The 464363-nt window shown below is 49.5% G+C and overlaps 139 protein-coding genes across 139 annotated transcripts; 74 read left to right on the forward strand and 65 right to left on the reverse strand.

Annotated features, from left to right (window-relative positions):
* Positions 1-1525: 1525 nt before the first annotated feature.
* On the forward strand, positions 1526-3916 carry MRS44_009116 (uncharacterized protein; the record flags this gene model as incomplete). The annotated part of the gene is made up of 5 exons (XM_046281241.2): positions 1526-1638; positions 1710-1905; positions 1970-2085; positions 2136-3069; positions 3125-3916. 5 exons carry the CDS (start codon positions 1526-1528, stop codon positions 3914-3916), a joined length of 2151 nt encoding a protein of 716 aa, XP_046132582.2.
* A 480-nt stretch (positions 3917-4396) lies between these two features.
* Positions 4397-5115, reverse strand: MRS44_009117 (uncharacterized protein; the record flags this gene model as incomplete). Its single annotated transcript, XM_046273883.2, has 2 exons — positions 4397-4433; positions 4487-5115. The coding sequence occupies 2 exons, from the start codon at positions 5113-5115 to the stop codon at positions 4397-4399; spliced, it is 666 nt and encodes a 221-aa protein (XP_046132583.2).
* An 859-nt stretch (positions 5116-5974) lies between these two features.
* On the reverse strand, positions 5975-10078 carry MRS44_009118 (uncharacterized protein; the record flags this gene model as incomplete). The annotated part of the gene is made up of 6 exons (XM_065621180.1): positions 5975-8317; positions 8378-8563; positions 8619-9098; positions 9176-9284; positions 9337-9404; positions 9512-10078. 6 exons carry the CDS (start codon positions 10076-10078, stop codon positions 5975-5977), a joined length of 3753 nt encoding a protein of 1250 aa, XP_065477252.1.
* A 3369-nt stretch (positions 10079-13447) lies between these two features.
* MRS44_009119 (uncharacterized protein) lies at positions 13448-17109 on the forward strand (the record flags this gene model as incomplete). Its single annotated transcript, XM_046276417.2, has 3 exons — positions 13448-13599; positions 14038-16994; positions 17051-17109. 3 exons carry the CDS (start codon positions 13448-13450, stop codon positions 17107-17109), a joined length of 3168 nt encoding a protein of 1055 aa, XP_046132586.1.
* Positions 17110-19539: 2430 nt separating this feature from the next.
* On the reverse strand, positions 19540-21360 carry MRS44_009120 (uncharacterized protein; the record flags this gene model as incomplete). Its single annotated transcript, XM_046270969.2, has 2 exons — positions 19540-20704; positions 20867-21360. 2 exons carry the CDS (start codon positions 21358-21360, stop codon positions 19540-19542), a joined length of 1659 nt encoding a protein of 552 aa, XP_046132587.1.
* Positions 21361-27567: 6207 nt separating this feature from the next.
* MRS44_009121 (uncharacterized protein) lies at positions 27568-30639 on the forward strand (the record flags this gene model as incomplete). The annotated part of the gene is made up of 1 exon (XM_065621181.1): positions 27568-30639. One exon carries the CDS (start codon positions 27568-27570, stop codon positions 30637-30639), a length of 3072 nt encoding a protein of 1023 aa, XP_065477253.1.
* Positions 30640-31227: 588 nt separating this feature from the next.
* On the reverse strand, positions 31228-36126 carry MRS44_009122 (uncharacterized protein; the record flags this gene model as incomplete). The annotated part of the gene is made up of 4 exons (XM_046269786.2): positions 31228-31547; positions 31602-35190; positions 35246-35663; positions 36023-36126. 4 exons carry the CDS (start codon positions 36124-36126, stop codon positions 31228-31230), a joined length of 4431 nt encoding a protein of 1476 aa, XP_046132589.2.
* A 2756-nt stretch (positions 36127-38882) lies between these two features.
* Positions 38883-39569, reverse strand: MRS44_009123 (uncharacterized protein; the record flags this gene model as incomplete). The annotated part of the gene is made up of 1 exon (XM_046269788.2): positions 38883-39569. One exon carries the CDS (start codon positions 39567-39569, stop codon positions 38883-38885), a length of 687 nt encoding a protein of 228 aa, XP_046132591.1.
* A 445-nt stretch (positions 39570-40014) lies between these two features.
* On the forward strand, positions 40015-42684 carry MRS44_009124 (uncharacterized protein; the record flags this gene model as incomplete). Its single annotated transcript, XM_065621182.1, has 3 exons — positions 40015-40166; positions 40283-42137; positions 42211-42684. The coding sequence occupies 3 exons, from the start codon at positions 40015-40017 to the stop codon at positions 42682-42684; spliced, it is 2481 nt and encodes an 826-aa protein (XP_065477254.1).
* Positions 42685-42984: 300 nt separating this feature from the next.
* MRS44_009125 (uncharacterized protein) lies at positions 42985-44133 on the reverse strand (the record flags this gene model as incomplete). Its single annotated transcript, XM_046276419.2, has 1 exon — positions 42985-44133. The coding sequence occupies one exon, from the start codon at positions 44131-44133 to the stop codon at positions 42985-42987; it is 1149 nt and encodes a 382-aa protein (XP_046132593.1).
* A 926-nt stretch (positions 44134-45059) lies between these two features.
* On the reverse strand, positions 45060-46911 carry MRS44_009126 (uncharacterized protein; the record flags this gene model as incomplete). The annotated part of the gene is made up of 4 exons (XM_046269789.2): positions 45060-45367; positions 45420-46451; positions 46504-46615; positions 46669-46911. The coding sequence occupies 4 exons, from the start codon at positions 46909-46911 to the stop codon at positions 45060-45062; spliced, it is 1695 nt and encodes a 564-aa protein (XP_046132594.1).
* Positions 46912-49676: 2765 nt separating this feature from the next.
* MRS44_009127 (uncharacterized protein) lies at positions 49677-51291 on the forward strand (the record flags this gene model as incomplete). Its single annotated transcript, XM_065621183.1, has 4 exons — positions 49677-49804; positions 49861-50060; positions 50119-50432; positions 50494-51291. 4 exons carry the CDS (start codon positions 49677-49679, stop codon positions 51289-51291), a joined length of 1440 nt encoding a protein of 479 aa, XP_065477255.1.
* A 1705-nt stretch (positions 51292-52996) lies between these two features.
* Positions 52997-53717, forward strand: MRS44_009128 (uncharacterized protein; the record flags this gene model as incomplete). Its single annotated transcript, XM_046281243.1, has 3 exons — positions 52997-53135; positions 53192-53269; positions 53326-53717. 3 exons carry the CDS (start codon positions 52997-52999, stop codon positions 53715-53717), a joined length of 609 nt encoding a protein of 202 aa, XP_046132596.1.
* Positions 53718-54572: 855 nt separating this feature from the next.
* On the forward strand, positions 54573-55328 carry MRS44_009129 (uncharacterized protein; the record flags this gene model as incomplete). Its single annotated transcript, XM_046269790.2, has 1 exon — positions 54573-55328. One exon carries the CDS (start codon positions 54573-54575, stop codon positions 55326-55328), a length of 756 nt encoding a protein of 251 aa, XP_046132597.2.
* A 320-nt stretch (positions 55329-55648) lies between these two features.
* Positions 55649-57066, reverse strand: MRS44_009130 (uncharacterized protein; the record flags this gene model as incomplete). The annotated part of the gene is made up of 3 exons (XM_046269791.2): positions 55649-56503; positions 56557-56797; positions 56846-57066. 3 exons carry the CDS (start codon positions 57064-57066, stop codon positions 55649-55651), a joined length of 1317 nt encoding a protein of 438 aa, XP_046132598.1.
* A 2118-nt stretch (positions 57067-59184) lies between these two features.
* Positions 59185-61664, forward strand: MRS44_009131 (uncharacterized protein; the record flags this gene model as incomplete). Its single annotated transcript, XM_046278585.2, has 3 exons — positions 59185-59629; positions 59683-61027; positions 61082-61664. The coding sequence occupies 3 exons, from the start codon at positions 59185-59187 to the stop codon at positions 61662-61664; spliced, it is 2373 nt and encodes a 790-aa protein (XP_046132599.2).
* A 216-nt stretch (positions 61665-61880) lies between these two features.
* MRS44_009132 (uncharacterized protein) lies at positions 61881-62899 on the reverse strand (the record flags this gene model as incomplete). Its single annotated transcript, XM_046269792.2, has 2 exons — positions 61881-62639; positions 62780-62899. 2 exons carry the CDS (start codon positions 62897-62899, stop codon positions 61881-61883), a joined length of 879 nt encoding a protein of 292 aa, XP_046132600.1.
* An 846-nt stretch (positions 62900-63745) lies between these two features.
* On the forward strand, positions 63746-64636 carry MRS44_009133 (uncharacterized protein; the record flags this gene model as incomplete). The annotated part of the gene is made up of 1 exon (XM_046276420.2): positions 63746-64636. One exon carries the CDS (start codon positions 63746-63748, stop codon positions 64634-64636), a length of 891 nt encoding a protein of 296 aa, XP_046132601.2.
* A 616-nt stretch (positions 64637-65252) lies between these two features.
* Positions 65253-66648, forward strand: MRS44_009134 (uncharacterized protein; the record flags this gene model as incomplete). The annotated part of the gene is made up of 3 exons (XM_046276421.2): positions 65253-65955; positions 66049-66173; positions 66220-66648. The coding sequence occupies 3 exons, from the start codon at positions 65253-65255 to the stop codon at positions 66646-66648; spliced, it is 1257 nt and encodes a 418-aa protein (XP_046132602.1).
* A 1359-nt stretch (positions 66649-68007) lies between these two features.
* On the reverse strand, positions 68008-68327 carry MRS44_009135 (uncharacterized protein; the record flags this gene model as incomplete). Its single annotated transcript, XM_065621184.1, has 2 exons — positions 68008-68161; positions 68260-68327. 2 exons carry the CDS (start codon positions 68325-68327, stop codon positions 68008-68010), a joined length of 222 nt encoding a protein of 73 aa, XP_065477256.1.
* An 897-nt stretch (positions 68328-69224) lies between these two features.
* On the reverse strand, positions 69225-72090 carry MRS44_009136 (uncharacterized protein; the record flags this gene model as incomplete). The annotated part of the gene is made up of 8 exons (XM_046269793.2): positions 69225-69861; positions 69909-70064; positions 70117-70338; positions 70388-70520; positions 70567-70775; positions 70825-71799; positions 71853-71935; positions 72010-72090. The coding sequence occupies 8 exons, from the start codon at positions 72088-72090 to the stop codon at positions 69225-69227; spliced, it is 2496 nt and encodes an 831-aa protein (XP_046132603.1).
* A 3595-nt stretch (positions 72091-75685) lies between these two features.
* Positions 75686-77358, forward strand: MRS44_009137 (uncharacterized protein; the record flags this gene model as incomplete). The annotated part of the gene is made up of 4 exons (XM_046269794.2): positions 75686-75724; positions 75808-76066; positions 76117-76720; positions 76773-77358. 4 exons carry the CDS (start codon positions 75686-75688, stop codon positions 77356-77358), a joined length of 1488 nt encoding a protein of 495 aa, XP_046132604.1.
* Positions 77359-78210: 852 nt separating this feature from the next.
* On the forward strand, positions 78211-80303 carry MRS44_009138 (uncharacterized protein; the record flags this gene model as incomplete). The annotated part of the gene is made up of 2 exons (XM_065621185.1): positions 78211-78535; positions 78997-80303. The coding sequence occupies 2 exons, from the start codon at positions 78211-78213 to the stop codon at positions 80301-80303; spliced, it is 1632 nt and encodes a 543-aa protein (XP_065477257.1).
* A 903-nt stretch (positions 80304-81206) lies between these two features.
* MRS44_009139 (uncharacterized protein) lies at positions 81207-82421 on the forward strand (the record flags this gene model as incomplete). The annotated part of the gene is made up of 1 exon (XM_046269795.2): positions 81207-82421. The coding sequence occupies one exon, from the start codon at positions 81207-81209 to the stop codon at positions 82419-82421; it is 1215 nt and encodes a 404-aa protein (XP_046132606.1).
* A 3582-nt stretch (positions 82422-86003) lies between these two features.
* MRS44_009140 (uncharacterized protein) lies at positions 86004-86921 on the reverse strand (the record flags this gene model as incomplete). Its single annotated transcript, XM_046269796.2, has 1 exon — positions 86004-86921. One exon carries the CDS (start codon positions 86919-86921, stop codon positions 86004-86006), a length of 918 nt encoding a protein of 305 aa, XP_046132609.1.
* Positions 86922-88220: 1299 nt separating this feature from the next.
* On the forward strand, positions 88221-90697 carry MRS44_009141 (uncharacterized protein; the record flags this gene model as incomplete). Its single annotated transcript, XM_046269797.2, has 2 exons — positions 88221-88334; positions 88388-90697. The coding sequence occupies 2 exons, from the start codon at positions 88221-88223 to the stop codon at positions 90695-90697; spliced, it is 2424 nt and encodes an 807-aa protein (XP_046132610.1).
* Positions 90698-91434: 737 nt separating this feature from the next.
* Positions 91435-92088, reverse strand: MRS44_009142 (uncharacterized protein; the record flags this gene model as incomplete). The annotated part of the gene is made up of 1 exon (XM_065621186.1): positions 91435-92088. One exon carries the CDS (start codon positions 92086-92088, stop codon positions 91435-91437), a length of 654 nt encoding a protein of 217 aa, XP_065477258.1.
* Positions 92089-92137: 49 nt separating this feature from the next.
* MRS44_009143 (uncharacterized protein) lies at positions 92138-93022 on the reverse strand (the record flags this gene model as incomplete). Its single annotated transcript, XM_065621187.1, has 1 exon — positions 92138-93022. One exon carries the CDS (start codon positions 93020-93022, stop codon positions 92138-92140), a length of 885 nt encoding a protein of 294 aa, XP_065477259.1.
* A 7227-nt stretch (positions 93023-100249) lies between these two features.
* Positions 100250-101883, forward strand: MRS44_009144 (uncharacterized protein; the record flags this gene model as incomplete). The annotated part of the gene is made up of 5 exons (XM_046269798.2): positions 100250-100382; positions 100443-100845; positions 100895-100941; positions 100992-101611; positions 101671-101883. 5 exons carry the CDS (start codon positions 100250-100252, stop codon positions 101881-101883), a joined length of 1416 nt encoding a protein of 471 aa, XP_046132612.1.
* Positions 101884-105076: 3193 nt separating this feature from the next.
* Positions 105077-109154, forward strand: MRS44_009145 (uncharacterized protein; the record flags this gene model as incomplete). The annotated part of the gene is made up of 5 exons (XM_065621188.1): positions 105077-105286; positions 105500-106647; positions 107031-107183; positions 107550-108951; positions 109005-109154. 5 exons carry the CDS (start codon positions 105077-105079, stop codon positions 109152-109154), a joined length of 3063 nt encoding a protein of 1020 aa, XP_065477260.1.
* Positions 109155-111728: 2574 nt separating this feature from the next.
* MRS44_009146 (uncharacterized protein) lies at positions 111729-113476 on the forward strand (the record flags this gene model as incomplete). The annotated part of the gene is made up of 4 exons (XM_046269800.2): positions 111729-111908; positions 111967-112179; positions 112285-112440; positions 112493-113476. The coding sequence occupies 4 exons, from the start codon at positions 111729-111731 to the stop codon at positions 113474-113476; spliced, it is 1533 nt and encodes a 510-aa protein (XP_046132614.2).
* A 921-nt stretch (positions 113477-114397) lies between these two features.
* MRS44_009147 (uncharacterized protein) lies at positions 114398-114963 on the forward strand (the record flags this gene model as incomplete). Its single annotated transcript, XM_046276423.2, has 4 exons — positions 114398-114449; positions 114497-114543; positions 114597-114660; positions 114713-114963. The coding sequence occupies 4 exons, from the start codon at positions 114398-114400 to the stop codon at positions 114961-114963; spliced, it is 414 nt and encodes a 137-aa protein (XP_046132615.1).
* Positions 114964-115571: 608 nt separating this feature from the next.
* On the forward strand, positions 115572-117269 carry MRS44_009148 (uncharacterized protein; the record flags this gene model as incomplete). The annotated part of the gene is made up of 1 exon (XM_046278587.2): positions 115572-117269. The coding sequence occupies one exon, from the start codon at positions 115572-115574 to the stop codon at positions 117267-117269; it is 1698 nt and encodes a 565-aa protein (XP_046132616.2).
* A 2309-nt stretch (positions 117270-119578) lies between these two features.
* MRS44_009149 (uncharacterized protein) lies at positions 119579-120628 on the forward strand (the record flags this gene model as incomplete). Its single annotated transcript, XM_065621189.1, has 2 exons — positions 119579-119933; positions 119991-120628. 2 exons carry the CDS (start codon positions 119579-119581, stop codon positions 120626-120628), a joined length of 993 nt encoding a protein of 330 aa, XP_065477261.1.
* Positions 120629-120879: 251 nt separating this feature from the next.
* MRS44_009150 (uncharacterized protein) lies at positions 120880-121667 on the reverse strand (the record flags this gene model as incomplete). The annotated part of the gene is made up of 3 exons (XM_065621190.1): positions 120880-120964; positions 121021-121448; positions 121500-121667. The coding sequence occupies 3 exons, from the start codon at positions 121665-121667 to the stop codon at positions 120880-120882; spliced, it is 681 nt and encodes a 226-aa protein (XP_065477262.1).
* A 686-nt stretch (positions 121668-122353) lies between these two features.
* MRS44_009151 (uncharacterized protein) lies at positions 122354-123823 on the reverse strand (the record flags this gene model as incomplete). Its single annotated transcript, XM_046269801.2, has 2 exons — positions 122354-123741; positions 123790-123823. 2 exons carry the CDS (start codon positions 123821-123823, stop codon positions 122354-122356), a joined length of 1422 nt encoding a protein of 473 aa, XP_046132619.1.
* A 1683-nt stretch (positions 123824-125506) lies between these two features.
* Positions 125507-128245, forward strand: MRS44_009152 (uncharacterized protein; the record flags this gene model as incomplete). Its single annotated transcript, XM_046278589.2, has 4 exons — positions 125507-127366; positions 127420-127660; positions 127716-127849; positions 127922-128245. 4 exons carry the CDS (start codon positions 125507-125509, stop codon positions 128243-128245), a joined length of 2559 nt encoding a protein of 852 aa, XP_046132620.2.
* Positions 128246-128845: 600 nt separating this feature from the next.
* Positions 128846-132182, forward strand: MRS44_009153 (uncharacterized protein; the record flags this gene model as incomplete). The annotated part of the gene is made up of 6 exons (XM_065621191.1): positions 128846-130150; positions 130341-130348; positions 130401-130499; positions 130580-131243; positions 131293-131585; positions 131639-132182. 6 exons carry the CDS (start codon positions 128846-128848, stop codon positions 132180-132182), a joined length of 2913 nt encoding a protein of 970 aa, XP_065477263.1.
* A 539-nt stretch (positions 132183-132721) lies between these two features.
* MRS44_009154 (uncharacterized protein) lies at positions 132722-134644 on the forward strand (the record flags this gene model as incomplete). The annotated part of the gene is made up of 7 exons (XM_065621192.1): positions 132722-132879; positions 133062-133115; positions 133168-133238; positions 133289-133500; positions 133551-133657; positions 133705-133970; positions 134058-134644. 7 exons carry the CDS (start codon positions 132722-132724, stop codon positions 134642-134644), a joined length of 1455 nt encoding a protein of 484 aa, XP_065477264.1.
* A 1484-nt stretch (positions 134645-136128) lies between these two features.
* Positions 136129-137304, forward strand: MRS44_009155 (uncharacterized protein; the record flags this gene model as incomplete). The annotated part of the gene is made up of 1 exon (XM_046278590.1): positions 136129-137304. The coding sequence occupies one exon, from the start codon at positions 136129-136131 to the stop codon at positions 137302-137304; it is 1176 nt and encodes a 391-aa protein (XP_046132624.1).
* A 2442-nt stretch (positions 137305-139746) lies between these two features.
* MRS44_009156 (uncharacterized protein) lies at positions 139747-140517 on the forward strand (the record flags this gene model as incomplete). Its single annotated transcript, XM_046284111.2, has 1 exon — positions 139747-140517. The coding sequence occupies one exon, from the start codon at positions 139747-139749 to the stop codon at positions 140515-140517; it is 771 nt and encodes a 256-aa protein (XP_046132625.1).
* A 241-nt stretch (positions 140518-140758) lies between these two features.
* Positions 140759-141853, forward strand: MRS44_009157 (uncharacterized protein; the record flags this gene model as incomplete). The annotated part of the gene is made up of 2 exons (XM_065621193.1): positions 140759-141273; positions 141334-141853. 2 exons carry the CDS (start codon positions 140759-140761, stop codon positions 141851-141853), a joined length of 1035 nt encoding a protein of 344 aa, XP_065477265.1.
* Positions 141854-141905: 52 nt separating this feature from the next.
* On the reverse strand, positions 141906-143468 carry MRS44_009158 (uncharacterized protein; the record flags this gene model as incomplete). The annotated part of the gene is made up of 1 exon (XM_046269804.2): positions 141906-143468. One exon carries the CDS (start codon positions 143466-143468, stop codon positions 141906-141908), a length of 1563 nt encoding a protein of 520 aa, XP_046132626.2.
* Positions 143469-145431: 1963 nt separating this feature from the next.
* On the forward strand, positions 145432-145881 carry MRS44_009159 (uncharacterized protein; the record flags this gene model as incomplete). The annotated part of the gene is made up of 1 exon (XM_046269803.2): positions 145432-145881. One exon carries the CDS (start codon positions 145432-145434, stop codon positions 145879-145881), a length of 450 nt encoding a protein of 149 aa, XP_046132627.1.
* Positions 145882-146024: 143 nt separating this feature from the next.
* On the reverse strand, positions 146025-147172 carry MRS44_009160 (uncharacterized protein; the record flags this gene model as incomplete). The annotated part of the gene is made up of 2 exons (XM_046281245.1): positions 146025-146381; positions 146432-147172. 2 exons carry the CDS (start codon positions 147170-147172, stop codon positions 146025-146027), a joined length of 1098 nt encoding a protein of 365 aa, XP_046132628.1.
* A 497-nt stretch (positions 147173-147669) lies between these two features.
* MRS44_009161 (uncharacterized protein) lies at positions 147670-148512 on the forward strand (the record flags this gene model as incomplete). Its single annotated transcript, XM_046276426.2, has 1 exon — positions 147670-148512. One exon carries the CDS (start codon positions 147670-147672, stop codon positions 148510-148512), a length of 843 nt encoding a protein of 280 aa, XP_046132629.2.
* A 460-nt stretch (positions 148513-148972) lies between these two features.
* MRS44_009162 (uncharacterized protein) lies at positions 148973-149781 on the reverse strand (the record flags this gene model as incomplete). Its single annotated transcript, XM_065621194.1, has 4 exons — positions 148973-149241; positions 149311-149344; positions 149397-149603; positions 149662-149781. 4 exons carry the CDS (start codon positions 149779-149781, stop codon positions 148973-148975), a joined length of 630 nt encoding a protein of 209 aa, XP_065477266.1.
* Positions 149782-150399: 618 nt separating this feature from the next.
* MRS44_009163 (uncharacterized protein) lies at positions 150400-152997 on the forward strand (the record flags this gene model as incomplete). Its single annotated transcript, XM_065621195.1, has 8 exons — positions 150400-150488; positions 150591-150659; positions 150734-151322; positions 151380-151540; positions 151618-151955; positions 152013-152106; positions 152156-152707; positions 152763-152997. 8 exons carry the CDS (start codon positions 150400-150402, stop codon positions 152995-152997), a joined length of 2127 nt encoding a protein of 708 aa, XP_065477267.1.
* A 1711-nt stretch (positions 152998-154708) lies between these two features.
* MRS44_009164 (uncharacterized protein) lies at positions 154709-157483 on the forward strand (the record flags this gene model as incomplete). The annotated part of the gene is made up of 4 exons (XM_065621196.1): positions 154709-155316; positions 155428-155560; positions 155636-156344; positions 156393-157483. 4 exons carry the CDS (start codon positions 154709-154711, stop codon positions 157481-157483), a joined length of 2541 nt encoding a protein of 846 aa, XP_065477268.1.
* A 3983-nt stretch (positions 157484-161466) lies between these two features.
* On the forward strand, positions 161467-162030 carry MRS44_009165 (uncharacterized protein; the record flags this gene model as incomplete). The annotated part of the gene is made up of 1 exon (XM_046276427.2): positions 161467-162030. The coding sequence occupies one exon, from the start codon at positions 161467-161469 to the stop codon at positions 162028-162030; it is 564 nt and encodes a 187-aa protein (XP_046132635.1).
* Positions 162031-163407: 1377 nt separating this feature from the next.
* MRS44_009166 (uncharacterized protein) lies at positions 163408-164232 on the reverse strand (the record flags this gene model as incomplete). Its single annotated transcript, XM_046281246.2, has 1 exon — positions 163408-164232. One exon carries the CDS (start codon positions 164230-164232, stop codon positions 163408-163410), a length of 825 nt encoding a protein of 274 aa, XP_046132636.2.
* Positions 164233-165668: 1436 nt separating this feature from the next.
* On the reverse strand, positions 165669-167573 carry MRS44_009167 (uncharacterized protein; the record flags this gene model as incomplete). The annotated part of the gene is made up of 9 exons (XM_046276428.2): positions 165669-165872; positions 165922-165994; positions 166045-166426; positions 166478-166492; positions 166543-166842; positions 166891-166934; positions 166983-167008; positions 167065-167185; positions 167383-167573. 9 exons carry the CDS (start codon positions 167571-167573, stop codon positions 165669-165671), a joined length of 1356 nt encoding a protein of 451 aa, XP_046132637.2.
* Positions 167574-169886: 2313 nt separating this feature from the next.
* Positions 169887-170492, reverse strand: MRS44_009168 (uncharacterized protein; the record flags this gene model as incomplete). Its single annotated transcript, XM_065621197.1, has 2 exons — positions 169887-170318; positions 170394-170492. 2 exons carry the CDS (start codon positions 170490-170492, stop codon positions 169887-169889), a joined length of 531 nt encoding a protein of 176 aa, XP_065477269.1.
* Positions 170493-173335: 2843 nt separating this feature from the next.
* Positions 173336-174750, forward strand: MRS44_009169 (uncharacterized protein; the record flags this gene model as incomplete). Its single annotated transcript, XM_046279512.2, has 2 exons — positions 173336-173501; positions 173555-174750. The coding sequence occupies 2 exons, from the start codon at positions 173336-173338 to the stop codon at positions 174748-174750; spliced, it is 1362 nt and encodes a 453-aa protein (XP_046132638.1).
* A 249-nt stretch (positions 174751-174999) lies between these two features.
* MRS44_009170 (uncharacterized protein) lies at positions 175000-175883 on the reverse strand (the record flags this gene model as incomplete). Its single annotated transcript, XM_046281247.2, has 2 exons — positions 175000-175175; positions 175226-175883. 2 exons carry the CDS (start codon positions 175881-175883, stop codon positions 175000-175002), a joined length of 834 nt encoding a protein of 277 aa, XP_046132639.2.
* Positions 175884-177380: 1497 nt separating this feature from the next.
* MRS44_009171 (uncharacterized protein) lies at positions 177381-178966 on the forward strand (the record flags this gene model as incomplete). The annotated part of the gene is made up of 3 exons (XM_046278592.2): positions 177381-177573; positions 177623-177907; positions 177960-178966. The coding sequence occupies 3 exons, from the start codon at positions 177381-177383 to the stop codon at positions 178964-178966; spliced, it is 1485 nt and encodes a 494-aa protein (XP_046132640.2).
* A 574-nt stretch (positions 178967-179540) lies between these two features.
* MRS44_009172 (uncharacterized protein) lies at positions 179541-180710 on the forward strand (the record flags this gene model as incomplete). The annotated part of the gene is made up of 1 exon (XM_065621198.1): positions 179541-180710. The coding sequence occupies one exon, from the start codon at positions 179541-179543 to the stop codon at positions 180708-180710; it is 1170 nt and encodes a 389-aa protein (XP_065477270.1).
* A 244-nt stretch (positions 180711-180954) lies between these two features.
* Positions 180955-187387, reverse strand: MRS44_009173 (uncharacterized protein; the record flags this gene model as incomplete). Its single annotated transcript, XM_046272758.2, has 2 exons — positions 180955-186786; positions 186842-187387. The coding sequence occupies 2 exons, from the start codon at positions 187385-187387 to the stop codon at positions 180955-180957; spliced, it is 6378 nt and encodes a 2125-aa protein (XP_046132642.2).
* A 1789-nt stretch (positions 187388-189176) lies between these two features.
* MRS44_009174 (uncharacterized protein) lies at positions 189177-189787 on the forward strand (the record flags this gene model as incomplete). The annotated part of the gene is made up of 2 exons (XM_065621199.1): positions 189177-189207; positions 189261-189787. The coding sequence occupies 2 exons, from the start codon at positions 189177-189179 to the stop codon at positions 189785-189787; spliced, it is 558 nt and encodes a 185-aa protein (XP_065477271.1).
* Positions 189788-189886: 99 nt separating this feature from the next.
* Positions 189887-191125, reverse strand: MRS44_009175 (uncharacterized protein; the record flags this gene model as incomplete). The annotated part of the gene is made up of 1 exon (XM_046269808.2): positions 189887-191125. One exon carries the CDS (start codon positions 191123-191125, stop codon positions 189887-189889), a length of 1239 nt encoding a protein of 412 aa, XP_046132644.1.
* Positions 191126-192835: 1710 nt separating this feature from the next.
* On the forward strand, positions 192836-195356 carry MRS44_009176 (uncharacterized protein; the record flags this gene model as incomplete). The annotated part of the gene is made up of 3 exons (XM_046273885.2): positions 192836-192919; positions 193004-194690; positions 194740-195356. 3 exons carry the CDS (start codon positions 192836-192838, stop codon positions 195354-195356), a joined length of 2388 nt encoding a protein of 795 aa, XP_046132645.1.
* Positions 195357-196073: 717 nt separating this feature from the next.
* On the reverse strand, positions 196074-198153 carry MRS44_009177 (uncharacterized protein; the record flags this gene model as incomplete). Its single annotated transcript, XM_046276429.2, has 2 exons — positions 196074-197828; positions 197878-198153. 2 exons carry the CDS (start codon positions 198151-198153, stop codon positions 196074-196076), a joined length of 2031 nt encoding a protein of 676 aa, XP_046132646.1.
* Positions 198154-198591: 438 nt separating this feature from the next.
* Positions 198592-199693, forward strand: MRS44_009178 (uncharacterized protein; the record flags this gene model as incomplete). The annotated part of the gene is made up of 3 exons (XM_046269810.2): positions 198592-198828; positions 198963-199444; positions 199498-199693. The coding sequence occupies 3 exons, from the start codon at positions 198592-198594 to the stop codon at positions 199691-199693; spliced, it is 915 nt and encodes a 304-aa protein (XP_046132647.1).
* Positions 199694-200275: 582 nt separating this feature from the next.
* MRS44_009179 (uncharacterized protein) lies at positions 200276-201385 on the reverse strand (the record flags this gene model as incomplete). The annotated part of the gene is made up of 3 exons (XM_046269809.2): positions 200276-200761; positions 200819-201004; positions 201059-201385. The coding sequence occupies 3 exons, from the start codon at positions 201383-201385 to the stop codon at positions 200276-200278; spliced, it is 999 nt and encodes a 332-aa protein (XP_046132648.1).
* Positions 201386-203025: 1640 nt separating this feature from the next.
* MRS44_009180 (uncharacterized protein) lies at positions 203026-206642 on the reverse strand (the record flags this gene model as incomplete). Its single annotated transcript, XM_065621200.1, has 2 exons — positions 203026-204695; positions 204803-206642. 2 exons carry the CDS (start codon positions 206640-206642, stop codon positions 203026-203028), a joined length of 3510 nt encoding a protein of 1169 aa, XP_065477272.1.
* A 1401-nt stretch (positions 206643-208043) lies between these two features.
* MRS44_009181 (uncharacterized protein) lies at positions 208044-209273 on the forward strand (the record flags this gene model as incomplete). The annotated part of the gene is made up of 1 exon (XM_046269811.2): positions 208044-209273. One exon carries the CDS (start codon positions 208044-208046, stop codon positions 209271-209273), a length of 1230 nt encoding a protein of 409 aa, XP_046132650.2.
* A 2500-nt stretch (positions 209274-211773) lies between these two features.
* On the forward strand, positions 211774-212837 carry MRS44_009182 (uncharacterized protein; the record flags this gene model as incomplete). The annotated part of the gene is made up of 2 exons (XM_046269812.2): positions 211774-212461; positions 212512-212837. The coding sequence occupies 2 exons, from the start codon at positions 211774-211776 to the stop codon at positions 212835-212837; spliced, it is 1014 nt and encodes a 337-aa protein (XP_046132651.1).
* A 1076-nt stretch (positions 212838-213913) lies between these two features.
* On the forward strand, positions 213914-214230 carry MRS44_009183 (uncharacterized protein; the record flags this gene model as incomplete). Its single annotated transcript, XM_046269813.2, has 2 exons — positions 213914-214028; positions 214091-214230. 2 exons carry the CDS (start codon positions 213914-213916, stop codon positions 214228-214230), a joined length of 255 nt encoding a protein of 84 aa, XP_046132652.1.
* A 1522-nt stretch (positions 214231-215752) lies between these two features.
* MRS44_009184 (uncharacterized protein) lies at positions 215753-216555 on the forward strand (the record flags this gene model as incomplete). The annotated part of the gene is made up of 2 exons (XM_046269814.2): positions 215753-215973; positions 216096-216555. The coding sequence occupies 2 exons, from the start codon at positions 215753-215755 to the stop codon at positions 216553-216555; spliced, it is 681 nt and encodes a 226-aa protein (XP_046132653.2).
* Positions 216556-217083: 528 nt separating this feature from the next.
* On the reverse strand, positions 217084-217752 carry MRS44_009185 (uncharacterized protein; the record flags this gene model as incomplete). The annotated part of the gene is made up of 1 exon (XM_046273886.2): positions 217084-217752. The coding sequence occupies one exon, from the start codon at positions 217750-217752 to the stop codon at positions 217084-217086; it is 669 nt and encodes a 222-aa protein (XP_046132654.2).
* Positions 217753-218185: 433 nt separating this feature from the next.
* On the forward strand, positions 218186-218757 carry MRS44_009186 (uncharacterized protein; the record flags this gene model as incomplete). Its single annotated transcript, XM_065621201.1, has 2 exons — positions 218186-218233; positions 218392-218757. 2 exons carry the CDS (start codon positions 218186-218188, stop codon positions 218755-218757), a joined length of 414 nt encoding a protein of 137 aa, XP_065477273.1.
* Positions 218758-220387: 1630 nt separating this feature from the next.
* On the reverse strand, positions 220388-222328 carry MRS44_009187 (uncharacterized protein; the record flags this gene model as incomplete). The annotated part of the gene is made up of 3 exons (XM_046278593.2): positions 220388-220505; positions 220561-221424; positions 222252-222328. 3 exons carry the CDS (start codon positions 222326-222328, stop codon positions 220388-220390), a joined length of 1059 nt encoding a protein of 352 aa, XP_046132655.2.
* Positions 222329-222800: 472 nt separating this feature from the next.
* Positions 222801-223853, forward strand: MRS44_009188 (uncharacterized protein; the record flags this gene model as incomplete). Its single annotated transcript, XM_046273887.2, has 4 exons — positions 222801-222966; positions 223013-223350; positions 223401-223728; positions 223780-223853. The coding sequence occupies 4 exons, from the start codon at positions 222801-222803 to the stop codon at positions 223851-223853; spliced, it is 906 nt and encodes a 301-aa protein (XP_046132656.1).
* A 333-nt stretch (positions 223854-224186) lies between these two features.
* Positions 224187-226367, reverse strand: MRS44_009189 (uncharacterized protein; the record flags this gene model as incomplete). Its single annotated transcript, XM_046273888.1, has 4 exons — positions 224187-224776; positions 224826-225885; positions 225939-225994; positions 226091-226367. 4 exons carry the CDS (start codon positions 226365-226367, stop codon positions 224187-224189), a joined length of 1983 nt encoding a protein of 660 aa, XP_046132657.1.
* A 704-nt stretch (positions 226368-227071) lies between these two features.
* MRS44_009190 (uncharacterized protein) lies at positions 227072-227887 on the reverse strand (the record flags this gene model as incomplete). The annotated part of the gene is made up of 1 exon (XM_046269815.2): positions 227072-227887. One exon carries the CDS (start codon positions 227885-227887, stop codon positions 227072-227074), a length of 816 nt encoding a protein of 271 aa, XP_046132658.1.
* Positions 227888-230502: 2615 nt separating this feature from the next.
* On the forward strand, positions 230503-231544 carry MRS44_009191 (uncharacterized protein; the record flags this gene model as incomplete). The annotated part of the gene is made up of 2 exons (XM_046269817.2): positions 230503-231113; positions 231166-231544. 2 exons carry the CDS (start codon positions 230503-230505, stop codon positions 231542-231544), a joined length of 990 nt encoding a protein of 329 aa, XP_046132659.1.
* A 650-nt stretch (positions 231545-232194) lies between these two features.
* MRS44_009192 (uncharacterized protein) lies at positions 232195-233766 on the reverse strand (the record flags this gene model as incomplete). The annotated part of the gene is made up of 1 exon (XM_046276430.2): positions 232195-233766. The coding sequence occupies one exon, from the start codon at positions 233764-233766 to the stop codon at positions 232195-232197; it is 1572 nt and encodes a 523-aa protein (XP_046132660.1).
* Positions 233767-238463: 4697 nt separating this feature from the next.
* On the forward strand, positions 238464-240550 carry MRS44_009193 (uncharacterized protein; the record flags this gene model as incomplete). Its single annotated transcript, XM_046276431.2, has 3 exons — positions 238464-238557; positions 238729-239204; positions 239282-240550. 3 exons carry the CDS (start codon positions 238464-238466, stop codon positions 240548-240550), a joined length of 1839 nt encoding a protein of 612 aa, XP_046132661.1.
* A 1169-nt stretch (positions 240551-241719) lies between these two features.
* Positions 241720-242650, forward strand: MRS44_009194 (uncharacterized protein; the record flags this gene model as incomplete). Its single annotated transcript, XM_046279513.2, has 2 exons — positions 241720-242380; positions 242433-242650. 2 exons carry the CDS (start codon positions 241720-241722, stop codon positions 242648-242650), a joined length of 879 nt encoding a protein of 292 aa, XP_046132662.2.
* An 863-nt stretch (positions 242651-243513) lies between these two features.
* MRS44_009195 (uncharacterized protein) lies at positions 243514-244272 on the forward strand (the record flags this gene model as incomplete). The annotated part of the gene is made up of 1 exon (XM_046283683.2): positions 243514-244272. One exon carries the CDS (start codon positions 243514-243516, stop codon positions 244270-244272), a length of 759 nt encoding a protein of 252 aa, XP_046132663.1.
* Positions 244273-245672: 1400 nt separating this feature from the next.
* Positions 245673-254431, forward strand: MRS44_009196 (uncharacterized protein; the record flags this gene model as incomplete). Its single annotated transcript, XM_065621202.1, has 2 exons — positions 245673-252447; positions 252498-254431. The coding sequence occupies 2 exons, from the start codon at positions 245673-245675 to the stop codon at positions 254429-254431; spliced, it is 8709 nt and encodes a 2902-aa protein (XP_065477274.1).
* Positions 254432-256178: 1747 nt separating this feature from the next.
* MRS44_009197 (uncharacterized protein) lies at positions 256179-256996 on the forward strand (the record flags this gene model as incomplete). The annotated part of the gene is made up of 3 exons (XM_046269821.2): positions 256179-256685; positions 256739-256917; positions 256966-256996. The coding sequence occupies 3 exons, from the start codon at positions 256179-256181 to the stop codon at positions 256994-256996; spliced, it is 717 nt and encodes a 238-aa protein (XP_046132664.1).
* A 493-nt stretch (positions 256997-257489) lies between these two features.
* Positions 257490-259903, reverse strand: MRS44_009198 (uncharacterized protein; the record flags this gene model as incomplete). Its single annotated transcript, XM_046281248.1, has 2 exons — positions 257490-258728; positions 258776-259903. 2 exons carry the CDS (start codon positions 259901-259903, stop codon positions 257490-257492), a joined length of 2367 nt encoding a protein of 788 aa, XP_046132665.1.
* Positions 259904-261802: 1899 nt separating this feature from the next.
* On the forward strand, positions 261803-263358 carry MRS44_009199 (uncharacterized protein; the record flags this gene model as incomplete). Its single annotated transcript, XM_065621203.1, has 4 exons — positions 261803-261940; positions 262053-262410; positions 262460-263265; positions 263317-263358. 4 exons carry the CDS (start codon positions 261803-261805, stop codon positions 263356-263358), a joined length of 1344 nt encoding a protein of 447 aa, XP_065477275.1.
* Positions 263359-263915: 557 nt separating this feature from the next.
* Positions 263916-265413, reverse strand: MRS44_009200 (uncharacterized protein; the record flags this gene model as incomplete). The annotated part of the gene is made up of 4 exons (XM_065621204.1): positions 263916-264083; positions 264186-264943; positions 264997-265098; positions 265146-265413. The coding sequence occupies 4 exons, from the start codon at positions 265411-265413 to the stop codon at positions 263916-263918; spliced, it is 1296 nt and encodes a 431-aa protein (XP_065477276.1).
* Positions 265414-268061: 2648 nt separating this feature from the next.
* On the reverse strand, positions 268062-269151 carry MRS44_009201 (uncharacterized protein; the record flags this gene model as incomplete). Its single annotated transcript, XM_065621205.1, has 2 exons — positions 268062-268708; positions 268764-269151. The coding sequence occupies 2 exons, from the start codon at positions 269149-269151 to the stop codon at positions 268062-268064; spliced, it is 1035 nt and encodes a 344-aa protein (XP_065477277.1).
* A 455-nt stretch (positions 269152-269606) lies between these two features.
* MRS44_009202 (uncharacterized protein) lies at positions 269607-271688 on the reverse strand (the record flags this gene model as incomplete). Its single annotated transcript, XM_046269819.2, has 2 exons — positions 269607-269993; positions 270045-271688. 2 exons carry the CDS (start codon positions 271686-271688, stop codon positions 269607-269609), a joined length of 2031 nt encoding a protein of 676 aa, XP_046132669.2.
* A 4779-nt stretch (positions 271689-276467) lies between these two features.
* On the reverse strand, positions 276468-279029 carry MRS44_009203 (uncharacterized protein; the record flags this gene model as incomplete). Its single annotated transcript, XM_046276432.2, has 4 exons — positions 276468-277187; positions 277256-277769; positions 277824-278450; positions 278506-279029. The coding sequence occupies 4 exons, from the start codon at positions 279027-279029 to the stop codon at positions 276468-276470; spliced, it is 2385 nt and encodes a 794-aa protein (XP_046132670.1).
* A 375-nt stretch (positions 279030-279404) lies between these two features.
* MRS44_009204 (uncharacterized protein) lies at positions 279405-281497 on the reverse strand (the record flags this gene model as incomplete). Its single annotated transcript, XM_065621206.1, has 5 exons — positions 279405-279858; positions 280101-280524; positions 280574-281150; positions 281200-281380; positions 281433-281497. 5 exons carry the CDS (start codon positions 281495-281497, stop codon positions 279405-279407), a joined length of 1701 nt encoding a protein of 566 aa, XP_065477278.1.
* A 1669-nt stretch (positions 281498-283166) lies between these two features.
* On the forward strand, positions 283167-284170 carry MRS44_009205 (uncharacterized protein; the record flags this gene model as incomplete). The annotated part of the gene is made up of 2 exons (XM_046269823.2): positions 283167-283783; positions 283837-284170. The coding sequence occupies 2 exons, from the start codon at positions 283167-283169 to the stop codon at positions 284168-284170; spliced, it is 951 nt and encodes a 316-aa protein (XP_046132672.2).
* Positions 284171-284763: 593 nt separating this feature from the next.
* On the reverse strand, positions 284764-289216 carry MRS44_009206 (uncharacterized protein; the record flags this gene model as incomplete). The annotated part of the gene is made up of 5 exons (XM_065621207.1): positions 284764-287737; positions 287789-287988; positions 288042-288306; positions 288597-288823; positions 289139-289216. The coding sequence occupies 5 exons, from the start codon at positions 289214-289216 to the stop codon at positions 284764-284766; spliced, it is 3744 nt and encodes a 1247-aa protein (XP_065477279.1).
* Positions 289217-294485: 5269 nt separating this feature from the next.
* On the reverse strand, positions 294486-296048 carry MRS44_009207 (uncharacterized protein; the record flags this gene model as incomplete). Its single annotated transcript, XM_065621208.1, has 3 exons — positions 294486-294828; positions 294885-295895; positions 295945-296048. The coding sequence occupies 3 exons, from the start codon at positions 296046-296048 to the stop codon at positions 294486-294488; spliced, it is 1458 nt and encodes a 485-aa protein (XP_065477280.1).
* Positions 296049-296738: 690 nt separating this feature from the next.
* Positions 296739-298027, reverse strand: MRS44_009208 (uncharacterized protein; the record flags this gene model as incomplete). Its single annotated transcript, XM_046269824.2, has 2 exons — positions 296739-297578; positions 297635-298027. 2 exons carry the CDS (start codon positions 298025-298027, stop codon positions 296739-296741), a joined length of 1233 nt encoding a protein of 410 aa, XP_046132675.1.
* A 769-nt stretch (positions 298028-298796) lies between these two features.
* Positions 298797-300607, reverse strand: MRS44_009209 (uncharacterized protein; the record flags this gene model as incomplete). Its single annotated transcript, XM_065621209.1, has 3 exons — positions 298797-299784; positions 299876-300402; positions 300455-300607. 3 exons carry the CDS (start codon positions 300605-300607, stop codon positions 298797-298799), a joined length of 1668 nt encoding a protein of 555 aa, XP_065477281.1.
* A 1254-nt stretch (positions 300608-301861) lies between these two features.
* MRS44_009210 (uncharacterized protein) lies at positions 301862-303206 on the reverse strand (the record flags this gene model as incomplete). The annotated part of the gene is made up of 4 exons (XM_046278596.2): positions 301862-302019; positions 302071-302415; positions 302480-302948; positions 302994-303206. The coding sequence occupies 4 exons, from the start codon at positions 303204-303206 to the stop codon at positions 301862-301864; spliced, it is 1185 nt and encodes a 394-aa protein (XP_046132677.2).
* Positions 303207-303847: 641 nt separating this feature from the next.
* MRS44_009211 (uncharacterized protein) lies at positions 303848-307715 on the forward strand (the record flags this gene model as incomplete). The annotated part of the gene is made up of 8 exons (XM_065621210.1): positions 303848-303931; positions 303981-304115; positions 304170-304773; positions 304834-304946; positions 305005-305033; positions 305636-305721; positions 305766-307652; positions 307702-307715. The coding sequence occupies 8 exons, from the start codon at positions 303848-303850 to the stop codon at positions 307713-307715; spliced, it is 2952 nt and encodes a 983-aa protein (XP_065477282.1).
* Positions 307716-307866: 151 nt separating this feature from the next.
* MRS44_009212 (uncharacterized protein) lies at positions 307867-309972 on the reverse strand (the record flags this gene model as incomplete). The annotated part of the gene is made up of 2 exons (XM_065621211.1): positions 307867-309907; positions 309968-309972. The coding sequence occupies 2 exons, from the start codon at positions 309970-309972 to the stop codon at positions 307867-307869; spliced, it is 2046 nt and encodes a 681-aa protein (XP_065477283.1).
* A 495-nt stretch (positions 309973-310467) lies between these two features.
* On the reverse strand, positions 310468-311249 carry MRS44_009213 (uncharacterized protein; the record flags this gene model as incomplete). Its single annotated transcript, XM_046278597.2, has 2 exons — positions 310468-311082; positions 311163-311249. The coding sequence occupies 2 exons, from the start codon at positions 311247-311249 to the stop codon at positions 310468-310470; spliced, it is 702 nt and encodes a 233-aa protein (XP_046132680.2).
* Positions 311250-312484: 1235 nt separating this feature from the next.
* Positions 312485-313063, forward strand: MRS44_009214 (uncharacterized protein; the record flags this gene model as incomplete). The annotated part of the gene is made up of 1 exon (XM_046279514.2): positions 312485-313063. One exon carries the CDS (start codon positions 312485-312487, stop codon positions 313061-313063), a length of 579 nt encoding a protein of 192 aa, XP_046132681.1.
* Positions 313064-314249: 1186 nt separating this feature from the next.
* Positions 314250-315169, forward strand: MRS44_009215 (uncharacterized protein; the record flags this gene model as incomplete). Its single annotated transcript, XM_046280090.2, has 2 exons — positions 314250-314545; positions 314596-315169. 2 exons carry the CDS (start codon positions 314250-314252, stop codon positions 315167-315169), a joined length of 870 nt encoding a protein of 289 aa, XP_046132682.1.
* Positions 315170-315408: 239 nt separating this feature from the next.
* Positions 315409-316608, reverse strand: MRS44_009216 (uncharacterized protein; the record flags this gene model as incomplete). The annotated part of the gene is made up of 2 exons (XM_046273889.1): positions 315409-316371; positions 316459-316608. The coding sequence occupies 2 exons, from the start codon at positions 316606-316608 to the stop codon at positions 315409-315411; spliced, it is 1113 nt and encodes a 370-aa protein (XP_046132683.1).
* A 734-nt stretch (positions 316609-317342) lies between these two features.
* On the reverse strand, positions 317343-318275 carry MRS44_009217 (uncharacterized protein; the record flags this gene model as incomplete). The annotated part of the gene is made up of 1 exon (XM_046281249.1): positions 317343-318275. The coding sequence occupies one exon, from the start codon at positions 318273-318275 to the stop codon at positions 317343-317345; it is 933 nt and encodes a 310-aa protein (XP_046132684.1).
* Positions 318276-320092: 1817 nt separating this feature from the next.
* MRS44_009218 (uncharacterized protein) lies at positions 320093-320668 on the reverse strand (the record flags this gene model as incomplete). The annotated part of the gene is made up of 3 exons (XM_065621212.1): positions 320093-320128; positions 320181-320485; positions 320533-320668. 3 exons carry the CDS (start codon positions 320666-320668, stop codon positions 320093-320095), a joined length of 477 nt encoding a protein of 158 aa, XP_065477284.1.
* Positions 320669-321757: 1089 nt separating this feature from the next.
* Positions 321758-323352, forward strand: MRS44_009219 (uncharacterized protein; the record flags this gene model as incomplete). Its single annotated transcript, XM_046269825.2, has 4 exons — positions 321758-322171; positions 322222-322886; positions 322934-323189; positions 323242-323352. The coding sequence occupies 4 exons, from the start codon at positions 321758-321760 to the stop codon at positions 323350-323352; spliced, it is 1446 nt and encodes a 481-aa protein (XP_046132686.1).
* A 122-nt stretch (positions 323353-323474) lies between these two features.
* On the reverse strand, positions 323475-324437 carry MRS44_009220 (uncharacterized protein; the record flags this gene model as incomplete). Its single annotated transcript, XM_046269826.2, has 1 exon — positions 323475-324437. One exon carries the CDS (start codon positions 324435-324437, stop codon positions 323475-323477), a length of 963 nt encoding a protein of 320 aa, XP_046132687.1.
* Positions 324438-329143: 4706 nt separating this feature from the next.
* MRS44_009221 (uncharacterized protein) lies at positions 329144-330628 on the forward strand (the record flags this gene model as incomplete). The annotated part of the gene is made up of 2 exons (XM_046273890.2): positions 329144-329644; positions 329696-330628. 2 exons carry the CDS (start codon positions 329144-329146, stop codon positions 330626-330628), a joined length of 1434 nt encoding a protein of 477 aa, XP_046132690.2.
* Positions 330629-330690: 62 nt separating this feature from the next.
* On the reverse strand, positions 330691-332128 carry MRS44_009222 (uncharacterized protein; the record flags this gene model as incomplete). The annotated part of the gene is made up of 4 exons (XM_046276438.2): positions 330691-330854; positions 330911-331756; positions 331809-332014; positions 332064-332128. 4 exons carry the CDS (start codon positions 332126-332128, stop codon positions 330691-330693), a joined length of 1281 nt encoding a protein of 426 aa, XP_046132691.2.
* A 570-nt stretch (positions 332129-332698) lies between these two features.
* On the forward strand, positions 332699-334242 carry MRS44_009223 (uncharacterized protein; the record flags this gene model as incomplete). The annotated part of the gene is made up of 3 exons (XM_065621213.1): positions 332699-333203; positions 333258-333538; positions 333589-334242. 3 exons carry the CDS (start codon positions 332699-332701, stop codon positions 334240-334242), a joined length of 1440 nt encoding a protein of 479 aa, XP_065477285.1.
* Positions 334243-334484: 242 nt separating this feature from the next.
* Positions 334485-335928, reverse strand: MRS44_009224 (uncharacterized protein; the record flags this gene model as incomplete). Its single annotated transcript, XM_046284113.2, has 2 exons — positions 334485-335805; positions 335879-335928. The coding sequence occupies 2 exons, from the start codon at positions 335926-335928 to the stop codon at positions 334485-334487; spliced, it is 1371 nt and encodes a 456-aa protein (XP_046132693.2).
* A 650-nt stretch (positions 335929-336578) lies between these two features.
* MRS44_009225 (uncharacterized protein) lies at positions 336579-336884 on the reverse strand (the record flags this gene model as incomplete). The annotated part of the gene is made up of 1 exon (XM_046283685.2): positions 336579-336884. One exon carries the CDS (start codon positions 336882-336884, stop codon positions 336579-336581), a length of 306 nt encoding a protein of 101 aa, XP_046132694.2.
* Positions 336885-338952: 2068 nt separating this feature from the next.
* On the forward strand, positions 338953-340002 carry MRS44_009226 (uncharacterized protein; the record flags this gene model as incomplete). Its single annotated transcript, XM_046276439.2, has 5 exons — positions 338953-339263; positions 339316-339625; positions 339680-339735; positions 339808-339916; positions 339967-340002. 5 exons carry the CDS (start codon positions 338953-338955, stop codon positions 340000-340002), a joined length of 822 nt encoding a protein of 273 aa, XP_046132695.2.
* Positions 340003-340727: 725 nt separating this feature from the next.
* MRS44_009227 (uncharacterized protein) lies at positions 340728-342441 on the reverse strand (the record flags this gene model as incomplete). The annotated part of the gene is made up of 3 exons (XM_046278598.2): positions 340728-341977; positions 342040-342187; positions 342331-342441. The coding sequence occupies 3 exons, from the start codon at positions 342439-342441 to the stop codon at positions 340728-340730; spliced, it is 1509 nt and encodes a 502-aa protein (XP_046132696.2).
* A 565-nt stretch (positions 342442-343006) lies between these two features.
* On the forward strand, positions 343007-344781 carry MRS44_009228 (uncharacterized protein; the record flags this gene model as incomplete). The annotated part of the gene is made up of 2 exons (XM_046269828.2): positions 343007-343215; positions 343266-344781. The coding sequence occupies 2 exons, from the start codon at positions 343007-343009 to the stop codon at positions 344779-344781; spliced, it is 1725 nt and encodes a 574-aa protein (XP_046132697.2).
* Positions 344782-344980: 199 nt separating this feature from the next.
* MRS44_009229 (uncharacterized protein) lies at positions 344981-348160 on the reverse strand (the record flags this gene model as incomplete). Its single annotated transcript, XM_046270952.2, has 1 exon — positions 344981-348160. One exon carries the CDS (start codon positions 348158-348160, stop codon positions 344981-344983), a length of 3180 nt encoding a protein of 1059 aa, XP_046132698.2.
* Positions 348161-349449: 1289 nt separating this feature from the next.
* On the forward strand, positions 349450-351566 carry MRS44_009230 (uncharacterized protein; the record flags this gene model as incomplete). The annotated part of the gene is made up of 3 exons (XM_046276440.2): positions 349450-350775; positions 350835-351297; positions 351355-351566. The coding sequence occupies 3 exons, from the start codon at positions 349450-349452 to the stop codon at positions 351564-351566; spliced, it is 2001 nt and encodes a 666-aa protein (XP_046132699.1).
* A 230-nt stretch (positions 351567-351796) lies between these two features.
* Positions 351797-352786, reverse strand: MRS44_009231 (uncharacterized protein; the record flags this gene model as incomplete). The annotated part of the gene is made up of 1 exon (XM_046276441.2): positions 351797-352786. One exon carries the CDS (start codon positions 352784-352786, stop codon positions 351797-351799), a length of 990 nt encoding a protein of 329 aa, XP_046132700.2.
* Positions 352787-353259: 473 nt separating this feature from the next.
* On the forward strand, positions 353260-355527 carry MRS44_009232 (uncharacterized protein; the record flags this gene model as incomplete). Its single annotated transcript, XM_046276442.2, has 1 exon — positions 353260-355527. The coding sequence occupies one exon, from the start codon at positions 353260-353262 to the stop codon at positions 355525-355527; it is 2268 nt and encodes a 755-aa protein (XP_046132701.2).
* A 272-nt stretch (positions 355528-355799) lies between these two features.
* On the reverse strand, positions 355800-357709 carry MRS44_009233 (uncharacterized protein; the record flags this gene model as incomplete). Its single annotated transcript, XM_046284114.2, has 5 exons — positions 355800-356161; positions 356217-356923; positions 356973-357141; positions 357190-357485; positions 357543-357709. The coding sequence occupies 5 exons, from the start codon at positions 357707-357709 to the stop codon at positions 355800-355802; spliced, it is 1701 nt and encodes a 566-aa protein (XP_046132702.2).
* Positions 357710-359053: 1344 nt separating this feature from the next.
* Positions 359054-360807, forward strand: MRS44_009234 (uncharacterized protein; the record flags this gene model as incomplete). Its single annotated transcript, XM_046272759.2, has 4 exons — positions 359054-359413; positions 359459-360031; positions 360082-360391; positions 360452-360807. The coding sequence occupies 4 exons, from the start codon at positions 359054-359056 to the stop codon at positions 360805-360807; spliced, it is 1599 nt and encodes a 532-aa protein (XP_046132703.2).
* Positions 360808-361466: 659 nt separating this feature from the next.
* MRS44_009235 (uncharacterized protein) lies at positions 361467-362750 on the reverse strand (the record flags this gene model as incomplete). The annotated part of the gene is made up of 1 exon (XM_046276443.2): positions 361467-362750. One exon carries the CDS (start codon positions 362748-362750, stop codon positions 361467-361469), a length of 1284 nt encoding a protein of 427 aa, XP_046132704.2.
* A 1105-nt stretch (positions 362751-363855) lies between these two features.
* Positions 363856-366750, forward strand: MRS44_009236 (uncharacterized protein; the record flags this gene model as incomplete). Its single annotated transcript, XM_065621214.1, has 1 exon — positions 363856-366750. The coding sequence occupies one exon, from the start codon at positions 363856-363858 to the stop codon at positions 366748-366750; it is 2895 nt and encodes a 964-aa protein (XP_065477286.1).
* Positions 366751-369086: 2336 nt separating this feature from the next.
* Positions 369087-373051, forward strand: MRS44_009237 (uncharacterized protein; the record flags this gene model as incomplete). The annotated part of the gene is made up of 8 exons (XM_046269831.2): positions 369087-369135; positions 369212-369431; positions 369485-369979; positions 370384-370491; positions 370545-370906; positions 370960-371316; positions 371361-371442; positions 372025-373051. The coding sequence occupies 8 exons, from the start codon at positions 369087-369089 to the stop codon at positions 373049-373051; spliced, it is 2700 nt and encodes an 899-aa protein (XP_046132706.2).
* A 1293-nt stretch (positions 373052-374344) lies between these two features.
* On the forward strand, positions 374345-376406 carry MRS44_009238 (uncharacterized protein; the record flags this gene model as incomplete). Its single annotated transcript, XM_065621215.1, has 2 exons — positions 374345-374357; positions 374413-376406. The coding sequence occupies 2 exons, from the start codon at positions 374345-374347 to the stop codon at positions 376404-376406; spliced, it is 2007 nt and encodes a 668-aa protein (XP_065477287.1).
* Positions 376407-376920: 514 nt separating this feature from the next.
* Positions 376921-377517, reverse strand: MRS44_009239 (uncharacterized protein; the record flags this gene model as incomplete). Its single annotated transcript, XM_046276444.2, has 1 exon — positions 376921-377517. One exon carries the CDS (start codon positions 377515-377517, stop codon positions 376921-376923), a length of 597 nt encoding a protein of 198 aa, XP_046132709.1.
* Positions 377518-378344: 827 nt separating this feature from the next.
* Positions 378345-379388, forward strand: MRS44_009240 (uncharacterized protein; the record flags this gene model as incomplete). Its single annotated transcript, XM_046281250.2, has 2 exons — positions 378345-378385; positions 378431-379388. The coding sequence occupies 2 exons, from the start codon at positions 378345-378347 to the stop codon at positions 379386-379388; spliced, it is 999 nt and encodes a 332-aa protein (XP_046132710.2).
* Positions 379389-379582: 194 nt separating this feature from the next.
* Positions 379583-380106, reverse strand: MRS44_009241 (uncharacterized protein; the record flags this gene model as incomplete). Its single annotated transcript, XM_046269833.2, has 2 exons — positions 379583-379688; positions 379766-380106. 2 exons carry the CDS (start codon positions 380104-380106, stop codon positions 379583-379585), a joined length of 447 nt encoding a protein of 148 aa, XP_046132711.1.
* Positions 380107-380427: 321 nt separating this feature from the next.
* Positions 380428-381626, forward strand: MRS44_009242 (uncharacterized protein; the record flags this gene model as incomplete). The annotated part of the gene is made up of 2 exons (XM_065621216.1): positions 380428-380827; positions 380929-381626. The coding sequence occupies 2 exons, from the start codon at positions 380428-380430 to the stop codon at positions 381624-381626; spliced, it is 1098 nt and encodes a 365-aa protein (XP_065477288.1).
* Positions 381627-382039: 413 nt separating this feature from the next.
* Positions 382040-382909, forward strand: MRS44_009243 (uncharacterized protein; the record flags this gene model as incomplete). Its single annotated transcript, XM_046276445.2, has 1 exon — positions 382040-382909. One exon carries the CDS (start codon positions 382040-382042, stop codon positions 382907-382909), a length of 870 nt encoding a protein of 289 aa, XP_046132713.1.
* A 238-nt stretch (positions 382910-383147) lies between these two features.
* On the reverse strand, positions 383148-387902 carry MRS44_009244 (uncharacterized protein; the record flags this gene model as incomplete). Its single annotated transcript, XM_046279515.2, has 3 exons — positions 383148-386363; positions 387008-387726; positions 387785-387902. 3 exons carry the CDS (start codon positions 387900-387902, stop codon positions 383148-383150), a joined length of 4053 nt encoding a protein of 1350 aa, XP_046132715.2.
* A 2283-nt stretch (positions 387903-390185) lies between these two features.
* On the forward strand, positions 390186-392047 carry MRS44_009245 (uncharacterized protein; the record flags this gene model as incomplete). The annotated part of the gene is made up of 5 exons (XM_065621217.1): positions 390186-390262; positions 390353-391047; positions 391105-391424; positions 391482-391577; positions 391637-392047. The coding sequence occupies 5 exons, from the start codon at positions 390186-390188 to the stop codon at positions 392045-392047; spliced, it is 1599 nt and encodes a 532-aa protein (XP_065477289.1).
* A 962-nt stretch (positions 392048-393009) lies between these two features.
* MRS44_009246 (uncharacterized protein) lies at positions 393010-398173 on the forward strand (the record flags this gene model as incomplete). The annotated part of the gene is made up of 9 exons (XM_065621218.1): positions 393010-393442; positions 393510-394604; positions 394790-396015; positions 396064-396353; positions 396404-396746; positions 396795-397183; positions 397235-397341; positions 397400-397782; positions 397838-398173. The coding sequence occupies 9 exons, from the start codon at positions 393010-393012 to the stop codon at positions 398171-398173; spliced, it is 4602 nt and encodes a 1533-aa protein (XP_065477290.1).
* Positions 398174-398747: 574 nt separating this feature from the next.
* Positions 398748-401814, forward strand: MRS44_009247 (uncharacterized protein; the record flags this gene model as incomplete). The annotated part of the gene is made up of 3 exons (XM_065621219.1): positions 398748-399699; positions 399801-399865; positions 399916-401814. 3 exons carry the CDS (start codon positions 398748-398750, stop codon positions 401812-401814), a joined length of 2916 nt encoding a protein of 971 aa, XP_065477291.1.
* A 23-nt stretch (positions 401815-401837) lies between these two features.
* On the reverse strand, positions 401838-403672 carry MRS44_009248 (uncharacterized protein; the record flags this gene model as incomplete). Its single annotated transcript, XM_065621220.1, has 6 exons — positions 401838-402212; positions 402271-402720; positions 402777-403174; positions 403233-403365; positions 403449-403504; positions 403585-403672. 6 exons carry the CDS (start codon positions 403670-403672, stop codon positions 401838-401840), a joined length of 1500 nt encoding a protein of 499 aa, XP_065477292.1.
* Positions 403673-404115: 443 nt separating this feature from the next.
* On the reverse strand, positions 404116-405919 carry MRS44_009249 (uncharacterized protein; the record flags this gene model as incomplete). Its single annotated transcript, XM_065621221.1, has 3 exons — positions 404116-404369; positions 404431-404985; positions 405046-405919. The coding sequence occupies 3 exons, from the start codon at positions 405917-405919 to the stop codon at positions 404116-404118; spliced, it is 1683 nt and encodes a 560-aa protein (XP_065477293.1).
* Positions 405920-407667: 1748 nt separating this feature from the next.
* Positions 407668-408008, forward strand: MRS44_009250 (uncharacterized protein; the record flags this gene model as incomplete). The annotated part of the gene is made up of 2 exons (XM_046269836.2): positions 407668-407797; positions 407863-408008. The coding sequence occupies 2 exons, from the start codon at positions 407668-407670 to the stop codon at positions 408006-408008; spliced, it is 276 nt and encodes a 91-aa protein (XP_046132720.1).
* A 165-nt stretch (positions 408009-408173) lies between these two features.
* On the reverse strand, positions 408174-410767 carry MRS44_009251 (uncharacterized protein; the record flags this gene model as incomplete). The annotated part of the gene is made up of 2 exons (XM_065621222.1): positions 408174-410411; positions 410477-410767. The coding sequence occupies 2 exons, from the start codon at positions 410765-410767 to the stop codon at positions 408174-408176; spliced, it is 2529 nt and encodes an 842-aa protein (XP_065477294.1).
* Positions 410768-411403: 636 nt separating this feature from the next.
* Positions 411404-412477, forward strand: MRS44_009252 (uncharacterized protein; the record flags this gene model as incomplete). Its single annotated transcript, XM_065621223.1, has 6 exons — positions 411404-411418; positions 411474-411586; positions 411648-411658; positions 411731-412105; positions 412158-412276; positions 412316-412477. 6 exons carry the CDS (start codon positions 411404-411406, stop codon positions 412475-412477), a joined length of 795 nt encoding a protein of 264 aa, XP_065477295.1.
* Positions 412478-412661: 184 nt separating this feature from the next.
* MRS44_009253 (uncharacterized protein) lies at positions 412662-413509 on the reverse strand (the record flags this gene model as incomplete). The annotated part of the gene is made up of 3 exons (XM_046276449.2): positions 412662-413053; positions 413111-413424; positions 413484-413509. 3 exons carry the CDS (start codon positions 413507-413509, stop codon positions 412662-412664), a joined length of 732 nt encoding a protein of 243 aa, XP_046132723.1.
* A 1780-nt stretch (positions 413510-415289) lies between these two features.
* MRS44_009254 (uncharacterized protein) lies at positions 415290-420474 on the forward strand (the record flags this gene model as incomplete). The annotated part of the gene is made up of 3 exons (XM_065621224.1): positions 415290-416257; positions 416310-416609; positions 416655-420474. The coding sequence occupies 3 exons, from the start codon at positions 415290-415292 to the stop codon at positions 420472-420474; spliced, it is 5088 nt and encodes a 1695-aa protein (XP_065477296.1).
* Between the last annotated feature and the right edge of the window lie 43889 nt (positions 420475-464363).

Raw genomic sequence — 464363 nt, forward strand, 5'->3', positions numbered from 1 at the left:
CCCCAGAATTCAGAACACACCATGGAATTGACGCCGATGTCGGTGGTTCGTGAAAAGGGTGCCCACAGCTTGGAAGGATCCTTGTAGTTAAGATAAGCTACACAAACATTTGCCGGATAGTAGATGTTACAACCTGGATGAAAACGATACGCTTCAAATTGTCCAAGAGCTTACAGGGTAGCCATCTAATCGAACGAAAGCGAGCAGTACGGGTGCATTCCAGCTAAAGATATTAGGCATGGGTTCGAGAGACTCTCACTGCTGACGTGAGTATTGCAATTGCATCGACATAGTTATTAAAGTTGAGGGAAACCTTAATAATATTCCGCTGGGCTCATCATGAGTTGGATCTTGGTGTCTTGATGACGAAGACGCACTAACGCATCGGATTTGTAATGGGTGGATGGCTGGCCAGCAGGGAACCAACGGACCGGGATACACGCTCCTCCACGCTCGCTTGTCAGAGGTTTAGCGAGCATAGATGCATGGGAGATGGCATTCAGATCCAGTCATTGGATCGTGGATTTTCCAATCTCCAAGATTCTGGAGGAGATGCGTATGCAAAACAAGAAAAAACCTGGTCGAGACCGGGCATAGCCCTCGCTTGCAGGGTAGCAATAACATGCACCCTGGATGATCTTGGGATGGGATGGATGTTAAGAGGTCTTGCTCATTGTTGCACGTATCGAGCTCGGTGGCCAGGGCCCAGGCCAGACAATAAATAATTCGCGGGAGGGCTCGTTTCAGTATCATGATATTCATTAACATGAACTGATTAAATTGCGTGGTTACGCGCCTGAGGACCAGGTCTGAGACCATTTTCCAGCGCACCCCGCGCTGCTGCAAGCGACGCAAACTGCAGCTCATGATAGCAAAAGCACAGACCAACAGGTGGCTGGGGTTGAACCAATCACTAGCCTTGGCGACGTCATCGCTAGCTCGTTAGTCGATCGAGGTAGCTCCTTCCTGTCAACTTGGTTCAGTTGATTCAGGTGGAAAGAACCTTGCTACTTTGAAGGAAGGCGCGGGAGGGGAAGGAACTGGGAACCTAAATCGCTTGGACACGGACCTGCCGAGCTGAAGCTTCTTTTTTTCAGCTGTCGTCCTCCTCATGGCGGCCCAATCTTGACCTCATCATCCTCGTCGTCACCGTCCAGAGGGGCATTGCGATTGACTCTTGCACGCTGCAGCCAGCCGTCAATCGCCATACAAAGATCTATCTGAGACACCATCGGCCCGGTATCATTGCCTCTGACAACGTCTGAGCCATTGTCTCTGGACCTGGATCTTGACCGTGACCCCGGACTCGACTTGGATCTCTTTGCGGCACGCCATCATCGCCTGACTTGGGCGTAACGCGGCAGCTTGCGAGTCCACACTAAACACCAACCCCACTGCGCGCAGCCTCCCGTCGCGAGCTCGTACCATACTTTATTGTCTTCATTCGCCGTTCGAGTGCTGTGGGATTGAGCAAGACGAACGACGCGCTTGAAGCACCATCGAAGCCGCGAGCTAGCCATACATCATGCCTGGCAACTGGAGGCGATTCAAGGGCTTCTTTTCCCTGAACGACACCAACGGCACCAACGGCACCAACAGCCGTCATGCCTGGCTTCACGAGGAGGAGCGAGCGCGCACGTTTCTTCCCATTCTCTTCTTCCTACGGCCATTGAGCTAACACAATGATCGCCAGTCCTTCCTCACCACAGGAACCAGAACATCGAGTCTGCAATTCCGCCCCGAGAGGTCACAAAGGTCTGCCTCCGATTGCGACACCTGATTCGCGAATGCATTCCGTGCGAGCTTGAAGAGAGCCAAATTACTCGTTCCCACAGCACCATCATCACCAACAAGGTCATCCAAGCCGCAAGGGAAGCGGGCGGCGAGCGATACGGATCATGTGTGGTATGTTGGATAGCCACCTGCCGGGCCTGGATTCTTAACTGACGTCTTTCGCTTCTGCCATTAGGTCTACGCTCTGCTGGTCAACATGCGATGGTTCCAGCGGGAGGGGATTGTCGAGCTATGGGATGCTGACCTCCATGATCTTCGTGCCGTTGCTTGTACTGTCATTGCTAAGCAGATGTATGCTCACCGCACTCTCTCACCCATTAGATACTGACTATTGCCTCCAGCATTGAGAACGAGGACGATACCGAGTACCTCCTGCATCACGTTCTGCTTCGACGGTATTCATTCCTCATCAACCAAGAAGCCACTGCCCCGACCAATGTCATTGAGAAGGCAGTTGATCTGCATGCTGTCCGGGTCATTGGCTCATCTGGCTATCAGAAGTGTATCGCCTATCTATGGCGCGGCTGGTTGGTACAGGACGAGAATGATACGTCCAAGTTTGTCGACTACAAGGACAAAGACAACGTCAATTTCATCGTACACATGGATCCCGACCGCATGCGAGCGCCGCGCTACCAGAATGCCGCCCAGCTACTGTTTTCCATCATCTACCTTGGACTCTACACGATCGCCATCAACTCGATCAACGCGACAGGCGTACTGGATGCAGCCGAAATCGTGCTCTACATCTTTACCTTTGCCTACGTTGCTGACGAGCTTGTCAAATACTACAAGGCGGGCTACCATATCCTGGGATTCTGGAATGTCTTCAACTTCATCTTGTATACCTTCTTGACCGTGTCTCTTGTCTTCCGCATCATCGGACTATCGTACTGGAGTGACGACAAACACCATGCGGAGTACAACCGACTGAGCTACTATCTGTTGGCATTTGTTGCGCCTATGTTCTGGGGCCGTCTTCTGCTTTACTGCGACAGCTTCCGCTTCTTTGGCGCCATGCTGGTCGTTCTCAAGGTCATGATGAAAGAATCAGTCATCTTTTTTGCTCTGCTCATCATAATTATCATTGGCTTCCTTCAGGCCTTTATCGGTCTAGATGTTGCTGAAGACAATGTTGCAGGCGACTCGTGGTTCATTATTGAGGCTATGCTCAAGGCCATCATGCAGAGCCCCGAATTCGATGGATTCGAGAATTTCGGACACCCGTATTCGTTTGGGTTGGTTCTGTACTACTGCTTTACGTTTATTGTCATGGTCAGTTGATATATTGACCCGGCGTGTCTCGTGCAAAGCTGACTTGGAACTCTAGATTATTCTCCTCAACATCCTCATTGCCCTTTACAACTCGGCCTATGAGGACATCTATGAGAATGCTGACGATGAGTACCTGGCACTATTCGCTCAGAAGACGATGCAGTTTGTGCGAGCCCCCGACGAGAACGTCTACATTGCGCCTTTCAATCTGGTTGAAATTATCATCTCTGGCCTGTTCGAATGGTGGATGCCCAAGCCGACGTACGAGTTCATCAACGATTGTGTCATGGCCGTTCTCTACTCTCCTCTCCTGTTCGTGGCTGCATGGTTCGAGACACGCACGGCGCATACCATCCGCCACAACCGAGCACGAGGCGAGGAGGACGATGACCAGGTGCATGAGTGGGAGCAGTTCCACGAGGAGATGGACTTTGAGGCAGAGGGCTGGACGAAGACCTGCGATGCGGCCAAGCCAAACGTGGAGGAGGAGCCCGCCGTCATCGAAGTGCGCAAACTGCGGGCTGAAGTTGATGAGCTTAAGCAGATGCTCTCGAATCTTGGCAGTGCCATCAAGGGGAAAGAAGATCAACCGGTCGAAGAAGTGAAGAGCGGAAAGGCGCCAGAGACAGAGGGCGACGAAACTCTGGAGACTTCGGAGGTTCCCGAAACCCCTGATGTGCCTGAGCACCCTGATGAGCCTGAACAGGGTGATTCGGCAGAGGCCCATGACGCCCCTGAGACGTCGGCGGCTTCCGGTGACAACAAGGGTGGGAAAAAGAACAAGAAGAAGCACAAGAAGAAGGGCCCTGGAGGAGCAGGATCCAGCTCTGGTGGACCTAGTTCCTAGGGGAGAAGGCCACTGAGGGGTTGATGAAGGGCGAATGATGTGGAAATATGCTCGTGTGAGCAACTGGTTTGCTGCAATGGTTTGTGTTTGGTTGGCTCTCTGATCTGGTTTATGTATACCTTGCGATGATGGGATTGCTTCATGCCTGATTGAATATGCTACGAGTGTTTGTATGAATCTTGTAATGCACTGAATTGAATGTCGAGAGCGAGATGACTGTCTAATTCATTTGGTGCTGGAAGGGCCTTCAAGGCGAATAATGGTGACGCTGTCTGTGATATGGATACAATCAAGGTTTAAAGCAGGATACAACCATTACTAGAAAAGGTATTCTTGGTTGAATATGTATTCTTGATGACAATTGGATAGAGGAGGTCAACAGCCATAACCAGGCTAATCCATGATACTACGTACTACACCACATGTCCCTCCTGGGCGCAATGTCCATTCTCTTGGTGTCAAACACATCATGTTTTCCCCTTACTGTCCCTCGTTAGCGGTGGGAGGAAAATATCGCCTATTGCTCTAGTTAGCTATGATGCCTCTCCAAACATAGGAACATCAACTTACGGTAGCGCATTGCTGTAGGCATCCACATCCTTGGGCATGAATGTGACAAACACAACTCTGAGGAGATTGTTCCCATCCTCAGTCTCCATAAACTCCCTCACCGTCTTGCAGGCGACATAGGCGGCCCGCTGGCTGGGGAAGCCGTAGATTCCTGTGCTGATGGCGCTGAAGGCCACGGTGCGGAGGCCGTTCTTGACAGCAAGCTTGAGGCTCTCACGGTAGCAGCTGGCGAGGCTCTCTTCCGGGTTCCGGACCTCGCGGTAGATGGGTCCCACGGTGTGGATGACGTGCTGCGCGGGGAGGTTATAGCCCTTTGTGATGACGGCCTCGCCCGTCTCGATGGGTCCGAGTGGCGCGCTCTCGCGGACGAGCTCCGGTCCGGCAGCGGCATTGATGGCGCCGTCGACGCCGCCGCCGCCCTGGAGCAAGCGGTTCGCGGCGTTGACGATGGCGTCGAGGCGCAGCCGGGTGATGTCGCCGCGCATGTAGCCGATGCGGCGGTTAATGTCGTCGTTGGCCGGGAAGGCGGGCTCCTGGGACGACTCGATGGCCGCAATGGAGAGGAGGGATGTGGAGTCAGCGTAGAGCTGGGTGAGGATGGGGATGTCGCCGATAGATTTGGTAGCCATTTTGAGAATTTTGGTTGCGAACATGTAATGGTTGCAGGTTGTTGTGTGAGATGAAAGAGGAGGGAGAGGCTTCTCTTTATGCTCGAGTGAGGAAGAAACCTTGAGGGCCGTTTTCCCAACGGGAAAGACTGATAAACGTCAAGATTTTTTTCCTTTGATGTTTCTTATCCCTTGCTTGGGTAGCTTCGTTCTGTCCAGCCTGATCAGTGATGAGATGCCCAACTCGAGAGAAGCAATGGGGATGCAAACCACACAAAGAAACACACAAGCTGTTGTTACTCCGTTTAACTGATCAAGCAGGAGAGAAGGATGCGGGCAAGGAAACTCGAGTGTGATGGGGTGCTACTATGAGGCAAAGTCACTTCTTTCGACTTTGGATGAATTGTTCCCTCTTCTTTGTTGTCGTGATTCGGAAAACGTGACAATGATGGATGGGAAGCTGTGGTACGGTACGTACCTGTCGATTGACATTCAACCTTCCTCAGCTGCCCCGCGTCGTTCCATATTCGGAAATTCGGTGAGCACGGGCCGCGCGGGGGCTAATCTGTGTGGGTCTCCCGGCCTTCACCGAGATCTGGACGTCCTGGGACAACAATACAAGCCATCACTGTACTGACCCTGTTGACTAGAAGGCCCCTCTTTCCCTTGCACTTATCCATTCACATAGTTAAAGAGAAGAGACCGTTATATTCCGAAGCAGAAACTAGAACTGGGACAATGACACGACTAATCACTAACTCGGAACTGCTAAGAACAAGAGCAACCATCAAGCATACTTCTAAGCCACCCGCCGAACATCCAGATATCTCCAGCTTTATGCCTCTGTCAAATCTTGACCCGAGATATACTGACCAGGGCCTCAGAGTCTCCTCCTCTTCCTCTGGCTTCCCCCTTGAGTCAGCCAGGGCTGCCTCGGATTGGGAACCATCCAAGGGGCCTTGCGCTTAAAACTCTGCCGCAGCTTCAGACTCTGCCGGGTCCTTGATTCAGCACCAGCCTTGAACTCATCTTCGCTCCAAGATTCGACGCTTGTCGAATCACTGCCCTCCCGCTCCGATCTGTCATCGTCATCGCCAGCTGACGAACTCAAGTCGTCGCTGCTGACCTCAATAACAAATGCGCCTGCACGGTTAGCGTCCGCCATCTCTATATCACTGTCCTCGTCCTGGCCTGCCGTCTGACCACCTGTGTTGGACCCAACTTTCTGCTGTTCCCACATCTGGTCCATGTCGCCCAGAGGCCCAGCTCCCTGCCGATACCCCTGAGACGCACCGCCTTGTCGGGGAGCATGTTGAGCAAAAGCGCTGGGATTGTTGTACTTAAAAGTCGTCTGTGCTGTATTGGTGAGATCGCTTGTTACTGTCTCTCGGACAGCATACGGGTGAGGCAGGATGCCATACCCTGAGATAGACGTCCCACGAACACCCCCCAGAGTTTGTGGAGCACCAAGAGGTTTGTTGACTTGCTGTGCTAGGGTGGTCGGGTTGCCTGCTACCCAAGCAGATGGAGCGCCAGGCGTGTGCGAAGGGAAAGCAGAGCCCGCTGATGAAGAATGATAAGAAGCAAACGCACTTTTGGGTGGCAGCTGTAGGTTGCCAAACGGTGCCGTCTGGGCCCCCATCCCCATCTGCTGTATCTTGGGCGGGATGCTGGGTGCCTGCGTAGCCTGAGATGCCGCATCTTGCGAAAGTGTCGGAGACTGGCCACTGGCTTCTGCGCGCTTACGCTTGTCATCTTCGGCCTGTTGAGCCTGTTGCCGAAGACGACGGACTAGATCATCGACCCCTTGGGTGTCGAAGATACCCGTGGAAGGCCTGGCAAGGGGGTTTCCCTGCCCGGTATTGCCATCCTCATCATCAAGTGTGCCAGCCCATCTCTGTGCCAACGCGAGCTCATCCGGGTCATGCTCAGGGAGTATGACCTTGGAACCTCCCAGGTGCAACAGGTTTTCGTACCGATTCTTAAACTCCCGCACTTTGTCGAGAACTTCTCCCTCCATGCTCAGCATCTCCTTCTTCGCCAGAAAGTACCACACCTGATGTCGTTTCTGACTAGTTTTGCGCAACGCAGGCATCGACGGCAACAGGCCGCGCCAGGTCTTCTCATATTTGAGCGGGTTCAAGACCATCAGCCTTGCGACGGTCGTGAATCTCGCCCCAAGCGCAATCAGCCGATTTTCCCACTCTCTGTCCCACGTTGGCATATCGAATTCGGCGAGTCCCATTGCCGTAAGCAGGTCCCCCAGAGCAGACACGATCCTTTTTGCTCGGGTCGCTATCTGTCCGGCTTGATTGGGAGCTCTTCGCCTATAGGCCGTCCAATATGAGAAAGGGAGCTGATAGAATTCGCACACCACATTTTCTAACCACGCGCATTCATCCATCAGACTGCGAGTCAAGTCGATGAGCTTGGGCACCAGACGTCCCTCGTAGCGATCCCTGCTTGTAGCCAGCATCTGGATGCGCCAGAACTCGGGGCCCATGCCTGCGCAGATGGTAGACTCGTCATCGGGACACCTGCCAAGGCGTCGCCTGACCCCATCCCATGCATTATACAGGTCTGTCAGATCAGCAATCTTGTATGGTGGAAGGTTGGATGTCGCGTTCCTCCCAGCGTTGGCCATTATGGTGAAGCCGGCATACTCGTAAATCAGCATCAGTGCTTCCCCTTGAAGTCCTGCCCATTTCGCATCGCGCTCGCTCCATCCTCTGCTTTCTTCTCGCAATCTCCAAAGTAGAGAGCCAAACTCGATGGCGTCCTGGACAAGGGCTGTAAAATATGCATACAAGACAGCTTTGCCCTTCTCATGAAGCCAGTCGAGAAAGTCGTAGAGCACCCAATCCCTGTCTGCATGAGTCCCCAGGTTGGCCATGTTCCACATGCCGCGTGCCAGAGATACTGAGGCCGGGTTGTAGTTGATCTTGTGAGGTCTCTCAGACGGCTCCCTCAAGGCTGCTGCACCATACTTCCTGACAGAGACGTCCCAGAAGCCTTGACTGAAGAAGGGTCGGACATCATCGATGCGAATGAAATGGCTCAGCTGCTCCATACGCATATGGGGAGCAGTTAGATGAGGCGGACAATTGTACACGCCCGTAGGCCACAGACACCTTACTATCATGGGTGCAGAACTCTGGAGCAGTCGAGGCCACACATAGCCCTGATTGGCGTTGATGAACCCCCAATAGGCACCGCCCAGCACCTGTTCCACGGCCACTGTCAGGATCGAGACTCAAGTTTCTGGCCAAGGACAGTCACTTACATGGTGCTCGAAGGCATGGCCAACTTCATTCCATGGGTCGTCGTTATAGTAGGGTTCTTTCGGCCATTTGTCCTCTGGGCAGAGGTCATCCCATAAATCCTCGCAGGCTTGGACCTCAGCAGGATCCGTAATCCCAAAATCCTGAGGGCTGAGCACCCATTTCGCAGCAACGGACACCCATGCATGCTGCGGTGGTTGCTTTGTTAGTGACGTCTCTTGTATCTTCGGGGGCTGTATTCACCATCATCTCATGAACCAGCGCAGCAGCAAACACAAGGCTGGCCATCATCTTCTCGCTTTTGCTATATTTGTCCGACATGACCATCCAAAGCAACTCGGCATCGATCGTGACTTTGATGGGGCCATTCGGCGATGCGACCCCATGCATGAATGTGCGGGCGATGCAGTGATCCTTGTACTTACCGCCGCTCGAGTAAAACGCACTCTGGAGCTTCAGATCCATAACTCTTTCAAGAGCTCGCTGGCTTACGGCTGGGGCCGAAAACCCAGGACAGCTCTGCAGCCGCTGAGCACTCGGGAGGCGTTCCGGGTCGAGGGGTTGCTGGTCTGGTTTGATCTTGAATTTCACTTCGTCGGAATCCTGACCTGTCCGGTTCTTGTAGAGGTGATCGGGAACTCTGTACCTGTTGGTGACATCCTGTAGGCCAACGATGCAGGGGTCATTGGTAAGAAGCATACGAGTAGCAAGTTGAAGAGCCGGCTGCATCGCATTCCATAATCGGTCGTTTGTCTCGAGCTTGTTAGCGCCAAACATGCATCGACTGAGCAGACGCTCACCCTTGGATCCCATTCCTCGCGCACGCCATCGAGGCCATACACATATCGTGGGGTTGCCGGGTCTTTCCCAAAGTCTGTTGTGTCCGCCCACATGTGTCGATCGAACAGGCTTGATAGATCTCAGCAAGTGTGTAGAAGGAAGCAAGCAAGATGTAGCTTACGGGTGGATTGGTCCAGAGAGGCCTTCGAAATATACATCCTGCATTGTGAGATACTCCTCAGCGCGGATCTAAATGCGCCGTTAGACAAGCACAAGGGAGACGGGTAGCACCAGGCACTTGCCTCGTCCATGGTCAGGTTTCCGAAAAGAATGGATTGCCAGTTCTCATCAATAACCAAGTCCTCATACTGTTGCATGCACCGCTGCTCGGTTTCCGTCCCCCGTTGCATATCCGGCCTTGCAGTGGTCATGTACTCATCGATAGTCTTGCCCTTCTGTGCTGCCGAGTAGTCGAGACTATCGAACAAATCTTTCCCTGTCTTGATATCCGCAGTAGCGGGGAATAGCTTCCTGCTGTTGGCTCGAGTTGGCGATGTCCTCGAACGGCCATCAAGTCGACCGGGAAAGATGCTGAACCGCTGGGCGTATTTTGTTGGCTGTTTGTACTGGTCCTTGGGATGAACAGCAGGGCGTATTTTATCAAAGAAATCAACGATCTTGAAGTCGGTCCGATCTCGCTGCTGCCCCTCATCCTGCCAGTCAGGATCCGTCCATGGAGGGACGTATCGGACGTGATCCCAGGCATTCCCAACGGGCTTGGATGGTGTGTAAGGATTCCGGGAGTTGACAGTTGCAGGGCTTGGTAGATGTGCATTGCTATTCCATGTCGTATTTGGAACAGCGGCAGAGGCGGGTAGCGCTCCAGGTGGTGTTGCACCTGAACCAGTAGGGTTTGAAGCCATGGGTTCCTGAGGTGAAATAGATACAGGAGGGAACAGCAGGGCACCGGGCTTGAGCAGATAAACCGTCGAGGGGTTTCAAAAGCGTAGGGAAGCTGATATATTTGTTCTTGTTTGCCTGAGTACTTGGGAAGGCAGCCATATTGGCCTTGAATGCTCAGCCATTCTATCGACACCCCCCAAATAGGAAAATCTCCCCTGTACCCAGGGACATTGACGAGGAGATTTGCTCACCAGACACACCGTCGTAGCAAACTGGGCAGTTCTGATGTTTGGCGTAGCCGTTCTGCTCCACCCTTCCATGGCTGAATGGACGAACAAAGAAACCAGTGGTCATGGGGTCTCATCATAACTTGTTTACTCATGGAGCATTTGTGAGCCCAACCCCAAGTGTAGCGACGCCCTTGTGCAAGGGATAAAAGAGAACAAAGAACTGGGTTTTCTTAGTTGGATGTAGCACGCTGGGCTATCAATCAATTGGAATAGACAGGGGAGAGCGGCAAGTTCAAGAGACAAAGAGGTAGTGAAAGGGGTTGGGCTTTTTTGACAGACTTTCAAAGGACGGTGTTGGTGCAGCTTCCTAGCTGGATAGGCGTCTCACAGCTACTAAAACGGCTGCTCATGGATATGAAGGTGACAACTAGGTTATGATCCTGATCACCGGGGGTATATGCATGCTTGAGGAGAGGGGAACCTCGGAGCCAGCACTTGCTATGAAAATGCATCAATTCACTTCGGCTTGTGTCAAAGCCACGCACTGCTCTACCTAGATATCCCAACGGGAAAAGTGGAAGTACTATACCAGTTACAGCATGCATTGACCATGGCCACTGCTCATGGCTGAAGCATGGGCCAGTAGTAAGACAACTCTGAAAGATTCTATCAGCACAGGCCTGAAGCGGTTTGGTCGAACTTCTCGGCGGAGAATCAGTCGGGACCATCGCTGTTATCTGGGGTTGGTATGTGCGACATGCAACTGTCGGTGAGCTGCCGGGGCATGAACCTGGGGATTCCGGGGCCCCGCGATATGGACTCCTGACATGGAGTGCGTGCTTCAACGTCAGCAGTGAACGAATACAGCCGTGAGCGAGTGTCTAGTTGTTTGTATTCGCTTTGGCTGAGTTCATTTGGCCTGCGCCTCTCTTTGCGCCGCGTCCGAACCTTGACCTTGCAGGACAATCAAGGTGTGTGTGTGTGCAGCATTTCTTTGTGTTGGCTGGCGAGGAGCATCAGCAGCGACTGGGCATCGATATCCATCCATGGCGGACAAGGGACCACTAGAATAGAAGTGCCGTGGCAACGTGGCGGAGGAACGATTGGGAATGGCAGGATGTGGTGGATAAAGCCGGTCCCACCAGCTATCAGCCATCGGCCAGGGGGCGGCTGAAAGGCGCTGAACCATGCGCGGCAGAAAGCCGAAGTGGACGGGGCGGTACGTGCTTGCGCTCGGGGATGCCGCTGTTTGTTGAGAGATTCCTTCAGAAGATGAGGGAACAAAGAGTAGGAATGCAATGGATGGCTTGGGGGCTCCATGGAGAAGTTGAGAGAAGAACCAGCCGGGCTTGAATCGACGGCTCTCGCACCTGGAAGCTCGAGGCCTAAGGCATCTATACCTGCTTTATGCGAACCTCAACACCAGGGTGGGTAGAGAGCAAGAAAAAAACGCGCACCAAGGGTAGGTGACATAATTTTCGATGCATTTTTGCAGTCAGCGGATATTGTGACTGCTTGGCTTATTTTTGATACGACCCTTGAAGTCTTCAAGTGTGCAGCATTTTTCGCGAGCTGCAAGCGCGGGAAAATTGCAGGCAGGGGATGTACACCGTGCCAATGGATCCATGGAGGGAAGAGCCTGGTCGACTGGGCTACGAGTCAACCAACGCCGGGGCAAATCCTGAAATGACGGGAAAGTTCAAGTTGGAAAAAGTAAGGTAGGAGAATCATAGTAGAAGAAGAAATCTGAACCGAATCAACTACCCGAGCAAGCCTCTTCGCCCTGTGCTCGGGGACGATAAAATTTCGCGCCTTGTGTCGTTGAACCGTAATCTGATAACGTGGCGGCCACCCTGACTCGAAGCAATAGTTTCAGAGGCTGACAACTTGTGGCGAGTCAAGCCACCGTCTTCCAGTTTCCCGGAAACCGCCTCCGGGGTCTGGAGTACGAATACGGGGATAGCAAACGGATTTGAAGGCCAGCTGCCAGGACTGAGAGTCCATGCCTGGGCACCTGGCACTAGACGGAACCACAGATGGCAAAGCTGGGCATCGACATTTCAAGGATCTCGAAGCACTCTGCGACAAACGGCTGAACAGGTCGTCATGGAGACGGCGGGAAGTGGATATCTCCCGGACGCAGGTGGGCGAAAAGACTGGAGCGATACTCCGCTGATTTGTAGGGGAGAGCCTTGCCAGCCTTTTCAATGCCAATATCCATCCGACAACATCCGTGGTTGGAAGGAGGGAGAAGCCCAACGCAGTCAGATATGCAGACGCCTAGGCAGTATCAGTGTGGCTCGCACAGCACAAGACTAAGACATGCTGAGGATGCAATCTAGAAGGCAGCATAGGGAAAGATAAGCAAAAATAAAAATCCATGATATGATCTTGATCTCTCTCTCGGCATGGTTCACCAAGATCCTTGGGTTTGCCTCCCAACGACGAAAAAAATGCATCACCGCCTGCAAAGCGCATTACTTGTGCATGGGTCTAGCATCGGAGCTTCCACAGGGGGCTTCTCAAGCCGTTCCAAGGGCGACGTCGTTTGGCCTCAGTGCCGCACAGGGGCCTTTCACCGCCCTCACCCACTTACCTGAAATGGTTTAGCTCTACAGCTGATAAACCCGATAAGCCTGAGTCGAGCACTGAGACGGAGGGAGGGAAGGAGGGGTGGAGGGGTAACCCAGCGCCAGCGCCAGAGGAAAAAAAATTTTGGTGGGCGATCCCCAATGGGATTGGGCCGCGGTCCCTCCTCTGCCCGCCACCCCAGCGAGAAAAAAAAAAAAGTTGTGGACTGGGAGGCGAGCAGTAAGAGGCACATAAAACTTTGTGGCAGAAGCTCCAGATTTTTCCCTCCCTCTCTTCCTTTTTGACTTCTTCCTCCCTCCATCTCCCTCTCTCTCTTTTCTTCCTCCTCCATCTCTCCACGGTCGTCCCCCTCCAGACGAACCTCTTCGACTCCTCTTCCTTTCTTGTCGCGTGCTCGTTTGTTCTTCGGACTCAGCTCCTCTGAACAAACCCCGCCCCCTCCAAGAGGAATTCCCATCGTCACCGCCGCCCATTAGGACAGAGTCGACTCCTCCATCGATTTCTGTTGGCCCCGACGATCCTCTTTCTTAATACCACAGAAAACAAAAAACCGAAAACATCGACAAGATGCCTACCGAGAACCAGCAGTCGATCAAGGTCCTGGACGAGCTTTTCCAGAAGCTCACCGTGTCCAAGGACTCTGCCGACATCAAGGAGTCTTCCAACGAGCTGGCCTCTTTCATCAACGGCCGCATTGGCGACCAGGCCGTCCCCGACAAGTGAGTTTACCCTTGAAAATTTTGATTTCATCCTCCTCGGGCAGCGTTGGGCGAGCACTCCGACGGTGCTTATTTCACATGTCTGCCACGGGGCAACGTTACGCACCCGCGTTGCCTCACTTCCTGCACCAGGGAACCGGCATCGCCTGGCTTTCACTCTGCATTACGATGCGTGGGATGTGTGGGATGCGGCTTAGTGGCATGGTGCATGGGCTTCAGGCCTGTGCCCGCGGCAGTTTTCTCTGCATCTCCCGCCCGTCTACCCCTCCCCCTCCTTCGCCGCTCGCCCAATCTTGCCCCGCCAGATTCTGGTCGAGGCGACCCTTCATGGGCGCTAGCCCCATTTCTGGTCGCCCCTCAAGTGCTGGAGGGGCTCTCCTCTGGCGCCCATTAAAATTTTTTAGCGGGAATTTTAGTGCTAACCACCACTTGTTGCAGAGTCATCGAGGGCCTGAAGAAGCAGCTCGCCAGCAAGAAGGACGCTGCCGCCCGTGAGAAGGCTTGCATTGCCATCGAGGCCATCGCTTCTCACTCCGAGATCTCCGCTGCCGTCGAGCCCTACCTCGTCGTCCTCCTCCCCAACGTCCTTGCCGCCGTTGGCGACAAGATCACCGCTGTCAAGAATGCCGCTCAGGCCGCCGTTCTCGCCATCGCTGGCGCCATCAACGCCAACGCTGTCAAGGCTGCCCTTCCTGCCGTCATGGAGTCTATCCGCAACGCTCAGAAGTGGCCCGAGAAGATGGCTGCCCTCGACTTCATCGATGCTCTCGTCAAGAGCTCTCCCGCTCAGCTCGCCTACCGTGTCCCCGAGCTCATCCCCGTCATCTCCGAGTCCATGTGGGACACCAAGAAGGAGGTCAAGGAGCGTGCCTACAAGGCCATGGAGCAGCTCTGCCAGTTGATCGTCAACAAGGATATCGAGCGCTTCATTCCCGAGCTTATCAAGTGTATCGCCAAGCCCGAGAACGTCCCCGAGACTGTTCACTTGCTCGGTGCTACCACCTTCGTCACTGAGGTCCAGGAGCCCACTCTTGCCCTCATGGTTCCTCTTCTGGACCGTGGTCTGGCTGAGCGTGATACTGGTATCAAGCGAAAGTCGGCTGTCATTGTCGACAACATGTGCAAGCTCGTCGACGACCCCAACATCGTTGCTCCTTTCTTGCCCAAGATGATGCCCGGTCTCCAGAAGAACTACGACAACCTGGCTGACCCTGAGGCCCGTGAGAAGACCAAGCAGGCCCTTGACACCCTCACCCGTGTCGGTGACATCAAGGACGGTGTCATTCCTGAGGCTCGCAACGACGGTGCTATCAACGTCGTCCTCCCCAAGGTCAAGGCTGCCCTCTCCCCCAAGTTCGCCAACCACCTTGAGAAGATGGGCCCCGTTGCTGAGCACATTGCTGCCATTGCTGGTCAGCTCGTCGACGAGAAGGAGACCGAGTCCACCATCTGGGTTGACAACCTCAAGGCCTACGTCGCTGTCATCTCTGGCATCGACAGCGCCGAGGCTCTCGTCGAGTCCATCCGCAAGACCACCCTTCCCGGTGCCGTCGCCGAGGCTGAGGCCGAGGAGGATGAGGAGGAGGGCGAGGATCTCTGCAACTGTACCTTCTCTCTTGCCTACGGTGCCAAGATTCTTCTCAACCAGACTCACCTCCGTCTCAAGCGAGGCCAGCGTTACGGTCTTTGCGGTCCCAACGGTTCCGGCAAGTCCACTCTCATGCGCGCCATCAACAACGAGCAGGTCGAGGGCTTCCCCAAGCAGAGCGAGGTCAAGACTGTCTTCGTCGAGCACGACCTGGACTCTGCCGATACTGAGATGACCACCATTGACTGGACCATGAAGAAGCTTGGTGAGGCCGGTGTCACCACCACTGAGGACGACGTCAAGAAGCAGCTCAGCGACTTCGGCTTCACTGACCAGATGATCACTGGTGAGATCACTGCCCTCTCCGGTGGTTGGAAGATGAAGCTGGCCCTGTGCCGTGCTGTCTTCGAGGCCCCCGATATTCTGCTTCTCGACGAGCCTACCAACCATCTGGATGTGAAGAACGTCAAGTGGCTCGAGGAGTACCTCATCAACTCCCCCTGCACTTCCATCATCGTCTCTCACGACTCTGGCTTCCTTGACAACGTCTGCCAGCACATCGTTCACTACGAGCGCTTCAAGCTCAAGCGCTACAAGGGTAACCTGGCTGCCTTTGTCCAGCGTGTCCCCTCTGCCCGATCTTACTACGAGCTCGGTGCCTCCGAGATCGAGTTCTCCTTCCCCGAGCCCGGTTTCCTCGAGGGTGTCAAGACCAAGGCCAAGGCCATCCTGCGTGCCACCAAGATGTCCTTCCAGTACCCTGGTACCTCCAAGCCTCAGATCACCGACATCTCCTTCCAGTGCTCTCTTGGCTCTCGTATTGCCGTTATCGGTCCCAACGGTGCCGGCAAGTCTACTCTGATCAACGTCCTCACTGGTGAGCTCATCCCCACCGAGGGTGAGATCTACCAGCACGAGAACATCCGTATCGCCTACATCAAGCAGCACGCTTTCGCTCACATTGATAACCACCTGGACAAGACTCCCTCCGAGTACATCCAGTGGCGATTCCAGACTGGTGAGGATCGTGAGACCATGGACCGCGCCAACAAGATCATCACCGAGGCCGACGAGAAGGCCATGGACAAGATCTTCCGTGTTGAGGGCTCTCAGCGACGTGTCATCGGCATCAACAGCCGAAGAAAGTTCAAGAACTCTTACGAGTACGAGTGTTCTTTCGCCCTCGGTGAGAACGTCGGCATGAAGAACGAGCGCTGGGTTCCCATGATGACTGCCGACAACGCCTGGCTTCCCCGTAACGAGCTTCTGGCTTCTCACCAGAAGATGGTTGCTGATGTTGATATGAAGGAGGCCCTCGCCTCTGGTCAGTTCCGCCCTCTGGTCCGAAAGGAGATTGAGGCTCACTGCGCCAACTTCGGTCTTGACGCTGAGCTTGTCTCTCACTCTCGCATGCGTGGTCTGTCTGGTGGTCAGCGTGTCAAGACTGTGCTCGCCGCCTGCTCTTGGCAGCGACCTCATCTTATCGTCCTGGACGAGCCCACCAACTATCTCGACCGTGACTCTCTCGGTGCCCTGTCCAAGGCTCTCAAGAACTTCGAGGGTGGTGTCATCATCATTACCCACTCTGCCGAGTTCACCAAGGACTTGACTGAGGAAGTCTGGGCTGTCATGGACGGCAAGATGACTCCTTCCGGCCACAACTGGGTCCAGGGCCAGGGTTCTGGTCCCCGTCTCAAGGCCGACGAAGGCGATGAGGAGGATAAGTTTGATGCCATGGGTAACAAGATCGTCTCCACCAAGAAGAAGGCTAAGCTCAGCTCTTCCGAGGCCCGAAAGAAGAAGAAGGGTAAGTCATTCTGCATAACCAAACACGTGTCAAAACAGAAGCTAACCAGGCTGCAGAGCGTATGGCCCGCCGAAAGCGTGGTGAGGAGGTGTTCAGCGATGAGGAGGATCTCTAATCGCATCATCCTGCATACCCAACACCTATACTCGACCATGTTGACGACTTGTTTCTGATGACCTCATACCATATTTCCTTTGTCATGCGTTGATCAAAAAAGTTAGGGGTGCGTCTTGGTAATGGATGACTGCACACTTGGGCTCCCGATAGACGGACTGCTCTGTTAGACGACCACCATGGAGGAACGAGGAATGACGCGTGGGATTGGAGGATCCCAACCGTGTTGAGCCCTCGACTTGGTGGCTTTGGAGGCTGGCAATTAGATAGAGCCAAAAAATAGACTTGATTACGATCAATCCAGAATGATGAATGACTGAAGTGTATCAATGTTGAATGTGTATCACCCGCACGGGTACACCAGTGACTTGGAAGACTATGTGGGTAGTTGATGAAGCATTGGTTGAGCTCATGTCTTGTTTAAGATGCCATGCTTGTAACTGTATAGACAAACTCGAATTGATGAGGTACTTGGGCAAGAGCAGAGCTGCCGCCTCGATCTACAGATCAACAGAGAGGAGAACAAGAGAGCTCAGCCTAGCTAGCCCTCTGTGACAAACGAAGAATGTGTTACAGATCTCATACTACGCACATCTGAGTATCTGGATAGGGCTTGAAGAATAACATTGATGAGCAAAAAAACATATGTGTGCGTGCGTGTGTGACTGACAAAAAACAAGAATTGGCAAAAAAGAAATCTTTGATGAGACTGGGACTCGAACCCAGGAGGATTGCTCCATCAGGAATCTTAGGTTGTTAAGGTGACCTTAACCTGACGCCATAACCAACTCGGCCATCTCACCCGATGTTGTTGAAAGTTGCTCGCTTACTGCCCACCAGAAGGGCCTAGCCAGCACCGACGAGAATCTGCCCAACACCAGCAATATCCTCTGTGGTAAACATAATACTTTACTGAACCCGTTTTCAAAGATTGAGAGATAGCGCGCTTCTCAAGTAGTAAAGACGAGAAATACTAGCTGTCTCTTCTTCTGACCATACTTGACTTGGCGCACCCTGTACTCTCCCTTGGACCTCTGAGCTTGGCAACACGCCTCATTCCTGGCTTGGACTTTAAGATGGTGTTCCCCTAACGTCTCGGTGAGAGTGAGGAGAAAAGAGGTCCTTGGCTTGGGAAGGCTTGCAAACTCTCCAAGCTCCAAACCACCAAGCTTTGATCGCTGGCCAAGATTTCTAACCCCAACTCTTGGACCACAGGGACTCGATCTCTCATGGCGATGTGAGTAGCAAGAGATGAACGTGTATTTCTGCTTCATATAATACCTAAATAACATACAATAGTTGCCGACATACACTCCCAGGTCTTCCCCCACTCCTCCGTGAATATTATCGCCGTCCCCGGCGATCCTCCGGCGTCAAACTCCACATTTCCGGCGTCAACAGGCCCCGCATGCTCCGAAAGCCCCGGGCTCGGCGACGGTCAGAGTCTGATACCTCGAACAGTTGTACTACAAGTCAAAGACGTAGATCATGGATGAAATAGGCTGAAAGCAAGTCTCCATCTTTTCAACTAATACCACCACGGAGCCGTGCCTTTGAAGCCGTCGTCGTCAACTAATCGACACCGAGATATCTCCACGATACCACCCCCCTCACGATATGTACAGTGTGGTCATACACCATCGTCTCGACAAGAGATATTGCGAAACCTTATCAACTCTCCACCCCTCCCCTACCCTCGTCTGCCCCACACCCAACCATCAAGAAGCAGTTCCCTTATCAAAGAGAGGCTCTTGGCCTCACACCCTACTTCTTCCTCCGCTTCTAGAAAAACACCAAGCGCAGCCACGCCATGCAGGTAGAGCCTCTTTTAAAAATCTCCTTGGCATGGGGTTTTTCGATCCCCTGCTGGTGCATATGTACACTGCTCACTCCCCCCTTGCAAAGTCAACCCGCGATCTGCATCCCCCGCTTCCAAGCCACAATATTAAACCCTCCAACTTCAACGTCACTGAATATCAATATCACAATAGGAAGGTGCACCGATGCAACGCTTTACATTGCCGATCACGGGATCGGCGTTGTAGGATCACTGGCCGTGTTACTGAACATGCATTATCGGCTGGCAGAAGATGGAGTGCGGACGCCCAACACTGCTGGCTATGATGAGGGACAGCGGGGTATTAGAACCACAAGGGGAGCTCGTCATGATAGACATAGCATGAGGCCACGGCCACTTGCTCGTTAGTTGAGGCAGTAAACAATCACATTACATGGTGGCATTAAACATGATTTGAAATCAGGCAACAGAGCATAATATTCGTATCTCGGGTATAATCTCAACAGCCAACCGCTCTGCATCCAACAATTCGTTGGTTCTATTAACATGTACACATTGCATCCCAAGATGGTATCTCCAGCCCATATTCATGTTTCCACATCTAGAATCATGCCCAATTCAGTTCGAATAGGCTTACTTGTTCCGCCTGATGCCAACCAGCTGGCCCATTTCGGTCCAGAAGCCCACAGGAGGCTCCGTGATGGAGTTTTCGTAGGCGTCGATGATAGGGCGCTCCCAAACGAGATCAACCTCGTGAGGACGGAGCCAGCGGGTGCGCTTGACAACCTTCCAGCCGATGAACAGCAGGGGAGCAATAATCTGCATGGTGTAGTTCTGGAAGAACGCCTTGACGCTCCAGGGCTGGAACGACTTGTAGCCGTAGCAGAGAACGACGAGGACCTGGATAAAGAGAGCCAGGTAGGCACCGTAAGGCTGGAAGCGGCCATAGTAAGGCATCTTTGTTCGGTCGACTCCCTGGGCCTGGCATGCTCGGTAGTAGCTGATGAAGGTGATACCCATGACGAGATAGTTGATGATTCCGCCAGCCGTCATCAGAGTAATGAGCCAGTTGAGCACCTCGGCTGAACCACTGCTGCACGACAGGAATGAAAGCATGGGGAAGATCATGACCACGCAGAAGCACCAAATAGGCACACCCTGTGCGGTGGTCTTGCGCAGGAAACGAGGGGCACGGCCCTCAAGAGCCAGACTGTACAGGGAACGGGTAGCACAGTAAGTGTATGTGTTACCGGCCGAGAAAATCGAGGTGATCATAAGGGCGTTGACGATGTGGGGAAGAACGTTGACGCCCAGAATGTTCATGGCCATGACATAGGGAGAGGCTCCAGCGTCACCACCGCCCTCGGTGAAGTTGATGTAGATGGCCTGGAGCTTGTCGTAGTTCCAGGGCACGACAATGCCGACAGCGAGAGAGCCCGTGACGAAGAAGAAGCAGAATCGGTAATAGACTGTCTTGAAGGCAGCCTTGATGTAAATCGAAGGTCGCTTAGCCTCGGCGGCCACCATCGAGATGTACTCGGGACCGACGATGGTGAAGATGGCGCTCCAGAGGGCACCCAGGAAACCCTCGAAACGACCAAGGGCGTCTGTACCGTACACATCGGTAAAGGCTCCGGGGTTGCTCCAATAGCGGAATCCATACGCGTCGCCTTGGGGGTTTCCTCCCACCATGGTCACGAAGGTGAAGGAAAAGAGCATCAGGATAAGAATGATCTTGCCACCAGACAGCCAGAATTCGGCCTCACCGTAAGCGCGGACAGCCAAGATGTTCAGAGCACTACATTCACACATAGTTTAGCATGCGATATTCATATGCGGGGAAGGCGTGGAGCAAATCTCACTCGACGGCCGGCCAGAAGGCGTCCAGTTTCGGAGCATAGCCACGGCGCGTCAAGTGATAAAGAAAGTCGGAATTGGTCATGGGGGCAAGGGTTCTTACGCATAAAGAATGATGATGGCGATACAAAGACCGGCAGTAGGGCCAGGGTTCACAATATTGGGCGCCCAATATGAAAGCACCAGGTTGATGGCGGTGATTTCGAAGGGAATCAAGAGACCCTCGTATAGGAAGAAGTTCCAACCAGCCATGAAACCAAGGGCATCATCAACCCAATGGCCAGCAAGACGGATGAAACCACCCGAGACGGGCATATATGTGCTCATTTCGGCGATCGAGTTGTTCACGAGGGCGAGGACACCGGAGTACAGAGTATAGGCCAGGAACAGGCCGGCAGGACCGCCCTTGGCGAGACCACCACCGATACTCACGAACAGAGCCGTACCAATGGAACCACCAATGGCAATAAGCTGGATCTGTCGGTTGTTGAGAAGACGGTGGAGGCCATCGACATTATCGGAGGGGTGACCCGTGGCGACGTCGACGCCGTCGGCCGAGTACTTTTCAGGGGAGACATTCTTCTCCTCGTCGGACATCTTGACGGTTGCGCTCTTTGCGAGGCGAGAATCGAAGTAGGATCGTGGGAGTGTGGTCCTTGTTGCGAGATCAAGCCGAGTTCAAGTTAAGAACGAGGCAAGATTCGAGTCCAATTGAGAAAGAGCCTGCGAAGCAATGAAGCAAGCAGACCAAAACCAATCGGAAAATGCCTTGGGTCTCAAGGCAAAGAAGTCCAGAAAAGAGAGAGGACAAGGGCTGAAGGAGGAGGTAGAGAAGACATGACAAGAGGCGGAGGACGTTGGAGATAATAAGTAAAATCTCGCATGGGCGGAGGCAAGAGCAAGCTGACCCTAGTCCGCGTACTGTTGCTCACAATGGATGGATCCATGTTCATCATGGCTCCTTCCCTTCACTGGGGGTGTATAAACCGGCAGGTTTAGAGTGGGAGGCAGACAGACTCGAGTGACGGCGGCGACAGCGGCCATGCCGAACGAGGGTTCGTTGAAGGAGGAGTGGAGTGGGGAGGAGCAGCAGTGCAACTTCACTTCCATTCCACTACTCGGGACTACTACGCGGTGACGAGGTATCCACACCACCAACGGCGCTAGGGATGGTACCTTGAGCCAAAGTAGCTGACTTCCAGTTCTTCTGGTCAACGGGACATGGATCCTCTCACCGGCATGCACACCTCAGAGTCGCCCAACCAATCCTGACTCTCGATCGATTCTGCAGTTTCGATTTCTCTGACTTTTACCCTCCAAAAACTCGCCCTTGTCCGTTCAACGTACACCACAGTCGTCTTTTCCTTCTCCGTGGCACGGCACGTCTGAGATCGTACGGACCAGGGCTTGGCGTTGCGTCGTACTCGGGGACGCTCTGCTGACACCGGGAATTAACTCTCTTGGCCTTGCCCGTCCTCCTGATGGAGGAGGCAATCCCAGAAACTTGGACGCCGAAAAACCCAGAGGAGTGGTTCACCTGGCCGAATTGAGAACTTGTGCCCAGGGTTGGGGAGAACAAAGTTTTGTTTCCATCTGCATTGTCCACGACGTGAGGTTGCATTGCTGGTCAGGTCTCGAGTTGATCAGGTAAAGAAACAGTTGACCAGACAGAGACAATCTCTCAAGTAATTACAGCTCTCCACTGAGTGCCACCGACATCTCTCGATAGTACGAGAGTACTTCTTCTCAGCTCAGCCATCCATCCCACCACCAGGTTGAATCAAGAGGCAATACTCCCGCTCGCCGCGTCGGGTCTTGGCCAGAGACTGGCCTGACTGGACCAGTTTAGCTTGCTAAAAGAAATCAGCTAGTGGAGGCAGAACGTATCCATTCTATCGAGCCGAGTCGTTGCTTTCCATGCCCATGCCCATGTATCTCTCATGGGAGCCATGCTCATGATGCCCCATCCCCACCCCCGTGGAGAGATGCTGCCACGCCCATGGAGAGGGGGGTGGATCTTCATGGATATGGATCCATTGCCAGGATGTCTCCTCTTTCCCTCTCCCCACTCTCATGTACCTCGTACATGCCAGGATGGCTTCCCCGAGACACTCAGCGTGTTTGCTCGGGCTATTGGCCACTCAGCGACTGCTGATGATGAACCCCGGCATCCTGAGAGTTCTTTGAACCCTCCCCATGCGTGTGGATGCTGCTGATCGCTGCACAGCACGCTTCATAATCTCGGTGCCTGCTGGGCACCTGTCGCATCACGAAAAAGGGCTGGAAACCGCGCTATGGATGCGAGCTGAGTGCCGTTGGTTGAATGACGACACTGGTGCTCGCCCGGCGGCAGAGCGGCTGGAGGCCGCTGGAGGGACTCTACTCAGAGGGGCAACCTCCACTGAAAAAGCAGTGTGGAGCTGCCCGAGCGTCCCTTAAGTTGAGAAATCCCTGCCTTCAGAATTCCCCCAAATCTGACCCAGTCTCCTCCACTCAAAGGACTTGAGATGTCGTCGATACGAGCGGCCTTTTCCCTGAACACAACAGCCTATGTTCCGCGCTAAGCAGCAAGTCAGGCTTCTGGCCCACATATAGGACCAATCAAGGAGATGCAGCGAAGGATCTGCACAACTGTAAACGCTCTAGCGCAAGAGGCGTTTGCCCGAGGTTCACCTCAAATCTCAGTACTTTTCGCAACACGAGCAAATGAGAGGCTTGTTCGAAGAGAGAGGGTGATTCATTTTCTTTAGCTAGGCGGTCCTGCGCAAATTGACAAAAATGGACTTTGAGCCATGTCCAGGTGAATCCAGCCGTGGGAGGACATTTTTCGGACATTATTTGTGCGGGATCGTTCCAACAACATACTGACGTCATAATCGAAGCGACACTTGCACCTGCCCAATTTGGGGTTCCGTTGAGCGGAAGTTTTCCTGGTGGGAACTTGAATACTGGACTGCAAATGTATCGGGGCATTCAAACTGACGGCAAAATGCAAGGCTCCCTGACTTGCAGAAGGTACTTCACTGACAAGTACTGGTGAGCTGGATGGACCCTGGGCCCTGCGTTGTGTTGGAAGAGAGATGGGTCGCGTGCGCATCCAACTGACCCAGGTCCACAGCCTGAGGCGTTCCAACCGTCTGGTATTTTTGGAGATTCAATGGATCGATGGATCAGACCCTTTCAGACTCAGTGAATCGCGCTTTCCCCAGATCCATATCGACTCGATACTATACGCAGTAGAGGAGTTGCAGCGCTGATCATCTCGAAGGAAGGTACCAATGCCCGCCCTTCTTTCCATCTTCTATCCTGCTTCTATACTTGTGTTTATCCGACTCCAAGCTTTTTAGAACCCAGACCCAAGCATTCTCCCTCCCCATCAATTTTGCCGCCCTCACACCAACTTCCACTCAGCCAAGCCACGAGAAATCCTACACTGCCTTGGCGACCCTAGCCGACGTCATGAATCAACTTCATCACTCTCCCTACCGGTCTCTTCGCATCTCGACCGGTCACGTGGAGGGCTTACGCCGAGACGGGGAGCGGGATGAGCGACGGCAGCCAAGACTGTAGTTGCTGTATCCGTACAATCTGGGGACGAGCCAGACCGTCAGCCCATCCTCCCGCTTCTCAGGTTCAGCAAGGAGGACTTGGGTCCCGTGAGCTATCACAATGGGCCGTGTCGGGCTGACAGGAGAAGTTGATGCCTCATCTCCGGGATGAACTGGAGAACCCAGCAAGCCGTGGTTTCAATACAAAGATCACGACTGGAACCAGAACACAACCATGAATTTGCATAATCCTCAACTTGGCGCCCAAATATTCAATACCCCCTTCTCCACCAGCTTAAGTTATCAACTTGGTCCCGTTACTCAATATCCAAGGACTGCCCTCGTCCCAACTGCAAGTCGTCCGGGGCACTCCCACGGCCGCAACACCATGTTACATATGCGATGACCACACCCTCCCATCAACACTATTGGGGGAGGCTTGCGACCTGGACAGACCCGACAGCTTGCCTAAACAGTGGCCCTTGCCGCGTGGGGAGGCAGTCACCATGTCCAACAGAGCTGAGTATTGACAGAGACAATGACCTGGGCACCTTGAGACGGCCCGGGCACTGATTCGGCAAACCGAGAGTAAAGGTGAGGTCGGCCTAGCGAGCAGCGCCTGGCGCGCCTGACGCTTCTCAGCTCTTTGCTGAGCCTGCTTTTTATTGCCCCTTCTCAGGTAGGTACCTACAATGTATTGCTGTCCCTCAACGGGGCCCGCTAATGAACTGTGGCCAGGCCAGGGTTTCGATGTCGTCGGACATGGGATGTCCGAGCCGCTCCCATGTCCAGGTTATGTTCCCTGACCAGGCACCCAATAAACCGTCTTGAAACGTACAATAGCCGAGAGCCCAGGATCCAAGACGGGGCCCACTTGACGGATTCCTTCATCTGCGAGCAATCACAACAGTTGGTTCACGGCTGCAGTCGCCAACCCTGGGCACCGTGTTGCCCCAGTCATGAAAAACCCGCGGTGTCTTGGCACCAATCCCCGTCAGTTACGGACTTGGCCGCCTGTTGCGTCGCGCCGCACCAGGTGCCCTGTCAGAATCTCAGTTCAGTCGCCAGCGTAATATTCCTCTTTGGATGTGCCGCGACAATGAGCACGTGAGGTTGAACGACACTACCGATTTGGAGATGCAAGACCAACATTGACGGGGTCTATCCGTAGTGACGGGATGCATAATAGAGGCAACTCGGGCTCGAATGGCAGCTGACTCGCCTGAGCTCAGATTGACGAGGCAACTGCAGGCTGACTGCGATGGCCCTCAGTCTCGATCCACAACAGCAATGACCATTCAACGAGCGTCGAGAGTACATACAATGGACGTTGTTGGGCTGTGGTTGAGTTACGTACAGAGTACAGCGCCCGGCCACAGTGGCGTTGATGGCCATGGCCGCAGGTTCAAGCTTCGAAGCAGCAGCTTGTCAACGGATCGTCGTTTGCTGTAGCGGAGCCGTTGCGCCAAGTTTGAGTGAGAAGAGCCTCTCACAAGCCTCGGCCTTGCACCGAACAGAGTGACTTGATGGCTGTGGCTGCGGTGGCGTCTCTAGTGTTGGTGATCCGGCCACCCATCTCGATGCATGGCATCAATTGCCCCGAAAGCCTTTTCAGGTCTCGACTGACGGTGACGATGCTTGATCGATCGTTGGCGTTTGTCACAAGGCTGTGTCTTCACAATAACTCCGTCGCCCCATTGGTACGTTTCGGATGGTGATGCCCCTGCCCCGAACGTCTTGACTAGTGGACGCCGGTCCATGTCGGGGATCCGTTTTCGTGTCTCTTTCTGTCGACGCACTTGCCGGCCTTGAGAGAGCCTCGTTTCCTTGTCTCCATCACGGGCTGTCGAGGTCGATTTGGTCTAGGCCGAGACTGAAAAGCGGGACAGGCGTGATGAACGGACATGGAGCCTTGTCAGTTTCGCGACGGGTCCCGACGGTTTGTTGGACGGTTGGGCTGAGAAAAGACACGCTTTGCTCTTTGGACAATAGCCGCAATAATTTGTCGCCTGGATATTGGGTCGCCCACGAGAGAGGATCAAGCTAACGTGGTACATGGGACGATTGTTACCGACTGTATCCACAGTCTGGGAAACCTCGCATCAGTTCTCGACGGGTTGACCAATACCCGGCAAGGATTGAGTATGATTTGGAGAAAATTCTTCGTTTGTCGAACAATGGCGGGTGTTTTGGGCTTGAAAGAGCGGCCGGAAGAGTTGACCCTGGACTCGCTGAGCCGGTAGGAAATGATATCTTGGCTCGACTATGCGACCTTTTTGTCCAAAAGACGATGTCAGTATCAAGGTCTAATGGCTGTACGTAAGATGTTTGGGCAATGTTACGCAAGCGATGCCGAAAAGCCGGGACTGAAGGAGGCTCTTTGAGGAACCCTTGTCTCTGCAGGAATAAGGGTCCTCGAGCCAATGCCTCGGGTTCAAGAGAGTTGCAGGTATCTACGGGCTGTCTTTCTGATCTGGGAGCGACTGGTTACACGAAGAGGAGGCGCTTCAACCACACGCGGCGAGGGGCAAACCGTCCCGAGACGGTGATATGGAGATGGCGAGCCGTTATTTTTGACTGATGACCAGTTTCAGGAGACGGAAGTCCAGGGAGCGGGACGGTGAACGGACCAAGGAGAAAAACTCACGAGCGAGGGAGCGAGCGGATCTCACGATATAGATCCACGGTTCCATAGGGCAGGTTTGGCTCGTGAAAGTCATGCAGGCAATTTCGAGTATTACGTACCAGGGAGTGGGATCCTTGGCTGTACTGACTACTTAATAGATGCATCTCACCACACGTCAACGCAAAGATCCGGTCAGGGAGTCTGAATTTTGGGTCCGGGGAGAAGATCCGCAACAGCGAAAGGAAGACGTTACTTGTTGGTGGATATTCCCCGGTGTGTGGTCCTCGGTGAGGGCCAGGTGAGGAGAAAGTAGAGGAAGGTTCTGGTGCGGAGACGGAGAAAAAAAAACTCGGGCTAGATTGGCTGGCAGCCTAACGGCGCACAAGTTGCAGCAACACAACTGACGATACACCAGTGAAGCAAAGAGAGATTTGCGCAACAGGCGAATCCTCTGTTATTGTTTACACTATATCGAATTTTCAGCAGTCTGCAGAAAGAATCACGCCACCAAAAAGAGGGCATACACACGGTGCAAGAGTAGAGTCACGGACGGGGCGAAGACCTAACCCTGTGCCCATATCGCCCAACTCGCACCGAATTTCATCTGGAAAAACAGATACAGCTGCTTTCATGGAGAACGCCTCTGCGCTCGGGAGCGCCTTGCGTTCCGGGCACTATGCCTCCATTCTCCTCTCCTCCGGGTCGTCGGCGGGTGAATCAACTCCGGGCTCGGCCTCCGCATCCTCCGCCCCTGCTCCGGTGGCCGGGGCCTTGATACAAGCCGTTGCCGCCCACTTGGCTGGTGCTGCTGGCTCCAGCCCGACTCCGGATGCCGACGTCGCCCAGGTTCTCTCCGTTGGCGTCGCCGCCTTGAATGCCTTCCTCCAGGTCAACGTCACCGGCCCCATTCTCCCCGAGTCGGATGCCCTCAGCGCCCGGCTCACCAAGGCATGGGCTGACACTCAGTCGGATGGCTCAAAAGGTCGGGATCATCTTCACAAGGCTTGTCTCGGTGACTTGGAAGTTGACGGCGTGTCACCCTACGCTTACATCCCCCACCTGGAACTGTTTGCCCTGGCGAGGTACATCATTACACAATCGCTCAGCCAGGCCAGCAGTGATGTGGTTGAGGTTCCCTCCGACGAGCAACCACTCAAGTACAGCCTCGCGTGGACCAGACTCCGGGTTAATGTATGGCACTACAAGCTCTTGACGCAACCCAGTCTTGGACCAGGCTCCAACTTCACCCGCAGCTCTCAGTGGAGCGACGTGCCAACCCTGGCATCCCAGATTCTTGATGGCATCGATGCCGTGCGATCACAGATCGTTGGTGAGGAGGTATGGGCCTCGGGTGACGCTACCTGGAGCCGCGACGACAAGGTCCAGTTCCTCGTTGAAGCAGCCAACAACTATATCTTGCTTGGCCGGGACGACAAGGCCAGGCAAGTGCTTCAGGAAGCCACCCAGACCAGCGGCTTCGCATATGCGCTCTCCGGTGCCCTTGGAAAGAGAACCAGGTTCCAGGAGAAGAACATCAGCCAGCTCGTCGTGCTGGCAAAGAGTGGTGCTGAACAGCAGACGGATGCCGGTGACGATGAAGCTAAGCCGGAGGCTCTCCAGCTTAACAACGACACTCTGCTAGAGGAAATCCACTTCAGCAAGGAAGAAAATGGAAGTGATAAGAAGGCCACACTCCCTGCTGCCTTGGCAAATCTCGCACCCGATGATCAGCCTCAGCTCTCGCCCCTCGACCAGATCATTCTCCTCACTGAGGCTACTCTCAAGGACGCCTTTTCGCCTGTGGACACTTTGACATCCGCTGAAGTGTTGCCGTACGCCGTGCGTGTGATTTCAGACAAGTCGACCAATTGGCAGATTTATACCCAGGCGTTGCTGGTGCGCTCCCGAATAGAGGTTCACCGTAGCCGAACTCTTGAGCGTGGTGTGCTTCAACTACAGGCTGTATCCGATCAGGTCCTGACTGACACCACGGCCGAAGCTCAGCATAAGGCTGAGGTAAAGGAGGAGGGTGCCGAGACAGATGCTCCAGCTATTCAGGTCACAACCCCTGAGCAAGATACAAGATCGCTTCAGAGCAAGCCTACAACCTTCCTTCCAGCTCCGAAGGCCTCTGAGTCTGCGCCAGCGCACGTGCGTCTTCAGTACATCCATGCCCTCTCCTCTCCCCCACGATGGCACCTAGAGTCTGAACTCGCCTACGCTTGGGTCGGTGTCGGTTCTTTGGCCTCGGCCCTCGAGATCTTCAAGCGCCTGCGTCTCTGGGCTGAAGTCGCTCTGTGTCTCGCCACTGCCGCAGCAACCGAGGATGAGGACGGTCGTGGCAGCGGCGGCGAGGAAAAGGCCAAGGGCATCCTTCGATGGAGGTTGTTCCATCGCACAGGAGACGCCGCGTCTCCATCAGACCCTGACGATGAGGATATGGGCGACGACGTGACACGCCTCAAGGGCTCAGACTTTGAGGGCCCTGAGCGAGATCCTCCACCCCCTAACGCTCCTCGCCTGTTCTGCATCCTCGGTGACACCGAGAACGAACCGGCTCACTACGAACGCGCGTGGGAGATCTCCAAACACCGCTACGCCCGCGCCCAAAAGTCTCTCGGTGAGCACTACCTTCAGAACAAGGAGTGGGAAAAGGCTCGCGACGCCTACAAGAAGGCCACGACCGTCAACCGTCTCAGCCCCGAGATGTGGAGTCGTCTTGGAGACATCAACCTGCGCCTCGCGCAGTTCGGTGATGCTGCCGAGGCCTTCAACCGGTCTATTGCATCCGCGAGTGATACAGCTGGAGGCGAAGATGCCCGAACGTGGAGCAACCTGGGCAGTGCGCTCTGGAGTCTCTACTGCGAAGTCAGCGCCGAACCCAAGGATGAGACTGCGAAAGAGGTTGTTACTCAAGCACCTGCCGAGGACGAAGAAGATGACGTCGTCACCGCCGTATCTTCCAAGCCATCAGACCGCGATCCAGCGACTCTCTTGGCTCAGTCTCTTGCTGCCTACAAGAAGGGTGCCTCCATCGCCCACGACAACTGGCGAATCTGGGACAACGTGCTCACCCTGGGTTCGCGAATGCGGCCTCCTGCGTTGACCGACATGATTCTTGCTCTCAGTCACATCATCCGCATCCGTAAATCCGAGGATGCCATCGATGTTGATGTCATCAGCGCCCTGCTCCAAGATGCCGTCCTCTCTGTCGAGAAGAAGACCAGCTCAGGCGTCTACGATCCCCCTCGCGGTTCCCCCGAGAGATTGGTCATGAGACTTTTCGAGGAAGAGATGGTGCCCCTGATTACGCAGCGCTCAGAACTGTGGACGCTTGTGTCTCGGCTCCGCGCCTGGAGGAGAGACCATGCCGGTGCCATCGAGGCAGCGGAGCGAGCATGGCGTGCAGCTGTGGGAACCGCTGGAAGTGGTCTCTTACCCGGCGCGGCATCTACGACGGCCGACGAGGCGCGGGACTGGACCGTCGACGAGGGGGCGTGGTTGATCGTAGTTACAAGGACCGACGAGCTGGTGTCGATGCTAGAGAACTGGGGTCCCGACGTCGAGACCATTGGCACAAAATGGAAGGGCAAGGCTAGGAGCGCGATAAGGAGCGTCATGGGTAGGGGTCGGGAGAATTGGGAGGGGAGCGAAGGATGGAAGCTGCTGGAGAGCTTGATGGAGGGTTTGAAGACCTCCTGAGGTTCATGACAAACAATGTGAGGGTCAAACATCAAAAAGGGGAAAAGGGATACGAGATATGTGTGAATGACTAGATGGACGGGCTGACAGGTATAGATAAAAAAGTGAATGCAAACCATCTATGACAAGGAGTCTGCCCATGAAAAGGATGACTGCCAACGTGGTGCTTTATGTGATGTATCAAGTCAAAGCATCACGAGCATGGTGGCCATAAACGTCGAATTCCTCAACAACGCTGACATGTTCACTGACACACTACACACTACACAAGACCTCGCATCTAATACAATCGCTCCCTTAAAACATGGCGCTTCCACCACCTGTCCGACAGACTTTTCCGCACACGACCCCCGGCCCTTTTCATCAAGCGTTGTCTCCGTACCGTCGTTGTCCATCATCATCAAAACCATAACGTCTCACACACTCCACCCGCTTAAACTAACCCCAGAGCATCAATACAAACAGCAAGCCTTTCGAGTCTCGAGACATTATCGACGAGACCATCCTGAGCATAACATGTGCGCAATACAAACAAATCCAAGGCCGCGCCGACGAATTGCGTCCTGGACCCCTTCAAGAGCGAGGCTTCTATTTCTTTCCCTTCTTGCGGCCAGGCACCACCTTGAAACCGGCGGCCTGCATGCCGGCATCGTCACGGGGTCCGGCAGCGATACCGGCGGCGTTGTTCGAGCTTCCCTTCTTGGCAACTTCATTCCAGCCACCGCCATTGCCGCCCTTTGAATCGGCAGGCTGCTTCTCAACGACACCACGCTCAGCAAGCTTCTTGCGGCGGATAAACTCCTCGGCGAAGTGGCGACCATCCATGGTTGTAGAGTTGGCGTAGACGGCGTCGGCGATCAAGCCCGAGTCCAGAGGGAGGATGTTGAGGGTAGCCTGGAAGCTGGCAACTGCGATAAAGGTCAGTCACAAAAGCCTCGGATAGGTTATATCAGGTTACTTACTGTCGTTAACACTAGTGATTCCCCGGGACAGCTCCTGGCCGACCCATTTGTTGAACTCGTCCATGGCGGCGTTGCCGGTGTCGGCCTTACCGTTACCAGAAGTCACAGGCTTGGAGACTGGCTTGACGGGCGAAGAGATAGGCTTGATGTTGGCGGCACTGGCCGATCGACCCTGAGAGGACGGACCGGTGGGAATCTTGACCTTGCCACCGGCTCCGACGGTAGCCCATCCGCTTCCAGGGGGCGGGGCGGCGGCGGCAGCGGCAGCGGCAGCAGCGGCCGAAGCAGCATTAGTGAGGATCGGCTGGCCGGTCTTGCCAGCGAGGTTGGCGTAGCTCTTGGATACGCTGGCAGGGGTGCCGGACTGGACGGTAGCCTGGCTGGCCTTTGCCTTGCGGAGCTCCTCCTCACGCTGGATTTCAGCCAGAGTTTTCTTGCTAGAAGATGAACCAGAAGGAGTAGAGCCAGATGTAGTTCCCTTGGAGGGGCCAGGCTTAGACCAAGGGCTAGCAGAAGGTGCAGGAGAGCCGTGACCCCAGGTGCTAGAAGCAGGCAGGCCAGCATTGGCAGCCGCAGCAGACTTCTCTCGCTCACGAAGAGCGGCAGCCTCCTGCTCGAGAATAGCCTTCCTCTGAGCAGCAGCAGCCTCCTCGGCCTTGGCCGCCTTACGAGCCTCAGCTTCCTGGATCTCCTTGAGGCTTGGGCCCTTGTGTCCCTCAGCGCCAGGATCCTTGGCCCATGGAGCCATGGGTGGCGGCTGAGCATTGGCCGAGGCACTAGTGTCGGGGGTTCCAGTCTGCGAGCGGTTGTATTGCTCAGGCAGGTTGGAACGAGCCCGCTGTGCGGTCGGGGCTGGGAGAGGGGTGCCCGTGGAAGCGGGAGGAGGGAAAGGCATCGGCATGTCGGGCTCAGCCGGCTGGGCGGCGGCGGCGGCGGCAGCAGCAGCGGCAGCCTGAGTCTTCTGAACTTGCTGAGTGAGAGACAAGGCGTCCTCAGCTGCCTTCTTCTTGGCCGCGCGGGCAGCCTTGCCGGTTAGAACTGGAACTTCAGCAGGCCGCTCGGCTTCAGGGGCAGTCTCGGGGACAGGAGAGCTCTCTTCAACATTGTCGTCTTCGGGAGTCTCCTCAGCCCTGGCCGCCTGCTCAGCTTCATGCTGAGCTCGTAGATCCTCAAATTCCTGCAGGCGTTCCTTGAATCCCTCAGGGTCTTGCTCGAGCGTTTCGGTCTCAGGGAGGCCAGTACGGAGGTTGGCATCGGGGGCGGGCGCGCCAATTGGCTGAGGGGCACCAGCACCGGAAGTCTGAAGAGAGGCGAGAACCTGGCGCTCAGCGTTGGTGAGGTTGGCTAGGTCATCGTCTCTGAAAGGATCCCCGTTTCCCGAACCCGAGGGTGCAGAGGTTTGAGGGCCAACGGGTCCAGGCCCATCAAAGAACCCCCCCGAAGGCGGCACGGCGCCGATGGGTTGTTGGTGGGGAGGCATTCCAATGGGGTTTGGGGAGGTGATGCTACCAAAGCTGGGCTGGCTCTGGAGGCTGTGAGCGCTCGAGTGATGCTGGAGCATGGGTCCTGGCATCTGGAACTTGGACATGGCTTGCTGGCGCATGACGTACTCCCGCTGCTGGACCATGAGATACTGCTCTTCCTGCTTGCGTCTCTCAAGGTTATTCTGCTCTTCGGCCGTAAGGGTTCGTCCAAAGCTGGGGAATACGCCACTGAGGGGAGGCACAACACCAGTGGTCCCTGTAGGGGAGAAAGGCCCGGCCTGGGTGGGAGGTCCATGAGGGATGCCAATCTGAGGAACCAGGAATGGTTCACGAGAGTTGCCAATTCGTCGGATGAGCTGTCCCAGGGGCTCAAATTCAGGATCTTCAACCTTCTTGACACGGAGGTCGGGAGTAAAGAAGTTGGCCTTGTACCAATCGTTCATCTCAAGACCAGTGAATGGACCTTGGACCTGCCCCTGGGGATCAAGGTACACCCACCTCATCCTGTCAGGCATAACCATCTGGCGAACTTGGGCAGCGGGAGTTTCAGCACCACCTTGGCTACCTCCGAAGGGCAGGCCACCGCCAACGGGGGTGAATGACTGGGGCGCAGTGGCAGTGATGCCGGAATGGCCAGCCTCACCAGTGCTGAAAACACCCTGAGATCGAGCAGCGTCACCCGAAGGGAAGAGGTCCTCAAACACACCGCGGCTAGCTCGCATCGGGCTCTCCGTGTCACGGGAAGGAATACCAAAGTTGCCGCGGCCAATGGCACCGAGAGGGTTGGTCTGCCTAAGGTCGGGCATGGAATCAGACAGGTTGTTGTCGTGCTCATGAGCCTGCATCTGTGCCTGCATCGCGGCGGGGAAAAGAGAGCCCATCTTGCTCCCGCGGCTAATGCTTCCAGACCCGAGACCACCAGCGCTGCCAGGACCAAAGACGTTGTTGAGGTTGGACAATCCGGGTGACTGAAGATCGCCAATAGGGCTGAATAGAGAGCTGCCAAAAGCACTACCCAGGTTAGGTCGCTCGCGGTCCGGAGTACCAATAGTAGGGCCACCAGGAGCGGGCCAGCCAGAGAGAGTGCTCAGAGAGGGATAGCCTTTGGCACCAACACTAGAAGTTTGGCTACGATCGCCTCCATCGTAACCACCAAAACCGCGTCCAATGGAGCCAAAGTTGGAGGGAGCATCTTGAAGGCTGGCACCATGAGACTTCTCATCACCGGTCTCGTCGTCATGACCGTGGCGTTCGGCGGGGGGGCTGCGGTAGGGGTTAGTCTCGGAAGGGCTCACAGGGCCATTGTCATCTCCGTGGCCACCAAGGTTTAAGCCCGCCATGCCAAAATCGCCCGTGGATCCCTTGATCGGGGTGCCTAGAGTGCCTGCTCGGTTGCCCTGTTGTAGCCCAGCGGCGTCAGTATCCTGCGCTCCCCCAAGAACAGCGCTGCCTGAGAGACCATCATCGCCAAATGGATCCGTGTCAGTTCGGGGACGAGATCGCCAGGACTGCTGGTTGAGCGGGTTCGGGCTCTCCACAGCCTTGCCTGCAACGTTTTCCGAGCTATCCTTGGGCATGAGATGGGCCAACCTGCTTCCACCAGGCGCTCCACCCACGCGTTTGTCACCGACGGCGGATGGGGAGGGGAGAGCAAAGTTGCCGAATCCTCCGGCTCCGGGCGTGGTCTGGTTAGATGGTGGCCAAATGGAGCCCATAGGTCCCATTCCACCCGTGTTCGACCTCATGAGAGATGCAAAGGGCGGCAGCTTTCCAGGTGCCTCGCGGGAGGTGGGTTCAGTATCGGACTCGTCCGCCTCGGATTCCTTGAGATCAGTGTTCTTGCGGGGGAACCAGAAGGAGGGGTCGTCGCGAGAGAAGCGCCCCGCGGCCGTGGGTGAGGCCGTGGCGCTTCCTCCAAACGGATTCGATTCAAGGGTCTCTCGCCGGCGAGCCCCCGGTCGTGTGGCAGAAGAGGGGGAGCTAACACCAAAATTGTTGGACGCTCCTTGGGACAGTGAAGCCTTTCGTCCATTCGCGTTAACCTGGTGAGCCTCTTTGTTCTGGGTTGGTGGCTTAAGGGGAGAATTGATTTCTGTCGTAAAGGCCTGTTGGCGGTTAGCAACCAAGCAACGTCAAGCTGCGGCATAAGAACTAGCGCACCTCCTTCTCCTCCAAAGACATATCCTGCAAACCCATTGGAGTGGTATCTCCAGTTTGATCCCAGCAAGCACCAGGCTCCTGTGGGATGTGGTTGTCGTTGCTTTTTCCCCACCCTCTAGCAGCGTGTCCATTAATCTGACCTGGATTCCAGCCGGATGCAAAAAGTCGAGATGCGTCTTCACCCGGTTTTTGCACCTGGAACATGTCTAGAAGGTCCTCCTTTGTATAACGTGCAGGAGGTAGGTCATAGTTCGACGTGGTCGCGGGGACAGGTGTAATAGAGGGCTCGACGGTGGCTGGGGGCTGAACTGCATTGTCGGTCGAGGCAGGTGGCTGTATAGAAGGCTGGCCCAAAGGAGTCGTGGATGACCGTCGGAAGGTGAGAGTGCCATTAGTCGAACGACCATCTCGCCTCGCCCTGTAGGAGTTAGTCAAGGTCCAGAGAGGCTGGTTCAGCGAGGCCAAGATGAGAGGGGCACAGGAAGGGGGCGGATCGTGTGACTGATAGTCGATAGACGGTTGCTAGGACACAGAGGTGGTTCGGGGACGACACAAAGATCGTCAACGAGCGTGTGTTCATGGCGAACAAGATCCAGAGCGTGTCCAAGCATCCGTCGCGACAATCCAAGCCAAGTGATGCGCAGCACACGACATACTGTGCGCCGTACGCGGGGCAACGGGGAGACACAGTACGCAGCACAGCATGCCGCCCATCATTCCCAAGCCCGACGCGATGGGCACGAAAAAAACGACAAAAGGCGAGTGGCAACGACTTACCAGTCTCCAGTAACAGCTCCCCTCCCATCAGCTCTTCCACTTCTAGAGTTGGGGTTTTGGCCAGCGGCAGCCGAGGCAAAGCTCGAAGGAAGATTAGTCGGCATGGTGAGTAAACACTATCGTAAACAGGCTACTGAAGCAGTGTCGGTTGCGTCGTCTCGGATGCGTGATCGAGCGGACGAAGGTTGGTGGTGGAGAGGTGAAGGTGTTTTTCGTCCAGTCCAAGGGCGCAAGCAGTGAAATCGTGCGAGATCAAGCGGCCGGTCGAGGCGTAGGTGATGATACAAGAAGCGGCGGGCAAAAGGATCGCCGGTAGCTGCTATCTAGCTCTGTGCGTTCTTGCTGGTCGGCCTGCTGAGAGCGAAGACGTAGCAACAAGAAGTGTTGGGGCTAGAGGTGCGAGAAGCCGGAGGAGACACAGGCACAAAGGATGCTTGAAAGCGTATTCGTACGTGGACTAGGGTCACCAAGACGAGGGGTGGCGGGCAAAATGATATGCGATATCGTCAAGAGGGTGATACTGGCAATAATCGGCGAGAGAGCGCGACGTGATCGTTGGGGGGTGGTTTTTGTTTTCGGGGGTCCGAGGAGTAGAGGGTTTCGTGTGAGGTTGTGGTGATGTAAACGCTGCGGTTTGGGTTCCTGGTGAACGAGGAAAAAAAAATCAAAAGGATTGGATTTTTGAGCCAGAAGCAAAATTAGATAGAGAGGTACCTCTCGCCTCTCCAGTGCAGTGCCAGCCTCTTTCGGGCTTCCAGTTCGCGGGTGGGCAGGGCACCGTCCAGCGGGAATCAGCACTGTTGGCGCCCGATTTCCAGGTGAGGGGCCCCTGTGGTTTGGGGGCCGTTCCAGTGGCACCCCCGCCGTGGTTTAGTGGGGTTTGCTGGTTCGGACAGCTGGCAGGTGGCCTTTGAGTGGCCAGAGCATGTCAGGTGCCGGTCCACTAAACCTAAAGCGGCAATAAACCGGGCTTTTACCGGCATCGAACTTCGAATTTCCTCTGCAGAATATTCGAGGCTCCATCTTGTACGGTCAGGGCTGAATCCTAAACGAAAATGGAGACGAGACGCAAAAGCCATTCAATTCATTTCTCGTCACCCGTGTCTTGTGTCTGTTTCGAGTGCCCGATCGCCTCCAGCGTCTAGCCATCTTGGCTATTGGCTACCGAATTCCTGGGTCAGGGGGAATTCCACGGTTCGAGCAAGGGCTGGGCTGGCTAGCACCACCAATCTCGTTATTGATCCGTCAATTTGTCGTCGAGTGGTGGCAAAGTACTTCTCCAACATTCACGGTCACGTGCCTGTTCCGTACAACACAGTCTCCATGTCGCGTCGCATCCATGATCCATCTCAGCCTCCGTGAATTGGGTTGAGCTTGGCACAACCACCTTGGAAAACGCAGCCCGCCGCAAAAACTGCAATGCAACACGTTTCAAACTTGAGCGGAAAGTGGCAGATAATCTAATTGCAAGGTGGCAACATGCATCTAGACCAACAAACGCCCTCAACCATTTCCCCCAATAAAGTTTGGGCAAGCAAACAACGCCAGTGTCAGGAGAAGGGAGAGCACAGGAAGGTCAGAAGGTACTATGACCAGCAAGCAGGATAAGATATTAAGGGGCATGCAACTGCCCGGAGGATATGGTCATATTCTCAGCTCCGAGTTAGGGGCCTGAAGACTGGTACTGTGCTGTTGTTTGCTGCACAACGGGAATGAATGACTCAATGACTCGAGTTATTGAGCCTATCCCCTCATCCTTCCCCCTTTTGCCGCCATGCATCACATCTAAGTGCATGGAGAGAGCCAGCCCTGTTTTGACGCCTCGGGTTGCAGCCTCATCGGGGCGGTCGCATAATGTGACTGACTGTATGGACTCCATCTGATGCTTCAGAGATACGGATATTCCAAGAACCTTGCCTTGTGCGTCACCTCTATGCGCAGATGCAAGTTTTTCCATTCAACGCTATTGACCGTCAGCTTGTTCACCCTCCAGTGCTTCTTATCCAGGCGTTCCTAACTTACGCAACGATCAGCGTGAGGATCAGTGTACATGCCACTGAAAGCCATGCTTCAGCAGGCCGAAATGAAACTTCAGGCGGACTACTAGAGCTTGACAGGCCCAAGAATTTGCAGTATTCCAGGTCATCGTGATCGGGCTGTACCGAACAGAACCGACATGAGTATACCGCAATACCCAAGTACGCAGAATTCAGGGCAAGAATACACCAAGACCCGCCCATTACTATTGTAGCAAGCAGATGTGTAGACATGCCATATGTCCGGGAAGTCGCGCAAAGCCATCCGAGCAGACCGATGCTGCATGTTACGATGAGCATCTGTGGAATTTTCGTCCGCGTTAGTAACAACTATCTCAAGGCTCTTCATAGGAGTACGCACCCAGAACATGTTAGCAGCACAGATAAATAGGGAAGCTTCACCGCCGATGCGAAATACGAGGTAGAGCATATTTGTGCTCACCAGAAAGAGCACCATGGTAAAGGCGCGAATACTGGGGCCAAGCATCTTGTCCGGTAACCGCCATTGCCCAACCGATTTGGGCACATGGGGATAGAACAAGGTCCCTGCGAACCGAATCATTGCTAGAGCTCCAGGCAGGCTGCGGCGAGGTGAATGAAGAGCATTGAGAGTACATCAACAAGAGTCCGTGATGGATATCTTGGAAATTGTGAGTTGTCCAGCTGATAGACCGCTTGCAGCATTGGTGTTTGTGCTCTGAGCCTGTTGCCAGAGGACCTTGACAAACCTGGCCTCACAAATGAAGTGAAATGGTGAGACCTGGCCGTTGATGTTCCGAAGTAGCAGACCCTGGAAAACTGGTCTCCAAATGCTAGGAGCTCTTTTAGATGTTGGCCAAAAAGTGTGATTTGAACTTCCTGTTGGCGCGGTCCGGTGCCCTCAACATCATCTGATCTCCCAGTACCTCGAACGCAAATTGCTTGTCGGCCTTATCCTCTCCTCCACTTGCATTTTTCTCGACCGGTACCTCGATACGGAAGATTGTGCCTTCTTTGGGGACCACTTTGAGTCCTCTTTTCTTTGTAATGATCTCCAGGACGAATTTGCGATCGCGAACCACGACACCTTGAATACCAACCCGGCTCGGGCAGTGGCTTCGAGCGACCTGAATAGGAGCACCATGAAACTCTGCACTAGCCAGTTTCACGGCCGCACCAGGACCACCCGTATATAGATCGTTGCCAAGCAGTTCCCGGGCGTAGCCCAGCCAGAGTTGGCTCAGCGGCTCATATATGTGATATTTCTGGCCATCCTTGGGTATGTCTTGAAGACCCAGAGTGCGTCGCTCGCGGGAAGAGAGGGGCTTCGGGCGCTGTTTCTGCTGGGCTTTCTTCTCCTGACGTGCTTTTCTGCGCGCGACACGGGCGTTGACGGTAGACGGGGGTGGAGAGGTCGGTCGGAGAATGAGCGTGCGGTGCTGGATTTTTTCGGAATAGATTCGATTGGCGCTATCTGGCGAATGCGCCCGAGCCAGGAGATCCTGGGTGTACTTTTGCGCGGCGCTGGCCATGATTATCGTTGAGGAAAAGTGGTATTCTTGGCACTGGAAAAGTCGTCTTGAAAGATAAATTGTCAGTTAGGCAAGTCGGCAGTCGGCGAAAAATGTGCCGCCCTCCGGTGTTGCCAATTTCTGGGGAAATAGCTGGTCCAAGCTCCTTCCTTCACATGCCACGAATCGGCTCGGCACAAACGTCGCGATGCCCCACTTGGCTGATCTTTAGCAGACACTCATGTCGCGAACCTCTGGGACACGGCGAGAGGCGGCAACTTATGTTCCTTGTTCCTGACCTTTAACCAACCCCGACTCAGTTCCTGACGTGGCGTCGTAACGACTCTGGCTATGGTGTCGTTGAGAAGAAAGAGCAGCTGATTGTCGACCCATTTGCCGGCGCCCGGACTGAATCTACACGCTTCCATTCGTCCAAAGTGTCAGCAGTCAAAGGACGTCATCAGTCATGTCGCACAACGAAGACGCGGTCGATTCGTCGACCAATTCGGCCCCGGATCTCCAGATTCTGGGCGATGAGGTGACTCTTCAGCCCAGTGGCTATGTTGAGCCGCCTCCAAAGGCGATCCCTGAAGGAAAGGAGGAGGCCTTGATGGACAAGTTTGCCTCGTTCCGCTCTGAACCATTTCAGTGATGTCTCCCTCCTTTTTGCCACTTCAGCTACTCCCCGCATTCGGGGTTTCCAAGGCGTACATACTAACCAGCATTGACCACAGGTTCCTTCGTGAAGTGTCGCTCTACGTGTCTGGCCAGGGATGGCGAGCGTACGATCGCGTCATTGGCCAACCCGTGTTTTACCCCGGATTCTCGGAGAACATCAAGAGCATGGTCCTCTCGGCACCCCTTCTTCAGCAGCGCATCAGTCAGCTTGCTGAGCATCGCGTCGCCGTGGAAGAGCGGGAGGGCATGCTCCCTCGGGATGCCAAAGATTACAGTACCAAACGCTCTCAGCGACTTAATGAGATTGAGTCCGGGTTGCAGGAGCTCGCCGAAAAATGGACCGATGACATGATTTGCAAGATGGAGAGCAAGACATTCATCCGCGGAGCCTATTATCTCGTTACCCAGTTATTAACACGAGCCTATCACCAAGGCATTCATGTCTCCAGCGAGGAAGTCTTGCGGTTACGCAAGGTTGCCGAGATTGCGGCCAAGAAGAAGCAGAGCATCGTCTTCTTACCAAGTCACCGATCCCATGTCGACTACGTCTCTTTGCAGCTCATTTGCTATCGGTTAGGCCTCACATTACCAACCATTGTCGCCGGAGACAACTTGAACATCCCCGTCCTCGGAAGTTTCCTCCAACATGCTGGCGCCATGTGGATTCGAAGGCAGTTCGGAGACGATGTTTTGTATACGACGCTGGTCCAGTCATATATCGATATGCTGCTGCAGGAGGGCTACAACTTTGAATGTTTTATCGAAGGAGGCCGATCTCGCACTGGAAAACTACTACCGCCCAAATTTGGCATCCTCAGCTTTGTCCTTGACAGTATCCTATCAGGCCGTGTCAAGGATGCTATCATCTGTCCTGTCAGCACTCAATACGACAAGGTTATTGAGACTGAGGGTTACGTCACCGAACTGCTCGGCATGCCCAAGAAGAAGGAAAACCTAGCCGACTTTTTGAGTGGCGGCTCTTCGGTTTTGTCTCTCAAGCTGGGTCGTGTGGATGTTCGCTTCCACGAGCCCTGGAGTCTACGAAAGTACCTGGACGAGCAATTGTCTAAACTGCCCAGCATTCCGGCTGGTCTTGACACGGAGCACCAGCGCCCTGAGGTGAGGGCGGTTCGAGAGAAACTCTTGCGTGCTGTCGGCTACCAGGTACTGGGTGACATCAACGCTGTATCTGTGGTTATGCCAACAGCTCTCATCGGGACGGTTCTCCTGACCCTTCGTGGGCGTGGTGTCGGCAGAGAAGAACTGAGACGTCGTGTCTCATGGCTCACGGAACGTGTTCGTGCCAAGGGTGGTCGAGTAGCCCACTTTGGCAACGCGCCTCTATCTGAAATCGTCGATCGCGGCCTCGAGGTGCTTGGCAAAGAACTGGTAGGCGTGATTGAAGGCCTCGCCGAGCCCACTTATTATGCTGTCGACCGCTTCCAGTTGTCGTTCTATCGCAACATGACGATACATCTGTTCATTTACGAGGCCCTGGTCAGTGTGGCCATGTATACCCGCGTGAAGCAGGGAGGCGGACCACAGATGCAGGACATTCCCTTTGATGAGCTCAGGGAACAAGTCTCTTTCCTGTCCTCATTGTTCCGTGGCGAATTCATCTTTTCCGGCGAAGGCCTCGATGTTAATCTGGACAAGACGCTGCGAGGACTAGAGGCAGATAACGTCGTCCGTGTTGACCGCGATGCTGAGGGCAATGTCACCATGGTTGGTCTTACAGACGACGAGAGAAAGGCCGGAAGAGAAAACTACGACTTTTATTGCTTCCTCATCTGGCCTTTTGTTGAGGCAACATGGTTGGCAGCGGTCTCGCTCATGGGGCTTACACCTCCCCTGGGCCAGAATGGAGAGATCTGGATCGAACAGAACAAAGCGTACAACAGTGCTCAACTGGTGAGTGACCATTATCTTCCACGGTCAAAGGGCCTGGTTTTTGGTTCGACAAGATTGCTAACTATTGATGCAGCTCGGCAAGACACTGTTCCACCAGGGTGATCTCTCATATTTCGAGGCCGTTAACAAAGAAACCCTCAAGAACTCATACCTCCGCTTCGAGCAAGATCAACTCCTTCACGTGGTGAAATCCAAAGACCCAAAGATTCCTCCACGAATCCAGCTCGATGCTTCCTGGCGACCATCCCGAGATGCCAAGACCGGTGCTCTTCGTGCCGATGGTAAGCTGTGGGACTTTACGGAGAAGATTGCCAAGTCACGCCGTGAGGGCAAGAACCGTCGCAACGGCGCTACTGTCAGCAGCCGTGTTTTGCGATTGACGGATGAGCTAGGTCGTAAGCTCTGGGAGGAAACGGTGGAGGGCGAGCGGAGTGGAAAGGGCAGAGTGCCCAGTCGGCTCAGCAATGAAGAGAAGGAAGCACTTGGAAAGAGTGTGAGGGAGGCCCAGAAGAAGAGAGAAGAGAGAGGAGCCCGGGCACATCTATAAGAGGAGGAGATATATCATGGAGGCCGTGTATAACACATTTCTGTTGGTAGCGAGTTTTTGTTTCGTAACTATATAATTGAACCAGGTATCACCCCTTTGACTCTCAGGGATCCCTTGTTTTTAGATGCACTTTTATGTGTGCCCGCCAGAACCTTCTCGTGCCGTAGAGCGTTCTACATATATCCAAGTACAGCAGATCCTTCTCCTGTCTATTTTACTTTACTATTTTGTTTGCCAGCTCTTGAACAGCTCCGGTCTGTTCGGGTATTCTCTCATCTTGTTCGTCTTTCTTCTGTCTCTCTATTCCTCCTTGGCCTCTTTGGGCTCGAGGACAAAGTTGTCTATGATGCGCACCATGGGTCCCCCGCTAAATCCCAGATCCTCGCCCTCCTTGGCCTCCTCGACCGGCAACATCCTGATGGCGCCGCTCAGCACGGCTCCGCGTGTGGGGTCCACCTCGTCCACCTCCTGCATCGTCTCCGGGTCCGCGAGGGAGATGTAGTCAACCTCAAACCGCGAGCGCTCTGTGGGAGGGAGGTCATCCTGGACGGCTGACACGGCGGCGATGAAGTTGTGCGCAGCACCGAGGATACTGGCCCTATCGCGCAGGCCGCCCGAAGTGTACACACCGGCGGCGGTTCGGAGGGCTCCGGGAAGGACAATGGCAACTGCTCTCCGCCGGGGACCAAGGTATACGTTTCGCGAGCTGAGGGCCAGGCCGTCGGCGTCACGCTCAGTGGGACAGACAACAGCTTGGGATGGGACAAGGAAGTCTTTGAGCATGCGACGGAGAACGACAGTCTGCTGGATATCCTTCTGGCCAAAGTATGCGCGCTCAGGCTGAATTATGTTGAAGAGCTTCATGCACACTGTCGCAACACCGCGGAAGAAGGTTGGCCTGCTTGCGCCCTCGAGAACCTCGCCAACAGGAGTGATGGTGACGAAGCTGCCCTTGCTGTCAACATCCTGGCCTGGGAAACCGCTCGGGTACATCTCCTTGGTGCTCGGCGCAAAGACAGCAGTGATGCGACCGAGATTACCACCGTCGTCTGCAAGCTCCCTGTCCAGCAGGGCCAGCTTTCTCGCATCCTCGTCCCAGGTGACGGGGTAGGAGTCGAGGTCTTCCTTGACACCGAACTGAGCGGGATTGACATAAATGCTAATGACGACATGGTGGTTCTCCTTCGCAGCGGCGCGAATCAACGCCAGGTGACCCTCGTGCAAAGCGCCCATGGTAGGCACGAGACCAACGGAGCGATGGTTGATGACATGAGGCTGGCGCCAACGGCGGAACGACTCGACGGTGCGTAGGACACGGATGGGAGACTTGGGGAGCGTCTCAACGGACGACGACGACGAGCAGGCAGAGGCCATGGTGCGAACCGAGGTGAAGGAAGCTGTTGAAGGTACCGAGGAGCAGCGATGTCGGAGAAGACGGAGGAGAAGCATTGTGATCGAATTATAAAAAAAGAGCAGATAGGCTCTTTTTTAAAGGCAATGTGAAGAGTGTAAAGAAGAGAAGAGAGGGGAGAGAACTAACCGGGGCAGGGATATCCCATGGCGAAGGGAGAATCCTTCTCGTGATGGTTTCTGCGGCGGAGTTTTGGGGACGGGACGGTTGACGATGGACCGACGGTACCTGCAGCGTTTGGTGGGGTTCGAGTTTTTTTTTTGGAGAATGCAGGGGGTCGGCATGTTTTTTGGAGTTGAGGGGTTTCTTTCATGTGAGAGCTACCCTACAGCTAAACCTCAAAGTGGCATTTTCAACAGCAAGCTTCTATATTCTATTCATGATGCTCAATACACAACTTGGAGTCATGATGATGATGATGATGGAGGAGGATCTACCGGGATAGCTTCCTCTGGCAGGGATATATCCATGGGGGCATGTATGTTGGTCGATCATCGTCAGGTCATGGATGCTACCACCAACAAGGGGTTGCATCACAACCTGAGGATCTTTACGTACAAACTATACACAAAGAGTCTAGGAGATGTGATGCAAGGTTGCACTCGCATTATCACCGTTCGACGGCAAGGGACTATGGAACTTTGTTATCGGTGAAATTATTTGGAACCAAGTAAACGTAGCTACCTAGGTAGTCACATGCATAGGTAGGCAGGTATGTGTATGAGGCAGTCTTGTCAAGAAACAATTATGAAAATCTTGTCTATGTCATTAATGATAAAGTATAGGAGATTATGTCCGTCTAGTACAAGTCCTGAACGCCTGCTTCTATGCCACTGGTTCCTTCGCTCATGCCCAATGTTGTCCGTCATAGTTGGAGACACTGTCTTGCTCCACAATCAACCTCTATGCGATGTCCATTTTGTATTATCCAATTCATAAGCAGATATGCAGCCAGACCGACATCTTAAGCCATGCCACCCTGGATGTTCTCAGGGTTGAGCTTCTTCCACCGGGTAAGAAGAGCAATGATGGTGGTGAGGCCGGTTGCGGCAATGGCCATGGCAAAGGTGACCTTGAGGCCGTGCATGTATCCGTCAATGACGATGGGCTGCTCCTCGGCGGAGAAAGAGTCACGGATGGCAGTGGCTCCGGTAAGGATGAGAGTCTCCTTGCTGATGTGAGGAGCGTGCCCGACCACGTAGGAGATCATCTGGTTGACAAAGGCGGCTTGGCCAGCAGAGACGAGGAATGCACCTCCAAGACCCTGGAAGACTGTGACTTGTTAGCAAAATAGTTATTTATGAGTCAAGAGGTTTAAACTTACACAGGAGGATACCGGTGGCAGAGGCAAGGTCCTTGGGCTTGACACTGCCCTGGACAGCAATCATGGGGATCTGGAAGGCAGCGCCCCAACCAGCGCCAGCAACGATCTGGTAACCAATCCACTTGCCAGTAGAGGTGTCGACGTTGAGGAGGTACAGGAGACCAGCACCAATGGTCGCAACGGCGGAACCACCGATCAGGAGGGGCTGGTAGTAGCCAGTGGCAGAGACCAGAGCGCCGCTCCCGATGGTAGCAAAGGTGACGGCGATGATGAAAGGCAGGTTGCGGACACCACTGCTAGTGGGGCTAGCGTCATGAACAGACTGGAAGTAGATGGGAATGTAGTAGATGGCGAGGAAGAAGGCGCCAGCAAAGACAAAGGCAAAGGCGCTCATGACAGCGACGGTGCGGTCCTTGATGAGGTGACCAGAGATCATAGATCGCTCACCCTGGTACCAGCAGGCAAAGGCCCAGGTGGCCATGATGAGGACGAAGCCGACGAGGAGACCGATGACGACGGAGGAGTCCCAGGCGTGGGCCTGGCCACCGTACTGGACAGCGAGAATGTAGGAGATGGTGGCGCCCATCATGAGGATGATGCCAATGGGGTCCATCTGTCGGATCTTCTCAAGGAGAGGAGCCTTCTCGGGGATGGCAGTGCGGGGAGTCTGGAAGAAGAGGAAGATGATACCGGCAGAGACACCTCCGATGGGAAGGTTGATGTAGAAGCACCATCGCCAAGAGACGTGATCGGTGAAGGCACCGCCCAGGAGAGGACCGATGACACTAGCAACACCATAGGCGGCACCGATGATGCCGGTAAAGGCAGGTCGCTTCTTGGGAGGGGCAGAGAAGGCGATGATGGTGTAGGCACCGGCACCCAGACCAGCGGCGCCGACACCAGCGATGGCACGGCCAGTGATGAGGGCCTCAGCGTTGGGGGCAGCACCGCAGATAACGGAGCCGAGCTCGAAGATGAGGATGGCGATGATGAAGGAAGTCTTGAGAGGGAAGTACTTGTAGATTTTACCCCCTGGGTCGAGTTAGCGACAGGGCTGAGGGGCGTCAGAGGGATCGAGACTTACAAGTTGATTGAAAGGCGCCAACAGTCATGAAGAAGGATGCACCGTACCAGCCGACCTTGTCAAGACCCTTGAACTCTTCAGTGATCTTGGGGATAGCGGTGGCAACGATAGTCTGGCGATAAAGTCAGCATGTTGGGTAGTCAAGGGGTAATGTTAGCAACCCACCAAATCGAGGGAGAAGAGGAAGACACTGAGGACTAGAGCGAGGACGATGAAGAACATCTTGATACCCGATGGGTACTCATCTTCACTGAGCTCATCCGCACCGTCGACAGTGCCATCGGTGATGTCCTCAAGCTCCTCACCCTCCTTCTTCTCCTGAACGTCTTCTCCTCGGAGGGTCGAGGTGGTGGATTCGGGGCGGTCCGGCACATCAGGGACCTCAAGTTTAGTCGGTTCGGCACTCATTGTGGTTGTAGTTGCTGAAAAAGGCCAGGCTCTGGATTTTGGGGTGGAATTTAAGCTTATCTCAAGCCAGAGGTGGATGCCCAGGTGAGTGTTGTCGGCTGAAGCTGTTGATCTGAGATCTGGACCATCACCATCAACGGCGAGACACCATCATCTTTATATCGAATGACAGTCATAGCGCCCGATATTGCCAAATTCGCAATCTGACTGTGCTCAGGAGTTAAGATGCAACCGTATTCCAAAATCCGCTGCCTTAGACCCGACAACAATAACGAGTGGTAGCATGGGCATAACGTCTTGTCCAGCCAGTCAAGGGTTGGCGGAGTAGCGGACTCCACTTGATGTCCGCCGCAGCAGCGTTATCACCTCTGACACTCGTGTCCTCGTCCCAAGAGGGACACATCTCGTAAGCATATTCCGCACAAGTTCGGCAAGCGCTGACGCTAAGTGAACAACCTCCAAACTCGTGCGGATATTGGACGATCCAAAGCGGCTCATGGCATGTATTGGGCCGAGACGGAAGGCTTTTGTGGCTTGCCTTTTGGCGTTGGTTCATGAGCTTTGGTCCGTTGACTCGGACGAAACAAACGGTGGTGGTTGTCAGAACCCTGTTGCTTAATCGCAGAAACTTTCCTCGACAAGCGTATTCCAGAACGGCATGGCTCATGATGACGCGTGTGGCATCATCTCTGCCACGTGTTGGGCTGTTTTTTTTTCATCTTTGGCGAGCGAGATGATCTAACATTCCTTGCCATGAAAAAAAGATCTACCGTATCCAGTTGGATGGCACGGTGGGTACACACTGCAGTCAGATTAGGGAGCCTCAAAGGAAGCGACCCCCCCAGGATAACGCTTGGCATAACTGTAAAAATACTTCAATGTCCGCTGCGGACACATTATCTCGGCAGATGAGGAGGATTGAGTGGAGAGACGAGAACCGTGCCGTGACTCATTTGTGGGAACATTGATACGAATGCTTAATCCGACGCAGCAGACTTGCTCAACACCATGGTTGACTGGAGTTAGCCTGGAGATTGGAGATAGCCAAGGTGAGGTGCAGATCTGGATGGCTGTGTGGTGTAAGATCCGGCGACCATCGGTAGCTCCGGACTTAAGGGTAAGGGTGCATCCCTTGACAAGGCCTTTTGTTTTACGTCCTCATCACAAAGATGTCCGTCCACCTTGTATCTCATCTCACGCGTCAGCAGAATGCTGGCGCATGGTGCTGTAATAGCCCTATGAAAGGCTCTAGAAGGCGAGCATGGGTCTCGCCCTTGTAAGGAGGAAATCTTGGGTCGGGTTATGGCTGCAGATCCCGAACAACCCTGACCAACCCACCCGGTGCTCCCCGGTGTGTCCCAAGCTTGTTTTGACTCTGTTGCAATAGGGATCATTCTTTACGGACGGATTTCGTGCGAAGGCAAGTGGGCAGTGGTGCCAGATGGGTTGCGGATTAATGCGGAGTTTTGTAAGCACCCGACACACCGACGCTGCGGAGCGTTATGTTGAGACAGTTTGGCGGTGCCATGCTGACGAATTTAAGACGTCCGCCAGAGAGTGATTGTTCCGAAGGCCGACACTAGAAATTTTTTGTTTGAAATGGTTGGCTGAAACTTGCTTTGGGCTGGCGCTAGATCTCTCCAGTTTGGAATCTGGGTGTGAGATGATCTGGATCCTTGTTCACCAGCTGCCAGATGCTGGGAAGAGAGTCACGTGAAGAAGATTCTCGTGACCTTCGATAGCTTTTGATCACATGCGCGAGCACGTGAGATGTCAAGCCACTACGTGGAGCAGCCACACTTTCTCCAGCCACAGCGGTTTGCGGGGGCCTGGAGAGGTCTTGGCATCTAAGCTCAAGATGGTGAGTTATGCGGTCCGGCAACGGAGCCGGTCGCATGGCCCGGCGGCAGAAGACGTCTTTACGTCACGGAGCGGGTAAACTGGGGTAGTCGGCTTGACGTGGAGGTCGTGAACGTGGGAATTGGCATGGATCTCGAATATGGAATTGACATAAAGATGAGCTGCTTTACCTCGATATGGCAAAGAACAAGGTCCTCTTGCTCATCTCCAGGTTTCGCGGCTGTTGGCCGAGGTAGGCAAGCGGGATGTCGGTATCGGCGGTTATCGATAAGAGCTTCACGAACAACGCCTCTCCCAAAACGACAAGAAAATCGACAATTCCCTGCGTGGCTTTCAGGTCTGCAATTGAACTTCCTCATAGGCTCAAGCTCAGGCTGGTGCAGGCCATCGGCTCTGGGGAACCCTGGACCTGGGTGACCAGATCAAAAGGCGTAAAGATAGCCGCAGGGCGGGAAGCAATTGCCGACCTGTCTCGCCCGCCGCCGGCCATGGCCACCTTACCGAAAAGAGGCAATAAATGGTAATTTCGCGACGGGCAACCACCCACGCCAGAACATCATTTGTCTAACAGACACGGCTTGACTGTTACGCCTCCCTGTCGATTCCTCCACTCGGGAGCCTTGTACTTGCAGTTTGGGGGACCGCCCCTTGTGGAGATTTGTGGAGGAGGCGGCGATAAGTGAGATTGGGAGCCATCTGCTTCACAAGCTACCCCTCCTCCAACTCGATCTGCCAACAGCTATAAGATGGGCGCTCCCCTTGGCTCTGGGCTCGTGAGGGTCTCACATTCTCGTATCTTTTGCTCCGTGTACCATAAACCTGTGCGACCGTTGATGCTCCTTCGGTGCCGTCCTTCATTAGCCCCTCTGAGCAGATTCACCACGACACATTACAGCTTCAGCACAATGGCCGACTTGTTTGTCAACCTCGAGGCGCCCAACGGCGTCAAGTACAGACAGCCTACTGGACTCTTCATCAACAACGAGTTTGTGCCTGGCTCGTCAAGCCGAAAGATCACCTCAATTGACCCTGCGTGAGTACCTTGGACCCCAATGTCTTGGAGCTGCGCTGATAGGCAATTGCTTGCAGTACCGAGAAGGAGATTGCCACAGTCCACGCCGCCAGCGCCGACGATGTCGACAAGGCTGTCAAAGCCGCCTACGCCGCCTTCCGGGCTCCTTCATGGAAGAAGCTGCCTCCTCCCGAGCGAGGTATCCTGATGAACAAGCTCGCCGATTACATTGAGCAGCGCAAGGAGATCTTTGCTACCTCAGATGCCTGGGACAACGGTATGTGTCAAAGATGGGATTCAAATACATATGAAGTGTACTAACATTTTGCGTGCAGGCAAGACATATGCCGATGCCCTCGGTGGTGACCTCGCTGAGGTCGTCAACACCATCCGGTACTATGCCGGCTGGGCCGATAAGATCCACGGCCAGACCATCACCACGAACCCCCTGAAGCTGGCTTACACTCTCCGCCAGCCTCTCGGTGTCGTCGCCCAGATTATTCCCTGGAACTACCCTCTCGCTATGGCCGCCTGGAAGATCGGCCCCGCTCTCGCTTGCGGAAACACCATCGTCATGAAGGCTGCCGAGCAGACCCCTCTGAGCATCCTGCTCCTCGCCGAAGCCTTCAAGGCTGTTGGCTTCCCCCCGGTGTTTTCAACGCCATCAACGGCTACGGTGCCGAGGCCGGCCCCCTCTGGTCGAGCACAAGCTGGTTGACAAGGTTGCCTTCACTGGCTCCACCGCTACCGGCACCCAGATCATGAAGATGGCCTCCAAGACCCTCAAGAACATCACCCTCGAGACCGGAGGAAAGTCTCCTCTCCTGGTCTTTGCCGACAGCGATATCGAGGAGGCTGTCAAGTGGTCGCATATGGGTATCATGTCTAACCAGGGCCAAATCTGCACCGCCACTTCTCGTATCCTGGTCGAGGATAAGATCTACGACCAGTTCATCAAGCGCTTCCTCGAGACGACAAAGACGGTCAGCAAGGTCGGTGACCAGTGGGACTCTGACACCTACCAGGGCCCCCAGGTCTCAAAGCAGCAGTACGAGCGTATCCTCGATTATATCCAGATCGGAAAGTCAGAGGGCGCCCAGGTCCTTTCTGGCGGAAAGGCCGTCGACGCTACCAAGAAGGGCTTCTTCATCGAGCCCACCGTCTTTGGCGAGGTCAAGGACACCATGCGCATCTTCCGCGAGGAGATTTTCGGTCCCGTGGTTGCCATCGCCCGCTTCAGCTCTGAGGAGGAGGCCCTGAGCCTGGCCAACGACTCTGCTTACGGTCTAGGCGCCGCCGTCTTCACCAAGGACGTCGAGCGGGCGCACCGAGTTGCCGCCGAGATCGAGGCCGGTATGGTGTGGATCAACAGCAGCCAGGACAGCGAGCCCTACATCCCCTTTGGCGGTGTCAAGCAGAGCGGAATCGGACGCGAGCTCGGCGAGGCGGGTCTCGAGGCTTACAGCAACACCAAGGCTGTGCACGTCAACCTGGGAGCTCGTCTGTAAGCTGTGCATGACTTAGGCTGTTGATGACACCCGGTACAAGGAATAGGCGCTCGGCGTAAATAGTATATCATTTGAATACCAAAATTGTTAGATCGTATAACTAGAAGTCCCCTGTTGTATCTGTCTCGCTGGTGCTACGCGTGTCATGACAAGTGACTTGTCATGAGGTCTGGAGAAGCAAGTCTTGGCATCTTACTGGATAAGCTGAGGGATTAAGGTTAAAACGCCCAAGTTATGTCATTGATAAGCAATAGAAACCCAACGGCTTTGTATCTGGGACATGGTTACATGGTGCCATGCACGCAGGATGCTATGTCACTGCCCCAAGATGGGCTCATGACGTCCCCAGGTCGTCTTGATGCTTACGACCATGATCAACCTCATTGGGCACTCTCGACTGATAGTATTTACGACGAGGACATGGCTTGCTTCGATGGGTTTGGGCACCTGTTGCATGTTTCCAGGCAACTTTTGACAGCAAGTCCAACTCCTCGTCACAGCCCATCCAACTCTGCTCTTTTCTGTCGGATATACCTATTCCTAGTAATTTACGCTATTTCTGGTACTGAAGCGTGTACCTTGATGACCTCGTCTGACGAGGGCTTATGATGACCTCAATTCAAGTGCTATGATGTTGTCCAGCCAGCTATATGTGGTTGAACTAGTCAAGTGAGGGGAAGAATGGCCCAGAGCCAGGGGAAACGGAGCTTCGCCATTGTCTTGGAACGTTCAGACTGGATACATCTAAGAAGTATGAGATTTACATCCAATTGAGGGGGAACGGCTGGACTGAGGAATGAGGGCTGGGCCGTTTCAGCCCCAACGTCTTCATACCATCGCGTTTGGGTAGTGGTATGTCCCTGGATTTATTTGCATAGTTTGAGACTAGAGCGATACTAGAGCTAAGAGATGGTCTCATATGGCTGGGGAAGGCTCATGGCGCTGGTCGATGCTCCCGGGTGGTGGTTCCGCCCAAGACACAGCTCTTGTTGATCCTACCAAATCTGACCAGTATTCTGTAATATCAAGCCACGTTCAGGTTGCGGGGTTAGATGTGTGCGATGTTTATTTACCAAGATCGAGGTACTTGCTTCTGGGTTTACTTCATAATAAATCTGGAATACTAATCGTTGCATATGCGGACTGTTGAATCACATTCCATGGAAAATCGTATTTGAACTTTATCATGCTAGCTAGTGATGTTGTAACTTGTAGAGTATGCCAACGCATCGAATCATTTCCAAAATTGGCCACCTACATAGAAGTGGCTAGCAACATTCGTTCTTTCAGATAGGTTGAGCAAATAGAGGGCAATGTGGTATTGAGAGGCTAGCCCCCTCCCCTCCCCAACAGCATCGCTGGCTTAAGTAGTCAAGGCATGATGGCTGGAACCCAAACAACATGGCCGCCCTGTCTTTGCGTGCGAATCTCATCCAAATGAAACTTCCAGGATCGCCCAGCAACTGGAGGCGTGGGCTTCGAAACATGCAAGCCATGCCCGAAGAGCCATTCCATCTTGACGGCGAGGTCAGACCCCTCATCAGTTAGGTACTCGTGAGGATGTTCCTGGGCAGTATAAATACAACCTTCATCGTCTTTCTGTTCACGATCTTGCCTTCATTAACGACGGCAGAAAAGCACAATCTAGTAGCCAACCCAAGTACACCCTATCTTTATCCCCATATCCTCTCAACCATCATTCAAAATGGTCACCAAAACACTCAACATTAGGGTCAACTCTGCCATGATCCGGCAGCTCAACCAGCAGGGTTACAGGCTCTGCTTTGCCACCGGTGTCCAGACCGGCGGAAGAGTCAACTACAACGTGATCGCCTCGACCAACAGTACGGACCCCCAGGATCAATTAAATCATTAGAACTTTCTCACTAGGGATTGATAGGTGTCGCCTCGAACATCACGATTCAGTGGGAGGACTCGTATGCCATCGCTGGCAGCACGACCTCCTTTCAACCAGGAGGTGATTATCAGTCCCAACCTATCCATCATTTGCAGCGTACTTACCAGAATCTTTAGCCCTGGTAGATATGGCCACAAGCACGGTTGGCATCAACTTAGGCCAGAGTTACACCCTACCCAAGGACTTCACCGACGGACCCATCAACGATGACTCCTCGGCTCCCAAGGATGGCATCCGCTTTGTCAACAAGACCAGCGCGGCTGCTGCAGTCCTCTTCAAGAGAATCAACGGTCAGAACGCCCCGATCTACATCAGCGCCATGGCCCCTCTTCCCCCAGGCGTCGAGGACATCACCCCGCTTAGCAGGGTGGCAGTGTGGTTCCAGAACGAAGCCCAGACCTCTATGATGATCTCCAACCTCCCTGGCGGTTCTAGGGAGATGGAAATGAGCTTCTTGACGGAGGCGACCTTGGAGTACACTGGTTCGGGAAGCTGGATCCAGGTTTAAGAAGCTTGTTCTCGACCGAGGATTGAGGTTGGCTTCTCGAGGTCAAGAGAATGGGTTTACAGAGCACAAGGGTGAAAACTACTGGCCGGCTGAAGATAGGCGAAACTATTGGAATAACTATCTTAAAACGGTTTGCCCGAGGGTAGTAGAAGTTTTCTCAAGAGTGTCTTGTTGCCATTGGTGCCTTTTGACTTTGACTGCTCTCACTTTGTAACTTTCGCCGTGTGAGGTCCACAGCCTAGGGCAACGTGAAGATATCGTTAATATGCATTATTCTGTGTGAGTGTTTCATCAGACTGTCTGTTGATTGTTTCTGAACTGGCCATAATGGAGCGGATGAACATCTATGTGATTGGACCAGGGAGTGTTCATCCAGAGTGAGTGATCTGATAAATGTATCACCGCTCTACCAAAGCAGCAAGCGAAGTGGTCAAAGCTTTCTTTCAGCTACAGTGGCTGAGTCGCCGCAGCTCAGCAGCTGGCTGGCTATGGCACAGCAAGCTACGCAATACGCTGGTGGCTTGGGTCTCAATACGCCCGAAGGCTGCATGTAATTTGGCAGTTGTCATGTCGTGAATGAGCTCTCAAAAGAATGCCTTGTCTTTAGCGCAATTATTGATTTGAAACTAGGTATGAGAGATAGCGGACCAATGATGGTTAGAACATCCAAGCGAGCGGGGGTCTTGCAGAGAGCATATATTGTCTTGGGGTGGGAATCCATCCTGCGACGTCATGGTCAGTTGAGTGACTGCAGTACAACACAGCAAAGCTCACGCGACATTTTTTCTCTTGGCGATTTCCCCATTGATTCGGTTATTTACTTCCTTTTATCCATACTTTCTGCGATAATTCACGATGGCAGATCCACCGCCAGACTACCAGGATCAGGATCTCCCCTCCTACGAAACCATCACCAATACCGCGAGTACCGCAGCAGCTCCCCCCGCCCAAAACGTCCTCGGCCCCGCTACCCTCTACATTTCAGGCCGCTTCATCTACTCGACCGACCCCCAAGCGCCGCCGCTGTACGAGTTCTCCCACTCTATCGGCTACTTGCACGAAAACGACCGCAGCGTCAAGGTCGAACGGGTTGATCAAGTTGTCAAGACATCAGCGGGGACACCACAGGTCGTCCTACGGAATAGACACCTCTTCGATCTAAAACATCCGACCGCTGCCGAGTTTCCCAACTTTGCGTACCACGCCGAGGCTGCGACGCGTCGTGTGCTCTGCTCGTTTGGAGCTTCTACCTTTCGAGTTGGTGGGATATTAAGACATGGGAAGGGATATCGCTTCGAGCGTGCAGTGAAGGGTGCCGATCGAAAGCTTGAAGCCCAAGATGGGCTGTTCGAAGTGAACCCTTCGCGGGACAAGGCAGTCGGATACGAGTGGAGGGATGCGCGAGGGGAGCTGATAGCTCGGGAGGTCAAGGATGAGATGGCAAGCATGAGCCTGGTCATCACGGCTGAGATGAACGCCGAGATGCGCGATGCTCTCGTGGCGGCGTGGATCATCAGGATATGGTGGGAGCTGTCGAATGGGGATCAGTCAGCGATGCGTCTGATGATGGTAAGATTCAGGACTGTCAACGCCGTTGGCTATGCTCCATGATGACTGATGGGATACAGGTCAACGCAGCACGGGGTCGAAGGATCGTGAGCGGATCAACCATGAACTCAGCAAGGTGAATGAAGCGAATGAAGCGAATGACGATTGATCATTTGCCTATGTTGCCTTTGCTAACAACTGGCGGTAGGTTTGTGATCTGAGAAACAAGTGATATGCCGCTGACTAGCGTGGTACTTGAGCTCGCACCGTACCCATGCGAGAAGATCAGGCTGTTTTGCAAAGGATTTGAGTAATGACAGAAGCGACATGAATGATTTGATATGATTTGATTTAGTAAGCGATAGCCTGGAGTGATGATAGGTTCAATATATGTCCCATAGGCTGATTTTGCCGTCTTTGGCACCAGCTGCAATCCAATGTGTTTTTCTTGTCGTGGCTATTCGCTGGTCCTTGACACTGAGACCGGTTCGAATGAGAGAACCTGTTCTTCTACTCATGATACTTTGGCTCTGACTTTCCGGCTGATCTGGTTCTTGAGTCTCCTTCTCTTTTGCTTCCTCCGAAATGGTGACATCAGCAAAAGCGACGGCATAGCATCCAACTTGATGCCATTTCAACACGGCCAACTCCTTCATCGTCTTGGCAGAGTATACCCGAACCTTGGAGTCCCAGCCTGCCGTGGCGAATATCTTGCCGTCGGAGCGTATGGAGAGGCTCTGCTGGCCGGAATGTTTGGTGTTGATGGTTTTGAGGGGATCTTTCCAGGGAACACCTTTCCGAGGCGGAGCCGACTTGCTCTGTGAGGGCGAGCCTTTTAGGGCCGCTGATAGAAGAGACTTGGGAGCTTTCGATTCCTCGTCTATTATCTCAACGACGCGCTCAGTGCTGTTTTGTGGTTCGGTGTTCTCGATGGGAAAAAAGAGGTCTGATGGAATGGGGTGCTTGGCGATGATGGAGTCTGCGCTCGAAGTGATGAAGTAGTCTTGGTACACGCTCAAGGATAAAACAGGTTGTGAGTGAGCCTGGGAATGATATGTTGTTGTCCATTGGCCATCAGACTCGAGACGTTGGACGGTGGTGTATCCATTCTCGAACGCGGCGATGAGGGTGAGAGCGTCGTTGTGATGGAGGAGAGCAAGACACATGGCCATGCCCGTCTTGTCCTTAGCCTTGAGGGTATGTACCCGCATTTGCGACGGTAACGTATATATGTCAATCTATTTGCGTATGAGTTTGACACCTGAATGCTGAAAAGATGATGCAGACTTACAGCGTCAGAGGCCAACGTGTTGGGCACGGCGATGAAGATCTCAGAAGCAGCGTCGAAAGAACCGGGCGCGCTGGAAGTTGCAGCAAAAGCGCAAAAGTTGAGGGTATTGACTTCAAGAAGATGAAGCATCCAAGGCTGTGCCCTAGGCTCTGCAACATCCTCCACCGGTAGCGCCTTGCTGAGATGCTCCTCATCCGCCTCACCGAGCTTCCACACAATAAGCTTCATGTCGCGCCCATGACTGTCGCACAATTAGCAACTCCCCCGCTCGAGTAAGTTGGTCATTTACGTGATAATCTTGTCGTCGCCCCAGCCGCGGATGCCTAGAATGGCCTTTTCGTGCGCGCGCCAGACGGCCTTGGGTCGCATGATGGTGAGGTCCCAGACAACAACGAAGCCATCCGCGTCACCCGTCACGAGTCGCTCATTGGATCTGATGAAGACGGCGGCGTGCACCTGCGATTTGTGACCGCGGAGGATCGATTTCGGTGACGGCGCGGAAGACGCCATTTTTTTTCTCTCTGGTTGGTGAAGGTTTTTAGGAATCCGAGATGATCATGGAAGAGTTTGGCGAAGGTGAGGTTGGAAATTTGGTTGGGTGTTTGTGGAACACCAATGCGCTTTGGTCATTATCACGGCAGAACTCAATCGTCAACATCTCCCACATAACAATAGCCACGGAGTTGATAGAGTCCTAATTATAATTATTCATTACAAAGAATGTGCAGATAGTTCTGTGAAATAGAAAACTTCTTCTTCTTCTTTCCCCTTCTCAGTCGCTTCTTTCTTTGCCTCGGGGGGTGGTGATGGCAATGGTTGTGGTCGATTCGGCTCAGCCGCACATAGATGCTCAAAAGTGACATAACACTTGAAGCTCTTCACTGTCAATTCAGACATGTCGACAACCGTGGTCCATGGATGAGAGAGACGTGGGTTAGGTGTAATGCCCTAGGGACGTTGAGCCGGGAAAGTCAACCCTGGGAACCTCCAAAGAACGCCCAAGATTATACAAACACCTGTTTTTGATACCTCTTGTTTGCTGTCCATGGGTAGGCCCTGCGACATGGACGACGTATATGGTAACAACCGTGAGAGAACCTTCTGTATACACTCGTTGTCAGGCTGCGCACTTGCCCTGACAAAGCTTCGGTCTGCTCTCGGTGTTTCACAACACCAGCTGCAAGTCATCTCAAGATGCATGAAGAGTTAAGACTTCCAGGCCTCCAAGTTGAGAGACCATCAGCTCCGAGCCCAAGGACGCACGACAGGGTACCTCCCACCATCGCTTCGACTCTTCAGCTCGACTTGGCAGCAGGCGTGCCACGCAACCACAGACAGCAATTTACACTTTGAGCATTTCGGCGTACCGGTGCGACTCGAAGCCGTGTAGCCCAACACATCGTCTGATGGAGGGTGAGAGAGAAGGAAAGAGAGTCAATGGGGGCGCGCTGCCGCAGGACGAGACACGGTACACACGGGGGAGGGGCCAGAGGGATATTGATAGACGAATCGATTTCAATAAGCGAAAAAGGCCGGCGGATGGAAGGAAGAGGCATGACGATATTGGTCCAAAATGCGCCCAGAGACATTTCTTCCCCTTTCTTACGCCCTGTCAATCCGGCTTCCGGCAGCGACCAAGTCATGATCCTGGGCGCCACATGTGTGATGCATGGGGGAGAGAGAGCCCATGTCCGGCACATGGGTGATATTTCGCTCCGTCTCAGTTTATTTCCCTCTACCGGGAAGGGGAGGCGTATGCTTTCTTTTTCCTTGTCTCTGATATTGACTGATAGCGACGCATGGATTTGTCATGCGAATTGCGGTCGTCGTCGGTCCGATGACCAGAGTTGTAAGAGCCGTCGTCTTAAAATCTCTCACTCTAAAGTCTCTCGAGGACACAGAGAATAGGCAGAGAGAAAGAGAGAGATTGATACACAAAAGCTATGCCCGTGTAATGGTCTCAGCATCTGTCAGCCTGCCTTGCCGAATCACAGCCGAATGCCACTCGTACTCGCACGACAGGCCTGGCTCGACCTCTAGATGGGCTCGCCGGCTGCTCATATAGATGATCCAGCGCCTCGGGTTTCGGCGGGACAGGGTGCCTGCCCCCAGAAGCACTGCTTGATTAGACAAAGGCTCGGTTATCGTTGGGGATCCCAATTGCCGTCTTTTTTGTACTTTGCAGCCCTTCTCCGGTTCATTCTCTTGCATCGTCCCGTTTGCCGGCCCTATCGCGCGCGCTGCCTGGTCCTATCCTACCTCCGACGGTGGGGCGGAGTCAATCCCGAACCTGCGCGGCCTTGTCTCCCGACTCGGGGATTCAGGAACCGACCGGCTGTCGCCCGTGGCCCGTGGATCCTATGATTTCATCGAGTCTCGTGCTGGCCGTCTCGAGGCATTGGCTGTTTTGAACAAGAGATCCCGAGGCTGGACGATATCATAGGTCCTGCCTCTCTTCTCCGTGTCAAGCAACTAACACCAAACACTAACACCAACCACTCCCCTGCAGCTTGGACATAATCACTCACCCTCACCTGGCCTCTTGCCCGGAGAGCCAGGCGGATAACTGTGTCTGCGCACCAAAGCCTCAATGACATCGCCGTGCTTGGTGTTAGCCTCGGTGCGGCGATGCAAAATGACGACTCTGGAAGCAGACAGACCATGCCCTTCTCCCAAGAGTGGCGTGGCCAACCACCGCTCTCCTACACGACCGATAACCCTCCCCAGTTCAATCGTCCTCTCGAATTCCACCACCAGAGCTTCCCAGCTTCCGACGGGACAGGCACCCATCAGACGCCGCCCGCAGTCTCGTCGGTGGAAAACACCAGAGGGATGACGACCCCAAGGACAATTGGAACCTCAGCTTCAGCTTCAACACCGGCGAAAGGGAAACGCGTGCGGACCGGGTGCCTGACGTGCCGGGAGCGTCACCTCAAGTGCGATGAAGCCTCGCCGGACTGCCTCAACTGTCGCAAGCGAGGCCGTGAATGCAAACGAGGAGTACGTCTCAACTTTCTTGAAATTAACCTCCACAGGCCTGCTGCTTCTATGCCACCTCCCGAGGAGTGGGCAGGTACGCAAAGCAACTACCAGTCGATCCCGGAGAAGTTGTGCTGACCGTGTTAGTCGAGTTCCAAGACGAGTCTCGAGATATCGCTTCCGAGTACCAGGGTGGTCTCGGTCGCTATGCCCCATATGATCTGGGGCCTGATAGTGTCAGCGAAAAAGAGGATCCGAAGCCTCTAAAGACGGAGGAGGAGTATCCGGAGCCGGGTCCGACTGATAGGCCGGGCTCGCGGCGGCTCCACGATTATATGGCGCCTGACGATAGCACCCCGAGAGCTTCAGAGACATCTTTGCTGCAGCACCAGGATGACATGGCAAGGGCTGAAGCCAATGATGGTGGAGGAATGATAAGCGACGTTTCCAATATTGCAACTCCCTCTTCGTCAACACATTCCACCACAACCCCGCGGCCAGACTTTAACCATGAACAGCTGGTGGCAGTAAGGAAACGGCCATCCCCGCATCAAGCAAGTATTGAGACCGTCGATTTGGAGATGCCCCAGTTTGACAAATCGTCACGCATGGAGAGAGCACCCGTCGAGCATAGCTTTCACGACAGCCCCATCCAACCATTCCCCAGCGAGATGAGCGAGACTATGGGGCGCGACATTCTAACCTCGGCTGACGAGGTCTACTACATGCAGATCTTTGTCGAAGAGGTTGGTGTATGGATGGACTCGTTCAACAAGGACAAGCACTTTAGTAGAAACATTCCGTACCACGCCCTCAAGTCGACCATGCTTCTCAACGCTCTCCTGGCTTGTGGAGTCAAGCACATCTCTCTCGTCTCACCAGAGAACCACGACAAGGCCTTGTTCTACTACAACACGGCCACGACGCAGCTTCTCCGCAGTCTGCAGAACCCCGACCGGAACACGGCCGAGTGCGCCACCACGGCCATCGTCCTCAACGTGTACGAGATCATGTGTGAGAAGCCTGCCCAGAGGATGAGCCACATCGCTGGTTCACGGGCACTGGTACGAGAGTGCGGGTGGAATGCTAGAAGCACTGGTATCGGGTCAGCGTGTTTCTGGTTGAACATAGGGACCGAGGTTCTCAACTGCTTGGCGGCCAATTGGCAGACGACGTGGAACCCTGATGAATGGGGTGTCGACTTTGAAGTTCCTGGCCAAGGGCCTGAGAGCGAGATTGGGAACGAACAAGCATGGGTGCACCGCATCCTCTACATCGTGGCCAAGGTTGCCAACTTTCGAGCGACAAGGACTAAGCCTGAGGACATGGACCCGAGGGATGAACAGATCTGGTTGGGGAACCGCATGTCCCAGTGGCACGAGCTGAAGAGGCTGTGCGATGACTGGAACAACAGCTGTCCTAGGACGATGCATCCGTTCGGATATGTGAAGCAGTCCAAGTCGACGGCAAAGTCGGCATTCCCTCGTATATGGTAAGCGAACTCCTATTCGGAATGTTAGCAAAGGTCCAAGTTAACCTGAGGTAGGATGATCCAGCGGGAAGCAACGCTGGGCCGTCTGCTTTACCACGCTGCTCACTGCATCCTCTCACAGACACATCCCCTCGAGTCCATCACATCCTCTGAGAGGATGCGATTTCTACAGCTTCACCACGCATACCAAGTCTGCGGCATTGTCGCCCACACCAACGACCGCAGCGTTTCAATTGTGGCTATTCGCTGCCTAGCAATCGCTGGTGCTGTCCTCACCAATCCCAGCGAACAGGCCGAGGTTTTCGACATGCTTGACAGGATCAACACGACGAGCGGCTGGCGCCTGAGTGCTGTAGAGATGGAACTCAAGAAGGTCTGGGGCTGGGAACGAATGAAGCTACCCGTATCGAGTCCAAAGGCAGACTCAAGTCAGAGTCAAGGGATACCATCCGTGCGGAGGGCCTCAATGCCCCTAATGTCAGGGAGGGTGTCGACGCCGCCGGTGATGGCTGCAGTGGGAACAAAGACACCAGTGAACCCACTAAGCTTCGCTGATTTCAAGTTGCCCAACCACCCGTACCAGAACTGGTACGAGCCACCAAACCGGACGGGTTCGTTCAACCCTCCCTCACTCTGAGGTGGGGTTTCACAGTCAACTTGTGCGAGATGCTGAAGGTGTGGGGGCTGAGAGTTGTGAGCTGTCGAAGAAAAAAAAAAGGAGTGTTTCTCAAGTATATGTCGAGGTTGTTTAGACGGCGTTGGAGTTCTTGGCATGTCTATTACTCTCTTCTATGTTCCTGGGACTTGCCGGTTCAACAGAGTAGAAGAAAACTTGCTTTTCGATGCTTCATCCTTAGGATTTCGCGGAGGAGCCCCCGCCGGGCTGGAAATTCATGCTGTAGCCGCCCGTCTTCTCGTCCTTGACCATCTGGAAGTTCTCTGTGCTCAGTCCAAACGGCTTCAGGATGCCGTTACCCAGATCCTTTAGCTTTCCCCACATTTCTCCCATCTCTTTCTCCTGGGCGGCCTTGGTGCGTGGTGGTAGCTGTCGTAGTTGAGTGCGGACGATGCGGAGGTCGGCCGGTGCGAGGCTCTCGGGTTTGGCGGCGAGAGCCTTGTAGTCCTCCTCGGCACCGGCCAAGTTTTGCCATCCGCCGGCCTCGGAGCGAGCACGAGCACGGCGCATGAGCGACTTGCTGCGGATGCGCTGGATGTTGGCCTTGAGAGTCTTGACAGCATCGTCAGTCGAATCAGAAGCCGGAGCGGCTCGCGTGGCGCCAGAGCTGACGATCTCCTCTTCAACATCATCATCCTGCTCTTTCTTCTTCTCCTCCTCTTCCTTCTTCCCATCTGGGTTCAGTAACGCATCCTTTTGCTCGAGCTTCTCCAAAGAACTCAGGGCATCCGAGGCGGCCTTGATGGCATCCTTCCATTGCTCGAGCTTGAGGTGACAGGCAGCGATGTTGCTGTACACGACAGCTCGTGGGAAGTATAGATACTTTGGACAAGAGTTGATTGCATCGTCGTACTTGTCTAGAGCGTTTTGATACTCTTTGGAAGCAAAGAGAGCGTTGGCTTCTTCCTTGGCAGCGGTGGATTCCTCGACAAGGGCCTAGGGATGTTAGATGACTGATACCTGACTGGACGAAGAGAGGAGGTAGAGTTTGAAGAATATGATTTTAATAATGTGGCTGGCATATGACGTGATATATCCATAAAGATGCTTATGCAGGGTAAATAAATCCAACATACTTGTTCCTCTTCTGGTGAGAACCTCAACTCCTCGCCATCAACCCCTTCGGTCTTGTCCTTGTCCGCCTCGACATCCGGCTTCTTTATCGCGTCATCTTTTTTGTTGTCGGTTGAGCTCATTGCTGTTGTGGTCTAGGGGAGTCGTGTCACTATTGACGTGATGCAGACCAGCAGTTGCGAGGTCTGACGAGCTCAGTCGGTGAGGGTGCGTAAGAGTTTTCAAGATATGTGAGCCACACAACTAGCGGTCTGAGAGAAAAGGACTCCTTGAGATGTTCCTAGGAAAGAATGAACCTCGAAATGCCGTGTGGTCGTTTGTGCAGTGGAGACGTGATGTTGTCGTGTCTGGGTTCACTTTAAAGAAGATCGACGGGCTCCTGATCAACCATGAGCCTCACGGCTACAGTGGAGGTTGTTCCCGGCGACGGAACACCCTAGTCCGTATCTGACCTAGCCGCAAACGACATCCACTGAAGCGGTCCCCGCTGCGGGGGACCTCTAGTGAGGGTCTAGTGAGGGGCTCGCCTACAAATGCTTATCGCCCAGCGCCCAAACTCCCCGCCACGTGCCAGTGAATCGCGGCCAGAAGAGTCACTCTCCCGCTATCGCTATCACTGCCCCGCGTCCCCAACCAACACCCTCCAGCTGCTGATAGCCCAGATAAAAAAAAAACCTCGATCGCAATCTCTCTCTCTCTTCTCTTCTCTCCTCAAGCTGAGCTTCTCTCTCTTTTGGCCACGGGTTTTTGGCATTTTGTATCTGCTTTTCTTTGGCCTCGACTGCTTGATACCCATTTGCCTTTTGTTCCCTTAAGCACCCTTTTGTCCGCTTGCTTCCGCCGCAATGGCTCCTCGTACCGAGTATGTTTTGGTCTGCTCCGCTCCGATTGACCTGCGATAAGACCGAGAACGCTGACCATGGCTTCCCAACCACAGCTTCCCGCCCGTTCGGGCCTGTCTGTTCGACATGGACGGCCTCCTGCTCGACACCGAAGACATCTACACCAACTGCGTCAACATGATCCTCGAAAAGTACGGCAAAGGAACCCTGCCCTGGTCCATCAAGGCCAAGCTCCAGGGTCGCCCCGGCCCCCAGGCCAACAAGATCTTCCACGACTGGGCTCAGCTCCCCATCTCCCCCGAGGAGTACCTCGCCGAGAACACGGCCCTGCAGAAGCAGCTGTTCCCTCACACTCAGCCTCTGCCTGGTATTCCCGAGATGCTGGGACACCTCGGCCGCACTCGGTATTGGGACGTCAAGGACGGCGCCGCTGCCGCCGAGGCCAAGGCCAACAACCGCGACGGTGAGCCTCACCGCGTTCACATTGCCCTCGCTACCAGCTCCCACCTGGGCAACTTTCGCGTCAAGACGGATCACCTTCAGGAGCTCTTTGCCGTCTTCCCCTCGCAGCGCCGTGTCCTGGGCGATGACTCTCGTCTGACTCCTGGTCGTGGCAAGCCTCTGCCCGACATTTTCCTCCTCGCTCTCAAGACCATCAACGATTCACTCCCTGCTGGTGAGCGGCCCATCACCCCCGAGGAGTGTCTTGTATTCGAGGACTCAGTCCCCGGCGTTGAGGCAGGTCGTCGTGCCGGTATGCGCGTCATCTGGTGCCCTCACCCGATGCTGAAGAAGGAGTACGCTGGACGTGAGGAGGAGGTCCTTGCTGGCCGCACGGGCGAGGCCGGAGCGGTTGACCTCCACCAGGTCGGAGAGATCAACGACGGCTGGGCCGAGTACATGGCCACCCTGGCCGACTTCCCCTACGACAAGTTTGGCATCGTTGTCCCATCGGTCGAGGTCGAGAAGGAGGACTGCATGAAGGAGTCTCCCGAGGAGGCCGTTGCTGAGGCCTGAGGCAGGTGTCCATGAAACGGACGATCGTTGGTGGTACAGCCGCCCGGCCGTTGGATTTTCGGGCCGCGCATCTCAGGCGCGCATGGGCCTAGATGCGCTCTTTTCGGATCGGACAGACTCGGGGAGAAAGAATCAAGGGGATGGATGGATGGATGAATAGACAAAAAGGGGTTCACGGTTAAATAAAAGGAACTGGAGACCATAGACTGTTCAGTAGACAAATCAGGATTGGATGCTGATACTCATGAATATAATGAATGGAATGCCCAGACACTGTCTCGTCTCAGATATCATATTGGACAGGTCGGACGGACCCCGTACTTCTCCACGTAATAAAATGTCGTCAATCTATCTCGATATCTTAGATCCAGGGTGCGATGCGAGTGTGGGGAGATGGATGAGACCACTTCGGCTGCCAGTAATACCACTACAGTGCCTTACAGTGCCGGCTTCATGTGCTTTGACCAACGTGGCACGGTGCAAGTCGTGCCATTCATCGACATGCAACGTTTATGCCTTCCGAGATTCTCCTATAAACCATGGTCATCTCCTACACGTCTAACGAGACCTGGAGCTGGCTCCTTCATGTCGTCTCCCACACTCTGACAGACACCCAATGGCTTCTATAACGTCTTTGCCGCTACATCTCGTCGCTGACATCCTCCGTCTGCTGGACAATATCCAGCTCCTTCCTCCCGTAGTGCTGAGCCACCGCATCTTCTACTCTGCCCTGCTGGACACTCCATCCCTGCCCCTGGACATCCTGCGCTCCCAGATCCCGGAGAACCTTTTGCCTCTGGCCGTTGCCGCGTACACGTCGCAGAAGTCCGTCAGAGACCTGAACGGCCTTGACGCCGAGGCCTTCTTGACAAAGTGCTACGACTCTCCCCTCCAGAGTATTGATGGTGGTCTGCTGCACTTGTCCCTCGGTCAGGCTATCCAGGTCGGACGTATCGATGATGCCCTGTCGGAGCTGCGTGAGGAGTTTACCCTGTGCTCGCTACGTAGACTCTATGGTGTAAACAGCGATGAGTCCATCTCGGATGACCAAGGTCTCTCTCCAGGAGAAGAGTACCGTATCTCCCGAGCCCTTTACCGCTTCCAGATCTACCGCAACCTCTTTCTAGATAAAGAGGTGCTTGACAAGGAGCAAGACCTCTTCCCGTCCGGATATGGCGACGACGATTACCAAGACGAGGAAGAAGAAGACACAAAGCCAGACAAGAAGCAAAAGAAGCTCTTCTTTGATCGGCATTCACCCTGGGTGAATGAGCAGCTGGCCTGCGTGTATGACTATCTCGAGACGAGACTGACCGGTGGTGCGTCCCTAGACTGGCTCGTTCGTATAAACGGATGACTCCCCTTCTACTCCTCTGTGTGCGACTTGTTTTAACGTATCTTTTTGTAATTAGTTATGCTGACCATCCTGTCGGCGACTCCAGCCTATCGTCAAGTCGTTGTCAATGGCTTTCAATGGGGTGAGAACCTGACAGAGTGGTTGACTGAGAAGACGCAGCTCTTTGAAGAGCAACGATGCGTGAGTGCCCTTTAACACTATAAACCGTGTTGGCTAACATGCGTAGCTATCTCTTGGTCTTCCTCGACTGAGTCAACTACTCAAGGCTTCTACTTATGAAGAGTGGCAATGCTCCCTCGGCGAGGCAAGCAACCTCTGCCAGAGCTGTCTCGAAGAAGATCTAGAAGAATTCAACCGCGGCAAGAGACCCAGCGAGAAACGTGGCGTCTGGCGTGTAGCCGACATGGACCGTCTCGCACAAGAGGTCGACGCCGATGACGACGTTACGGACGACCACCCGCGACAGATGTGGACAAAGGTATACTACGACAGAGTACACGAGAGATTCCGTCTAGGTGACCATGCCTTTGCTCCCATGAGGTTTGTATATGGACTGAGAGGTATTGGGTATGTCATGTGGGATGGTAAGAGGATGGAGGACGAGGTGTGCAAGGTCACTGTGGACAAGGCGTACAGGGGTGATACTGTTTTCTGAGCGTTCTTTGGTTCAGGAGTTGTTGCTTTCATGGGCTGCATTCTTCTTTTCTCTGGCGGATATTGGTTTTCGTTTCATGGGGAGTCTGTATAACTAGGGTCATTTCAACTGCATAAGCATGGCATCAGTGGCATAGGTATGGGTAAATTGCATCACATAGCCACGAGTAACAATAGGAGCATACATTGACATTTTATCTACATGGCTCTCGGTCGAGGCTTAGCGCTGAGAGTTGATCACGTCAAGGGTTATCAGGTGTAAGAAAATTATTTATTTATTTTCATTCCCGCCGTCTTTTCCTTCTCTTGTCTTTACTATCTGGAGCGGTGGTACCATTGGCCTATTTCTTGACCTCGGTCTTGCTCCTCTCTAGACCTTTCCCAGATGCATCTGTCCCATGCCAAGCTCAAAGTTGTGCTTCCCCCTTTCAGATGATTCCTCCAGACGAAATTAGCAAGACAACAACCGTATGAACAAGGCTAGGCTAAGCCACGAAAAGACTTGGATGGACCCAGAACATGGTCCAAGACGACGATGGAGAGAAAACTGTTGCAAGGACCCAGGTTACCGTTTCGTACCGACTCAAGATACGATGCACCCCAGAGAAGCAAACACCAGTGTGATGTTTGCTTCTCTGGGGCCCCAAGAAGGGGTACCATGGAAACCCGTTCCCCTTTCCCACTAGGGGGGGCCATCGAAACTTTTCACTCAGATGCCATCGAAACTTGGAGCCATGCACACTTGCTCCCCCCATAACGACTGAGGCGAGACCGAGCCAACCCCATGAAGTCGGGGACACCTGGATGAAATCTTCCATCCTCCACCCCAAGAAGGGGTACCATGGAGACTCAATCTCTTAGGGTGTCGTTCTTTCCGCCATAGGCTAGTATTAGCCAGCCAACCGAAGCAACTTGTTGATGCTCGTCTCATCAATGACGTCTCCAAAATAGGCCATGCAATGATCAATCACCAGGGCATCTCCAGTGCGTTCCCCCTCGCGCTTGTCTCCTGTCGCGCTGCAGGTGTTTTGCTGCCTCGATAAAGGTGGGGGATGGTGGAAGACCAGACCTTCTGGGTATGGACTTTCAGGGGCCGCCGAGGGTTGAAGCGACCCATCCCCTGGTGGGAATGGACAGAGTGCGACCGCCTTCTTTTCCGATAATATTCTCAGACTTTGTATCCCCAGGGGTTTCCACCTGAATTCACCGTGTTCCATGTAAAGAAAAAAAGGGCGGTCTAACCAAAGCGTGCTTCGAGTACTTTGACTGTCTCTTGTTGAGGCTGACCCCCTTGAATTCCGGGGCCGAAGGGGCCAACCTCATTCGGTGCCGGGGTTGAAGGGGCTGGCCCCATTGAGTTCTAGGGCCGAAGGGGCTTGCCCTCAACGGTAGTGGTAGTGGTGGCCTTGTTGGCAACGTCGTCAGCACCAGCCTGGTCGGTGGCGGCGCCGACGGGGTTAGCAGGGAGAGCCTCATCCTGCTCGACGATGACATCGTGCGTGATGTCAAGGCCACTGTGTTAGCATTGGGATATGATGCTATGATGTGTTGATAATGTGTTCTTTGTTATAGTTGAAGCCCGGCCCTTGATGGGATAACTGAGCCAGAAGACCCGATGGCATCGTGCGTGATGTCGATACGGGGAATAGGTGGAATACCGGGGATTCCAGAAAAGGTCATAGGGTGAGACATCCCCCGTTACGGTATTGGGTTTTGATGCCGTCATGTATTGATAACTTTGTCATTTGTTATTGTGGCCGACGGCCCCTTTCAGAGACGTCATTGATGAAAGGGGAGAGAAAGGGGCCAACCCCAGAGAGTATTCGGGTCGAGGGCCGGCCCCTGAGGAGAGTGTTTGAGGCGAGGGCCGGCCCTTGAGGAAGGGTTCCGGGGCCAAGGGCCGACCCTCAAAGAGTATTGAGGCCTCCGAATCCGGGGTTGGCCCAGGGGCCTGCTGATCGAAGAAAAATATGCAGTGTTGGCCACCGCCCCAGCCGCTTCTTGGTCAAGACATCCGACGAAGCAGCGGCTGGGAATCTGAAGCAAGATGCTCCAAGTCCCTTTTTCGAAAGGGTCAAGCGGACTGATATGATGCAACACAGGAAGACTACTTATAAGCCTCCCAGAGGGTCTTATAGCACTCGTCGAGGTGTTGTAGATGAGCCCTTGAGCCGAATCGTGCCGTAGCTTTGGGCGAGCCTCTGGCGGTAGTAGATGATAAAGAGGTGCGAGGTATGTTCTGGATATTTCGTGGCTGGAGTAGATGCTAACTGGGTTGGTGCAAGCACAGTGCTCAATGGAAGCGCGCATGATACTGGTCGTTGCCGTTGTACTGACCCATGACCAGACACAGGTGTCCTCGTTTGGCGGGAAAAGAATTCCCAGGTCGTGCCTTGTCCGAGCCGCAGAACTGGGCAATCGTCTTCCGTGATCTTGTCTCAATGGTACTGAGCCTCCTCATGGATGGCTGTGACAATGTTGTATGCCATGCAAGAAACACGGCGGTAGACTTGAGTGGCAGAACGAGGCCCCGCTTAGTCTTGAACCCCTTTCGTGATGCTCAAGATATCCTCAACCTCACGGATTCGTCATTGGACCTTGAGGCATGGGATACACATCTCCTGTGAAGATCCAGTCCAGATCAAGCCCCATCTCAATATCAGCCGGGCCCGTTTGCCCCAGCAGCCCCTGTCGAAGCTGAGGCGGCGATACGCGAGGCGGTGATTCGCCGTGAACTTGGCCGTTATCAAGTGAAGTCCGCGTACGCTTTCGAGGAGCAGAGTCTGCCGCTGCGGTTGAAGTTCGTCGTGCTCTTGCCGTCCGCCCGTGAAGTTCCCACTGCCGCTGCAACAGGACGAGAAAGTCTCTGGCCCTCTTGGCGCTCTCCCATGTAGCTCCCAGCTCATCTAGTGCTCTGAAGCAGGCACTCAGATGGAGACCAATCTCATTTTCGCCTTGGCGTTGGTAGTTTGTCACGGAGGCAAAGATGAGCAGCAACGCCGCTGAGCATGCGATGCCAACGCCTTGAATGTTCATGCGGCGGAGTGCATAGCGTATCTCGTAGAGCTGGAGGAGTTTGGCAATGGCGTACGCTGATTCTACACACATCATGCGTGCGTGTGCCGCCCCAGGGCCCTGTGGAGGGAACGGTTGCACGTAAGTTCGTGACATCCATGGGCGGTGAGCGTGTATGATATTCTGGTGATATTGCATGCTGCGCCAATTTTAGTAATGTTTAATATGCATGAACGGTATACTGACTGCAGTAGGATGACGTGTGGGAGGTATGGCGTCTCGCGGTCATCGAGATCGACTTGGAGTACAGTGGGTAAGTCAGCCCGCCAGTTGAGCAGCTCTTCCACCGTCCTAACATTCATTTCTTGCAAAGTAGCAGCTGGGATCTTTCTGCTTCCATATCTATGTCCGGGTCAGTGATGTTGAATCCAGACTACCAGTACGCCGAACTCACAGAGCATATCCGAGGGGAACCATTATGTCGCTAAGGAGGGTCCTTTGTCGATGCAACTCGTCTGTGTAGTCTGGTAGAGGGGTGAGCTCATCAAATGACTTTTTGGAGACATATGGAATCCACTGTCCAGCTCTCTCGGGTCTGACGTCTCCGACAGGCTTGGCAACAGTGACGTCCTCCATGTTGATACGGAACGACCGTCCGAGATAGAATCCCCACATGCTTCAGAGTCCATTAGAGAAGGGTAGCCGAATGTAGAGGAGGTGCTTACTGGTCTACGGTATACGCTGCCCAGAAAATGTCGCGACGCAGATCCGCAGACGCCTGAGTGACGGCTTTCTTCGCCACATACGGACTCAAGTCGACATGGAGAGCCATGTCAAAAGCCAGTCTCATGGCCATCCCTGCAACTAGTTAGTGATGGCTCGTTTTCACCATAGGTTCACTTACCGCTATAGAGCCAACCCCTCGCATCTCGTTTGCAGCCAATGTCGTGGCTGCTGAGGACCACCATCGCCTGCACTGTCGCCAAGCAGGGACAGTCCAGTTCGATTTCAAGAAGTGCCTTGGCCCTGTCGGCAAAGAAGTCGGACAGGGATTTGGGAAATGTGACAAACGTTGGATGATGTCGCGATTCAAAGGCAGCACCCAAGGAACATCTCCACCAGTGTCAGCCACCTGCATCAAATTGCCAAGAAGTAGACTCACATTGAGTTGAGCAACGCCTCTGAATAGTATTGCGTGTCTTCCTTCCTGTCGCGCCAGTTGATCCTCGCTTCCTCAAACATGGCTCGGTTCACAACATGGAAAGCCGCATCTTGCCAAGCAAAGTAGAGGTTGACCAGATGCTCCTCGAGGTCAGCGGGCACAGACTTGCCGATGCCAAGACGGTCGAGATATTCTTGCCCGTTGTTTCGAACAGTGCGATGAATAGTAAGATTGTCGGGCGCGGGCATCTCGACAAGATTGAAGTTAGATGTGGGCCCGTAGTAACGCACCTGTCCCCCAGGTCCTATCTGCAGGGATCCGATGCGATCGGAAAGCTGGTCGACAAGTACCTCGGTGCTTTCTGTGTCACTGATTGCCTCGTCGGATCCCGGGCCGCTAGGCAGTTTGATCGAGTGGTGCTCGCCTGACCCGGGAGTCGGGAACGGAAGCATGCCGCCTATGGTGTCCGAGTCTAGGGCAAACGGGGGCTGAAAGTTGAAGTTTGGGTCTTCAGGATTGCTCCAAGTCCAAGAAGGCGGGTTGACTGCCAGAGAGCCTGAGGCATGGTCATCTGGAGTCGGGCGTCCGATGACGTCCAGGCCATCCAAGTCCCCTATGGCGTGTGGAGGTGCCATCAAATCAGGCTGAGTGACGACGGCAACCTGTGCACTATCATCAACCCTATCCCAGACCGGCAAAGGCGCCGGGGGCGGGGGAAGTGACTCTATCGCTGCATTCGCGTTTGGTTGATTTTGGCCTGGTGATTGGCGAGGAGAGGCGGTGCCATTTGATGGTGCCCTCGCAGCATCTTTGCTGGCAAATGTGTGCGTCAGTTTTAGATGGCCAAGTACCTTGATGAGAGCCTCCTGTTCGTCCTTGGGCATGGGTGGAGGCTCAAGCGAATTTTCGCCGATAAAATTGCACAGCTGCTCGATGCGTCCAGAGAGAAGCTCGATAGCGACGCGAAGAGAGAGTCTGCGCATAGGATGGTGAGCATGAGTGAATGCGACAGCGGGATCATGACTGACTTGCGCTTGTCATCACCTGCTTGGTATCGGCAATCCTTGTTTTTGTTTTTGCAGTTGGAGCAGATGGGGGAGGCTCCATCGCACTGGAGAAGTCAGTTGATTCATGGCCATGAAATATTGCCGTAGAGCTGCCTCTGATATCTGGCCGACGACTCACCTTGACTTTGCTCTCGCGACATGGCACGCAAGCTGTAGTGACGTGCTTGCGCCGTGGCGGACCCTGCGCTGAGGACGGCATGATTCTTCTGTGGTGAAGCTGCGCGATGCTTGACGCGCTCAAGATGAAAACGACTCCAGGATTAAGATCGAGACGGGGACGAGGACGTCTCGAGTGGGTTGAATAGAGGTTCAAGATTGGAGCGCCCAACTCCACCCAAGGTCAAGGTCAAGCAAGCAAGGTTGATTGAGGAGAGGAGAGGAGGAGCAAGGGTCGGCGTTAGTGGGGAATTGTGTGCGGGGGAATCGAGCTTTAGTCAGGCGGGCACGTTGGCCAGCCAAACAGGTTCGCACAATTCAACACCACGACAAGCTGCCTGTCAACCTAGGTAGTCTTGAACAAATTATTATCCAGATCTCCTTGAGATTGTTTCTTCTGTTGCAGGGCAAGGCTTCGCATACGTACCATAAAAGAGTAAGGCAGAATATCATCGGTGGTAAGAATGGTTGGAGGAAGAAGTGCGTGCCACTTGCTGCAGCACCCATGCCATCACCGGGATCACAGCTTGCCAGGACTTGCCCAGGTGCCGAGCACTGACAGTAATCACTTGGACATCGTCGTGAACAGGTCACCGCTAACCTCGGAACGATGTGCTTTATTGCCTGGAAATAACATTGAACCAACTTGTAGAACCTACACCGGCCTGGGAATCCTTTACGTTTTGTCGAGATGCGAACCAGCCTAGTTTGCGACGTCCAACTCGAGGTTGAAGGCGCACCTCAGGTACGGTACTGATAGTTGAGTGATGCCCGGCCTACCCTACATCAGAACATAGGATTCCTGTCTTGGGGCACCCACGTGGCACGGAATCAATGTCTCAATCATGGTAGTCTAGGACCAACTATACGAGGCCAGGGTGTTGCAAAGAAGCAAGGTATTCCGATGAATATGTAAGTAGGAATGTAATATAGCTACGATCTGTTGGGAGGCTTGCGAGCAGAAGCGAAGCTATCACTAACGCTAGGGTTTTACAACAAGACTAGAGTTCACACTTTCTAGGAGGATAGCTAGCAAAGCCCGTCCGAGACATAGCAGAGGGAAAGACAGGTCGTTTTCGGGACCAAATAGCGAAGCTAGACAAACCCTTGGCCATCATAATCAGGACTAGCTCTGAAGTATGAGAAAATTCTCGGCGATCTATCGCAATTTACCTTATGCGAAAAGCCTCTTGGCTATCAAAGAACTGCCGAGGGCAACAAGTTGCGCAAGCTAACGTCTACACATTATTGGTGGCATTTAGAAGGATTCAGTGGTTGCGACCTGCGATCCTCGTACTGGTCCAACTTCGGCTCAAAGTCAACGGGTCCGTCAAGTTGTGAGGAGCGAGCCATCCTCGGGTGCGAGCCAAAGTTGGCCGGGACGGAAGATTACTGACCGCATCTACCACAGATATACCCGGAAGTTGGACTTGAATAAGTAAATCCATCTTTTGGTTGAGTGCATCGGCAGTGGATGGCTCAAAGGTCAAGCTAAGTGGAAGGGCGCTTTAGACCTGATATGACTCGAGTACTCGTGCGAAGTCTCTGGGGCAGGCTGAGTGCGCGTTGCTCGTTGGGTAGTACGCTTGTCCCAATGGTAGCTATTAGTAGACGGTGAGATTGAAAGGTTCCTGGTTCTTTTGGTCCGGCCAAGACAGCGGGCGCAATCGCTTTATGTTTCTCTCAATGTCGTCGAGACATGGCCTGGCTTCTACCGAGTAACCTGAAGTCAAGTCCAACCACCTTTCAGGGTTTGCCCTGAGCATGCGAGTGACAAATTCCCGCCTAGGCCATATTGAAACCGAAGTGCTTCTGGCACTGAGCTCGTCCCTGGCGGCATCAAGGAGAGGGCCAAGGATACCATTTCGAGGGTAGCTGATGTGGTCGTTTTGACTAGCGTTCGCGGTTTCTGACACCTGCGCACATAGCTAGTCCACGGTCAATAAAAAGGACGTCGACATATGCTGGCACAAATGCGTAGAAATCCCTTGGAATGGCGGGTGCTTGTCGTCCGTGGCCTTTGTTTGCTGTTTCGCCTAATCTGGGAAATATCTCGTTCTGCCAAGGCGATGCTCATGTCATCACCATCGCAACGAAGTCGTAGAGGAGATTTCCTAGAACGGACTCGTATCGAGCTCAAGGGTGCGCGTGCTTATGCGTTAACCGGATATATGCTGGTGTTGTTGACGATGTGAATGGTTTGTGATGCAAGGTGCTCTTTCTGTCAATCTGTGATGGCCTTGGCTTCCGACCTTTCCTGAAAATCAAGGCACCAAGCAAACGGCGGCTCCGACGACGGCGTGTTGATATCCCATGATGGGCTGTGGATTCGTTTCAGGGAGAAGCGAGAGAAGAAGAAAGAAGTAAAGAATCTGGCCATGCTTTGTCAGATCGAGATGGGCATCTTGGCCTCCCCATTCAATTCCACCTTTTCAACGGGAGCCAGCGAGCGTGGCATGAGCCGGCCGGGATCCGTCGGAGCTTGGAGAAAAAAAGGCCATCATGGTGGCGGGATGGATGGAGCAGGTGGGTTTAGCTTGGAGCTACGTAACTGCCTGATTGAGACAGCTGCCGAAGGGGACGGAGAATGAATTCTGGCCTAGAATGCGTCTATTGTGCTTCAGAGAATAATCCAGTTTAGGTGTAGAGGCATGTAATATCAAGAATGGTTGTCTGTCTAGAGTAACATCTACCCTCCATGTTCTGTGCAGTATCGCGAAGTCAGCCAGCTTGTACCACATGTTCATGAGACGTCAACACGGCCCGGTCTAGATCCGGACCAGCATCTCCAAAGCATCACTTAAAGGACCTGCCACCCGCTCGCCGTGGATTGGAGCGCAAGGAAGTCGCTAGAAGAGCACCCATTCTTCATGACAAAGCTCAGGTGGGGGTAGAAAAGCATCCATCATGGGAAAGGCGGTTAGAGTCTCTGCTCAGACACGGACAGCACAGCGATCTGAGGGTTATTCTCACCCATGGAAGGGAAAAAGTACTCCACATTTCCCCAGATGCCGCCAGGCCAATACCTCACTCGCTTCCATCCCAGAAACAGCAATTGAACCACATGAACCCCTCGATTCCCGACAGATGCCGGCTGTTGCGTCGCCACTAAAAGCCGGCGGCGGCGTTGGAGACTTGCCAAACTGCCTCCGGAGCCGAGCGAGGTTCCGGCCCGGTTCCGGTTCCGGTCTTCGGGATTCCAGTCCCGCGGGACCTGACCATGATTCTTTCTCTTTCGAGGCTGTCTAGCTGTCTCAGAGGTCACCCTCACGCAGTAGGGTCGCACTGCTTTTCCGCCAGCGGTACCAGCCCCGACCTCGGGCGGCTCAAGGTACACCCCAAAGGTGAGCCGTATGGGGCTATTGATCATCTCCATGGGCGACGGCCTCAATTGACTGGTGCTCCATTGACCTTGACGGCGTAGACGCGCCTTCCTCCGGCGGGGTCGAAATTCTCGCGCGGCCATGTGACGTCTGCCCGTTGGGGTGGAATACCTATCGACGCGGGAGCTGTTGGAGCTTTAGTAGACCCGACCTCTCCAGCTTTTCCTCTTCATTCTTCCTCCACATCTTCTCTTTCTCTCTCTGTCATCTTCTTGTATTTGGCGATTTTTTATTTGCTTCCTCAACACATACACAATGGCTGCTGAAACCTACCACAAGGAGGCCATCGCCGGTGTGAGTTGCCCCTCACTCATGAAGCTTCTGCTTGCTGCCCCTCACCGAGATCTCGATCGCTGACCTGCAATCGCCAACAACAGCTCAAGGACTCTAGCCTGTTCATTCAGGATGCCTTCATCGACGGCGAATGGGTCTCCAAGGAGAACAAGTTTGACGTTTTTGAGCCCTCCACTGCCACCGTCCTCGGCAAGGTCGCCAACTGCGCCCTCGAGGACTTCCAGAAGGCCATCAAGAGCGCCGATGCCGCCCAGACCAAGTTCTTCGAGACCACAACTGGCACCAGCCGAGGTGCCCTTCTGAGGAAGTGGTACGAGCTGGTCCTCGCCAACCAGGAGGATCGTGAGTGATGCTGTCTTTCCAATAAAGGCTCTCAGACTGACAATACCAAGTTGCCAAGATCCTCTCCCTCGAGAACGGCAAGACCCTCCCCGAGGCCCAGGGTGAGGTCATCTACGCCGCCAACTTCATCTCCTGGTTCGCCGAGGAGGCTACCCGCTCCTACGGTGTCACCATCCCCTCGTCCTCCCCTCACACCACCCTCATGACCATCCGCGAGCCCGTCGGTGTCTGCGGCATCATCACTCCCTGGAACTTCCCCGCCGCCATGATCACCCGCAAGATCGCTCCCGCCCTGGCCGCCGGCTGCTCCGTCGTCATCAAGCCCCCCTCCGAGACCCCCTACTCGGCCCTCGCCTTCACCAAGCTCGCCATCCAGGCCGGTCTTCCTCCCGCCACCATCCAGGTCCTCCCCACCCGCGACCGCCAGGCCGCTACCGAGCTGTGCACCAACCCTCTCGTCAAGAAGATCTCCTTCACTGGTTCCACCGGTGTTGGTAAGATGCTTGCCAAGCTTGCTACTGGCACCCTGAAGAAGGTCAGCCTGGAGCTCGGCGGCAACGCCCCCTTCATCGTCTTTGAGGATGCCGACCTTGACCTCGCTGCCGAGGGCGCCATGTTCTGCAAGTTCCGATGCTCTGGTCAGACCTGTGTCTGGTAAGCTTCTCCTTTCACTGTTCTATTTAATGTCAACTAACCTTCTCCCCAGCGCCAACCGACTCTACGTCCAGAAGAGCGTCGCCAAGGAGTTCACCGCCAAGCTCGTCGCCAAGGTCAACGCCCTCAAGATGGGCGGCGGTCTCGACAAGGCCACCACCCAGGGCCCCCTCGTTAACAAGTCCGCTGTCGACAAGGTCAAGGAGCACGTCGCCGACGCCACCTCCAAGGGCGCCAAGATCGAGACTGGCGGCAGCACCCCCGACTCCCCCGGTTTCTTCCACCAGCCCACCGTCCTCTCCGGTGTTACCCAGGAGATGGCCGTCGCCAAGGACGAGACCTTCGGCCCCCTCGCCCCCATCTTCGAGTTCGACACCGAGGAGGACGCCATCCGCCTGGCCAACGACACCGAGTTCGGTCTTGCTGGTTACTTCTTCTCCAAGGACGTCAGCCGCGTCATGCGCGTTGCCCAGAAGATCCAGGTCGGAATGGTCGGTGTCAACACCGGCAAGATCAGCGCCGCCGAAGCTCCCTTCGGTGGTATCAAGGAGAGTGGCTACGGAAAGGAGGGCAGTCTTTACGGTCTGCAGGAGTACCAGAACATCAAGAGCATCACCATTGGTAACCTGAACGGTTAAGAAGGGACAGAGAAAAATGGGGTAGCGAGGATTGCTTATTCAACTATGATAATGACGAGGCGCAAAAGCCCACCAGAATAACGACCGGGATCAGAAGACACTGATCACCAAATACAAATAAGTAAAATCACCTGATGAGTTTCTGCCTGCCTATTGTGATGATGTGGATGAATATCTAATGCCTACTGTGAATACCGCCCCAAGTTGACTCTTAAGCGTATAGCAGGAACGTGGGGATTTACAGTTGGAGTGGCCAATGGGAGAAAAAGCTGCCAGGACTTATTATTCGGTGGCCTATAGTATAGGATTTTGCGTTATATAGGTAAAGTTAGCAACTGCATGGACGTTGTCCATGAGTCTGAGCAAAGGGCCTCTCCTCCCAGTTCCATCTCCTTAGGGCTATCGACAACCACACAAGACTTTGGGTCAATTGCAGATCACATTTGGATCTTAGATACCAGTAAGACATCTGGCCATTGTATTGCTCTAACTGACCCGATACACATGGGGTAAATATGATTGTGGACGCCGATGTATGTCCTAGACAAGGTGTCACATAAAAGCTCACCATCACTAGCCTATCAGCAGCTTCAAGTACACAACTAATTGAAATGCTCAAGAAGGCTAAAGAAATTACCAAATAGTTACCAAAGTTGAACATAATGCTCTGCCAAAGAATCCTAGTTACTCGGCAGCCTTGCATGCCCAGCCAGCCACTGGACAGGCACAGCTCAGCTCCCTGCAGCGGAGACTACCCTTAGTCAGCTGTCGAGTCCATTTTGGGAGGAATGAAGCCTTATTTGAACTTGAATCGCCCTCACTTCTGCATGGCTCAAAACCTAGGTGGCGATCATGCTTTGCCAAGTTTGTGCCTCCATCGATCTGGATGAAGCGAACGCGACCATTAGCTGGGAGGAGTTCCTACGACGACCTCGCAACAAACGCTCAGCCTTTGGATATCGTCATCATGCTTCCTGGAGTGCCCTTGAGAAGGCGGCCGACGAAGGCTGCGAGATGTGTCAAGCATTCAGATCGGTAGCCATAGATGGGGTCCAGCACGAGGCTGAATCGCATCTATGGCTTAGAACTGAAAAGACTCGTCACAGTGTAGGATTGAAACTGTCTAATGAAAGTGTGGCGTCTTTCCTCTCACGACTGGGTGTTTTCACTACTCAAGGTTCGTCTCCCTTATTCGCACTGATATTTTCAATGTCGGCTAATCGCCTTTGAGGATGGCAGAACATTTCATGTTCACTGGGAGAGCTGTTAGCCCACAGGCTGGGCTGCCTGAAGTCTTTGACATGGCAAGATCGTGGCTGGAGACATGTCTCCTCCATCATTCAGGCTGCGGACGCCCAGGAACTGTAAGTCTCCCGACGAGAGTCATCGACGTAGGTCCAAGCGATGGCTCAGAAGAGGCCCGTCTGCATTTGTCCAACGGAGAAATTGGCGAGTGGATATCTCTAAGCCATCGCTGGGGGAGCCAGAATATCCTCACCACCGTCCAATCGAACCTCCAAGCCCACTGCCAACAACTGCCTTGGTCCTCGTTATCAAAAACGTTTCAAGATGCTATTAAAGTAACGCGAGAATTGGGCTTTCGTTATCTCTGGATTGACTCACTTTGTATTCTGCAAGACTCATCTGATGACTGGGTCAAGGAGTCGGCAAAGATGGGGAGTTACTACAAGGATGCGACACTCTCCATCGCAGCAAGTCATCCCAACAGTGCAGAGAAGGGCATTCTAGCAAAACGAGAGTCGGTAATGTTCAATGGCACAGCAGACTTCGCGACCATGGTTCCCTGCAGTTCATCTGAGGGAACGTCCAACATCTACATCAGGAAGCACCTCTTGTCTTTTGAGGACATGCTTGATTCCAAACACTTCAATCCTCTTGAGCTCCGGGGATGGGTATTACAAGAGACGATGCTTGCACCTCGGACTCTATACTTTACACAGGAGCAGCTTATCTGGCACTGCCGAACTTGTGGTCGGGTTGAAGCTGACCGGAATCCGATGTTTTCGGCGTCCCTCCCCTTGAACTGGACAAACCCAAAGGCTTTCATTTCTTTGAATGGGGCATCTATGCCAGCTGCAGTGAGCAGTGAGGACACTGATCAACCCCCGGATGCACATGGAGCGTGGCTTCGTATTGTCATCGACTTCTGTGGCCGCAAGCTCACATACGCCGATGACCTCTTCCCTGCCATTTCGGGTTTGGCCAGAGAAGTGCATAGGATGACCGGGGATACTTACTGCGCCGGCTTATGGCGAGGCGACATTGCTCGAGGACTGATGTGGTATCGACAAGCCCCAGTCAAAGAGACCCCCAAGTATTTGGCCCCATCCTGGAGCTGGGCGTCCAAGGCATCAGCGGTTGACGGGGGCATGGATCCGTACTTTATGATCCAGAATACGCGTATAGTTGAAGGGACGAGTCTCGAGGTGATTGATGTTCAACTGGAACTCGCCACGAGTGATTCGTTTGGAAAGCTGAAAGGAGGGAGAATCCGAGTCAAAGGTTGGATATGGAATGCTTATTTGTTTGATGGTAACTCAGATGCCCAAGGCAAGGCTAGTGAAGCCTGTATGAATCCAGCTCACGGCAAGGATGGGACGACCAAAGGCGACCGAGTCCACGTCAACAAACTTGATGTTCGCGATGACGCCAGGGGACTGATATACAGCCTCGACACAGAGGAAAGTTTAGAGGAATTCCTCAAGGTGGACGGGACGCATTCGCCTTTCCTGGCGCTTGGGGTAGGTGTACTTCAAGACGCATCTGATGTTGCTCGACGGTATGATACCGATATGATGTCTGGACTTCTGCTTCGGAAATCAGCTAAGGTGGCTGGGGCATATGTACGTGTTGGCATCTTTGACGGGGATGTAGAGGGTTGTCGGCGAGATCCGTGGAAGATGGATATTGTCGATATCGTATAGGAGTAATGTATGCTGGTTAATACTGTGGTGGAGGACAGATATGACGATGGCCTAGCTCAAAGACTGGAAACTCTCATTGACGAAGCAACATGGATGCTTGACCCTTGTCAAGCAGTCAACCCACTTTAGCTCCCCCCCCCCCCATCATCGGCCATCATTAACTGTTCCCCTCAAAGTCGGCGTCTTTTCCGACGAGACACTATAACCGAGGCCTTGTGAAGTAGGAAAGCTCGCCTGTGGCAGATTCCATCGCCTAACCGGACCAAACCCACCCGACCTAGGAATATAGGTAGATATCGGCATCTGTTAACTGTCCGTTCGCTCACCTTCTGGCAGAGTGGTGTCAACCTGGAAAGAAGAAAGGGGTATAACAATCGACAGAGGGAGAGAGAGAAAGACGACAAGCTTGATGGTGTGTGTAAGTGCCACTGGTGACTTGGACTGTGCTAGAAGTACAACGCCAACCCCAGGTCGACTCCCATCGTGGCTAGACCGAAAAAGGTCAACAGATATCTAGAAGAGATAGACCTATACACAGCAGTGATACCGCATTGTGAAAAGACTTGGTCTGTATTGGTACACCATTGGTTTCGCTCTGTACGCCAGTGTGGAGACACATCGAGTGAAGCTATAAGAACAACACCATCCTCCCCCAGACTCACCAAACCCATCAACCCATTCCCCCTCTTTCTCGGCGAAAACACCGTCCCAGTTTACCAATTAAACAATATTATTACATATTTTACCCCTCAAAAGCAAGATTTGATCATCATGGCCACTCGTCTCGCTCGGGCAGAATTCCGTCGCTGCCCCGCCGCGGCGAGTATTATAAGAGCCTCGGAATTCCCATCCCGAAGCCAACTCAAACTCTGCACCTTTCATACCACGACCAAACTCTGAAAAATGGCCTCGAACGGAACTCACAAGAACGGTGCTGATGGTATCCTGTCGGAGCAGGGGCAGGCGAGGCTGTTCAAGCTGTCGCCGCCGCCTTCGCTGGATGCCTTCAAGGCCATCTGCTCGCAAAAGACAACCAAGGAGCAATATCCTCTCGCTGCGGATGTCAAGGAGAACATTCCCATCTACAACCTTGCAGATTATTCTACTCTGACTGAGGATCAGAAGCTTGCTCTTCAGGATGAGTGGTACCGTGTTCTCCTCCACGGTCCTGGCGTCCTCGTCACCGCGGGGCTGTACAAAGACCACGGCGTCATCGACAAGGCCACGGCGACATACGCCAGAATCATCCAGAAGGAGAATGAGGGTACCAAGGTTTCCGGCGACCACTTTGCCGGCGCTGGTAAAAACGACCGTATCTGGAACTCGTTCAGCAAGCACGGCCTCGAGGATCCGGCTTCGTTCCTGAGCTACTACTCCAACCCATACCTCGACCTGATCTTTGGCTCTTGGCTCGGTCCTGGATACCGTGTCACTGCGCAGGTCAACAATGTCCGACCTGGTGGACAGCCGCAGGTCTCTCATCGTGACTACCACCTCGGCTTCATGTCCACTGAGCGCTGTGGCGGGTATCCTCGAGCTATGCAGGTTGCCAGCCAGTGCCTGACCCTCCAAGGCGCCGTTGCCCACGTCGATGTCCCCCTTGAGAGTGGCCCAACTCGTCTTCTGCCCTTCAGCCAGGCTTTCTCCGCCGGGTACATGGCCTACCGTCTCCCAGAGTTCAACGAGTTCTTCCTGGAAAAGTACGTCGCCCTCCCGCTGCAAAAGGGCGACGGTCTCTTCTTCAACCCAGCCCTCTTCCACGCCGCAGGCGAGAACAAGTCTTCCGACATCAACCGTCTGGTCAACTTGCTCCAGATCAGCAGCGCCTTTGGCAAGCCGATGGAGACGATTGATGCTCTGCCGCTGGTGGAGAGCACATGGGACGACCTGACGGCCTTGTACAAGGCAAAGGGTCTAAGCGACGAGGTCAAGATGTTTGTGTCAGCTGTTGGTGAAGGATATCCATTCCCGACGAACCTGGACAACAACCCTCCGAAGAACGAGAACATGGCCCCTGATTCGGAACAGGATATTATCCTGGGGGCTCTCGTCAAGGGGAAGAGCAAGGCCGAGGTCTTGGCCGATCTTGAGACTTTCAGGACAAAGATCAAGGCTTGAGTGAACGTTTCCCAAGCCCCAAAGAGGGAAGAGGACGATTTGTAGGATTCTGGAGGCAAGATTAGTAGCATTTACATAGCGAGATTAACAGTAATAGTCACTCCTTACAAAGTGAAAAGCATCCCTTCCAAAACTCAAGTTCGCGTGCCCTCCTTTTCAGAGCCCACGATGCCCCGTGCCGTCTTCTTCAAGTATCCCCGGAAACTCTCAAACGCGACAGCATCGTGACCTTCGAGCCACCGACAGCTCACCGAGATGTGATCCTGGGCAACGCGGATAGATACCTTGAACGCGAGGACACACTTTGCCCCTTCGGCCTTGGACCCGTCGGCTCTCTCGGTTTCCATCTCCCGTTGCTTCCGTCTCCTCCATGCCCGTGCCCACACTCTGTCGGCAGCCCGTCCCGTGCCCTCGAGGCGCTCCTTGTCCCACTCCCATGATGTCAGCTCGAGCTTGGCAATCTCATCTCTGAAGCGATCTGCGAAATCGCCAACTTTCTTGGGCAAAGGCACATCGACGACCTTTTCTTCCGTAATCTCTGGGAGAATGTTCTTTGAGACAGCCGTTTTGATACCACGAGCAACTTCCTGCGTCGGCCGCATGCTCCCAAAGCTCCAGGCGATCGCCCACCGTCGCGTCTTGCTGCCCTGGACAAACTCAGTAACAGCGTAGTTGTCGATTCCTTGCTCGCGGAGTTTGGCGATAAAGTCGACCAAGCTCGTCAGGAAACCAAACATGGCCGTGTACCAACGCACACGCTCTCGTAGCTTGAGCGACTCCTTAAGAATGCGGTCGACAAAAGCAACCTCGCCACCTTCAGTGACCATCTCGACCTTGGCACCCGTGCATGCCGTGAAAGGTGGCCGAGACTTTTGCTCGGCACTCTTGATCATTTCTTGTGCAGATTTGTAAAAGGGCGGGTTGGTCATTGTGAAGTCGATTTTATCCACGTTGAGGTCGTCGAGAGGGATGATGGCGTCTGTTGTCTTTCGTTCTACGACCTTGATTCGGTGGTCTAGTTTGTTGAGAGCTACATTTTTGCGGGCGTGCTCAAGGCTTTTTGCGTCGATGTCTGCGCTTTGTAAGTTGGAAGCTTGTGAATGGGGATGACTTTCTCACCCGTAGCGATGAACTCCCATGGTCGCTGGGCACAGCCCAACAGAGGGTAGATACAACTCGCCCCGGTACCAATGTCCAGACCAACGAGTTTACTGCCCGGTTTCTCATACGAAGTGCTATCCAGGAGACCCTTCAGCCACAGCACGTAGTTGTGTCGATTCGTGACCTGGAGAATCGCGTCAGTAGACCCAACGACGCGTCATGGAAAAGAGGCCAACTCACAGGAGGACAGAGCCGGTCATCAGGAAGCTCAATCTCAAGTCCAAAGTCGAGCTTGAGAAGAGTTTTGGTCAGTTGCATGACACATTGCGGGTTGTCGAAGAAATCCGTATTGTGCTTGTTCCATCTATAAAGCTCATGTTAGAGGGTTTGTTCACTGGAAGAACTGAACAGCGAGAACGTACAGTAGAGCAAAGGCTTTGTCCTGGAGCGCCAGTTGTTTAAAGTCGGGCGTTTTCGTGTACAATTCAGCAAAGTGGCGATCTCGCGAAACGCTGTCTTCTGGTGGCCCTTCCAATGGCTTTTGCAGGGTCGCTTCCTGAGATGTGACACTGTCAAGACCCTTGGCCATTGGCTGGCCAGGAGCCTCCTCCGTTGCTTTGCGCTTCTCGCCCATTAAATGAGTTTTCCAGGGGCGTACGAGTTTGAATATCCAATATCTACAACGCGTGCGATGAAAATCGTTGATGGTGGTGAGTCGCGACGCGCTGATGTCTTGGCTCTAATGGAGGTGTTTAGTGAAGATTCCTAGCGAGGCCCTCCAGCGCACGACCCACGGCGTCACAAATAAAGTTCCATGTCACCACCAGACAACCTTAGACAGCGACAATGCGAGTAAATCGTTAATCACTATTTGTCCAAAGTAAATTGAGTGGCACGAAATGTCTAAGAAACAGAAAACCCAAGAAAATAATACAAGAAATGCAATCGCCGAGGCTTCGTTAAAATCATGTCCTCATACTACGATATCATTCATGTCCCATCCCGTCCTGTAGTGCTTACCACAAGAGAACCCTCCATCGCCAGCCGTCAAGCACCTTCATATCCTTCTCGTCAACATCCGGGTCGCCCTGCTCGATGCGCGCGCAGAGCTTCTTGATGCGCTTCTGCACCGTCCGGGCCACCCGGAGCGACACCTCGTTGGAAAAGACAAACAGCACCGCGAAGACGATAAAGGCGAACTTGGCCCACCTGCCGTGGCCGAGGAGGGCGTTCTTGATGTATTCGAGAAGGCCCTTGGACTTGCGGAAGGCGTACTCGGTGTCATTGGCCGACATTGCTGATTCCTCGTCGTCGTGGCTCCGGCGCCAGAATTTGCGAATAAAGGGAATAAACGTGGCACTGTGGCATGTTAGTCTGTGCAGCTCTGAGTGGGTTGATCGATTAACTCACATAGCACCACCAATAATCCACCTCCTCCAGCGGTGGTTCTCGGCCTCCTTGCCAATTCCGCGCACCTCGCTCTGGAGGATCCGTAGGTCGCTTAGCATCACGTTGGTGTGGTTGCGGATGCGCGTGTCCAGCTCATACGCCGACATGGCCGAGTCACCGCTCCGTCTCTGCCGCTGCAGGCTGAGGTACTCGCGCAGGCCAAACTGGCACGTCGTCTTGAGGGCTTGGAGCTCTCGAAGCGAGGTGGGGGCCATGGCCGGCACCATCTGCTGCTGAGAGCTATACTGCTGCTGAGTGCTATACTGTTGGGTGCTGGTGATCTTGGTGCTGCTGGCCATTGCTCCGCCATGGTCGGGAAGATACGAGTCGGACACTGGGCGCGTGGGAAACATGGCAGGACCTGTCTGAGGACCGGAGACAGGAGGGTAGTTCTGGGGGTTGTACGGCTGGTTGTAGTTCTGAGGTCCATAGTTGTTTGGTGGCGGGCCGTAGTTTTGAGGGTTGTAGCTCTGGTTGGAGTAATCCTGGGGATTGTACGGCTGAGGACCATACTGCTGAGACTGGGAGTCAGGTCCCGGATACGACTTTGCTCTCTCTGGGGCTCGTCCATCGGGAGGAGAAGGGCTTCGCACGGGCTGAGGGTCCAGAGCCCGAAGCGGTGACTTGGATTTGCGAGACTCTGACATGGCGGCAGGTCAATGAGACTCTAGTGAGAGGACAAGCGTAGGAGAAAGACTATGACAAAAGAGCAAGGCAAATCACAGAGAGCGATTTCAAGTAGAGAGCACCTAGAAGGTGGTAGAGAAAAAAAGGTCGAAGCTCAACCTTTCACTTTTGCTAGCTGAGCTGAGCTGTCTGTGTGGAGAGAGCTGGAGGCTGGGTGAAACGAGGCCGACCCATGACGTCCCGGTGACAGCGGAGGGGGTGGGCGGCAAAGGAAAAAGAATTCATGAGGCTGGGGAATGGAATATGCAATAGCGTGGCATGATCCCAGCTACCGAGGGCCACAATTATGTCCCAAAGCGACAGATCAGATGATGGAGAATTGATTTCCGGCTGTCGGTTGCTTTATTAGTATCCCAGGGCTCGATACATGCGGTGCGCCATCCCGTCGATGCCCTCAGCCGGCAGCGCTCGTCTCATGTCGCGTAGCAGCTGCTCCTGAACCTCGGGGTCGAAACTGTCCCAGATCCTGTTGAGCTGACTGGTCAGGTCCCGTCGCTCCGTGCGAAAAACACCAGCGAATGCCTCAAAGAGAATTGTCGTCTCGTCCCAGCCAATGAGGTTGTGGATGTCCTGAATCAGAAGCTCAAAAAAGTTGAGTATGTGCCCGAGCAGGCCCTCTGAGCATCCCAGCCCATTGTCATTGTTCAGGACAACGCACAAGGCGTGCACCATGGCTGCCCATCGCTTCACCACGCTGGTCCGGACTGAGCCGTGTTCGATCTGCTGCTCGGCGGTTCCAAACATGTCCAATGTCCCCGTTCGCGAGTGCTCTTCGAGGTGGCTGAAGAGGAAATGCAGTGCCCGATGAATGATAGACGGCGGGTGGGACTCCATGTCCTCTGGCAAGAAGAAGCTGCGAAGATCGAGAGCACCTCTTCTCACGGCGAGCCTGGTTCTCGGTAACAGTGTGAACAAGGTGTCCCGGTCGAGATGGAATCTTCGCCCTTCTGCTCCAAACTGGCCATTCTGTGGTGGTATCTCGTATAGAATGACGACTAGCATGGTGCGTCTTGGAGCTGGAGCTGGTGCTGGCGCTGGCGCTGGCACTGGGTTCGTCGCAATAACGAAAGGTGCCCTTTGAGCAATTGGTGGGTATCCATACATATCTCCCCCATCCAAATTGAGGCCTTCGATATCAAGTTCAGCAATACCATCCATGACAAAAGGGACACCCTGTGCTACATCGTCGGTTGCCAGAGCATGGGGTCTGCGGCCCCGGCGACCAGAGTTGGTGGGCTCAGCGTGACAACCATAGCGCGGCATGGTGATGTTGTTATCTTGAAAAGTTCGGGGTCATGACGGAAAAGAACAATACTCTGGTTCATCTTTATATAGCTGTTCTGAAAAATGTTGGAAGGTCATGGTAGGGTCAGTTTGTCCATAGTGGGAGTTTGATGTGGCAGATGGGCTGTTAGTGCGAGCAAGCAGGCCCAGTGATGGCAATAACTCCATATTAAACATCCAATGAGTAAGATGCCATGGAGGAATAAATTTCTCAGTCTTCCCTTATTAATTATCAGAGTGCCACTTTCCGGGCATGGCATCGCGTTCAGACTATGTTCCTCAAGATCGTTATTAGCATCCATCGTGGGTATCTTCCTTGGTGTTTCAATGGCACTAACCGTCGCTCAAACCAAGTTGGCCACCAAATTGTCCATCTTGACACGGCACAACACAAGCAGAGGAGTTTCCAAATCAGGAATTCGGTGCACGATATTCTCGATCCATGATGTCGTGGTCTGCAAACTTGAAGGAAACCGGCAGGAAACTGGTGGAGAGACGGCAACATGCATGAGCGAACGCCTGATAACTCAGGCTAAAGTTTAAGGTGTCGAGAAGCTTTGTCCTACTTGGTCCTCGATGACTCAGCATGAAAGTCCTCGAATCTGCCTGGAACGAGTGGGGCCCCACTCGTATCCTCCATCCAGTCTCCCAGTCTCTCCCACTCCCTCTCTCGCTCTCTCAGTCAGCTCTCTCTCATCATCCTTCATCTCAAGTGGCCTGCTCCCCCATGGCGAACCACTCATGCCATATCTACCTTGACCTACCTCGAGCTTCGCTTACCCCAGACATTCTATCCACATCTTATTGCCAAATTCAACTTGCTCTTCACTATGACTACCTGCAGCCGTTGCACGTCTTCTGAATATTGTGTCCGTTGGGTGAGGTTTGTTGGAATAGGCTGACAGTTTCAAATCATCGTCCAATGCCAGAGTCTCTACTGTTAGAGCCATTCCTGTTGCCTTATCCTGGTACAAGTGACCTTTCTCTTCCTCTCCAGTCCCTCCTACTGTGATCCCTCCCATGAGTATAAGTATCTGGTCTTCCCCCTCCTCCTAGGTCTCTTTTCTCTTGTCCCTCAGCCCTCCTCATCATCTTCCCAATTCCCTCTCGTCTTCCCCTCGTCGCCTCTTCCATTGTGCTTTTGTCCTGCCACTCTGTTCTATCCATCCTTTGTTCCTCCTCGCCTCTTACACGGCCGCGAAACTACCGTCGCCAGTCTAAGACACCACCCCACCCCACCTTGGACTCGTCCCAATCGTTGCCCTCCAACCGCCCATCATGGAAGTCACACACAAGGTCCAATACAAGGTCCGCGAGCTCGGTACTCGCTCCGTGACCCTCTTCCCTACCCAAGCCCAGATCAAGCGAGAGATCAAAGATGTCCCCCTCAAGGTAAGCTCTTCCCATACCCGATACGCCCATGGCAATCGCTCACCATCCTCCAGCCTGGCACCAATGAGATCTCCATTCTCGGCTTCAGTCCAACCATTGACAAAAATTCGGTCATGGTTGAGGGCAGTGGCTCTGCGACCATCACTGGCATCAGTGTCGAATTTGTCCCTAACCACGAGCTTTTTGACGATGTCTACCCTGACGATGATTCGGACGACTCTCTTAGTGACGATGACAGTGATGAATTCAAAGAAGAAGACGAGTATCCGGGGCTAGCTGAAGCCCAAGACCGCGAGCAAGAGCTCAGAGACCACCTCGAGAAAGCAAAGGAGGAGATCCTCAATGCTGACGACCGCCTCAAGATCCTTGACAGCTACTCCAAATCAGTCGACAAGAGGGAAGGGGTCATCATCACTGAGGTCCTTGAGACGTACAAGCAGCAGCGTGAAAGAGCCAATGAAGATCGCATGGCTGGTATGCTCCGAGAGCGCACCATCATCAAAGCCCTGAGCAAGGCCGAAAGCGAACGTTTGCGCCTCTCCAAACTCAAGGACAAGCACCATTACAAGACCTTCAAAGCCCAGAACAAGGTTCGAAAGGCAAAGCAGAAGGCGAAGTCGAAGCAGTTGAAGCGGATCGAGGAGAAGCGCAAAGAAAAGGAGCGCATTCGCAACGAGCGCGCACGCTGCTGGCCCAAGTACTGCTACACCGTCCACATCCAGCTCGAAGTCAATCCCTCCTTCACCCCGTCCTCTTCTCGCCGCAGCTCTTTCTCCAGCGAGGTCGATGTCGTCAAACGTTCAGAGAGCAGGACCGTGCCTCTGGAAGAGAACCCCACGTGCGACCTGTTGCTGTCGTATGTCACCAACTCAGCCTTCTGGACCCCTAGCTACGACCTTCAGCTCTCGACGGTCAATGCCACAGGCACGCTCTGTTTTGACGCCGGTCTCCATAACACCACGTCGGAGACTTGGGAGAACTGCAAGATCACATTGTCAACATCTCAAGCAACATCCTCGACCTTGGATGACTCGATCCCCATCCTCCTCCCTTGGCACATCAAGCTGGGGAGCAAGGGCTCAGCTGGCAACATCTTCAACAGCCGACAGGAACGCCAGCATAAGAACGAGTGGCAGTCCAAGAAGATTGCAGCGCCAGCGCCCAAGCCGAGACAGGAAATGTTTGGTCTTAATACAGCCCCAGTAGAGAATGATTACCAGATGCAGCTCATGATGCTGGAACAGCAGAACAAGAAGAGATTGATGATGGCCAGACAAGAACAGGACGGCCCCGCGGCAGCTCGCTGGGGTTCCCATCCTCAAGCCCAGCAAATGCTCCAGCAACAGCAGATGCTTCAGGCACAACAACAGGCGCAGCAACAGGCGCAGCAGCAGGCGCAGCAGCAGGCGCAGCGGCAACAGATGCTGAACCCGCAGATGACGGGAGCTGCGCAGATGATGGGGCCACCACAGATGCCGCAACAGCAGATGCAGATGCAGATGCAAGGGATGATGCAGCAGCAGCGAGGCCAGCAAGCACTCGAGGATTTCATCATGTCAGAGGAGGTTAAGCTCAATGACGACGACGTCACGATGCCCGATGCACAGCCTTCGCTCGAGTTCCAGAACTCGCTCGTCGAGGAGACGGGCTTCACGACCACCTACGACTTGCCCGGTCTCAAGACTCTGGTGCCCAAGTTCACTGTCTCCAAGCAGCGCGTCGCTCGCCTAAACTTTGCCAATGTCTTGTTCAGCCACACCGTCGTGGCCAAGTACCAGCCTGTGGCATACCTCAGGGCCAAGCTCCGGAACAACAGCAAGCTTACCCTTCTCAGAGGGCCTGCCAGCTTGACGCTTGACGGCAGCTTCATGGGACAGGCCAAGATTCCCCGGTGCAACTCGGGTGAGATCTTCAGCCTCAGTCTTGGTGTTGACTCGGCCATCAGAGTCATGTACCCCAAGCCTGATGTCCGAAGGAGCACGAGCGGCATGTTCAGTAAGGAGGACAGCTCCGTGTACGTGCGTACTGTCACAGTGCACAACACGCGCGTCACTGCTACCAAGCCAGCCCAAGTGCTTGTCTTGGACCAGGTCCCCGTCTCGGAGGATGACCGCTTGAGGGTCGATATCTTGAACCCTCGCGGTCTGACAGTCGGTGGAGCGCCGCAGCCAGCTGGACTTCCGGGACGGGAGACACAGGAGGACAAGAACTGGGGCAAGGCCACGGCGATCCTGAAGGGAGGCGGCCAGATCACGTGGGACGTTTCCCTCAACCCAGGCAAGGCCGTCAAGTTGGGCTTGGAGTATGCCGTGTCGATGCCAAGTGGCGATGCTGCCCAGGAGTGTTGGAGAGGTGATTCGTAGTCACGTGCAAAAGGTTTCTTTGTCAAGTTCCTATACGTAATGGGACAAGTTCCGATGGAATGTTCAGGATGTTCTATAGGTCACAGAATGGAAACGTAGGGTTGTGTGATGTTGGTTGTTCTACATAGTCGCTGACAGAAAGTTGTTTATACATGATTGGGCAGAATCCTTGCCGGTACACCTCGTTCTCCTATTGCCATCTCTAATGAGGGCTTGTTCTCTCCCGTAATACCCGAACCTTGTTCGCTCGCTCATGGCACGTTGGCCGAGTGTCGTCCGTTCGTTCTTGATCCTTGATAGTAGAGTTCGGTGAAAGTCACAGAACTCGCGCACTCGGGTTGTGCTTCAGGATAGTATCGATGTCAAAAAAGAAAAGAAATATGAGCTCTTAATTCTTTGCCAGTATGCGGAGACAGGCGCTGTGTTGTGGTGATGCTTCAAAAATGGTGAGACAGACAGATGATTGCTAGACAATGTGTTGATCGCGACTATGGTGTTTGGTTGCTTGATCCTCAGTAACAAGTGTCGACCGAGATCAGGAGTCTCGCTCGTGGTTCTGTAGTTCGCTGGCAAAATCTGAAGGAAAAAGGAAAGTAATTGCCAAACAAGTCTATCGGTGTCTCCTCTTTGGTGTCTGACATTGTTCTTAAACAGGTTGGTGAAAATCTGATTGGATTCCAGTAAGTCTGTCATCCGGTTGGCGTCTCAGTGACTAGCTGTCAACAGATACAGAGCATTTACTGTTGTCGGTGGGAGTAGGAATGAGCAGACTCAAAAGGCTCTCTAGTGGTGCGTCGACGCTCACGAGGGCTTCCTGTAGTGGCTCTGTTCGCACTTCCTGGTATGTTCGTAGTTCCCGGTTCTTCAAACATGAACGAGGTGTGTTCCCGGTCGGGAGTCTGTGATGCCATCCCAGTGTACTCGAACCCGCTGCCGTTGCGAGGGAGATACCTGGGAGGGTATGGTGTCTGGGTTCGAACAGGATACTCAGCAGCCGCCATTCTCTGCGCGTTGGTGTCGGGCATCTCCCCGTTCCAGGTATCGGTGGCCCAAGGAGGGTAAGGTCCGCCATAATGGCCGTTGGGTACGTTGTAGACAGCCTGATAGTTGATTGGCATGTAGCCGACAGGGACGTATGGAGGATAGTAGGCGGGGACGGCCATAGGTTGCTGGACGTGCATCATCTGAACCGGCTGACCTAGGAACGCCGATGGGAACATGGGACCTTGGGGGAAGGGAGCTGTGGGCAAGGGAGCCGGGGGCATCACAGCTGCCTGGGGGAGGAACCCGTATGGGAACGCATGCTGGGTGGTCATGTAGGGGGAAGACTCCAGGATAGCCAATGTGGCTTTGGTTCCCAGCAAAATAGGAACCGAAAGACGAGGTAGCATTATCGCTGAAGGATCCTCCGTTGAGGATCTCGGCCGAAGACCCGGCTTCCTACTCCGGGTCAATGGTCCCATTTGACTGGTGGATAATGGGTCCATCGTTCTCCTGGGGTTGAGCTCCCCAGCAGACCTCGCAGGTCTTCTCAAACTCCTTTTTGTTGCCACATCGCAGGCATGTGTGGAGTCGTGGGAGACCCAAGGTCTCCCCGATGCTCACCGTGCCAGGAGGCCAGATATAGCCCCTCTCACTCTCCGTCATGGGAACACAGTCGAAGCAAAGGCCTCGCCATCCCACCGATGGTAGACATCTCTGGCAGACGTCGCACAACCTCCATCGACCCTCTTGGAATGCACATGGGCCACAGTAGCCAAAGAAGTGGCGACCGCTGCCTTCTTGGCAGGCCATGCAAGTGTCAGAACCACGTGGTGACAGGCTCGGCTTCTGATCATCTTGAGAGTCCAAAATTGTGTAGTGAAGTGAGCTTGATCCTCCAGGGGTCGTGGGGGGCTCAGGGGTGAGAGCGAATTGGTTTTCCTCTTCAGGGCCGCTGTCACTGTCAGGGCTGGATTTGTTGGCATTCGGGGACAGCTCTGGAGCGCCAGCCATGGCCACATCCCGAGTGCCGGCAGTGTTAGACTGTTCGTTGAAGTCGGCCAAGATGACGGTGCTAGCTTCCGACTGTTCGTCAGAGTCTCGTTCGATCAAGGCACCAGCGCTGAAAGCGTCAGAGAACTCTTCGAGTTCGTCCAAGGACATGTCGTCAGTTGGGGATTGCCCATCGGTTTCTCCCGAGGTCATAGTGTCGCTCTCGGATTGATCTTCAACATCTCTGACGACCAGGGCACCAGCGCCGACTGTGTCAGGATGTTGTTCGATGTTGTTCAACATCATACTGTTGGCACCGAAATCTTCGGGCTCTTCTTTGATTGTTTCCATGATGAGAAAAGATAGTCCAAAGCGATGCTTTACCGTCGATCTTGTCTAGGGGGCTTGTTAGCACCTGTTCATCAAAGCGGACTTGATCAAAACAACTTACCAAGAGAGGTTTGGTCGAGAGACAGTGATTTTACTTGTGTCTTTGAGGGTGATCACGACATGCAAAGTGCTTTGTCGGAGGCGATGGCGGTCGGAAGGTGTTTGATGTTGATGATCACTGCGATGATCGTGAAGATGTTTGGCCTTGACGATAGTCGCGACAGGCAGATGTGCTCAGTCGTAGAAATGGCAATAGATGTAGGCACTTGGTCTTGCAGACGGTCGTGATGAAGGGGAGATGCTTAACCTTAAGCGCTCACGAGATATGGAGATAGATGAAGGTGGGTAGATGTGCTCCAACGTCGGGGAGCAGTGCTTGTGGTCGAAGACGGTGCCGATAAGAAGATCGCGATAGAAGACTATTCTCGATCTCTCAAAGGGTCGCCGACGGTGAATGTGCTTGATCTTGGAGACCAGAAGAGGGGAAGATGATCGACCTTGACGGCCACGGTAGGGAGAGGGGCTCGATGTTGACGATGTCGAGGGGAAAAGATACTCAAGACACGAAGGCAGAGTCTTGACCTTGATGGCTGCCTCAGTAAAAGAAAACAAAGTACCCGACCTTGGGGAGAGCGCGAGAAGCGATGACGCTCAAGGGTCAAAGGGGGATTTGGTCTCGAAGATGACAAGAGGAGAAGATACTAAACCTTGGCGGAATCACGAGAGGTGAATCTGCCTAAATAGAGGCTGTCGTGAGAGGCGAAGATGCTTGAGCTTCAGGAATGTCGCGGGAGGAGAAGGCAGTCGATTGTTGTGATGATGACGAAAGATGAAGCGCACGACCTCGATCGAGGGCGGGCACAAAGGATGATGATGCTCGATAGAGAATACGATGATGACAGAAGAAGAAGGGCTTGAAGGGCTCGACTGTCAAAGGAGCAGAGAGATGAAGGGATTTGCGTGGGTTGTGCTGGAGGAGAGAGAGAAGGTGGGAGGAAAATGTGTTTGGGGAAAAAACACCAGCGGCTTCAGGTTGAGGCGCGGGCTACCAAAACAACCGACGACAACCACTGCACCGCTCGGTGAATCACTTCCAGTTTACCTAAGTGGGGTCACGGGCTATTGTACTGCACCTCAACACCTGGATATTAGCTACGTCAGTTTATCTAAGGCATCTATAGTGAATAGGAATACCTGGAGGAACTGGGCTCGTCCCCGGACTTCGAGTTGCCGGCCGCTGCCAGCTGCGAGGCAAGCTTGCATTGGCCGTCCCGTCCCCTGTGTGCATCTATTCAATGACTCTATTCGCCTCGAGCTTCTATTGTAGTCCATTGCATCGTCACTGTCCTCCTCGTGCTTGAATTATATCAGATGCCCCATTCTCGAATATCCTGTCCGTCTCCTTTGGCCTCGCCCTGAGAACAATCTCCCTTTGTGTCTGTCACTGCACGTCTCTCTTCCTCCACATCCTTCTTCTCCTCGTCGCTGACCATGTTCGAACGTCCGCGAACATCGACCCGTGAACGTCAAAGAACAGAGCATCACCAGGACAGAGGTAAGCCCCAGGTCAGTTAGACAATATTTCTCATACGCATACCCTCATTCCCCCTCCTCTGTGCAAAAGAGTGCATCGATTCTATCCTCCTGACGGTCGGCGTGCTGGTGGCCAGCTGCCAGACCTCGTCGGCAGACTCCCCCTCCGCCAAGTCACGAGGCACCTCTTCTGCAGCAAACGCCTCGAGACGCGTCGAGAACCACGCAAATCTGCTGCTCTATTCTTCCTCTCCCGTTTCTTCAGACCCTGACTTTTAGTCTTCCTAGATCCTTCGCCGTCCGACTCGCCGTTCCCAGAGAAAAGACATCATCGACCTCGTTTTGAATCCTCCTCCTACCGGAGCATGAGCTACCACCGCATCGTCGAGCTCGACAGTCGCAGAAGAAACATGCCAAGACCATTCTTCCTCTCGTCGCTAACATGCAGGAGGGCCCCCCTTTCTCTCCTCTTCGCCTCGACTTGAAGCGACCGACGAGGAGAATGCGCCCAAGTGCGTTCAGCCGTCCACCTACCGCCCTACGATTGACCCTAGATGTTTCGCAAGTGGGTTTCCAGAGGCCTCGATCGATGGCAGAGGAGCTATGGACATGTTGGCAGACCATTCCTCTGCTTTGGACCTTGTCTCGGTACTCTGAGCGAAGATGGGTGCTCCAGAAGATCCCAGCGAGTTAATGAACAGGTTCGTCCACCTCTCTACAGTCAGTTCTAACCTCAGGAAAAGGAGTCTTGCCTCTGTTACTACCGGGTCGACGTTCTAGGGCTGTCTAGGGGAAGTTGTGTGACGAATTCGACGGGGTTAGCACTCTTCGGTGCCCTTGGCATGATCTTAGGAGCTCACAGACGTCTAGAAAGCCTTTGTGTACAACTTGAAGGCATCTGTTCAGAAATAGAACACAATGAATACCAAGGCGCTGTGTGCAGGTATGTTCAGCCACCGCGATCTTGGCTCAAGCCTTTGTCCTCAGCTAACATTATACCAGACACGGCCTACGAGAAGCTTCACAGTCGTTCAGCTCAGCCAAATACCCCCTGAGATCAGCACTCTATCCTAAAGCAGAGTCTACACGACCCCCCTGAGTCTGGGGGCGACTCGCCCGAACCTCCTTGAAGATCGAACAATTCTAGACGTTGGACTTCTTTCGACACCGTTGTCGCACCTCGCCAGGCCAAGGACCTTGTCTTTATTACAGAGAATTACTCCGGAGAATACTAACTTTCTAACGTCGTTGTTAACGGTCTTGTGGCTGACAACGGTCATTACAGGATCCCCCCTACTTCCTCTCCTACACACGATCCAAGATGCCTATTGAGCCCCCGGCCACGACCCGGGCGTCAAATCCCACCTGAGGGAAGAAGGAAGTCCGACCATACGCCCTCTTCAAGGACTGGCCGACGATTCCCACAGGGCTTTGATCCCCAGAAGAGCCTCTTGAGGCACACTACGAACCCCTTTTCCAAGTATTCGAGCTCCCCATCGCGGTTGAAAGGATCAACAAATACGCCAATCATGTTAGTCAAGTCTTGACAAGCAACGAGGAAGGATATTGTTACGACAGGACTTCTCTCTCTAGCAAAAGCTCCCTCCTCCAGCTATGAGCGAAGCCGAAAGCTTGTTGCATGCTGCTGGAACTATTGCTAACTAGAAAGTCGGTAGTTACATGCTTACAGTCAGTTGCTACAACACGGAGGATAGTGGTCTCAACTTCTACCTTGGGGTTGGCCTGGGGTAACTATCCCCTGGATATGATGAATCCAAGCTAACTCCATTCTTACGTTTCCCTACCTGGGCAGTCTGATAGCTGTGCCATAATCTTCACTCTCCCCTCAATACTGCATACAGCATTGACCTAGCCAGTCACCTCATGTCCTTACTTTAGTGGATAAGACTGCGAGACTTCGCAAATGAATCGTCCAAGAGAGTTCATTTTCTTCCTATTCTATTCTGTGGCAGTTCAAGTCCTCGGTGTGTTCTCTGCCTACTCCTACACTTTACGAAACTGATTCCACTTGCCTAGCATAGCTTCCCATGTCTTCATACACTCGAAAGAAGTTCCACGATTGACCCAATACAACTCGATGGTCAGCCCGGAGTACTAGGAAATCCCGGGGCCGAGGGTTTAAATCTCCCAGCTAAAAGCATAGGTACTGTAGAATATTCCCGCACTAGGATTGGCTTTGTACATAACTAATCAGGCATGCTAGGTTTTCCTTCCCAACCATTCCGAAGACCCTGACGATTTCCCCTGACGAATGAAAGATCGAATCGAGCCCCCCAATAATGCCTAACACGCGAGATGAGCTTCTTCTTTTACGAATAAGAGCCATTAGGTCAGCCAAAGCCCTCCGAACACATCTCCCAGTCTGTGGTAGCTATGGCCTTGTCGCAGGACAATGGCAGAGAATGACCAACCTTGCGGTCCGTCCACGATGCTTTCACTCGGATTGAGCAGTCGGCGTTTTTCGTATACGTTCCTACACTACGATCCACGCTCGTTCCACCGTTTCGTCGGCTTGGGTCTCTCGGAGAGCGAAGGACTCCGGGAATCGCCTTGTATCGTCCAGATCACATCATGTCATCTGTCCAGGGGATAAGCCTAACGCCATTATAATTCTATTCCACACAGTTGAGTAACATGGCTCGTATAACTACCTGTATCTCCTCACTAGCGAGATCTCGTAGGGTGGGAGTCGGAGTTCACGAGCTGCAGCCCCTTCATCCCAGTGTAGCAGTCCAGTGCCTGAGGGAAGTCGCACCTCGCGAGCAGGGTCAGGAGGAAACCGGTTTACAACTTTCCCTATTCTTTGAAAGATCTTTCGTACCGCTGAATGTCAGTTGTAGTAGTACTTGCAACTCCGAGGTTGCACAAAGCTTTGGGAATGTCATCGTCCTTACTCGTTGCTCATGCCACGCTTGGGGTCAGCCGAGCTGTTTCAGCCTTACCATCAGCGCTTTCAGCCAAACTATACGGTCTTCAAACATTGCAGTCATCTTTTTGATGTCAATGAGAGGTTCAAGCCGCGATGCGACGAGTATATGATGGCCCTTACCCCTTGTGTTGGACTAGGGCAAGTCTTGCCGGCTATCGCCAATCAACTTTTTTTTTCGTGATTACTACTCCATGGGACTCAATACTCTTAGAAAAGCCGGAGTCAACTATTTGGTTACAAGTCCAAGGAATGCGAGGTTAGGATATTAGTTGGACTTTACAGCCATGAGGTTGGCTGTCCCACTGAAGCTTACGTGATCGGCCATTTCTGCTACCCTGGACCCGACACTCGAAACCACATTGAGTTGGAATTCAAGTGGTTCCGGATAAAAGAGTGTGTGGAACTTAATAATAAAGTATAATTACGTGTTTTTATGATGTGTCCCTACGCTGAGTTATATCCTATCAGGGTGTAAAGTCCATTGATGGGAGGTGGCAGGGGGGATGAATGGTTGTCAACTCTATCACCAGAAATGTTACCTACTCTTGAACATCACCCTGTCAAGTCAGGGTTACCTCTAGAGTCACAGCCTGTTCATTAGAATCAGATCATGGTACCGTACCCCAAGAATGCCAGATCGACGAATCAGCCTCGAAAATGCGGATGCCACATATCAAGGCCAAGATGCAAGCGACAGGCGAGCTGGTGCCTGGATATGGCCAATCCCTGATGACAGAGCTGGCGATCCACGTCTCGGATACCGGCTTGGCATCAAGAGTGATAGTTAAGCGACGGCGGCAAGGAAGGTTACATTCACAAACTACATTCTCTATCTGTATGGCTAACCGACTCGGTTGTGACCTATTGGCATAGCCAAGCATCCGGAAAACCTCGTCAAAGCAGGCATCCTCCGGTTCATTCCTCCCATCCCGTAGTCTTGGAATTACTGCAAGCTACGAAAGATGAAGTTCAAGGAGGCACCTGCTCCATGTTACCTTAATCAAAAGATAGTGATTAGGTTCATGGCTGAGTGGACAACAACAGCGTCAGCTTGTGCTCTAGCGAGCCTCCTGTGTTAGACGCGTCGTGAAGGCGCCATCTCTGTTTCGAATCACTCCTTGCTATGTAATGATGCTATGATGGGAATTATCTCAAGAGGATCACAATTGTTTGACTTTGTCAGTTCCTTGGATATGACTCGGCCGAGCCGCGTCTGGGATTAACTCGGGCCTGCTCGGCGATGTCCTTGGCTTTCACGCTCGTGGTTTACACGCGCTTCGGGCGGACTTGAAGATATCCTCGGGAATATGGGACAGTGGCGTCGCATTTCCGGCAATAGATCTGCTCTTGGCGAGCGAATTACCTTGTTTGATGCGCGATGCTTTACACCTCGGTTGGTGATGATGCGGCAGAACGGTCATTTTGGGAAGGGCTCCCGGGGTTTCCGTCAAATACGGCGCCTGGTAACGGTAGAATGACCCGTGATCGGCCCTCGTCTGGGACAGTCAACGAAAGACGGCAAATTGATAAGATCCGAGGCCGCATCCGCCGGGATGAAGCTCCACTCTGGTAGATTGTCCTTACCAGCCGGCCCCGGTCGCTGACAATGCCCGGGTCCCGCCAAGTAATGTTTGGGGGTCAACGCGGATGCTTTGTGTGTTTGTTCGTGGACTGAGGAGCAGTGTCAGCGTATCGAGCCTCACCAACAAAGGGTCAGGATAAATCAGTGTCGCCCGCTACAAGAGTCGCGAGTCTGGTCATCCTGATCCCATCTCCTGGTAAGGTCGGGTAGTTAACTTGGACGGTGCCGGTGTGGGCCTATTGCTGTTAATGTCGCGCGGGCGACGTCCGTTACAGGAGGCGTTAGAATGTCGACTCGGTTGGTTCTGGTCATTCAGTGCTGCCTGAGCCCCAGCCTGACTTTGGATCAGTTCACCCCCCTAGCCCCTTGGACTCGAGCAGCTCTTGGCTGCTGTGTGGCCCGCCCCGGAGCTCTGTGTAACGTTCCCCCGGACGCAACGGCCGTGCCCCCTTCAAGCTGCGTTGCGCCTTCATTTCCACCGCCCAACCCGCTGCACCTGAGAAAATACATCGCCTCGAGCCCATGCTCAGTGGGAGAGTGAGGTCGGAAACAGACGGAGGCGCAAAGCCGCTGAGGACGGAGGCACCAAACGAAGATCGGGCTGAAGCACAGAGTGAAGCTTGGGCCGTGCTCCGACTGAGCTCTCATCCCGACGTGTGGGCTCTCTTCAGATTATTTCTCATGTCACGTAATGGAACGGGGGAACTACCGGAGGAGCGCCGCTTTTAACGGCTCCGGAAACGGTATCCGCAACGGCGAGAGTCAATCCATTTTGGTCCAGTTAGGAGGATGACTGTTACAATGGGTGGCTGGACTTGATTGAAGATGGTTACCAAAGTTTTTCGAGTTGCCTTCGGCCAATGACTCGATACTCGATACCGAAAGAGTCATGTTCGAGGCATGATGAGTCGCGCTTCTTGTGAGACGAGCCCTCGAATTTGCTTGCCGGCAACAGTCTCACGTGATGCACCCTCCTGAGATTTAATGAGCAGGACCCCTCCACGTAGTCATGTGACCCGGTCAAACTACCCCTCCCCCTCCTTGGGTTATCGCCAGCGACAAAAAATCCACCGCCGACCCAACTAAGTTGAGAGCGCGAATCGTACCACTACAAACCACCAAGATGTTGGACATTGAGGATTTCATCGAGGAGCGCGGCGGAAACCCCGAGAAGATTCGGGAGAGTCAGCGTCGCCGACATGCTCCTGTCGAGCTCGTCGACGAGGTTATTGCCCTTTGGCAAGATGCTCGGAAAAGTGAGTCACCAGAAGAAGTTGTTGTTTTCCTCCGATGGTTCTGTTAACCTCTGTCTATAGCGCAATATGGCGTCACGCAGATCGGTACCCAAATAAACGGTGTTCAGAAGGAGATTGGTCTCAAGAAGAGGGCCAAGGAGGACGCGACCGAGCTGCTCCAGCAGAAGGAAGAGTTGACACAGAAGAAGAAGATCCAGGAGGAGCTTGCTCTGGCCAAGAACGCTGAGCTCAAGGCCAAGGCTAAGCTCGTCGGAAACTACGTCCACGACTCGGTGCACGTCAGCGACAACGAGGACAACAACACCATCGAGCGAACTTGGAAGCCTGAGGGCTTCGAGGAGTCCAAGAAGGCTGCTCTTTCCCACCACGAGGTGCTCTGGCGAATCGGAGGATATGACCCTGTTCGAGGTGTTAAGCTGGTCGGCCACCGAGGCTACTGCTTGACTGGTTATGGCATGTTCTTGTGAGTTGGCCCAGCGCAGGCGGAAGCGGCGACATTCTGACGTGAATAGGAACTTGGCTCTGATCAACTACGCCACAACTTTCCTCTTCAACAAGGGTAGGTAGCTCACTGAGCATATGCCGGGGATCGTGCTGATCATGATGCAGGCTACACTCCCAACCAGCCCCCTTTCATGCTCGATCGTGGACAGATGGCCAAGACTGCCCAGCTCTCCCAGTTCGACGAGGAGCTCTACCGTGTCTCCGAGGGCCCTACACCCTCTGATTCGGATCGATACCTGATCGCCACCAGCGAGCAGCCCCTGTCTGCCCTCCACGCCGACGAGTGGATCCAGCCCACTGAGCTCCCGATCAAATACTGCGGCTACAGCACTTGCTTCCGAAAGGAGGCTGGCAGCCACGGACGCGATGCCTGGGGTGTGTTCCGTGTGCACCAGTTTGAGAAGGTCGAGCAGTTTGTGCTCTGTGGCCCTGATGACAGCTGGGAGCACTTTGACAAGATGATGGCCAACTCTGAGGAGTTCTACAAGTCTCTGGGTCTCCCCTACCAGGTGGTGGGAATTGTTACCGGCGCGCTCAACAACGCCGCTGCCAAGAAGTACGATCTGGAGGCCTGGTTCCCCTTCCAGTCCGAGTACAAGGAGCTGGTTTCTTGCTCCAACTGCACAGACTACCAGACCCGTGAGCTCGAGATCCGTCACGGATCCAAGAAGGGCAAGCAGATCGTGGGCGGTGGAAAGAAGGAGTACGTGCATGCTCTGAACGCGGTAAGTAAATCGAGTTGGTAACACTTGGAGTGAGGATGTTGTGCTGACTTGGATGGTAGACCCTGTGCGCGACTGAGCGAACAATGTGCTGCATTCTCGAGAACTACCAGACCGAGGAGGGATTGGTTGTTCCCGAGGTGCTCCGGAAGTACATTCCAGGAGAGCCCGAATTCCTGCCGTTCGTTAAGGAGGCACCCAAGGACAGCGAGAAGACGGAGAAGAAGGACGGAAAGAAGGAGAAGGCTCTCCCAGTGCGTGAGAACAAGGCATAGACGGGTCCTTTCGAAGCGATGCCATAGAGAAAGAAAAAGAGGTACATCACTTGATGATACAATGTAAACCTAACGAATTGATGGCAACCTGGTTGATACAAATCTGGAGATTTGAGGATCGCAGAGGCTTTGTCGCACATGTGATTGGATCGGGCCTGGGACTGTGTGTCTTGGAGTTGCTGATTCCATGATGCGACTGTCTGGAGGCAGTTCGTGATACTCCGCATGCGACAGTAACGAAAGTCACGTGCACAAACACGGGACTGTGGTGGAACGTAAAAGCGGCCACGGCAACTAGCTCTACGGATGCTTGGGTGTCTTCCCCGCCCCTTGTCAACATCACCGGCCGTCTCCGTAGCCCAGACGGAGGTGGGTACCGTTTTGGGGGCTTCATCTGCCGGAGCCTTTGGTCAAGGACACCGTCTTTAAACGGTGCCACGGAACACGGCGGTCGGCGGTGGGTGCAGGGCTATTGAACCTTGTAGCTTATGCTTGAGATGCATCAGCTGAGGGTAGAGGGTGCTTGCTTCGTTTATTGAATATCGTAGCAGAAGTCCGAGCCACTTCTGGTGACTGTTACTGTGGAAGACTGGCACAATCCATTCAATCCAGTCGGCGCCGGAGACTGGAACGGACGGTACGGTGCGTCGGTGGAGATACACACACTGTGCTTCACTCGGGACGGCCCCACCGTAATTCCTCTGCAGCTGCCGGAGAAGCGCCTCTCTCAGCACCACTTACCAGGAGGCGTCTGCGAGTGGCATCGAGCGCGTCGGCCGGCACGGAGGGTGCGCACCGAATTGCAATGTGAGAGGGTGGGCGTATGAGCCATGATATGAGCATCTCCTGGACGAACCGTATTTCGCGGTGGGCAATTGGCGTGTCGCGCGTGTCAGAGATGGCGCCGGGCGGAGGTGTTGGATGCAGGCCCGAACGGACCTGGACCATGTCCGGCCACATGCCATGCCATGACATGCTTGTGGACGTGGTTTATGAGAATGGTGCTGTGCTGTGCATTGCCTTGCCTTGCCCTGCCTTGGGGCGGCAGTCACTCTATCCGGACACTGGGTAACGGGAGTGAGTGGATGTTGGCCGGCGGGAGGTGAGGTGATTTATATCGCTCGCGTCCAAGCTCTCTGAGCTGTGTCTTGGCTCACTCTCGCGATCTGTGCTTTAAAGGAGGTGACGACCTGGTTAGATACGATTGGACGCGCAGCAAGCTCTTCGCGGACGGCCCGATCGGGCGCGCGGGCTCTCCCTGATGGAGAGCAAAGAGGTTGGCAAAAGAGGAGGTGTTTCTGGGAGGGGGACGCGGAGAGCCCCGACAACTCCGGACCAGGCTGGGATCCACGAATCTCATCCACTGCCGGACCGGATGCCGTGAAGATCACTGCTGCACAGGAGGAAGAATACGCAAAGAGATGGCACAATCACGAGGGCACAAAATCCAGAAATGGGGATAGGCGAGGGCTGCTGGAATATCGTGTGCGTGTGGGATATTTGAGGCTCCGGGAGAGCTAAGCTGAGGTTACGCCGACCCGATTTAACGGGGGCGAAAGGTAAGCCCGTATGGACGGCGCGGCGGCCATACCACTGACTTGGCACACTCGCTCACTCGCAGCTCTTTCGGTAAGAGCAAACAAAAGCTCGTGTCGGCGGTAGCACAGCGACGAGAGATCTCCTACCGCAGGCATTTCCCACTGCGAGTGAGATTATTGACGCAGACTCGAGGGACGACGTAACAGGCGCCTGCGCGTCGTACTCTGTGCCTCCGGGCGGAGAAGAGGGCACCGCCACACCCACCTCGGAGTTCGGGGTCGCCCATCCATTTTAGGTAGTTCCCGCCCTGGAGAGAGGAACCCGTAGCCCGAACCACGGAGGACGAGTGAAGAGGGCTGGTGATACACGGATCTGTCGATGCAAGCTGAGAGCTTTCACGCGAAGGTTCTTTGACAGCTCCATGACCATGCAAGCACTGGGCTTGTCCAAAGCGCAGAGTATGCACAGCTTTGTAGAAAACAAAGACAAGCGAGGACGGGAGGGCTGTCTGTTTGCTGCCGGCCGGCGGCAAACCAGCCTACGTAGCCCCAGCTCTGGAGACTGCCGAAGAGGAGAACACCTACCCCACTCCGCCCAGCAGCGCGCTCTCTCACCCAGCATCTACACGGGGCGGCCAAGGTCACTAAGTACCTCCGCAAGCTGGGTACCTGAATTTCCAGGTTCTCTGGGTGGCCGTCCGGGGGACAGACGGCGGTGAATACCAGGAGGAACTTCGGGCGGTGCGGGATGGGGAAGAAAAAAAAAGTGAGACCCCGGCGACGGCGCGAAATCCATTCGGCATTGCCACCGTTTCGAACCGTCCTCACGGCGCTTACGAGCCGGGTGGGAAAATGTCGCAACTTGAATTGATGCGGACAATGATCAGAAAATGCCAGCAGGATGACAGGAGCTGACGGCCAGGGCAGAGATCGCGTCCGATGTTACCGATGCCCCGGATATACCGATGCCGGGGCCCATTGCTACGCTACCCTCGGGCTTTGTTGTCTGTTTTGCTTGATTGCTTGCTTGTCTGCTCCACGCCCATGCCATGAGGGGAAGAAATCAGGGGAGATGCAAAGTGCGTCAATCACCTTGTCTTTGACGCCGGCGAGGCTGCAGCTGTGGTTACACCGTCGCTGTCATTCTCGTGGCCTGGGGGTTCTGGAACAGAACAGACAGAAAACCCGCGACAATTGGAGAGGGAGCGAGCGCCGGACGGTGCGACATCCACACTTCGCTCCAGGAGGTACGTACCTCCGTAGGGAACGGAGGGCCCCTTGGACCTGCTGCCGCGTGTGCACAGCTTGATGAGAAGCAGCAGCAGCGACGAGTTTTTGCGCCCGCGCTTTCATCCCATCCTTTGTTGTACGTCGGCGTCACCCCCTTTGACCCCGCTGGCTCTACCTCTGGTTAAACACTGAGTGGTTGAAATGAAATGCCTGATGTGAAGTGTACTAAATGCTCATCGAGGAGGAGGTGAGGAGCAAATGGTGCTTGGCAGTTGCAGGCTCTTAAAGACATGCCGCGTTCTTTTTTACCATCAGGGCTCCAAACCTCTCCTCCTCCGTGGACGGCCACTACGGGGTCAACCCCCATAGGCCACGGCCCCCTAAAAGCCCGTCCTCCGAGGGCCCCGGTAGCGCAGCTGCTGCGGATGGCGGCCGACTTTTTGGGCCCCTCCAGAGGGAAAAGGGCTTCCTCTCACTCTCTGATCGGGTTCCACGCCCTCCTCGGTTTACGGCCCACGCCCCCGTGGCTCCCTCCTCCGTTTCCCGTTCTCCGCCCGTCCCCCGTTTCCCAGGGCCCCATTCCCAGACCCCGTCATTTTCCTGGCCTTGCTTTCTATTATTGCCTTTGTCTTCAGGTTCGTTCGCTCTTTCTTGTGCCTTGTGCCTTTTGCCTCCGCCTCCGCCGCCCTCCCCTTCTCCTCCATCCTTCTCCTCCCTCTCCCATCATCCCACATACCGAGAGTCTTTTGCGTCTTCTATTGTCTCTTTCCTGCTGCGCTTTTCGGCAGTGAAAGTGTCATCTCTTCTTCTGCCATTTCCACGACATCACGTGTGTATTGCCTGGGCAGCCGGACCCCTCCTGGAGTCTTGCCCGTCTCAGCCGCTGCCCGCTCCTACTGATCGCCCCGGGCTTGGTCCTCTCCCATCCGATCCCACGGCGCCGTCTCGAGATTGTTTTTACTGTTCATCTCCCATCCAGGCCGTGCGTGAGTAACTCTCAATCATTCTCTCGACTTGTTTCCCTTCTTTTCAAGAGGTTGCTCTCTATTTCCCTCTCGGATCGTCGCTGGAGACCCGCTGTCGCAAGACTTTCTCCGCCGACCGAGATTCCCCAAAGCGCGCGCGTGCCTTCCGTTCGGCCTCGCTCGCCTCCTCTTTCCTCACGGGACCCTCCGGCCCTCTTCCGCTATTTTGCAACCACCCGCACGGAGCCCACCCCGAGAATTTCTTCCTCTTTCACCACTTTCATCTCATCTTCTTCTACTCTGAATCGAATCTTCCGGGCGCCTTCACGGCCTCGTCGTCTCCGCCCGCTACAGCAAGCCCTCGTCGTTGAGCGCTCTTACTCACCACTCTTAGACGACGCAACCGTTCTTCTCCCCACACCACCGCGACATAGCTTCGTCGCGCACCCGCAGACCATGTCGTCTGGCGTTGTGCGCTCTACCGCCCTCAGGGCCGGCGGCGCCTGTGTGCGCTGTCGCAAAGGAAAGACCAAGTGCGTCTACGAGAATGGTCGCGCGCCGTGCAAGAACTGCGCCAAGGGCATGCACGACTGCTACCTGCCCTCAGAGAGCATGGCCCACCACCACGGTCAAAGTCCTGCGCGACACGCCAACCCTCATCGTCCCCCTCGCGACAGTCTCCCGGCCTCCGGGCCCGGCGGTGCAGCTGAAGCGCGACAGGCCGTCGTTGGCTCCAGCGCGGCTCGCCATGTCCAGGCAAGCTCTGACAAGTACGTTTTGTCTTTCTATTCTTTGGCCGTCTGGCTCTGTTTCATCTGCCTCAGCCCTGCCCCGGCATTCCTCGCAGCCCTCACCTGCGCAAACTTGCGCCGTCATCAGCAGCATCATGGTTCGGCAGAGCGCCTAGGAGCTTTCTGCCTGGCGAGTCGCTCACCGGTCGCCATCCTGGGTGGATCGGCAGACAACACGTCCTCGCCTCGCCTCGCCTTGTCTCGTCTCATCATCACCCTCTCCCGTTCTCAGCTTCCTCCGTCTTCTCGTCCGAGTGGCCGGCCGCCCTCATCCCACACCCCCATCAGCCCCTAGCCGGACCCTACCCCCTGCCCTGTTCCCCATTTCTCATTACCACACCCGCGTCCGCGTCTCTTTCGCTTCTCTCCCCGAGTCGCACCTTGGCTTGTCCTTCAGCCCCGTCTTCTCTCTCCACCTTGTCGCCGTCCTGTTCGGCTTACGGGGCGCCCACCAAATTTGTCCTCGTCCAGCTCTGCTCGGAAGCTCAGGCACCTGAGCATCAGACGGGCCGTGCCACCCCCTACATATGAGGTCACTCGACACTTTGTGCCGCTGACTGTTCGCTGGCCATGGCTCTCCAATCGATTCTAATGGTTCCTTACTAACCCGGACACCCCTCCAGACTGACGCCTGAGCTCATCGCCGAGTGCGAGCGCGTTGTGTCAAAGACCTTCCCGGCGTGCGTCGCGTTCCACAAGCCATCATTTGTTCAGCAGCTCAAGAGTGCTTCCTTGGACGCTGCTCTTGTTTACGGTCTGTTGACCTGTGCAGCCCGGTATGTCAACTATTCCGATCCCTGCTTTTCCCCAATTTCTCCCTTTTGCACCCGCCCCCAATTTCCTCGGCCGGTGTCGCTTGTGCGTCGCGTTGCCCGTGCCCTCATTTCCCGCGTCCTCGCTCACTCGCCCGCCCAACCGGCATGTGGATCCACACCGATCGGTGCCACCGTCACCGAGTGTTTGAGCTGGCGCATACCCCTTGGTGACGCCGTCTCCCGGATTTGAGCCGAGGCTTCCCGAGTCACTGCGATCCGAATCCCGTTTGGCGCCGCGTCGTCGCCGTGAGCTTGGAGAGAGCTTCCGGTCTAGACAGTTCCAGGCCCGCCGATAAGATGTGTGCCGCTAACAACTGCCGTCTGTAGGAGCTCGCCAAGCCTAATCCGCCGCTATGGAGGTCCGACTGCGGCTGCCGAGACCTTTGCCGCCAAGGCCATGACACTCATCAACCAGAATCTCGACCATCCTAATCTCGTCGACATCCAGGCTCTGTGCCTGCTCATTATTCACGAATGGGGCTCTCGCAATGCTGTTCGCGCCTACATCTACCTGGGCCAGGCTGCCCGCATGATTCAGATGTACCGCATCCTGAACAGTCACCACCCATCCCCCGATGCCGACCAATTCCTCCGTGACGAGTCTCTGCGACGCACCATCTGGCTTATCTACATCCTCGACTGCCTCCTGACGAGCACCCCTGGACGTTTCCCCGCGCTCTCTGCGCACGATACCGCGGATGTGTCGTTGCCCTGCTCCGACATTAACTTTGCCTTTGGCAATGCTGTGTTCGTCAAGACTCTGCGCCAGCAGCTTGACCCAACTGCCATGCCTCCTGGCCAGGCTTCCTCCGAGATTGGCGAATTCGGTTACATCGTCCTGGCCTCGACCATCTGGCGTGATGTCGTTGCCATGCTTACCACGACTACTCTTGCCAGCTTCCGTGAGGAGGATTGTGCCGATCTGATTGCTAAGATCGAGGGCCTGCGAGCCTCTCTGCCGATGCAGTTCATCGATAAGCCAGGCCAGATTAACCTGCACATGACAATGGGCTCGGGATACACATTTGCCATGCTGCACTGCCTTCTCCACTGTGCAACCATCTTTGTGCACCGTCGGCGTCTGTTGCAGGAAGTGACTGCTGCCAACTTTAACCTGGAGTCATTCCGCCTGAACCCCCGATGCCACGATATTATCGATCGTCTCTTCACCTCGTGCCACGGCACCATCTCTCTACTGACCGCCGTTGAGGCTGGCTCCGAGAAAGACCATATCCCGTGCTTCCCCATCTTCATGCTCTTCTCGGCCTTCACCGCCAGTGCCACAGTTGCCTATCTGTCTCTGAAGGGTCTCACACCACCCAATGCTGTTGAGACTGCAGCCCACATTGTGAAGGATGGTCTGCGCTTCATGAGCGACGGCACCGAGAACTGGCCGCTTATGGGTAGCTGGCTGCGACACCTTACCGTCATGCAGCGTGTCTTGAACAACGACGCTGCCGCCGCTTCTGGCTCATTGCGTCATGGCTCGACCTCCCACACTGCGGCGGGCATCAAGGACGAGATTTCCTCCAACGCCGATACGAACCCGGATGCTATGGACTACGATCAACAGACGAACGCTGGTGGAAGTGTGTCGGGTCAAGTCAACGCCAACCGATCCGTCTCTGAGTCGGTGCGCGGTGACAGCGAGCCTCCTGTCGCTATCGCTAGACGACCTGGAGTTACCACCATCAATGGTGGCTCTGGTGGAGTGTCTACTCCCGCTACAGTCTCGCCCCCCCGGGTAGCGCCCCCCACGGGGCGGTGCACGATATCAAGCAGTCAAGCCCCGAAATGGCCAATGGCATAGTAGCCACCCAGGACGGGCAGACCACAAGTCAAGACATGACGGCCCCTGAGCTGTGCCAGGCCTTTGAGAGACAGCTCCTTGACCTCGACGACCTTGCCGCCTTCATGGGTGGCGGCGTTTAGGAGACGAACTATTGATACCGAAATTTTGGTGACTGCATCATGAAGCTATGAAGGAACTATTGAGGACTAATGGGGTTATAAGGCGATGGATTTTACTTTCGTGTGACTTTTTTCTTTGGTTGATGTTGTTCTTCCGTTGACGGGGACGCTTCAAATATGAGGGCCAAAGACGGAGGGTTAATGCCGTTCTGGGGAAGCCATGTCACGATGATGAAGCGGGAGGGTAGCATATTGAGGACCAGGGGACGTGTAGGATTATGTTCGTGGGGATACCCAATATACCCTGGGCCTGGGGGCGTTGGGGTGGGAAATATTTCGAATTGGTGTCTGGAGACACCTGGCACTTGTTACTGGTATTCCAAGATCAAGACAATCTTTGCTTTCCCTCGATAGAGGGGTCATGATATTGTGCCTGCTTTGCAGTGATGTTGAACTTGTTCTCAATGACGTCTCCAAAGAGGCCGTTAGTCAGTCACAATAACAAAGAATAGGAGTCTCAAGGCAAGGCGATGTTGAAACCCAGTCTCGTGGCGTTGAACTCGTGCCTGGACTAGTTCAGGGGCATGCAACTGATGAATGGGACAAGAGCCTGGGCTCTTCTCCAAGTCTCCAACTTGGAGTCACTTGGAGTAGCTGCTAGAGATGTGTTCTGGATTACCAAGCCGTGCATTCTCCGACTTCGTAGAGCCGCAGTGGAGTCGATGATTGAAAGTAGGTAGACATGCATGGAAATCAAGATGGAAGCCAGGGTCGAGGCCAATCACCGGTTCCATGACGAAGATATTTCCCAATGGCCGAAGGGATTGCCGAGGATAAGAGACGGCTATAGTAGTCATGGGTCAAGTGATGGATGACGAAGTGAAGACAAGAGGCTGAAGAACAAGAATAAGCGAAGCGGGTAAAACTGGGCCTGCGAGGTTCGGAGGTTCGGGAATTGGAGAGAGAGTGCAGGTGACTTGTAGTTCCTGTGATTGATATCTTATTTTTGGACGAGGCTGAATATGACAGAATGTCGAGTTTTTTCTGTGTTCCTGGTTTTCTAGAATTGTTCTGGAAGCACTGGGAAAGGGCTAGCACCTTGTTCAACTCAGGTTGTCACCAGAGAGACATGAGTGATAGGGATCGGCACACTGATCCGCACGTCTGACACCACTTGGGCTGGAGAGTGATTTCCGGGGAATCAAGCTTGTTGGCGCTAATGGAGAAGCATGTTTTGATAGTTGAGGGGGAGGAGGGTCTGGAACAGCATCCTCAAGGGGTCAGGATGGTGGTTTGTGGGGAGGTATGCTTGGAGATGGAGGAGGGGGAGGCCTTGCAGTCCATGTCATTGGCCTTGGCATTGGAGTAGTCATCAGGCAAAGTAATGCATTGTCTCCTCTATCTCTCCTCCTGACTCGTTTGCGGGCTGTAAACTGACTTCTGACAACGTATTGACTCGAACCGACAACCAAAGGGCTGCCTCCCCCAGTGATGTCAACTAACAAGGGGAGCCACCGACGCAGAGGGGACCCACTGAGGATGCCGGATTGCCGAATCTCGCTCGCCAAAACAGGGATGGGCCCGGCCGGGTCCCCACTCTTTTCGGCGGACCTGTGCCGGGGAGACGGCGTGTGATGGGACAGAACTAAGTCCTGGGGGAGATTTGGGTCGTGCGGAGTGGTTTCTCCAGGTTGTAGGGATTATGGAGAAGAAGGGATCCTTTGTTCGTGAGGGGAAGGAGGAGGGGGGAAAGGGTTGGGGTGTCGGCAAGTGTTGTCGAGAAGGGAGATTGTTGTGACGATGTTCACAGCAGAACTGTGACTGTCCATCTAGATCTTGACCTGTATCTCTGTGAAAATAACACATTCTATGTAATTCCCGGTCAGAAGCTGACAAAGCTGTGAAACTGGAACAAAGGAGAAAAGCTTTCTACCATGTGACGGGTACGATTGTGTGGAGCACCGGCAAGCCCGTGAGGGTAGCAAAGCATCTACGTAGTACTGCTCAGCAAGATACGGGGTCCTTGCGGCCCCTGTCCAACACTCAGAAAACCGAGATCTGCGAGGGTAGATACCGAAAGCAAAAGAATGGTCCAGGCCTCCGGAGCCGGCACGCCGCAAAGGTACCCACGAGACCTGTAAGAAAAAAAGACACTGACGTCGAAAGAGCAAGGGCCGTATCAAGGGCGCGTGATTGGGTAGACTAACCTTTGCTTATTGAGTTCGGCATGGGTTCGGGGGATCGTCGTGATGAGCGTTTGTGCCGTGTAAGTGGGGATCTTGGATGAGTACAGCAGGAGTATATTAAGATGAGGGTGTTCCGCATCAAGGGAGGTTTTCTGTTTTACTACTCAGACAAGTCTTGACCTGTGTGTCTTAGCTTCTACACATTATTTCATATATACCTCGACATCTACTGTTGTGGTTTACACATTATCGACGGTTTACAAGCCTCAAAGATTTACAACACACGCTACTTGACAGCCAAGACAGCCACATTCCCATCATTGGCTTCTCATAGACACATCGATTGGTCTACACACTACATCACATTCAACTACAAGCAAGAGGAACACCTCTGCAAATACAGCCCATCATGGGTGAACACGAGTACGACACGTCGGCGCCTCACGAAAACATGACGGCCGGCAAATACATCGCCACGCGTCTCCCGACGCTCAAACCTCCCATGCACCAGCTGCAGAACCCGATAAAACTGCTGCGCATGCTCAACGCGCAGCAGTGGGCATTCTTCTTTGTCGCCTTTGCGGCATGGGTACGTCCACCCACATACACCCCCGTTATGGATTGAGTAGCTGACCGTTTTATGATAGACATGGGATTCGTTTGATTTCTTCACTGTTTCTTTGACGGTGACGAGTCTGGCCAAGACGTTTGACAAGACAAAGACAGATATCACATGGGGTATCACCCTGGTGCTCATGTTCCGATCTGTAGGATCCGTCCTCTTTGGTATTGCCAGCGATCGATACGGCCGAAAGTGGCCATTCGTCATCAACAACATTCTCTTCATCATACTCGAGCTTGTAAGTCTTGTCCCCGATCCCTGTTGTGGATCACTCGGAGCGGCCCGGCTTGGCAATCTTGGCCAAGCCTTTTGTCATTGGAGCCTCTTGCTAACTTGATGGTAGGGAACTGGTTTCTGTAATACTTACTCTCAGTTCTTGGCTTGTCGAGCTCTCTTTGGTGTCGCCATGGGTGGTCTTTACGGTAACGCAGCCGCCACCGCCCTTGAGGATTGTCCCGAGGAGGCTCGAGGTATCATGAGTGGTATCCTTCAGCAAGGTGTAAGTACCATCACACTTCACTTGTAACCTCTCGTTGCTAACTGCCTTCTAGTACGCCTTTGGATATCTTCTCTGCGCCGCATTCGCCCGAGGTCTCGTCGACACCACCCCCCACGCCTGGCGACCTCTCTTCTGGTTCGGCGCCTGTCCCCCCGTCCTCTTCATAATCTTCCGACTCATGCTCCCCGAGACGCAAGCATACCAAGAACGCCAACGTCTCCGCCAAGAGGCCGGATCGTCCGACGGCAAGGGCAAGGTGTTTGTCAAGGAAGGCAAGGTCGCGCTGAAGCACCACTGGATGCTTCTCGTGTACCTCGTCCTCCTCATGGCTGGCTTCAACTTTATGAGCCATGGTAGTCAGGATCTGTACCCCACCATGTTGGAGAACCAGCTTGGCTTCTCCAAGACAAAGATCACTGTTACTCAGGTCGTTGCTAACCTGGGTGCCATGTTGGGAGGTACTGTTGTCGGTTTCCTCAGTCAGTCCATCGGTCGTCGCCTGTGCATCATCATCTGCTGTATCGTCGGCGGTGCACTTCTGTACCCATACACATTCGTCCGTGACGAGTCCATCATCGCAGCTGCATTCTTCCAGCAATTCTGTGTCCAAGGTGCCTGGGGTGTCATCCCCATCCATCTGATGGAGCTGTCCCCTGGTGCTTTCCGTACCTTTGTCGTCGGCACGTCCTACCAGCTCGGTAACCTCGCCTCTTCAGCATCATCAACCATCGAAGCCCGCCTGGGAGAGAAATTCCCCCTTCCCGAGACAGAAAAGGGCGTGACCCGATACGACTACGGAAAGGTCATCTGTATCTTCATGGGTTGCGTGTACGCATATGTCATCGTCCTGACATTTCTCGGCCCCGAGAACCTGCGCGGCAAGTTTGACGTCGCCCACGACTCGGACGCCCGCGAGGTTGTTGGCTCTCAAGCCATGGAGAACGCAGCCATGCACCACCGCAAGGCTAGAGATGAAGAGGAGAATGATCCCAGGATCAGTGGAGAGAAGGCCGAGGTTACACATGTTCAGGATTAAATTTAAATAAGAAGAGGCCTGAGGCGATTTGGTGAGGAAGAAGCCCAGGCGCTGGATAATCGTGGAGGATTTGTCGAGATGCCTTGTTTTTGACATGAGCGTCTAGGAATACATGTTAGTTTCTTATGAGTTATGAATTGAAAACATGATACAACCACAAAGATTCCAATGTTTGCGCCTCAAGGGTTATCACGCCCTGAAGTTGACAATCAACCACTTGTTGCTAGTTCCACAACGGCTCACCATCATCCTGGCCTGACCCGCCCCCGCATGCCTCCTCTCGTGAACGTGGAGTCCCATTACGTAGGTATAACAACCGCTCTCCAAAGGAAGATCTGTCTTTGCGGATCCGCATGTAAAACGCCGTTTCGGGCGTGTTATCCAATTTCTCCGGCCAGAGGACGCTCCGCTTTTCCGGGCTGTTGATCATGCCAAGACTGACCGGCGCGGCGGGAGAGGCTTTCCCCGCATTCACGGATGTCGCATGGAGGAGGGGATTCAAATGTCGTTGGAAATAATGAGCTGACTGCTGTGGTCAGAGAAGGGCGAGAATGTCGGTTTATGGGTAGAGATTTGGCGTGTAGATGTGTTGTCGCTCACAAACTCGAGCCGTGTTGGAGTTTTGATGTAACAGGATTCATCGTCAAGTTAGGAATCTGAGGCAGTCGGTCCGGGGCCCGTCGGTGTAGCATCCCGCACTTGATCATCTCTAGTTTGCATTGACGTAAAGGAGCGGGCGACCGGCCGAGCTAGGTTGTCGGTTCCTGTCCACAGGGTCAAGGTCGAGGTATATATATTCTCTGCCCGAGAACCTTGAGAGCACAATTCACTCTGGAGATCATCGCAAGCACCCTCTTGAAACACCTTGACGGCCTACACACCTTTCCAAGGATACCCTAGCTTTGCCAAACTTTATTCACAATGCCTCTTTCTGGAAGCTGCATGTGCGGAGCCATCGCATACCAGAGCACAAGTGAGTCGTCTTTACTACTAGACCTGTACATGTCTAATTGTTTATAGGTGAACCTGCTGTTACTGCTCTTTGCCATTGTGTCGATTGCCAAAAGGTGAGTGGTTGTCGTTGCTGTTAGGCATGGATGCTGCCGCTAACACATCCAAGTGGACCGGCGGCCCCTACACCACCAACGCCGTCGTCCCGGAAGACTCATTCAGCGTCACCAAGGGTAAATACCTCCAAACCTTGAACAAGTAATTACATAAATTGACTTTCTTCAGGAACCCCCAAGCACTGTGACATAACTGGCGCTTCTGGAAAGAACAACCGCCACTTCTTCTGCCCCGACTGCGGCTCTAGCCTGTACACGCGCCTCGACGTCATGCCCGGCAACATCGTCATCAAGGCCGGCGGTCTCGACGAGGGCAAGACGAATCTCAACAACAAGATCGACGTCGAGTTTTACTGCCGCGACCGCGTTGACTTTGTGAAGCCCATCGAGGGTGCGAAGCAGGAGCATCTGTTTGGTTAAAGCTCATGATTTTGATGAGGGCTCGGATGTCGGTGTATAGATGTGCGAGATGGGTCGGGTGACTAGACTACGATTGGCACGACGGTTCTAGCTGCATCTATGAATATCAACTTTGCTTTTTGCTTGACCTGGCAGTTCGTGCCGTGTTTCACAACCATTATCTTTGGCTACTCACCGGTGCTGATTTCGCCCCCGGTCCATCACATGAGCTTCCCGACGGAGTGAGCCTGTCATTCATCCAGTGGCTGTTTCTACGGAGACTGGTGAGTGTGTGAGTGACGCCTCAACATTTCTTCTTGTAAGCTTTCTCTTGCCTCTCAACTTGAACAACTTCTTTCCTTGTAAACATCTCATATTCATCTTGCCCTCAAAACTTTGCAATTCTCTCCGTCTTCGGTCTCTGTCGCGCACGTCAGCTGCCGCTGATTTGACGTCTCACAACGCCAGAGTGGGTCACCCAGCTTCTCCGCAAGTTGGAGGTGATTGCCTCCCGAGAACCCAACCCCTTCATTCTTGTATACCGAGATAAGAAACAGTTTCATCCTTCACCGAGCGAGCTTCCTCAATTTCATCATTAAGACATTTATAATCCAGGTTTCTCACAAGTCATGGGATCTGCGCAATCTACGACACGGGCTGAAGGCGCCGAGTTTGTCCTCCCACCCTTCAGCCGCGATATCACGACAAGCTCTCCAGAGGCCAAGAAATGGGTTGAGGATGGCATAGTCTGGTGCTACGCCTTTAATCATGCCGAAGGGGCGCGATGCTTTGAAAAGGCCATCGGTGCTGACCCAGCCTGTCCCCTCGCCTACTGGGGTCTCGCCTTTGCCCTAGGTCCCAACTACAACAAGCCGTGGAAGCACTTTAATGGAGACGACCTCAAGCAGACGGTTGGCCAGGTGCTTGAAGCGTTGAAAAAGGCTGAGGCACTGTCTTCAAAGGCCACTCCCGTTGAACGCGCCCTCACCAGCGCCCTGCGACATCGCTATCCCGATGACGCCGATACTACCAACAACTACAAGGTCTGGAACCGCGCATATGCCGAGGCTATGAAGCCAGTGTATCAAGAGTTCAAGGATGACCTTGATGTCGCGACACTATACGCGGATTCTCTCATGAACCTTACTCCTTGGGCCTTGTGGGATGTGCGGACAGGGAAGCCGGCGCCTGGATCAGAGGTATTAGAGACACAAGAGGTGATTGAGAGGGGACTGGCTCAAGATGGCGGATACGAGCATATAGGCCTTTTGCATGCCTACATCCACGTCACCGAGATGTCAGCCGAGCCCGAGAAGGGTCTTCTCGCGGCTGAGCATCTCCGTAGATTGGCAGAAGAAGCAGCCCATCTCGCACACATGCCATCGCACCTCGATATCCTCATCGGCGACTACCGACGAGCCATCTCTGCAAACACCAAGGCTGTCCTGGCTGATGAGAAGTATGCGGCTCTCCGTGGGACTGGTGACTTTTACACCGTTTACCGCATGCACGACTACCACTCCCTGATTTACGCCGCCATGTTCGCGGGTCAGTACGGGGTTTGCATCAAAGCCGTAGACCGGATGGAGGCGGCACTTCCAGATGATGACCTCCGGCCCATGGCTGACTGGTTGGAGACGTTCCGATCCGTCCGTCCGCATATTCTGATCCGGTTTGGCAAGTGGCAGGAACTCATCGATCTCCCACTTCCTCAAGATCAGGAGCTGTTGTGTGTGACGACAGCGACGATACACTATGCCAAGGGAGTGGCCTGGGCTGCGACGGGCAATGTTGAGGAGGCTGTCAAGGAGCGGGAGCTGTTCCTAGCGGCTAAGGCGAGAGTGCCTGCTAACCGGATAGCGTATCCCAATAAGTGCTCCGACGTTCTGGACGTAGCCGAGGCCATGCTTGACGGCGAGCTTGAGTATCGCCGGGGCAATATTGAGCTGGCATTCACGCACCTTCGCAAGTCGATTGAACGAGACGACGGTCTGCGTTACGCCGAGCCGTGGGCTTGGATGCAGCCCGCAAGACACGCATACGCTGCGTTGCTGATGGAGCAAGGCCGTATCGAGGAGGCAGCCGAGGTATACCGGACTGACCTTGGACTGAACAACAAGCTCTTCCGAGCGAGACATCATCCAAACAACGTGTGGGCGTTGCATGGATATCACGAGTGCGCGGTGAAGCTGGGCCTAAAGGGCGAGGCCAGCATCATCAAGCAGCAGCTCAAGACGGCCATGGCGTTTGTGGATGTACCCATCGAGTCGTCTTGCTATTGCAGGCGGGATGTGGTGAATGAGTGTTGCGGAAAGACCAAGATCTAAGCTATCTACGAGTACTCAAGCACGGGTGTCATATATAGTAGAATTTAGATGGTGCCAGAATGGAGTTTGAATCTTCTCAAATTGGCTCATGATGATCCACAAACTCTCTCACCGGCAGTTGTCGGGCCAGTCATTCATGCTCTCCCCTGTTCAATTCCTATATTTCTCTACTTGAGAATTGGTTTAAGTTAGTCAGGTGAAAGTGAGTTGTATGGATTAGACGTGGTCCTGTTGGTTAACTCGCCTTGTCCTGGTGCCCGCTAGGTCTTGGCTCTCATTCCGAGTTTGCGAGCGATTATGAACCTTGGGATAGAGGGAACTGATACTTTACGTTCCTATCGTGTTTTGCTCATTTGTTTACTCTCAAAACAGTTGTTTTCTTATTCAAAGCTTGACGTGCTTCCCAAGCCTACGACATGGACGACACAAAAACTTGGCCCACGAGACCCCGCGTCTGCTCAACTCTCCGCCGACACCATCATCACCCTCGGCCTCGTTTCTGCTCCCCTGTCCATCTAGCAACTTGCCACATGCCCCGTCCTGTGAAGAAAGGCGCCTGGTATGTTTAGTGATCTTTCTCGCACTTGGTGTAGAGTTGACTTGAGAGGACAGCCACACCTGCAGGCGGCGCAAGTTGAAGTGTACGTCAACTCATGGCCCCTTCGTTCTACCGCTGAACTTATTCTGATGCCTCATCTTAGGTGGCCAAGAGCTACCTTCCTGCCGGCAGTGCTCTAAATCCGGCCGCTATTGCGATAGATCGGAAAAGCCGACCCGGTTCAGTACGTCACCATTCACTTCGGACTGCCGTGTGTGTGAAAACTGACGTTCGCTTCAGTTAATCATCAGGAGCTACCGGATCCCGATAGTCCACGACGGGCACTCACAGATCGAAAAATAGCCCGCCTATTCCATTCCTATGCCTCCGATGTGTCGCAATGGTACGACTTGAGCGACTCGGCGGGCGCCTTTGGCATTCTTGTCCCCAGCATTGCCCTAGATGAGCCACTCCTCTTCTGCGCCATCATCGCTCTCTCTGCCATGCACGCTTGCAAGACCTCGGCAAACAGTTTCAGAAAATTGGCCGAATTTTATCATCACCGCTGTGTGCAGAGGCTCATCGAACTGGACCAGGGAGACGAGCTCATCACCCGAGGAGTTGCCCTCGCAGCGACATGTCTTCTGCGATCTTACGAGATCCTCGACGGCGACATCGACCCAAACAGGCACCTCCGAGGCGCTTATTCTATGGCACCTCTCCATGATGTACTGTCTGGAAATCTCCAACCGGGATTACCTGGAGCAGGCTTCTGGAACTACCTGAGGGAAGACATTACCTTCAGCCTGTTTGAGAAATGTCCACTCAAGATGGACTTGACAACCACTCCACTTCTTATCAACCACCATTCGGCCCAAGATCATCTCAACTCCATCACTCTGATACTAGGAAAGATTATCAACACCACATTCGGGCGTGATGTGACGGGTTCGGAGTGGGTTTCTGCTGTAGAGATGCTGAGTCAATGGCGCGCAGCATGTCCGGAGCGGATACAGCCCTTTTCCAGAGAACAGGCGCAGCCAGGGACGATTAATCTGTTCCCAGCAGTGTGGTTTCTACAACCCTGTCATGGTGAGTCCATACTTCCTGTTGTTTCTCGGGAGCAAGCCCTGACGATGCGTAGCGGCAACCATGCACTATTACCTTGTCGCCCTGACTATTCTATGTGTCTACGCAAGCCCACAGGACCTTGAAGACTTGGGGAAACTGGACCTTGTAGGCATCGAAGTTGAGTCCAAGGACCAACTTCTGGAAGCCTTTGCAGTCGAAATCTGTGGCATCGCATTCACGACCAAGATACCCTCCGTTCTTGTCAATGCCTTTGGCCCAATTGCATACTGTGCGTTACCTACTCCATTATTCACCCCCTGGGCTTACTGACTCAGTGTAGGTGCTAGATTCATCAGTGCCGAACCCGCCCGGCAAGAGCTCGCCCGACAGCTCCTCGCGTGCAAATCGAGTATCGGATGGCCGGTAGAACGGCTCATCAGTGACCTCAAGTCTTTCTGGGTTGCCGAAAAGACAATCTGAAATCCAGAAGCAATTGTTGGTCCGATGCCACCCAAGCGACCCCAGACGAAGCTCTATGGGGCAGGGTTTTCCGAGCTCGGGAAACCCGCATGGTCTTGGCTATCAAGTGGAACTATAAATCATGATCCCCTTCTTGCTCTAAAAGAAAGCTCAACTCATTCCTCAGACCTTCTTTCGTCTTATACAAGATTTATCATCGTATCCCAGAGAAATGACTGCCATGTTGCGGACTCGAACGATTCTACCAACCCTCATCAAGGGGACCCGATCCTTTGCGACGGTATCGTCCACCTCTCAACTCGGGGTTGTTCAGCCTTCTGTCAAGGAGATAAACAATTTGTCCCTCGACTCTAGGAACCTTGAAAAGGCAGTGCGACACATGCACAGAGATGGCTTGGTTGTCGTCGAAGACGTTGTTCCCCACGAGCACCTTGACCTCTTGAACAAGAAAATGGTTGAAGACGCCAACACTCTTCTAGCTCGAGGTGACAAGGGCCCTTATAACTATAACAAGGGGAACATTCAACAGGATGCTCCACCTGTGGCTGAGTACTTCTTTCCGACCATCTTCACAAGTATAGGCCCCTGTCTCCAACACGCAACGACTAGTTAACTTATATGTCTGCTACTAGACCCCATTGCTACACAAATCACCACCGCCATGATGGGCCCCCGACCAAAGTGGACGTTTTGTTCTGCAAACTCGGCAATGGCAACCCTGCCAGGTGGTGATCCCCAGCGTCAGCCGGTGCATTCAGACGCCGACTTTGCCCACCCTGACCACCCATTTGCCCTTGTCGTCAACGTGCCCCTTGTCACAGCCACTCCAGAGAATGGGTCGACCGAAATCTGGCTTGGAACCCACAACAACTTTGGGCTTGATGCGCAGGAAGGCGCCCACGGTGACAGAGCCAGTGGTCGTATCAGGGAGGATCTCTTGCGCCAGCGCAAGAAGGTCTCGCCTCCCCTGCAGCCCGTCATCAAAAAGGGCAGCATCATTATCCGCGACCTGAGACTCTGGCACGCGGGGATGCCAAACACTACTCAGGGGACCAGAGTCATGCTAGCCATGATTCATTTTGCGCCGTGGTTCAGAAACAGGATGAGACTCGAGTTTGGGCAAGACATCAAGCCTATCCTTGAGAAGCTAGAGGGTGAAGGAAAGCTTGGGTTGGATGTGCCCGTAGACTGGGTCAGCAGGGAGGCTGTGCTCGAGGGGTATTTGAACAGAGGATTTGGGAACAGCTATGACTTTGACCAGGAACCTTGAGTGAGCATTGTAGGCTACCTACCTTACCTAAAAAGTATGCGTAATGCTAGAGATAACTGTCAAAGATGTTGAGTTCGTCACCTATCCTAATGGGACACAGTGCACGTTGTAACATGTAAACTTTTACATCGCAAAGAAATGAATCTTCAAGTATGGACCAGCATTGAGTTGAAAGGATACTCAAATTAATAACCAAAGCTAGCTATCTACGATTCCAACGCCAAACTCCATTCATCATCCGTCATGGGTCATTAGTCAGAGTCGCTGCTGCTACTGCTCGAGTTTCCATCGACGCCGCGAGTTCGGTGCTTCTTGTTCTTCTTGTTCTTCTTGTGCCTGTGACATGATTAGCATCTTCGATTTGGACTGAGAGAATCTATTAGGAGACATACTTCTTGAACTTGTTCTCTAGCACGTTGGCGCCAATGGCACCTGCAGCGGCAGCACCCAGGCTGCCGAGGAATCCGCCGCCGGCGCTGTGAGCAGCCCAAGCTGCAGCTCCTCCACCGACAAGAGTAGCGCCGAGACCACGGTCGCCGTCAGGGCCGGGTTGGCCGGGAGGATATTGGCCTGGAGCACCGCCACCGGGATAGGCAGGAGCGCCGTACTGGGAGCCGGGTTGGCCATGCTGTTGAGGGTATGGGGAAGTGCCTCGCTGGTCATAGTTGGGTTGCTGGCCGTAGCCCTGCTGGCCGGGAGGAGGATGGGGAGAGCCGTAGCCGGGCTGAGGAGAGTGCGAGGCGTACTGAGGCTGCTGCTGATAACCTCCGGGAGCGGGAGAGGGGGCACCGTAGCCCTGCTGAGGCTGGGAATATTGTTGCTAATGTCTTGTTAGAGGGTGAGGATGTCACTCAGAGCTTTGGAGACAAACCTGCTGGGGATAACCACCCTGCTGGCCATGGCCTTGTTGCTGCTGGGCATACTGAGGTTGGGCGTAGTTTTGCTGTTGGGGATAGCCGCCCTGCTGGCCATAACCCTGCTGCTGCTGCTGGCCGTAGCCAGAGTTGCCGCCACCGCCGTAGTAATCTTGAGCTGACATTCTTTATGTGTTTGTGTTGAGAGGTAAGGTACTCGGAAGAGTCGGATCTAGATGATAGGTATCACGTGGAGTTGAGAAGTGTTGATGATGGATGAAGGAAGTGAGCCCAACATTCCCCTCCCCCGCCTTTTAATACCACCTACGGTCTACATGGAAACGCTCAGAGCTCTAGCTTCGTGGCCAGAGTGTGCCTTAGCTGACCAAGGCGCTCACGTCATGACCATCCAGACTGCCCGGGCGCAGTCACTGCGCGAGCCCTCGCAAGCCACACGAACGCCCCCGAGGCCGATCTAACTGGTCTCGGGACCCAGCAGAGCCAGCAGAACCAGCCAATAATGCCTCGCACGTGACATTGCCGCGTGCAGAGTGCACGTTTGCGGGTGTGGCTGAGGCGGAGCAAAGCGCCGCTTCGGGTTTAGCTCCAGGGCCATCTCCAGCGGTCCCCAGACCGGCCTTCTCCGGGTCAGACTCGGATGGCGAGTTCCCACTATCTCCGTGCCAAGTCCGGCCTACTTTGATCGTCAGGGTCCCTCAGGGCTGAAACGCTAGAACCCCAGTTGGGAGCGGCTGTTGCGAGAATGCCTTGGCGGACTCATCCGTAGGATGCAGCCATTATCGGTTGACGGAGCAAATCAGATTCCATTAAACATTAGACATTAAACGTTGGATGAGCTTACATGGCGTCTCTAGGCCAGATCCTTGAAGCCCTGATCCACAGACGCGCAGATCTCGTCCACCACCTTGTCCTCCTGCTCCTCGCTCAGGCCAAGCCCCAGCGAGCCCGGTTGCCACGTAACCGTGTACACCAGATCGCCTCCCTTGACCGCGATCACGTTGAACGTTATGGGAGAGCTGGCGACGCTTCCAGGCTGAGCAAACACCATTTTGGTGATCTTGGCCGGCTCCTTCTCGGCGACGCCGGCGTCAAAGGCGCCGACGTTGCTGATCCCAAAAGAAGAGTCTCGAGACTTTCCAACCTTGGACAACGTCCACTTGCGGATGCTGGGCGCGTATCTCAGTAGCCCTACCGGCTGATCGTGCAGTTTGACGGCGGTTGCGGCAAGCTCGCGCGTGGAAGCGCTAGCTGATGCCCACTCCTTGTCGGTCAGAGGCCCGGTGGCATCAGAGCGAGGGAAAGGGATGTAGCCGCCCGACACAAATTGTCCATCAACGTCATTGGAGACACCGATGGACCGTCGCATGTTGGCAGCCGTTTCGGCTACAAGATTGGTGAACTTAGGATCCGGCACGATCCTGCTCATAGCTCGGGCGATGAGCGCCTGCATTGTGCCCGTTAACTTGGCGTCGTGTGCCCTCGCAGCCTGGATCGCGTTGCCAACCAGCGGCGCCTTGATCTCGCGAATCCTGAGCTTAGTGTAGTACTTTTCTGGGTTGTAGGTCATGATGCCTCCGGTGAACGTGCCCTCGTTGACGGTGGATGCCCCGAGACGCATGCCCAGCAGCTTGACGAGGAAGCTTGGCATGAACAGCGCGATAAGGGGTTCGAGGAGGAATTTCCATGAGATGGGGAGTCTCTCAGGTGTATCGAAGGGCTCTGCCAGTGGGGTTGCTGGAGGGGTGACGATGGCTGTAGGCTCAACAACAGGAGTTCCTCTGCATCCGGCCAGAAAAGTCTTGTGAAAGGCAATTCCTGTCGGGCCATCGCCAATCATGTGGGAGAATGAGAACGCGATGAAGCATTCCGACGGCTTCAGAGGTAGAACAACGATTCTCCATGGTGGGTTGCCGGCGGTGAACGGGAGGTCCAGCTCAGGAACCAGCACCTTGCCAATAGCACCCAAAGGATCAGCAGTGACATCCGGATCATCAACAATAGTGATGTGATCCTCAAGATCGATGCTAGGCACGCGCTGATAGAACGCCTTCTCGGTGTGTCTGTCACCAACAGTGACGCTGAAGAACGGGTGCTGGTCAATGCAGCGCTTCAGGGGCGCAAAGTAGGAGCCAGGCGACTTGACATCGAAGCCATCCTCAAACTCGTAGACGGCACCGATGATGACCGCGTGATAGAAGCCGAGATCCTCTCGGACAATCGTGCGCATCTCATTTGGACCTAGCGAGTGTTAATGTGGTTGTGGCCTAGGGTAGGGGGTTGACTCACTTGCGTACCGCAGAAACTCGGCCTTTTCCGACATGGTGAAGAGTTTATGCACAACAGGTAGATTAAAATTGAAGATAGAGTTATACAAAGTGAGGCTCTCTTGCCGATTGACCTCGTTATCTATCCAGACGTTATGTATGGTGTCTGAAGCTGGCGGCCTCTTTTTGAGGCGTCACCAGTTAAATGAGATGTGGGCCTCGATGGTGCGACATAACCAAACGCGATCGATTTCGCATCCGAAGAAGCCGCAGAGATTCCTTGGTCCCTGCCGCGCGCCGTTTCAATTGCTCTAAGCGAGGAAGGATTCACGGCTGAAATCTGTAAGGTTAAGAGTTGCAGGTTGCTGCCTTCGCTTCGGGTCAGAGCGAGCAATCGTCCTGTGTTACGTTACTTGAGGAAATGAAGCTCTACAATCGCACGGTTTGTCTAGATAACAACCGTGCTTACGCAGTGTTTATACTACTTGTCACTTTCTTGGCAATCTGATAACGGCTTGGCAGGGCCGCGGGCGTCTTTCGATGTACACATCAAGCTCGCTTACAAAAACACCACGTCATCGCGACAATTTGAAGTATCCAAAAGTATTTTTCGTGTTGGTCGAATGGAACATCATGGCTTATATAGAAAACTTCCCGGGACAGCCATTTGGATCTATATTCAAAGCCAATTTCGAGTGCTGCTCTTCAGCACCACCCCATTTCACGACGCTTACCTCTTCTCTTCAAGCCAGCTCTGTTTCTGCTAGACCATCATCTGATAGTGGACATTGTTTAATGTTCTAATGCTCAAGGACTTAAACTGTTCTGTCTGACAAAGTAGCTCAACGGGATCAACCAAGTTGAATCAGTCAATTAGTCACCAACTTCCGTGGCACCGTCTATCCAGACGTTGGCTGCTTATTCACTCCACACTGAATGATTGGCCCCAACATACAACTTGAGAGAGTCTTTCGAGCTTCTTGAGAGATTCAACAACCGAGGGCATGTGTTTCTGATCTCTGATTCCCCATTGTATCGTGATGTTTCTACCTCAAGCCTCTGGCCAGCATATACCCGTGAGCTTTCTCTTCGAAGCTCTAACTACTTTTCTCTAGCCTCGCTTTTGGCTTCCCATTCCGGCCTATGGCACAGGTACTAGAATAATCGTATCAACTTTTATTCTTGGCACCGTGCTGAATGGTCATTGCCCAGACTTGACCGAGATGTCATGGTAAATGTGTCGCGACGATCGGGAAAATCAGCCAAACAACATGACTATAGTGCATGCATCCAGTATACTCGTTGTTACCTTAATTCTTTTTTTTCTTTATTTGCCATGAAACTTCAACGGAGTCGGATAGTTGCATGTTTCCCTCCTCCAACTTAAGTGTAGCTTCCACCTACAGAGGTACGGGCTTCACGTAGGTACTTGGCCGATAACCATGGTGACCGATTCCAGCAAGGACAAATGACGGGATCGAGCAATCGAACGTATCAGATCGACCCGATTGACGCCTGTTTTTCCACTTTGCTCATTCTTCGCTCATCAAGCTGGATATGGACGAATCATTGGTTGCTTGGTTGGCCATGGCCGGCCTCCCGCAGACACGGCCCAACAAACTCCAACCCCTCTTGCTGGAGCCTGATGTTGAGCAATCAGGGAAATATGGCTATAAAAGCTGGCCAGAAGGTGAAATCTTCTCTCCAACTCAAACCTTTTCCCCATCACCAACATCAGCATGGTCATGACCAAGCTCACCTCCGACGGCCTTAGTGGTCTTTGCTCTAAGGAGAAACTGCAACTCCTGGACACGGTCGACTCCCTCCGTTCTCATGGCATCAGCCACTACATTTCTCTCCCTCAAATCATTGTCTGCGGTGACCAGTCCTCTGGCAAGAGCTCTGTCCTTGAAGCCATCTCGGGCGTCTCCTTTCCAGTCCGTAGCAATGTCTGCACCCGCTTTCCTACTGAGCTAGTCTTGCGAAAGACCGCTCATACCGGTGTCAATGTCCGCATTGTCCCACACCACTCCCGTCCAGAATCTGAGCGGAAGACCCTGGCCAGCTTCCACGAGACGCTCGACGCCTTTGACGAACTCCCTGAGCTGATCGAGCGTGCGAAGGCTGCCATGGGCATCACCACCCTGGGCAAAGCCTTTTCAAACGATCTCCTTCGTATCGAAATCAGCGGCCCGGACCGCCCCCATCTCACCATTGTTGACTTGCCTGGCCTCATTCATGCGGAGACCAAGAGCCAGTCCAAGGCCGATGTCGAGATGATCAAAAAGGTCGTCAAAGGCTACATGAAGGAACCACGAAGTGTCATACTTGCCGTCGTGTCTGCCAAAAACGACTACGCCAACCAAATCGTTCTGCAGCTGGCTCAGCGGGCTGATCCCAAGCGCAACCGAACCCTCGGAGTCATCACAAAGCCCGACACTCTCCACCCTGGCTCCGAGAGTGAGCGGAGCTTCATCAATCTGGCCAACAACAAAGATGTTGAGTTTCGCCTCGGTTGGCACGTCCTTCGAAACAGAGACTCCGAGAAGGACTCCTGGGGTCAAGAAGAGCGGAACGCCATGGAAAGAGACTTCTTCTCCACAGGTGACTGGGCTTCTCTCAGTACATCTGACTGGGGCATCGACACGCTCAGAAACAGGCTCAGCAAGCTGCTTGTTCGACAAATCGCTTCCGAGATCCCTCACTTGATCAACGAGATTTCCGCCAAAGCTGAGTTGCGTCAACATCAACTCGACCAACTGGGCCAGCCAAGGGCTACCATTGGCGAGCAGAGAACTTACCTCATCCAGATTGGCCAATATTTTCAGGCCATTGTCAAGGCTGCAACCGAGGGAAACTACACGAACCCCTTCTTTGAAGATGCCATGTCCGAGGCAGGATACCAAAAGCGCTTCCGGGCCGTCATCCAGAACCTTGGCCAGGACTTTGCCAAGGAGCTCGACAACAGCGGAAAGCATATCCAAATCACCGACGACCCCATGGAAGAACTCGCTATCGCTGGCCCTACCATGACCCGACAAGAATACCTTGACAAGATTGTCAAACTGATGAAAAGAAGCCGTGGCAGAGAGCTTCCTGGCATGTTCAACCCCTTGATCGTGGCTAATCTATTCCGAGAACAGTCTTCACCATGGGGAGATCTGGTTCGAGCCCATGTCAAGAACGTCTGGGATGGCGCTCGCGAGTTTCTACGACATGTTGTCATGCACACAGCCAACTTGACCACTGCAGATACACTGCAAGAATTTATTCTCATGCCGAAGCTGGACAAGATTTTCAAAGGGCTGAGCGAGAAGGTTGAGGTGCTACTCAGCCAACATCAAGAAGGCCACCCAATCACCTATAACGACTCCTTCATCGACACTCTGCAACAGACCAGAATTGAGCGGCGAACGGCAGAAATTTTTGATGCACTGAAAACTAAATTTGGCGGAGTAGACACTCTCACAGCCACTACATTCAGGTACTCAAGTTATGACCTGAGGGACGTGGCTAAAAGCCTGGCCAGCCCCCCAAAGTCGGACATGAACTACTTTGCAGCTGAGGAGGTACTTGATGCTCTCGAGGCTTACTACAAGGTTTGAATCCATTACTTCAATATTAAGACCCGAGGAGTGCTCACTGGTATCAGGTGGCCATGAAGAGGTTCATTGACGATGTGGCCGTTGAGGCTATCGAAGCCGGCCTGGTTACTGAACTTGGGAAGCTCATCGACCCTGTCAGTGTGTCTATGATGTCGACCAACGAACTGAATCAAGTTGCCGGAGAAACAGAGGTCAGCAAGACGTTGCGCAAGGACCTCGAGACTGAGCTGGGGGTGTTGAAGGGCGGCATGGCAATCTGCAGACAGTTTGCTGGGTTTGGTTTCCTTGGTGAGTGAACTTGATACAGGAGGAATGAGTTTGGCAGCTAATCACAAACCGAAAGATCTTGCAAGGGAGGGGCTGGACCTAGATTCCGATGCTAAGCCAGAACCCGACTCAGACCAAGGCGATGCTTCTGACGGGGAGGATCCAGTTGAAGCGGCGGAAGAAGACACCCCTCGCGAAGAAACGCCCTCTGTATGAATGACAATCGACAAACACCCCTTGCTAGGGGGGATCCTCTGGGGAGTAAAAACTGATTGGAATCAGGTGTCTGGCAACGTTGGCCAGCGACCATCGAGTCAGGATCACCTTTGGGGCTCCTGGCCGGCAAAGCTGCATCCTGAAACTGACATAGGGCCACCTATCGAGCACTATTCGCCGATGAAAGCGCGCAGTTCACTGACTACGCCGAAGAAAGCACTGACTAAGAAGGAAAAGAAGAAGTTGAAGGAGAGGAAGAGGGAGATGAAGGGTCTGTTTCCTGACCCACCTGCTCCTCTTCCTGAACTCGGTGAGGCTGAGATGGAGGAAGATTCTGAGGAGAATCTGTTTACTAAGTTTAGCTCGGTGCAGTGGCGCAACGAACTATGATAGGTGAAGGGAAAGCTTAGGTAGTTGGTTTTCAGGAACCCAAATTCTATCGTGATATTTCCTACTTCATCGTCACTCAGAACCTCTGTAAAGCATTTCGTGAAACTGCACAAGGAATGTAATCATGTCACGAAGGAGTTGAGCACAACTTCTGGCTTTGGTATTTTGGAGGAAGGACGTGAGGCATTCGCTTAAGAATTCCCTTCGGGTATTAGTTAGTTGGATCTTCTCTCTTTGGCCATTGGCTGGGCTTAAATCTATACGTACCGAGGCCTATAACACCAGCATATGTGAGGGCATGGCCAAGCTATGAAGCGAGGGCATTGTGGGTAGCTATACCAGATTGAGTCAAACTGGCCTGATGAGAGGGGCTCTGCTTATGCCAAGGATGACGGTGAAGCTGACAGCATTCAGGGTCTTTTGTATCCTTGTTCTTGCGATCAGGTGATCGACCTATGTCTAAAACCTCTGGGCCGTAACTTCGCTGCTTACTTTCTCTTCTCCGCGTTCATTATCTTTAGTTTCAAGACACAAACAACTCGTCTCTGAACGAAGTCCTCACATCTGTTTTTCTATTAGGCCAAGGCTCTCATTTTGACCATGGTTCAGCTTCCCGATCTCCCGACGGAGATTCTCGACAAGATCCTCTCTAACATTGGCCCGTTTGACAACAACAATAAGCTGAAAGAAACGGCAGACGTGATTAAGCGTTTCGATGATTACCGCGCCTCATTGAAATCCGTGGCTGGTCTCTGTCGCACTTGCAAGGCTCTGCAACGCGTGGCCCAGCCGATCCTGTATCGGTTTCCACTCGTCTATGACGATGGTCTCGTCTCACTTACTCGAACACTGGCAACGCGAGAGGACTTAAAGGAAAAGGTGCAAGGCTTGGTCCTAAAGTTTGCCCCTAGTACCAAAGAAAAGCGGGATGTGGTCATTGCAGCAGATAACCAGGACCTTTTCAACAACCTAGTTGCAAAGTATCCAACAAGAGCAAACGGGAAACCGATCGATATTCCCTCAACCTGGGCTACTGGAGGAAAAGACCCGAAGGATGGGTTCGCCTGCAATCCCAAGCTTATTCTGGCCGCCTTGATTCTTACGCAAATTCCCAACGTGGAACGGATCTCGATGGACATGGGTTCGAATGCCGATTTTCCATTCTCCCAACCCGGATCTCTACCACGTCTTGTCGAGTTGACCGCCAATTATTCAGGCAATTTCTGCCTCGACATGATGGTTCTTGATGGTGTGCTGAAGGCTGCTCCCGTTCTGAAGACGCTCAACGCGGTGAATGTTTATCTGGTGGAGGAATCGAAAGGCCTCTATCACGACAGTCTCACGACCCTGAACCTCACCGAGCCGGCTCTTGAGGTGGGGAGCTTTAGGAAACTCATGGTGGGCTTCCCGAAGCTCGAGCGTCTCTTGCTTCACCCCTCCCATTCTTGCGTAATATCACACGAGGCTAGATTGTCTGCATACCAGATTCTGCGGACCCTGCCGATTCGAGCAGATACCCTACGACATATCCACCTCCTCATCCGGCCGATGGAATGGGAGGGCGGTTTATACGAGGCTCCTATACCCAGCCTCAAAGGAATGACGTTGCTAGAAACCTTGTACGTCGACTTTGCGAATCTGTACCCGGACGAGGACAAGACGGGGTTGGTAGAGTTCCTGCCGCCCTCGATCCGGAGCTACGAGCAAGACTACTGCCACCCAGAGCTTATGCCCGTGATGCTCGCCTTGGCCGAGAATGCGCCTGAAAAGTTTCCGAATCTGAAAAAGGTCAGCTTTGGGACGTTTTATGATGACGACGAAGATTTGTCTCCTGTGGTTGAGAGGGCTTTTGGGAAGAGGGGTATCGACTGTGTTTTCGAAACTGATGTTAAGAAGGATTTGGAAGTGAGGTAGTGATATTGGTGGTGCAACATGATGGGGCTGATGGTTGAGGGCAATCAATGTCAACCTCGGACATCCGAAGACACGACGGAGCAAGGGTGGATCATGGCATATGTACGTAATTATTTTTACGTATATGTCTTGTGTCGGACGGATTAAGTTTCATCCATAGATTCACGCTAAAGCCGATTAGAAATCGAGGTAAACCGAACTGAACTGGCTGATATTCCGTGACACATGCACATACCTTCAGAGGCCACAACTCCGAGATTATCTCATGGACCGCCGCCCAGCTACACGGTCTTCATTGGCATGTATACCGTGTCGAAACCAGCACCTACGATGTGATGCCGTGAGCCCTTCTTGTTCAAGATGCCAAGGCCTATCCAGAGCTTGTTCATATCCCGAGTCACGTCGCACTGGGAGGTCAAGGGCCCGAAAGCCAGCATCTCAAAGTCCTCTCAATGTCTCGACACCAACACAGTCTCTGCTCGAGGATTGCGGGCTTTTGCAGACGAATTCGAATCAGCGAGTCTTTACCACAGTTTCAGATTTTGGGAGCAGTCCAGGATTCGATACCCTTCTAAACCTGTATTACCAACGTTTTCACTGCAGTCATCCTTTTGTTCTCCCGAAAGCCGCCCTTCAGGATATTCTCACTGCTGAGACGCCAAGTGCTCAACGACTGATCTCGGCTATGCAATATATTGGGTCATTCTACACCGATCCACCATCAAACCAAAACCATCTTGTGGATATAAACACAGGGTCTACTGATGTGGTTGATGGCTTCTCAGTCCAGGCAACTCTGCTCATGGCTCTAGCAAAGAGCATGTGCTCTGAGCAAGCGTCCTCCGAAGAGCTTCTAACCAAGGCAATTCAACAAGCCAAGAGCATCGGCATGCACACCAAGAGTTTCGCCGATGCTGTGGAAGCTTATAATCCCGTGCTCGCAGAAAGTTGGAGGCGGACGTGGTGGATGATATATGTCGTCGACTCCAACTTTTCTGTCATCAGACGCGATCATAGGACGACTCTCAACAGCGCCGACTACGATGTCGGCCTTCCGTGTGAGGATCATGATTATTGTTTGATGGTTTGTTTACTTGTGATTCTATTGAATGACCCTCTGACTTCATTCTCAGGAAATACCTCGGGGAGCCCCTTCATGGCAAGACTACTGCAACAGAGAATTTGCTCTCGAAGACAAGAATTTCTCCTCCTTCGCATATTTCATTGACGCAAACGACATTTTCGTCTCTTCGTTGCGAGCGTCTTACGAGTTTCAAGACATTTCAGAAGCAGAGATTCTCTGCGATAACCTCGAGGCCACAATAGCAGGCTGGTTCCTGATGTTGCCAACTACCAAGCGTGGCCTCTGTATCAAACCTACCGCTGTAGACCAGCTCATGTTTCAGGCATACATGATGATGTACACGTAAGTGATCCTTTGACGACACGTGCCACATCTAGAAACTCAGGGCTGTTCAGATCCATAACTTACATCCATCGTCCACTTTCCACTTTACGGTACAATGTCGCCGAAGACATCTCCAGTTGCGGCTCGCCTCCCCCACCGCTTGCCTCTGCAACGGGAATCCGCAGTCCTTTAGATGGTCGTACACATCTGGAGAAGTTGCTAGAAGCTATCCAGAAACAGAATCAGTGCCTGATAACTCTACCTGTTGAGGCGGTTCAGATCTCACCCTTCACCATCTGCATGATCGCGTGCTGCACCATTGCGCACCTCGTGGCCTACAAGTCTGCACTTGGGCCTCGCGAGGCCGACGTGGCCCGATCCCGTATACGGGTTTGTATTGGCACTCTTAGGCACTATGAAGACATCTGGCCTCGGGCAAAGAAGATCTTGCGTGAGCTCAAGTGCATTGCTCATACTATTATGGAGGCCGTTGCAGTACCACAGTTACCATTGCCGGGCTGTGAGATGCTGGTTGAGCAAGGAAGTATAACAGTTGATTTATTGGAAGAAGAGTGGTTGCATGCTTTTGCGAGAGATGATGGCTTGTCGGTGTAAAAGTATACCAGTAGTTGATAATTGCAGTGAGGTGAGGTTTAGGTGACCCTAGAGCAGAATGATCTTATGTAGATAGTGGTGCTTGATTCTAATTCGATTCTAATTCGATTCAAAATCGAATCTAATTCAATTGAAATTCGATTGGAACCCACACTTACCTTGATCACTGCTCTTTAGACTTCCTACCTCCCGCTGATGCTTAGATCGGGTATGCCTGGCTGGCACATTCCAACTTCACTCTTCTCGCCCAATGTCTAATATTAAAATGACATGAACAACTGCCTCCCCTTTTTAATACTCTACGTCCACCCGTCTTTTATGCTGGCTCATCTCCCATGTTCCCTCTTCGGACTCCGGCCCAGGCTTGGCGTCAAGTTCCGAATAGCCTAAAGGTGGGACTAAAGCGAAGAGTCCGAATAGCCTAACACGGAGATGGAGATGATGAGATTGAAAACATTACCTTGAAAAACCTCCATGTTCTTTCTATTTTATCATGGGCTTTTCCTCATCCTCTTGTGTGTCAATCGTCTTCACTCATCATGACGCACCTCTTCCGAACGACGGCATTTGGCGCCACCGCACGAGCGATATCCGGCGACCGACTCCTGGCGTTTCCAACCGACAAATACAAATACTTGGAGAGTCAAGCTTCAGACTCATCGCAGGATGACGGCCAGAGAGTGTTGGTTGTTGGATGGTAAGTATTGCGACTCTGGCTCGGGCCATGAACTCACAGCGATTAGGGAGTCGAGCGACGACCCGGAGAACCCCCATAACTGGTCAACGGCGAGAAAGACTGGAGTTGCATTTTTGATATGGCATGTCTCGGCCTGAAAGCTGCCCTCGGGGGAACTATGTCTTGCTAACGGAGTGTCACAGCATGTATACGTTTACAATCTACTGCGGATCTTCCATCTATGTCCCTAGCACCGAGTGCGTCGTCATCCAGGCCAATACGCTTTCATGTGATGCTAACCTTCCCCAGACAGGTTACCGAGTCTTTTGGAGTTTCAGAAACTGTCGCATCCCTTGGCTTGGCCCTGTATGTCCTTGGCTGTATGTTCACCAACTCCTTTCCAGTATGTCTAGCTGACTTTGATCTTCAGATGGGCTTGGCCCGTTGCTGTTCTCACCTTTGAGTGAGATGCCCTACATCGGCCGAAATCCGATCTACATAATCACCTTTGCAATCTTTATAATTCTTTCGGTTGCTGCAGCTCTGTGTCAAACCTTTGCTGGCTTTCTTGTCGTCAGGTTCCTCCAGGGCTTCTTTGGCAGCCCGTGCCTAGCAACTGGGGCTGCAACCTTGACTGACATGGTACGAAAACGGGTTGCCCGTCTCCCTAATTATTGTCTAACGTGACGCAGTTCTCTGTTATCTATATCCCCTACAGTCTTGCGGCATGGTCTGGCGCTATGTATTGTGGCCCTGCGCTGGGACCTTTGCTCTCTGGATTCTCTGTCACCGCAAAGAGGTGAGTCCCACTCCTGGATAGACTATATCTTCGCTAATCCAAAGCAGCTGGAGGTGGTCAATGTGGGAGCTCCTCTGGCTCTCTGGCTTCATGTTCATCCCGCTTTTCTTCTTCTTGCCCGAAACCTCGACACCCACACTCCTGTACTACAAGGCCAAGCGTCTTCGAAAGGAAACGAATTCTACGAGATACGTCTCAGAAGCCATAAGCTCCAACACCGCCTCACGTAAGGATCTAGCCAAGATGGCCTTGATAAAACCGTTCGAAATCACGCTCAAGGATCCGGCCATCGCTTTTGTCAATATTTACGCAAGTACTTATTAACCCTAGTGCCTGAGAAATGCTAACATTGACCGTCAGACTTCCTTCACATACGGCATCTATTACTCCTTCTTTGAAGTCTTTCCTCTTGTATACCCAAAGATCTACGGCATGAACCTCGGCGAATCAAGCGCAGTCTTCGTCTGCGTCCTCATAGCATGTCTTCTCGGCGCTTTCCAATACTGCTCCTGGTATCGTATCTTCACCGAGAAGCGCTTCAAGAAGCTTGGCACCTTCGATTCCCCAGAGACATACCTACGCCCTGGACTAGGGGGAGTTTTTGGTGTCACAGCCGGCATGTTCCTGTTCGGCTGGGCTGCCCGGAGCTCTATCCATTGGGTTGTGCCCACCATCGGAATCGTCATGTATTGCGGATGTGGATTTGTTGTTGGAATCGGCATCTTTATCTACTTACCGCTGAGTTATCCGCAGTACGCAGCCAGTCTCTTTGCCGCGAACGACGCAATGAGGAGCTCATTTGCTGCTGCCGCTATCCTCTTCGGGAGACCGCTGTATATCAACATGGGTGTTGCCAAGGGCTGCAGTCTGCTGGGTGGCTTGAGCGTGTTTGGAGTGATTGGTTTCTGGTACTTGTTCGTCTATGGCGAAAAGCTTCGCAAGAAGAGTCGATTCACTGTCCACGACGAGAGTCGAGATTCTGCGTAACGCATATTTGCGTTTGGGACGGACTGTATCTCTGCTGAGAAATACAATTTCATCCAGATGCATTCGGCGGTCGAATTCTGGGAACTGAGGCTCCGCAAGAGTCCAAGTTGCGGCAACATTATCTGGGTATCCAAGATAACAAAACTCTCCTCGCAACTCAACGGTACTTGTATATAGCAATGAGACTCTCTGTGGTTGGAAAGTGAGCCGTCTCCGAAGACCCGACGACTATGCGTGAGAATCCTATGGCCAGAAAACTGTAGTTGTGTTCGCATATTATCTGCATATATGTTGAATCGCTCTGGCTGCTCATCTGAGCTCTCATCGCGTCGTTTTAAATCATAGAAACTCTTGAGTCTCAGCTGCGCTCAACAGGTTGAAATCGAGTCCAATCCAGGCGCCGAGAAATTCTCCGGGTCCAAAAAGTCCCCTAGAGCCCAAATTGAAGAGTTTCGAAATGCGGAAAGTTCGTGAAGCATCTGGTGATATAGGTAACGAGAATTCCACAACTGGCTCCTGACAACTCCCCTTCAACTTTTTCCTGGTCAAATTCGTCGCTCTCTGCGGCCTGATCATCCGGGTGAGGTGTTTTTTGTGAAAAGAGAAAAGGTTGTCGAGCACGTACTTATCCCACTCGGCAGTGAAATCCTTTTAAAGGCTTCTTCTCGTGGGAGCTTATAAATACCAATGCAGCCTAAACCTGTGCCTTCCGATAATATCCTCAGTGTGTGTACGTGTAGGGCGCCTATCATGTCCTCCCATGACCTCTCCTCCACCGGGCTGATGGTCGATAGATCATGCCATGGGGAAACGGGCAGCTCTTAAACCCGAGATTTCGACATCTCTCGCCAATGGGAGGTCCGAGATGGTGTTTGGCTGTCAGCCCAATCTGCAGATGGCCCGCCCCGGCGCTGGCCGGTTGCAACACCTCTGTGGAGCTCCCTCCGGCTGACGCCATCGCGGACCCTGGCCGATCAGAGGACGACCACAACCCGGAGGGGCAGGGCTGGGCTGTGAGCGGGGAAGATCTGAAGGGTTCGGGGGAGGTTTACCGGGGGAACGTGATTTTCGGCTCCGGCTTCGTTGCTCGGACGTCAAGACGGCTCGAGTGTCTGGGCGACTGCATCTCGACAACAGGGTCTCGGACATGAAGCTTAGCTTGAAAAGATCAACGCATTCTCCATCTAGGATGCTTGTTTGGCTTATCTGATTGATCAATTGGATACTCTACCTGATTGCTCCAGTTCCGGGATATGCTAACCCGATTAGCCGACATCGGTGTCGTGCGAAGGCGTCATCATCCAACATCTGTCGCAATACCCATTTCGCCATTCTGGAGATTAATAATGAAACCTCACTAACATAAACGGGTCCTAACTGGACGGTAGAGAACAATCAAGATAGATATAAAGAGAATTGAATATCCAGAGTCAGACAACCTCTTCTTCCTCTGCAGATTCAATCATCAAACCAAATCAGTCAAAATGGCTCCTCCTACCGAGTTTATCAGCGTGACCTTCCCCAACGCCTCTACGGAGCTGGACCCCATCCCCGGCGCTGGCATCGATCCCGAGTACCTCGTCCGCTATGCCCGGTCTCTGGATGATCATGAGTTCAACTACACTCTCATCCCCTACCACTCCTCCTCCTTCGACCCCTTCACCATTGGCGCTACTATCCTGGCCGTGACCAAGAAGATCAAGATTGTCATTGCTCTCCGCCCCAACACCGTCTACCCTACCGTTGCCGCCAAGTCTCTGGCTACTCTTGACCAGCTCGGCAAGGGCCGAGTTGTTGTTCACTTCATCGCCGGTGGCAACGATGCTGAGCAGGCCCGTGAGGGTGACTTCCACAACAAGGAGGAGCGATATGAGCGCCAGGAGGAGTACATCAAGATTCTCCGCCGCGCCTGGGCCTCCACCGAGCCCTTTGACTGGGACGGCAAGTACTACAAGTTCAAGGACTTCAGCAGCCACGTCCGCCCTGTCAACGGCCACATCGACGTCTCTGTCGGTGGATCTTCTGACGCCGCCTACCGCACTGGTGGTGCTCTCGCCGACATCTTCGGTCTCTGGGGTGAGCCCCTCAAGGAGACCAAGGAGCAGATCGACCGCATCTACGCCGAGGCTGAGAAGGCTGGCCGCAAGGACCGCCCTCGCATCTGGGTCACTTTCCGACCCATCATCGCTGAGACCGAGGAGCTCGCCTGGGCCAAGGCTCACCGAACCCTTGACGCTCTCAAGACCAACCGACCTTCTCAGATTGGCAAGTTCGCCCCCATCGACAGCACCCCCCAGAACGTTGGCTCCCAGCGTCTGCTGGACATTGCCAAGAAGGGCGAGGTTCAGGACCGCGCTCTGTGGTACCCTACCGTGACAGCCACCAATGCCCGCGGAGCCTCCACCGCTCTTGTCGGTTCTTACCAGACTGTCATCGACTCTATCCTCGACTATGTTGACCTCGGTGCCTCTCTCATCTCCATCCGTGGTTACGACAACCTCAACGATGCTATCGACTATGGCCGATACATCCTGCCCGGTGTGCGAGCTGGTCTGAAGGAGCGGGAGAACAAGGCTAACGGTGCTTCTAAGGAGGAGCCCGCCAAGGTTGAAGCCGCTGGAATTCCCGAGGCCCCCAAGGTGGTTCCTGTTTCCGCTTAAGTGCAAAAATTGATGGTTTTGACTGGTTGGAATTGAATCCATAGTATGGCGTTTAACATCTCGAGCTATCAATAAATTCGTAAAACATGATACTACTTTCCTTGGCATCCGTGATGATTCTAAGACATGCTTTTTACATTCAATTGAATACTATCTCGCTATCATAGGTTTTATAGTTCCCGGCGATCCAGTTGTATAAAATGTGAGACTTGAACAACATCTGCAGCATGGGCATCTTTGCAAAAAAAAAGGTCATCCACAATGGCGGAAATCAAAGCCGCAAATACGTCTACAAATTCCTCTAGCTTTGATTTTTAAGCGTAGAGGAATTGCCCTTGGGTTCCTTCCCACACATAACATGAAAGGGTTGCACTCTCTGGTAGAGTCTCGACTTAAAATGCGGTCTCTCTTCATGGGCAGATATTCTTGAGGTATAGCGAGTTGCCAAGCACTATCTTCTTCAGCCATGGTATGAGAGACAGGTTATGTATTATAGACGACACTCAGCAAATAGGCCAGTTGGTGGTGATGTACTCCGACAACTATTCCTGTCAGTCACGTACCTGACTTGTAAGCCCATACATCATAGAAGCCCAAAAGTGTTATTTCAGTGTGCTTCCAGTGTGGTCATCTTGTATACGGCCGTTGTCTGTACCCCGCCTTCAAGATCAAGACTAAAATCAAAAACTTTTCAACAACAGGGATCCATCATATATCACGCTTTCAAGTCGAAGCCTTCTCCACTCGTCACGTCTGCCCTTGACCATCCACACGATAGTGCTCTTGAATTGCTCTTCATTGATATTTGAGTCTGGAGTTATATATTTCTTGGAGAAGAGACAACGAAATTTATTGTGATACACAATTGTCTTGCCCTGTTCATGACTAGGCTTTGCTCAGGCGAGGAGCCACAGCTGAAAGACACGGTGCATATGGGTTTTCACAGCACAGATGCTTTACGCTACCTGTCGCACATTCAATACCATCTGTCTAGATGTGGCTAGAAAGGAGCTCGAGACAGATGCCCGAGAAAAGGCAGATCTGGTTATAGGGATACACGTGACTGTCACGTGCATATCATCGCCAATCTTCCCAAAAAGGAAATCTGACTTCAAACACCCTCGCTGGCATCATCAACAGCATCCTGAAAATGCGAAAAAAAGACAACTGGTCCCTCGTAATTGAGGAACCAGCTTAATGGATGAGTTAGATGCCCCGTACTGGAATCGAACCAGTGATCTTATCATGTCGTTGAATTACTAGTGATACGCTTTACCACTGAGCCAACGGGGCTTGTTGGGGCCTTCAAATGTTGGGACTATAGAGGCGGTGGACAGAAGCCCAGCTCCACCGTCAACTCCACCACCGGTTCCAGGGTATTTCCTGGCTACAGACAGGGTCAATAGATAGGCATTGAGCTCCGTAATCTTAATCATTGCGGTTTACTGTCTAAGGGGTTTCGATGGGAAATGACAACATGTCTATCCAATCTGTTGTCCAGGTGTGATTTTCTTCCTTTCAACCAAGTGAACCCAGTAGCCAGAGAGTCCTTCTGGGAATCAATTATCCGGATAATTTCTCTCTTGCAACCAAGTGAGTCCATCAACTCGAAGGTCCCTCCGGGAATCAATTATCCGGTTGGATGTACTAGATTTCCATTGAATGATGGCTGTGACTCGATCTAGATGTCCTGTGAGTCAATTCGATCTCTCCTGCTCGTAGCCGAGCCCTCCAAGAACATTTATTCCACTATCGATCTCAAATGCCTCTTTCGGAATCATTCAAGATGTATCTGCCGTTGAAGACATCTCCGCGGCCCCACAACCAAAAATGATTCCAAAGATCAGATCACCCCAACTACCGAATAGGAAATTGACTCACGAGTTCAGCTGCGGGTATGGCTCCAGCCCTGCAGCGTGGCGTACCACGAGGCAGTTTGCGGGGCACGACAAGGAGTCACCACTCTAACAGACAAGTTAACATCTTGCTCTCTTTGGCCCTGTTTACCATCACATCTGTTAGGATCTGCCAATGTGACCTTGAAGGTTTCTGGCAGGCGGGAACTATGCACAAAACGGGCAGAGAATCTTTTCCCCTTGGCGTTGCTAATTCGGTGGTTCCAATACGCGCCCACATCGGGCTAGGGCGCTTTCAGGTAATAAGAAGCATATTGATGCTGTTACAAGGGACAGAGTGATTCCAGGTATTCGGCTCCGGTTCAGTCATTGACCGCAGAAGCCGAGGACCCTCGGTTTGACAATTACAGTGACATCATTGGTCGAGGGGGTTGTTTCATGGATGCATGAGCAAGGTGATTGTATGACTGCCAAGATAAGGGCTTTGGTATTTAAACCACCAACATCCTCGTCCTGCTTGAGACAATCAGATTCAATTCAACCGAGATTCTCTTCTCTCACCTCTCATCGCCAATATTCGACAGCCATGTATATCAAAGGACCCCACGGAGAGGCTGATCTTTCAGTCCTGCGCAAGTTGATCCGAGAGAACCCTCTTGGCCTTCTCACCACAGCCATATCTTCTCCCAACTTTGATTTTCTTCAGTCCAGCCATATCCCCTTTGTGCTAGACGTCGAAGATGAGTCAAGCGAGACCGAGCTGGGAAAGCTGCGGGGTCATCTGGCGAGGGTCAACCCACAGAGCAAGGCCATGATCGAAAGCCTCTCCGAGAACCCTCAGTTGAACAACGTCATTGAGCAAGACGTCATTGTCATCTTCAACTCTCCCATTCAACACTATGTTACGCCCAAATTTTACACAGAAACCAAGCCTACCACTGGCAAGGTCGTTCCTACGTGGAACTACGCTGCGGTACAAGTCTACGGCCGCGCCAAGGTCTTTTACGACACCAAAGCCGAGGAGACGGGCCAGTTCCTCACGAAGCAGATCGGTGACCTCAGCCATCACGCCGAAACTCAAGTCATGGGCTTCACCGGCGGCGACAACCCCGTCGACTGGAAGTTGACAGACGCACCGGACCGGTTCATCCAGCTCCTGCAGAAAAGCATCATCGGCATCGAGATTGAGATTACAAAGATGGGAGGAAAGTTTAAGATGAGCCAGGAGATGGGCATGGGTGATCGTGAGGGTGTCATCAAGGGATTTTCGAGGTTGGAGTCTGAGAGGGCGCAGGAGATGTCCAAGCTTGTGCAATATCGAAGCGATCTGAAGGAGGCAAAGAAGGCCCAGGCATGATTGGCATGTTTTAAAGAGGAAATTATGAAAAGATGAAGAATAGAATACCATGCCTTTTTCACTGACCCAACTTCTATCTGTGCTAGCTGTGGGTGACTCGACCCAACCACCCAATTTCGCACCATGTCACATGTTGGCTGAAACGCTACACAATCCTTCCGCCATAGGCAGCAGATGCCACGCTTAACCTTCACGCTGATCTTTTTTTTTTTTTTTCTTTCTTTCGTAAAGTGTCTACAATATGGCTAAAACTAGATATTCAAACCCATCGGAGCTACAGAAGCGTCAACTGGCGTCTATACTGTCTCGCCAGGATCGACCCTCATCATCTGACCAGGCCCAAGAATCGACCCGGGATGGAACCAAAAACACCGGTATCAACTTTGAATCTGCCCCCCCGCAACAGGATAGCCTCATTTGCAGACTTCCGCCTGAGATACGTTCCTACCTCTACTTGATCCTCTGGAGGGAGGCCGGTCTGACGCAACACGTCAACCCAAAAGATGTCTGGGATGAGCATCCCTTCCACTATAAGTGCACCACCCAGCAACTCTTTGGGCTTAACGAACAAACCCCCGAGAGCCTTACTGGCGCGGAAGCAGTCACGCAGTCGGACCCCGAAGAGCAGGCACCCTTGGACAAGGGCTGTTACTTCTGCCGTCTCAAATTCGACTATGGCTTTGATGAAGTGAGAGGTCCTCCACCTACTTTGGAGAAGAGCGCATTCTTGCCCATGTTATTGAGCTGCAAGATAATGTGAGTTGAAAAGAATTCTTTTTGAGACCCTGCCGTTGCTCATCATATCATGCATCATAGTCACCTTGAAGTACTCGAGTCGATTGGTCGTCAGGTGTGCTTCAACTTTCTTTACTTCTCCTACGCAACGTACTTCTTCATCGAAATTCAACCTCCGATGGCGTACCACCTTCGACACATCTGCATGATCCAGAACCTCTGCGGCGAAGAGTGGCAGTCCCAGAACGACTGGGTCAAGCTCACAAAAGTCTTTTATCAACTCCCAAAACTACAGCGCATCACCTTTTACATGGACGTGGATCAAATCGGGTGGCGACGCGAGTTGCCTCGTCGACAGGTCTTGAATCCAAGGCTCTGCTTCTGGTTCGCGTGGCTGCCTCCTCATATCAAGCTGGAGGTTTCTATTCCCTGTGACTCATTGGAGGACACAGAGGTGGGAGAGAGGGGGCACTTTTTCCGATTTCTCAAGATGAGCGGGGGTTTGGTTGAGGGGGCTACTCTGGACATGATTCTTGGGGAGGGCCATCCCAAAACTCGGCTAGAGGTGACACATTACCCTCGTCTCGAGTTGCCAGAATAGTGCTCGTTTGGGTCAAAAATATCTCAGAATATTATAAATTATTACAAAAGGATCAGGCCTGCACATGAGATGTCGCTGCCTGAGTAATGGAACGCTTCAAGACAGGCCTCGGGCATCCTTCATCCAGTAGTTGATGTCGCGACGTGACATTCAAGAGCCGATCCCCTTGATCCAAATACCGCAGCACGGAATTATACTGGGCAAAATCTCTCTGATCCAAAAGCTTGTACTTGATCAGGAGCTGGTGCCGACTCGCTTGCGTGCTCGCCACCTCCCGCCAGGCCTCTTCCTCAGAAACTCCCAGGCTGCCGAACCATGTACTCGAAAGTCGTACGATAGGCTGATCCGGGTCTGTCTTGTACTGGAAAATGCACGAGCTCCAGGTGTTGGTGTGCCAGAGTTCCATCCTTTGCCGCTTTGGCATTCTTTGAGCCACCGTCGCCGCTCGGAGGATCAAATGTTGGTACCCGGTAGGCCTGAGCCAGGCAGAGGTGAGTGAAATTCGCTCCAGCCTCTTCCATTTCGCCCCCTTGTGCGGAATTGGGTTGTTCGTGATGATGAAAAAAAAGAAAAAGTCCATGGCATCAACGTTGTGAGCAAAGTGCAGCTCCTCGAGCCGCTGGCTTGGCTCAACCAGAGCCCTGGCTAAGGCATGGCTGGGGGTTCTCCGACTGCGCAATTTGGCAGAGGTCATGTCCTCATAGCAGGCAACCGACCTGAGAGTCTTTTTGTTCTGGAGTACTTGGCCAAACAGCAGGGCATGTTCCTCGTCCCGTACCCAGGAATACCCCAAGCCGTTGAAAAGGGCGCCCCAGTGCTCATAGCGGAGATGCTTGAGCTGGGTCAAGCTTTGTATGATTGGCTGTAAAGTTTTTGGAACTGAAAAGTATCGAAGGCACTGTCGTCGAATAACGAAGGTGTCAACCACCCTGACACAAGGCAATGCCTTTAGCCGCTTGACAGGTTGCGCGCGCATGTCGAACCGTAGCCCTGTGAGTTCTCCGAACGGTCTCGGCTTGTGGTGTGAGGTGCATTTACGAGGTCCATCACCAGAGGCTCTGGTATTGCGTCGTATGAGCTGCTCCGGGCCCATTGCCCCCATCCAGCCCTTGTCATTGATTCGCCTTCGCATTTTCGGACCCGCGTGACGAAGGTCGCTTAGAGAATGCGCACTGATCTCGAAAGTAAAGCCTTGCCTCGTTGCAGTAACGGCATCCTTCTTTTTCCAGCCGGATAAGGTGTCAAAGAGCTCCCAGACGGCGTTGGTCAAGATGAACTTGTTGGCCCTGTCCTCAGGAATCGTTTCGCGTACACGGCATTCCTTGCAATCATATTCTGTAAGCTCTAGACGGAGCCACAGCCATCGTAGGAGCGGTCTCCGACGGCCTTGAACAAGAGCGGCGAACTCGGAAACGTCGGATTGGTGGAGAGTGAGGTCGGCAAATGTTTCTGTTTCAAAGAGATGCTGCCATTCTCGACAGACGGCAGCACATGCTGACAACTTTGGTGATTGGACTTGTTTGAATGATTCTACTGCATGTCCAACAATCATTAATTTCAACTCGCCGGGTAGACGTTCCCACGAGGCGAGTGAGCTGGCGGGTTGACGAGGCATTGTCAACCGTGATTCACCGGCGCTGTGGGGGATCAATCGTCGACGGCAGTGGTTTAAGGTGAGAGTTGGGCTGGAATAGATCTGGTCGCTGTTATATATTACTCAAGATTAAGGTTGATGCAGCAAGGAAGAGTCATCCCTGGGTCTGACACATTAACCATAAAGCAGTGGCTGCATCCATGTTGACATAATTCGACATAGGTAGCAAGCCAGACGTAAAAGGTCCTGCTTGGGAGCTCTCAATCGTTAAGCAATGCTCGTGCAACCTGCAACTTGACTTTGCCAGGTAGATGCAACTGGACTCTGATGTATCCATCCTGAGCTTCTGAGCCAGCACTAAAGAAAAGGACTTGTTACCTCAAGTCACCACTCTCATCAAACTGTCCGGCGAGAAGAGTTTCGCCGAGAAAAGCATCTTCACGTGAGTCAAGGTTCTGCGCATCACATAACAAACTCATCCCGCAGCCAATCAGACTTCCTCAAATACCGCGAGGGCTCGGTTTTGTGTCCCGAGTCTGTTGACAGCGCTGTCGGAAGCCAACAAGGAGTCGTCCCTGGAGCCAGTCATTTGCGACTAATATTAAACGCGGCCCTGGTGTAGCAGATCTATCTGCAGCCGCTGCGCGCTGAGCCATGTCGATATGTAGTACCTCGTAGGGCAGAGCCAGCCGGACAAACTTCTCATCAACCTCAATGACTGTGTTAGGCTCATGAAATGGCGTATGAAAAGACGAATACGTGCGCGAGACTGTCACCAGAGATGCAGACAATGCCGAAGGAAACCCGGGACGTGTTGCCGAGTGGTTCCCTTGGCTAAGAGCAATTCAGGTGGAGCCTGTTTGGATTGTGACGTCATGTTGCTGTTCCCTCATCATCAGGAACTCGTCTCTTGTTCATGTTTGTCGTGAAAGGAGCCTGTCGACACTCGCTGTTAACCCCGAAATAGATACCAAGGAACAAAAAAAGAGATGAGAAGAAGATAAGCCGCAAGAGACTTCTGTCGTTCCAATTGCTGTATTACACAAGCCTTGACAAGCCTCAAGCCTCATTCGATAATCTTGGCCGCCGTCCGATCACGATAGCCGACAAGTCCGTGCCGGAGCCAACATCAGTCCACCAATTTCCTCTGGAAGCAAGCGGGTCCGTCTCGGTAGTTTTCGCGCCCGACAAACCCTGGAGCGAACGACGGTGGCCGGGCCACCACGTGGAGTCGGCCATTGGAACTCGATTCGCGTACCTCTCCAGACTCCAGAACAGTGGGCAAACTCGGTTTCCACTCACACAAAGCTCATTAAGCTTTAGAGGCTCTCCAAGTCGCTCTCTGGAGAGAAACCACTGCTCCCACGTGTGTCGTAGCGCCGATTGATCCTCCGGAGCGTGACTATCACGAGCCTTTGATCTGACAGGCCTCATGCCCAAACAAGGCACGGCCGCCCACTCTCCCCACGCCCATAGACCAACCGCAATCCGGCCGATTGCTACCTTGAATGCCGCGTCCGTCACGTATCGCGTCGTCAAAAGCCTCCCGAGCAGCGAATCAGCGGCCCCACGTGTCGGCGTGGGTCTCCGTGTGGAACCTCCATCGGGAGCGAGATGAGGGGTTTGGGGCGGGCCCGTGGGAGCCTCGAAGCTCGTTCTCGGCGAGTCAAGTGTGACGGAATGCGAATGTGCGTGTAGAAACTCGTTTCATGACTATTCTGGACAAGACTATCTCGCGTTTGCCGCCCGGAAGTCGTGAGTTGACTGCTTTAGGCGACCGGAGGTGGGGGTTCGAAAACAAGGCGAGTTGAGATATAAACACCAAACACCTCAGGACGACGCTTGTGGTGGGGCTTGCTTGGGGGGCCAAGGATATTCTCTCTCATTCTTCGAACTTCTCTCCTCTTCGAAGACCCTCTCTGTATTGATTCAATTCTTGTTTCCTTGCCGAATCTCTGCAGCAACCAACTCCATTTGCATCATCATGGACAAGGCGACCCTCTTGACTGCTTCCAAGGTGGAGCTCTCCGTTTCCGCCCATCCCCGCTCCGATATCATCAGGTTGCTTGGCCCGGCTCTAGAAATTGCGCTTCGGTTCCAGAGCCTCGTCAGTTCCGTCTCTATCTTCCTTTGCCTTCGCGCATGGCTTCTCACGAGCACCACCTTCGCCGGTGTCTTCTATGCGAGCAAAATCGTGGCCCTCAAGGCTTGTGTTGCAACAAAGTTTAGTGCATCCCACGGTTTCAACATGTCCAGCAAAGCAGTCGTTGGTGTGTGGGACTCGAAGAGCGTCCAGAGGCTGCGAAAGAAGCTCTGGTACGAATTCGCCGTATTCGTTCTCGGAAGCGGCAACATGGTCTTCCTCATGCTCTTCTGGCCTGGGTGGTGGCTGCTCGCAGGCGCATGCTGGGCTGTCTGGATGCTCTTCGGCTGAGCTTGTCTTGTCCTTGTTCGAGTTCGCTTGTGAACTTTGAACCAAATTCGATACGTGACCCATCGATGCATAATCTGTCGTCAAATCATACCCACAACCCTTCGAGACGATATCGACAGTCCATAACCGCCAATCCGACCATATCAGCGCGAGAAGAAAAAAGTATTCCCGCCAGCGTCCTTGCGCACCTCCTTCCCGTAGTCCTTCTCCGGGTCAAACTCCTGCCACATGCTTGCAGGGAAGATATGCTTATTCTTCTCGTACCACCGTCGATCAACAACTTTGGTCAGAGACGGATCATCGGTAGCGCCCTCGAGGGTGTCGACATCTGGAAGAGCTTTCGCAGCAGCAGCCTTGGAAGCAGGCGTGACGAGGGGATCGCCGGGTTTCGCGTCGTCGGTGGATTCGGGCTTTTGAGGGGCCTCTGCGCTGTAGTCGAATACAGGCTGACCGCCAGGGCCGAGGGTTTTGTTCATGGCAAAGAAATAGAAGTCATAGTGCTGGACAAACAATTAGACACATTCAAAGACAGACGTCGCAGACAACTTACATGTGGTATAATGACTGTTCCGCGGACAAGCATGAGATCATCCACGCCAACTCTTGCCCACTCTCTCCGGGCATTGGCTTTTTCTCCCACCCCAAGCTCAGCGCCAACCTTGCGACTCTTGTCCAGAAACACCCAGACGTAGTCGCCCTTCTTGACACGGACAGTGCCGCCGGGGATGTTGGAGCCGTCATAGAAGACAAAAGGTATCGCGATTTCGGTCGCTTTGACAGCTTCTTGGATGGCCAAGAACTCGCGACGAAGGGCTTCGCGCTCGGCAGCCTCTTTACGGAGCGCGCTCTTGGTCATGGCCTTGGGGACGATGCCTACCGAGGCATTGGCCTTGAATTTCGTCTTCACGTCGCTATCGCTCCCTTCGGTATCGTTTGCGCTGTCCTTTTTTGCCTTTGGTGTTGGCTTTGATGGTGCTGCATCTTCGTCGCCTTCTTCGTCATCGAACGAGAGGAGCTTCTTGCCCAGCTTCTTCTTCTTCTGCTTCTTCACGGGGCGTGGGCCGCTTCCCGTGTCACTGCCACCGTTGTCAGGAGTGCCTGTCAGGGAGCGATCCGGTGTGGACGTGCCTGAGAACGCGGCCTCGCGGGCTTCGCGCTCCTGCTGCTCGAGGACCTCGGCGCGGCGCTTGCGAAAGTCGGAGAGGGCGACGAGGCCGACCGTGTGTGTGGATAACCGTTCATGAGTCGTCTTGTTCTGCGGCGTGAACCGCGATGAGCCTTGGTCGGACATTATGGGCAAAGAATGTTGAGCAATTAATGAATAGGAAGCTGGGAGTTGCGACGAGGCGACAACCAAATCACAGTCCCGTGATCGCGTACAGTTAGTCTGAGTCGCTGGCACTGTCTTGACGTGGAAATTTGGCCAAACACAGTGCGAGTGATTCGAAGCTGGCTGTCAGGACAGCTCATGTCATCTTGATGGCAATTGAATCAGCCCAGGTGCTTCAACGCAAAAGAAATCAATCTTGATGGATGAATATTATATACTGAAGGTTGCAACAGGGATTTTAAGGATATCTACAATCCGTTTTCAGTAACTGAATATGCTATGCACCTTGATCGGATGTCCCCTTCTCCGCACCCTGCACCCGCATACTCACGTCATTCATTCATCCAACCTCGAGTTGACCAACTCCCGTCTTCATGCTATTCTATACCTTGACCCGCCCAAGTCTTTCTCCGCCTTCAAGACTCTTAAAACTCTCAAGCCAAACTTTTAAGCGCACCATGACCAACGTTGATACCTCGCTCCCTCCCGAGCCCTCGGGCGCTGCGGCCGAGTTCGCTGCCCGCCACTCAGAAGAGCACCCACTGAAGCTCTACGGCGGCTGGTTCTGCCCCTTTGTCCAGCGATCGTGGATCACCCTGCATGAGAAGAACGTACCGCATCAGTATATCGAGATCAATCCGTACAAGAAGGAAGCATCCTTCCTCGCCATGAACCCTCGTGGTCTTGTCCCTACTCTGGCTGTACCCGTCGGTACCAAAGGCGAGGTGCAGAAGCCCTTGTTTGAAAGCAACATTGTTTGCGAGTACCTGGACGAGGCGTATGCAGATGAGGCCACCTACGGTCCGCGACTGCTCCCCTCAGATCCTTACGAGAGGGCACGATGCAGACTCTGGATCGATCATATCAGCTCGCGAATCATCCCTGCTTTCTACAAGCTCCTCCAGCACACTCCTGAAAAGCCATATAGTCTGGGCCAAGCAAGAGAGGAGCTCCACGGCCACATTAAAACCCTCGTCAAGGAAATGAATGCCGAAGGACCCTGGTTCTTGGGCGACAACTTCAGTCTCGTGGATATTTGCCTGGCGCCTTGGGCCAAGCGCCTGTTCCTGATCGATCACTACAAGAATGGCGGGCACGGAATTCCTCAGTCTGGTGGTGGAGATGATGAAGGCATTTGGGCGAGATGGAGAAAGTGGAAAGATGCCATCCTTGATCGCAAGAGCGTCAAGGAAACATGGAGTGCTGACGAGCGGTACATCATTGCTTACAAGAGGTATGCTGATGATACTACCAATTCTCTTGTAGGTCAGGCCACGAGAGAGGGCAAGAGGCTGCCTTAGAGTCGACGGTTGGGAATAGGATCCTGATGGTGTGTTCTCTAGTCACCTCTAACTTCGCGGATTAGCTGCCATGAATTAGCCATTTGCTAGCATGGTGTTTATGGAATCTAAAAGGTGTCGCTGAACCCTTTCAGCTTATTGAGTGCAGCCCCCTGTGTATCCCCGGTCTCCCCAAGAATGCAATGGCGTGTGCCAAGTGGCGGAGCTCAGATTAGGTGCTGACAGCAAATCTAGTTTCCCAGGTATGCGTTGCAGAGTATCTAGGTGAGGCTTGGCTTGTAATCATCATTAAATACTGTGGATGAAAAGAATCCTATCGACGACTTTGAGTTGAAAGACTGAACCCTGCGAAGAGTTTCCAAGGATCACAATGCTACGAGAACATTTGGGCCATGTGGCCGCGCAAGATATACAGTCCAAAAAAGAATAAATACATAGGCTAGTGTTAGGTACAAGAAAGCTAAACTCCAAGGCATACATAATAGTTTGCCCATAGACTTGTGCAGGCAGAACCGATAGCAGGGTTCCACTTGTAAAAGTCTGACAGAGGGAGCTTGTAATAGTCTTGAATAGATAGGCATGTCGTGGTTGTCTTGACTAGATGGAACTTGTTGCAGTTGTTGACCATGCCGCTCTGGATAGGTGACGGTGTTTTGATCCCGTTAGTAAGAGTGCTGGGCTTGGTTGGTGTAGCGTCGTGCCCGATGATAGACAAGCATACGTATGTGTCTGCCCGCAGTTTAGTGCAGTTATCGCCAGTCTCGGAGTACCATGTGGTGAACTAGGCCATAGTAATACCATGCTTAGCAGCGATGGCGGCACAGCCTTCGCCCTTTTAGGACAAGGTAGAACTTGTCACAGTTGCTGACAATGCCGGGCTGGACTAGGTCAGGGGTTTCGACCCCGTTCCCAGGGTTGGTGGTTGTAGCGGTATTTGTAGGGGTAGTCTGTGGGATAACAAGCGTGGTGCTGGTTGTAGAGTGGACCGTAGTTGGCGGGCTTGTTGTGCTGCTAACTGGAGCTGGTTTGGCTTCAACACAGTACGAGTAGCCTTCTTGAAAGTTCTCACAAGATTCTGTAATGGAAGGATTCTAAACGCAACCCAGGATCAGCCGCAACTCAGCATCTTGGTAGGGCAATTAGACGTACCCATTTCATAAAGTCCTCCATGGAGATGTCCCATGCCCAAGGCATCATGTCGCAGGGAAGTGATCCGTCGTTGTCGTACCAGTATGCATATGTCTCGATGGTTCCTGGAGCAGGTGGCATAGACGGCGTCACGTCACGTCAGTAACGGAAGGATTTGGCGCCATTGCTGATCTGGAAAGACAAGGACGTAGCAGAGAACAGGAGATAGTCTCATACTGAAAGAGAGCAGAATTGATGAAAATGGAATGGTGGTGAACGAAGCTGAGCTGAGATGGTGACTTCCTTCAACTTGATATACTATATACTTTTCATTTATCTCTCATGGATCGCTCAAGTGATGCCAAAGAAACTACTAGCAAAGTTACCGTGCAATTTCCCGCCAACCAGAGTTGCGCAGTGACTTGGGCAACACTCATCCCATCATTTCTGCTCTTCTGATGGCAACACCACGAGCTCATTTCGGCTACAGACAGAGCATGTAGCGAACCATTAGAAGCATAACGGCCTTTCAAAGTTCACTGTAATGTAATTGGAAGGTAGCATCTTGGTCTGTTGATTCGAGTATTTGATCACCAGGTCCCGACCATGCCATGCCAAGCCGTATGCATGCCTCGGGTGTTCAGCCTGTTACTCACTTCCAGCAACCCCATGTCAAAGCTACATCGAAACAGATGGACTCCCCATCTGGTCATCTGCCATACCGTTTTATTTCCGATGTCCAATTGGACGGCAGTTAAAATGGCCAAGCCCTACGCCGCAGACCACTTCATCAAGACCCTGGACCAACATCGTGACATGGCCCGGCCCGAAACCCCTAGCGCACGCAGGTCCTGGACGGGAATGCAGATAAAGTCACCGCACGATCCTGCACTCTCTTCCTTTCACCTTTATCATCCGACCCCGGATTCTCCACACTGATTTGACCGAAGCCTATTCTTGAACGCGGATACAACCGAGCTAAGAAAACCGTGGGAAATGAAGTTCTCTAGCATCCTCTTGTAAGTGTCTCCCCCTTGGTGGTGCATCAGGTTCTACCTGGTCTGGTTTTGATCCTTCTAACGGCCGCGGGCAGGGCGTCTTTTGGACCGCTTGTCTCCCTTGGCATGCAGAAGAGGGAATCATCGGAGTTTCCCTTTGATCTCGGGGTGAACCTCGTCTTTCCACGGCCCAACGAGACATATCGTCCGGTCTATCCGTTCCCCGTTGTCTTTGCTATCACCGGGGCGGCTGAGGCCTGGCCCTACCAGTTCAACTTCAGGTGGTCACTCGAGGGCAACCACAGCTGGCCCATCCGTGTCGACGACCGACCCCTGGTCTCGGGGAAGTTTCCCGAGAAGACCACTTTCACCAGGGGACAGCTAAAACCGGCTGCCGAGCCATACTACTTCATTACCGGCACAGACCTTGTTGTCAACTCGACTTCTACGGAATGGCTGCTTATTTGGCGGTTGCAGGTTGCCCAGGAATGTGAGCCTGGCGAGTATGGCAGTTACGGGAAAGTCGGTCAGATCACCTTTTCAACCTCTCCGAATGGTTCTTTACCTAGCATGAGCGCGACTACTGGAAAGTCATGTCCTTTCGAGGCCCTACATCTCCGGTTTCTCGAGAATGGGACAACCCCTGAAGATGTCAAGAGGTATCGATACTCGAACAGCTGCGTGGTGTTGACTGACCAGGAGTGATCTGGAGACCCGTGTAAGATTGATACTGGGTCCAAGTTGAAGTCACTTGTTACTGCCAAGATGCTCGAGACTGCTTCATGCCCAGTCAACCAGTCGTGGCCAGATGAGGAGAACCTGCTTGGCCCAGAGTCATGCAGTTTCCTGTATCCCGAGCCAGCCGAGGAGGACGCTGCAAACACTCTATCACACTCCATGGCGTTTTGGGCTGCCGTCGGAACATTTGCTTTAGGATTATACATCTTGTGATGTGCTAGCATATGTTTAATTCCCGCAGTAAAGAGATGCTTAACCGCAGTCGTGCTGTTGAATCATGTTACCCTCCGTCCTGCCAGGGCGCGAATCCCACAGAGCCTGCAAATTTTGCAAAGTCATCATATGAATACAGTGAATGCAACGCCTGCCATAGCGTCGATGCACACGGTAAGGATTGTCTTGCCTTGCAACTGGTCAAATCTCAACTGACATGGCCGTTGCAGCTTTTCAAAAACCTGTACAGAGCTGTCGCAGACGCCGACGACTCGATACAGACGAATTGGTCGGGCGAATTCAACCTTGTTGTGGATATGGTGGGAGTAGCCTTGGGCATGTTTTCGGCACCAGTCTTCAACAAGAGTACGTCATCATACACGGCATGCGGTACAATATCCATCTGTTGCTGACTTTTCCCAGTGATACGAAATGGCGCCCCTGCGGATGACCTGAAGGATCTCGTTGCCAACTCGGCATCCTGGGGAGCAACGATTTCCAAAGATGTTCAAAACAGGTAGGACTGTCATTTTAGATTCCGCCACTGCTCTAACAGGGTGCAACAGCAAGAGAGATACGGATGAGAGCAAGGTTGCCGGAAAGCTGGGCGACCTCTCGCAGATGTGGAAGGACGCAACAATTGAGTTCATGAAAAAGGCATCCAGGGGCGATGACAAGTCGGTCGAATACATTGGTGAGTTGATAGCCAAAGGCAAGTTAAACAACCAAAGAACAACAGTTGAAATTCCGGAACTGGAGCAGCAAATCAGAAAAGTATTCTACGCGATCCTAATCCCCGAGGCGTGGAGGGTCGGCGCCGGGCTCGCGCCCGCCTTCATCATGGACTCAGGCTACGACTGCAACGCCGTGGGACCCCTTGACAACGACTACATCTCCCCCAGCACCGCCGAGGCGATGCGGTACTGCCTCAAAGGCCAGCGATACTACATTCTCATCCCCAACGGCGACGCCACAAGCTGCGGGAACCAGTCGCCGCCCGAGAACGGCGGAGGGGCCCCCTGCAATGACCGGTACTTTACCGCGCCGCAGAGCATAGAAAAGCTCACCGGGAAAACTGACGACTGGGAAGGTATCACCAAGGATGAACTCATTATAGGGTAAGTAGGCCTAGCAAATGAATGCAAGAACGCTTGTAGCTGACATGCTTGCCAGGGCCATAGAAGGATGGAAGCTCAAGGGAGAAAAGAACAGGGGCGGCTTCATCGACAGGACCAAGGTCGAGAACTACGATTTTATCCTTGACGAAGGGGGCGCCACCGAGATCGACATCAAGACTCCTGGCATCGTCCAGATCCCAGTGTTCTCCAGAGAAGGCAAGGAATTTGTGGAAGTACGGCAGCAGTTTATCCTCGAGTCAGAAGGCGACACTTCTCGATACACTGCCTAACTACCCTTGCCCTAATTAGTGAGGATGCAGGGGAATGCTGGAGGTTTCGTTTTCAATGGTCAGTCTTTGGAGCGCCCGGGGGGGGGTTTGTAGTCTATCGAGGCCAACGAGGCATTTATTATCATGTGAATAGCATATCGTTTCTTACCGCTATTCTCCTAGATGTTGACACCTACTGCTCCATTAATACGTGATGTGAGGTTTCCCTCGCCCACTACAGATTGGTCCGATAGGATATCAAACTGCCTGTGCCACTCAACGTGTTATTGCAGTGTCTCGCATACCCGGGCATTGCTCTTGTCAATAACGTCTCCAGAAGGAGCCATCGAGCACAATATCAAAGAACATAGCATCCCACAGAACTCGGAGACGAAACTCAAGCACATCGAAATCTATTACCATTTCCGGTTTCTAGAGCTGAGGTCCTGCCGCTCTATGCTGAGTCAGTGCTGAGGTCAGGGCTGAGGGGCCCAGAGTCCAGGGTGAGGCGGATCAGGCGCGTCTACTCGCTGAGCTTGAGCTTATCAGCGAAGCCCTTAGAGCCCAAACCAACGGGGGCTTAAATTTGGCCACAGCGAATTAAGGCCAAATGAAGAAGGAAACAGAACATCATGTCATTGGCGTGGGTCAGGGCCGCTACAATGTTTCTCGACAGTGGAAATCGCGATGCTGAGTTGGGGGAAAAGTGTGCTAGGCCATTTTGGGCCATTGGGCAATTTCTTGAACGTAGAAAAGGGTAAGAGGCAGCAAGAGCTTCGCCCTCATCATCACCTTCGTCACGGTCAACAGGAAAGGAGTAGCTTTTGGGGTCTTCCCCGGCCGAATCTTTATTGCTATTAATTGATTAATTGCCCTTACTATTTTATATTGCATTTGCCGCACTGAAAAGTGTGTGAGATCCCTATTTTAAAAATCCCCTGACAGTTATGAAAGCGCTTTCCTCTGTGGTTAGGTGTGTTCTGTTTCTCTTAACAAAATGCGGTCGTCGCTGAAGTGACTATTCAGATTCAGGCCCAAACATCGAGATGTCCCCTGACACAGTGTTCTGCGTTCAAGGTGACTTTCCGCTGCGGGAAGGATGGGTAGTATCGCCATCCCCTTGTATCATGGGAACCAAAAAGGAAAAAAAAAAAAAATTGGTAGCTTCTCTTTGAAGAGCGTGTCATCCTTAGTGCAGGGGCCATGCTACTGCAATGATAGTCAGTATGGAATCCGATCACATATGGATGTGAGATCGCTTACATCTTCTCTGCTAGAGGGGGGTTAGCGGGATTCGAACCACGAGCGCTCAGAGAAAACTCACTATCGTTATAAATAGACCATTTGCCCGAAGGCGAAATAAGTGTCATTTGAATTGACCTATAGACCTAACCTCTGACGTCACACACGGGTCCGTAAACACTGAGCGGCGGGGCTACCAATATTAGGCCCACAGGCCACCAGAGTTTTTAGCTCTTCTTATTCCACCTTCCACAGCATAAGGCTTTCCCCCAACACCGTGCATGATCGGCGCACAACACTTGCACTTATCCCAACGGACCCTCGGTCTCCTACACCACGTTCTTGAGGGTCACTCGGAAGGGTCCACCGGTAGGCTGATTGACTAGCTACCCTATTGTACACATCAGATGATAACACAGCGTAACACAGCGCGCCAGCCTTGAGGGCCATTCAAAGGGCTTGGACTGATACGTCTTAGCAACGACTCAATATGGATTCGCTGAGCAACGAAGCTGTGGCAAATCTGGAGTGGGCCCGCGCTCATAACGCCCGCATCCTCACCGACCAAGAAATGGAGCGAGCGCTGCAGCTGATCGGACACACAAAGAAAACCGACAAGTCTGGTGGCAATATCCTGCCCCAAAAACGGAAGCGTTTGGGTAAAGGCTCCGAATTACAAACTATTTGCGAAGCCTGGGTTCAAGCCCATAACGGTCATCTCTGCCCAACGGATAAAGACAAATGCTGGATGTTGCAACAGGGAGATCTCAAATGGGAACAAGTGACGAATTGGTTTGCATACCGCCAGAAAAAAGCAAAGAGCAATCTCGAGCGCGCTTTTGCAAATCCTCGAGGATTCGTGGCCACTCACGGGCATGGTGTGACCGACACTCTCAACGACTTCTTCGTCGCTGTTGCCCAAAGAAACCCCCCCCGAAAAAATGGAAAGCGACTGTCGGAGATATCACAGGTCTCGGCGCCGACAATGTTGCCAAAATTGTCCAACAACATCAAGACCAGTGTGAAAGCCAACCTGATGGACTTGCCAGAGATCAGAGCTTTCGCGACGTGCCGCAGATCTCTGAGTCATCGCTTCACGTCATCAACCACAGGGGAACAGCAGCCGATAGCTTAGCCCATCCGCAAGACAACCAAGCCTTGCATCTGAGCGTTTCTCAGCACATGTTGGCACATGCTACGGCTCATCAGACTCCCCAGACCACAGGATGACACACAACTGCACCAGAGACAGAAGCAAGTTGTGCCAGTCGACAGGCAGCCTGCGCTCCCCAACCGCAACTTCAGGCTTCAGCTCAAGTCTGCGAGACATCTTGGTCGCCGGGTAAACCTCGAAACGCAGATCACTCCACTTTTGCGCAACCATCCAGACGTACAATCTGCCATCTCTCTTGCATAGGATGGGAGAATAGTTGGATTTGTCACGCCCGAGACTGTGTGCCCAAGCAAGGTACAGCAACAATTGCAATACGAAGCGGAGCTCTATTTGGTTCCAGATCTAGTGTTTGCAGTCAAGACACTTCCACAGACGGCCGAGTCCACAGCCGACCTAGACGCTTTTCTGTGGGCAAATACGCAAGGTCGTCAGCAGATTGGAGAACAATTCGGCTGCCCATTTTGCGAAAAATCAAGTCTCACAGAATTTACTGCCAAAACGCATCTATCGAGTCATACGGGTCCATTTTACATCTGCTTGGTACCCAATTGTCGAGCAAACATTGGTGAATTCCGCATGACCCGGCATCAGCTCTCAGCGCATGAGGCAGCCCACAAGCGGAATGGCCATCTAGATCATCTCCCGAATGATCAACGACACCGAATCGCAGATGCCAGGGTTACCTGGGTGAGGACGCCCGGAGAAATCCATCAACACATTGCAACACTGTCAGCCGAGCAAGAGCAGCACGAGTGCACCCGCGATGCCGACAAAGAGCTACCAACCACCAACTCAGGGATTTGTTTGCCTCCGATCAACAAAAACGCATGGTACGGCACATTGCTGCAGGAAGCAGCTTCTCTTGATCGCCTTGGCGCTCCACGAGCAACAAACATTTCAAGGGACAGACAAGTTGAAGTTCTCTCATACAACTTAGACAAAGTCCAGAAAGGTAGGTCTCAGCTCAAACAAGAGACGATAAAAGCTAATTGAAGTGTAGAGATCTTGTCTGGATTTCGAGTCGAGTTCCGTAACTGGGGCGACATGTGCCTTGGCCCTCGGCCAAGCCTGAATCTGGGTTCAATTACGAAACGCTGTCCTCGAAATTGCCGACTTGATTGGAACACAGCCAAGATCAAGAAAAATGACCAGCAGATGACTCTTAGGTTTGACATACGATGCATTGAGTGCGCTCAGGAATTTGCATTGTATGAACTGTACAAAGCTTTTGGCACACTCGCGGACAAGGACGACAACGAGGCAAAATGCAGCGAAAAAGGTTGTCCCCATGATCGGATGTTCCAGGCACTCTATTGCCCACTCCACGTTGTATCAAACACCGTTGAAGCTCACCCACAACCTTGGACAGCGGAAAATCGGACTCTAATCTCCCAACAACTCAAGGCTGACACGGTTTGGGACATTGACAAGTCGTCAAATTTTTCCCTCTTTCTGGAGAGACACAAGCTTTCGAACGCGCCAAGGTTTTTCGCCATCGACCTAGAAGGATATCTTGTCAGCAAGCCACCTGTAGTTGAACAGGCTGCTGCAGTTGGGGTCGACCAAACCCTTCCGGTCATCTTCAACATTAATATCGACAATCCTCAGCACGTTGATGAAAAATTGGAATCTCCAGATGCTGGAGATTTTCATGAAAATCTTCTGTCATTCGGTAAACGCGACTATTGGCATTACAACAAAAGTGCCTTATCAGGGCAATCAATGAATCCAACCCAAGCGGCCACAGTCATTAAAAACAGTGGAATAACCGAGAATGACTATTTGTTGGTTTGGCACAAAACTTTTGCGGATGCCTCTGCCTTGAAGCACCTCCTTTCGCAAGCCGGTTTCGATGGGGTTTTACCTCCCAACAGTCATATCATTCGACTGCCGAGTCTCTTCCGATACAATATCGATCTACCTGAAGGGGTTTTACGTTCTCTTGAATTCCTGTTTTCTGCATTTTTCCCTGACCACCCTCTTGGTCTCAGTCACCACGATGCCTTGATTGACAGCAAGAAGGCTGCTCTTATGGCCTTACTGGCAGAGAGGCTATGCAAGGGGAAGACACGGCAGATTTACAAGGATTGAACCGTAACGGTTCAAGCCCAGTACTGTAACAACCTGGGCCGGCACCCAGACAGCTACCCTCACAGGCTATGGTTTGAAATAGAGAAGATGCTTCCTGCAATTCACTGTTTCTACCATTGACCCGAGTTGTAGTTCCGATCAGAACAGCACAGGAGGTGATAAAGGTTCTCTTCAAACTCGATGCCCTTCACCTCTGGGAACGAGACGAAGGGGTCGATAATCGCCTGATCGAGGTCGTTCTCCATCTTGACATCATCTTGCTGACCAGAAATACAAGTGACTTGTTCATTATAGCGTTCACCCATCCATTGGTCCGAGTTCTTTGCCATCGGCTCGATGTTGTGCGAGGTAGGGGCAATGCACGAGCCGTATCACGACAAGAACGATGGGGAGTTTGAGGAGCTATTCGGGGCGGACAAGTACATATCAAGATGTACGAGACCTAATTCTAGGAGAGGTGATTACGGGGGTTTGGACGGGGCGATACGCGGATGTTGGTGAGGTTGCTACAGATATTGGTCGGATTGAAGATGGTTTGAAGGACTGTGTTGCAAGACTTGTGGCTATAGGCGAGAGGGAAGCTGTATCCGCTCCTTTCTCGGAAGATGAACGCGCTTGAAGCCTGGGAGGCTGCCCATCCTACATTCGCGGACAGCCTAAACACGCTAGCGTCTTTCAGACGATCATCTAGATAAGCCATAGCCCTGCGCAGGTTACACAGGTGCTGGTATTTCAGATCTATCAGACTCTCCACTATGACTGGCTGTTAGTCTTTCCCCAGTCAGAGGCGATCACAGCGGTGAATACACAGAGAAACCGTATCGATGCGGCGCACAGATATATTATGATTATCCCACGTGGTCGCTTCATACCATCGAAGATACCATATGTCCCTCATATGGCACCATGTTCTCCTAAGCTGTACCCAAGAAACAAACGGCAATCAAGACAAGTGGCTCGAGTGCGAAGGTGTTGCGGCACACAGTTGCAACTTGTTGTCCCCGAGGCGAGTCACATTCCACAGGACATGGCAAATTACCATGTTAGACGTGGTATATTAAAAGCCCGGAACTCGACGAACAACCACAATCAGACACAAGGCACTCCTCAAGTCAGGAAAACCTTGACCCGGGTACACATCACCTCTTGGGTCTCTGTCTGTACTCGAGACGCAGCAAGCCGAACCGATTGCCGTTTCGAGGCATGTTTGCCAGAGAAGCAAATGGATTCTCAAAGATGACAATTATGACAGTGTTTGACTGGCCAGAATCACCTTGTCGCTAAATATAATATCGGCGAGGGTCCCGATGCCATCATCCGCGGATGAGTTGTGATACTACACACCGACTACTGACGTCGTCAATCTTGATCTCCTGCACGTGTCCACTGCATAGGCATCAAGGTCAGTCACCGCCGGGTACCTGACTTTCGGTGAGGCACACCACCGAGTTACCATGGTACAAAGACCACTTGACCTGCGTTAGTAGCGGAATCAAGCATGTTGTCATGGGCTCCGGCATCGGTAACTTGCGAGCCCTTCCCGAACTCACCAGCCGGGAGGTCCACCCGGTACGAGGACCTTATTCTCACGCGGCGAGGCTGATGTTGCACATAGAGACGTGGCTCCGCTGCGGCAGGTGGAGGATCTTGGAGGATTTGACAGCATTCACAAAAGTGCGCTCGCAAAAGGACCATCGATGCCACAAAGAGACCAACAACAAACTCCACCAGAGAACTCTTGGCCCGTTGCTCCGGCAAGTGATTCTGACGGGAGCTGCGGACATGGCTCGATGCCAGGTTTAGCAACACAGCACGACGATGCAAGTGATTTACGACCGGCAGCGGGGACAGACCCTGCGGGCTCGCGGGGTGACACAGAGTCGATAGGTCCACTGACGGCCAGTGCCATCGCCCATGGCGGCCGTGTTATTGAGCAAGCAAGCAAGCAGCCGGCCGGTCGCAGACCGCTCTCCCGGATATGGGCGTTATGCGTTTGCTGTTTGTTGAGATTGATTGCAGGCGGTGACCTTGACGGAGAAGTATCCAAACATAAACAACGTTTGTCTCGGCATTGTGGTACGCCACCATGTGAAGTGGCTCGTACACCTGGGGCCATTGAGAAGAACAAGTCAATCGCTGCGACTGTCCTGGCTCGGCCGACCCCGAAGCATGACGTCTGTTGGGTCAGCAACAAGAAAAGCTGAAACAAAGGCTGAGCTTCCTACTCCTTCTTCAACGTTCAATGAGAGCTCCAGAAGACCCTGCGGGCAGTCAAAATCGTTCGGTTTGCACCCTCGTTTATGCGGGAGAGTGGGCTCGTCGATCGCCCAAAGATGGGCTTGTGAGATGTGGCCGGGATCCTCTCAGATGCGCAACGCACGGCCGAGCTGTAGCTGTAACTGTATGTAGAATGTGCGCAAGTCGCTGCATGGAAGGTCCCCCAGCCTCCTCAATATTCCTCGACCTTTCTTCCCGTGCGCCAGAGTCTAGAACCAATCTGCCAGGGCGAGACACGGTCCAGCCGAGGATCACCTGGCCACGAGGCAATTAATCTAATGGTGCTACCGGTGGCCCGAAAAAAACGGTGCATGCGGTAGAGTAGACTTGCATGCATGTAGGCGTCGCCACCCCAGCTGTGTGTATTCCTCTTTGTTGGTTTCACGGCATCACCAATGGCTTCACGGGTGGTGTCCTGTCTTCTTGACCGACATGGTGGCAATGCTGGACAATCCCATGCATCCACCGCCTGATGTCGACTCTCCCGCCTGCCGGAGAGTTTGAAGTGTTGGACGCAAGCGTCGGCCGACGGTCGTTCGTGCAAAGGTTGGTGGTCGATCCTCCGACGTGCCGCCTTGGCCAGCCCCCCAGGGGACAGTAGCGTGCGGGGAGGACAGGGCGGGACGGGGAATTTCAGGTGATCCGATCCACTTCACCGTCGATAGTCCATCGTGGTGTCGCCGAGTTGAAAAGGTCCCGTCGGTGCTGAGATATGAGGCCCCAGCTTGGATAGCTGATGTGCTGGTCCAACCATGATGCACGCAACAAGCGGAGACGGAGCGGCATTGACCCGTGAGCATAACTCAGGAAGAGGCTGTGGGAATCCATCTTGGTTGACAACAATAGCCGAGGACAAGACGGAATGCTACTGATGCCTGCATCTTGAGAGGAAAACTGTTGGATGCAAGTCAAAGACGGAGGCAGAGACTGATGAGTTGTTCTTTTGGAAGGACGAATCTACAGTGTGGATTGGTCACCTCGGGCGGGGCAGTTGGTCGCTGGAATACAGAGGCTTCGGTCTGAGCGGTTCTATTTCGGGTGTCGATATTTGCGATTCGGTATAGAATTCCAGCCAGGTAATACAGTGAGAACTAACACTGTGCGCTTGCCCAATGTCGGCTTCTTTTCTCTCTGTCCCAAAAAAGAATACAACGTGGTATGGGCATCTGTTGGACAGGGAAACTCAATGTCATGCATATTCTTTTGCCATCCAACAACCAACCCCTGCCATTAGCCCTTGGATGGGGTCCTATTTTGGGATGTGCGCCCCAAGGCTCACTGCCGAGCTGAGAGGGCCAGCAGCAGTCGACGGCCCCACTCGCGGGCCTGGGTCCCGGATTTGGAGCCAAGCTCCCCGTGGATTGCGGGAATACGAGATGTGTGCTACGTCACTTGACACTCCATTCTCTGGCTCTGTAGCTGGAGAATGCTGTGAATGCAGTCAACGACATGTCCAACGAGTTATCGGTCTAGATTCGACTATAAAGAAGGGACGGCCCGCCGTTGTCGACACATTCTTATTCTTCATCACCAACAACATCATCGATCTACACCCCAAGACAAAAGATCAACAGCAACCCCACTCAGCCCAGTCTCTCTCTCGGACACATAAATAACCAACCTCCTCGCCCTTCTCAACCTTAGCAACAACCCCAGCAACACTCTTCTCCTCACAACTTTTACACATCACCACCAACACCGCCAACATGCAGTTCTTCACCACTCTCCTCGTCCTGGCCACCTCTGCCATGGCCCTCCCCACAGTCTCCCTCACCTCCCGAGCCGAGAGTGAGTCTTGCATGGCCAGGGGCACCAAGGTCACCGAGTGGACCGTCAACGACTTTGACTTCCACGCCACCATCACCAAGACCACCCCCAAGAAGCAGACCGCCAGCGGCAGCGTGAGCTTCCTCCTCGAGAACAAGGTCCTCAACTACAAGGCCAAGTGCACCGCCACCTCGAACAAGCCCAACGACTTCTTCTACGGCAACACCGACTACAACTGCGACGTGCCCCTCAAGGGCGACGCCGCCTCCTTCACCTTTGACCGCAAGTCGGGCAAGCTCTCCATCGTCCAGTCCTGGAGCTGCCTCAAGGAGGGCGGCCGCTTCGAGGCCAAGGGCAACACCAACGTCAAGCTCGAGTGCAAGGAGAAGAACTGGAAGAACCCCAACTACAACAGCGGCTCCAAGACCTACTCCAACAAGAAGATCACCTGCGAGAAGACCACCTTCAAGGCCCCCATCCTCGAGATCAGCGCTGTCCTGTAAGGGCACACTGCACTCAACCTCGCGAACATCTTCTCTTTCTCTTCTTCATCATGATTTTTGGGCATCACTTTTTTAATCTTGCAGAGCAAGTACAAGGCGTTGGATATGGGCATTTTTTGGGAAACGACACTCTTCATCCATGACTAGACCGTGACGACGGACGGATATGATCTACGATCTCCATGACATTCATTTTTAACGACTAATACCCAAAGAGGGGGATGAAGGTGCACACTTGGACATAGCACACACGCCTCAGCACAATGAGCATGCCTGCAGCATGACGCATATCTGCAGCCGCATTAGACATTCAATGAAATACCTTGAATCTGCTTGATTGACCCTGCATCTGCTTCTTTCACGTGATTACACTTTGAAACTGCCTTGAAACATTGACGCACCCGTTGGAATTCGATAAGCAATGGTTGCCAGGCCACTGGGACATGGAATCTAGCGGCTCGATCTCGGCAACGAATGGTGGCAACCTTCACATGAATGGCGATAGATCCTCTGGATTCCTCTTTGAGTCAAAAATAGAGCGGTGTGCGCCGTCATTGGGATGAACATGGGCCTGAGACACGCAAGGGATACACCATGTCTCATTGAATGCCCGAGGTCACCATGAACCAAGGCGGTGATGGCAGAACACATGTGTCTGTCCGAAATGTCTCACTTCTGGGGCATGTTCATGGGAAGGATCGGTGAGCCTCTTGGTGACCAAGGTCATTAATTGTTAGTTGTCCATTTGAGTGATGTCTTGTTCACGGATGTTCATTCAAAGCACAGGCTGCCACACTTCAAAGACTCGATTATCAGTACCACTCTATAAACCATTCGGGCTACCTCTTGTTGCTTGTCCAAGGTGCGATTCATGCACAAAGCACGCGCTGGTGAGCCTGGTAGCGTATTTTGGTCACCGTAGTTTTGGAGAGCGCCGATGTAATAACCAAACTAGTGCTCTCCTTCCTTTAGGGGCTCTCGGAACTTTCGATAGAATGGGCGTTGGCTCAGTTTGTAGCCGTCGGGGAGCTTCTTGTTTTCGGCGGGTGTTGCGACAACAAGTGTCTTGATCTAAGCTCTGTGCTTGGCGTGCCTGGCGCGAATAGCCGCAGCAGATGCTGGTGGCTAGCCATTGTGCTCGGTCCATTTCACCACTAATCCTTCTCAATCGGAAGACATGGCCAATTGTCCGGTTTCCACGAGTTGAATAAACATGGAGGGGAGTCGTTGGACATCGGCCTTTTCCTTCCGTAGAATCATATTAGACATCCTTTGGTAGTGATATACAAAGATATCCATATTGGTTTGGGCACGAGTCCCAGATACCGTCCGTCGGGGCAAAAAAGGGGCATTAAGTCGAAAAGCACGAAAAGCCTTCTAGACTCCCGCAATGTCCAAGCTGATGAAAGTGCAACGATCAAAATCATGTACCCAGAGGGCATTTTGACCGTTTTCGGTTGATCCGAGTACGAATTCGATCCCTCGTCCGTCTAACATTGCGGACCAATGGACGATTGCCAGCGCGCTCCCCATCTCGCTAGCGATCTTGTCAAGATCTAAGCCAATCTTCAACATGTCGTCCACACTCAGAACAACGTCGCAGAGGGTAAAAGCATCCGAGTTCTGGTAAATACGTCGAGGGGAATCGACATAATCGCTTTTGCCCAAATACACTCGGGCGAGGAGCTTCTTGTTGAGTGGGTTGGACCGAACGGCTTGCCGCTCGTTCTCAGGTACGAGCTTTTCAACCAAAAGAGCCCGGGCTCGTGAGGAGAGAGAGGGAATCCGCTCCATGCATAAAGCATTCTGTGCATGAACCAGACCGCGAGGTCCTCCGAGGCAATCCTTCGGGTGCCAGTGGTGGTCGTAGAATAGTATCTCTGGGATCCGGACCTCGCAGTTGTGGTTGATGAATCGTTGTCTGACGATTTTCTGGATTTGACCCTCCGTTTTCAGAAAGGGATTTGGGCCTTGGCGTGGCAACTTGATGACGGAGTTGAAACCGTTTGTGTCCATGACAATGATAACGTGGCGACGGCCGCTGTTCAGGGGCTCCAGAGGCTTCCCGGCGGGGACAGCTCGAGGAAGGAAGACTTTGGGCTTCTTAGCCTTTCTCCATGTGGGCTTGAAAGCCAGGGCGTCGCCCAAGGCCTCATCCAAGGTCCATGGCTGCGATACGACGACTTGCGAAGAAGAAAACATGTTGGTGTTGGCTCAGACGTCAAGCAGTAAGGTCGGGAGAGGCACTGGGAACCATGCTCTAACGGCCACCTAGACAGAGACGCCGGCTCGTCAGATGGAGAGTGAGGGTACCACGGTCAGCGAGGACCCATTCGGTGGCGGCTGCAGGGCAGCTCTGGTGACAGTCGAGGAGGGGAAATGACAATAGAGCAAGTGTCGCGGGTCAGATGAGGGAGAGTGTTCTTGGCGTGATCGAATCGTGGGGTGGCCGGGAAGTCAAATGCGAGTGCTGTTCAGGAGGAACCGCCTTGCGGACTGGGTGTCGGATGGGGAAGAATGAAGAATCAAGGGACGGGGGGGCCAGCAAGCTTTATACCTGAAAGGAAAACCAAACCGAGACTCGCGTTTGGCTTCTGCGGTGCGAATGGTCGGGTTGATTTCTATTCAGGCGCAAGCTTTTGTTGGGAAAGGATGATCGCCAGAAGCTTCAGATTCCCTCGAACACGTCGTTGTGCGTGATGACTTGCGAGATGCAAACGAAAAGCTTGAGTGACGATGCAGCGGTCGACTCGCTACTTTATTTTACCCGTTCAGGCCATCAGGCCAGTGCGATAAATCCCCCGATATGGTCAACAAACGGGACAATACGAACAACAATAGCCCCGATAAGGTCGACAATAGCGTGACGAGAACAACAATGCATGAGCCGATAAGCAATGGTGAACCGATAAGAACCGCCGGAGAACGATCGCGCATCATCTCTTCACGTGAAATCCCAAGATGTTAGTGGAATGTGATGGACAATTTCAAACCAAGACATGGCACATCGCTTGCGGCCCTTTTTCGTCAAAGCCTTTCAGGCTCAATTAGCTGAGCAATAATCATGAAGAAGGACAGCCTGAACGTGCTTCATCAAAATCGCCATGACTTTCTTGTCAGAAGTGCTCCATGGGGTTGACGATTGCTGCTTTTGAAGCTCGAGGTCGACTGTCGCTGCCTCTTGCTGTCACCAAGACGGTGGTTTGTCTCCGATCAGATGTCTGGAACAGCGCCGACACGGCGTTGAAAGTCTTTTCGCAAAAGCCCCTCGTCTTGGTTGCCTAGCTTGTTGCGTCTCAAGGTCCGAACAACTGGTGAACAAGAACATGGGCAATGAGGACTGGGCTCTGTACAGCAGAACGCCTGTGATCAGACAGATAGTATGCCAAGACACTGTTTATGATCTCTATATCATGTTGACACGAGGCTAATATGAAGCAGACTCGAAGGTTTCCGAATACACAACTTGGTCACCCAGGGAACCTGCTTGAGGTTTAATCTTTTTTTCTTCATTCACTATGGAAGGCTAAGCTCATATTCTCTGCTCATATTCATCTCATCGACCGCCCGAAAACTCGCTTTTCATTCTTCATCCACGCGCCACGCTAAACACCTCGACTCCTACCCCGAAACACACCTTAGAAGCCACCGTTGGGGTGAATGAGCACCTTGGTGTACCCGTCAATGCGCTTATCAAACTTTTCGTATGCCACCTCGGCGTCGTCAATGTTAATCTCGTGTGATACGACGAAGCTGGGCTTGGCCCGGCCGGCGATGATCAGATCGCGAAGGTAGCGGTTGTAAGATTTGACATTGCACTGGCCAGTTCCAAGGGAGAGACCCTGATGGAAGGTTAGTTGTAGACTTGATGAGCATATTGGGGGTACGGACCTTCTCGAAGAGCTTACCGAAGCTCAGGCTGATCATACCCTTGGCCGAGGCCTCGTCTGAAGCACCGGGATCGCTGGACACCATCAGCCAATTGCCCTTATCATAACAGACAAGAAGACCTACCTGGGGACATAGAGTCCTGGAATGCCCAGACCCCCGCAAGCCCTCGTCACTCGAATCATGTTCTCGAGCACAATGTTAGGCTGCTCAGTGTTACCGCTCTTGCCGACAGCCTGGTATCCAACAGCATCCACCGATCGATCAACCTCCTCTCCACCGTTGCTCTGGATAATCAGATCAACTGCATCACCCTTGGTGAAGTCGATCGGTGTGCATCCAATCTTCTCGGCAGCCTGAAGACGCTCGGGAACGCGGTCGACGACAAAGACGCGCGACGCACCGCGGAGGACAGCAGAGTAGGCGGCCATGAGGCCGACGGGGCCAGCGCCAAAGACTGCTACGCTCTCGCCGGGTTGGAAGCCAGAGATTTCCACGCCGTGCCAGCCTGGTTTGGTTAGATGTAATCAATAGGAGGGATTGTACAAAGAGGCCATACCGGTGGGAAAGATGTCTGCAGAGATGGTCAGCACATGAATGGCACATACGAAAGGATGCACTCACCAGCCAGAAGGATAAAGTCGGCCTCGTGCTCCTTGCCAGCAGGGAGCTTTAGGGCATTGAAATCAGCATAGGGAACTCGGATGTACTGAGCCTGGCCACCTCGATAAGGGCCCATGGCGACGTAACCGTAGGCGCCTCCGGCAAAGCCGGGGTTGACGCCGGTGCAAAAGGCAGTCCGACCCTCCTCGCAGTTGCGGCAGCGGCCGTCGGCGACGTTGAAGGGCATGACGACACGGTCGCCCTTCTTCAGCAGGGTGACACCCTCGCCGAGCTGCTCGACGATGCCCATGTTCTCATGGCCTGTGTGGGTTAGCAATTGAGGCGTCAGATTGTCACAATGGTCCGTACCGAATGTGATGCCAGGCTCTGCTGCTGTTCGGCCCTCGTACATGCTATGTGGGTGTAAGTATAGCGTCCAATATTAATCGCATTCAACGTACTGCAAGTCGGAGCCGCAAATGGCGGCCTTGGATGAATCAGCTGTCAATTCATCGAGAACAGAAGGACCAAGGTAGAACTCACAGTGGTAACCTTGACAATGACATCGTCGGGATGCTCCAGCTTGGGGAGCTCAATCTCCTCAACCTTGACCCTGAACGGGCCCTGGTAGTTGACAGCCTTCATCGTCTGGGTAGCCATTTTGCTTTGAGATGTAACAAATAATCTTTTGAAAATGAATACCAAGAAAACTTGGTCTCTCCTCAAAACACGGAAAACCCGGGGTTCAAATAAGATTTAAAAACTCCGCTCGGTCATCTCGACGAGTCGACGCCAAGCAACCCCGCGTCTTCCTTCAGCCACTCTTCCCCAGGAAACGACCTGCGGAATCGGGTTTCTTACCGTCTATTACCGTCCGTCCCCATCTTGAGACTTTGCTTGCCATCGAATGCAACCCATGATGCGGGGAAGGAAAAGACATGTGCCGTCGTCCAATGTCCGGGATCTGATGCCTCCGGGGTTCCAAAGCGGCAAGAGTGGGGGATTGGGGGGAGGAAGAAATCGGCGAGATTATCCCAAAATGGGTCATCCATTGTAAACAAGTTTCCGATTTCCGAGACCTTCTCCTGCAGCTAGTGGGGAGATAGCTCGGCGTCTTTGGTCTTGCGTCAGTTCTCCCCCACCCCAGGATGGAGGTGGCCGAATGGGGAAGATCCTTCCGCTCACGCAGACGAAGCCAAGGCCAGGGTGGTTCTCTAAGAAGTCAACGACGTTCCGAGGGTAGACGAGGGAGAGAGATGAGTGTCGCCCGGAGGAAAAGCCGTGAGCTTTTATAGATTTCCAGAGATAGGGTAATGTCGAGGATCCGTCTGTTGCCGTGCTGATTCACCTGGTTTTGGGCATGGCTATCGGGTCGTCAGTCGGCTTGTTGACAACCTTGATATCTGAATTCTCTGCTGCAAACTCTCGCCCTTTGGCCTTGGAGCTGGTGGCTTTTCCTGAGCCTATTTGCAAGGGTAGTTATTGCAATGGTGCTGCTTGATGAGAGAGTGATAGGTAGATGATAGCATATCAATGAAATGATCTAAGAAAACTGAAGACACAAAATGAAATACGTGCTGGCAACTGAAATGTGCTAGATCTTGCTATCTTCGCCTGCAGCTACAGTCTTGCGCGAGTGTTGTCCATCTGTCAAGGTCTCTTCGCTCCTCCTCAATCAAGTCGCCCCTCCCCCTTTCCGCAGCCTATCCATCCCATCTTCCTCTGAAAACAAATTGAATCCTTGTCATCTATCTCCACCGAGTCCCCAACATGGTCATCCCCATCCACCGCCGTCCTCCCCCACCCTCTACCTCGCCGACCTTCTTCTCGCACGACGACTCGGGCAAAACGCTTATCGATTCTAGATAATCCATTATATGGATATTGATCCCCTCACGCACGCCATGGTCAAGACCACTCCGTATCAACTCCGCACGCTATCTCGATCCGAATGTCCTCAAGACGATGTCGTTTCCGTGCCCGTCAACGAACAAGACTAATACCACACCGCCCAAGACAGTCAACAAACGCACGCCATCATGTTCCCGAGTTCTTTTCAGATATTCAATTCTTACCTGCTTTACTGCGGGGACTCCGGCCTCTCGCCATCTCTGTCCTCTTGTCAGATCGGAACATTCTTGGCGGTCGACACGCACTCACGACAAGAATGTACGATAGGTTAGGCTGGTACACCTTTCATCACCGTCTTCTATCACCCAAATCACACGAAGGGTCTCTTTCATGGGCAGTCTCTCAAGCGTCACCTTTGGTCTCGGATTCCGCATCGACATCCGTTCGGCAGTGTGGTTGGTGTTGGAGTTTGATCAGTCAAGTACCCATACTCCAACCACTCCTACGTATCATACCTTTTTTTTTCACTCCGATTCCAAACACAAACTGGCGTAGAAAAAGGAATCCCACTAACCCACCCTTGATCCTTTTTTACCTATCCAAGCACCCATTAGCATAATCCGCACAACAAGGCATCCCATCGTGAAGCAACTAGTCAGTAAACGAAGGTCGGGAAAACAACGCTGGGGAGTAAAACGAAAGCGAACAAAGGAATGACGATCGGTAGAACGAAAGCGAAGGGAGCAACGGCGTTCGGTAAGACGAGAGCGGAGAGAAGGACGACGGTCGGTAAAGCGAGAGAGGAACGACGGTTGGCGAAACGAGAGACAGGAAAGCAACGCTGTGGGATCGTAAAACAAAACTCTTCAAACGTACCTTTCGGATCGACTCGAACTCGGACGAAGGAGGAAAACGAAGGAAGCCCACTAACCCACCCTGATGCCTTGAAACCTGACCAGAACCCATCTTGTCAGCAGCATCCGAAGTCGAAAACAACAAAAAACAACGCTGGTTAGTAAAGCAACGCTAGAAAGTCAGTAGACATTAACGCTCCAACCCTCCTCCCTCCTTGTCCAAACGAACGTCCCCCCTACCAAACCAACGCTGCCCATCCTCCATCCAAAAGCAAATGCTATATACAAGAAAATCAAAACGCTACAGGAAACAACGCTATGGAAAAACAACGCTATGGAAAGCAAACCTCCACCTCTCCCTTCACGTACCTAGACTCCATCATCCATACCTGAAATTCACTGTCAGTATGTATGTGTGGACAGATCACCAAGGATGGAACTTACCCCCTGCTCCCCCATCTGCGCCAAAGGCCACCCTCCACGCGATCCCCATTCCCTACCTACATTAGTACGTTAGCATCCACGACTCTGTGATAGTGTCAGCTAGGACGGTAACAGATCAATCATCAGCATGGAACACCAACCCAGCATGGTACTCATCCTCGCCCCAGCCAGCCATTCCTTGTCTCGGTCGGTCGTTCGGTCGTTCGGTCGGTCGGTCTACGCGTCGGGGTCGTCGGGGTCGTCGAGGGAACCACGCTTCTCGGCAGCCTTCTTGCCTCCCTTCACACTACTCCATCTCACACTCCACAAGGTCGATCGTCGCGGTCGAGGCCTGATCCTGACGGGTCGCGGCGGTCGGTCCTTGCCGTTCGGTATGGGTCCTGGAAGTCCAGCGTACTCCCCCGGAGGATTGTCGCCAATAGTTGAGTCGTCGCTCGCGCTCTCGCTACTGGTTTGCGGGTTGTCGTGCCTGGGCTTTCGACCTGGGACCGAATACTCGTACCGTACATCGATCGGGTTCTTCCATTTCACCTGGGATACGGAGACTCGCTTCGGCGCTCGTTTGATCTTGACGGGACGTGGCGCTCGCTTGTCGTTGCCGTTCGGGACGCGTCGTGGAAGCCCACCAAACTCCCCCGGATACATTTCCTAGGTGGCCGAGTCGTCGCTCGCGTGCTCGGAACCTGTATACGGGTTGTAAAGGCGTGGCTTGCGGCCAGGAACCTGCTCCGAGTACCTTCCGGCACCAGAAACAAGCCCCGGATCGTTGTCGACGCGGAGGGCGGGCGAGGTCTTCGAATCCTTGGAACAAAAGCAACCCATGATGTCGATAGATTGACGGTATCGGAGCTTTGGAGTTAGCAGAGAGAAAAGGGGAGCAAATATCACAGTCAACACACTCGTGAAATGAAGAAATTGATCTGGAGAGGCGAGTTCTTAAATCGTTCGTGTGCGTGTGCGTGTGCGCGTGCGTATGCGTCTAGATGCGACAGAATCATCATCAGCAAATGAACAAGAATGAACAACATGCACAAGACTTCTTGCCACACCAGACTTGATCACTAAGGAGAATACTCACAACGGTATCGTGTGCGTGATCGTTGGTCTAGCTATGCGAGATCGTACTGCGATGATGTTAGCGTGAAGAGCAAACCAAAAGAAAGCCAGGACAGCAGAAATCGATGGTGTTTAAGTAAACGAAGGTGTGGATATGGCTGATCTGGCAGGATGGCCTCTGCAGCCAATGATAAATCTGTCACTTGGTCGATTTTCCATGACTGAAAATGGGGGATGCCCGTCGAGTTTCGGTCGTCTTTGGGGCCTTTCTGGCCAATGATAAATTCGGGCCAGTGCCAGATTTTTCAGATCAGGACCGAATTTCCGATTTATTCTTGATGAGGATCTGTTCCGTCAATGGGAGAATGGCATGTGTTGAGGGACGATGGGTTCTACTACGTCATTGAAGCCATCGTGATAACCTCCCCACTCATGATAGGCAGGCACGGGCGTCATGGGACTCTGAACGACGCCCGTGCACCTGCGCCCTTATCACTCAGCCAGTGGATGTCCTTGAACAAGACAAAGCGTAAAAGACGTCTCGGGGGTACTAACTAATACTTTTCAATAGGTCACGTCAGGTAACACGTCTACGCGACATCATGGCCAGCTGTCCAGTTCATCAGTGGCACACTCGACGCGTCCAATCGCGGCCTGAACCATCCGCGTTTACGGCTCTAAGATGAGGTCAAGACTTCAAGGAGTAGCAATTCCAAGCCTGTGCGAAGTTAGGATTCAACCAAGGTTCCGAGGTGAACGATGGTCAAGTTTGAATGTTTGAGGGTAGTCCCGCCATTGAATTTACGTGGCTCCATGAAATGCCAGAATCGTGAGTTAAATGGAATCTTTTGAATCAACTGAGGTGCAAAGAACTTAGAGAGTTATCTGCGCTTCAATTGCATTGACTTGGGTTAAGTGGCATGTGAGATTTCTGCCCAGCTCTGTAGGGTAGCTTGGTACTGGGCAAAGAGCACATGCTGAGATCAATCTCACGGATAAAAGAGAGTCAAAGATGTTAGATACATAGTTAGAGAAATGAAGATGGTTGAGGCATCTAGAGACTAATACAATTGTTCAAGCCGCTGGGATACTGTAGACTTCTTTGTTCCTCCCTCATCTCTCTCACATGGCATCCCTCCCTAGCTCAGTCTCAATACCAAGTTGCGCTGCCGAGTCAATTATGGCAGAAATCATACACATTTCCACTGACTAGTATGAGGGGGAAAAAACTGAGTTTTAATCGACCTTATGTTTCAATCAGCATTGAGTTTTGATTGACGTTGAGTTTCAGCTGGCATTGGGTTTCAATCGGCATTGGGAAAACCACGACTCCCCCGTAACTGCCTAGTTATCAGACTGGAGAGGTTATCCTAGTAACTTCCATCAGCCACGGCCACTTCCTGCTAGTCTTCCTGAATTCAGCATGGCAGCTTCTCGACTTCCAAACACCTTTCCCATCAAGCATCTCAAAAGTTTACTCCTTGACAAATAACCCTTCCTCCTGCATCCAGTCTCCCAGGTCTCTACTTAAATTCCATCGACGTCTCAATGTTTGGAATCTCTCCTAATCCTCTCTTCATCTCTACACTCTCAGAGTACACTCAAGGACTACCCCTAGACCAACAAACGAAGCCACAACACTACTGTGAGTATCCAAGTCTTGCCCATACCCAGTTCATATACTGATGATGTTTTTGTCGCGCTCAGACGCATACGCAAACGCATACGCATACGCACGATTCAAGAATTCGCCTTGATTCAATCACTTTCTTCATTTCTTTCATCATGGGTTGCTTTCAGTCTAAGGAGAAGTACATGCCTCCCACGATGGGCCCGAGGCTGGTTTACGGTGCTGGAACATATGAGGACCAACCCCAGGGGCGCAAGCCACGATACTACAACCCGTTTACCGGGTCCGAACACGCGAGTGATGATTCGGCCACCTGGGAAGATTATCCAGGGGAGTTTCGTAAGTAACATGGGCCGCGTCGCGTTGTGATTAGGCAGCGATAAGAAGGCTGCCCAGAACCAAACTCCTCAGATACAGGGAGGAACAGGGAAGGGAGAGGGGGGTAGGGATGGGATAAGGACACCCATTCAGGCATACAGAGTTGGCGTTGGCGGATCTTTTCTTTGAATAAAAATACCTCTTTTCACCACACTTCCTAAATTATAGCTCCCCGAGCAGTGTCGAAATCACTCTGTGCGTTCCGATCTGATGAAAGAATGTCGATGACTGGATTCTGTGCTGTTCAGGCCAGACTGACAAGCGTCGAAGACGACTGCTTGAAGAAACCAGGGAACACGATATTGTTATTTTATTAATTGCTTTGAAACTGACCATCATTTAAAGATTTGAAGCGTCTTATTGCTGACTGACGATGGATGCTTCAACATGCGCTGCGATGTCGGAATCATGGTGGACCTGATTGGGCGCCCTTTGACGGACCATGACATCTTTAGATCACTTGGAGCTGCCAAAAGAGGAAATAAATCTCTTCACCGAGGGCAATCGTCAATCCTGAGTCATTTATTGATTTGATCTCTTTATAAAAGGGAAACGAATTCAAGATTTGCATCTGTTGGTATTCAACACATCTCAAACAATCATGGAGTCTGCAACTTCTCACGAGCTTCAAGTCGTACGCTCTGGCGATGACGAGACGAGGCCAGATGATGGAACTACGACTATCGATGCATTGCCACCTACCGACCGAGGCCGTGGAGCCTATGTCGCCCTTGCTTGCTGCACAATAGCACAAGCGCCTATCTGGGGTATGCCTTCCTGTCGAGGAATCATTGTTCAAACTAACACGAGATCATGGCAGGATACTCAGTCTCGTTTGGAATCTTCCAAGAGTACTACACTTCAAAAGGAAACCTCGGCACTTCGCCAAGCGGAATCGCATCTATCGGCGCCTCCCAGACCGGAATCATGTACCTCATGATGCCCTTGGCCTTTATCGCTCTCAACCGATATCCTCGTCTTCGAAAGTGGTGCGGCCCGCTTGGACTTTTCGTCACCATCGTCAGCTTGACAACTTCAGCTTTTGTCAAGGATGTCGCGGGACTTATTGCCACGCAGGGAGTTCTCTACGCCATGGGATGCAGTCTCCTGTTTAGTCCCATTTCCCTGTACATGGACGAATGGTTCGTCGAGCGAAAGGGCTTCGCGTACGGCGTCATGTGGGCAGGAAAATCTTCCGTGGGCGTCGCCATGCCCTTCCTGTTCAGCGCTTTACTACAGAGATTCGGACTCAGGGCGACCCTACTGTCTTGGACAATCGCCTCTGTCGCAATGACTCTTCCGACACTCTTCTTCCTTAAGCCTCGCGTCGATCTAAGCCGTGACTCACGACCACGACCGATCAGTTTCGCCTTCTTTGGATTCGGTTCGTTCTGGATGCTTCAGATTGGTATTATTGTGCAGTCTTTGGGATACTTGATGCCGAGTACATACTTGGCCAGCTACGCCAACGCAATCGGATTCTCGTCGGTTACGGGTCCTATCCTGCTGGCTTTGTTTTCGCTTGCTTCGGTACCTGGGTCTTTAATCCACGGGATGCTGGGCGATAAGATTTCCGCAGCCAAGGTGATCTTGATATCATCTCTGGGAAGCGCACTTCCGGTCTTCCTCCTCTGGGGTTTGAGCCGTCACCTCAGCACCATGGTGCTGTTCGTGATCCTCTACGGCTTCTTCGCTGGAGGCTTCAGCTCGACATGGTCAGGAGCCCTGCAGGAAATCAAAGGAGACGATGCAACAATCGATACATCACTGGTATTTGGGATGCTTCTAGGTGGCCGAGGCCTCGGGTTCGTCGTCGCTGGTCCTGTCAGCGGTGCTCTCGTCTCTGCAGGAAGCTCGATTTCGACAGGCGACGCTATGGGATATGCTACAAAGTATGGACCCATGATTCTTTGCACGGGCGTTACTGCTACTATGGGAGCTTGGGCTCCTCTTTGCAAGATTGCCAAGTCTATTGGGTCGAGGGGGGTTCAAGCCTGTTCTCGAGTGGTTGTTTGAGGGACTGTTTATTCTGGCTCGGTCGCAAGAATTTGGCTCATCGGCAAGATTTGTAAGTATGCGGAAGATGAATGAGTGAGTGGTAAGCTGGTAATATATGGGAACAAAGGACATACTGGGTTGGTTAGCCTTGTAGAGAGAACAACGGGCGGGCTGTGGAACATCAACAAATGACGAGTTGTGGGCTGGAGATTGCCAAATGTTGAAAGTTGATAACCATAAAATAGTTTGCTCCCTTGGAGCTTTCATTTACTTCTTCTCTATCAATACTTGACCATTCACTAACCCAAACGTCGCATCATCCGTGTCGGCCCAGTCCTGCCAAGCCTGTGCCATCTCGTCAAGTTCACTCTCTGTCGCGATACCCAGCTCGAGAGATTTACGACGCGTATGACCTCCAATCAAGCGCTCCCTCATAGACTCGGCTGGCCAGCGTCAGTAAATTGTCACGACAACCTTGAGCAGAAGCACTCACCCCAAACTCTTCTATCCTCGGGGTCGCTGTAGCACCACGTGCCGAAGCTCGCCGTGATATCTTGACGGGCCACTCCGGCCTTTAGAGCCCACGATACAAGTTGGCGACCTCCTTTATCCTGTCCGCCGTTTGCTACTAGCACTCTAATCTGATTCTCGTGGAATTTGAGCAGACCCGGGATCTCCGGCCAGAAACACCACATGTGCATGTCGCTCTCCCGCAGGGAAATCACGCCCCCAGGCTTTGTCACTCGGATCATCTCTTGGATGGCTTCAGTTGGGGTATCTAGGTGACAGAGAACTTGATGCGCATGCGTCACGTCAAAGGTCGAGTCGGAGAAGGGTAGCTCAAAGACGTCTGCGCGTTTGAACTCGATGTTGGTGACACCTTGAGAATCAGCGAACTCTTTCGCGCGGACGAGAATCTCATCGGATATGTCAGTAGCGGTTACGTGCCCATCGGGTATGTATCTCGCCAGCGATGTCGAGATGGTGCCAGAGCCAGCGCCGACATCCAAAAGCTTCAGATTGGGGTTGTGTTTGGCCATGGACTGCAGCTTGGGCAGCAGATGGCTGCTGCTGTTCTCAGCTGTTCTCCATTCATGATGCCTGACCTGGCCGTATCCCGGGCCGTATTTGTTGTGTCCCGAAGCTGCCATGGTTGTTGGTGATGTTTGAGGCTGTTGGTGAGGTTGTTTCATGGAGATAATGGCCGGAGTTTAGAGGTGGGCTCTCCGCACAGCATGATATCATATCGCATGATGTGAGATCAGAATGGAGATGTCTGTAATGGCGCTTCAATCACTACATAAGCAATAGGAGCGAGGGCTTCAGTTCAATTCTTTACAAGATAGAGAGCAGCTGAATTGAGTTTATCGTTATTACGGTATCTAGCGTACAAAGCAATGCTCCCAGGATCTTGATTCAGTGATGGCGATCTAGACAAGTGACAGAATCCGTCCCAGCTCAGGCACCTGGAAAAGGCGGAATTAATCCCGGCATCCTGCAAACAATGGCGATCCTCGGTCCATTAATCCGGACCGACGAAGCAAAAAAAGTCCCGTTCTTGGCTTCCGCGGACCGACCATGGGAGCATCATTTCCCCGTGGGGTCTGAGGGGAAGATCGTCCTGTGATGCTGCTTTCTTGATGAGCTTCCTCTTTTGAACGTGGTAGAATGTCAAAGCGGGCGCCAAACAGGAGGCTCCATTTTGTGGCTTTTTGGAGACGGGCATGGGGAATGTTGCATGGATGCCCTTGAATGATGACCCGTGCTGTGATGACGGAGGATGGATGGTGGAATTGATGGATGAAACATTTACTCATGGTAGGGAAAAGGCATCAAGACGTGATTGCTAACCGTCAAGATTCTGCTTGTTCATCAATTGAACATCTTGGCGTTCATGGAATTGGAGAAGAAGAGGGGAGAGCAGAGCCGCCATCCCCCAAGATGACGCCCAAGACGGCACCTCGGCTGTGGCGTCGATCTTGCCTTGGCGGAGATTTTGATGTCGGCCGCCAGAAACAACCACACTGTTTGCCTCATGGCAAGGATCTCGTCTTTTTGCTTCAAATGTCAAGAGTAATACAACGTAGTAACAAACGATACCCTTATCAGTCTCCAGGCTGACTCAAGGACGAAAAGAAAAAACCAGAATCCTTTTAATGAGCGACATCGGTCAACTTCCTCCACAGCCAACTCCGTACTATTGCCCAAATCAAACTTTTCTTCCCCACGGGTCCCGCAAAGAGTCAAGGTTAAAGAGACCACGAGCCCATGCTTTGCGGGGACCGCGTCCAATCCCAATACAGGCATGAGGAGGCAATAGTTTAGGTTGCACTCGACAAAGATTCCACTGCAACCCCCGACCTCGGCTCCGTGAGATGGATCTGATCCATGTATCCACAGGGTGATGGGATATTACCAACGAGGAGAAAGAATGGCAATGAGGAGGAAAGAGTGTGACTCGTGCACTCCGTGTAACCAACGACGGACTGGCTCCGAGACATGAACAGGGTTTTGCAATAAATATGTTGCCGATCCCCTCTTACTCTCCCCTCTAAAAGCTTCACCTTTACCACCGTCGATCCCCCTCTCTCTTTACCCTCTCCAACTCGCCAATTGCCAAAAAAACAAGCCTTCCAAAAGGACAAGCAATGGCTCTCGTCGGCGAGGAAAAGCCTTCGGGCACTGACTCGCCCGTGTCTTTTGACCCCGAGCGCAATGGAGGAACCACCGACGCCGTCGAGCTCGTCTGCCCGCCTGGCACGACTGATCGCAAGCTCATGGCCAAGATTGATCTCCATGTCATTCCCTTCCTCTGCATCATGTACCTGCTCGCCTTTCTGGGTATGTAAAACCTCCCTCATTGCGCATCGCAATAGCTAACCGATGGCAGACCGGGTCAACATCGCCAACGCCGACGTCTATGACCTCTCGGTCGAGCTTGGGCTCGAAAAGACCCAGTACAACAACGCCCTCGTCGTCTTCTTCGTGCCCTACATCCTGTTCGAGATTCCTTCAAACATTCTGCTCAAGCGCTTCAAGCCCCACGTCTGGCTGAGCCTCAACATGTTCCTGTTCGGTCTCACCACCCTGTTGCAGGGTCTGGTTCAGAACTACAGCGGTTTGATTGCGACGCGCTTCTTTCTTGGTCTCTTTGAGACGGGCATGTTCCCTGGAGGTATGCTAAACTGAGCGCATTCAATTCTGGACTCTTGACTTACATCATTCAGCCTTCTACCTCATCGGCATGTGGTACCGACGTCACGAAGCCCAGCGCCGATACTCCTTCTTCTTCAACAGCACCACGCTCGCCGGCGCATTCGGTGGTCTTCTCGCCGCCGCCATCGGCAAGATGAGCGGCATGAGAGGCTACGCCGGCTGGCGCTGGATCTTCATCCTCGAGGGCGCCCTGACCGTCTTTGCCAGCTTCTTCTTCTACTTCCTCCTCCCCGACTTCCCTGAGGAGGCCAAGTGGTTGACCCCCGAGGAGAGGGACTATGTCACCGCGAGACTCAAGGCCGACCAGGGCAGCTCTGGCGCTGAGCGCAAGACGACGTTTGGCGATGTTCTCAATATCCTCAAGGACTACAAGATCATCCTCGGAGGATTCATGTACTTTGGTCTCATCGTCCCCGCCTACGGCTACGCCTACTTTGCGCCTGGCATCATCAAGACGTTCGGCTACAGCCCTGTGCAGACACAGCTTCACAGTGTTCCCCCGTGGGCTGTCGCATTCGGCTTCTCCATGGTGATCGCCTTCATCTCGGACAAGATCCGACATCGCGCCGCGTTTGCCATCTTTGCCATCCTTGTCGCCATCTCGGGCTTCGCCATCTTGCTTGGCGTGCACGACAACACCAAGGTGCAGTACGCGGCGCTCTTCCTCGTCGCCATGGGCGCGTACACGGCCATGCCCATCATCGTATGCTGGTTCAACATGAACCTCGGCGGCCATAGACGACGATCGATCGGAAGTGCGTGGCAGGTCGGATTCGGCAACATTGGTGGTATCATCGCCGTGTTTGCCTTCCTCAAGAAGGATGCGCCCAAGTTTATTCCTGGTTATTCCATCTCCATCGCCTTTACTATCTTGTCCATCATTGCATGCATCACGTATGGCATCGTGGTGTTTACCGAGAACAAGAGGAGGGATCGGAATCCGCCACAGGAGGAGCTGTCGGAGGAGGAGAAGACTGAGCTTGGTGATAATGCGCCGACGTATAGATATCTGCTGTAGATGTACATAGGATATGACGATACCCCAGATGTTGGACTTGTCTAATATGAATGAACGACATATGATTCAGTCTGAGCTCACCTTGACAATTCCGTGCTCTACACAACCACCACTGATATATCCTCCTCCTCATGACGAACTACAAATCTTTCCAAACTCAATTGCCGCCCGGTATCGCCGAGCCCTGATAAACCTGATTGCGATCCACCTCGAAATCTCGTAACGAACCCCCTGGATTGCTCCACCACCAAAGCTAAACCTGTCAAACTGGTTTCGTCCGAAAGATAAAGACCCGCCCAGACGGGGCATTTCCTCGTTCAAGTCGCCTTTGATAGGCGGTGACGCAGGAACGAGAACCAAGTTTTGCAGTTTTTGAAGAATTCATTGGGCGGTTTGCATCTTGGCGACCGATCGTCCCATCTTGACAGATGCAGGCCTTAAAACCCGGGCTTGCTCCCCAGGGGATGGGATCCTGGACCAGCTGAACCGAGCTGATGAAACGAGTTTCTGTTTGAGCGACGAAGCTCGTCCTGTCGTCACTTCTCGCTCGTTAACTTCATCCTCTTCAACAACCATGAAGACAACCGCCGCTCTACCTTTGGTCCTCGCGGCCACCGCTCAAGGCCATGCCGCACGCGACACAGACTGCAAGGATGTCCACATCTTTCTCGCCAAGGGAAACAACGAGCCTTATCCGGGTCGCCAGGGAAAGCTTGCCGGCGCAATCTGCTCCGGCCTAGATAGCTGCGACTACGAGGACATTCAGTTCTACAATCCCCTCGAGGCGCCGTATTGCGGCTCGGTCTTTGAGGGCGCCAAGAATGGTATCCAGCAGATCACGGCGTACAACAAGAAATGCCCCGACTCGAAGCTCGTGGTGAGCGGCTATTCGCAGGGAGGCCACGTCGTTGGTGATATCCTCGGTGGTGGTGGAGGCGTCTTTTTTCAAGACTGCGTGCAGGAGCCTAACAAGGGATTGGATCCCAAGACTCGTCCAGCCAACAAGAGTAAGCCCGATTCTACAATCTTAACACAGTCCCATACTCACAGGTTATTTCTAGTCGTCGCCGCCATGATCTTTGGAGACACGCGCCACACAGCCAACCAGCCCTACAATGTCCTCAGCGGCGCCGGCAAGGACGGCCTCTTCCCTCGTCCTGGCGACCAGCTTGCCAACCTGGCCAAGTACGGTGATGTGCTACACAACTACTGCGTTGATACGGATCCTATCTGCGCCCAGGGAGACGTGGTAGAGACGCACTTGAACTACTTTGACGTGTTTACCGATGACGTTGCGGGATGGGTCAAGGAGAGGGTTAAGGCTGCTGAAGAAGATGATGGAAAGAGTTCAACTACAGCTAGTACCAAGACTAGAGCGACTACTACGACAACTGCAAAGAGCGAGACGACTACCGATCATACGACCAAGACATCTACCAAGGATTCAAAGACCACAACTAAAGCCTCGACCGAAAGCGAGGAGATCTCCAGTGCCACCAAGACGAAGACCGAATCCGACGCAGAAACAACCACCATGGAGGATGCCACCTCGACTGCTGAGACCTCGACTACTGAGGCCTCGGCTGTTGAAACCTCAGGCTCGGATAGCTCTGACTCCGAGACCGCCGCTGCATCATCTAGTAACGACGCTGCGGCACCATCGGCGGCTGATAATTCCGCTGGTTCAACAGCAGCTCATATTGGAGGCGTCTTGATGGGACTGGCAGCTGCCCTAGCCATCTAAGATCAATCGATATTGAATGATATACATAATGGTTATACTCTATAGGTGACATACAAACTCATATAATCCGATAGACCTGTGCCAGCTCATGGAGAGATGCTCCTATCTCTACGTTCATGTAATCACAATAGAGATGTAAGATTAGGGTATAGACGATCATATTACTGGAAAAGAACTACTTAGATACTCGAAAAACTTATGAAATCTCCAAGGAGCGACATGATCCAAATACTCGGACAAAATGTTAGTACAGCAAGAAACCACAGTTCGTAACGACAGACGTAACCGCTCGGACACCACCTGATCTTCGTTCAGTACACCAGCCACCATTGGTTCGCCGTGTGCACGACATCCAGCCCGTTTTGCGGCCGGTGCTGACCCGACCCTCTCCTCCATGTCGAGCTGCTCTGCTTGACGTTGCTCTGGACCCGCCAGTCGCTGGGGGGTATGTACTTTCCCCCTCGATGCTCTTGTCCTGTGCGCTGCCGCACCACTTCTCGAACGCCGGGAGGCCAAGACCCAGGCCATTGTTCAGACGGTCGTGGAGCTCGCGGAACTCCATCGCCGGCTTGGTCCAGCCCTGGAGCTGATGGTGCGAGGCCTTTAGTAGCTCGAGATGCAGCCTCGCCTCGGTGATGAGTCTCTGGCGGTCCGGGTACGCCTCGCCAAACTCGTTTCCGTGACAGCATGAGCCCATCTCGCGCAGAACAGACTCGTGGATCGACATGGCGCTGGCTGTGCGACCACAGGAGGTATACAAACCAGCGAGGAGACGAGAAAAGGCAAGAGTCTCGAGGTCGAGACGGCCTCTGCTGCGTCGCAAGTTGTAGCAGAGCAGCTCGGCCGTGTCAATGGCACCAGAGACATCTCCGCGGGCATACTTGACGTGAATGAGGAGCCTTCCAATGTCCAGCACGGTAGAGGGAGACCAGCCACCAGATCGCTGCATCTGCTCGCGTGAGCGCCACAGACGGGAGAGCAGACTCTCGAGCTCATCCCAGTTGCGCTGAGCACCAAGAAGACGAATAAGACCAGAGACATCCTCGAAGCGCAGGCTGACAAAGTCAATCTCAGCAGCACGGAACGCGGCAAGCACCTCGGCCATGATCTCCCGAGAAGTCGTCAGCAGGTCATTGCGCATCTTCTCATCCTTGGCACCAGGGTGTGGCACGTCGATGCCGGCCAGGAACTCGGCGAGCTTGTAGCCAAACTGGATGCAGCTGGGGCGCTGGTATAGCTTCTGGCCCTGCGCGAAGCGGAATACGATGCGGCCGAGCTGGTTAGCGCAGTGGAAGTCGTTAGCCTCGAGTAGGGTCTTGACCCTGGCGCTTCCAGCCTTGACGGCGAGGAGGGAAAAGTCGATCTTGGTGGCCTTGCGGTCCTTGCCGAGCTCGGAGAGGAGGGCGAGGTAGAAGAGACGAACGTCCTCGTCGCTGACGCCCTTGAAGTACAGGCTGTACTCGGTCTTGAACTGCTGGAATAGCCTCTTGTCGAGGATGGCCAGGAGCTGGACGCGCTGGTGCTCCTCCCAGAAGCAGCGAAGCTTGGCACCACACTCGAGGATGATCTCAATGTTCTTCTCGTGGGTAATGACACGAGAGTACTCCTCGTACAGGAGAGACTCAAACATGATGGAGGCCATAATCTCCGAGTAAGTGATGGCGCAGTCTTTGCTGCAGAGGCCGTGCTCAAAGGCGCTCAGGAAGACAAACACCAGCTTGCTCACGTGGATGTCAAGCTTGAGCGTGATATCGCTGCACGGCATGCCCTCACGGAAGATGATGAGATGTCGTAGCTGGTGGAGGAGCTCGTGGCCCTGCTTGGTGAGGTTGACGCTCACGTAGATAGAGGCCAGCGAAATGGCGGCGTTAAACAGGGTCGTGGTAACAGTCAGAGTTGTGATGATCTCAATGACGGAAACCTCGAGAAGCTTGACCATCTTGGTATGAGTCTCCTTGGTGTTGCACTTGTGGTACAGAATGACAACATCCCTGAGTTGACGAAGCGTCTCCTCGTGCCAGCATCCTAGCGTGAGCTTGAGATGCTCGTAGGTCTCTATGCTGATCAGGATAGCTCGATCCAGGGGAATCTTCTTGGTCTCCCTGCCCGAGGTGATGATTGTCACGTACAGCTTGGAGAGTCGCTTCTTGACAGTGTGCACTGTGGTCTCGGTGACAACAGTCGTAGTAGTCTTGGTAGTTGTCGTCTTCTTGATGATCTCCTCGTAGATGTCGACAGCCTCATGCTCATGCTTCTCGCTCTTCTCGCACATCTTGGCAAAGGCGATCAAGGCCACAATAAAGCCGTGAGAATCCTTTCCACAGACAGTAGTCACGACCTCTTTGTATTCGACCGAGATCTTGTAGAGAACAGAGAACTCGACCTTGATATGAATCTCAAGCACGTACGTGTACCTCTCGTAGATCTCGGTGATGAGCTCCTCAGTCACGATGAGACCTCCACGGTGGTGGATGACGGTCTGCCACATGAGAGCAGAAATGTCTCGCAGCTCAACCCACATGTGGCGGTGGTAGTAGTGGCGGAGAAGGTACTGAGCAGCCTCAAAGGCATCGTGGTGGCAGTGCTTGATGTCCTTGTTGAGGATAGTGACAATCTCGCGATAGTAGATGTAAGCATCCTTGTGGCCGATCAGCTTGCAGTGGTAGCCCAACGAGTACAAGGTCTTGATCGTCAGGTGATGGCTGTGGCCCAGCTTCTTCTTGTATCGATCCAACATCGAAATATAGAGCTCAATGATCTTCTCGTGGCGGTGGTGCTTCTCGTAAAATTCGACGAGAACGTGAAGAGACTCGTGAAGGCGCTCATCCTCCAGTGAAAGAGAAGCCAGACAAGCGTAGTAGATGCGGAGGTGGATGTGCTCGGCCTTCTCAAAGAAGCCTTGGTAGTGGTAGCACCTGGCAAGGCGTCGAGCCACGAGGATGCACTCTCGGGAAGAGTGCTCGTGGAGAGTAATCTTGGTATCGGTGCTCAAGATGGCCTTCCAGGTGATCTCAAGAGTTCGCTTGATGATAGTCTCAGCCTCAGACCACTTCTGATGCTCAAAGTATGTGCCAATCAGGGCCATGCAGGCAGAGAAGAAGCTGCGGTCAACCTTGGTCTTCTTGCAGCGCTCATAATGAGTCTCGTAGATCTCCTTTACCACAGTCTCTGTCACCTCAGTCGTGGTTGTGGTGGTTGTCTTCTTGGTAATGGTTGTCTCAGTCACCTCCTCAACAACCTCGGTGATAAGAACAGTAGTGCGACGAGCTTCCTCATTCTCAGTCTTGCCGTTCTTCTTGAACCAGCCCCAGACCTTGGTCAGGATGGAGAGCGTGATGCTGAAGAGACTGAAGCTCCTACAGGTCTTGCCAAGTTCTCTGATCCAGACGATGAGGGTCTCTTCTTCACAGTGGTAGTGCTCATACTCAGCCCAGAGGCAGATGAGAATGTTGGTCGCCTCCTCAATGCGCTTCACCTCACGGAGAAACCTGACGTACTCGAGGGCGATCTGAATTTTGGCAACGTGTACTTCAACACTGGCCTTGACTCGGCCGATGATGGAGATGCGTCGCCAGAGGCTGATAAACAGCCTCTCAGCCAGGTAGATCTCGCCACAAGAGTAGTAGGACCTGGCCAGCTTGATCATCATGGAGATGCAGAGATGATCGTGGATCTCAAGATCCTCGCTAGTCTCAAAGATGAACTCTTCAAGCTGTCCAATCTCCTTTCCACCCTTTTCGCCCTTGAGGACGATGTCCAATGTGCCAAAGAAGGCGCCAATGCGACCAGCTTCGGGAGACTTCTTGCCGTAGCGGACAACGATGATCTCGTAGAGCTCCTTGTACACAACGGTGGCGCGCCACTCTTCCTTGATGCTGATGTACAGCTTGGCGAGCTTCTCGTACCAGGTGATGACCTCGTCGCTCGACGGGCCATACTTGTGCTTGCAAATCGTGATCCACACCCGAATCATCTCCTCACGGTAGTTCACAATCTCCGTGTGCTCGGTGATGACAATGGTCTCGGTGTAGGTCAGGAACAGATGGGTGCAAGAGCTGACAATGACGCTCGTCTTGGACAGGATGATCCCTCCCAGCTTGGCAGCGCGGTAGAAGAATCGTGCTCCAACGATGGAAGAATCAGCTGCTGTCGAGTACTTGACGTGAACATGACCAAGAGTGATGAGATTCTGCAGGACAGTAACATGCTCCTTGCCAAAGCAGGTCTCTCGGATGCGGAGAGTAAGCTCATGAAGCTCAATGGTATCCTGGTGGCCGTGGTATCTGCGCCAACATGGTCGCTCCAAAAGAGCAAACATGACAGAATCGGGGAAGATGTCACGGAATCCTTTTGGCAGGCTGATCTCGCCATTGGAAACGACAAAGCCAGCCTGTCTGAAGTGGACAACCCAGTTCTGCATGACATAGCCCATCAAGTGGTGTCGACGGAGTACAGCATCAACAGCCGAGTCCTCAAGCTCCTCAATGAGAAGCTCATGGTCGCCGCCGAGGGTAAGACGCGCATAGAGCAGCATCCTAAGAGTCAGCTGCATGTGGGCATCCTTGTGGGATAGCAGCGACTTTCCGAGAAGGCTCTTCATGTATGACTGGACATACGAGTTGCGGAAGTGAAGACGGCCACCGCGGATGATGAGCAGGTCACTGCAATGCTCTGTCACGAACTTGGAGATGTTGAGGGCAGTGGCACTAATGGCCTTTTTGTGAAGGTCTGTAGAAAAAAGCTCAGCAGCCTCCTCAACAGCGAAAGGGGTCTCCGTGATGAGCATGAAGGACAGGAGATGCTGCAACATCTCATTCTTCTGGAGGTCCAAGCGATCCACAGCGATGCGAATCACATCAGAGAGCTCGGAGCTGACGCCCTTGCTTCTGGCACGGAACGCATCGCAAGAGTTCTCTCGGTTGAGAAGACGGCCAACATAGAAGGCCCAGAGGAAGTTGCCCTTGGACTTGTTTACCAAGCTCTCAATGATTTGTTCACGCTCCCGGACGTCCAGGTCGCGGTAGTGAATAGACTTCGACAAGGTCTGCCTAAGGTGAGACTCGATGTCTTCGTGAACCTCCTTCTGGGTGATCTCGAAGACCTTGGAGCCATCCTTGAGGGCAGCGACGGGTCGGGAGAAGGTAATGACATGCGTGCGCGAGAGGTCGGCGACACATCGTCGAAGAGCTTGGTGGAACTCCTTGACGTTCTTCTCGGACATCTCATCGCAGCCATCAGTCAAGAGGACAATGGAAGTCTCTGCGCGCTCAGCAGCCAGCAGCCCAGTGCGCAGGGTATCCCAAAGAGTGGCCTCGAGGTTTCCAGCATTTGAAGTCTTGGAGTAGATCTCAAAAGCCTGGACAAGTCGCTCGTAGAGAGCAACATCGCCCACACTGCGCTCAAGCAACTGGAAGAGGAAGCTCTTGACACAAGCAAGGGGCGTTGCCTCCTTGGGCGAGTCCCATGGGAAGTTGTAGCTGAGGACAGTGTAGAATCTATGGTCAAGGGGACGAGCAAGTCTCTCGCCAACCCACTCGGCGAGCACACTCTTTCCACGGCCCGCGGAGCCAGTAATGTTGAGGAACTTGTCGTTACTTCCAAGGAAGTGGACAAGACGTCCCTTGATCCAGTTGCAGGTATCCTCGGAGCGGTCAAGGTGCTCGTAGACCTCATCGTAGAGAGAGTTTCTGACAGAGGACTTGGCTGATGGCTGAAGTCGTCGGCGGACAGACTGGAGGCTGATAGAGAAGCCCTTGTTGCCGAGCTTATAAGACCAGACGCGGTCGCAGAGTGTCTCCTTGGCTTGCCAGATCTCATCAATCTGCTTGCCAAAGGCGGTGTCAAGGCTAATTGAGATAGTTGAGCCAGGCTTCAGGCTGCTGATTCTCTGCTTGTAGTGGCTGGCAATAGAGCCGACGAGATAGACAAGATCGCAAAAGATATTGGCGGCAGCCTCTCTGATGTGGGGTGGCATGTACTCCAGTTCATGGATACGGGCGACGCTGGAGAGGAGCATGGCCAGCTCGTACAGAGCCATAAAGGTTGGAACGAGGGCTCTGGCCTGGTTGTGGCCAATCTAGGTAACAATTAGTATGATGTTCAGGTTGAGCTCGAGCATTTGCGTGACACACCTCAAGGAGAACTTGGCAACTGGCCAAGGCAGCCGATACAGAGGCATGGCCGCCGTGAACAAACTTCTCAATCTTTTGGCCAAAGGTGTAAACCTGAAGGCCAAAGAACTGAGCGGTACTGAGAACAGTGTCCCAGTCGCTACCTCTTCGGGGCATGTGGATAAGACGCTCATCCGAAATGTATTGGAGATAGTCCCTTATATCCATCTCGGTGACAAAGGACTCGTCATAGTCATCGAGGCGGACTATCAATTTCTTGACAGTCCTTGTAACTTCGGTCAACTGGTCAAAGTGCTCGAGCTTGCTGGTCGAAGTCCTTGTTGTGACTGTGCCATTGGCTTTGGCGATAATCTTGGTAGGTGTGGCCATGGTCGAACTCTTGATGACCTCTACCTCGGGGGAGGCTCGGTCGGATGCCACGGTGGTTCGGTCACTCTCATTGTCGGAGTTTTGCGTCTCAGTGACGGCTATAGACACATCGGAGTGGTGTTTGTCCTTTCCCAAGGAGGGGAGGGAGTCCTTGATACCTTGCTTGAGGGCGTCCATTGTGTTTCGTGATGAGGAAGAGCTCTCCTGTGCGTCAGATCGGAGAGAGGAAGAAGACGAGGAGTGGCGTTTTCTTCTGGCTACAGGAGGGATTGGACGTTAAATAAGGCTCTTGAAGGACAGAGGGACCACTTTGAGTTGGAAGGGACATGCAGTGTTGGAGTGGCGGAGGGACTAGGGAAGCTTGTACAGAGTATAGGTTGTGTGATATACAAGAAAGGCGTACCGTCAAAAGATTTTCGTAATCCCAACATCCCGATTGAGGGTTGAGAAGGTGAAGCAAGCCGAGAGAAGGAGCTCTGAAGTCTAGATCCAAGAACCCAAACTGCTCGAGGAGACGATGCGCTTTATACCACCACCATCTTCGCCCGTTCCCTTTCCTTGATGTAACGTGCATTCTCAGCTATCCCTCGAGTATTTGCTTGGCTGAGCTGGTTGTCACAAAATCGGGTCACTAGCTTCATCATGGCCATACACGGCACGGAGCTGAACCACCAAGAGGCATACGCGCAATCGGCTTCAAGCAAGGAGGGGAGCTCCAAGGTAGATGGAGGGGGGGTAGCTGTGGGACTTTTGCGTGGTGTAAAGGTCTCGTTCGGGAACAGCGGCTGCTCAATTCTCGATATCCCGCGTGAGTGAGTTTGCCGTGGCTGGGCTGGATTCAGAAGATCCCAGACGGTGGCGGTTATAGAGCGACTATCACTTAGATACGCGGTGTGGAGTTGGAGGGTCTCGGCCGATCGACCCCAGGATTCCTGAGGGCGGAAGGGCGCTTGCGTAGCCCCCGGCGGACTGATCCGCCTCTCACGGGCCGCTCTTGGATAGTCGTCGTTTATCCCGGGCAAGCCATGCCGCTTGGCAGAGACATTGATTTCCTAAACGGGCCTCAAAGGGCGATGCATGCCATGCGAGGTGATAGTGGCTGGCTGGGTGTGGTGGTTAATGGGTTTAGCTGAGTTGAGTGTTCAGCCTGGAGAGTGAGGAGGCCTGGGCTCTCAACCGCAATAGGAGATAGATAGTATCGGCAGTACGATATCTCAAGGGTCCCACCAAGTAGCACCATGCATGCTGTTGATTCGCAATGGGGGTAACGCATGGGTCGCATGCTTCAATCATTGAAGTCAAGATATCTAGGACCGTTACGCGTCCAACGGTCGAGAACAGCCAACGGGTCTCTAACCCGATGACTCTCGGCGCGCGAGGCTTTGAGTTCAGGGATAAAACTACCGAAGCGACTATTGCCTTCTCAGCCTCATTGGCGGCGCCATCTCATTCCTCATTTCACATGTGGTGTGTTCAGCAGAGACTATGCACGCCACCAAAGGTGTCACCCAAGAGCACGTGTAAAGTGAAAGGAAGAGACAGGTTTAATTGGGAAGGGCGCGTTAATTGACTTTTTTCATTCGGGTTTATGTCCGAGAAGAGCTAAGAAGGCCTTGTGAGGTAGAAAGACAGATGGCAATGTCTCAGAGATCGTGATAGACGAGCTGCAAGGCTCGGTTGGTTGTAATTCCGACCCCGGGGAACCAGGCCCGGCACTCGGGATCCCGGGTCGTTTCCCCCACTCCGGGCAGCCAGACCCCACCATCTTGAAGGCGCGCCCTTCACTGAGAGAAACTCCATACTGCCCCACCAAAGACGTCGAAACACCATGGATAAATTTGGTGATGTTGGTTTACAACACGATTTAAACTTTTAACCATCGCTATTCTTTCGATCCGCGCGTCTTGTATTCTATCTAGAGAGTATAATTGCTTTTCTATACAAGAAAGATCCCCAATCGTACACAATGGCGACAATTCGACATGCGCGCAAGGAGGGTGAGCTACCCCTCAGTTAGAGATCCTTCTAGAAGCTATGCCATGCTAACCAGAGCTCTTCCTAGATGCGCCTACAATCGTGCAGCTTATCCAGGAGCTTGCCGACTATGAGAAAGAGCCCGATGCCAACAAGGCTACCGTCGAGAGCATCGAGGCCACCATCGCGTTTGCGCCGTCCGATTCACCTGATGTCGACGCTTCCATCATCCCCGACACGGAACCAATTGCGCCAACTCGACCTGCCCGATGCTTGCTCCTTTTCTCTCCCGAGGGCGTCGCCGTAGGCATGGCCTTGTATTTCTACAACTATAGCACGTGGCGGTCCAGCGCAGGCATTTACCTCGAAGATCTCTTCGTGCGAGAGTCGGAACGCGGCAAGGGATACGGCAAGAAGTTGCTCAGCACTCTGGCCAAGCAGGTCCTTGCTATCAAGGGAGCTCGTCTTGATTGGGTGGTTCTCAAGTGGAATGAGCCCAGCATCAAGTTTTATGAGAGCATCGGCGCTTATGCGATGAACGACTGGGTTGGCATGCGCGTGGATGGCGATGGCTTGAACAAGCTGGCCAACCTGACGGATTAGAAGAGTCGTGATGCATTGGATATAGACCGCGCAACTGCGCTAGATCGCTAGATGATCACCCGCACGCGCGGGATCCGCGGCTTGGGTTGATGGTTCGGTTCAGGAAGTAGAAGGACTCTCGGTCTTGGGCTTGATCATCCGGCCGTGGCTGTCGACACCATCAAAGATAGAAAGCTGCCTATTAGATGCGCAGACTGTGGTCTTTTTGATAGTCCCCCAAGTAAAAGTGTGTTTTAGCGTCCGCGGATCCTGGTCCATCTTTGGTGTAAACTGCCATGCTCGTTGATATGCTCGGCGGAACCATCGTGGTGAAATCTCGCGCTTCTTGAGCTGTGCTTGGTACGGTTCCTCGTCCTTTCCCTCGGGCCTGACGAAAGAGCTCTTTTTCGGCCTGCGCTCAACCCTGGAAGCGGGCAGGCTCGCATAGGCCTCCCAGTTCCAGTTCGACAAAGTGTTTTGTTCAGGAGCCTGTAGAGGGCTCGCGGCTGGTCGTCTTGTGGGAACTTTCCACTCGCCCTGCTCCTGTGCGCCCTTGCTCAACTGTCCAAGAAGTTCCCATTCGCCGTTGCTCAAAGGGACCATCATCTTGCTGATGGCTCTCCGCCAAAAGTGAGCCTCCTTCGCTCGGACAACATTCTCGGCGAGTGGCTTTCCCCAGAGGTTGGTTTTAGGGATAGCCCCCGACGGGTTCAGGCCCTTGATTTTGCGCTTGAGCCAGCTAAGATTGCTGTTTTTTTGCAAATCCCGCTGAGATGAAAGGAGCCTTGTGACCTTGTCCAAGTCCCACTTCTCGTAAAAGTCGTTTCTGATGTGTACTGGTTTGTTGTTCCATCGACCCGCGGGGCGTTGTTCCTCTACATTCTCGCTTGCGACTTTGCTTGTTGCGTCTATATCATTTGGGGACCCCTCTTGCTCATCCAATGCCTTCGATACCTTGGCAGCAGCACTGTCAGTCTTCCCAGCGCTGCTCTTGGTAGCATTCCCATCAATGAGAGCCTCTAATGCATCCGAGTCGTTGGGGCCTTCCGGGCGCACAAAATCGGTAACCAGGCTTCTTCTACGAAAGCCCATTCTTCCAAAGCCATGATAGATAAGTTTTTCCATGGACGGTCTGTCCCCGCAGTTGGCCGCTCTCAATGTGCGCAGGGCATTGCTGGCTTTGGCGCGGTGCTTCTTTTTCATCGAATGATTCCTACGGTGATTTCGAAATCGAGTTTGTATTAACGAAGTGATAGTGGGCGAGAAGGCAGGGGGGAGGTAGGAGCATTCGCGGAGGAGGTGTCGGTAGAGATGGAGAGGTGGGAGGAAGTCGGGAATGGCGGCGTTTGGGCGAGGCATTGTGAGAGTTTGTACGGGGGAGGAGAGGAAGAATTAAATGGAGGCGCAAGGCCCCTAAAGCAGGACAATAAGTCAAGTTCGCAAAGGAACGATTGCCATGTCAAAGATGTGCAATTAAGCTCACGATAGAATCAGACTGGGTCTTTGGAGCTCTGCAGTGCTTGTGATTTTTGATATCAAAGCTGGATGCGGAAAAACTCCGGCAATAGGCGTTGCTCTCACCACTTACGCCGTGAAGAACAATACTGAGCTGGAGGCATGAAAAAGATGAAAGGAGGATACTGGGTGTAGCTAGCACAAGGAATTGAACAATAGCCTTAGTATAGCCCTTTATCATTTCGTGATGAGGTTATCCATGAATTCGTTCTGGTGTGTGTTCCGAGAGTGCTGGGCTGGAGCATCACTTTCATCATATCTATTATGGCACGCCGTAAAGTGCATCTGTCCTGACCTCATCTGCCTAGATGCAGTGTCACTTTCACAGTGGTGCACAAACTTGGCTCCTCCGCCTTAACATTGTCCAAGTCACAGTGCTCTGTGCAACATGCAACACGCGACAAATGAATGCACAAGTTTTATGCACATTGGATGCCGTGTGCATCTTGCACCACGTGGTTCCACACCAAAGACTGGCCAGGACTGTTGCTGGTCGCAACAAGTGGTTGCATTAGCGGCTTCAACCATTCACGCATGGCCTCGAGGCAAATGACCGCGAGCGTCATAAACCATGGTCGTCTGCACAACTATGGTCTCCCGGTGAGCCGACTCGAAACAGTAGGTGGCGGTGGTCGCTGGAATGGGCCGGCTGGGGGGCCTCATCACCAGTCGAGGCCATTCAACTAGCGGGGTGCACGTTAATTACGCGCCCAGAGCGCGAGACACGTTCCCCGACGACGCGAAAGCACGAAACCGACACGTCTCGATTAATTGAACGCATCTCGTCCTGTCCTGTCGATTCCACTCGATGCAAGTGAGCACAACCTAGCAGTCGGCTACTTTGACGTGCATGTAATTAACACGAGCACGAGCGCCGTCGCTTGAGCAGGTACAGAACATACGTGCATCTACGATCCCGCGCACAATTAAATCCATCCATGCCAACCCTTCTCTGATCTGTACAAGGAGCAGACGATTGACCAAGTCACATTCATCAAGCACCAGCAATTTCAACTCGCAGCTACAGCTTCTACACTTCAGCGACCTGTCGCCCGCTAAGCTGTCATCTCACAGCACCCCCCTCAGCACCCCCGCAGGTCCCTTCCAGGGCACTCGTTCAGGTACCTCGGACCCCTTCTGCACTGAACCTCAGCTGCACAACTCCGCCCGGCCCACTGCAGCGCAGGCTATCTCGAGGAGCTCATTTCGCCTCGACTCCATCTCAACTCTTTGCAACCACCAGTTTTTCGAGCGCACAAAACCTCCGAAACTCGACGGCGGACAGGCGCATGGGCAGTCCCAGAATCCCGGTTCCAGCCTCATGAGGCGCTTCTCTTCTTCTGTATAATTCTCATCGTCCTTCTCTTGCCGCCTTTGACGTCTTCTACGTACCCCTTCGACCGATCCTTGCATTGGCGCTGATGCTGTTGCGCCCTCAACGACTCAATTCGTATACCTCGTCCCCTTAGCCGTCAACGACGACAGCATTCAGCAACTTTTTCGTTCTCACAAAAGATGCCTTCGGCATCGCAAAAATCGCAGCAATCTTTCAACATGAGTCAACAATCGCAATCCGGCCTCTCCGCCTCCTTCCATCGAGGTTATAATGGAGACCCTGAAGGACCCCAGATCTATTCGGTACGCAACACCCTTTATCCTTCGCGACTCTCCACAGAATCCTACCGGACTATGCGATCACTAACAAGAACAATTTGGAAATAGGCATCCTACTCGGGCGTCGATGTATACGAAATGGAGGTCAACAACATCGCTGTTATGCGCCGTCGCAACGACTCATGGCTCAATGCCACGCAGATCCTCAAGGTTGCCGGAGTCGATAAGGGGAAGCGAACCAAGATCCTCGAAAAGGAGATCCAGACGGGCGAGCACGAAAAGGTCCAAGGAGGCTATGGAAAATATCAGGGCACCTGGATAACATTTGACCGTGGTGTTCAGGTCTGCCGCCAGTACGGAGTCGAGGAGCTACTGCGACCGCTGTTGACCTATGACATGGGCCAGGATGGTGGTGTTGCTGGTCGAGGCGACTTCAATACACCAACAAAGGAGCAGGCCATGGCAGCTCAACGCAAGCGCATGTACAACCAGAGCGCGGATGGAAGGCCGAATGGGCTCTCGGGAACCTTTTTCAAAAACATATCCAGCACCGCTTCTCATGCCGTCGCTGCCATCAGCAAAGCCCGTTTTGATTCTCCAGGACCTCGAAGTCGCAACGGCCCTACGAGAGCGCCGAGCTTCAGTCGCCAACCGTCGATGCAGAATGGTGATGATTTCCCCGGTAACTCTCAGCAAAGTTTTGCCTCGGACTATGGCCAGCAGGTCGACTCGGCCTATTCGACTCAGCAACAAGCCAGCGCAATGCAGTTGAACGAGCCCGAACCTCCTCGAAAACGTCAGCGTGTGACGATGACGCCCGCCGATAGCTTCAGTGCTTATGGTCAGAATATGGATATATACGCCGCGGCTTTTCCAGGATCTCCAACCGAACCCAATGAGTCCTTTGTCTACACCCAAAGCGTCGTTCAGGATCGATCACCCGTCGAAGAAGGCAATGGACCCCTACCACCTCTGCCTTATGAGATGTCGCCCGACGTCGAGATGAAGCGCAGCATGCTGATGGGCCTATTCATGGAGCCTGCCACCACCGATGCCTCCAAGCACGACATGCTCCGCACCTTTACCCCCCTCGAATTGGATATGCCCATTGATCTGCAGAGCCATACAGCGCTCCACTGGGCAGCCACACTCGCACGCATGCCTCTTCTCCGCGCTCTGATTGCTGCCGGCGCCTCCCCAGCCCGTGTGAACGCCTCTGGGGAAACGGCTTTAATGCGCGCCTGTTTAGTAACCAACTCTATGGACCATGGGTCATTCCCCGATCTCCTCGAAGTCTTGGGTGGTACAATTGAGGCTCGCGATCAAAAGGGACGAACGGTTCTCCATCATATTGCGGTCACTAGCGCAGTCAAGGGACGCAATGCCGCAAGCCGATATTACCTTGAGAGCCTCTTGGAGTGGGTGGTGAGACAGGGCAGCGTTCCCAACAGTCAAAACACACAAGCCAACGGCAACGTTCCTAGCAGCCAACAATCAACCATTCCCAAGATGGGCATTGCGCGCTTCATGAGCGAGATAGTTAACGCCCAGGACAGCGCCGGCGACACCGCCCTGAACATTGCATCACGGATTGGAAACCGAAGCATCATCTCACAACTGCTGGAGGTTGGCGCTGACCCGAATATTCCCAATAAGGTGGGATTGAGGCCAGTTGACTTTGGTATTGGGGGCGAGAGCACCGAGGACAAGACCAATGGTGAGGCCAATGTCGAGAAGAATGGTGTTGCCGGGTCAAGTCAGCGAAGTCGGGAGAGCAGCGATGAGATCGTTGCCTGTAAGTCAAGATATTCTGTTGGCCCAAAGTCAATACTAACTCTCCATAGCGATAACTCACCTCCTGACCGAGACTGGCTCAGCCTTCCAAACAGAGATGAAGTCGAAACAGGCCTCTCTTGACACTCTCCACAGCACCCTCCGCACAACATCAACACAGCTCGGCGAAGCCCGACGGAGTCTCGAGCATCTCAGCGCCACACTCAAGAAGCAACAACTGGCTCGACAAAAGGTGGCCAACCTATCACACGCCCGCGAGGACGAGCAAGTGCGCCTTATGCAGGAACAATCCCGTACCTCGCAGCCCAACCCCTCGTCATCATGGGAGACAGAGCTGTCGGCCATGCTCGAAGCCGCCGACGATACCTCTGGTGGGGGCTTCAGTGGAGAGGGCCTTCTTCCTTCTGCGGCAGTCCTTCGCGCCCGTGTCAATGCCGTCCAGGGTCGTCGTGACATGACAAGAAAGATGGTCTCGGCTCTCAAGGGACGAAGCCGTGACGTAGAGGTCAAATACCGCCGCGTCGTCGCGCTATGCACCGGTGTCCAAGAGGCCGAGGTTGACGCCGTGGTCGACGGTCTACTCAAGGCCGTCGAGAGCGAACACGAGGAACTCGAAATCGGTCGAGTCAGACGCTTCCTCGGCGGAGTAGAGGGCGTCGTGCACTAGTAATTGCACCATCTCTCTCGTGTTCCCTTCAACCTCTCTGCCCTATAATCATGTCAGGGCCACCCCTCCAACTACATCACCCTCGACGGCTCACCACCATTTCTCTAATGACTATTGCCTCGCCTGTACGAAACCATACTTTTTCTTTGTTTGTATACGGTGCTTTTGATACCCACCGAGCCCTAAAAGCACCCCCCCTAGCTCGTGGTGGACGGGAAACGGCGTTCCTGATATACGGTAAATGGTTCCTTGTTTTTGTTTTCTTATCTTCTTGGAGGTCTGTTTTTTGGCCTCGTTGATGTGGCCTCTGTTGGATGAGATTTTGGACGTCTGGCAAAACGCTTTGTTTATATGTTATCAGCTACGTCAAGGTACTCTGCAAAAGGGTCCAAAAGGTATAAAGTAGGAGAGTCCGTTGGATTGGGAGAGGTATTTTGATGATGGTGTGCAACCGAACCATATGAGCACCGAGAATTGATTCTATTGACATGTCACCATGCCTTCTTTGTTGTGATTTCTCTCGAGCTTTGAAAAAAGAAAATGTTTGCCCAGAAATGTGAGGAGTCTGCTAGCTCCGTGGACACCTACCAAATGGTCTCCAAGCCATAACTCCACAAACACCGTATGATGCCTATCCCTAATATATAAATCCTTCCTTGCCCTGGATCTCGATATAATCCTTGGGTTTGAATGGTGTCAAACACTTTGCCATGCAGCCTACGCAATGCCGTTCCGGTATACACCCTCCCACCGTGCTTCTACACCCCCTACCTTCCCCTTGAGCACCTTGATCTCGGCGTCCAGCTCGTCCACGTTTCTCGACAGGGCGCTAACCTCCTCGAAACGCCTCGAGCCATGCGCCGTCTTAACCATTGCCTGAACCATGAAGCGTTGCTCCTCCAGCACGACCAGCTTCTCCCGCAGCTCCTTTTCCTCTGCCTCAAGCTGGCTAACCACCGTGCTACCCTCGCTCGGCGCCTGAGATGCTGTATCGGGGTCGGCGAGTTCTGAATGCCGGAGTCCAGAGTGCGTGTGTGCGAGGAGTCGTGATGAAGACACGGCTGTGGCGGATGAGGCAGATGACCGTGAGCGGAGTAATTGCGGCAGGCTCTTGAGTGGCAACATGTTCGTGTGGAGGAAGCTGCTGGCATACGTGTAGATGGCCATCTGAAGGCGGCGCTGTGTGGCGCTTTCAGATGGGAGGTCACGTAGACGCTTGGCGGCAGTACCATACTTGCCAAAACTGTCGACAAGACGTTTTCGTATCTTGGCCGCCTCTTGGATCTGCGCATGTGTCGGCGGTGGCTTATTAAGATCGATTTCTCCCGTGTCGTTCTTCTCCGGCTGCAGGTTCAGGAGCGCGCGGTGGAATGACGGAAGCAGTTGCTGGATGCCTCGCTCAAACTGCCGCAGAGTCTCGTATGCACGCTGGTCCGGTGGTTTATGCTGAAGAGAGGCCGTAAAGTCGCGGGCCGAGAAGATGGTATGCTTGCATTCTCGACACATTCGAATATCGACGCTGACTTGCCCGGGGTTTGCGGTGGAGGGAGGTTTCTCGGTTGCATGGTTAGCAGGTGTCGATCCATTGACACCACTCGAAATGTCAAGCCCAACTTCAGAAGAACAGCCTGTTTGCGGATCACCGCAGACAACGCGACCGCATATTCGACAATGGTGTCTTCTAAACGTCCAAGAACCAAAATCCTGCTGGCAGAACGGGCACTTGTGAACGTTGGCATCCTCTTCCCAAGTGACGACAGATTGTTCGATGAGTTTCCGCGCGTTCTTCTGGCCTGCCAAAGACGTGACTGGCGAGAGCAGGGAACCGGTTGATTGTGTGATCTTTTCGGGGGGGTTCGCTAATAACCGTGTGAGCTTTGTCAAGCGTTTTTCGAGTCGTGAAATTTCCAGGTTCTGTCGTTCTACTTTCTTCCTCCTCTTTTCAAAGAACATGCTGGTGTGGTCCGTAAAAACGCCCTGGTGATCGTTGTATCCTTCTCTTGATTTAAAGCATGTCTCGCATACTCTCGCCCAGTATCCTCGGACCGGTTCATGAGTCGCGCTGCGGCTCAGCTTCATTTGGTACATGGTATGTTCCTCGCAAAACAGTCGCCCGCACTTTCTGCAGTTGATGCTCCCATTTATCGGTCCTAAACTTCGACCGCATGTTGGGTCGGTACATTGATCGTAGCTAGTCGATCGCTGCCAATGTTGGCGTGTGATGAGTTCGTCGGGGTCGATGGGGCCTTCGAGGGGGCTCTTCCCAGCGGCAATGGAGGGCGGGACAGGACTGGATTCGTTTGATTCAAAGACGTCGAGACCTCGTAGTTTCTGGTTGATGAGGGAGAGGGGCTGGAATCGCTTCGCCTTGAGGACTTGCTTATCGAACCATGTCTTGACTTCGTCTTGCTCTTCCTCGGGAAGTTCTTGGTGGTTGTCGTCGATGTGTCGGTTCAGTTGCAACAGGGTCATCTGCTTCAGGTCAGCAAACACTTTACTCATTGTCTTTTTCACATCATACCATCTCCTCGTTGCAGATAGGGCAGACGAGTGCGCCATCGGCCGGACCTTTGCCTTGAACACCAACGCTGATGCTGTCGCCGATGGCCGGGCCAGCGAGTTCTGATGCTATCCCACTGACAGGCGGCGAGATGGACGATGAACCTATCGACACAGTACTCTCAGAGGCCGCTAGCGGGCTTCCAACTCGCGGCGCATTCGCATTCGGAGGTGTCGGGGGAGCGAGTCCCTTGCCACTACCCAAGATGCGGCCGCCGCCCAGCTTGCGGCCCGACATGATGGAGGATGTTCACTTTGTTGGAGTGATGAAAGGAAGAGAGTAAAAGGGGGAAAAGTCAAAGCAACAGAGTTTATGGAAGGCAAAATGGAAGAACGTTGGACAGCGACCGCAGTTGGTCAAGCTCCGCCTCGAGGAGGAGCGCTGCACCGCCTTTGGCCGAGTAGGGATGTCTGGGTTTGGAGGTGGAGGTACGTATTCTGGAAGAGGAGATGGGATGACGGCGCTAAATTGAATGCGTCTGATAGAGGGGTACTCTCACCATCACATCAAGTTGCGGTGAGAAAGAGTACTGTGATATCATGCACCGCCCTTTCCCTAACAAGTTAGGTCACGTTCGCTTCCTCCCGTTCCCCGTCTCTTGTCTTATCGCAATCCTTGTTGATAACGATAAAACGCCTCGTCACCTTAACCCTTCACGGCAATGAATGGGGAAAAATGACCCCCAGCCAACAGTCAACATCAGCCCAGCCGGCGCTGGCTTCTCCGGCATCTCCTTGTGACTCTGCTACCGAGACTACTTCTTCAACCTCCTCCTCCGCCTCGGTATCCGCTTCCTCGTCTTCCGCCCAAGCAGCCATGGCAAAGACGTATCCTCCCGTGCAGCCCGGAGGCAGCTTGATCCTGGCATGGCAGATTAAGCACAAGAAGGTGCTCGTCGTTGGCGGTGGTGATGTATGTTTGGTTCATCTACTTGGTCTCGCGTCCCTGAGACATTGGTTGCACATGTTTGCCCACACAACATGGCACATGTTCTTCTGTTGGCTCACCTTGTTTGTTCCGTCTCTGACTTGACTTTTCTCTACTAGGTCGCCGCCGGTCGCATCCTCAACTGCCTCAATGCCGATGCAAAGGTAGTTGTCGTTTGCCCCAAGTCCGGCCTCAACGACGAAGTCGCCTACCGAATCCGCGAGGGCCAGGTCACACATGTCAACCGCCTGTTCGAACCCCAAGACCTCGATGGAGCCGAGATGGTGCTGGTAGCCGTCGACGATCCCGCCGCATCGACTGTCATCTGGAAGTTGTGCAAGGAGCGAAGGATCCCCGCCAACATCGCCGACGTACCGCCCGAGTGTGACTTTTACTTTGGCAGCATTCACCGAGATGGACCGCTACAGATCATGGTCAGCACCAACGGAAAGGGACCGAGGTTGGCGGCCGCCATCAGGCAGTTCATCGCCAAGCAACTCCCTAAGAATGCCGGCAACGCGATCGAGACTATCGGTGAGCTGAGGCTCAGGTTGAGAAAGGTGGCTCCCAGGCCTGAGGACGGACCCAAGCGCATGCTATGGTGGGTATAATATACCGTCTTTATGCGATCCATTTACTAACAGGCATGGTCAGGATGTCCAAGGTCAGCGACACCTACAAATGGGACGAGATGTGCGGACTCACGGACGAGGATATGGATAACCTGCTGCTCTTCTACCCGGCTAACAAGGTCCCCTCGATGGATGTGTTGGTGGCTCTCCGCGGAGGCACCGATATTAAGAAACTCGACGTTTTCGACGGATCCTTCGGCTTCAGCGTGGGAGCATAAAAGAAAGAGACAGAGCAGAGGGCGAGCATGATACGGGCGTCAACAGGTGCGAAAGGAGTCGCTGGAAATCATTGTACGATGTGATGTACGCGATTAATTGTTTTGGTTACGGGAGCATATCAAGGTTGGGGTATTGTTGCTGCTACATTTGGCTTGACAAGGATGCTGTCACCATGGCATCTTGCATTGGAACAGGAGCTTCTCAAAAGGATACGGGTTGGATCGCTGGGTAGGCAGACAGGATGCCATTGCAAATTGCCAACTATGAACTGTAAATTTTGAATCAAGAGATATCCCCGAGGAAGCTGTTGTGCTGGTCTTGTGATGCCGGTGTAGCAGGCTTGTGATGTCTTGGCAACCGAGGCAACGTTGGTTGAAGGGTAAGCTCGGAAACATGATTCGTCAATACCGTCAAGACATCAATGATTAGGCGCCTTTCTTTGTTTTGATTATTTTTATTTTGTTTATTTTATTTCTTTTTTTCTATTCGTCATAGGCGAGCCATTTTTTGCCCCCCTTCAGCAGATCCACTGCTGTTCTATGTCATCATGCATCATAACCTCCAGGATATCATGAAACCGTTTAGACCTTGAGGACAACCTGGAAGGTGGCGTCCTTCTCCTTCTCATCACCAAAGACGTTAATGTCCCACTTGGGGCTGTAGGTCGTGGGGATGTTGAAGCGCTGGGGCTTCTCACCGAGCTTGTCGAGCTCCTTGATGGCCTCGGCGTCAAGCTCAACCTCCTGGAAGTTCTCACGGATGCGAGAGGCGGTGACGGACTTGGGGATGACGAGGTGGCCGTCGAGGGTAGACCAGGCGAGGACGACCTGGGCGGGGGTGACGGTCTTGCCCTGGGCGGCGCTGAGGCGCTCAGCGATGGCCTTGACCTCGGGGACGTTGACGAGGAGAGGGAGGCCCCAGGAGTTGTTGCCAAAGGCGGAGTAGGCAGTCAGAACGATGCCCTTCTCCTTGAGGTATGCGACGAGCTCGGGGTTGGGGAGGCGAGGGTGGCGCTCGACCTGGTTGACGGCGGGGACGACGCCGGTGTCCTTGATGACGGTCTCGAGCTGGGAGAGGTTAGTATTCATGTGTTAAAAGCTCGAGTGGAAGCAGGGAAGACGTACGTGCTCAATGGAAAAGTTGGAGACACCAATTGATCGGACCTTGCTCTTGGGGAGCTCGGTCACGGCCTTCCAGGTCTGAGAGAGGGAGACACCACGGTCGAGCTCGACCTGGCTGTCGTCGCCCTCCTTGAGGGGGAACAGCTCGGTGCCGTTCTTGAAAGCGACAGGCCAGTGAATGAGGTAGAGCTATCTACGAGTCAGCAGGCAGCTCAATGGAGCATTTTGGTGTCAGTAGCTCACGTCAAGGTAGTCAAGACCAAGCTCCTCAAGAGTGTCGTCGAGAGCACCAGCAACCTCCTCAGGGCGGTGCTTGTTGTTCCAGAGCTTGGAGGTGATGAAGATGTCCTCGCGCTTGAGGCCGGGGATCTCGGCGAGGGCCTTCTTGAGACCCTCGCCGACCTCGCGCTGGTTCTGGTAGATCTTGGCCAGGTCGAGGTGGCGGTAGCCGGCCTTGAGGGCCTCGTAGACGCCGGCGCCGACCTCGCCGGGGGCAGACTGCCAGGTGCCGTAGCCGATGACGGGGACCTTGTGGCCAGAGTTGAGGGTGACGGTTCGTCCGAAAGACATGATGACGGTGTTGATGTGGTGTTGGGGTGAATAGAGGTTGAAGAGGTATGAGGGAAGCAAACAGGGGCGAGCAGGACCAGGCTGCCTTATATATCTCTACCTAGCCGCTTCACACGCGCGCACAACACCTCGCGGGTCGATTACGACAACAGCAGCAGCAGCAGCAAGCATGCAACATGCAACGTCCCCAATGCACATCCCAAGAACCCTGGTGTCCCACGTCGCCCACACCTTTTCAAGCCTCCATCCCCACCGGGCCGGCCGCTAGAGGAGGGGTACTTGCGATATATGGTAGCTCCGAAAGAGCAGGACCCGAGTCAATTGTTCATTGTTCATTGGGGGGGTTAACTCTAGCGGCTAGCTCAAGAGGAGAAGGTCGAGAAGCTTCTACTAACACAACCACCATGATGATCGGGACTAATATCCGCCCCAAAGAGCAACCAAGCTGTGAAAGGAGCCCCACGTTCGAAACAGTGCCCGGCCCCTGTCGATGCCCTCTCTGTATGAGATCATTGCCCCATACAATGAGCTAAAAAAGGCCGCGCCCTCCTAGCGCTGTTGTGCCCATGATGTCGCCGAGAATGATATCAGTGGGTGTTGTCCATGGGAATTTCGGACACCCCCATCTTCCACTTTGGGGGGTAAAATTCTGATTGCCACTTGTGGAAATAACGAATTGTCATTGGCACGGCTCTAGCAACTCAAGTCTTGGGGAAACATGCTTGACAAGTGCGTTAGTGTGGGCATTCTGAGCTCGGGGACTCGGTGTAGCTAATACATGACGTGCCCATCATGGAGTTTTGTTCGGAAGGTATCGAGCAGAGATTCAAATAATGAGGCAATTCAAGTTGTGATCGGGACTAGAATTTACGTGATCTTGACTCGTGAGCTTTCTATGGCATCACTTTGTAGTCAGAATGCGTTTGACACTATGGGAGTTTGCTGGACCGAATTCGTCTCCGCTTCTTGGTTTCGAACTGAGGGGTTGTACGGAGTATGTAGGTAGCCAACGCGAATGCGCGATAGGTGGCAGCCTCCCTCATTCTGTGAGTCATCCGGTGAACTTGAGAAGCGGTAGGCAATGTAGGTTGTAGTACATCATTGTTGCGATTACTATTCTTTGAGCTCTTGTCAACGTGAGCTGAATCAACTTCCATGTATGAGCTTCAGGCTTGTTAACAGAGGCAGGGGCCTGAGTACAAAGGCGCCACTACATGACCTCGGACAAGCTAGAAGAGATACCAGTATCCTTCACTCTTGTTCAATAGTTACCGTCTTATCGTAAAAGCTAGATTCTACAATCAATTCGACTGTCTGCGCAACATGGCCTGCTTGTCTATTCTTCATGACAACCTGAAAGTACCTATTCATGATGACCCCGCACCACCAGGGATACACTCGCCAAACAACTCAAGATGGACCATCCAGGTTCATACACAAGAACAACCCTGTCTACAACTTGCACAGCTAATAAGCAAAACGTGACAATTCAGCACACATGTAGCTTGCAAAGACATATTCCAACTCAATACCCGACAGGTAAATGACAGCCAACCTTCCACATATCCCTCAATAGATCCAAGAAACACCAAACACCTCGTATAACAAAGGGTCCCGCATAGCCCAGTCCCTCCATCCCATCAAAACTTCTCTCGATACCACTGCCTAAAAAAATTCCATGTCAAACCCCTCTGCTCCAGCCTCGTCCCCCAGTCCAAGGTCTTTCCTCGCGGAGCCCCCTTCCTGCTGCCACCGTGATACTTGGCCAGCTGGATGTTCTTAGCTTTTGGCAGAGCCTCTGTCCTCCAGCGACAGTTGTCGGTTCTCAAAAACACGCCGTGGCTACCTCCCCGACCTTCGTCTTGATATCCGATGGCGTTCATCGCCCGGACGAGCTCCTCCCACGACACAGGCGAGTGGCTCTTGCCAAAGATGCTCCTAAACGTCTCCCATACGCGCTTGTTAAGCTTTTCGGGAGGTTTGTTGTCTGGCGCCAGAGCAGGTTTTGGCGGCGAGACGTCGGTGGCTCGGGGTCGGGGTGGGAGTTGTCGAGGCGGCGGTAGAGGGGGAAGCTGAAGTTGTTGACGTCCGGGTTGCCCAGGTTGTCGATGTGCTGGCAGAGGTTGTCGGGGTTGTGGGAGAGGTCTCTGCTGGTGGCGTGCAGCAGCTGGGCATCCAGAACCAGCCTGGGCTCCAACCACCAGCTCAATGTCCCCGGTGTTGTTGTCGTTGCCAGCTGGTTCTGATTCCGATTCAGAATCATCCTCAGATGCAGCCCCAGTATCTCCAGGCTTGGCCGCTCCCGTGAATCGCCACCGCCATTTCTGCTTTTGGCGCCTCTTGCTTCGATGCCATCGCTCAGTCTCCAACTGCCGTCGAGCTTTCAGGATCTCCATGCGTTTCTGCACGTTGGCCACGGGGTCATCCTTGTCTTTGGAGCTCTCGCCCTTGTTCTTCCAAGATTTCTTCGCCTCCTTCTTCCTGCGCTTTTCGTCATCCAGCAATTGTTGGCGAATATTCTTCCATTCATCAGTTGGCCACCGTTCAGGTAGGTTCTCTTGCTTGTCCATATCCATAGGGGGTTCCCGCTGGTCAAATGGATACTGGTTCCTGGTGACTCCCATCGTATTTGCCAGTCTGTCTAGTGCTTCCTTGCTTGCCTGAATTTTGTTGTTGTCGTTCTCCTTGTAGATGAGCGCGTGCAATAGGGATGAGCCGAGGCGCTTCAGGTCGCCCCTTGCTTCGCCAAAGTTTATCGTGTTGTTTGAAAACCCCTGCATTTGATCAAGGAACTGGTATATGCGTCTAAGCCTCTTGTTAGGGACTGTCTCAATCTCAAACTCGTCAAAGGCCAGAAAGTCGATGGAGATCCCTAACAATGACTCCAAAAACGCCTCTCTGCGTGTCTCCTCGTTGTAGCTGAGATGTGCCATCTGGACAATGTGGACAGGGAAGTGAAGTTCCAAGTGCTCTGCCAGCTCCGCGAGCAGGTCGATGCCATCGATGTTGTCCGAAACAAGGGTAGAAAAGACCTGGGCTGTATCCTCGTCGTCGCAATCATCCAGGTATCGTTGGAGGCGTGCCGTGACTTTCCGCATGCCCATATACATGGAAGAATGCCGGTTTGAGATGAAGTTTTCGATCAATTCGGCAACGATTCTTGTCAAGTTTTCCCGATCTGCGGCGAGGGTTTTCTTCGTTAGGCAGAGTTCCATCTCATCCGAGCCGTAGTGGCCTCTTTGGAACTTTGCTCTCTCGGCTACACCCCGGGCCGTGGGGCCTTCTTTATGCAGAAGATCTCTCGCATCGGCTGGGATGCTGCGTGGATAGCCTTATTGCGAAACTCGAGCACAAAGAATACCCCAAAGTAGCGGATCATGCTCTGCAACCTGATGTATGCCTTCCGGAGGTACTCACGATCTTCTTCGCCGTAGGTAGACCACTTTGTGTGTGGCCAAGTCTTTGCGCCATCCTTGTGCGTGCTCGGCACCATCCTGTCCTCTCCATGCGGGGGTTGGCTCGCCTCAAGCATTGTCACCCAGACCAGAGTCTGCTCAACTGCGTTCCACATGAAGAACTCAAAGACAGCTCTTCGCAGAACGCTCCGCAAGCAGTCTTCATATAGAATGTGACGCTTGTTCTCCTCTTGGTGGTATTTTTCAATGTACTTGTCCCGCCGTTTCTCATAGGAAATGTCCAAATTTACCCAATGATGCTCTTTCTGCTCCAACAGTTGTTGAAAGAAATACTCGGGTTCGTTGAACAACCGTCCAATGTGTTCCTCGGCACGGTCCTTCTTGGACAGGATGTTTTGCTGATATCTCTTCAGGTTCAGCGTGGCCGGGATCGGTTCGTACTGACGTATCGATGCTATGTCTTGCCATCTTTCCCGGCTGTTGTCTCTCAAACCTTGGATTGTCTGCAATGCCTCGGCTTCTTCGTCTTGGTTCGAAGCGGGTACGGAATTTCCAGGCGCCTTTCCTTGTGCTTCCTTAAGCAAGGCCGCGCAGAGTTTTCCCAGGAACAGATAGGTGATTGTTTGGGACTGGAGGATGAGAAATGCTTCCATGGTCCCAAATAACTCCCCAGCATCTTTCAGGGCATTCTGCTGGTTTATGGTTGTCGGCTCTGCCTCCTCGCCCTGGAACCAGACTCCCAGAGGGCGATTACTTTCGGTTTCATTATTGTTAGTCGACGGCACTCGTAAGCTAACAAGAACAGCACAATCGAAGTAGCCAGACAGAATCATCGAGTGTCTTCCCAGGTAGCTGAGATCGTTATCAAGCAGGGCAAATTCCGAGGGAACTAGCCGAGCACGGTGGTGGATGAAGCTGAGCAGGTTGTATGGATCGAGCAAGTCTCTGAGGTTGATATGTGGTACCAAAAAGTTGGCCCTGATCTTGCGCAGATGATCAGCGACATTCTTGTTAAAGCCGACAGTTTGGCTTATCGGCTCTGGCATCTTCAGCTCATCCATTGCTTCTGGCTTGATAGCCATGATCTTGGCCAGGGTTTCGCTCTCGTCTTGGTAGTTGGCCCCATGCCGGTACAGGGGGTGGTGCCGATGCACTTGCGCCAAGATAGTCTGAGGCACATCTTTGAGGAAGTCCAGGGCAAAGATATCGAGGTCGCTGGAATGGCCATCCGCGATGGTGCCCTCAGGGTCCAGGAGATAATCGCGTCCCATGCGATCGGGTTGCTCCACGAAATGCGTGTTGTAACAATCTCTGGCTTCCCTCCAGGCGTTTTCCAGGAATCCTTCGAGATTATGAGACTCACTCAGCTTCCCGTCGGCGCTGGCAAGCTTAATGACGGTGTCTTGGATGAGCCGTTCCTTGTCAACCACGAGATGTCTGAAGTCTTTCCAAGCCCTTTCCATCTTCCCAACCTCCCTCTCGAGGGCCCTCTTCGTCTCTAGGTGCGGCTTCCCAGGGTCCATTGGCGGCCACATGGCGTCTCTCCCATGGCCGTACATGGCACACCAAGCACGAGAGCCCGGCTTTTCTTCCTGGACACTGGTTCCTTTCATATCCCGCACCTCCATATCCTTGGCCATCTGCAGGATCGGGTGGGGAGGAATGCCATAAGCATACACTGGGTCAGCCAAAAGGCGGTTCTTTCCCAGGTTCATAGCATGGTATGTCCTGTCGTCCAGCCCGGGCCCGATATAATCATTGCGTGAAACGCGAAATCTGTCGGCGGCCTCGTCTAGCAGGGTCATGATCGTGCCCATGTAGACTCTTTTGCCTTGCGCCATTGTGGCTAAGAATGAGATGACGATTGCAATTCGAAAAGGTGTTTGTGGCTAGGGAGAGCGTGTCGGAGGATCGATAAATGGGTGATTGGGCGTGCTTAGAAGATTTATGCTGCTCCAGACGCCGTGTCCAGTCGGCCAACCGAGAAGCCCCAGAGTCGTGAGGATGACCGAATCAATTGAATGAGGGCAGAGGGACAAAGACAACGACAGCTCTACCATGGTCTGGGAATGGCACATGTAGCCACTTGCTGTCAAGACAAAGGCGTTTGAGCATGAACCACACCATTGCTGCTCCCCAACCCCGAGCAAGGAATAGGTTCAAGTCCTTGCTTTGATGGTAATTGGTCGTAAGCTCCAGTGACACTCTCATGTCTTTGTCTGAAAAGGGGAACCACGAAATGGCTGGCCACTTGGCCATGACGAAGGAGCACCAGAGTATAGGATTCTTTGTTGACTGACAGACGTTGGAGGTGTCTACCGCAAAACCGAGCATTCCTTGTCTCGAACCAGAGGATCGAGGCTTCCCTAGCATGGCTGAATGAAAACCCGAGCGCAAAAACGCGACTGGCTTGAAGAAACAATGGAGGAGTGGTTGATGTGCGTTGTTTGCTCTCCCTCTCTAGGGTGTGGCGTGTGGGATGTTAACATGCCGAATTGACGACCATCAGGGGCTGTTCGAGTGTAATTTCTGTGAGAGATGACGTGTTTTTGATTCGGGGATTGCATGGGCGATTGGGCGGAAATGTCGTTGTACGTATTGGAAGAGCGGATGGTTGTGAGATCTGCCTCGAGAGCTGGAGAGAGCGTGAAGCTAGGACTTGGAATTGTTGGTGAGGAAGTGGAGAGGCACATGTATAAGAGAGCAGAAAGGGCTAACTTAACAGCCTAAGTATAAGCAAACTAGAAGATAAACAAGAGAAATAAGAGCATAATCACTTTATAAGATCATTAGGATACCAACAATAATTTTCTAAAAATTCTTAGGCCCTAAATCAAGTCTTTTTACCATAAGCATTAGTGAGGGTTGATTCAGTGTCGCAAGTTTGTTTCACTGCAGCGTGAGTGCCATCGAACTGCCAGGCGTGCTTAGTCAGCCAACTTCACAGTCTTGATCACAGCTATTTCCAACCCTCTCTTGACAATCCCATCTACCAACACCAGCGATCGTGGCACATCTGTTCTTCACTTGGGAAGATTCACGCGCCTATTTGCCGTATGATCAATCTTGCTTTCGAAATTGCCCTGCTACCCCACTCTCGCGTTTGTTATGACGCGTTGGATACGTGCTCCTGCCGCAGACGCAAGTACTCAAGCTTGCCGCAGCAACTCGGGCTGCGCTCATGACAACTTGAACGAAACAACCACCTACGTCCATTCGCACATTCTCCGGTGATTGAAAAGATGGCACGTCTGAGTGCTCAAGGCTCCGCCGACGGACAGGTTCAGTCCCCTGCAAGGTCCCTCGAGACCGCTTCCGACAACCACGATACTGAGGAGTTGACCCCCCCATTCTTCAACACCACATTCTCGACCCATCGCGTTTCTCCTCTTCATGTTGGCCCTGAAGGTCTCACAGCATCGAGACTTGAGTCCATTGCCAGCCGTTTACGCGACACCCTTGTCGGCGATGTGGTGCGAGGTATCCAAGTCGGATTGGAGACAACGGATACCCCCATGGGCCAGGTTGGGCCTCTGAAGGTTGTCAAGGTCGAGTGGTTTCGAGCAAGCACGCTCCTGGGCGAAGAATCATCGGAAACCCATCTTGAGATGCCCCGTGGCGACCAGAGCGAGCTTCCAGAGGAGCAGAAGCAGGGCCTCTGGATCAACATCAGACACGAGAATGCTGCGTATGTCGCTATTCTCCTCCCCGGTCTCTCCGAATCGCCGCAGTCCCGGTCGGATGGACAACATGACAACTTTGTTCACCTACCCCTCCTGCTCATGCGGATGCCTCTGCAGCTGAAGACCGTCGTCGCTGACTGGCTCTCTGCCACTTTTGATTGTCGCGTGAGCCGCGTGACCTTGGGGACCAAGACCATCCTCGGCGTTTGGGAAAGTTGGGTTGAAAGCAATGGACCAAATGCTAGAGGGGCCGATTTCACCGTGACTCTGGCGTTCAACACACCCGTGCCAGCTGGCAACGATCCGACATCCATCGACCTTGACCAGACCAGAGATGAAGCTGTGCCTGCCCCGGGGCTTCGGTCAATCGACATTACCATCTCAGCCCAAGATCTGCGACGATTCCTGCGGGCTGGGCAAACAATCAGGCCCTCAGACAAGAGTCTTTGGAAAGGAGACGTCCGCGAGCGCCGCAGGCTTGCTGGTGGAAACACAGACGACGGCTGGGCTTGGAGGACAGCCCAAGATACGAAGACGAATCCTTTTACTGAGGCTTTGGGGAGCTATCTCCATCATCACCTTGCTCTGGATCTCTTTCACCCCAGCGTGCAGGTTACCCAGATCTCGTGCACCGGATTTGTGCTTGGTCAAGGCCGCTTGAAAATCCTCATGCTTGGCGACATGACCCAGAGCTTCTCTCATGCCGCCTGGGCGTTCGTGGCGCAACTGGGAGAAAGAGTCAAGGGCGAGCACCTCCCACCGGTATTTTCGGCCAAATTTGGTGGTTGACTCCTGCCTTTGACCACTATACTTTTACCATCTCTTCTCTTCCCTCTCTCCTCTCTCCTCTTTCTTCCCTTCATCTCCATCACACACAGTACTTTTCAATCACTGGAATCAAACTATCAACACGCTACATCTTCAAGACATCCCATCCCACCATGGCTACCATTCCCATTACTCTCCGACGTCCTCAGACGCTCCGCTTCAGGCCATCCCCAGATTTTGGTCTACGCCGAAGCTTCTATTCTCCTCCACGTCTCCCTCCACCACCAAAGAAAGAGACACCCCATGACAAAACTAAGAGACCTATTGAACTTATCGCTACAGATCTTTTTCGTCTTATAAAGGAAGACTAGGAGGCTAAGGAAAAGGCTTTCCGAGCCTTGCCCTGGTATCGACGATATTGGCGACATTGTTTCCAAGCAGGGATGTACTATCGGGCCAGTTAGGGCTAGTGGACTGATTGCCGGGTAAGTGCACCTATTTTTCCATACATCCTACATACGCTCATCATTCTAGTCTGCTCTCCGCCGCAAATTCAAGTCGGGAGACACGAAACCCAGAGATGACGACGACTCCTCCGATGGCGGGATGGAGTAAGGCTAAAGGATACCATATGAGGGCATACTTGAGGCATGGGTGGAGTGTGTTTCTTTCGCGACAGGGTACTACCTTCGATTAGTAGTTTGAGCGTGGGGAGTCGGAGATTCTATGAAAGGTAGACTGGGACTCTACTATCATAGCGAGGAATAAAAAGCGATACTCCATTTACATTCATGTTTGATCCTGGTGAGTAGGTTTGCTGAAAATTTCACAGCCCCTGGGGAGGATGAGGACCCTGGCTTGAACAGCACCCTGCAGCCTTATTTGGGATTTCTCGTTCAGCCCTCCACAGATGAGCTTGTTCAGCACAAGCGAAGCCCAGGTTGTTGTGCTTGGCATGCAGTCGATAATAACAAGGTGGACCGTGGTAGCGAAGGATCCGCCACTTACTGCCCTATCCTCAACGGGCAGCGTCGTTGCGAAGCCCGCTCCTTAATTAAGATACGTTAAGGCCTTCTCGGATTAGGCTCGGACTGGATGTGACAGGGGGGTTGCCATAAGGCTGTGTTGTGAGGGCAACATCAGGCTATGCTGGGATACTCTCTACACTGCCTCACTTTGACTCGGCATGCAGACGCACGAGTTGACAAGCTCAACCAAGGCAGAAGACACCTCGATCCAGAACTACGGCTTGCGCAGCTTGCTGCTCAATGGCGTTTTCCTTTGACACATCTCGGGCTACCGTGGACAGGCTGGGCTGTTTCCCGTGGTACGGTACCCAAGACACTGCAGCTGCGGTAATGAAGCGACAGGCTTGAACCATGTCGATGTCAGCAATTTTGCGGGGACTTCTTTGAGCTTTGGGAGTTGAGTGGCCCGGTCGGAGACCAACAATAAACCAACCGCACAATCCTTGTCCGTCATGTCAGCCGCGAAATAAAGCTTATGCCAAGAGGCTGGAATGCGGCACAGACGTTCTCGCCTTGGAAAAGATCATCTAACATCCTGGACATCACCCAGAGCATTTGTTCGCTTCGTGAGGTTGAGAATCCAAGGCGCAGCCGAGTTTGACCTGCACAACCAGGTCAATGGGCGGCAGCGAGAAGAGGGTTACAGGAGGCGACTCTCAGAGCCTGGCCAAGAGGCAATTCACGGGAGCCGGAGACTTGGTCCCAGTTCTCTGTGGAGCACGACTTGACACGAAGGCTGCAGAAGCAGAAGGGAGATGGTGGCGGCTGGTGGCTTTGTCTTGAACTGTGGTACCGACTAGGGACGGAAACCATGTCACTTCCCGGAGTGGTGTCCGCCTCTTCAGCCGCGACAATTGCCCTAGCTGAGAAACTCAGAGTCAACGTCCAAAATCTTGTCGCCGTTTAGCTCACGCCAACAAGATGAAGAGGCTTGGGCGCGGAGATGTTTCCAAGCCCGGACAAGGTCAATGCCCTCTTGCATGTGAGCTGAAGTAGCACGGAGGGCAAACGGTGGACGCACTGCTTCGATACGACTGAGAGTCTGGTGCTGCGGACTAGACAATGGGGGCCAAATGGCTTCTTGCAGAGATGGGTTGAGACAACGGCTCCAGCGCAACCCGAAGCCTTAGATAGACCCCTCCCTGGTCCAATTGAACCCATGCCGCCCAGACTTCGGGGATCCACGCTGAGCCATCCATTGGAGATGTCCCGCCTGCGGGCTGACCTTGGGGGCAGGGTTGTGGAGGCTACGCTGCTTCGCCAGGGTTGCCGACAGATTTGGATGAAAGAGCCTCGAGCCCGCTTACTCTGGGGCTGTTTTACGGTCGTTCCGCTTCTCTTTGTTCCCCGAATATCCCTCCTTTCTCTTCCTCTTCTTTTCCTCTCCGTGCTGCCGCATTTCTTAACTTGAGCCCTGCCCAAAAGGACTCTCGCTCGTCACCACCAGTCCACCAACATCGCAGTCAGGAACAAAGGCCCAACCCTCGTTTAACATGTCTTCTCCTCGTGAGCACTGGGGTCTCTCCTGCCCCAACGGTGGCAAGTTCTACATCTGCGAAGAAGACGACACTCAATTCGTGGGCTGCTGTGTCAGCGACCCTTGCGGTACCAACAAAGGCAAGTGTCCAGATGGTGATTTGCGCGCCACCACCTTCGACAAGGACCTCTATGCCGAGCTTCCTACCCAGGACTGCGACAGCTCTCAGGGAACGGATAACTGGTACACATGCGCCTTCCTCGACCCTCCTTTCCTCGGATGCTGCAGTCAGAATGCCTGCGGATCAGGATGCCCGAGGAACAGGTTGGTCGGAGCCAAGTTGTCAGAGGTTGAGAACAACAGACTCGACTTCCTCGAGCCCAGGGCCAACACTACAGAGACTACTGCTAGCACCGCGACGAGCACCAGCAGCTCTACATCGGAGCCCACCAGCGACAGCGACGACAGCGGCCTGAGCACCGGAGCCACGGCTGGAATCGCAGTTGGAGCTGCGGTGGGAGGACTGTTGGTGATTGCCCTCTTGGCTTGGATCTTCTGGTGGAAGCCCAGGCAGAAGAAGAAGAATGGACAGGAGTTCCAGAGCGTACCTGCGAACCCCCCGATGGCGGGACATCCTGGTACTCCCGGCACCTTCAACACCCAGCCCACGTTCCCAGTCCAGTCTCCCATGAGCACCTACCAACGTAAGTGGAACAAATTGAAACTTGAAGGATATTATGCTGACATATCCCAGCTTCATTCTCTGCCGCCTCTCCTAATCCCGCTCCTCACTATCCCAGCGGTGTTTCTTCAATGGATCAGTTCAAGTACTCTCCTCAAGCAGCCCAATTCGAGCAACACCAACCCTACGGCCACTACCCCGACGGCACTGTTCCGGCCACCAGCCCTGGGCTGCCGGCTTATGGTCAGCAGTACCCCCCTCAGATGGCTCCCGTGATGGAGATGGACGCCACGCCGACGGTGGCGCACGAGATGGGCACCGGTCAAGAGCATCAGGTCACCTCCCACAGCCCAGCCCCAGAGAACAAGCATGGTGAGGGACTGGGAATCTCGAAATGAAGCAGATGAAAGATGAAGCGAGCATGTGTGTTTTAATTTCTACGAAGGAAGGGTAATCAGATGGTTGGTAAAATGTTTTGCGTGGCGTTGGTAAGAGGAACCAGCATCAGGGTGCTCCCGGAGGACTCGAATGATTTGTGATTCTCTGGGCATTCATTTCTTGGGCGCTTGGCCAAGTGCTTCTGTATTGAGCCAGTCCTGGATGGGTTGCCCAGGACAACACGGCTCTAATGCGCTCTACTTGAGCTTGAAGATAGAGCATACCTATATACATTGTATTCTTACATAATCCTTTGGTGTCTTTGGTCGTGAACGAGAGGTGTTTTGCCGCGAGCTGAGGGCGAACTGGTGGCCGTCAACAAGCTAACAGAGCTCACAAGTCATTCTTCGCCACGAAGCATGTGCGAGCCAAGAGGGACACGACATGGATATCTCTCCGAAGTGCAACGCCCTGGTGAACTTGGCTGGTGTTCTACACGAATCTCGGCCCGCCTAGGATGATGCACACACGCACAAGCTGACGTACACTTGGGGTTTGGGCGGTGCGTAAATTAGCGGGAGGATGGGCTTCAAATAAGGTGGCTGTTCATACAGCCCCCAAATGTTTCAAGAGTTGGGGTCGTATTCTCGTCCACACAGAGATGAGCGCTGGGACGCATCTTTGGGACTTTGGTACTGGCACAAGTGGTCGTGGCGCAGGCCAAGGGCGAGGCATAATAAAAATAATAATAGCAAATAATAGAACTAGGGGAAAGAAAATACTTATGATACCTCTTCTATTGTTTAGATGAATTATTGCGCAGAATTACATATGAGAGAGGAGTTGGATCTTCGTTGCCGTCAGGACCTTGGTACTGCGCGTGTGACAGTCTCCAACAAGGAAGACCAGGCCGTTTGATCGCCATGACATAACTCCCCGCGATGCATTGTTTTGTTGGAAGAGTCGACGTCATGATGCCGTGGATGACACGAAACTTGGTTGTGCATCTAATATAAAAGGACTGCCTTGTATCGTTCTCGGACATTTGAATGTAACCAAAACAAAATAAAAAGAAACCAAACAAGAAACCATCAAAATGAATTCAGCTGGAGACCGATCCGTCATCTCAAATGACATGCAGGAACTTCGCCAGGGCGGCGAGGAAATCTCCCATAAGATCCAAGGACACAAGGCGAACCTGTCCAACCCCAGTAAGAAAGCGGCCTCTCTTTTACTCTGCGGTATGTTTGCGTCTGACATGGACTATTTATAGACACGAGCCAGGCCAGCAAGGAGAATAGTAAGCGTGAGATTGAGCAGCTAGGCGGGGATGATAATCTGTATGGAAAGGAGGATAATCCTAGGAGTAAGAGTGCAGCTGAGCAGTTGGAGGGGAGTCGAGCAAGCACGTAGGTAGGATGGCAGTGAAATTATGACTATTGTTGATGGACGATTCACGGTGAAATGGACTTTGTGAGATGCTGTGGTTTCATCGTGATGAACAAAACTCCTACTTGACGCAGGTACGACCACAGATAGGCTCGCAGCATGATCCACAGCAGAGAAGCTATCGTGACCAAACTGTCTCACCTTACCCACTCTCCCGGTGAGGGTATTCCCGGCTCCGGAGCTCGGGGCCGAGAACGGAGAGATATCGGCGCCGAGGGGGTGAAGCGGGCCCAAGTTTGAAGATGATAGAAGCTTATTCAAAGGTTTGTCATGTTTCAATTCCTTTTTTTTTTTCCTGATTCCATTCAGCTGCATCTAGCCGCCCTAACTAGTCGGGTTGTCGCGTGCGTTGCCTCGATGAAACGGTTTGAGAGGGAGTGGAGTTTTTTGTTGACGAGTGAACAAATAGACGGGAGATGATCGACTTGGGGGGGCATGGAAACTCGGCAATAACGGATGATCGGCACATGATGGGGGAAGGACTAGGGCTCTAGGGGTCGAGGCATGTTAGGGTTTGGGATATGGATGTTTGCCGTGAATCCGATCGGTTTATCTTGAAGGGGACCTAGAGTCATTTGACAGCGGAAGAGGCGGTGCCGGTCTTTTTAACTATTCAGATTTGTCATGAAGAGAATATCTACAATGATCATGACAGATGGTTCTTGGCAATGGATATGGATCTCTTTTATCCAGGTTCCACCTGATCAACATTTGTAGACACGGGCTAGCCAATGGACAAGACAGACGAGGTCACTCGGTCATTTTTTGGCATGAGATTTTGAATCGGCATCGGGACATGGGAAGCACCGTTCAGTCGTCGTCAACTCTTTATCCCCGTGCCATAGCCGGGCGCCAAGTTGCCGGATCCCGAGATTTTTGATCCGGGGGCGTGGGAGGCTCAAGGGAGTAGGCAAGGGAAGTATTATTATATGAGGACATGTTTTTCCGTTGCGTTTCTTGACAAGATATTTTGTCTTTATCGATCATACAGCACGTCATCACCAAGAAACCAAGGCTGGGTAGGTTATAACCCATCGACTGACCGCCCCCGAAAAGACGCCAAGCCTCGTGGAGCAGGGATCAAGTGGCAGCGGGCTCGAACCACTCACCACCACTATAGCCAGCATCAGGGAAGGCAAGGGGAACGGAACTTGCAAACAACCAAGTCAAAGTGTGGGCTCCTTTTCTCTCTTCGGTTCCTGTCGTCTCTAATTTTTCCGTCTCGTGGAGATCGTTCCCGTTCCCTTTCAAACCATGCTCATCCTGCACCGATGACATTCATCCCGTCTCTCAGCCGCTGCTTTTTTGATCCCAAGTTCGGGGCTGTTATTCCCGTCGCAAATCTTTAACTCCCCGTCCCGTGGCAATCTGAGTGGCTTCAATTCAATTTCACCCCTCGATTAGCCTACTCTCACCCAAACAACAACAAACTCGAATCGAAAAACCCACGTTCTCGTCATCGCGCGCAACGCGCACATCTCCAGCCATGAAGGTCATCGTGACGGGAGCTACCGGCTTGGTGGGCAGGGAGATTGTGCAGCAGTGCCTCGCGGACCCTCGCATCACAAAGGTGGTCATCCTCACCCGGAGGGCCGTGTCCATGGACATTGAGAGCCACCCCAAGGCAGACGTCGTGATGCTTCAGGACTTTTCGCGTTACTCGGATGATCTTTTGAGCCGCCTCGAGGGCTCTTCTGCCTGTCTATGGTGAGAGGACGCCCCTCCTCCAACCGATCCATCTTGGCGAAGGACGCCGTCTTCTTGGCGCTCCCTCACTTGATGCATTCGTGCATTACCAATGTTCAGTCACACTAACACATTAAAAATAGGGCCATTGGAGGTCGTCCAGACCAGCTCAACAACGACAAGGCATCTCTTCACCACGTCAACGTCGAGCTGCCTGTCGCCGCCGCCAAGGCCATGAGCGAGCGCATCGCCGCCAAGCTACCCCCGGGGCAAAAGTTCAGCTTTGTATTCTGCAGCAACAAGAGCGCCGACCGGCACTCTTCAAAGCCGCTGCTCTTCCTTGGAGACCCGCGGAAACCGCGCACCGAGGCGGAAAAGGCCCTCTGCGAGGTGGCCGACTCTCACCCGGATGTCTTTAGCACCTGGATCCTGCGGCCGGCTGCCATCGTCACGGGGGACACCGCTCCAAAGAAGCGGAGGCTCGTGGGGAGCCGGTCCAGCAATGGTGTTGACGTGCCGCATATGGCAAAGGTCTATGTCAAGGTGGCCTGCGAGGGCTGGAAGGATCGCATCATCGATAATGATGCCCTGCTCAAGATGTAAAAGAAAGGTTAGCTTCTTCCCTGTACCCATGTAACTTAGTCTACTACTGTTATCGGATGCGTCCCTGTTTTTGTACAATGAGCGTTGGAGTCTATTGTTGTTTGGAGGGTGCTGCTGTCTGTTTTTCTTTTAATGTGGACTCGTTCGAGGATGGATCCTTGTACAGATCCAAGAGAGACGAGTTTCCTTTTGTGGGAAGAGTCGAGGGTTCTTGTGTTATCACGGCCGCTTTGATGATTACCCAAGCTTTTTATTACAAGAGCTTCTTTATTGCCTCTCATGCTATAACGCCATGCTTGAAGATGGTATCCTATCCACCTAATGCAAACACACTGACAGCTCCTAGTTGTGCCATAATACGCCCAGGGTATCTCACAATGCCTCATAACAAGTACCAAATGCGCCTGAAACCGAAACCCCAGAACCCGCCCACCAGAAAATAACAACCGTCGAAACTCAACGATGGCCTGTGAAGAAATTGGCCAAAAGACGCCGAACTTGTGCCAACAACTCTTATACTCCGCAAACCTAAACTGACGAAACCAGCACTTGGGACCACAGCGATGACTGCCCGTAAACTCTCACCGCGGGCATCAAGAGTGCCATGTGCGGTGTCAAAGTGCTCGAGGCAGCCGAAGATTCGGTGCTTGAATGTTCGTCGTCTGCGAATTCAGCATCCGAATCCTCGGCCTCCGAGAGTGGGGCCGGGGGCCGGGGACCGTCTTGTTCGTTCGGGGCGTTGTCGAGTTTCCGGAGTAGCCACATGGCTGGCCAACAAAACCGCGAAATGCATCCCACCTCCCACGTATCCTCCTCCTCCAGGGTTTGCCTGCTTCTTGGGTGGGCGACAATTGGCACCATGACCGGCTGCAAGTAGACAGTCCGTTCCTGGGGCATGTCCAACTCCTCATCCGAGCTGTCTGTCCCCGTATTCAGTCCCCGGATCGAGTCGCCGGGTTCCTCGTTTGGGCTGAACCGCTCTTCATCCTCCTCTGGGATGACCGACAAGCGCCCGTCGGAGGAGTCTTGGTCACCATCCGTGGCACTTCGAGGAACGACGAAATTGATGTGGAAGTGATGGCTAGGGGCATGGGGGCAGAGAATGTAATTGGGTTTGCCCTGGTTGTCGACTTGGGCGTGATCGGGGCGCGAGGAGGATGGTTCGCTCAAGAAAGGTGTAGTCTCGGTGACGCGCATCGTGGTGTCAAAGATTGTGCTTGTTTTTGGTTCAGCAAGGAGTCGTCGGGAAAGCATCTTTGGAAAGAGATGTGGTCAGGTTTGGTCAAGACTGGCCGGCGGGAGTGAGGCAAGCTGAGGGTGAGGCTTTATATTAATGCTTTCCAGGTAATTTTGATGATTTATCAAGGTTTTTACTTGTAGGTTTCGGTCTCACTTGAGACTTTTCTTATTTTTGTTGGGATTCGACCGTTGTTATGGAACTTGAGGTTGAGTAAAATGCGAGTCTCTACCTTGTCTTAAGGATAAAGCAAAAGCTTTATACCGACATCTCGAGTTTCAGCTTAGACTTTTATTTCCCCCAATACTTTTGAAGTTCTTATGTATTAATACTGCCCTATATACCATCTCCTCTCGCCGTATTCTGTGCTGAGATTATTGTCAACGTCACGTTATGAAATCTCGACCACCATCCTCTATGAGTCCCATCATCCATCCTTTGGTGTTTAGGACGAGTACCTTGTTAATACATAATTCAATATTACACCGTTTGGTGTGTACATGAGTTCCTAAATTAGGTTAACTTTTGGAAAAATGCACACGCCCCCATGCATGAGAGAAAAAGTACCTTGAAATCTCCCGACTCTAACTCAGGAGCAGGACTATACAATCAACGATCTGGGAACTGAAGTCCCCACCTACGGGGAACCACAAGACACCGCAGCCGTTAATGAGGCAATCGTGTTGGCATACAGAGGAAACACCATCTCTGACGACGAGGGCGAGCAGATGCATGCAGCCCGGATCCCCAGAGTCCAGAAGGGAGACTGGGCCATGGTAGTCCAGGCCGGCATGTGGCGATATTCCCAGATAATCTCGGCGCTTTCTTGTCGCGAGGAGGTTCATAGCCTCGTCGAGAGAGGCGCTGAGCCTTGTTGGGAAGAGGAGGCTCACGGCCTCGTCGGGAGAGGTGGAGGGCCTATAGGTGGTCGAAGTGGTCTAGGATCGCCGGCGCGGCAGATTTAGTCGACAAAGCAAGGCAATGTGAGTGCTGAGTTCAAGGTCCGTGAACGATGGGGCCAGGTCGTGACTTTCATCAAGGTTCAGTGCGGAACAGGAATGTCTTGAAGTTGTCTCCAAGGTTGACCTTCAGTCCTTCCGGCCGCTTGTCCTAATCCTCCAGTTTGTGCAGGGAAACTGGTTGCAGCGTGATGGCGCTGGTCCCCACGTACACAGTCGGAACCTGTTACTGAAGGCCTGAGGTCGTCCTCCCACCAAATTTGACCCGGACGGATCTTGCTTGTTTTTGGAGCAACGACATGGCAAACCTCCAATGCATCTTTGTCCTTATTACTCACGGACATCCCATTTCTTGTACAAACAACCCTTCCCCCAGGTACCCGTCAAGCAACTACCATCATGCAGATGGCGACGCCTCCTGATGCAAGGCTGAGAGTACAAGATGCAAGATCAATGCCACCCACTGCGCCTTCGGCGATAAAGAAGACATGAAATAAAAGTTAAAACTTGAACAAGGTTCATGACACAGTCTCCCGTGACTTGAACACAAAGGATTCTTAATCCTAGGTACGTTGTGCTTAGTTTGTCATTACCCCCTCAACAGCTTCATTCGGATCAATCCCCCTTTCCAAAACGTAGGAGCATGGACAGCCTTCCCTTCAGGAGGTTCAAGCTGACAGTGATGGTAGATCAACTCGAAGACTTGCCCAAAACCCTTTGACCTACGGTGCCGACAAAAGTACCCGACAAGTACAGCGCAACCTCTACGGAAGACTCTAAGATGGACTGGGCCTGCCGAAAACTGGGACACGAGTACAACGAACTGCTTCAGTCCTATAATAAACTGTTGCACTCCAACAGCGTGCTGCGCAAATTTGCGTATGGCTCCATCTTCCTTGCCATGTGCGGCGGAGGGGCCCTCGGTCTCTGCCTATACTGCTGGTTAAGCGCACGACGTAAGCCCGGGAAGAATGGTCAGTCCACGAACGGGAGCTCGGGTGATGGGCTTGGGGGTGTTGAGCTACAGCCTTTGACTTCTCCTGGGAGAGCCGTGGTTAGAGGAGAGGAGGAAAGGGGGCTGCTCCCGAGATATCGCGCCCGGGATGCGGCACCTCGATACTCTGTCACTGATCCGAATACACAGAGACCAGAGACTCCGTGGTCCATGGTTTGATGATGGGACAAGAGGAACACAATGGGATGGGATGTCCTCCCAAACACGACTGTGCCCGAGCACTCGCGACCAAAGACTCGACCCCCGACCTTGAGGGACGATGGAAACGCATGGGCTAATGATGTAATGTTGAGGCAATGGGAAGATCAATTTCAGTGGAAGGGGGGAAGTGTACCTGGATACCTAGATGAGAGGAGCTGAACAGATAAGTCTTGGATAGAAATTGGGTTGTAAAAGCGACCCTTCTCTCTCAACTTAAGAGATTTCTATTATTCTTCTATTCATCCTTTCGTCGAACTAACCTGTGTCTTTATTCGCACTTAACGCTCAACCCGTGCACACAAACACAGCACGTAGAAGTCAAGTTATCCAATAACCACACGTCTATTATTGCTAACTTGTTACATGGTAAATTCGAAATAAATGTATCGACAAATGAGAAACATGTTTGGATGGTACACTCTAACCGCTACCTTCAAGTATCTTCAGTGGGTTCGCAAAGCTCAACTCATTCATCGTCTCGGCCCAGGCCGCCTCCTGAAGAGCCTTGCCAGCCTCTTCGTACATCATCGGGACAAGTCTATAATCAAGTTAGCTTATTACTTAAGTAATGATAAGAATATGAATATACTTACGGCTTCACTCTTCCTTCGCCCACAAACGCTCCATGGCTCTCCACACCCTTGACAGTGACAGCATCCACATACTGCCTAGCACCAGTAGAAGTCGGCCTTGCAATGATGTGCGAAACGATCTTGAACATGATGCCGGCAAGCTTGGAGCGACTGTCAGCTCCAAACTGGGTTCCCCTGCATGCTCCGGGGTTGGGAAAGTTGATGATGACCTCCTCGGCGGGCACGAGGCGCGCCAGCTTGTCGACAAACATGAGGAGGAAGAGCTTGGACAGTTTGTAAGCCGTGGTGCTCTCAAATTTAGAGGCGTCGTCAAGGACACTGAAGACAGTCTTTTCGGTTTCTTCCCATTTTGCCCAGTATGACATGTCTGAGCCAACAAGAGCCAGACGTCCGGGAGAAGAAGTACCACGCTTCTCCTTGAGGATTGGGATGAGAAGTAGGGCTAGGAGGGCAGTGGAGAGGTAGTTGATCTGAAAGGTCATCTCATGCTTTGTCTCTTCAGACCTCTCGAATCGAGGTCGACTCAATCCAGCGTTCAAGATGGCAATATCGAGCCGAGGCAGTGACTCGCATCTTTTAGCAAAGGCTTGAATAGACTTGTATGAAGACATGTCGACGAGGGACACTTCGATCTTGGCACGAGGGAACTCATCCTGAAGCTTCTTTGCCGCGGCGTCGCCCCTGGATTGGGATCGGACGGCGACGATTAGGTGCGAGAGGTTGAGGGCGAGAAGTTGTCTTGCACACTCAAAGCCAAGACCAACGTTTGAGCCCGTGATGAGAGCAGTTTGGCCGGTGAGGTCGACGGTTGAGGGGATTTTAGGGACGTCTTGGATGAATTGACGGGAGAGGAAGGCAAGGGGACTGGCTTCCCAAGCAGATGAATTGACGGGAGAGGAAGGCAAGGGGACTGGCTTCCCAAGCAGCCTGGTCTTTGAGGTTGGCGGGCGGACATGATGCAGTAGATGATTTACACGGATGAATGAATTGATGCTGAATTGATTGCCTCTTCCTTTCCTTCCAGCTTCTTTCTTATACCTCAAGTCTACGGTCGACATCCGGCCGAACACATTACTCTTCAAACCTATTTCTAAGCCTTCACTATCAATGAATTCGTCATTCATTCATCCTACGGACAAGTTGAAGGCAATAACACGGAGGTTTTGATACAGAGTGGAGACTCTGAGGCTCGCTAACTCGAGCGCGCGGAGGCCGAAGCGGACGAAGAGGAGCTACCCTGTAAATGAAGCATCGCTATTGGACAAACGAGACTTGTGTGTTTCATTTTGCTCGCATTCTCGAGTCCGAGGGTTTTTGTGTATTTATTCATTGATTGTATAAATGTACATATGAACGATTACTAAAGCGTCGATGTGCCGATTCTTCAGGGTGCTGACTCTGCTGCGGAACAGACCAATTTGGTAATTGCAATTTAGAGCTGAATGTCGACTCGACCTTTTTAGTGACACATGCAGAAACACAGCCTTTAACCGCTCAAGGTGCTGACCGGGGTAAAAAAGAAAAAGGTCAGCGCATATGCATGAACAAGGTCGCGGCCGATCCCAGAACGCAGAGGCCACATTAAGAAGGTTCTTTTGCGTTTTGACTGGATTTAAATACGACGGGTCAACATCTCTCGGATCATGTTTATGCTTCCAGCTGCGTTCCCTGGCGAATTAGGCTAGGCTTACACTACATTCCTGCGGTACCAGGTCATCCCATCTCGTGAAACAAAAGGCTTCTTTCCAGCTGAGGAAGCTCGTTTCATGGCGAGATTTCAGGGCTACCATCCATAAACTACCTCATTCCTACGTTACAAACAGAAACATGAGATTGATATATTCTCGTCCCATCAGATCGCCAAGTCTAGAAGGTAGTAGATCAAAAACAGGCTAAACATTGCGACCGTACAGCAACCCCCCCTCTTCCCGCTGATGGGCTTCTAGATCCCGATGGATCCCATCCTTGGCGTAAGCCCGGCTGAGCCATCTCTATTAAGGAGTGGACAGACACTGACCGCCCAGTGCATAAACGTGATGCCCTGAATGGATCGTCGTCTAGGGACCAGGGGAGAGTGGATGCGACGTAAGGCTGAGCTGAAACATACAGGATGAAATGGGCGGCTTTTAATAAAGCTGCGCCCCGATGATCCGTTCCTCGTGTTAAATAAGACCAGAGGGCCTCGGCCGTTCATCTCTGGCTCCTCAATCATTCAGCTTCATCTGTGGTTGCTTGTAAACATGCCCTCTCTTCGAAACACGCTGCTGGCGTCCTTCCTCGCCGCGTCCGTCTCTGCACGCGACGTCCCGGCCAATGTCAAGAGCTTCAAGGACAGCATCATCAAGCAGGGCTCTTGCAAGAGCACCCTAGCTACTGGCTTCTACAGCAGCGATGGTGACTCTGGCAGTATGTACCTATTGTAAGATTCTCACACATACACTGACCGCTCTAGCCTACTCGTACTGCGGCGACCACGTCAAGGACTACAACGTCATCTACCTCCAGGGCAAGAACGGCAAGCTCGTCAACATGGACATTGACTGCGACGGCATTCAGGGCAGCCCCGCCGACGACGGCCGCTGTGGTTCTTCTGGTGATACACAGTCCGTCACCTCGTTCCAGTGGGTTCTCGAGTCGTACGGCACGTCGCAGAAGGACCTCGACGCCAACATCCACCCGTACATTGTCTTTGGTAACGAGGGTACCAAGTCTGGCTGGAAGACTTTCGACCCTGAGAAGCATGGCATCAAGCCTCTTAGTGTCATGGCTGTCGTGTGCGGTAACAAGATGGTGAGTTTCTTTTCTTGCAGAGATGAGATGGCATAGCTGACAGTATCTAGTTCTACGGCATCTGGGGTGACGAAAACGGCGATGACGGCGACTACCCCGTGGTCGGAGAGGCGTCCATCTCGCTCGCCACGGCCTGCTTCGGCAAGTCGATGAACGGAAACTTTGGCCACAGCGAGGACGACGTCCTCTACATCGCCTTCCCCGGCAGCGACGCCGTCCCCGGAGCCAAGGGCGCCAAGTGGACGGCCAAGAACTTTGACGAGTTCCAGTCCAGCATCACCACCCTGGGCGACAAGCTGATCAAGCGTATCGGAAGCTCCAGCGGTGGTGGCGGTACTACTCCCCCTCCTACCTGCTCCTGGCCCGGTCACTGCCAAGGTATGTTGTACCTGTAACTGGAAGAGTGAGGTTGTTCTGACATGGCAATAGGCGCTGCTTGCAAGACTCTCGATGACTGCTCCGACGACCTCGTCTGCACCAACGGCAAGTGCTCGCCTCCATGAAGGTCATCTGGAGCAACCAAAACCAAGACTGGATGTAAAGTGCACCACTGAGTCGAGCTGAATAAGCTTGGCACGTCAAGAAGGGGCACGTTACTGACGGTGTTTGTAGTACGGTTGTTCCAGAGAGGCAGCGCATTTCTACACATTGCGCGTATTCTCATGTAGAACAAGATCTTTGTACATATTTCTCATGTCCTTGTATATAATCTTTTGACTTGAGAAATCATAAATACACTCGGCGAATTGTACATTGCTTTCGTCGTATCCAACAGGCCCCATGTTTATGCCGTGCCCTTTTTTGTTTAATTTTATTCACAAGATCAACATGTAACTCTATGCACCAACCATGATGATTCTTCCCTCGGTCACTGGAGCGATGCATCGCGTCCAATCGACTGTGATGTCGAGAGGATCGCAGACGCTCGCCTTGACGCCGGCCTTGAGAACCCACTTTGCCCAGTACTTGCGCATGATAAGGATCTCAAAGTCGAGTCTGACGGCTGCGGGATCTTCGTGTTCTTCCTCCTCAGGTTCCTCTTCCTTTTCCTTCTCCTCCTCTACCTCTTCATCGCCGTCATTCTCATTGTGAGGTCTAACATTAATGCTGAATCGCCTCTTGAGGAACCGACCCCAAGGATCCTTGGCGGCAGGCTTCTCGGTCTTTTCCTCCTCTGGCAGTTTCTGAGCCAGCGAGGTTAGGCTGGGAAAGTCGACATTGAAGGACGTCTTTACGGGGGACATGGGGGTCTCGCAGCGCTCGGCCACGTTGACCCAGTGCTGGGCCAGGTTCTTCCACTTGCCCACGGTGAGCAGGCCCATGAAGTACTGTCGGAGCATGGCTGAGATGAGGATGCCGTTTTCCTCCTCGATGATCTCTTCGCACTCGCCGCCCTCGGACTTGACCAGCAGACTGGTGAATCCATCTATCCACTGTTAGTGTGTTGTAGCTACTTGATGTGAGTCGAATCTTACCCTTTCCACGTCCCATGTAGCCTCTAGTGCACAGAACATAGAGTCTCTCCGGATCGTATGGCTCCCCGCAGATATCCGCCCAGAGCACCCTGTTCCCCCTCGGCCGTGAGGGATCAAACTCGAAGCGAATGTTGGACACCTGGGGGAACCTGCCCTCGAGCGCCGGGTACATGGACACGCTGTTCTCGAGCGCGTCAAAGATGGCCTGCCCCGTGACGCGGAGCAGCACGACGGGGTCCTCGAACGGGAAGCACGTCGTGATGTCCTTGATGCGGATCGCTCCGGGAGGGTAGATCTGGTCGCCGCGGATGGTGCCCGAGGCCATGATGGTGCAGTCGGCGTTGTGGTGCTGTCTCATGACGTCGCAGACAAAGTTGCCAATGTTGGATTCTCTGGTGCGGACGGTGCTGAATCGCGCGTCGAGGGGAGTGGCTGTCCATCCAACAGGTTTGGCCAGAGACTGGTTCAGCTTGGATGTGAGCTCGTCAACTAGCTCTAGAGTAGGTTGATCCTCCTCGATGGAAGACGTGATGTCCCGTCGCCAAATGTCAAAGTCCCATTTCGTAGGGTCGTCAGGCTTTCTCCGAGCCTCGATGTAGCTCAGGTTCTTAAAGTCGGTTCCAGAACGCAGCACATGAGTGCCGTTGACAAAGTTGTGAGCATAGTAGTGATCATGACCTCCGAGGATAATGTCAATGAGGCCCTCAGTCTGTTGGGCCAACTTATCATCGTTGGGCTCTCGCTGGTGGCTCAGGCAAATGATGATCTCTGCGCCCTGCTCTCTCAGCTGCGGCACGAGCTCCTTGGCAACGGCCGTGGCGGACCGGTATTCGAGGTTAGGCGGAAGACTGTTGATTGTCTCGAGCCACTCACGCTCTCCCAGCCCGATGAGACCAACCTTGATGCCGTTGGAGGTGGTGAGCATGTGCGTCTTCTTGGCGTTTCCGAGAGGAATCTCCTCGCCCAGGTCCGGGTCGATGACGTTGGCGAGGAGCCAGGGGAAGTTGCACTGGCTCGAGAGGTTCTCATACTGCTTGACGCCAAAGTCAAAGTCGTGGTTCTATAGAGGGTGGTCAGTTGTCGGGTCGGTCAAGGGTGGTATGACTTACCCACCCCTACACAAGCACAGTCCGTTCCAATCATATTAAGCACCGGAACCATGTGTTGACCTGAGCCTAGGTTAGCAAGCCATCCATGCTTGGCGAGGACATATATAAGTCTTGGCTTCCTCCCAAAAGATAGACTTTAGAAGCATCCTAACTCACCCTTTGTAACTGTGCTCTCCAGACTGGGGTTGAACACGTCTCCCGAAAAGAGGGTCAGCACCTTGGGCTGGTCCTCATACTGCTCTCCGTTCTGGTACTCGCGGCACACATTGATGAACCTAGGCAGGCCGCCCACGGGCTCGGCGCTGGAAGGATCGAGGTGATAGACGTCGTTGTAGTGGAGGATCCTCAGCTCAGGCGGCGAGTCGGCCTTGCCGTCATCACCAACTCTGCCAGAGGCAAAGGTGACCTGTGGTTCGGAGGTGACTTCAGCCATGGTTGATCTCTTGTTCACTCTTTCTCGGTCTCGTCTGTCTTTCTTCCTCTCAGGGGAAACTCAAAACCTTCTTTCGAGAAACCTTCAAGAGAATGGGATGATGACAGGAGCAAGCCTCTCCTTTGGAGGCGCAGCTTTCTCGTTGACCCAAAACAAAGCGCTAACGGGCCATCATGCAGGCTCAGTCTCCAGTCTTTGCTCCCGTCAGCTCACGTGACGCAACAGGAAGCATGAAAATGTTAATTTGTGTTGCCAGTTGATTTGTCCCCCCTCCCATTAAGCTATTGCCAGCGCAGCAGTACGACGCTGTCATGGAAATGCCCTCCTCTCTCTCAATCAGCGGGCGAGGACACGGGAGTTGGTGGGGGAGGGGAGGCCCGCAGAGGTGCTGGCTCACGCGGAACATGCACTGAGGCATCCGGGCCCAAGTCGGTGAGGGCGGCCAGTGGGAGCGGAAGAAGCTGTAGATGCCGTTGGAGAATGATGTGCCTTTAGTGTGCATTGGCGTGGCATCTGTACGAAGGGTTTAAGAGTAAAAGCTGCTTGACTCGTGTCATTATTAGTCGTGGAATTGACCTGCGGGTTGTCATTGTTAATATCGACCTCCTCATAGGTAAAGAGAGCTGACTCGTATGAATGCCTCGAGTTGAGGAGACAAGAAGCCAGCAAACAACAGAAGAGACGCTCTTGACAAGATGCTTCTGTCACTTCAGAATCTCTATCCCTTCCGGCAGTTCCCTCCCCTCAACCCATGCCTTGATGGCCTCCGCAAACAGCTCGGGCTTCTGTAGGTTCCATGTATGCACCGCCCCTCTCACCACAGCGCCCAGGGATCCCTCCACAGGCATCTCCCTGCCCATCCGCCTCACCGCCTCGATGTCGTCTACCGTCTCCGCCGCAATCGACAGCGTCCTCATCGGCAGGCTTCGCACGTCTTCCCAGGTCAGCTCTAGCAGCCCCATGTCCACCGTCCGGATCACCTCCCACCTCCTGTTGCGCCGCATCTCCGACAGCAGCCCCTCGTGGTGCCGCATGCCCCGACCCGTCGCCACGCGCATGTACAGCCAGACGGGTACGAGCTCCAGCAGGAAGTAGGTCATGTAGTATGTGATGCTCGGGTGTCCGACGACCCACGCCCACTGGCGCTCCATCGGATGTCCGGCCGTGACAAACGCCGAGAGCACCAGGTCCGGATGCCGCTGGCCGAGCCGGAGGGTGACAAAGGCGCCCATCGAGAGGCCGACGACGTGGGCCCGGCCACCCTTTGCGTGCCGGCGGATCAGCGCGGCGACGCGGTCCGCCGAGCTACCGATGTCGGCGGGCAGTATGTCCCGCGACCGGGAGTGGCCGCTGAGGTCGGGCGCGATGATGTGGTAGTTGCCCAGGTGAGTGATCACGAAAGACCACTCGATGTGTGAGTTGAGGAGGCCGTGGAGGAGGACGATGGTGGCGGGCCTGTCGTCGTTGAAATCCATGAAGTAGAGTTCAGGCTCTGTCTCGGGGGCTTCTTGTGATGCCATTCTGCTCAGATTTTGTAACCGTTGATGATTGTAGAGTCTACGTTCTTCGTAGATGTGCTCATTTGTTACTATATAGCCTGAAAGCTGCCATGACACCACCTCGAATCTGCCTATCTATTCAGCTGAGAGGCATCCCGGCACACCACCCATTTCGGTTCTCAACATGATCCCACTTCAACATGTTTATTTCACGGCACTTGCAATGAGATCTCAAGATTGCCGATGCAGACAATTAATGTCTAATCCTCTGAACCGAAGCCGCGGGACGTCATGTTTCGTCGCTGTCTGCTAACGGTTTGACGATGGCTTCACAGTGCTTCACGTGTTTAGCCGGGTAGCATCGAAGCAACCTCAGCCCTTGGCAACGGTTATAAGCCAAGTCTTAAGGCATAGGGCTGGACCGAAGCGCCTGCAACGGCGAGACTGGAAACTAGTTGCGGGCATGACACAAGTTTCGTCCCGGCTGCTCGCTAAAGAGTTTCTCAGCAAAACTTGATGGTCGTTTTGCTTCGAAAAATTCTCATCAGTGTTCCGTCTAGGCCATTGACACAGCAGCCGTCGTGGTCGTCACCGGAAGGTCGACGTTCCTGTTGCAAGACTGTTTCACCGTCTTGCGCTACCTCTGCCACGGCGACTTTTTCGCCTCGACTGGCGCCTCACATGAACATGCTAATCATTCATCGCTCGTCTCAAGATTGAAAGAGAAGAAGAAAGAATTCAACAGCGTCAAACTGACTCGACCCGTCTTTCTCATCTTGGGCGCTAGACGGACATTCGGCACGACATGGATCGCCACTGACCGTGTTTCAAGATGCGGTCGACATGGGAATCGCGAACCGCGCGCGCTGGGATTTTTCAAAGAATCCTATGACCGACGATAGATACCAATGCTCAAGAAAAACATCCAACAATTCAAGAAAATGAAGCCATCGCCAACTCGCAGTGGACTGATTGCCAACAGGGACGCTCAAGATTGTGCACCAATTAGACACCAAACTCCCAGGGCTGGTGGTCAGGCGGAATCCGGCCGGCCGTTAGTGGGCGAGGCGCCATGTGGAACAGGGGTTGAGCCCTGGAAGATACCCCTGGCCCAGGGCGACGGGTGCCCCTAGCGCTCCCTGACAGCCCAAGCGACCCCTGTGGCTGCCTGGACTGGATGGAGGCCGAACTGGTGGCCTCCCGTCCATGCATCGCATTGTGATGATGCTGTGCAGAATCAGCGTCTAGACTGTACTCTTTTCTTTTGCTGCTGGTGATGGTTACTCAAATACTTGATCAACACTTGAAAATACATACTCCAAGAGAACACACTCAGCTCAGCCTGACACAACTCCTCCACTCAACCAGCTCGCCCAGCTCCCTCCCATGGCCAACCTGAAACACCACCATCCACCACAACCACCAAACCGAACCCCGGAGAGCCATCACGCTTGCCCAAGTGGAGGGCGATACCCACTAGCCCGGTAGACTAACCGTCGCCACCTACCGATCTGACACAGCCACCAGGTTGCTTTCGAGTTGTGTGAGTTGCAGCCATGATGCGACGGCAAGCGATACGCCTCAGGAAGAAAGGCCGAGACAGAGCTGTTTGTCTGAATGCCGACATCGAGTTGAATTGCTCTGTCTTGTTCTGTATCGTGAGGTCAAGAGGCCATCATGATGTCAGTATGGGTTCCCTTTAAGCGCCCACAGCGATCTTCAACTCATCTCAGCCAACCACATAACATCAACTGCTCAACTCGACGCTCTCGAAGATCACATGCAGGTCCAGGCTCCCCCTCCCCCAAAAACTAGACACTCCAAGAAAACCCTTTCCGTCTTTCCCGAACTCAAGAAACCCCTGCATCAACATCGACCCGTCCCTGTCACACCGTCAGTCGATCCGACCATGGTAACCTTCTCTTCCGGTTTGGCTTGAGAATTCGACCCCTGGCTACTACTGTGACAAGCCCCCCGGGCCCCATTGCCCTTTTCATCCCCAGACGCCGCTCCCCTCTGCCTCTCTACCTGCCCAGAAAGAGAAGTGTGTAATCTCGTATATGGTCTTGGTCTCCGACTTACATTTATCATAGTCCGTCCGTCTTGGTCTGGTACGATTTCCACCGTTTGGCGAGCGGCGTATTGCATGGGCTGGTCCCTCTTTTTCTTCTTCTCTCTCGCTTCTTCCGCTCCCCCTTGTCCTTAACTTTTACTCTTTCTTGCCACGATCTGCCTCTGTGTTGATCTTCAATCTTTAATTCTTTTCTTCCCCTCCTTCGGGTCTTTTTTTACCACCTTAATCCTCGTTGGTCGTGGACCTGCTTGGCGACCTTTTTTATCCGAACACATTCGCTATATCCGAGATACCCAATACCCACCTCAAAAGTCTGGTACAACTACTCAAAAGCCCATCATCTTTTAAGAGATAGCTTCAATTCTCGCCGCCGGACGGAATTAAATTGTCAGATTAATTGGAACTGGATTTGGATTTGCCGAAAAAAAGAGAGCGCTCATCGACGTTACGACACTTATCACGAAACTCACTCACCAACGATTTGACTCACAACTACCACGTATTGAAGGAGACGAAACCGGATTGACTGGAGAATTCTTAGCAAAAGAAAGAGTAGGAAACTATGGCTTCGGCCCTGTCACTTCGCCTCGCGGCAACCGCTCTCCTCGCCCTCTCCGCCTCAGCATCATCTCTTGTTGGCGACATCGTTCTGCGCAGTGCCGACGATGTTCTCCACCGCCCCTACATCTCTCTCCTCACAAGCACCCTCGCTGGCCGCGATGAAAACTCGACTCTCGATCAGCTCCCTGCACCAAACGTGGCCCTCGCCAAGGACGGATCTCTCAACCTGACTGCCTGGAACGCCGACACAAACAAGGCATGCCGTCAAGTCCTCGGCGGCCTCCACCAGAGCACAAATCCCTCCGGCGCATGCGTGTGCTACAACCTGCCCTCACTGGATATGAAGACGGGAGTTTTCGAGGCCGATCTACGACTGTTCAAGGTTTCCGAGGCGAGAGGTGGTTTTGCTTCAGTTGCCCCCGAGGATGTTCAGGTTGGAGTGACGTTTGACGGCGCAACCGTCATGCCCATTGACCCGAGGGACATGAACGGCACAGGAATGGTTGGACAGGTTGCGAGCATGACAAAGAGAGAGGCTGGTCCAGAGCTTATGCAGACTTATATGTTTGTTGGAAGAATTGACCCAGACAAGATGAGGGACAACATGACTATGTAAGACTCAACCTCCACCTCACTTTACACACACAGACACTAACAAATTCAGGGCCGACCTTGAGTACATCATCATGCCAACCCTCACTCTCACCGCAAAGAACAGCACCGGCGGCACCATCCGCACAAACGTCTCCATCAACGAGGCCGCCTTCCTCACGGGCGTCTTCTCCCAGGACGTCGTCATGTCCGACTTTGCGCGGGCCCAGGCCGCCGTTGACGAGCAGATCGCCGGCCTCAAGAACGGCACCGTCGCCTTCGTCCTCCCCGGCGTCCAGCTCATGGTCTTCCCCATCGGCCTCATCATCACGAGCATCTGGCTCGTCATCTTTGTCGCCGCCGTCGGCTTCGGCACGTACGAGCGCTTCAACTATGCAGAGATGTACAAGCGGAGACAGGCCGTCTCCGTGCCAAGAGGGCCGACAATATAATGCGCCAAAGACTGGAGGGAAGCTGAGAGGGAGGACCGCTAGACGGTCATTATTAAAGCGAGTTGTCTTTTGTCGAGATGCATAGCGGTTGTCTGTTTTACTACTACCTACTATTACTCTTTTTTTTATCATCTTCAACCTATTCTCTAGTCTACGCCGATTTATTATGGCACACTTTGTTCCTAGTTGATATCCGACCTGACCAGGTCCGTAAATTCATCTTCTTCACTACCTACCATCCCTAGCTACTTTACTAGACAAATCCCATAGAATCAATTGATAAGCCAAACCTGAATGGACATGTAACCGCTGGTTTCATCCCGACCTTCTATTACAATGCTGTGGCATGATTGTCTCATACATGAAACAAGATCGTATGGTGTTGCAACCCCAACCCACGACCCATGCAACGCGACATCGTCTCAACTGACGCATGAATAAGAGGATTCTGGTATCATAAGCTAATATAGTCTGCAAAGGAATATCACCGTCAAAAACTGCCGGGCAACAAAAAACTCCAACCCTGTAAGGACCGTCCAGCTTCATGCAACAAGGTATCGATCGCCAAGCATGGTGAACACCGATTCCTTCCAACTCCTCCCAAAAGCGCAAATACATGGCAACGCCGATAGTGAATGAGTCCCTCTAATCTATGCAACCACTTTCTTTCTGTCCACGTCCCTCAGCCGACCCTTGGCCCAGAGAAAGCACTCTGTAAACACCATGTACCAACCCGTCACCATCCAGAACGAGAGGATGATGCCTAGGCCACCCATGAGTCGAGCATCAACTATTCCTCGTGTGACAGTGTCACGCATAGCATCGTTCATCATGAGCCAGCCGTAGATTGGGATGAGCTGCTCAGTCGATGCGCTGAGGGTGGATAGTTGACGGCTGAGTGGCCTAGCTCGCTCGCGTTTCCATTCTGAGATGGTATCGCACATACGCCATGCGACCTTGTTGTTGATCTTCTCCCATGTAGCTTCGCATGCATACGACCTCGCAGCTTGTCCCATCTGCGAACGTAGGGCATGGCCTCTGCCGAGCTTCATGGCCTTGGTGACGAAGCCGTCAAGATCATCCGACGGGATGAGGAAGCCATTGTCTCCGTGTTGAACAATATCCGAAGGGCCACCTTCATCCCGAGCAATGACCGGAACGCCACTAGCCATAGACTCCAACACGACAAGCCCAAAGGTTTCCGTCACTGAGCAGTGTAGAAAGACGTCGCCGCTAGCATAGGCAGTTGCCAGATCTTCGCCGACCTTGAAACCTGCAAATATGACCTTGCCCTTTTCCCTCAAGGGATCAAATAGCTCTTGCACCTCTTTCTCCACGTCAGGGTTTCGGTTGCCGCCCACGATGTAGAGCTTAAAGTCCAACCCTCTGGCGTCGAGTTCCTTGGCCGCCTTGGCCAGAAAGTCAAATCCCTTCTCGCCAGCGATACGAGAGACCGTCACAAAGATGATCTCGCCGTTTGGTGCCAGTTGTCGGCGCAACTCTTCGCTCCTCATTTTGGGGTTGAACAGCTCAGTGTTGACGCCGCGTGTCAAAACCTCGAGTTTATCTTCCTGCACCTTTTGCTTCACCAGATATCGCTTCACGAAGCTCGAAGGGTAAAAGATGGTCTTGACCGAGGGGTGTCGGAACAGGTAGCTCTGGACGGCCGCAAACGCGAAAACAGCAACATGGCTGAGCGGCGCAGGAAAGAGGATGGAGCAGTATCCAGCGAGGTCGGTCTGGAAGTTGCAAATGACAGGGATCTGCTTCTCCTTGGGTTGTTGTCTCAGCTGGAGCATCACCTGGAAGCCCAGGCTTGCAGGACTGGCCAAGTAGATCAGATCGGGAGGGGAGTCGTCACCAAACGTTCTGGTGAAGAGTGTCGAGTTGCGCACAGGATAGACGATAGAAAGCTCCGGGTTGAAAGGAAGAGGGTACCCTGTAACCCGCACTTCAGGCTGCTTGTCCGCGGGAGACATGGATGGTGATGGGGGCGGCGTAAAGGTGTTGTGTTGTGTATGGTTATGAGGCGCAACCACTGCAACTTGAGCGCCATGAGCTCGTAGATGATTTACGAGCATGAGAGTGGTGCGACTGACGCCGTTAACGGGACCGAACGACTCGGTGCAGAGAAGAATGCGCTTCCCCTTGAGCGCATCGGGGAACTTGGAGAGGTCATGGCTGGGATAGCGCGACTGCGGCAGAGGCGCTGTGGCGAGCATGATGTCGATTTTCAATAGCAAATGCTTATCGATCAGAAGATTCGTTGTCGAACATAATCTCAAGCACTCGAAAGAGGCGGGAAGCCTCTCTTTTCTGTCGCGCAGTTATGGTCACACTTGGACTTGAAAGAAATGCCTCCCACGTGGATGGAGGCAAGGGCACGAGAATGGACAATATGCATCGCTGCAGGCACATGAGGCGCTATATTCTCGATCAATACGGCTGCAATAGGCGTCAGAGTCAACACCACGAGGAGAGCCTGCACGACGCAGTTCGTCGATCCTTCAGGGTACCGGCCGGTGGGGGAGGGGCAAATGGAGGGGTAGATCTTGATCCAATCGTCCATGGTTGAAGTCAAAGGCTATAGCGGTGTATTGCATGGATTCCTTTGTCTGGTTGCGCCTTTGGCTGTTGAAGAAGCATCTAGTCGGCTGGACGGCTTGAGAGAACTCGACAAGTCGATAGCGGAATCGCCATCAATGCCTAGCATCAATGGCGATGGATGTTGCTTGGCCATCTGAGCTATCATTCTGAAATCACTTGATATCGAATCCTCGCAAGCATGCCGTTCTTGGTGCCGTTCCTGTCACAGCCGCCTCAGCCTGACGATTTGCGACGTCCTCTCGAAAGCCAGTTGCCTGCTCGACCGACGCAGGCTATTCGCTCACCTCCGTAGCTTCGGCGAACCCTTGTCCGGGGCGCGTGTGACGGGCGAATCAGATGCGCCCTCAATATCACATTGTCCCAACACGCCCAATCGCCCGTTGTCGCGCAAATGCGAATGGGCATGGGAATCGCAACCCCCGTGGCCGAGCCGGTCTGGGCCATTGGCGGTCCAAGTCGAGCTTGTATCGGATAAGGACCGATGCCGTACCATTGCGATCGCGACTCGTGACTGAATCAATCTTTTTCCTCGAGGGCAGAATTGTTAGTGAAGAAGGCTGGCTTTTGCAAGACATCGGGAAGAGACGGAGCGTCGTCTCTTTTCCTCGCTAGTCAGCAAGGGGCTGGAGGCGGGATCTATCGGTGCAAGTGGTGGCGCCATCATCGAGCCGGACGAGTCTTTAGGCAAAAACCCATCCTCAAAAGCAAAGCCCCCAGCCTGTTGGGCTGGTTTGAGGAATTGCCGACCGCAGGAAGATGAGACAGGTGGAAAAATGATGCAGAGGAGCGGTGTCAGCGGCACGTGAGGATATCACGTGCCTCCCTTACATCCTCTGCTATGCACTTTGCACGAACTGTAGGATCAGAATGAGACCAATCCTTGATGAATCCTAGTGAGCAATGTCTCAACTAATCCTACTGAGTCTTTTTATTCCATTAATGCGGATATATCTGCAACGCCACAAATGACAGGGCTGGTGGAATGGAGCTGTGATTGACCAGGGAGAGTGAGACTGCGAAATGCCCACGGCCCACTGTACCTTGTTCCATCCTCATTGCACTCTCACCTTACCAACTACCTAGGCGACGTGTATGCCATTCATCGGTGGGGAGATAGCTCGGCATCGCAATTCGAGCAGTTGGTTATAGAGAACCACCTGCCAAGCGAAAGTCGGATGGCCTTGATGGGGCCGGCCGGCCGGCCAGTCAGGTGGGCTCGAACGATGGGATGGATTGACGGACCGATCGATAAAACCACGTTCAGACGTGAGAAAGAGGAACAGGTCTCCTGCTTCAACTCGGGCTGGAGCCTCCGCTGCTGTCTCCATCTTCGTCCCGTCTTGGCTTGCCGGGCGCCCCATCAGCCTTCTTTTTTTTCTGCCATGGGAAATCATGACGCATGAGGTCCCTGGCATCATGACACCCAGGGACAGCAATCAAACAGCTAGGGGAGGGGCGAGTTTAATTGGTCGCAGGGGTGCGCCTTTGATTAGGTAGCTTGGCTGAAGACCAGGGGGCATTGTACCTATCGCCAGATGGATGGTGGCAGCATCCGCGGCAGCATCCAGCGAGTGGAGGTTCAGGCAAAGCAAAGCAGCTTGGAAGTACCGGAGAGAACGCGTTATTTTGATCAACCGACATGAACCTAAGCGCGCAGTTTCGGATAGGTCAATTCGACATCCAGGGATATGGCCCTTGACAAGTGTTCCAACCAGGACATAGGTCACGTCTTGTTCCAGCATCTCTTCCATGCCTGGTCAGTTAGTCATGATATCAATTCAAGCCTAGCAAGGGGCCACGCATTCAATCAACATCTTCGATTTGCGCGGGAGCTAGCGGGCTGGTATCAAAATGCCACTAACACTTAAAGCAGCGAGTCTGATTAAGTGGCTCATTTCCAGGCTGGGCTGTTGTTAATTCTCGCAGGGAAAAGGGTTACAAAAGAGGCAGGCCGGGTAATTGCGACTTGACAGGTCAAACACAAACTGATGATTGCTGGGCAATTAATTCGTATCCTAGCTTTGCCGATCGTGATGGGATGGCTGGTGCTGACAATGGAAGGGAAGGGAAGGGCATGAAACTGAGGTTGTCGAGCCTCAGGTAACATGCCATCAGACAACCAACAACCGACACGAGACAGACTCGATCTCAGCCCCGATAATAGTTCAGGGGCTTGGAAAAGAATCGAGGATTGACCGAGAGCTGTCATCAGTCGTGTGGCTTGAACGCGGTCTCTCTGTCAATCTCAGTCAGCACTTGGAAACAAAGGGTACGTGTTCCGCGAATGTACGGAGCCGGCCGAGTAAGCAATCATCAATCCCGTCGCCGACAAACAACGAACCATGTAGACACGCACGGCACAGTGCTTCTTTCACGTTCGGCTAGGCTCCGCAAGGGAATGACGGACATGGCAGAGGGGTGGTACCCCTGGATGGCCCCAGCCGCGGGCATGGCCTCCCTGATGAGGCGCTATGCTCCATCGGCCCAACCGGCATCGGGTTAATAGGGACGAATCGACGTTATTGCCTCTCGTTCCTTTGGGAATTTGCCGCCGACGCTGCTAATTAAATTATCGCGGCGCTCCTCGGGAGGGCGTTTGATAGTCGAGGCGCCGCGTCAACATGGGGAGGCTATCCACTGTGAGCTTGTCGCCTCCCTGGCGTGGCTGTTTGCCTCTGCTGCTGCTGTGAATAGAATCTCTGCTTCTCACCGTCTTGTTGCTGTCGCCTCACCATCACCTTCGCCATGGCCTGCCACGCCTTGGCCGGGGTTGCGGCTACGTAATCAAGGTCGACCGTCGTTGTCAACCAACAACCCCTGTCTGTCAAGTTGGTGAGAATATCTCGGCAACCTCGTCAACTTGCACATCACACCTCATACACATCCGATCATATCAGCCTCACAGGAATGAGAAAATAGTCGACAATTGTCAGGAGATGCACGGAGGGTGCATTCCGTCAGAGTCTGCACCTCGTGTTTCTTTTTTCACGAGCCCGCCAAGTTCTGGGATCGACTGTCGGTCAGCTCCTATTTGGCTTAACCACACGTTGTGAGGCTGATTCTAATCGACTTGTCGATACCGAATTGTCGTCACCAGAAGCAGCCTGGCCTGGCCTGGCCTGGCCTTGCTTGCATCTAATCAACTGGCTCCGGCGCAGTATCCGCCCGTGCACCCATGAGTTTTCCGCCCATGGGTTGGATCGCATCGCTCCCGCAAGAGCCAGCCTGGTCTTTTTCCCCATCAGACGTTTGGCGAACGATCCAGTCTTGGTGATATGAGCGACAGTGCATCATACAGTGCGCAGAGCTCTTTAGCGCGGTGGACCCCTACCAGTTCTCTACAAGGCCCTTGTCAGCAAGCAATGAATGCTATGAGTTATGAGGTCTTAATTAAAGCTCAGCATTCCATCAGATAGACAGAATTCTTATTTGAAACGGTTCTAGATTTGTTGCAAATTGAATACCCGGGACGAGCGTGCTCACGACACCATCTAGAAACGTCTGACCGCATACTCGGAAATATCTGCGAACGCGGTCAAGGCTTGCAGAAGGTAACTCCTACGTAGTAAGGTTCACTGTGCTTATAAGCTTAGCGGCAAAAGGGCTCCATGTGGGGGTGGAATCCGCCCATTGGAGCTTCCAGGTTTGGACGGGAGTGCTTGCGCAGCCCTGGAGCTGTACCGTGCGCCGGCACTGTATTATCGATTCCAGCTGTTTCCCAGTGGAGCAAGTCTTGTTGAGCGGGTGGGAAGCCCGCCTCAAGTACCTCCCCCGCAAGCTGCAGTGTGGCCAGTACCTGCATCCAGGGTACCTCCATCTGGCTGTAACCGGCCGCCCGTGCCCCTGGAATCCCTGAACATGGTGGGTGGCACCCCTGGATGGCCTGCCCCTCCATCCTCCATGGATGGGATGGGATGGGATGGGAGAATCGACACATGCCGCCATCTTGGCGGGCAGAAACTAAAGGGAATACCTATCTCACCGCCTTAATTTCTCCTGGGTTGCGGTTCCCCAATGGCTGCGTGGCTTCAGCCCCTCCACCGGCCTCTTGTCTCCCTCAGTCCAAGTTGGCCCCCCTTTTCCCTTAGCTGCAACGTTGGGAATATCTTTTCTAGCCTCCCTTGCCGCTCGCAACAGACGCTCTGCCTCTGCTTCCTTTTAAACTCGTTCCCCCTCGCCCGTTTCTCTCCCAGCCTCACGTTCGCTTGACTCCCCAGTGTGTCGCTTCGTGGCCTTGTTTGCGACTGTCTATTATACAGCCTTGCCCTCTGCGTCTTGCCTGTAATTCCCGCCTCTACCGCCTTTAATCATCATGTCGGCTCTCGCTACCAATGGCTCTGTTGAGCCTACCAACGATGCCCCAATCGTGGTCCGCCGCATCTGCTGTGTTGGTGCTGGATATGTCGGTAAGTTTACATGGATTTCAAAATACCCCGCGGTGCTCCTGGGGGAGTAGCTGGTCTCGAGGTTGCTGGGGTCGCGAGCAGGCGGTCAATGTCATGATCGCGAGCTTCACCGCAAGCGGGACAGCTCTCCAAGGCGCAATTCGACCAAAACACAGCTGACAAGGCTCTTAGGTGGTCCCACTGCCGCTGTCGTCGCCTTCCAGAACCCCGACATCCAGGTCACCGTCGTTGACCGAGACACCACTCGCATTCGCCGCTGGAACTCCAAGCACCCTCCTATCTACGAGCCCGGTCTGCACGATATCGTCCGTATCGCCCGTGACGGTGGCCGTGCTACCTCAGTCTCCAACGAGCCTACCTCCGACAGCGAGGGCTCTGCTGCCGAGGATGGCGAGATCGCTGTTCCTGAGCGCAAGCCCAACCTGTTCTTCTCCACCGACATTGCCAAGCACATCGGCGAGGCCGACGTTGTCCTCGTCGCCGTCAACACCCCCACCAAGTACCGTGGTGTTGGTGCCGGCAGCGCTACTGACATGACTGCTTTCGAGGCCGTTACCGGTGTCGTTGCTCAGTACGCTCGTGAGGGTGCCATCATTGTCGAGAAGAGCACTGTTCCCTGCCGAACTGCTCAGCTCGTCGCTGACACTGTAAGTTTCCGAGATTTCCAGACCAGCACAGCTGGGAAAGGGACAATGGAACAAGTAGCTAACAATCGTGATTCTAGCTCGCCATGCACCGACCTGGTGTCCACTTTGAGATTCTCTCCAACCCCGAGTTCTTGGCTGCCGGTACCGCCGTCAACGATCTTCTCTACCCTGACCGTATCCTGATCGGTTCTGCCCCTACTCCTTCCGGCAAGAAGGCCGCCGAGGCCCTTGTCAAGGTCTACAACGCCTGGATTCCCCGCGAGCGCATCCTGACCACCAACGTCTGGTCCTCTGAGCTTGCCAAGCTGGTTGCCAACTCTATGCTGGCTCAGCGTATTTCCAGCATCAACTCCATTTCTGCCGTGTGCGAGCAGACTGGTGCTGATGTCGACGAGGTTGCCCGCGCCGTCGGTGTCGACCCCCGTATCGGTAACAAGTTCCTGATGGCCGGTATCGGTTTCGGTGGCAGCTGCTTCAAGAAGGATGTCCTCAACCTGGTCTACCTTGCTGAGACTATGGGTCTCCCCGAGGTTGCCGAGTACTGGCGCCAGGTCGTCAAGATGAACGAGTATGCTCGTGACCGCTTCAGCAACCGTGTCATCAAGTGCCTCAACAACACCCTTGTTGGCAAGAAGGTCACCATCCTTGGCTTTGCCTTCAAGAAGAACACTTCTGATACTCGTGAGGCCCCCGCCCTCGAGATGATCAAGACCCTGCTCGAGGAGCGACCCCGTGAGATCGCCGTCTTCGACCCCTGCTGCAACCCTCTGGTCATCAAGCAGGAGATCAAGGACCTTCTCGGCCCCCTGGCTGAGGGCCAGAACATCTCTGTCCACGGCAACGCCTACGACGCTTGTGATGCTTCCACTGCCATCATCATCGCCACCGAGTTCGACGAGTTCCGCAACCAGCCTCCTCCCCCTCCTGCCCCCGTGTCTGCTCACCAGCCCAAGACCATCGGCCGCAAGCCCAACCCCAAGTCGGACCCCCGTCCCTTCGAGTCGTCCACCCCCAGCGCCAACGACCTGCTCGCTCTTCACAAGCACCTTGTCCAGCGTGCTGACGTCGAGTCGGCCGATCCCCTCGACCGCTTCAACGTCGAGCCCGACTGCCAGGACGACTGCCCCGACTGCATCCAGGAGCGCGAGAGCAAGGAGACTGGCTTCGCCACTGGCATGGGAAGCGCCGAGGAGTACAAGCCCAAGGAGCGTGTCGACTGGGTCCGCATCTCTCAGAACATGGCCAAGCCCCGCTGGGTCTTTGATGGCCGTGGTGTCATCGACTCGCGCGAGATGGTCAAGCTGGGCGTCCGCGTCGAGTCTGTCGGTCGCCAGCACCGATTCTAAGCGTCACGCCTGGGGCCTGACGAGGGGTTTGCAACGGCCGACATTTTAGATTTCTTGTGTGTATGAATGCGTCGACTGTTGGCAAAGATTATACCGTTTTAATAGCATGAAATGACTGACATTTGGACGTGGGCTGACGAGACACGCCGAGGAAGAAGATACGTCAACTGGATGATGGAAAGGACACGGGGGTGCGATTTACATGCACAGGCGTGATTTGGAGAAGAGGTTTTACGGGCATAGAATTAGATTTGAAGTTGAGATTAAAAAAATGCAAGAGCAACTTTTATGAAATATTTTCTAAAGTGTGTCGCATTAGTCTATCATGTCTGCCAGTTGAAGGGAGTATAGGCAACTGGAGTTGACGTCCAGCTCTTGTTTCTCTTACCCATCAAGAGCTCTTTACGTGGATAATTGATCGCCATAAGTCTCTTATTATAAGTAGTTTCCTCTCTTACTTGTTTCTCGTCTTGTCCTGACTAAACTATTACTACCTTGTCAGTGCCCTGAGACGACGCTTCTCCCTACCCTGTTTCAGACGGCGGCGAGCTGTCTCACCTTCAACAGAGTGTAACAGATTGTTACCAAGGCACTACCAAAACGCTGGCCCCAGAAGCCTGTCACTCGCTAAAAGGGTTCTAGATTTCGTCTGCTTTTGAGCTCGCGCGCATGAAGGGTAGCATTCAAGTCTGCCGGGCTCTGTGCGCAAGGAGGTCGCTGCAACTTCAACGGGGGCTATTGAGGTCATCGTCGCAGCTAATCCTGGAGACTCGGGGGGTTTAGCTGGGCGCGTTTCACCATGAAATGGATTCGTACTCGAGCTACGTTGGGGGGCTTCTCCTCGAGGGATGACATCGAGGACGCTACCGTCGCGCAAGCACCTTTGTCCTTCCTCTTTCTCTGGCCAACGGGTGTCGCTTCGCTTCACAAACTGGTTTTCTTGGTGATATCACATTATCGCTAAGCGTTTCATTCATTAATCTTACTGCGTTAACAAAGGACGATTCTAGTTTCGTCCGTTACATTGACGAATCTGACAGCCAACCGGTCCCTTGGATCTGCACTGTCAACCTCGAGTCACATCGCGGGTTCCTGCAGACGATCGAGGTTGGGAAAGAAGGCTACGCCGAGATTATCGCTAAGCGGATCCGAAGCAACGACTCGTCGAGATGAGGTTGTCGTGGGCTAGGCAGGCCGTCCTTTCTGGCCTGGTGGCCATTGTGGCGGCCGACGTCTTGCCGCCCGATGACATACCTCTCATGTGCGTCACCATCTGCGGTCCAATCGTCGAGCTGACCTCGAAATGCGACGTTCATGGGCAGCGGCTCTTGAAGCGAACAACACCGTGGGTTCCAAAGCTGGCCGTGGAACCCCTGGAGGAGGAGCCCGTATTGGTTGAGCCACGGCAAGATGGCGACGGGATGGAGAAGAGGAGCTTTTCCATCATCAGGGCTGCACCGACTTCGTTCCCCTTTGAGCTCACAGCGACGGCGCCTCTTGAAGAAGCCCAGCCAAGCACAAGCTCCATGTGGAGCGTCGAAACGGCAGCCGACCAAGTTGCTACACTATCGACCCGAACGTCGACCACGACCTCATTTTCGTCCTCGTCAATATCTACTACAACCGTGTCTCTACCCACAAGATCAGTGCTCCATGAGACGGTTGCAACGACAAGTAGCGCTGGGTGGAGCGACGGCGAGCAAACAGGACAGCTATACTCGCACAAGGACCCTGAGCAGGAGTGCGTGTGTAACAATAAGAGCTTCGACGTGGCCAAGATTGCGGCGCTGTGCCATGACTGCATCGTCGTGGATGGGCACAAGCAAAACAGTGAGTGTTATTTGAGTTGCTAATATGGACAAGGGGCTAACATGAATTCTAGACATGGACATGATCATGAAGGCTTGCAACTTTACCGAGCTCTCTTACACCATCGACGATGACAGCGCTGCGGATAACATCCGCGTTGAGGCAACGAGGCCGACTGCTATGGCCTCTACCGAAGCTCCTAGTACAAATACAGGAGTTGGTGTTGAACCTGCTGTCCAGTGTCAAGTTATGATCGTGGGTCTCCTCTTGAGTTTGGCTTTGGTGGTTTGAGTTTGTAAAAAGACATGATTGAGAGACATCCACATGTGGTACATAACTATTTTATATGTTGTATAGCGTTTTGCGCATTGACTTATACTTTCCCTTATCCGGTAGATATTTCATTTTGGTAGTAAACTATCAGGCATTCTTATTTAAAGACTTTTCTTCTCAAAGCTGAGCTTTTTGAGGAAAAGTGCTGACTGAAACAAACTGAACATATATACTTTCACACACGCGCCTAAACTCCAACGTCAGAACGTGTAACTGTAATTGACAAGAAACTTCAGTCTAATTAAAAATAGATCAACTATAACAGCTACAAAAGACACGTGCTCTTGTCAATCCACCCAGAGGGGAGACAAAAAGGGAGTACATTGGTTGGGGTTCAGGGTAGGTCAATTGCAGAACACCACCAACCCTCTCAACCAAGACTCTTGCTTTCCTTTTACAATACATACTCACATTCGATAATGCAGCCTGACCCAACGCAATTCAAATTCTTTTCAATTCTGGAATGGCGGAGTTTGCGAGGCGAAGTCAAAGTCCGTCCGCCTAGGCTATCTCCTCATGCAGGGTTCGGCGGAGCTGCGCCTTTAAGTCCGAAAATCCAGGGTCAGACGCTTTTTTCGCTCTCTGGCTGACGCCAGCCATCAGCGCCTCAGACAATGATTGGCGAATGCGATGGGTGCTGACGGGGACGACGATGACGATCTAAGATTATTGATAAAGAAAAGGAATGATATATATTTGTTGGCTTGGGCTTCTTGAAGAAAAGAATCATCTCATCAATCACCCATTGTCAACAGTTTGCTTTCAATCGTCCCCTATTGAACTCCCATCATCACTTTACAAGCACTTACACCACCGCCACCATGCATGTCATCCTTACTGGCGCAACTGGCCTTGTTGGCTCTGGAGTCCTCGACGCCATGTTGAAAACCAAGGACATCACCAAAATCTCCATCCTCAGCCGTCGTCCCGTGCCAATGGCCACAGACTCCAAAGACCCACGCGTCAATGTCATCATTCACAACGACTTTGCCACATACAAGCCTGAGGTCCTGCGCGAACTAGCTGGCGCTCGTGGTTGCGTCTGGGCACTGGGTATCAGCCAGAACAAGGTCACCAAGGAAGACTACGTTCGCATCACAAAGGACTACGCGCTTGAGGCCGCAAAGGCTTTTTCGACGCTGGCAGACGAGGGGGAGGAACCCTTCCGGTTCGTGTACGTGTCTGGCGAGGGAGCAACACAATCCCCAGGTAGATTCTCGCCCATTTTCGCGCGGGTCAAGGGAGAGACAGAGACGGCGCTCGGGGAGATGTCGACCAAGATCTCGACACTGCAGGCAGACTCTGTTCGACCGGCATTTGTGGATGCGGCTGCGCATGAAGCCATTCAGAAGTACATCCCCGACCCTGGCGCCATGTACAGAGGCATGATCACCGTCCTTGGACCTCCCATGAGAGCTTTTTACAAGAGCGGTCACTCCCCCACACCAATCCTCGGAGATTTCCTGACGAAAATGGCCATGGGCAAGGTTGACGGCCAAATCGAGGGTCCTGGAGCGTTCCGACTAGGGGGTTCCTGGATTGTGGAGAACGTCGGCTTCAGGCGCGTGATGGGTCTGTGAGCGAGTCCACGGGACGAGGGGAATGAGGAGAATCGGTTGAGAAAAGGCGGTGTTCAGCGACTGGAACGAGAAATGGCCGATATATAATAAGGGTCCGGAAGGCCAAGGGCCGTGTCGAGAAGGGCCGAGTTGACGAGGATGTGTCTCGGGCGTTTGTGGGTTATAGAGATAGCCGTCTGGCAGCGTGTAACAATAGTCTGCTCTTGGAGTCTTAATATTAATGAATCTCTTGAAAAATAAGGCTATCTGAAATTGCGGTAGTAGTTAGAGCCAAAGGATGGCGTTTTGACTTCAGTTCCTATGAGAGAAGAGTTGTAAGTTGGTCCACACTAGGATAACCTCAAGCAAGGGAAGAGATGATCTTCGGAAAGATCTTCAGGGTCTACGGATACGAGCGCGAAACTCGGAATCTGCCCTAGGACCTTAAACACGGCACAGGTGTTTGAAACCCACACAATCAACCTCGTGTGACCGGGGACCCTGAAGACGGAATTTTATGGGAGAGTGATCGGCGCCTTTGCGGGGTTATGAAGACCCTTGGAGTGAAGTGTGTGTATTGGAGAACGCATAGCCATTGCCATGAGAAGGAGAATCGTGAGTTGAAGGTGCTGTAGAAGTGTAATTGGAGGATGATGGTGATGGATACATGTTGGGGTTCACGGCTTGATTTGCATGGCAAGATCACGTGCTGTCATTAAGGTAACCAAGCGTTTTGCTCCTCCCACTGTTCTCTCCAATCCACCAACACCAACATCCATACCTTCACTCCGTTTTTGGTTAATAATGCATTTCACCGTCGAATCGCCATGTATCTCCTCGCCTCTGATTGGTCGCTTAGGGATATGCCAAGGGCGGCGGCACGTTGAGCATCTCCTGAAACTACCCCTCGACTGAACGATCCATTGCCATTTCCGAAACATCAGCTCGGAGATTTCGAAGCTTGTTTTTAGAAAGTTTTGTGTCAGTATGAAGCCGTAGAATTGCCCGGGAGCATTCCGAAGAAGTCTCCATGGACAAGTGCCTATGGTAGAGCTCGTATTGGTGTCGACAGGACGAAGGGTCGCTCTCAGGCATGGTAACTTGAGGCAACAACAGTAGCAACCGATTCTATGTCTCTCTTCGATAGCTCAACATGTTGGAATTTGTAGCGGGACACGGGATGATCAGACAAGCCTAGGCCACGGAAAAGAGGGAAGTCAAGGTGAGCCGTGAGCTTCGTATTGATCGAGGATGGCTTGGCTTCTATAAGACCAGCTTCTGACCACGTCGACATAACCTCACCGATCTAACTAACCATTTACATCAGCAACAGGAACTCTTTTCTTTCTTCCTTTCTTACTCTCCTTTGTGGAAGCCTTCGGCAGATTCACTCTTTCTCTGCTGAGACCTTGCCTGCAACCATGGCTAGGCACGGCTCTCCTAAGGGGCTTCCCTGGGCTAAGCTGGTCGCCTTACACTCCTTTCTGGTGGCCCAAGCCCTTGCTGATTACGTCACTGTTGAAGTGGCAGTTACGAGATATCACGATCTTGGAGATTGTATCGCCAAGTGTTCCACTGGTTTTCCCCAACCTACGGCTCATGCCAACGTTGGAAACGACTCCCATGGCGGCTCTGGTCAGCAGCAATATCATGATGCCCATGGAGATTACAAGTCCCAAGAGCCCAATGGAAAACAAGGAGACCACGGAGGTCAGGATCATGGCGACGAAATTGAAGAACACGAGTTCAGTGGTGGCAATGGAAACCATCAAGGCCACAGCAAACAGAAGAGTCAGGGCACACACGACAGTCAAGGTCATTACGTCCAGGAAGACTACCACGACAAGAATGTCACGACTATTCACGGCCACAACTACGTGATCCTTGACGTGCCCACTTGCAACGATGTTGGAGCCACCTCGACCATCCATCCCGCCTGCGACTCTTGTTACGGAACCGTCTTTCGCTACCAGCCCACCAACGTCCCTTATGCCACAGTTACAAAAACCGAGGGAACAGGCCATCACGCAACCGTCTCAATCCAACACCCCAAGCCTGATTGCCACAAATGTGAGGGTACTGTCTATATCTGCGAGCCTACGGCGGTCCCATACGACCAAGCTATCACGGTCTCACTTGATGGAGCTAGACCCAATGATCCTTGCATAACACTTCCTCCATCTGTACCGGGTGAACCCTGTACGATTCTTGTTGGCCCATCTGATCAAATCGATGGACATGATACAATTACTCTGCCTGGAAGCGGACCTGACAGCCAAACCCGAACCATCATTCCCATAGGCGCCGATGGACAGCCGCTTCCTGGTTCTTCACCCATTGTCGTTGTTGGAGGGGCTCCTGGTGACCTAGCTGGCACAGGCAGCTCTGGCGGGTCTCAGAATACCGTGTATCTAGATGGTGCAAAGCCAGGAGACCCTACGATAACTCTGCCCCCTTCCATGCCTGGCGGGCCCGAGACGGTTCTTGTTGGCCCTGCCGGTCTACTTGACCACCTCAACACGATCACAGAACCTGGCGCTGGGCCTAATGCTCCCACTCGTACCATTCTCCCTACTGGTCCCGATGGCAAGCCGATCCCGGGCTCTTCACCCGTTGTTGTCATTGGAGGGAATGGCGCCGATTCGAATGCTTCTGGCGACTCTAACCAATCTCCAACTACTATCTTCCTGGATGGAGCAAAGCCGGGAGATCCTAGCGTGACTCTTCCGCCCTCCATCCCAGGCGGACCTTTGACAGTTCTTGTTGGACCATATAGCATTATTGACGGTCTCAACTCTGCTAGTAACTCCGATGCTTCGGGTGGACTTCCTGCCGTCACCATTTCTCTTGATGGAGCCAAACCTGGTGACCCCAGCATTACCCTTCCACCTTCGGTTCCAGGACAACCATCCACGGTTATCGTTGGTCAAACTGTTCAGGTCGATGGCTTCGGAAGGGTCGAGAATTTCGATCCTACGTCTTCTGTGCCTCCTGTCACTATTACCCTTAGTGGAGCCAAGCCAGGCGATCCCAGCACAACCCTTCCGCCCTCTGTTCCAGGCGAACCATCTACAGTTTTTGTTGGGCCGTCTGACCAGATTGATGGCATCGCAAACGTCAATAACGTGGATGCCACATCTACTGTGTCTACCGTCACTGTCACCCTGGGTGGAGCTAAGCCGGGCGACCCCAGCATCACTCTGCCGCCCTCCGTCCCTGGAGAACCCTCTACTGTGGTCGTTGGCCCATCTGATATCATCAATGGCCTTGATACAGCCAAGGGCACCGGTGATCGCAGCACAACACAAGGCTCTGTGGTTACAGTTTCGCTCAACGGAGCTAAGCCAGGCGATCCTAGCACAACTCTCCAGCCCTCAGTCCCTGGCGATCCCACTACAGTGATTGTTGGTCCGCCAGATGCTCTTACGCCGTCTCAAGGCTCTCTGGTCACTGTTTCTCTCAATGGAGCCAAGCCTGGTGATCCCAGTATTACTCTTCCTCCTTCCAGGCCTGGTGATCCTACCACTGTTGTGGTTGGCCCAACTGACGACGTACTTGTTGGCGTTGAGGCAATCAACAACTCGGAAGCAGGAGGGGAGACCGGCAGCCCTCAGGTTACCGTTTCTCTTGATGGCGCCAAACCTGGTGACCCAAACACCACACTCTCGCCATCTAACTCTGGCGACCCTCAAACGGTTGTTGTCGGTCCATCTGAGGATCTCAAGAACCTTGCAACAAACACTGCCTCTGGAGCTGGTATTGGTGATGCAACTCAAACTGCCGCCCCGTCTAACACTGACGGAGAGCCAATCAACGTCCCCCCATTCGTTGCGGCTGGAAGCAGTTCTGGTAGCGAGAGCGTGCCTACGGTCACTGTCTCCTTGGCTGGGGCGAAGCCTGGCGACCCGAGGGTCACTCTTTCACCCTCCGTCCAGGGCCAGCCTTTTACAGTCATTGTCGGCCAACCTGGAACCTCGAGCCCTCTCAGCACCAGCACTGCCCCTGATGCTGGTGTTGGTGCATCGACCCGAACCGTCTTTCCAACTGACGCCAACGGGAACCCAATCCCTAGTGCTTCTCCATTTGTTCTGGTTGAAGGGGGTTCTAGGAGCACCGAGGTGCCTGCGATCACCGTGACTCTAGATGGAGCGAAGCCTGATGACCCTCGTGTTACTCTTCCTCCTTCTTTCCCTGGCGGCCCTTCAACGATCATTGTTGGAACATCTACCCAGTTGGACGGCCTGAGCACGAGCACCGTGCCTGGTGCTGGCCCTGATGCTCCTACCCGTACTATCGTTCCCACTGGATCGGATGGAAAGCCGCTGTCGAACGCCTCTCCATTCGTGCTCATTGGAGATACCACTACCTCTCTGCCTACCACCTCCCTGCCCGACCCCAAAACCACATCGACTCAATCGACCCCTGGTGATTCTTCTACGGCCGGTCAAGGCCCATCTGACTCTTCGGGAGAACCCCAGAGCTCAATTTCTCCTGCAGCCACGGAACAAACCCCGGCTCGCACTACCGCGCCGACAGAGACTGGTAGAAGGCCATTCGAAGATGAATTTCTTGTCGCAGTAGCAGGAAGACCTGATTCTACTGTTCCAACATCTCTCCCAGACGCATCCCAGACCGCCACCCGTGGAATAGGTGACTCGAACTCTAGTCAGAAGGGTGACGGTTCCGACAACGGCAATGGAGATGCTACTACTCAGGATGGAAACACCGAGCCTGCAACGACTGCCGACCCAGCTACTTCTGGAGAAAGCGAAACTGGAGGAAGTGGAACTCTTGGTCCTGCTAGCAGCACCGACCTTCCCGAGTCAAGCGAAACCACTGGCCTTTCTGGAAGTGAACGCGAGACTCAAGGTGCCGATTCGACAACGAGCGACACAGGTGCAGAAAGCTCCCCGACGACCGAGACGGCTGGTCCCAGTGCGTCTTCAGAGAATGAACACACCAACACCCAAGAAACCGAAGCACCCTCTCAGACAACGGAAGACGCCCTGACCGACAGTAGCAATGCTGGAGGAAGCTCCCCGGAAACTGGACTGGTTCGAGCCCAAGGATCCTTGATACCTGAGGATACGACGCAGGCTCCTTCCACATCGGAGAGCGCACCAGCTGAAAGCAGTGGTGCTACGAACTTCCCAACGACTGACGCGACTGGTGCCGAAGAAACTACAGGGACAGGTGCAGATGACAATGAAACTAGCCAAAGTCCTTCTGAGGCGACGACAGACACTCTGCCCGAAAGCAACGATGCTGCAGGAAGTTCATTGACAACTGGAGCGCCTGAGACCACAGAATCATCTGGGGCTGAAGAGAGCAGTGCCGACACAAGTGAAAGCCCCTCTCAATCTGATGATGCTGGTCCAACCGAAAGCTCTGGTAGCTTGGGAAGCTCGCCAATAACGGCCCAGGTGGTTGAGCTTGCAGGATTCCCGGAAGAAGAGAATACTGCTACCGGGGGAAGCGAGGAGCCTTCTGGAACGACGAACAGTGCTGGTACCACTGAGAGCAACGGAACTGTTGGAAGCTCACCTGCAACTGAGACGACTGCAGTCGAGGGATCATCGACCACCGAGGACGTTGGTGAGACCGAGAGCACCGAACAGCCTTCCCAAACGACGGAGAGTTCTGATTCACCCAACAATTCTGACCCATCAACGAGTTCTGGTGCAACCGAGAGCTCTGATGCTACAACGGACCCTTCCGCTGACGCAACGGAGGCTTCTGGAGCAACAAGCAGTTCTGAACCGACGGAGAGCTCTGCAGCCTCAACAGGTCCCGAACAAACAACAACCTCTGATGCGACGTCTACTGACGCAACAAGCTCTGAGGCGACCGAGAGTTCTGACTCTACGATGGGCTCTGATTCTGCCGCAACGGAAACGTCCGAGGCGACAGAAAGTGCTGATGCGACGACGAGTTCTGGTACAACAATGAGTCCCGATGCGTCTGAGAGCTCCGACGCAACGAAGAGTAACAACACAGAAGACACGCCAGCTACAGAATTGGCTCAACTCCAGGGGACCCCGGGGGCTGTAGAAGATGACGAGGAGACGACCACTGATGAGGCTTCTGATACTCTAAGCGCAACCTCAGGGGCTGGTACAACTGACACGGGCGGAGACATGCCTACCAGCGGTACCAGTAGCGCTGAGACGACTGACAGCACTGGCGAACCTGGAACCTCTGCCACCACTGAAGCTACTTCTGGAAGCTCTGCCATGACCTCAGAAGGTGTTACATCAGATCCGGCTTCTGAAGTCTCCGAAGACCCTACCTCAGCCGCCGAAACCTCTGATGACGCTACCTCAGCCCCGGCCTCTGAGAACTCTGAAGATGCCATATCAACAGGTCCAGCTTCCGAAGGCTCTGGCTCAGCTGCTGAAACCTCTGGTGACACCACCTCAGCTCCAACCTCTCAAGCTTCTGAAGACACTACTTCAGCCGCTGAGACTTCTGGCCCAGTTACCTCTGGCTCAGCTTCTGGAACTTCTGAGGATGCTACATCAACCGCTGAAGCCTCTGGAAGCTCTGACCCAGCCACCGAAACCTCTGACGATACTACATCGGCTACAGCTTCTGAGAGTGCCACATCAGCTGCTGAGACCTCTGGAGATGTCACGTCGTCTCCAGCTTCTGAAAATTCTGATGGTGTCGTCTCAGTCGCTGGATTCCCCGAGGATACTACCTCAGCACCGGCTTCTGAAAGCTCATCAGCTGCTGAAGTTTCTGAAAGCGCTGAAGCTGACAGCCCGGCTTCAACTTCTAAAGATTTTACCTCAGCCCCATCTTCCGAAGCCTCTGAAGGTGCAACCTCTACAGCTGAAGCCTCCGACGATGCTACATCAGCCCCGGCTTCTGAAACTTCTGGAAGTGCCAGCTCTGCTGCTGAAACCTCCAGAGATAATACCTCAGATTCTCAAGATAGCACCTCAGCTCCAGCTTCTGAGAACTCCACCCCAACTGCTGAGACTTCTGGAGATGCTACCTCAGCTGCTGAAACGTCTCGGGATGCCACGTCAGCTACAACTTCTGAGGCCTCTGAGAGCGGTAGCTCTGCTTCTGAAAGCTCCGGAGAAGCCACCTCAACCGATTCAACCTCTAAAGGCACAACATCAGTTGCTGAAACTTCCTCGGATGCTACCTCGGCTCCACCTTCTGAGAGCTCTTCCTCAGATGCTGAAACCTCCGAAGGCTCCACCGCTGTTGAGAGTGCTACCTCAGGGGCCGGTATGACAAACACAAGCGGGGACGAGACGAGCGCAACCAAGGAGGCCGACTCAACTGACAAGACTGACTCATCTGAGGCCCCGACTACAACTGACTCTGCCGAAAGCAGTGCAACACCCACTGGTGGCGATGACAAGGTGAATGTGCAGGGCATCAATGAAGAATCTGATACTACTACCGAAGCCGTCTCTGAGACTGGAACCGGATCTGAGAGTGCCACTACTGGAGCTGAACAAACCAACACAAGCGGAGACGAGCCTTCTAGTGCTTCTGAAGATGCTCGTCAGACTGACAGCACCAGCGCACCTGAGGTTTCGCCGATATCGGATGGACCCTCGGACACCATGTCCACGGAGGACGGCATGTCTTCAACAGCGGGGCTTGATCCGGATGAGACCAGCTCTGGTGATAGTGGCTCGTCTACTGGAAACCTAGATGACTCTACAACGACGACTAGTGAAGGGGATCCTACGAAGGAGACTGAGTCCGCACCAGTGACGGCGTCTGAGACAGAGACTGGAAAGGGAGAATCTACTATGGAGGCTGGATCTTCACCAAACGCTGAATCTACACAAGAGACTGGTCAAGGAGGGACTGGATCTACACTTCAAACAGAATCTGCCCAAGAAACCGACACAGAAGCCGCAACATCCGCGCAAGAGACAGAATCTCCGCAAGAGACGGGTCAAGGAGAAACTGACCCTGAAGAGAACGGTGGTAGCGGCAGTGGAGAGGATGGCAACGGAACCGGCGACAGCAAAGATCCAGCTGACGAGGACGGATCTGTGTCTGGATCTGGCTCAGATGGCTCGGGCTCTGGAAACTCAGATCCTGAAGATGGCGGAGCCGAGAGCGGCGGTTCAGGTGATGGAGATTCGGGCGACGGTGACTCTGGATCTGGCTCCGGCAATTCCGGGAGTGGATCTGGCTCCGGAGATTCTGACTCGGGCTCAGGTTCGGGGATAACGGAGCCAGCGGCGGCGGCAGCGGCTCTGGTGGTTCAGGAGAAGACGGCTCTGGTTCCGGAAGTTCAAACCCAGGAGGCAGTGGTAGCGGCTCGGGCTCTGGTGATACCGGATCTGGCTCAGGTTCAGGAACAGGCGGCTCTGGATCTGGTTCGGGAGACAGGGAATTAGGCGGAAGCGGCTCTGGCAGTTCAGGGTCAGGCTCCGGCAACTCTGGCTCTGGATCAGGCGCTGGCTCAGGGGGCTCTGATTCCGGTTCTGGGTCGGGCAGCGGAAGCGGAGGCAGCCCTAGCGGCTCTGGCTCTGGCTCTGGATCAGGTTCTGGATCAGGCAGCGGCAGCAGCCCGGGTGATTCCGGCTCTGGTTCCAGCGGCTCAGGTTCTGGTACTGGTGGCTCTGGATCAGGTTCAAGCGGCTCGGGTAGCGGGAGTGGAAGCAGCCCCAATGACTCCGGCTCTGGTTCAGGCGGCTCTGGATCTGGATCAGGCTCAGGAGATAGGGAATTGAGCGGCAGTGGTTCCGGCAATGGTGGATCAGGATCTGGCGGCTCCGGGTCAGGCGCTGGCGGTTCGGGCAGTGGAAGTGACTCTGGATCAGGGTCAGGCAGTGGAACCGGCAACGGCTCTGGTTCTGGCAGCGGTAACTCAGGCAGCGGCAGCGGCAGCGGCTCAGGCAATTCTGGTTCGGGCTCTGGCTCAGGAAACTCTGGTTCAGGCAGCGGGAACGGCTCAGGCTCTGGCGGCTCAGGTAGCGGAAGTGGAAGCAGCCCTAACGCTTCTGGCTCTGGCTCTGGATCAGGATCTGGTGGCTCAGGCAGTGGAAGTGGCAACGGCTCTGGTTCTGGCTCAGGGAACGGAGGAGGAAGCGGAAGTGGTTCTGGTACTGGTGGCTCGGGTTCCGGAAGTGGTAACGGATCATCAGGATCAGGATCAGGATCAGGATCAGGATCAGGAGGCTTAGGCAATGGTGGAAGCGGCTCTGGCACTGGCGGTTCTGGCTCTGGATCTTCAGGATCGGGATCAGGCAGTGGTGGAAGTGGTTCTGGCTCTGGAGGTTCGGGCTCTGGATCAGGCGGAAGCGGAAGCGGCTCTGGAGGCTCTGGTTCAGGGGGTTCAGGGGCTGGAAGTTCTGGCTCAGGATCATCTGGGTCTGGATCTGGCAGTGGAAGCGGAAGTGGCTCAGGATCCTCTGGATCAGGTTCTGGCTCTGGTGGTTCAGGAGCTGGAAGCTCTGGCTCAGGGTCAGGCTCTGGTGCCTCGGGCAGTGGAAGTGGAAGCAGCACTGGCGGCTCAGGCTCTAGCGGTTCAGGGAGCGGAGGCGGTTCAGGTTCTGGCTCTGGTGGTGGTTCTGGCTCGGGCTTAGGATCAAGTGGAGGAAGCGGAAGTGGTTCTGGCGCAGGCTCAGGCTCTGGCGGCTCTGGCTCGGGATCCTCTGGCTCTGGATCAGGTGGTGGAAGTGGAAGCGGCTCAGGAAGATCAGGATCAGGATCAGGATCGGGATCGGGCTCCAGCGGTTCAGGAAGCGGAGGCGGAAGTGGCTTGGGCTCGGTCTCCGGTTCAGGATCGAGCGGTGGAAGCGGGAGTGGCTCAAGCGGCTCAGGGTCAGGATCAAGTGGAGGAAGCGGAAGCGGTTCTAGTGGCTCCGGCTCCGTCTCCGGATCTGGCTCGGGCGTTTCGGGCAGTGGGGGTGGAAGTGGTTCTGGCTCCGGATCTTCCGGCTCTGGTTCAGGGAGCGGAGGCGGAAGCGGTTCGGGCACTGGTGGGTCCGGCTCAGGATCGAGCGGTGGAAGCGGGAGCGGCTCCAGTGGCTCTGGCTCAGGCTCTGGCAGTGGAACTGGAGGCGGTTCTGGATCGGGTTCAGGCACAAAGTCTGGCTCTGGCTCTGGCTCGGGCACTGGGACAAAGGGCGGATCTGGCAGTGGAAGCGGCAGCGGAAGTGGTTCAGGTCGCTTTGGCTTCCCCTTCTTTGCTTAAAAGACGAGGACTGGGATGGAAGAAGGGCATCCTATGGAGGGGAGAAAAGCAGCGGCAATGTTGGCAACTTGATTGTGCACTTATAGTTTCTTATATCCCTAATAATCTTAATTCTTTACATCAACACACTAGCGACCAATCTTGACTTGATCAAGTGCGAGAGGACTTAGCTGGTATGATCAGCTGGTATTGACACTTGACCTTCTCCAAGTACATGTTATATCAGTCAGGTCGTGATAAGGGGCGGTTGTATCTTGACCCTCGCTTCTAGACATGATATTTCTCCGTGCCGCCATGCTTGGATGGCATATGAGGCGTCTGTGTGATGATAGTGTGCTGGCAACTCCAGGTGACTACCCTGATAGGGAGTTGACTGGCCCTCCTTCACATACCCTACTATACTTTCCGAGTTAGGTATATGCTTCACTGCTCGTCTGTGTCTACTTATAAGTTCCTTGAGAGAGCAGACGAAGACTACTCATCAGCTTGTTGCTCTCTTTCTTTACTATCTTGAATCGAAGGCATTTATCCAACTGTTCAAGACTGCCCTGGAAAGCCAATGATTCCTGAAAGCTACCAACCACCTCAAGCATCATTAACTATATGTTGAACCCCCCTCGGCCGTCATGATCTCGTTCCGGGCCCAACTGGTCAACGCGCACAAGCTCACTTGCGCAAAGTGCAGCTCGTCAACCAAATCGGACGAAGAGTGTGGACGCTGCGGCGCCGTCGGCATTTCTTGCTCTGCCAAGGGGTGTACCCCAGAGCGTGAGGAAGGGAAAGATTTGTTGGAGATGCAATACCCAAAACTAGGTGAGCAACTTTGTGTTGCCGTTTGAACTTGCTTGGTTGATGGACACTCGATAGGTATCACCCCCAACCTTTAATACGAAACATCGATGTCGTCGTTTCAAGGATCGCCGTACCATGTCCCGTCTATAAACTGTTTTCCTTGGTCGCACTGCCGGCTCAAAATTGCCCCGGATTATGTCCAGGGAAGAAACCTGTCTCATCTATCGACTATCTCTAAGCTTAAACTTGAACGTTTCCCGCTATCACCCCTGCAGCACCATGCAGCCATCCCCGTGTGGGCCGAAACAAGCCACCGACGCAAGGATGCATCTTCCGGCCCTGGTATGGCATGTTTTTGAGGGCATCCCAACTGCCGACTTGGGCGGTACGGTCACGACACGTGGAATGCGAGGGGTTTGTTCAGCTTGGAGATAGCGTTGCCAAGCAGGGATCGTCGCTCGAAAGAGGATGCTGATCTTGATGATCGGCCGGGTGGTCGGGTGATGAAACTACGACCTTCCGGTTTAAAACGGGGGATGCTTGCAGGGGAAGGTTGAAAGAGGAAGCTTGGACGGGAGAGCTGAAAAAGATTGACAGGGAACTGGACGTGACTCTGTGACGCCGGTGGAGATTGAGGATCATGGCTTCATGCTGAAGAAGAGGAATGATAGTGCTTGATCATCTTTACTGGCTGGGGACGAGACACAAATGACGGCAACGGAGAGGCAACCCGTGTTGATCAATACGAAACAAGCGGGCGGGATTTCTTGTGATGCTGCGTGGAACATGGAATGATGATGATGATCGTTTTGTGAGTTGGAAAGAGGGCAAGATCAGTCGAGGAAGCGAGTATAAAAGGCCATCCATTGCCCAGCAGTTGTAAGTGCGTGAAGAGTAGTCCATCACCAAGTCTCACACCACCAACGCTTTACTCTACACATTCACACATCACATCATGCGCTTCACATCCCTTCTGCCTCTTCTCCTCCCCTCAGCTCTAGCGGCCTCCAACGAGCCCTGCTACGGTCCCAACGGTATCGCCGGCGTATGCATCACCGACGCGGCATGCACCTCGGCCGGCGGAACCTCCATCTCGGGAGCCTGCCCCGCCGACGCCGCCAACATCAAGTGCTGCTCCAAGCCAAACTGCGCAAACGGGGCGTCGGGGAACTGCCGCTGGACGTCCGACTGCGCCGGCAGCTCCGTGACAAACCAGTGTCCCGGCCCCGGGCAGATGCGGTGCTGCTCCGCTGGCGGGTCCGGGTTCGGTGGGTACCCGGCGCCGAATATCCCGGCTGTCGGGGCTTGTAAGCAGGTTGCTGTCGACGGTGCTAAAAAGGTCGTTGCTGCTTTTCCTGGGCGTGTGAGGGAGATTGGGTGTAAGAGAGACTGCTCTTGTCCTGGATCCTCTGATCATTGCTGTGGACTGGCGACTGACTTCATGTGTGCCGATGGCGGTGGTGTAAGTTGATCACTTATATCTTCACACTGATGCGAGAGTTAACATGTGAATAGTCTGCTACCCTCTCCGGCAAGGAAATCGCCGAGTGGTGCATGAGGAACCGCGCCGCTCTGAACCTCAAGTACGTCATCTGGGGACAAAAGATTTGGACCACGTCTGTCGACGGGACGAACAAGAACTGGGAGAGCTGGCGCACCATGGAGGACCGCGGCGACCTGACTCAGAACCATTGGTAAGTTGACATTCTTACATTAGTACTAAAGTCTAACCTATCATGCAGGGACCATGTCCATGTTTCGTACAATGGTTGAGTTTGAGTGTGAGTGGGTGAGTGAGTGATGCTGAAGCGAGGAGTTGGTGGTTGCTGGTAGTGAAGCGGGCGTTGCTGAGCGACAAGGTCACCGAGTTAGAGCGAGTTATTGAAGTAAGTTAACCTCGTTGTATATCCCAAGGGCAGATCAAGGCAAATCTGGCCTTTGGGCATGCAATGAGGTTAAATTGCTTCAATAACTCACTATAACCCAGTCCCCTTCTCGCTCGTCTAGTTAAAATGAACTATCGCCGCGAGAATACAAACATGTCCTTGATCAAAACTGCCAACGTCGCCGCCAGGTTGTTGGCTCCATTGTATACTGGTATCTCATTACTTCCACTTTTCCAAAACGCCGTCACCCAAGAATAGCTGCCTGCCAGATAGCTCAACTCCCACCTCGAGCCCATGTAAATGCTCATGCTTTTCCATCTAAACGCCAAATATGCATGCTCCTTTTTGAAACCGACCTACTATCTCCAAACCATGCCATGCTACTCCCCAAATGCCTCGCTCACCACTTCTCCTTCGTCAGGCGTCACCGCCAATTCGAGCAATTCGTGTGCCGCCTCGGCTGTTTCTGCATCAATCCCGGCTTCCAAAACCAAATCCTCTTCTGCAAATGTGAGCCGTCCAAGCGCGAGAAGATACCGCTGGCTTCCGCCACAAGCTGCCGAGAGCTTTGGGCCGAAGTCAGCAATATTGGCCGTCTCAGGACCCGTCACAAGAGAGTGAATCAGGAGAACACTTTGCGAGATAATCCGATAGATGTTTGTTGAAGTAAGTTCATCCTCGCTGGACCTGCATTTTTGGGAGGTCTGCGGCAAAATGGTGGGCGGAATTGGCTGGTCGTACAGCTCGTCAATGCTGGTACTGAGGCAAGTAACCAGCCGAGGAAGTGCGAGATTGTGAGACGCAAGCTGAATAGCGCCGAAAGGATATCGGGCAAAAGACCGAAGCGTCCTCAGGGCCGCCAAGCGAACGATATGCTTCTGAGCCCGGTTTGTGACTGACTGCGGATAGTCATTAAGCTTGGCCGAGACAAAGTTGATCATGGCATAAGCCACATGTGGAGGGTCTTGATCATCCGTGATAGGCCCAATCGAGCCGGGAAGGGAAGACACAGCAAGCAGTTCCAGCATTCCCAGCATATCAGCCAACTTTTGCCTGGGCCCCATCAGGAGAGAGATGGGATCGAGGGACATGCACTGCCAGAAGAGCGCCGCCTTGGACTGGCTTGGATCTTCCGGGTCCGTGGCGGTGGAACAAGCGAGCGACGTGGTGTAGAGCAGAGATAGAACGTCTACTATGTTGATATGCTCCTCCATGGCGAGATATTGTTCCTTCTTGAGCAGCTCTTGCTCTGGAAATCGGCTACGCCACGTTGCTAGGTTGCAAATTGTCGCGTGGACTGGGGGAGCAAGGTTCGGTATAACGTGGGGAGCCACCTCGGTAGCGTGAAGCGAGAAAGTGAATGATATGAGAGCAATCAAATACTTGATAGGCTCCCACAGCTGCTCCTCGATACAACGGTTCCAAATCCCCACCATTAGGTTTGCAAAGTCTACCAATTGTTGCATGGGGCGTAGTGGATTTCCCATCAGAGGGATCTTCTGGAAGATGATGGCTGAAAAGGACGTGTCTGGATCTGAGGCAAAGGAGAACCGGGACAAGATGTCGAAGGTTGGCGGCTGGTTGTGTAGAGTGCTATGATCTAGCACAAGTTGTAAGAACTGGAGACGAATTAGCTGAATTCCAACCAAAGGAGCAAAGGTCATACCTCAAAAGGAAGAGCTGGCGGCGCCGCAACCACAATTGGCGCCTGCTGTACAGGGGGCTCGGGCTTGCTAGTGCTGCTGTCAAAACTGTCTGTATGAGTCTCCAGCGCCATGACTGGGCTGTCAACTGCCGGTCGTTTCCTTTTGCCTTTGCTGGGCGTTCGTTCGCCCACATGGGAGGCCACAGAGCCAGGGTTTCTGCTTCTTCCCTGTCCTTTGCTGGGGCTCAAGACAATGTCCATCTCGTCAAATCCATCCGCCATCTTCCATGACTTGGACGCCTTTCGGGGGGTTGTTACGCCCGATCCAACCTTCGCAGGGACATCTTTTTGACGAGCTCGGCTGCTAACCTCTCTCATGTCTTGTTGAATGAATTGCAGCTCCGTATTGGCACTTTGCTGGGCGGCAACAGCTGCCTCGGCAATCCGTTCTTTTTCTGCCAACTGCTCCGAGTTGAGCCTTTTCAACCGAGCCATCTCTGCATCGTGCTGCTGCTTCGCCTTGACAGAATTGGATCGTATGATGGACACCTCGCCGCGGGCAGCATGGAGCTCGGTCTCAAGTGCCCGCACTCGCAGTTGAAGCGCTGACAGGATATCGCCATGTTGGCTCTGGGATGCCTGAGAAGGCCCAAGGCGGCTCTGAGGAAGAGGAGGTCTGGCAAACTGGCTGTGTTGAGGTGGAGGCAAGTTGGAACTCTGGGTTTGGAACTGGTCCGACGTGTATAGAGGCTGTCTGGGCGGTCCTGCACTTGGGTGGCGTGGGGGAGCCTGCCCTGCTGGGCGTCGTGTCGCAGGATCAATTGCCGGGTTCCATCGAGGGTTGGGGGGCGGAATCGACCGTCGAGACTCGGAGTTGAGCTGGTTCTGTGACGAGTGAATCTGCTGTTGTCGGGCGCTGTCGATGACAGGCCTTCCGATGGGAACGCCTGCATCATTGGTGACTTCAGTCGTATCTAGATCATCGTCCTCAACCCAAATGACTTCTGGAGATCCGTTTCCCTGGCGTTGCGTCGGTGGTTTTGAGGCTGCATGAGCCTGCGTGAGCTGAATAGCATTGTCCTCGAGCTCTTGCAGGGCGTTATCGGGGAGGTCGTCGAGGCCGTCATCTGAGAATTCGTCCAGGTCCATGATTCATGGCGTTTGGGAGGGAAGGGGCCAGCTCCATTGAGCGATACACTGAAGCTGTAGACCCGGTGCCTGGAGCGAATGGTCCTGTCGCGACATCTGGTGACAGGGTTGAAAACATCTGAAGACGCGACGCGAGATCACGTGGGCAATAAAGAAGCTCAATTGCTGTTTGTGGCTGGTAAGCTGGCGGTCATCAGCCACGTTCCTGAGGAACATCGTGGCGCAGTTTTGTGTGAGTGGAGCTCGCACACTCCTGGAGCATGTGAAGAGCCAGCTGCGTCACTGATGTTGTCAAGCTTGATTTTGGACAACGTTGATGCACCTTGATCTGGGAGCAAAACGTGCTTTTCGAGAAGACAACCTCAGGTCACGGGGTGTTCTCCCGGAAAGAGGCCTCTCACCTCCAGCTCCGAGTTGAAACATGAACGAGAGCGAGAGCGAGAGCCGGAGAGATGACTTGTGGGGATCATGCTCCTGGTGCCGGATGCTGCGGGCTGGTAAATTACCAGTCAAGCTTGGCGCTTCTCCAATGCCACGAAGTCCAATGCAATCGACACGCGACGTCACCGACAAGAAACCACGTTAGGGTTTAGGTCCTTACTCAGCGGTCGGCGGAGAAGGGGAACAAGACCCCATCGGCCTTTCGGAGAGGAGCCAAAATCAGCAGCTCGGGACCGGGTTGATTGTGGATGTTGAAGTCGAGTTACCGATCACACGGGATATGCTCAAAATCCTGACGGCAATAGCTTCAACTCCGTTAATCAGCCATTACAAGCCCTTTCATCCTTTTCCGTCTTTAAGTGGCGGATCTGACAACAGATCTCTCTTTGATGGTCTGGCCCTATGAGAACAGCTTGTTTGGGCGGCTCCGTGTTCCACAGTTAATCAGCCCCTGCATCTAGGGCTTGTTCACCGTCTTGTACTCGATAGCAGCCACGGTATTCAAACGAGATCCGTTATAATGGCATTGTGATCTACGTAGCAATGGATCATGCAAATACGCGTAGGGATAGTATGCCTGGGCTCAGGAAGTGGCTCAAGCTCGGGAACGAGGAGATACCTGGCCGGCTTTGATGTAAAACCCGACCGATGTGTCCGGCGCAACTTGGCGCCCCAGAACTCCGCTGGAACCACCGGGACACGTCAAGCCACAGCCGCGGGGGATGGAACAGTACTCCGCTGGCTGGGAGTGGAAGTTTGGTTGAGATTGGGCGGACGTGTTCCATGCTGTTAGCGCGTGTCCAAGGCTCCAGGAGCGTCAGCGTCAGCGCCCAGCAAAGCACAGTACAGCACAGCGGACACCCACTAACAGCTAGAGCACTAACGGACACTGACGCTTGCAGGTGGGAAAACCCTCCACCCGCTTCTCGGAAATGCTGGGGGGCTAACGTTCACTTAGTGACGGGCTACGCAGCTCGACTTTTCAAAACCACCATTTCCCATCTCCATCATCATCGCCAGATTATCGCAAGAGTGAGCTCACCTGCCCACTCGACAGCGCCCGCAGCTTCCGTCCTCAAGAAGCGCGAACCGCTGACGGACAGCCAGCTACTTCCTTCCTTTTTTCCCCTTCGAGTCGAGCCATCTTTTTGACCGCGGACGCACCCATAATCCTACGTCGTCACTTTTGCCCACACGTTTCTTTTCAGCAATCTTGAGCTTGCCCCGAGGACAGCGCGACACTACAACGAAGCTGCGATAGTAGCCTCTTGTTTGGAATTTCTTTCAAAAGTACGAGACGAGGCCTTCTCGCGAGCGCCCGCTTACAAGTCGAGTTCACCGGAACCTCGACCAACGCCAACCGACGACGCCGGACATTGCAGAGCTTGCGAGCAGCATTTCCGCGACAGAAGTCACCACTAGCAGCCGCAGCGCATCCGAAAAACGCCTCCTGTAGCCATGGCTCGATCAAAGAGAGGGGTTAGGTTCCCCAACCGCAACGGCTCTGACGGACGACGATCCAGCTTCAGCAGTGAGGATGGATCTCCCACCAAGGCCAAGTTCCAGAACCAGGCTCAGCTGGAGACAGTGAACGAGGTGAGCATGCGCAATTGACGGCTGAGACTGGAAGCTTTCCATCGTCAGAGCTCGATCGGCGAGAAGACAGTAACTGACTGGTCATGATAGCAAAAGCCTCCCACCCCCGAAGAGAAGAAGACCGAGTACGAAAAAGAAGGCCAACTTCATGACGCGCACCTTCTGGACCTTTGTCATGTTCGCCATGTTCTTTACGGCACTCTTCATGGGCCACATCTACATCATCTGCATCATCACGGCCGTCCAGATCATTTCCTTCAAGGAGGTCATCGCCATCGCCAACGTCCCCAGTCGCGCCCGCTCTCTGCGCTCCACTAAGAGTCTCAACTGGTACTGGCTTGCGACGACAATGTACTTCCTCTACGGCGAGACTGTCATTTACTACTTCAAGCACATTGTCCTCGTCGACAAGGTGTTGCTGCCTCTGGCGACTCACCACCGCTTCATCAGCTTCATTCTTTATGTCTTTGGTGAGCACCTAGCACACGCATCAGAATTGCCGACTCTAACCGCTCATAGGTTTCGTCTTCTTTGTTGCTTCCCTTCAGGCTGGCCACTACAAGTTCCAGTTCACCAACTTTGCCTGGACACACATGGCTCTCTACCTGATTGTGGTCCAAGCACACTTCATCATGAACAATGTGTTTGAGGGCATGATCTGGTTCTTCTTGCCCGCCGCTCTGGTCATCACCAACGACATCTTTGCTTACATCTGCGGCATCATGTTTGGTCGCACCCAGCTCATCAAGCTGTCTCCCAAGAAGACTGTCGAGGGTTTTGTCGGTGCCTGGATCATGACCATCCTCTTTGGCATGATCCTTGTCAACATCATGATGCGATCCAAGTACTTTATCTGCCCTGTTAACGACCTCGGCGCCAATGTCTTTACCGGCCTTCAGTGCGATCCTAATCCCGTCTTCCTTCTCAAAACATACGAGCTCCCTCAGCTCTTCTTCCTTCCTGACAACACTCATTTCTCGATCACCTTAGCTCCTATGCAATTACACGCCCTCAACCTCGCCACTTTTGCTTCGCTGATTGCTCCCTTTGGCGGTTTCTTCGCATCTGGCCTCAAGCGTACCTTTAAGATCAAGGACTTCGGCGACTCCATTCCCGGTCACGGTGGTATCACTGATCGCATGGACTGCCAGTTCATCATGGGTTTCTTCGCCTACATGTACTACCACACTTTCATCGCCATCCACAAGGTCAACCTTGGCACTGTTCTCGAGACTGCTATTACCAGCCTGTCTCCTGATGAGCAGGTTGAGCTTGTGAAGAGCATGGGTCACTATCTACGGAATCAAGGCGTGCTACTCGATGAGGTGAGTATTCCTAGTCCAGTCTTTCATGGATGATAACTAATGTCGTGACAGGTTGCCGATTGTATCGACAAGATCATCCCTGTGAAGCGATGAGCTACTTCAACACATTGGGCCATCTTTCCCACAGGCATCTTTTTGTTTATTCTTTATCGGGCAATACTTGACACCCTCTTCCTTCACTCACATTCTCAGCATTTCCTTCACATTTGTGAAGCCAAGGGCTTGGAAACCACGTTCCGGAGTATGTACGGTTACCTATTCACGCAAGCATGAATTGTAATATTGGGTGGGCATTGGACGACGAGGGGCTCGGGTCCAGGGTTGCGAGCACAGTTATTATCTTTGTAACGAGCAATTAATGTCAGCGGTTCTGGTCATGGACGGGTTTTTGGGATATAGACTCCTTTGTCGACGAGAGTCGTCGACAATCGTCCAGCGCCCTGATGGGAAAATACGAAAAGCATTCAACATCCATACTAACTATTCCTGAAGACGCCTGGTCTTATCCGTCCCTATTGCCGTCTACCTGTACCTGTACCTCTAACCTGTTTCCAGTTCCACGATGCGCCGTTGTAAACCTCAACCGTTTCAGAAGATGTGGCCTTGACCATGGCTGACAGCTCAAGTGTTCGCATACCATCATGACATGCTTACAGCTTGGTCTCCCATCCGCCTTCAGCCTCAAAGATTTCACCGACCGCTTTGCCGACCTCGAGAAGATGACGATCATGATATCGTGGCGCTACCAGGGACACCCCGATGGGCATGTCGTGGGCGCCCTTGAAGCCGGGGACGTTGAGCACGGGCGTGTGCAGGGCCTATGTTCACGTTAGCTCTCCTGACAAGACGAAGACAAGGCAAGGGGGACTTGCACTCCAAATACAGCAAAAGATGTGACTCCCCGTGCTTTCGAGACCAACAGGTGCCTCATCGGGCACGCTCGGCGTGATGACGGCTGCGTACCGCCCAGCAATCTCATCAAACTTGGGTCGGAGGGCGGCCATGCCATCAAACGCCTCCAGGTGCTCCTTGCGGGTGAATCCATTGATGTTCTCGACATGGTCGACAAGAACCTGGTTGATGTGATCCTTCCCGACACGATACTCTGGCAAGAATGCGGTGCCGCCTTCGCAGTGAAGGACCACGCGATGCCATTCTGGGAGATTGTCGAATTCTGACGGGAGGTCGACCTCTTCAACGATGGCGCCGTGGGCTTCAAGAAGGGAGGCAGCTTTGGACAAGGCTTCTTGGGTGCCAGGGCCAGCAAAGGGCCACACGACCGTCTTGCAGATGGCGAAGCGCGCACCTTTGACGCCTTCAAACACGGTTGCATCCTCCTCTTGCTTGTCGTCTTGGATGCCAAAAACATCAGCCAAGAGCGCGAGGTCATCGACACACCGAGCAAACCACCCCAGTGTGTCAAAGGTCAGGGAGTAGATCTTGGATCCCTCCCGAGAAACCGAGTTCCACGTGGGCTTGAGCCCGTAGATGCCGTTGAACGAGGCGGGCCGGATCATGGAGCCGCCGGTCTGGGTACCCAGGGCGATGGGAGCCTGGAAGTCGGCGACGACGGCGCCGGAGCCGGTAGACGATCCGCCCGGGGTGCGGAGGGGATCGTGGGGGTTGCGGGTCTTGGGACCGACGTGGACGGCAGCGAACTGGGCGGTTGTCGTCTTGCCTGGGGGTGGGATTGTAAGTGGGAATCCCAAGTGGATGGGGAGACGGAGTTACCAAAGATGAGAGCGCCTGCATGACGGAGGGTGCGGACTGAGGCGGCATCAACCTCGGGAAAGCTTCCTTCGTATAGGGACGAGTTGTGTTGGGTGGGCATGTCTTGCGAGGTCAGTTGATGATCCCTTTTTGGTGCTCGGTTGGCTTACCCTTGGTGTAGATGACATCCTTGACCGCAATAGGCAGTCCATGAAGGGGACCTCGGCTCTTCTTTGGTACCTCGTCCAGGGCCTTTGCTTGCTCGATCACCAGATCTTCGTCGAGATGTGCCCAGGCCTGTACTTGATCATCCCGGGCCTTGATCCTCTCGAGCAGAGACCTGGCGTAGTCTTGGACCGAAAGCTCATCAGCCTGGATTTTGGAGAGGACCTCGGAGGCTGTCAACCGCCACGGCTCTGCTGTCTTGGAGGGTGACATGGCGTCGACTGTCACCTCCCCGTTTGGTTCTGCTGAGATGGGAAAAGCCAACTTGACGGATGATACAGGCGAGTTCCTGGTATGGATCGTCGGAGTGCTTTGAATCTGCTGTGAATCGATACACGAATCTCTTCCGTGTATTTTCTTGCTCTTAGTGGCTGCAAGTCATAGCCTGACGGTGACGGGTAATGTTGCTGACTCTTGGCAGTGAGCCTGACCGAGATGCTGCGGGAACTGCGATAAGTAGAAGCAGGCGGCGGTTTAACAGCTCGCCCCGAGAGTGCTTCTTTCTAGCTCCCAAGACTCGGGCACTAATGCGACCCGGCCGAGGCGGACTTGAGGATGGGCCTATGAGCAAGGGTTCCAAACTCTATCAAGCAAGCGTAAAACGGAGGGCCTCAAGGCTCACTCCTGTACTCCTGCACTAATGCAACCCGGGCCGAGCTGTCAGGATGGGATGGGCATGTGTCGATGGAGGTGGTGGCTGTCAGTGACCTGTGAAACGAGAGGACTGGCAGGTGGTTGTGACCAATGGATGATGGCGAGTCTGGCAGGTGTCAAGAGATGGGATGAATTCTGATTTAAGCGAGAGATGAGGTGGCGGATGGAATGGAGAGGAGCCACGGCGTAATGAGGAGACGGGGGAAGACAAGGACAAGGTCTATCAAGGGAGTGGAGAGAGAGGCAGAGCAGAGCTGAACAGAGTCAAGGAGAGAGGCCCGGCGGATGACCTCCGAGTGCGGTGTGTGGATGGAGGGAGGCATGAAACATGGATCCAACGGACGGGGAATCAAGCCGGGCCAGAAGATTCGGAAGGGCTGACCAAGGCTGTGCTGTCTGTGCCTGTGCCATGGGGATGGGGATGTACACGGCTACAAAGGTAGGGAGACGTTTGGGTAGCTAACCTAGTGACGACTTGGGATAGACTCGGGCCTTAGTACCCGGCGATCCGAGTTGACTACGGACCTTTTCTAGCGGCGCATCGTTTCTTCTGGAGAAACAATTTACAAGAGCATACAGGGTTCGATGCATGAGACAGACGTCACGGGATAGACGGGACAGAAAGACGAGGTACTATGGAGTTGATGTTGAGCGTTGATCGTCTCGATGTTGTTGTTGCCCAACGCCGCGAACCAGGATCGCGGGTTAGACGGCGCTTGACCTGTCATTTCTGCCGAGGCGATGGGAGATGCGAGTTGTGAGACGCGGGATGATTGGATCTGGATCAACCGGACAGGGTCTACACTCTGATTCTCGAAGCCTGTGCGAGAGGAGAGGTATCTCAACCTTGCCAATGATGAGCAGGGCCATGGCGGTCACGAAGGATCCTTGGAAGAGGGGAGGGGGGGGCAAAGAGGACTAGTTTCCGAGCTATCCAATGTCGTTGGAACCGAAGCATTCTTGCTTTCTTTTTCCCACGCCGCTAGGACAGGATTGCATTTCTCCCTCGGCGGTGAGGCTACAGAGAAGAACAGAGTTCAGTCTGGAAACCGGTCAGCCCCGTGTAATCTTTGAGACTTCTCTTTTTTCTTCTCATTCAATATTGAAAAAGGTGGCGTTCCCCACAAGCCATGTGGACAATGAGGCGAGAGGTTGTGAAGTCGGTGAGGAATTTCGGTCTGTCTCTCGTGGCGAATGCGAAGAATGTGCAACTCTTGACCGAGCAGTCGGGATACTACCTCGATGAACTGCAGGTACGCACCACTCACCAGGGGGTTTGTTCGCTTGCCGCGGCAGCAAGAAAAAAGAGTGAAAGAGGGGGTGGTTTGATGTGATCGGCGGGTTTTTGAAGCCATATCTTGGAAAGATTCTGGGATGGACATGCAAGCCGCCTTGCGATTTTCCGATTGTCTCCTGCGAGCTCGGGGTTTTTCAAAAGACAGGATGAATTAATGAATGATCTAGAACGTTTCGAACAAAGAGAAGTTGTTATCCTATCGGTGACATTTTTACCCGTTGGCCTCACTCCAAACGCCCTACAGTGACACGTCTTTGCTAGGATCGGCCATAATTTCCACATTCATCCTCAAGTCCTTTTTTCTTGGATTACGCTTACCCCGGGACATGGATTGAGAGTCCAGGTGATCAAGACGTTGTGTTCCCCTCAATTCTCTCTGTCCTCCCCCAGCCAAGAAGAGCTTTACTCCTACTCTATCGTAAACAGAACCGGGATGTGGGCTTCTTTGCATCGTGACTTGGCAATGTACGACAAACGAGGCGAAAAAAAAACGCGAGGTTTGTCGGGGGACTGCTTGTCATTTATGACGGTCTATCGCCTCACCTGATATCAGCTGGTAAAGTGCGTACGTCATGGGCCTCGTTCGCTTATTTCTTGGTGTGTGTGAGGATGAGTTTTTGTTTGGGTTATCGCAAGTCATATCATCTGGACGTGTCGCTGGCCTCAAGAAGATTTCTTGGCTCTTGCCAAGAATGAGTTGTTGATAAGGATAGCATTGATGAAGAAGAAAAGGGAAAGGAGGCCGTTTCTGTGATAATACGGCATTTGTCAGAATTGGTAAGTCTTGCTTTCAACACATGTGCGCTCTGTATCCTTATCAATCTCATAATTGCAGTGTCATCTCTATCTCTCATAGTCAATTAGGTCTATTCTAACAAGAGAAAGAATGTCTAACCTCTTCACTTCCGCCTTACTTTGATGCTGCTGCAACTATGCCGTCAAGACATTTCAATGCATCTCTAACAGCAGACATGCCCGGCTCATCATCCTCAAGGAAATAAAACGTCTCGAACAAATGGTGCAGACCATTTGCCACAAACAGCCTCACTTTGTCGTCGCCGAGGTACTCTCTCATTTGCTCGGCAGAGTTCAGAGGCACATGCAGGTCTGCGTCTCCGTGTATGAGAACGGTAGGTGGCCAGTTCTCGACTCGTTGTCTGTTGCTTGCGTCCTTTGCCCAGGTATACCCGGCATCGATCTCTCCAACCAAGTCGAGCCAGGCGTTCTTGTAGATGTAGTACTCGTAGAGGTGGCCTCTGGGGTGCTTGGGCGGATCTTGAATTACTGGTGCCTGGGGTGCTTTGTAGTTGGGGTTCTTTGATCCACCAGGCAGCAGCTTGTCCAGTGCAAAGCTTGCGATACTTCCTACTTCCTGCTTGCCGACTTCGATTGGTCTGCTGATGAACTCGGCCACGTCTGCATCCTCGATGGGTTCTGGGAGGAGGAGCGTTGATGAGTTGTAGAAAGGATGGCGAAAGGTGTGAAGTCCGCAAATGCCCAGCAGAGCGATAGGCGGCGGCGAGCAATTGTTTATAATCAAGGTAGAGTTAAAGAAGCCTAAGAACGCTTATAAGCATCTGGTTGAGTGAAGCTATCGTGATCTTCGACTTACCAGCACTGGCACCTCCCAATATGACTGGCCGCTCTTTTCCATCCTTGATGGCCCATGACCTTGCAAACTGATATGCCGCCGAAACATCATCGACAAGACCTTGCGTTCCCACTTGAGGCATGAGCCGGTAACTGGCGCTGATCAAGGTCCATTTCCGCTGGAGACAAGCCTTGTGCACAATCTTAGACATGGTGCCACTTTTTGGAGACGAGTAAATGGAACTCACCTGTACGAACCACGGGGCGATAAACTCGCGACCCCAATCTGTAAGTCCTCCTGGGTGAAAGTAGAGAAAGACGTGCGTGTCAGAGGCGGCGTCTTGGGTGTAGACGTCGCATTCGAGAGGGAGGCCGTGGTGGGCGTAGACGTGAGTGGATTTGGTGAGCATTGTGAGGGAAATACCAGGATGAGTTGTTTCAGTGGAAGAAGTCTACTTTGCTATAAAACTTCATGGTCAAGAAGAAGGTGACGAATTTTGAATAATTGAGACGGCGTGATAGATCCCCGATGCTTATCATTTGCCTAAATAGCGGTAAAATAGGCACAGCCTGAACTCGCGTTACGATATCCAACTCACAAACAGGCACCGGCATTCACACAGAGAAAAGATCAGTCATAAGCCCTGTTCAGCGTGACAATTGTCATTCGCGGGCCTTTATTCATGGCTCCCTCATCACTCAACTCTTTGAGTGACGAGCAAGATCAAATTGCAAAGTCCCCAACACAAGGGACATGGGGGTATGAATGAGCAATCTCCTCTTCGCCTCCAACCGTGGTATACAAGATACAAATATTACCTGAAAGTATAATGCTTGTCATGTCTCAAAGAACAAAATATCCTCTCTAACTGCGCTTCTCCTCGCTGGAGCCCTCAACGCCCTCGCCCGCCTCCATGGAATCACTCTGCTGAGCATCGGTGCTTCCCAGCAACACGTTGGGGGCATATGGGATCTTTCCCTCGTCGCGACGCTTGGGAGGGATCATGCAGTCGAACCATCGAGGTACGAGCACGCCGAGGCCGATCAGGAGCAGACAGATATGGGCGATAGCGAAGCCGAGGATGTGAAGGGGGTCATCGCGGAGATCGTGGAACGCTGGGTAGGCGAAGCCGTAGATGATGGCGAGAACGGGGGCTGAGATGAAGCGGAGGAGGATGGGCCAGAATGAGGGGATCTTCCAGTTCTTTCCGGTTCCCACAATGACATTGAGATCTCTTCGAAGCTGCTGGCCCTGTTTTCAGTTAGCATGGATTCTGAGAAGTAATGCAAGTATATGACTTACCGAGTAGAAAGCGAGGTACCAAAATCGAGTGAGATATACGTTACCAAAGGCGCGGTTCAGAGCAGCGCTCCTGCCAATGGTCCTGCGAATGAATCCCTTCTCTTCAGTAAACTCAAGAGCTGGAGGCACAGAGTCAGGTGTCTTGCCGATGATGGCAGAAATGACCGAGCCAGCAATAAAGAGACCAAAGCCGACACCGGCACCGGCTTCAGGGCGGACAGCGTGGGCAACAGCAACACCAAGCACCATACCACCATAGTATCCAAAGTTCCAGATGAAAAAGGCAGGAGTTCCGACCTGGCCGGCAACGTCCCTCCATCGGTAGAAAGTGGTTGAGAAGGCACACTCGCCAAAGACGACGAATACCAGGGCCACATCGTTGATCCAACGGTCTACACCAGTCAAGAGGGCGTAGCCAAACTCGGTGCAGTAGGGGAGTGAGACGAGGAATGAGAGGATGACGAGACCTGTGACAACCCACTCGCGACGCATCTTGATGTTGGTGTCCATGACGAGAGTGACGACTGCGTCAAGCATAGCAAAGGCCGAGCTGTATCCGAGAACCATAAGGGTGAAGAAGAGCGCAAAGGCCCAGAAGTTCTGACCTGGAAGCGTGGTGATGGCGGTTGGCAAGGTCAAGAAGCCGATGGTAAAGGAGCCAATTCTCTCGCCGGGGACAGGCATCATGTTGAGGTAGCCGACAACACCAAAAGCAGCAAAGGCGGCGAATCCTTCAAATAGGACGTTGCTGGCGACAATCAGGCACGAGTCCATGACGGCGTTGGAGTGTTTCTGGTTGTAAGACGCATAAGAACTGAAGTAGCCGAAACCAACACCTGTCGAGAAAAAGACTTGGCCTGCGGCTGTTTGCCAGATATCACCACTTCCGAGCTTCTCACCATTCCATTCGCCAAAGTACAGCTTGATGCCGCGACCAGCGTTGGGGAGGGAGACGGAGCGACCAACAAGGATGATGGTCATGATAACAGGTAGTCCCATGGTGAAGTAGACGACACGGCCTGTCTGGCCAATACCGCGGAAGATTGAGATCCAAACCAGGAACCAAGTAAAGGCAGTCCATCCCACAGTCTCGCCGATCAGAGCAATACCAGGATACTTGACGTAGTCCTGTACCGAGTTGAAGGTCTTGTTTCCGGGAATGGCGTCGACGTTCTGGACAACGTCCTGGTAGTAGTACTCTTCAGCTCGTCCTTCCCACGGCAGGGGATTCTTAAACGAGTTGCGGAAGTAGATCATGATCCACGAAAGGTTGACGACAAAGTACGGGCCGACGATGAAGCCAATGTACAACAGACTGAAACCCAACCCCTTAAGACGACGGTTGACATTGTTGAAAGCAACAACAGAACCTCCATGGTAGGCCTGGCCGATGCTGACCTCGAGGATCAGGGTCGGGATGGCGATGAGGAAGACACAGAGGAGGTAGGGGATGAACCACTGGAGGCCGTTGTTGTTGTAAACCTGGGAGGGATACCGAATAAGGTTTCCCATGCCGGCGCAGCCACCCATGGCCGCCAGCAGGAAAGAGGCCCGCGAGTTCCATTGATCACGTCCGTCCTCAGAGGTCGAGGGGGGAGGCGACAGCCACTTGCCGACCTTTTTGAGGATCGGGGGGACTGCCATTGTTGGAATATGCAGCAGTTGAAGAAGGGGGGTTTCTAATCTTCCGAAGGGAACCTCGAGGAGTGTAAGCTCGAGCTCACATGTCACTGAGGCAGAAGAAGGTTTCAGGGACACATACAGGAAGCTTCAGCGTACAGGTGAGGTACAACTTGGTTGAGCAATTAGGGTTCGTTCAAGGGCTCTTCCTGCATACGCTCAGGGTCCAACCAAAGGAGAAGAAGAGTCTGAGGAGAAGCGAGGACCCGAGAGGCTGGGACACACTGTCGATGCTTGGATCCATACGTGGACAGAGTCGTCTTTTTATTCCAGACAAGACGGGACGGGTGTAACATAACGTGGGCCAAGAGAGCAGCCCAACACATCCTCATCCAAGGATCGGGGCATCGCGACAGGTCCCGTTGCAACAACGGCCCAGTAAACATGGCAAACTCCTCGCATCAAAGCTGGACAAAGGATTGGCTTGCCTGCCAAAAGATCGACTCGGCGACATGCCGGGATGACCCCCATCACAGCTCTTGGCGAGTCGCTCCTCCCAGAGTCGTTTCGTACGACTAAAGAAACCGCACCCTCTGCGAACGGGCGGACACAAACGGGGGTAGAGGGCTCCGCTGCCAAGCTTGCCCAGCATCTTGGCGCTTCATACCGGGGGTGGAGGTTTGTCTCCGCAGGATTTTTGTACGTTGCTGACCTTTGCCTCGACGATGGAGGGCATCACCGAGAGCCGCTCGACGAGCCGCGACAGGGACGGTGAAGTTCTCTCCTCGGATGAGGCTCTGGTGAACGGGGCCGGAGGAGGAGGTCTGGCGGAGCGGCCACACGGATGTCACACGGTCGAATTAAGCATAACGGCGATAAACACAGCCTATCCTATTTCCCCATTCCCCTTCTCCAACTGGGCCGCCGGCGAGCGACATTCCGCCAGGGGGCAAAAGGTGAAAGGCACAAAAACTAGGCAGAATCATAGCGGAACATCGGGCGGCAGCGGCGCGCGCGACTCGAGAAGAAGGGGGCCAACCAGCTAACAACAAGGGCATTGCGCCATAAACAGGGATCCTGATGTTCCTCGAGGGTGTGGGTAAGACGACGACAGACGACGGGTTCCCCAAAGCTGCACCTCCGGGTCTCCAAAAACCTCGAGGATTGCATTTTCCCCCAGGAGGCAGCTCTTTTTGGGTGTCTTCCCCATGGATAACCCAGTTGGCATTGCGGCTGAAGAAGCTGATCCTCCTCGCCAAGAGACGAATGGGAATATTGAATCAATCACGCAATGCGCCTCTGATGCAGCAGATATCACATGTTGGTCGTGCGGCATGGCCGTGAGACACTTTTGCTTTGAGATGGGGGTCAACAAGTCTACCCTTACAGAGAAGAGGTCAGGTAAATTGGAAGAGTAGCCAAACAACTGGCTTTCTGTACGTAAGATGCGACTGTCATGGGCCCTGTTTTTGGTAACAGCTCATAATGACCTGGACAGACGTCATTGACTGCTTGCACAATTCAGGCACAATATTCCACGGTGTGTGGTTTACGTTGGTTTTACTTGATGAGGTGGATATCTTTGACTTCTCACCCACTCTTTCTGGATCTTTTCGAGACTGAATGATTAACTACTGACTCGAATACTTTTGTACGAATTCTTTAATCTCCGACTTTAAACAAGCTTAACCTTTTGGTCTGACGCAGGAACTTGAAAGTCAAAGCGGGCCCTCTTGTTCTGCCCAGAAGCTCTTTCGCCAAGCGATCACCCTCCAGGCATCACCATTTCAGTCTTGGCGACACTCGCAGGTTGGATGAGGGATTGCAACATCTCCCGCCAAGAATCCCCGTTTTCAGCGACTTGCCGCGGGGAGTCCGGCGTCGGCGCCTCCGGGCTGTCGGCGGGCGAAAAAAGTCATCGGGGACTTGATCGGCGCCATGTCCAAAGGCAAGCGATGCAACGATTTCTGAACAATCAACGTGGGACGAGGAAACGGGGAGTTGGTGAATTGTCATTTCCTGCTCCGACGAGCCGACGGTCTTGGCTAGACACTATTGATGGGGTAATGAGGCGATCAACTCCCCGAAAGGAGCAGTTCACGATCATTCTGATGGATCACCTCGGGGGGTGCCACAGTTATCCTTCGCTTGGGGAACCGTTGACACCACATGACGGATGAGGCAGCAGCACGCAATACTCACGACGGATGGCGACGAACCACGAGATTTCCCAGGGGTGCAAAATTGCTTCCTCAAAGGCGAGCTCAGCCTTACCCCACGAGGGTACTTTGTTGCGAGTGCCTCTCTCAGACGTATGAAGTTCTATATGCCATTCCTTATTCGGTAAGAAGTGTCGTGTCGTGGAAACATGCCGGGGGTGACATCCGAGCGCCACAGCCGGGATCTCTTCACTCCTTGTCTCTGTGCGCGGGAGTGTTGGTCCTCTGAGATCGGGTGCTCAGGCATATCGATGTGCTTAGCCTCAACTTTGTTTGGACTCTCTCTTGACCAGATTTACGAGCAAGGCCAATTCTAACTGACGTGTTTAGTACGTGCCAAACCATACTATGATGCGATGCTTCTGGTGGTTTCACTAATGTCATTGTCGTGAAGCTTGACCTTATATGGACCTGTCCCGAGGACCAGGAACCCAGCTGTCGGGCTTGGCACTTGATGTAACGTTGTGATGGGATCATGGATCAAGAGGCAATCAACATCAAGCCAGCTCATCTCTGAAGGCAAGTCTTGGCCCCTGATTTCCTGGATAGAAACTGGCTCCATCCGGTACTCGGTCGGGACTTGATCTTAGAAGCCACTGCCAATATCAGCCCATTACAGATATCGTAAAAGCGCATGTCCCCAAGACTTGGCCGGGCCACTATTTAATGAAGACGCATCACTTGCTTACCCCTGGTCAGAAGCTAAATATACGCAATGTATCTTGTGGATGGCGAGAGTGACATCGATATGTTGATACTGAGCTAAGCTAGGGTATCCAAAGTCAAACGCATGGGGGTACTCGCATTCTGAGGGGCCTCTATGTGTATTTGCAGAGCCAGTTCCTTGTCAGGTGAAGAGCCTACTGCCAGAGTATAGTTATCGCAAAAATGCAGTTATTCGACTAAATATTTTACCCAAGTGAGATGTTCTCACTGTTCAGAAGTGTTCAGGTCGACCGACGAGACGTAAACAACAGGCATCACACTTGCAAAGTAAAGTCTTGATGGACGCATGGCTCTTCCAACTTGAGCTCAAAAAGAAGAAAAGGGCAAAAAAAGAAGCCATGCAATGCTCGTAATCAATCGTTTATATAGGAACAGCCCGATGCGGGGGTCGAACCCGCAACCTTGAGATCGCGTACTCACACCAGAGCAACTTTGTTACTGAGGCATTCTAAGAGTCTCACGCTCTACCGATTGAGCTAACCGGGCGTGGCTCTGATTGGATGAGAGGAGACCCCTGCCAGGACGGCTCGTATGCCGTCGTGGAAAGGCAGCGGGAACACTTGACTCTGGGAATCACTGGTATATACGACCTGACGAATTCTGAGGGGTACTTGTCCGAGTTAAGAAAGTTATATGTATCGTTGAAAGCCTAGTCTTAATCTCGACATGGCCATGAACTTGACGGTCAGGCACTGAGGGAGGATAGTGAATCAAGGAGGCCCAAGCTACCGTCTTGATACCCCATCTCCTGGAATTCACTCAGGATCTCTTAAGCCCGAAAGGTTCAGGCTATCTCGGACCTCAGCGTTAGAGGTAGCTTCTAGCCAAATATTGTGCAAAGCCAGGCGAATCAGTCGGGACTTGATTCTGACCGCTTATTCTGCTTACTTCTGCACTGCAATTTTAACCACTGGCGTGCTCCCGACCCCCATCTAAAGATTGTCCTATTTCAGAATGATACTTCCCCCAGTTCACCGGGGATGGTTTCCCTGGGTTTACTATGTGCTACAGTAAATAGAACTTTGTGTTTAACCTACTACGGCCTGGGTCACTGGCCGTGAGATGGAAACTTGGGGTGAGCTATCAGTCTACCTTCGTTAAGGGAAGGGGGAGATTCGTGATATGAACGCAGTGCCTATTCGAGTCCCGTCATTTCGCCTGATCAGATCAGGTACTTGGGTGTGCAGGTCCTTCAGACCCATCGTGAATGACCGTCATGCTCACTAAGACTAGATGAAGAATCGGTCAAGAAGACTCCTTAACTTTAACCCTGAAAAGCATAGCATGCTTGCTATATATTGACTGACTAGTGGATGGTTAGTACGTGAGGTGCTTATCCCTCCTACCACTAATATGTTTCTCGTTTGGGCTTGCTTACTCTGTCAAAGTGCTCAAAGAAGCGCGCAGGGGAGGGGGCCTCTGAGCAACCTGGTAGAACTATTGTAGCTGGTCTTATTAAAAGACGGCCAAGTTTGTCCATCACGCTGCTCGTCGTTCAGAGCGCTATCGAATTCAGCACATAATACAGCTCGAGGATTTGCTGGCTCGTGGTTCTCTCAACTGTCGGTCCTCACAGCTTCACCTTTGGGTCATCATCACAAGACGTAAGACTAGCTCCGTAAAAGCCGTGTTCAAAATCCAGCAAAAGAATGCATCCTATTGTTTATATAGCGCCGATTACCCAATGCTATCCTTTGTCAGCCCTCAACTTCATCGCTACGCCGTCAGATTTTGGTATCTCCTCCGCTCTTCAACATCCTCAACGCTCCAGGGCCATGTATGCATGTATCAAGAAAGACCAAACCGTTTCCTTTTATCTAAAGAGTCTTTGCTTTCATGAAAATCGGATCCAAGTCGTCTAACTGCGTCGACTTGACTCTCCAGTCACGCTCTCTTCGTACTCTGTCAATCTCAGAGCCTCTTCGACATCGTTGACAAAGTGTCCCTCGCCGCCCGCCAGCTCCACGATGCCGCTGTTCAGCATCAGATGCCAGACTGGGTGGTCTCGGCGCTGAGGGCATCTCGAGAAGAAGACGCGCACCTTTCGATCGTGGTAGTTGCGCACGATCTCGGTGAGAACCTGGGTGCCTGAACCGTCCATTGACGTGACACCATGGATGTCAAAGATGACATTGCGGTTCATGTCAAGGCTGCGAAGACGAGGAAGGGCGGGGTGCGCCTTTGACGTGCCGTAAAGCTCCAGTCTACGAAGACGAGACTTGAGCTCGCCAGTGTTGGCAAAGGTCAGAGGCTCGGGAATCTTGACAATCAGACAACCCTCGACAAATTCCAGGCTGCTTCGTTCTCCCTCAGCATTCTCGAACCGGTTCGTGCCAGGGATGCGACCCAGAATCTGAATGCGCGGTCGAGTGCTATGCTTGATCACCATCAGGATCGACAGTCCCACGCCAAACGCCATACCCAGAGTCAGTGAGTAAAACATGGTCGCCAAGAAGATAATTGCCATGAGGCCCAGCTCGGTCCAGCCACGAATCTTCAGGAAGAAGGTGATGTCATGGGGCGCCTCTTCTATGAGCGACCAAGCCACCACGGAGATCATTGCTGACAGCACAGGTTTCTGGAAGATGTCAGCATTGTTTAGGTAGCAATGGATCGTAGCATTGGCTACGTCAGTAGGGGACTTACCGGCAGGTAGTAAAAGTAAGGTAGGAGGAAGAAGATGGAAAACAGCGAAATGATACTCAAGAACATGGAGCTGGCAGGACTCTTACCACCAGTGCTCTTGTTGACCTTGCTTCGTCCATATCCACCGAACGCCGGCAAGCTCATGAAGCAGCCACCGACCATGTTCGCGATGCCAAGCGCAATAAGCTCTCGGTTAGCGCTGAGCTGAATGCCTTGGATAGTCTCACTGGAACCCAGACTCTTGGCCGCAACAGAAGATTCGAAGAAGCCCAAGAGAGCAATCAGGAAGGATGTCGACATGGCACTTCGAATGTGAGGCATGTGCTCCAGCTTGAAGGGCCATTGGAAGGCGAGGAGGTTACCGTTGGCGGCCTTGACAGTTCCGAGAATCTCAACACCCTTGTTCTCCCAGTCGAGCTTCCAGCACAGAATGGCAGACACGACAACGACGAAGAAGCGGTCGGGGACGTAGGCGACTCCGGGAAACCTGGGCTGGAGGCGATTCTTTGTTTCACTAAAACCTGGTTAGAGGCACGTCAAGTCTCAGAGCCACCAAGCCGCAACTTACCGACAGATCATGATGAAGAGAAAGCTGATTCCAGCAATGGCAAAGGTCAACCCATGAGCCTCGTGAATGTTGCGAACCATGAACTGGATCTTCTCGACCGGGCTACCGTGGCTCACACCCGCCTTGTCGGCCAGCTTAGCGAGTCCAAGTTCGGGAATCAGCTGGTCGACAGCAATGACGAAGCCGATGGCACTGATGAAGCCGCGCAGGAACGGCTTGCTGAGCACGCTATCCAAAAACCCAAGTCTTGCGAGGCCGGCAATGAGAACCATTGCGCCCGCCATACCAGCAACAATGCCGCAGATCTGCGCATGCAGGAGGTCATCCTCCTCGTCGTCTCCCGAACTAACATTCTGTTTCACCACTGTTCCGACAAGAAGCGAGCCAGCAGCTTCGGGGCCGACGACCATCTGTGGGCAAGATCCCAGCAGAGCGTAGATGAAGGGATTGAAGACGAAGGCGTAGAGACCGTGGATCGGAGGGACGTGGGCGAGGTTCGCGGCGAGGGAGAGGGCCATGGGGAGGTAGAAGGAGGCCATGGTGACGGCGGCCACCAGGTCACCACGGAGGTATGAGAGCTTGTACTGGCGCATCCAGTTCAAGCAGGGGACGTAGTATGCGAGATACCTAGCAAACAAGTTAGCAGGCTGCTACAAAGCACCCAGTATGTGTAGGCACTGACATAAAAGCCGTATCCTCGAATCCAGCCTGCTCAGCAAGCACACTGCTGTGGCCCATCTTCTTGGTGCGCATCCTCTTCTTCAACCACCGCTTCCAATCGTCATGTCCCACGATCGTCGTGATTGCACTGTCCAGCACTGGAATGTGCGTTCCCGAAACCCCAGTATCGCTCCCATCCTCGTCGGTGCTTTGCACAGTCATGGCAGGACTCGACGGCCGCGGGCTAAAGGTGCCATGGCTGCAGACGCCTGGATGCGCCGGGTGGATGCTCGATCGACGATGGTTCGTAGATGTGGTGTTGTTGCCCTGCATCAGAGGGGTCGACTCGTTCGCAAAGATCTCGCTGATGGCGGCTCCAGAGGTTGGACCAGGCGAGGTGGAAGGCGAAGCCATGGGGGCAGAGCCGCCGCTGCCATTGTCGCTGTCAGATCTGTTCTGGGCGCTGAGAGCCTGGCGGAGGGCGCTCGGCTGGGCAGGACGATGATCGGTGTGCGAGTTGGTGCGACTGTGGGAGGGTCTCACCATGATTGCGAATGTCGAGTGGGTGATGATGTTTTTTAGAAGATGCTGGGTGGAGTATGGGCAATATCAGACGCGTCTATGCTGAATTGTTATCACAATACTGCAGGGGAATTGGACTGGATGGATATTGAAGCTGTTTGCGATCCAATGCTTCAGCCGGCAGTCGTCGACAAACACGGGCCGACTTTTGACTTTGACGACGACAACGGGAAGAACGCAGCCGACGATGACGAGAAACGCATCGAGCCGAGTCAGCAAAACGGGACGGTTGGAAGTCAACAATCACGCACGAGTCACGGGGGAGCAGAGCAGAGCAAAGCAAAGAGGAAGCCAGCGACAAGAAGTAAGAAAGAAAAGAAAAACAAAATTTCAGGCTCGCTAAGATGAGGAGGTACCTGCCCAAGGACCCCATTCCAAACCAAGGGTTCTTTTTTCTTTGCCTTTGCCTTCTGGCGTAATCATCAGGCAGTTTGACCATCTCAGATCCCAACCCGTCTCGCCCAACCGACCAATCATGTCCAACCGTTGGAGACCCTTGAAGGAAAACTTACCCACCCGCTGCAGCACATGCATCTCGGTGACATCAGGGCGCGCCGCCGTCCCCAGGTGACCCCCCGATCCACCCAGCGGTGTCTCCTCCAGCACAGGCGTTCCAGCGAATGTGGGCGAATGGCTGGGCCCGTGTTGTTCAGCGATCCCTGCTGCTTGTAGACGGTGGAGGTTGGAGGTGGTGCCGTGGACCCGACATCGGCCGTGGAGGATCAACGCTTTCAACACGAGGTGAGCAGCCCAATGGCGTCGATTTGGACGTCGTCTCTTCAACTGCGACAGTCTTGGACAATTGTGCAGTGACAGGCGAGAGTTGCGGTGTGACCTAACGGCTTCTGTTTCGCTCCCGCTATATCAAACAGGGACATCTCCATCATCTAGATTCGGTAATCTCGCTCACCGAGATGAGATCAAACCTGACTCGTGGCTTTATCCAGCTTGATTGATATATGCATTCATGAGGTCCAAAATAGGTGGCTAAGTATTGATAGTGTCACAGAATAAAACATGCTCCTTTTCCCTTACACCTGCTCGTTAACGAACAAGCCCGCCATGCCCTGTCCAGTACCAATACACATGCTCGTCAGGAGGATCTTCTTCTTCTGACGCCTCAACTCGGCCAGACCCGTTACGATCTGTCTCGCGCCTGTCGCGCCCAGTGGGTGACCCAGCGCGATAGCACCTCCGCGGGGGTTCATCTTGTCCGATGTGAGACCAAGCTTATCTTGGCAGTAGACGGCCATTGAAGCGAAAGCTTCGTTGATCTCGACGACATCAACGTCCTCAAGAGAGATGTCGTGTTGTGATAGCAGCTTGGGAATGGCAATGCTGGGTCCAATGCCCATGATGCGGGGTGCCAGACCGGCAACAGTAGAGCCGACATACTTGGCCATGATGGGCTGGCCAAGCTGCTCGGCAGTAGATCGCTTCATCAGTAGTAGAGCAGCAGCTGTTTACCTGTTAGTAACATGACAATTTGAGGCTGGAAGTAGACATACCTCCGTCTGTGATCTGACTGGCGTTGCCGCCAGTAGTGCATCCGCCCCATTGAGGGAAGGCCGAGCGAATCTTGCCGAGACTCTCAGCAGTGGTGCCTGGTCGGATACCCTCATCCTTGGTGAGAGTAACCTCCTTGACCTCACCATCGGGTCCCTTGACCTTTGTTGTGATGGGCACAATCTCGTCGTCAAACCAGCCTGCCTTCTGCGCTGCCTCAGCCTTCTGGAAGCTCTCGGCGGCATATTTATCCATGGCCTCGCGAGTGACGCCAAAGTCCTTGCTGACGTTCTCGCTCGTCCATCCCATGGGCTGCATGCAGTCGACAGCCTCCTGGCTCTGTGATGTGACAGCCTCGTCGAAAGGCTTGTCGAGGGCGTCGCCGCCAACAGTCATTTGCTCGGCGCCCATGGCGATACCAATCGAGATGGAGCCATTGGTGATGGCGTGGGCAATATCGGCCGTGGCCTTGAGGCCAGAGGAGCAGAAACGGTTCACGGAGGAGGCGGCGGTCGTGTTGGGGAAGCCGGCGGCGAGGGCGGAAGCGCGGACCTTGTAGGCAGCTTTGGCATCGGAAACCTGCAATCTGTCAGCGATAGTCTTGACGATAGTATGTAATGCGCCTTACGTTTCCGAGGGAGATATCCTCAACCAGAGCAGGATCCAGATGGGACAGCTCTCGGACCTCCTTCAGGAGGGCGTAGACCATGTACTCCAGGCTTGTATCCTTGAAGCCACCCTTCTTGGCCTTGGTGAGAGGCGTTCGGATAGCGAGGGTGATGACGATATCATCGGGGTTCTTGGATTGACTGCATCGCAAGGTCAGTCAGTTGAAGCTAAAAAGTTAGGATGGACACCGACATGTTGTTAATGGATGACCCAGGGGCCAGGTGTTTTATGATGGAGCCAATTCGTTCAACAGCCATTTTGGATACGGGATGAAAGTGATAAGGATGATTGAAGATTAGGAAACAGCGACTGCTCAGGGGCCCTTCTTGTTCTTGTTCTTGTTCTTGTTCAAGTATGAGAAAAAGATGCCGAGGCCAAGTTCATCATGGGAGGGGTCTGAGAGTTTCTAACCGCTATTCACCCATCAAACGGCAAGCTGTCGCGGCACTCGACGCGACCTCTTGTGGGGCCAGCCGAGGCAAAAGTTGGTCGTGGTTCCTCGGGATGCGGACTCCGCACGCCGAAACTCCGGGGTCAGCTTTTGCGGGGGATGGTTGCTGACATAATCGACTTTGACGAGCCTCGGCATCTCGGCGAGCAAGCCTCCGACTATCAGGTCCTCCATTCCAAAACGCTGGCTGCCCGTTGACACAATCAAGCTGCGACACCACGATCCAGTCACCATTATGCGCCTTCTAGCTCTGATCAATGACTTTCCGCCTTGAAGCTTAGCACCGGTCCTTGTCGTCAGCTTCGCCGCCGAGCCGGTCTCGCTACAGAGGGATGTTGGCTTCTCATGACAAGGAGGGCGATTGCCCTTATCCGAATTTCAGGGACTGGAATTTTACCCAAACCTAAACGGCAAGGTATCCGTCGACAGCGTCTTTTCGTGGCCAAAACAGTCCATCTGGCCAAGGCCCCGCCCCTCCATCAATCCTCCTCTTGTTGCCTCTTTTTCGGAAACCGGGTCTTGCTCATGACAATGAGTAGAGGCAGTGCAGTTCGCATGCACAATGGCAATGGCATCAAGCGTGTCAAAGGACGGCAAAGGGTTTTATGAACTTCCCAAAGCCTGCGACAAGAGCCGGAGCCCAATTTTGCTACCAGCTCAGGCCTTGCGGGTTCCTGCGTGGCACGCATGGATCCATCATGGCTGAGATCCAGTCCAAGGACCTGCCGTAGTGTATCACTTTGCCCTGGATCCCAGGGATCATCCACTGAAATCCGTCTGTCGAAGGCATAGGCTTTCTCTGACGTTCCTAGCGCAGCCGACGCCGCTGGTAGATCTAAGTCGACGACGCCTCTGTCTTAGCTCCACGAACAATGCCTTCATCCGGATCAATCAGACCAACCGGTGAGACAGGGACTTTCAAGTCTGTTCCCTTCTCGGATAGTTGCCACGAGCCGGTGAAACTCTTTGGTCTGTCAGATCTAAATGGGCAGACCCAAGAAGTTTTGGGTTTTGAGCCATCAGTTGATTTATTGAGGCTATCGCCCTCCATCTTGTCATTCTTCCTCTCTCTTTGACCTTGTCGTTCGTTCTCGTAAGCCATTCATCTATTTCATTTCTATTCCCTCACTATTTTCCTACTACAAAGTGGCATTGTGGTATTGCTACTCACTTCACTTACACCCTTTTCCGGCGCCACTAATCACGGCCCCGCCGACATCTGCTGTATCCCAAAGACGGCAACTTTGGAACGCGACGAGAAAACCGAAGATAACTACCCCCAAAGCAACTAGAAGTAGTCGAATGGGCCAATCTGGACCAAAAAAGCATCGATCTTAAGAGAACAGCAAGCCCCTGGTTGGACTCTTTCTAATTCTCGCTGTCTGCCTCAACCTTCAACTCTCGTATCGCCCTTCAAAACAGTGGCTACTCATACCCGGATTTTGTGCTCTCACTCATTCTCACAGTCATTCATTATGACCTCAAAAAGGGCTCTTCTAGCGATACCCCTGGCAGGATTGGCATCTGCCACACCCAACGGAAAGCGAGGTCTCGTCTATACCGCCGACAGGAATGACCCCAAGGACGACAAGATCTGGATCCAAAATGGAAGTGATATCACATGGTACTACAACTACGCCGACTACCCGTCACCCGTTTACGCCGATATCCCCCAGGAGCAGTTCGAGTTCGTGCCGATGATGTGGGGAGTTGGATCCGACAGCAGCGACACAAGTTTCCTCGACAGCGTCCAGGCCCGCATCAAGAGCGGTACCAACATTACGCACGTCCTCGGCTTCAACGAGCCCGATGCTACCAGCGACGTTGGTGGGAGCAATCTCGACCCCAAGACCGCCGCTGAGGCCTGGGTTGCCAATTTTGAACCCCTTGGTCAGATGGGAATCAAGCTCGGTCTGCCTGCGTGCACTGGAGGTTGGAGCTCGATGCCCTGGCTGAAACAGTTCCTCGGGAACTGCACTCAGATTAAGAACAAGGCAGGCATCAAGGGAAACTGCACATGGGACTATCTTCCCGTCCATTGGTACGACAATTTTGAAGGTCTCGCCTCTCACATCGGGGAGCGCCTCGCCGAGTAAGATCCACCACTCTCCCCTGTACTGGATCCAACTAACAGTATGTCTGTAGATGGCCCAATGCTGAGATCTGGGTCACCGAGTACGCCTACGCCCATCAAGATCCCGGTCCGACCGACGCCTTCTTCAGGCAAACGCTCAAATGGTTCGACGAGTCCGACTTCATCGGCCGTTATACTTACTTTGGCGCCTTCCGCTCTGGCATCTCCAACGTCGGCCCCAACGCCGCCCTCCTCACAAACGACGGCGGCCTGACGGATATTGGTGCCGAGTACCTGGGTCTGAACACGACGGGAGAGGATAGCGCGGCGCCGTCAGCAGTGAGCTTGCCACACGTTGGATTTATGGCGTTGGTGATGGCCGTGGTGTTGAAGATGGTGATGTAGGAATTGACCTCGGTGGACTATGGTTTTGAACGGAGTTCCTGGTGTATTTAGCTGTTGCTTTCGTTAGATATTTTCTGTTATTTGTTAGCATAAAAAGCTTGCGTATTATGGAACTTGACTAAATCCTACATACACTACAATCGTTACTCGCTGGAGATAGCCCTTGTAGCTCCTGTCACGTAGGATGTAGGGAGTACATGCACCGAGGCTCCTTGTATCGAAATGTTCATGACCAGAAACAGCTACCATTGGCACGATACAAACAAAGAACTACAGAACTCTGATTCGAATTCTTACAAATCTCGCGGCTTTGGATCCTTATGACATTTAATGTGTCTTATCATGAAGCAGTGTATTCGCAACCAGCCTTCCATGCTGGAGCGGGGGATATCTAGGTTCTCATCGAACAACATAACTACAAAAAACAAGTGATATCAATAGTCATCAACTTCCGACATATCAACAGATGCACCATTCCTCCTCAACCATCAAATCTTTTCCCAGCTGATGCATCTATTCTCACTCTTTCTCTCGTACTTTTGATGCAATCCTCCACATTACTCTCATATTAATACCATAACAGTCGTAAAAGATTACGCCTCGGTGGCCGCCAGGCCTTGAGGCACGATATGGCGATCGACAGGACCTCGCGAAACGCTTCGCTTGCCGAGGGACTCGCCAGTGTCCTTGCGGGAGAAGGAAGCCCATGTCTTGAAGCTGGACAGGGACATGGTTCGGCTGAGCTTGTTGCCATCCTCGCCACCCTGGCCCCAGACACCACGACGAACGGGAGCATCCTCGAGAAGGTGGTAGTGTCTCTTGATCATCTTCCAGAGCTCGATACCAGCGACAAACACGACAGTGAAGCCGACGGCCAGAGCCCACTCCCAGGTGATACCAGTGTGCTTGAAGAACTTGTGGTTGATGACGGGGATGTAGACGACGGGGAACACGGACAGGCCACCAATGATGACGGACCAGAAGAGGAATCGGTTGGAGTAAATATCCTTGAAAACGGGGAACTTGCTGTCGTCATCAGGGTTGAGGCGGAAGATGGAGCGGCGCAGACTCTTGAACTCCCAAGCGGAGATCAGGATGAGCCATGTCAGCTCAGCAAAGGTAGCGGCACGAGCCTTGAAGACAGGGATACACTCCTGAGAGTACCTCTGGTTGCACTCCTTACCCAAGTCGCCGCCATTGGCACCGTAGATGATGATGCAGAAAGTGCACATGGTGCAAGCGCCCATGATGCAACCATAGACAATCATGTCGATGATGATCTGGTTGGTAAAGACACCACGCTTCTTGTCTTGCGGGGGCTTGCGCATGATATCCTGGGCAGCAGCCTCACGACCGAGTCCGAAGGCAGGGAACGAGGAAGTCGCCATGTTGATCCAGATAATCTGTAGAGGCGAGACAGGGAAGACGGAGAAACCAGAGCTGTCGACGAAGCCAAGGCCAGCAACCAGGAGAATAACCTCGCCCACGTTGGAAGTAAGCAGGTGCAGAACAAACTTCTGGATGTTGTCAAACATGCGGCGACCCTCACGGATAGCAGCAACAATCGAGTTGAACTTGTCGTCGGTGAGCACAATCTTGGAGGCAGACTTGGCGACATCGGAACCGGAACCCATGGCAATACCAACATCGGCACGAGACAGAGATGGGGCATCGTTGACACCGTCACCAGTCATGGCCATGAAGGCACCGCGGCGACGAAGGGCATCGATCATGCGGGTCTTGGTGTCGGGGGCGCAACGGGCAACAACCAGAGGAAGTTCCTCAAGGGCGTCGATCTCTTCATCAGTCATGCGATCAAAGTCGGTAGCCTTTTGGACAATCGACTGGGCAACGTGATCTGGTAGGATACCAAGGTTTCGGGGAATGATACCGACCTCCTTGGCGATGGCCTTGGCAGTCTCGGGGTGATCGCCAGTAAGCATGTGAACGCGGATACCAGCGTTGGAGCACTCTGCAATCGAAGGCTTTGTCTCGCGGCGAGGAGGATCGTAGATACCAGCAAGACCAAGGAGAGTGAGACCCTGCTCAACTTCGGCGCGGAGCTTCTCATCTTCAGCGGCGGAAGAGGCCTGCTTCGCAGTAAAGCGACCATGCCAGGGACGGTAAGCAATAGCAAGAACACGCTGACCTTGAGATGCAAGGGCGTTCATCTGGTTGAGAACAGTCTCCTTCAGCTCCTCAGTCACGGGCTGCTGGTCATCACCAGTGCCGACGTAATCGCAAAGGTCCAAGACACGCTCGACAGCACCCTTGGTAAATACCAGACTCTTCTCGGGGTCAATGATGGAACCAGTCGCGTCGTGGGGAGCGTCGTAGATGACTGACATGCGCTTGATGGAGCTGTCAAAGGGGAACTCGGCAGTCTGCTTCCAGCCTTGACCTTCAAGGGTCTTCTTACCAACATTGAAGCGATGGGAAAATACCTGAAGAGCGATCTCGGTAGGCTCGCCGGTTGTCTGCCACTTCTCCTCTTCCTCATCGTAGCGAACAGTAGCCAGGTTGCAAAGGGCAGCAGATAGCAGGAACGCTTGGAGCTCCTCCGTCATCTCACAATCCACCTCGGGGCTAGCGGCCTCGGCGAGCTTGGTAGCCTTATCCTTATCTTCGGGGATATCAAACTTGAGGACAGCAGCACTTCGCTCGCGGTCGTAATCGCGGGGAGCCTCCTTCTCCTCAGGCTCGGACTCATCTTGCTTGGAGTAGGTGACCTTGCCCTTGGTGGGATCATTGGGGCTCTGAGACTCGCGGACAGTGTAGATGTGAGACGAAGGAATCCAGACCTTGCGGACAATCATGGCTCCCTCTGTCAAGGTGCCGGTCTTGTCGGAGCAAATGTTGGTGACTCCTCCGAGGGCTTCAAGAGCGGAGAGGTCGCGGACAACGACGTTGGCCTTTCGCATGACAGTGACGGCGACGACCATGGTGATGGTCAAGACAGCGACAAGCGACTCGGGAATGATAGCAATACCCAGCGAAGTCGCATAGATAATCACCTCATTCTGCATGTTAAACTTGTTGACAGCAAAGACGATAATGGCCAAGATGACGGCACAGCCAAAGAGTACATAGGCGAGGGCGGAGAGCTTCCTCTGAAGAGGTGTACCCTCGGTGAGACCCAAAAACTTGCCAATGACATCGTAGATACGCTTGGAAAGACCGACAACAGGCTGTCGCTTACCATACTTGCGCCAGTTCATGGAACGACCTGCCTTGCGCTGCTTCTTGGAGGTAGAGGCTGCGATCTTACCGACTTCAGTGACCATACCAGTAGCAGTGACAATGCCGCGACCACGGCCCTTTCGGACAATAGTAGTAGCGTAGGCCATGTTGATACGGTCACCGATGCCAATCTCGTCCTCAGACTGGACAAGCTTCTCCGTTCCAGGAGCAGTGATGTTGTTATCGGTGATCTTTTCGACGGGGATGGATTCGCCAGTAAGCTGACCTTCCTCGCAGGCAAGGTTCATGGCTTCGAACAGTCGGAGATCGGCGGGGACGGTGTCACCCATCTTGAGCAGAACGATATCGCCGGGAACGACCTCGGGGCTTTGCACAATGTTAGTATTTGGAGCTTCACGAAAGCTGCAAGAAACTTACTTAGAGATGACCTGTGTCTTTCCGTCACGGAGAACCATCGCACTAGGAGAAGAGAGAGCTCGGAGAGCATCCATGCGCTTCTCGGCGCGGTACTCTTGCCAGAAACCAATAGTGACGTTGAGGACGATAACGAAGACAAGCACACCACCTTCGATGTAGTCTTTGATACCAAAGCTCAGAGCCATGGCAAATGCGAGGACCTATTGGATCAATTAGTATCACCACATGATTGAAGCGAATGCGAAAGACGTACAATAATCATGGCATTGAGCAATTGCTTGGTCAGAATGCTGTACCAAGGGATTGTGCCGCCGACATCGAGCTCATTCTTGGGGTACTTCTGCTGAGCCTCGGCGACCTGTTGGCTGGTAAGGCCCTTGTCAATGCTGGTGCCAAGGGCCTGTGCCGTCTCCTCGACGGAGAGGAGGAACGGATGCTTGGAGTATTCCGCCGCCATGGTCACAGGTTCGGAGGGGTTACCAGGACCAGAGGGACGTTGGAGGGGAAGGAGGGGAAACCTTGGTGTCTTATACTTTGGCTCGGGGGGTTATCGCGACAAATATGCTAAGGTGTTGAGGCTTGAAGGCTGTAGAGGATATGTAGAGGTATTGATAAGGTACCTACTCCGACGTCATTCACGTGGAGAAAGATGCGATGTACAGAGTCTCGGCAAAGAAAAGAGCGATAGACTGACTTTCCAAGACAAAGAATGAGGAAAGTAAGTACGACCGAGAAAGTAGGTACTTTTGACTTGAAGTTGACAGAGGAAAGAACGTTGCGAAAGGTGCGGGGGAGGGGTCATATATACTTTGCGACCCTCCCTCCGTGTCCCAGACTCCATGGTTCCTTGAATCGATCAAAAGACGCTTGATGAGCTCCAAGGTCCTCGGAGCGGACCTGGGGACCAGGACTCTGCGAGTCGTTGCTAGGCCCGGAGGTCTTGGCGGGACCCACATCCGAACGCGAGGACAGGTTAGAGCCGCCACCGGCCAAGATAATCGCCCTACCAGGATGGAGGGTGCCAGGTGTAGGCCTCTGTTTGCGGAGGTGTGGTGGTATCAAAACGGTCGGCCGTCTCCGGGGTTCGGGGCTGAGGGCGTCGGCAAATCCGTGACGTCAAAGGGAGAACACGACCAACCGTCTTTTACGCTTTGCTTGCTGTATTACCTGCGGCCTTCCGTTTGACATATCGCAGCATCTCCCACAACGACAATCAAGCCGACAATCACATCAATTGATGCCCGATGCTTGCACCTATCAGCAGCCTTCACTTCAGACTTGTCACAATCTCCCCTCCCTTCGGCCCTTTCCTCCATCCGGGTGGCGTTACCTTCAGGCAAAGGTACGTACCTCGACAGAGAGCATCCGCGACCGGTGAGAGGGTATCTCGAGCGTCCGTGGTGGTGTGCGCGGTGGAGATCTTGGCATCTTGGCATCTTGGCATCTTGGCGGGTTGGGCAAACATGGCAGCCAAGTCAAGGGCAGACCACAAGGTTGAGGGCAAGGGGGGACACAGAAAACGCGACAAGAGACACTACCGATCAACCTGTGAGGTCATTGGTGTGCATCACGGGTTGGAGCATGGGGTGCTTGCGGCGGCACGGATCCTTCTCCAAGCATCGTTCGTCAAACTTGACCCATTACGAATATCGGCATTCCCCTTGCCGTTCTCAGGGTCATGGGCTGCTGGCAGTTGCATTGCAACGGTAGATATCGTCATCGTTGTCGGTTGATGTCTGCCTTTGATCGAATTGGAAACCTGGTCCGATCTCCTGGTCCAGCTGACGATGAGCCTCCCTCATGACCAGTTTTTCTACTTGACATCTCCGATGCGGACGGGCAAGACCGAGGCCCTGGATGGAATGGCCAATGCTCCCCCTCATCTCCAATCTCTCCACGCAGGTCCAGCATCTGAGACCGCAGCAAGCTGCTATCTCGGTTTCTCATGCCCAGCCGGCATCTCACCACTATCCAAGACTTGGGCTGCCAGGATGCACATGCTCCCGCGGCATACAGGCTAAAGGAGCTAGTGCTCAACAATCCGCCATCTCACCGAAAGCCTAAATGAACCAAGGTTCAGCTGGTTCGACACGCCTTGGCGCCCAGCCGCGCGTGCTCTTGGCGGTCGTCGCAAGAACCTCTGTATGGCGAACGCCACCTTGGCGGCTCTTGGCGCTTGCAGGATGACGCCTATCCAACCGAAAGTTCGTACTCCGAAGCAGATATGCAGAGCTGAACAGTTTCTCCCCCACGCATTGATAACCCAGGAGCAGCATATCCTGATCGTTTCCTCCTTCAGCATCTTTTGCGTCTCTTCTACATGGGGTCCAGAGAAGATGGAGTGGTAGCAACGCGAACAGACGACTTGAAGTTCCCTTGGCAAAGCTGCTCGTTTCTGGAATGAGTCTAGAGGAGGCTTGGCCATGTGCTTTTCACGCTCCTTCATTGGCGTGATGCTCCTTGTGTGGATCGTCGCCCCCCGGTCTGCCCCTCCTCCAAGACCTCCCAATCCTGCGCTTATGTCACTTAAGGTTCTGGGCAAGTGTGACGCCTGCGCTAAGCTTATCGGCTGTCTAAACCAATCACAATTCTCAATTCTCCTCCATTGTCCAATGAGAGGGCAGAATCGGGGGCATATGGAGAGGACCTTTCGAGTCACTCCTCAAGAAACCGGCGCCTCTTGGCAGTTCTGGGCAGATGGTGCACTCATGTTACGTCTTGGAAAAGAAAACATGGGCATGAAATTTTTTTCTCTGGTGTTTCGCTTTGGTTGAAACAGTTCCCAAGATGATATGTCTGGCGTCCCAACCGAGTTCCCTCTCTCCCTCCACCCTCTGGTCACACCCTTTTTCACAGGGGACCTGTCGCTTATCATCAACCGTTCATCCGCGTGATCATTAGTCCCCGGTTCATAGACCGGGCAGTGCTTCTTGAATTTTCCATTTCACTGCCGTCATCGCCGCTCGGTCTTGCCGACCCCGTCTTTCGTCTCCCCTGTCAACAACAATCATCCTCCGGGTCTCCGCCTCCGCTTCGGCCTCCACCCTCCGCCCCTTTGCCCCACCTCCGCTAGCACCGGGCGTCGAAATCGTACGAGTCACGTGCTCCGCCGCGGGGCCCACTTTCCTCTCAGCCCCCGTCCCGCCCAAAAGGCAACAGCTTGGCTTTGGCGCGCAGGTGAAAAGTGGGGCGGGCTTCCTCCTCCGACAGGGAGGTCAAGGGGAACTCCGGCGTCCGGAGGCGGAGGTTATGCACGGCTCCGGGGTTTGTGACTGCTCGGTGTGCTTCGGACGAGGAAGCCGACCATTCACGGACCGGGACAGTAACACATGGCGGGGCTGTTATGCAAGCCATTGTGCTCTTCACTCACAGGCCGAACGACTGCTCAATAATATTTGGGCTTGTGTTGAGGCTAGAGCAGGCGTGCAGATTACTCACGGCAGCTTGCATTTCGTCTCACTTGCTATGCAGTAGATACACGTATCCATCTCTCAGTGCAGCATGAGGGCCTGAGGAGAGAACCTTTCACCCAGTCACGGGACGTACTGGCCCTACAACTCTAGCACGTTTTTACGCCATAGCACGACTGAAACCAGCCTCTGGATACCTCATCCCAGAGAGAAGACTCAACCATAACAACCCAGCAAGGGGGCCTCAACTAGTACTCGGGTTATTTCGGAGTTTCGTCCACAGGAAAAGCCATCTAGAACTTTGCTAATCTCAACACTATCCCTGCGATCACGTAACACCTGGTCTCACTGGGTGGTATCGACATGTGGCTTGCTGCTACCCCGGACCCCACGTCCCCCAGCCGCAGTCCGGGGACAAGATTTTTGTCCTCGTGACCTTGACTGCTTACAGAGCGATCGAGACATAGAACGGTCATGCCTGTGAAACTAGAACATGTGGAATGACTCGTTTATCATCGTGTTTATCCCTTGGTTCAAGAGTCTTTTTTTCTCGCGGCTTCCGCGATAGACTGTCAATACTTACGAGTATTCAGGCATACTCTTGCGGTGATCTTCACACACACTCCCGCTCGAATTGTCAAAAGAACAACTCTTAGTCAGAGCAACACCAGCGCCCGTCGACCTTGTCCGCCAAGCTTCGGCGCTATTGGATGCCGACCTGTTGGTTGAGGTGAAGTTGGAGCACATCAGAACCTCGAGGTGGGCCAAGAAAACCGGTTGAGGAGGAGTCTTTGATGCAAGATGACACATTTGTCTTCTCTGAGCTGGTGGTTATTACGAGTCTTGGGTGTATTTCCCGTCAAGAGTGCAGATTTTGCCGTTGGACGGGACGGCACGCAACGTTGGCTCACGCGGATTCGTTCCATCTCCCTGCAGTCTCTGGCTCTTGTTGTCTCCTCCTCAAAACAAGCGCCAAACGAGACGAGAATCGACGAGGATCTTCCACGATGGATGCATTGCATCAGAACCCCGCTCTCAATTTACACATTTTGACATTTTCCCCCCTCAAGCATCCCAGCCGCTCGATCGATACCCAATGTCTGCTTTTTTTTTCCTCTTCCTGCATAAACTACAAGAACCCACTTGTAGTCATTTTAACCAACAGAGACGTTCGGGGTCATGTCCCGAGCCGCTGATAGGTCTCCACTCATATGACATGAACGGCTCAGAAGCTGGACATCCAGCCCGGACGCCGATTACGGGAGACAGTAACACATACATAGGAGATCAGTACAACCAACATGAAGGTCGAGGCCTTTCGGGAGCAGATCCCATCATCCCTGCTCCAGATCGGATCAGTGGCCTAGCAAAGCCGTGTCTTTGCATCTTAGATTGCCGACGGCACTGCGAGCTCATGTCGACTCCTTTCGCCAAGACCGGGCTTCAATCACCTGACCACTATTCCCTTCCCCTGGACGCACAGGCAGGCATGCTTGGTTCAGCCCAATGCCTAAGTTGAAGCCAAGAAGCACAACGTTCGCGAGGCCCCAGGGTTGAGGCCCCTTCTCAGCCGTGCAGATCTTGCAAGACATGCGAAAATCCCTGCCCGCGCCGCGAGCCCACCGCCTATCTGAACTGTCCACCCCCGTGATCCTAGCAACTGCGGCCTGGTGGATATGTCGTTGGCCAAGAGCCAAGGCCTCTCGGGATACCATACCCTAGACAAGGCCAAGACACCAACTCAACATGGGCAAAAGCAACGTCTTGCTAGCAGGTTTTGCACCCTTGCACGGCAGACGGAATACTTCGGAAGGTTCTGGCAGATTTAACTGATACCCCAAACCAGGTCCCATGCAACCGTGGCATCCTTTAGCGATGAATGAACTGATATTTAGCTACATGGCGTTTCTTGATGCAACTGTCCAGTAGGGCCTCAACGAATGTCGGAGAAACTCCGAGATTGCAGAGATAACGAATGCCTTGGCGATTGAACCGTTAATGGACTCTGTATCTACTACTTCAAAGTTGTCTTTGTCTCTTGGCCTTCACCCGTTAGTACTTACCCCGGATTTTCACTGCGCAAGCTCTTCTTGTCCTCTCCTTAATGCAGCCAAGAGCAATCTCGTCCCAGATGCGGGTCAGCAAAAGACACGAGACATTGCAACTCTTGCCCCCAAGCCTAGCTCCGTCCGAAGATCTCGGACCCGAGCGCTAATGGCAAGATAGCCGACCTAGGATCTAGCTTCCAAGCCCGGGCATGCGAGATTCGAGCCTGACTGCAGGGTGGGTGGCATAAGCATCTTGGCAAGGAGTATTGGCATCTTGGCTATGAGAGCAGTTGGGTCGTTAGTGGGTGGAAGTCTTGGGTGTAAGTCTTGGCTCGGAGGAGAGGTGATGGAAACGAAATCATAAAGGGGAGATGAGATGAGGATATCTGAACCGAGGGTAATTTCGGTTACAGATTCAGAGAAGAGAATATGCCGGGTTTGATGATATCCTAGGAAGCATCTGGAGGTGGGTTGAAAGCAAGCCAAGACTCGATAGCTTTGCGTCACGTTTGGGGTCTTCCCTGAAAACTTTATGGCCATCACATCATGCTTTTGGCCCAACCTCTCCAGGTAGGGACGAAAAGTTGTGATAAGTCTAGATTCTAATTTCTTGATATCTGTAACCCCTATATGAGTCAAAATACTCAAGTGGGAATGACATACGTTCTACTTTTAAACCATGTTGATAGTGGTATCGCTCCCCAGCCAACACCTATCAAATACGTGTTAACGGGTAGGTGCCCAGTAAATCCGCCCCATTTCAACTTGAGACCACCAACTCCATATATGGAAGTCTAATTATCCTTGGTGTTGGTTTTATGAACTCGCGAAGCAGGTGATCCTCGATCAGGCCCGGGTAGGGAGCTCTACGATATCTAGCAACTGATTCTTTGTCAGAGATGGATCTTTATGGCTGTATGCTAATAAATAGTATTGGTATCTGGGATGGTGGGTTGTTTCTGGCAGATTGGATCTTTACCTTTGACTACTACTGAAGCGTTCATAGGCTGATAATGGGGGATAACTATATAATGTGCTGTTTGGTCGAAACATGATCTTTCAACTTGAGACAACTTGAGCTATACATGTTTAAAGATACACTGGAGGATGAGAATATGGATATCGAGATGTATTTGACCTTTCTACTCAAAATTGACCTGAAATTTGGCAAGTAAACCTAACTGAGGTGTTTATATACGAGCTTCCTTGCCCATGTAGATATCAAACAGGATCACCGTCTCACATAAACACCCTCCTCTCGCTCCCACAGCTATGCACCTTCTCTGCCCCTCTGGCAACGTTGGCCCATCTCGCCATGTTTCTCGACATACCACGCCTGCTCTTGGGGTTGGGACTAGTTGTTTCGTGCCTGGGAACATTGTCGACATTCATAGCAAGATTTGCAGCAGCAAAGCCAGCTGCCTTTGCATTTACCACCAATGCCTCCTTGTTGATGTTGTCAATATCATCGCACGAGGTGTGATAACATGCGTCCTGGGGGGCTCCTGCGCCAGTGAATATGCCGGATGAGGGGATACCGAGCTCGAGAAAACCGATGTAGTCGGACGAGCTTCCAAAGGGACTGTATTTCATGTCAGTACTTGCATCAAGGGCTTGGAAGGTGTAACTTGCGTGTACTCGGCAGGGTAGCCCTGGTCGCTCAAGTATTCAAAAAGAAAACGAGCCCCAGCCTTGTGTGCGTCCGAGTCGGCATACACTATGTAGTATGGCTGCGGAGAGGCAATCATGTCGTAGTTGAAGTAGAATCGGATCTTGCTCGCCTCTTCTTTGGAGAGATTGGAAGTATAGTGAAAAGAACCAATCATCCCACTCTCTTCTGCGCCCCAGAAGGCGAAACGAACCTTATTCTTCGTCCCTCTGTACTTTTTGAACGATTCGGCGATGCTAAGCAGTGCGGCAACACCACTGCCATTGTCGTTGATGCCAGGGCCTTCTTGGATAGAGTCGAGGTGAGCACCGAGCATGATGATGTTGTCCGCATCGCCCTCCTTCGTGTCAGCAATGATCTGCCAGGTTTCTCGATTCTCGGTCAAGACGTCAATGGATAGGGTAATCTCCAGAGTCTCCCCTTGGTTAATACGCTTCACCCAGGAAGCACCCTGATCATAACTAACGACTCCAACAGGCGCAAGTTTTCCAAAGTTCTCTGCGCCGAGAGAAGCTGATCCTCCAGTCTGCTTAGGATCATCGTTGAAGATTATGGCAGCTGAGGCACCATTATCCTTGGCAAACTTGAGTTTGTCGGCAAAGTGGCATTTTCCACGTTTGATCAAGGCAACTTTCCCCTCGACGTCGATGCCATTCCATTGGTCTTGAAAGCAGCCGGAGCCACGCTCGTCATCAATCGGGACGAGAGCCAAGGGGGCGGTGACTCCCTCGAGAGGGGTGGCGTGGTTATACTGCAACGAGATGATTTGAACATCATCTCCGTCAGGGCCCGTCAAAGAGATGTTTTGGGTATGAGAAAATAGGTGTGTGAATGGCTGGACAGTTATGTCGAAGTGGTTGCCACAGCCTAGACGAGCGAGGACAAAATCGAGGGAGGCGTTGTAACCGGGGAGTCCAAATGCTCTATTGTCATCATTGTCCTGCGCAATTTGGTACAAGTTTTGCAGAACATCTTGTAGGCTAGAATAGAGTTCAATATCAAGCAGAGATGACACTCAGATAGACTTACTCTTCCGAATTGATATCGGCTGCCACTCGTTCAGGAGTCAACGGCTTTCTTGCAGAAGCTCCAGTCACCAAGGTGAGAGTGGAAAGGAGGTTGCTGAGCTTCATTTCGGATAGCAATGATTTATGAAACAAATTCGAGCCCCAAGCTACCCAGGTTATCCGCACTAGACAAGATATAGTAATCAAATGCCGGATAATGATGCTTTTTAACATTTTGCATCATCTCCGTCAGGTCGATTTGCGAGATGTAAGCTCGCATTCTGATACAAGCCCTGGCTAGTCGACAATTAAATTGACTAAACAGCGTCTCTATGAGTGCTACATATCATAAAGCCACATTCGGTTATGTCGAAAAGTGGATGAAGCCTGAAGTCCGACGTTGTCGCTCAGCCATAGCACTCTATGTTGCCACCATCAGCTTCAGATCATCATTGGAGATCTTGAGGCTCAGATCTCCTCATCAGAGCGAGCCGACCAGTGAGGAAGTTAGTAGCTTGTATCCTAGCATAATGCAATTAAACATCCCACGTAATCAAATTAGATCCAAACGCTCGATCCATGGTTCAGGTCCGACAGAGTCCGAGCAGGCCTATCAGAGTCAAGATTAGCAGACCCGTTGTCATGACAAGCGAATTTGGCAAGTCAAAACGCTACGTCATACGCTAAGAAAGATGCTGATTACAAAGAGTCGAGAGTGAGACCGGCGGTTTCAACACTCTCATCAGCCTTCGTCCAACGCTCAAGCAAAGACCCATCAACCCTTCGGAATATTAAACACGTAAACTAAGCCCCAGATTATACCCAAAAACTCAGAGTAAAGGCAAGAAGAGCAGCTCCAACGCAGCCCTTGGCTACGTATGCTCTGCCCGGAGCTGCCGAGTCGTCCGACTCAGTCTCCTTGGGCTTGTCAGTCGTACGGCTCCCCGTGCTTTCCGAAGAACTTCGCGTGCCGTTCGCGTCCTTTGGCACACTGGGCCCATCTGGAGATCCCTTATCCTCTGGTCGATTCCTATTGTCGCTCTCAGACTCGCCTGGCGCTCCAAGGCCTTCCCAGTCCTGCCAGTTGTCGCCGTCCCACTCGCGATGCCAGACCCTACCCCGTGAATCTGCCGCAAAGACGCTCAGTCTATCCTTGTCCCGACTCACAGCGACAGGCGGGCTATCAAAAGGACCTCCGAGAGAGTCCCATTGAGACTGCCAGCCATTACCATCCTCAAACGACAAATGCCACAGGTCGCTGTCCTCGCCGATAACAAAGAGATCCAATCTCCCTGCACCCCAGCTCACCACTGCCGGCGGGCTCACCCAGTTTCCACCGAGATTCAGGTACTCGCTCCAACCGCTACCGTCCCAGTTGCGCGTGTACATGGCAAAGTCGGTTCCCAGCCCAAAGACGTCGATGCGGTCGGGACCCCAGGACACAGCCGCCGGCGCAGAGGTGAAGCCTCCATCGAGGCTGTCCCAGTCCGACTGCCAGCCGTAGCTGTCGCCATCATAAGAGTGGTGGTAGAGCTTGTCGTCGCCACCAATGCCAAAAATATCGAGGCGCTTCGGTGCCCAGGAGGTGACGGCGAGTTCTGATATCACGACTCCTCCAAGGTCCTCCCAATCAGTCGTCCACTTCGCCCCATCCCACTTCACACACATGAATGATTAATGAAATGTGCGATAAAAGAGCTGGAAAAACTTACCCATTGGTGATAGACAGCACGGTCGCTGTCTCCTCTCCCAAAGACGTCCAGTCGGTTCTTTTCCCACGCAACAGCGGCAAAGGAGCCTGTAAAGGTCTTGGTTCCAAGCTGTGGCCAAGATTTACCCCAATCCTCCCCGTTCCACGAGTTGTGCGCCAAATGGTCCGTCTTGCGATCCCTCGCAAAGGCATCAAGCCGGTCAGGCCCCCATGAGACCAGGGCGGGCGCGACAGCAGCGAAGGAGCCGCCTAGCGAGTCCCAGTCGCTCTGCCAGCTGGACGTGTTCCAGCCCTGGTGGTACACAGCATTGTCAGAGCCGACGGCGATGATGTCTACATGCGAGGTGGAATAGGCGGCGGCGGCCAAGAGCTGCTTCGTGATGGAGACGGGCATATTGGGCAGCAAGATGACTTGGCAAGCAGCTTCTTGAAGGTTAAGGATACGCGTTCCTATAATTTACGGAGGACATGCCGGATGGGCGCTGTGGCGCTGACTATTGGGGTCACATTGGGGGCCAAAGTCCATATATTGGTCGCAATAGAAGCCTGGTCCCTTCATTTAGATCACATGGAGTTTAGTGAATGGCCCCCGACAGCGCCACAGCTATTAAATGAGGGGCTTTGAGCCTGATCAAGTCCGGTCGTCCACGGAAGTCCGTCGGTGCATCAATCTACCGGGTCCTATCTATCTGCCGCCTTGGCATGGAAAGTCGCGATGATCTCCATCCTCTAGCCTGGGTACCAATCACAGGCATCTAGTAATAGGATGCCGTAATATGAAGGCTGCCTAGGCCGGAGGCTCCAGAAGCTCCGTGACAATTACTAATGTTATGTGGCTGTCAGTTGAGCTCTTGCATTACCCAAGGTTTTCTGGTTGGTGCTATTCTTGACATGATATCACTCTGGCATACTGTAGCACTCTTTCCATTCTTATCAGAAGATAAGTAAAATGATCAACAAAAATACCATTATCTCAGCCACGATACTCTTCCCACCGGTCATTTCATGTGAATATGGTAGCTAGACCTGGGAGCGCACCCTCACATGTACCGGCATGCCCTCCTTGACCCGTGGTGGTCCATATCTGCCAACTTGATAATAACGATCGCCCCAAACAGTGGGAGGGCCTGTCTTTGTATCTTTGTTTCTTCTGATAAAGAATATTAGTAGCATGCGGTCAGGTCAGAGCTGGAAACTTGCCTGCTTCGATCCCACTCATCCCACGTACAGTCAATGTCGAAACACCTCGCCGCCACGGCCATGACCAACTTGATCTCAACCAGGGCAAGGTGCTGTCCGATGCAGTTTCTGGGACCTGCAGCAAAGGCTCGCCAGGCATTGGGTGGCGGGCAAAGAGGGTCATTGGTGTCTGTGACGAGGAACCGCTCTGGTACAAACTCGTTGGCCCTATGCCATATTTCGGGGTCTCGATGAATGGCAGACACGCCGTCCCACAGACCAAAGTCATCAGCCGGCAGCTTCTTTCCTTCGAAGCCAGGACCTGAACCTGGAGGACCCGTAAGGAAGAAGCCAGGGTCGCCATGACGTATAGTGCCAACATTGGTGTGGACTCGCATCGACTCGCGGACGACGGCATGTGTGTATGTCAGCATATTGACTAGCTGTGGGTTTTCCTTCAAGGCATCGGCAGCGCCCCAAGGATCTGGACCCAAGATTTCATCATGCTCTTGACGCAACCTGGCCAAGACTGTGGGATGTTGACACAGCAAGCGAAAGACCCAGGAGATAGCACTCCCAGTTGTTTCGAACCCGGCGAGCATGAACACATTGAGCTGGCCAACAACCACCTCGAGTGAGCCATTAGCAAGCCCTATCAGATCCTGCGGTTTCTTTCTGCTGGATCCTTGCTCCTCGGCCGCCTCTTCCTCCAACGCTTGAACGATCAGATCAATGAGCGTCTTTCTCGGAATTGTGCTGTCCGCCTGCAGTTCAGACAGACGTTTTTGCATCGGAGGGATGAGTTGTTGAGTGAGTGTGCGGTAGTTCCACCAGAGCTTAAAGTGCCGCCAGGGGTTGTAGTATGTTACAACGTTGAGGATGTTGACTCGGAACATCATCTTGGAAAGGGTATCTTCCAAAGCAACTGCGAGCGGAGATGGATTCCCTCTTTGCTCATGCAGACGCATGTTTCTGTTAATTTCGTAAGCATTCCCCTTACTGAGCCAATTCTGGGAGTTTTCTCCGCAAAGCGCAGACTAGAAAGTAAAAAATCCCTACTTACAAGAAGAAACGGACGCTGATATCCAAGGTGAGATTTCTCGTGGCATGCTCCAGAAGAAATACCGGCCCCCACGTCTCACCGCTGCCTGCCCTACTCTTCAAGACATTGACGAATTCTTCAACCTCTTCCACAATGTCTGGGATGCGGCTGGTGATGTACTGAGCACCAAAGCCAACATTCAGCCTCTTGCGCCAAATCTTCCACTCGGCCTCTCCCATGCTGACGATGTCGCGAGTCTTCGTCAGCGGGTAAAAGAAATCCTTTGCGTCTCGGAACCTGGGCATGGAATGCTGCTGCATGAACTGGGATGACACGTCTGCGCTGAGAGAGACGATTAACGGGTTTGCCAAGGGCCATGTGTCGAGGTAGACTACAGGTGGACATTTGGTGCACTGAGGGAATAGCTGTCTCCAGTTATCTTGGAGCTGTGTCTGTAAATAGTCGGGATATGCGTCAGGGGGGAGGCCTGCCATCAACTTCCTGACGACCTTGAGGTGGCCAAAGATGATGGAATGCTCTATCAGGGGCTGTGACCGGTCAGCAGGATAAATGGATGATTCCATAAAGGGTGGAACTTACAATGCCCTGCGCTTTGAGAGATTGAAATTTCTTTCTGATCTGGTATCCTCGGTTTATGTAGCGCAAAAGGAAGCCTGCAAGGAGAATGATGGAGGTGCTGAGGACTTGTGTAGCAGTTGGGGCGCCGTCGCCTCGAGAAGTAAGAAGCCACATGGTTTGAGTTGTTGGCGCGCTGGATTATAGGGGAAAACCAGGTCTATCGGAAGCCCAGTATATGGTCAAGGCTATGCCAACGGGGCTTCAAGTCTTTGAAGAAGTTAAACGGCTTCTGTCAAGATTTCTTAGCCCTCACACAAGCTTATATGTTTACCCAGTGATTGAGCTTGGGCGTACCTGGGGGATGGCGGGGAAACAGTGCTTAAGAAGGGCTAAAGGGTAATAGAGATGAGTATAATGCTACCAAGCCCTCGCCATGGTCACACGAGACCACATTTGACACAGTTATGTATGATTACACTCACTGTCGCGCCTGGCCAAGCCATAGCTGGGTCACTACATGATGTACACACCTCCTTGATTCTCGGTGAGCATACTGTGTTATCCTCCTCGCTCCGATCCCGGGTTCTACCTCATCTATTAAAAATAGAAAGGCGCGTATATATGGCCCTAGTTGAAGGGCTGGTGCAGGGACCTCAAAGTACCAAGTTTTGCAGCACTGGGGACTTGTCCTATCACCCTTTGATCACTGCTTTTCAAGACATGGCGGAGGTTGATGCGTCTATTGTTGTACAAGACATGCAACCTTTGTCGGCTGGGTTGGAGAGAAGGGTCGCCTTGTCAGGCTGTGAGCCATCAAGCACTACTGGAAAACTTGGAACATGCATCAATCGGGCAGCCATTGATGCAATGCGGAATAAGTTGGCGACACACAGCCTTACCATTTGGTCCCAGAGATGCTTGGCGAGAACTGGTCCCTGCCGGGATCGAGATGGAATCGGGGGAAGCAGGCCTGCGATTCGTTCATTGTTGTTAGATGCCATGCCTTGAGACTTGTCCAGGGCCATTATTATCGTTCAGGGCATTTTTAGGCTGACATGACCTGTCATGTCGTTCTCCCTCAGAGACGTCATGATGATCAAAAACAATACCGCTTTTCACAAGTTACACACGCACAAGTTATTCTCGTGGGTCATGACAGATCAGCGGCTTCACACCGATCGTGCTCAGATCAAATCTTGGTATTGAGAAGAAAGGGGTCACGCAAAATAGACAGTGATCATAACTATCTAGTAACTATCACACGTGTATCACAAAGTTTAACCTTGCTGTCGATAGAAGAGATGCATGCTTCTTCAATCCCCACTGACCATCTATCAATGTCACCCCTCATCTAGGTCCATCACCAATCCAGCTTTTTACTACCGCACTCCATTGCTCGACAGACTGTTGGGCCAAGTTAGAGGGGTATTACTCGGGTATGGGAAAAGGAGTGGTCTTACTTCCTTCTGCCTGCATGTATGCCGCGCTTCTGCATTGCTGGATGGTAGCTGGTTTGATGTCTTGTCCTTGAAGTTTTTCCTTCTCAAGATGCGCGTCGACCATGTCGGCAATCTTGGACTGCTCATCTAGATGACCGTCAGCTCAGATATCTCTATTTAGATGCTCCATCGACATACATCCACCACCGAGTGCGTCAAAGTCTGGGCCGGTGAGCTTGGTGTAAATGCCTTCGTGTTGATGGACCATGGCTTGAATTTGATCCTCCAAACTAGCTTTTGCACTGCTGTCAAAAGCATGTGCATCAGATTTCTTGGTCGAGTATACGTCGCATCGTACTGTTGTCTGCCCGACAGAGTCAGGAGAGAATGTGACTTGGTACCAGATTGGACTACTAGGCGTTGGAGATACAGTAGTCAGTGGTCCAAGACGCTGCTGACCTGTAGACACGGAGTCTTTGTCAGAGAAGAGGCGAGAGATGCCGTTTGTTACAGGTGTCTGAAAGGTATGCTGGGTGTCATTGGCTAGACTTGAGTTAGGACATTGCCAGAGCTCGCTTCATTTCTCTCATGGGTGTTGAGAACATACCTATGACTTTCCAGTTGAAGTTTCCCTGTACTTCCCAGCTGTCAAGAAAGTGAGAACTTTGACTGATACTAGCAAGTTGAGAATTCTTTTTCATTTGTGATAGCTCGTCTCCAGCTGGTTCACTTGCACTCATGTTGATGTGAAGGAATCCCCCATCATCCACTCTCGTGTGGATAGGAAAGAGTCCGTTCTGGCTCTTTTCAAAACCGGGGACATTATCGAAATGAGGTGCCTTTGTAAGCTGGCCCTTGGTATCGTAACTCCATCCATGGTATCGGCAGCCGAGTACACTCGAGGATCCAGATGCCTTCTTGGCCACGGGGAAAGCACGATGGCGGCAAATATTGTGGAATGCTCGTACGGTGCCGTCCTTTCCCAGCATGAGGAGGACACGGAAGCCCGCAATGTCAAAGGCGATGTAGTCCCCGGCCTTGACGAAGCGGCTGCGATGGCTTACGCAAATCCAAGTCTGCCAAGGTCAGAGCACGCCTCGGCGAGATCTAGGAATGCTTACCTGGCTAAAGATAGCACGCTTCTCGGTTTGAAATCTTTCAGAATCTGTCCACCATCCTGGGGGAAGATCGGGCCACTTGGTGAGGAGTGGGACATTTGCAAGTGTCGTCGATGTAGAGTTGAAGAATGTCTTGTAGAACCAAAACAACGACGCAGCCAAAGCGAGGGCAGCGCCGCATAGGACGTAAGGGGATATATTGATCGACACGAGCATTTTTAATGGCATAAAAGAGCGAGATGAGAAATGGGGTGATGTCTTCTACTCTGAAAACACGCCCGTAAAACTTTATAAGCCAGCAGGTCTCGATGATACCTCTCACCGTTTGGCATAACCCAAATCGGCCAAGCCCACCGCAGCAGACAACAATACCGCTACTGCATGCTAATCAAGTTCACGATACTTTTACAAATCATATGAGCCAGCTTCCCTCTGTAAGAAGTCTGATCCCAACGGTGTGCTAGGACCCTTGGTCACGGGCGATCAACTATCCGTAGATCTCCGTTGCTTCCCGCCTGTGGCGTTATCGATGAGCCGAAATAATGTCCAATGAGGAGTTCTCAATACCTGGGATCAAGTTTCCTCATTTGGATGGCTTCTGGTCAGAGTTCTGATTGGCTGCGGATGGCCCGGATCAAGCCCCCCAAAATGGTTGCAGATGCAGAGCAATGGACCGCCCTTCTTTATCAAGAATAGCGCATGGGAAGGATTCTGTGAGATAACGTTGTATCTGGAAAAGAGTTGCGCCTGTTGCGATGGCTGTTTGGATTTATTGATTATATATTCATCCTCTCGATCATGACTAGAGCTTTGTTTAGCAGACAACATTGTCATCACAACTCCTGATCAAGTTTAAAATGGCTTGCCAGACAACACTTCCTGCCTCGTGGTATACGAGCAAGGCCATCTATGGTCTCGAGAGGCGAGCCATCTTTCTCAAGGTTTGCAATTTTTAGTTCTGCTGCCTGAAGAATTTCTAACGTCTCCAAGAGCTGGATTCTCCTGGGCGCTGTCACCAAATGGCCAAACGCCCAAGAAGATTACCGTTGCGAGTTGGCGCAGGTTAACTACACTATCCGACGTTCTTCTGCTGATTGGAAGACCATCAAGATCTTTTCCGACTCTGTACGCTTGACATGATTCTCCTTGAATAAATTGGTCCTCTAACCTTTTTGTCAGGGTTCGGAGATACGCAGCTACTTGACGGCAGGCGGCTTGCTCTTCATGACCTTGTCCGACGAGACAGTCAGCTTCCAGGAATTCTTCCCAGGCCTAGAAGAGTTGATCAAGGACTGCGACTTTACAGATCTGCCCCTTCAGCGACCTCTCAACTATGTCGGAAACTACAACTGGAAAACCCTGGTCGATGGATACCAGGAATGCCTTCACTGCGCCTATGCTCACCCCGAGTTTTCCAAAAAGTACACACCCACCACGTACAAGGTCATCAACAGACACAACTACTCTCAGCACCTCGCTGGTCCTTGCTCGGCCACCGATGGGTTGTTTGTTTACCTGTTCCCAAACTCGACCCTGAGCATCTATGGCGGCGGCATGACCTCTTGGCGCGTGTGTCCGTCGGAGGAACCTAACAACAGCGTGATGGAGTTTGATTACTATCATCCTGCACCTGCCTGCTCCGAAGAGTTTGAAGATTATTACAAGTTTACTCGCCAAGTCGCCTTGGAAGACAAGGAGCTCTGCGAAAAGGCGCAGCAGAACCTCAACATCGGCGTCTACACCGAGGGCATTCTCAACCCGAACAAGGAGAATGGTGTAGTCTGTAGGTTATTTCCAAAATGCTGATGTGACGAAATAGAAATATGCTAATTCCGTGCATCAGACTACCAGAGCCGGGTGCTAGAGATGTGCTCTGCTCAGTTCGAAAAGGACAGGCTCAAGACCAACGCGCCACCGCCTCAACCTCTGGAGTCTAGCACGGCTCAGGTCGCGGAGGTGTCTTGAGCCTAAAATTGACACGGGTTCTTTAATGAGGATGATGACATTTTTATAGCTTGGACTCGTTGAGATTGAGAATGCGGCGTCAGTCTTTCAGTAGCGCGTTGCATGTCTAGAATGCACCTTTTACATGCCCCCCATGACTTCGTATAAGGAACCTGTGTGAAACCCGGTGATAAGAGATCAGTCATAGCGCCATCGAGGCCCCCCGCACTAATCCTGAAGTAGTAACAGTAGCCGTTCTTACCCCAGTATGACTTGATAGCCGTATCTTGTGATCAGTAGATTATAAAGAACGACCACGGCCACCCTCCTCCTCTTCTCATAAAACATCTTCTTTGCAGCTAAGGGTGTTTGTTTCCTCTTTGCCTGTCCGGTCAAGGTGAATACGGTGTTTGGGATGAGTACGACCTCGGCCGCTCAACCTGGGATACAAGATGATGCAACCTCCACGTCAGCAGCAGCAAACCATAGAAAACCCCCGCGGCGGCTTTTGCCTCAGAGTTTCCGTGAGGAGGCTCCCAGACAGACATTGAAAAAGGCCAAGCATGAAAAGAGTCGACATGGTTCGTGTGTGACTGGAGGTTATCGGGGTCACGACTGACGGCCATAGGGTGCGTGACTTGTAAAGCAAAGAGGAGGAAGTGCGACGAGCTCAAGCCCTCATGCTCGCAATGTCTTCGAAGACGGGTTCCTTGCGGTGGTTATAGTTTGGAGTTGATATGGAAGGAAATCGAGAAACCCGACCAGACAAGTTACTTTGCACGCAAGAGTAAGTCGGATAGCCATACTGGATGCTACATGCTGATTTGATAGCGACCAAAACAAGGCAACTCCAAACAGCTCATTCTCATCAAACTACATCATCCGATAAACCACAAGAAAGAACCAATTCTCCACCCCCATCGTCAAGAATATCCGAGGACCCGGAATCCAACACGATGGAGGTTGTGGCTAGTCCAAGACCCCAGGACGAAGATATCCTCCAAGCACTCGATTCTCCCGCTGTTCCCTCTCTCGACATATCATTCAGTCCGACGGAACAAGTCGCAGACTTTGATATGCTCTTCTTGGACCTCAATGCCATCGTGGACCCAAAAACAAACGTGGCAGAGGAGAGTACCGAAACCGTGTTGCCCAACTTTCTTGATCTTGCATCGGAGGATGTTGGCGCACCCGACGTTCTTTCTGATCAAGACCTGGATGTGCTGGATTCTGCCGAGGGCTCGTGGATCTCGGCCCTGAATCTAGCTGTGAGCCCTTCGCTTCAGCTAAACGGACATGGCCTCTTCAACCTGTACCGGCAACCAGCAATCCGAGACAACAGCCCAGAGAGCATCGCCATGCTCTATGACAATCGTATATGCGAAATCCTCTACATCAAGGATGACCCCACCGGGAACCCATGGCGCAAAGTGGTCTGGCCCCTGGCAAAGGATCACCCTGCGCTGTACCACGCCATCGCCGCCATGACATGCTTCAATGGAGCCAAGTGCCTGCCTCGACTGCGCGCCGAGGGAGTGAGGCATTTGGAGAATAGCATGGGAAAGCTCTCTGTCGAGGCCAACGGTAGCATGCGCCTCGAGGTGGCCCTCATCATTACTCTTGCTCTGAGCATCGCCCAGACTTGGTACTACCCTCGAGCGTCAAATGGCATCAGCCACATCAACAAGGCAAAAGACCTCCTTCAGCAAGGTCTCTCCAAGGATCTCGCGTCGCGACCTCTCGAGGGTAATCTCTGTTTAAGCTTCCTCGCCAACCTCTGGCTATACATGGATGTCCTCACGAGGATTACCTGCTCTAACGTCCAGGCTATGGACTTGGACCTCATGACCGCTTGCAGCTCGACAAGTCCTTGCCCCGAGCCTCAGGTTGACCCTCTCATGGGATGCGCCGGGGCACTGTTCCCGTTGATTGGCCGCGTCGCCGATCTTGTCCGACGTGTTCGCAAGACGCAAGATAAACTCAACTCGCCCGTGATTGTCGCCCAAGCCGTGGAGCTAAAGATGGCCATCGAGTGCTGGACTCCCTCTATGAGCTTGGAGGTCGCAGGGGACGCCGAGTCCTTGACCCCAAATGCTTCAGACCTGGTGCAGACGGCAAACTCTTACAAATGGGCCACGCTGCTTCTACTATACCAGGCAGTACCCGAACTCCCCATCCGCTTCTCTTTTTCGGAAATGGCGCGCAAGGTGCTTGTGCTTATCGCCACAGTTCCACTTCATTCCCGGGCAGTCATCTTCCATATCCTACCCCTCATGATAGCCGGCTGCGAGGCAACAGAGGCAGAAGATCGAGATTGGATCCGTGACAGATGGAAATCGATGACCACTGGAAATTCATCCGGGATCGTGGACAGGTGTCTGGAGTTGACGTTGGAGGTCTGGAGGAGGCGGGACAGTTATGGGAAGCACCGTCAATCATGTGAGGGATCCAACCACGGAAGGATGGGCAACTCTCTTTTCTCAGCAGGATTGCGAGATGATGGGTTGGACTTTGAGCAAGGTATGGTTCCTGGGAGCGGATTTGAAGATGACTGTGCATGTATGCAACAAGAATGGGAACCTCCCACATCTTTTTTCCTCTTCGACTCAACTGCTCTAACTCAACAAGACGCTCCAGGACTCAAGACGGACGCCAGGAACTACACGGTAAAAAGCAGGTTGCATTGGTTGACCGTAATGGAAGAATGGGGCTGGGAAGGTAAGTCGGCTGATCAACTAACTTCTTTTTCATGGCTAAACTGTTCCAGTAATGCTGGGCTGAGCGATCAAGGTTCATCTGATTATCTGGAATAATGTGCATGGAAAGTTGTGGTGTTCAGGAGGGATACAATTGTCTTTCTTTAACTTAGATCCTCTCTATTTCTTCACTTTATTATAGCGTTTTGTTGTTTCCATTCTAATCCGAATTCTAACTACGAATCCAATGGATACGTCCAGAGATCAAAGTTGTCCTCGAGGCCAAAGTCACCGATCCCTGCGAATTGATTCAAATCATGGCTGAACCCGAACCCTTCAAACTCGGATGCTGGTCCAAATGTGCCATCAGCTCCAGCTAGGATAGATGATGCAATGTCCAACTCTGGGAGATGAAGCGCGTCCGGTTGGCCTAGGGGAGCTTTGAAAATGTCGGCCGAACACTCCTCGGCCGGGTTGGTCGCAAACTCTTCCAAACCGCGTACAACGGCGCTGGTCTTGTGTAAAAGGTTCTTGATGACGACCGCCGCGCTCGCTGCCACCCCAAAGAAGCTGCCCATCCGCTCTAGGACGTTGATGCTGCCAGAAAGGGCCTCACAGGCAGCTGGAACTATGGAACTGGTCTTGGAGTAGGCCAGGATAAATCCGACCAACGTTATGGCCGCGTTCCATTGATAGTTGAACGGCTCGTACCAGCCGTCAAGGATATCGTGATCCCTATAGATCTGATGCAACAGATGTGTGATCGATATTGCGTGTCGAGCGGCAGATTCAGCCACAAGAAGCATTGTGGAAAATTTCGAGGGTATTTCGTCAATACGAACCCCTTGATGATAAGGTTCCCTCGCTGTTTTGAGCGAGAAGGCGATGCATGAACGGCCAAGTGTCAGAAGGGAGTCGTGATATCCAAGCTCCAGCATGAGGCGCTGCCGACGCAACCAGAGTGGTGCGAAAGGTTCAATCTCAACTTCAGAAAGATCTGTTGAGAAGGGGATGCCATTTCCACGGCGCTCTGTCTTCAGCGCGGCAGGGACTGTATCAACCCATGCGTGTATATCATCGATCCCAGTCTGAAGGGTCTTGGAGCACTCCTCAACAATGATACTTGAGTTTCCCTTCTTAATAGAAGCGTACTTTTGGTGAAACTTGTCAAAAGCGGCTCGAACTAGCATCATAAGCCTAGCTCTTTGCACCGTGTAGCTTCGCCACGCCACATGGCCGGAGTGAGACTCCTGATCCTCTCCTGGTAAGGCACATGTTGTCCGGGACATGTCAGTCCCCCAAGGTCGACCCAGTCGGATACAGAGCCTGGTTTCAAACACAGACAGCGTCCACCACATCTGCTTCCTTGCCTCTCGTTCCTTGAGGGCTAGCTCTGTAGACGGCTCGATGTGCAGCCCAAGTGCGTGCGCGGTGCAGATAGCGGTACCGATCATGCTTTGAGCCATGTTCTGATAGGATGCGTTACCGAGATAGACGGCAGACCAGAACTGACACTGAAGGGTTGTGAGAGAAGGTCTCTCCAGCTCGCAGGCCAGTAGGGCTTGGGCGCGTCGGTAGAGCCAGCGGCCAGCGATAGTGGCATCACGGATGTCAATCTCTGCCTTGGACTCTACTTGTCGAGGAAGAGATGTGACACCAAACTGCATGCACAAGGCCAAGACGAGGTCGACCAGGGCAGATGGTCTCCGGGTGGTTTGGCCTGGGTCACCCCAGAGGGACTTGTAGTGCGCCTTGAATTCAACCTGATCAAGAATCTGATAGCAGCAATGCCAAGAATCCCAGAAGAGGTCGAGAAAGAAGGCCTCTTGAGTTGCTGTCAAGTTCTTCCCAGACAAGGTACTCTCTGTTAACCGCTGATGGCGTTCTGAGACCGCCTCTGAGCCGACCCCTGCTTCCGGTTCTGCTTCTTGGGACAATACCGCATGAACGAAGGATCGGCTCGCAGAGTTCGGGATGAGTGTTTGAGGGCTTTGAGCCTCTGGGGATTCTTGGTGGTGAGATTGGAGATGGAGGTTTATGCGATAGATAAAATAATATGCCGACGACTGTCCGTAAAATTGAGCAAGGGAAGAAGATGGCCCCGTGGGTTGGGTAGTGTCCAGGTGAATTCCGTCCTCGTTGCAAGGGTATGGGCTTGAAGCCTGGTCGTCTTTGCCGTCACATGCATGGTGTTTGTGTGTATCCTTTGACTCAATATTCGTACCCTCAAGCTGAGCCTCGAGCTCTTTCACACGCCTTCGCAATGTTTCGATTTCCCTATCCAGACCAAGTCAAGTCAGAAGATCGACATTCTGCTCCGTTCCGTTCTCTCCATACCTCATGGCGCGTGGGAGGTTCCACCCTTGGTCAAGTCTCCCGCGGCTACTACATTGCCATCCTCTAGCCACGCAGTTTCGGCAAGGATGATTCGTATCGCACTTGACTCTATGTATTCGACATAGGTCGCAAGCTCGGGCGACCTGGTTTCTTTTCGGCTTAGATGAGACATTTGGAGAGGATAAAGACCCCACGGGTTTTGGAGAGGCAGAGAAAGCCCCAAACATGCCGGCTGTCAGTTCGTCTGGCTTGATGAGAGCTGACGACTGTGATGTGATGTAAACTAGAAACGCAGATCCCAATCGTCAGCGCTAAACCACCGAGGTTGACGCTTATTAATTGCTCACCGTAAGTCCGTAAGCCTTATTTCCGACACGAGATGTTGCCCACTTGTTTCTAAATAATATATTTGGAGGTCTAAGTAAACTTGGCTTGTGTAGATTATTGCTAGTCTTCTAACAATCTTAAGCTATAGGGCAACAAAACCATCACTGCTTAAGCTACACCCCCAGGGCTTTAGCAATCTCCTCAGCGACTCCCTTGGATGACGCCGGGTTCTGCCCCGTGATAATCTTGCCATCGACCACGACCTTTTCCGCAAGGGGTCCCTCGGCAGCCTTGACGTAGTTGCCGCCACTGACTTGACCCAACCTATCCTCGAGACTAAAGTCCATGTCCTCAGTAAACTGAAACATTTCCTCGCCCACATTGTCAAATCCAGTGACCTGCACGCCCTTGAGCAACGGCTCGCCTGAAGCAGTGGTGGCGTTGACAAGAGCTGCAGGGCCGTGGCACACCGCCGAGATGACTTTGCCTTGCGAGTGAAAGTCGCGGAGTAGATTCTTTGAATGCTGGTCATCCGCGAGATCTACCATAGGACCATGTCCGCCCGGGTAGAAGATGGCGTCAAACGCCGAGGCTCGGCCAGCAAAATCAGACAGCTTTGTCGTATTTTCCCAGAGTGAGGTGTGGTTTTCGAGAAAGTCCTTGCACACCGGGTCATCCTTGAAGAGATCAACAGATACCGGGTCCAGAGGCGATACTCCACCCTTGGGCGAAGCATAGACCAGCTCAACAAGAGGGTTGAGGACGTGGAAAGGGTGTGCGAGCTCAGGCTTTGTAGTGTTAGCATGGACCTTTATCACAATGCATGGCTTGTGATTGAAAGTATGCACAAATCAGGACGACGACTTACCAAATACCAGCCAATCTGTTTGCCAGTCTTGGGGACCTTGTCGGCCGAGGTAAGGACAACAAGAACCTTGGGCTTTTGAGTCGTCATTGCGTGCGAAAGATGTGAAATCCTAACCAGTTGACTAGAAGATGTGATTTTCTGAATTGGAAAAAGTACAAGGTGCGATACAAGAGTCCGAGTGTGTTGAATCGAAATGCATACAGGTTTCCATCAAGCTCTTATACCCGGCTTCCTTACGAGGGGGGCTCTTACTTGCTAGAAGGAGCGCCGGAGCATAGTATCAACTCGTTTCAGCTCTTTCTCATATCACCTATCATCATTCCCAGACCCTTGTAAGGATTCATTGACGTGGTTGGCTTCTCACTTTCTTTCCGCTCAACTCCGGTGCTCCTTTGGGTATTGTGGGGCCACACTCCTTGATCCCCAGCACCTTACTCTGTACTCAGACATGGCATCAGGTGTAGTCCGTATCGAGGTTTAGCAGAGCCCGTCGTCCTTGGCATGTATTTGTATGCAATAAGTACAGTAGCGAAGAAGAAAAAAAGAAGTAGTGTCTAGCATGTGAGGGCCAGTTGAGTGTTTGATGAGAGCATGCAGAGCAGGTTTGGTACTGAAGTTGACCCAGCTTGGAGCTCTCTTTGACCAATCAGCCCCCTTGAATGTGGGTATTCAACCTTCTGGCCGTAGGTTGTTAGACTGGACGGTTCTTAAGCTTGAGTCGGAAAATTACAGAGGTGGAAGTACTTCTTGACGGGATATTTCTTATCTGATTGACAGGAGTCGTTCCGGAGAGGATAGCAAGCCGACGCCAGGAGCAAAGGGCAAGAACAAAGGTGACAAAGTCCAGGTGTTGAGGCCACGGCGTGGTCGCTTCAACTATGTGGGCCTGCTGTCAAGTCCACAATCTCAACATGGCGAAACCAAGTCGGAAGGGGCCCCGCTTCCACCAGTAGAAGCCAGCCAGGATAGAGCCTGGGTGAGCTTGGTCATATTTTGGATGTTGTAAGAGGTAAGTTTGAGGCTTGAGGGAAATTTCAGGCTGTGGTTAGCTCGACAACTGAGCACGTGGACGGGGACACGATGTTCAATAACAGGGGGGACGTTTTTGGATCTGAAGGGGCCGAAAACGATACCCTCCACGAGGCATCATCACCGGGGGGGGGGGGGGGGGGGTTCTGAAAACCGATACCTACCAGGGTACCAACAAGCATAAAAGGCCCTTCGAATGGCATTCAAGGGCGTTTTCGACCGGAATAATGCTCTTCATCTCAACCAGCTTTGTGCCATTCCATATTTATCTTGCAATAAATTAGAAGTCCACCATGAACAACACCAGCAAGCCTCAGTCATCCCAATTCCAGTCTCTGGCCCCTGCTATGTCCCAGCCCCAGCAGCCTAGGCGGTTCCCCACCACCGGTGCGAATCATCCACCAGAACACCCCGCCATGGCTAGGCGTGTCACTGCTGTGAACGAACCCGTCACGACGTATCGAAGGTCTACCAGCCAGACCTATCAAAGGCGGCAGCTATATCAACAGCAGCAACTGGTGATTCGCCAGCATGCCACGGTCATCCAGACCCAGACGCTAGCCTCAGCTCGAGTGACAGCGACGGCTCCAGCCACTCAAGCCACATCAGCCCCAGCCCCAGCCTCAGTGCCCCAGGCCCGCTACACTGGCTGGGCTCGCACCTTGAACCGCCGTGTGCACTTGGACAACAGAAGATCAACCGTCCCCTCTGCTTTGCGTGTCGGGCTTGTCGGGCTATCCGTTGAAGTAACCCTCTATTTTGATCACGATGGGGCCCTTCGCGGCTATTCCTACCGCCATGACGAGTCTATCCTTGGACCCGTCAATGTATGGGGAGGTGCTGCCTCAGGACATGGGCTGTTTACAATCTGAGGTCCCTGAACGAGAGAGGTACCCAGAGGGCACGGGATGTGGCGGGGTTCTTTTCTTTTCTCTTTCTTTTTCATCACTTGCGACACACTGAAAAGAGCGAAAAAAAAAAAGAAGAAAAAAAAAGGATCTCTTTCATAAGTAGATAGGACTTGTTGAACATTTGTTGCTAGAAACAACCTGCTCGATAAGCTACCCTTGCGCATTTCTGTCTTCCTATTGGCTGTAGTGATGTAAATGGCCCGGGGCCTGTTGGTTGACCACCCTGCACGCCATTTGGGGGAACGAGCAAAGCCAGAACCATTGTCACAAAAGGCCTCCAGCAACATGCACGTGCAACATTTTTCAGAGAATTGGCAAAAAAAACATACAACAGCGGGGATTCGCTGGTCGTCACCGACCCAACTACTAATCCGCCCCTCACTGGCTTATCTATGGGAGAGCGGACGGGATCCCGAGTTCTCCAGTGGGTATGGTCGTATGTACTAGAGTGCGGTGGAGTTGAGGCCTATACCAGAAAGAAGCCCAGCTTTCCCCCCTTGGTAACTCAACAATGGCATATCGTTGGCTGGAGTCATATACCAAACCAACCTTGGTGCTATGAAGTACTTCATCTTCAACCAACAGGCTTTCGCCCAACGTGTTTTAACAATCGGTCGGAGTGTCGGAGAGTGGTCGTCCCATCGATACACAATGTCCTTGGCAACAACGCCTCAACATTTTGGTGACGCAAGTGGCCTTTTGTCTAGCTATAGCGGGCGGCACGTAGCGTCTCATGTTTCCGTTATATTGAATCTCTACGATTGTGGTCGTTAGCTCCCGATGTTGCCGGGAGCATGATACAATTGCCACAACCAAGAAGTCAAAGGAGGCGCTCAAGGTTTGCATAAAGATATTCGCCACCAATGAGATGGAGGGCACCATCTCGGAACAAAGTTTCGATACACATTCACATGTCTGATATGTTTTTCGGTGTTAGGCGATAAAGTTGGTGACATGGTGCATAAGCGATGGTGTGGATTTGTGATCATCATCAAGTGTGGGCGTATTGGCGTATCCGCCGGCATTAACGGAGACGACGATAATAAGTCCGCATCATGATGATTTATAAATATAGGGAAGACATCCTCTGCTTTGATGCAGGAAAAAAAGGGTAAATTCCACCCATCACACTTGATTCGTTATCAAAATGGCAGCACCTGTTTGGTTCATCACCGGAAGCTCCAACGGCTTTGGCCTGTTGCTGAGCTTGCGTGCTCTCCAAGCCGGCCATCGAGTCATTGCGACGGTGAGGGATCCAGTGCGATCCTCTGAGGCCGTCAAGTCAATCGAGGAAGCCGGGGGCAAGATCATTCAGCTCGACATGACAGAATCCAAGGCGAGCATAACCAAGAAAATCCAGGAGGCAGAAAAGATATTCGGAAAGATTGACTATCTTGTCAACAACGCCGGATACTCTGTCTTGGGCGTGATAGAACTGTTTACGTGAGTCATCGAGGTCTTGCATAATGGCATGATTTTGACAGGGTGATTAGGGAGGCGGAAGCTGAACAACAAATCCAAACCAACTTCTTTGGTCCCTTCTATGCCGTCCAGGCTGTTCTACCTGGCATGAGGGCACGTCGCTCGGGGACCATTGTCAACGTCAGCAGCGTGGCAGGCCAGGACGGCAACCCCAGCTGCGGACTCTACGCGGCCAGCAAGTTCGGCCTTGAGGGCTTTACCGAGGCGCTATCCAAGGAGGTTAAGGAGTTTGGCATCGAAGTCCTGCTGGTCGAGCCCGGTGCGTTCAGGACAAACTTCCTTGGTGCCAGCATCAAGAGCGACACTTCAGCCGAGCGGGCATACGCGGGGACCGCCGTGGACGAGGCGCTCAAGAAGTTCAGCGCCGCTACGGGGAAGCAGCCCGGGGACCCGAAGAAAGCTGTCAACGTCATCTTTGAAGTTGTCACGGGCGAGGGAGGAGCGGGTCATTTAAAGGGCAACATCCTGAGGCTGCCGCTTGGAAGAGACGCCTTCACTCGGATCCAGAACAAGATCCGCTGGGTACAGCGAGACTTGGATGCGAGTCTCGAGGCTGGGGTTGAAACAAACTTGGATGAGGAATAAATTCAAAAGCGTTCAAGTCATGACCCAAAAAAGGAGTTAATAAATTAGCCCTAAAATCTATCTACCCCTAAGTTATCAGCCATGCAATAATTAAGCAATAGTCCCTTTCATGCCCAAGCAAGAACGAAACAAGATCAAATTGACAACCAATCAGTTCCTCATTCCTGCTACCGCACCTCGGCCAAGTCTCTTACGCCCTCTATCCCGTCTTGCCCTCTTCTCGCTCTTCATCTCCCTTCTCATATCTCGCCAAAGAGCCTCATATGTGGGAAAGCATGGCCATCCCTGTAATGCCATTCGTACGCGGCGCCGTAAAGCCGACGGCGCTTCATCTTGGCAACCTCATCCGGATCGTCCTCATAGTACCACCTAGAGGGCTTGGCACGAGGTCGTCGGCGCTTCTTGGTGACCCTGCCATCTGACTCACCGTGGCTGCTCTTCCAGTCGTACGTTCTGGGATCAGCAAGAGTATAGACGCGCTCTCGGGATGGTAGACTCCTGAGCTCATATTCCAACCCCTGACCCGACTTCCCACCAGGCAACGAGTAGAAGGTGAGTTGATCTCTAGGATCCTGATGGTAGTAGTTCCACTCCTTAACCATGTCGTCAAACATGCAATAGTCACCGAGGCTCATCTTGAAGATCTGCAGCTCCATCCGGGCCATTATATCTGGTGTAATGCGTGGGTTCAGCTCAGGGTTGGTCATGAAGTGCGGAAACGTGATGGTGGTGCTAAAGTCGGATAGCTTGCCGCTGATGATTTGTCGATGAGCGATATCTAGGCGGATGATGCCAAGCTGATGGATTTGGATCACATCCTGAAGTGTACTGCGTAGAGTCCCCGTGCGAAGCTTTTCGTTAGGCTGGCCGAGTTCCTTGATGATGCCCCGGATGGGTGGCGGCCTTCCATCTTTGCCTAGGAACCGCGATCGCACGTCAAACTGTGGATAGTGCTCGGTAAAATCAAGATCGAGATCTTTGAACCAGTCCATCATGGCCCGCTCGTTGTCTTCTTCCAGCAATAGATAGCCGAAGCACTTGGTGGCCAGATGTTCGCAGCCAGCTTCCTTGAGACGGCCAAAGGCGCGGCATTCACAATTGAAAGGCTCGGAGTAATTGGAAAAAGCAGTCAGGGCCTCCAGATCATCCTGGTTGCCTTCACCCACGGGGCTTTCACAGTCCTCATCGCCGACAAACTTGAACTACATAGGGGTCAGCTGGTACATAGATGTTGTATCTCGGAGGTTACTTGCAAGTTTCAGGGCATAGATCTGGCCCAAAATCTCCACCTTGAAAACATGAGAGTGGCTGCCTTCCCCAATGTGCTGGAGGAAATCAATCTTCTGGGGGCCCTGGAAGTCGAACGGCTCTAGCTTGGGACCTTCGCAAAGCGGGAGCGGCACCAGGTCCGAGGGGGACTCGGGCCAGTCTGGATACATGGCGAAGTGGGTGAGGCCTGGAATGGAGTATTGAGAATCGGTGAAGAGGGATAGGTCGTTTTGACAATATAGGGAGAAGTATGAAGAGCAGGTTGGGGGGAATGATCTGGCCCCATCTTGTGTAAATAATCTTGTCAGGACATACATTCACAAAAGGCCTCTCCGTACACAATGAAAATTTGCTTTATAAAAAGAAATGGGTCTTGGATAATAGAATGTTGGATGGTCTAATGATAACCGAACAAAGGTCACCTTGCCAAGCGGCTTCAACAAGTCCATGCTCGGGCCACCCACGGGGGATTTAACCTCAAAGAGATTCACTTCTAGTCTTTGTGCACGTTGCCGTGGCCTCTCTCATGCGTTTAAGATCGATTGTTACGTTTGGGCAACCACTCCTATATTTGGCACCTCGCAATATGCGACCTACGGCAGGGCCTTTGACACCTACGTGCGTGTGCAAAAGTGCCATGCAAATTGATCACTAAGGCTACATACATACAAATTAATTGTTGAAAGGAGAAAACAAAAACCCCAGGGTCTAAAGAAAACATGTCTGCTTCGGCCTCTGCCCAATTCAGCTTCCTTGGCGACCGACTATCAACATGTGGCCGCCCTTTTGACTTTCTTCACCTCGCCTTAGATGACTCCCCATCACTCAAGACTGAGTGAGGGTGGACAAGTCCAAAACCATCCGAACTTGGAACGCTGAGACTGATGGTAACCGGCGAGGGGGTCTAGTATGTCGATGAAGAAGGTGGAGGAGAGTTCGTGGGATGCACAACGCCAGAGTAAAGATGCCGGCGCACCCATCGTCCCTGGCCGAGTTGCACCACGTCCCAGTCACTGATGTTGGCCATCTGGGCTTCTCCTACTATGTCTCGGGGTTGATGCGTCGACATTGCCATCATGCAAATCCACCAGAGGGCAAGATCGGTGGTGAGAACATGACAGCCGTACCGGGACCAGGGGATGGGCATGATGGCCACTTTCCACTCCGGGCCGTTCCGGGCAAACCGGCAAACAACCATTTCCTCATCCGTCTGAATGTAGCCGTACCGGGTCTTGGCCATCACGCAGGCGTTTGCGAGTTGCTTTAGAGGCCAGACGAGCTCCTTTCTCATATTGTCCTCCAGCCGACCTGCCACTGCCCTCCCGCTCCACCTTGAGCTTGACCTCATCAGGCCAACCACGAGGCAGGTAGGTCCAGGAGAGTCATCCAGCCGAATGAGATGGTTTATCTTTGTTCTTCGCGCCCCGTGTGACAGCCACATAGGGGTCGACTGATCGGCCGCCATGAAGTCGTGCTTCAAGACGATGCCGGGATGAAGATCAAGGTGCGACTTGGCGAGCCGGAGAGCCTTTTGCAGAATTTGGTCGTTCCCTTCAATCAGATAGTTCAGGTGTTCTTCTTTGGCGAGGGAAACTCCAGCAAGCACCTGATCAGCTTGTGGGACGTCCATCAGCCCCTCTGGGATGGGGACGTTGAGGATATGGCCGTAGCTAGCGTTGAGGTTGGTCAGGTTGAACTCGTCCCAGATGCTGATGCCAGAGCTCTCGAGCTGCGGCCAGCCAGCGTACGTAGCGTTTCTTCCTGCCTCGGTGGCGCAAGGCACGCAGGGTTTCTCCTGGGTGAGAACATGTCTCAGCGTAGTCGACTGGCCAGGCATAGTGGCAGCTGGTGATGATAAAAAAAGCTTGTCGGTTGTGTTGAGAATGGAGAGGCAATTTTCCTGGAAGTTGTCAGAATAAGTTTTGGTTTCCAATTAGACGTTGTATCTTGTTTTTATATGATTCAAGTAGCCTTGAGTACCCGGTAGATGACTATCAACCTGGAGAGTCTATTGAGAGGGGCCCGAGGTTGCCCTTTGAGGAGAGAAAGCACCTGGCTTAACGATGCTGATCTGCGCAGCGTGTCATTCATGCGGGCCAACTAACTGAAAGCTAAGAGTAGAAGCAACTGATCTTTGAGGCACGTGGAAGTATCTTTGACGAACCCTAAAGAATCTCGCGTTGTATTTGTCTTATTCATCCAACCCTTCATCTGCCGTGCGGCCTGGTGTTGGGCAAAGGAGCCCATCTAAGTATACTGGTATCACTCTCTTCAGTGAAACTATCTGCGCCCCCTGCTCGACGGTTATGGTTCCAACTTCCCCAAGTCACCAGCATTAGTTGAGGGCCATTCGAGGTACATGAAGTAGACACCCCTTGTTCTCCAAGAGGCAGTAAATCATGATGGGCGCCAAAGACAAGGACACTTTTGAGCTTGTAATAAAGACTCAAGTTACTCCCAGTCAAAGGGAAATGGGTGCTTGTGGCTCAAAACTAACAAAGAGGTATTCAATGTCCCTCCCCTTTGGGAACGAGCCAACATGAAATGGCCATGTGCGTCCAGAAGCTTCTCAGCTGCCGACGTTTCTTTGTTGAGTAATCAACCTACACACCATTCCAGCTGGCAGAAGTCGCAACAACATATTCAAAATAGATTGAGTCTTTCCCGCAGGTCCTACTCCAAGTGCCGATGCGTCACTCTTGGGCGCGTCTGGTGCTAGTCACAACGAATACAGTTCATCATAGGTAGAGAGAAGCAGCGAATAAATGAAGCAATGAATGCAACTGTTAACCTCTGCTCTCAGCCCATATGAAAGGTAAATCAGGCTTTCCACTCTCGTATGAGCATTGTCTACAGAGAATCAGAATAGATGGCGGCCAAGGGCGTGGGTATAAAACCAAGTACTTGATCACATGTTCTAGCAAGACAACCAAACACTCTACAGTCTACTACTGCAAGAAATGTCGCCTTACTACGAATATCGCGAAACTCACATCACGACTTCCACAGTCAAGCCCATTTTCACCTATGTTTCCCGTCACCATAATACGCGACGCGTCTGCTTTCCGCAAGGCTATCTCGACACTCTACGGTGGCGAGTGGGTGAGTACTGAACAAAAAGGGTCCGACTTTGTGGTGACAGTGTCCTGTGCGACACCTCTAGACCTGAAGGAGAAGCTGCAGGAGGACAAGGTCTTGCGCAGCAATCAGGAAACTGCGGTATTCCAAGAAAGATTGCGGAGAGAAGAGGGAAATAGCAGAACAGCGATCAATGGTTGATTTACTCGGGTCCGCCCTATTCGCGATATTAATTGTTTTGTCGCTAGCAGCCTAGAGCGTTGAGAAATAGACAACATGAGCAAGGTCATCATTAAATGATAAGTGGATTTCTAAATCTGCCTAGGCCTGGCTCTACAATCAAAATATTCTATTGTACGCAAATTCAAGGAAAATTCTTCCTACCCAGTGTTACTGATAACCACGTTATGGGTTCGAACTGTCTTCAGTTCAACGTGCTGCCCTTGACCCAAGGGGAGGTATTATGATTGCACGTTCTTGGCGCGCACAATGCCCATCTCAGTTGTTTGAAGAGGATGAACCTGCGCCCTGATATTCGCGGCTGTTGAGACTTCTAGATCCATAGGCCCATCCACATTACTTTCCCAGAGCTTCTTCCGAATAAGAGTGAATCTAAGTAATTAGTATCCATGAGCCCACACGTCGAAGCGAAGGCTAAGCTTACCTGACCAGCCACTTGAAGCCATTCCTCCATACTCCGAATATACGGGTCCCCAGCGGCATCGGCGACAGTCTCATGTCCCCAAATAACCATTTCATCAAATTCAGCCGTGACCTGCATGGTTCCGACCGGCTCCTTCTCAGCTTCGTCGTCGTCGACCACAACGACCGGTTCCTCTACTACAGGCTGCTGCTCCTTTTCTTGCCTCCTCTCTACCACGACACCGCGGCACTGCTCCGGTAGCTTGATAGTCTTGCCATGGAGTTTCCGTCCCCGAAAGTATGCTAGCTTAGTGCCATCTATGAGAGCTTGTGAGTTCCAGAGCTCGTCGAATTCTCAAGGGGTAGGTACAAACCTTCGGCAGTGGTGGGCGACCAATAAGTGGAAACGTCAGGAATAGGGCCATCGTGATGGATACGGCAGGGCAGTAGATTCGTCACGGCTTTGGCCTTGTTGTCGTTAGACTTTATCGAGAGAATTGGTTGTGACATTTTGAGTTGGTTGGTTGGGTGGATTGTCGAGGTTCAAGGGAGACGCGCCGAGACGCGTAAAGGGTCGTTCCAGGGACTGGGTTAAGCTTATCTAATCTGATAAGAGATAAGCCAAATCGGGCAACCACCTCAGGGACCAAGGGACCACCCTTCGAGATCGGCCATCGCATTGACATTGTCCATCTAAGAAGAGGCCGATTCCCATGCACTCTGCGTGATGGCACAGCGCATCTCGACATCTCAGCATCGGCTCTTACATTCGCTTACCATTTTCTTCCTCTGTGGCTTGCTGAAAGAAAACGAGGCCCACCTATCGCATTCGCAATCGGTCTTTTCGGAGTACCGAAGAAAAGTCAATGACATCAAGACTGATCGATCTGGCATCCACTTCGTGCGCCCTCCATCGAGAATTAGACCCGTCATGGAAGCCTTCTCGTACTAGCTCGATGCAGTTGGTGATTTGATCCAGTTCCTGATGTTTTATCCTGCTCTGCAAGGTACTCAAAGTATCCCTCTCAGGTTGTTACCTCTGTTGATGCCGCGTTGTAGTTGTGAAGCCAAGTCGTAAAGGCTGCTTCCGACAGCAGCCAGATAGCCTCGGCGTACCCGTTGAATATCAACGGCTTCTGCAGTGACGCTCACATCGCTACAAATCTTTGAAACATGCCAATGGCCTTGAACAAAGATAGCACACTAAACCCTTGCTCTCGCCAAGATCATTGCTGCTGCTTGTCCCCATAAACTAGCCCCGATCTCTGCCGTCCCTGCCAGCCGTTCCAACATCTCCATGCTGTACGGTTTATCGATGAGCCGCCAACATGCACGATGAGCCCGGACAGCCCGATCCATGTAAGGAGTAGGGGTCCAGGGCTCTGCCTCAAGCAATTCATAAACCCACCCAAGACCCCTCATGGTCTCGAGATGGATGTTTTGTCCCTCCGTGCCAGCTGAAGACTGACCTCAACTCTCTCATCCATACTAAAGAGTTCGCTTCAGTTCACGGCCCGAGTCCAAACACACATATAAGCCTCGACTTTCTTCATCTCTTGACTGCAGGTACAGCTCAAGACTAGACAACCCCCCGCAGCCATGGTTCGAATGGGTCTCTCATTACCAACTCTTCCTCCCGCAATCAGCAAGCCCGTCTCCCGCGGTGCTGAAGCTGTCCGTGGTTCAATCGGCAGCCTGACATGGGGTCCCGCGCTGGCCCTCGCAAAGCCAGCCATTCAATCCGTCCTCTCGCGCATCGAGACGGGAACTCTCCTTCTGGTCGACGAGCCGGCCGAGACGAGATATGTCTACGGCCAAAAGCTCTCGGGCAAGCTGGAAAGTCAGCCTGATGACACTGGCTTGCCGCGACGGGCGGATACTGTTCCACGCGTTGAGATCGTGGTCAAGGATGACGCTTTCTGGATGCGCCTCTTCTTGTTTGCCGATATGGGGTTCGCAGAGGCGTATATGCTGGGCGACTTTGAGTGCAAAGATTTGACATCCTTCTTCCAAGTCAGTTGCTATCAACAGCAGCCTCCTGCATGAGACTGACACGATCCCAGCTATTCATTGTCAACCGCGAGCAGATGGACAATGGCACAACTTGGATCTCAAGCCTGTCCTCTGCAATTTCCAGCGTGGCTCGTTCAACAAACACTCTTTCAAATGCACTCCTCAACATCTCAGCGCACTACGATATCAGCAATGACATGTTTGCAGCCTTTCTCTCACCAGACATGACCTACTCATGTCCCATCTGGCAACGCCATCGTGGATTCGACCAGGAAGAAGAGTCATTGGAGGAGGCTCAGATCACTAAGTTATGCCGCTTCATTGACGGAGCCAGGATCCTATCAACAGACCATGTCTTGGAGATTGGTACCGGATGGGGCTCATTCGCGATCGAAGCTGTGAAGAGAACCGGGTGTCGGGTTACCAGCCTCACTCTTTCCAAAGAGCAAAAGATCTTGGCCGAAGAGCGTATCGAGGCCGCGGGATTCAGCGACAGGATCGAGGTGAAACTGATGGATTATCGAGCGCTCCCGATTCCCGAACTGCCGTATGATAAGATCGTATCGATCGAGATGTTGGAGGCAGTTGGTCAGGAATACCTTGCCACATATTTCAGTTGCATCGATAAGCTTCTAAAGCGAGATGGCGGAATAGCCGTATTCCAGTGCATCACGATGCCCGAAGGCCGCCACGAAGCCTACTCCAAGACAGAAGAGTAAGTCAAATGAGGAGAGCGCCGTTCTGTCCACTAATACGTTGCAGCTTCATCAACCACTACATCTTCCCGGGCGGATACCTCCCATCAATCACCCAGCTCTTGAATCACATCAGTGAGCAATCTCAAGGCACACTCATTGTGGAGAATGTTGAGAATATTGGGGGACACTACGCCAAGACGCTGAGGCTGTGGAAAGAGAACTTTATGGAGAGCTTCGACGATAAAATCCGACCAGCCCTGATGAGGGAACACCCTGACATGACTCCCGAAGGAGTCGAGGTCTTTCGCAAGAAGTGGGAGGTGAGATATAGCCAAGATATTTGTGGATTTGCGGAAACTAATTTGTTGCCAGTACTACTTCACGTACTGCGAGGCTGGTTTTGTGACCAAAACTCTGGGTGATGTGATCATTACTGTCGGTCGAGAGGGGTCACTCCAGTTGATGGACGGGATTCCTCTGTGAGAGTGTAAAGAAGGAGGATGATAAGTAGTAAGGTAAAGGGCCTCTTCGGAAGGTAGTGAACGATGCTGCATGGGTATCTAGACAATCTCATAGCGTGGTGTTGGTGGGTGATACGGCATTGATCATCCCCTTCGTTTCTTCTTGGATTTGTTCCCCTTTGGTCCTCCTGATACTGGTTGCGGCGCAAATCGATTGGCATGGTCCATGTCAAAAGCTGACTTGTGTTTTCGGAAGAGCAGCATTGTCGCTCGGGCGTCTTCAATGCTGGAGTGTGCCCCTTCTTGTATCTCAACCCCCAACAACTGTTGCGCGAGGAGCCGCAGCGCAGGTTTCCTCCCATTGCCGTACTTTTTGAAGCCTGGAAATTTGGCTGTGTCTCGAATGTCTCGGGCCGGGTGGCTTAAGATAAGGGCTTCAAGGTCGTGTTTGAGGTCATGTCCGATCAAGATGCGGTCCTTGAGAAGCTTGTCGATGTCGGCTTGGACCTCTTCAAAGTCTCTAGCAAATCTCATACTCTTCGGACTGATGCCGCTCACGGCCGTGCGCCAGTTTGTGACCTTTTCCTTCGGTTTCACATACGAATCGTAGACTTGACGCCCGTGAAAGTCGACTATACTGACACGGGCGAGAGCTGACTCGTAACCACCAGGACCAACACCAACCATTTCGCAGTCGATGGCAATATATTTGCCAATGTCGATCCCTTCTGTGAGGCCATGATTGATCTTGTCCTTTGCTGATGCGAGCATCATTGAGTTGTCCTTGGCTCCGAGGTTATACGCCTCTGCCAAGGCTTCGGCAGATATGTCGTTGTCTTCCGCCCATAATGCGAGGGATGTTGAAGTCCCAAGTTGTGAATCATCTTCAATCTTTGAGCTGTGAACGCCACCCATTTGCCCTTTAGCCGTTGCACGTGGTCCCTTGGTCTTCTTTTGTGGCTTTTCAAGGGTTTTGTCGACCTTGGGCTTTTTGGGTGCTGGTTTGGCCGTCGTTGTATCCGATTTCCGCTTCAGGGACGGCTTTGAAGCTGATTCGGTCTTGAGTTTTGCCTGGAGCTTTTTCCAGTTAGATGATAATTCGGCCATCCTCTCAACGAGTAAGGCGATCGAGGTTAAGTACCGCAGTAAGCTGGTTGCGTTGGTGTAAGTGGTTGATGAGAGATGGCTTGCAAGAACGGCAGGCTTTGCAGGCGATGAGGCTAACGGGATTTATGCAGCTGACGAAGAATTGATAAGCCTGACTTATGCTCACCGCCTTTGCGATAAGCGCTCAGTTCCATATTCTGCCATGCCCCTCCAGAAATAATTCCTCTCGCTCCATCATCGCGACAAGCTACCACGCGACAGCGCGACAATCATCAAAAAGGCCACCACGTAAGCCCTTTTCATCATGGCTGGCGGTACCCCTGGCGGAGAGGCCACCGTAGGGTCTGGCGAACCTCGACTAAAAGGCCACGCGACACCCGAGACGATAGCAACAGGATGCATCGCCTGGGTCGAAAAAGAAGGTCAACCGCGACGAGCCGAGATCCTTAGTATCAAGACAACAAAGAGCGGCAAGCAATTTTACTGCAATTTCGACAACTTTAACAAGCGACTAGACGAATGGGTGCCTGTGGCGAGGATCGATTTCACCCGAGAAGTCGAGTGGCCAAACCCGGACAAGGACAAGCCCAAGGACCCCAAGACCAAGAAGGCGTCAGCAGCTCAATCAAAGAAGCAATCCAAAAAGGCGCAGAAGCGTCTAAGCAAGAGAGAGCAGTCTGTGGCTTCAGAGGCGAACACGCCGCATCCTTGGACAGGTAGGTAAACCCCAGCCTCTATCAACACATGCGACTGACAATTCGTTGTTTTGAGACTTTGTAGATTCCCAAAGCCGACAAAAGTCTTCCTCCCTTGGCCCCGATGGCGACAGTCAAACGAGACCTAGCGTCGAAGGTGGCGCGACACCCGCGGTCGATGATATGGACATGGATGAGAAAGAGACGGAAGTCAAGAAGGAACCTGCAGAATTCAGTCGCGAAGTCGAGATCGAGAAGCTGCGGACATCTGGATCAATGACGCAGAACCCAACCGAAGTATCACGAATTCGAAACATTTCCAAGGTGCAATTCGGAAAACACGATCTCTACCCATGGTACTTTTCGCCATACCCCGAGGTCTTTAACCAGGAGGACGTCATCTTCATCTGCGAGTTTTGCCTGAGCTACTACGGAGACGAAAAATCGTTTACGCGACATCGACGAAAGTGCACGCTTCAGCACCCCCCAGGAAACGAAATCTACCGAGACGAAGCCATTTCATTTTTCGAGATTGACGGCCGACGACAACGGACATGGTGTCGCAACCTGTGTCTACTGTCCAAAATGTTCCTGGACCACAAGACACTCTACTATGACGTAGACCCATTCTTGTTCTACGTAATGACTACGCGGACGGAAAAGGGATGCCATCTGGTTGGGTACTTTTCCAAGGAGAAAGAGAGTGCAGACGGGTACAACGTGGCCTGTATTCTAACTCTGCCACAATACCAGCGCAAGGGCTACGGACGACTCTTGATTCAATTTTCATACGAGCTCTCCAAGATTGAAGGGAAGCTTGGGTCTCCAGAGAAGCCATTGTCGGATTTGGGTCTACTGAGTTATCGACAGTACTGGTCGGAGAACATCCTCGAGCTACTCATGGGTTACAACGAGCGAGAGGAAAAGGTGACGATCGAGACCATTTCCTCAACGCTAGCCATGACGACCCAGGATGTGGAGCATACTCTCCAGGCGATGCGGATGCAAGTGTATCATAAGAGCGACCACAAGATTGTGATACCAGACAAGCTGATTCAGCAACGGGAAAAGTCAAAGCTGAAGCGCAAGCGGATAGTTGATCCGACCAAGATTCAATGGAAGCCGCCAGTGTTTACGGCGTCCAGCCGAACTTGGGGATGGTGATGTTATACTGGTGTTAGGTTTAGTTAGATTATGATGGCGAATTAGCATTGTCGATAGTTTCTGAATGATACCCCTTGTAGATTAATTGTGCTCGAATTAAAGGATTTCGAAGTAGAAGAAACAATCATTGGTGAGGTTGCGATAGTGAGTGCTCCCAAGATAGAGCTACCCCAGCTCCCGTGCAAGCCCCACGTCACCCCTACCTGAGCTGTCTCATCCTACGTAATCAGTCAAGGGATGCGACAACACCAGATCAACCAGTTCAGTACCATCAACTCGACTTCTTGACACCATTACCCTAATCCTCACGACCTCTTCCGCACCGATCTGACTCAGGCCTGTCTTGTCCTAATCGCACCTACAACCCGAACCTAGATTCTTCGCAGAAACGCTCCCCCAAGCCATGACGCTCCGGCTGCTGGCGTCGAGCTTGCTGGGCTTGAGCGCATCGCTCGCCAGCGCCAGCACTGACGGCAACCAAAGACCTCTCTCCGACTATGCGCATTCATGTCCTGATTATACGCGATACGCTACATATATCCAGTATGCACCCATGCTGTCTCTACCGGCGCTGCAAGCTAATGTTGCTTCCTCAGTCGACCCTTGAGCACCGGCCCTAGAGCTTTACCCTACCAACGACCGAGCCCCAAATGTCGGACCTTTCAATCACCAGCGATCGAAAAGGTCATCGAGGATGTCACGTCGCGCATGACAGACCCAGATCTGGCTCGTCTCTTTGAGAATGCATTCCCTTCGACGACGGACACTACGGTCAAATTCCACACCAAGGGCAAGTCTGAGACTGGCTTCTTCCGCATGGGAAGCTTTGGAGGATTCCACGATGACGAGGCTTGGCAAGGACCGCAATCCTTCATTATCACCGGCGACATTATTGCTGAATGGCTGCGAGACTCGACAAATCAGCTGAGACCCTACCAACCCTTGGCCAACAAAGACACCGATGTGCATACACTACTGCTCGGTGCCATCAACACGCAGGCCGAGTATGTTATCGAGTCGCCTTACTGCAATGCCTTCCAGCCGCCGCCCATCAGCGAACTACCCATCTCGTCTAATGGCCAGGATGATGTCGTGCACCCTGCCTACGAGCCACAGGCCGTCTTTGAGTGCAAGTACGAGCTGGATTCCCTCGCGCACTTCCTCGCTCTTGGCAACGACTTTTATGAGCACACGGATTCGCTCGAGTTTCTGAACAAGAGGTGGTATCGCGCTGTTGACACGCTGCTGGGCGTGCTGGAGCAGCAGTCCAAGTCGACGTTTGACCCTGAGACGGGCAAATACCGGCGCAACGAGTATACCTTCCAGCGTCGCACTGATCTCGGAACAGAGACGCTGAATCTGAGAGGCGAGGGAAACCCTCTCAACTGGGGAACTGGATTGGTCCGGTCAGCGTTCCGTCCCAGTGACGATGCTACGATTCTTGGCTTCTTCATCCCCGCCAACGCCCAGATGTCAGTGGAGCTAAAGCGAACGGCTGCGCTTCTCACGAAAGCTGGCAAGACAACGCTGGCCAAGACGCTGGAGGAATGGAGCAGCAAGATCCGGGACGGCGTGATGGAGCATGGTGTGATCAAGCACAAGAAGTACGGCGATGTGTTCGCGTACGAAGTAGACGGGTACGGATCGACAATCCTCATGGATGATGCCAACTATCCCTCGCTGCTGGCGCTTCCCCTGATGGGATTCTGCGATGTGGATGACCCGATATACCAAAACACACGGAAGATGCTACTGGACAAGGGTGGGAACCCTTACTACTTGGAAGGAAAGGCCTTCAAGGGTATTGGAGGTAAGACACCAATGGTCTCGCAAACTGTGGCATGCATCAACTGACATTCTAGGCCCTCACATTGGTTTGAGGAACGCATGGCCAATGAGTCTCCTCATCCAAGCCCGAACCACGAGCAACGAGACCGAAATCAAGGAATGCTTAGACCTAGTGCTTGACTCGGCCAAGCTGGGTCTGGTCCACGAGAGTATTGATGTGCAGCATATTTCGCAGTACACGAGAAGCTGGTTCGCATGGGCCAACGGTGTGTTTGCATCAACGATTCTGGATCTCGCAAAGAGAAAGCCGCACTTGATATTTGGCGAGGGCGCCGAACCGTATGAGATATGATGGGCAACGGATGGGTGAAAGTTTAGCCTGTACAACAGATGTATTGAACGACATTATACATCCATTGATTGGGTGGATTGGGCGTACTTGGCATACGGAGAAAAGCAGCACGAATAAAAGAGGCCGGCTACCTACTGACAAGAGAGAACTACTGTCCAGGTCTGAGATGCAGGCCGAGATTTTCGAGCATGAGGAACATGTTCGTGGTCCGGACCGGCTAGCTATCACCGGCTTGTCTCGAAACAGAAAGTACTGGCGAACAGCCCCATTGCAACAAAGACCAATGACCTTGTAGGATTCAACTATCGCCATTATGTGTCACAAGCAACTAATCTTCTCTTCCCCCCACGAAGTTTTTGTAGTACCCCAGATTTCGTAATTATCGACCTACGTAATTGGTGCCCCTCGAAACGCCCTCGTCAATTGGCAAGCAACTCCGAGAAAATCAATCATGGATCCCATGCGGGACGGAAGAGGTCCACAGTTATCCGCCCTTTACCATCCATCCGCTCGGTTATTCAAGACTTGAAGAAGGGAGGGCCATGAACCTCTTCCAGCCGGTCCGACATCGCTCTTACTGCTGGATGGGCAAAAGCTGGGCGGGATACTGTACAACGAGGAGATCAGAGACATATATGACGTTGGGCCGCAGCCCTCATTTTCTCAGACCTTGTTACTCCTCAACACCATCATCAAGCATCGTGACCATGGCCCCCGCGACCCACGCCTCCGAGTTCCCCTCGAACCCCGACGCGGGCAAGCACCAGATCAACCTCATCCGCGGCTGGCCCAACCCCTCCCTCCTCCCCACCGACCTCTTGTCCTCGGCCGCCCAGCGCAACCTCGCCGACCCCTCCATCTACATCCCCGCGCTGCAGTACGGCGCCGACGCCGGCTACCAGCCCCTGCGCGAGGCCCTGGCCACATGGCTGTCGGAGCACTACCGCGTCGAGCGGGACCCGGAGCGCATCTGCATCTCGGGAGGCGCCAGCCAGAACGTCGCCTGCATCCTGCAGAGCTTCACCGATCCCAACGTCACCCAGGCCGTGTGGTGCGTTGCGCCGTGCTACCACCTCGTCTTTCAGATCTTCCGCGATGCTGGCTTCGAGGGGCGGTTGAAGGCGTTTCCCGAGGATGAGGAGGGCGTCGACATCGAGGCGTTGGAGGAGAAGCTCGCCAAGTTTGAGGAGAACCCACCAGAGGCCAAGGTAGGGATGACATCAAGAGCTTGTAGACACTTGCACTAACATGCACGATAGCCTCGATTCAGCGACCCAGGAGAGTATCGCAAGCATTACCGCCACATCATCTACGTCGTACCGACATGCTCCAACCCATCCGGCAAGACAATGTCCCTGCGCCGTCGTGAAGCCCTCGTACGGGTGGCGCGCAAGTACGACGCCCTCATCATCTGCGACGACGTCTACGACTTTCTCCAGTGGCGCATCGACAGCGACCCGGCCAAGATCGCCGAACACCTGGGTCCGAACGAGCACCCGGATATGCTGCTCCCCCGGCTGTGCGACATTGACCTCGCCATGGGTCAGGCGGAGAATGATCCGCAGGGATTCGGACACGCTGTGAGCAATGGTTCCTTCAGTAAGCTTGTCGGACCTGGTGTGAGGACTGGCTGGCTTGAGGGTTCGCCTGCGTTTGCTCGGGGTCTGTCGCAGACGGGAGCGACTCAATCGGGAGGCTCACCGAGCCAGTTCTGCGCCTCCATGATGGCCGACTTGGTCCAGTCCGGTGCTCTCCAGGAGCGCCTCGCCACGACACTACGGCCCAGACTGCAACATCGACACCGCGTCCTAATGCAGGCGATTCACAAGCACTTGGCTCCTCTCGGTGTTGGAATCCGTGAGGCTGGGCTTGTTGATGGGAGTGTGTACGGCGGCTACTTTGTATGGCTAACGCTTGGTCCTGGCGTGTCTTCAAAGTTGGTGGCTGATGCTGCCATTGCCGAAGAGAACCTGGTTGTCGGAAACGGCACCATGTTCCAAATACGTGGCGAAGAAACCTGTGCGAACCTCAACAGCGCCGTCCGGTTAACATTTTCCTACGTGCCTGAAGAAGACCTGGTTGAAGGCGTCGAAAGGTTGGCGGCAGTGCTGCAGAGGGTCAAGGCTGACCCAGCCAAATACAAGGCGTTGAACGGGGAAACCGACGCTGTGAAAGCCCATAAATATGTGTAATATATTATCCGCCATGCTGTCTATTTCATGTCTTGTCCCTGACTCTTACCATCTTTCGCCTCCTATTTCTTGGAGAAGAAAGACATGATGTTTCCTTGTCCCTTTGGAGCAGGCTTCTTTGCCTTGGATCCTGATGATGACGGGGTTGGAGTTGGCGCTGGCTTCTTTGCCGGCTTCGGAGCCTCCTCCTCTGAGAATGATTCCCAGCCTTCCTCTTGAATCGTGACTTTAACAATGATTAGCATCTGAGCCCGTAGTTTGGCCACTTTATTCTAAACTTACCCATATACCCCTGGTCATCGAGGATGCGCTTCTTCTTCATTACTCGTCTCTTTCCTCTTCTGCGCCCATCACCGCTGCTCGATATCACTTCCGAAGGCTTCTTCTCCTTGGGCTCCTCAGGTTCCGGCTCAGGTTCGGGTGCCTCTTCCATCTCTTCGTCTTCCTGCTCCTCTTCCTTGTCTGAATCTTCCTTGTTGTCGTCCTCGTCGTCGTCCTCCATCATTTTCCGCAGGGCATCTTCGCGTTCTTGACGCTTTCTCCTGACTTCCTCAGCATCCACCGCAGGCTTTGACTTGGAGGCAATAATATCAGAGTCATCAGCTTCGCCGTCATCTGAGAGGGCCATGGAAGTATCCTCCTCCTTGGGAGTAGGCTTCGGCTTGGGTGGTCGTGCAGCTGCCTTAGCGAATGATTGCATAATGCTCCCTGCCATGCCCTTCTTCGCGGCTGGCTTCTTCGAGCCACTGGGAGTCGGCGTGGCCTCCTTGGATGAGGGAGCTGATGCTTCCTTCTTGGTCGGCTTGGCCTCCGCTGCCTCTGATTTGGCTGTTGACGGTTCCTCCTTGACCTTTGCAGCTGGCGCCGGCTTGGACGAAGCGGGTTCTCGCTTGATAGCTTGTGAGGTAGCTGGGGGAGGAGCCTGCGAACGGCCCTTGCGATCTCTCTTTCGAGCTTGAGGGTTGCTGATGATTCCATACTTCTTCGATGCGGCGGAAGCATCTTCTTCTTTTGGGTACTCCGATAGCTGTGCTGAAACATCTGATAAGAGGGAGAGGTCCTTTTGGGGATGAGGCGCAAGACTGTAGACATGAATTGAAGTGACTTGCTGGTAATCAGCCAGGATATCTTTGACGAAGTTAGTGGATGATCATTGGGTTATAGTCAAGGATTAAGCTACCGCTGAGCTCTTCCTCTCTGGCAAGGGTCAAGGTCGTGACGGGCACCGTCTCCGAAAATGCCTCGTTCTCGGGAGCTGAGCTTGCCATCTCAACATCTCCATCAGACTCCTGATTGTCTGAGCTCCTGATACCATAGACAAGGTAGGTTGCGTAGACCGAGTTGGCCCGCGAAGCATTCTGGTACTTGTGAAAGTCATAGAGCATCCTAAGAAGCCGTCAGAAATATGAACCAGCTATTCTTCTTCTGAGCTTACTCCTTTGCAGTGTTCACATGAACATCCAAGGCTCTGCTGAGGACTCGATATGTGATCTGCATCATGTTAACCCTGCCTTCGGCCGCAGAAAAGGGACTCTATTGAGAGCATACCGGTCGCTCCTCACTGAGCAGGCGATCTGCCAAAAATTTCCTATGCTCGTCCATGATTCCGTGATTTCGAGTGTAAAACTTCTTCTCTTCGACCGGGCCAAGCAAGAGGAAGAAAAGGAAAGAATTTGGACAAGATCCGCGTTACGACTTGGCCATGGAAATCGTGGTATCCCCAGAGACGCCAATTGCAGGACGCGTAGAGTGGACGCGCTCTCACGTGCAATCTGGCCAGGAGTGGAAGGTGCTACCCCCTTTAACTCATATTTATGCCTCAATCAGATAGTTTGAAATTGCAGAAACCACACAAAATGGGGTTATCTACATAACGGTTTTCTCGGGCTTGCAGGCGTCATTCTAGGCATCGCGTCTAAGCGCGACAACCTGATTTGAACCAAGACTTCTTCCCGGGCAACCCCTCCTCGTATACGGCGTTCCTTGTCACCTCATAGGATTGATGCATAAAACATCCAGGGGCTCCGAACACTCGATCGACTCACCAGACCAGCCGTACAGCCAAGCTTCATGGCCAACCACGATGTCCCCGATTCGACAGACTGGCTGTCAACGCCGCTGGCAGGTATCGCCGCTGTTGAAAACGCCCTTCGCTGTCAGGTGTGCAAGGACTTTTTCAAGACGCCCATGATTACTTCATGCTCCCACACCTTCTGTTCGCTATGCATTCGGAGAGCCTTGTCCAACGACAGCAAGTGTCCGCTCTGTCGCGCATCAGAGCAGGAGCTCAAGCTGCGGAGCAACTGGTCAATGGAGGAGGCCGTGGAGGCCTTTGTCAAGACCAGAACGGCGGCTTTGGAGCTGGCGCGGAATGGGGGTGCGGCGAATGCTGGACCTAAGCGAAAAGCCGAGAACGATCACCACGAGTCGGACGATGCGCCAGAGGGCAAGCGGCCACGGACATCAACTCGACCAAGAAGATCTCGAACCAATACACCTTCTTACACAGTACCTACAGAAGAGGACGAGGTGGTGGAAGTGCCAGATGATGATGACGACTACGTACCAGAGCCTAGTAAGATCAATATTGTTCAGAGTAGGCAAGATGGAACACTAATAATGTCAACAGGAGACGGTCTTGTGGCTTGTCCCGTCTGTCAAAGCCGGATGAAGGAGTGGCAAGTGTTCAAGCATCTCGAAACTTGCACAGGCTCGAAACCTCCACAAAGAAAAGCCGGAAGCAGCTCAACCTCGTTTGGCAACCAACAACGCCAGACAAAGGCCCCCGAACGACTACCGACGATGAGTTACTCGATGTACAAAGACCAAGCACTGCGCAAGAAGCTAGGAGATCTCGGCATCTCCAACCAGGGTCCTCGCATGTTACTCGAGCGCCGGCACAAGGAGTGGGTGACACTGTGGAACGCCAATTGTGACGCAGCAAAGCCAAAGAAGCGCAGCGAATTGCTGCACGATCTGGATATTTGGGAGCGAACGCAGGGGGAAGAGCGCCAACAACTGGCCGGGCGGCGCAGAATGCCGCCATTATCAAGGACAAGGACTTTGACGGCGCGGCTTGGGCGGCGAAGCATGACGACTCGTTCAAGGATTTGATTGCGAGCGCAAGGAAGAGCAGGCTTGAGGCGAAAAAGAAGGCCGAAGAGGCTGCGAAGGAGTCAAATTCTGAGCCTTCTTCAACGAGCCAGGAGAAGCCGTCGAGTTCAGAACAAACACCGTCACAGGCGCCGTCATACGAGCAACCTGCGGTATCCTCAAGCGCGGACCTAATAATGGATCCAAGCCTGGCACCAACTGTCACTCAGCAAGAGTACTCAAACGCGGTCAATCCGACAGCCACTTACCTGCCGGCTCCAACGACAGTCGCGGCGGTGACACAGGCGCCTTCAGGGGTTCCGGAGCCATACTATGCGCAGAACCCCTACCCTTACCACACTGACATTCACCCGCATATCCCCTATTCTGCATCCCAACCTTACCATACTACTCCCTCATACCACCAAGACGCGGGAATGGGGAATCAACCCTTATACTACACTCCAGATGGGCCAGCCCAACCTTATACATGGCCCCAGCACCCAAGCAGCCAGCCTTGACAGATGGGCAGTACGGCAGCGCAGTGAGCTTGGGCGGAACATAGAAGAAGGACGGTGCATCGAGATACCATTTGATGATATAAAGGCGTGGGATAAAAACAAAGCATAGACTCTAATGAACAATGGCCCCCGTGGCTTTACATATAGCCCAGAACGCCCCGGATATCCTAGATGCAGTGATCATATACGCACGTGAATAGTTGGACTCGCAATGAGTCCCTCCCCCTTCTTCCTGGCTTCCCCTATATCGCCAGGTTTGCGATTCCAGTTTCCGACGTCGGCGTCCGAGCCTTTTCGCGGATCTCGTCGGTATCTGCTGGCACCGCCGGCAGCGCGTCGAGCTTCTTCTGTACCTCGGCCGCCTCCTTCTCCTCCCTCGCCTTCTGCTCCTCTGCCTCCTTGAGCCGTGTCTCCTTGTCCTCCTTTTCGCGCTCCTGTGCCTCCATCGCCTCCAGCTCGTCGTCGAGCTCGCCCTCGTCCACCACTGCGCCTGTCGACTCGGCCAAGATGGCGCCCACCTCGTCTGTCGAGGTCATCTGCTCCCGCAGACGATCCATAACGGTGTCGACCCGGTCCGCGCTGCCAACTTGGGCATTGAGGCTGGCCAGCGCATCAGTCGACGTTTCCATGACCTTGACGAGCTGGATGTTGTCAGCGGTCTGCTCGAGCTTGGCTGCCACTTGTTCGAGTTGGTTGAGGGTGGCGTAGCGAGTGGCGAGGGACGACTCGGCGAGTTTCTTGGACTTGAGGGCAGCAAGGGCCGCGATGCGGTTCTTGCGGGTGACGGCGTCCTTGGCTGTTTGTGCGAGCTCGTCAATGCGTGTGTTGAGAAGATCAGTCTGATGCTTTAGACTTTCTGTCACTTCCTTGAGGGAAGCAATAGCGGCGTCCTCCTCTGTGATACCGCCTTGCTCGCCAGATCCCTTGATCCGGATTGTCTTTCCGTCATATTCGATAACTCCCTTGTCGCGTGAGAGGAACTTGAGCAGCACATCCAGGTCCGTATCTGTCAAGCGCTGGTCTTTAACCAAGGCTGTTGAGAAGGCCTTTTGGAATTGTGCTTTGCTAAAGACGCGATCGAACCTCGAGCTTCTCTCCGCCATGAGGTCGCCCAGCTCCTTGGCCGCGGCCTCAACGTTCTTGACCACCACATACTTGCCAGTCGGCAGCTTATCGTCTCCCCTAGACGGATCCACCACTCCAAGCTGGCGCAGCGTCCAGCCCATGAGGCTCCACGGCAGACTTGACCAGCTGCTTTGGTATATGCTCTGTTGTGACTTATCAAATTCGTTAAGGGGCATGAAATCTCGTCCAGCGGTCGCCTCGCGCACGACGGTACCCAAGGCCAGCGGCTGGCCAAACTCCTTCGACTCGAGGGATCGTAGTAGTGCATCGTCGAGATTCAGGACAAAGTGGTCGGGCTCCGAACCGCGGTGGGAGATGAGGCCTCGAGCGACAAGGTCGGAGAGGGCCTGGCGCCAGGCGGAGATGTTTGCTTGGTAGCCATCTGGGTTCAGAGTGCGCTGGGATCGAAAGTCCGAGTACCGTGCGGGCAATCTCGACCTAAGGGAAGTACACGGTTAGCAAATAGATTCCATTTATAGCATGTAGGATAAGTAAGAAGGGCGGTTGCTACCTTGCGAAGCTGGGGTCATTTTTAATGAGGTAGTCGGCGAGCTCGCCCATGATGGAGTCGGGCACGCTCAACTGCGCCAGTGATAACGTTTGGCAGAGTTGAAATCGCAAAAAGAGAAGGGTGGTGTTCCTAGAAAGCCCTGTTCATAAAAATCGCGGTCCCTAATTGTTGAAGAAAAAAGTCGAGGTTGCAATCAAAGGGTGAAGGATGACGACACATGTGACGCCGTGAATGGGAGATGGATCATTTGTTGGTGGTGGGATGAAAGTGGCTTGCTTGTCGTCAGGGACGATGGCTGATGGGGTTTAGTGGCTTGATAGCGAGCCATCGCTTATCGGTTAGTGGCCAGGGACCAACTACAACACCAAATCCAGCATCACGCCTTACAGGCACAGTACATTCACATAGAGGCAGTCGATTAGCTAGTGTGGTTGAAAACTTGATTGAATTCATTTTCGAGTTTCCAGCACGATGTAGAAGAAGCACAATCCCAACTCAAACTTTGATCCATAAAAACGCCGGTCACTCTGACAACACCATCCAACCCCAAACACCGACGCTGTGGTCTGTATGGGACGGTGCCCTCAGACGAGTTTTAGAGAAATCCTCAGATGGGCTCTATAGAATCCCTTAGAAGAGTTTTCGAGAAAGAAAACACACCCAGAAACGCCCCCATGCTTTCCCTCTGTTCCAGTTCCATCTAGGAAACCTCTGAGAACTGAGTGAATTGGATCTGGCCACCATTCTCAGCAGCGTCTATGCGCTGTTTGTACAGAGCCTTTGCGAGCTTGTACGCCTCCTCGGCCTCCTTCATCTCCATCTCAGCAAATGCCTTGGCTTCAGCGATGAAGTGGTCATCTTTGTCTGTAGAGCTGTCTGGGCCATCAGCGGCGGCACTTCGACCGACCCGCTTCAGAGTGCTCTCGGGGATAGGAGTGGGAGTGGGAGCAGAGCTAGCCATGGTGGCGGCAGCGACAAGGAGCAAATAGTTGATGATGCGGACCATTGTTGTGGTGTTTGGTCGGCCTCCAGTTGCGAATAAAGAGTAGACTCAGGTAGTGGTTATGAAGAGTCAAAGATGAAGTTTGTGATGAAGATTTGATGAAGCGTTGATGAAGTTGGTAAAGCCGATGACTGGTGATTGATGATAGAGGTGGTGTGAGAAGTAGTAAAGAAGTGGAAGAGAACTGTAGTCCTGGAGGGATGGATGGGAAGATATATATACACGAGGCTCCCTGTTGGGCTCTGGGCGACAATGTTTTCCCATGCCTTGATTGAATTTGTTGGGGATTGTTTGAGCCAAACCTTGCTGTTGATAATTGACTTAAACTTCTATATGAGTGCCTGGTGACCGTTCTCCCCGACGTGATGCTATCGCCACCACGAGGAAGTCAAAGCATCTATCTCATAATTTTATTCCATATACAAATTAATTCCCTATTCTCTAAAACCTCACCCTAACTTACTAAAGATTCCATTCCAGACTCTCTAGAGATCAAGGCCCCTGGATCAAAAAGACAAGAGATATCCCACTCGGATAGATTCAGACGCTGTACAGACACAGGTCCGCCATTCTTTGGGCAACCAGGGCCCAAACTCAACAAGAACTACTTCTCCTGATGATTCTATAAGACTCCATGTGAGACTACCTTTTCTCAATGAAGGTCACATTCACATGACCAGCCATTGAGGCTATGCAAATCATCAAGGGAACTTGGCAGCACCTTTTTACCAATTCCCCGAAAGCCTAACCTATGTTTTAATCCACAATCTGACTCAAGAAAGAAGCTTGGTGACTTTCTACTCATCAAAACGTCTTACGGAGATCTGAGGCATTGGTTGACCACCCAGTAAGTGATGGGATTGGATTCATCTTTTGGGAAGTCGACGAGACCTTACATCCCAGTCTCTAAAAGAAGGAATATTCCAGCCCGTGACGCTTTTCATAAAACTCTCAGGGATGAATCGAAAATTAAACATCAAACAGGCAAATTCTCACGATGCCCGTGATGGTTAAAGCCTATTCCACTCGGTGTTCCGAGGCGCCATGCGGCCGTTGAACAACAGTTTGAACAGTTGAGATATCTTTAAATTTCGTGATCACATGGGGCTTAGACATCCTTTTCCCCTTCTAGAAACTACTATACCTTCCCCGCTACCTTGATAGGCGTGATCTGGCGGAACAGTTGTGCAGGGAGGGCCCAGTGTAGGTTGGCAACACCCCCAAACCATCGACTTGGGGGCCACGTTGTAGAGTCTGTGCCAGATCACCACAACAACAGTTATCTATGCCATAAAATGAAAACATATCAATTCCTTAACCGCGAATAGGATGGAAACAGCGTGGATCATTATATCAGGCTCCAGCCGTAATCCCTCAAATTCACACCCCAACATCCCCAATGAACCCCCAACCCCACACCCAGCTACCTCAATGACGTCTGCAGCAACGCAACTGAACCATGTCCATCAAAGGAGGGGTTGAGGGGTCCCTTCTCCTCACCAAGCGGCTTCTTCGTCACTTTGGCCGGGGATAAGGCAACCTGCACAACATGTGATAGGCCAGAAATCCCTGTCAAGCAACCCCAATAGCCAAGGTTCAGAGGTCATGATTCGCGGGGTAAGAAAAGTGCGCCCTCTCAGTCAAACTCCAACGACATGTAACTCGAGTTCGTTATCAAAGTACCGTCGCTAACAATTCCCCCTCCACTATTCCGTGTGTATCCTTCCAGAGCCGAGGGACGGCTTTGCTAAGATAGCGACCCGTAGATACCTGCTAGCTTTAGCAAGGATCTGGATACCTTGACAACCTCGTCCTGTTCCTCTCTTGACTCAGCGTTTTCTGACTCCTTGTCACGTTTATCCCAATCAATTGAACCCATTTGCGGCTCTCTCTCTCATCTCCATCAAATCACATCATCCTCACTCTTCTCCACCTACTCACTCGGCCCTAGCCCGTCCGAATGAACACCACCCGCCGCGTCTTCACCACCGCATTCACAACCCTCAACCTCTCGCTCTCACGCCCGACTTCACTCTCACCTCTTATCCGTCCCCTCTTCACCCGTCGCACAATGGCCTCCTCCGCAGCTGCCAAGCGCCTCGCCGGCAAGACCGTTGTCGTCACCGGCGCCTCCTCCGGCATCGGCCGCTCCACGGCTCTCGAGTTTGCCCGGACAGCGCCCAGCAATGACCTCCGGCTCATTCTCACGGCTCGCCGCATTGATTCACTCAAGGAGCTCGCTGATCAGATCAAGAGCGAGGTTGGTGATGGCGTCAAGGTGCTACCCTTTAAGCTCGATGTGAGCAACCCCGCCGAGATCAAGGGCTTCGTGAGCAACCTGCCCGAGGAGTGGAGGAACATTGACGTCCTCGTCAACAATGCGTAAGTCTTCTCTTCCCCCTCATTGCTCGAATAAGTGACTCATGCACCATAGCGGCCTCGTCAAGGGCGTTGCTCGGGCTCCCGAGATCGCCGAGGAGGACATTGGCATCATGTTCAACACCAACGTCACTGGCCTCATCAACATGACTCAGGCCGTTCTCCCCATCTTCCTCGCCCGCCCTGACGGAGGCCACGGCGACATCATCAACGTCGGCTCCATCGCCGGCCGGGAACCTTACCCCGGTGGTTCCATCTACTGCGCCACCAAGGCCGCTGTCCGCAGCTTCTCTGAGAGCTTGCGAAAGGAGCTGATCGCCAGCCGTGTTCGTGTTATTGAGATTGATCCTGGTCAGGTTGAGACTGTAAGTCGAGCTTCCATTCGTCAAGTTCCCAACGTGTTTCTGACAGACTTCTAGGAGTTCTCTGTTGTGCGATTCTACGGAGACAAGTCCAAGGCCGATGCTGTGTATGCGTAAGTCAACTCTCGCCAGTCCTTCACAAGGCATCGTCTTCAGAGAGTATCAAGAGCTGACCGTCCTTCCAGGGGATGTGAGCCCCTCACTCCCGACGATATTGCCGAGATTATCGTCTTCACTGCCACCCGTCGGGAAAACGTGGTTGTCGCCGACACCCTCGTCTTCCCCAACCACCAGGTAAGAAACCTCGCCTCTCAAAGTATCGCAAAATGGCTGACACCTGTTAGGCTGGCGCAGGTATTCTTCACCGAAAGGGTGCTTAAGTTAGATAGACAAAACAAGACAATAGAATTCAAGTATAAAAGTGCATCAGATAAGTCCCAATGTCATGTCAAGGACGGAATATCAAGGTATATTCATATTCGTAAGTTTAAATCAAGGGCTACCACTATCGGACAATCTACTCGTCCCAAGTGTATCCTGAGAATGGCATGCCATGAGGCAGTGGCCAAACAGTCAAGCCCTCTACATCTCGCCGGAGCTCACATGAATGTTCGAAAAGTTCTCTTGCCCAAAACCCATTTGCCCCCGAAGGAACAAAAGAGACCACGAATGGTCTTGGGTCACAGGCCTTCTAAGTTCGATAAAGTTTCATCTTCCAACGTTCCGTTAAGAACCCATTCTGGGGTGAATCGGGCCCTTGCCGTCAACAAGTGACAGCACCGCTGGGTGAGCATGTAGCTCGGTTTCATTCACATCAGCACAACTAAAGGCGGACACTGTCACGCGCGAGAGGCTCCTGCACCAAAAAGACCGGGAAATAGTAGTCGTGATTCGTCACCTACTTTGCTTTTGTTTGTAAGCCCTCAAGGAATGAAGTCCTGCTCAGGGCACCAACGGTTCCTTTCCCCAGACGCCTCGCTAAGAAAAATACCAAAAGAATGGCCCTAAGAATATCGTCAAAGAAGTATGCCATTACCCGCCTCAGATTGTGTAGTCGCATCATGGCGGGAGACAAGGGAGCAAGAGTATAGCAGGTTCCATCTGTCTAGTCCCCAGAATGTTGGAACAAGGGCGAGATGGACTCGCCGTAGTGGTTGCGCCGAATGGCCTCGGCCAACAGGAACGAGAGATCGAGTACCACGAGCTTGCTGGTGTTGCGTGCCCTGTCCTTATCAATGGGGAAGCTGTTGGTGACAACAATCTGGTGGATGCACTCGCATGCTTGCAGTTGTTCAAGACTGTCTCCGCCAAAGATGCCATGGGTCGCCATGCAGTACACCTTCTTAGCCCCGCCCTTCTTAATCACGGTCTCAGCGGCAGCAATCCAAGAGCCGGCCTTGTCGATCATGTCATCCACGATGAAGACGGTCCGGTTCTTGACGTTTCCAACCAAGGTGATCATGTGCTCGGCGTTGGGGTTTTCGAATGCATTGTCCTCCTCATCAGAGCTTGCTGCCGCATCACCGGATCCTCCAAGAGATTGAGGCTCGGGGGCGAAGAACGATGACGCGTGGGACATGGTCATGGGATCCTCGTCATGTAGACTGACATCGGCGGCGGATCGATCAGGGGAGGGGAAGTCGTCCTCAACAATACGTCCCTGAACCAGGCGGCCATGTGTGACCTCGTGTGCCTTGTGGTCATCATAATCGGCCTCGCCGTTAACTGATGGCTCGGGCGACCGAGCTGGGGGTGTAACGTTGTCATCCGCGGACTCGGCAAGACTCAGGTTAGAAGTGCGGGCCGACGAGCCATTAACTCGCTTAGGGGAGCCCTGCAGATCCGTCACAATCCGCGAGGTTCGTGGAGGAGTAACATCCCTCTTGGGAGTCTTCTCACGCTCAGGTGCTGGCTCACGGGGGCCCCGGTTGGGGATGGGCCGGCTCGATTCCAACGCTGGTTGGCTATCGACACTATGATCGAAGTGTCTCATGATCATACTAGCCGTCATGTTGCTGACACGCTTCCGATCTGTGGTGACGATTCCAAAGTTGAGCTTGAGCGCATCGGCGAGCGACGTGACTCGCTTGGTTCCTCCCGCATTCTTGGAAACAACAACCGCTTCGCGCCAGTTAGGGACGTTGTGGCGGATCCATTTGGCGAGGATGGGCTCGGCATGGAGGTTGTCGACGGGGCATTTGAAGAATCCCTGCATCTGGGATGCATGGAGGTCGACGGTGATTACGTGCTTGACACCAGCAACACCCATCAGGTTGGCAAGCATGCGAGCCGTGATAGCACCTCGGTGGGACTTCTTCTTGGACTGACGACTGTAGGGGAAGTAAGGGAGGACGGCTGTTGGGCAGCGATGCCAAGTCAGCCTACGGGATCTCAAACAGGAAGAGATAACCACGAACCAGTGACCTTGTTGGCAGAGCCGCCCTTGCATGCCGAGATCATGATGAGAAGCTCCATGATAGAGTCATTGATGCTAGCGCTTCCAGACTGGACGACAAAGACATCCTTCTCTCGGACGCTTGTCAAGATTCTGACACTCGTCTCGCCCTTGGGAATCAGTTAGCCTCGAGCGTGCATTGAAACGCCATTGATTGATCGGAGACACCAGTGCCCTAGAAGGTGACAAAGGAATGCGGCCCAGGGATGGTGACTCCAGAGGACAATGGCGATAACGGCGAGGGGAAGCTCACATTGGAGAACTGAGTAAGCTCGGCGCTGGCAGGTTGCATACCCAGATTCTCACAGATCTGGCCTGTGAGAACTGGGCATGAATTGCCGGCAAAGATCAGCGTGTTGCGCATCTTGGGCAGCCCATCAATCGATGCGTGAGGATGAAGCGTGGAAAGATTGAGAGGGAAAGAAGGTTGGGAAAAAGCTGCGTTGCTCAGGTGGGAAGCTTTTTTTTTCATGGACGCGGTACAGAGCACAGTGCGAGCCGAGCCAAGCCACTTCTGCGCACGGGACCCAGTGTGCGCCGTATTGCTTTTTTTTAGCGGCCGCACGGCAACAGGTTGGGTTACGCAAAGGGTTATCGGCGGCGCTCAGCCAGTCGTTATCTGCGGTGTCATACAGTACCAAGCACTGTCCTTGCAGTTTGCAGTCCCCGCCGTTGGTCACCAAGCGGGGCATTTCGGAAAGTGCGTCACAGCCTCGCAACCGGAGGCCGGAACCCTTGCGAACGCATCCAGCCGGTCGCCTCTGTCGCGTGTGTTGCCTTTCACGGATCGCTCAATGCGTGACAACGTCTGACTTGGAGGTTTTTTTTAGAAACGGCCAGCATTGGATCTTTCCCTCGAGGACAACCTTCCGTTTTAGATTCTCAGCTTCAATGAGAGTGGCACAGCGAGTCCATTAACCACTCTCGCAATGGGCATCCCTCATCTCATCTCTACCCTGGAACCCTATGCGGTTCATGGAGTTCTTGACAACGACCGAGTAGTCATTGATGGCCCTGCCTTGGCATATCACATTCTTCACATCTGCAATAGACATGGCATAGTCCAGCCCTCATACCAGCTCCTCGGGGATACCACCATTGCATGGCTAGATGAACTCGTCAGTCGTGGTGTAAGTGTGTGAGTTGCCATTCCTCTACAAGGAGTCCAAGCTAACTCGAGCAAACCAGTGAAGCCATTTACTTCGACGGCTATCTTCCGCGAGCAAAGCGACTAGTCCGGATGGAGAGAATGGTGAAAAGCCTCAACCAGCTCAAAGCATTGCACTCCAAGGACCCAAGTGGCTTCTCTCCAGCCTACTTTTCAACTGCCAAGGAGACTCCCCCAACACTTTTCTCCTCCACACAACCCCTGGGAAAACCATTTCTACCACCTAGTTTTCATGTGCCAGCAATTATAGATGCACTACGACTTTGCTCACGCTACACAAAATTGGTACATCTCGTTCCTGGCGAGGCTGATGCATACTGCGCCCAGCATCTTTCAAAATCTGGAGGCACAGTTCTCACCTCGGATTCAGACCTGCTGGTACATGATCTAGGTCATGGTCGTGTCGTGTTTCTTCGCGATATCTATCTTGATGGTCAATCGAGACTGGCGTGTGCAAGCTTCTCCCCTTCGCATATCTGCGAGAAGGTGAAGCTCTCACCTACCTCTAAGATCTGTCGACTGGCTTACGAGCGTAAGCGCTCGCCTCACCTCACGCTTCTTCAGCTCTTGCGAGACTGTGCCCAGCCAGTTGTTGACACAGCAGGCTACACCGGGTTCTGTCATGAGTATCTTGACCATGAGACAGCACCGTTGCCTGTGTCAACGACAGATGGAGAGATACAAATTGAGTCATTAGATCCCAGGATATCAGAGCTGATCCTACAGTTGGGCAACCAGGATGCCCAAACGAACGATCTGAACGGCGATATCATCTTTTTACCAATCCTCCTTGAGAGCCCCTCCCGTGGAAGTGCCTGGGAGCAGAGTACTCCAATTCGCCAACTGGCTTACACGGTTGCTCGATGGATCATCCCCGGCTCATCATCCATCATCCAGGAGTATCGACGTGTTAACACGAGCGTGCAAAAAGGCCGACAAGTGCACATGCTACCCAAAGAAGCTGCAAAGGCGTGGGCCCAAGACCTCACGAGTCTGATGTCCGAGGTCACTGGAGAATCAGAACGCGATGCAACCCAAACATGGCAGATCCTTTGTTTAATCTTGGACATCAGACACTGTCGCGAGGAAGGCAAGAAATCTCACGTACTGCAGATTCTTGAGGAATGCTCGCAGCAAACAGCGTTCAAAAGAGTCTCTTGGGACATCATCCACTTCGTTGCTCAGCTGCAGGCGGCGCATTACTCGTTCCGCCTTCTTAAACAGGTCATATCCCTTGCATCGGTCGAGGAAACAATGCCGGAGCTATATAGCATGCTTTCCTCCCTCCCGTCGTTGGCCGAGTTTCCAACTATCGAGAGTACCCTAGAGTTTCTTCGAAAGAGCGGCGAAGTGAAGATCTTGAAAACCATCACTAGGCTAGTACCGTTACCAGACACAGATCCTGGAGAGCAACCTAGGAGAGCCCCGCCACCAAAGAAGCGGAAGGCAGTCAAGCAGCATGGCCGCGGCAAGAAGGCTGGACCTGGAAACACGGCCACACGCAATCTGTTTGATATCTTGTCCCACGACACATGAATATGGTCGCAGTCACATAATGTACATGATTGACTCATTTGCTCTGTTTCCCATGTCACCCGACAATCAAAGTTCAACTATTCCCAAAAACATATCCCCGACCGTTTATCTTGTAGGCCTATCTGCCACCCTGTTACGCCGCTACCATGACCATCCTTCCTAGGTGTACATCAGTCGTCTCAGCATGATTCTCATCTATTCATCCATTTCGTGTCTGTCCGAGTCCGTGAATATCATCGAGCAGCTTTGACAAGGGGCTTTCCTCTTCCTGAACATCATTCACGTCCCGAAGGAGCTCTTCCTGCGAGCTACCATTCCCGGCCGATCGGATGATCCTCCATGCACGACGGAATTCATCTCGGATCGATACAATACCATTGTGTGTGACAGTTCGAGCGACGTTGTGGTCCAATTCAAAGGGATCCTCAATAGCAAACAGATACCGGTGCCGGATTTCCTTGAACTCGGTGTTCTTGCTTGCTGTGTTCACTTGCTTAGACTGCACGCCTTCGTCAGATATGACTTGTTCTTTGGGCGCAGCTACCGGTGTAGGCGTTTGTTCAGTTTGTGGTGGAGGATGCGGACCGGCCCCTTGCGCGTCTAGGACTATGACAGTCTTTGCTCCTGTCCAGCCCTTATTTTGCTTGGTCAGCAACCCGCCTGGTGTACGCAAACTGAGCACGTCTCTGCCCCAGTCGAAGCCTCGGCTTGATAAGGTGCTCAACATCGTACTATGAGCATAGTACTCAAAGAAGCCACGGAGAAGATGGCCGATGGTTGCGTTGTTGTGATTTAGTTGATTTGCCTGAGCAAGACCCAGTATTTCCTCTTCGTTGCGCCAGAATCGAATGTCATGACCACGGCATAATGTTGCCTTCTCCCGTTCGACAGGCGACAACCCTCGTGGGAGTGGAGGAGCCAATTGCTGGAGATTGGGACTGACAAAGGGCTCTGTGACGTTGACCAGGTAGTGAAGTACCATCAACACATAGCCGTAGCTGCTCAGAGTTCCACGGTATCCAGAGTTAATTCCACGCATTTTCGCCCAATGCTTGACGAATAGCACCATTGGTCGCACCCGTGGGTCTGTGAGAGAGTAACATCGCAAGAGCGCCGTGTTGTGCAGAGCCAAGTGAGCCGAAAAGTTGATATCGCATTGGACGCCTGCGCCCGTCTTAGGGAACTCCAGGCGATCTCGGTATCGGTCACGCGGCTGATTGGGGGCCAGCTTGTGGGGGTCGGGGAGGGCCCTGATTCTCGATATCAGACCAGAGGTTACCGGCGTAAGAGGAATGATGAAGTCGGTATTCGCAGAAGATTCGTCTGACTGCTGGAAGGGGGCTCGGAGTAGGGCGATGTACTCTTTGATATCCGGAATCACGGACTCGTCATAAAGATCCTTCTCTATCGCCCGCTCGAATTCCCATGCCAGATGGATGGCCTTGTGCATACGGATGACGGCTCTGATTGGGATGTCCCCGCCTCGTGATGCGATGTGATCCGTTATAGTCTTTCGAATTTCCTCTTGATGGATGCCGTTCAAGTACTGAGTGACCACCAGACGGGTCCAGTCTGAGGCTGCGAGCTCGCTCGCTGGCCGTAGAGCATTAATTATATTCAGGGCTCGGGTAGAGTAGACAATGGGTGCTTCGTGTTGCGTTTGCTCCAGGGTCACAAACTGCACTGAAGGCGCCTTTTTCATCTTGTCAAGAGCCAGCTGAAGTTCCTTGGTGTAGAAGACAGGGTCCACGCCGAAGTTCACCTTGTTTTGAGCCTCTTCCCAGATTTTCATCGCTTGCTCAGCGAGAAGACGAGGTTGTTGGGCTCGCTCCTGGACGCCTCTCTCCTCCCAAAGTTGCCGAATCTGCTCACCCTCGATTTGCGTATAAACGCCGAGAAGCGACCGGTTGGCTTGCCCATTGTCGACGGATTCAAAGGTGAGAGATGGGTATCTGGCTAAGCGACCTCGAAGTTGCGAATCTGAGAGGCCAGCGACGAAGGCCTGGCAAACCCGGTTCAGAATGACCCAGTCCTGATCTGCAAGATCGCGATAGTTGGACACGGTGGCATCGCGACCACCCGCTCTACGGAGAACGCGCTTTGCCAAACCGTAGTATGAGGCGAGTGTGTTCTTGGGACCCTGTTTGATATCGAAACTCTGAGGTTCTGCTGTCAAAGATATTGGCGACGTGACCTCAAGAGATGTCGACGTCTTGGTTTCGGGACCAGCAAGACCAGTCTGATCATTGTCGTGATCATGCTCGTCATCTTCGTGAGTCTCGTCAAGTCCGTTTTCCCATTTGAAGCGCTCTTCGAGAAGATCTTGTTGTAGCTTCTTTGGCGGATCCGAGCAAAGCTTGATGATAGGGACTCGAGTGCGGGTTAATAATCTGGCACCCAGACCGGCATCCAAGAAGGCTTTTTCTAGTAAGCGCGGGATCTGAGAGCCGGGAGCGTCAGGCTGGATAGGAGACATTGGGGACAACAGCCCAAGGTCCATGTCGGAGGCCTTCGTAGCGAACCCCGAGGATAGACTGCCAAAGCATTTAAGCTGGACTGAGAGTGGATCGAACTCTGCTTCTGGGTTTTGCTCTTTCTCACAACGGGCAATGGCCTCTTGGCTGATGGCTTCGATACGGCAACGAAAGGCCTCCTTCTCTGCAATCTCGGATCTCTCGATCTCAGAGTTGGAAACCACCTCAAAACAAAGCCGGTCAAGGAGAGAAGCCTGGGCGCTGATTTCCTCGGGGGAGAACTGGGGGTCGCGTCTGGAGTTGTAGAGGTGCATACCACCGCGACTAAGCTGCAGGGGCATAGAATCCGCAGGAATGCCTGGCGGCTGGCCATGAGCAGAACCGTGTGGTCCAATACCCTGCTGAGGGCCGTTCCATGGACGCTGACCATACGAACCGTTTTGGCGACCATCGTAATGTGTCGTTCTTGGATGGGAATTGGTGTGCATGTGGCGCTGGTAAGACTGAGAAGGTCGTGAGTAGTGTGAAGTCGGACTCTGATAGGGCCTTGCAGGCGGGGGTTGCTGAGATCGGGGGTCAATGGGAATAGACAATTGAGAGCTCATCTGGCGTCTTTGTGCCTGGTTCATCCGCTTGCGCGATGGCTTGGATGGAGGAGGCTTTGCGGAGGGCTCACTCGGAACGTTGCTACCCATGCCATTCTGTGACTTTGCGGCCAAGCCAGGAGCCGTAGCCCCCGACTTTAAAGGACCCTGCGCGGGGATTCCCGAAGAAGATTTGCCGGTGGACGAATCCTGCAATGGCCCATTGTTGGAGAGGATTAGGTTGCGAAGGTGGTTCTCAAGACCAGCCTGCTGGCCGCCGTTGGGCGCGCCAGGCGGCGGTTCTGGACGGTTGGATAGCATCGAGACCTGTCCAATGCAACACGCTGGACAAACGAGTATCGTGAGAGCTTGACAGGATAATAGCTGTCTTGAGTCGGCAGTGGTGGGTAAGTTGGAGGCCGGCTTAGATGGTTGACCAGGGTATGGCTAGTCGCTTCTCAGGCAAAAGAACGTCGACACAAAGGAATTGAAAGCTCGAGGACTTTAAGCTCCTTAGGAAGAGAAGAAACGTGAAAGAGATGAAAAAGGGCCGTGCGGCAGCCTGTAGTGATAATTGAGTGTCCAGGGAGCCATCCAACTTGAGGGAGGGGTCTGGATGGTGGGTGTAAAGATACAGCCGGCTCTCTTTGGCCCATCACCTCGCTTGAGCGGGAAGGGGCAGCCTGTGGCCGGTCAAAGAGGGAGGGGTAGGAAGGGACAGGAAGGGATTGGATGCGGCACAGTCGACGACGCAAGGACGGATGCGTGTGAAATGTTTTGAAAGAAATTGGGAATGAGGCGACAAAGCAATGCTGGATGATGTTCAGCAGCTGTCCCTGTTTGTAGGTAGAGGCTCTGCAACCCCACAAAATGCCCAGACAATTGCCCTTGCCAGTGGACACGGCCGGATACAGTGCCAGACCCTGCGCGCCAACTGTGTATCATGCGCCTCTTATCAGAGTTTCACAGCGTACGCCGGTATGTCACGAGCAGTGTTGGAGTATTCATAAGCACTGTGCTTACCTGCAGTTTCAATGCTCCACTCAATTGAAATAAAAAGACCAGAGTCTGGTACCGTCGAGAAGAAGCGCAAGCAAATTGACTAGGTAGAGTGAAACGTACAAAGAAAACCGTATCGTCGTGTATAGGTTCCCAAGTGATGGTGGGTCGCCTGATGAGCTTCCTAGAACAAAGACCTTACCGGTTTGCCAAGGCCAGTGGAAGTCGGTGCTCCCTCGGTACCTGGCTGCCAGCGGGCGCGCACAGCCACCTATCCATTGTGGCTTGCTCGCTTGCTTCGCGCCTTTGTCATCGTCATACCAGTAGCAAGCAACACGACCTAGCGCTCCTCCTGCACCAACATCCACTTGTCAATAGAAATAACTTCCTCCGCCCCCTTCCTGACCCTCGTCTCTCAATCACCAGCAGATCGAGACGATCGTGACTTGCTCTTCTATCGACATCTTTAGCACAGTCACCCAAATCCCGACGTGTTTGCTCTGTTGTTTGCGCCCGGCGCAACGCTAGGCTCCGGGCCCAGCCTGACCTGCTGCCTTGGTAGCACCCTCTGCAGAATCTATCATTCAAATCACCAGTAGATCACCGTCAAGATGAGCGCGCCGCCACCCGGAGGCCCGTCTGGCAGCGCGCCTGGCCACCCGAACGGCGCCCCGAAACCCCAGAAGGCGAACCCTCTCCGACCGATGCGGAAGAAGCCACGCGCGAATCCCCTTGTTTCGCGAAAGGCCGGACCCAAACCTGGGGCGCAACCGAGTGCTGGCTCACAGAATGGAATGAAGCCAAGTACTGAAGAGCGGCGGAAGCTCTATGATGGATGGTCGGAGCCACCACCAGCCCAATTTACCGACATCGCCATCATGACGACCAAGAAAGCTCTTCTCGACGGCATTCGCTACCACATGATGAAGTTCTCCCAAGCAAAGATGGGTGACAAGCCCATCGACCCATCCGACCAGGACGATTTCGCACGACCCGTCACGCTGCACCGACGAGACGCCCGTCAACCCCCTCCAGGAAGAGCCCCCAAGATAGAAGCTCCCGAAGTGCCACAGGTGGACGAGCAGGAGGCAGAGAGATTGGCCCAGATGAAGGCTGAACGAGAGGCCCAGCGCGCCGTCGACCAGGCCAAGATTGCGCCTGTCGCCAAAGAGGTCAACCCCAAGCGACCCAAGAAGCAAAAAGAGGAGAAGACAAACTTCAACAGGGCCCCGAAAACACAAGCTGCCAAGAAGGAATCCGAGCTGCGATACGAAGAGGCCCTTCCATGGCATCTTGAAGATGCGGAGGGGAAGAATGTCTGGGTCGGTAGCTACGTCGCTGCCCTTTCCGAGTCAAATGTGGCTTTCATGATCGATCAGTCGGTCTTCCGCATGGTACCTCTTGAGAAGTGGTACAGGTTCACTTCAAAGCCCCCTTTCCAGCCATTCACAATCGATGAGGCAGAGGCGTTGATGGGTAAGAAGGTGGACGTTGGTCGTTGGGTCATGAAAGACGAGGAGAAGAGGGCAGGTCGGCAGGATCTCGAGGCTACTCGACAGCTTCTCTATGGACGCGGCCCGATGGTCAAGACAGAGAGCGCTACTTTCAAGGCAGCCTCAAGGTCGGAAAAACTTGAACATGACGAGATTGACATGTCAGGCGATGAGTTCCAAGATGATGATGAGGCCCCTCTCTTTGAAAAGAACGATGATGAAGACACCAAGGACTCCAAGGATCGCATTCGACGCGAGCAACTCGGCGCCAATCTCTTTGGTGAGGGTGACGAGCAGGAAGTCGACAGAGAGCTGGCTGAGGAGTTGAAGGAAGAGATTGAGCGACAAAAGCTTGGGAAGGCGACCAGAAAGGCGCTTATCAAGCGAGACCGAGAGGACATATATGAGAGTGATAACTCTGAGGACAACCCCTGGAGCAGCTCGGTACGCACACCATAGGTACCTGTTGTTCGTGGACGAAGCAACGCTAACACGTGAATTAGTCTGATGATTCCGACTCCGATGAAGAGGAGGAAGGGGAAGAGGATAAGAAGGATGAAGATAAGAAGGAGGATGACGATAAGAAGGCTGGCGAAAAGTCAAAGGGGTCTGGTACAAAGGGTACCAACACTCCATCCGGAAAGAAGCCTGAGGGTTCGAAGAAGGGCAAATCCCGTAAACGCCCCGGTTCGCCAACCCTCTCCGAGTCTAGTGGGAACGAATCTTCTCGGAAGAAGCTCAAGAAGACTGCCACGCCTGCTGCGGGAAGCAGGGCTGGCACTCCTCTGCCCCAACGTGCAGCCGCTCAGCGAATGGGCGCCGGATCCGGTAGCGACGGAGAAGCGACGGGTGGTGAGATGTCGGATGGCGCTGTTTCCAGGAAGAAGAAGTTGAAGCTTGTCAGCGGTAGTGCTCGAGGCACGCCGTCGGCATCCAGGGCTGGTAGCCCCATCCCGACACAAGGTGGTAAGCATCACTCAACCTTTGCAGCAAGTTAAAGCTGGGCTAACATGAATCTTTCAGGCGCCTCTCCCTCCGCTGGAGGCTCTATCATCGAGCCATCCGAAATCCTGGAAAAGATCCCCAACGAAGGCATCGTTATCGGTGATCTGATCAAGCTGTTCCAGCATCGTCTTGGTGACAGGCCTGGCCAGATGCCCAAGAGCGAATGGATCCAGCTTGTCAAGAAGCTGTGCGATTATGGTCCGGACAAGCGACTCCGCCGCAGAACTTAGGAATAGGGGAAGCACTGATTCCAAGCCTGGACGGACAGACATGCGATGTGGATTTCGTTTCTCTTCATAATTCGTACCAGCCTCAAGATGTCCCAGCTGAGAACATATTTTGAACCGTCAGCGGGGGATGGATGCCACATGAGACTGAAACCCTACCAGCGTCCTGGGACGAGATGTAAAGCGCTCAGATATGGGTATATAATAGAAATCGTGTATCAAAAATTATGCCTCTACTCGTCCATTTGCCATGCGTAATCCAGCCCCTTGTTTCGTTCTCTCCGATTGATCGCCTTGAACCTCTCCCCCTCAAATCCGTTGCTACGATCAACTCCATCCCACCGATAGCCCGGCTTGATGCCATAGCGGTTCGGGGGTGCCGCACCAGCGTAGACAGGCTTCCGTTTCGACTTTTTGCCCTTACCCGGCGCGTCCTTCTTTTCTGCCATGAACTGCATCATGGGATCGTTCCAGCGCTCCTGTTCTTTCAGCTCCTTGTTCATCTCCTCGTCGTCGGCCGTGCGAGCAAACGACATGAGCTTAGCATCTTGTAGCTTCTCGCGCCGCTTTCGCGCCTCCTCAAGCTGGACCTCGCCCTTGAGCGCCTCCTTAGCGAGCCGTTCCTTCTCCTCCGCCTCGGCGGCTGCGCGTCGCGCTTCGGCGCGTTTCATGGAGATGTCGATTCGTCGACCGGTAGCATCGCGATAAACTGTTTCTTCCTCCTTTGCTGACTTGCGGTGTCGTTCAAAGTCCTCGCGTTCCTCTCTTTGGCGTCGCTTGAGTTGCGCCGAGACGGCTGCTGCGCTCTGTAGACCTGCGTGGGTTCCGTCGCTCATCTTGACCACACTCCCACCCTCCTCCACGATTGGCATTTCGTCGTCTTCATCTCTGGCCGCGTCCTGCTCCGCAGCCGCTGATGCGAGGATGGCGTCCGCAGCGGCCGCAGAATCATCCTTCGGAGTTCCTTCCCCTTCTCCAACCGACTTCCAATTGCTTTTCTTGGTTTTTCGAAATTCGGCAGATCTCCCCGTTACCGTCACGGGGGCATCTGTACCCTCGTCATCTTGTTGGGCGCTGGAGTTGCCCCAGCCCGAGTCGTCGTCGTCTTGTATAAGAAGGCCACCGCTGGCGTTGTCGCCACGCTTGCGCTTTCGCTTCTTTGATGGTTTCGGGTCGGCGACTAGATATCTAGAGGCTAGATAGTCTGCTAGGTCTGAGGGCATCGTGTGTCGGAATGTGGCAAAGATGAGGTTCAAGTGTTGTTCCCAAGCAACATCAGCCTTGAAGTTGCACATGCAGCTTATGCAGGTACTGAATATCACCCTGGCCCCGCTAGAGTGATCTGGAGCTCCAACCTGGACCTGGACGGCCCACGTCTGCGGTATGAGGTAAGAAGGTACGTACCCCGTTCATATCCAGAGTTTCCACATCGTCGCCCGACCTTCACAGACCAAAAAGATCCATGTCCTTTCAAGCTTAAAGACACCTTCAGTTTTCAGTATTCGCCAAATGTCCTCTTGCTCTCAGCGATAAGATCATGCCGAGCCGACTCTTGGCCTTGTCAGCTTGCGATTCACCACCCTCCTTCTCGAGCGTCTCTTGAACCCCCCCTCCCTCCGAACTCCGGCCCCGTTTCCTCGACTCCCTGTCTCTTACTCGATAACGTCAGAGCAAGTCGCCGTACGCCGTCGCCTTCATGCCACAACCTCTCGAAGATGATGTCTCGCCGACGGAACCACTCCAGGCTTTGCCGGTGGCAGCATCGGCCATGAAATTTCCTAAAGCGCGACATTCTACCCCTATCCTCGAGTCGCTGCCGTTGTCGCAATCCGAGACCAACCTGGCCTTTCGACGATCCAACCCCTCTGCCGCCTCACTCTACGCTTCTACGCTATCACCGCCGGGGTCAAGGTCTATATCGCCAGCTGGCCGAGGTTCTCCATCTCGAGTCCTCTCGCACACCGTTTTCGACTCCCGGTCCAACCGAATACTCGCCGAGAATGCGGGAGACAGTCCGGCTGAGCCACTAAGCCTGGTTTTGCGGGCATTCGTCCCCCATGTCTCCATTTACACTTCAGAGGATACGGAGGCTTTGATGACGGAGAAGGGGTTCCGTCATGGCCTCTGGGAACTTCTGCGACCATTTGGCGAGGACGTCCAAGGCAAGATCACGATTAGGGATAGTAATGGGATGAGCCGAGGGGTCGAGGGCTTTTCAATCCGATTTACCAGATTCGGCGACAATGTTGAGCATCCAGACCCCACAGTGTCTGGCCTCAAGAACCCGGCGCCGTCGCAAGGGCAAAATGGTAGCCAGGCGAGCACGTCGCGAGACAAGCAACTCCTGGCAGATGTGGAAGCTGTTGTAGAGAGGCACTTGTCCTATGCGGAAGAATCCTTTGCGGCACCACCACAGCACGGCGTGTTTGCGAATCACGACATGTCAGAAGAGACATCACCATACTACGCCCTATATCTGCGACGGCTGCTGTCTGGCCTTCCCATATCACCCCATGAGACTTTCTCACATCCAGTAGCGTGTGTTATCGCAATTAGCTCGCGGAATCCTAACCCGATTGAAGAGCTGAGGCGGCTATACACGGAGACAAACCAGGGTAGCCAAAGGCTGCCATTGTGGGTGGACAGTGACTATCTACGATATTATGTTCTGGTGCATGACGAGGAGAAGGATGACATCACAAGGTCTATGGGACTTTTTGAGCAGATGAAGCGTCATCTGGGCATACACTGCCATCTCCTACGTCTACGAAGCAGCCAGAGCGCCGAGACGGACGATGACAGCATCCCGCTTCCTCGCAGCGACTGGATGTCTGCTCGCGAGGAACTCGAGGACATCCGGCGAAGTGAAGATGATGAGGACTTTGAAGATCCCACACGATACATATTCGAGTCGGACGCTACCGCTATTCGCACTTTTGTGCGGGAGATGGTGGCACAGTCTATCGTACCTACAATGGAGCGACATGTTTCCATCTGGAATGATCAGGTTGCCTCACGACGGCGAGGCATCACGGGACGTTTCATGAATTTGTCAAGAAAATGGGCGTTTGGCGGCAGCTCAAGGTCCTCATCGAGCACCAGTAGCTCAAGGGATAATTATAACATGGCTGGGTTCTACTCAGCAGAAGCACCTGAAGCCATCATGCGAAAACTGGCCGATTATGCTTTCATGTTGCGAGACTGGAAGCTGGCGCAGTCGACATATGATCTTTTACGATCCGACTTTAGCGATTCCAAGGCCTGGAAACATCATGCTGCAGCCAACGAAATGGCTGCCCTGAGTCTCCTTATCATGCCAGTGCAGATGTCGTCGAAAAATAGGGCTGAGACGATTGATCAGATGCTGGAGGCTGCCTTTTACTCTTACAACACCCGGTGCAGCTCTCCCTATGGAGCCTTGCGAAGTCTAACACTCGGTCTCGAGCTGCTTCGCCTTCGAGGCGGGACCAATATTGATGATGCGGGTCGATGGGGAGTCCGACTCCTTGAATCCAAAATCCTTGGCAGTGTTGGAGATGCTCTCATGAAGGAACGCCTCGCCATCTGCTACGGGTCCAAAGAAGGCGTGGGGAGCTGGCACTGGGGATCACGCCGTCGCAAATCCGCGACATGGAGTGTGCTCAGCGCAGATGCTTGGCTTCAACAGTCAAAGCACATTCAGGCGCGGCGATGTCTGGACGAGGCACACAGGATGTACTCGACGCTACCACACAAGTCGGGGATAACCAAGTTTGGGGCGGCGGGCGACTTTATGGCGTCGCTGCAGCACAGTCTTGCCGAATCTCCTGACGCGTCGGATAATGAGAATGAGGAGGGAGACGACGATGATATTGATGAGGAGAGCGAGGCGCTGAATGATATGCGTTCGAGGAGGCCGAGTGCTGTATCGGGAGATATGTTTAGAGATACGACGGCTAAGGAAGGGACGGATGACGGCACATAGACGGAATCTAATGAGCACCAATCTTCTAAATGACCTTTTTTTTATCTTGACATGCATACGCCTTCATAAGATGATGGCCTTTACGAACCTGCTCTTCAAGGCACTCGAAGCCCTTCGTCCACGATATGCCACGACAGCAGTGATAAACTAGAGTAAGAATTCACATAGTGAAATTAGTTTTAGTTCATGTCTAGTCTTAGCTACCCGTAATTACAGGTTTGACATATCATTGTCTCATCATTTCATGATCAACCCCCTTTTGTCCATAACAATTACTGCTGATCGGCTTGGGCTCGGCGGCGAGCCGCCTCCTCTCGCACAAGAGCAGCTCGCTGCTCCGCGACAAGCAGTCGGTGCTTCCGAAAAGCGCCGATTGTCGAGATGACACCTAGGGCCGAAATGCCAGCTGCCACCTTCATGTCCACTCGAAAAGCCTCCGAGTAGGTGTAGCGGACGGCCGCCCACTGCGAGTCAGAGAGGTGGGAGTCGGGCCCGCCGATGGTTGCCTTCTCGAAGGGAGTCAGGATTCCGGAGAGGTACTCCACGATTCTCTGGTTGAGAAGGGCTGACGAGGTTGCGATGCCCAAACTACCACCAAGGAGGCGCATCTGAGAGAGGATACCTTGCGCAGGTGCTTGACGAATGGTTAGCCTAATACGTTAAAATTGAACTATGAATCAACAACGTACCAAAATCTCGGATAGGCGCCTCGATTGTCGATAGCATGGTGGATGAAGCAACTGTCAAGCCAAAGCCCAGACCGCAGAATGTGATGAAACCAAGCAACTTGGCGTCGTCAGGGGCATGGTCAAGAGTAACCAGCAACCCACAGCCCAACGTCATCAAGCAAGAGCCAACGAAGAGGGTTTCAAAGACATAGTTCTTGACAGAGTTGAACTTGCCAGCCAAGATGCTTCCAAGGGCCGACGCTCCGAGCATTGGGAGCAACATGACACCTCCAACGAGAGCAGACTTGCCGCTGACGACTTGGATTCGCAGCGGGATCGCGTATATGAGCAGGAGATAGGGGAAGCCGATGAAAAGGGTGTTGAGGGCGGCGGTCGTGTACACTCGGTTGCGGAAGAGGTTGATCGGGAAGGCGGGTGCAAAGCGTTCACTCAATCGGTGCTGAATGAAGACCTGCCAGCCGACAAGCAAACCCCACGCGAGTAGTCCACACAGGAGGGGCGCGATGAACATGGCCGTCTTCCATCCGCCGTTAGACGAGGTGCCAGCTGTCTGGAAGGCAAAGATAACCAGGACGGCAGCGGCGATGGCGAGAAAGGATCCAAAGTAGTCGAGTTCCTTCCAGGCACGTCGTTCGATCGTGGGCAGGTGTTCAGCCTTGGGCCAAGTGAATATGAAGATGACCAGAGATACAAAGCCCACAGGGCCGCTGGGAAGTGTTAGAAGCGTTGCGAAAAGGGAAAGGGGGGAGGGTATACTTGATCCAAAAGACCCATCTCCAGGTGGTGTAGTGAGTAAGGATACCACCGAGAACAGGTCCCAAGACACCGGAGAGAGCAACAATCATGCCGACCAGCGCTCCTATGTGCTGGGTCAGATGAGGGGGGCTTAGCTCCGGGAGGATGATCATGGTAAGAGCATACAAGCCTAGGCGAGTCAGACTAAGGAGCACGGAAAGGGGAGTCTAGAACATACCGGAGCCACCGATGCCCTGAAGAGCGCGAAAAGCGATGAGCTGCTCGAGGTTCTGAGAGAAACCACAAGCCAGAGAGAAAGCGAAGAAGATGATGTAAGCGGCAATGAAGGCGTCGCGTCTTCCAATGATGTCGGAGATGCGGGCGAAGACAACGGCGCAGCCCAGGTAGGCGAGAGTGTAGGCGAGGGCCACCCAGTTGACTTCCTCCAGAGCTTCAAAGTCGACGCCGATGCTGTAGAGGCTCGTGGCGACAATGGAAGTGTCGATCATGGACAGGAACAGACCAAGCAGTACTCTTTCATAGGGGTTAGTTCGAGCAGGAAAGACGATCTAAAAGGAGGGCCAAGCTCACCCGAGACTCAAAGTCCAGAAGCGAGCCGGTGGGATCGCGGCCTCGATACGGTGCTCATCCTTTGGAGTTGAGGGAGGAGCAGAAGGACTCTCGGCGGGAAGCACCACTGCAGACTCGCCCTGGTCCTGGACAGAGTCACTCTCCTTGAGATCCGTATCCGTAGACATTGCGCCGAAGAGCTGAAGAGTCGATATTTTCCTTCAAGTTGGGACTGAAGAGAAGGTGACAGTGCCACTACAAGGCAGTAGAGAAAATACTGCCGCGATGTAAAGTTCAGTTCCCAGGTGATGTAGACGAGCAGATTAGTAGTGTTGGTCCAAGTCAATAATATGTAAACGGGGAGTCATTCATATAAGTGCCCAAACAAAGCAGTGAATAGGTAGATTTCGGCAATCATGTGCTTCGCGTTCGACCGTCCAACCCGAGCGTTTGTCATCTAAAGCCGGTTCGTTGAAGGGGGGGATGTCAATCAACGGGTCCCATTTTGATCAAGGAAGGGGCATGGGCAGGAGAAGATCGCATTTGAAGGAGACAGCGTTCGCCTCCATTGTCGTTCACGATCCCTGAGGCAGTCAAGAAGGGAAGGGGACAATATCCAACGAATTCCTATTGGCCAGCTCACCCGATCTCGAACATGGAGGTGCGTTAAATGAGGCCTTTGCAGTGGAGTGAGACGTCCGCACTCGCATTCGCCTGACGCCATGCGGCAGCGACTGCGACCAACGCCTACTTTCCACGGAGCAATGCCGGAAATATGGGCAAACGGCCGTCTAATAGCGAGATTCTGGGGGAAGCGCTAGACAGAAACCAGTAATTCATTCGATTCGATCTAAGGACCCTGAGTTGAGAGCCGTTGGGAGGGGGGAATCGGGATGCAAAAGGGGAGCGAGATGGTATCGTGGCGCTGCTAACTTTACCAGTTTGGGTTCATGAAAGGGAGGCAGCGACCGAGTCTATAGTTTTCAACAAAGTATAGAGCAGACAGATCTATTGAGTTTAGAATGATTTGCTATAGCCTTTGACCAAGGACATCGATAACTTTTGACGTGCATGGGCACCTAGAGTATCGTTCCTTGATGCCAAGCAACGGGACGGACCTCCGTGTCTGCCCCAGATGAAACCTCGCACTCGCTTGGCACGGACCATGCTACCCATTAAAAGCTGCCACAACAAGCTTAGCGTATTTTCTTTTTTCACCAACACCACCCTGCGCTAAGCGATTTGAGGAAACAACCCAGCAGGCACCAACCACCACGCCCCAGTTATTCGCACTCACTCACGTCGGCCACGCCTACGAATGGCTTCGCCTAGAACTACAAGCTATCGTCAGCCCGTTGCTCGCACTTGAGCCTCAACCCGAGACCGAACAGTACTTCTGTTCTTTCGTATCGACCATCATATCATTCCTTGTCGCCAAGGCGCGTTCGGTAGTTGAACAAGCCACACGGCATCTCGGCAGCCCGAGTTCATCTCTCATCCACCTAGACAGCAACGCAACCACATCCTTAACCATGGCCGACGTCATGACCCAGACTCCCCCGGTCCTTCACGGCCCCTCGGAGAAGGAACGAAAGTATGATCGTCAGCTCCGCTTGTGGGCAGCCTCTGGTCAGGCTGCTCTCGAGTCGGCCAACATCCTCCTCGTCAACTCGGGTGCTGGCACCGTTGGTGTTGAGACACTCAAGAACCTGGTGCTTCCTGGTATCGGCCGCTTTACCATTGCTGATCCAGCTGCCGTGAGCCACGAAGATCTCGGCGTCAACTTCTTCGTCGATGACAGCTGGCTGGGCAAACCAAGAGCTGAAGCATCCACCAACTTTCTCCTTGAGCTCAACCCAGAGGTCCAGGGCGAGTGGTACCCCAAGTCTCAGGTCAGTTCCTACCTTAAAATCATTTTCATAGCTAACCTTGCGCAGAATGACTCCTTCAGCCTTCAAGACCTTCTCACCAACTCACCCAAGTTCACCATGATCCTATATGCTTTGCCCTTGCCACAAGACCAGGTGCAACTCATTCATGAATATGCCAGTCACCACAAGACACCTACCATCGCCGTTCACTCTGTTGGCTACTACTCCTACTTCAAGACCACCTTGCCTGGCACCTTTCCCATCGTCGATACTCATCCCGACGAGGCCGCTACCACAGATTTGAGGTTGCTGGCTCCTTGGCCCGAGTTGACGGAGTTCTCCCGGGAAATGACCAAGGATATTGACAACCTTGATAACCATGAGCATGGCCATCTACCTCTAGTAGTCATTCTCCTTCATTACCTCGAACAGTGGCAGCAGGGCCACGATGGCGCTTATCCCACCAGTTACGCTGACAAGACCGCATTTCGCAAGACCGTCTCCGAAGCAATGCGAAGAGACAACCCCGAGGGCGGCGAAGAGAACTTTGAAGAGGCCGTGGCTGCTGTCATGAAACACGTCGTGGTGCCGTCTCTCCCCAGTTCCCTTCAGCAAGTATTTGACTACATCCACGAGCCTGTAAGTCCAAGTCACATCCATTTATGATAGCTCACTAACTCGTTCATCAGCACGAAGTCAAGTCTGGCTTTTGGATCATTGCCGAGGCTGTCAAGCGCTTCTACTCCGAGCAAGGTCGTTTGCCCGTCCCCGGTGGACTCCCTGACATGAAGGCACAGTCCAGTGTCTACATCAAGCTTCAAAACATCTACAAGAATCAGGCTCGCAAGGACGTTGAACATGTCCTCGACACAGTCCGGAGTATCCCTGGCGGCGAGGAAATAGACCCAGCTCAGGTTGAGCTCTTTTGCAAGAATGCTCGCTTCATTAAGCTGATCAATGGGCTTGAGGATAAGACAGTCAAGCTTGATCAGGTTGTCGGTAAGTCTTGTTAGGTTGAACGCCTTGTGACGCATATAGCTAACGTGCCCAACTCTATAGAACAACAACTCGCCAATGATGAGATTGCCGCTGTCGCTGGCCCTGAAATGCCGCTCTCTCTTCTCCCCATATACCTTGCTCTCTCGGCAACCTCTAACGTCACCACCGCTTCTGCCGATGAAATCATGTCATTCATTGGACAGAATGCACCTCAAGCCGCCAGTAATGAGCGTTACCAGAAGACGGCCCAGGAGGTGCATCGAGCTGCGGGTGGTGAGCTTCACAACATCTCCGCCGTCACTGGTGGCATGGCCGCGCAGGAGATGATCAAGATTATTACGAAACAGTACGTGCCGATTGATAACACGTGCATCTTCGACGGTATCGACAGTCGATGCCAAGTCCTACGCCTGTGAGGAACGCCACGAGCAACAGGTTGAACAGGATGATGAATGGCCATAAGGTTCTCCCAAGGAGAGCCAAGCCAAGGGTTATGATCAGCGATTCAGTGGGATGAACACTGAGGAGAGGTGCCCCCGTAATGCGCAATGGGCTCATGTGTGAGATCGATACGCAGCACTTGCAGAGCAGAAAATGCCAGAGTTGGGACACCATGACGAATAACGATGAGATAGAATCACGGCGAATGCTGTGTGAAAGAATGATAAGACGTAAAAATATGTTTTATGGTATCGCACATTGTTCTAATGGCCCTCCGCCTAGTTATTTGTAACGTGATGAGTAGAAATCCCAACCACTTGGGTATCAACAACCAACGGCTACCCCGCTACCATACCACCCGCCAACCCAACTAGTGAAAAAAGGATCTCGAAGCAACAAAAAGAGTCGCCAAAAATTGAATCCAAGAGCAAAAAACATACAACAGCGGGGATTCGCTGGTCGTCACCGACCCAACTACTAATCCGCCCCTCACCGGCTTATCTATGGGAGAGCGGACGGGATCCCGAGTTCTCCGGTGGGTATGGTCGTATGTGAAAGTACTTCCTCCACAAACAGTTTATATTCCCCGCAAGGTCAAGCCGGCGTCATTTTCCGGGGTCGCCATGACGGCTCCTCAAGACCCCTGTCCGCCAAAATACACTTGCCCGGTAAACGTTGCGCCAGAAAACTGATAACCGCTGCCTGTGTTGTTGTTTTGGGTTCCTCCTGATGTGCTGAAATGGTTGACAGGGGCTGTGTTGGTGGGAGCCGGGTTACGAGGCACATCATGGCCTGGAGACTGGTTTCCCGAGCCCCAAGATGAATAGCCGTAAGAGGGATTGCTTCCAGAAGTCTGGCCCCCGTAGGTCTGTAGACCAGCATCGTAGTCTCTAGAGGAATAGTCGCTAACAGACGAGCCAGGCAGCTCAATCCGCGGTTCCACCAGTGTCGGTTGTGTTAATTGTGAGGGGATGGACGGCCTGATCTGCGATTCCCATCTCGACAGCTCGCCGAGCAGCCTCTTGAAGCCGTTATCCTCGACGGAACCGAATTTGACCATATCTCGGTGGTTGGCGTGGATGGTTGCAGAGTTGTACCCTTCTAATGTTGCTGATTCTTTGGATACAACCTTGCCAACTACGGGCAGAGGCAACTCTTCGTAGAAGCACATAATCTCAAGAGACCTGCCGCTCTCCCGCAAGTCTCGTATCATGGACCAAAATTCTACTTGAATAGACTCGAGGAGCTGGTTGTCTCTCTGCAAGAGGTCCAACAGGGTGACACTGGTAGACTTGATGAGGCCGAGGGCAGAAGCTGGCATCCTGGCCCAGTCCGCCATCCATGATCCCTTGTGAGGAGTGCCCATGAAGGCGATGCCTTTGGTGTGTTCAAAGATACCACGAAGATGTCGGTCCGGGTTGTTTCGTGAACGGAGGATGGCGGCTTTGAGGACAAGTCCTCCGAGACTGTGAACGACAAAAATGAGTGGACGAGACGAAGCACCGCTTAATGCTCTGTCCGTCGTCAAGTCGTTCAACAAATTCGTGGCATGGTCGATGAGTCGATTTGTTGATGCTGGACCAGATTTGGCGACTACATAGGCGTCGTATCCATACGTAAGGATGCGAGCTCTTGTGAGTTTGGATGGTAGAAGCGTTTTTGGCCAGGGTTCAGAATGACCGTGGCCTCTCCATGTTTTTTCCCGATTTCCACTTAAACCGTGAATAAAACAGATGTCGACGGTTGCGTCGGGACAATCCCTCAGCACCTTGACTCCATCAGGAAACGACTCTGAAAGTGATGGTTGATCCTCCCGGGTAAGGCTGTGGCGGGAGATCTGGAGCTGGTCAGGGACCAGGGGGTTTGGGTTCTTTCGCAGACTCTTGTCAGGGCTGAACATGTTTCTGAATTTCCCCATGGTTTACGTTGTGTTGGTTGGGGGCCAGAGGGGAATTGGGGGTGAATGGTGAGATGGTGGTGTTTCAAGCCAGGAAGGGCCCTTATTAACAACAAAGACTTGACAAAGAGGCCGAGGCTTGGCAGTAGGTATGCTTAGCAATGCCTAGGTAGTCGTCATGATCCGAGGAGACCACTGAGTCAAATAAGAGCAAGACGACGAGTTCGTAACCAGGCTCCATTCCCCGGTCCATTGCCGCGTTGGCAAACAGGGCTGAGCGCTTATTCAAGCAATGCAGAGGGCGGCAAGGCAGCTTCCCGTACGCACAGCCACCCTCTAAAGTGCAGACATGACTCCCAATAAGGGGCGCCTGAAGACACACTAGCAAGACCCTTGAAAGCGGCTGGGTCAGATGGCTTTGAAAGGGAGGGCGCTTGTTGGGTGATGGATGGTGCCGCTAACAAGACCAAGAACGGGAGCGGGAGCGGGAGGATGGATAGAGGGGACGGACTGGACCGTTAGATAAATGCTTAAAACGACGAGGTTAAAACGACGAGTTGGACAATAAAGGAATCAACTACAAAAGGAAACAGAATAGTAACAAAGATAACTACAAGGTTCTCACTCCTATTATTCTCCCTTCTTCCACCAGACTCGTAATTGCCGCCAACCCTGGGTTACGAGGGTGGGTGGTCAGCCCCCAAACCTGGTGTTCAGCCCAACACCAAAGCCACAGCTGAAAAAAGATACATTTAGATCCCACCAGCTGACTCGCTTCTCAAAAGTACCGGCCGCTTCTCCAGGGTCGTGGTTTGCTTATTTCAACGTTCAGCCTCAGGATGGGCTAGCCCATTTATAATCGCAGTCCCAATGCGAGAGAAGTGTATATTTGTTTCCTGCTTGAATAGGTAGGCAGGCTTTGGCCTTGGACGTGTGATGCCACGTTTTGTCGATTAACGAGCGTCTATCCTCAACTCAAAGAAACCTTCTTGGTCCCCTGTAAGGACCGTTTTCATCTTCTCCAACTGGCGACATCCCAGTAGCCAGCGGCAACTCGCGAGCCCCTCCGATAATCGCGACAACACCAAGTTCAGCTCCCAAGAACCACCACCAACTGAGCGGTTAAATGGAATACCAGGCCTGGGCTTCCGGGGACGCGCCCTCCCATACACACGGCGATATTTCCCATTTCAATACATATGGGGGATACCAGTACAACAATACAGGCAGTGGCAATCAATTTCCCGGGGCCAGTTTCAACGGCCCCGTGTATTTCGGCGACAATGCAAATACCCGACAAGACCAGACCAGAAGCAGTAGAGAAAACGCATTGCTAAAGCGTCTCCACGTCTCACCTTATCAAGATCGAAAAGAACGAAATCCGGATCGAGTCCCCGAGACTTGTGACTGGTTCGTCTCTCATCGTCTCTTTCGAGAATGGAAAGAGAGTCAAACGTCGAGAATCCTGTGGGTTTCTGCAGACCCTGGTTGTGGAAAGTCGGTTCTAGCGAAATATCTTGTCGACCAAGTTCTTCCAACTACACAGTCAAGGACCGTATGTTACTTTTTCTTCAAAGACGACTTTGAGGATCAAAAGAGTGTGGTCAGCGCCCTCAGTTGCATCCTACGCCAACTCTTTCTTCAGAAACGCAGTCTACTTTCCGATAGCGTCCTGGATCAATTCGACACGAATGGAGAATTATTCACTAGTTCATTTAGTGAGCTCTGGAGGATCCTTCTCAAGGTCGCAGAAGACGAACGAGCAGGCGAGATCGTCTGTCTTCTAGATGCCATTGACGAATGCGAGGATCTAGGGCGATCTCAGCTCACTCAGGCTCTAGTCAAGCTCTATGGTACGAGAAGGAACTTTAACTTGAAGTTTCTCATCACTAGCCGACCTTATGGCTCAATTCGTCGTGGTTTTCAACCGCTGGAGCTCCCAGAACTACCCATGATCCACCTGAGTGGTGAAAGCGAGGCCGAGATGTTAAAGATCTCCCATGAGATTGACATCTTCATCGAGGCCAGGATACGAGATGTCGGAGCACGACTCAGGCTGACAGAGAGAGAACAACATCAATTATTGGGCGGCCTTAAGCGAGTTCCCAACAGGACGTATCTATGGGTACATCTGACGCTGGACCTGATCGAGAACGAGGTCGACCTCAACAAGACTGGACTAGACCAAATCACTTCTCAGATTCCCGAATCAGTCGAAGCCGCTTACAACAGGATTCTCGCAAAGAGCCGAGACCCCGAGACGGCAAAGAAGTTGCTTCACATTGTTGTGGCAGCAGCACGGCCTCTCACCCTCGAGGAGATGACGCTGGCCTTGACTATCCAACAGAAGCACAAGTCTTACAGCGATATCGAGCTTGAGCCTGAAAAGCGCTTCCGCGAGAAGATCCGAGACATCTGCGGCCTTTTCGTAACCGTCATCGACTCGAGGATCTACCTGCTTCATCAAACCGCCAAAGAGTTCCTGGTCCGCAATCAGGCTGTGGGTGGCAATTATGCTGACCTCCCGTGGAAACACTCCCTTCTCCCCGAAGAATCACACCGCCTCCTCGCCGAGATTTGTACTCGGCACCTCCTTTTCGCAGACTTTGAGTCGCCTCCCGTCGACAAGGAAGGGAACTCCCCCTCCTTTCTCTTCCTTGATTACTCTGCGAAGCATTGGGCTTCCCATGTTCGCGAGCTGTCAATCGAGATTCAAGAACGCATGACGCCCCGGATATTGAGGCTTTGTACTGTAAAGGCGGGCCATGGCTCTTTCTGGTTTGGAACATACTGGAGTAGTACTCACTCAGGCGCTCCTCGTGGGTTTACTAGTCTCATGCTCGCCTCCTACTTTGGTCTGGAGAGGGCTGTCAAGTGCTTACTCGAGACGGGAGACGAGGACCTAAACACCCGAGATTATACACATCAACGGACAGCCCTCTCCTGGGCCGCAGGGAACGGCTTTGGCGGTGTCGTTAAGCTACTTCTCAAGGACCCCTGGCTTGACTTTAAGCATTACAAGCGTCTATTCAAGACGAGGACAAAGATCGACCTTCAGGACGTATTCGGGAGGACCCCATTGACGTACGCTATTTGGAGTGGCAATGCAGCGGTAGTCAGGCTGCTACTCAAGGCAGGGGCGCGGAAGAGGTTGGAGGACAAGATCGGGGGAACGCCCTTGTCGTATGCCTTTTGCTCTGGACGTAAGGATATTTCCGACCTGCTACTGAAGGGGAGGAATCAGGACGATCTCAACGAGGACATCAAGGCACTGCTCTTCTCAGCTGTGAGAATGGGCGACGCAGACGCAGTTGCGCGACTTCTCGAGACGGATAAAGTCAACGCCAGCGCAAACGACAATTTCGGCAACACGCCACTCGACTTTGCCGTCGAGGGTGGTATTGACGCCATAGTCAAGCTGCTCCTCGACACGGGCAACGTCGAGGTTGGCGCAGATATCCTCCCCTTGGCGGCCCGGAAGGGCAAGTCGTCCATCGTCCAGATGCTCCTCGAGTCAGGCAAGGTTGACGTCAACGTCAAAGACTCACGGCTCGATCAAGCGCCGCTGTTGCTGGCCGCCAGATCGGGCTTCACGTACATGGTCCAGCTGCTCCTGGACACGGGCAAGGCCGACGTCGACACCAAGGACAGCTGGGGTAGGACACCACTATTATGGGCCGCGGCAAACGGCCACGGGGATATTGTCGAGAAGCTCCTCAAGACGGGCAAGGCCGATGTGAACGCGAGGGACATGGCGGGTCGGACGCCGTTGGCTGTGGCATGCGAGGTTGGTCACAGCGGCATTGTCAAGCAGCTCCTCACAATAGGCAACGTTTTCCTCGACACCAAGGACCATGAGCACAGAACGCCGTTGTGGTGGGCCGCCCACGAGGGCCACGAAGAGGTCGTCTGGCTGCTTGTGGCCACAGGAAAGGTCGACCTCGGCATCAAGGACAGGAACGGCATGACACTAAGGGGGATGGCCAACAGCCCCTGGATCAGTAACTACATAGGTTCCTAGAGCTCATGAAGTCTATGATGACAACTTTCTGGGCTCCAAGGGCCAAGGGCAATTCGATATGGAATCGTCTCGAAACCATAACGAAGTAATATTGTTTCCCACTCGATGGTTCCTTATGGCATCGCATCGCTTGCATCATGTTATGTCGACGCCTGAACATCCGGCAATTTCCCAAAGATTCACATCGGATACATGTCATTCTCGTGAAAGACGGGGTACGGCACCACCGGGACGCAGAAGTCTGCTATATTGCTCATGGTGTGTGAAGCAATCGACCTGATCCGGCCGGGAGAGACACGTCAGTCAATAGCGTAGCGCAGTTGCAAGCGCTTTACCTCGCGGTCATCACAAAGGTCTTCGGAATGGCGTCCTCTACATCCGCACGCAAGTCTTCGGCTCGCAGATACCGACTTCCAGTCGGCGGCAAGGCTGACACAAAGATGACGGATCAATGGTTTATGCCCTCAGAGCTCTTCGTGTGGTAGTCTTGGTTGGGCAAACAAGATTAACCCTCATGCAAAGCTTGGCCCACAGCCTTCACATTTCTTGTTCGTGCAAAAGCTTGGGGGTTGGGGCCCTCTGAGGGCAGATCACCTTCCCGAGCGGGCAGCCGGGGAGCTGGTCAAGTGATTGGAGGAGAAAAGCTGGGGTGCAGATCCAGGGGGTCATGGTACGGCCCGAGCATCCCAGACCCTTGACTGCCGGACGGTCTTGTGAGGGCATTGACGAGAGGGACAAGTCTGCACAATTCCCCGATGAGCCGATCAATCATGACATGCGGGTGCTGCTCCCCCCTCGGAGCTCAGTTACCGGCGAAGAGCGAGGGACAAACAAGTCAAGTCCGGGATCGGTTGGCAGGGCGTTTCATGTAAGTGAGATGCGTCCATGTGGTTTGTGACCTTGGGAACAAGGGAATGGTGGTGGTTTGGGTGACAAAGGGCGAGCCGACGGTAGTATCGGATGGTCGTCTGGATCGGTATAGCTTCCGCACAATAAGGTAGGACAGGGCTCGCCTGGACCTCCTGGCCTTGGTCTTGGTTGGAGGCGTTAATGGATCTTGGTACGCTGATCGGACGAAAAGGAAGAGATGTTTCTGAGAGTTGGACGAAGCTCTCCTTTATACGACCAACGCCTACAAACCCGCACGACGCCTCGATCCTACAGTAGGCATGTTGGTTCTCGCCCAGGTACCCGCAGAGCAATCGATCCTTCCCGTCTTGAACAGCCCACGGCGAAATAGGCAGTTCGAGTGACGGTTCCTGGATAATTGCGTGCAGGACAGGGGTGCCGAGGCTGGCGGGATGTGATAGGGCAGGCCATCACAGTTTATTGCAACCTTCTCCCCTTCATCTCGTGGCCCGAAAGCCGCTCCAGTCATTTTAGCTTTTAGCAAGTATTCCCTCAACAAGACAAATGACCGTACGACTTTGTCCCTCTCGGGATTTAGGGACCAGCCGCCCTAGGCAAGAGGTCAAGATCTCGGTCTCGTGGAACCGCCCAGCCGCCTGCTGCCCTGCCGTCTTGTTCGGGCCGTCAAGTCCATCATGCTCGACATTAACTGGGGTGGATATTGGATGGAGAGATGGCCGCCTTTCAGGTCTCTCTGCATGCATGTTGCATGTGTGTATGTCTGTACTTTTGCCACGTTTCTCCCTTGCCTCGCCTCCATACCGCCTCTTCCATCCCAATTTCCTGAGGGGGTGTTTGCCGAACCCGAGGCATGAACGGATAGTCATTCGTCCGAACGTATCGACTTCACGAGCCTCGAGGAGGGGAAGTCCAAAGTGACAGAGTTCCGTATTCGGTTCCTGGCAGATCAAGCAAGCAACTAGACAAGTCCGTACGAGCCGTGTGCATCCTCTACGCCTAGCCTCGAGGCCCTAATGTCGGCCAACCTCATCTCACAGCCCTCCATCTCGGTCGATTGCCGCCCTTTGCCCATCCCTCGGCGAACGGGTCATCAGTCAACGAGCACAACCCGACCCCATGTTCTTCCGGATCGTCCTCTTTCTCATGCGGTCATTAGACTCCTCGCATGATCCCACGAATGATGAAACCCTTTCATTTGCCCCACGATGACTTCCCGTTTCTCCGCAGCTCTCTCCGCATTTGTGACCGTTCATGGCCGCCCACTCTCAAAGTAACATGGCGGTTGCTGCTCCGGATGCCCTGCCTCAACTATCGGCACTACTTAACTCGGATCGCCAGCCTTACGTCGCCGTTGGGGGCCCTTTTCTCACCCTCGTGAGCTCATGCAAGACATCTTTTTTATGCTTGAATGAATGAAAATCCTTTTAAGCTTTTCATAAACTTAGCATTGCGTCTTTGCTGCAACAATGTCGCCCTCGAATCCCAAACTCGCCGCTGGCGGTGCGTTTCACACATGTAAGTCGACGGGTCCTCCAGAACCATAGCCTCGGTACCCTCTCAGGCCATACCGTCTAACAGAACTCGCAAAAAGTCCAAGGGGTCATCCCCAAGAAGCAGCCCGCTCCTTCGAGTAGCACAAGGCCCAGGGTTGCCGGTGCCAGACGAATAACGACTCCCCATGCCTGCACCGAGTGCAAGAGACGCAAAATACGCTGCGATGGCAAGCTGCCATGTGGTCAATGCATCACCAGCCGAGCTCCCAAGAGTTGCTCATACGACAAGCACCGACAGCGACTGATTCCGTCCAGGAAGTGAGTTGACCCTTATCAGTCACTTGCAGGACCTCTTTCTGACCTGTTCTCAGAGCCCTCGACACCTTGTCTCAGTCCCTGGAGGAGTGCCGCTCAGTCCTTCGACGCCTCTATCCAAATCACGAGGTGTCTACTCTCCTGCCATTGACCACGCAGGAGCTTATCGAGCTCTTGGCCCAACCACAAAGCAGAAGTGATGCTGCTCTACCGTCACCGCCCCTCGAAACCGCCTTTCTGAAGCAAGAGACATCGCCAACGCAGTCTGAACCAATCCTACCGCTACCATCGTCTCTAGAGGCCGATCTTGACACACTGATTGGAGAGCTCGAGTTTGAGATACCATCCGAGCAATTCGAGGGAGAAGGGATGGCCAGCCTCCTAGCCCAACAATCATGGTGGGATTTCAATGCGAAGCAATGGGACTCGGTGCAAGCACCATCCTTCGGCGAAGGTCAGGTATACGGTGCTGGGGTTGCTGGACCCTCAATCCCAACTCAGAACTCGGTATTCAAGGACGAGCACAGCATCTACAGCTCACTTGGCTTGAGGTAGCTGCATTCTGGAAGATGCCAGATCCATCTTCGCCATACGTTCTGATTGAGCTTGAGTTACGATGACCCCTGGGATGCAGGCCATACCCCTCAGTTCGACAGGTTCAACTTACTAGATTTGAACGAGTAATATCATTCAATTGCGATTTCCTTTCTCGATAGGTAGCTCGCACGCTTTCCCCATCATGAGCCTTGATTCTGTTCATCATTGTCACTGATGGAGGAGTGTTCCGAAGGTTCGCTCCTTCCTCCTCTACGTGCGCCTTCCTCCCAACAAACCAGCAGCATTACTCATCCACCGACTGCAGGTTTCCATCAGAGAATGAGTGATCATCACCTTGATAGACCATCCTCGTTGTTCCAGCATTTCCACCATCTTTTGCCACCACTCACGGAACAAGAACCCACTGCCCCCTTGTCGGCTCGGACGACATGGAACATACGCTCATCTGCAATAACCTCCAGTGCCGGCAGGAGCTCGGAGAGCGCGCTCTCGTAACAACATGCAGGTTCGCTTTCGGAGTCCACGGTCTGCCCAATGCCTTACTAACACCGCTAACAGTCACATTTTCTGCTTGGAGTGCGCTGAGCGGCTGGGGATCACCGGACAAGAAACGGAACGCCGCAACACATGCCCTGCCTGTCACTCACACTTCAACAACCCCGATGATGCCGTCATTACGAACCTCAGCCCGGGCGAAGAATACAAGACGACCATCCTGAGCGGCCTGAGTCCCAACATCGTCATGGAGTGTACCAGTCGAGCCCTCAGCTTCTGGGCCTACCAAATTACCCAAGATATGTACTACCAACAGTACCTCTACAAGACACTTGCAGAAAAGTACTCTGCCCTCAACATTCGACTCGAGAAGACTGTGAGCGATGCAAACACGGAAATTGACGGGCTCCAGCACAGGTTGACGGGTTAGCCCCCATGGTAGATGCTCCAAGCGCCAACAATAACTAACAAAGAATAGGCATGACGGCGGAGCAGAACGCCTTGCGACGCAAGAACGAAGAGATCGGCCAAGCATACAAAGAAAAAGCTCGCAAGGTCCTTCAGTTACAAGAGCTCTATGACAAAGTCAAGAGCAGGGCTGAACTCGGTCAAATCCAGAAGGCTGCCTCAGATGCTGTTGACTTGACCCTCGAGACAACATCTCAGCTTAACCAAGGCATTGCAGGAAATAACGGAGTGCCCGAAAGCGACAATACTCCTGCGTTCAGCCAGCGCCGAGCCAACGGCTCGGGTATGAACACAGGCATGCCTCGAAGCTACCCAGCCGTCACGAGGGAGAGCACTCTTTGGCCGCGAGTGGGGGGCGCATCTCGCTGTAAGTGCTATCGGGCTATGAGCACTTAACTTATACTAACACAGTGAAGCTGAGTCCACAGCAACACCGCTTGGAGGCTTTCGTCATCGAGGAATGGGAGGAGTATCAGCAAGGACTTCAACGCCAGTACCTGTCGTTGGGAATATTAGACCATCCACGGCAACTGATTTTGCGCCCCCTCGCAATCATTACCCGGGAATTGGTATAACTTCTGGTATTAGAGTCAGTCAACCGGACAACATGCCAGGGCTGAACATGCACGGGAGGCATTTATAAGCAGACATTTCTGCAGGGGAGAAAAGATGGTGGTCATATGGAAGCAATTATTTCTTTGATGTATTCACTCTCTTGTTCCTCGAATAGGGGTCGCGGCCCGCCCCGGGAACCTGGCTGAACAAAGGAGCTGCCAGGCAGAGCATTGACATGGTCATGGAATATATGGTGAGTTTCGATCATCAGGCTTTGTTACCTACCGGGATGGAATGTTGTTCGAGGGCCACATTCACAAGGATCGAGGACAATAATAGATGCCCCAGAGATTTTGGGCCTTTGTGGTATTCGGCAAGAAACTCCAGGTCTTTAAAAGGCCCCCATCCTCACACACGAGTCCCTTTGCCTTTTCTTTCTGTACTTATAAATTCAAGCTTATTCTATGGCCTCCTCTTTGCAAGCACATAACATGAATGCTAACTACACTGAATGCTCAAGGCAACAAAGCCGGCACGTACCCGAGACTGAACTCCCACCCCATCTACCGTTTGCCCAACCTAGATTGCACCGGGAAATCAGATGCATGATGGTACCTAGCAAGACTTCTAGGGATATCGAACCTGAGCAGCATAAATCTACGCACAAGCTCAAGCACCACCGAAAGGTCGCAGGAAGCGACCTACGAGCGGCGTTCATGGCCAACCAACCCAACAACGAACCCCTCGAGCAACTCCTCGAGTCAAGCATGTTTGCGGGACCCAGAAAGCAAACCAGCAAACAAGGACGGTCCACAACACCTATGGGAGAGCCACAGCCTAAGAGTCTGGGGGCTCATCAGCCCAGCGAACGGGGTTTGCTGCCAACGCCAACTTCGACATCACAGCGCGCCACTCGAGGGATGCAGCACGCCAGTCCTCCGGCATCAAGCCAGGGACCATCTTTTCGGCAGAGGGTTGAAGCTGCCCTGTATGAATGGCACAGCAAAAGATCCCAGCCTCCTTTCGTCCAAACTTGTAACGCCCCAAACGATGAAGTCTTGCACTGGAACAAGCACGGCATTCGACAGCACGCCGAACTGGGGAACCAAATCGATCGTAAATCGGAATGTAATAAGGCACAACGGGAGGCACTCTTTCCACCGCCTCTTGTAATGCTCCCCATGACGTGGAATTCTCAGACTTCTTTCGGGGAAGACGAAGAGATTCAACGAGCCGAGACGCGCATCCCTATCGGATGCAAAGGTTGCGAAAAACTCAGAGAACATCAAGAGGCAAACAAAATCACTGAAAGAGAACTCGCAGAGAGGAATGGGACCCTTGACCATGTGCATATCCCCTGCAGAAACGTCGGGAGATTGACCAAAGCCTCGATGAAGGGACTATGGTCCCTGTTGCGACACCGCAGCAGGCTGTACCGCAGGTTTCATTCCATCCTGCAGGGACTACACGGAGATGCACAACCTCTCTTCTTGGGCGAATTCCAGAATGACCATCAGCTTAGCCTGATGGCTAGAAGCAGAGACTAGGAGGAATAAAGACCAAGATCACGGGATAAGGAAGGGACGCGTTTGCTTTTTATGCGCTTTTTTTTATGAAGAGGCGTTTGGAGTTGGGTAGACGATGGGTTTGCTTTTGGTGTGTACTTGCTTTATGAATGCGTACTTGCAGACGGGAAGGCAACTGGATGAAAGGATGATAACGAAGATATGGAGCTACGTAGTATGCGACCTAGATAGAGTTAGAGCTTAACGAAAAGTCACGATGTAACGACAAACAACGGCATGTTGGATGACAAACCCGATATAGTTTACGATAAAATGCAATATACGATTCCATGGTGCATGAGGCTGTCACGGGCAACGTGGTTGTTGGGCATCAGTCATCCATCAGTCGTTGCGATCGATCACGGACTGGCTTCGTATTTGAAAGTCGTGTGGTTGCTAAGAATAGACGTAGACGGGAGCTGCAAGATGCATGTGAGCCACGTGACTGATGGACGCGATTTTTGGCAGCTTGGAGCTTATCGTCAGCCAAGACCGGGGGGCCGCGTATGCACTATTGGACGCCACTCTCAATGGAATGGGTTGCTAAAGTCAAGGGAAAGGGGACAAATCATTGTTTTTTTTTTTCATCTGCTGCTTTTTTCCCCTGGACAACAGACAATCTGGCTTATCTATCGTCTTATCGTGACAACAGAGGCCTTGTCCCCATTTCCTTTCCGCGTGCGACAATCTATTCGACACCAATTGCCCACCCCCATCTCGTGTCCTTGCTCAATCCCTGTCACCTCATCATCCTGGCTAATCCTGTTCTGGCCTGTGACTGAGACCACAGGCCCCTCTCTTCCCTCTCCCCGTTTCTTGGAACGGGAAGTCCTGTTTGCTTTCTTCCTCTCGTTTTCAGCTTCGGACTCGAACTCCTCCCCTTCCTCTCGCTTTTCAAACCCGCTCGCGCATCTCGCATGATGCTCTACACTCGCTTCAACTACTAACACCTAATAATATCTGGTCTCTCTTTTGACCAGCACCTAATTAATCATTGTCTCCTCCCCCTTGTGGGACTCCCGCTCGCTCCAAACCTCAAACCTCAAAGGTATCGATCCCCAGTTTCGGCCTCGTCGACTCGAACTCCTTGGATCCACCCGTCGTCGTAACACCGCGAAGCGTTCGCCCAAAAGATCGAAACGGGCCCGTCCAACGTCCCTTTGCGAACCTCGAGTCGACCTTCATCCGCTTTCGCGTTAGAAGCGCCCCCTAATCAAACCTTGAGACACCTTATCACTGTCGCAATCGCTCTAAGCTACCCCAGCGTTGACCCTCATGGGTAAATCATGTTGGTATTTCGACCTTTGCTCCTGGCTTCTAACTGACGACATTGTGTCGCGCAGCGCAATATGGCGTCGTCCTCGACGCTGGTTCCTCGGGAACCCGTGTGTATATCTACAAGTGGAAGAACCACGCCGCCGCCGTGAAGGACGCCTCCGTCACCAAGCTCAAGACCCTCCCCAAGATCAAGCTCAAGGAGAGCAAGAAGATCCACCCCGGCGTCTCGACCTTTGCCGACAAGCCCTCCGAAATTGGTGTCAACCATCTCGCCGAACTGATCAAGATTGCCCTCGCCGAAGTTCCCGCCGATAAGGTCTCCGAGACGCCCATCTACCTCATGGCCACAGCTGGCATGCGTCTGCTACCGAAGCCGAAGCAAACTGCCCTTCTCCAGTCCATGTGCACATACTTGCAAGCGAGCACCAAGTTCATCCTCCCCGACTGCAATGCCCATATTCAGGTTATCTCCGGCGAAACCGAGGGTCTATACGGCTGGATCGCTGCCAACTACCTTCTTGGCGGCTTCGATCATCCTGAAGAGCACGACCATGGCAAGAATCACCATACCTATGGCTTCCTCGACATGGGTGGCGCGTCCGCCCAGATTGCCTTTGCGCCGAACGCGACCGAATCCGAAAAGCACTCGAACGACTTGAAGCTTGTACGCATGCGGACACTCGATGGCTCTCCTGCCGAGTACAAGGTCTTTACTGCGACTTGGCTCGGCTTTGGAGCCAACGAGGCTCGTAACCGTTATGTCGAAAGCTTGTGGAATCAGTACGGAGGAAAGACGATCCAGGAAGTTCCTGATCCGTGTATGCCTGTTGGTCTAACGACTACCTTGAGAGGCGATTACGTCGAGGGTAAGGTCGACGAGCCAGTACTAGTCGGCACAGGAAAATTCGACGAATGCCTGAGTGTCACATACCCTCTCCTCGGCAAGGACAAGCCATGCCCGGATCAGCCCTGCTTGGTTAACGGACAACACGTTCCGGGCATTGATTTCGATATCAACCATTTTGTTGGAGTTTCCGAGTACTGGCACACGACACATGGCGTTTTTGGTGGAAAGCATACGGCCTATGATCTTGCCTCGTACCAGTCTATTGTCCACGACTTTTGCACCAGTGATTGGTCGGATATCGAGAGCGAGCTGGAAAAGCGCAAGAAGTCACCGGAGAAGAAGGCCGAGGAGGCTCGCGCCGCATGCTTCAAGGCGTCCTGGCTCATCAACATGCTGTACGACGGCATTGGTATTCCTCGAGTTGGTTTGGAGGGTGGACACGGAAACAGCACTGCCAAGGAGACCGACAAGATGGAGGACCCCTTCAAGCCGGTGGACAAGATCGATGGCATCGAACTGAGCTGGACACTGGGAAAGATGGTCCTGTACGCTGCCGGCCAAGTCCCTCCTCAAGGCACAGCGTTGCCTGTTGGCTTCGGTACCAATGTGGAAAAGGGAACGCCTGATGATTTTGAGCACGCTGGTTCTGTTCCGATTGGCTCTCATGCTGGCGACGACGACGATGACGATCTGGACGACATTTTGAAGAAGCCAGGATCCTCCACCACCGGGATTATTGCATTCGTGTTTGTTCTTCTTTTGGTGGCTTATCTCCTCCGCAAGCCTGAACGGAGAAGAAAGATCTTCAGTATGGTGCACCGTCGCCGGCGTTCTGGAAGGCCTGGTCGCTCTCTGGCCAGCAAGCTTTTCGGAAGGAATTCGCTGGGATCATATGAGAGGGTCATGGAGGAGGGTGACCTTTCCGACTTCGAGCTTGGCGATGTCGACTCGGACGAAAACGACCACTCCGATAGCAGCAGCAACGGGTCCCGGAAAGGACGGGCGTCCGGTCTGGCAACCCCCAGCATCGGCCTAGGACAACCGGGGGATCTCCTGCGACCTCCCTTGGCAATGGACCGTGCTGGACTTGTGATACGAACTGAGAGCCGGGAAAGGCTATCGCCATCCTTGTTGAGCGCTGGGCGAAAGAGTCGGAATGGTAGCCCAACACGGACCAAGAGCCCATTCATGACTCCGTTACAAGAGGACTGAATGGCTTCGCATCAAAAAATGGCCGGGTTGAGCGTTGGGCAAAACTGCATCCTGTTGGTTGGACTTTGAGATGAACTTTACGGCGTTAGGGAAAACTGCTGGTACAGGCACGGATCTGGCGTTTGAGGGAACTCGCATTCTAAAACTCGTCTCGAGGGCGTTGCGGAATCTGTCAATCCTTGGTCTCGAGACGAGTGGCAAAGAGATGGACCTCGTTTGGATATTGGGCAGTCTGCTTTTCAGAGACATCTTGTCAGGGGCTTGCAGTAGGCATGGGCAGCACTTTCAGTACATGATTACCGACAATTATTCAGTCAAGTGCAAATACATATTGATTAAGAACAAACATCGCTTAAAGCATGGCGCCTTATCGTTACAATAGGTTCCCGTTGCCTGCATCTCTGAGGATATCCATGCCCAACCCAACATCCAACTCTTTCGTCAACGCCAATATAAAATACCCAGGTCTCACCAAGCATGGCCCAGCATGCAAAATTCAAAGGCGTTCCACAGATCAATTCGATTGCTTCTCGAGGAAACTAGGATCTGCGCGAACTCTTGACTCAAATTTGCGCCACCAGTCCTCAAACGCTTTCAGCGGCACAACCTCGACGCCGCCAGGGCCTGCTGTCCCGCTGAAGCTCGATAGGAAGTTGAAGGCGTTCTGGATAATGCGTTGCGCCAGTACAGTGGTGCTGGGCTGACCCCCTGATGAGTTGCTGCTGGCCTTGTTGGCGGCGAGCTCCTGTAGCCGCTGGCCAACCGACTCCTCAGGCTCAACAGACACCCCGACCATAAGGCCGCTCGCGTCACCACCTCCGCTAACCTTGAACATGGCGCTCTCCTTGCCCGGACCAATGCCGCCGAGGAAGCGGAAGTTGGGGGTCCCGCCGGACTGGGCGGCGGCGGCAACGTCCTGGGCGGTGGCGAGGTAGATGGCGGCGGCGGTGTTGGGCGGGAGGGAGATGCCGGGGAGCATAAAGACGACAATGTGTGAGAAGGACTTTGAGGTGGGGAGGGAGTAGAGGAATGAGGCGGGTGAGGGGGCTGAGGCTGGTTCGGTGATCAAGGGCTGTCCCGCGGGGACGATGCCGAAGAGAGGGCCCGACATTGTGAGATTAGGTGAATTGAGAATGAGGCGCGTTCAATTGAGCGCGTTTTGACGGTCCAGGTGCGCGTGGGGTGGTGTCGTCTTGTTATCTTGGGGGGGCTATGTATGGTGTTGAGTTTGTAAGTTTCTTTGTCCTTCTATGGCTGGGTGGTGTGAGACGATTGGTGCGCGTCTTCCAGGGCTCTCCAGAAGGAAGTGGAACTGTTTGGTGACCTCATACCGGATTGTGCCCGCGACGGTCTAGGGTAGGCATGTCCGAGGGGATTGTCTCGGACAACTTGGGCTTTGGAGGTGTGCAACAACCGACAGGGTAGTAATTCATCCGTATTCACTGTCGCTTATAGATTCAATAAGTGAAGATGTTACCTGTCTATCTTCTGCCTGCAGCGTCGTTGGTATTCACCTTGCTAAATTGAGATTCACCGAAGACGTGGGTCTTGGTCAGGGTCACGAGTGCCCGCTGATAGACACACTGAGTGCTCGTCGACTTCCTGATTCAGCCTCACCGAGTAAGACAACTCGCTGGCATATGAACTGGGCGACATAAGTCGAAATTGTCGTCAATATTTCTGATCTCATTGGAGATCCGTTCCATGAGAGCAACCGTCACCTTACCGGGCTTTATCTATAAGAGAGCATCACAAAAAGGCCGCAGGATCCTCACCTTTTCATCACTTCATCAACTCTTCTCTGCATATCAACCACTGCAAGCACACCGAAGCCACTCACGGTCTCACTTGAAAGAGAAAAATCCTCTACTAGAACTACACCATTCAGTTTATAACCCATTAACTGGTCATCTCGAGCTATTGGGACCTTGCATCAAAATGGCTAAAACTAGCATCGACTTGATCGACGATGTCGACATGTAAGTCATTCAACTTTGGCCCAGGAAGGTAACTCACATTGTCAGGTTCCCGTATGCCGATACAGACCCTGATGCGTTCACCAAGATGAACGCTGGTCTCTACACTCTCATATGGGAAGATGCTCAGGGCACTTATCCCATCGGCTACATCCTCGACCGTGTCTTTCAAGAGCTCCTCAAGGTGCCCGAGGACGTCCGGGGCAAGATGGAGTATGACACAGAGAAGCGGACCGTTGCGCTCTTCAAGGAGCCCACAGAGCAGGAGCGCACTCGCCGTGTTGCGGCTCTAGGGGACTACTGGCGCCAGAACAAGACATTCCCCTTACTCCGTGGCTGGCGCAACGAGCTCTGGCCTGTCTACGGCCGCACTGGCGAGCTCCTGTTTAGCATGGAGCGTGCGGCGATGGGTTTGATCGGCACTATGCGATATGGCGTCCACATGATTGCCTACGTTCGGGATGAGACTGCACCGCATGGCCTTCGGCTCTGGGTGCCTACACGTGCCCGGAACAAGTCAACGTTTCCTAGCATGCTCGACAACACGGTAGCTGGCGGCCTCATGACAGGCGAGGATCCCTTTGAGTGTGTCATTCGAGAAGCCGATGAGGAGGCCAGCCTTCCCGACGAGACTGTCCGCAAGGGCGCCAAGTTTGTCGGCAACGTCACATACATCTACATCACGGACGCAGGACAGGTCGGCGAGGGCGGCTTTATTTATCCCGAGTGCCAATGGGTCTATCACCTCGAGCTCCCCAGCGACGTGGTGCCCCAGCCCAAGGACGGCGAGGCCGAGAGGTTCGACCTGTGCGACGTCGACCAGGTCAAGGCGGACCTCGCCAAGGGGCGCTTCAAGCCAAACTGCGCGCTCGTCACGCTCGACTTTTTCATCCGACACGGCATCCTCACCGAGGAAAATGAGCCCGAGATTGAACAGATCAAACGGAGGGTGCGCCGTGACATTCCTTTCCCAGGTCCACACCAGAGCAACTGGCGTCCCGCGTGAGTCCTGGCGGCTGCGCAACGGGACCGCAGAGGCGCAGGGGCACCATCTTTGAAAGGCTTGTTGGGGGTCCGAGACGTCGGTTCGTTTTGGGTATCATTACAACATGATCTAGAGCTACTGGAATGCAGATGCCTTCGGGCGGCGGTGTAGAGCTAAAGCCTAGGTAGATGGACGGACAAAAGTATTCGGCCAGACTATTTCTTGACAAGCAGATACACGTTGTCGACGCGAAGGGGCGTCAGCTTCTTGACGGGACCCTGAAGTGACATGAGAAGGCCGCCGAAAGAGACATAGGCATTGCTGTGTACCGGGAACTGCGGTTAGCGCAACTGGTCCTCAACAGTTCAAAGGCATGCCTGTGTTTGAGATCAACTCACATGGTGTTTCCGTCATATGTCTCCTCAAACTTGTAGATCTTGCCGTGGCAAACGTAGTCGTAGAGATCCGCAATCGTCGCCGGCGCATCGCCATTCTTGCCCACATCCCTCCAGCCCTTCTCTTCCTCCTTGCTTCCGTCCAGGGACAGCGTCGTCGACAGAACCACGTGTAGAGTATCCGAAACGGCGCAAGGGAAGAGCTCAATGTTGATGTCGAGCGTCATGACCGTCTGCGAGTCGCTCGAAGTGCACGAGATGCGAGCGACGCGATCGTACTTGGACTGGTCATAGTCGGTCACCGTGAAGGATTCCTCAAAGAGGGTGGCGTCGCCGCTGGCCATTGTGGGCAGGTCGGGGATAGATCTCGAGACTGAAGGGAACAACGAGAGCTTAGCCCGAGAGTCAAGAGTGTAATCGGAGAGGTTGGCTTTGTCGTCGTCGTCGGCGCAGGGAAGTGAAAAGGTTTGGAGTGACCCAAAAAAGCTGGTGGGGTTAGGCGCATAAAATCGAGAACTGACGTCGGATCGGATACCTACCAAGCGGGGCGCGCACACAAAGAGGCTGTTGAAAGCTCACAGTTCCATATATGCCTTATCGTTTCTCTTTTCCTACCGAAACCAATATTCTGTGGCTATAAAGAGACTGACCAAGCAAAAAAAGCCATGTCCTTTCGAAAGCGAAACGTCGTGATAGGGTCTTCAGGACCAGCATCACCTGCTGCCCGACAAGAGAAGTCTCTTGCACCGGGAACAAGACCATCTCCGCTAGATGGACGCCTCACAACGTCGACCGGCACACAGTCTCTGGACCAACTCCTGGCTGGCCATGCTGGAATGCCAATGGGAACATCTCTGCTCATCGAAGAGACCGGGACCACCGATTTCGGGGGCGTGCTGTTGCGATACTACGCCGCAGAAGGACTTGTACAGGGGCATCACGTCCACCTGCTGGGCTTTGGTGACGCCTGGCGCAGGGAACTTCCAGGACTCGGAAGTCTGGATGGCTCCAAGAGCAGTGGGAAATCTACGTCGTCCTCGGATGACAAGATGAAGATCGCCTGGCGTTATGAGACACTTGGGCAGCGCAACGTGCCGGCCAGAGGCATGTTCTCCTTAGTCTTGTTACTCTTTTCTTTTCGACATTCCTCTAACGGGTTGACTCAGATCCTCAAGTGACCCAAGGGCCCGGTCAGACTGCGAGTGTCTTCTGCCATGGATTCAACCTGACCAAGCGGCTTGAGAGCAGCGCCATCAAAGGCCAACTTTTCGCGACACCAGTCGATGGCCCCCTGGCTTCACCAACACAAACTCCATTCCACAAGTTCATTGCGGACGTAACCTCCAAAATCAAGAACTCACCTCCTTCGACCATCCACAGGATTGTGGTTCCCAGCTTGCTCTCACCCACGCTCTACAACTCCGCTGCCAGCCAGCCTCGTGAGATTCTCAAATTCCTGCACGCGCTGCGAGCTCTTCTCCGACAGTTTACAACCCAGGTCACGGCGATCGTGACCATTCCTGTCACACTCTTTCCGCGGTCAACTGGACTTACGCGGTGGATGGAACTGTTGTCTGACGGAGTCCTCGAACTCATTCCTCTGCAGCACCAAGCCCCAATTACCCGGGAGCCAGGAAGCGAGGATAAAGGCCAAGGCCTCTTGCGCGCCCACAGTCTCCCTGTGTTCCACGAGAAGGGCGGCGGCTTGGAGGGCACGTGGAACCGGGAGAACCTCTCGTTCAAACTCAGCGGCTCCAGCGGGCTGGTCATTACGCCTTTCAGTCTTCCCCCGATCGGAGACGAGGAACAGACCCCCAAGCCTTCCAAACAAAACGAACCGAAGAAGGAGAGTCTCGACTTTTGAGCTCAAAGCATCGTCTTTGTTGAAGCAACTCTTGGCCGGCATCTCGCTAAACGTGGAGCTCCCTTAGGAGGAGGCTGGAGCTTGCCGCCTTATCTTATCGCAAATGCCCCCCCAGCTCCACAGCCTAAAAAATTCTTCCCCTTCAAAAGAGCTCCGAGCTGCAACTCTGCTTCCTTCTTCTTTCTCCTGATCAACATCTCTACTTCAACAGGTATGTACAAACAATTTTCTTTGCTGCACGCGAAACCATGGACACAATGATTATACACTTATATCTGTCAATCCCCTGATTTTCTGTGACGACACACTATAAAATTACGAAGACGACTTATGATGTTGTCCTTTTCACATTCTTGCGCTTTTCTACCACCGCAATCAGAGCGTTCGCTAACCCGCGATGCCTCATAGGTACCATGGCTATGCCCTCAGACCCAGCTCCCGTCCGGATCTCCAAGATCGCAGGGCGCTACCTCATCTTCGACTCGGACGCTGCTGCCCTTCTCCGTCGCAACGAGAACGTCAACGGGACGCTGGCCGGGACGGCGCCTCAGCAGCCGACGCAGAACATCTTTCTCGGTCTTCCTGTCGAGCTCCGGCCAGAGGAGGCCGAGTCGCTGGTGCAGAAGAAGGTGGCTTTTCTCGTAGATGACGTAGCTGCCCATCAGGCTGCGCTGCGCAGCCCCAACCCTGAGACGAAGAGGCTATACCTCGACTCGCTCAAGACAAGGAAGCAAACTGCCCAGCAGGTTTTTGCAGAGAAGAATGCCAAGAGAGCCATCGAAGTGGCAGAAAAGCATGGAAGGCCGCGCCCGACCGCCTCTCGAACCACCCCTAGCAATGCAGATGACGATGCTCTCTTCTCAAGTGACCAGCCTGAACCCAACCAGCGTCAAACGGATGCTGCAATCAAGTCCCTTGGTGTCACGCCGACATCCAGTGGGCCGTTGATCTCCCCTGAAGCAGAAAGGACATACCTTGCCGAGAAGCCGACTACAGGCCCACTGTGTGGCTTCCTCTTGACCTCTGGTTACTACATGACCCCTGGTCTACGGTTCGGTGCCAAGTACAGTGTCTACCCTGGTGACCCTCTGAGATTCCATGCACACTTCATGGCGAACCAGTATGGATGGGAAGAAGAGATCCCTGTCCTGGATATCGTAGCAGGAGGTCGCCTTGCCACGGCAGTCAAGAAGGCTTTTCTGGTAGGAAGCAAGCAACCAGGGGATGAAGAGCTGCCAGACGGCAAGATGCGAACCTTTAGTATTGAATGGGCAGCGATGTAAACCTCGTTAATTTAAATGCTATCAATAATGCGTCAAGAGAAGTGACCGCGAAACAAACATGATCTTTCCCTAATTCTCGTGGGACTATGCCACCAACTCCGCTGAACATGTAAACGAATCGAGTTGTAAAAAAAACTCCTGGTAATTGTTCCCTTCCTATAGTATAATGCACACTACTCAAAGTCAACCACTCCATATCAATCCTGCCATGATGGAGCGCAATGGTGACCAACCAAGCTCAAGGAACAAATATCCGGCTGAAACTGATCACCTCCCGACGACAACAGACACACTTGTCAAAATTGTTCATAGCTAGGGAGACACGGCAGTCGTCGCAGAGGCTCAGGCATCGGCAGGGCCAGACGATGATTGTTCGTGGTGAGCTCTGGCACACAACACACTGAGGTCCGTCGCTCCCAAAGCCAGAACCACCTTCTTCCCACGATGTCGATGCAAATGGCTCGGCAGAGCCGGGTTGTCGCCGTGAGAGCAAGAGCTGCTCAAGCAGCCTTTCTTCTTCGTCAGGACTGAGCTTGGTGTGGCGACCTGATGGCACGGCAGCAGCTCCAGGGTGCAGCAAGCTGGCCCCGGGCGCCGTGAGGATACGCGTTCGCTGCAGCTGCTCCATTCGGCGATACTTGGATCGTGTCATGATGCCGTCAGTCTGAAGATGGGCTGAGAGCGTCCTTGCTTCCTCTCGCTCTTCTGCGTTTGTCGGATGAAGCAGGCGCGCAAGATCAGAAATCTGCATAGGACTGTCGACAAAAGGGGTGCTTTCTCGAGTAAACCGAGGTGACCGCTGGGTAGGTGTTCTCTGGCCATCATCATCATCCGACTCCCATTGCTGATAATCATCGACTCCCTCGCCCGTAGTCGATAATGAGATAACACTCGTAGTGTCGAAATCATCGTCATCCGAACGTGGTTCGAAATCACCGCTTGTGTCAGTCGACCCCCACCAACCACCCTTGAGCCAGTATTTGTACAAATCTGTGTCCAGGCTTTCCTCGTCTTGGGGACTCGTACGCCTGAACTCGGCTTCCACATCTGTCGCCTCGTTTCTAGGGATGCGACCGTCGTTATAGGCCGATGCTCCCTTGTTTCGTGCTTGGCTGCGGTGAGAGCTTTTCGTCTGACTCTTAATGCTTTTGGGATGGCGAGCAAGCCGAAGAAGCCAGCCAGGCTGGTACCGGATGCGGAGGGTTGCAAGACACCACAGGACAGACTTTGCTCCTATCCTTGCGATGAGCTTGTTGATGCTGAGTAGAAACTCCAGAGCCATAAGCCAACGGGAACTTCTTTCAGCTGCTCCAATGCCGACTCGGAGACTTCGTTCACCCCGGCTCTTCGGTACCTTCTGTGCGGCTCGTTCTCTGGCATACCCATTTGACGCAATCACTGGTCCTGCTTTCACTGGGATCAAGCCGATGGCACCAATTTGGTCGTATCGAGAATCTGGCAGGCCGCTGGCGATGAGCTTTCTCTGCAACTCTTCTGCCTCCTTGAAGCGCTCCTCTTCCAGCCAAGTGTGTCGCTTGAGATTAACCCCTCGATCCTCGTTGAGGTAGACAGCTTCACTAGCCATGGTGATAGCTCCGAAGCCAGTGCGAAGAAGCGCCGTGTAAAAGTCCATTTCTCGAGTGATGCGAATTTCTGATAGGGAAACGTTGGCTTGCATGTTGCCGTGGGCATGGCTGAGGCGCTGGCGAAATGTCATGGAAGCCATATCAGGGCTTGACGGGGGAGACAATGCTGATAGCAGCAGGGCCAACGAATAGATGAACACGCACATGACGATGCCTATGAGGACAAGAACATGCGGAACGAAGCCAACGATGCAGACTGTCGGGAATCTGAGCAGGCCCTGGGAGGATGGGTCATCAAGGTCAAAGGATATGGCACTCCATACAATGCTTCCCATGAAACATAGGCCCCAAAACCCCGTGCTAACAAGGCGGTATCTCGCTTGCAAGTTGAAGATGCCCAGCACATGGCTCGTGATGTGAGTCATGGATGACAAGAAGGCAACTAGGAGTACCTCTGGGGGGGTATTGACGCGCTTCATAATCATCGATCGGCTCAAAGCTATGGCACTTCCGAGAGTAGAGGAAGGAGCATCAACGGGGCGAGCTTTGGCAAACAATCCCCAGCCAAGCTGATTGCTAATAGCAGCGTCGGCTTCGGCGAAAGCAAGAGACTGTTCAAAGAGTGTCATGCCAGTCTCGGGAGCAACTGGGCGACCTTGTACGGCACATGAGACAGTCTCGAGGAATTGGCTCAGACAGAATGTCCCAAAGAGGGGCCAGAGTAACGACAAAGATCCAGCGAGGTCGCGGGCAGAGCCAGATTCGTCCGATGGTATCATCCGTACGGCGACACATGCTTCTTCGTCAGAAGTTGAGAATAACAGAGTGGAGCTCAGAGAATTGAGAAACGAGTTGGCATGTGAGAACATGAGGTCGGAGCTCTTGCTTGCATTTCCCCAACGTAACTCGGAGAAGTTGGAGGATGTCTGGCACTGGATGGACTGGAGTAATTGGCGAGCCTGATAAACGAGTAAGACGACTGGTAGAAATCGTAGTAGGAGCCTCGTCGGCCATCGGAGCCGTAAACGTCTTCGAGTAGCAGCAAAGATATGTGTTCGGTTTAGTATGACGGCCATGGCGATGCAGCAAAGGGCCCATTTGCTCGTAGCGTAGCCAAAGACGCTGCCCAGGCCACGAGCGCCATCAACTGATAGACGCGCGGTGGGAGCGACAGCCTCCGCCTCCGCCCCGAGGGCTTCTGATGCTCCCGCAGCAGCTACGAGGGGTTCCACGAGAGGTTCCATTATGTCTTGAATAGTCGAATCGGCGTCGGCCAGAATGGCGCTCGCATCGGCAGCCGCTGGCACGTATCGTGGAGCGTCCGGGACGGTTTGGAGGGTATCGGGGATAGAGATATATGTCCCAAGCTTCTTCACGATTCGGGGACCGGCCCAGACCAGATCCTCGAGGATGGGCGCATATCGGGTTACGTTGACAGTCCAGGCTGCAGGATTATACCATGAACTGGGAATGCTGCTGATATTTGTGCCTGTGCCGGCACTCGAGAAGCTCGTGAGGGGTGATGGCGTGGATGGCACGAGCTCTGCGGCCATGGCCTGTAGCGAGGTAATTGGGGGCGAGGTCGGCGATATCGAGATAGCGGGAGGGACGGGTTCAAATGGTGGACGGTCGAGTTCGGTGTTTTTTACAAGAGCGGATTGATGGGTCCCGTCCAAGACATTGTGAAGCGTCCTGTCGCCAAGGTGCCCACTCGAGGTCTCTGGATGGTCGAAGTAAAGCGTGCTTCGGCGGCTTTGACTGCTTTGGTCTGGGGTAATGATGAGGCTAGGTACCTCAATGTTGACATTCGAAGCGGAGGTTCGCTGGCAACCAGGGACTCTCGCGGGTGTACCTGCCAGGTAGCGCGACTGTTGCTAGGCCAGAAGTGGAAAGGCTTGGTGTATTTGCTGATGAGTCTCTTAGCCTCTTAGAGTTAGCGCCCGGTGGACTCGAGCCAAGCGTGAGAACGAATTTCAATCCAGCACACAGTGCACAGTGCATGGAAACAGAGCTGGCGCAAGTGGTACTTACACAATGCCTTCCCAGCACCTGGTTGACACCCAAGCACTCCTCACGATGAGCCACCAGCTGGAGATCAGATTGGTTAAATGGAGTGATTTTGAGTAAAATTCATTTCCAGTGGTTACTGGCTGTGATTCCCCTCTTATTTCTATGCCTAGATAAGTACTGTTGCTTCCGGCTTCTTGATTTGTTGTGCACAACTGTAGAACTGGTCATGTTGAATCGGAGAAATTGGTCCGTTTAGTGTTCCAGTTCCTGAAGGAGCCCAGCAGGATATCAGCCGTAGAAAGCTGATTTATCTCTCCGCATGGAACGACGCATCGCGACAACTTGGTGATGCACCCGCCTGATCTCTTCGTGTTGTCCAAGTGGTGAAACGAAGCTGAACCTTTGTTCGTTCGGCGGCGGCACTTCGCTGACGCCGATGAGGGATTCACAGGTTTTCCAAACCTGCCACACGAAAAGAATTCATCTGTCAACCCGCAAGTACAGATTCACAGAGAGATGCTGCCACTGCTTCGTTGGCCGCCTTGCTTGCATGCACCGCGCGTGCGACAAGATCCCGATGGAGGTTGGCGTCGGATGATGGGAGGCTGCCCTTCAGCCATAGGTTTGTGATCTCGTCCCGCGAGGGAAGGTATGCAACGCAACAGGCCGCTAGAATCTCCTTGTGCTCTGATGGGACCGGGTCCAGCACCAGAAGAGGCTCTTTGTCGTCTTGGCCGGGTACCAGCGCTGCAACTCCTCCCGAAACTGTATCAACACAGTCGATACCGGCATCAGCGAGAGCTGCCGCCGCGACTGTGATGCATCCACTCAGTACGTTCATCATATCCCACTCCTCGCTTCCTTGCTCGACGGCCAATTGTCGGGCCTGGTCTCCTTCGATGATGGTGACGATGACGTCCACTCCGCTCTTGGGCCATCGGTCCGCAATGAGGGCTCCGCGGAGGGCTGCCTCGAGATGAGAGCTCAGATCGCGCTCACTGGCATCGCGCAGATATCCCCTCCTTTGGCGTGTGGCGAAGGGGGCATATTTGACGTGAGTGGACAGAACCATGTGAGGAGAGAAGGGAGCTGATCGTGGTAGAGATCTGGGCCCATGAACCGTACATGTGAGCTTCATGCCTTTGCTACCAGATGCATCTTGAGACTCGATCTCCAAGTATGCTGACCCAGATGCTGAAGCAGTTACCCCAGTCCTCAAGTCTGATTCGGATGTTAGTCCCCTGCAGCAGTAAAAGTTATGAGGCCTGCGGGCACTCACATTGCGACCGAACACCATTCGGAGGTCGTGTCCGACTCGTGACGGAAGATTCATCTGCCTCATATACCGGAGGTATCGTGACACCTCCAGGACCGTTGATGCGTCGTCGGTCAGCCATTTTCTAATGAATCAATTTTGACCTTCGCAGCTTTCATCGATGCGAGCATGGATTTTGGGTCGCTCTCAAGTGAGGCTCTTTATGCAATAAAGCGAAGTGGATAACACTATCGCGTAGATTAGTCATCCGAGGACCCATCTCTGAAGCCTTCAAATTTTCTCGCCGACCACCATTCAAGCTTGCTCTTCTTCTTTCTCTTCATCACATTCGAGAGCCTGTCTACTCTCCAACGCACACTGCTGACGAGCAAGATCGATCAAAATTCTGACGACCTGCTGAAATATGTCACGGTGCTGATTTGGATTCTACTCAGGCTCTCTTTTGTTGCCAATCGCGAAAGGTACGTCGCGCTTTCATGCGTTTTCCTTGCGCCCAAATGATGATCTTTCACACCACTGTTCCCGCGACACCTGAGCGTCTGAACAACATGCACTACCATCTGACCACTACGACATTGCCTACTTCTCTCATCAAACTGCCATTTGGTCAACTTTGTACTGACTGGTTTGAAAAGCGTTAGGCAAACTTGCTATACTCTGCCACACAAAGTCGACTGGACTCGACTGCCTGCAAGGTTCGTACAATTTTTATTTTTATTTTTATTTATTTTGCTTTCAGCCCCCACCTGCCCCCAGTCGATGATGAGAAACCTTTCATTCAGTTCTGCTTCTGAAGCGCTGTGATGACTCCTAAATTACCAAACCAAGATCTCTGATACTTGACTTTTCTTCCACCCTTTGTTTCATTTTGCCTCTGTAGCTTTAAGCTAACCTCACACAAGTGCTAGGAACGCCTGAGTCCCCGAACAGTCCCGACGCGCCTCAATTGCCAATCTGCTCAGTAAGTCTATCGCGTGAACTTGAGGTGTAAAGGGGATTGTGTTTCATGATGACACAAGTTCTATCCATTCAACGACTTCATCTTGGCCAAGTCGCCCTCCCGCACCATAGGTCCTTCTCGGAGGGCTGATGACCGGTTGTGGAGTTTCTCTTGGGTGTCATGCCGACTCCAGTGTCCGGGGTGCTGGTGGCTCGTTCTGGGTTGTTAGTAGTCAGGGCCGGCTGAGATGACTGAGTAAACTGGCTTGTCTGAATTATCACACTCTTCCTTAGTTACAGATGTGTTCTCTGCTTTTTCCATTAACATTTGACATTCGCTAACGAATGCAAAAAGATTCAGAGAAACTTAACGCCAGTCCGAGCCGCTTGACGTAGACACCCACAGGTAAGCAGTGGTATTCTGTTCTAGCCTTAGGTAGATGATGAAAAATACAATTCATGGGCCTCTTGTCCTATTTTCAGTCCTTGATTCCGTCCACTTTGATATGATCTTGTGTGAACAGACAGCAGTCCATATGCAACCTGATGGCCCAGAGATCGCGATCTCACCTCACATCTCGGAGTACATTTCTCCAGGCCCCGAGGAGTCCCCATCCCAATCAATGATGACCTGGCCGTTTGTGACGTCGGTTGGGTAGAAGTGCCATCTTAGCATCCCTGTACAGCGCGTATAAAGGAGATTGCCGTGTAAAGCCTAGATATAATCCTCCACTGTCTTGAGCTTAGAGCACCCCTGCAAGTGGCCGTCTTCTCCTGAAGTCATCATGCGCATGTAGTTGAAGAGCAAGACACTTTCTTGATTTACTTAAGGTACACTCTTCCACTCACCTCTCCGAATTGAACCATCTCACGCACCGCCAAGTATCATCTTGGGACACACTTCGCCCAGGGTGGAGCGTACAGGTGTTCTTGTCAGGGCCTAGTCTCGGATAAGCTGATGTCGAGGGATCCAATCAGAAACTGCCCCACGACCCCTTCCCTCGACTAAAGGGACCAGAACACATGCATTTCAGCGGCCGACTCGCCCTGGCACGCAGCACTTCGTATCCCATTCCCCAAGAGAAACGGTCGGCTTTGTAGCCACATTGCCCTTGCGCAACGACACTCGTTCGACGAAGACTACGACAACGCAACGCGATCGAATACAGTCGAAGGCGATTTCGAGGCTACAAGGAGATCAGGAATACGAGAGCCCACCGTGCGCCGTTGAGAACCACCCGCTGTGCTTGGTAGTCCCTTGGGCATCGCATCCCCTGCGTCGCCCTCCTAACATCAACCACTTTTCTGGGCTTTCCATCAACCATCCTCTCGCTCCGCCGGTCTTTTGCCAGCGCACGACAATCTTGCGTTCGAATTCGAGTGCGATCTAGGGACGCGACGCCCAGCGTCTCCGCGCAAAGGTCGTTCAATGCCCTCCTATGCCTTGCCAACGGCCAACTCCAAGATGATGCCCCGGCACAACGCCGCCGCCTATTCCAACGGCTACCCACGCGGCAACACTTTTGACATCTCTCCACACAAGTAGGTGCCCCTCCCCTCGGCTCATGCAAGCTGCAAGCTACGTCTCTGGGGCGTCGCATGCGCATAATACTGGGAGTCTATTGCTGACAGTTGGATGCTCACCAGGTTCCAACCACGAACATTGACACCCGCTCAACGCCGTCGCAAGAAGCTTCTTGTTCGCCTCGCCGTCGTCGGTCTTATTCTGTTCGTCTTCAGCCTGTGGCTATGGCCGTCCAGCTCTGTCGCCTCCCTCGTTTCCTTCGGCCTTCTCTCGACGAGCGGCACTCCTGAGCTTGAGACAGTTCGATACTACGACTTGACCACAGTCCAGGGCACCGCCCGTGGATGGGAACGTGAGGAGCGCATTCTTCTGTGTGTGCCGCTCCGAGATGCCGAACCTCATCTTACCATGTTCTTTTCCCATCTTCGCAATTTCACCTATCCTCATCACTTAATCGACCTTGCTTTCCTCGTCTCCGACTCCAAAGACCGAACGCTCGAGGTATTGTCAGAAAACCTTGAGGCGATCCAGGCCGACGAGGACCCGAAGCAACCTTATGGCGAGATATCTATCATTGAGAAGGATTTTGGTCAGAAGGTCAACCAGGATGTCGAGAGTCGTCACGGTTTCGCTGCGCAGGCCAGTCGAAGAAAGCTGATGGCACAGGCTCGCAATTGGCTGCTCAGCGCCGCGCTGCGACCATATCACTCCTGGGTTTACTGGCGTGACGTCGATGTGGAAACTGCCCCCTTTACGATTCTTGAGGATCTCATGCGCCATAACAAGGATGTCATTGTTCCCAGTAAGTCAATAATCACCATGGCTTTGCGCAAAGTTTCGCGACACTAACCCATTCCAGACGTTTGGCGGCCGTTGCCCGACTGGCTTGGTGGAGAGCAGCCCTATGATCTGAACTCTTGGCAGGAGTCTGAGACGGCCTTGGCGCTCGCCGATACACTTGATGAGGATGCTGTTATCGTCGAAGGTTACGCCGAGTATGCTACATGGAGACCTCACTTGGCGTATCTCCGCGATCCTTTCGGCGACCCAGACATGGAAATGGAGATCGATGGTGTTGGAGGAGTCAGTATCTTGGCAAAGGCCAAGGTTTTCCGATCTGGTGTCCATTTCCCGGCTTTCAGCTTCGAGAAACATGCTGAGACAGAAGGATTTGGCAAGGTGAGTAATTCGCTCGTCCCAATTCACAGTTTCCGAGATACTGACGAGACTGGCTAGATGTCCAAGAGAATGAAGTACTCTGTTGTAGGCCTGCCACACTACACTATCTGGCATTTGTATGAGCCTAGTGTGGATGATATTCGCCATATGGAGGTCTGTTTTCCCTTCTTTCTTACACCTACTGGGCCCTCTCGATCTAACGCTTGCTGCAGGAAATGGAGCGAGAGCGACTTGCTCGTGAAAAGGAGGAAGAAGAGAAGAAGAAGAACCAACAAAAGATCAAGGAGGAGTACAGTGACACTCGGAATGAGTGGGAGAAAGATAAGCAAGAGATGCAGGATCTGGTGGCGCAGCAGAAGCCCATCAAGGAACCAGCCAACGCTCCCAGCCGAGACGGTTTGGCCAAACCTCACAAGGGCCAGGGTGATTCTGCCGACTCTGCGAAGGACGCGAGCATACCAAAGGCGGCCAATGAAGAGGTCAAGGCGGTCAAGGGAGAGGAGAAGGCGGTCAAGGAAGGAGGAAAGCCGGCCGGGCAAGAGGCAAAGGCCGCTGAGGGAGCTGCAGCCAATGCGGCTGGCGATGCCGCCCAGAAGGAGAAGGTGGCCAAAGCAGCTGCTTAAGCGGTGTCTGGCCACGGAGGCTATGTGTTGTACAATATATGACTTTATGGGCGGCCTTGGGGTTGATTCGGAGGACGCTTCCCGTTGGGCATGCAGGATGTGCGAGGGTAACTACCCTCGAGGAAGTTGTAGAAGGCGTTTGGTTGGGAAATGGTTACTGGTTACAAGCCAACGAAAAGATACAAGATTAAGCACTTGGACATTGCCATATTACTCGACTTGAGAGCAACGTCAGCATGGCCTGGTTTGGACACTCGATCCAACTCTCCCCCTTTCTCAGATATGACCAGCTACCCTGTCGCTCATAAGGCAAGGTCCCCACTAAAAAAGATACGATGAGCTCCATGAACCATGAGCTAAATACTCTTTCGTGAATGGACAACCTCTGAACAGCTTCAAGAACTAAAGTTAAGGAAGGTGATGAACCGGAAATAAAAAAGCAATTTGCAGGCTGTGTTCGTACGCACCCATCGGATTGTCAAGGTGGGCAGTGAGACCAACATGATATTTTGCGTTTGTTGAGCCTTACCTACAGTACCCAAAACTGTTCAGACTGTACCAAATAAGGGGGTCAGTGAAGTCCCTGGACTTGTGACAGCTAGCCAATCAGCGACATCGCTGGACGACACCTTGGAGAAAGACAGAGCGCAACTTCCACGCGACGTTGTTAGTGGTGCCTTAGCTAGCAGTGCGCTACGTAGCGAGTTGATCTTCCATCATCCACCCTCACAACTGTCCAGGCAGCGCCCGACCTCCTACCAGCGGTCCCCAAGATTCCCTAGAGAGGACGCGGTCTTCGTGTCTTCTGGGAACACTTGTCTTCTTTTTCCCGCTGTGCGATACTAAATTCAGCCAGTTGGCAGCTCCTACAGAACCTCCGATTCCAACGTTCTCGGCCGCCCCGAACCTGAGCGAATCGCTTGGTCGCACATTTCGACGACCGTTCTCGAGCCCAGAAGATCATGAATCGCGATGAACAGCAACCCGTAACGATGGAGAGCCCTCGGCCCTCTGGGGTTTCCAGCTTTGAGCACCGCACCCTCCCTCCTCGGATGCAGTACCGAAGCCGGCCCGTCTCTGTCGCAGTCGACCCTGTTTCGTTGGTTATTTCAGAATGCATCTCTATAACTTCCGCCATCCAGAAGCATGCGCGCTCACCGCACTCGTCCGTGTCCGCCATTCTTGGAGGAAGCCCCAATCCCGTTCATCTTGGGCCTCCTAGCCCGTCTCCGCGCGGGAGGAGTAAGAGCCCCGCGGCGAGGCTCAGCGATGATGCGTCCCATGATGGCCTCACCAATCGTTGGGGACTGCGCGGCCAGAGAGGCAAGAGCATGCAGGACAACCCCATGATCACTGGCTTTGGAAAGTTGAGGCATGAGCTCGCTGGTGTCAAAGGTGCGCCGACCCTCGCAGCTCGCTCCTCCGTCATGATAGATTGTTGTAGCTAACATTCTGCGTCTAGATATCCGGTCATTCGATGCTCCTGCAATCCTCGCACCGTTCCTGCACGTCATCCAAGCCAAAGGCACTGCCGCCCCCATTACGATTCTGGCCCTCGGCGCACTGAGGAAGTTTCTGGCATATGGCTTCATCTGCCCAGAGTCGCCCCGATTTGCCCTCGCGATGCAGTCCCTCTCAGCCGCCGTTACACACTGCCAATTCGATATTAGCGACTCGGGACAGGTCGAGGTTGTACTTCTCATGATTCTGAACCTTATGGAGGATATGATGTCAGGCCCTGGCGGAGATATCTTGAGCGACGAGAGCGTCTGCGACATGATGGGCCGTGGCCTTGCAATCTGCTCCCAACCACGATTTTCTCCTGTGTTGCGCAGGACCGCTGAGGCTTCCATGGTTAGGATGTGTCAAATCATATTCGAGGACATCAAGCACCTCGAGTTTGAGGCTGGCGAGGACGCCGATGCGTTGGAGCAGCAAGTGGACGACGACCTCGATAGCGTCAGAATGGAGGCCCCTGCCCCTGAGGCTGAAGGTTTGTCCGCCGAGCCCACGAGTTTGGGACTGTCTGGAACAGCGACCCCGGACCCTGAGCGGAGTAGCAGGGAGACAGCGTCAAACTCGGAGACACCTCAAGCCACTGCGAGCGAGCCAACTGAAGAGACGGAGTCTGTTGATCTCAGACCCTATTCTCTGCCTTCTGTTCGCGAGCTTTTCCGGGTTTTGGTCAATTTCCTGGACCCTCAGGAGCGACAGCACACTGACAATATGAGGGTCATGGCTTTGCGCATCATTCATGTCGCTCTCGAGGTTTCTGGGCCTTTCATCTCTCGGCACCCTGCATTGGCTGTTATCGCCGAGGACCGCTTGTGCTGTTACCTCTTTCAGCTGGTGAGATCCGATAACATGGCTATCCTTCAAGAATCTCTCACTGTTGCTGGCACACTACTCGCGACCTGCCGTGGTGTTCTCAAGTTGCAGCAAGAGCTGTTCTTGTCTTACTTGGTCACATGTCTCCACCCCAAAATTGAGATTCCTCGGGAACCTGGAATTGAGCCATCTCTGTACTCTGGCATCCCACTGAACCCCAAGCCCAACAGTGGGCGATCGACCCCCGTTCCAGTCGGGGAACGCCAAAAACTTGGCTTGGAAGGGGGCGCCCGCAAACCGGATGCTCGTCAGGCCATGGTTGAGAGTTTAGGAGTGTTGTCGAGAATGCCAACATTCATGGCAGAGCTTTTCATCAACTACGATTGCGACGTTGACCGAGCTGATCTTTGCGAGGATATGATTGGGCTTCTCTCGAGAAATGCTTTGCCAGACTCAGCAACATGGAGCACGACAAGCGTCCCCCTCTCTGCCTCGATGCCCTGCTGCGATATATCCAGTTCATCGCCGAACGGCTGGTTGATGACCCTGTTACTGATGGCTATCCCGATCCGGCCACTTTGCGGGAGCAGAGGCGGAGAAAGAAGATCATCATCAAGGGAGCAGGCAAGTTCAACGAGAAACCTAAAGCAGGTCTGGGCTACCTGGAGGCGCAAGGCATTATCGAGAATGCCAGTGACCCTGTGGCTGTGGCCAAGTTCCTCAAGGGAACTTCCCGTATCAACAAGAAGGTGCTCGGTGACTTCCTCTCTAAGAGAGGCAATGAGGCTATCCTTGAGGCTTTCCTCGATTCCTTTGACTTCTCTGGTAAGAGAGTGGACGAGGCCTTGAGACAGTTTCTCGAATCATTCCGCCTGCCTGGAGAAGCGCCTTTGATCTCCACCATCGTCGAGTCCTTCTCGGACAAGTACTGCTCCAATGACACCACAGAAGAAGTAGCAGATAAGGATGCGGTGTACATTCTGACGTATGCCATCATCTTGCTGAACACCGACCAGCACAACCCGAACCTGGACGCCAAGAAGCGTATGACACTGGAGGACTTTTCCAAGAACCTCAGGGGAACAAACAATGGCAAGAATTTTGCTCCAGAATACCTGCAGGTCATCTACGAGTCCATCAAGTCCAACGAAATCATTCTCCCTGACGAACATGACAACAAGCACGCCTTCGACTATGCCTGGAGAGAATTGCTCCTTAAGTCTGAGTCTTCTGGAAACCTGATCATTTGCGATACGAATATTTATGATGCTGACATGTTCGCTACGACCTGGAAGCCAATTGTTTCTACCCTGTCTTATGTTTTCATGTCTGCCACGGACGACGCTGTCTTTGCGCGAATCGTCACTGGATTTGACGAATGCGCACGCATCGCCACCAAGTACCGGAACACCGAAGCCCTTGACCAAATTGTCTATGTCCTGAGTCACATGTCTACTTTGGCAACCGAATCTCCCTTCAACACCTCGCTTAATACCGAAGTCCAAGCTGGGGATGGCAGTGTTATGGTTAGCGAGCTTGCGGTTAAGCTGGGCAGGGACTTTAGAGCCCAGCTTGCGACTCTGGTGCTTTTCCGTGTCGTCACTGATAGCGAAGAGTTGATCCGCAAGAGCTGGAAATATGTATGTTTTCCATTTATGGACTTGAAAACATTGCTAATCATCCCCTAGATCATTCGCATATGGCTCAATCTGTTCACCAACTCTCTCATACCATCCTTCTCCCCGAGCAGTTTGACAGCCATGCCTCTGCCACCCATCCCCTTGCAAACCCCCTCACAGGTCATTGATCGAGTGGCACGAAACGCAGAGACAGGCTTCTTTTCTGCTTTCACTTCGTACATCTCGAGCTATGCCGCCGATGACCCGCCAGAGCCATCAGATGAGGAATTGGAGAGCACGCTTTGCACTATCGATTGCATCAAGTCTTGCAAAATGAATGCGGTATTTGACAACCTTGCGTAAGCTTGCCTTTCTCCTTCCCGGTACCCTGATGCTAACAATTATGTAGTAAACTTGATGCGTCGGTTGCCAAGGCAGTGGTTGAGGCCCTCATCGATCAACTTCCAGAGGACTCTACAACGACGGTGATCAGTGTCAAGCATGAGAGCATGCCTGGATCTCCCACAAACGGACATGTTCCTCCATCAGGACATCTCAGATATGACCCCAGTGTCACCTACCTTCTGGAATTCTGCACTTTGTTGGCAACCAGGGATGAGGAGTCTATCGAGGATATGGGCAAGGTGGTTTTCGACACGCTCCAAGGCGTCCTTCGTGACTCGGGACAATACCACGCGATCACGGTGTCCCGAGCTGCGTTCTACGCTCTCAAGCTTCTCAAGACAGGATACGTAAGTGTTGTTGCTGGCGTGCCCCAATCCCACACTGACACCCTCCAGGATCACGACTTTGTCAACGTTCCTTTCTTGCTCCATACCATCTCAAGCCTACCACAAGATGCACTGGGCAAGAACTCGGATCTGGTGTTGCAGGGCCTTGCACTTTGCATCGATGAATCTGGTCCCTTGAGGCGTGAAATGATGACATCGCCCGACTTTTGGGCTATCCTTCGCACCTTAGCTAAACGGCCTGAAGCAGCCGCGCTGGTATTCGAGATCCTTGAAAAGGGAACTACTGGAACACCACCCGCAATCATGGCCGACAACTATGAGGCGGCAATCTCGTTGCTCAACGATTTTGCTTCCGCTGCCAGCCCCAAGCACTCTGTCATTCAGACACGGAGCCCTCGACCTCAGAGGTCAAACCCACCTAAGCAGGACAAGAAACGGTACGTGTCTTCGTCTGGTACGTAAGCTGATTCACTAACATGGGATGATAGCCAAGCGGAAGCTGTTGCGAGAGGGTCCAAGGCCGTCAATATGCTGTACAACATGACGGATCGCATTCCTCATCTTATGCAGCAATCTCAGCTTGAGAGCAGTGAAGGTTCGTCATGACTGTCAATATCACTACGAAATGAGCTTGGCTAACAAAATTTGCCTAGCTTGGTCGGCGTACTGGTTGCCAATCTTCCAGGCCTTGACAACGCAATGCGCAAACCCTTGCAGAGATGTTCGACAACTGGCCTTCTCCGCCCTGCAGCGATCTCTTCTTTCACCAGAGCTGACCTGCAGTGACCCGAAGGAATGGACTGCTATCTTTGGCAAGGTTCTATTTCCCTTGATCATCCAACTCCTCAAGCCAGAGGTTTTCTCATCTGACCGAGATGGAATGAGTGAGATGAGAGTCCAGTCCGCCTCCCTTCTTTGCAAAGTGTTCCTCCAGTATCTGGTGCTCCTTTCCGAATGGGATGGCATGCTGGATCTCTGGATTAAGATCATCGAGATTATGGATCGCCTCATGAACAGTGGCCAGGGAGACAGCCTTGTAAGTCGAATGAGAATCTCACTGGTCGGGTAGTCACTGACATTACATTGCACAGGAGGAGGCAGTTCGAGAAAACCTTAAGAACGTGTTGTTGTTCATGGCCAGCAGTGGATACCTGGTTTCACCAAACAAGGATCCCTCTAAGGAGGAGCTATGGTCGGAGACTTGGAAGCGCATCGATCGTTTCCTGCCCGACCTTCGTGGCGATCTTGCTCTAGATGAGCCTGCAGTCGAGGAAAAGGCCGAGAGGAAGAGTGCGGAAAAGAAAGAAGAGCATCAGGAGCAGGCTGAAGAGGGCAGTGACAAGGTTGAGGAGAAGGCCGAGGAGGCCGAGGAAGCGGAAGCGGAAAAGAAAGAAGAGAAGAAAGAGGAGGCAAGCGAGGAGCAGTAAATAATGATCACTGGCGGATAGAAGAGGGTGATGGTATTACCACTATGGTGCTGAGGCGTCTGGATGATGATATGTTGTGATATTAGAATGGCTTAACAGAAGCACGCTGTACAAAACGCATAATAGAACAGCTCTGTTGATTGATAGAATCTGGTGACCTGGCCCCTTGTGAACTGAAGTCGTGGAGGCGTTCTGGGCGTTCATGTGACGCGGCTCTTGCCAAGACAAGTGGCTGGTCCCTAAGGTCGCTACGTAACGACGTCATCCGAACTGTGGGGGGTTCTTGCAACATAGCACAGAGCTCGCGATAAGGAAGCTAAAGGTAACCACCGACCATCGGGTACCTTGACGTGAGAATTTGCTTGCTTGCTTTGAAGATATCAGTTTACTTGCACAGTTTACGACTCTCTTGGAACCAGGCGGTTCACCCTTAGGCTCGAAAAGCCCAAACCTCCCACCCTCCTTCGACATTTCCACTCGAGCTCCCATTTCCTGACATTGCATGCAACGAACTCGGATACTTTGGCTATAATAGTCCGGCTTTGGCTGTGGGACATGCCACACGCCTGTCAGGATGTCCGAGTATGGTGTTCCGGACTCGCTCAGCTCAGGGCCCTCGGATGCCCTACCCATCGTCAGCGACGCGAGCGGTGACGCGCCCGTTTTCCCTTTGCTCCAGAACAATGGCGCCGGAAGCCCTTTATCCTCGGAGGCACCCGGTGGCCCAAACCAGGTCGGGGAAGACGATAACGATGACGAGCCTGCGGTAGCGAAGCCCTTCATGCGGACGACAAGCCCCGACCCTTCTGCGCGAGCAGTCCCGGATACCTTTGACGACCGAGTGCCCGACCGACTGATATACAAGATGCACAAATTTAGTCTGTATGAGACGGCGAGTCGGTATTATATCGTTGGCGTCGATGTCAGCGAGAAGCGGTACAGGATTCTTAAGATCGACCGAACGACCGAGGGTGCCGAGTTGAATATGACGGACGACAAGATTGTATACAGTCTCAAGGAGATGAATCAACTGTTGGACACCATCGACGACGGCAACCGAGGAACGGGCGGAATCAAGCTACGCTGCACTACATGGGGGCTACTGGGCTTCATAAAATTCACCGGGCCATATTACATGCTCCTCATCACCAAGAAGAGCACCGTCGCCATGGTGGGAGGGCACTACATATACCAGATCGAGGGCACAGAACTGGTTCCCCTAACGCCAGCGAAGTTCAAGCCGGACACGCGCAACACTGAGGAGCAGCGATTTCTCGGCATTCTGAACAATCTCGATTTGACCAGGTCCTTCTACTACAGTTACTCCTACGATGTCACGCGCACTCTACAGCACAATGTCATCCGGGAGCGCGAGGCCCTGGCTCAGGGCATCTTACCACCATCGGATGAGGACTTCAATTCGATGTTTGTGTGGAACGACTACCTATTGCAACCAGCTGTCAAGGCTCTCAGGGATCCTTATGACTGGTGTCGGCCGATTATCCACGGATATATCGACCAGGCTGGTGAGTGTGCCATGGAGTGCAAGATGATGGTTATAAAAGAAGGGCTTGCTGATAGTTGGAGGCAGCTCTGTCCATATATGGGCGTACTGCTCACATCACAGTCATTGCAAGACGGTCACGATACTTTGCCGGTGCTAGATTCCTGAAACGAGGAGCTAATGATCTTGTATGTGACCCCTTCCCTCTAGCATCAAGCTTGAGGCAATAAGTCGACAGTATGCTTACCAAGTTGTCCAGGGCTATGTCGCCAACGATGTTGAGACAGAGCAAATTGTTGCTGAGTCACTAACAACATCCTTTCACGCACCTGGTCCCCAACTCTACTGCAGCCCGCAGTATACCTCCTATGTTCAGCACAGAGGAAGCATCCCGCTTTACTGGACCCAAGATAATACTGGGGTTACACCCAAACCCCCGATCGAGCTCAATTTAGTTGACCCTTTCTACGGCGCGGCTGCCCTGCATTTCGATAACCTCTTCGAGCGCTATGGCGCACCAATCTATGTTGTGAACCTGATCAAGGCCAAGGAACGTCAGCCCCGTGAATCCAAACTACTGGAGGAGTACACGCATGCCATCGATTATCTGAACCAGTTTCTACCCGAGGGGAAAAAAATCATCCACAAGGCGTGGGACATGAGCCGAGCTTCAAAAGTGCGTGGCGGTGATGTGATCGGTAATCTCGAACTCATCGCCGAGTCGGTAGTCACCACGACGGGCTTTTTCCAAAACGGTGACGGTATCACGAGCCCTATGACGGCACAGAATGGTGTTGCCAGGACCAACTGCATTGACTGCTTGGATCGTACAAACGCAGCACAATTCGTCATCGGCAAGCGGGCGTTGGGCCATCAGCTACACGCGCTGGGCATCCTGGAAAACACCGCGGTCGAGTACGACACAGATGCGGTGAATCTTTTTACACATATGTGGCACGACCATGGTGACACCATCGCCGTTCAGTACGGTGGTTCGCAACTCGTCAACACCATGGAGACATATCGCAAGATCAACCAGTGGACGAGTCACTCGCGAGACATGATCGAGAGCTTCAAGCGCTATTACAACAACTCTTTCCTCGATAGTCAGCGCCAAGAGGCTTATAATCTTTTCCTCGGTAACTACATCTTCACCCAGGGCCAGCCAATGCTGTGGGACTTGGCCACCGATTATTACCTCCACCATGCCGATCCGAGAGACTGGTCTCTTAGGATGAGACATGACTACATCAACTGGTTCACCCCGGCATATCTTGAAGAGAGGAAGGTCCCGCCATATGTGCGCAAGCGGGACATTGCTCGTACTCACCCCGTCGAATTCTTTGATGATTATTGGCTCGAGTACTATAGACCCTCAACCCTCTCGTCCTTCCCCAAGATGTTTGCCTACAAGATGAACTCGACCATCAAGTATATTCCCCTCAAGTCGACGCAGGATGGCCGATACGATCTCAGTCCCTTCCGAGTCCGCACAGAGGGTGATGTTGACCACGGCGACAAGAAGAAACACAAGAAGGAGGCGAGTAAAGGCAGCGCGCCAACTCAGATGCCAGGAGACACTAGGGGGGCAGTTAAGAACCCTGAACCAGCTCCAGGCCAGTCGCCAGCGAAGGTCATCTCGCTCCAACGTTGGTTGCAGCCAGCTCAGGACAAGACTGCTCACCAAAATGGCATACGACTGGATACGACACAGCCCTTGCAAAGACCTGATTCGCCTACAAAGACGAAGCAAACAGCTTTGGAAAAGTCCAAGGCTGCACAGTGGACTTTCACCAAGGCCGTCCACGACTCTCTGAATCCATCCGTGGCAGAACAAGAATATGAGGACTACGAGCGGTACATCAAGCACCCACAAAATCTTCCTCTTGTTGTCTCCAGCGATACTCCTGTCGACGTTGATTCGTCCGAGTATCAAGAATATGTCAGTGGTGGCTGGCAAGATGAGGGTTTGATGGTCAAAGGGACTGAGGAAGAAATTGACGTCTATGCTGAGTTGCTCAAGGTGGGTGAGAACCCACTCACAGTGACTGAAGAAGATGGCCCAAAGAAGAGATACAAGGCCTATAGGAAATGGCTACGTGGAAAATCCTTCTTCAAGCAGCAGCCTCTGGACTAGACGCACAAGCACCTCCTCAGTCGCTAAGCCAAGGCCGGGGTAAACAATCTTGCCAGCCGAGGCTCCTTCTCCAACACTTCATCGAGCCGAGCAGGACGTCTGGAGTCGTCCTCAGCCCAGAGAGCTTGCAAGATATTGGATGTGTGTATTAATTCTTGAGACAGGGCTTCAACATCAGCTTTGGAGACCTGCGTTGAGCTGCTGTCACTCTCCTCGGTGACGTTGAGCCAGCATAAGGAAAGGATTCGGATAATCTGCTCAGCGTGCTCAGTTTGTTGAATTCGAGGCCAGCAATTGGTAATGATGGCGTTTAATGCTTGTGTCGCAGCGATAACAGTGGGAGGATGCGCGGTCGCGAAAGGATCTGTCATGATCGATGAGATCATTGAGAGAAGATTCTTTGTATAAGTTAGTGCGATCCGGTGGCGTTTACTTGACATTGTACAGGCGCCTTACCTTTAGGTGTTTGATTGAATAGATACCCAGGCAATTGACTATCGACGCTGTTTTCTGCATCAGAACTTGGACAATCCGGGAGTATTGAGAGGCATGGAAGTGTCCGGCGAAGATGCCATCTCTGAGGGCCTTGTCTAGTAGCTGACGACGTTCAGGGTTTTGAAATCCCTCTGAAGACTCGGCTAGTTTGGTGAGAACATCGTAGGCTGGGCTGAGTATAGCTGTGGACTGCTCTTCGGGCGTGACACTGGGAAGGTAAAGAAGCATCGGGAATGTGGCATCCTCGAAAACTCGGCCGATTCCCGTATTCTGAAGCACTTGGCCTGGGCATTTGGCCACGAAAGAAGCCAGAATCTCTAGCCCTCTTGACTTGACGTCTATCGACTCGTTCTCGACGAGGGCAAGAAGGACAGGTGTGAATAGTGGCCAGTGTTGTTGGATGAGAGTCGGCTACCAATCCCCCAGTATTAGTGAAATCCAACTAGGAGATGTGGAAATAGACTAACAGTAGACATATTCACAGCCCATTGCATCGCAGTTTCGGCCCAAGGAGCTTCATCTTTCCATGTTTGGACTTCTTCAAACATTCGAGATCGATCTCCGGCCGTGGAGTACTGGGACGGCCGCCCGGAAGCCGTGATCCTGGAGGAGTGTCTAGTAAAGAGAGGCTTCAGGGTCTTCTGGAGAACTGGCCCCACGATGAAATCCGTCATTTCCTCATCAGTCAGTTGTTGGGCAAGAAGTTCTGTCGCAGTGGTTGCAGAGATGGGTGTAGTCCAAGGATCCCGGGTATCCGTGATACGGATGAGCTTGAGGCGAGTATCTTCGTCCAAGGCGAGAGAGTATTTCGATGAGAGAACACTCAGGCAAGCTAAACCTGCTTCCACAAGAAGGGCAGAGTCTTCTATGTGGGATTAGCGACCGACGAAATGAGATGTGAACACTTGGGCTGATAGACATACCTGTGCCATTCTTCATCAATAGCACCTTGCTATTGATAGCCTTAACAAGCTTCTCAGCTTGTCCGTCTTCCAAGTCATAGTTTTCCTTCGCCGATAAGTGACCAGCCACACGAAGAATTGCTTCGTGAAAATCCTAAACCTCCATCGTATCAGCAATGGCATGCTCAAGAACTGAGCCTGGCACTTGACAAGAGGATCAAACAAAGGTATACGCACCGATACGTCCTCGCAAGCATTTAATCGGTCAATCGAGTCTCCTAAAGCCCCATTATCTAGAAGACCTGAGCAAAGTGCAATGAATGATTAGCTCTACCGTGCTTCTCAGGCTTCCGTTCGGAGCCTAGAGGCTTACCCGAGAGTGCATTGAGACGTTCAATGTTTGCAGGACCTACTAGGCCATCCAGCACGCTAAAGGCGGGATTGAGGGGAGGCTCAGGCATTTCTAAGAGCTTGGGAGAATTAAGATTAGGGGAATGACGGGGGTGTTTTGTTGGTGTTGTAGATAGTTGCCCAAAGGTCTAAGTTGGGAGGTTGGCTGTGAACTCCATCAAGATTTCTGGTGATGAAAGCACAGTGTGAAATCCGAGTCTTAGAAACAGTACGTGATTAACACGACCATGTTCAGGACAGAACATTCCTAAATATGGCTTCGCATACTTGACCTGTTTTTCAACGCATGAAACAATAAGATAATTGTTTCGCCACTTTAGTCCTCGGCTTAAAATGTACGGAAGGACAACGATCGGTTCTTCACCGTGGGCAAGCAATTGGATTCTTCACAACGCTATGCGCCCTCAATATGGAGTATGTATGGGTAGATCCGTCTCAAACATTGAGAGAGGAGGTATTTCTAGCATTTTGGACGAGAGTACTGCTACTATTTCTACCGTATCCCCAACTCCTCGCGCCTCTTCCGCACTTCTTCAATGGCGCCTGTTGGGTCAGTCTCGCCGGGATGACGGAGCTGCCATGCGACGCAAATGTCAAGGGCTTGCCCAGTCCATTTCCCTGGCTTAGTCCCTAGAGCTTGAGCCAGCTGGCGCCCGTCGAGGAGACGCTTCAGCGATGGGGCATCGTAGACATCTAGCTTAGCCAGATGGTCGAGGAAGGCCACCCAGCTCGCGACGAGCTCTTGTTCTAACCGCGTTGTTAGCATCTGTCCCACTGAGCAAACCATTCAACGCCGGTTTTTACTCACTCTGCGACTTTTCTTGGTTCCATTCCTGAAGAGTTTCCATGACTTCGACCAGCAGGGCGTTCAAGACCTGTAATCGCCATGAGCCTGCTGGCGTATCCCATTTTCGAATAGCCATGCCAAATTGATCGCGCTCTTGGATGAACGACTCTCCATCGCAAACACCCCTCTTCAATGTCATGATCTCCTTGCGGTGTCGATGTGAAGCCGCAATAATGTCTGACAACTTGTTTGGGGCTTTGAAGCCTTCACGGGCGACCACTGCCACAAGTGGGAGGGAATTTGCTTTCTTTCGGAAATTCGGGGGCTCTTCCACCGTCATCCAGGGGCAGATAGCAGCGAGATTCCAGGCGGTATAGGTGGCGTCGTCGGTTTGGACCAATCGACTAGCAATGGAGGATGGACTTTGGTCTTGCAACAAGTCTTGAAGGCAGCTATAAGCGACTCTCCACCGAGAGTCATCTGGTACAGGGAGGTCTTCCCGAGTGGGGTCTGTAAAGATGGCAGGGAAAAGCTGCAGCTCATCAATGAACTCGAGGCTTTGATAAGGATGGGCACCTATCAATGTGTCAGTTGGACTCATAGACCGACCCAATCAGGGCTTGAGTGTTGTCGAACCTTTCAACATCTTCTCCAGCTCCACGCCGACTCGTTCTCGGCTGATCTTGAGGCGTAGGGCTTCAAGAACCTTGGGATTCGCCATGAACTTTCGTGTGTCGGGGTCAATTGTGAACTGAAGTCGGCTGGCGAAACGGACAAGACGCAGGACCCGTAGAGGATCATCCATGAAGGTTTGGAAAGGTTCGAGAGGAGTCTTGATGACTTTGGAATCCATATCTGACAGTCCACCCGTGAAATCCTCAATGCGATCGTCATGCAGGTTGTAGAATAGAGCGTTGACTGTGGCATCGCGACGGCGAGCATCTTCTTCAGCCGTACCAAACTCCATCTGCGGATTGCGACTGTCCTCGGTGTACGTTTCTTTGCGAAGGTTGACAAAGTCGAGATCAAGACCAAAAATCTTGACCATGGCTGTCTCCAAGTGCTTGGACTTCTCAGGGTTGCGAGCAACGTTGTGCAGGCTGCCAATGTCGTCGGGACCAATACCATGCTTGGCGATGGCGTCTGGCTGTTCGCAGTAGTCGCACATATGCTGAGCAAACGGAACACCTGTCATGGCATTGATAGCGACATCAATATCGTGGCTCTGAATGTTGAGGAGCTTGTCGCGGACCCAACCACCAGCCCATCGAAGGACAATAGGCTCAGGCGCGGTGCCGGCCTCGTCTATTGACTTGGCGACATCGAGAAGAAGACGACGGAGTTGCTGTTCCCGAGGAGTAAGCTGAATTGTGGTTGTAGCCATGGCGGGGCTTGAGGCTCGAATAGATGGCCGAGTTGGAGATGAGGACGAAGCGGTTGAGAGTGCTGATATTTTATAGCTCGAGTGTGTATGCTTGTCCTTGAGGAATGAGTCAAGCTTCCTCTTCATGGCAGAACCCGGAATAGCTAGGCGCCTGAGCATAGAACAGGGCCAAATCAGCAGGATTCTCAGCCACACATGCGGCAGCCTGAGTAATTCTCTTGTGGATAGATTTCCTATGCCGTTGAGATGAAGGATCTTGACAATTTGTTCGGGGCAAGACTAACCTCTCTACTCTGCTTAGGAAGGCACGCGATAGAGAATACGCAGGAAATATTTGAGGAGTGGCCTATGAGAAGCGTATGCCCCTATCCTCTTGAAAGAATGGTGATGCCGAACAGTGATCTTTTGGTGTTTCTAAAACAAGCATCCAATGCGCTCAGGCAAAGCAGGCCAGGCTGCCTTGGTGCTGATTGGCCAAGAGAGCTTTGCCCGCACAGTGTGAGTCAGATTCGCCGGATGACTAAGCTCCCGTCAAGATGTTGTGTGCTCCATTGAAGGTTTGAGCTAAGGTACTGGCCAACGGCAGCGAATCACGACTTGCTTCAAGAACGCGAGTCCATTAACCGATTACTCTTTTGGTGCTTAACCAACCCTTCATTAGACAGCTTTTGACCAATAAGCCATGGGATACTCGGTCTGGATGTGCCGGACCTTGGACCGTGGACTAGGGGAACGACACTAGGGCGAGAGCAAGGATGGAGTGAGTGAATGATCTCGACCGGGCTGGGCACGATGCCTCGGCAGTTTCGTAGATCTGCCAAGGAAAGCTTAAAAGGGCAGCTTGACCTTCGGAAGAGACGCCTGGAGATGTACGCCATCACTCAGCCACATCTTACGTCGACCTGTTGATGACCTCACCTTGTTCCCCCAAGCCCCTCTCTTCCCGTTATGCCTTCTGGTATCCGTAACACTTGCTACCATTGCAACTTTGTAGCCATTGCCGCACGTTTGGATAAGTATGCGAAGCTTGGTTGCCCAATTCTCAACGGGCTGTTGTTGTGATTGTCAGTAAGTTGGCAGAGAGCTGAGTTGTTCGTGGTGTCTCCTACGAAGGCAGCTGTCCAATCGGCGTCTGAAGAGGGTCACCACTTCGCGCGAGAACGTCCCATTCCGCAGCCATCCGTTGCTTGAGCTCGTGGGCAACTTGCCTGACAGTTCTGTTGCCCGGCTGCCCCGTCAAATGGCCGTTTGAGGAGCAAGCGAGATATGGTCACGGTACCTCTGTTTAGCTTGCCCCTTTCTCCTTGTAGCGTTACACGGCCACCACCATCTTGCTGCCTCGCCATCATCAAGGGCCCTCACCCAATCGCCGAGCTCCCTCGTAGTTGGAGGTTGCTGATCTTTCACCATCTCGTAGCTGTAGGTGTACAGGAGATTAGATAGCGTCAACCTCTCACCTTGATGCTTGTCCATTCACCACAAGTCTTCTCCGTATCGTGACCATCACCGTGACGTCAATGGCCACGGTGATCCGGACTCTGCGCCACGCCCGCCTGCTCCCTTACGTAGGGTTGGCTGTCTCCGTATCTCGACGAACCAAGGCCCGATCCAATTCCATTGCAAGTCGCAATCTGGTTAATCTTTGATGAAGTGAGGACGTGGTAGAGACGTACAAGCTTTGCGGGGTAAACCCTCCCTCTTTCCCTTCCCGTGAAGCATATAAACACCCAGGCATCCAACATCCCAGACCTACTTTCTGATTGTGTTATTCTGGCCAGCCAGGAGAGTCTACAACTGAACACAAACCACTCCTAATACCGTTTCTGAAATCACACGACATACGCGCCATTGATCGATCTCCAACCAGTTGAACCATGGAGCAACCCATCAACAACCCGCAGGGCACTGAACAGCCCGTCGTAGACCAGTCTCCCGTCGTTGGTTCCCCCCCACGGGATCGCCGGGCGAGCGATGCACAAGACCGCCGGATGAGTGACGAATGGGGTCAGAATCACTTGTCACACTGCCTTGAGGCATCAGTTGTTCTCCAATGCTAACAACGAATACAGACGCTTCCAAGGTTCCCCCTAGCCGGTTCCAAAAACGAAAGGGCTCCATCTATGCCACACCGGGATCCCGCGATGGCCACGTCGACAGGAACTATGCCGACAAGTACTGGTCCAAGATGACCGAAAAGAACTGGGTCAGCAAATGAGCATAATTTTTTGAGTAGGAACTGCGCCCTTGGGCGATATATATTGGATGTATAACAAAGAAAGGTTGGGATGAAGAAGTGAAAGGAACAAGTCGTTGAGAAACCATCTGTACATTAAACCTATTGCGACCTACCCAAACCAGAAAACCTTCAGAAATCGCCGTATCAATCATCAAGACCGTCAATCTCGATCGCGTCAGGGTTCGAGGTAACGGCTGCCGGCACCGGTTTACCCCCTGTTGGGCCTGTGCTTGCTGCCACGAATCCTTGTGGTGCCCTTGACTGTCTCTCCAATGCTGCCATTGCGTCCACAACTTCAGCATCTTCTGCACCACCGGGTCGGCGTTGGCTACGTGCCAATGCTTGTGATGCGATGAAATTGACATCCGTGTTGTACTGGGCTTGCACACTTCGCTTGATCCGCAACATCTCTTTGAAAGTGTCCTCGTTGCCGTGCTGAACTTCGAATTGCTCCCATTTCGTCCAGAAGTCGGGGTTGGTTCGAGGGTCGCAGAACTGGGAAGCGTGTCCGTAGATTGCGCGGGCTCGGTCGATTTCGCCCAGCCTCTTCTCCATGTCTGCAAACTTGAGGCACATGTCCTTGGCTTCAGCATCAGGAAGAGCTGCAATGGCCCTCTCATAAATTGGCCTGGTCGATGTGAGGCCAAAGTTGGAAGCGGATTTCGTGATGTAAAAGTTGAACATGTCGGCACGGTCCTCGTCTGCAACCGCTCGGGTGGCTCGCTCGTAAATGCGCATTGCGTGTCGAGCTAGTCCACGCTCCTCTTCGAGATTACCATACATCAGATAAATGGTTTTCGCGAATTTGGGAGGGCAGTCTTCGACAGCCTGCTCAAAGAGATCGCGCAGTCGTTCAATCCCAATCTTCCGGTCAACGGCCTTCGTTAGATACAAGTTCCAGAGCTCAAAGGCAACGGGATAGCTGAAGAGATCCAGTCCTCGTTCGTAGATCTTGAACGACTCCTCGTAGTACTTGTGTTCTTCCAGCAGGTTGGCGTAGTTGACCACGGTCTGAGGTGTTGCAATGCGAAGCTCGAATATTCGTTCGTACACCTTCTTAGTCTCCTCCAGGGTGGAGACGCTCTCCACGAGATCAACATAGAAGCTCCAGAGCTTCCAGCTCTTGTGAACTCTTTGCTGCGGCGATAGGGTCTCATCGAAATAGTCGACGGTAGATCGTTTGGGTGCCTGTACGGCCTTTGCCATGATTCGGACGGCATCATCAAAGTTTTCGTTCCGCAACTCCATCTCTGCCCATTCAATCCACATGTCAGCGAGCTCAGCCACGGACTTGAAGGGGACCTTGACAGCTTTCTCCATGATGATGCGAGCATTTCGCAAATCACCACCACGCTCGTAAAACTTGGCGTAGTTAGCCCAAAGTTGGTGGAAGGCGCCGACAGCCCGTTTTGGCTGAATGGCTGCAATCGCATCGGTATAGGTTTGCGCAACTTCTTTCTTGTTATCACCCCAAAGAGCCACCCTCTTCTCCCATTCGGGCACACTGTTAGGGTTTTGTCTCAAAAGGACGTCGTTGAGAAGAAAAGGTCGGCGATCCATGAGTTGTTCAAAACGCATCATTCTGATATCCAACTCGAAATCTGCATTCTCGTCCTCAATACCCTTTTCAGCCCGCGAAGATGCCACTTCCATGAGAGCGCCGATGATGGACTCTTCAAACTCGGTGTAGGCCTCGAAGATGAGGGTGAAATCTCGGACAGTCATGACGGTGGTAATGCCCTCTTCAAAAACATCACGGGCCCGTTCAAAGCTTCCTCGTCGGATCCAGTAGGTCGCTAACCCTGACCAAAGCTTTCCTCTTTGGTCAGCGAATCGAGTGATGCCACTTCTAATGATGCGTTCGGCGTCGATCCCCGTCTCGTACCCAGTCTCGATTTCAGCTGCGTGTTCGACGAGCAGGTCAACCATCTCGCTCCAGAGTTCGTAATGGCCCTTCCCATGCTTGCTGTTGAAACGGGTATTGTTGAGAATGTCGATGAATTTCAGGGCAGCCTCAGTATAAAGGCCTGTCTGCACAAGAAGTTCGATGAAGTCCTCGGCATCCTCGGGATGAACTTGCATATACCGTCGCCAGATCTTTACGGCCGTCGTTCCTGCGGCGGAGTTGGCGAAAGGCCGATAGACAGCCCAGATGCGGTTATGTTGAGTGATCGGAAGGGCTCTTAGGGCGCGATCGAAGGTTCGTCGGGTCAAGGTCACGAGCGGCTGCTTGGTGAGGAACCTCAGATACATTTCCCAAATCCTTGGCATCTTGTTCAGCAGGATTAGAGCTCTTTCGAAGAGGGCATTAACCTTGCGGTACTCGGCGGCGAAAATCGCTGGGTTTAGTTTGGCCACATGCTTTACTCGGAATACAAGATACTAAGTCATGTTAGTGATGACGTGAACCGCGAAGAGGAGGCAAGAATACTGGGATGAAGACGTACTAGCTTCCAGAGCTTGTAAGATCGAGGCAGCTGGGCGCATGCCCGCTCCATCACGAATGCTTGCTCAACCACAGTGCCATGGCGGGCCTTGAATTCAATGTATGCTAGCCAAGGCTTAACACTAGCGGAGTTGCGGAGGATATCTTGCTCGTAGACGGAATCTTCATTGGACTGGTCGCAGAGAGGGTCAGTTTTGGCTTGATTGCAGACACGCGTTGGGGATGGGCATACCACAAGGTGCAGTTGCGGCTGCCTGCGCGCCCCATTCGGGGTTGCGACAATGGGGGCCATGGTGATCGAAATGGCCGTTTAGGCAAGAAAGGTGACGGACAGGGTTTCGCGAAGAGAGCGGGCGGGAGAAATCAGTGTGAGCCGTACATCGTCGAGGCCAGTCGAGAAGGTGAAAGAGGGTCTGCCTGAACGCAGCAACGCTGCGACTTTTATGCTCCTCAAAAGCCGATCCGTGACCGAGTGATCGGTATCGTGACCGTCCGGGTCGTCGTCGACGCTTCGAATGCAGCGCGATCCAACGGAGCGGAGGCGAATGATGTCGACAGACGCTCGTGAGGCTTTGTCGCGTAACTTTTGTTGTATTTTTCCTTTGGGCTCGCGCTGTTCAGCGACGGACAAGACGGGCGGGTCCAGCGGCCTCTGACTGAGCTCCACCGAGAGTGCTGCAGAGTGGAGAGGTTGCCCGCTTATAGCGATATGTGCTGGCTGTTTGTGTTCTGGGTACCAGCTGCCCAGCAACTGCGCCCGAGCGCACCTTGGCAGGGTGGCAGGTAAGGTAAGCTACCGGCTTACCAGTTGACGTTAGTGCACGTGTGACGAAGGTGCCTTGATACAACTTGAAGCTCCGCCAACCCTCAACCAATTTGACATTCTGGACGGAATCTGCTCCGAACACACCTATAATCGCTGTTCAAGATGTCGGGAGCTGCAGTGAGTCGTCGAAATTGGGTTGCTACCATGAAGATGGAAATACTGATGACTTCAGGATCGCGAGGCCGTCTTCCCAACCAGGCAGTCGCTGGGTATCATGAAGGCGAAGCTCAAGGGGGCGGAGACTGGGCACAGCTTGTTGAAGAGAAAGAGTGAAGCTCTTACCAAGTATGAATTGTCCTAAAGATTATGCGATTCAGTAACTGACCGAGTACTTCTTTCTATCTAGGCGATTCCGAGGTCCGTCATCCCATTCCACGTCCTGCCCGCCGTTCGAAACCATCATCGCATGCTGATACCGTAGTACCACAGAGATCACGAGACGAATCGACGAAGCCAAGCGGAAGATGGGTCGAGTGATGCAAATTGCGGCCTTCTCTTTGGCGGAAGTGACCTACGCCGTAGGCGGCGATATTGGATACCAAGTGCAAGAATCCGCCAAGTCGGCTCGATTCCGCGTCCGCACCAAGCAAGACAATGTTTCCGGTGTCTTGCTGCCAGCTTTTGAGAGCTATCAAACCGAAGGCAATAACGATTTTGGCCTGACAGGCCTGGGCAAGGGAGGACAGCAAGTTCAGCGATGCAGAGAGACTTATGCGCGAGCCGTGGAAGCTCTCGTTGAACTTGCTAGCTTGCAGACGGCTTTCGTCATCCTCGATGAGGTCATCAAGGTCGTCAACCGACGTGGTCAGTCATTTGGACTCCCATGTCCTGTCCTAGTACTGACTGAGATCTCTAGTGAACGCTATTGAGCACGTCATTATCCCACGAACCGAGAACACGATCAAGTACATCAACTCCGAGCTGGATGAGCTGGATCGTGAGGAGTTCTACAGACTCAAGAAGGCAAGTTTACTTGTTCGCCTGCGAAGACGTATCTGACCAAACTCGTAATAGGTTGCGAACAAGAAGCAACGCGACACTGCCGCTGCTGATGCCGAGATGAAGGCAAGACGTGCTGCGCAGGCCGCAGCGCAAGACGGCGAGCAGCCTCAGAAGGAGGAATCAGCACCAGCTGATATTCTCGGCGCTGAAGATGACGAAGATGTCATCTTCTGAGGATTTGGTGAGAGGACAATCACCTATCATCACAGGGCCGATAGGGGAACAGATGGCAGGATTAACTATTTGATCTGAAGACAAGCGAATGGCGAACCTTCATCGGGGCTCGCAATGAGGGAGGAAGGACGTGTGAATTATGACGTTAGGAGTCGATAGGATATTATTATTGTTACAAACCACCTCACTGGCGCTGGTACGTGACCTTGATAGGCTTCTCTCCTAGGCTCATGCCCGCAGTGTTCTCCTTTGCGGTAATGGCACCTTGCTCTGCCTCGTACTCGACGAAAGCAATACCCCGGCGACCGGGTACCAGTCTGACCTCGCGGAAGCCCTCGAAGCGTCCGAAAACGCTGGTCAGAGCCTCGATGTCGTAGTCTTCGGGGAGGTTCTGAACGAACAGAATCTTGTTGGGAGGGAGGAACTCGTCCAGGACACCGCCTGCTGCCGCAGCGCTTGTTGACTTGAGACCTGATGGCCTGGCTGCCTTTGTTGGTCGGCTCTCTGGTGCCGCACCCGGACCTCGTTTATTGAGCTGCCTCTGTTCTTCCGCAGCCTCAAGGGCCTTGCGCTTGTCTGGGATCCGAAGTCAGTAGCTGGTCGATTAAACGCTGATGAGTTGATGCCGCATACCCTTTTCTGCCTGCCTGTGTCTCTTGTGAGATTCAAATTCTTCTTGGCTGCAGTTCATCTCGACAGTCTTGTCGCTTCTGCTGCGCGCCAATGCGACCTTCATCGGCTTGTCGAAGAGCTCGAACCCATCAACCTCCTCAATAGCGCTTCGTGCGCTTTCAGGATCATCAAAGACGACGAAGGCCTGACCCTTGGCCTTCAGGTTCTTCTTGGCCACGACATCGACCACGTTGCCGAACTCAGAGAATACTGTCCTCAAGGCTTCCGTCAAAGTCTCGAGCTTGACGCGCTCTTCCAGGTTCTGTACGTAGACACTATAGATCAGTCAGCAAATGACCTTCACGTAGCGTGTCGAGTGTGCAATGACACGCACGTGGAGATAGGGGTTTCTGAAGCCATCTTGAATGCGCTGTAGAAACAAATGAGCGCTGTCGCATTGGATGTGAAGAGCAGCAGAGGGTGAAGTGAAAGCCACCAGGTCCACTTTCTGCGACCAGGCAGGCAGAGGTGAGTGCACGTGTAAGGATCGCGTTTATGTAAATAAACGCCACATATGCTCTTAACGGACTGCCATGAACTCTGTTCAGCCATCCTGGGACGCCATCGCGTTGTTCGACCTCATTCTTTCCTGGCAAAACTTTGCAAAAGTTCGTAAAGGTCTTCTCTCAGAGGAACACTGTTGGCATTCGACTTTAATCTGTTGATGTCATAGGTATGCTGAGTCTCATGAACATGAACGCGGCTCTTTATCCTCTTCCCGTCCCTCGGCGCATCCACTATGAAACGCGTCCACTGTAAAACAGTGCTTCCCTTCGGACGAACAACGATGCTCCCGGGTACTGGAGATAGGAGCGCTCCTCTGAGGGCTTGGACTTGCCACTCCTGGCTCAAGCGCATTGTGAATAGGGTAGCAAGTCGACCTCGCTGTTTGGCGCTCAAAGGTCATCTTGCATCTTGAGCATTTCATGGGGGCCACCCTCATCTCACCAACCTTTCTCGCCTCATTTCCAGGACCGCAATGCTCTATTGTCCGACGAGACGCCGACTTGCCCACTTGGAGTTTCGGTCTGTACTGGATCCGAGCTGTCGATCGCACGTCTGCTCGATCTCTTGGCCTGGCTCGATGTGAACAGGTTGCCGTGGTAGGCATGGATCTTCATGTGAGCTCCCTCTCGTGGTGATGGTCTGTTTATCTTGCGATAGCCCTATATCTGTACTGCGACAATTCGGTGCTTCTCTGGTGATAATGTGTGAATTGCCATTCCAATGCTGCCTAGGGGTAGGATTTCCGTTAATGTGGGACTCTCTTCCGTCCAGCCGCCGGCTCCGAACAGATCCAGGAACTCGGCGCGGGCGACCGACAGACCCGATTTTCCGGAGTGAGTGGCTAAAAATGTATTTGATAGCTGTGCCCTTGGCTTATGATACTTTTGACCAGTACGGTTGATCACCTTGCGTGGGGTTGGGCAGACAGTTCTCGAGTGTCATCCTCTCGGATATAACCTCCTTGCTGTGTCCCGCCTCTGTACCAGTAGTTGGGAACTCTAGTCTCCTATGTCCCTTCCAAGCTCGCGTATACGGCACATCTCTGAGAGTAAGATAACCTGTCTCAACATCTTCCCGAGATGTAAGGTGGGTCGAGGGGCCATTTTGAGGCTCTCGGCTCAACCCTTCAGTTCTCCCACCCAGTGGTTTCGGAACCTGGGTCGCTAATTGTGAGCTTGTTCCAATACGTGTCTTAGTTGTGTTCGAAGTTTTTGACGCCACATCGTCAGCGTCGACTGCAGTGTGCTCAGCGCCGCGTTGAAGTCAAGGCATTTCTAGACATTGTCCTGATCATCAGGATCGGCGTTTGACAAGCGTCCCGCGTGAAACGGCTTTCTGCTTGATGTTGGGAAAGTTTCCACATGTCATTCTTGGCCATGGCAAAGTAGAGGAATAGAAGGACTAGGGAGGTGAAGTGTCCCGTCAAGGACTGGCATGTGTTGCGTTATCTCGATCGTCGAATCGACGATTCGAGCACGACAGAACTATGCCTTTGCATGGTGAGCATGGATGGGTATTTAAATGTCATATGCCGACCACCGTTCAATGTCAAATACTCATATCAATACCGTTTTATGACAAGTTTTTACACATCTTGCCTAGAGATCTTGAAAACGACCTGTCAATGCCTACCATGATTCAAGAACATCCCCCTCCGGGCATCTCGGCTCTCTTGATGGAGTTATACGACTTATCGCCAGCAGAAGTCAAGCAAAGTCGACAGTTCCAGACCCTACAAAAGCCAGTCTTGGACAAGGCCTGCCTCCTGGCCTCGATTCCCAGTACACCCAGACCGTCCATCCGACCCCTGCATCTTCTCTATCTCTTCTTGACCGAGATCCCTGGAGAGTGGCCGACGTTTGATCTCATCAAATGTCATACACGACTCTACAAACTTCTCCCTGAGGAGGTCAAGGCACACGATGATGGCGACTCAGCTTGGCTAGTTGAAGCCACCAAAGAGCTCGTGAAGAAGTCGTACACTTCCGTTTCCCAGTTCATCGGATCTGGCAACGAACCTGCTCTGCGAGCTACAAACGCCGACAACTACATCACTTATCAAGGCCTGAACCATTTCGTCAACAACTTTCAACTGCCGATTGGCTCGTCTAAGACAAAACCCGTTGTCGCCATTGCGCTCCCCAACGGCCCAATCCTTGCAGCCACTTGTATCGCAGTCACCACCTACTATACCGCAGCACCCATCAATCCGGCAGCCGGTCCTGAGCAGTTCCAAGCAGACATTTTGCAATCCAGAGCGAAATGTATTCTGACCACGAGTGATGACTACAAGAAGCTCTGTCTTGACGCCCAGTGGGTTGTGGAGAACAACATCCAGGTCTTCATCGTGAACTGGACTCGTGGCGATGACATCTGTGTCACCACAGTGGGGGGAGCAGGAATACCGACAAACGACACCATGCCTGAGCCCAACAATGCAGACGACATAGGCCTGATCCTCTTCACAAGTGGGACATCGGGAACCAAGAAGGTTGTGCCCCTGACAACGCATTCGATCATTGCTGGCATTGTCTTCGTGATGGAGTCATGGGGCCTGACTTCTCAGGACATCTGCCTCAACATGATGCCCCTATACCATGTGTAAGTGACTCTCGATGTCCCTGAAAATGTCCGATCACCTAACATGAAATAGTGGTGGCCTGGTAAGAAACATCTTTGCGCCGATCTTCTCTGGTGGCTCGACAGTTTGTTGCTCTGCGTTCGACCCCAACCTCTTCTGGGATGTCGCCGAGGATATACAGCCTACTTGGTATTACGCGTCGCCATCAATGCACTCTGTCATCCTGGCCGAGGCAACGGTCCGGACCAAAGCCTTGGAGAACAGTCGCATTCGCCTGGCTTGCAATGCTGCGGGTGGTCTCCTGCCGTCTCTGGCTTGTCAGCTGCGCGACACCTTCAACTGCGTTGTACTTCCTAGTTATGGAATGACTGAGTAAGTACTGTGACTGAAGTCGTGGCCAAATACTAACGGATGCAGGTGCATGCCCATCTCTACACCCCCTCTTGACTATCGCCTGGATCGCGAGGGCACATCTGGTATCAGTACTGGTCCAGACCTTGCGATTCTGGATTGGTCTGAGGTCGTGGTTTCGAATGGGACAGTGGGAAGAATTTGTGTTCGTGGTGAACCAGTCTTCCCTGGTTACCTGAAGCCAGACGGCACGTACGACAAGTCTCCCTTCAATAAGGATGGCTGGTTTGATACGGGCGACCTTGGATACATGGACAATGACGGCTATCTTTACATCACGGGCCGAAGTAAAGAAGTCATCAACCGCGGCGGAGAGTTGATCTCCCCGTTCGAGGTTGAGAATGCCATCATGTCAGCATCTATGTCCAGCGACTCCCCGATCAGTGGAAGGGTCAGCCAGGCTTTGGCATTCTCGGCATGCCATGATGTCCTCCAGGAGGTTGTTGCAGTCGCCTTGGTGACGCCTCCCAAGGTCCCGCGGGTTGATCTCAAGACCCTACATTGCTCTTTGAAGTCGTCCCTCCAGCAAGCCAAATGGCCTGTTCTGATCACCTATATGGATGATCTTCCCAAGAAGAACAACAAAGTCCTCCGAATCAAGCTTGGACAGCGATTGGGGCTGCCTGATGTGAGCGATGACACTCCATACCTGGAAAGGCATTGGCAAGCGTCATGCCCACCCCCTGACACAGCTCTGTCTGTTCCAATCGAATGCTCTGCCTGTTCAGTCGATTACGCCAATCTGTCGAGACAGATACAAGGTCTTCTTCCTCGAAACACGGAGGTCATCTGTCGCCAGGACCCGAAGGACGGTGGACCTGAGGCCGTCTTAGCCCCAAGACAAGCCGGTATCGACGTGATCGGGGCTGAACTGGTCAACGACATCCGGCGAGGTCTGAGCACCGCGATCGACAACTACATGATACCCAACCAAATACACACATTGGCTAGGCCACTCCCAAGAAGTAGCTCAGGGATTGTTGATGTCGCTGAGCTGCACATGGAGGTAGAGCGGTACCTGAACGACTCCATCAAGAAGTTGAGCGCAACCACAGAGGGACTGGTCACAAAAGCATTCGCGGAAACCCTGTCGATTCCTTCGGGAGACATACCTCCTGATGTTGACTTTTTTAGTCTGGGAGGAGATTCCTTGGGAGCTGGCCGTCTGATGTCGGCGCTACGTGCCCAGTTCAACGTGCATCTACCCATCAGTCTCGTGTTCAACGAGGGAACTGTTATGGCCATTGCGACACACATCGACAAAGTTTCGAGCTCGAATCAATCCGATGACGAAAAGGCGGATAACACTGCAGGCTGCACCAAGACGTGCAGCTCCACCAACCCTTTCCTGATGTTTTTGCAGTTGATCCCTCTGATGGTCATCTACCCCCTGAGGCGAGCCTTCCAATGGACTGTCTTCATGGTGGCTCTGGCATACAGTCAGATGCTCCCTACAAACGACTCGGTTCCTGGAAGACTGTTGAACTTGACCGTCTCCATCTTCATCTCGCGAGTCGTTGTTCGCTGTGTCGCGCCCTTTGTTGGTATAGCCGCGAAGTGGCTCATCATCGGTCGCTATCGGGAAGGTCTCTATCCCATGTGGGGAGTCTACCATACCCGGTGGTGGATGGTTCAGAAAATCACCAGTATTTGCGGCAAAGGCTTCTTTAACACGAATGAAACCATGGAGCGTCTGTACTACCGACTCATGGGAGCCAAGATTGGAAAGAATGCCAAGCTCACTGGGGCCGCTCTTGGGGAATGGGATCTTCTCGATATTGGGGACAACACTATCCTTTCGAGGTGTATCTGCCGCCCATTTGCAGCGGAAGGCAACACAAGCATGTACCTGGGCCGTATCAAGATTGGAGCGGGCTGCTCGGTCGGTGTCGCTTCAATCGTAGCTCCGGGATCCGAGTTGCCGCCCAACACTTGTCTCGGCTTCAACTCGTCCAGCTGGGAAATGGAGGATGCGGACGAAGCATACCGGGTCCAGTTGCCGGGTCAAGCCCGGAAGCCTCACTGGCTACTGCAATGCCTTTTCACGATGCCGCTCAAGCTTGTCGCGTGGTTCTTGACTCTCGTCCCCTGGATGGCTGGCCTCGTTGGCATGGTCATACAAAAACCCTCGGAGAGTGATTCACCACTACGAGGCATCATCAATTGGTTTGCTGAGCCGGAACGAGTAGGATACCACTACCTTGCACTCGTCCTGAAAGCCCTCTTCGGGCCATTCTTCCTATTTGGGTTCACTGTCATTGTGAAGGGAGTCCTCGACGCAGTGTTTGGCAAGGCTGGTCCAGATTCTGCCCAATCCCAAGGCGCCGTCACTACTTGGAGAGTAAACCTCACCAAAGCCCTTTGCCCTGTTCCTCGACTCCACGACGTAACCTCCATGTTCGGGCAACATTACGAGGCAACATCCGTGGCCTTGAGAATGTTGGGGGCGAAAGTCGGCGAGCGCGTATACTGGCCGGGAACCGGCCCTAGCATCAGTGACTACCACCTGTTGGAGGTTGGAAACGATGTTGTGTTTGGTTCCCGCGCTCACTTGGTGACTTCTGACGGCCTCGGATCCGAGAAAATCGCCATCAAAGACCGCGCCATGATTGCTGATCGTGTTTGTCTTTTGCCTGGCGTTGAGGTTGGAGAGCGAGTGACCATGGGATCTGGCGCCTTGACACGACGAGGCAAGACTTATTCCCCAGGAGGGACCTATGTTGGTTCCAAAGCAGGCGATGCTGTGTGCTTGTCGACAGGTCGTGATGTTAAGGAGAAGGGGAACCCTCGAGTCCGAATCCAGCACATGAGTAGCGACGAAACTCTGACCGGACCTAGGCGCCAAACAGGGAGGCCACACGTACGTACTCAGATCTCGCATATGAGCAGCGATGATACCCTGGCAGAGTCGGGCAAGGGTCCGAAGAAGGCAAACTATCACGTCACGGCCGACCCCTTCATGACATCCGAGAGCGAGACGGACGACAGTTCCGATGACGACGCCCCCAAGCAGGACCTATCGCCATTTGGGCGCGCCTTTTATCTCAATCTTGCCCCGTACCATGTCCTTGGACCCTTTGCAATCTTCTGTTACTCGGCATTCCTCACTGTGTTCACTGCGTTCTATTGGAACATTCCCAGCATATCATCTGTTCAGGTTGTGGACTTGGTTGTCAAACGGTATCTTCGAGAAGGCCTCAGCGTGTGGTACGATCTGGCAGCGGTCTTTATTCTGACTTTGATCATGATTGCTATCCTGACCACGTTTCAAGCTGTCTTTGCCCTCGCCATCGTCATTTTTTCAAAGTGGTCTTTACTGGGACGACGCATGCCTGGAAACTACGACTGGGATAAGTCTTCATACTGTCAGCGTTGGCAAATCTTCCTCGGCATTGAGCGCATCCGGCGCCAATGCTATCAGGGTAACGGTGTCTTGGGCCTTCTCACAGGAACCAGCTGGATCGTGTTCTACTTCAGAGCTCTGGGCGCCGACATTGGAAAGGATTGTGCTCTGTTCGCCAATGGAACACCTAGTCTGATGTTTACCGAGCCAGACTTGATCACTCTAGGCAATAGGGTTGCCGTCGATGATGCGAGCGTTGTTGCGCACATCAATACTCGTGGGAAGTTCGACTTGAACAGGCTCGAGATCGGGGATGGATGCGTGCTGCGAACCGGAAGTAGGCTGCTGAGCGGCGCGCAGATGAAGAAGGAGAGTTGCTTGTTAGAGCACACACTTGTTATGGGGGGCGATGTTGTTGAAGCAAAGTGGACAATGCAGGGTTGGCCGGCTGAGCGGTTTACGCAGGGGCGAGTTAAGGAGTAGTCACAGGTACAGAAGTTACGGGGTAGTTGGCGTCTTGAATGGGGGGATAATTTAGGTAGTAATAGGAGATTCTTAGGCATGAACTTGTATGTGTACTGAGCTTAAGCTATGTGCTGGTAGCAGTACCTAGCTATACGAAAGGAAATTGCTCAACTCGCAATGACTGAACAACCCCATTTTTCTCTTTATCGTAGCTGATCGCCCTTAACACAATATATGCACCACCTAGAAAACTCAAAGATGGTGTGGTAACATGATCCAGCGAGTCAGCTCGTAACTATAAGCAAGCACCTCAACAGATCACTTGGTGTACAGGATATTTTGTCGGTTCACCACTGAGACGCAAATGACCACGGTAAGTACCCCCATGAGAAAACCCGCAGCAGCCAGTGACACATCCGCTTGCGTGGAGGAAGTCGGCGCACTTCTTGACGCCAGCTAAGACGGTTTTGTGCTCAGCCGTGGTCCTACAATCGTGGCATCACACCAGTTCCTGCGCTGACGACCTGGGCCTATTCGACCACATCGAACTTGTGGTGTTTGGAAAGAGCATGATGATCATTGTCGTAAAGGTGCGTGTAGTCTTGGTTGACACGGTCGAAATGTACGGTGAGGTCGGAGCCTTCGCCGGTCCAGTCGTGAACGACGGGCGTGTAGCTCACTGTCTGAGATGTTCGGTTGTAGACCGCAGCGCTTCGGTCAAATAAACCAAATGCGGGGAGAAGAGAAGCTGCTTTGTTTGCGTTGACCGTTGTCCCGTGTTATAACGAATGATGAGTGCACAAATATCAAGAACTATAGCAAGAGGAACTGCTGGTAATCCAACATGATGATCGAGGGGTGAGAGAAGCGAGGAACAAAGCTTGGAAAGGATGTAGTGTGAGGATTCTTCGTGCGGATAGGTTCTCAATGTTATACCCACGAGCTCAGTGAGTCGATCTTCACGAGCCTTTATCTGGAGCTGTTGGTTGTCAGTTTCTGAATGCCGCATATGCGGTAGACTGTTGGTTGTTGGTTGTAATGATCAGGGCGCTGTGCATGTGGCGTGCCGAGAAGCCGACGGAAATGTAACGCTATGAGTTTGATTGAAGAAAGAGCAATGCGACTTAATATTTAGCTGCGAGATAGCTGTTATGTACGAGATATATATATAGGTAACTAATATTAGATTAGGCTCTATATAATAGTTATAAAGGTAGTTATTTACTATTAATAGCTAGCTAGGTAATCTCTAGCTTATTAAGTAAACTAGGCTTAATTAAGAAAGCTATATTTGTTAATAAGTCTAGCTTATCCTTAAACTTATATATATTACTTATATTATTATTTTTAAGAAAATTACTTTATTTTTTTAAGCTATAACATAGCCCTCTTAATTAGGCCTAATATATTAATAACTTAGAAATTATTTAGCCTAATATAAAAGGTATATAATTACTCTTAGAGTTATTATATAAGGCCTAATTTAATATATTTCTTTAATATAAAAGTATTATTTTAATATTATTTATATTATCTTAAAATAGCTTTTTTTTAAAAAAATAGCCTTTATTTAAAGCTTATATATTTATATAAATTCTCTTAAGTTTTTATATTATTTAAATATAAATAAAATTATTTTTATTTTTTTTATATTTATAATTATTTATTTATTTTAATTTTTATAAAAAATTTAAAAAATTTAAACTTAAATAATTTTAATATTATAAAGATTAATTTTTAATTAAATATATATATATATATTTTTATTTTTTTATATTTAAATATTAATATTATTTTTTATTATATTTTTTTTATAATATATATTATTAAATTAATATATTTTTTTTTATAATTTAAATTATATTTTTATTAATTATATAATTAAAAAAAAATATTATATTTTTATTATATTATTTAAGCTTATTAAGATATTATATTATTATATATAATTAATAATAAATTAAAAATTTATATTTTTTATAATTATAATTATAAGAAATATAAGATAATAAATAATTTATATTTTTATTTTTTATATTTTTAATAATTTTTTATAAGTATTTTTAAAACTTTTAAATATAACTTAAATTTATTAAATAATTATAAAAAACCTTTAATAATAATATAATAACTTAAATAATAATTAATTTTATTATTAAATTAAATAACTTATTATTATTTTAATTAATTATAATTTTATTTAAAATTAAATATTAAGTATTTAATTAAATTAATTTTAAATATTTTTATTAAAAATATTTTAAAAAATATAATAATATTTTAAAAATTAATTTCTTTTTAATAATTCTTAATTTTATTTTTATAATTAATTTATATATTTTATAAATAAATATTATTCTTTCTTTTTTTAAGATTTAATTTTATATAATAATTATTATATTTTTATATATTATTAATACTTTTTTTATTTATATATTTAAAAAAAACTATTTTATAACTTAATAATTATAAAAATACTTTTTATCTTAAAGAGATTAATATTAATAAATTAATTTTAAGTATTAATTTTAAGTTTTTATTATTTATTTTTATATTATATTAACTTAGCTTTAAATTATATTATTATATATATTAAGAAGTTATTTATTTATAATACTTATATATAAATTACCTTAGGCTTAGCTTTTAAGAGCTATGCCTCTTAATAATAATATCTTATTAATAATAATAATAATATCTTATTAATAATAATAATAATTTCTTAAATAATAATTTATTTAATAATAATTAAATATATTTTTATATATTTATTTAAATTCTTTTATTATTATTATATTTTTTTTTCTTAATTTAAATTTATTAATTATATAAGCTTTTAGCCTTATTAAAAAGAATAATAACTTATTAGCTTTTTTTAATTATATAAAGTAATTTTAATTAATTAAATAAGTTTTTATTATTATTAATATAGATTAGCTTTAAATCTTTTTTATAATAAATATATAATATATTTTATACCTTTTATTTTTTTTACTTAATATTACTTTTCTTAATAAGTTAATTCTTATATATCTTTTTAAGCTCTAATATATTTATTTATTTTATTTATTATAATAAAATCTATTATTAATACCCCTTAAGTAAATAGCTTAATACTTTAATTTATTATTTTTTTTTATTAAGCCTTTTATTTAAAAAGCTTTAATAATATTAGTATAAAATAATAAGTATTTTTTTATTAATTAAATTAATCTTAGTTTTTTTAATAATATAATTATATTAAAATATCTTATAAGTTAAAATAAATATATAATATTTTAAACTTATTTAAAAAAAAAATCTTTATTAAGTAATTAATAATAAGTTTATTTAATAAAATATATTTTATTATAAAAAATACTTTTTATTTTCTTATATTAATTAATAATTATATATATTTATATAATATAACTTTATATATAATTAAGTAAGGTTTATTTTAATAAAGTAAATTATTTATTTATTATTATATTAAAATATATTTTTAGCTAATATTATTATTAAGCCTTATTAAATAATTAGCTTAATAAGATTAATTCTAAGAAAAAATAATAAATAATTTATAAAAATCTCCTTTGTAATAATATATAAAAAAATATAAAGTTGTATTTTAATAATAAATATAATATTTATATTTTATTTATTTACCTTTTAAGGAATTATATCTTTAAATACCTTTATAATAAATAATTATAAGCTTTTTTAATTATATATATTATTAATTTATTAATTTATTACTTTATATTACTTAAAATAAGGATTAAAATATCTTAATTAATATTTTAATAATTTTAGTAATAAAAGCTCTATACCTAAGGCCTAAAGTCTTAATAAGCTTAAATTAATAAGATTTATATATAATTATTAATAGCTTTAATAATATATTAAAACTAACTCTATTTATAATAAATAATATATATTATAATTAATTAAAGTAATTAAAATCCCTTTTATATAATAACTTTATTCTTATATTAATCTTTTATTTATTTTTATAATTTTTAATTCCTTAAAGAAATTAAAATCTTAAAAAAATATATTCTTATTATTTTTATTAAAAGAGGTTTATTTATTACTAATAATAAGTATAATTTATTAATTAATTAATAAATAATATATTAAAAAGATTATAATAGCTATTTTTTATAAAGACTTTTAATTAAGATATTAAAATAATATAATAAATATTTATTAATATATATTTTTATATAATTAAAATAACCTTATAAAAGAGATTTATAAGCTTTATAAGGGTATAAAAAATACTAATAATAAGCTATAAAGAATAATATTATATAAAATTAATTAAAGTATTATAATAAATATTTAATTTATTAAATAAAAGATTTAAATTTTAATTTTAATTATAATTTTTTATTTTTATTATAAAATATTTTTTTATTTAATTATATTATAAATAATTAATTTAGTTTTATTAAAAAAAAGTTTTTTTTATTAAAAGCCTTTAAAAAAAATTTAAAAAAATATAAATATTTTATTTAAAAAAATTTAATTGCTTTCATAACTTAAAATAAATTAATAATATATACTTATATAAATTATTATTAAAAGTATTATTAAAATTCTTATTATTTATATATTTATATAAGCTAAGATATATATATTATATATTTAATTAAATAGATTTAATTAATTTAACTTATAGACCTTTATATATTACTAAGTTTAGTATTAATACTTTTTAGGTTTATAAAACTTTAATATTAACTCTAGGAATTAATCTTTTTTAATTAACCTATAATATTAATAATTTTTATTTTTTAATATTATACTTATAGCTATATAATTAGATCTTAGCTAATTATAATAATATTTCTTTAATTATTTTATTTAATACTATAAAAGGTATTAATATTAATAATAAGAATTATAAGCTATACTTTATATTAATTATTATCTTATAAATACTTAAAAAATATAATATTTTTATTAATTAAATCTTATTTTTTATTTTTTATTTTTTTTTATAAGCTTTTAATAAAAAAAACTTTATTTTATTAAAATTACATCTTTTATTAATCTTATAATTAAATATAAATAAACTAAGAAAAGAAAAAGATATTATAATTAAAGATTATATATTTAATTTATATTAATTAGCTAAGCTTTATATTTAATTTAATACTTTAAAGGGCTTTATTTAATATTATTTTTTATATTTGATTTTAAGTATTTTTAGTATTTTTATATAGCTTATAAATTATTTTAATAAGGTTATTTTAATTATATTTAAAGTTATATTAATAAGTATTAATTATATTATTTTAATTATTTAATTAAAAGTCTTAGTAAAAAGCTATTATATTTTTATTATTAATATATTATTAATTATAATTAAATCTCTTTTAATAAGAATAATAAAAGTAATTTTAGCCTCTTTAAGTAATTAAGAATTATAAGAATAATTAAAATATTAATATTAAAAAAGAGAGTTATTATATATAAGAGGTAGATTCTAACCTCTTTAGCTAATTAAGATATAACTTATTTATTATAAATAGAGCTAGTTTTAGCCTATTATTAATACTATTAATAATTATATAAATAAACCTTATTAATTTAAGCTTATTAAAACCTTAGGCTTTAGGTATAAAGCCTTTATTATTAAAAGTATTAAGATATTAACTAAGATATTTTAATCCTTATTTTAAGTAAAATAATATCTAAGAATAATATTTTACTTTATAAAATATTAATAAGATTATTAAAAAATATATAAAAAAAGTATATATTATATTTATTTAAAGAGTATAAAAAGTAAAAACTAAGCTAAAATATATAAATACTAATATTACTATTATATAATATTATAGTTATATATAAATTTTGAAATCTTAAGATATTATATTATATATATAAGTAATAAGTAATCTATATATATTACTTTTTTTTAATTTAGTAATTTTATATATAAAATACTAACTAATACCTTAGATATAAAAGGCTTAGTAACTAATTAGTAATAATAATAAAATACTAATATAGAATTTTATTAAAAAATACATTATTTATGGTATTAGTATTTTTTAGATTAAGATTAATAAATCTAATATATGCCTTATTAATATAAGCTAATATATACTAAAGGCTATAGAAATTACTTTTAAGATTAATAAAAGGGCTTTATTATAAATTAATAAAGTATTTCTAAAGGTAATCTAAGGGAAGTATAAACTTAAAGAGAATATATATATAAGATACATATTAGTATATTTTTATACTTAATATAATAAAAAGAGGTAATATTAATATACCTATAAGTAAGTATTAAGTATTAGAAAGAGATTTAAAAAGGTTTAAAGAATTAATAATAAAACTTAAGCTTTAATTACTATATAGAAATACTTTATATATTAATAATAAATATATATTTAAATTAAAGAATTATTATAAGTATTTTTATTATTACTTAGTATTTTATTAAATAGTTAAAGAGTAATTATTAATATATATTAAAAAAAATATTTAAAAAAGATAAAATTTTTATAAAAATTAATATATTATATAAATATATTAAAAGAAAAAACTATTTATATATATTATTATATAAATAATAAATAAATCTATATTAAGTATAAAAATATATTAATTTCTTATTATTATAATAAATAATAGAAAAATAAGGCTTATTACTAATAAAAGTATACCTATTATAAATATTAATTATTAATTATTTAGGATTATTAAAAGACTTCATAGTATAAACTTATTTCTAGCTAGGGTATTTAATATAAAGAGAGGTAATAATTATTATATAGCTTTATTTTAGCCTATATAATAATAAATTTATATATCTTAGCTTTTTTAGCAGGGCAATATATAAAAATCGCTTTTCTTTTATTATAGCTATTATTATCCTAGTTTTAATAAGCTTTTATATAATATCATTATTTTACTTACCTAGGTTTATATAACTTAAGAACCTATAATTATAGCAAATATTAATAATTAAACAAATAATTATTACTAAAACTATATTAATATAAGACTTAAATAATATATTTTAAAGAAAACTTATTTTATATATTATAAATATAAATAATCCTTAGAGCGCTAAGAAGATCCTATACCTCTTAATAATTAAGATTAAGTCCTAAGAATATTTAATAAGCCCTTAGTTTAATATTAGTATTTAGCGAATAGTATATTTATAATTTAAATAATGTCTTTATTTTATGTAAGGCATTTTTCTAAGTTATTATAAATAATATATAAAAGGTTTTTAAATATATTAAAGCTATATAATATAATTATAGTAAAGTTAGTTAATCACTAATTAAGCTATTAATAAGTAAATTATAAGTTAATATAATATAAATAAAAAAAGATATTAGATTTTTAAAAAAGTAAAAAATATATTAATAGTTTTTAAACCTCTATAAAGAATTTTATTACTTACTTCTAAGATCTAAGATAATTATTAATAAGAATATAAAAGTAAAATTAATAGAAAATATTAATAAAAAAGAATTATAATACCCTTATATTTTTAGATATACAATAAGCCCTTACTAACTTTAGGGAATTCTTTTTTAAAAAAAAAAAAGTAATATATAAAGCCTTTATAATAGCTAATAGATAGAGCCTGTATTATAAAAATTAATAAGATATTAACTAAGATACTTTAATACTTATTTTAAGTAGAATAAAGTCTAAGAATAATAATAATACCTAATAGAGATAACTTAAAAAAAGGTCTTAAACTTATATAATATTAAAAAATAACTTAGTTAAATTAGGTTAATTAGGCTATCTATATAGAAAATAAAATATTTTTTTTAACTTAAGGTAAAATATAAAAATAAAGTATATAATATAAATATTATTTAAGAAAAAGCCTCTTATATAATAATAATACCTAGGGTAATTAAGGCTAAATATTTCTTAATATCTTATAATTACCCTTAAGGCATATATAACTAAGATTAAATAACCCTTCGGGCTTAAAAAGAATTATTATAATTATTTATACTAGAGATAATATAATATAAGCTTAATAAATACTTTAAAAAGCTATTAAAGAATTAAGTAAAAAATAAAGTTAAGGGAATAATTTATTATTGATTTTTACTTAATAATATAAGATTATAAGAGCAATATTTCTATATAAATCTTAAATAATCAAGCCTTAAATTATTTATATAATTAAAATATAGTTAATTAATATATAAGCATTATATTTATAATATTAAAATCATTCTTAAAGTTATAATAAATATAATACTCTTTAAAAATATAACTCTTTAAATATAATATATAAATTATAAAACCTTATTTTTAAGTAATATTATATTTATAAAAAATAATCTATTATAAGGAGGGTTATAATTTAGTTAAGCTCTTAACTAACCCTTTTAGTCTTAGTTAGACTAAGACTTAGACTAAGAGTTTTTAATTAAATTAAAAAGTTACTTATATACTTATAAAATAATATTAGGCATAATTAAAAAGACATAAGCTTTAAAAAAGGTAATTAAATAATATATATATATAATATCTTATATATAATATTATAAAATATATTATTTAAATTATTTTCTTAAAAAGGTTTATTATAATTAAAAAGAGTACTTATTTTAGCTTTATATTAGTTAATTTATATAATAATATAATATGAGAAATGCCTATATAAGTTTCATAATATATATTAGATAATATATATACTTTTATAATTTTAAAAGATTTAATAAGGTAATAATAAATTAATACAAATGAAAAATCTAAGGAGGCTAAAATTAAGTCCTTTAAAGTATAAATATTATAAAAAGGCCTTACTTTATAAAAATAAAAACCCTTTTTAATATTAAAAAAAAATATAATATAATATTTTTAATAAATAATATTATTCTTAGATTTAATTTAATTTAAAATAAAGATTAAATATCTTAATTAATATCTTAATAGTTTTAATAATAAAAGCTTTAGATTTAAAACCTAACGTCTTAATAACCATAAATTAATAGAATCTATTTATTTAATTATTAATTGCTTACATAATATATTAAAATTAGCTTTATTTATAATAAATAAGTTATATATTAATTAATTAAAAATATTAAAATCTAATTACTTTATTTCATAGCCTTTTTCTTTAATGCTAATATTTTAATTATTTTTATAATTCTTAATTACTTAAAGAAATTAAAATTATTTTTATTATTTTTATTATTCTTAGTAAAAAAAATTAAAGTATATTTAATAAGAATAAATTTATTAATTTATGAATAATATATTAAAATAAAAATTATAATAATATTTTATAAAGATTTTTAATTAAATAATAAATAAAAGATAATTAATATATATTAATATACTTTTAAATATAATTAAAATAATTATATTTAACTAATTTATAAGTTATATAAAAATATTAGAAATATTTATAATAAGCTTTAAAAATTAATATTAAATAAAACCTATTAAAATATTAAATTCTATATAAAATTTAACTAATTAATATAAATTATATTTATTATTCTTAGACTTTATTTTATTTAAAATAGAGATTAAAGTATTTTAGGTAATATCTTAATAATTTTATTAATAAAAGCTTTATGCCTAAAGCCTAAGGTCTTAATAAGCTTAAATTAATAAAGTCTATCTATATAATTATTAATAGCTTTAATAATATATTAAAATTAGCTTTATTTATAATAAATAAGGTATATCTTAATTAATTAAAGAGGTTTAAATCCCCTTTATATAATAACTCTCTTATTTAATATTAACCTTTTAATTATTCTTATAATTCTTAATTACTTAAATAGGTTAAAATTACTTATATTATTTTTATTAAAAGAGATTTAATTATAATAAATAATATATTAATAATAAGATTATAAGAATTATTTTGTATAAAGACCTTTAATTAAATAATTTAAGTAATATAATTAATACCTATTAATATAACTTTTAATATACTTAAAATAATTTTAATAAGATAATTTATAAGCTTTATAAAGGTATTAATAATATTTATAATAAGTTATAAAAAATATTATTAAATAAAAGCCTTTAAAGTATTAAATTAAATATAAAACTTAGCTAATTAATATAAATTAAACTTATAATTTTCAATTATAATATTTCTTTATAATTTTTATTTTATTTTATTATAATATTAATAAAAGATTTATTTTTATTAAAAAAATACTTTATTTATTAAAGGCTATTAAAAAAAAATAAAAAAAAAATAAAAATCTTAATAATAAAGATATTATATTCCTTAAGGACTTATAAAATAGTAATTAATATAAAATATAATTTAGAATTTTTATTATTAAAATTATTATTAAAATTATTATTAAAATTAATATTAAAATTATTATTAAAATTATTATTATTTTTATATTTATATATATTATAATATATATATTATATATTTAATTAAATAAACTTAATTACTTAAACTTATAGATTTTTATTTATTAATAAGTCTAATATTAAGCCTTAGTATTAATATTATTTAAGTTTATAAAACTCTAATATTAACTCTAAAAATTAATCCTTTTAAAACCTATAATATTACTAACTTTTATTTCTTAGTATTATACCTATAGCTATATAATTAGATCTTAGCTAATTATAATAAAACTTATTTAATTTTTTTATAAAATATTATATAAAGTATTAATATTAATAATAAAAGTTATATATTATATCTTATATAGGTATATATTATTATTATTCTTTTAGTTAATAAGAAAATTAATTTCTTTCTAAGTAAAATATTTATATTTCTTAAATTTTTCTTAAAGGCCTTTAATAAAAAAAGTTTTTTTAAATAAAATTAAATGAATTATATATATTATAATTAAATAAAAAAAAGCTAAATAAATAAAAAAAAAAAGTTATAATTAAAGATTATAAGTTTAATTTAAACCTTTTATTTAATAAGTTATATATCTATTATAATATTTTAAATAGCTTATTATAATAATATATCTTATATCTTATTATAAGTATTTTTTTTTATAAAGCTTATAAATCTCTTTAATAAGGTTATCTTAATTATATAAAAAGGTATATTAATAAATATTAGCTATATTACTTTAATTTATTAATTAAAGGTTTTTCTAAAATATAATAATTATAATCTTATTAATATATTATTACTTACTTAATTAATTATAAATTAACTAATTAGTTAATTATAATTATTATAAATTATAATTAAACCGTTTTTTATAAAAATGATAAAAATATAATCTTTTAAGATTTTAATCTCTTTAGTAAGTAAGAATTATATAATTAAAAGATTAATATTAAAAAAGAGTTATTATATAAAGGGGATTTTAATTATTTTAGCTAATTAAGATATAAGCTATTTATTATAAATAAAGCTAATTTTAATAAATTATTAAAGCTATCAATAATTATATAAATAAACCTTATTAATTTAAGCCTATTAAGACCTTAGGCTTTAAGTATAAAGCTATTATTATTAAAATTACTAAGATATTAATTAAGATATTTTAATCTATATTTTAAGTAATATAAAGTAATAAAATAATACTATCTTATAAGTATATTATTTATATTTCTTTTTTTATCTTAGAGAAAATAATTCAAAAAGTCTTATAATTAGCTAAGATCTAGTTATATAGCTATGAATATAATTATATTAAGAAATAAAAGGTATTAATATTTTAAGTTTATTTAGGAGGATTAATTCTTAGAGTTAATATTAGAGTTTAAACTTAAAAAGCATTAATATTAGACTTAGCGGCAAATAAAGATATCTTAGCTTATATAAATATATAAATAATAGTAATTTTAAGAATAACTTTAATAGTAATTAATAAATAATATATATTAATTAATACTATAAATATTAATAAGTCTTTTCAAATTTTTCAAATAATATATAAATTGTAAGTTAATATTTAATTTTTATGTTTTTTTTATTTTTAAGTTTTAACTCTTTTAATTAAGAAAAAAGCTACCTTTATATTAAATAGTATATAGGTATAAGTAAGATATATACTTAGAAAAATTAAAAAAAGGCTCTATAACTAAAAAAGAATTTACTTACCTTATAAGAGTATAGTATTTTTCCTTACTTAGTTATAAATAATCTTTACTTAGTAATTATATTATTATAAAGAGTTTTTATATTAATTTTTATTATAATTATATATATAATTTAATAAATAGATCTTATTAATATTTAATATCTAATTTTTATTTTTAATTTCTTTTTATAATAATAACTAAAAAGCCCTTAATTATATCTTTATATATTATTATTATTATATCTTATTTAATATATTATATACCCTTTATGTATTTAAATATATTTTCTATTTTAAAATAATATCTTTAACCTATTTATATATTAAGCCTTAAGACAAAAGCTAGTCCTAATTATTTAATTTTAGTATTAATTATATAGTTATTATTTTATTTATTTTTATTAATAGAATAAAGAAAATAATTTATATTTTTAGTTTCCCTTCCTTTAAAAGGCTAAAATATATATTCTTAAATATAGTCTTTTTACTTAGATATTTTTAGTAATATATAAAAACAAACTAAGGGATATTATAATATAATATATTATAAGAGGGTTATTCTTTTATTAAGGTTACTTATTAATATATTTTAAGTATATTAAAAAGAAAATAAGAAAAATACCTAGCTTTTAAGCCTTTTATTTTTTATCTTATTATAAATATAAGTATTTAATTATTTCTTATAATAATAAAAGTTAAAAAGCTTAAAAAGGAAATAAGTTATTTAACCTATTTTCTATATTTACTTATATAGCTTATATTAATAATATAAGACAACTTAAGAAAATAGCTGTATTCTTAGGTAAGATTTTAATATCCTTATTATTAAAGAAAAGTACCTTAAATTAATAAGTTCTTAATAAATATACCAAGAGAATATTATATAATTTATTATTAAAAATAACTTATCTTTTTAAGTTATTAAAGGTGAAGTATTTTAAGGGCTATTATATTCAGGGTTGTGATTTAGTCAGTGATTAATTCACTGACTAAAGGTGACTAAAAAGTCACCTTTTTAGTTACTATATATTTCGCCTTAAAAATATATAAAATATAATTAATTAATTATTTCTTATTGCTTTATTAAGGTTAATTATATAATATAAAAAGTCTTATATAAATTAGATTAGGGTTATTGCTTTATATATCTATTCTTTAGAATTTTATCAATTAATCTTAGCCTTTAATTAATTATTATAGGTTTTATTTTTTAAAAGCTAGAATTAAGCACTTTATAGTATCTTCTTTAAAAAAGTCACTTATTTACTCTTTATAGTCTTATATAACGCATATTACGTAATATAAAAATTATTACTGTAAATTAGATCGGCGTTCTTACCTTATGTATAATCTGTCGGAATTTTACTAGCTAACCCTAACCCTATATGATTTAATTAAAAAATATGAATCTTAAAATGCTCTAATTAGGCTCTTTAGAGCATAGATATTATAAAAAGGCCTTAGTATATATAAAAAAACCCTATTTTAGATAAAAAAAAAACTATAATATAGTATTTTTTATATATAATATATATTAGTGAGTAATATAAAACTAAGTGGGTTTTATATAATTTTAAAGGAATAATAAGATTTTAACCCTAATAACCTTTACCTCTTTTTACCCCTCTTTTTAGCTTCTAGGCCTTTTAGTAAGAAAACCCTAGCTTAATGCTAGATAATATAAATATAACTTAAATATATACCTAGAAAATAATAATTAGGCTACTTTCTTAGATAATTATTTACTTACCCTATATAGTAAAGCCTCTATTATAAATTAATTATAAATTAATGTTAAATTAATAATTATATAATCACGGAGGGTTATTAGACCTATTTTTATAGTAATTTTCCCTTTTATTAGCTAAAAAGGTTCTTAATAATTTCTAATCTTATTTTTTAGATTTTTAATTTATTTTTGATTTTTAATTTAGTTTTTTCTATAATAATAAGGAAAAGCTCTTTTCTTAACCGTTTTTTTAATTATTATTATAACATTTTATCTTATATATAATATAACCCTTTTTTACTACTTTAACCTTATTTCTTTATTATTAAAATAGTATTATTAAGCTATATTAGCTCTAAAGACTAAAGTTAGTCTTCATTATCTAATTTTAATGCTGCCTTTTTTATTTTTTTCTTCTTATTTTAGTCCTTATTAAAAAGAAAAAGAAAATAGCACTTATTTTTAACTTCCCTCCCCCGAAAAGGCCAAAGTCTATATTATTAAATATAAACTTTTTACTTAGTTATTTTTACCTATAAAAGAAAATAAACTAAGGTAAATTATTATTTAATGCACTATGTAAGGGTTATCTATTAATTTATTTTAGGTGCCCTAAGAAAAAGATCATAAAAGTAGCTAGCTTTTAAGCCTTTTATTTTTTATATTATTATAAGTAAAAGTATTTTATTATTACTTATAGTAATAAAAGTGAAAAAACTAGAAAAAGAAGTAAGTTATTTAGCTTACCTTATATACTTATATATATTAATTTAATTATTAATAGAAGATAACCCGGAATATACCTCTATTTTAAGGGAGGATTTCTTTAATTTTTTAATTAGGGAAAAATGCCTTACATTAATATTCTCTTAATAGACTTATTTAGAGAAGGTTTTATAGTTTATGCTTAAAAATAACTTATCTTTTCGGGTTATTAATAATAAATTATTCTTAGTGCTATTGTATTATTATATTAGGTATTTTCTTTTTTTTTTACTTTTTTTAATTAGAAATTTATTTATTAATTATTTTTAGTAATTCCCTTATTAGTCATAGGTGGAATTTTAAATGCTTTTTAAAAGATACTTTTAAAATAGCTTTATTTTAGCTTAATTTATACTTTAAAGAAAATATTTAAAGTCTTAGGATGTTTTCTCTTATTTTTAATATTTAGCCTTTTAATAAGTAGAATTCCTTCTTAGGTATTATTTTAGCTTATATTTCTTTTGACTTTATATATAAATATATAGCTATTAGTAAATTAATTAGCCCTTATATAATTTAATAAAAATATAAATAATTAATAGGGTTTAATAAGCTAAAGGAAGCTTATATAGGGTTATATATATATAACTAATTTAAAAAGATACCTTAAAGGAATTTCTTATTATTACGCCGCGTAATATTTTTAAGTAAGTATAGTTATTTCCTTATAAGTTTATTTTTTATAATTTATATCTTATTATTATTATTATAATAGTAATAAGTAATAAATTAGTATTTTTTTTTTTAAACATTAAGGGTTATAATTAATGCTTATTGGTATTACTTGAGATAATATAGTAAATAATAATTATTTTTTAAATATCTTTAAAGGTATTTCTTAATAAAGCTTTAAATAAGAATTTAATTATAATATTCGCTATATTAGTTATATCCTTAATATTATTATATACGATATATTAAGGGAATATTTTAATATTAATTTTTTTTTATTAAGCTATTTAAATAATTTATCTATAAGGGAAAATTTAAAAGATAATAATTATATAGCCCTAGGGTTTAATAATAAGTTTTCTATTTAATTAAGGCTATTTTATTTATAATAAATTTTTATAGCCCTTATTATTTAATTATATTAAATTATTATTATTATTAAATATAATAATAATATAAAAAAGGTTTTTTTAGAAGGTATTAGATATAAAAAAGAAAAGAATAAATTACCCTTTAATTTTAATATATAATTTATTTTATTAAGTAATTTTAATCCTTTTTTATAAAAAACTTATATTAATTTATTTATAAATAATATAACTAAGTAGAATTCTACTTATAGTATAATTCATATAACTCTTATTTTTAAAGAAGTTATTAATTATATTATAAAAATAGATTTTATTAATAAATTAAAAGCTATTGCTTTTAATAACCTTAATTAGGCTACTTTAAAAGACTTAGAATTAATTTTTAAGGTCTTTTTAAAAGCCTTAATTAAGCTCTAAGGTTAGGTATATATATTAATGCCTCGAGGGTTATTATATATATATAACCTATATAATGACCTTAAAAAGCTTAAAGAGGGCTTTTTAAGAAGGTCTAAAGAGGAAAGAGAAATAAGTAAATTAACTATTATATCTATTTAATTTTTACTAATTTATTTATAGGAATATTATTATAGTTATTATTTAGTTATTTCTAAGGGTTTAGAAAAACTAAGAAAATATTTTCTTAGAAAATTAAATTATAGCTCTCTTTTAACTTTTAAGTAAGTTTTTTTTTTTATTATATATTAATAAGAAATAATATATATTAACTTTTATTATAGGGCTTATATCTTTATAACCTTATTAGACCCTAGGTTTAAAATAACTTATTTTAAACTATTAGGTTATTTATATTATTATTTTAATATAAATAATAATATTAAGGAATTATTTAAAAGGGAATATAAAAGGTATATTATTTTTATTATTTTTTTACTAATTAATAATTAAAATATATTAATTATAATTATAATTATAGGGTTAAAGCGGAAAAAGGCTATTTATAGCTAAATCTATTAAGTAATAAGTTAAATAGCGAATTTATTTATTAAAGCCTTAATAGTAGCTTTTTAGAGAAAGTTAATTCTAATAAGGAGTTATATGCTAATGATATAAATAAATTTAAGGAATATAATACCTATTTAAATAAAAATAGGGTTAAAAGGGAAATAAGTTTTACCTTAACCCTTATTATTATCTTTTTTTATTTTTACTTATTAATATATTAATTTATATTAATAGGAAAACCTATTATAATAGTAAAAAACTAATTCTAATAAATTTCTTATTTTAAGTATATTAGCTAGGCGTTACTTAGCTATTCTTATTACTTTTATTTCTATAGAGAGGATTTTATTTATTTCTAATAATATTATTACTAGAAATAAAAATAGAATTTCTTTTTACTTAATTAGGCAGCTTAGTTTATTAAAAAGCTAAGAAGTTTGGGATAAAAATAGCCTAATTAGGCTAATAGATAATAAAAGTAAGGGTAAAGATACTTAGAAGGAGCCAAAAGGCAAGGAAAAGGCCGATTTTATTAATGAGGAGGCAATTAAGATTAAAGAAGAACTCTCTAAGGAGGAAGGTAATTATATTTAGCTTTTACTTATATAATAAATTTCTTACCTTATACTTATTAGTATATTCTTATTTTATATATAATCCTTATTATTATAGTATTTTTTTTATTTTAAAAGTTATTATTTTACCTTAATTATAATTACTTTTATTTTAAAGATATATAAAGTGCGTAATTAAGTTATTTAGGAATAAATATTTTCTAATAAATTATAATATAATTAGCTTAATACTTAAAATTATATAAAAAATATTATTTAAAAGGGGCAAAGGTTTACCTTATATATATATTTTTATTATTATATAAGCGCCTAAAATATAATAAGAGAAAATAAAATAAGTAATTTTTTAAGAGAAGATACTTTAAAGGCTTTAATTAGAGCTTTAAAAAAAGGGTATTTTTAAATAAATTATAACCCTTTTAATAAGCTAACTAAAATTAAGATAGAATATATATTATATAGTATAATAGAAGGGGTTTTTATAAATAATTTTATTGTTATATAATCTAATATATTAGCTAGGATAAAAATAAAATAAGTAATTTAATAGAGAAAATATTCTTAAAGATTAAATTAGAGCTTTTTAAAAATTAAGATATAATAAAATTAATAATTAGCTATATAGGCTAGTTAAAAATAAAATAAAATATATTATAACTAAGGGCTAATTAATAGTATTCTTTAAATTTATATATATTATGTAATATTTCCTAATTAAGCCTATAAAGCTATTTTTAGTAATTTTTTTTATTTTTAAGGTAACTAAAATCTTAACTTTTTAGTCTAACTAAAAAGTCTTAGTCTTAGTCTTAGTCTGACTAAGAGTAAAATAGCCTAACTAAATCAAGGGCCTGATTAGACTAAAGTGAATTAAGTATAAGCCTAACTAGACTAAAGTAAATAAATTAGACCCTTAACTAAGACTAAAGTGACTAAATTATAGCCCTAATTATATTATTATATTAAGTATTTCTTTTAATTTCTTATATTTTTTAAATTAGAATTTTATTAATTATTAACTTTTAATAATTTACTAAATATAAATAATTAAAATTTAAAAAGGTTTTAATAAAATATTTTTAAAATAGCTTTATTATAGCTAAATATATAAATAAATAAAAATATTTAAAATTTAAGGATTTTTCTGTTTTAATATTTAATTTTTTAATATAAAAAATTTCTTCTTAATTATTATTTTAATTTATATTTTCCTTAAGTATATATATATATATAAAATTATTAATAAGTTAAAAAACTATAATTAATATTATTTATTATTAAAATTATTATTAAAACTACTATTATTTATATATTTATATAAGCTAAGATATATATTTTGCATTTAATTAGATAGATTTAATTAATTAAACCTATAGACCTCTATCTATCGCTAAGTCTAGCGGCAATACTTTTTAGGTTTATAAAACTCCGACGCCGGCTCTAGGAACTAATCCCTCTAAGTAAACCTATAACGCTAATAACCTCTATTTCCTAATATTATGCCTATAACTATATGGCTAGATCTTAGCTAGCTATAAGACTTCTTTAATTTTCTTATTTAATACTATAAAAGGTATTAATACTAATAATAAGGGTTATAAGCTATGTTTTATATTAATTATTATCTTATAAGTCCTTAAGGAATATAATATCTCTATTAATAAGATTTTTCTCTTTTTTTAACTTTCTTTTAAGAGCCTTTAATAAAAAAAGCTTTTCTTTAATAAATTTAAACTTTTTATTAATATTATAACTAAGTAAAAAAAGGCTAAGAAAAAAAGAAAATTATTATAATTAAAAATTATAAGTTTAACCTATATTAATTAGCTAAGCTTTATACTTAATTTAATACTCTAAAGGGCTTTATTTAATATTATTTTTTATAATTTATTATAAGTATTTTTAATACCCTTATAAAACTTATAAATTACCTTAGTAAGGTTATCTTAATTATATTAAAAATTATATTAATAAGTATTAATTATATTATTTTAATTATTTAATTAAAGGTCTTTATAAAAAATAGCTATTATAATCTTATTATTAATATATTATTAATTAATTAATTAATTATTATTAATTATAATTAAACCTTTTCTAATAAGGATAATAAAAATAATTTTAGCCTCTTTAAGTAATTAAGAATTATAAGGATAATTAAAAGGTTAATATTAGAGAGGAGAGCTACTATATAAAGGGGATTTTAATCTCTTTAGCTAATTAAAATATAGCCTATTTATTATAAATAGAGCTAATTTTAGTGCATTATTAAAGCTATTAATAAGTATATATATATACCTTATTAATTTAAGCTTATTAAGATCTTAGGCTTTAGGCATAGAGCCTTTATTATTAAAATTATTAAGATATTAACTAAGATACTTTAATCCCTATTTTAGGTAAAATAAAGTCTAAAAATAATAATTAATATTTTATAAATATTAATATTAAATGATTTCTAATAATTTAAAAGAGGCTAATATAAAGTTATAAATCTATAATTCATTTAAATTATTATTAAAATTACTCTTAAAATTATTATTTTTTATATATTTATATAAGCTAAGATATATATATATATATTATATATTTAACTAAATAGATTTAATTAATTAAACTTATAAACTTTTATTTATTACTAAGTTTTAATTTAGCGCTAAGCCTTAGCACTAATACTTTTTAGGCTTATAAAACTCTAATACTAACTCTAAGAATTAATCTCTTTAAAACCTATAATATTAATAACCTTTATTTCCTAATATTATACTTATAGCTATATAGCTAGATCTTAGTTAGCTATAAGACTTTTTAAATCTTTTTATTTAGTAGTATATAAGGCATTAATATTAATAATAAGAGTTATAAGTTATATCTTATATAAGTATATAATATGATTATTTTTTAAGTTATTAAAAAAATTAATTTTTTTTTTAAATAAAATATTTATATTTTTTTAGTTTTTTTTTAAGGATATTAAATAAAAAAAGCTTTTTTTAAATAATATTAAATTAATTATTTATATTATACTTAAGTAAAAAAAGGTTATATAAAAAAAAAAGGTTATAATTAAAAATTATAAGTTAAATTTAAACCTTTTATTTAATAAATTATATATTTATTATAATACTTTAAATACTTTTATATAATATTATTTCTTATAGGTTATTATAAATATTTTTTATACCTCTATAAAGCTTATAAACTTTTTTAATAAGGTTATCTTAGTTATATAAAAGGTATATTAATAGGTATTAGTTATATTACTTTAATTTATTACTTAAAAGTCTTTATAAAAAATAATTTTTATAATCTTATTAGTATATTATTAATTAATTAATTAGTTATAGTTATTATTAGTTATAATTAGATTTCTTTTTATAAAAATAATAAAAGTAATTTAAATCTCTTTAAGTAATTAAGAATTATAAGGATAGTTAAAAGGTTAATATTAAAGGGGAGTAATTATATAAAGGGGTTAAACTTTAATTACTTTAGCTAATTAAGATATATGCTATTTATTATAAATAGAGCTAGTTTTAGCGTGTTATTAAAGCTATTATTAATTATATAAATATACCTTATTAATTTAAGCCTATTAAGTAAGACCTTAGGCTTTAAATATAAAGCCTTTATTATTAAAATTACTAAGATATTAATTAAGATACTTTAATCTTTATTTTATATAATATAAAATAATAAAATAATAATAATTATTAAATAAGTTATAAAAAAAACCTTAATATAATATTTTGTATATTAAAGAATACTTTATATTATCTTAAATATAAAAATATTTATTTATTATTTGTTTTATTATTTATAAAATTAATAAAAAACTTAAGAAATAAAGATTTTTTTTAAATAAGGTAAGAAATATTACTTAAGAAAAAAGAGACTAAGTATTTTGTATAACTTAAAATATTAACTCTAAATAAAAATACCTCTAAGAGGGCTTTAAGCTATTGTATAAAAGATATAACTTATCTTATAAAAGAAATTTTAAAAAAAAAATAAAAGTAATTTTTTTTAAAACCTTAGAAAATAAAAATACTTAAATATAAATAAGCTAATTTTTTTAATACTAATATCTTATAAATTATAATAATAATAAAAACTTATAATAAAATATTAAAAATATATAATAAAAACATATAAATCTTAGATATATTATATTAAAACTTATATTAATAAAATAAACCTTATAAATTAGATATTATTAAGCCTTAGGGGAAAGTTATTAATCAAGATTAATTAAATTAAGGCTAAAAAGTTAAAGAACTTAAAAAATTAATAAATATAGACATTAAACTTAAACTTTTAACCCCTAAGTAATATTCATAAATATTAATAAATAAAGTAGCCTTAATATCTATATTAATCCTTAAAGGGTATATTAAAAAAGAGATCTTAGCTTTTATAGATATAAGTATAAAAATTAATATAATTAATATAATACTTATAAGAAAGGTAAGACTTAAGCTTATTATAAATTATACTACCTTTAGTTTTAAGTCTATTAAAGGTAATTAAAGTTATAAAAGAAATACATATTAGCGTATTTTTTTTATTAATTCTTATAAAAGGCCTTAAAAGGTTTAATAAATCCTTATAAAATTAAAATTCATATATAAAAATTATATTATTATTATAATTAATTACTTAATAAATTAAAAAACTATTATTATAAATTATAAAATTAATAAATAATATTATATTATAATAATTATAATAAACCTTAACTCTTTTATTTAAGAGCTTATTAAAAATATAGAGAAAGGATATATTTTATATATTATAGCTTTTTTAACCTTATAAAAGGTAGCCTAATAAGATATAAGCTTAAAAGAAAATAAGGTATAAAAAACTTTAAAGGAGCTTTATATTAAATTTTAAGGATTTAAAAAATATTTTAATAAATAAATAATAAAAATATTATTAATCCTCTTAGAGGTAATTTATAAAATTAACTTAATAAAAAGTAAAGAATTACTATATAATATATTATATCTTATAAATAAAATATAATATTAAGCTCTATAAGAGTATATTACTAAGAATATAACTAATAATAAGATATAATATTTTATAAGCTAAGCTAAGGTATTAATCTTTTTTATTTTAAAGAAAAAAAGATATTTAAGACTTTATATAAACCATAAGGGCTTAAATAATATTATTATTAGGATTAATTATTAAAAAATAATATTTTATATTAAATATAATTACTTTAAATATATAATTATATCTTTTAGGCTAATTAATATATTAATTATATTTTAAGTATGTATATATAAGTCTCTTATTAACCTCTTAGATATATATTATATCTTATATATAAATAATTTTTTAATTTATTCTTAAACTTAAAAAAAATATATATAAAATATTTATAAAAAATACTTTATAGGCTTATTAAGGCATAGCTCTATAAAAAGCTATTTAAATATAATTTTTATTAATAAAATATAAAGACTTTTAAATATATTATTATATAAAAAGATATATAAATAAAGCCCTTATAGGTTAAATCTATTAAAAAATAGCTGATACTTACCTTTTTTAGAAATATATAAGTCTTTTTAGGGTTTTATAACTTTTATAAAAAGTTTATAGCATATTACTTAGTAATTATAAGGCTATTAATAAAAATACTTAAGGGTAATGAAAATAATAAAAAAATAACTTTAAGTAAAAAAAGAAGATTAATTAGGCTTTCTAAGACTTAAAGCTTATATTTTACTTTATGATTATTTTTTAATATTAATACTTATTTAAATTAATAAAAATAACAATAAATATATTAATTAAGGCTATATTAAGTATTTAAATTTAACTTATAGATTTATAATAAAGACTTATTACTTATTAATTAAGAAAACTTTAAGATACTAAGTAATATTTAGTAATAAATTAATAAAAGCTCCTTATTAGTATTAATAACGTAAGATATTAAAATTATTACCTTTAGGGGCTATTAAAAAAGTTTTTTATCTTTATAGATTATTAGGCTCTTATAGGTATTATAAATATCTCGCTAAAAAAGCTTAAGATAAAATTAATTAAATCGGTATATAAGTTATGTATTTTTAATTTTAATATTTAATATTAGATAAATATAAAAAATCTAATAAATAACCTCTTAAAAAGACTTAATTATATAAAGGGAGATATATCTTATAAAGATATATTTTTAATCTTAGTTAAGAAGCTTATTTTTATATATAAGCTTATATTAAGTATTTAAAAAGAAATTATTAAACTTAAAAGTAAGATATTAATAATTAAAGTATATATCTATATTATATTAGCTATAATAAAAAGATCTCTCTTTTTTAATAAGTATATACCTAAAAGTAGTACTTATTACTTAATGTTTATAATTATAATTTAGCGCTAAAGAGTAAAAAGATTAAAGTAAATACTTTATAAATAACTTAAAAGAGAGAGAGCTCTTATAAGGCCCCTAGGGATTTATTTATAGCTAAGATTATTATTTTAAAGTAATATATCTTATATTTAATTATAAGACTTCTTATAAAAAATAAAATAATATTTTTATTTTTATTTTTATAGAGGCTTAAGATATTAATTAAAAAATTATAAAGCTAAGATTAATATTATTAAGAGCTAATAAAGAAAATATATAAAATAATTAGAAACTATAAGGGCTATTAAATTAATAACTTATAATTATTATAATTTAAAGAAAAATTAGTAATTCTTAAATAAGGCGCCTTATATAAAAAGATCTTATAGAGATATTATAATAACTTAAGAGTAAAGTATATAAGGTCTTAGAAGACCTTTAATTTAATTAAGAGAAAGTTTTATTAGCTAAGTATTATAAATAATCTTTATAAGTATATAAAAAATTACTTAACTTATTAAGGTATCTAAGTATTAAGGTATAAGTTATATAATTAATTATTATTATTATTATTATTATTATTATTATATTTATTTTAAGAGATTAGCTTAAATTTTATTATAAAATTATTAAATAATATAAGAAATAATAATAAATATTATAATATAATTTTAGTAATTATATATAAAATAATTAAATATATAATATTTATATTAATTATAAAATAACTTAGAGCTATAAAGCTTATAGATTTATTATATAAATATATAAAAACTTATTTTAATATATTAAAAGGTATTATAAATAATTATAATAAAGTTATTATAAATAAATTCTAAGTAAACCTTATAAATAAAAATTTTATTAATAATTATTTATTATATATTAATCTTAAATAAATAATTAAATAAAAAAAATATATTAAATCTTAAAAAAATATCTTAAGGTGTACTTAAGAAATAAGCCTAAGTACAAAGTAAATTAATTATTAGATATTATATTTACTTATAATAATAATAAATAATTAAGTATTAAAGTATTATTAATATAAATATTTTTTAGCTATTACCTAGGAAGTATTAAGTATATATTTATTAAGGTTAAGATTAATATCTAAGGTATTATAAAATACTTAGAGGTCTTAGGATAAATTTAGTAAAAGGTATAAAAATATTAATAAAAAGCTTTAAAGTTATAAGCTAAATATTATAATATAAGGTATATTCTTTAAGAATATTAAAAAGAATAAATTATTAATATATTAATAAGGAAGTAAAGATTTAAATACTTAAAGCTAATACTTAGATTTATTAAAATTATAATTACTAAAAGATATAATAAATAAGCTTATAATATTAAATTTCTTAAAGCTTATTAATATATATATATAATATCTTTTATATATTAATATTAGAGCTATAAAATAATTAATAAAAGAAAGCCTATAAGTTTTAAGACTTATTAGAGCTTAAAGATAAGTCTAATAAGTAAAAAATAAAGAAATAATATTATATAATTATTATTAAAATTACTATTAAAATTATTATTATTTATATATTTATATAAGCTAAGATATATATATTATATATTTAACTAGATAGATTTAATTAATTAAACCTATAGACCTTTATTTATTACTAAGTCTAGCGCTAATATTTTTTAGGTTTATAGAACTCTAATACTAACTCTAGGAACTAATCCCTCTAAGTAAACCTATAATGCTAATAACCTCTATTTCTTAATATTACGCTTATAGCTATATAGCTAGATCCTAGCTAGCTAATTTCTTTAATTTTCTTATTTAATATTATAAAAGGTATTAATATTAATAATAAGGGTTATAAGCTATACTTTATATTAGTTATTATTTTATAAATCCTTAAGGAATATAATATCTTTATTAATAAGATCTTCTCTTTTTTTTAGTTTTTTTTTAAGAGTTTTTAATAAAAAAAGCTTTTTTTTAATAAAGCTAAACCTTTTATTAATATTATAACTAAATAAAAAAAGGCTAAGAAAAAAATATTATAATTAAAGATTATAAGTTTAATTTATATTAATTAACTAAGCTTTATACTTAACTTAATGCTTTAAAGGGCTTTATTTAATATTATTTTTATAGCTTATTATAAGTATTTTTAATGCCCTTATAAAGCTTATAAACCGCCTTAGTAAGGTTATCTTAGTTATAATAGAAGTTATATTAATAGGTATTAGCTATATTACTTTAATTATTTAATTAAAAGTCTTTATAGAAAATAGCTATTATAATCTTATTATTAATATATTATTAATTAGTTAGCTAGTTATAAATTAATTAATTAATTAGTTATTATTAGTTATAATTAAACCTCTTTTAATAAGGATAATAAAAGTAATTTTAGCCTCTTTAAGTAATTAAGAATTATAAAAATAATTAAAAGGTTAATATTAGAGGGGAGAGTTACTATATAAAGGGGATTTTAATCTCTTTAGCTAGTTAAAATATACCCTATTTATTATAAATAAAGCTAGTTTTAGTGCGTTATTAAAGCTATTAATAATTATATAGATAAACCTTATTAATTTAAGCTTATTAAGACCTTAGGCTTTAGGCATAGAGCCTTTATTATTAAAATTATTAAGATATTAACGAAGATACTTTAATCCCTATTTTAGGTAAAATAAAGTCTAAGAATAATATTATATAAAGCTATTAATAAAGGGATATATTACCTTATAAAATAAAAAAATAATATATAAAATATAATACTTAGGAATTAAATTATTATCTTATAAATATATAAGTAATAATTAAGAAATATTATAAAGTAATAAAGAGATATTATAAGAATTAAAATAATACTTAGGAGAATATATAAAAATAATAAAAATACAAATACAAATAAAATAAAAGATTTAAATTAAGTTATTTATATAAAAATAATAAATAATAAAAATATAATATAGAATAAAAATATAATATATAATAAAAATATAATAAATAATAAAAATATAATAAATGATAAAAATATAAAAATATAATAAATAATAAATAATAAAGCTATAAGTAAAAAGAGAAATCTTTTATTAAGGAAAAATAAATAAAGTAGCTAAAAGATAAATATAAAAAATAATAAATATAGAGTAATTAAAATATAAACTTAAGGATTAAGAAGATTATAAGAAATATTAATAATAAGAATAAATTAAGCCCTTAGCTAAGTATTATTTATAGCTATATAATATCTTTTATAAAAATAAGAATAATAATAGCTAATAAGTTAATAAGAGTATTATTATTAAGATTAAAGCTTTTATTTTTATTTTAGGCTCTATAAGGAATTAAGGGATTATTAATATACTAAATAATATATAAGAGAAATTATTTATATTTATTAATGAAAAGCTCTAAGGTAAAAAAGAAAATAAAGTTAATATAAAAATATAATAAGATTTTCTTATTATTTATAATTATATTCTTAGTAAAGATAAGATAAATTAATATATAAATTAATATATTAAGTTAAATATTATCTTATAAATATAGAGGCTAAGTAATAATAATATAATATTATAAATTAAGAAGATTAAATCATCAATTACCTTATTATACGTTAATAAGAATAAAATAATAAAAAATATATAAAAATAAACTTATATAAGAATATTAAAAGTAATAAGCTCTTAAGTGATAGCTAATTCTTATAATATATACTTAGTAATGTTTAAAGAGTTAAGAAACTTATTAAAAGCCCTTAGGTAATTAATAATACCTTTTCATATTAAATTATAAAAATTAAGAGCCTTAGTAATATATATTAAATAGTAATAAAATAAAAGTATTTATTAAAGCTAGATTATAAAAAGAATTATAGGTATAAAAGGGCACTTACTAATAATATAAGTAAGAATACGTATATTATTATACATATAATAAATAAATTTATATATTATATATTTTAATTAATTATAAGTTTAATCTTTAAAATATATATATATAATAAAAATATCTTAATAAAGCTTAGTAATATATTAAAGTTAAGGATAATAATTAAGCTTTAAATCTTTAAAATTAGTATTATAAGTAAAGTTATATTATATAAAGATATATATATAAGAAAATAAAATAAATATAATTAATTAAATAAAAAGTAATTAGTAATAATATAAATAAAGACTATTAATTATAAGAAGAGAAAATATTATAAAAATAAAATAAAAATAAAAATAAGAAATATACTTATAATATTTATCTTTTTATAAGTATTAATAAACTAAAATAAAAAAAAGTTATTAATATGATTATTAATTAAAATTATATTATTATTATTAAGAGCTAATAAAAAAAATCTAATTATTAATAATATAATATAAAAATATTATAAAAGAAAATAAATAATAATAAAGAATATATTATAAATATAATATATATAACTTAATTAAGTATAAAAGTAATAAAAGAAATTATTTAAAACTTAATTTTAATTAAAGGGATCTTAAAAACTAAGATCTATAGAGGGGAAGTAATTATAAAAGTATAGGCCCTAAATAAATTAATGCTAGCTAATTAGCTAAACCTCGGGCCTAAGGTTATATAACCTTACCCTAGTATACTATCTTATAGCTAAGGGCTCTTAGAAGACTTAGTAAGTTAAAGTCTTATTTATAATAGAGACCTACCTTTTATCTATAATTTTACCCTACTCTAGCTATTAAGGCCTATTATCTTATATATAAAAGAAGAAATATTTTATAAAAAGATAATTTTAATCTTAGCTAAGAAGCTTACTTTTATATATAAGCTTATATATATTAAGTATTTAAAAAGATATTATTAAACTTAAAAGTAAAATATTAATACTTAAGGTATATATTTATATTATATAAGCAATAATAAAAAGACCCCTTTTTTTTTAATAAATATATACCTAAAAGTATTATTTATTACTTAATATTTATACTTGTAATTTAATATTAAAAAATAAAAAAAATTAAAATAAATACTTTATAAATAGCTTAAGAAAAAAGGGCTTTTATAAAGCCCATAGGGACTTCTTTATAGCTAAGGTTATTATATTAAAGTAATATATTTTATATTTTTATTACTAAAATTATTATTCTTTATATATTTATATAAGCTAAGATATATATATTATATATTTAATTAAATAGATTTAATTAATTAAACCTATAAACTTTTATTTATTATTAAGTTTTTATTTAATATTAAGCCTTAGCGCTAATACTTCTTAGGGTTATAAAACTTTAATATTAACTCTAAGAATTAATCCCTTTAAAACCTATAATATATTAAACTCTTATTTCTTAATATAATTATACTTATAGCTATATAATTAGATCTTAGCTAATTATAATAAAATCTCTTTATTTTTTTATTTTATATTATAAAAGATATTAATGTTAATAATAATAATTATAAGTTATATCTTATATAGGTATATATTATTATTATTTTTTAAGCTATTAAAAAAGTTTAATTTTTTTAAGTAAAATATTAATATATTTTTAATTTTTTTTTAGGAATTTTTAATAAAATAAGCTTGTTTTTAATAAAATTAAATTAATTATTTATATTATAATTAAATAAAAAAAGCTAAGTAAAAGAAATAAAATTATAATTAAAAGTTATAAGTTTAATTTAAGTTTTTTATTTAATAAGTTATATACTTATTATAATATTTTAAATAACTTTATATAATATTATTTCTTATAGCTTATTATAAATACTTTCTATACCTTTATAAAGCTTATAGATTTTTTTAATAAGCTTATCTTAGTTATATATAAAGATATATTAATAAGTATTAGTTATATTACTTTAATATATTAATTAAAGGTCTTTATAAAATATAATTATTATAATTTTATTAATATATTATTAATTAATTAGTTAGTTATAAATTAATTAATTAGGTAATTATACTTATTATTAATTATAATTAAATATCTTTTTATAAATATAATAAAAGTATAATTTATTAAGATTTTAATTTCTTTAAATAATTAAGAATTATATAAAGTATTAAAAGCTTAATATTAAAAAGGTAATATTATATAAAGGGGATTTTAATTACTTTAGCTAAATAAGATATACTTTATTTAGTATAAATAGAGCTAATTTTAAGGCGTTATTAAAGCTATTAATAATTATATAAATAAACCTTATTAATTTAAGCTTATTAATTTAAGCTTATTTAGACCTTAGGCTTTAAGCATAAAGCCTTTATTATGAAAATTATTAAGATATTAATTAAGATATTTTAATCCCTATTTTAAGTCAAATAAAGTCTAAGAATAATATTAATTATTACGAATAAGTTAGGAAATTCTTAAATACTTATATAAGACTTAGGCTATATAAAGCTCTTCTTAGGGAAATATTATAAAAGCTTTAATAAGTTAAAATTTAATTAATTTAAATTAAACCTATCTTATATCTTTAATATTACCTTAATTATATTAATTAGGCTTATACCTTTATATTAAAAGAGTTATAACCTTAAAGAATTAAACTACTTTAATCTTTATAAAAAGAGATTTAATTTTAATTAATAATCATTATAATTAATTAATTAATTAATAATATATAAATAAAATTATAATTAAATATCGTTTAATAAATACTTTTAATTAATAAATTAAGATAATATAGCTAATATTTATTAATATACCTTTTTATATAATTAAGATAATCTTATTAAAGAGATCTATAAGCTTTATATTTATATAAAAAATACTTATAATAAGCTATAAGAAATAATATTATATAAAGCTATATAAAGTATTATAATAAATATATACCTTATTATATAAAAGATTTAAATTAAAGTTATAATTTTTAAATATTTCTTTTTTATCTTTATATAGTTTTTTTATATTTAAGTATAATATATATAATTAATTTAATTATATTAAGAAGAAGCTTTTTTATTTAAAGCCCTTAAAAAAGATAAACAAAGATAAATATTATATTAAAAAAAAAGTATTTCTTTAATAACTTAATAAATAATAATAATATATACTTATATAAAGTATAGCTTATAGTTCTTAATATTAATATTATACTCTTTATAATATTAAGTAAAAAAATTAAAAAAATCTAATAATTAATTAATATTTAATTATATAGCTATAAGTATAAATATATAAAAAAATAAAGGTTATTAATATTCTAAGTATTAAAGGGATTAATTCTTAGAGTTAATATTAGAGTTTTCTTATCAAACTTAAATAGTATTAATATTAAGGCTTAGTACTAAATTAAAACTTAATAATAAATAAAAGTCTATAAATTTAATTATTTAAAGTTATATAAGTAAATATATAATATATATATCTTAGCTTATATAAATATATAAATAATAATAGTTTTAATAATAATAATAATAATAATAATAATAATAATAATAATAATAATAATAATAATAATAATAATATTAATAATAATAATAATAATTTAATAATAATAATAATTATTTTAATAATAATAATAATCATTTTAATAATAATAATAATAATATTTATATCTTTAATAAAATTAGCTTTTTTATATATATAATTATAAATTAAATAAGTATTATAAGCTTAATATTATTAATAAGACTAGAATTCATATAACTTAAAATTAAAAATAAATTATAATTACTAAAGTAATTAATATAAAAAGCTAAGTAATTTAAATATTTATTATTAATATAAGTTAATATTACCTTATTAATTAATATTTAAAAGATAATTTATTAAGTACTTTAGTAATTATAATAACCTAAAAAGACTAAATTAATAATAAAATTAATCTTAAGTAATTTAAATATATTAATTAATATATAAGTAATTAAGTAATTAATTTTTAATATTTTTTATTTTTTAATAAGTATAAAAATTATTTATTTATTTATTTTAAGAAATATCATAAAAAAATATAAATTATTAAGTTTTATATATTATTTTTTTTATTTCTTTTTAATCTATTAATATTATATATTTTAAGGTATTAAAAAGGATATATAATTAAAAAAATAAAACCTTTAACTAATTTATATTTTAAATATAAGTTTCTTTTAATCCTATATATAATCTATAAGGCTATTTTAAAGAAAAAAAAATATTAAAAATATTTTTAAAAGAATTAATTTTATTCTTTTAAACTTAAAAGTTATAATCTTAAAGCTTAATATATAGCTATAAACTTTAATACCTATTAAAAGGGGATTAAATCTTTTATCTCTTAGGTCTTAAAGACCTTAAAGATTATACTTAAGATTAGATCTTAGTTTAAATACCTTAAAAGATATATTAAATATATAAATTTAATTAATTAAACTTATATACTCTTAGTTATTATTAAGTTTAATATTAATACTTATTAAATTAATATAACTTTAATAGTAACTCTAAGAATTAATTTTTTTCAATAAATCTATAATATTAATAACTTTTATTTCTTAATAGAATTATACTTATAGCTATATAATTTCATCTTAGCTAATTATAATAAGAGTTTTTTAATCTTTTAAGTTAATTTTATAAAAAATATAAATATTAATAATCAGAGTTATAAGCTATATTATATATTAATTATTATCTTATTTATCCTTAAGAAATATATTATTTTTATTAATAAGATTTTTTTAATTATTACACTTTAAAGATTATACATAAATAAAAATTATAATAATAAAATTAAATTAAAAAAAAAATATAATATATTTAAATATTTAATTTATATTAATTAATAATATTTTATACTTAATTTAATATTTTAAAGAGCTTTTTTAAATATTATATTTTATAGCTTATTATATATATTTTTAATACCTTAATAAAGCATATAAATTACTTTAATAATATTATTTTAATTATATAATTAAAGAACTTTATAAAATATTATTAAAATTATATTATTAATAGAGTATTAATTACTTAATTAATTATAAATTAATTAATTAATTATTATTAATTATAATAAAACTTTATTAAATAAATATAATTAAAATATAATTTTTTAAGATTTTAATCTCTTTAAGTAATTAAAAAATATAAAAATACTTAAAACCTTAATATTAAAAAGAAAAGTTATTATATATTAGGGTTAGATTTTAATCTCTTTAATAAATTAAGATATAACTTATTTATTATAAATAAAAGTAGTTATAATATATTATTAAAGCTATTAATAATTATATAGATATATCTTATTAATTTAAACCTATTAAGACCTTAGGCTTTAAGTATAGAGCCTTTATTATTAAAATTACTAAGATATTAATTAAGATACTTTAATCCCTATTTTAAGTAATATAAAGTAATAGAATAATACTTATCTATTTAATAAATATAAAATATTTATATTTATATCTTATTAAATATTTCTTAAAATAAGTACTATAAGGCTAAGAAGCTTAAGTCTATTAAGGCTATAAAGCTTATTAATAAATATGAGTTTACTTATAATAACCCTTTAGTTATAATAAGGCTTTTTTATTTTATTATTAAGGTCTTATTTATTATTTTTCTTTATATTTATTAAAATATTATAATATAAATATAAAATAATTAATATAAGGGCTAAGCTTAAAAAATATAATTATAAAAAATAAAAAATTATTTAATTTTATTTTATTTTATTTATATTTTTATATTTAAGTTTATATTTTTTACATTTAAATTAATAAAATTATTAATTATTATATTCTTAATATATATTTAATTATATTTTATTTTATTTCTTATAATCTTTTTATAATCTTAAGGTATTTCTTTATTATTATTTATATATTTTATAATTATTTTTTAGGTTTTTATTTATTATATTTTATTAATTTCTTTTTTATTAATAATAAACTAAAAGAGGTTTCTTTTTAATTCTTTTTATATAATTACTCTTTTTATTTTATACTTATTAGACTTATCTTTAAACTCTAATTAACTTTATATATTATTATTAATTCTTATATAGTTATTTTATAATTTAATAAGTAATATATATAATATATTATATATATATAAATATTTCTCTAGTAACTTTAATATATAAGTTTATTTTTTATATTTATTAAAAATCTTAGCTTTTATATATTATAAAGCTAATTTAAAGTATATAAACTTTTAATTCTTTATTAATATTTCTATAATTTATTCTTAATAATAGGTTTATAGCTTATACCTAGAGTTATAATATTTTATTTATAACTTTAAAGCTTTATTTTAATATTTTTATATTTAGGCTTATATATAGCTAAGTATTATTAACTATTTAATAATATCTTATATATATATTTTTATATTAATTAGGATATATTTTATATATTATAAGTAATAATTAAATAATACCTTTATTAATAAGACTATAAGATTTAAATCTTTATTATTATAATTAATAAAAATCATATTTAAGAACTATATTACTTACCTTTTAGATAATTTTCTTATATATATTCTTAAACTTTTCTGAAATATTTAATATATATATTATATTTAATTATTTATCTAAGAAAAATATATAATTTATTATAAATAATAAATATTATATTATAGTTCTTATTATTACTTTAAGTACTTTATAATAACTTAATAATAAAATTAAGACTAATTTCTTAAAATAAATATAATAATACTTATAAATACTAAAGTTTTTTATAAGACTTATATCTAAGAGCTTTAATACTTTAATAAGTTAAGTAACTTTTAATATATTCTTAAATATCTTTTATAATACCTTATTAATATAACTTCCTTAAGATAAAATTTAATATATTTTATAATTTTATATTACTTATTTGTAAATTATTATAATATTAATAAAAAATTTATATTTTTATAATACTTTAATTTAAGATAATTAATCTTTTTTTATAATATAATTAATCTTAAGAATTTATTATAAATTTCTTACATTTATTAAAAATCCTTTAAGTCTTTACTTTAAAATTTTAATATTATTAATATTAGCTTTATAATTCTTTAATTAATACCTTAAATTTCTTAAAAAGCTAAAAAAGAAATATTATTTTATTTCTTATATACTTTTTTATAATTAAGTATAATATATATTACTTTAAAATTTATTATTAAAATTATTATTAAAATTACTATTATTTATATATTTATATGAGCTAAGATATATATATTATATATTTAACTAGATGGGTTTAATTAATTAAACCTATAGACCTCTATCTACCGCCGAGTCTAGCGCTAATACTTTTTAGGTTTATAGAACTCCGATGCTAACTCTAAGAACTAATCCCTCCGAGTAAGCCTATGACGCTGATAATTTCTATTTCCTAATATAGTTTTAATATATTATTAATCAGTTGGCCGATCGCAGATTGGTTGACTGGTTGATTGTTGTTGGTTATGGTTAAACCTCCTCTGACGAGGATAACAGAAGTGATTTTGGCCTCTTTGAGTGGTCGAGAATTATAAGGATAATTAGAAGGTTAATGTTAGAGGGGAGAGCTACTATGTGAAGGGGATTTTAACCTCTTTAGCTAGTTAAGATATAACTTATTTTTTATAAATAGAGCTAGTTTTAATGCGTTATTAAAGTTATTAATAATTATATAGATAAACCTTATTAATTTAAGCCTATTAAGACCTTAGGCTTTAGGCATAGAGCCTTTATTATTAAAATTATTAAGATATTAATTAAGATACTTTAATCTCTATTTTAGGTAGAATAAAGTTTAAGAATAATATTACTTTAAAATAATAACCTTAATTATAAGTAAGTCCTTAGAGACTTATTAAGAATCCTTTATTTATATAATAATTTATAAAATATTTACTTTTTTTATTTTTATTTATTAATATTAAGTTATAATAATAGATATTCTATAATAAGTATTACTTTTTAGCTTATACTTATAAGAGAGAAAAAAACTATATATTATAGCTTATATTATATAAATATATAATTAAAATACTTATTTTACTTTTAAGTATATTAATATATTATTAAATTAGTTTTAATAATTTATATATAAACTCTAACTTCTTAGTTAATAAAAATTAAATATTTTTATAAAAGATTTTATTTTTTATATAATTAAATCTCTTTAAGAGATTATTTATAGGGGTTTTTATAACTAGTATATATTTAATATTAAAAATAAAAGTAAATAATTAATAGACTTAATAAATAAATCTATCTTATAAATTCTTAATTAATACTTTAATAATATTTATAAATACTTAATAATTTATTAAGATTAAAAACTATTTTAAAAATTTTTATAAATAATAAATCTAATATTTAAGGCTCTTAATAATTATTAATAGCTCTTATTATTTTATAACTTTTATTAAGATAGTTATTTTTATCTTAATTAATAATAATAAGTTTTAATAATATAAGTTTAATATATAATATAAGGCTTATTTAAGCTATTAAAAGAATTATTTTATATTAGCTATTTAAATAAATTTATTATTTTTATTTGTATTTTTATTTCTCTTTACTAAAAATATAATTAAGCTTATTATTACTAAGTAATATATAATATACTTTTAATATAAATTATAAAAGCTTAAAAAGATTTATATATCTTTAAAGCTAATTAAGGCTTATTACTTAAATATTAAGTAAGCTTAAATTATATTTATTATTTATTTTTTATTATTATTAAAATTACTATTATTAATATATTTATATAAGCTAAGATATATATATTATATATTTAATTAAATAAATTTAATTAATTAAATTTATAGACTTTTATTTATTATTAAGTTTAGCGCTAAGCCTTAGCGCTAATACTTTTTAAGTTTATAAAACTTTAATACTAACTCTAAGAATTAATCCCTCTAAAACCTATAATACTAATAACCTTTATTTCCTAATATAATTATACTTATAGCTATATAGCTAAATCCTAGCTAATTAATTTCTTTAATCTTTTTATTTAATATTATAAAAGGTATTAATATTAATAATAAGAGTTATAAATTATATTTTATATTAATATATATTATTATTATCTCTTAAGTTATTAAAGAACTTAATTTCTTTCTAAGTAAAATATTGATATTTTTTTAGCATTTTTTTAAAGGCCTTTAAGAAAAAAAGTTATTTTTTAATAAAATTAAATTAATTATTTATATTATAACTAAGTAAAAAGAGGCTAAATAAAAAAATAGAAAATTATAATTAAAGATTATAAGTTTAACTTAAACCTTTTATTTAATAAGTTATATATTTATTTTAATATTTTAAATAACTTTATATAATATTATTTCTTATAGCTTATTATAAGTATTTGTACCCTTATAAAGCTTATTAACCTCTTTAGTAAGGTTATCTTAGTTATATAAAAAGGTATATTAATAGGTATTAATTATATTATTTTAATTTATTAATTAAAGGTCTTTATAGAAAATTATTATAATCTTATTAATATATTATTAATTAATTAATTAGTTATAAATTAATTAATTATAGTTATTATTAGTTATAATTAAATCTCTTCTTATAAGAATAATAAAAATATAATTTTTTAAGATTTTAATTTATTATTAAAGTTATTAATAATTATATAAATAAACCTTATTAATTTAAGCTTATTAAGACCTTAGGCTTTAAGTATAAAGCCTTTATTATTAAAATTACTAAGATATTAATTAAGATATTTTAATTTTTATTTTAAGTAAATTTAAATTTAAATATAATAATAAAAAGATATATTAATAAGTATTAATTATATTATTTTAATTTATTAATTAATAATTTTTATATAAAGTTATTATTATTTAATTACTTAAAATTATTATTAAATATAATATAATTTATTTATAATAATAATAAAAATGATTTTAATTTCTTTAAGGTATTAAAAATTATAAAAGTAATTAAAATTAAAATATTAAATAAAATTTAATATATAAATTAATTAAATTTTAATATTTTTAATTAATTAAGCTATAAGTTATATATTATAAATAAAATCAATTTATTATATTATTAAAGCTATAAATAATTATTTAAATATATCTTATTAATTTAAACTTATTAAAATCTTAGGCTTTAAATATAAAGCTTTTATTATTAAAATTATTAAAAATTTTTATTATAATATTTTTATTTTTATTTTAAGTAAAATGAAATTTTAAAATAATATTAATTATTTAATAATAAATAAATTATTAAAGTATTTTCTTAATTATAGTTATTATATTATATATTATAAAATACATTTTTTTAAAATATTATGAATAAATATAATATATATAATAAGTAAGTATTATACTTATATTATATACTTAAAACTAATAAATCTTAAATCTCTAAAAACTATTATAAAATAACTAAAAGCTTAAAAAAATACTTTTATAAATCTAAATAAAAAAATTATTATTCTTAGACTTTATTTTACTTAAAATAGGGATTAAAATATCTTAGTTAATATCTTAATAATTTTAATAATAAAAGCTCTATACCTAAAGCCTAAGGTCTTAATAAGCTTAAATTAATAAGGTTTATCTATATAATTATTAATAGGTTTAATAATATATTAAAACTAGCTTTATTTATAATAAATAAGTTATATTTTAACTAGCTAAAGAGGTTAAAATCTTAGCCCTTTTATATAATAGCTCTCCTCTTTAATATTAATCTTTTAATTATCCTTATAATTCTTAATTAATTAAAGAGGCTAAAATCTTAAAAAATTATATTTTTATTATCCTTATTAAAAGAGGTTTAATTATAATTAATAATAACTAACTAATTAATTAATCTATAATTAGCTAATTAATTAATAATATATTAATAATAAGATTATAATAGCTTTTATAAAGACTTTTAATTAAATAATTAAAGTAATATAATTAATATCTATTAATATAATTTCTAATATAATTAAAATAACTTTACTAAGGTAATTTATAAGCTTTATAAAGGCATTAAAAATACTTATAATAAGCTATAAAAAATAATATTAAATAAAGCCCTTTAAAGTATTAAGTTAAATATAAAGCTTAGCTAATTAATATAAATTAAACTTATAATCTTTAATTATAATATCTTTCTTTTTTTCTTAGCTTTTTTTTACTTAGTTATAATATTAATAAAAGGTTTAATTTTATTAAAAAAGAGCTTTTTTTATTAGAGGCTCTTAAAAAAACGCTAAAAAAAGAAAAAAATCTTATTAATAGAGATATTATATTCCTTAAGGACTTATAAGATAATAACTAATATAAAGCATAGCTTATAACCCTTATTATTAATATTAATACCTTTTATAATATTAAATAAAAAGATTAAAGAAGTCTTATAACTAGCTAAGATCTAGCTATATAGCTATAAGCGTAATATTAGGGGATAAAAGTTATTAGTATTATAGGTTTACTTAGAGGGATTAGTTCTTAAAGTTAGTATTAGAGTTTTATAAACTTAAAAAGTATTAATGCTAGACTTAGCGATAAATAAAGGTCTATAGGTTTAAGTAATTAAATTTATTTAATTAAATATATAATATATATATCTTAGCTTATATAAATATATAAATAATAGTAATTTTAATAGTAATTTTAATAATAAAAATCAAAAAAATTATATAAATATAATTCCTTTAGATTTTTTAAAAAGTTATTTATAAAATTTAAATTTCTTTTTAGTTTTTATTTTAAGTTCTTAGCTTTTAAGGGCTAATATTAGATTTTTAAGACTTTTATATATTATTTTTATAATTAGATATAATTTATATTATAAGGTAAAAATATTATACTTATTTATTTATAATACTTACTTATTATATAATATATAATCTAAGAAGTTTATATACTTCTTATCTTTATATATTATAATATGCTTATAGTTAAAAGAAGTAATTAGTAATAATTATTAATTTCTTAGCTAATATAACTTTAAATTATTAATTAAATAATAAATTAATTATAGAAAGTATTATTAATAATTTAGCTCTATTTATACCTTTTCCTCGCTAGTTTATATATATTAATTACTTTCCTTTTCTTAATTTAATTTTTAACCTTATTATAAGTATTTATTATTTTATAAATCTAAGGGAATACCTTATTAGGCTTAAATTAGATAGGTTTTCTTCTTAAAGGCTTCTTAGTTATTATTTTCGCCTTTAAGAGAGTAATTTCTTACCTTAGATAAATAATTTTATAATTATTATAATCTATATAGTCTTATGCCTTTTTAAGGACCCTTTTTATACCTCGAGTTAACTTATTTTTACCTAGATTAAGCTATTTAATTTATTATTTAATATTATAGCTATAATATGGTATATTTTATAGCCCAGGGGTATTATTAATCTAGTTCTTTAGTATTAAGGGCCTTACCTTTTATGCTTTAGAGACCTTTAGTTTCTTAATACTAATAAGAGCTTTTATTATATTAAGAAGATATATTCTAGAAGCTTAAAAACTAGCTTAGATATTCTTCTTAGTTATAGCTTTTATTAAAGTCTTTTATAAGCTAATATAAAGAGGTATTTTTAATATAGCGATATAATATTATAAATAGCCTACTTATAAGTCTTTTTATAATAAAAACCCTTTAATAATTTAAAAACTATAATATTAAGTAGCTATATAAGGTATAAAGAGTATAATAAGAGCTAATTAAATTAAACCTTATTTTTTTAAGCTATCTTTATAAGGTCTTTTATTATATATATCTTATATTAATTAAGGACTAAGATATATTACTAAGCTAGCTTTTTTAGCTTTATTTTAAGAAAAAAGATAAGTTTAAATTACTTAAAGAAAATATTTATAATTAATTAGCTAGAAGGGCTATAATTATACTTTTAGTCTAGAATCTCCTTAAGAAATTATTATCCTTAAAGATTATAACCTATAAAGATAATATATAGCATTAAGTAATAATTATTAGCGCTTTTATACTTAAGAATTATAATCTAAGTAATTAAATTACTTTTTATAGCTTTTACTATTATTATTAATAATATTCTAGCTACTTTCTTAGCTTAAGTTTCCCTTTTTTTAATATTAGTTTTATTAATATTATATAAATAATCCTTCTTAATATTATAGTTATTAAAAAAATTATTAAGGCTATATTAATACTCCTTAAGTCCTTTTTTTATAATAGCTTTTTTATAAGTAATATTAATAAGTTAAAATAGCTTTATTTTAACCTCCTTATAATAAATAAGAAAGTAATTAACTTAATACTTATTAATAGGTTTATTATTACTATCTTTCTTTACTATAGCTAAGGTAAAAGCATATATCTTAGACTTATTAGTAGGTATATAAAAAGCCTCTCTTTAAAGTATTTATTTAGTAATATCTTTTTTTTATAAAAGACTTAACTTTTAAGTCTTTTCCTTAGTGGTATAAATATTAATAGCTTCTTTAATTTAGTTTTTTACTATTAAGGGCCCTAGGCTATATTTATGCGCTAAGCCGCGAATTTTAATATTTTTTATATCCTTAATAGCTATAAAAAGAATTATCTCTTTATTAATACTTTAAGAAGTTATATTAAAAATTTAATATTAATTAAAGTAAAATTATGCTTATAAGAGCTATATTATATAATATTATAGTAATATAATTAAGATATTTATATATATAGAAATAAGGGGTATATAAACTTCTTAGGTTATATATTATATTATATAAAATTAATAAAATAAAAATAAAATATATATTAATAATTATTAATAAAATAAATTAAAATATAATATATAAAAAATTTATTTAATAATATAATATTATTTTTATATATAATTTTAAGTTTAAAAACTCTTTTTATAAAATTAATTAAAAAAATATAATAAAAAATAAAAAATAAAAAATTATTATTCTTAGATTTTATTTTACTTAAAATAGGGATAAAAATATCTTAGTTAATATCTTAATAATTTTAATAATAAAGGCTCTATACTTAAAGCCTAAGGTCTTAATAGGCTTAAATTAATAAGATTTATTTATATAATTATTAATAGCTTTAATAATATATTAAAACTAGCTTTATTTATAATAAATAAGTTATATCTTAACTAGCTAAAGAGGTTAAAATCTTAGCCCCTTTATATAATAGCTCTTTTCTTTAATATTAATTTTTTAATTATCCTTATAATTCTTAATTACTTAAAGAGGCTAAAATCTTAAAAAATTATATTTTTATTATTTTTATTAGAGGAGGTTTAATTATAACTAATAATAATTAATTAATTAACTAATTTATAATTAATTAATTAATTAATAATATATTAATAATAAAATTATAAAAGCTTTTTATAAAGACTTTTAATTAAATAATTAAAGTAATATAACTAATACTTATTAATATAACTTTTAATATAACTAAGATAACCTTATTAAGGCAATTTATAAGCTTTATAAAGGCATTAAAAATACTTATAATAAATTATAAAAAATAATATTAAATAAAGCCCTTTAAAGTATTAAGTTAAGTATAGAGCTTAGTTAATTAATATAAGTTAAACTTATAATCTTTAATTATAATATCTTTTTTTTTTTTCTTAGCCTTTTTTTACTTAATTATAATATTAATAAAAGGTTTAACTTTATTAAAAAAGAGCTTTTTTTATTAAAGGCTCTTAAAAAGAAGCTAAAAGAAAAAAAAAAAGATCTTATTAATAGAGATATTATATTCCTTAAGGACTTATAAGATAATAACTAATATAAAGCATAGCTTATAACTCTTATTATTAATATTAATACCTTTTATAATACTAAATAAGAAGATTAAAGAAGTCTTATAGCTAACTAGGATTTAGCTATATAGCTATAAGTATAATTATATTAGGAAATAAAGGTTATTAGCGTTATAGGTTTACTTAGAGGGATTAGTTCTTAGAGTTAGTATTAGAGTTTAAACTTAAAAAGTATTAATACTAGATTAAAACTTAGTGGTAAATAGAGGTCTATAGGTTTAATTAATTAAACTTATTTAATTAAATATATAATATATATATCTTAGCTTATATAAATATATAAATAATAGTAATTTTAATAGTAATTTTAATAATAAAATAAAAAATTATAAATATATTAATAAATATAATTTAAATATATTAAATTAATAAATTAAGAAAAATAAATTTAAATTAAGTTTTTAATTAAAATAAATAAGTAAATTAATATTATTATTTATATTTTTAATTCTTTTAAGGCTATTTTTATAAAAGCTAATATTATTTAATATTAATAAATAAATATTAATAAATAAATATTAATTTAATAAAATTACTTAAGTATTTAATTAAATAAGCTTAATTAAGTTTATATAATTTATTTATTATAATTAATATATTATAAATAAAAATAATTATAATATAATAACTTAATTATTATATAATAATTTTTAAAAATTATATTTTTTAAATTAAATATATTTATTTAATATAAAATTATTATATTAAAATTTTATTTTAATTTTAATTTATAATAAATTATTATTATTATTTTTATTAAATTATTTTAATATATATATATTTTTATTATATTAATATTTTTTAATAAAAAATAACTATTAATTTTAAATTCTTTTTATATTTTTATATTTTATTATAATTAATTAAAAATATTTATTATTTTATATTTTAATATTAAAAATTATTTTATATTTTATAAAATATTTTATTATTAATTTTAAATATTTAATATAATATTTATAAATAATTATTTTTATTATAAATTATATCCTTATACCCTCTTAAAAATACTATTAATTTTTTAAGCTTTTTATATAAAAAAGGGCTAAGAATTATTAATAAGTTATACTTATCCTTAAACCTATATGTCACGGCCTAAAACGCCCTTAGGCCACGTGACAGGAAGGACCCATATTAGCTAACTAATTACGTATAGATTAAAACGGATTACGCCTCGTAGGCTATAATCTTCTCTGATCTAGCTAGATAGATCATAATAGCTTAGGCCCTATAGGATATAATCTATTATAAGCTATTATATTATAAGAAGTATATAAGACATGCTTATTATACTCTCTCTATATAATAATTACCTTAGCTATTAATATAACTTAGTTATACTTAATACCTTTAAGTATATTATTAGATATAACTTATACCCTATCTAAGATAATGCGCCTAATCCCCTGCTAATATAAACCTAGTATGACTGGTTTATCCCTTAGGAATATATATAACCGTTATATATTAATAGCTCTTATTTAGTAGATTACTCGCATTACCTTAAATAATATTAAATATAATAGCTACCTAGGCAACTCCCGCTAATAACTACTAGTAGGTCTTACTTACTAATTACCTACCTACCGCACCTACTTAAGCTACTCCCATGGATAAGGAAATAAATAATACGGATAGCTCTGATGACGAAGAAGTTAAGTAGCTCTAAGCCTAAATCACTGCTATAAGCACTAAAATAAATAGACTCCGCGAACTTATTGAAAGAATAAATAAAACTTAG

This window comes from Fusarium solani (assembly GCF_023522795.1).
Source record: "Fusarium solani strain SB1 chromosome Unknown bctg00000005, whole genome shotgun sequence".
NCBI classification, from domain to species: domain Eukaryota; kingdom Fungi; phylum Ascomycota; class Sordariomycetes; order Hypocreales; family Nectriaceae; genus Fusarium; species Fusarium solani.